This window comes from Aythya marila, assembly GCF_965140915.1.
Source record: "Aythya marila genome assembly, chromosome: 2".
Classification (NCBI taxonomy): Eukaryota; Metazoa; Chordata; class Aves; order Anseriformes; family Anatidae; genus Aythya; species Aythya marila.
Window position 1 is genome coordinate 36246264 of NC_139043.1, and position 485707 is coordinate 36731970.

Genomic DNA, 485707 nt, shown 5'->3' on the forward strand with positions numbered 1-485707 from the left:
CACCGCCCTGCACCGCCCCGCACCGCGCCGGGGGTGGGTGCTGCAAGGCAGGCACCGGCAGCGCCCCGCCGACAACTTTCGCCCTGCAGCGGGGACGGGGCGGGGGGCGGCGCGGCGCGGCGAGACGGCCGCCCCTGAGGGGAGGGGAGGGGAAGGGAGGCGAGGGGAGCCGCCCGCCCGCAGCCCCATGCAGGGGGCTCGCCCTCTTCTCCCACCCCAAGGGTTTACCTGCGTGGGCAGGGGGCACCTGCAGCCGGGCCAGGCCTCCTGGGGTTCGCCCCCCCACCCCCGGGCACAGGGCCCACCCCGGGGCCTGATCCCTGGGCTGCAGCCCCGGGGGTGCAAAGGAGGAGGAGGAGGAGGAGGAGGAAGGAGAGAGCAGGAGGCACGCACCTCGCTCTGGAAACCTATTTTGACTTTTTGTCTCCAGAAAGCTATTCAGCGGAGAGGCTGACTGATTAATTGATTTTAATGAAGGTCTCCCTAGGCTCAAATTCGCAGACAGCTTTATTTAAAATTAAAAGGGGAAAAAAAAATAAAAGAGTACTTGTCAGGAAGCCTCTTCGCCCCCCCCCCCCCCCCACTTCTGTTTTATAATCATCTTTTTCCATATTTATATAGTCCTACAATACTATTAATGATTTCGAGGAGAAGTGTAACTAAAAAAATCTCAAAATCTGTATAAAGCTCTCTTAATTGTCTAGACATAAATAACTGCACTGATCCCACTGATGGATAACAGCCCTAGACAGTTCTCATCTCTATAAAATTAACCATGTGTATAAGGATAAGCAGGATCCACATGTGTTTTATTCATTGTATTGCAGGTGGAGATGTTCTTAGCATTGCTGCAGGAGCTAAAGAACAGCCAAGCCTAAAAAGACAGTAGAATGATTAGTGGATGGAAAGATAAGTACTTGCCCATTTAAAAAGGAAAAATCCTGGGCTGTGATGATAGTGCCCCATGTATCACAGAACTTACCATTTGTGGTGACAGAAAAAAGCTTTATCTTGTACGTTATTTTAGTCATCTCCTTACACATTCACTTTAATAGTCATGATTTTTTTTTTTTTCTATTCTAGTTGTATGTTTCTTAATGCAAGCACAAACCCTATTTTCTGGAAAAAATAACGTGACGCAACCTTTTACTTTGATACATAGAACCAGAATTTGTAAACAGAGTTTGCAAATAAACTTTGCATAGCCATGGGATGTTGAACCGCAGAACAATGTTGTACAGTTCACGCATTAAAAAAGGTAACAGACACATGGTAGTGCACAGAATGCTTTCAGGATGGAGGGCAGCAATCAACCTGTAGCCTAGAAGGTTGGGGAGCTGATGCTATGAAACGTTATATGAAAACATGTAACTTCTTTGAGTAATGCTTCTTTTGAGAGTGTTTGGTATCGGACATCTCCCTTTTGATCCGCCAGTTTTGAGCGTAACTGTTTTAGAGGTAACTAGTCTCAAACAAATAGTCTCCATCGTCTTTCTGTTACTGAAGAAACTTGCTCACGAAGAGTTGACTCAGCAAAGGAGTTGTTACTGGACCATGTTCCTGGAAGCTCATGCTGCACGAGTTGCTGTCATGAATAATGCCACAAAGTTAAGTACATGCAAGTGTCCATGTGATCAAGGCATAAAGCAACAGTGGGTGGGGAAGAGGAGTAATATGGCAAGGTAAGCATCTTCTCTAGGAAGTTGCAGTTTTGGAAGGTAATTTGTGTAGTCAGGCACATAGGCCTTTTTCAACCTGCAGTGGTTTTGGTAAGCATGGGTCCTCTGCACAGTTAACAAGATCGGGACTGTAGAGTTTATATTTTTCTTTGTGCATGAGTAGGCACTGTCTCAGTGTAGATCAGCATAAATCAAATAGAAAATTTCTGAGGTAGGAAATCAAGATTAATTTGAATGTACATTAAATATAAGAATTTTCTCAGGGCTGATCTACCACGTTCAACAGATGTATGATTAAGTCTGTTAAAAAACAAAACTGTGATGGACATTGGGTTGGTGTCAATAGCTGGTTATAGCTGTTAATAAGGAACACTTGCTACCTACAAAGAAATTAAAGTAGTTTTGTAGCTATCAAGTAATAAACATTCAGAGTTAACCACCTGCTTGTAACAGACAATATTGTGATTGCTTTCTGATGTGTGAACTTGGTCAGTTAGCTGCAGGTCTCTTTTCATTCACTGTTTGCTAAATTCTCTGGAATTTTTAGACCTTTTGAGTACTTAACTCTTGTAGCGGTTGTGAGGAGCTGGAAAGTCAGGAGCCATTTAATATCCCATAGGGTAAATATTCAGGTCGGTATAGTTTTATGTAATTATTCCTCTTACTCTGTAGGGCTTGATTTTACAGATACTCAGCCTTAATGGCTTCACTAGAACTTGCTGGTTAAGTCACTTATTTTATTTTTTTTCCCCCCTGATTTGAGCTATGGGCCTGGTTTCAATGTAAGGACAAGGGACTAGATTCAAGACACGGGCATGAAAAAACACAACAAAGAACGTCCTACACTCAACACTTCTTATCCCAGATTCACTGATCTTTTTGTCACCATCTGTGTATTACAGATGTGGAAAATACATTATGTTCATGTAATAAATAATTGTTGTAGAATAAACTACTACTCTTCCTCACTTGTACTTTTTGTTTTGTTGTTTCCTAAGTATTACCTGGGAATCCTTTTTAACAAACTTAATATCACTAGTTTACCCAATCCAATATATCTTTAAGTCCTTTATTATGAATAATCATTTTCTTATTCAGGTTTTCCTGGGATAGAAACTGTGGTGCTCATACAACAAACTAAGAGAAGGAACTCAGAACTTACTCCCTTGTTGGTTTGTTCTGTGGGAGAAATAAATGCAAATTGGACCCAAATGATTTGTCAAGCTGGGACTAATTGCTGAGTAGATCCATTTCAGGGGTGATAATAGTTGTCTTAAAGGATACTTTAAATAAATGGAGCTGAGAAAAAAGCTCAAATGGCTGGTAGGCCGCGCTTTATTTATTTTTGAAGAAGTTAATTTGAAGGCCACTAAGAAGACCCTTAGTTCAACAACCACTTCTGCTTAGGCAGATGCTTGCACGCAGCAGAGAGCAGGGCTGTATACAAGGAAAAGGATGTGTTATTCAGACCTCATTACAAGACTGAGGGGTGGGTAGATTCCTAGGTCATCTGATTACCTGCTTAGAAATACGTGTGTTAGGTCTGTGTCTTTTCTTCACTAACACTATACCTTTGTGCCCCATTTAAACTCCATCTTGGTAAGTAAACATGTTTAGAGTAATTTTAATTAATTTCTTCCTTAAGCTGATGGTTTATAGTCATGGTTTGGTAAGATCCCTTATTTCTTTAGATCTCTCTTAGACCTATTCAACAACTTTTGACCGCTGGTCTTTCTAATACCAATTTCTACTAATGACTTAGTGGTTACATTGTGCTAATTAACTGCTGTAGCATAACTGCTGGGCCTTATCTGAAGATAGATTGCTACCATCCAATCACACTGTTCTGGATTCCTGAAAGCTGCTTATTCTATCCTCATGCTCTCTGGACTGCTAGAGGTCAGAATTGGGAACACTTGGTAGTTGCTGTCCTTGGCTCTCCGAGGGTGATAAAACTTTTGTTGAAAATATCACCCCCTGCCAAATATTAAGGAAAACCTAATACTTGGTTCAGAGCTTTATTTACAGTATCGTTTATGTAAAGTTCTTGTTTTCAGCTGCGTTTATAATAGAGCATTACTGAGAAGATTGTTATGACTCTTGTACAAGAATGACGTGAATCTGTGAAACTTTAAAATTACAGTCTTAATACAGTTCTGATTGTTAAACTATTGAAGTCATACTTGAAACATTTACTTTTTTTTTTTCCCCTAAAGAAAAAATAGTTCAAGGATAATTGAGTATTACAGAGAAATAGTTGGCAACACTTTCCCCTAAAAATCACTTGTTCATCTTTCAGTAACATTTTTTAACATCTCATTTTTGCTTCCCTCTACAAACTGGCAATGTAAAACACATCTCACAAGTTGAGAAGAATTCACAACAGAGACACATCACTGCTGCAGAGTCATTATACAAGTAAAACATATTTATGCAGTTTGTGTCACGAGAATCCTATTTTTAATTTATACTGCTGAATTAGTTTTCTCTTGGCAGTGCACAGTGTAGCTTCAGGGTGCAATGGAAAAATAAAATGTTAAGCTGGGAAAGTACTGTATTCCCCACTAGTTCCAGATGCCCCAAAACAATAGATAGAAATCCTGCTTAGCTGAACTTTTTGAGAGACTTGCACATTTTCAGAAGGACAAAGCTTCAGATAAACAGGAGATCAAAGCTGCCTCTGTACTTCCAGTTACCTGTAATCTAGAAAGAAAAAAAAAAAAACAAAAACAAACAATGAATCTTGTCTTATTTTGACTACTTCAGGAAATTTGGAGCTTACATGATGTTATAGCATAAACTGCTCTTACAGTGTTAGCCTGCCTTGGAGTTTTAAAATACAAGCTGTTTCAATGGTCTCTTCAAAGAACCTGCAATTACATCGGTATTAAATAGCCTACTCTATTCTTACTATGGGTTATAGCAGCATACTTTTCTAAAACCTTTTATACTTTTTTACTCAGACAATTGGAGATAATTAACGTATACTTTTTGAAATAACTGGTTAGAGAAATAACACAATTTTGTATGCTTACCTCAATGAAAGGTAAACTTGTTCTTTAATTAAAGCTAATAGTCCAGAGTGAAACTTTCAGTCTAATAGTTTTTACAGCCTCTCAAAAATACAGAAGTGTCTCCCATTCTGAAATTTTTGTCTTTTCCACTTTCACTTCCTAAATTGAGGACCCAACTCATAACTGGATTCCGTGGCATCTACTGACATAATAGTTTATGAAGTCAGTCAAAAAAAAGATGTTCACTCCAAAATGTATTAAGATTATAGTATCATTTTCACAAAAAAATAATCCTAAATTAAAACAAGCCTTTACTTGTTTTCTTTGTTTGAGTAGAAGCGTCATCAAAACTCAGAACTGCCAGAAAGTCAAACTCTCTTATCCTCTGACCCTGAAGATCATTTATGATGCTATAGTTACAGGATGATTTAAAGCGATCCTTAAGGCTGTTCTGTCTTACATCAGTGATCTGGAGTGCAAAGACATGGGACACGGCAGTGGTTTAGTGCCATCTCACATTTTCCTTCCAATTTCTCTGCACTAAATCAAAATTTAGTTAAGACAACCCAGGTCCTTCATTTCTGGATCTCCTCACAGAGAACTGTGTATTTTAGAGCCTGCAAATTCAGTACAGACTCCCCTCTGTTTAGCCTGAGAATTTCCCATTAAAGAAAAAAAAAAATCCTTCATTGAGCCAAGAATACCAGCAATACAGAGAATTCTGCACCAAGGCATAGGTTCCAGAAAAAATGCACTTGCTAAAAAGTACAGAGGGTCAGAGAGTCCCCTGTGTTCAAGCAGGAGTGCAGGGAATTCTTCCGGTTCACAAAAGATGTGTCCTTCTGGCATCCCTAAATTAACTTAGGGAGAAGAAGGCTTTGACATAAAGTCAACTGCTAGCTCTAGGGATGGTTTGCAGTTCCTAAGAGTAGAAAGTCAGGTAACTTTGTTAACAGGAGGATTGGCAGTTGTTGATCCAGAGCCTGACATTGCTGGAAAGGAGATCCATGGGACAGTGTTCAGAGTAAGATCAGTTTTCAAATAAAAGAAAACCCTACCTTAGAAAACCTCTCAAATGGTCTTCCATGACAAACAGACTGTCAGAAGTTCAGTGGCAAGAATGTTGTGAATCCCTCACAATCACCGCCATTGGTTTGTCAAATAAATGCGGATCTCTTGTGACGGCTTTAATAAGCAATACAAATAACATGCCCATTATATGGATCAAGAGGACTGAATATTGCCACTGCAATACCGAATAAAAGAACGAGAACATCCATCTACTAGTGAAAATGTACATGGGTTTTGAGTAGTAGCCTAGGATCTCTGAACAGGCTCTCCCCTCCACTGAGCAGATTGCTGCTACACGTGGTTAACTTAGAATCACTCGTTCAAATCCACCAATGCATTGCATCACTAGAAGTAGATAGTGGACAGGAATAAAAGAAGCAGAATCTCTACAATACTAAAGTGGAATATTAAAATGGTTCCACACAAAGAAATCCAAACTGAAAAAACTCACAGGTCGATAGTACAATATTAAGAAAAAATAAAAAGGAACAGGGAGAAACTGTGGAGATTTATCTGAGAGAAACATGGAAAAGGGCAGATGATCGAGAATAGGGTTCTAACACTTCCACAAAGACAGTATTTGCTGTCTGCCATATCAGGCAAGGGATGCAACTCCATATCAAAGAAAAGGAGAATTCCCATCTCCACAAAGGCCCAAAGATTCTCTCATTTCCTTTCACGGAGTACATAGTTGTAAAGGCTTCAGAATTCCTCTGATACCTTCCACGTGTATTATATCATAAAATTTAGGTTAAAGAAAAACAAATTTGGTACATTTCCATGAAATTTACCCTTTTCCTCATCTGCATAACAATGTGTAAGGGTTGAAAGCTGTGAGATCTGATTTCTTTTGAAGCCCCACTTATTCTGTGTATGTTCTGACTTGTGTATGCCCACTGTCTGCAGTGTAATTTTAGGTATTCAGCTCTTTGCAGAATTTCATCTGTAAACAGCTGCGGAAGCTCCTGCTTTACATAAACAAAAACTACTCATCATAGTCTCAGAAAGTCATGGGTCTGTTTTATAAACAAACAAACAAAAAATGCCTATGCATAATGCAGTGTTTGGAAACAAACTTGGACATTACTCACTCTTCAGAACATCTCCTGATTTAGTTATCTTGCACAGAAGAAGCTGACATGCCTCTCTGCATTAGATGCCAGGAGCTCTTAATGAGGGGTTTTATTTTGAAATAAAAGAGCATAGGTTTGTGATGTTTTAGTAAGATATTATAAAGCCCAGGCAAACTGTTAGAATATCTTACCTCTTAGTTTCAGCTGCATCCTGAAAAATCACCATATTTCAAACTAAACAGGTTACTAACTGACCAATAACAACTTTTTCAAACTGCAGTAAGTAAAAGAAAAAACACTATTCCATGGGCATAATGGGCATAGATATACTTAATCTTCTAGAAGGAAAAAAAAAAAAAAAAAAGATGGAAAAAAAAACGTGTATCTCTAAAGCCCTATTTATTTTTTTATTTTTCTATTTTTTTCTTACAAAATCTGAATGGAATTATATCTTTGCAATAGTGTCTGTATATATCTACAGAAAACAGGCCCAATGTCTTCAGTTATTTTTCCTGTTTCTGTGTGTTTATATTGTAACTAGACCGTGGCCAGCCCCACAAAGGGAATAGCGAAATACATACACTTCTGTAAAGGGACATATCAGAACAGATATTTTTTGCAAGAGCCCACTCGCTTTTTTTCTTCTCTCTGTTTGTGCTTAGGTTACTTGTGCTTAATTCATTTTCTGTACATATCTACCTTCCAGCATATAATTTGAACACGCAGAACTGTACCAATAAATAAATAAATACATAAATAAATAAGACTTGGGAGTTCAATAAACCAAAGCTTTCCTATCTTTTCTCTGAAGGATGTTCACCAACTCATAGATGCGATGTTTATTATTGCTACCTCTATTTTCAGTATTTCCTTTTGCATAGTTTTGGGCATACAGACGTGTGAATCTGTCAAAGAGTAGAATTGGAGGCCTCGTACATGTTTAGCAGACACGCCATGACTCCTTGTGATGCTAGTAAAAATGTACTGAAAAGCACTGGCAGGTTTTCACTTCATCTTCAACGGGTTTGTGTGGCACATTGCCAGCTTAGCTGTACCGCAAGAAACTGCCTGCCCACATTGGGGTGCTTCAGGACTAGTAGCACTCACAAGTAGCACCCACAAGTAGCGCCTCCTAAATTTTAAACCTGAAATGATTATTTTAAAATGTATATTCATAGAAAATGATTATTTTTATATATGGATAAAAGAGTAATTAACTCTGTAAACTTAGTGTATTGTGTATATTAGGGTACAGTGGAAGTGAATTATCATAGATCTGTTAAAATTGCCTGAGCTTTCATTCAAGGTAGTATTTCAAATAAAAGAGTATGCTGCCTCAGACTATATGACGTGAAAGTGTGGCCATACCTAACCTCCACCCTGCAGGTTTCCCACCACCAATTCAGGCCCTGATCATAGAAAGCAGATGGATCGCTTCCCTTAACCAACCCCAGCTGAAGTCAGGGGGGTTCCACACCTACGTGGGTTTACATGCAATTCACATCTGCTTCCCAGCGTTAACGTTTTCTGATCTGCAGTGTCAAACCTAAAAGATTGGCAGTAGGGAATTTATGATTCACTTTGTTTCACGTTTGTTCTGATTTTCTTTGTTTCTGCTGCCTGGCAAAACCAGAGCCAAATATTTTTCTCCTCTCTCCTCTGGGATGATGGTTTGTTTGATAAACATATTTAAAGGACTGCTAATACTCAGGCAACATTCTCAGTTCTGCAGTGGCTGCCTTGTGCTCCTTTGATGTTACACAACAGCTACGATGGTGGCTCAACCTGACTCTCGAGAACATCATTTCCTTGGTGGAGCCTGGAATAGTGATGAGTCCATAGCAGGGTCTCCATCCCTACATTGCCCCTGCCTCCTGGCAGTGCTCCTGAGAGAACCAGGGATGGTCTCTGGAGGGCCATAGAAGGACAGCGTAGGTTACAATATTTCTCTAGCTGCTCTAAGTGTGTCACCTTTATAGGCTAGGACAAATCAAAACCAGAATGAACGGCAGCTCTTTGGTCTGCAGGAGAAGAAGACAGATGGACCAAGTGGAAAAAAATGCCCTTTCTTTTACTCACCACTATTCAAGTTCCAGGTGGGAGCAGTTGACATGATAGCGAGTTTTAAGGACCTTAATGAGTCAAAGAATTATTTATCTTTGAAAACTGCTGCAATTATTAAGCAAGTTTCCAGTGCCTGTTTTCATTTTACAAAGTAGACTTTGACTTGAGCAGGCTATTTTCAGGTGAGAGGTCTGTCTCACAGAGAGCTCTAGGCTAGATCTATTTCTGGAATCATCAGGCCAGACTTCTCATGCTTAGGAAATGGGGAAGTTAATGCTCTCACCACAGCATCTGCATAATCAGCAGATTTGATTCTGCTGGACAGGTTAAGTTAGTCCAGAGCGGTATTGCTCATCGAAATTGTTTGAATATCCTTTGCTGCCAGAAAGCTGCCTCTGTGAACGATGTTCAATTCTGTCAGAACTGTTCATTTGCAGGGGAGGAGTAGCATTGCTAAGAGGGCCACATCCTTACTACCAGAATTTTTCAGTCAAACAACAGAAGTTTTTGGAGCACTTCTAATGCACTCTTATGCTTGAGACTCATCTCCTTTTCACTTCTTGAAGTGTATGGGAAAGTGCTGGGTCCATAGTGGTGGCAGGAACTTCTTTAAGGGACATGAACTCTGAACTTCACGTGAAAAAGCACACGTTTTCCGTACTGGTTACTAATAAACCTGCTAACTATTAGCAAGAATAGTTGGAATACACTGGTATCTCCTCCTGGAGGTGACAAAGATCTGTGCCAAGGCTCTCAGTGACTTGTATTGCAAAATGTTTTTTTCTTCTTTGCTAAAGAAAATGAAAATATCCTTTGAAGAAAGGACAAAAAGCATCCATTGGCTGGTGGTATTCTTGCCTTACTGAGTATTTCCAATGGCTAAAATTTGTTTCCTCAATGAGTTCTGTACAGTACCTGCTTGTTTCCCTTCATTTAATACACATATCTGGTCACAGAGAGTACACATTCAGTATCTTTTGTACTCCCTTCCATACTTGATTACTAAGCCGGCTGTTAGGAGCAGAAGAAAGTGACCAGGATGGATAAGGATGAGCAGCTCTGACTTTGTCAAGGCAAGAGCCAGGTGGTACAACTAGAAGTGATGAAGATGATTTATGTTTTATTGTTTTCAGGGGGTTACCCCATTACACACCTAACTGCTCATTCTTTCCTCTCCTTTCAGCAGAGATAGAAGCTGCCTGTTTAAGGATGTAGGCAAGACTACATATTTCTTTTGGGCAATCTCATTTCCTCTTAAGATGTGAGCCCATGGGACAGAGGGCCCAGTGCAAAGGGGAGCAGACAGCTCATACAAAGAAGATTGCAAGGATGTTATAAGTCAGTAGGTTAGGGCAGTTCTGTAATCTGCCTCACACACTGGTCATTTTCCCCTAGATTACTCCATTATGAAATTTCATCTCAAACAGAGTTTGAAGCCACTATAGAAAATATCAACGGTTTGCTTACTGGGGAACGTCTCTTTCCTAGCTATATTAGAAATCTTTCTTATGGTCTGAATTGTCTGGCTTCTGGTTTCTGGACTCAGTTTTAACTGTTAGCTGTGATCTGTAAAACCATAAATGACCTGAGTTCTACTTTGCTGCAATAGTTGATGGTTGAGTTAACACCCAACTCTGCTTAGAGCTGTTTTTGCCAAGTGTTTTGTTGTTGTTGTTGTTGTTGTTTTTCTCCTGTTTGCAGGTCCTTTTTAATAGAGGCACAGACAAAAGCAATGTTTTTTCTTAGTTTCCTTCTTTGGATTCATTACAAGTAACACAAGGTTTCCCCCAGGTCCCTGAATTAAAGGTGTGTTGAGAATGGTGTAATGAAAGAGTTGAGACTATGACAAGTCAGTCTTCTTTAGGGCACTGGGCCACTGGATTGTCTCCTTTTTATAATAAGACGAAGCTTATTATATTTCTGGACTACATTTTCTTCCTTGCTTATAGGAGCCGAATGCCATTTGAGTAGGGATTGAGCTTTGGGATTCTGGAAACTGTTGGCCAAGTCAGTTTTTTATAGTGTGTGTATATATATATATATATATGTATATATACAAACACATGCTTACATTATTTGTGATAATGTTTTTTGGTCTGCTTATTTGTTAATGGTGCTCCAAGGGTAAAGCTGACATAATAATAATATATAACCTAACAGGGAGAGGGGATCATAGTTTATAATTCTGGACTGCAGAATGGATGCCTTGCTCCTTCTCACAGCTCTAACTGGAGAGTCAAGAAATAATCCTATTAGAAAGCCTCAATAATGCCAGAGAATAGGAGAAATTGAAAACAATGTTGCAGTGGTCCTATACAGGAAAAAGAGTAGAGTTTATAAACTTATAAAATATGTAAATGTGAATAAATCTATATAAAATATTGCAAATATATTTTGAATTAGGCTTGTATGTTGCCAAATACAGACAAAACACACTTTAGTCACTGTATTTTTGAGTACCTATTATTAATTTCACATTCAAAAAATTCCTTCAGCAAGATCCTAAAGCCTTTTAAACAAGAAAAAAAAAAATCTAAATCTCTATAAAGAGGAATTTTGTTCACCTACAGCTAAAATTGTTTCTTTCAGTTCCTTCTCAAACAAAAGAAAGCAATCAGGTTGCATGCTCATGAAGCAATTGGTTACAGCTGTACAGCTTTAGTAGTGGGAAGAGGCGCTTCCTTCTAAATGTGAGGCTTCCTTCCCTGAAAGTAAAACTAGGTGGAGGGAATTTGCCAGGCTTGATTTACTCAGAAATGCAGCTTCTTAAAGTTTTTATTATTTTTTTTTTAAACACAAGTTTTTGTGTTGATTTTTTTCCCAGTAAAGTATTTAAAGTTTATATAGCTAAAGATTAAGATTATCTAAAAGTTTCCAACCAGGAATTAGCACTGACCTAAAAACATTTAACTCAAGCCAATGCAGCTTCTTTGTACAAACAATCTTTGTATAATCACTGAACAAGAACAGGCATTAATAAGTACCCAATCGAGGTGCAGTATACTTCAGAAATCTTTTCTTTCAAAAATGAATGAAGGCCAGATTACTGGTTTGACCAGAAATAGAAAAAGGAATTAGAGAAATAATTTTAAAAAAGAAAGAAAATATGCAGGATCTAGTTTTGCCCCTGGAAAATACTTACAGTACCATCTCAAACATCTCTGCAAAGACCTGTGTTACTATTCTGGCCCCATTTAAATCTGTGGAAGTGATGCATAGATGATAAACAAAAAGGAACAGAAAACAAAAAGGAACAGAAGTATCTCTACAAGTAAAATATTTGGAAGTTTCTTGACATTTTCATAAAGGCAGTGTTAAGTGTATTCTCATTCATTACTGAATGTTAATAGAAAAAAAAAAAAAAAAGAAAGTAAATAAGAGCAAAATGGAGATTTACTCCATAATGTTCACCTTGACCAGTTCAATTTTTATTCATCTATGTAAAGTCTTACATGATTTAGCCTACTGGATTGTATCCACCCCAATCTGCTCTGCTTAGGCTTCACAGTTACAAACCTCTACAGAGGCAACATATTTGCATTAGAAATGTCTTGGTCTCATTTGGTTAAAGCAGTTGATGTAACACAGAGTGAAATAAGCCTAGCCTGAACCAGAATAAGACTGTCCTCACCACTTTTTACACAAGGTAATTTATATCACTTAAGAAAAGAGTTGCCCCTCACAGTCAGGATAATAGTTCTTGGAAGGATATTAACCACGAAATTGAAAACAAGCTCTTTGGACAGACCTCATCTGCAGCTGGCAAAGGCAAGAAGCCATCCTATCTTAGAAGGAAGAGAACTTCAGAAAGGGCCTTCTCTCCGCAGGGGAATGCTCTAGCTTGTTCCTGCCAGCCCACATTACTAAACGTTGGTGGTTTTTTGGTTTCGTTTGTTATGTGTGGTGACTGTATGAACATTCACTGTGTGTGTTCTGGAATAATGGTGTGGTTAATGTTAATTTCCCAAACACTTAATGGTTTTTAAAATAATTTTCAAAGTTTGGCTTTCACCTTTTCACCTTCAGCTGGGAAAAGCAACTGGAGTGTGCATGATTTTTCACTTATAATTCTATTTATATACAGCTTAAGACCCACAGACACCTGCTTTTTTTTTTTTTTTTTCCCCCCTCAGGTACAATCATTTATTTAAATGAAAATTAATTTTCCTTAAAATTAAATTTCCTAGCGACAATAATTGAATAGAATTAATCTGGGTGTAAAAATGAAGGTCTAATCAAAATACTTTGGAATACAATGCATTTTTCACTTTCCTGTATATATACATATGTTTTTATATATGTATGTGCATATGTATGTGTAGCACATGTATATGTGAATATGTAGTAGGTTTTATTTGTTACATTTGAGTTTTGGATTCTCTATTCTAAGGACATGACATACATTAGTGGGTCCAGTGGGGGGCCACCAACTGGAGCGTGTGATGTAAAAGGAGAGGCTTTCTTCAGCCTGTAGATGAGAAAGCTAAGATCTTATTGATCTCAAACACCACCCAGGGGGTGGATACAAAAAATAGAGAGCCCAACTCTTCTCAGAAGAGTATGGTGACAGGAAAAGAGACAGCAGACAGAAATTGAAACATGGGAAATGACGATTAGATATTGGGAATATCTTTTTCCCCGTGAAGGTGGTCAAATACTAGAACAAGTGCACAGAGAGGCTGAGGAGCATCCATCCTTGGAGACAGGTAGAACTTGGCTGGACAAGGCCACAAGCAACCTACACCACTCAGGTCTGCTCTTGGCCCCTTATAATCTCAGTTATTCTGTGATTTTGTGCTTTTAATGATGGATTAAATTTTTTTTTCTCTGATTAAGTTCTAAGCCTGAATAACCAGGCAACTCTATACATAATCTTTTCTTTAAAAAAAAAAAAAATGTAAAAAAAAAAGTTGTTTTTTAAGCTTTTTAAAATGAAGAGAAGAGAAAGAGTAAAGAAAAATATGATTCTTTCTATACAATAAAACTGGCCCAGGAAAAATCACAATATTTTACAACATACAACCCGGGACTGTTATTTTTTAAAGTCTGGTTAGGAGTTGCAATCACTAAACTGGTATCTACTAATCTGTTACTGAGACAGGTGTTGGTGACCTTTAAGTTACTAGGGGAAAGGGTTCTCTCATGAAGTACAGTTCTCCCTCAGAAAATCTTTTTTTTTTTTTTTTTTTTCCTTCCAGTGGAAAAGCTGGCCTATGGAATTTTATTTCAGATGTCTGCTGAAATAGTACATTCAGTATACTTCACATTCCTTAAGTGTTGTTCATGCTTGTAGCCCCTGGAAACCATGGGAGTTCAGATTGCTGTATGGCCTAAGAAAATCAGTTTGAATATTTTGCGAGCATAGATCCCTGCCTTTTATATTTTCACTGCAAGTTCCAGTTAAAAGTAAAATCCTGTCAGGTTTTCTAAAGAAGTAAGACTATTTCTTGTGGCATATGCACCTCTGAATGATCTTCTCTAATATGGAAACTGGAATATAAATGTATTGAGTAATGTCCCATTGATCTTCAGTATTTAACAAAGGGCTGTGCTGAATTTCATAGTCCAATACATTTTATCTTCCTTATTTTTTCTGCTAGGAATGACAATGTGACTGAAGCAAAAACTGCATTTTACTGTAAATAGGCTGTATAACTTGTTCAGAGCATTCAAGGCCCACAGGAGCTTTCAGTCTGTGCTCTAGGACACATTTTCAACTCCTAAGATCTTAGGAGCTGGACTTGGTTTTATTTTTGTGGTGGGTTAAAGGTGGCTCCATTTTTGTGCCTCAGGTTTTGCAAATAAATGCTGGCCCACGCATTTTCTGTGAAATTTTCATAGCTGTTTCATGGATTTGCAAATTAACTGCATATAGTAAACTTCATCTTCACTGTCAAAAGAGTTGCAGAAGCTGCTGAGTGAGAAGGTGAATTGAGTCCGTTTGCAGAAGTGAAGGCCATTCACCTGGCTTTAGACATTGCTGAACGAGAAAAATGGCCAGTTCTCTATCTCTACACTGATTCATGGATGGTAGCAAATGCCCTTTGGGGGTGGTTACAACAATGGGAGCAAAACAACTGGCAGCACAGGGGCAAACCCATCTGGGCTGCTGCAGTGTGACAAGATATTGCTGCTCGGGTAGAGAACCTGGCTGTAAAGGTACACCACGTAGATGCTCATGTGCCCATGAATCGGGCTACTGAAGAACATCAAAACAACCAGCAGGTGGATCAGGCTGCTAAGATTGAAGTGGCTCAGGTGGACCTGGACTGGCAACATAAAGGTGAATTATTTATAGCCCGATGGGCCCATGACACCTGAGGCCATCAAGGTAGAGATGCAACATACAGATGGGCTCGTGATCGAGGGGTGGACCTGACCATGGACGCTATAGCACAGGTTATTCATGACTGTGAAACATGTGCTGCAATTAAGCAAGCCAAAAGGTCAAAGCCTCTTTGATATGGAGGACAATGGCTGAAATAAATAAATAAATAAATAAATAAATAGATAGATAGATAAATAAATAAATATGGAGAGGCCTGGCAGATTGATTACATTACACTCCCTCAAACCCACAACAGCAAGCGCCACGTACTTACAATGGTGGAAGCAACCACCGGATGGCTGGAAACATATCCTGTGCCCTATGCCACTGCCCGGAACACTATCCTGGGCCTTGAAAAGCAAGTCCTATGGTGACGTGGCACCCCAGGAAGAATTGAGTCAGGCAATGGGACTCATTTCTGAAAAAACCTTATAGACACTTGGGCCAAAGAGCATGGTATTGAGTGGGTGTATCACATCCCCTATCATGCACCAGCCTCTGGGAAAATTGAATGATACAATGGATTGTTAAAGACTACACTGAAAGCGATGGGTGCTGGGACATTCAAAAATTGGGATGTGCATTTGGCAAAGGCCACTTGGTTAGTCAATACTAGGGGATCTGCCCAATCAAACCTGTTATGTACTGTAGAAGGGGATAACGTTCCTGTAGTGCATGTAAGAAATATGCTGGGTAAAACAGTCTGGGCTACTCCTGCCTCAGGAAAAGGGCAAACCCATTTGTGGAATTGCTTTTGCTCAGGGACATGGATGCACTTGGTGGGTAATGCAAAAGAATGGGGAGGTCTGGTGTGTACCTCAAGGGGATTTAATACTGGGTGAGAATAGCCCATGAGTTGAATTGTACCATGTTAATTATTATATAATACTGTATGTCATCACTACTGTGATTACTACATATCCTAGATGAAAATGGTGATTAATTAGAATGTATAGGAAAGAGTGTAACCTGAGCATGGCATAAATGGTATGGAATAGGAGGTGGATACATGTCCTGGTTTCAGTTAGGACAGAGTTAATTTTCTTCCTAGTAGCTGGTAGGGTGCTATGTTTTGGCTTAGGATGAGAAGAGTGCTGATAATATGCTGATGTTTTAATTGTTGCAGAGCAGTGCTTACACCAAGCCAAGGACGTTTCAACTTCTCACTCTGTCCTGCCAGGGGGCAGGCTGGGGGTGCAGCAAGAGCTGGGAGGGGACAGACCCAGGACAGCTGACCCAAACTGGCCAAAGGGGCATTCCATACCTTATGGTGTCATGCTAAACAATATATAGGGGTGGCTAGCCGGGGAGAGGAGGGCTGGACTGCTCGGGGTTAGGCTGGGCATCGGTCAGCAGGTGGTGAGCAATTGCATTGCACATCACTTGTTTTGTACACATTGTTATTAGTAGTACTATTATCATCATTATTGTTATTATTGTTGTTGTTATTATTAGTTTTCTGTCTTAATAAACTGTCTTTATCTCAACTCACGGGCTTCACTTTCCCGTTTCTCTCCCCCATCCCAGAGAGGGAGGGGGGAGGGTGAGTGAACGGCTGTGTGGTGTTTAGCTGCCGGCTGGGTTAAACCACAACAAGTAAACTTCATCTTCACTGTCAAAAGACTGCACCTTTAGTGCTGAAGAAAATAGTCCATTTTTGCTGCAAGATAGGTGAAAAGAATAGATGACAAAAATGGACTGGTGTCATCTAAGCATGTGAGACAACTTAAACATTTCCAGTGTTGGAGACAAAATGGTATGTGACACAGGAGCAACTATTATTGCAAGGATTTCTCAAAGAAAGCAGGGAGCCACTTTCTGGATGAATAAATAAACGCACCAGAGAGAAGAAAAAAAAAAAAATTACTGTCACAAATGACTTCTGTGGGCTTAAGTCCATCTGGACAAGCCTTGGTGAAGATACCAAATCCTTGGAAAATACTGTCCTCTATGTATTTACAGGACAGCTGTTGCACTAATCTTCCTATACTGTTTGCTTTAACAGCATGCCTGAAACTTTTATGGGAACAGTTTAACTTCTGTAGAACTGTTGGCTCTCTGCTGAATATGCCAGAGTTCAAAACTTGTTGTGTTAATTCTCTTGTTTTGGCTTCTCCAACCATCACATCTCCTAGAAGGAACAGGAAGCATCAAATGAATAGCGTAGGCTTGACTCAGATTAGTAAATTATACCTCATTTGCAGTACTAACACATAACATCCACAAGTAAATGCTAACTTTATTCTCCCTGCATTGCTGTCATGAAATGCAAGTTTATTAAATCAAGCTTTGCCTTTTTCTGTTTATAAAGTCCACCTCATGAATACACAACCAAGACCACCTACAAATATTTGTCTTATGTAAATGGTTTGTACAACTGGGTGTGCCATGCTTTTCTTTAAAGGGATGTGTTGCTTATGCAGGATATAAAATAACTTATAAAATAGTAAAATTACAAGCTCAAACAGATAGTATAGTCAGTATTCATTATATGGTACATTACTCAGTGTATGCCTCCCTGTAGCTTTAAAAAGGAAGGTTACATTAAAAAAAACCAGAAACCTAACCAGCAAGCTTCCATAGAATAAATGCTAACCTAGGTACTCTCAAACAATACAATCATGGAAATAAATGTAATTAATTTCTGACTCTAGTACTGCTAGAATCTCATTTAGAGTCATAGGAAAACACTACATCATCTTATTTTTACGTTTATTCACACATCACAAGAATAAACTGTGTGACATGAGAGTTCATGCATTTCAATTCCAATTTTCACCTTGTTTCACAACTCAATGTAAGGAATAATTCACAAACTTTTGAGAAATGTGGTGTGTTTTGTATGGTTTTTTAATGTCTGAAGAAATTCTTTCATATCATACACAATAGTAGAAAAAGAGTTTTTAACACAAAGTTGTTATAAACTACAATTTCAAAGTGAAATGACTTAGTTTTCTGATAGTCATGCAATTAAAAGTATCATTTACCATAGCTTTGTATATTAAATACAAAATTAGATTGTTCCTACAGGCAAAATAGTTGCCTTAATTCACAGGGAAATTCATTGATGGTGAAGGAGAATGTGGTGCATCCTGTGAACACTACCCGAGGGCTTTCGTGAAGAAGTTGTGTGGAGCCTGAGGTGTACATGTATAAGTGGATGTGCTACAAATTGTGTAACAATCATTATCTCAGCAGGATCTCGCATGGATGCTTCCTTTGTACTAAGAAAACTCCCTGAGATGGAAGGATTTTCTGTGATCAGTGGTTCAAGGTATGCAATCTGGCCCCAGACCAAGATTTCTTCACCTTGTGTATGAGGCACTTCAAGGCGTCTTGAAGCCAGAGACAACGCAGAGTCATAGTCCTGTATTCCTATCTCACCTCTGCTTGGGAAAAAGTCTTCTTTAGCTGTATCAGGAGGAAAGGGAAGGGAAGGGAGTATAGGAAACAATAGAAAAGCAGTGTGTTTTTTTTTTTCCTTTGAAAATACCCATCCATGAATAATTACTGTGCTGCATAAAGCTAAACTGGTTCTATCTTTATATAAGAATTTAGGAAAAATGGTTGTTATGATAGTTCAGAGGTGAAGCAGCTAATGAGACAGCATCTTGGGGCCAAGCCCAGCCATCTACAGACCTTGTAGGCAAAACCCTTGACAACATGCAAAAATAAAACAAACAACCAAAAAACACATTATAATGTTAAGCTTTTAAAATCAAGTTTGCTTCATTCAGTACATGTCAAAATTAAGGGAACAACAAATGTAAGTCAATTCACACTTTTTAACTTGTGGTCTGATGAACTATTGCAAAAAAATTATTCACCCATATTCCTGTACATACAACAAAGCAAGCAATATGGCTGAAAACAAACTCTGAGTGTTTAGTTGTTAACTAAAATGAAACAATTATGGATGATCCTAGGATTTTTTTTATTTTTTTTTCAAGAAGCTTAGGTGGTCCTTTGACTAAAACATAGAAAAGTACCTTCATGATGATATCCTGTATAACATCTTTGTGGCAGAATCAGGGAAAGAAACAGATCTCCTGGAGCCAGTCCAGTGCCTTAAAGAGAGTATCTTATTGTTTGCCTTATGCAATAAATGAATTACTGAAAAAATACTATGTGATAGCCTGTTTTCTGCTATACATAGAGGGTCAGAGTTAATTCTGACATTTTTAGTATTTATTACACAGGCAACTTAACTTAATTAACATTGTTTTGACTGCAGCAAAATTATGAACAACTGAAAGCAGAAACTTGAAACAGAATATTAGTGTCTTGTATAAACTTGTTTGTTACAGCCCTACAAGAAAAAAGAAAGAAAAAGGTACCCAGTGTAGCTATCCAGTTGGTAAACTATATTTGCTACCCTACAGATATCCTATAACTTGGTCTGGATACAGATTTTGGTTCATTTCCTGAACTAAATCATTATCAGCTAAGAAGTGACCACACACCAGTCCTTTCCCCAGTTTTCCTTTCCCCTCATCCTTTTGAGTGGAAGATGAGAAGTAGTGATTTTATTTGTTTGTTTGTTTGTTTATTTATTTATTTATTTATTTATTTATTTTCTGTACTGCTTTAGAGAGAGATCTCTGTGGATCCTTCATTTTCAGAAAGTGCCCTGTGTGGGAACATAGCGCAGTGCTGGGATTGCTGAAGACTCTATTGCTGCATGAAAAGGATCTGCATGAAAAGGACAGCAAGTTGTGAGGAGAAACATCCCGTCCAAACTGTCTCAGACTCCTTAGGTCCTCCATTACCCTGGAATATATACAAATAATTTAACCTACTTTTTTTCATCAATCCCATCAGACGTGCCACAGTGATATCCCCTGACATTCCAAGTCCCATGGCATGGATAATATGAATGGAAATCAGCAATGCGGGATTTTCTGTTTTGCCCCATGAATCTCTCTCATATCTCACCTGCTGAGGCTCTTTCTCAGGCTGAAGTGCTAGCCTGAAGTTTAGCAAAAAAAACCTCAGGTATGCTGGTATTTTTGTCAGATACTCACTAGCAACAGAGCTAATGACAAGCTCGTTTTTACAGGAGTCATGAGAAAGTTGTGGGCTACTGACTGGTTCAAAAGACTAGATTGGTACAAGGCACTGAGAGCCAAAGTGACTCAGGTCCCATCTCCAGTAATGTAAAGCCTTCATTCCTTTGGTTCTATGTTTTTGTACATGACATTGCAAATACATTGTGTAAACATAATTTACAAGGGACTAAGCTGAATTATTTTCTGAAACACTCTGTGTCAAATCTGACATTTAAAGTATTGTATACCTAATGAAATGAGCTTGAATGATTTTTTTTTTCCCTTGTAAAACAGGGAAGAATTCAGCCTTACACTGTTTTTCCAATATTTACAATCTCATTTCTAGATCTCTCTATACAAGAGATGCCATGTTATGATAAGGATACTTCCCACTTTTACACCTAATATGAGCCCCTTCCAAATAGTGTGTCTGCAGATGTTGGTGTTAGCACAGTTGTTACCACAAACTGTGCCATACTGCAAATAGTTGTATAGTTGAGAGAACATTACCTTTACATTATCATCTTTGTAGCAATGTGAACTGATGTCAAGTAATGTGGGTTTAAATCTAAAAGCTTTTTTTTTTTTTTTTTTAAACATTCCCCTTTTGGAATTGGATCCCTTCCCTCTGAAGTCAGGGGAAAACTAATGAATTAAAGCAGGACTTGGACTGAATCTTTAGCATAGGCATGTGTTTCTTCTTTAATATATGTATTTAAGATAAAAAGGGTAGTAAGAATAAGAGAATACAAAGGACAGTAGAATGAACATTACAAAAATGGGAAGCTTTGAAATCAGAAGTTTTACAGATTACTCAAATACATTTACAATAAATTACATAGCAGGTAGAAAATGTGATTGGGAGTTTTTGTAATGTTTTAATGTAGAGAACATAGCCACATTTAATGAAAGATGAACAAGAACAGGCTGCCTTTAGTAGAAATAGCAGATGCTGGTTTTAGGCTTTTCTAATCAAGGACCCTGGAAACAGATAAGCACACATCTGCTGACATCTTTCAGGTTATAAATTGAACTTGCTCTCTCTTCTCCACATCAGAGTACCAATTTGGCACAATTTCCTTTTTAAGAAAGCTTCAGAATGACCAGATTGCCTTAGCAGGAAAGCAGCAGGTCAGGGCTATTTCGCTGAGCAAAGCAACAGTGGGAGCTGGTGTGCTCCCTTCTGCAGAGTGCCCAGAACTGAATGTCCCCTCAAGAATTCAAAATATGTGAGGGCCTGGTCTCCAGAGCTCAAGCACTTTAAAGAAAACAAAAAGATGCTAAATACTTCATGTACTCTGGATGACTAACCCTCTAAGAGTGGAGTGGATGCAAGTAAATGCAAGCCCCACTGAATTAAGAGTGTTTTAAGATAGCCTTCAGGAAGACCACGGTGTTGCCCATAAATGAAGTCTCTGTCAGCACATGGTGCCAGCCAGGTATGTCTCCTTCCCACAAGTAATCCCTTTCACAACAAGTTTCCTTCTGAATGGTGAGGTTCCTCTGTGTGAATACAGACTTGGCTGCCTGTCATCTGAGCTCTGATTTCAGTGCTGGTGTGTATTTAAGTGTCTCTGTCACAAGACCAAGGACTTAATTGTCACTTTGCTTGCCAGTGCCTGCAGAGAGGCTAAAGTGTGTGGGAACAAAGGTGTGTGTGTGTGTCAGTTGTTCCCTTGGATAGCTGGACGATCTCCAAATCTCCATAACCATAGATATAACTGTTCAGCTACTAAAAATTCCAGTCTTTAAGTGGAACAAGTAGACTTCTCCTCATGCCCTTAACTTAGTCTTCTGCATAAAATACTTATTTCCCCAAATGAGGTTTCTCTTAAGAGATAGGACACCTTCCCTTCTTTCCCTTCTGCTTTTAATCATTTCATCACCCATTATGTAGTCTATCTGCCCTCTTGTGGTTTCCTTTTTGATCTTTCCACTTTTACTTTGCATTTTTTCAGAGACTTCTTGACTCTTTTATATTTCCTGTTCTCTAAATGTGGGATGAGCTCATGAATCATGTTTCACCTTGCTGTGTATTTTCCTAGTCTGACTGATTCTGAAATCCATTTTTAGCATCAGATCAGACTGGGAATTAGTTACTGGAAAGACATCCAGTGTAATGGTCAGTTCTTAGAAGTCTTCCCACTTGTTCTAACAGTCTGAGGGGAAAGCCTTTTCTCCTAATTTTAGAAATTTTCCATTTGAAATGGATTTTTATTTTTATTATTTATTTATTTATTTTCAGCTGACTGACCTCTTTTAGGGGATAGTAAATGAGCATTGAGGGCATTGAGGGGTGCGGTTCTGAGAGGGGTGAAACTATGGAATTAGAAAAAAAGATGCTTTCTATTAGAAATAGTGTTGGACTAAGATGCAGGCAGATTTAATGATCACTTAGCCTGAGTTACTCTTAGTCTAGTGAGCACAACATTCTATGCAGTAATATCATTGCTGTCAATAGAGATATTTGTTTAAAAAAATCCTTTAAAGAGAGGCATTGCATTCACCTTGGCAAACTGGACTCTGTAGGGCAATAAGAGGAGGGCTCTGTGTGCATGGTTGTATCATGCGTGACTGTATCAGGTAATGCAGAGATGCTCATTGCATCAGTCGATGACAAAGAGAAGAAGTGTATTCTTCCTCATTATCCTGTGTTCATCAAAAGGAGTAATTACTAAATCCCAAGCACTTCCATCATCACAGAAGGATGCATGAGAACAGAAATACTTCCTAGTGTATTGCTGTCTGGTCCCGTGTATGGTTGAACAAAAAGATGTCAAGGATTTGACTCCTGTTTTCTTGCCCTTTTGAGCTTTTTCAAATGCTTTTCATATCTCTTGTCTCTGATTGTGCAGCTGAGGTGTGTGCACTGGTGGCCAACAGGAGGAACCCAGGAGGTGTTCTGCAGCTCTTCAGGAGGACAAGGTGTCTCAGTGGTTCTCTTCCGAACACCACACTTTACAAGCTGTTCCAAAACCACTAGATCTATCTAAACTGCGTGCTAGAGCCTGCTGAATGACATACTAAGACTTAACCATTTTGGCATTTTTCTTCTTATTATTTTAGTTTCCAGGAATGCTTACTCTACTTCTGTACCCCATATCCCACAAAAAAAAAAAAAAAGCATGCACAGTGCCATGAACATCTCCCATTCTTCTTGGCTGCTTTGAAACTTGCAAGGAAGCGGAGTGACACTGTATCTCACTTGATGAGACTTGCTAAGTGTTGGTGGGAAGTTCAGTGATGAAAAGTTCAAGTGTTTGTCTAAGGTTCCCAGGACAGAGAGTAGAAAGTGAGAGAAATAAGAATGTGCTACTACTGCATTTTGACATTCCTTAGCTTGGAAATAATAATTAAATATTGTAGATAAAAGTACCCCATAGGCTTTTATAAGCCTGTATGAGCTCTGGAAATTGAGGAAGCTGGAAGCTGCTTCCAGGAAGCTTCACGGTATATCCATACAGAGAGCTGCAGACAGACGGAGGGTGCTCCTCCCACACTCTAAGTTCACTGGCTGCCATCCAGCTGTGAACAAGGGCCAGGTACAGCAATTTTAGTACAGTCCTAGGCTTCATCTAATGGTGCCTTCTGCCCCTGGGATGGCAGGCGCTTGTGTCAAGAGCGATTTGTTTCCCTTCACAAGTTCTTCAGCTACTCTCTTAACCACTGAAAACTGCATTCTCACTGTTAGCTTCTGCATCACAAATACAAAGCATTTCCTTCCCCCCCTCAAGATTTGTAGTAAATGTAGTAAAAATATAATTCAGGCTTATTTAAAAGTGTAACAGAAACAAAATTGCAAGAGCTCTTCACTACTGATCCCTTGCACAATGAACACCATTCTGGCTTCACTAAGCAAACCTCAAAGCGTTTGATAACAGAAGAGTAAGATCTCTTCTTTATTGGAGTAGGAAGTTTACTTATTTCAGGGTTTCGTTTGCCAGCACATTTGAATACTGAGTTGTGATTTGACACAGAAGAAATTCTGAAAACAGAGACATAATAAAGAAATGATTGTATTGTATTGTATTTATCTATTAATAAAGTCAAGTTCTTTTCAACCAAACCACAAAAAAAAATCCCCAAAAGCTGATGCCTGGCCTCCCAAAGTCAGGCATGAACACTAGCAGACATATAATGCCACACCTCAATTTCAGTTTAACTTTAGTAAATCATAGGTGTCTGCTATCTGTGATTGTTTATTGTTCATGATGAGGACTTGATGAGGACATTGAGCTCCAGAAAGAGAGCACATAATTATTACTCTTGCCCTTCTTTCCCAAAGCAAAAATAAAGTTACAGCATCAGAGTGATATGCCCTTCTGAAAGAAGCTCCTCTAGCTTGAGCTGTAAAGCACAGCCAGTTCTTCCTACAGAAAGATGCTCCAGGTGCGTAGGTGTAGGGAAAGAAGCATACATACAATCTGTGGAACAAGCAAACAAAAACAAAACAAAATCCTATTCTGCAGACTTTCAGAATAGAATTGTTCTTGCCCTTTTATCTGGAAAGCTTAACTATTTCCCTCAGAAGTTAGGGAGTAGGGAGGACCAATAGAAAGTAATTTCATTTTCTCAATCTGGTTTGAAAGCCTATGTAACTTAACTTTTGGAAGAAGTTATTTTGTGTTTATTTTAGGACAAAACTCAAATTTTATGTCCCACATCTTGGCTACAAAATATGACATCTATTGGTTTTTCTAAGCTTTTTCTAATAGTGAAATTTTACACTTAACTGGAATATTATAAGCCTGCAGAGGTTTCAGTATTCATGAGAAGAAACTTGGTCAGCAAAGGTTACTTAATACTACCCAAAAGTCACAGTAATGTTTAGAAATTCTGGGCTGAATACTGTATTGAAGTAACCAGCAGGTAACTCTACTAATTTCTTTGAAAACTCACCAATGTTTGCTACCACGAAGATCTATCTAGATTTTTTAAAATAAAAATCTTCACCTGGCTTCTGTGAAATATAACACTTTTTTTTTTTTTTTGCAAAAATGGATTGTAACATTTTATTGGTCCTATGAGACACCCCGTTGGCTAGGCCTATGGTTATGCAGATTGTACAATACTTAAATTTTGTTACTGAAAAGTTAGTTTTCCTAAGTCATTGCAGGGCAGTAAACTGGAATTCCAGGCATTTTTCCAGGGCTGTCTTTATTTATTTATTTATTTTTAAGAAATGCCCAAGTTTGTATATAAAAAAAAAAAAAGAGGGAAATTTGTTTTTCTCAATAGTTCTTGTGACAGCATATGAAAAATTAAAGGCTTTCCAACTGTTTACATTACAGCTTCTGTTTACGGCTGCAATATTTCTAAGCTTAAGCAGAAGTATTATTTGTCAAGAAAATGCAGGTGGCAAATGGTTCTTTCCTGCTGTTTATTATACTCATAAATGATGTAACAAATATTATGACATCATAATTTCATAATTCAAGGTAGATTAGCATTACATTTTTGCTGCTTCTATGGCTGCTGATACAAATGGTTTGTGATTTTTGTGTACAGAAATTGTTTTATTTAGTTAATGCACACTAGTGTCAGTACTCAGTACTGGGTACTCATAGATATAGCAGAATCATAAGATTATTACAGAATTTATATAATCTTGGAATTGCAGAAGCCTTGCACCTGTAAAATGTAGGTATGGGAAAAAAAAAAAAAAAAAGTCCTATTTTTGAAGTCAGTCTAGACCAGTACACTTGGAGTTTAGCTGACCTTGAGAACCCAGAAACAGCCTAAGCAGTAACAGCTGTGACAATTCATTGGTACCCTAAAAACAGCAGTGTGATAGAGGCAGAACTCATCTCATTCATATTATGTCTATCAGAATGAAATTAATGTGATTTTAGAACAGTGTAATTAAACCCAGGTATGTCAGTTTTCATCACCTTGCACTGATAAGAATAATTAAGACTATATCATCTGATAGCCTAAATTGCTATCACCATCTTTGGCAGGACTGTGATAATTTACACCAGAGGACCTTTAAATTTAGCTGGAATCTAATCTATGTCAAGTATTATTCTTTAAACCCACTCATGTAAAACTCTACACTAACCGAATGCCGAAAAACACTCGCGTTTAGGAAGAAATGGACTACATCAGTGCTCACGTTCAACGTGGTTTGATTCTATTTAGTAACAATAGATGGAAATTAAAAAATAGCTGATTCTAACATTTTTTTTTTCATTATGGAGATGTAAAAACACCTTGAAGAAAATGATTAAAAGACAGGTAACTCAAAAACAGTGTATTTTCTTTTTGAGAGTTTTGTGCCAGTTCTAATCAAAAATAAGACTGGTAGCTAAGAGGGGGTAAGATGTATAATTACTGTAAAAACCTGTTGAGCCTTCTGCTTGTTTATTAAGTAAAGATTGCACCAGGGCTGTTACAAATGTTACTACCTATGGTGGTCTTTACTAAAAACTAAAAGATTCCCATATATCACCCTTTTCTCTTCCATTTCTTTGAGACACTTTCTAGTTCCCAGTACTTCTCAGAGGCTCATTCTTTCATCTCGCCTCCTAGTAACCTTTCCACTCTCCTAAATCACTCATTTCTTCCTCAGTCCATCACTAAGGGACAAAGCAGGACCTTCTGGACTCATACTAGATGGTCTGATTAAGTTTTTAGGATCATTAATATTTTCAGCCTAGTTCTGTGATATCTATTCAGATGATCCCAAAATAACTCCAAAAGATTGGCAATGACACAAATGCTTAATCTGTTTTTGATGAGTTTTATAACAAGTGGTGCACTTAAATAAATTATTTTCATTGAGGTCATTTTTGAATCTCACTGTTTGAAGATGTACAATATGTAGCAGCAAAGTTAGTGCAGCTGCATTTCTTTGGTAGCTGTTTTCATGTCACATGTAGTGATTTGCAGAGAACCCAAATCTCATTAATTCTGACAGGGCAGCTAACACTTTCAGCACAGAAATCAAACACTGAATGGACTTCATAAAAACACTATTTTTTCTTTATGGTATGAGGTCGGATCATGGCTAAAGCAGATTGGAAAGGAAGGGAGAGTTTTCCTTGTGCCATCCCAGGATGAACCACTGGAAAGCCTTTCCTTCAGAGAGAGAGGAGGAGGAGTACACCTCTGCCTCATGCAAAGGAACAAGAATGACATTTCTTTTGCTGTAAACAATTTTAATTCTTGTAGTACTCTTGGTCATGTTGGGAGTGCAGCAAAACAAGCCTCTTTATATGACCATGCTCTTCCCTTTTGGAACCTTTAGTCTCCAGAGCACCAACTGAGGACTTTCTCCAGCTGCTGCATTTACACAAAGAAGCAGTATAAACGAAAGCTTTACTGATGCCAGTCATCAGACCCTCTGAAGGAGCTTCTGTCCTCCCTGAATACCAGGGGGCACAAACATTGATAACTATTGAGTATTGTATTTTTAAGGTTTAACACTGTAAATGCCACAATTTTGAAGAGATGGAGATAAATAGAGTTATAACAACTGGACTAACTACATCAGAGATGTCCTGGTTTTTATAAACATGCATCCTTCTCTATCTGATGTTGTGCCACTGTGGGAAACACCTCTCACTCTCCGGCTGGCTCCAGATTATTTTTCACACTTGCTTAGAAGATCTGTCTGAATTCTTACTCCTGTGGGTTTCCCTTGGCCAGTTATGGCCCAGTAGTAAATTCAGTCAGCAAAATGCCACCTCAGGACCAGATTCAGTGCTAAGTGAGAAGAATGGGCAACCTGGAAGCATTTTTCTGGGGGGAGAAAGGGCGAGGAAGGAGCATTCTAACTCAACAACTTCTACTTACTTACATCTTACCACCATTATCTTCCTCCCCTTGTCTTCTCCCAGGACTCCTGTGATGATCCCTGAGCAGTCTAATCACTTCAGCCAGTTTGGGCTGTGAGCAGATATTCTTGTGTGGGCACTCCTCGGTTTTCTTGAGAAATGTGTCAGCAACTAAGTGCTATTTAACTAAATCATCATGCTCTTCCCCTAGACCCACACGTATATAATTTGGTGTGGTCAAATAGTAAACATCCCAATACAGTGCTGCATACCTCAGCTGTTAGCTTTCACAGGGCTGTTTTGTTTTCTATCACAAGAAGTATGGTTGAACTTCCAACATCAGTCAAGAAGGCTGCATCAACACAGAGAACTGTTTCATTATAGAAGGAGGCATATGTTGACAAATCTACAGAAGAGAGGATCATATCTGGGTGAAGATCTTGCTTTTTATGGATTATTCAAAGAGGAGGTGAGGGGGGCACTGCACTACGTCTCAGGCAAAGCAGAATAAGCTTCAAATCACTGCACCTGTATATTTAAACACAGGTAGCTCCCAATTTCTCTCATTTTTCATTTGTACCATGAAATATTAAAATAGAAGCTGATGTTTTAGGCAAAAGAGAATCAATGGCCATCATTTGGAAACCACAGAAGGAAATTCTACCTCAAAAATCTTTGGTTTTACTATCTTTATATTTATCCTCCTATGTCAGAGACAGTTGTTATATCTACTCTGCCTTTTCACACAAGACTTCACAGAAAGCTAAAAAGGCATTCAAGGCTCCTGGATGAATGCAAATGTGATTGAAGGATCTCAGCAGCATATTTACTTGAAGCTATTGCTTATTAAATCCCTTTAGCTTTAACAATGTACTTCTAGGAAAAACAAAAACAAAAACAAAAACAAAAACAACCAAACCAAACCAAACAAACAAACAAAAAAAAAACCAACAACCAAACAAAAAACACATACACATTTAAGTGCATCTTATCAGCATTGCAAAATCAATACAGATGTCTTGATCAGATTTGTTTACTATCACTCATTTGAGTCAGACTGCAATATGCCCAAAGGATAATGGCTTTTAAAACTAAGCATATAAATCCTCAGTGGCCTGGTCACCATTTGTCATACTGCTAGATGAAATTGATGCTGTTTCAATAAAGTGAGTCCATGGACTGGTCTTGAATACCAAAATAGTTGTGGTTTTAATTCACTTAAGTTTGCCACCTGAATTACTCTCAGTTTAGTTAGACTTAACACTTCCCACCCTCCTTAAAATAAGTCCAGAAGATTTCTGCTACAGTTAGTAGGTCCCCTCTAGCACAAGACATTGTTATTTGTGCACCTATGGAAAGATGGAAAGGGCACAAGGCAGCACCTGCACCTCCAGGCCCAGTGCTGTCCTCCCTGAAGCACAGTGCAGATACACTGACAGCATCTGTCCTGGCTGTTATGGATTTATCCTGAATTGAATACACTATAGTGTCCCTGAAAGGATAAGTAAGTGGCCTTGGTGAATTTTGCTAGGAATGGTGAACAAGAGAGTGTAGGCAAGCCTGCTGTGGTGTGCTTTCACCTCTGGTAAAAGTGCATCCCGCCCCCAGGCAGGACTGAGTGGATGGCTGCTCTCCTGTTGATTTAATGCAGGACTTTGACAAAAGTGTGACTGAAAAAAGTAAAGCTTTGTTAATGGCTTACCTCTGTGTGATCAATATGAGAATAAAATTAGCTGAAGTTAACGAGCAGTTGATACCTTTAGAGAGGTCATCTAGAGTATTTCAAGGAAATCTAATGATCTAAGGAATCATCTAAGTAGAATTTAAAAATGAATGTTTTTCTTGAGGAAAAGTAAAGAAAGAAAAGCAAAGAGAGAATTAAAATTTGCTAAAACCCAAAGATGAGAAGGCTTGAAAAAGTTCATTTTCATTCTTTATCAAAATTTAATCTTACTTCTAATCTTTTGGCCATTAGTGCGAAGTACCGTGCACTCTTCTGAATGTAAAATGTAAAATTACATCTCATCGTGTAGGTCTTCAGAATAGTAATGTGCAGTCCAGCTATATTCATATGTCACAAGCTGTCAAAATACTGATGAGGGATACTGACCCCGAGATCCCTATTGGGAAAAAAATGTTGCCACTAAATGGCTGTGCTATAAATAGTTAAAGCTGACTATATTTCTGCAAGGTGGCTCCTGCTGGCTGTCCGTGCGCTGCCTGAGAACAACATTTCAGACAGGGCACGTTTCCTGCTCTGGTGCCAAGCAGAGAAGAACCCAGGGGCCTCTGAGGACCACCAGAAGAGGTTGCCACATGGTGGCACACTTTGTCGTGCAGAGAAAAATGCCTTGGCTGCCATCACCAGAGAGAATTTATTACCCAATAATAAGCAGCCGTTCGGCAGCTATACCAAAGAAAGTTGCCCATAGTGTTGTCAGAAAGTTGTTACTATTGTTTTCCCAGGTGTTTAGCAAAGTTAAAGGTTTAATAAACAAGCCGCTATGTGATTTAATTTCTTTTAAGAGAAGCTCATTTGTAAAAGGCACCCTTTTTAATGGGGTGTATTAAATTAAATATATATATATATAGAAGCAACACCAAACTATTAAGATTGCATTTTCCAAAGCCCAGAACAATTGCTGACAACCTAAGTGAATTTATGTTGTACTTTCCCTCCTCCCATTTCAATGCCACATAAATCCAGGGTAGGATCCAACATGGGATAAGGCACCTAGAACCCTAGCACACTCTAAGCTTATTATTTGGCTTTCTTGTTTGTGAAGCTGTTTCTGTCTTGAATGTTGATGGAGGGGACAGAGTTTCTCCTGCTGTTGAGTTCATGCCCTTTCTATATCCCCTACTCCACAGTCAGAGATATAAGTGTAGTCTGAATTTTATACATATAGGAATGAACTCTTGTGCCTAAAAAGAACCTAGAGACTACAGGTAGACTTGTGAGACACAGGATCAGGACTCAAATAGCCTCGTTCAGATCTTAACACTATTACAGTCTTCTTATTTGCTGCACTGGGCAAGTCACTGAGAATAGGTATACTCCTATCCGAAGGTGTAATTGCAGCTTGAGTTTACTTACGTGAGCTAACCTTAAATTAGCTCAAGCAGACATAGCTGTTAAGAAGTGCAGCGTGGACTTCAGTGCACTATCAAAACCCCTTTGTGTCTGTGGATAGATGGTCAGCAGGTATCGTGATTAAAGTGCTGTGCACCACAACCCAAACCTAGTTAGAAGTTCTGATCTGGTGTGGGTTGCACTCGTAATTTGAATGGTATTTCAGGAGTACAATGGATTCCACCAGTTACTGCTGCAGTTCCCTACTGTGTTAGGGAAACATAAATATTATTCTTGCCTGAGCTTTTGTCTGTCTTGTCTGCTTAAGTGGTGACCTCTTTGGGGCAGGAAATGTCTATTATTTTTTGTTTATACAGCAAATAAGGCTTGGATCTTCATTGTGATTTGGAGTACACTGAAGTTATGGAGTCACATCTTGTCCACTTCTGATAGTATGTTGTTTCATGATTCTGTTGCACAAAGCTTTCCTTAGGATGTACAGCTGAACTGTCTTCTGCTTGGAAAGGCTCTGGGCAAACGAAAGCCATCCTCACATTTCTCAGGTTCACCAGCAAGATTTCAGCTGCCATTGTTACAATTCTTGCCAAATTGAATTGAGTCAACTGTCTTCAGTGAAGCAGAAGAAGTCCAATTTTAAGCCTTTGGCTGCAAATGGAAAGCTCTATACCAAAATGGAGTGTTATAATCCAGAAAATGACTGCAGGAGTTTTGTAGCATCCACGCTAAAACCTCTTGCAAAATTCTCAGCTTGAAAGTTCAAGGGCAAGATCTACATTATCAGGGGATTCACTGCAAGAGACAGGGATATAAACATTTTATGGTACTGTCACACTTCTGGACCAACTGCGAACTCTCTGATATCCATGGTCACAGACAACAGATGCTCTCTGTTGAAGAAATAATATATCTGGTAGGGTGTTGTACCAAACTAAAAATACAGCCAAAGTGAGGTTACTTGTGTGCTCTTGCCTGTTCTCTTCTGTTTTTGTCCAAAAAAGTGCTTTGGACTGTAGAAAAAAGCATGCAGGCATACATTTAATAAGGGAAATAGTGTTGCTCTGTTTTTATTTGGAGTTCCATGAAAAAATAATAATTTACATCTCCTTGAAACCACACTCTCCTCTGTCAGGTGATAGTGACCATTGTCTTCCTCTTTTCCCAACATCTCTATGAACGTAACCTTACCAGTCAAAAATACTTCCAAGTAATGCAGTTACTGTGTTTATCAAATCACTTACAGAAAACTCCTTTTGTCACGGTAATGCCCTCTTGTCAATGGCAATGCAACAAGTGGCTCTTGGCAAAGTACGTTTTAAAATCTGCTCTTCTTGCAGATTACTGAATATGAATTAATTATTATTATTATTATTTATTTTCTATTTTTCTCTTCTTAGCTGAAACTCAGTGGAGATTTTAAGGAAAAATAGCACAGGGTGAACATGTGACCAAAAGGAGCACTGAAGACTTGGGGCACAACCAGTTCTGTTGTAATATTGTATTTTGTGACTTTTGGAGGGCACTTCTGAGAGAAAGGAATGTTTATTGCAGTTGTGTGTGTATGTGGAGAAGAGTGGATAAATCAACAACTTCCCAGAAATACTGTTTTTATTTATTTATTTATTTTTAATTTTTTTCTTAACTCCCTTCCAAGCATCCTTTCTCTCAACACCCCATGAATTCACCCTTCTCATCCCCTTCTCTAACATAGAAACTTACTTACCTGCCCTCCTCCTTTAAATATTTGTTGCCATCACTATAGTTTACATCACCTTCCCAAGACAAAAATAAATAAGTAAATAAATAAACAAACAAACAAAACCCAAGACCAGTATATTTGCTTCTCAGCTCAGCCTCTTCTAAGCCCCTATTTTCTATCTTATTACCCTGAAGGTCCAGGTTTTCTTCCTTCCATTACCCTCAAACCACACAAAATCTTCACGCTTCCTGAGGAGGGCTCCTGCAGCTCTCCAACTTCACCCCTTCTCTCCTTGGTAGTTTGGTTTTCCTAGCTGAAGAAAATGAAATGAAAGTATTGGCTGCACCTTACAGTGGAAAGAAACTTACACAATTAACTGTCTGCTTTCTATTTTAATTAGGATTTTTATAGTTGAACCAAAAATACTTGCTGTTCTGAACAGGTTCTAGATATTTCAGACTTTTTGTATATTAGCATTGTTAGCTCTGATAGAAAAATAAAGTAAAAAGTTTCCATTTCCACTATTTATGAGAATGATTCAAAAGCATTAGTGCTGTAAATCATGTGCCACAAGTGAAATGTGTTATTAAATACCTTATAATATTGTAACTTTGTCTTTGGAAACTATTGCCTAGCTAGGAAGAGAAACCTGGGTGGGCCACAGGTTATGGTAGATGGGCAATGACAAAAGGTCTGACTTTACAACAGATCATTTATATCACAAATGACTTAGAACAGACTCAGATTTGGACAGGCTTGGGTCAAACTGAAAGAGCTGCTGCCCACCCATGGCTGCGCCTTTTGTTAGAAGAACTGGTGAGCACACTGGTTTAAAAAAATGTTTCTGATGAAGCTGCTATCCAAAGCAATGAAAGATTTACCTGGTACAACGCATTTCATCTTCATGAGAAAGCTCAAGCCCATTAATAGATTTAGGACATGTGCAAGGACATGGATATCTGAAGTCAGCACACCTGTTTGTGTCAATGTCATCCTATGCTCTGTGAGTGCAATATGTCTGGGCATTCATTTTGCACAGAGATGGTGTTTGGTACTCACAGGGCTTTCCTTTTCCCAAAATTTGTAAGGGATCTGTGAAACAGTGTTTGGTCTGCAGAGTAGCCGTACCCAATGCCTTGAAGGAAAGACAAAACATTTTTTGTTTGTTTGTTTTGTTTTGTTTGTTTGTTTCTTTTTAGAAGAGCAAGATAAAGCTCAGGACTGGCTATCTCTGGAGTTGTATGAATGTTCTGTGTTTGCTTTATTCAATTACTTTAAATTGTTATTAGTTCTGTAACTTGGTTTGTACTGACAGATTCAGTAATGACATACTGTTTTAATACTTGGGTATTACATTTGTTATATTATATAATATGTATTGTATTATATGATATTATATATTATTTCCCTTCCCTTCACTTCCTTTTATTCCTGAAACGCAATGTACACTACTGAATAAAAGAAGATCTAAAAATAGAAGGAAATATTTTACATCCAGGTTTTGTGAAAACATGAAAACATTATCCCACAAGAATTATTATCTTATTTATTAAACATATATGTGCTGTTATATATGGAGTGGTAATTCGTGTCGAGAAAATGGTTGATGTTAATAAAGAAGGGGGAGATTTGGGAATGTGGCCATGGGGGTTGGAAAGCCCCATGGTTGAGATAACATTAGACTCTTAACGACGAGGCCATCAGGAATATAAAAGAGTTTAGAGGGAACAAAGAAGGGTGATTCAGGAGACTCCATGCAGTCTCCGTGGTTTCTTGTTCTCCAGCCATTAAGGCATGGAAGTTTCTGGGTGTTTGCTGTTGTTGTTACATTCAAAGTTGTTTGACCAATGAAAAGTTGTTTCGAAAAGAACTGCTGTGGAGAGAAGGGTATAAGAGGGGAGCCTGCCCTCAAGAGAAAAAATAAGAAGAAAGGCAGCATGATGAGGTTATGTCATCAATAAAGAAGCAGGAAAAAGAAGTGAAGAGGAACAGGCTAGCAGAATGGAGACCAGGACGGGAGCAGGCACATTGATCGCCTCATGAAGACAGGTTTGGCCAAACTCAGCAAACTGCTCAGAGAAGCTTGTACAGAAAGTCGCTGGAAACAGGCACACTGGAGCTGGAGAGAAGCTCGAGCTGAGAGAAGCGGACCTGTGCACACAGCTGCCCCTCACTGGTAAGCAGTTGCGCATTATGGGGAATCATACGTCCTTAGGAACAAAGACTGTCCTGGTAGCCTTACAGCTTATTCTCCTTATTAACAATCGGACAGATTATGAGCCTGAAATATGGAACCAAACTGAGGTCAAGGTGTGGGACTCTGCAACTAAAAACGACAAGGTTGCAGTGGGATTGCTCGGCACCTGGCGAGCAATCTCTGAGGCCTTAAAGAGCCATGTGGAGCCACAGTCAGAAGCGTGTGGTTTGCCAGTGAGGGAGCTGCGGGCTCCTTTACTGATCCGACTGCTACACCATCGGCCCCTCTCCTGCTACAGCCATCGAGGGCTTTTGCTGTTACGCCCCCTGCTGACCTGGACGTGCCTTTTGACCCAGGCCCTATTGGCCTTGAAAAGGAGATGGATATGCTTTCCTTCAATCTGGGAAGAACGGAATACATAAGGCCTGAAGACTGAGTTGCTTGACAACTTAAAGCGAGACATACTGTTCAAAAGGAATGGAAAATGGAGACTTGTTAGTAATCAAGAAAAGGAATGGAAAATGGAGACTGTTAAGTCATGGAACTTGAAGGATTGTTTGTTACCTTTTATGTATAGGCGTACTGGATTTTTTTAAGTTATGGAACTTAAAGGATTGTTTGTTACCTATCCTGATTGTACGTATGTATAGGCATACTCGGGTTTAGTATGTAAAGCAATGTTCTGTATATTTAGAAAGTTTGATGTTCGTTTGTGCATGTTGGTGGAGCGTAGAGTCCCCACACACCCAGCGCTGTTTACTTGCCTTTTATATGTTTTAGAAATATTTGTTTTATAAATATTACAAAATTCAGATTGAGTTGAGACCTCATTCATAACATGTGCCATCTCAGTCTTAAACATGGTACTGCTATAAAGTTGCTATTAAAACTGAAATGCACTTTTACCTTGATGAAGCTTATATGCAAACCAGAAACAGAATTTTATTGTCTTCTCCACACATGATGTTTTAGTCTTCACTGAGAAGACCAAGCATTCACTCTGCCAAGTCCTGTGTCTCAGGAAACAGTAGCCTTCAGCTAAAAAGGCAGTAATTGGCAGGTAAACAGAGTAATTTCATTTACTGTTCTCAGTCATACCACAGGTCTCCTAGTCTGTCTTGAACTTTGCTGACTGCAGCTTGCTGGGGAAAATGATGTTGCCAACATTTGACCTAAGTCAAACTATTACATTTTATAACCTATAAAACAAACAAAAAAGCAAGCAAGCAAGCAACCAACAAAAACAAAAGAAAACAGAAAAAAAAAACAACAAACACAAAAAAAAATGAACAAAAAAGCCAGCAACACAACAATCCTGGCAATAATGTCACCCTTTGCATTGTCTTATTATATTTCATGATGTGTGCCAGTATTTTGTACAAGCAAAACCAGACTCGTTCACTCACTCACTTACTCACCCCCCCCAAACAAAAACAAAGCCAAGAATAACTCTGTTGCAAAATACTGCTTTAAAATTCATATTACAATTGGGTGTTTATGGTAGTTCATTGAAATGAGTTACACAGGATTAGTGAACACTTGCAATGTGAGCAAATGCCACTGTCCTCTAAAAATCATACATCATGACTTTACCTGTGCAGGTTACCCCATAAGATGAAGAAGTTAGAATTAAATGCTCATAGCCTCTACACCACAGTGCACAAACCTTACTATTTATTCTCCAAGAACTACTTATTCTCCAAATGCATGAGCAAGGTAACCTGTTATCAAGCCCCCGTCTGAATCTGAATGATTGTCCACGTGAGTATGACAAGCCCACAGCAAATGCAAGGTAACATATCTATTGACAACTAAGGTAAGCTGCATTATGCTGTGTTGGCTGAGGGCTAGGAGTGTCTGTGTAGGTTAATAGCTCAGTTCTGCTGGTGTGCAGTAATGTGTTAAATCTTCCCAACCTGATTTATGTTCAGCTGCTAATTAATTACTTTTTTGTTTCTTTATTTTTTTATGAGTGTTTAGGAAGCAAAATGCTGCAATTTTAAACTATGTATGTGTAACTACACAGCATAACTCTTTTAACATCAGTCTGTTTTGAAAGTATGTTTATAGTTAATCTTTTTTTTTCTATGACAACTTGTGCAAGCTTTTTTTGTTGTTGTTTTCTTTTTCTTTCTTGCTTGCTTGCTTGCTTTCTTGCCTTTTTTTTTTTTTCTTTCTTTCTTTTTTTTTTTTTCTCTAAAATAACAAGTTTTCTAATACCTGTACAGCACTGGTCAGCCAGCTGCTGGAGAGAGGATACAGCAAAATCCCAAAACTTGATTTGTCTTTCTTTCCTTAATCCATCCTGTTCCTTTCACAGGAAGCAATCTTGTTACAGCCTTTACAGTCCCTGTCCCATGCCAAGGCAGTATCACTTCTCTGCATAGCTGGTCTGCTAAGGCACCTAACTAAGCAGCTCACCAAAAGTGCTGTACTTTCACTGTGGAGTTTAGCCAAAGTTTGCATCCTTTTTAGCCATTAACTACAACATTTTTTGATGTACATCCCAAGTATTTACAGTTTTTGCATGACAAATGTTTTCAGTCTTAACATAACCCACACTCCTCTGTAGTGTCTATGAATTGTCCAGGTCTAACATTTCAAAGGTTTGCAAGATCTCCTTATGTCTGAGAGGATATAAATAGCATTCAAGTTAATTAACATCAGCAAAGGCATGCTACAGATAGATTTGTTCTTTAACTGTCTTTCTCAATAGTCTTAATTTCAAGATGTTAAGCTTTCCAAAATAAATGCATCAATTTATTTAGTAGGAGGAAAAGAAATCTCTTCCTTTTTTTTTTTTTTTTTTTTTTTTCCAATAGAGAAGGGTTATTTCAACTCAAATGTTCACTTATTGGTGAGAAAGTAGTGAGGAAGGTTGTTGCTGTGATGGACTAAGGAAGTAAAACAGGTGAGATTGTGTGCAAGGGGTGAATCAGCCAAAGTGGTATAATACAATTACTACATTTCCCTACAAACCTTTGTCTTTTAAGAGGTGAGGTTTGCTTCCTTTTGTAGCACCATTTAGTAGAGAAAAGAGGAAAAAAAATGTTAAGGCTTGAGCCTGTTGACATATCTGAAGATCTTGTATTACAACAGTGTAAGCAGAGCTCATGACAGAGGGCTGGACAATCTTGATTCTGGATAGAGTAGATGCCAGGCCAGATCTCATCATAATTAAAACCAGTTTGGAAGCTGTTTCCAATTATGGCAGCTGCCATCGGACCACGTTCTTCTCCCTGCCCACACCCCCTCCTGGTCATGGAGGAATGGGGTTGTCACTGGGGCAGCTCCACGCATACCCACGAGATGCTTTTGCTGCGGGGACCCTCACGGAGCGTGGGAGGAAGCCTTCTGCTCCAGAGAAAGGACATAGTGTGTAGCTGCAATCATGAGTCGCAACTGAAAGGTTACTTAGGAGGCAAGTGCTCCGGTTTCCCAAAAGCAGGCTTAAAAGGCTGTAGGGTACATTTTCAAAGCACTGTGCAGGGTTTCAGCCATGTGACTCATTAATGTCAATGGGAATCATGTTGTTAAAACTTTGGGCAATGCTTTGAAAATGTATCCCTATATGTCAATTCTCTTTTCTAGGCAAAATTATCAAAACCAGACCTTGTGGGCCATTTTTTTTTAAAGAAAGTTTTCAGGATTATATGCTAATAAATCAACAGTTTAGCAGGCTTGATCTGCTCTCATTCCTTCTTCCTCCCTCCCCACTTTCCATTTTATCATTGACTTTGATTTTATGCAGAGTTATAGCAACGTATAGTTTTTACAGACATCGCCTGCAGGAAGAGTGCTGGAGTCTCAGAGACCTGACTAAAAATAGTGTGAAAAGTTGTGATATAGAGGGGTAATAATATTTGTTTTGTCATTTCAGCTACAAGGCAACCTCAGTAAGGAAAAATAGTCTATTTAGATTTTTATGACAGTTTTCATTAGCAAATTACAATAAATCATCCCTTATTAAAAATAAATAAAAAAGCTGGAAGTATTTGCACTTACATTTTTCAGGATAATTCTGGGATCTGCTAATAACAAAATATCAGATAGGATCATGGGTTTAGAAAAAAAAATCCCCAACAAACTAATAGATCTCTCTTTTCCCAGGAAGAATTATGCTTCCCTTGATTCCGTTGAATACAGTGGGAATTACCACGAAATGCCTGTAAGCTCTGAACTACAACAGAGGGATGAATTATGTGTTCCTATTAGCTGCGTTTGGTATTTGTTCAGAACACGCTGCTACAATTTTGGTCCTTCCTCCAGAAGTTAGAGACACCTCCAACATGCAGTTTACTACTTGTTCAGTAAAGAGGTGCATCATTTCTATAACATCCATAGCTTTTCACCTTTAGATCACCAGTTCATGTCTGTCCTTGGAACCATATCTTAATTTGAATTAATCCCTGGAATAAAATGATTGCTTTCTGTATGGACAGCATATCATATGCTTCTGCAGCTCCATTTCTCAGTCAGCAGCTGTTCCATTCAGTAATCACGCTTTTACAAGTCTCAGCAAAGACAGAGGACTAGAATTACACCCTCTTTCTCTCTTGAAAGTCACTGTTGTGGAACTGTTTTGAGATAGTGTTGTTAAGAAAGCTTGTCTGCTGCTTCTTTGTGATTGCACATGGCAACTAGTGGTCAATCAGAGCAGGAATCTCTCCTAGATAATCCAACCCGAAAAGAAAACAGATCTGTCTTTATGATTGCTAAATAAGGGAGTAAGAGAATGCCAAAATTCACCAGATAATTAGACAAAGGTAAATGGAAGTATTCTTAGAGAGAGGATAAACAAAGTGCACCCACTCACTTACCTGCTTATTTTTATCTTCATTTTTCCTTTGCAGAAATAAATTACAGTTTTGTCCAGTCTGCTATGTTTCCTAACTTCCTGACAATATTGGGTGTCAGCTTATGTAATGTTCTAACTTAAAAGAGTAGGATCATTTTATTTAATGATAATTTTGTGTAATGATGTCCTCCTATGTTCCAAGACCCCACTATTTATATAGCTTAAAACATACTCCCTTTTATGACTTCACAGAAGATGGCATAGTGCCACTGAAAAGTGGATATCTGGATTATAACACCAAATACAAGGATGCCACAAGGCTTACTTTGAGAGAGACGAGTTCCAGTGCATTTTCCAGTAGTCACATTTCCTCCTTTTTCATTTCTAACTTTTTTTTTTTTTTTCCCCTGTTTGCTCTGGGAATTAGAGCTGTTCTGTTATTATAGTAGTCTACTTAATAAAATGGCAACAGAGGAATGTCTGATTTTGTTTTAGAATATTGTGTTACTAGAGGCAAGATGGCATCCAAAAGCTTTTTAATATGCACACCCTGAAGTGCTTAGGAAGGTCTAATGTCCGTATTATCTTGTAGCATTGTATTGGTTTGGGGGAAGACAATTGTTAAAGAGTGAGTCAGGGAATATAACAGTCAGTGAAAAATTTGGAACTCTGTTCTGTGTCCTGTATTCAGTAGACATCCAAAATAAAACGAGTAGGAAAAACCTGAACCAAATGAGTTTGTTGATTTGTTGCTTTGTAAAGTATGTTCAAGAGCATTTATTCCAACGTTATCAGCAAAAATGGGAGAGAAAGTGAGAGCAAGTTGAGAAAGGTTGGTATACCTTCTTCAAATAGAGGTGTGGAGATTCAGCGTGAGTAGCACTATTAAAACAACAAAGAAGGGCTCTTTTTCCCTTCATTATCTTGATTGTAATTGGTAAAGTAATAGTTTTTGTTTCCATGCTGATTTTGCTCTGCAAAGCTTAAAGCTCTCTAGAAAGGTGGTTGAACTCTGTGAGCTTTTTATTCAGGTGGAAAAACTGACACAGAGAGAGGTCTGTCTTCTGACACGCTACCCTGAAATCCCACTTTTCCCCCATGCAGTCATTAACGTCCTCACTCTCACCCTTCCTGTACTCCCAAGGCTTCTGTTTTGTTCCCTGCAGAACACCAAAAGCTCCTACAGAGAGATTTTAAAAGTCTTTTTGTGTTTGGTGTTTGGATAGCATTGTGATAAGTATAATATAAATATTCAGAGAGAGAACAAGTACTAAGAATTTCTAAATTTTAGGTAGCAGTAACAGAAATTGTAATAGATTTGTAAGCACAAAGGTGGCAAAGGTGGCAAAGTCACTTTTCTAGACTAATTTGATGTGCTGTGAATCTCTTTACAGTTATTACCAATATGATTAATTAATCCTACCAAATACTTTTGATATTAAGCTCTAGAAATGATAATAAGATGTATATTTTGCAGCTGTAGAAGTAATTTTAAAACATGAACACTGTTATCCAGTAGATTTTCCTTCTCTCACCAGGTGTGCATGCTGCCTCATTGCCTCCTTATGTGTCTGATATATGAGTTAACACTCAAGGTAAAGCAAAATTTCTCAATCTTTAATGAAATCCTAGGCAACCGATATTTTGTCTAATTAAGTCTAGTTAGTAAAATCAACAAAATACGTAGTTGCCTTAGTCTTTCCGGGGGTTAATGGCTCTCTGCTTCACATATACTCTTCCTCTGTCAAAACACTGAAACTTCTGTTATTTTTATTATTTAGGTAACTTCAGATTAGATTTTGAGTTTATCCTCCACTTGTCTGTCTGGTGGAAGAAGAAAGATGTCCTTTGTGTTTGCCCTCTGAGTTTAAAAACTTCTTTCCTGTGAACCTCTGGAAGTGCCCTGACAGCTCGCCCTGATGATTGTACTGCTTTTCCTTGGATCTGGGTACGTTCCAGCCACATTACTCCACATATTGTATGATTGGGCTGACACAAAAAGTGAATGCAAGTGTTGAGGAGAACCACAGTCCAATTTTCTAAGATCTTATTATATCATGCCTGTACAAGTCATTAAGTTGCCCCAGACTCCTTTTTCTGGGGCTCAGTTACCTGAGAGACAGTAGACACTGTGCCTATCATCACCAGGTCAACAGGACTGCTTTAGAGGCCTCAAGATTATCTCTATATGACTGATGAAAACTGAACTGCTCGTGTAGGTGAAGCAGATTGAATGGAGATGCCAACTGAGCTACCAGTTTGATCAAAAGCATGATTGAATCAGGTATGAGGGCAGCAGGTTGAAAGATGGACACAAAACTTTTCAGTGATAACCCATGAATTCTGTATTCTAACCTATTATGGAGAGAATTATAGTAGGTACTGAGTTAAGTCAACTTGTTTATAGAGAAAATAACAGAAAGAGAAAAATAGCTCAAGACCAGTCACCCCTTTGGCAAATTCAATTTAACCTCAATTAATGGAAAACCTGGAAAGGCACGGAGAGCTCCCACACCTCAAAGCTTAGCACCCCACGGACCCATGGGTCTGCCAAAGTCTGGCACTCTGCCTGGGCTAATAAACTCTCTGACAAGCAGGAGCACTGGGGATCTGTGTGCCGAGATACCCTTGTGGCTCATGTCTGGCAGAGCTTAATGATTCAGGCTCAGCATCGTGTGAGAGCAGCTGCACTGCTGCTGGACCTGGTCCCAGAGCTGGCTCAAAGTTTCTCAGCAGCATAATGACTCAGTCTTGCAGTGGTGGCTGAGAAATTTTGGAGCAGGTAAAAGAGTGGGGGAGTGGGAAGGAGGGTTGGATACAGTTATTGCATTTTTTGTAGCACTGTTCGTAGAGAGCAAGCTGTGAAATTTTGCATTATGATTTTGCTGGGGAGGGGGGCTGGTGTAGTTGGTAATATTTTGGGTGGAGGAGTCCAAGATAGAGCTGACAGATTTGGGGGCTTAAGAGAAACTTTCTCCTTCCTCTGCTTCTGGGAACCCCTTTCTGTTTTGTTTCACGAGCGTGGAGCCTCTTCCTCCTTAGCCTATCCCCTGTGAGGATCACAGACCTTCACTCCCCCCTAACGCAGCCCCCTGTTCAGAACCACCCTACCAGGCAGCCACTTCTCCTCTGGGGTGGGAAGCAGGATGAGAAGGACAACAAGGGACATCCCACTGATCATGGCCCCCACCCATGGGCCAATATCCAGGCCCAGCCCCAGGGGGTTCCCCCAGCCACCCCACTTCCCATCTGGGGTGGTGGGATGGGAGGAACCAACCTACAGTAGCTCAACACTAGTGCTGCAAGATCTTCTCCCTCCCTAACTGCAGGGTAACTCAAGACCATTTCCCTTACATTGATTAAAAATGTTTTTTTTTTATTTTTTTTATTTTTTTTTTTAAATGCCAATGGATCCATTTTAAAGCATTTTCCTAAATAATGCTGGAAATTTTATGGAGTCATTTTAGATTCAAGATTATCTCAGCTTTCGGTACCTACAGTATTTATCATATTTCTAGCCGTTCATGAAAACAGCCATTGTTGCCTTACTTTTTTTCTTGTGTCAGATTTTATTTTTCTTTTAGTTTTCACAGCTCTTTCTGTCTTTTTTTTTTTCCCCAGGCTTTACTTTCTTTCCAAGGTTTCTTTCCCTCCCATAATCTTAACTTCTGTTAATTTAGAGTTCATTGAGCATGTATGAGTGGGTATGCGTGTTCATTCTTCTGCAAATACTGTTAATTATTATTTCTGAAACAGTTTTCTGTGGTTATATCTATTTTTTTTTTCACTCAGTAATAAGTTAGGAAAGGAAATAAGGGTAGGGGAAAACTCCCTAAGCAAAAAAGGGTTTCAGTACTTGGTGAAAAACTGGCAAAGTAATTTGTGTTGGTGCAAAATTGTGGTAAGCAAACTGTAGAATCCTTTTAGCTGTAGAGCATGGTGAATGAAACTTAGCCCTTTGGGGAAGGTGAGCTGGAGGTCAATGGGCCATAGAAATCCCTCTCTGACTTCAAAAAACAGGGTTCAAGATGAAATGTCACTTCACGTGTAGATAAAACATTGGTTTCTCTCACTCTCTCTTTATTTTTTTCTAGACATTGCTGTCTCCTTCATTTCTTCTCACTTTCTTTCATTTCCTATTTCTTGTGCTGTTTGCTCTTTTCTCCCACCTGGTGCCTTTCTCCACCTGGCCGATCAGCACTAGAGATAAAGATTCACATGATGCTTATTCTGAACATAAAGAAAAATTGATTTTTCTGTTAGTCAAATAAGGTACAAATAGTTTCCCTTTTTTGTGAAGACGGTTTTCACACCTCCAACTCACTGGGAGACAATGATATTAGGATTTGAAGTAATGAAGGTTTTGATCCAGTTGCTGCGTAGATTGAGCTGTATAATTATATCTGTTGTTGTTTTTTAATGCCAGTTTTTCTATGAGTGCTTGCAAATTTTACCAATCTGTTTTATTTTCAGGTGCTTCTGAGTACTGTTTTCAGTAATGGTGTTATTACATTTAGTTCTTTCCCCATATTTCATGAAAACTACCAGCCAAAAGATCAAAAGCTTTTCTGTGCAAAACAGATTGTTTAAACAGCTGAAATACTTCTTACATGTGTCTGCGTCTACTGTATATTTCTATGAAGTACTAAGTATCACACATTTAGGCATCTGCCATCTTAGAAGTGATTTCTGAGTAATGGATGTGAACAAGTCATCTCTTCAGATGGCAACTTTCCATAACTGCATTCAATTTTGGGAGTGCTGTTATTTGATATTTCTTCTTATTCTGTTAAATTTTATTTCCAAATTTCATTTTCATTATGTTTCTTTTTATACCATTTCCATCATATATCCCACGGGAGAAACTAAGACAAGTACTTTTGAAATAATAATAACATAGAAACTGCATTTGTATTCTTTTAAAGATGGAATTTATATCCTCTCTCACAAATCATGGAAATTCATAACAATAGGCTCATCTGAGTTCAAGACGAATAGAAAAACATTCCATTGACCTCAGAAAGTTTTGAATCAGGACTTGTACTATGTTATCTACAGTATCAATGAAGCATTTGTGCTTGCAATTATTTCTATAAAATTTTTGTCTTGCATTTGTCTTTTTATTTCCTTTCTGAGCTTTTGGATTCAGAAAGTTCTGCATGGAGAACTGCACAAACTGTGCATGGAGAAAATTCCACTCTTACCAGTTTTACACTTATGACCTTTTGTTTTTACTACTTGCCTACTTGTCTTGTATAATGTAAATTAAAGTCTATTATTTATTTTTCTAGGTGACTAATATTTTCTTATTGTGCCTTCTAGTTAGTTTGCTCTCTCAAGCAGACAGCTGCAAACATTTTCAGGTTCTCATTGTATGAGATCTTTCTTCATGTCTTTTTTTCACTTTCATTTCTTAATTCCATCTAACTGTCCTCTACCTTTATTGAGGTAGATGGATTTTAATAGTGCAATACTGCTGATTGTGTCTGCAGAGGAACATGAACTACTGATATAAATAATTTACATGGCAACATTTATCATCTCCCCCCTCCCCCCCCCCCCCCTGTTTTGTGTGCCTTCTTTTATTTGCTTTTATGGGCATTGAAGTGGCTCAGCTGTCCAGGGCAACGTCTGGGTCCCTCTCTTTAAAAAAAGTTATCAATTTAGAAACCAGCAGTGTTTAGGGAATTATTTTAAAATCTATCTACCCTCAGATGGTGGATTCTAGTAAAACTCCCTGACTGCTCTTTTATGTATCACTTAAGAAGCTTCCTAATGGTTTTAAATATTTCTCACAGTAACCAGTCAATAAACCTCCTAAGTAAGTTGGTGGGAAGATCTTACTCCTGAGAGAGGAGTTCTTTTTTCCATAGGCTCAGAAGTTTAACAGCATTATGCATAAGGATGGTAGTGCTGTACTTGGCTCTGATTCAGTAAACAATTTTCTCAGATGTTAACATAAAGTTTGCTTTAGGTATCTCATTTCCAAACTGAAATTCAGGTGATTTATTTCTTGTATAGATACTAATTACATTATTATTATTATTATTATTATTATTATTATTATTATTATTATTATTATTATTATTATTATTATTATTAAAATTTGCTTAGAGTGCAGGAGGGAAAGTAAAAAAGGCACCAGGATTTTCAGGTCTTGTGTGTGTGCACATATCTATAGTTAAAATAGAACAGAGAAAGTCCTTCTCTATTTTTCTCAGAGTATGGGGAAAGCAAATTCTGTCCAGCTGAAAGCACAGTAAATAAATTACATTCCTGGAGGGAATTTTTATTCCCAATGTTTAACATTGGAGTAACACAGCAATTCCCACTCAAAGGTAGGAATTCAGTTGTTAACCTTTTTTTTTCACATGAGGGGGGAGAGAACAAACTCCCTTGTCATATGTGAATTTGCTGACTCAGTTCCTTTAAGGATTAACAACCCTCCTCAGTGCTAATGGTGAAACTTTTCTTGATACCACTGGTGTATGGCAGTGCCCTTTAAACAGTTCAACACTGCTCTTCGTTTCCTGAAGGCAAAGTAAGAGTAAATTGCTCAACCTTTCCAAAAGCATGGTATCAAACTGGGCTAATTAAGAGTTGCACTTGCTGATTCTAGAGACTAAATCCTGATTTCAGTTAAATCAACGTAAATTTTCCCTGAAAGCAGGTCAGCTATTTCAGATTTACACCAATGTAGCAGAGCAGATTTTGGCTACAGGTCTAACTTTGGCTGACATGCTGTAATGTAATTATGTAATTAGTTACGGAAACTCTAAAAATAATAACAGATGCTTTACCACTTGTTTAACCAGTAGATTTTGGGACAAAAGTCTCTTTAAGAACAAAATAATTCAAAAGTTTATAGAAACTCATTCGTCTGATTATCTGGAAGAAAAAAAAAAAGTTACATTTTTGCTTGTGTCTGCTATTAGTGATTGACAGGGCAGCTTCATTTAAAGACTAGCTTGTCTAGCTTCTTATAACTTGGCCATAGGTTTTGGAGGACATCTGCAAATAATTCCATGAATCAGAAAAGTACAAATTCACAACAGTTCTACTCTCTTGAGTTGCGTTTGATATTTCCTGTTTTTAAGGTTTCCTTGGTATCTAACACATAGGCTGCTAAACACCAGCTGCTCCTAGTGACTCAGATCTGTGACCTTTGATCAATTTATCTTGTCCTGATTAACCAATTTCTATACTGGAGGGAGGATGTACTTACATTTCTTTGTAAGTCTAAATATTGAGCAAACATCTTCTGCATTTCTGTGTAGTACAAACCTGTGTCTTCAGTGTGTCTTGTAACAACTTCTGTAACTGAGGCTAGTTTGTTATAACTGCAAACTAACCTTCTTCCTTTCCATTTCCCCAAATTCTATCAAGGACAACATTAGCAAAGTTTTATTCTGAAACTAAGATACTGATAGGTTGGAATTGAAGCTGTGTAACTGAACTGGGCTAGTTTTCTTTCTATTTTTTGAGCACCCATTTTCTTCTAATTTTGTTTAAATGCATTGATTTTTTCTTTGGATTGATCAAGGAAGGAAAAGATAAAAATTAAGCACTTATGCTGTGGTGAATTTAACCTGCTTTTTAGAAAATAAGACACTTTATTTTTTGTTCATTAGATCTCTCTCTGAGTGGAGAGTTTTTGACTTTTGTTGGAATTTTTTAGATCTGCAAATGTATCTAATGAACATGGAGATCCCTGTGCAATTACAGTACCAATTTCCTTCAGAAGCCGTGGACCATGACCAAGAAATACTTCTATGGAGCATAATACATAAGAGACAGGTAGACAATGATTGATACATATATGTAAGTATCCATATGTATATATGCACACGTAGTTTATCTGTTAATCGTTTTCCATGAGATGTAGTAAATTCCAAGAGTCTCCTGAAATTCAGAAAGGTTACAGGTACTACGGGTAACAGTATGCATGTTAAACCTCTTCTTTATTTGGGTCTACATGCAAGTTTATTTCAGTTGTTTGGATTATGTCAGGCAAGACATAAGACGGGCATCATTCTCTTTGTCTGTTATAGATAGTTATCCACCATTCACATTTAATTGATTTGAAGATAGCCATTTACCTGTGATGTTTTAAAATCCCCTAACAGCAATCCAGACTTTGCTGGTAGCGTGTATCTATCTAGCCAGTGTATTTGTCTGTCTGTGTCATCCTGTGGACTCTTTTACTTCATTTATTTATTAATTTATTTAGAGCATGCTTAATATGCTAGTGCTCATATTGCTTCAAATACCAAATTTAATAATGTGACTGTTTTATATAGTTTCATATAGTTTCATGATGTAACTTTTTTTTTTTTTTTTTTTTTTTTTTTTTTTTTACAGTACTGCTTCCTAGAATGGACACTAGCCCAAAATGCAAAGGTTTCAAAAAGTTAAAAAAAAACACAGGATTATGTTGGGAATTCTATAGAAGATGTTATTGAATGACTGTGATGTGTTAGCTGTGCCAAAGCTTTCAAAGTGCACAGGTCATATCTAGGACATTTGCTTGATCCATGATGCTTGTCATAATTATAGACTAAGCTTTTATTCCATCAGGAGTTCAGCTCTCAGGTGAAGGGCTCAGCTCCAACGTGATGTTCCCTCTCCTCTTCATCCCAGGGTGCTGAACTTCCCATTTACCAGTCACTGTGGCTGTCCCATGTGGGTCTGGCATCAGGAATTCTCTTTGCTTAGCCTATGATCTAGTCAGTTAATATCCTTTTTGTTCACACCAACTATTATTTATCTGTCTATAGGTGTCTGTCTACAGGTATCTGCCAAAAAAGAAGATGAAATCAACTGATTCTTTACTAAATCTTATTTTTCATTGTAAAGGCAAGTGAATTCTACTTAGTGGATTTTATATATATATATAAATACATTTTATTTTTATATTGTATATATAAATATATATATACACAATATATATATATTTTATATATATAAAATATATATTATATATATAATTTTTATATACAATATATATTATATAATATATAATATATTAATATATAATATATAAATTATATATTATAATTTATTTATATAGTATTAATTATATATATTATTTTAATATATTTTTATATATATTATATATATACTTATATGTATATATATTTGAGTTAGGACATTGTCTTAGGCCTGAGAAAAGTAGATAGTATAGACAGAGTACCTTAAAAATTGTTGGGGTTTAGCTCTTGTTTTCTTCTTGTAGTAACCCCTTCAGATATAACTCCAAGTAGACAAACAAGTCAGTAATAAGGGATGTTTAGAATATTAATTAAAAGTAGTAGAGAGATTTCTTTTATTCCGCAGTTTTCCCTTTGTCCTTCTTCCCTTTACCTTCCTGCAGAGAAAAGAAGAGAATAGAGTTGGTTCTTTAGGGAATTCCTAGCTCTTCATTCCTAGTTAGGGCATCTGCTGTTTTCACATGCCTATTGTCCTGATGTTTGACCATGATCCCATGTTTGACTGTCCAACTCTACTTTCACAGGTTGTTATTAGATTCTCTTGTTTGATGCAAGTGTTAGTCTATAAAGTTCATGACCCGAACAGTGTAAATGCATTTTAAACATCGACATTCTGCACCGATGGGCTGAGGTCAACTGCATGAAGTTCAACAAGGCCAAGTGCCGGGTCCTGCACCTGGGGCGCAATAACCCCAAGCAGAGCTACAGGCTGGGAGATGAGTGGTTGGAGAGCTGCCAGGCGGAGAAGGGCCTGGGAGTGATGGTGGATAGTCGGCTGAATATGAGCCAGCAGTGTGCTCAGGTGGCCAAGAAGGCCAACGGCATCCTGGCTTGTATAAGAAGCAGTGTGACCAGCAGGGCTAGGGAGGTGATTGTCCCCCTGTACTCGGCTCTGGTGAGGCCGCACCTTGAGTACTGTGTTCAGTTTTGGGCCCCTCGCTACAAGAGGGACATCGAGGTGCTTGAGCGGGTCCAGAGAAGGGTGACGAAGCTGGTGAGGGGCCTGGAGAACAAGTCCTACAAGGAGCGGCTGAGGGAGCTGGGCTTGTTCAGCCTGGAGAAGAGGAGGCTCAGGGGCAACCTTATCACTCTCTATAGATACCTCAAGGGAGGCTGTAGCGAGGTGGCGGTTGGTCTGTTCTCCCACGTGCCTGGACGAGGGGGAATGGGCTTAAGTTGAGCCAGGGGAGTTTTAGGTTGGATGTTAGGAAGAACTTCTTTACCGAGAGGGTTGTTAGACACTGGAACAGGCTGCCCAGGAAGTGGTGGAGTCACCATCCCTGGAAGTCTTTAAAAGACGTTTAGATGTAGAGCTTAGGGATATGGTTTAGTGGGGACTGTTAGCGTTAGGTCAGAGGTTGTACTCGATGATCTTGAGGTCTCTTCCAACCTAGAAATTCTGTGATTCTGTGATTCTGTGATTATACCAAGGCTTTCTTCCTCCAGAGTAGAATATTTTCTGTTCTGACCAAAAAGTGTCTTGCCCAGATGTGAACTGTGTACTGCTGCTCAAGTATTAGCATAGCACCAAGTCCTTGCTCAGGGCTCGATGGGAAAATGTTTCTAAGAGCTTGTCAGGTCTTATGAGAGCTTTACCACTTGTTTGGGTCCCTTTACTACATTTAGTTTGTTATTCTTGCACATTTTGTTGGTGATGTAGACAGTCAAAGAGATAACATTTTAATACATGGTTTTTGATAATATTTACTGCTAAATGAAAAGGCTTTTTTTTTTTTTTTTTTAATTTCTACACTAGTGTAATGATCCACTTCTGTTCTCTTATTTTTCTTCATCCATTAAGTCAGCTCTGCACTTGAATACTTCTTCAGTACTTCATGCTCATCTTTTTTTTTTTTTTTTTAGTTGGCTGAAATGATCAGTTGTGCCATATGCCAAGACAAATCCCCCCATCCTTTTCAAAAGGCAGACAATCCAGATGTTAAGAAGTAGCTGAAGAATATTAGTGTTCAAAGTATAAAACCAGTAAACGGAGAAGACCTACACATGTTCTGAATGCTGATAGTTTGGCTGGAGCGCTCCAAATCCTTTCACACTGTAATTTCTAGTCCGTGCCCAACAGCAGCATGAGTCGCACATCAGCACTCAGTTCATGTTAATCCACTCCAAGGCTGATAATCCCAGCCACATGGGCATCTGCATCTTTGGTGATGTGCACTGACTCTTTTACTGTGAATTGATCTCCAAATCCAGCATTGCTCTAAATATTGAGCTAATTAACTGGTAATCTGTCAGCCCTTGCTTAGCACATTGGATTTTGTTTCCAGCAAGTGAAGCTGACTCAGCAGGCCTGCTGTGCAGCTCTGATGTTTTTGCTTGCTTTTCCTTTTTATTTTTAACTTTTTTTTTTTTTTTTTTTTTTTTAATTCTGCTTTAATTTCTGCTATATTCTGAGAAAAGACATTCTGAGATGACTGCAGGAGTCTGTAAGGCCATGAAGCATCTTCACCTGATTCATCCTGCTTGAAAAAATGATTTTTCAAGAGATACCCAAGAACTGTGAAGTCCTCTTCCCCCTTCAGAAATATTTCCCAGCTTCTCATTGTAAAAGACCTGTCAGTTGATTCTTATGTGTCATGAAGAAAGGACCACTATTCGGCTTTTCCTAAAGCTTCCTTGTTGCAAAATCTATGTCAGTTACCATGATGAAACAAATTCCAAAGAAACATCACCTGCTTACCTTGGCAGCAATGTGGAGGTGATCTTTCAAGTATGTTTTTGTTTGTTTGTTTTGCAGTACCTATTCCATAACTGGGAATTTTAAATGAAAGGATGGGGAATATCTCTGAAAACTGTCATGGCTGACTTGCTGGTTTCTGTCAATGGTTCTTATGTTATTGTCAACTCATCATCCTTTCATATTCACATTCATGTTGTTAGACCCAAATTAGCCAACCTCTACCAGAAATTCCCAATGAAACAATGTTCTTGGCAGTGTACTCTTGTGATAGTTACATTACATTGCCTTTTTCATGGGAAAAAAATCAGCATAACAATTTTCTTATGGCTGATATTTATATTGTATCCAACGTACTACCTCATTTTCATGCATGGTTTCTTAAGGGATTTGGCAATGAAAAAGTAAATCAGATTTGCTCTGATAACAAGTTTTGCCAATAGCCACATACCATAAGGCTGTAAAACAGAATCCCATGACAGCAGCCCTTTCAATCATGGGCCACGTGTGAGTGCTTCAGCCAGGTGTATCAGGCATCTGTGTTAATTTTATCACACATTAGTTTAATAAAACAAAACCTTTAATTATTGGCTGTTGATTAAGATCTCTCTTTGTTTTAAGGAGCTCTGCAAATGCTGAAGGGAAGCAAGAACTCTAAGAAACTGGATATCCAGGTCTTTGAATATCAATACAGACTTTTCATACTTCACTTTGCTGGGTCACATTAGTTCACTTTAGATTTTGTTACACTGTAATAGTCTTCAAGAATTTTTCTAGAATTAGACCTGCAGAAATATTTGATGTGAAATTACTTAGATTTGAATATGAAAACTGTCTGCAAATCTGCACATTTTGGACAATGTTTTGCAATGTCTGTGAAAAATGCCGTGAGAACTGGGTATGAATATCATTTTACATTGTCTGAAGTCTGGAAACATTTATAAGTAGATTATATTGATGCATTTTACTTTCAGTGTTTGGGCAGCGAGTGGACAAGTGAAAGAATTTGCAAGCCTAAAACTATATGTTATCCATTTCAAGTCTACCTGCTTTCAGAAAAGGTGACTGAAGATTGTTTGATTTCTTTTCTCCATGGAAATACTGTCTTGGATTTTTACAGCGTAATAGTGGAATCAACAAAAATAAGTAAGGAGATTTTTTTTTTATTATTATTTTATTTTTTTTAGATGGTAGAGACAACAGTGTTTCTAAGAGACAGTAAAAGAGGTTTACCAATGAAGCTCAAAGATGGGAAAGATGGGCAGGGAGGGAGGGAAGAATGGAATTGTCCTGCTCTTGACATAAATGAGTTACGGTGGATAAACTGGATTTATTCCTGCATGAAAGAACTTTTAGCAGTGGTATTTGTGATGGGAACAGGTGAGAACAAGAAGACCTTGGGGAAGAGGAACGATATTCCAGTGTGAGACTTTGTAGATACATATAAATATTTAGATTTTCTGCCAAAATAACCTTTGACCACTTTGGGCTTTTATCTTATTTGTATCTTAAAATTTTTCTTATTTTATTTTTATATATAGCTGAGCATAAGGGAAGCTGTTCTTCTCTGAAAGGCTCAGCATGTCTTTAAAGCCAAATACCTCCAGTTCTGTGAAGAAATGGGACGAGGAAGCAATGCATTTTGGGATGCAGGACAGAGGAAACTGTGGACAGCATTAAAAAAAAAAAAAAAAAAAAAAAAAAAAAAAGAAAGACTTACGTAAAATCTTCCTTCCCTTCTGCTTCTGCTCCCTGGGTCTTCTCAGAGGAGCATATGACTTCTGTGAATGGACAGGTCACACACTGAGTCATGTTTTGGATCTGTGTTTACAATAGAGGTAATGGATCCTGGCAGGGGAGCACACCAGGAGATCTGTCCCATCTGTTCAGATCTGCTACAGGCTCTATCGGAGATAGTTCAGTGCATGATCTTTCTATGAATCATCACTGCTCCTCTAACAGTGTGTAGAATTCAGTTCATCATAGCTGGTAATGACACATTACACATTAGGTAAGAAAGCTATTTTCTACAGTTCCTGTTCTGTGCTGCTGCTCTACGTGCTTTAGTGTTTCAGTTCATTCCTACATTATTCTCATCAGAGATCTGCGTCTGTGTTACCTTGTAGACTCTTACCTACTTGTAGCAGCAGAGCAAGTTTGTGGCATTTTAATAAAAGGCTCTGTGATATGTTTTCTTTCTCTTTGTTCTAGTTTTACTTGGTTCTAAGCAAATATAGGCACTCTGAGTGACATTTTCCCAAGTTTGAGAGTCCTAGGGGTGAATTTGGCTTGAAGACAGAACATAATATAATGGACAGAACGTGAGTTATTAACTTGGAGGTTAATGAAATCTGAATGACCAGTGGAGTTTCTCCAAACACACTTTTTAAATATAAAAAGTGAGTTCTTTCTCTCTTTAATCAGATCATTGGCTAAGGTTCAGGAATCATTTGGCAAAATTATGTAGCTTATTCAAACAAAGTTTACATAATAGTTCATAATAGAGGAAAACCTTGTATCATGATCAACCTTCAAAATCACTGTGAGCCTTCAAAATTCCAAACTAAAGTATACAGAACCACAGAAACGGATGTAGTAGTACCCAGAGAAATACCTCTGTTCTCAAATAGCTCAGCAGCAGTGAGCAGAGCTTATTTTAAATAGAAGATTTTAACCTTCAGAAGACCATGATTTTAACACGAGACTATAATCTTGTTTTGTGTTCACATAATATAGTTCTTTTCCTAAGAAGGTTAATTTTTGGATAGATAAATATTAATTTATATTGATTTACAATTAAAGTTTGCTTTTATGCTTCTATTTTCCTTTTTGCTAACCAGCAGAATGCTTATTTTCATATATAACTGAAAATGGAACTTGCCTTTTAAACCTTAAGCAAAATTCCTAACTGTTATTATGTTATGAAATAGTAAATGATATCTCTTGTTTATGGGAATACTTGTTCTTATTAATGCTTGGATAGAAATGCTTTTGGAAAGATAGGGAAATTTAAGTAACAGTGCAGAAAGCTAGCTTTCTGAAAACAATCTGATCTGCCAAAAAATAAAAAGTGTGTGGAATGTGCTGGATGCATAGAAAAAATGAGTCATTTCAAACTGCGTTCTGTTAAAGAAATTTTACCAATAAGTGGTCAACTTATTATTTCTGCCCAGGAAGTCCTTCAGAATTTTAGAATTAGCACATCCAAGCCCCTCAGACTTTTTATTCATGGCTTGGAAAAGGAAAACAAATTTTCCTACTCTCCGAGTCCAAATCGGTTTCTTGGTTTAAATGAATTCATTATTGACTGAGCAAAACTGAATAACTGGGAATGAGGAGGATGTTACTGCCTTCATCAGCCACTCAGAAGCTCACTAAAACTTGCAAACCATCCATGAGAGCACACTCTGACTCTAGCCACAAGCAGGCAGAGGTCTTTTAATATTTTTGTATCAAAAGGAATTAACAGCTTGTGCATTAGGTGTCACTGCTGCCTAATCACTTGGGATGAAACTTTCTGCATAGTGAACTAAGATACAGTGTGGCAACACAAGCAGGGGTAAGCTGTGGATAGGCTTTTTTTCCTTTTTTCCTTTTTTTTTTTTTTCTTCTTTTCTCTCTCTTTTTTTTTTTTTTCTTCTTTTTTCCTTTTGTCCAAGCTTTTCCTTAAGTGAGGTTTACTTACGTTGAACCAGACATTTTTTTTCAGTTTGTGGCCTTGGGCTAGCATGTCCCATGTGTGATGCTCTAAAAAGCTTTTGGAGAGACAGCCTCATCACATTGGCCTGGGAGGTCTGGGCAGTGCTGCACAACTCACCTGAGATTTTTTACATCCCAATGAATCAAAAGTTTCTGCACTCTATCAAGGGGCTTACATTTTGCAAATAAATAAATCACACACAAATAACTGATGAGAAAAACATTTTGTTCCAAAAAAAAAAAAAAAAAAAAAAAAAGAAGAACATATAAGGCAAAAAGGAATGGCCGGATAGAGGAAAAATGTAGTATCAAAGGGTAAATACGTATGTGTAAAACAGCAGGAAAGTTGTCTTGTGTTTGTCCATGAAGTATTAAAGCTTCCTAAGTGTTTTCATTGCAGTCTCATAACCGTAGGTTTGGAGCTGTTAAAGGTCATACTCTCTTGCCTGTTTGAGAGTGAAAGTTAGAAGCCAGCTTGCAGTTTGGGCTGTAACTCCTTTGCCTGATAATGCTCAATGGTGCAGATAAATACTACTTTCCTTAGTGCCAAAAGCATTTCATTAGCTTCCCATGATTCCTCTAGAGCTGTGTTTTCCTGATGTCCTTCTTGTTCTCTGATTGCAGGTGCATCTGCTGGGTGATTGAGCCTGTGCAACTGTCTGTGTTTCTGCATAGCTCTTCAGCGGAGAGGCCTTTGAGAAACCTTCATCCAAGCATGCTGCTCATTAACTAGAGGCTCTCCCCAGGGATCAGGTGGGCTTCTGAAGGTGACTCAGTAAGTCCTGCAAATGAGGACTAGTAGCCCACCATCAACATGCCTGCTAGGATGTCTTTAAAAGTTTGGCAGCAGAGGCAGCTTCAGTAGACACCAATTAAGTGCAGGGAAAGAACAAAACTCCCTTTGGAATCTGTGTTTAAAAACAAAAGTTTTTTGTTAAAATTTCTTTATTGAGGCCAAATCAAAGGACAATGAATATTTTGGCCCAGGAAAGTATGATTAAACCATGCCTTTAATCATCTTATATAATTTCATACTTGATTTTTTGTTTTCTTTCCTTTGTGAACATGTGTTTCACAGATACAGCTCTTAAAGCTAGCTGCAGACCTTAGTTTTTTTTCACTGGAGTTTAAATCTCTTTGCTTTTTTTAGCATTATAGTAACCATGCAGTCTGTACACATGAACAAGGATGCACAGCTGTGAATGAGAGCAGAGTATGTTCCCAAATGCTGTAGGAGATGGAACCTTTTACTTTTATCTCTTTCAGAGGTGAGAGTTCTGTCTAGTCATGTGCTTCCAGGGCTATAGGGCTTCTAGGACCATACAGAAAAATCTTCTCTGGGCAACCGAGGATCTGGAATCTGGTTAAAAACTATTTTAAGACCCTCCTTGTGGACTTGCCTTTGCCAGTCTTTGGTAGCTTTGCATCTGGGACCCAACCTGCAGTGCACGCTGCTTGGTAGGAAGGGGTCTGCACCCAGTGCCTGTGTGCTGGCACATCCCAGAGAATATACCTCTTTTCTGGTGTATTTAGGAATATCTGATCTGCTGAATATCAGAGATGTTTGTATATGGTCTTTATCTGTGGCACCTCTGGCCTGGAACAGCTTTACTATATTGTGGTAGCTCATCGCCTTATAAATTTCCTCTGAGAGCATCTTTTCACCTTTCACTGTGATTATTTTTTCTCCCCCACTAGTAGTTATTTTCTTTAGCAAATTTATCCTGCCTCAGGACAGAGAGAGGAACTAAGTGACTCGATGCATCTTACTGCTGTGAAGTTATATGTTTTTGTAACTCTTTCTTGCAATTATATTGTTTTAGCTTTTAGACTACACATTTAGTTTTAATATTAGATACCTGATGCTGTACCTCTGATTTAAGATACCTACCTTAGATGAGAGGAGTTGTGACCTAAAAGAACTTCTTTCTTCCCACTGAAAGTTAGAGCCCTTTAAACTCAGATATGTTTTGGAGTTGATTAGAGGAATCCCATACTTGGAAATTTGAATCACCAGTTTTAACAATGATATAAGCAGTAAGCTTCTATTTTTAAAATAGTGATGTTTAAACTTGTTCTGTTTCTTTTTTCTTTTTTCTTTTTTTTTTTTTTTCTCCTTAGTGCTTTTCCTATAAAAGGTTCATCTTCATTGGTTAGAAAAGTAATTAAAGCAAATGAACTCTTCATGCTTAATTTGGTATGTGGGTGGTTTTTTTTTTTTTTTTTTTAGCCAAAAAGGACACACTATATCTCTAAATATTTATTTAAGTGATTAAATATCTTGAGGTTTATCCAGATTCTCAGCGTTAACATTTTCCCATCATAAGGAAGAGCAAAATGAAGCATTTCTCATTTACCAAACTGTACTTTTTACTGTGGATTTTATCAATCTGCATTTATTAATTTATTTGTCAGAAAGCAGAATAAACAAGAAAATAACTTACAAAATCATTGTTTCACATGAAAAATGAATAAAATTAATGATTACAAAATGAAAGATGCAATAACTAGAGTTAATGATATTACAGACTAGGTCCATGCGTGACAGACATGGTGTCTAAGAAGTAGTCTCTGTCCTTGGAAGGATTTCTGAAAGTGCCCAGCCACCTTAATGCCCAAACACTTTCATACTAATCAATGTCAATAGAAATCCTTGTGTCTTCTGATGCTTTTGAAAAGTGGGTGCTGTTTTCACAAGAACTGGTCCTGATGAAGGATAGGTTCTGCTTGATTATTTCAAAAGGGAAATCATTTTTTTTTTTTTTTTCCATCTGTCTCATATATTTCTCAGTAGTGCAACTGAAGAAAAGATTCTCCCCACTCCTGTGAGCTAACTTAAATCCTCAGGGCAAATTCAGGAAAACTCTTTTTTTTTTTTTTGTACAACAGAACCTGAAAGTGCTTTCAGTCAGGAGAAATGTAAATATCAGAACTTGCTCAATTGCAAAGACTGAAAATAATGTAAATATTTAATGTAGTGCATGACTTTGCAACATATTTATAAGGTGAGCTGACCTCAAAAGTTTCTTTAACTGCATATAACTAAAGAATAGCACCTTTTATCTCATTAGAGTTTAAGGAGAGCTCATTGATTCAGAATATTTTTAAAGTGTACTTAAACAGTTTTCAGGTATTAAATCTTGGCCTTAATATAGGGTGTTGCAAAATCAAATGTAACTTTGAGCAGGCCTATTTTTTTATAATAAAAATATGTTTAAATAGGAAAAATACTAGCTGTTATAAAGCTGCAAATGTTATCCATACTGCTAGAATTATTTAAAAATGCATCAGTTTTATGAGTTATTTTGGCTCGTGTAAATTAAAATGTATCAGCTGGCGATGCTGATTGCCAGTGTCCTGCTGTCCAAGGGACTAAAGGCCTGGTAGTTATATGGTTAGTATAGTGTAGGTGTTTTGAGTGTGGAGAATGATCTGGCTGAGGTTCTTAGACAGAGAGGCCATTTGTTGCCTCAGTTGGGAAAATAAGAGACTGTTGCAGAAGATGGTAGACTGACTGGAAAATAGAGGCTGTGTTCTTGACTCCTGGGGGATCAGAGCCCTGTCTTCTCAACAGGAGATGGTTGATCAGGTTTGGAAACTAACCCACACCTTCATCAAAGGAAGAGCAAGGTGGGCACAGCATGGCTTCTGTGACTGTGGTTTGCCTTCTCTGCTGATGTCCCCTGCCACCCAAATCGCTCCTTGCTCCCTTCACCTGCAGGGAGCAGACTGGGCAGTGGGTGCCATGGCAGTGCCAGCCCAGGGGGCTCTGACATCCATGTGAGGTGGGGAAGAGAGGCCTGCGAAGAAGGTATGTGCACCATGTCCTTTACTCAGCAGGAGCAGTGCAGGTAACACCCAACATGGCTCAGTCACTTTTGTCTCCATGAAGCTTGGTGTACCAAACTTTTTACACTGCTGTTACAACAGCCCTCAGTGGGTGAGTAAATGGACATGAAGAAGCTCAAGCTGAGCACTTTCCCAGCCTCTTCTTAAGCTTCAGTATCCGCTAGCGCCTACAGTAGGGCCTTTGCTCTGGAGGACATATTTCCTTCGGAAAGGCCGACCTGAAGACTGTTATGTCTGGAGAAAATACTGTTTTTCTTTGCAGACATTCCTTTTAAGAGAAAGGTGTTTCGAAGAAAAGTTAAACTCAGCATATTAAGCCTGCCTCAAATGGATGTGTCACTTTTATTGGAATTCTAATTAAATGTAGACTCATAAAAAGTATACCTTCCCAATTTAAATATGGCTGGCTCTCACGTCTATACGGTTCCAAAACTTATGACGACAGATTAATGACTAGGCTGAAAGTCTGTCATAACCTGGTAGGATAAAGCTAATCCAAATCGACTATATGCCACGATTTTATGACACAAAGTTATTGAAAAGTACAAGAATAATTAAGTGGAAATATAATAGAGGAAGCGTTTTCTGAGCTCTGGCACTGTGGCAGAGCCTGCCACCTGATATGGTTGGTTAGAATAGCAGGTCTAGAGTAGTAACACATTTTAAACTACTTTTTTAAAGAAACTGTGGCTCGAGTAGTCCATCACTGAAATTCATTTTGAAAAAAAAAAAAAAAAAAAAAAAAAAGTGACAGCTTTGGCAGTTATAAAACAGAGGTGCCTTGTTTAACTGGGTGACACTAATTATAGGTAAGAGCTCTATAAACACACTCCTTTGTTCTCTGGGAGCTGGACAACATATAATATAACTCTGGCCTAGCAAAAATGTCATCTATAAATAAATAGAAAATAACTGTTCTTGTTTAACTGAACACAGATAAGAAAATAAGTTGGGACCACTTAGGCTTATTTTTCAGACTTTGTTTTTGCTTTCAATAATGCTATTTGAATGGTCTTTGGAATACATCTTTCTGTGGCGTAACTTACATAGAAGATCAGCTGTGCATTGGTCAAAGCTGGTCAGCTTCCTAAATTCAAGGTAGCAATTTTGGTCTAAATTTCTGTATCTCTTTTAGACTGCCTACAGGTATAGTGCAGATGCCTGGGATAATGATGCCCACACCAGCTCCAAAATCAGAGGCAGGTTAGTCACGTCAGCATTATGTTCTGCCTGAGCCAATACATCCTAATGAGGCTGAATTTACAGCCTACACATGGTTTCAAGACAGAGCTGTGATCTTTGCATGGGGTCTGTACCGCTCCATGCAAGCATTCCAGCTTAGGTAATGCTAGCTGGCTTTGCCAGCCTTGTGCCTTTCCATTGCACAGGGGAGATGTATGCTAAATGCATTCTTACTTGGAGGTGAGACTGGCCAAATATAGATGCCTACTGGTACAGATAAATCAGATTTTAAGGGACAGTATTTAAGTGCAAGTATGATATAAACTACAGGTGAGATTCATCCACACTATCGTGTATGTCTGAAACCTACAGGAAGCTCATCTGTGCTATTCATGCAGACTTCTCTGGTTGCTGGAGGGAGTTGTACTTTTCCAGGGGATGAATTACCAGGAGTCATAGACCCTGTGCTACACTGTGTTGCTTTCATGTGTTCACAGCAATGCGTGTTATTTCTGATGGCAGCAGAAACATTGGCATCAAGAAAACCCAAGCAACTCTAGAACCGTTTTTTAATTACTTGAAAATGCATCACATGTTGTAGGTATGACTTGTTTAGTTTCTTGTCACTACTATAGACAACATCTATAACATCATATAGTAACATATTTCAGGTACTCTGGTACAAATGGTATTTTAAACTGCCATACTGAATATTGCATTCATGTAGCATGAAAGAAACAATCTAAATCACAAAGGTGTTCTGGTTTGTGGTTGGGAATAATGTGTTCTGAGACGGTGAAGCATGTTTGGGACTGGTGATGGAGGTCAGGGCAGCAGATGGAACTCCCCTGGCAGGTGCTGTGGCATTGCAGTGCTGAGCCCAGTGTGTGCACCCCTAGAGCAGGCTGGGATTTACCAGTGAGGCCAAAATTTCAGCACCCAAATGCAGGGTGAGGGAACGGGGATGCTGCTCCTGCTCAGCCGTGAAAGCCTGAGCTTAAACTCTCTCTTACAACTCCTGCAGAAGCGCTAACTCCAAGACACTCTGAGACACCACTCTCACCCCAAATCTACCTCTCCTTTTGTCTGTGTTTTGGAAATCCACCTGCTGATCTCTGTGGTGGTGGTGAAGAAGCGTGCCAGTAAGTTCAAGAACAGCACAACTGTGCGGCTGAAACTGCTGTGGACAACGCTAGGAATTTGCTTTCCTTCAGCTTCTCCAGAGCAGACATGCCAGGGCTTTTTGCTGCCTTTTCCACGCCAGAGGAAGAAGCAGGGCAGCGCTGGCCGTGTGCATCCAGATGTGCGTGCTGATGTTGGGGTGAAGGCCAGGCTCCCCAGCAGCTGCCCCGGGCTCCCTCTAGAGGGAGCCCGCTGATGAGGAATAGCCCAGGAGGCAGCGCAGAGCCGAACTTGAACTTGCTCAGCTTTACAAAAGCTTGCCCGAGGATTAAGCGAGCTTTTTGGGGAGTGTTTGCTTTAGAAACAGCCCCAGCCCTGTTGCAAACCTACCCTTCTGACTGCAAAATATATAGCATCACAGTCCTTTACTTACCCAGCACCAGGACCGCCAATGCATCCTAACCATTCTGAAATTGGGAATATTGATACGGTTTCAGGTCTTTGCCAGTTTGCCGCTCTGGCATGCTCCACAGAAAGCCTGCTCGAAGATGGCATTTGCATAGAGAGATATTGACTGTGTGATTTCAGGGTTAGGGCTGATGAGTCAGAGGTGCTGTCAGCAGGCAGATGCAGCAGGGAGTGCTCTGTGGTTTGTACACGGTGCACATTTTGAGCGTGAGACATAAGGTCAAAGGCCAAGTAGCTTTAATTGCAATTGCAGGAGAACAATCGGCAGCCTGAATGCTTTCCTGGGATCAGAAAATATGCTTGCATTGTTAGGGAAGAAAGAAGAATATAGACAAAGGTATTCAATAAGTTAGTTTTTAATTATTTATTTTATTTTTTAATATGTATTTTAAAAGCATTTTCATGCCATTTCAATTACTGTACTTAACTTGACAGATGTATCTCTCTTTTTCATCATAGACTCCACCCATTTTTCAAATAAAATTTACTGATATTTAATTTCTTCTAAACTCCTTACTACAGAGCAACAACAAAATTTTAAAATAACTTTATAAAGCAGAGCCAAACTCTGCAGCTTACTCCTTAAAGAAGCTGAAATAACTGAAGTACTGGCAGCTAAGCAATTTGCAAAAAGTGAGCTGCTGAGATCTTTGCAACATGGAAATAAACATGGAGTTTTATGTGCCTTTCCTACATTATTAAGTAACTTATTTTAAAACTCCAGTTTGCCCTGGAGTTGTGAAGAACATCAAATATGTTGCCAGTTGGAAATATGACTGTTTACTTTAAGAGGCACCTGTAAATTAAAAATAAAAAATGAAATCAAACTGAAAAGAGAAATTCATTAAATTGAAATAAGCCTGAGTGAATAAGTGCAGTATCTCACTGAAATGAAAAAGCTCAGGGCAGGAGCTTGTTTGCTGGAGACTTTCTGGCCTCCCTATGTAGTTTTTAGTCCTATGTTTCTAAATGGTGTAAATACTTAAAAGTTCTGGGTATTTTCAATTACTATTGTTAGACAGAAAACAAGCTCCGGTTTCTTCAAACCTTATTTCGTTGAATGTGTCTGAGTCATAGGAAAAGTCATTCCATCATGTCTAGAAACTGTTTTTATTCAGAGTACTTGTCAGGAAAGAAAATAAACAAGTATTAGTTCCTGCCACCATTCATTTCAGAACAGTTACAACCGATATAATTAGGTCTCAGATTTGAAAAAAAAAAAAAAAAAAAAAAAGGTCTGAATGAAAAGATATAAGATTATATATGTCAGTTGCTGAGCATTTGGCATGAACAACTTTTCCAACACTTGCTCTGGTTATTATAAGTTTTGAGTTGTAAATGACTGCATTCAGCAGCAAACCTGTCAGGTTGGAGAGCTTTTCATTAAATGTTTGATCTAGAAATTTTTAATCAGCACACAAATAAAACAAATTATTAAAGCACTACATCAGCTACGGTGTATGTAATTGGGATGAACGGGGTGATGTAACTGGTGGGGAACAGCACAAGCATTCTTAGCAGAAGGCCTGGAGCTACAGAACTTGTTACCACTGGAGATGAAGCAGAGCCTGAGTCTTAACCTGTGTCTTGAAAATGGTAAGATACACCTATTAGGTATATTTCCAAATAACTTGCTGATAAATCAGATATGTTGTACAGCTTTGCTGGGGAGACTGGGGAGGGATCACTTTTTTTTAATAATGCCTTGTGTTCATGAAATAATGCTGTGATGAACAAAGTACAAAGAACACAGCAGATTTTATTTAATAAAAGGAAAAGTCTTTTACATTCTCAGCGTTTTACCACTGTTCTCCACCCTATATGAAAGCAAAGCGGTAAGATATACTTTAAGAAGTTATCTAATGAAAACTATTTTGTGACGTTAACACATTAATCAGGGGTAGCAGTTGTAACTGTGGTGATATCAATGTACCTACTCTTGACTTTCTGAGCTGATACAGCTTATTGACACTTTAGCTTGAAAAAAGCAGTTCGTTTAGCTAGTCTGGTTAGTGACATTTCTGCATATGTCAGCAGTAAGGTGTTGCAGCTGGGCTGACAATTAAACGGGGGGTTGATTTACATATATCAAATTAAAAACCACCAGCATAAAACAATCAGAAGCAGTACTACTCTGCTCATCCTAGCAATGCAGATTTCTTAGGGTGGTTTTTGTTTGACATTTATATCTCGACAGAGATGTAAAACTTCTGCTTATTTAATTTTTGTTTCCTGTCTTTGAAGAAATTAACCTAGGCAAGCTAATACAAAAGCGGGGGGTTATATATTGCTCTGAGGGCTGCGAGGAAGTTAATGTTTCGTGGCTGAGAAGCCTGCCTTATGTCAGTATATCAGTCGCCAAGACTTTTGCCTGCAGGTTTGTGTGCCTTGAGTCAGCATCTGAGGCAGGTCAGTGAGTATTCCCATGATCATGCTCATTGATGAAACCTTACCTCCATCCAGATCACCAGAAATGTTGCTGCTGTTTTCAGAGGAACCAGAGCTGTGTTCAAAACATTGGATTTGGCAGCAGGGAATGCCAGTGATCCATGTATCACGGGGGTTGCATGCCAAACAAACGTCTGTCGGCTTCGTCTTGGGCTGTGTAGACATCCGTTTGCACGTTTTCATCTTCTTTCCCCGATGTGGCATATGCAGAAACTAGCTCTGCTTCTGGTCTCGAGCTCTGAAGCAACAGGAGGTGAAATACATCCTGAAAATGGTTAAACACAGCCCTCATGACAAAAATTCAGTGCAGCAAACAAATCTGTCTCCTGCTCTCTAGCCACATATGCTAGCTAATGCTCACCTCACAGGAAAGCACCAAAGAAAAAGGAAAGAAATCTTTGCTAAAAAGGATCTTTCAGTTCTCAGACCTTGAATCTCATAGCTGCCAGGCTTTGGTGGTGCTTTGGTGCAGGGTGCAGGACCTGGAGGTGCTGGAGCACTGACCACAGGGACAGGACTGGTCCAGGGAGGTTGCTTTCAGGTGTTTGTGGCAAATGTGCCTTGAGTACTCTGTAGGATGAGGGAATTAAGGGGGTTTACTAATTGCTGTACAATGGAAGCTGGGTCTGCTGTGGAGCCCTGGGCCACAGGCAGCCCCATGCTCAGCCCCACAGCCTCAGCTGGCTCTGTGGCTCCCATGGGAGGTGCTGTACCTCGCTCCTGCTTGTCTTCCTGGGGACTGTGGGGACAGAAAACGTACATAATATCCGTTTCTCTCCCTTTTAGTCTTTAACTGTTGTTGTGCCTTTAAAATAAAATGATTCTTTTCTTCCTTCCCTCCCCCCCCCCCCCTTTTTTTTTAATCCCTTGCCTTTCATACAGCAATTTATATCCTCTGTGCCTTATCTCAGGTAAGATAAAAATAGTGGCTTTGCTCCATCAACATAATCGGTTGTGTTAATATCTCTGATAGCAGGCTTGGCTCGGAGTTTACATTGCCCCATATGGGCTTTGTCTGTGCGGGCACAGCCTATGGATTCTGCTAACCCCCCCCCTGCACATCTAAAAAAACAAATCAAAAGAAAACAAACACCACCTCATGATGAGATAGTAGATTTTAAGAGCTGTTTTAAAACAATACAAAACAAAAAATGAAAGTGTTTTCCTTCAATTTACAATAGTTATTAAAACACAAATATTTATTTTCATATTAAATAACTTAATGTATTTTGTTTCATTTTTATTCTGCTTTTTGAACACTAACAAAGTTCAAGATCATGCTTATAAACACTGAAAAAGTTCTCAGTTACAAAGTGTGAGAAGTTGTCATGTGTTTCTCTAAAGATGGTGAACAAATATGTAATTATATGCTAGCATTCACCATCTTCAAAGAAGGTTGACTGGTACAATCAAGTGTCTAATAACCCCTGTAAGGTCTGATCAGTTGTACTTCTCTGATTCCCTGAAGATGTCCTTGCATGCTACATCTCATGGATTGCCAAGCTATTTTCTGCTCTGTTTTCAAGCCTAATGCTTCCCCAAGAAATTAAACTCCTTAGGAAATGCTAAGCTCCTGGTTCCAATATTACTGGTCTTTCTCTTCTAGAAATATTTAGCAACAACAGTATTTGAGACAAACTTTCTCTTCTTAATTTCAATCCTGAGTCATCAATGGCCTTGGCATTTATCTGTGTGTATATTCCAGTAACTCACAGCTCTTCTTCCATGCCTCTGATCATCTTACCTGGTGTGTCCCGTACGTCCTCCTCAGTGGGGGAAAAACTAGGAAGCAAACACCGAGTCAGCAATTAACAGTAAAACTTGTATGAGCATCACTGGGTCTAGGATTTCAGCATAAGTGTTTCCCCCTGTGTTTTCAGCAGGCTTTTTGTCATCTCTTAGGGCTTTTCACAAACAAATGGATGTCTCAGTTGAGATTGAATTATTTTTGTTCTACTGTCCTGCACACAAATAAGCTGTTACGTTTTTGTGTTCTTCCAGGTAGTTTTTTTTTTTTTTTTTTTCTAAAGAAACCCAGCTCTATCATTGTCCAACCATTTAATTTCCACTCTCACCCCAGTGCTGCTGGGTTACTCAGCTAGGTTGAGCTGAGTGTCATCAGATCTTCTGGCAGCAGTTGCGTCGGTTTTCTCTCTTGACATGAGCTATTTATCTTAGCCACTAAAACAATGCTCAGAACAGTTTAGAATTACAGCTTCAGAAAAACAAGTTCTCTCTTTTTCCATGATGCACCTGCATTTCCTAAAGGTGTTTCTAGTCAGCCTTAGTATAGCTGAACGATTTTTAGTGGTGCTGTTTGCTTAAAGGAACTAGGTGATCCATCCTAGATATTTAAGTGTGTTCATGTTTTCTAGGAGCAGAGAATATGAAAAGCTGTCTTATTCCCCATTCTGGTTCTTCTTCAGACTCTGATATGTCTGTCCTAGTTATATGAGTGGGGGCCATTGGTACTGTGTGCGTTTCATATAGCAGTTATTCAAGTAAAATTCCCTTGAATGTAAGGTGGCCTTTATTGAGCTGGAAAGATGAGATAAAATTTCCATGCTTCGCTGTTATTTACTCATATAAAGCACCCTATCCACCCATGCTTCCTTGTAATTTATTGTGGGGGCCTTGGAAGACTTTTATGATGACAAATATATTGGGAATTATCTTTTATTGTTGTTCTTCCGAATGAAATACATCACTTTCAAAAGCAGGAATTAATTTACTGTATCACTCTGATTTACTCGCTTACCCCCTGAGAAGTCTGAATTGGAATTTTTTGTTTATTTACATAACGCTAATTTGGTTGCTAGTGTTTCTGTTAGCTAAAGTTCAACTATGTCTGAATAACTGTCTTATTTGTAACTTTGTGTAATATATATGAAAGAACTCTCCTTGCAGCTTTCACTGCACTTCATGTACCTTTTATTTTAGAAACCCTGGACAGCCTTTTTAATTTGCCTGCCTTAAATATTATGTAAATATAACTGTCTTTGGAACATACGGCATGTTGCTTGATCTGCGATAGATGGGGGAGGAGAAGAGGAAAATAGTCTTCATGCCATGTACTTTGTAGTCCTACTTCTCAATTTTCTGTTGCTTTCATATGTCATTTCTTCTTTTTCATACTACTGTGCTGAACTTCAGAGACAAACTTAATGCTTGGCAAAATAAAACTCTTTACTTTACAAATACTCATCTGTCTTGCTTTCTTGCATTGTCCTCTGAGATTAATTAATTTCTCCATCTAGGAAGTGAAGATATTAGAATCATCCTCCTTTGCAAACAAAGAATGAAATGTGCAACAGAAACTTACAAAAGTAACAAGGGAATCACTGAGAAAGACGTGGAGTTAAAGCTGATGTATTTTTAAATGTCAAATACAGAACACACTTTGCAAATACAATCTGGAAGTCACCTACATGCAAGTACTAGTTTTGTAAATGTTTTTCTAGGAGTAACTAGGAGAGGCATTATTCCTGAGTCTCAAGTCTCTAAAATATTTGCAAACTACTCAAAGTATTCTGCTGTAATTTTTTTCCTGTGTAGTCACTCATTGGAGCCTGCTGCATTTTAATGATTGATTGCAGACACGGGATGAAATGTTGGCCTCCTTGAATCCAAGGGAGTTTTCCTATTGACTTTGTTGAAGCCAGGATTTTACCCATGGATTTACAGCAGCAAAATGCAACAAACACAATTCTGTACTTCAGCTAAAGTAAAACATACGACACATTTTGCATTACAAGAATGAAAGCAAAGCTATACCCTTTCTAAAAATGGCATTGTGCATCTATAAGCTTTTGATTAAACCAATGTTTTTGCACCTGTTGGGGTAAAAGTACTAAAAAGTCATACTGCTGTCGTTGTTTTGGCATGTGTGTCTAATTTTATAATACATACTGCAGTAGTTCATCCTAAATTAAAAATCGGAAGTTAAAAGGTTTTTTTTTTTTCTTTCCATGCAGTAGTAATATAATCTCTATGTCACATGTGAAAGTACCATGTAATTTATACAGTCATGATGTCAGCAGTATATTATGTAAGTTCTTAGTGGCAGATGAGGTTTAGTAGAGCAGACTGATTTTTGTTTTACTTATGTGATTTTTAGTCATTTTCTTTTAGAAGAAAATATTTTAACCCTTGGGCTGCTGTGGCTTTTTATTTCTTCCTGATCTTCACATGTGTGAAGGACTGCTCTTCACACGTGTCAAAGTCAAATCCCACCAGAAAGTCATTATTGATTTTTGTCACCAAGGTTTGTCTGGAATCATGGCACTGCTGACGGGTAGCAAACCTTTTACTTTCTGCTGCATTGTCACAATTACTAGCTTTGCCACTACATGGGAACTGCTGGAGTTATTCTTCTCAACTCTTAGGCTGGAAAAATAAGGCAGAAATTTAACTCTCCCTGCACAAAGCCTAACAGCAGACTATGCAGAGAACTGTAATGGGTGTTATAAACCAAGGGCTGTGGGGAGGCTCCATTACAATCCCTCTGCAACCCTTGTCCTGGGCTAGAGAAGGAGCCCTTAACACACCTTTACCCTTGATCAACAAAACTGAGTTTCGGTGGGACTTCTCTGTTAAGGACAGGTCACATATTTCTCCCTGCCTCTTGGGATTTTAAGCAGCTTGATGTGATCAGCATTGTTAGTAGAAGCATTTGAAATAGAGTATCTACAGATTCTCATGAATAATATTTTCCCCTCCTTCTGTTTTGAGCAGCAAAAATTTAAAGTGAGTCATATGAAGGTGTGAGCAACATTATATCACATTTAAAGGAGGAAGAGCAACCTTTGTATCTGACATTTTTGACATCTGCAAGAACAGAAGTAGTAAGACAGAGTCTGATTTAAAACAAACAAACAAACAAACAAACAACAACAACCAAAAAAAAAACAAAAACAAAAAAAACCAAACTTAATTGCACTTACAATTTCTTTAAGATCTTTCTGTGACATGAGCCCATGGGTTTTATGGATAAATATTCCATCCATTAATAAGAGATGTGACAAAAGGAAGCAGATTAGAGTTTGTAGAAGTTTGTGGGTTTTCCTCCTTGTTGAAATATAGTTTCCAGATTAGACTCTCAGAAACATACAAAAATGTCATCTCCTCCACCTATTACTTCTCATTCTACTCCTAAGACTAAAGAAAACAACAACAATGGACAACAGAAAAGACCCCCCCAAAAAACAGCCAAACAGCAGTTATCTATATAAGCCTCCATATGTGTCTGATTGGAGCTATATTACCCAGAAAATGTGTATCAAACCAGACTTCCATATTCATGCACTAAACAACAATATCAGAATATAACTAGTTATCCAAGAAGCATAGCATTAAAAAGGGTAAATTAAATGTAAAAGAAGCGATGCAGGAGCTCTGTGGGGGAGTAATAATGTGAATAATTTTGTAATTTCATCCCACAAAACATGAAATAATGGTGTCCAAGTATGGAGCAAACAGACTTTCTTTTATTTTTTATGGATGTAGAAGGAAACATAGTCTTTCTTTTCAAATTCCCTGCAACAGACCACATGGCATACTGCTGCAACAGAGACTGGTTGGGAGAACCCCTAGTCATACACAAGAGATGAGGGGCTAAAATGGGCATCCAGCACTGACATTGCCTGTCAGAGCTGAGAGAACAGGCATCAAGAACAGACGTGTGCTGAGATCTGGAGGAGATAAGGTCAGAGAAACAGTGTGCTTCTGGACCTGCTGGGATGTCTCTGGAGTGGAGCAAGAGAAATGATGAGAAAGAGGAGACTCTCAGTCTTGCAGTTCTCGGCCTTGCATGTGCCCTGGCTACTCTCACTGGTCTGCACACAGCCTTCTCCATACATTAGCTTCCACCAGCATCTTATCTGCAGAAAGGACTATGCCTCCCTGCTCTCCTGCCCTTTTCTACACGGCACAAACATAAACCATGGCTCCACTAAGCATACCAAGAGTAAAGAGAAACAAGGAGTAAGTTATTACATTTTGGGTAATGTTGGAAGAGCTAAATCTGTCATTGAAGTGTTTCTCAAAGTTCAGTTGTATCTACCTGAGCAGCACATCTCTAACATGAGTTAGAATTCAACATGGCTACAGAGAGCCTCCTTCCAACATTATATCACATGTATTACATACATCCTTCCGACATCTAGCTCTATTGCTCCTCAGTAGTAATGCACACTGGCTTTGTCATACCATCACTCAGCAGTTTAATTCAGACAAGGAGTTTGAGATTTAGTGGTCTGATCCTTCACAAGATCAGGGAATGGAAAAGAAATGGCAACATTTCTGGTCTGTGGCTTCCACAGCATAGATGTGGCAAGAGGCAGACAGCTCTCATTTGACACATACAAATTCAAGTCAGTTTGCCATTGCAGATAAATGCTGTCAAAGAAACATTAATCCCTTATTAGATCCATTATCGGTGTCACACACTATCTGTCATAGTGCCACAGCCTAGGGCATCATTCAGAGATAGAAGAGAATTAAGATTTCATTGTTGCAAAACCCAGGAGGTGCTACTAGGCATGTTTATTTCCAGAAAACATAAAACTCCAGCAATTAATGCTGTCACAAAACCAAATATTTTCCCTTGTAAATCCATATTAAAAGTATATGTAGAAGGAGCAGGGCAAATTAATCTTCTTTCAAAAAGCTCTTCTGTTGCCTTGTAACTGCTCCTGCTGAGATCTGAGTCCCTTTAGTTCATGTCACCTGCTTAAGACAGAGAAATGTCATTCAGTACAGGTGAGTCCATCAGATGAATGGGTGAAGAGATGTACTCAGAATGAAGAAATGCAGATATGACACATTTGGTATCCCACATAACTGTTTCACATCCCTGCAATGTATCACACTTCCTTTCCTCTCCGGCCCATTGGAGAAATGACAAAGGTGAACAGGAACATTGCTTACTGTTTAAATTTCAGCTAATAGAAATTTTTCTTTATGTTGAGTGCCCTCTAACTTTTGGTTAACTCTACTCATCCTCCACTTTCTGTCTCAGCTTTAAGACTAATCTGGTACTTCCTAGTGAGCCCCTGAAACTGCAGTGAGTACTTGGTTCTCTTTGCTCATATCCCTTTCAGTCTGTCAGTAAAAAAGTAGAGTTGAGATCTGAACAGAGATGCAATAATTAAGGAACCAAGCGTTGCACTAAAAATACCAGATTTACATTAGTTCAGGATATTATTAGGATTACTACATATAAAATAGCATAATTTGTATCCCCTTTTAAAATGCATTTTACTATGGCTATGGGTTAAAGAACATGTTAAGATCTAGAAATGACTTTTCCCCTTACCATTTCTTATCTAAGTCTTCGTTTCTGTGTGAGTACTATAGATCTTTATGAAAAGAGAAAAGAGCTTTGAATGCCATTTTTTAAACTTTTTTTTTTCTTTTTTTCTTTTTTTCTTTTTTTTTCAGATAGTTTCACATGATAAATATGGAGATCTGAAGTGTTTGGTAGCATGTAAGGAGGTGAATAAATTACTGTTCAATTAGAGCAAAAGACATTGCTGAAAAGTACTTGTAATGAGATAATTGCAAGGGCCAAAGCTGAGAGTAACACTCAGTGCTGGCAGCAGCTTAGTTAAACATGTGGTTAATGATGTTATAGGAAGAACAGGTATGTACAATATTCATCTGTGCCAGCAGTAAATATTAATTTTATGTGACAGCAATAGTGTCTTACTGAGACTGATATTTGACATACAAAACTCCCATAATTATTTTAATATCTTCACTTACCAGTGATTTTAATGATATGACAAAGATTTTAGGTGTTTGCTGAAACAGCACTACTGTCATTTACTATCAATCAAGTAAAATATCATTCTAATTCATTTCACTGCAAAAATCAGAGCAGTTTTCATACCAATTAAGCTACTGCTGTAAAGAGTATGTTCTTCTTTTTGGGTTTTATAATTAAAGAATCAAAATGGCAAAGACCTATCTGGGAACATTGATTAGAACATATAATATATAGAAGTCTTTAAGTAGTGATTTTGCCATCAGAAGAAAGCAGCTTTATAAAAGCCTGGGTGTAAAAACAGCAAAGAGGCATGTGACTTTATACCTTTAAATTAATTATGAAACAACATTACAGATAAAACAGGTAGTGCCTCACGTAGTTGATTACTTAGTACGTTTCATTATGTGTTTCTTTAATCACTGAAAAACATTGCCAAGTTTGGAGCTGTTCAGGATGAAGCTTTCCATGCCAGGTGTGTGCCCTAGGCTGGAGAATTTTGGAAAGCTGCTTCTAAAATTCAGTCATACCAGAAACAATATTCCTGAAAAAGTGAATGTGCCTGCCTAACGTTACCCCAGCCCCCACAAGTCTGTTGCTGGGAACATCTCTCCCTTTTGGAGAAGGAACTCCAAGTTTTGCAGAAATCGTTTCATTGTTTTGGGACGTGCCTTTGATTAGCCTCTAAGATTTGCCCAAATTTGTCCCCAGTACAGAGCGCGGTCTCAAGTTACAGCTCGTCAGCTGAGCTGTGCTCGCTGGCTCTGCGTGCACTTCTGATTTGCCGAGCAGAATATGCTAATCTAAACCACCTTCCCAGAAGCTGGCATTAAAGTGCTGTTCTTCACGTCGGCAACACGCAAACGCCCATCAGCTCAGCGGGAAGGCAGCAGCTCTGCAGGCAGGGTCCTTCCTCGTGCCATAGGGCACCCCTCAGTTTGCATCACGAACTCAGCAGGTACATGTCCTGAGCATCCCTTCTCTGCTCCCTGTGCTCTGTCCTGGAGGATCGAGGCAATTTCTCACTCTCCTTTGTGAGCTGCTCAGCCTCCAGGCAGCGAAGTGAATGCAGAACAAAATGGGGCTGCACCTCTCGGTGCTGCTTTTCACATCCCCATTCGGAGGTTGGTGTGTGGTAAGAAACTAGCTAGTTTAGGATGGAGAGAAGGTGGGTGACAGGCAAGAGGAAACCAGAAACAGGGAAGGGAAGAGCTAGAAGAGGGCAACAGGAGCTGGCGGTGACAACTGAAGCAGAAGTTGGGCATGGGGGGAAGCAACAAGCAGTGACATACTGCAGCAGATCTTAACCAGAGAGGAACTGGGGCCCTATTCTGTGCTCATCCCCCCCAAGGACCTACAGCTCATTTCAAGAGTCGAGAATCTCCCCTCGGGACCTGAGACTCATTTCAGGAATCCAGAGTCACTCTGCTCTGCTGTCAGTGAAAACCAACACTGACACGTACCAGAGCATTCGTCACCCCCTTCCCATGGCAGACACTCAGAGCGCTGCAGCGAGCTACCCGGCTGCTCGAGTGAGTGGCAGGCGTTTGTCCAAATAGGTCTGGGGCACATAAGAGGACTGATCTGACTCAGGCAGTGGTCTTGTTTCATCTTACTGTTAAAGTTTTTTTCCACAAACACTCTGGACAGGGCAAAAAGATATGCAGAATGGTCAAGTCAGGGACTTTAAATGCAATTTCTTAAGTTGAAGTGCACTGCACACCCAAAGTCTTATTTAATCACTGTAATTTGTCACTGGTGGTCTGTAATATCATTTGTAAGAAAGCCACACCAGTAGGTCAGTAACATGAAGCTATGGCTCATATTCCATCTAGCATTTGTTTTTTTTCTACGTGTGTCCAGTTTGCCATAACATCCCAACTACACGGGTATCTGAGGGGTTTGGGCCCTGTTACCCTTTTCTGGCAGCTGAATTCTCCATCGTGGGTTTCATTTTGGTCTCAGAGAGAAACCTGCAGAAGGAACTGCTCTGCCCACCACAGGAAAAGTCACAGTAATAGACAGCCCTGCTGTGCATCTGTGAAAGGTGCAGGTACCCAGACTGCGTGGTGATATTCCAACGAGAGATACAGAGCTGCTTCCTGCCCTTAAATCTTTTGCCATGTCCTTAAATAACTCCGTGGTGCTTCTGTATGCTAAAAGCCTTCCTGTGTGGCAGAAGTAACTGTGATTCTTAGTTTAGTCATTGCCATAGTTTATCATTTTGGGACGTTCAGAAGGAAGATGCCTTGCACGCCTTGATGTGCAGTTTGCAGGGATAACACCTGGCAAAACACTTCTAGGGACAGCATCACTGAGCCTTACCGTAAGCAGCTGAATGAGCTCGAAACCTACTGATAGTCACTGATAGGATCTACTTCTACCTGCTTAAATCCTGCATAAAGTGCCAGTGCCAAGGACAACTATTAGATACCCTGAGGAGAAGGGTACAACTGGGAGTAGTGCCCCGTATTACTGCCATTTGTGATGTAGCTCCTGCTCATGGCACTGCCTGCTGTATCACTCTCTCCTGTGTTAACTGAGTGCCAAACCCAGCAGCGCCTGTGCAGATCCCAAGAGCCTGCATTGTAATGCTGAGGTTTCCTCACTGCTCACCCCAGGGGCTAAAGCCCTGCAGGGAAATAAAGCGGGGCCCTGGCACCGGAGCAGCAAGCACCCGGCTGGTGCCCGTGTGTCCCTTCAGGCACAGCATCTCTGTGTGAGGGGAACCTGTGGGCTTGGGGCTGCAGCTTTATGAGCCAGGATAAACTCTGGGCACAAGGAAACCCCAAAAGGGGTTTCCCCAGGGGCAGTGCTGTGGGGCTGGCAGGACACATGTAGGGCTGGGCACAGGGGGGTGGGTGGGGTGTGTCTCCCCCCCACAGTGTATCCTCTTTTTGGATTTTCCTCTGTTTCTAGGAAAAAAATTAAAAAGAAAATAGAAAAGAAAAAAAAAAGAGAAAAAAGGGAAAAAAAGAAAAAGAATGAAAAAAAGATAAATAAAAAAAGAAAAATAAATAATAAAAAGAAAAAAGGAAAAAGGAAAAAGGAAAAAGGAAAAAAGGAAAAAGGAAAAAATACAAAGAAAAAGAAAAAGAAAAAGAAAAAGAAAAAGAAAAAGAAAAAGAAAAAGAAAAAGAAAAAGAGAAAAGAATAAAGGAAAAGGAAAAAAGAAAAAATAAAAATGGAAAAAGATAAAAGAAAAAGGAAAAAGGAAAAAAGAGAAAGGAAAAGGGAAAAAGGAATGAGGAAAAAGGAGAAAGGAAAAAGAAAAAAAATAAAAAAGGAAAGAAGAAAAAAGGAAAGAAGAAATAAAGGAAAAAAGAAAAAAGAAAAAGGAAAAAAGAAAAAAAAATAAAAAGGAAAAAGAGAAAAAAAAAAAGGAAAAAAAAGGAAAAAAAAGGAAAGGAAAAAAAAAGGAAAAGAAAAAGTTCTTCTGGAAGCTCCCCACCGCGGACAGACGGCCGGCCGGACAGACGTCCCCGCGGGGCGGGGGGGGGGGGGAGCAGGCAGGGGGCGTGCCCTCCCTTCCCGATGACTCACCCCGCGGGGGGCGTGGCTTTCTCAGACCCCGCCCCCCCCAGCTCTCCCCGTCCCCCCCCTTCTCCCTCCCCTCTCCGCCCCCCCCCCCCCCCCGCGCCGGCCCGCAATGATTTAGAAGTTCAGGAATCCCACGTGACGTCACGGCGGGTGATGTAATGGTGCTGTAAATAGCACGCATTGTAACCTTCCCTCAGTACAACGTGGTTCCTCCGCCCGCGCCGCCGGTCCCGTCCCCGCCGCGCCGCGCCGCGCTGCGCCGCGCCGCGCCGGGCGGTAAGTTCCTGCAAACACCGCGCTGCCCCGCACGGCTCCGCGCCGGGGGTCGCTTCTCGCAGCCCCCCGCCGCCGCACGGGTTGGTGCTCCGCCGGGACGGAGCGCGGAGAGGGGGCGTGCGCGACCCCCGAGGGGCAGGGCAGCGGCGGCGGGGCAGGGGGCGCACGGCACCTGGGGATGGGATGGGATGGGATGGGATGGGGAGGGGTTGAGAGGGGATGGGGCAGCCTGCGGTGGGATGGGGTAGGGTAGGATCGGGTAGGGTGGCATGGGATGGGATGGAGTAGGATGGGGTAACACGGGATGGGGTAGGATGGGATGGCATGGCATGGGATGGGGTAGAATGGGACGGGATAACATGGCACGGCACGGGATGGGGTGTCACGGGATGGGGATGGCATGGGAAGGGGTGGCATGGGATGGGGAAGGCGCTGCCCGGCGCTGACAGCTGTCCCCAGCTCCCCGCCGGCTCCCCAAAACTTCTGGGCGACTTCAGCAGCGGTGGGCGCCCCTCGGCCGCCGTGCCCGCGGGGAGATCCCGGTGCTGGCCCTCACGTCACGCCGCGGGCCGGTGCCCCCCGGGGATGCTCCGCTGGGATTCCGCCGGCACCGGGGCGGGGGAGATCCCTTAGAGGACCCCCTTACACTGACCCCACTTCCAGCCCCGTTTGTCACCCCCCGGCCAGCTCTGCGCCCCCTGCCTCTGCCCGGGGTCTCTCTGTGCCCCCGGAGGAGTTTTGGGGAGGCTGAGAGCCGCGGGGGTGTGGGGGGAGACCCGCTCAACTCTGCCTGCTCCATTATTTGTGTCCCGGCACCGGCAGCGATCCCTCGGCTCCGGGGCTTAGTCGGAAAGAGGGAGGTCGTGCGAAGGAGTGGGTAGGAATAAAGGGAAAATGTGCGTTTCTGTGAAACCCCAGAGCGATATCAGGAGTTTGCTGAGCGGCCAGCTTAAAAGATTTCCATATTTTATCGGCGAGAAGCGGTGCTTAGCCCGATGCAATCAAAGCTCGGGGGGAAGGCTGCTAATTGCTGCGAAGCATCTCGCTGGGGCTTTGCCTTGCGACCGTGCAGTTTTCAGAGATCCTCAACCGCTGGCTTGCACCAGACTTTCCCCGTCTGGCCGTTTGGACAACGAGCAGTGCGTCAAGCAGCAGCGGTGGAGGGAAACTTTCTTGTAAGGAACTGTCACGCAGAAATAATCCAGAAACCGGGCTGTAAGAAATTTGGGAGTCGGAGGGTGAGAGCCGAAGGAAAAAGCGAAGCGCAATTCGTGGGGGTTTTGCGGGAGGAGGGAGGCTTTCCTAAGAGGATGGTTTATTTTCAGTAGGAAAGTGTACGGTGTATGAAAGCCCCCGCCTGGCATTTCGTGACTTTCATGTGGTGAATGCGGTTGCCGGTATCAAAAGCTGGGAATTCTTCCTAAGAAATGGCTAAAATCCTTGTTTGTGACTCCTTAATCCCAAGGGGAGCTGTGCAGGTCGCAAAGCACTGGGGAGAAGTGTGATTAATGATCAGTGATTAGTGATAAGTGATTAGTGGTTTTATTCAAACTGTTACCTCTGACCAGAAGCACACATCAGAGGATTAACAGGCTCTTTAGATAAATGCTCATTAGTGGAAGGGGGAAAGCAAAGATAATAGGCATGCACACAGGGACAACTTTCTAGGAAAATCATTCCCGTCTCTGGCATAATAAGCTCGATTAGCAGAAAAGCTCTTTAATTTAAAAGTTGCTTTTATCTTGTAAATCAAAGATAGATGCACAAGTTCGCCGCGCTATTATAGCCTAAATTTTCCCATATCCACGGGACGTGGATTATCTCGGTGGCGATATTTCATGAAAAAAAAACAAACACGCACGCACAAGACACTTGTATCGTTAGCGAACGGAACGCTGCCAAGTGCTGAAGCCCCGCATCCTGAGGCATCCATCCCTCCATCCCTCCGTCCGTCTGTCCGTCCGTCCGTCCCCTCCCCGCAGGGCAGGGCAGGGGCTGCCGGCAGCGAACTAGATGGCGCAGTCCTGCGCTGTGTGTGCACATCCAGCGCTGGGTTATGAACCCAGCAAGTAGCAGCTTGCTAGGTGTCCTTCAACACTTCCAACAAAGTTGATTCTGTGCTGGCTCGGAGGCTAGACAGCGCTGCGAGTTTTTAGTCACATTTTCCATGCCGGTTAATCTGGGGAGTTAAAGGCTACTGGAAAAATTAGCCTCATTTACTCAAAGACCCGGTGAGCCGGAGGAGAGGACGAGAGGGGCAAAACACTGCACCCTGGGACCTGACTCTTGACTGTGCTGTTTTCCACCCCCTTAATGAAGCACGGTTCTGATGGCCTTCGTTACTGAAGCCTAAAAGCTCTCGGTAGCTTTTCCCCCAGCTATCACTGGCAAAGGGAGGTGTTTGGAAGTGTGGCTTTTTTATTTTTTTTTTTAATATTTTTTTTTAAGTCACGAATTAGAAAGAGCAGTTGGTGTGGTGGCTGAACAAAGCGACTTGGACCTCGTTGTACTCTACAGATAATGGTAAGGAGCCTGTTTTTACGATAACTAACCAGGGATTTCTCATTCCTCTTCATCACACGTGGACCTTGAAGTGCTGATACCTACTGCTGCCCACAGACTTTGGGATGTTTTTGCTGCCATGTTAACTTAGATGGGATTTATGTTTGTTTGCATCTGTTGAGATCATCAAAGTCTCAAAACTTAAAATGCATTGAAGCAAGAAATAGAAATAATTAATTTATGGCATAAAAAAGAAACTGCTGCCGTCTCCAAGTGTTACTGTTTTAATTGGAGACTCTCAGGCTATCAGTTAATATCAAAAAGTTTCACATTAACCTATAAAAAAAGCAATAAGCTCTGTTTGCCACTCTTGAATATTGAATGGCACTCCTCCAGAAGTTACAACTACAGGATTTGTAAAACTTTACACATTTAGAACAATCAGAACCCTCTCCCCCTATTCAAAATATCTGCTCATCTTTTAGCTTCAATTAATCGAACTCTATTTCTGCTAATTTAACATAAAAGGGAAGCAAACTGCATATGTAGATAGTAGAAAAGATAGCGGTGAGATTGTATTTGCCATTTTATATATATCACCATTTATCAGAACTATTTTCATAGATAAAGAGTAGTATGTGCTTTTTAATTTGACGTTCGCTTCCTCACTTTGTGAATCTAAAATACACTGCGACTGCTTACGTTTATCCTGAGCGCCTCAGGGGAGTCTTCTGTAAAAGATTGTTTCTGGGAGAGCTGGAGTTTGTTCTGGAGTTGATAAGGTGGAGGAAATCTCACGTTGCCTTTAGAAGGTAATTTTAAGTACTGAAACTTTTAGTTTTGTGTGGGCAGAGTCCTCCCTGAGATGAGTAAGTATCGCAATGATTTGAGACTTCGTAACTTGTCTGCGTGTAGCCCCCGGTAATAATCTGTTTCTGAGACCATAATTGTGGCATGAGGATCTTTAATATTAGAAGAGCTCTTGCAAGATTGTTATTGCTTCTAAAACAATTTACTTAATCAAAGATATCCCCTAGTCTTTGTCATCCCATTTCTGCTGTTAGTTAACTTTTTGGATTTTCTGGAAACCTGTTGCTTTGAGGACTTACCGCTTTCTTTTCATACTATTAGCTGTCTTTAGAGCTCAATTTTAGTTCCAGTGAACATTTCTCTTATAAACCCTTTATTATGAGAAAAATATTCTGGATAAGATTTTGCAATAAAAGAAAAGCAAAACTGTTGTGGCTTTAAGCATCTTTTCATTATCAAGGACCATACGATTTATTCTTGGAGCAAGACTACATTTTTTCTCAAGGCCCACAGATACTGATTTTTCTTGTAACTTGTTACAGGAATACTCTATTCAGTAGACTCTATTGCTTGAAACATCTATATTTGTATAAAACAATGGGTCTTGCAGTTCTGCTTCATATGTCCAAGTGATTCTTTTGTTTTGGCTTTGGTATCCCGTACTAATCAAATTAATAGGTAGGCATATATAATTAAGAGAGTTTACTTGGCTTAATCTTTCATGTATAGATTCTCACTGCAGTGAATGCATGAGTCCTAGTGGAAATATTTGAAATGTTTTGAGATTCTGTCAGTCGTAGGCACTAATGCTAGGGCCGATCAGATATCTTGGTACGTTGCTGCCACTCTGCAACATCTCCAAACAATTTCTGTTGATTCACCCTCACCCCTTCTCCATGCTGCATGCTGTTTAACCCCTGAAATAAAAATGATTTCCAGTGAAATGATGCATTCTGCTTTGTAAATTATAATGCTCTGGAGCTTTTCATATACCTCTCTAATTTTTGGGGCTTTTGCATTCTTCTGCCTTGAGAAATGCTTGAAGTTGATCACAAAATTAAAGCAAAGGTTTGGATGAAGTACTATGAGAACACTTTTTCCTCTTACTAAAACTTACATTACTATGTTAATTTGAAACTTTTACGGTGTAGTGTTCTTTGACACAGACAAAACAATGATCTCAGACAATATCTTACCACGCTGCGTTTGAACACGAGCCATATTACAGGAATAAGTACAGAAATTAGCTTTCGTAGACTTGACACATAAAAACAAAGTGCTGTTATGGAAATAGTTTTTTTTGTTATACTCAAAGAAATGATTTAAATCACCTCAGGTATACATAACAAGCACACATAACATGCATAAAATCATTATGCCAGTGATGCGGTGAGAAGACTTGTTGAAGCAGAAAAGCTGTTGTGCCTTGTTGCATCCAAGGAGCTGTTCTGTTGCTTTGCGGACTGAGCGTTTGCTCACATCGTGGCTCTGGTTGAAGGGGCAACCCTGACACTTTTGAAATAATAGTATGCCTACTATTTTACACTCAGGTGTTATTTTACTCTGTAATTAAAAATGTGGAGAGTCAGCATTTTTTTATTAGCCACCACATGGGAAATGCAGCTGTTACTTGGCTTTAGAGAGTTTAGGAAGGGTTGGTTGCGCTGCTTTGTACGTTTCTAGATGGTGATATCAAATGCTATTTTATAAACACGAAGAGATTTTCCAAGGATTTTGCTGAAGGCTGTAGGATTTTCAAAGTAAAACATTGAAAGCTTACTACAATTTCCTTAGCTTAAAAGTTGTTTTGCTTTTGGTTCTTGTTTCCGTCCCCTTTTTTGAGAATTTGTTCCAGAAGTCAGTCCTGCACACAACTTCCAAATAAATACCTCAAAACATTGCAATTAGCAGTGTTTATGTAGGTGTCCCACATTTATAATCGCATCCTTTGAGACAGTTCATGTCACCACTGTGGCAGTGTTCCAGGTAAGGGGATGTGGAGGTGTGGGGTGCAGCCCCACTTGGCCAGAGAGCTCCACTCGCTGGGTGATGAAAAGGGCAATGTCTTTAGAAGAAGACGGGAGGAATGAGATTTGAATTTAATTGGGGGAAAATACTGCAAATCCAGTACTACCTTTGCCAGAACCAGGAGTTGGTTCCACTTTTCTTTGGCTCTGAATGTTTTCATTACTCTTACTCGGGTACTGAGACCTCTGGTAATAACTCAGGATCTGGGCATTGTTTGATCTCACCCTCAGCTTTCTACCTGCATAAACTCTTCAAATAGTTTCTATTGCCTTCTCATCCCCTGCAGGATTTTCTCTGAGGGCTTTCTTTGTGTGCCCTCATCCCAGTTTCTTACCTTTCTGAGGGCCTCATCTTTGGGTGCCCCTGTCACTTAATAGCCTGATACAGTTTCAGAACTCAATCCCAGTGTCAGTGTACTTCTGTACTTTTAAGTTGTTTGTTTGTTTGTTTTTTGTTTGTCCAAGGATGTGCTGAGCTTAAACTAGTTGTCCTTGAGCATGCTCCCTAAATCTAATACAGGAGTTATTAGAGAAATATATTTAATTAGAGCAATCTTTTCCTTATTTAGTGGCAGAAATGTTTTTTCCCCTGTTTACTTTGTGGGTTTGTGCCTTCAGTTACTTTTTTACAGCATGTAGTATAGCACAGTGGTGTTTAGAGCCAGCTTTTTTGAGCTATTTGCTCAGTACTTGGGAATTAATTTGCCTAAGGTGAGTAATTAACCTGGACCAGTGGTTCCTAGATTTAACATCTGAGGGGTTTTGAATATGTAAGTAATGTTAGTTAGTATGTAATGCTCAACACAGGGGGCTCTGTAGCACAACAAATGGAATTAGAGATTGGGGTTAGGATGTGTTGTGTGAGCGGCTACAGTAAGCACTAATTTGAGAGGTTATCACGTTGCCCTCCATATGTATTTTTTCCTCTATTGTGCTTTAAATGTTTCAGTTCTGGAGTGCTGAGTTGGTACGGTGGTTACCCACAGAATAGCACTTGGTCTAGGCAAGCAACAAAACCCTCCAAGATACAGGCGATGTTATCATCAGGTTGCTGTGTTGTGCACTGATTCTGCAAACCAACTACCAGTAACTCAGTGTTGTATGAACTAGTTTACCATTATTCCCTGTCCAAATATACCTCTTATTTTACTTTAAACAACAACTTATATTTAATAGCAATAGTGAGCTGCTAGGTGAGGAGCTTCAAATTGTGAATAGTAAACCCTACCTCCGCAGGAGCTACTCTGAACTGATTTTAGCCAGTGGGTTTAATCTTGGCCTGCTCCTGGTTTTGGTCAGGTCAAGGGATTAATTTGTCACTAAATATTTTTAGGAGCCAAACAGGAACTCCAAAGGTGATCTGAGAGTGTGACAGCAAAGGACCTGGAATTATGCCAGTCCAACAATGAGCACTGTGTGTGTTAGAAATTTGGGCATGAGAATACCTCACTTATAGGAAACTTCTGTTCTTGGAACTGAAGTAGTTTATAACCTGAAGAAACTAAAAGCTGAGCAGTGGAGTACAGAAAACATAATCAATCACTTTGTTCAGGACTGTCTTTTACCACCTGCTGTTTAACTTAATTCCTGAGTGAATGTTTTAGGAGGAAGAAATATTTTAAAGGTTTTGTGAGAATTTCAACCACCACATCAACTTACATTTTTTTGTGACTAAAAAAAAAAAAAAAACCCAAACACTTTTTTTGCTTGTGAAAACTTGGGGGGTGGTAGTGTTGCACTTTTTTTTTTTTTTCTTTTGAGGTTGATGAGATCAGAATCTACAACTGTTTCCACAACGGTGTGCAAAATGAGGGGAAAAATAGATTTTGTAATTAAAAACATGTTAAGGAATTTTCCTTCTTTCCTCACTTCTATATCCTTAAGTGCGTCTGTGTAGTGTGTGAAGATTATTATTATTATTATTATTATTATTATTATTATTATTATTATTATTATTATTATTATTATTATTATTATTATTATTATTATTATTATTATTTTAACTGGCTGTGTAATGGAAAGGCATTTAAAAAGGCAGTAGAGGAAAAAATGAACGATGTTACTACAACATTTTCTAAAATCTTTGTACTACTTTTTCATTCTTCAGTACTAATAAAGCTAATATGGACTCAAGAACAGAAATAAGTAAAATTTGAGTAATTGCTGGTTTAACGCAAAAAATGAGAGAAAGCAGGAATTTGATGTGAATCTTTAAAAGACAAGTTCCTCTAAATAACCCGCTATGAAAGTAGAAAAGATCAAAAGAGTATGACTGGGTAAGGAGAATTACATTCTTGCGGATTTAAAAAAAAAAAAAAATCATAGTAAAGCCTAATTCTCCACTCACCCTGATACAAATCTGGAGCAACTCTATTGAAATCTGTGGAGTTACAGGCTGGTGTAACACTCATTGAGGAGAAAATTAGATTCACGGGGTCCATTCTGCATGTAGCCTATCAGTCGTGCGCTGTGCAAATCCCATTATTAAAGTGCTAGCCTGACATGTCACGTTAAGGGCGGCTGTTTCCCCAGGATGAACATGTTTGTAGCGCTCCTTGTCTCGTGGCCACTTTTAAGGGGGCAGGGGGATATTCAGGATACTTATTTTGTGCTCAATTAATATTCCTTCCGTGCGCTCTCCTTCCTCTCACGAGCTTTATGTGTGGGTGCGCAGTCTGCACTCTCCATCATCTATCTGTCTGTGTCTCGTTGGCTGTGACAGTCGCCACTCCGGCCTCAGGCTTGCACAACGTAGGCGAAAAGCCCACCAAGTGTTTCAGTTAGATGTGACACTGGCTGATTTTAACACTGATGTGCCTTTTCTCTCTTGATAATGCTGTTATGAGTTGGGAGTGACACCTTATAGCTTAGTCATGTTTTGTTTGTGAAGTTTTGTGGGGTTTTTCCTTTTCCTCTAAAAAAAAGAGAGAGGTGGAGGGGGAAAGAAATGGGAAGACAGTGGAGCCCTAGGCCACAAATGAGAACAAAGTTTTTCCAAAATTCTGAAAAATCTTGTCACTACCAGAGCCACTCTGATTTTTTTTTCTATTATTTTTTTTTTTTTTAAGAGCAATCAACAGGAGTTTTAAATAAGAAAAACACTATAAAGAGTAGTAAATAGATGATGTTCAGCCCCACAGTCCCCCAGTCTCTAATCATGTACATCCAATTACAACTTTCTTGAACTGGCCCAGGGTACATGGGGTCAGCTCTGAAACTTCTGAAATTGGTATTGCTCCATGGATTGCACTGAAATTGTGTGGAGTGGGGATAAGCTACCCCTGTTTGATAATGGTACACAACAAACAGCATCTGCATATACCCTTCGTAGGAGGATATAATAAGAAGTTTCAGGCCCTACAATTGTCTCTGGTGTGGAAAGGTCCACTGGACCCTTAACAATCCAGAGGTTAATTTATTTAAAAAAAAAAAAAAAGAAACAAAGCCACAACTATTATTTCATTGTCAAACATTTTTAAAAAGCACTATTTATGTAGGGCCTATATAAGCACACATTGTTTTATGTTCCTTCTGCTGCTTTGCAGTTGACTAAACCATTATTCTCGGAGCACTGCTGTGCTGAGATCATCAGTGATGATGGTGTGAAAACAAACAAGTTTCATCAGGAGTAGTCACTATATTATTTGACAGAGACATTGTCAGCACCAAAACATCTATATTAATTTCATCTCCAGTCAAACCAAAATACAAATTGGATGGTTAGTGGGAAAAATTCATTCCTAGGAGGGAGGGGAAGGGCAATCTAATACGGTGAGGTGCTATGTCAAGTAAAATGAGGACATTTCTCAATGCCTGTTGAAGTCAATGGGCATTGAGGGCACTCAGGGACTGGTGGCATTGAGTCCTTTTTCTCCAAAGTGTAGTAAAACTGCTGAGATGCAACTTAATTCCTCATTAATTCAAACTCCTAGCAAGTTCTTGGGAGAAAAGCTCTCTTTGTTGCAGATCGAGATACCCTCCATCTCTTCAAAAGAGAGCTAAAAAAGTATGTTCTCTACTTCTGAAGCCTTCAAGGCATTCTTCAACATGATGAGTGACAATTAGTGCTGATATTCTGCATGTACCTTAAAGTTGCAAAAATGGTGTTTTGGAGAAAAACATTTCTGGCCTCTTACGTTAAATAAGGACACAGCTGCCTATTTTATGCCTTTGAAGGCAATTTTTAATATCATCCAGAATGATACTATATTCCTCAGTGTATATTAAAACAGTATTTATTAAACAGATTTGAGAGAAACAAATACGTGTAGTCAAATATGTCAAACAGTGAATAACCATGCATATTATATCTCCACCCCTCTCCAGCCCCCCATTTTTTTTTCCTTCATCAGTGGAAAAATATGGGAGGGTCTTTTTAATACAAAGTCAATGAATCTCAGATGAGACAATCAATTTAATAATATCCTAAAAATGAGGTTCCAGATATTTCATTTTACTGCTATACTGTGGCCATACACCTGAACCTCTTACTGGATTACCCAAATTAAGTGAGGCTTGTAGGATAGACAGGGAAACACCTTAGAAACACTGCACCCTCTGTAGCAGTTAGGATGTTTTCTTCTGTTTTTTCTCCTGCACTGTCTGATTCCATACATTTTTTCTTGCCAAAATGCTGTTATCCCAAAATATAAGGATAGCCTATTTCTAGGCTGTCAGTCTTCCAGTTTTCAGTTCAGTTTTTAGTCCATGCACTGTCAGCCAAATGCTTTTCAACAGACTGAAAGTTTTTGGGGGCAGAATAAGATGAGGATAAATATTTAGAACATCGTAATTAATGTCAAATTATTTTATAATAAGGACAATAAGAGATACAATAACGACTATCTTATGATAAAAGTCATGGAAATAGATTTTTATTTTCACATTTGAATTTTCTACATTGGTTTCAGATAGCTTAAGCATAGTGAGGATGCCTTGGCAGCAAAGTGAGTTTGCTATGCTGCATACAATGAGGTCCTTGCTGTGTCTTTTCCTTTGAGGAGGCTTTCTTCAGAAAGGAGAAGATGCAGCACCGGGAGAGCCACTGAGCCGCATGGCATGGGAGCATACGCCGTGCAGTGTGTGCTAATGCAGCAGCAGAAGTCACCTTGCGCCTTTCCAACTACAAAAATTGCCAGCTACCCAGGTCCGGGTGTTCTTTTGTCTTCAGAGAGCCCTTGTAAAATTTCAAGCAAATTTCTTACTCAGCTCCAGGGCCTAGGAAATACTGGCAGGAAATGTCCATGTCTACATTTACCAAGGCTTTAGTGCCACGTAGCACCTGACAAGGGCAGGCATCACATGGGGAATGTGTTTTATAAAATATCGACTGTTTTTAGTCTGACGTGGCAGAACTCTATGACCAAAACCAAGGCTGCAAGCAGGCATGCTGATTTGTATTGAGAAGCTCTTGCATGTATAGTAAATGTTACACAGCAATACACTGTGCAGCATATTGCTGGGGAAAAGAAGGGCAAAAGCAAGTGCTTAATGCTATGGAAATAAAAATATTTGTGAAAGACTTAAATGAAAATGCAAATAGCTGTGCTTTTTTAGCCTTTTACAATTCTGAGGGTAGCATCTTCCTCGTGTACCCACTGTCTTCTCAATAGCTATCTCAACAATTTATGCTAAAACAGTGTGATCCTTTTGGTGCCCACAGAAAAAACACAGGTTATTTGTCCATCTGAAGACCAGCTCTGCTTAGAGCAGCCTGCGCTCTCGAGCATGGTGCATGTGAGATGGCCTCTAATATGGCAAGGTCCTGAGAGAACCTCTTCTCTCTTGCCAAACCCTGTATTTAGCACAGAGGGGATTTCCTTTCCGTTGTGCAGAAGAGACAGTTGGGCCACACGGTTTCTCTGCTGCCCCATTTCGTCCTGAGTTAAGGCAAGCAGCAGTTGCCAGGGGTAAGATTGGTGTCCTGCGGTTGGAGAAACAGCAGCAGCTCTGGGGGAAAATGCTTGCTATGTGCAAGGCAGGCCAGGGGCTTTTCTGGAGGAAAAACATGCTCACCCAAGACTTTCATGAGAAGAAAGTCACTGAAGAACATGGTATGTGGAGGCCTGAAGCTGTTCACAGATCAAGTTCTGTGAGTAGCTTCTGCCAAAATGAAAGGGAAGGAAAATATTCAAAAAAGTCAGAATACCCGATTTCAACATTTTTTCAAAGTGAGATGCATCTCCTTTGAAAATAACTTATTTTAAGGACGACACGAGGCAATAAATCACTCAGAAATAAGTATTTGCTTTGTGCTGTATAACGCCATTCAGGATGATGCAAAACAATTTTGTGTTTATCCATCTATCACTATTTGTTTGCTCTCTCAGTTTAGGGAGGGTTTCTTTAACTTTGCTGTCTACCTGCACTGCACGTGTGTGTGTGTATAGACAGAACAGTGCTGTGTGTATTAAGCAGGAGCAAGCTTCTGGAGAGCTGGGCTGGCTGAGAACTTCAAAATGCTGGGTAGAAGCCTTTTGTTGGCAGAAGTGCCAGATCTCCAGAACATTTTCTATAACTTCATCTGATCTGGTTTGATCTGACTGGGTCAGAGACTTCAACTGCCGTCCACAGAGTGCAACAATGTCCTCATCAACTGATGGAGCTGTTAAAAACTAGTTGGGAGGAGACAAGACTTTGCATGGCAACTTCATTGAGAATAAAGTTAGCAGAGTCTGTCCTCTGAAAACACTGTAAATAAAAATAAAAATAAAATATATATATATCTCCCATTAAACCTTTGCATAATTGTTAAAGTCAGAAATTGAGGTACATGGGGAAATAATCATTCTTAGTTATGCTACTGCCTTAGGTTTTTAGGGTCTTCTATTTTCATCTCTTTAAAGGAAATGTGGGTGTCTTAAATGGGAACCTATTATTGTGAATTAGCATCTGGTGGAAGATCTGGTACAAGGTTAGATTTATTTAAATGTTCGAAATTGGATCAAAAGGCAGCTGAAGGAAAAATTAATTTTTTTTAGGTACATAATTTTTGTTTGCTGTTGAGTAAATTAGTTTCTCAGTTTTTATCATGAGACTTACAAGTGCTTTTTTTTTTTTTTTTTTTTTTTTTTGGTGGGGGGAGAAGATATTCTTACTTAATCCCATTAGGTGTGGAATTGCATTTCTTACAGCTTTTCTTAAATCAAGTGCAGTATATAATCTCTGTGTGATGGCTCTTTAATTTGTCTTTTCAAGTGTGCTTTTTGGTGGCTTGATGTTATGTAGAACATTTCCTTCCTGTACTCTAGCATTTCTAACCAAAATCTGAGTATGTTTGAAACCTTAGCTTATTCACACTTCCTAATCATAATCCCCTTGGTTTCCTTGTCAGCACCTTTTTGTGGTATTTCTCTGGACACCTCTATCTAATATCTCCAGAGGTTATTCTACAGAGCAACCTTTGACAAGATCTATTACTTACTACTTACTGCTTTTAACAAGGTGAAAAGAGGTCAACCTCTGTAAAAGGCAGGCATTATTAGAAGACTGCCGTAGAGTCTCTCGGTGGCTTGGCCATCTCTTGTGGCAGCACTGTCTGTGAATCAGTTCAGGAGCCTCATCTAAAGTGCAAACAAAATACATGACTGGGTATGAGCATACGCAGATAAGGTATGTCCTCAGGAAAGCATTACAAAGCTCTGGGCCCTTTCAAGGTCATAGACTTGAAAGACCGTAGTTCCTTTTTCAAGGTCATAGACTGATAGACCCACTGGAATCTGGGAGTTTTGCTGTCAGCTTCAAGTGTAACAGGATTTAAGGTTATTAGTTTTTGTGTGATCCATTTAATTGAGCCTCATGACCAATGCTAATGACTTTTGCTGCTGGAAGAATTGAATTGGTAATTTGGTTACCTCTCCTCCTAGAACTCAGGATCTTCTAAATTAGAGTTGGTGTTGTCTATTTTTGTAACCATATTAAGATGCAAAACCAACCTCTTCATGATTTGAAAAAGCAGATTGCAAAATCTCACTTTGTCAAAATAGTAACTGCAAGATCCTTTTGGCTGACATAGAAAATCTTAAAAAATTAGAGAAAACATATTTTCCCCCAAATTAATTAAAAAGCTGAGAAATTGTACAGAAGAGCTTAGACAGATCCCAGAAGTATTTAAAATAACACTTAAAAATGGCTTGTTGATGAATGAAAAATCTTTCTAGGGTGCCTTGATGCATGTGAGTGTAGGCTTAGTCAATGAACAAAGATGACTTCTTTTTGTTGAGCCTATCAGTTTTGTTGAGTCTATCAGTTGCATACTGTAGCTTACTCCCTCATGATTTCTGTATATGCAGAACCTACAAAAACTGCTGGTTTATCTTGCTGTATCTTTCAGATGCAAACAACTATAGTGCAGGGAAAACAACACAACAACAACAACAAAAAACACCCTAAACAAAACAAACAAAACAAAAACAAACAAACAAACAAAAGCCAACCTGAGGCTTGACAATAAATTATACAGATTTTTTCTCTCATCCCCAAACACTGAAAGCCAGACTAACTTGTTGCTAACATAGGTTTCACTTTCTGTCCAGAGTTGAACAATCAATCACATGCAGCCAGTGACCAAAGTGCTCTGTCTTGGATAGAATTTAAATTTGATTTACCTAATGGGAAGCAATTGCCACATGACGCATGTATGTTTACAGCTGAGCCCTTTGCAGAAACTAGGCATGATAACTATCTTGAGAGTATCTAGAGGTGTAGAGGGAGAGTAGGGTGTAAATGTGGAATGTAGATTGCTTGTTTTCTCTTCAAGCAAGAAAGTGAAATGAAAAGAAGCTTATTCTTGGTATCACACAGAGGTTAAAACATGTACCATCTAGGCAAAACCACTGTATGCAAGATGTAGAAGAGGCTTCCTTGGTGTGTTTTGATTCCTGATGTTCTGTTTGTTTCCCATGTTGGCAATATCCCAAAAGTTCATTCAGTAAAAATTTACATGTAGGAGTGTCTTCGCATATTCTCATCCTTTATTTTTCCTTTATGCCAGCAAGTCCCATTTTTGTTGTTGTCGTTTGCTTGTTTGGTACTGGTTTATGTTTTTTTTTTTTTTTTTAAATTATTTTTATTTGTTTGTTATTATTATTATTATTATTTGTGTCATCGCCTTCAGTTCAAACACTTTGTAACTGGACATTCAGTAACTTACTAAGGGAGTTGGCCTTATTCAAATGCTGACATTGAAAGCTGTATCCTGTGGGCTCTCTCTGTGCTCAGATGAGTAAGTGTTTGCAAAATGTTCCTCTCAGTCTGAACCCTAGAGAATGAGATGAACAGGCTGCATGGTGTTCGGATGCAACAACACGGCAGAGCAGGAGAGGGATAAACAAATCCTTACTACCTGGGAAGACTGGGGACTGGTTTTCTTGTCTGTTTTTGGAATGAGAAAGATGAAGTCTGTCTACTGAGGGCTTAGTGGGAGGAGGTGGAATATAGCCATGGTCGGGCTAAATGGCCATGAGGTGGGATCTGCTTTTCACTCAAAGCCTTATGTATTTGTGAAGGTCTTTGAAATAAAACATGTAGTCAGCCTCTGCAGGTTGAAGCCATCCCTGCTGGAAACTGTTGACCTTATAGAGTAAACCCAAGTCTTAACACAAGTTTAGTACAATGATCCTAATATTAGGATTTGTACGTTTTAAGTTACAGCTATAAGAGTAAGGTGCTACCAAAACAAAAAGGAATTAGTTTCCCCTCTTTACTTTTATGACTATAAGTGATAACATGCAGTTGATGGATAACATCTGATTTACATTTTGTCAGAGAAGTTTGTATATGTGCTTCTTTTGTTTTATTTCCCCCCAAACTGTCCACAAAAGCCCTACTGCTCATCTCTGTAAAACCCTGCATTGACTTCAAGGGGAATTCCATGTACAATTGCAGAAAAAGATGCAGAGCCTATAGTGTGGCAACGTCTTAAAGCAAAAAGGGCTATGCTTTCTCTTTCTCTGCACTTCTGCTTTCATGCTTGCTTTTATTCATTTTTTTCTTCAAATACTAGCACTATTAGAAATGTTATATGTCACATTCTTGTTGCATTAAAGCTATAAAGAGGATTTGCACAGATTTTGCAGTCTCTCTCAGATGAGACAGAAGAGTGTGCATGACATGCAAACTATCACTGAAAAACAAACTCCTTTGCTGTACTCTTAGCCAAGTTCTAGAGGGCACCCAGCTCTACATCCAGCCAACAATCTGGAGGCTGAAAAGCCTCTCTTCTGATCCACTGAACTTCTTGTTAAGTGTAGATGGCTGTGAAGCTGTAAATACAGAAAGACCGAGTACTTGGAGTGCTCAGAAAAGGTCAAAGACATTTAGGAAGCCCAATGAATCCTTGTGGGTGTGGTGACTGAGCAGTTAATTCCCCTGACTGTTAAATTTTGTTTGTACATAGTCTGTTTGAGAGAGTACAGCTCAAATTAAATGCATTTTAGATTTTCTGTGAGGTACCTGAGTGAGGGTCAACTTTATGCAGATGAAATTACATCTACAAATCTGTTAGCAGTTGAGAAACTCACAAGTGACAACCTCTTCTCCTCATGTACCTCTGTAGAGATTAAAAAATAAAATAATAATTAAAAAAAAAAAAAGGTGGTTGCATGTCTTTTTGTCCAAACTCATTGCTTTCATTTTAAGATTCCAAACTAGGAATGAAGAAATGTGCTTGGCCTAGAGGGGAGCTTGCTTGCCACCATGGATATAGGGTTTTCAAGTGGTGGTTGAAGGTGTGGCCTGTTTGCATCTGCTGGAGCAGAAATGTGGGACCTGCTGGGAGTAGAGGCTCTTTGTCAAGAGTTTGGGCTATGTTACCTCTTCCCACTCATTTGAATCCTGCCGAGGAGACCTGTGAGGTGCACCTGTCCTGTCATAGGTACCCACTGGACAGGGATAAGGCAACTCTCCTGCCCTGCCTTTTCCTTTGTCTAACATTCCCCCTTTCCCTTTCTTCCATTCCCCGCCCCCCCCCCCCCCCCTCCGTCAGAGCACGTTAGCCAAATCCAACTTCCTGTTAGCAGATCGTACCAGGCCTATTGGGAAAGGCTTTTGTGACTGCCTTGAAGCAGAGGATGTTCTTGGTACGCGGTCTGCCTGGGCAACCTGCACAAGTAGGGGCATGTGTGTAAGGAATTCCCCCAAGTTTTGGGTCATCAAAATTATGTCTAAACATGGTGTGCTACAGTGTTTCTAACAGGAAACACCAGCTTAGCAGAGCAGAAGAGGTATTTGTAGGTTTCTGGAGGAATTTGATAGTAGTAGGAGCTGTCATATGTGGTTTACTATTCCTTCCCGATGATCCAGACAGAGTTTGGAGGGTGGCATTTTCCTCCCTGGCAGGCCACAAGCACACTGCTCCTAAATAAATAAATAAATAAATAAATAAATAAAAACTACCACAGGTGAATTGCAAGAATGGCAAAAGTGTGGAAATGTCTTTTTTCCCAGTCTGTGATGCTCTCAGCCCTTCCCACATCTCCAGGTTTGCTATCAGATAGGGTAGGCTCTCTTATCATGAGCAGAATACTCCAAAACAACAGTGGATTTAATTTCAAAGAGAAGGGAAAATGCTAGTTCAGATGAATCTGTAAGTCAGTGGAGGTATTTTGTGTTCAAAAGACAAGCCCTTTTCTGGCTGTAAACACTGTTACACTATTTGATATAATACTTTTGTTTACGTTATGGTTTTTCCAATTAGTATAAATTTACTTTCAAGATGATGAAATGCTTTTATTTCTTTAACATTTTTTTTTTAACTGTTTGTGGTGTGATGGTGATTTCCTATGAAATAAGTGTCTCTGGGTAGATGATTCTCCTGTGCTGAATGGATAAAAAGTCTTGCAGTAAATTGGTATGGTATTAAACCAGATTGCTGCTGTTTCTGCTGTTGTGCTGGGACTCTGCTCTCAGGCACTTGTAAGTTCTGCATTTCCAAAGGCTTGGAAAAATACTCTCACGAAAAACCAAACATGGTGGGTAATGAAGGCTAAAATTGTTTATCCTGATCACATCAATCGGAAAATGATCTTCACTCAGCAACTCTTTTACCAGCAAATTAAGGCACCAGTGTTGGTGCTGGGGACTGGGGTTTGCTGCAACTTCTGGTGGGCTCCTGCTCTGTGCTCTGCCCCTGGCCCATGAAAATGTTGCTTCTTTCTCTCTGCGGGAGGGCTTTTCTCCTCGCTTACGTGCTTTGTGTAAAGAAATTACTCCGCTCACGCTGTAATTTGTTGCAGCGTGTCCGGTAAAAGCCGAGGGTTGCTGCCTTAAGATGTCACCTTAAGAGCGCAGGCAGCGCGCAGCTGCCCTCGCTTTGCGCGCTGCCTCCCGACATCGCCGCCCCCAGCGATGCTGCTCGCGGGTTCCTTCGGGAGAAGCTGGGGTTACAGAGGAGTCCCTCTTGTTCCTTTCGGGCCGTCCAGAAGGGAGGAAAAGCCCAGCGCCCCGCAGCAATCCCCTCTGCTCGGCGCCGCGAGCGGGGCTCCCTGCGCGGCCTCGCCGCCAGAGGCTGCTGCCAGCCCGCGCTGCGGACACGGCCCCTGCGGGCCCCGTGCTCGTGGGATGCTTCGGGACAGAAAACAGTAAACGGGAGGCTAAACGAGCAAACGGCAAAACCCCAAACGCAAAACAACCTCCCCCGAAAAACAAACAAACAAACAAAAGCAACATCAAAACACCAGGCGCACACCAACCCCCTACCCCCCCCCCCAAAAAAAAAAAAAAAAAAAAATCCTCAAAAGCTAATCAAACAAAATTTTTAAAAAATCCTAAAAAAATAAAAAGGTGAAAAGTGTCTTGTGAACAGAGCTCCCGAATTACATTAAGGATCTTGGAGCATTCTTCTCCTGTGTAATCTTTACATTTTCTGCAGCAATATTTGGTCTGAAGCAAAGTCTTTAATCTGTCGGTTTCATGCCTGCAAGCCTGCAGAAATAACTCCAGGGACACAAAGTCAAACGTGTATAAATCACTCTGAAGAGCAGGGGAGCTACCCAGAGAATAGAGCGTTTGCGAGATCAAGATTAAAAGGAATTGGATTAACATGTTTCTGCCATGGGGCATTAAAAGCAGTGTAGATATTAATAGCCATCCTAACACCTTTGTGATCATACATGACTCTTTAAACAAACCAAGCATTGTAGGTGTCAGTGATTATTTCATATAGACGTACAAGAGCTCAGGTTTTTCCCAGCAGTACCTTGGAGTTTAATCAGCGAGGTTTAGATCTTCGGCTTATTCTCTCAGCATAGCTGTAAATCATCCCTAAATCTTAAGGAGATGCTCCACAAATTCTGCTGACTATCAGTGTAAGCCTTCATTTCCAATAACATTGATTTATCTAAGTATAGGTTTTGTGCCTTTTAAGAGCATACCATCTGCTTAAACTGTGTTTACTGTATGTAAGAAGTCAGCATTTTACCGGGGAATTATAGAAAAATGATAGCCTGACTTATTCTTTCAGTGACACCTGTTTAGGAATAATTTCTTAATTGCTACTTTGAGGCTGATTCTTCTGTTCTTCAAATGAATAGGTTCGGTTAATATCACATACTAATTTACTGAATAGCTACTCACTCTAATGCAGCAATAATAACTCGTAATTACCTGCTACAGTTACTCTAGCCTGCTTGAAGGATCCAGCCCTGGAGGAGAGAGAGGCAGGGATGCGTGGGACAGACAGGAGGTTGTACTCTTTGCTGGTGTAAAGCCACGTTTTCCACTCACATTGAGGGACTGCAGTTTGTAAATCCACCACCCACATGCCCCGTGTTGAAAGCCTTTCTCAGGAGGAGCTCTGGCGAGGTGCAGTCCCAGCATCCTGCAAAGAGGGCTTGCTAGACTCAGCCCATGGCCATAGTGCTGGTGTTTGCACAACTGCTGTTCTGAAGCATGTAACAGAAATGTTTTAGTCTAATTACAGTTTTTACAGCTGGCCCATGCTGAAAATGATTGAAACTTTTTCCTAATGAGATAAGGGTAGTTAATTTTTATTTTTTAAAAAAATGTTTTTGGTTAAATAGTTCTGCCTGTCTTATTACTATGTACAGGTTGAAAAGGTATATGTATCTGACATTCTAGCAGGCTGTATATATGTGTGTGCATGTACTTTTGCTAATGTCTTCTTAGCATACGTGGAAATCTGTCAACTCTGAATATGAGACTTCAAAGGGAAGCTAGGCAAGTGAGTGAAAGCTGAAGGTACTGTGCTGGCTGCATACAGCAGTGGTGGTCAGCTGGAGCCCTGCGAGCTCATTCACATCAGGCCTGTGGACTGCTGCAGGCCACATTTCTGTTTCTGAAAAACTTCTGGCGATTGTAATGAGTGCTGTTACTGGTGAATATTTAGTTGTGCTACATAGTTTTCCTTGCACAGGACATAGTACCATATACACTAGTAACAGACACTGCATAGTGATAGCTCCCAGTTTAGTGGAAGACCCTTAAATTAACACATGTAAGAAACTTTATATTCTAACAATGCAGGAAAAAAGATACCATTACGTAATCACTTAACTATAGGAAATATGTTTGCTTACTTTCAGGAGTATGTAAACAAATGTATGTAAACATGTATGTTTACATACAGGAGGACGTGCAGTGTTGTACCTGCAGGAGAGCAACAACTGTGATACTTGTCATCATTTCCCAGTTGCAAATGGTGGTAACACATTTGGCTACAAGAGTGACTTGGACAAAAAGCTTTCTGTTTTACAGCTCTCCCCTTCCATACAAAACATACCACTGGGAAATTAGAAAGATGCTCCTGCTGTAGAGGGGCAGTGGCCACTGCAGAGCATGTGGGTACTGTACTTAATGCACAGTATTCTGGATATTAACACGAATGGACACCATACTGCTAACATAAGCTACTTTCATTGAGATAACTATTTACAGGAGTGCTGTGGCTTTGGCTATCACTAAATCCAGGTGCACAAATACTGTATTCATGAGCTGTAGTTGTTTGGTTGATCTCAGATGTGTATTTGGGTGGTTGTTTTTTGTTTGTTTGTTTGTCTGGGGACAGCTGGGTTGTTGCTCACCAGATGGGTGACCAGGTAGATGCCCATTCCTGGCTCAGGAGTGAACTGTTGGGGTTGCAGTATTTCGTCCTAGCCATTAGATCCTTTTCAATTTAGCACAGTCTTTTAATGTGTCTGCTAGGCATTACTAACAGAAGTCTGTGGGCTGCCAGCGTTGTATCTAGTTTATTCCTGGGCTTCTCTCTTCACGTTTTGCTCTGGCTGCTTGTCACACTTGTAGTACTCTAAAACAGGCATCTCCCAGCCGCCTTTGCCTTTTTTTCACTGTCTGTGCTTTGACTTCCAGGCGCAACCCTCTCTGCCTCCGTGCATTGCCGGTGATTAACTGAGTAAAAGCATCACACCGCTGATGCATATCAAATCTGGAACGATGGTCAAACACTCTACCCACTTGTGCCTGGGTGTTTCTTGGAGGTTTTGGATTTCTTAGGATTTAGCCTTGAGTCCCCATGTCCAAAGCAGGAAGTCACATTGCTTTTCCATTTCAGCTTACTGGTTTTCAGCCTCCTACTCCACTTTTCTTTAAGAATAATTGAAACCAGTTCTTACAATCCTGAAATGCTTGTTTCTTAACATCTTCAACAATGAGAGCAACACTAAGATTTTGTTCACTTCTCATGCTGGGTTCAATTTACAGTGGACATGGCTGGTGCTCTTGGTGTTTATATTTGGTAACTGATAGATGCAGTGTTGTGCCAGACTTACTTTTTTTCACAACAGATAAAGATGCTCCGATGCTCTCGATATATCTTGGTATTATTGCCACAGTTGGTGCTAATGGGATTTGACCTCTTCATTGTTCCTTTTTTTCCTCAGCATTTCTGAACTGGTGTACATCCTCTGCTTTTTCTTTTCTTTCTTTTTTTTTTTTTTCTTCTTTCTCTCTCTCTCTCTCTCTTTTTTTTTTTTTTTTTTTTTTTTTTTTTTTTTTTTTTTAATGGGGCTGCTGATCTAGTTTTTACTGGTTTCTACAGGTACAATGCCTTTTTGCAGGGTTGCTGGATTCAGTCATTCTCCTAAAGCACGAAAAGCTCTGCATTTTAGTTTTTTACTTGCCTCTACCTTATTTTCTAGGTGTTCTTGTCTTTGAAACTTAACCTATGTGTTCAGTCAGAGCACTGGGTGTCCCACAGTGCCTATTCATCCTCAGGATATGAGACAAAGGAGTTGTGGTGTTGTGCTGCATTCAGATCTGTGTCTTGCTCTGCCCCGGTGCCCAGAGGTGGGTGGTACTTCTCTGAGTCATCTGCTATAAATGCCAAATGATAACATCTTTTGCTTCATGATGTTCTTATTGGCAGCATCGTGCATCACCACTGCTTGGTCACATTTCTCCCGTCTAATATTGCTGCTCATCGTGATTGTGGTGATCATATTGCAGCAGGCTCCCCTGTTCCAGCTGGAATCTAGCTAACTGTTTGATCCACTGGCATGGTTGTGGATATGGTTGACAGTTTTCTTGTGTAGTATTAGAACATGGACAGTCTTTGCTTAAGTTACATGCCGTATTTTCTTCTCCTATAGGAAATTTTTCTGTCCTCAATCACTGTCTCTACAACTACACGTACTTCCCTCTTGCTGCCTGCCCTGGGATTACCGCAGCATTAGTATATAAAGCAGTTCTCTTTCCCACAGTTGTCCATAGTCTGTACATTTTTTTTTCTTTCAGTCTTTCCTGATGTTTTCCAGATCCTGTGCACAGGATAAGGGTGCCAGCAATCTCAGTTAGCCTGTCTTTGTTCTGCCCCCCTAAATTCTTCAAACGTGTCTCTACGTACTTAATCTTCACTAGAATTTATCATTGTTTTGGTCCTTTCCCTGTGTAATTCAGCTGCCCATGAAGTTTGCAGATATTTAGCTTGGGTTAAATTTGTTCCTTTCTATTGATTGTTCTACAAATGATCTCGCCCTGATTAATGGTGTTTGTCTCTCTAAACCTGAAGTGGATGACAGCAGCCTTAGTTCTCTAATGCAAGCATCTATTTGCTCTTAATGTCTCATGGCATAAGGTTAAATACTTTTTCTACAGTATCATTTTATGTGAGGTCACAGAACTCACTGTACACAATTTATCACCTTTTGCAATATTTCCTGCATGTTTAACATAATTTGCTCATTCACTTTTTGTCTAATTCTTCTCTACACTCTACTATTAGGCTGATGGAATGATGGGACAATAAATAGTAAACCTTTTAAAAATTCATACAAGTTCAGGTCACACTCCTGTAGCTGGGCAATATATTTTGTCTGAAGGTCTATCTTTTCTGGTAGTCTGCATCCCTCCACAATGCCTGTACTTTCTGTTTGTAAAAGTTGTATGTGTCTTTGTTTTTGCCTCCTTCCATTGCAACTATCTCACTAGGCTGGTTGTTGCCAAGTTTGCGAAGTTATTAATGCTAGAAAATCGTATTTCTAAAATCATTTTTTAAACAAATTAAAAATAGCCTGCTTCTTTTGTTCATGCAAAATGCTACATAATGCCTCTTTAACTCTGCAAACCTGCGGATAGTTTTGGTAAAGTCAATGGGAATCAACAGTTCTTCATTTCCTAGCCTACCGGTGCATGGGGTTACTCTCCATTCTCGGTATGCCTTGATGAAGGGATGCTGCAGTGCATCCCTGAAGGGATGCTTCAGTGCGGGGCAGGCCAGGTCTGACCCATGGTGAGCCTCACTGATGCAGACCTGGCTGTGAGAAATCTACTCATGTGTCTTTGAACCATTTTTTTATGGTGCTCTGATTTCCATGGGTGTAATCTGATACAGTGTGCAAAGTTGGATCTGTGTGTTTTTACTCTCTTATCTGTTTGGCTTCCTTAGGAACCCAGAGTTTATAGGAATTGCAGCACAAAGGGGCAACATCATAGTTTCTCTGCAACATCATAATCTCTCTGGAGTCAACTCTTTTTCACTCAGGCACTTTCCACTCCTGCTGGACCCCAGGCCATGCTTCCTGGGCTCTTGGCTATGGCAAGACTTGCTTGCTCAATGGGGCTGCTGAAGCAGCGCTGACTCTCCGTGTTTGGATGGTTCTACATTGATCTGCAACACCCAACACCCAATCCTAACAATCCCTTTTTTGAGTGTGAGGATACTCATGGCTTTCTGTAGAGTTGGTGCTGACATAGCAAGGGGTCAGTGTGATTGTAGAGATATATGTGCTTTTGTACCATGCTCCCCTCATATGCCCAGTTTGGGGACTGAAATACTGGGACCAATCTTCATTGGTCCCACCATAATAGCTCAAGCAGGACAGCAGCGTTGGAGCCATCAGCCTGACCTACAAGCCCTGCCAGAGCCTCAGGGGTTCTGTGTAGCTCCAGGTATGAAGTTTCTCCATCTGAAGCACGGTTAATCCACTGAATCTGGTTAAACTACCCATGGATAATTGAGAGCTGAGAGTGCTTGTGTGTGCTGAAACTTTAGCATGCAATCGAGTGCTTTGGTGACTCAGGGGCACTAACGATTACCCAGGGTGCAAAACAGTGGGGAACTGGAACCAGGATTCTTGGGACTTCTGTGGGAATGTGGAGAAAAAAAAGCAAGTAGCCAGCCTTAAAGGAGATTTACAGCAGCAGATGTGCTAGTCCTGCAACCTCTTTACTCAAGTTATTAGCCCGGAAAGACCAAAAATACTAATACTGCTACTGTCCTTTCCATAAACTTGTCTCTCCTTAACTTTTAAACTTTGAAACCTATCTCATTTTTATCTGTTGTGGACACAAAAATTCATGGCTCATCATCTGTTGTTTTACTTTGCCCTGGTACTCATGCCATCTCTTACCTTTGCTCATATGCTTTATCAGTAGAGCAGAGATAATATCACCTGCATGTCTTCCTGATGCTGAAAGCTGATGAATGGTAAGCTCTTTGCAACTGAAAAGTACTTAGTGTTATTACAGCATTATTTTACCATGGATCTCCTAAAAGTTTTTAACTTTTCCAACTTATTTCCAAACTTGCATTTTTCCTACATTTGCCAAATCTTGAGACTCATTCCAGGTTCAGAGCCAATGACATTATCTCTGTTAGTCAGAACTTGCTTGGAAAAGGGGATTTCTTCCATACTGGCCAGTGCTCTGTCATGGCATTGAACATTTGGAACATCTTGGCCCTTTTTCTGAGCATTGTTTCAAACACATTAGTGCCAAAGGAAGAAAAGTAATTGGCTAAAAATAAGTGATCATAGTACTTTTTTTTTCTTTTTTTTTTTCTTTAAGTCATAATGTTAATTTTCCTTGAGGGACTTCTCTTTGTATTGTTCTGTAACTTAATTAAAAAACAAATCTTGGTTCAGGCTCTCTCACTGGCTATGGAGGGCTCAGTACTTTGTGTATAATGAAATTTTCTTTCTTTCTCTCTCTCTCTCTCTTTTTTTTTTTTTTTTTTTTCCTGTGCACCAGAAGGCAATATTCCCTTGTGTTGGAGGGATATATTTCCGGGGAGAAACCAGGCCAGGAGTGGATTTCAAACTTCTAAATCTGTTTTATGTGGTGTATAAGAGATTGCTGTCATCACCCAGATGCAGGAAATACCAGTGCTGGGCTTAAGGGGGACAAAGTAAACTCGACAATGGACTGAAAAGAAAAATAAACAATCGACCAACCATTTTTATAGCTTGTTTTTTTCTCTTGCTTTAACAGTAACATTCACCTTCATTTACCAGAGTTCTGTGAAACATCTGTATCAAGCCTTAAACTTGCTTGACCTTAGTTTAGGTTCAAAGTTCAATATATTCCATGTGCAAGATGATTTTACAAATCCATGAGAGCTCTGACTCTATGCAAACCCTTTTTCCCTGTCCCAGATTTGGCCTCCTTCTTGCTAAATAAATCCAAGGACAACTTTCTCTCTCTGTCTTTCTTTCTCTGAAGACTGCTGCAGGGATGCCCTTGGGGCTTGCAGGGTGTTACAGGGCTTAAGAATAAAGAGGAAAAGTTGCCTTAGAGGATGAAGTCAACCTACTGTAACAGCTTCCCCGATGGAGTATTTTATAACTTGAAGAATGAAATTTAAAGGGTTCATTTTGCTAAATCTTCCCAAACAGATGGCTCGGCATTTGTATAATTTTTAAATCTGTACTTCTTATCTCATTTATAAAATCAGGACAGATCTCTAAGTGACTTCGAACAAGTAAGTCTCAGAGCTGAACAATTTCTCTCCTCCAGCTGCCAGGCTCTGCCAGGCTGTATTTCTTCTCAAGACTCCTGTGGGTTACTGTAAAATTACATAACAAATATTTGCATGCATAGAGTACAATATTTGGGGTAACTGTGGAAAAGCCTTATAGAACCCGATGGCAGCCAAAACATGAGGCTGGAAACATGAACGAAATGTTATGAATTTGTTACAGCTTCCCAACACAAGTTATATTGGTAATGTTATCACTTAAATATAGTTAAAAGAAACTTTTCCCTATCCTGCAAATTAAGAGCAAAACCACACAAGCTCTCCTGCTATCTAAAATGAAGTCTTTTGCAGCTATTATCTGACAGGAGAGCTGGAGTTTGGAGAGAGAAGGATGAGAAAACAGTCCCTGTTTTCTGCAGCTAAGAGAGTCTCTGTGCTGAACTGCCCCTGCAGCGCACCTCAGCCCACCCTGCTCGCGGTCCCTCCCGCATGGCAGCCGTTAGCCGCGTGAGGAAGGCCTGCCTGTACTCAGCTGCAGAGTTGCTCTTGATCAGGCAGGTCACTGTGAGCAGCGCGAGGCATTCCTTTCCCCTTGGATGGTGCAGGATATTTCCTCTCGCTAATTCTAGCCAGTCCCAGGGGCTGCAAGTGCCAAGTGAACGCAAGTGCGGAGATTGGAGCCAGGCTTTTACTCCAGTGGCAGCAAAACATGATCCGGTTGCAAAAAAAAAAAAAGAAAAAAAAGAAAAAAAAAAAAAGTGACAGATCTTGGACACTTTATTAGCCTATCGCTTTCTCTCTAGTCTGTGCTTTAAGAATATGAATAGCAACACTGTCATGCATTTTTTTTTTTTTTTTCCCAGCACATTGCCATCCAGAGATTTAAAGGCACTGTATGAACAGGAAGCTGGTTATTATCCCAACTCAGACTGCTGCGGTAAATTCAGGTATGGAGGAATGGGGTTTTCTGACCACATGCAGGCATCTGTGTGGTGTGTGAGCTAATCCTCCAGGCATCTTTCACAGTCAGAAGAGAGAAAGTGGCAATTCTAGCTCACAGTTCCTCTCTTCACAATAGAGATGTCTACATCAATGAATCGTGCCTATTCATGTGCATATTTTTCTTCATTGATTATGGAGGGAGTTTGGGATGATTGAACAAGGTGGAGATGTTGAGGATGTTTAAAGTCAATTTGATTATGTACATATCACACAACGTGGGCACATTTCTAGCTGGAAGGGACATATCCACATCAGTAGAGTTTTGCGTGTGGATTAGCTAGCCATGGTGAAAGACATGGCTGATCAGCTCAAAAGCAATGTTGAGCTGATGTTACTCACCGGTATGAGCTAGCATCACTGCTAAGTTCTGTATGGTTCCACATAAATAGGCATGGTATTTCATGTGGCACAGCAGAGACATACAATTAGTCAAGGCATAATTTTTGGATGCAACAGACTTAAAAGTTAACTTGTGATTTTCACCTACCTATAGGCATGCTGTTAAATCGAAGGCCTTGCTCTCCAGAGGGCAGGAGTTTTGTTGCAGAAGTGTATAAAGCACCGGTAATTGTTCTTCTCCCCACAAGTGAAAAATGTCTCCTTGCAGTCTGGCAGAAGACCATTCTCCTCTTGCAATGATTTTGATATCATGAAATGCAGGCCTTATTTATCAACACACCTCTGGGAAACTACAAGATCTCCCCTCTTTTCCACTCTCAAAATCAGTTCATTTTTTTGCCTTGAAGTAAATAAACTTTCTAAACAACTAGGGTTTATGGAAGAGGGTTCATGGAGCTGTGATAAAGCACTTCAGGCTGTAACTTACACTTGTGTCTGAGGCTTCAATTTTATTGCTTTAAAAATTCTCATATGATCTCATTTTAGAATTGGGTACTTCAAAGGTTGTACAGTCCGTATTCCTTCGAGGCTGCCTATGCAGCCCTATAATTTTTTTCCCATGTTCTGTTCTCTCTCCTTTTTTTTTTTTTTTTTTTTTTTTCCCTCCCCTTTCATCCTTATTAACTGGAAAACACCAAAGGGATTTTCACACACCAAAATGAGTAGTCTTACAATATTCTGTAAAAGTTACTGTAAAATCACAGTCCATGGTGGATATGTGTTCTCATGTTCATGCTCTATCAGCAAGTACCTGAACTAGTCTTACTACACACGATCACTTACCACTGATCTGTGAGCATAACTATTCTGGTAAAGCCCTCCAAAAGGGATTTGATCTAAATGAGAAATAGTTGTTTTACTACCTGTGATTTATCACACAATTAAAGCCTTCCATGAAAAAATGCAAGCTACAAAGACTTTTTGAATAAAGATGAAGGAAAGAAGGTATCTTTGCCAGCATGTATGTAGCCTGATCATCTCTGCTTCCTCCTCCCTGTCTGCCAAATATAAGGTCATATCCAGTAGTGGAATGGGCCTGACCTCTCCAACAGATCTTGAAACTGGGATCTTCACCACTGTGAGGTTTGACTGCCTGAGTCATGGGACTGCATTCTCTGGAAGTTGTGATGGGCTAACAAACATTGCCTTGTCAGCTCCTACAAAATGGATTTTGTAGTCAGTTGTGTCATGTGTGTGGACAGAAAAGCTGATCTGGAATTGTAAAATTTGCCAAAGACTGCACTGAGGAAGAAACCCAAATATTTCCATAGTTTTACACCAAACTCCGTCACACAAACATCCTCCCCAAAGTATTTTTCCCTGTGGTTTCAGTTTATTTTCCCCATCCTTTTTTAGGAAGAAAATAGGAGAAAAATGGGAATGAGATTGCCAGAGAAAGTCATTTAGAAAGCAGGAAGAGCCTTCTTAAAAAAATTAAGTACATTCCCTAAATTTCTTCTGTGTGAAGGTCCATAATGACTGGTTTATTTATTTATTTTTCTTTTCTTTTTCTGTGGTAGTTACCTACCAAAGTGATTCATCTGACCCTTTTCACAGCTAAGTTGTAAATCTATGAAGAAAAACATAGAGTCTACTTAAAGAGCTAAGCAGCAATGCTAGAAGCAAGACAACCTGTGAAAACTTCTCACAGATAATTGAAAGGAAATACTCTTTCAATGTATTTGTCTCTGCAGTTCTAAGGTTGTTACCACCTAGGTAATGATAAGTGAATTTTTTCTGGGTTAACTTTAAATAGAAGATGCAGCCTGTATCTCAACATATGCTTTTTTGTTATTGTGAAGTGACACTAGGAGAGAGTCTTGTATTTTTGATTGGTTCATTAGCTCAGATGTTCTCTTATGAGTAGCGTGTTTTTTTTTTAATTAATTTTTTTTTTTTTTTTTTTTGCTGCTTCTTTTCCTGTCCTCATCTACCTAAAGGAGCTAACTTCTAAGGTATACAGCATAGACAAAACACTACCAAAAGCATTGGTGTAGCATCAAAGTACCTCAGAGAAGGACCTAAATCTTTTAAAACACCATAACAACAAATGGTAAAAGTGTTAATACATTGTGTACTACAGCAACGTGTGTTATGAAGTAATATAAAATGCATCGAATAAAATGTTATGTGTGTAAATGGAAAATGAACAGTCAAAGATCTGAGGCTTCTTCAAGTGAGACCAAACCAGTATGTGAGAAATGAGAAAGTGAAAAGGAGGAAGTGTAGCACAGGAGTCTGCTAAAGTAGCTAGATGAAAGCCCGTAGAAGATACACCATAGTCCCATTTTTTTTTTCGTGATGCTCTTCAAATGTTTTATGTTCTATAGATTTATGCAAACAATGGTGTTGTTTGGATGAGCCAACCAAAATGACTGTCAAGCATTTTCTTCGCCCATTTTGACATATGAGAAGATAGTGAAACCTATCTGCAATTGCTACTAACTGTTCTGAAAGAAAACCAAGCAGTAACAATAATCAAAATTGCTGCTCTTGGACAACTTGCTCTAGGTGTCTCTGCTTGAGAAGGGGACTTAGACCAGATGACCTCCAGAGGTCCCTTTCAACCAAAATCATTTTGTTTTTCTGTGAAAAAGCTCTCTGTAGCGCTGATAAACATAAAAGCAGTAGTCAGTATCTGAAACTTCATATAAATATCTCTCTCTGTGAAGAAAACCTAGCCTTTGCCTGTGTAGTTGTAAAAATGTTGGGTAGTATGTCAGGCAAAATTATGACAGCTAGAGTATACAGCTTTAATGACCTTCATATTGTTAGCGTACACTTGGAAAGAAGTATCCTGCAGTAATATGGCTTTCTGAGAAGAACTACTGACTCTCCTCAGATGTCTGGTCAGCGGCAGGTGGTGCACTGTGAGGATGTGTCAAGCTCAGGGTGAAAGCATCTTTCCAAAAGTGCTCTGCAGTTCCAAATACTGACTCCCCAACTTACAATTACTTTATCAGAGGCAATCACTGATTTTGCTAACTGGTAAAATCTGTTTTTGCAGGAATTCTGCTATATCAATTATACCATTATTTTGTGATGGTTATTACCTCAACAGAATAAGTACTCTGAGGCATAATTAGACCCGGTCAGTTGTTAGAAGACACGCACAGCATGTTTGTTTTATTGGCAGGCAGATTGCAATAAGGTTAGTGATTCTGTGTGCAAAGATCCTTGGATTGACTCTTTGGATTTTCTGTGTACTGGGTTATATTTATAACATTAGAGGATGTAAACGCTTACATTCTAATTACTTTTGAAATAAGAGTATTTTTTCACTGTCCTGGTACAAATCTCGGTGAACTTTTCTTCCTGCAAGAGAGGACAGGGGAATTATGCATTCATATGCTTACTAGACCATCAAAAAACTTACGTAAGAAATCCTCTTTTTAGAAACTGAGGCAACTGTATATTGAGATAGCTTTTTATTTTTTTATTTTTTATAAAATTCTATTTTAACTTCTCGTACAAAGAATTTGTTAATCATAATTCTGCATACTAGTGAAAAATGAGATAAGTTATATTAATTAAAAAAAAGCAAAAAAACAAGCAAACAAACAAACCAAAGACAAAAACAAAAACAAAAAAACAGATCAGTCTATGGAGTCCAATCCCAAAAGAATGACCTTGTAGTTATGTATTCGTAGTTACCTTGTGACTATAAATATGTATGTGTTTATTTCCTGGCTTTGCCACCAACTTTGTGTGGCTTGGGATATATCATATAAACTGGGATTTTTCAGATGAGGCTACATATACTATATACTTAAATCTTGTTGCAATTAATAAGATTTTGGACATCTCTAGGCTCTGTTTAAAAATTCTGTCTTTAAATTTGTGGTCTTTAGCTTCTTGTCTGTAATTTTGACATAGCATTACATCTTCATTTCAGAGAGAATACTGAGAGAAGAATGAACAAAATAATGTGTGCGTGTGTCTGACTTTTCCTTATTTGCTTACTTTTTAGGATAAATATTCCCTAAAGGGATATGATTTGGAGAGGGTGTGTGCAGCATGGCTTGAAAATGAAGCCCTTTTAAAGTATTTCTGATTGGACACTTAAAAACTGGAGGCACTCAGTATCACTGCTTGCTCTTGGAAACCTCAGCCAAGATTTTTTCATTTTTCCCAGAAGAGCTATGGCCAGGATGGCTGAGGCTTGAAAGCTGTGTATTTACATAAGCGCAAGTTACAAATCTGTGGTTTTGAAAGATGTTTGAATTTCACCGCTTTACACTTGCAGCATGTTATAAGTTGCTGTGAGTTGTTCACAGATTGTGAATGTACAGCCTATGGAGAATTACTTCTTACTTTGCCTCCTTCTTTTTAGGAAAGTAATATTTTTTTCATGTGTGCTGGTTTTTAATATTCTTGTTTGTAGTTATGGATTGGTCAGTGCCAGAACTTTGTGGCTAGTGACTGGCTGGGAATTTTTTCATCTTGATATACTGCCTCCTTAATGGAGACAATAATCCACTGGCCAGAAAGACTGCTTTTTTAATGCAATGTGGCAGTCTTTCCTGAGATGAGTTCTGGAGAGTTTTGTACTGCTGGGAAATACTTGCAGTCTTTTAGGAGGGAGAGAAATGTTCCTTTTCACACTCACACCTGGATTTGCACGTGCACACACAGACCCACACACCACATTCATTCCTGTAGTGTAGAGCTCTCCTCCATACCTATAAGCAGATCTCTCTGGAGATCTGAGCAGATCAAGCAGATCTCTCTGCTCGGCTGGTCACCTCCCTGCACAATCACCTCCCTGCCTGTCTTGGGGCTTCTCTCTGATGCTGATATTGGAGCTGCTGTTCATGGGTGTGGAGAGAAGCTGGTTGTTTGTCTTTCACATGCAGCAGATGTATTTGCAGGGCACAGCTGGTGTCACGGGCTGGAGGAACGAGCGCTGCCGGCCCTCGCAAATACCTCTGGGTGCTCTCCCTGAGTGGTGGGGAAGGTCAGAATCACCGCTTCTGTGCTCAGGGGAGGCAGATATTTGAGAAAAAGTCTTTGAAGATCTGTTTTGGACTGTCTTCAAAGGTAGCCCCTCTCCTGGGTCCTGTCCTCATGCCTGACTCAAGAGTTGCAGGCCCTTCCAGGGTGTACACCAGAGCCAGCATGGAGGGTTTGTGGGAGCGGGGAGTAGCACAAAACCCTGTATTTTTTTTTTGCTTGTTTGGGATGTCTGCAGGCAATCTGTGGGTTGTTCTGTGCTCTCTTCTGGTCAGATACCTGAATTTCCAGGGCAGAGACCTCAGTTGTGAAGAAAAGCCCTGGCATGGCCAAGGACTCTGAGCTGCTGCCATGCACAGCTGCGGAGTGGGGGCAGAGGAGGGAGCTGCAGTGCCAGGGTATCCCTTGGTCCTCACAGCATTTGTCTTTATTTATTTATTTATTGGCTCCAGACCTTGGTATAGTTGCAGAGTGCCTCATAAACGGTCAAGGATGAACACAGTTGAACCCTGCAACAGGGCCTATTGTGTTGGCGGTATCTGCACTGGACATGCCTTGTGACTGCTGGTGTATCTTCAGGTATTCCAGCATATGTAGGCTAAAAGACCTGGCTAAAAAAAAAAAAAAAAAAAAAAAGATTTTGGTTAAATGTTGTGAGTAGTACTTCTGGTCCTTAGTTTTGGCTGTTTTGACGGGGTGAAAACCTCCAGAAGGAGCTGGTTGCAATGTCTAAAAGGGCCACCAGAATACAGAAGCTCTCACTTTGACATCTGCATCTTCTCTGAGTATATATGTTTTTTTCTGAGTTGCTGATTAGTTTGAGCAAATCCTTGCTTACTCCTTATGGCCCTCTTTAAGTCCAGTTGTGCTGTGCTATATATTCAATACAAATAACAAGAATGAGGTGGAAACAGTTTTCTAACCTGGTTCCCAAACTCAAAAACTAGAATTTTAATTAAAATATTTTAACAGCGTGATGACCCCATCTTGTTATTCCTAAAAACAAGGATAAGCCTATATCCAAATGAAACTCACCTGAAGTAGGTTGTTAAGCTGCTGTTAGTAAATCTTGTTATGTGATGGTGAGAAACTAACAGTGAATAAAAGAGGTATGTATTGGAGATTTCCAGTAGTAGTTTTGCGAATACAAAGTTTAAACTGTTGCAGATCAGCCTGCCCTTGATCGTTGGGGCTGAAAAGAAGAGTTTTCAGATTTTAATGTCTAAGACTTTCTTGTGCTGAGTGCTGCCTGAGGGGACATACAAGCTGCCAGTGTTCCCAGCAGAGATTTGTTACCCTAGAGGATTTTATCTTATGCTAAGAACAGTGAATGCTGAGGCTTGATTCAGGAATTTTGGTCATTTTGAAGAGAGAGAAGTTCCCATTAAAAAAAAAATCTTTAATAATTGTAATTATAAAAGGGTAAAAGTTAATAATTAATGGCTTGTAGCAGTTATTAATGGCCTCATTTTTCTATGTAATGAAAGTAATGAAAGTCTTAAGTTGTCCTGTATGTTAGTTATAAAGCCAAAAAAAAAAAAAAAAAAAAAAAAAGCAAGGTTGGCCTTAATTTAAACTTATTTTAAATATACAGAATTGGAGAATTGTATCCATAAAGTGTAGAAAGTTGGTTTGCAGAGTTCTGGTTTAAGGATTATTTTATATAATAAACCAGAAGGAAAATTTGGGCTGGCAGAATTTTCAAAGCCTCTGTTTAAGCCCCTAACCGCTTCTGGTATGAAAGTCAGCTAAGCAGCCTTGTGTTGTTTCCCCCAGGATATCTTTTATGCTTTCTTTTTTTTTTTCTTCCTTCCCTTTGGAAATCTAAGTGTTTATTTGCATGCAAGGTAGGTGAATTCTTTTATCTATTTGTGTATCGTAAACCAAAGCAATTAGCATACTGCAGTTACAGTACACTTAAAAAACAAAACAACCCTTCAAAACCTTCAGTCAATATTATTCCTGGAGGGAAAACTCTTAATTAAATTGTATGCAAACTATAACAATAGGCAAAGTTGTTTGGTGTTTAAGAATAACTGTTGGGGGCGGGGGAAAGCGTGAAAAAAAGTAACTGTAGCACAGAGCTTTGCATGCCATTAACCCAAGGATAGAAATGAGGTCAGCCTTTGAAGGGACAGACAACATGCTTATCTGCCAACATTGGAAAGTCCCAAAAGATTAGCTTATTTGCCAGATGTTACTGGGAGTTCATCAATGACACCCTCTGCTTCATGGGCTTCATTTCTCGCCACAGTTGCAGTTGCCTTTTCTGCCCTTTACAGGCTTCCTGTAGATCTTCTCCAGTGCATAACACTTGAACTTTTCCTTGAAGTGTTTTTATTTTATTTTATTTTTATTTTATTTATTTATTTTTGCTTCACAGCAATAGGCATGATGAACCATCTTAACTTGTGAAGATGATCCGAAGACTCTTTGTTTTTCTTTTGTACACCCACGATAAAGCTCTTGGCATAAGAACTACTGAAGCACAGCAGCTTCCACAGCTCTGGGAATGATGCAGTGCTTGTGAAAAGGGTTTGCAGAAGACAGAGCACCCACCTCACTTAATGCTATTAACCTTTGGGAGAAGAGTGAATATTGGGGCAGACTGTCTGACAAGCCATGCATTTTCTGTTCTTCTCTCTCCCCCCCCCCTCTTTCTGCCAAATAGCTGTAGATACAATTTTGAGCAGCCTGTTCTTATGTTATTTGTAACTCATTAGGACATCAAATACTGCATTGTGTGTAACCTTCAAAAATTAGCAGTGAGAGAGTAGGTGCTATTGGATTCATGTTAATAATGTCCGTAGGAGTCCAGAATGGAATTCTCTCTGTATTTCTTCTCCTTTAAACCTTTCAAGTGTTTGCTAGTAAATATCGATTTCAGCTAATGGTGGTTTTAACTCCTGTGTTCATGTTCTATGCCCCAAGGGACTGTGTCCCAAACAGGGAGAAGCCAAAACTTGCTCATAAAGAAAGAACAGAGCAAATACATTTTTTCCTTTAAAACACTAGTCGTTAGTGTTTGTCTCTTAAAACAAGATTCCTGCCACTTGTGTTACTGCACCTTCCTTTGTACAGAACAAATTGTGAGATTGACAGTGACTTATCTAAAGACAGGTATTATCACCACCGTGGGCAACCTAACTACGAACTCTAATGTTTGAACCTTTGAGATAGTGGGGAGTCCTTTTTTAGCAGACCATATAAAGCATCTGCTGCATGCTGCCTTTCATTTTTTTTTTCTTTCCCTTTGCTATCCCAAGACCCACATCAGTCTAACTTAACCTTCTAGCATGAGCATTTACTTTGAATGCCTGATGAAATATTCATTCACATCGAGATAAACATGAAATTTAGATGCTGTTTGACTACCCTTAGACACTTGACATTCTCCTTAGTGTTTGGCAAATTAAAACTATACATGTAGACATAGATGTTGGTTTTACTTAGTAGGTCTGGGTTTTTCCAGCGCTGAAAACGCTAGCAGAAGAATTGCATGTAGGTAAAATGGAGAAGTGATACAGGTGTTCTTTCTGTCTGACGGGGTGTTCAATGTTCATTGTCAAATAGCGATTTTTCCTTTCATTGCCTGCATCTGTGGTTGTATTGCTACAGCTTGTGTTGGCGCCGCTGCATGTTCTGTTAAGCAAACCTCTGTGTTGTCAGTAGTAGTGCATCCTGGTCACTCACGCTGTTTCAAACTTGTAACAAGGGAGAGCAGGTATTAGGGCTGCTCTGCAAATGACATCAGTGGGGGACAGTTGCAGAGCTACAAGCCTGGAAGTCTTCCAGGGGAGGCAGTCCCTATTTGGCCAGTTGCAGAGTGTAAAATAACCACATTATTCCTAGAAGTGTTTTTCCAGAGTTGAAGTAATAGCCATCTTTCCCTATAAAGATCTGATTTCTCCTATAGAATATTTCTGTGCTGAGATAACTCTCATGAACTTTTTTCAAAAGTGCTGGTTTTTTTTTTTTTTTTTTTTTTTTTTTTGGTCTTCTATTGCTTATGCTTAATAACCCCATGGTTATTTCTTTAAAACAGCAAATCCTTTCATAGATTAATCATTTAAACTTGTGTATATTTGCTAGATTTGATTTATGGCTCATCCAGTGCAGAGGACAAACAGAGCCCTCTACCAAATACTCCTGTCTTGCATGGATGGCATACAATGCTGGACTCTCACTTTGCTGTTATGTGGGAAGGCAGTAGGTCATCTGCTTTCTATTTTAAGTTTCTTCTTCAGAAGTGTCCTTTTACTCCCTCTTTCTTTCCTTGGTCCTGTACCTTGGTCTGCAGGCCTCGCTTCCATTTTCCTTCTCTATCCTGCTTCTACTGGTGGCTCATTGTTGCCAGAATCCCTTGGGGTTCTGCTTTCCCTCATTTTTCCCCCTCCTTAGCTCTTTAGGTTTTCAGACTTCATTCTTTTTCCCTTTTGAAATTTCTTATCCTTGCACCTTTTCTGTTTGGTTATCCTTAGTCCCGCACCTTCTTTCTTTCTTTCTTTCTTTAGAAGAAAGCAGCTCTGCATAAGTGGAAGATATGCAGGAGAAAGCTGTTAGGTTTCCCTTGATAACAAAAACAGTATTTTGTCATGGCCAAACTCTGAGTCGGGGAGCAAAACCACTTCACCCTCAGTTGATTTGGAGACAGATGAGTATACCTGGGAGAGAGAGATGGGATAAAACTCTCAGACTCCCGGGGAGCCTTCCCAGCGCTGGATCTTGTTCAGACAGGCAGTAAACAGAGTGGATGTTTAACAAGAACCGAGGTGTCTGGCAAGTGTGAAACCAGAATCTTTTGAGTACTCTGTTTTCAGCTGATCCCGAAGCATGCCTCTGGCCAGCAATCACACAGGTGGCAGGGGCTGCAGCTACCCAGGAGGCACCCCCATGCCACACAGCCGGTGCTTGCTGCTGCCAGCCACAGGGACAGGACCAAACGCCGCTCGCTGTTGAGGCAATTCACACATCAACCGCTTTTTGAGAGCGCTCCGCTCTGCCTGAAGATTTATGGGGCTCTCTCCTTTTAAAACAAATGAATAAAGGCCCAAGCTGAGTGTTTTTCCACATATAAATGTCATAAATGTAATCACAAAAACTTCACTGGAGTACCAGTGAGAGCTAGAGCCCCAGCTCAAATGTGTATCACATTAAAGGCCTTCTTGGGGACTCCAGACACAAATTGCTTTCCAGCATCCAGAACCATTTGGAAATGCTTTAATCCTGAAACGGGGGGTGGTTTCTAATGGAAATGCTGACAGACCCTCCGTTGTAGCAGCTGAAGCAGGCAGGGCCGTGATAATGAGCCCTGTATGTGTGCATGTGGAAAGCATGATGCTAGCTTCAGAAAACAGGCCTTTCCACTGAGCGGTCCACGCAGACGAAAAACACCATGCACCGTTTCAGCACAGCGATACTTAAAGTCGGCTTTGCTCATGCAAGGGCATATTGGGAACAACCGTCGGCATTAACCCTGCATGTGCTACACTTCCAAAACCAACAAGTCTTAATTGCATTTGTAATGACACTGCAATTACCTGCAAATAGTGTGGCACTGGATAGCCATGAGTAGCTGCATGCACCGATGGGGTTCTTAAATATGCACAAGTGCACCATAACCACATCTCCTCTCACTTCTTATACGCTGTGGCCATGACCCTAAGAAACAGGTGATGCTTCATTTATTGCTCATGTCTCCGCATACCGCTGCTAATGCTAGTGACTGTGGATTTTGTACATGTCTTTGGCAATCTCAGTGACCTGGGTCACACCAGCCTGAAGAAACCTGTCTTGCAAACATGCCCAGGTGATTAATTTCAACAAACAGGTTGCTTATATGAGTGTAATTACTCACTTGTGCAAGTGGCAAGATCGGTGCACTGACCTGTATTAGGCACATTGTTGTACACCTCCCCATCAGTTCTTTTTCACTGTTAATCAGAAGACTGAAAATCTTGCAACATTTAGACAGCTTGAGGTTGAAGGCTGAAATGTCACTTTTAAAGGAGGGTTAAAAAGGTCGCACAGCTGCAAATAATAATAGCCCAATGAAAATCAGACTCTTACTGCAGCCCACTTCAAGAATAACATTGAAACAGGAAACAAGCCTGCTTGATGTTTTTACCAGTAAGGCAATAAGATTACTGCTGAGTTTAAAAAGGGGGAGAGAGTCAGAAAGGAGCATGCTTTCTTGGTGTCAGTTGTTAGAGCTATTTTTCTGATCCAGAAGGGACAATCGTGGGGCTCTAAAAAATCTCCTTGAGGAGCATGGGGTGTTTCCCCTGGATGCTGCTGAGAGGGGATGTAGTTTGTTGCTATGTTCTAAGCATGGTTTTGTATCTTTTGTTTGCTTTTTATTTCTTTGTTATGTTCTTGTATTCCTCACTGCAGGCTTCGTTTTTATTAATTCTAATAAAAATGTTTCGTAGCATCTTATGCAGAAATCAAGAAATGGAAGAATATTCTGGCTGGCTGAAGAGCTTACTTGTTTCCCTTCCATGTGACATGACTTGGATAAATCTTTCTCTGTTTCTTTTATATTTCTGTTTATTTATTTTTCTAATTGGAATACCTTAGCTGCTCCTAAGCAGGGTGATATTTCAGAAGAGTGGCAGGCTACAACAGCGTAGCAGATTTCCTCACTTACATATTCTGCCAATAAGGCTCTTTACGTGGTCACAATAGGGCAATAAATGCTGACAGATGTTGTTAACATCTCTATTAAAATTCAACCCCCCTCTTCTGCTGCATAATGCATTCATGCCTATTGTTAATAATATCAGAACTAATGCTGACATATCAACATAAGTGCTCACTTATAGATCTTGTATGTTGCTTTGAAGAGGCCATGAAGTTGCACCAAATTGAGTTATTGATAAAAGAAGTAAAAAACAAAACAAAAAGAGAAAAAACAAAACAAAACAAAACAAGGCCAAGCAATCCTTAAACTTTTCAGTCATCATAGGTTTACCTGATATTCTTTGTGTGCATTAATTTTGGCAGTCACGTAGCACCATAGAAGGTGCGTGAGTGTAACTTGAATATTTAAGACCCCAAAGGTTAATAAGCACCTTAATTTAGATGGAAAGGTTACTATGATTTATTTTTATTAGGTGAAGTAGAAATGTTGCCATTGGTTGCGTTATTTCCTTCGTGCATTCTGAACCACCTGCGAGCACGGTGAAAAAGGAGACTTGGGTTGTGTGGCCCTGCAACAGAAACGAGGTGCGCGAAGAGGTCTGGGTGCCAGGGGCAGCGTACGCCTGGCTTTAGTCTGAACTGCAGGATGGGAGATGCTCAACTGCATCTTGAAAAGGATGCTGTGCAAGTTGTGCTGTGCATAACAACAACAACAACAACAACAAAAACACACAACAAAAAACAAAAACAAATGAACAAACAAACAACAACAACAACAAAAAAACACCTCTGCCATTGTGAACTCCCATCCTATGGTTGCAAACCAGGGGTTAGATCCCATGTTGCCTGCATTCACCTGCAGCTCTTGTAGGGTTCAGTTGGAAGGGGGGATGCCTTCATGCTCATACTCTGGATTTTCAGCTGCTTGTTTCTGGTCAACATTCAGGCATAAAGCTTGAGTTACTGCCATAGGGTAGCCGGACACCCTTTCAAAAAGCTTTCACTCATTTACTCTCCTAAGAGAATCAACACCACTACAGTCACAACCGCAGTGATAGTGTTACATGTAAACACAAACTGTACGTTGCGCAGTTTGACTTGAGGGCATTGCACTATCTGGTAACTTGTTTTATGGGTCAAGTCATGCTAGGCAGTATCCTGGAGGGCACAGATGATGTAGCCATTCTGGATTATTACTTTCTTTCATTTTCTTTAAGTTTAACCTCTGAAAATCATCTACAAAGGGTGATTTTCATGGGAACCAGCAGCTGCTTGTACGTCTGTGGTAAATGACTAGATGTTGGATCTGACACCTTTTTGAAGTACTGAGAATAAAATCCAAGTTCACATTTTCCTGCAGTCAATCCTCATGCTCAGGATGCTACACTGAGCATGTTACTTTGGTGCTTACTTCACACTATTTACGTACATAACCCTGATAATTATTAAATCGTTATCAAAGCACGTACCTATGGACCTTGGGGCTAAATCTCAATGCTTAGGGAGGGGAGAGAAGTATTATATTTTTAGTACTCAAGTAGGAAACAAGATCCAAGTAATTCATGGCAACATTTTAAAATTCACTCGGACGCTTGGGACCAGAATTGTTGCTCTCTATTTTCTTTAACTGAGTATCATCCATTGTTCTGCTATTGAAAATGCAGTTGTCACTGTCCCCCAAGGAGGGGAGGAAGAGGTAACATAAACATTTGGCAGTGCTTCAGTTGCAGGGGTAATTGAGACCTCAGATAAAGTCTTTTTCTTTCTCTTTTTATTCTGTGAAGAGGTCTTTAGGAAAGACAACATCCCAGGGTCACATACCATAAATAGAGGTGGATTTAAAAATCAAACTAGCTGGAGGTTTTGTTTTTGTTTTTGTAGGGGTTTGTTTGTTTAGTCAGTTATCTCTCCGCTGGTTGTTTCTTTCAAGCAGAATAGCATTAATTCTGAGAATTTTTATTACTTCACCTCTGAAGAGCCTGTCTATGCACAGACTGGAACTGAAATAACTGAAATTAGAAGGAATTTAACACCTTTAGTTATTTTAGTATAAGCCTTGATGTAAACATGCTCTTTCATTTCTGATTATGAGTGTTCTATTTCAGTTTAACATAGATGTAAGTTAAATCAAAACAGGATATGAATAATCTTAAGGGGGTAAATTAGGTACAATTGTAGTTATTTCAGTTTTTGCCTTGTGCAGCTAGAGCTAGGGTCTTCCTTGGCTCCTAACTGTATTTGGTGCAATGAATCACCGTTCTAAGCCAGGTTTTGGTAGAGGTGTCTATACCAAGAACATCAGATGGTGCTAACTAGCAAGCACCTTTAGGGGTAGGGTCCTTGAGGAGATTAAAGGTGAAATAAAAATCGGAGGGGATTCTACACTGGGAGTCAGTGGAGATGGCAAAGGATGTTCTGCTGCCTTTCTTTCCTTTGCCTGGTCATAAGTAGGAAAATTATTCTCTGTCTAATGCTATCCACCAGAATAAGTTATAATTAAAAGGAAAAAGAAAAGTTATCACCCAAAAGTTTTGTTTCTTTGGAAAACTTAAATACTGAAAATACTGGGCTGATGTTCAGGTTAAGAGGGGAATGCTTACTGGAGATGGTGGCAACTCTTGGGAAAAAAAAAGTGTATCTAACAACAAAAATAAGTGTGGGAAAGACATTCCTGGTAACTGGAAGTGATAAACTGTGGTTTAAAAAAAATTAGATGTTCAGATTAGGTTTATAAAAAATAGCAGAATGGAGTGATTTCATCACTTGTCCTGCAAATTTTTGTAGCTTCAGAATTAAATTCTTCTCCACCAGGATATTTGTTTTTGTTCATGACAGATTCACACAAACACTTCTCAGGTATTTGTCTAAGTGGGGTTGTGGTCAGACTGAATTTTAAGGGATTTAAAGTGTACTGTCATACATCGTGCTTTAAGGTGGGTCACCTATTATTTTCCAAATTATAATGCCAATTGTAGCAACAGGCTCAAAAGTCTCAGAAAGAAGTGACTTATTTAAGTCCTAGGCTGTTACTAACAAATGATTTTTGCTCATGCTGGTCGGGGACACTGCTGTAATGTTGACCCAAATCACACAGAATCACAGAATCACAGAATTTCTAGGTTGGAAGAGACCTCAAGATCATCGAGTCCAACCTCTGACCTAACGCTAGCTGCATTACTGCAGTCTGAGGGCAAATGCTTTCCTCTTGCTATGTTTGTTCAAGACCCAGGGGCTCTCCCCCTGGCTTTAGGGCAAAATTGCAGGGCTGTAACTGCTATGGGGAAGCTGCAGTTTTAGGCAAAACTTCTCTTCTTGAGCTTCTTAGGATCTAGTCTGTGACTCTGTTATTTTAAATAGTGTTGTTTTATTTAAGACACAGCTATAGTAAATTAATTATAGTAAATTAGTCAGTCTTTTAAAGGCTGTTGATGCACATTTGTATGGTGCATATACAGAGCCTGTATGTAATGTATTTAAGTTATTAATATTGAACAATAAGGCTGAAGAACTTCAAAAAGTGGGCTCTTTCTCAGAAATAACCTAGACGTCTGGTTTTAATGTGATTCAGCGGGAACCAAAGAAAAAGAGGTAAAAACCCTTAATTCAAAATATTTCTGAACAGACACGGTCTTATCTAATAACAACACTGAACATATGCTTTTTTTCCAAGGCAGGATTTCTGCTGTGAAAGCCTAATGGGGTTTTTTCTTCCATCAGAGTAAATATGTACTCAGGAAGGAGTAATAAGAGCTTAAACTGTAGGGAGCCTGCTGAATATTAGCAAATTTAGTACTTTGAGGATGAAACTTTGCCCTGGTCTGTTTTGGGAGTTTGAAATAAAAGTAAAAACTATGAAGACTGCATGTTGCATGTGTGTGTGAAGTTCAGAATGTGTATATTCATAGGTTCCCTTTCTTTCCCCCTCCCCTTTTAACATGTAGATTTATGAGGAATCAAAGATGAACTTGGAGCAGGAGAGGCCTTTTGTCTGCAGTGCCCCAGGCTGCTCACAGGTGAGTGGAGTCAGCGGAGATATTAATTGAGTCCTCAGCACTAGCTCTGGCTTGTATAATGCCTCCCGATATATTAACACATGTCTAATAATAATGTGGGTGGGTTGTTTTTTTTTTGTTATTTCTTTAAGTCTTTTCCCACCCCCCAATTCCCTCCTTGCCCTACAAGATATTACTACAAAATATTTAAAACAGACATAACAGCCATTCAACAGTGAGTTGGTAGAAGAGCTTCTCATGCTGCTTCTTCCTCATTCCTAATGCTAATGTTTCAAGCCAGGTATTGCAAATTCATTAATAGCTAGCAAGAGAGGCCACACTAGGCAAGATGCATTTGTATTTTTTTCTGCTCGTATGTACAAAGCAATGTCTTACATTTCTCACTAGGTACAGAAAATCTCCTGATGATTTTTAATACGTAAATAAATGCCACCTTATTAGCTATTAAAAACAAAACAAAGCAAACAAACAAACAAACAAAAAAAACACAAAACACACACACGCACAAAAACCACAAAATCTTTGAGAGAAATCTCTACAAAATATTCTATATTGAAAATGCAGCCTGTAGATAAATTCTGCTCCTGTTGGAGATTCCTTTTGACTGGCAATCTGCCATGTGCCTCTGAGGATATGATCTGACCTGTAACGTGGTGTTTTATATTGAAAAAAAAAGAAGTTTTAAAAGCCTGAAGTGACAAGTATTTTACCTGCTGAGATTTTTGATTGGGACTCATGTGTTTCTTCTAAAAAAAAAAAAAAAAAGCAAAAAAACCACACTGTGATCTCTTCCAGTGGCGAGGGAAGTTCTGTGTGTGGCACCTCCCACCCTAATTTGTTTTAGTGACAAGCATTTGCAAGTAAAATCTTCGGGCAAGGACATCTTTAGGGCTTTTGCCACAGGCTTCCTGTATGCATCTGTTTTAAGTGATCTAGCTTACCTATTTCTCAGATTCCCCATCTCTTAATGAGGATATTTCCCTCTATGTTGAAAATTTTCAACTGGCTCATATTTTCACAAATCTTTATGTTCCCATGGTGGAACAATGGGGAAAAAAATATTGTGTGATTATCACAAGAGCGTAGATGTCGTTTTTGTTAGGAACTAAAATAAGAAAAAGAAGAATTCTAAAATCCTGTTAACAAAAGGCCATGAGCAGCTTTGCTGTTTTACTAAGTGGGAGCCTTTCTATAGATGCTGGAGTGCATCTTTCTGATTGCCTCTCTGACCAAGGACTTGTGCCTTCAGACGTCCACAGGCAGAGTTAAAACCCTCACTGGACTACTCTATCACAGAGGTAGTATAAAATGAAAATATCCGAGTCTTATAGTCAAAGTTTGTTTAACTTTTGTTAAATTCTAGAACAAACTTCCACTCATGTCAGTGGACTTAAGTGTTCTCACTCAGTGGAGGGAAGCTGATCCAAATAAGTTCACTTAGGTGCTCAGAGATTTTACTTTGTTGTATGTTGTTACAGTTTGGGAAGGTGATAAGCGTAGATGTAACTTCATCATAAAAGGCATTTAATTTCTCATTCCAAAACATGATCTCTTTTTATTATAAAAGAGGAATTGACAGGAATCCACCTCAGCTGCCTGGGGAGTTGCTTGTCCATCAGCCAGTGCAGATGTGTGTTCGAGGCTGAGAATGTTGGTATTCTGCGTGAGGAAGAAAGTAATTTACAATAAAACACACAGAAGCTTGAACTGAAGGAACAGCTTCTCCTCAGTCACACAAGGCCCTCTTTAAGCCTGGCTGATTTCACCCTGAAGACAAAGTATGGGGTTACATGAAGGAAAATCCATTTCCATGAGAAGAAACATGTTTTCTGTCTCACAATTCCGTTGAGCGAGGTCTTTCACAAATTCCGTTTGTTCTTAACTTAAATTTCTAGTGCTGCATTTCTTCCAGATGAGTAAGCAATGAACCAGGATTTGACAGTGAGGAAAAGTTTTTTGGGATACACATATTTATTTATTTATTTCCAGAAAACTCATTCCTATTATTTATGCTGCCTTGTCTATGGGCTTAGAAGTCTTAGAAGGTGTAACCTATTGCAGCTATTTATACCATAGCCACAAGCAAAGTCACTTAGCCAAGAATATGCTGTGTTGAAAGCCTTATGTCGCTTTAACTCTGTCATTGCCAGTTTTTGACAGTTTTGTCCTATTGTACCTGTTGCTTAAAAAAAAAAAAAAAAAGTAAAATAATATTTATTTATCTTTCCCAAAGGCATGGTAAACATCTCTTGGTGTTCGCTAGTCCTGAAATAACCCTGTTAAAACTACTACAGTAGTTTGTAATAAAGGTCTGTATATGCACCTTCTGGTGAAGAAAACAATTTTGCTCTTAGAGCACAGGTATTCAAGAATTTCAGCATTTTTTTCAAGCATCTCTCTTCTCTGTCTGTTTTTAAAGAAACTATTTGTTGTAAAATTACGTTATCAGATTGTAAAAAACAAAAACAAACAAAAACTTTTAGCACACCCGTTAGTTTCTTCCAAAGCAGGACTCCATCTTCCCCGTTTGACAAAGGGAAGAAAGTTAATTTAGTATCGTAAAGGATCGTAAACAGTTGTTAGCTACTGAACACCATTGCACTGGCAGTTTTAATCAAGTTTTCTGCAAATAAAAATGATTTTTTTTTATGAATACTTTTGGGTAGGGGAAGGCTGGCTTCTCTGATTATTTTTATTGCTGTTCAGCAGATAGAGGTTGCAGAAATACTCAAAAGCAGAAAAATACAGTGAAGTGATTTAAGATATGCTGTATTACTTTGCATTTGCCGTGGGCTAAGAGTGTACACAATAGCAGTTATCACAGTTCCTCAGACACGTGGTGACCTGTGAGGTGGTGGTAATAGAGCATGTGTCCATGACCCTTAAAAACTAAAACTTGGTCTTGCAACTTTTTTAAGCAAATGCATAACCCCTTTCCATTTGTAACCCCAAAAAGCACTGCAGCAAATATATTTCTGAGTACAGATATTAGTTACTCATATTCACTTGCTGTTCCTGTGCCATTTGAACACATTTCTGGCAGGATACATTTCTTTCTCTCTCTCATTTTTGAAATTCTGTCTAATGCCAAAAGTTTATTAGAGAATTAATTTTTTTTCTCTCTCTCTCTTTTTTTTTTTTTTTTCCTTTCTCTCTCTCTCTGTGTTTGCCTGACAGCGTTTTCCAACAGAGGATCATCTGATGATTCACAGGCACAAACATGAAATGACTTTGAAGTTTCCTTCAATAAAAACAGATAATATGTTATCAGGTAAGAAGACACAAATTCAAGAGTCAAGATAACTATTCAGATGATGTTGAAAGCATGACTCCTACTGGAAAGCTACTGGCAAAATACCTCCAAGATTGGTTTAAAAAAATCCAGCTCCAGTTCAATAACAAGTAGAGGTAGAATAAGCTAGAATGTGTATCTTTGGACAAAAAGACAGCTGCCATTCTTATGCCTTCCCACAGGTTTGGCATAAGAGGGAAGGAAATTGTTGAACCTCAGCCATGCTGGCAGCTCTATCACTGACTCCCTTGTCAACATGCAAGTGAAATACAGGCACTTAAGCGCATGTCACCTGGGAGCCCAGCAGCGAGCGTGTTAATGAAGTGCCTTTGTACCATTCTTGTAAGACTCACTATTTTAAGTATGACAGGCTCACTTCAGCAGCTGTAACAGGCCACCTTTATGTGAGCCACCTTCATAAAGGCCTGGCCACTGTAAATAGCTGTAAATCCTCCAGTTGAAGAAAGGTAAACCTTTACCAGTGGGTAATATCCAGTACGCTTTCTCCCTAGAATTAACCATTTATCTCCACACTCCCCACCCCCCACCCCCCACCCCACTCCCAAATCACACAAAGTTATTGGATACAGAACTATCCTTATGTGCAATTGCGGCCTTTAGTTTATGTGGTTTTCTCATACTCTTGTTGGAGTAACAACACATTGGTGGCTTGCTGGCATTCAGCAACTGCCGGGTAAAGTCAAACTAACCCTAATTTTACCATTTCTTTCCTCTACTATAAGCAGAAATTCTTCCACCTCTGGCTGTTTTAGATGCCCACATATCACAGTTAAGAGGTTCTCCAACAGGCTAACTCTTATGTATTGACCACTTCCATTTTTTATGAAAAACATGGTTCAGTAGCAATTGCTTGCAGATACTTGATTTGGCTTTTGTTTTGTTGGTCTTTGTATTTGGGACTTTAGTTACCAGTAAGAAATCAGGTAGACCTCACCCCAAATTGAATTTCTTTTCCTCTTAGTTTCGCAGGTGCCATAGTGGACTAAGATTAGAAAGAATCAGTATGCAGTACATTGAGCAGGGCTTATAAAGTGTGTGTGTGCTGGCTATGCCCACAGAATCCTGTGTTTGCAAGCACAAATGAGAAAGTGCTGCTCTTGCACTTGGCAGTTACCTCTGGCAGTGAAACTGCTTGAAGACATCTGTAATGTGAACCCTGCAAAAGTGCTCAATTTTGTTAGAACTTTCTGTTTGGCTCTAGGGTGGTTTCTAAGGAGTATATTTGGTCATCAAGGGTCCCATGAGTAGATTAGCTCCGTTTATGTTTGGTAACTTCTATGATACAGCTGTCCTATTCCTTCTGATTGATTACTTTTTGCAGCAAAATGGACTGGCTTCCACCACTGCCGCTGGTAGCAGGGCCCCTAGATCTGCAGATAGCCAGCTAAGTGTGTAGAAGTGCAGATTTTTGTGTTAATAGGGTTACACATTGTTTCTGATGGATGTATTATTTGCACTTTGTGTATGAATATCCTCTGTAATAATGAGAGTGAAAAGCTGTACATGTTCTCAAAGACTGTGGCAAGCATGTCTGAGCAAAATGGCCTGGCAACCTGATGCTGTAGTGTATGTTTTTTTGTTTTTATGTTCATTTGGTGGATGTGTTTGTCATTTTGCAGCATCATAGATCTTCCCCTCACTGAAGGGAGACAAATGGTTGTTTCATTACCCAACTAAACCCTGGGGAAATCTAAATACCTTAAAGTTTAAGATGCTTTATTCTTAGATTTTGTAATGAAAAATTAATGATATATGGGAAAAAGAGACAGAGTTTTTTCTTAGACATTTGTCTTCATGTCTTCCTTTTTTTTTTTTCTTTCATTTTTGCTCATTTGATTTTTTTTTTAATTATTTCTGTCATCAGTAGTTTCAAAGAATTGCAGCAGCAATTGCCCTATAATAAGCCAGGTGCAATGTTACTGAGTGGTGTTGTTTTTCTTATTTTTTTTTAAGCTGTCAAGAAGTCAGTCTGTCCGTTTTTTTCCAGTATGTTGTGTTCTATCTTTTAATGTGTCATTTTGTGTTTGAATCCATTCATTATTCCAAAAAGAAAGTGAAAAACTTGTAACTAGTGTGTGCAAAATAATGGGTCGTATGTTTTCAGGTAGCCATTAGTATTATCGTCTGTGTTTTAAGACATAACTAAGCCCCAGTCTGGGGTCAATATAACATCAGTAATATTTAGTATGCGTTAAGCACATCTTACATGAATGATTATTGGAGGTAGACACTAAAATTAATGGGGTTTGGGTCTTGTACCAATATAATATCTTAGAAACTGACCAAAATATTATTTAGGAAGTAGAAATATGTTTTTCATGTGAAACCTGTGATGAGATCTGAAATATCAATTTGCCTGTGGGAGGTAAAATTATGTGCTATATATAAAGGTATATGTTGTTATGTAGCCAGGGTCAATATTTAATAAACAAGGTTCCATGACCCAACTGAAATTATTGGTGTTATGCTGATTAATATGGTATGTCTGGCCAAGAGCTTTCATTGTTATCAACTAGCTCCACTATATTTACTTCAATTCTCTGATGCTGACTGAAGAACAAGTTCTATTGTATCTGGCAAATCTTGAACTAATTCAGAAACTTCAGGTAGGTTCACTATACAGGTTTATGTTCTCTGATGAAAGTCCACAAGGGTCATTTCATTAAAACATAAGTGTTTGCTTTGTTGAATAAAATGATGTTCATTTAAAAAGAGAGAAAAAGGTTAGTAATATTATTTGTTCCTTTTCATGTGTGTATTTTGTTTTTGTTTTAAAGCCTCCCTGTGAGTATGGGGAGAGAGTCATTGACAATTTCCATTTCAGCCTTTCTTAGCCAAAGGAGAGCCATTCAAGTTAACACAGAGTATCTTGTGAAACTTCTGTGACTTAGTCATCCTTGTAGGAAACTTTATAGTTATGTTGACTGAAATAAATGTCATTTCTGCTGTTGTAATGTTCTAACTGAACATTACATTGCTTTGAAACTCAGTAGTTTGTTAAGCACGTCAAAGCTTTTTGTTGTTGTTTTCACAACACTGAAATATTAAAGTCTGTGGGACAGATTGTTCCCTCCAGGTAAGTACTAAAAAGCTGTATGGAACTGAACTTTGGAAGGGAGGGACACCGAGATTCCTTATATATTAGATTTAGAAGGGAAGAAGTGAAACCTTACCATCTTTGAGAGGGGAAAAAGAAGTGCCCTTCCAAAACTGCTGAGAGCAGAGGAAAAGGAGACTAGGATTATTCGTATGGAACCCTTGTTTCTTCCTCATTCTACTTACCAAAATCCTATCCTCTATTTTATTTTATTTTATTTTATTTTATTTTATTTTATTTTATTTTATTTTATTTTATTTTATTTTATTTTATTTATTTATTTTGTAGCAAAATGCACTGTAGAGACAGAAAATCTTTAGATGTAAAAGAGTATCTGCAAAAGTGCAAACGCATTACTTATCCAGGTACCACCTGTGTCAGTGAGGTCACATGTCATCCTTGGTTGACTCATTTTCTGTCTTGTTGTGACTTATACAGGGAGGTTTATCTAGAAAAAAATTTTGTAGATTTCAAAATGATTGGATATAATAGTTTTTGATTTCTTTTTCCCTTCTGTATCTTTCTCTTTACCAAATAATGAAGTTTCAGTTGCACTCTTTTCTTCTAAAATTTGAGCAAACAATTTCCAAGCAACCAAAAGAGATTGAAGATGTGTTGCACCCGGTACGTATACCCTCACAGAAAGCCCAATCAGTACATTAGGCAGTGAGTCTTCTGGAAGTAAAGTTCTTGGGAGCACACAGTTGTGAGCCCCTTTGTGAGAGCAGTTCCACTAGGTGCACTTCTTTCTTCTTTACTCCTCTGTCACCTACCTGAGGTCTCATGACCTTGAACTTCTTGATACACTTGGGTGGTATCCTGCTGAATCAATGAAGAAACTTTCTTGACTTTCTCAGGACATTCCTCTTCTCTTGTGGCTGTTTGATGGGCAGCCCTTCAAATTTCAGTCCTAGTCCTGTTATTCTGACTTTGTTATCATTGCCTGAAAGTATAACATGGGTAAGTATATAACTTCAACAGAGCCCACAGCTGAACAAGCCAAACGGCTGTTATTACTGCACATCAGACTAAACATTTTAAAGATGAAGAATCAAGTTACACTTTGGAACTGTGCTGTTAGATAGCTTTTATTAAGGATGAATAATGTTTGCAGTAGTTTAATGGTCAATACAAACTCTAAGAATATGGACGGTTTTTTTTGTTGTTGTTGTTCTATTTTTTTTCTTAACTGGTATCATCTTTTAAAGTTTTCATTCATGCTTTGACGGATGAAGTTTAGGGATCTGAGGTAGTTTTACAAAATAGATTCAGGATGATTCATATAAAATCTCTATACAGCAAGCTAATGTTGCATTTGATGGTATTGTACTTAGTAAGGCTGTTGGTTTGAAAGCAGTATATTGAGACTTAGTGTCCTTTCAGAGGCTGTTTCTGTAATTAAAAAAAAAAAAAAAGATAAGAAAAAAGAAACAAACAGCCAAGCATAGTGAATATCTAACAGAATCTTTTTCTTTATTGAGGACTTCAGATTTCCCATAGCCTTACAGCATATTTTCAATATGCCTGGAGAAGCAAGATGCCTCACTTCAGACGCTGAGGGCAGATTTTCAAAATAGTCACCAGCCAAAATATATTCCGTGTATCAGGTTCCACTCAAAATCTGATTGCTGACTTTCCTCCTTTAATACACAATAGGTTGAGTTGGGATCTGCACAAGATTATACCTTCTGATCTTGCTCTGGGGCTTTTATGTTGTCCATTTACATTTTTGAGGTTTATTTGAACTTAATGTTTCTTGCAGCCTTTCTGGCTATGACTATGTAATTAGAGAGTCAGATTATTCATCTAAGTAACAGGCTGAACAAAATATTTATTGCCCAGTCTGAAACTTGGTGGGTTCTGTCTTCAACCTAATGGTAAAGGTCAGATAGAAATAACTTCTTAAGTAATTGTCAGATGGAACAGGTTAGCTGGAGCGAGTTCCCTGAAAACACAGGAAACTAGTGCTGGTGGCAGCTTGAGATGGAAAGATCTTTATTTGTTGAACAATAGGATTGGATTGGGATGGCTGGTAAACATAACAAACAGCCAGATACCTACAGTTAACCCAAACTGAGCCAAATCCCAAACTGCCCAGTTCAAAATGCAGCTTAGGTCATTGAAGTCCTGGGCTGCATGCTTAACAGTGTGCATGCAGGACAGTTTCCTGCAGTAACTCATGTCCTCAGCAGGAATGCTGAGAGTGGTGCTAGCTCTGTCTGAGTTTTGGTCCAGATGGGTCTGGCACATCCACTTGCTGAAGTACAACAAACCAGAGCCCTGTTCTCAGTGAGCCTGCAATAGTTGTGGGCGCTAGTGATAGCAACAAAAGGTTTGTTTGTACCAAACAGGGAACAGTGAGGTCAGGCACAAGCTGTTGGAACTATTAATGCATTTTTAAGTGCTGAGAATTAGGAATATTTTGTTAATTCTAGGAGACCTGAATGTGTAACTTATGCTAGGGTCTCCTTTGTGATACTGTTCCCAATTAAAACATAAGAGCTTGCCTAATTTAGGTTAAAAAATTACTGTGATGTTGAAAGTAATCTCTTCTAAAAAATTTCCCTCCTTCTGAGGGAGAACTTGTTTTCTAGGGGCAAAATAGTTACCTCAGGAGCAAAGTCCACTGGGTTTGGTAACCCTGAAGTCCTGGAATCAGTGGATGCAGTGTAATTACTATACTATGTATAAAGTCTCAACATTTTAAAGTTGGGATCTTTATCAGTTCTGCTCTCATATAAACACAGAGGTTTCATGGACTTCTGGTTTCTATGAATGTTGAAGGATGAAGTATTGCAAGGCAGAAAGAGCTCTTGGTTTACATCTGGCTGAGCTGGCTTCCAGAAGGTTTGTGGATGGAGTTCAGGGCATTTGGTTGGTGGTTTTTTTTTTTTTTTTTTTTCCTCTCTGCCTCTCTGCCTTGACTGGGAGGAGAGGAGGGAAGGGAGGACTCTGTTGTAATAAAACCTTGCTCTGAATTCTTGCTGGTTAGATTCTTGGATCATAGAAACTACACCAACTGTATGGGGAGATTGATGTAGTCATTTATGATCACTGTGTTGATATGTAGGTAATGTAAATAGTGTCATTAATCTACCAGCTTTGATACTTTTAGATAATAAAGCAGTTAATTGGAAAGACTGACCACAGCTCGGTGTGTTTCAATGTAGGTAACACAATGCATTTCATTATTTCAGTCTGCTTATGGCACAGAAGATACACTTTTGGTACACATAGAAAAAGCAGTATGAAACCTTTGTACACTTCCTCTGGATTGTTTGTTTTCGCTGTTAAAGTGGATTTATTTCACTGAGATTTTTTTCTGTCTTACATTCATGGAGTAGATTCTGAGCAGATAAGGAGCAATCATACTGACTTCAGTTACACCTATCTTATAATTGCTTTGTTACCCATCAAGTTGCCTCTGACCTGATGTATTCTGTTGTCGTAATGCCTGATTTCTTGATGGGCTGTGTGCCTTAATGAGAAATAACACAAATAACAAGACTTCTTCTATGTTAGTGTATTCTTGTCCACCCTGTTCCCTACCTCCCCCCATGTCCCCCTGAAGAAAATTTAGGACTTTTGGTTTTGGTTAAAGTGGTGCTATCTGCTTGCTTATTATGAAACCCTAGTTTCTCATCTTGGTCAAGAAAATGATAACTTTCTCATTTGATATGGATATACCACTTCTAAAAAAAAGATGTTTTGTGTATTTGCCTCACATTCAAATACCAACATACCCTTTATGACATACTTGGCAATGATTAACTTTCTGTTTTTCTACAAAGCCATTGTGGTGTTTGCTATAGTAGTATTTAATCCTTTTTGGATATAAAATCCTTTGCTCCTGCTTTTTAGTGCACTGAATTTCCAGTGCAAATTCCAGTCCATGGTCCAAAGACAACTCTGGTGAGAATCTACTGAGTTCAGTGAGGTTACCCCAGAGATCAGTTTGGCAGCCCTTGTTTAGGGTATGGACCTGTGAAGTGCTGAGTGCCCTCGGTCCCCATCAACGTCAGCACTTCGTTGACTTGGCTCCTTATGCTGAGTTTTTGCGAGAGTCTTGGAAAGTCTTGTATTTCTGACTCTGGTAATACAGTAGTCAGCTGTGAAAACTAATAGATAAATATGTGTGCATTCCCAAATGCTTGAGATTTGTTTCCCTTACGCTCACAAGTATAATGCTCAAGCCAAAAGAAATAAACCAGAACTTTAACATTAAGGACTTGCTTTCAATGTTACATCAATATATTTCTGATGGAACATAAATTCAAACCAGTGTATTATCCCTTAGATTACTTAAGAAGGTCAAACCTTTAGTATCATGCCTTCTACAGGTAGAAGTCAGCTTCACTTTGATTTCGCAAGGGAGGAGACTGATCCCTCCCACTCAGTTTCCAAGTGGAAACTGCATTTTCTCTTGTGTACATTCTTTTTGTGCTACCTTTTGTTTATTGTTTGCTTTGTTTTTCTATCCTGATCATGTAATGCTCATTGTGTCTCCCTGTACTGGAAATTGACCAAGATTAGGTGCAAAAAACTACTCTTTTTTTCCTTCCAGAACTCACTGAGGTGTGAAGCTCTCTTCTGAGGTCAGAATTGGCCAAGTATGGGCAACTGGGATTAGTTAGAGTTTTAATTCTTTAAAGAATTAATTTCAAACAATAGGATAGTTGTCAATGACTGTGCAGAAGATGAGTTTTGAAGACAGTCCAATTTTTCCATGAAATTAGGTATTACAAAACATATTGAGCTACAATAAGAAACTAACATGCAGGAGGAGGTTTTGTTAGTATAAGTTTGTTAACATGGTTCTGTACTGTAGTTTTGGGGGAGATGAGGAAGCTGATGTGGAGTAGTGAAGATCTTGCCTCAGAATTAGAGTTGCCTCAGAGCTGGTCTTTGAAGAGTTGCTGGCTCCCAAGTTTAGGCTTGATTTCTCATTTCCTGGAGAAAGACTAGCTGAGGTCATCACTGGAGCAACAGTCCACAGGGCAGTTATGCTCATCTGTCTTGCAGGTTTTTGAAAAGAAGGCCAAAAACCTTGTACCTTGACTCCCTCCAACTTGTGACGTTAAATAGAATCTTATCCTTCCCTAAAATTTTTGAGAGGGCAAAAAATTCCTCAAGATGAAGGCATGCATTAAAAATTGTTTTACTCCAGATCTCACAGTTTATATGTATTATCAACACTTTTAGGTAAAACGAATACCTGAATGCTTCTTTGTGGTCAAGGTTTAGCTTTACATTCCTTCAAAAATCATATTAGCCTCAGACCTTCATCATACCATGGCTAACTCCCCACATGTTGCAGAGTATGTGCAGGTTGGAGGTGGTTTCAAGCACTGAAGGCATTAACTACTGCACATCTGCCACATTTACCTGTATGCTGCAGTGGAAACATGCATTGCCATGCAGACTGTGCGTTGTTTTGCATGTGCCTATTTCTGGAGGTTTATGCGTGGTTAAATGACCATTTGCACATGTTAAGGATATATACTTGTGTTACATGCTCTGTGAAAATCTGGCCTGTTTTCTTTCTGGTTGAACGATGACTGCTGCCTGTTTTCAGATGCTGCTGGCAAGCGTTGTCTGTCTGCAGTTCATAGTCAAACTTCAGTACTGTGTGGTTTGTTTTTAATGATGATGTGGTAGGAGTGGGATGGCATGAAGAGGTTAGCTAGCGTCTCTCTTCTTCTGGCAGACAGTTTCTCTTTCTTTTAAATGTTAAATATCAGTGATCATTTCATTTCATATTCTCAGATCAGACTCCTACACCAACGCGCTTTCTGAAGAACTGCGAGGAAGTGGGCCTCTTCAATGATATCGATTGCTCCTTAGAGCACGAGTTCAGGAAGGCACAAGAAGAAGAGAACAACAAAAGGGTGAGTGTTAGCAGACTGAACCTTTCCTTCCCCTTAAGGACACCGTGAAAGCAGATTGAGCTCTATTACCTGGTAGTAACCTTTTGGTTAGAAACTAGGTGGCACTCTAAGTTGTGACATGCTTTTCAAACTATTGAAACAGTTGACAAAAGAAACCCCAGACCAACAAAAAAAACAGCATTAAACTTCTAAAAGTGTGTAACTGTGTTTGCCAGGGTTTGATTCCAAGTCTCTGCTTTTAAGTAAACTATAATAAAAACCACACACCTCTTGAGGGAGAGGCTTGGGAAAATTATATCACCTTTGAAGTGAGGATTGCAAACTTGCTGAAATACAGTACAGGGAAATGTGGATTATGAGGAGGCATTTACTTCAGAAAGTTGTTTTTCTCTTACCTCTGCAACAGAGTGTCTTTATTTGTCACCAAGAATTCGTGTTGAAGGGACAAACTTTAACTTGCAATTCCTAGTAGATAATGTATCCCGTTTCCAATTAGTATTACATTACTCTCAGTATCTCTATGTTTAGGTTGAATTCTATAGGCCACTTTGAATGGGGTTAAGTAAGATCACATGGCCAAAGATTGTTACGGTGTTTTGAGGGATCCTAATGAGCTGTTAAAACTTTCAGAGAATTGTGAAATAGCTTAATGCACTATAGATGTCAGTGAGAGGTAATGTGTGAAACTTCAGCTTTTCAAGTAAGCATCCAAAGTTCTGGTTGCTTCTGAGAACTAAAACATGTAAGTCATGTGGGGCTTCCTAAAGGAGCATACTGCTTCCTTCTTCCTCCTTGCCATTCCTGAATAACCTGAAAAATGCCTCCCCTTCACAGTGTTCCCTTTTGTGCCTTTGTTTTCCCCTTTCCCATTTCTGCAACTCTTGGGAAATCTTATGTGATATGTCCCCTACCATAGGAGTTCTCCAAGTATTGGACATTGTGTTATTTGGGTTAGTTCTCCCAGTAAGCTCTATTTGTCTATCTTGAGCATTAACCAGTACCATAGGCTAAAAGAAAGAGAAGAAGGCCACAAAGCAGCTATGGTGCTAAAGCCAGAGGGCACTTCTTAGCTTGCCTCAGCATTATTTTGCCTTTCAAAGTGCTGCTGCCTCCAATTGCAAGTGCTTTCCATGTAGGTGCTGTTTCTTATGTCTGCTGCATTGTCTTTTGCTTTGTTTGTTAATGATCACTGTCCAATTAAAAACTCATACAAGTGAAATGTGTGAGTGTGGCTGCTGTGGCTGGTGAAATCTGGAGATAGCAGCATTTTGGGATCTTGGAGGTACTCTGATGTCTACAAAGTGAAGGCACTAGAGGGCTTTTTGGAAAAAAGTGGTGAGACTGATTGCTGAAATGCAGAAAGGGAGAGGCGACGTGTAAGAAAAAAGATGAGAAGGGAGTCTAGGAATAATTTGTGGCTTATAAGGAGGGAGATTGGGACAGATACGGAAGAGGAGAGAGACTGTGACGTAGCATTCTAAGTAAGGGAAAAGAGAGTCCAAATATGAGAGTCCAAGTTTTGGTCAAGGGTGGGGAAAATATCCAAGACCAACCTTTGCAGCTTTACATGCAAGATGAATGTTGGGAAACACTGATGTAATGAGATAAATATATCTAATTTTAGATTTAATTTGTCAATACTTTTGCTTCTTGTGTGCTGCCAGGGGGATAATTGGCCAAAATTAAGGAGAACATTTTTCTGTTTTCCTATGTCTTCAGTACTGATAATTTACAAAGAGGATTCCTAAGTGGTTCTTGCTGCTTTGTTTTTAGGAGTAGGAGGTGAGCAGAAATTTACAGATGTGGACTTCTGTGCAACTAGCCATAAATTGCAAGGTTTGAAGTTGCAGAGTCCATTTCAGTTCACTAGAGGGTAGCTGCGCAATCTGATTGAAGTCTAGTCAAGGGTATCAAGTTACCTGATAATACCAGGTGTTGAGTGGCCTCTGGATGTCTTATTCTGCCCTCCTTCTACTAACCCCTGCAACTGCCATTAGTGATCTCCAGGGAGCATGATGGGAAGAGGGAGAAATTATATATATACAAAGCTAAAGTCATACTGTCTTGTTAACCTGTAATGTTTTTCTGTGTTTCCAACTATTCTGCTGTCTGTTCATTCATATATTACTGACTAAAAGATAGGAATCTGAAACAGGCCCCAGAAGGGCTTTACACAAATGCAAGAAACAAAGGCCACAACAGAATGGGACTCCTCTGTAACTACTGCTAACAAAATACTTCTAACAGCCTGTACCTGGAATAAGTGCAAAGTAGCGTTCTTGTAACAGATCTACCAGCACTGAGAGACCAATACTAGCAGCATGAAAGTCTTACTCATGTCTCAGAAAATTCTTCCAAAAATATTTTTGGTCAGGTTAATTTCTTTGGACTCTGAAAGAAAGCTTTGTTTATTTTAGTATATCACTGTGGCTTAGCACACAGCTTGACATTGAAATCTTATAATAGAAAAACACTTTTTTCCCCCCTCTTTGAGAGTCATCACTTGAAAACTGAAAGAATACAATCCGATTAGCTTTTATTTCCCTCATCTTTCCCTCTTCTTTCTCTTTCCCTCCTGGGAAGTGGGAACCCACAGGTGATCCATGAGAATTTGTTGTGATTAAGCTGGTTATGCAGACTGGTAACATTTCAAATTAGGTGTGACTTGCTGCGTGCATATTTCTAGGAACACTGTATGTACCCTTTTTGGAAAGGTAGTATTGAGGGGAAAGCACTTACATTATTATCCTAGCTGTTTAACCTGGAACAAATCATTATCATTCTGTCATGGTTGCTCATGTGTAAAGTGGGAGTAATGTCTCTTTCTGCTTCCCATACTTGATATATCTTATCTGTGAAGATTATAAGTTCATCCATCAAAGACCATCTCTTAAATTATATTTGGGTTAGCCTTTTTCCTGGGGACTGAATAGACTCAAGTAATAGTAATGATGAGGATCTCCAGGCCTTGAACTGAAATGAGAAAAGGAAAGTTATAAATGGAAATGAGATTGTCTATACCAGCAAATATTAGCAAGAAGTCTCTTCTGAAGAAAGGCCCACTCCCTGAAGGCAAAGGATGCTGTAGATCAGAAATAAGCATATCGGTAATCATATGAAAGAGGCTTTTTGCATCCTCTTGATGGCACTCTTCCTGACACAAGCATAATCTCAAATTCACCACCAAAATTAATACAGATAAAAGCATACCTATACTATCCTTCCACATTCAGAAGTGTAAATATTAAACCTCTCAAGAGCTCTCAAGTTGACAGCTCTGCCTCAGACAAAATTTGCAACCCAAGTCAGCAAGGCAGGAAATGCTAGCACCTTAACCTGCTAGCTGTAGGTTTTAAGTTTGCACTGCTCTGAGCATTAAGTACCCAAAGCACTTGCGATGCATTTTACTTGCAAACACATGACCTTTGCTGCTACTGGATAGGCCCTCCTGTCACATCTTGTTTTTAGCATTAAGGTTGGGTCTGATGGAGTATTGTCAAGGATGGGAAGAGTCAGGATTCATTTGTGAACTAATTGGACCTGATTCATTAAAATGTTTCTTCTGACCTCCCTGCATGAAACAAGAATGTAAATGCACTCAGCATACCATGTAGAATAGAATAGTACATACAGTAACATTTAGAAGCAGTGAGTTGAATATTTTCAATATGAAGGCATTTTAAAAATCACATTCTGCTCATGTTAGAATTTGGATACATCATTTCCTCAGACTTATCCTGCCATTTTGAAATCTTCTAATCAGCACTCAATGTTGCAAGATAATAAGTAAACTATGCAAATGAGGCTGGGAAACAACTATTAACAACTAGAGCTTGCTTATATTGTAGGTAGTTCACTGTCAGTCCAGGAAGCTTGTAGCCAGCAAGTCTTCAACATGGCTTAATGTTCCAGTTCTAATAGACTGTCTCACTGTAGGCACCTTACTGCTAGAAAAGCATCAGCAAAGTGAAGTAGTCCACTGAAGAAAAAAAGACAAATATGATGGTTGCATAGGTTCACACGATTAATGTGCAGCACGGAGTCATGTTTCAAGAATATGTTTTATTTTATTTTTTGTCTATTTTTATAGTAATGCAGGATAGGAGATCTGCAGATTGATTTCCTTCGAAGCATGATCTTGTGGGAGGTGGTGTCAATGCTGCAGTGTGCCAATGTAAAATGGTATAACATTTGAGTGTGTGCCCTTCCTCTACAGCAACCCTGTTAGCTCCATTCTTCCCTTATAAATACACAAACCCCAGTGGGCTGTTTGAGATGAAACAGAAGAATATTGTTCTGGTACTACACAATTCAGAGGCAAGTGTTGAGAAACAGCTGTATTTCACTCATGAAGTGATACAAACCAACAAACTCATAAGTCTGCTCCCAGAGTACTTTTGATTCTCATTGACTGATATTTTGTACAGCAGAAAATGGCAAAGGCCTAGGTTTAAATACCTTTTATTTCAATTATTTTTAATTATGCAATCATTAATGCACATGCATGCATTTATCTAAACATGTAAGAATGTTTATACTCTTTTTTTCAAGTCAAAGTTCCCTCTGACTTCTTATTTTGTTCCTGAGATTATGTGGTGGGTATGTTGTAGCAGAAGAAAAATATGTGTAGAATTGATTTATGTTAATACAGTAGCTAAATGACAGGGTACCGTGGCTGCACTTGTTGTAATAGCTTCAACCTGTTACTTTATCAATCACTTAAGCTGTGGTCAAGGTGATAGCTCAAACTTAGTAACATAGAATAGCCAAGTTGGAAGGAACCAAGTCCAATCAGGTCCAACTCTGGGACCTCAAAGTACCACCCAAAAAATCAAACTGTGTATCTGAGAGCATTGTCCAAACGTGTCTTGAACTCCAGCAGGCTTGGTGCCATGACCACTGCCCTAGGGAGCCTGTCCCAGTGCCTGACCACCCTCTTGGTGAAGAACCTTTCCCTAACATCCAGTCTGAACCTGCCCTATCCCAGCTCCATGCTATTCCCTTGGGTCCTGTTGCTGTCCGCGGAGAGTAGAGTTCAGCGCCTGCCCCTCTGTTCCCCTCATGAGGAAGTTGTAGACTGTGATGAGGCCTCCGCTCAGCCTGCTCTTCTCCAGGCTGAAAAATCCAAGTGACCTTAGCCAATACTCATACATCTTCCATATAGTGCTTTATAGTCCTTTACCATCTTTGTTGCTCTCCTTTGGACACTCTTTAACAGCTTTATGTTTTTCTTATACTGGGGTGCCCAAAACTGCACATAGTACTCAAGGTGAGGCCACACCAGTGCAGAGTAGAGTGAGGCAGTCACTCCCCTTGACCAGCCAGCAATTCATTCATTCTTAATTCTTAAGTTCAAAGTCCAAAATATTACCCCATATTGAAAGATGGAAATATAATAGTTCCCATACTTTACATATAACATATGTTTTTTTGCAGATGTGAGCATCTTCATATCATTTCTTCTGGGTGACACAATTGTATTGAGTTTTCAAATGTTCTAATTTTGTCAAATTAAATAGACTTACTGATCTGCTTTATGGGCTCACTGTTGGATTATAAAATCCCTTTTTTTCTTAATTATTAACTTTTGCAACATTTCTGTGGAGAATGGGAATTCTTTCTCTTATTTTCTAAGGAAGAAGAGATTTCAAAGAATGTTGTTTTCCAGAGCTCCTTTGTAGTGGGACACCAAGCTCCTGAAGAAATTGCAGACATGGAGTGATATTTCCATGGAGATATTTCCCCTTCACAGTTCTGCCAAGCAAGCAGTTTTCTGTGTCTTTTGGATCCTAAATATCTTTAGCAGTGTGGCCCCAAAAGATTGATAGAGATCTTCAAAGGCATTTTGGTGTCTTGCTCTCACTGAAATAAAGCAGGAGTGAATCACTGAGCTACCATAAAGGATATGGACTCAAGTGACTTGCTAAAAATTACACAGGAAGTCTGTGGCAGAGCCTCGGATTGATTCCATATCTCCTCAGCCTCAGCACAGGGCATCGCACAAACCATGTGTGTTAAAGATTTATCAGCTGTTGTTCAGTGTTGCTAAAGACAGGAAGAATGCTCTCCTCCTCTCTCCAGATGGGTAGGCCTGCTGTATTTTAACTGCTTTTCTTAACTTGTGGAGCTCTCCTGGTAGCCACGTGGTGATACATTACTTTTTACACGGGAATTCTGCAGTTGGTACTTTGGTCCATTGACTTTGAGAGTCTTGTTTTGAGTATATATCTGCAGTTGAGGCACTTATTCCAGGCACTTTGTTATGTTGAACTGCTACAAAAGGGACTGCTTCTGCATAACTGTGCAGAAAAAAAAACAACTGTCAAGAGTTCATAACATGACCTTGCAAAATTATTCAGAGGAATGGGCTTTAACTTGGGCTTGTTGCTCAGTACATCTTGTCTTCTGCTGGCAGGCAGGTCTGTCTTACCTTCTTCTGATGCAATGGACTGTGCTTGAATGGATTTATGTATTTAGATTCTCATAGTCTGAGGGAAGACCTGAATGCTTTTCCATCAGTAAGTGACTATAGCATGCAGAAAGGCAATATTGGAGGGCATACGGTTTTGATTGAGCTAAACCTCCCTAACCATAATCCTTCCATGTTCTTCTTAATTCCAGCTGATGAATCATCTTGCACAGCTCAGTCAGGACAGTCCACTTTCCTTCTGCTTTATATTGTCTCTGTCCCAAAGAAGTTGAGTCATCCTTCTGTAATGTTTGGGTTTTTGTTGTGTTTTGTATATTTTGGCTATGCCCAAAAAGGAAGTCTGCCTGATTTCATTCTGACATTTCCTTCACAACAACATTGAATAGTTGTTGTGCATTTTGCCTTGGTCTTCCTACGAGTGTTTTTAATGGCACAGCTTTCTTGTTACCTGCTCAGATTTCAGCAGCATGGACTGGATGGCACATGATGAAGGGATAAACCTTCCTTGTAGTAGTGTTTTCGGTAAGTCTATCTCTTAGGTAAAGCCCCTAATTCTTGGCAATCTCTCTAGAGTGTACGCTCCACCATTAAACACAAACTCTGCTTCCCAGAGCTGAATTTTAAGTGGACTGCAGCATATATGGTTGGGTGGGTAATAAGATACTGCTGATATACTTCAGAGCAAGGTGCACTTTTACTTTATTTATGAAGATAGACATGCTGGTTGAGGGCTTAATCACAGCTGATAAATCATTTTAAGAAAGCCTATTAGAACCATATGCTTATTCTTTGTATTAATATGGTGTGTCTGTTTCTAGTCTAATAAGCCAGAGTCTCTTCCCCTTTCCCTTCCCCCTGCCTGGTATGTGAACTATTTATCTGTTTAACTGATATCACTTGCCTAGGGGCATTTCTCTCTTTAAGAGGCATCATTAATAAAACAGGTGAGCAGAGGAGAGAGGAATTCTCACTCTCCAGAGCAAGTAAAGCTTCACGATTTTGGTCATCTGTGTTTAGATGGAATTCAAGAGCAAAGGTCCAAAAGCTGAGAACAGGAAACCTATCAATTAAAGGGTGGAGAACCACGGTATGGCCTTTACTCAGCATAAGGTTGTCATTTTGGCCCAGGTGGTTACAATCCTGGAGCCTGAGAGCTGAGAGGGGGTGGGTACACTGACATTTTGGTTACCTCACCTTCCCCTCCCTCAGCAAGGACTGCTGCAGGAACAGGTTCCATGGCCATCTAATGAGATCCACATTGGTGAAGTTATTCTGTGCCAAGTTCTATTTATCATTAATTGGTGGGTTCACTTGCAGATCTTTCCTATTATTTGCTGATTATACCCCTAAACATTTTATTATCTTGCCAAAATTTGGATGCTAATAATTTCTTGATTTATTGTTTGTTTATAACTGTCTACTGTCTAAGTGAAATGGACATAGTTAGAAGATTTCAAAACAGCAGCGAGCTCTTATGCTGACTGGGTTTCTTTCACATTTTGCACATGGCAGTCGTCTATTTATAAACCTCCGTAGGGACTCCTAAACCTTTACAGTTGGGTTCCTCCCACCACTTCAGCCCCTATTCTCCCTTGCTCCCCCAAGGCAAGTCTTGTTTTTTTGGCATAAAGACAATGATGGTGATTGTTATATGGAGAAAATCCACACGCTATGAACTGTGGGTAAGGTTTTTTAATTTGTACCTCAAGCAAAATAAATTGGAAATTAAAGACATCCAGGAGAGTAAGGGTATTTTAACCATAAGAGATCTTGATCTGAGTTACTAGTAGTCCACAGTGTTACAAAATGAGAAACTGAAAATTTGCTGTACACCAGTTGTGAGCACTCTCTGTAGCAGAACCATTTTCAAATACTGTATGAAATTAATGTATTTCTAAAAGCCACTGAACCAGACTGTTAAATCTGAAGTACTTCAAAGTAACAAAAGGAATAGTGGAGAAGAGAAAAGTCAGAACAACCAAGCATGTGCCATAGTAGTTAATGAATGCTACAGTTGGATGTTACAACCTCATACATCTCCGGGGCAGTTCCATCAACTATAATGGAAGTAAAATTTCTAGCCTATTGCAGCTAGGCAAAAATTTGAAGGAAAAAAGCCTGTGCTCAAAGGCGAGAAAAAAAATCTCACGTCATGAAGAGATGTGAAGAATCTGGCTACTAGCTGATATCCTAATAATACATAAGGGTCTTTTAAAAAGCCTAATAGGGTCCAAAAATGTACATTTTCACTATTTCCTTATTCTGTTTTCTCTAAGATGTTTCTTTACAGAAGTTTCCAAGTCCTGTCTGATCAGATAAATATCAATTTACTTTCTTCCCTAATATGCGAGTAAATTGTTTGTGGCTTGGTTTGGTTCCTGGGAGGAGAACAGACATCGGTTTGCCATCTGAATGTACGTGTCAAAGTGCAGACCTGCCAGCGAGTCTGGGGCTGGGTGGGGAGAGACACAGGGAGAATGAACTCAGTGTTACAAACAGTCTCTTTTGAATTTCTACAACCTATTAGTCACAGCAAGCTGCCCTTATTGATTTTGGTAAGAGAGGTCACTTTTAATCCTCTAAAGTGGAGAGAGCTGCATGCATTCTCTATAGCATGACATTAAAATTGACACAGCTCTGCATCACTTCTATGAAAATGCCCTAAACCTAGATGGATTATGGCCTTGCCTTTCAATGGTTACAAGCTGCTAGGCAGAACATGCTAACCTAAAATTGGTATAAAATCTTCAAAATACTTGATAAGGAAAGCACAACCAAAAAAAAAAATAAAAAAAAAATCTGAGAAAATACAAGCAGCCCAAAAATCTGCCCTGCAGTAATAGGCCATTTGTCCTAAGAAAGTTTAATTTCTTTTTTTAAAAAATACAGAGGAGTCGAGATTATCGTATTAAAGAATAAACAAAATTGATCTTATTCTATGATTATGAGGAAAACTTACTCTGGTTGATGGCCCTTGCTAGTTTTGTTTATGTTCTTTAACTAACTAAATCTTTGAATACAATCAGAGTAGTCCCACTTGAATCTTAAGTGTGCTTCAAAACAAATAGCAGAGGTGAACTCTCAGCAGTTTTCTTTTCATCTTTGTTATTCCTGTCCTGACCCTTTTTTCCTGCCTAGTGATCATTTGTGACATACCGTTATTAAGAGAAATCTTCTTGAGGGAAAAATGTGCTCAGTGAGGACAGGAAAACTGTTGTGATCCCAGAGAAGTATTTTTTTTTCCTTTGGAATTCTGGAAAAGGACCAGTGTCCAGAATAATTTTATGCCAGATGTTATTTGGAAATCTTTTTTTTTTTTTTTTTTTTTTTTTTTTTTAAGTGGTCATTGATTTTTTGAGTCTCAGTAAAGGTGTGCAGGAAAATATGTTTCCCTAAAGGTGTTTAGGGAAACACGTTGCCTGGTCATGTAAGCCTTATATTCTCCCTTTTCATTAGATATGACTTTTATTTATTTATTTTTTTTCTTTAATCCATTTCACCATAACAGGGGAAACTTATGATTTTATTCATATTCTCCAACATCTGACTGCAGTTGGTATTTTGTGCTGTGCCTCATTTTTCTAAAGGCAACCATTATTGACGCCAGCTGAAAAAAGCTGGAGTTCAGATAAAACTACTGAAGTTACAATTACAAAACCAATCATATTCTGCATCTGTCTCTACCTCCCTCTCCCTCCAAAAAACCTATGAGGTGGGTTAAGGCTGATGAAAACAGCAAGCTCAAGACCCTGTTCACCAACGAAGAAGAAAAAAGCACAAGATCAAGACTTCTTGCTTCTTATTAAAAGTTAGAAATATTCTTTATAAACAAGAGATATCTATAAGAGGAACTGCTATAAAATAATAAATAAGGGACAATGGCACACTTTAAACCATATAGTCTGTAAGTGTAATGCATGTGATGACTAAGGTGCTTGACTTCCATGCCACAGCACCTTTCACTAGGCTAACAGTACTCTACAGTTGTTAGCTAAGTAGGTCTCTCATCTCCTTTTCAACAGAGATTAAAGTAAGTATGCGTGTGTCTATGTGTGCGGTGTGCCTTCCCCTCCTACATTGAGAGAGATTTGCTTTTTTCCTCTTCTTTCCTCATTTGAGGGGGGTGGAGGGTGGTATTTTCTCCCTGCTGTACACGCAGAAAGGGAACTGGCTTTTGGCTTCACCACTCTCACTGAGAAGTGGCACAGCAGCAGCACAGCAGGATTAAAGGTGAATACTGCTTATCTTGTTTGCTTTGATCTGGCAGTTTTTATTTTTATTTTTATTTATTTTTATTTTTATTTATTTTTATTTTTATTTTTGCCCCAGTCCTAATTTTTCTCTTCCTAGCAATGGAGAAATTAAAATAAAAAATGTTGCCAGTTCCTCCTCCTTTGTGTTGAAAGAGTCTGATCTTGGGGTCCTCCCTAATGTCCTAACACTGTACAGAGTAAGGGAGGAACATTCACACTGAAGAAGAGGAAAAGCAATGCCAGTCAGGCAAGGAGAGAGCTGGAGATGTTATGAGGCTGTACGGAAAAGCAATGCCAGTCAGGCAAGGAGAGAGCTGGAGATGTTATGAGGCTGTACGGGGAAAAGAGAAAGATGAATGAATAAAAGAAGGAAGGAATAGCACTAGGCAGAAACTAAAAAGGCAGTTCTTAGTTTTCAGAGGAGTGAAGTATTAAAATAATGCTGTGATTTTGGATAAGCAGAGAGAGAAGAATGTGAAAAAGTATAATTCTCCTCTTCCCCATTGAAATAATATATTTAAGGATGAATTTGGTGAAATAAATTTTGCTTCATGGAAACTGAGTCAGTGTATCCTCTTAATGTTGAATTTAGATGTCAAAAGATGCAGCTGTACAAGAAGAGAGATGGAGATGCTCAATTGATGATTGGTATTATAATATTTTCCTCCTGGAAAGGAGGAGGGGGTTGGGACTGAGCCTGGATGCTATTGTTTCTGTTTTCAGTCGTCTTTATAAAATATTTTCCTTTCCTCACAGTCTTGTTTTGTGTCTGAAATCTTTGTCCCATGGGATGTATGTATCTATGTAAGGCCCATTTCTCTAATGAAAAGTAGTTACCATAGTTCTCTCCCATTTATATTATATTTTTGTTCCAATACTGTAAACTCATGCAAACGTGAATGCCAACATACACATTTTAGGACAACTAGAAAAACTATTAAGTTTGTTACGCCTCCACACATAAGTTCTTATTTTGTGGATTATTGTTTGTCCTGAATCTTTTTCAGGTACACTTCTCCTACCCTAGTTTCTTCGCTTTGCTTTATCCATCTCAGCCAGTTAAGTATGTATATAAATGCTTTTCTGAAATGGGGCCAAAGACCACGTACTTCAATAGTTCTTAATCATGTGTTTAACTTCAAGCATGTGTGTATTCAAGCTTGTTGAATAGAGATAGTTTGCGAAACCAGGGCTTCCCAACATTAGGATTTCAATCGTCTGTTTTAATGTATCTTTATTATTGCCTCCCATGGACTATAGGTAGCTATTGTTACTTGAGTCCTGCAGGTGAAGAAAGTTACAGTTTGGATGACAACCATTTAAGGGTAAAAACAATCTTTTGGCTACCCTGCTATTACAACTATTTTTTTTACTTTCTCCTAATAACTAACTAGATTATGTTCCATGAATGGAAATAATGATTGGAATTTCAAGTTATGTTTAGAAACTTACTCATTTCTCTGGAGGAATAAAAATGACCTGCCACTTAAAAACAAACAAACAAATGAAAAACTATAAGAATTTTTTGAGATTTGTGTATTTTCTAACAAAACTTGGTAACAAGGTGGTAGTGTGTATATATATATATATATACACTATATATATATATATATATATAATATATATGCACCATTATTGACAAAATTAATGCAAAGCACATATCCAGTCTTCTGGATACATAATTTTTTGTGATTTCTTGAGAAAGTACTTTTAAATTACAGTAAAATTAAATTAAAATCCCAATGACTTTTTCATTTACTTGTATCCTTCTGTGTGCAAATGGGGTAAGCAAACTGCACTATGTTGTTTTGGTTTTTCTCCATCCAGGATCACAGGTAACATGGGATGGAAAGTAGATTCCATGGAGCAGGTGATGTCTCTGTTGGAAGATGCAGGGGAGGAGAGAAAGGCAGTGAGGGAAATGTTCCTTTCAAAATAATTCTTAGTAAACTGTTAGTGATGAGGTAGTCAAATGGGCTTCCTGATGACAGTCTAAGTCATCAAAAAACAACAACAACAAACAAACAAACAAACACAATCATTTTACTATTGTAGTTGAATTGCTTAGTAGTGTTTCACAACAAAGTGCACTTCCCTTGTTTTTATGTAAGGTGGTAAGACTTAAAAATATAATTGGGCTTTTCTCTCTTTTCTTGCTGCTTTTCAGTATATTCACTTCCTCGCATTCCATCTTCAAAACAGCTAATCCGTATCCCCTTCTTCTTGAATAGCATTATCCTGACAACACAGCAGTGAAAAGAACCAAGACTGCAGGACTTCTAACAATGCCGGAGGGCCCCAGGAACAGGAATGCCCTGAAAAAAATGTGCTCCCATCCAGCTGCCCTTCATATTGTTGTCTCCCTATCCAATTTACTAGAGAATTTCCCACTGGCTCTTGGCTCGTTCCCAAATGAGAATGTAATCTTTTAAAGATTACACTGCATAATGGAGGGACAAGGAGCTCTTTATTAACTGGGATGGGGAGTCACTTGCTATTAGGAAAGGGAGAGGGATGGACTGTAGCAGTGTTTTGTGAGCTCTGCTTTCTGCCCCTTCTTGTCTCCTCAGTGGTAGGATGGCAGGTTGGGAGGGGGAAACCACTGCAGCTGCATTGTAAGGAAAAATAATTGAATGTAGGTTATGATTATGGCAATTACTTTTATAACGTGAGGGATTATGCCATAACTATTCTGTTGCCAACAAGATTAAATAACGAACTGAATGCCACAGCATTTTTTAATAATAATGAAAAAATCTCTGCTTGTTTTGAAGTTGATGTATTCAAAGACTATTAATACAGTGTGAAAGAACTGAGAAACTAAGGAAACGGAAGTGCTGCCTGTATAGATATTGTTTGTCTCAGATTCTTGTCACTGTGACTTCAATGAGCTGTGCCAGCTAGACACCCTCACCTCCCTTTCACCATGTAAAGCCATGTGATACTCTGATAATTTTCAACGCTCCCTCTCCTATCAAGCAGAGAAGCTTCCACTACTTATAATCAATGAAGAGTTAATAAAAAGTTATATTTGCAATGGAAAAATTTAAAAACTATACAGGGGCACCACATTCTGCTCATTTAAAACTTCTGAACAGATTGGAAAGCTTCAACAGAAAAGTATTTTCATACCGTGCTCTCCATTTACTATATACTATATATGTATATAAGATAAGGTAATGTTAAGCCACTTCTAATATGAGCTGAGTATTGATGAAGTAGGTGGAGTCTGCACAGTGTGATTTCTGCTTGTATCCATAGAAAGGTCATAGATGAGACACAGTACACAGTCACATAGTACAGATATAGCCTCATATAGACTGTTCATGGTAGGAATATAAGCTAAGTTAATTATGCAGGAAGAGCAGTTTCCTTTTGTTCATCATCTGGAAAATGAGTAGAAAATTAAATTTTGTAGAGTTCAGAAATATATCACGTGTTGATCATTACCAGAAAATTAACTGGCTTCATGGAGGAACCAGCATTCTGACTCTGAGGAGAAATGCAGGTGAACAATATAATTCTATAATTACTTGTGATAATTTGTTATTAATTTTTATATATTATGCACTGAATGGTATCTTTCACTGCATGTACACTTAAGTCTTATCACACTATTGTGCTGTATGAAAATACCTACGACTACAAAAAGCTATTGGATATGTTGGGAAAGACTATGTTTGCATTTGTAAGTCAACCATTCCTTCTTCCTTTTCTTCTGAAGAACTGGAGTCATGGATAACAAATTGAAGTCCAACAGAAACAGTTTGCTTTTTTTTTGAAACCCCGGAATGGCAGACTATACCTTATTTTTTCTCCTCTCCCTCTCCCCTCCATCTTTAGCATACAGAAAAAGAATCAAATCTGATTTCAGAATGCTCGTATGTTGAATCTTTGTCCCATAGGTTGTAGATCTGACTAGTACCACATGCAAATTGTTTGACTCCATGACACAGACTATTTGTTTTCTGGCCTTGCTATTCATACAAGGTTAAAAAATTTATTTTAGGCAAAAGATGCTCTCAGTTACCTTCTGTGAGGTACCAAAGTTACTCAGTTACCAAAGTGTACTGGGCACTTTGCAAATGTTAAGAAGTTGATATTTACAGTTGGATTCATAATTTCTCTGTGGTCTCTGAATAGGCTTGCAAAGTTATACCTCTATTCCCTAACTGCAAAACATGTTTTATGCTATCTTTCCATTTCTTCCATTGGCTTATATCACTTCTGGATACAGTTCACAGAATCACAGAATTTCTAGGTTGGAAGAGACCTCAAGATCATCGAGTCCAGCCTCTGACCTAACGCTAACAGTCCCCACTAAACCATATCCCTAAGCTCTACATCTAAGCGTCTTTTAAAAACTTCCAGGGATGGTGACTCCACCACTTCCCTGGGCAGCCTGTTCCAAGTTCTTACATTTCAAGTGAAACATCCTGTATTAATCTCCTATAAGGGATTTTTAAGTTCATCACTTTTGCACTAGGTCCTCGCTGATAGGAACAGTTGCACAAGGAATCTACTTTTCCTATGTCTTATTAATTCTTTGGTTGCTCTCTTCTTTTAGAATGAAGATGAAGAGCCAGAGGTCAGTATGGGCTTCATGTGTATCTGACAGTATGTTGCAAAAAGCTAAATCCACATAGCAACATATGGGCCCAACAGGCAAGTGTTACATTTCACAGACTGTGCAGAGGGAATCATAACCCATGAAAAAGGGCAGACCAGATGCCTGAGGGCTACATTTCAAGCTGTCAAAGTAGTTTCACCAGTTCTTGCTCTTCATCGGCTTTCCTGACCTCTGTGTACCATGTGCTTAAGCATCTTAAAATTCCCTACCAGAATAGGGCTCAGGGCATTAAATTCAGGCTGTAGTGCAATGTGATCTGCTTGAAATTTCTGAAGTCAATGATGCAGATTTGTATGTACTTCTGTATGTGCCCTCTCACTGTTAATAGGTAATAAAACACTAACATTTTATCATGGTGGGGGCTTATTTGTGTGTGTGTGACCTTATATTTGACTGTCATAAAGACACAGGTGTAACATTTTTCAAGTTATATGAGAAGTACTGTAATACCACCTAGATACCGGTATGTTCAGGAGCTCTTACAGAACAGTTTGGGTGATTTTCTTGATGATGTGAATGCTAGAATGTTAAAAGGATTGAAAATAGTTATTTTTTTATTTCTTTTCTGTAAACACCTTGCTGGAATTTTTGCTGGAAATTTCTGTAAGAACTTCTCATAAACTAGGTTTGGAGGCTTTTTTGTTTTTCTATTAACTGTAACTTAACTATAACCATTTTTTTTTAACACTTCCATTATTTTTCCTTTTTGCATATAAGTTTTTATGTAAATTGATGTTGAAATCAGTTTTAAAACCACAAATGGAACCTCTATTTACTAAGTTATTTAGCTTTCAGCTTAACCTGGCAAAAGACTGTATACACAAGACTGTATACATATAAGATAAAGTAGCCCAAAAAGATAACTTTTTTTGCCTTCTCTGATGTTCAGCTGGTAACACAAATACTCAGCTTGCCCTAAATATGAAGGAGAAGGTGTTTCCTTAAACCATCTTTACAGAGGAAGGGGAGAAAAACATGTTAAGGTCAGTTACTATGGATTACTCAATGGACAGGTAGCATATTAAACTGCTGTGAGTCAATGTTTTTTGATAATCTGTTTATCATGTCTCAACTGAAACATGTTAGGGAAGCTTCTGATCTTGCTAGCAGTTAGCAGAACCAGATCTCATGAGTTTTTGTCATGATGCAATATGGACTGTAAACTGCTTGCATGAAGTATGGTATTTGTCATGTGTCGGTAGAAGACCAATGTTTTGATTCCATCTTTAAATAATAGTGTGGTGTATGTAACTACTAACTGATGAGCTTTATTTTTACACTGAATTGTTTCAGCTGGATGACATTTTTTGTTGCTTTAAAACAATATGTATTTCTGTAATACATGACTATAACATAGAAAACGTATTTCAGTTCCTTTCATTATTTTGTTGCTTGATATAGTGATATGGCACTGGTGTCTAGCAAGCAAATACATTCCTGCAGTGTTTTCAAAAGCATATGAGAAACCATATGTCTTCATAGGAAAGCAGCTGTTAGCAAGCATATGCTTTGTTAGATAGAGTGACAGTTATTAAAACAGCAAGGTATGACCATGGCTTGTCTTTTTAAGTTGAATAAAACTGGCATTAAGTGTTGCTTTGAATGTGTGCAGTCGTGCTGCATGTAGATATTGCCATGTAGAGTTGTAACTGGAAGGAGAAAGAGATTAACGTTCATAGTCTGTAGCTTGGAAGAGACAATATAAATCTCTGTCCTGCTTTGAGCTGTGAATGCCTCTGTAGGAGTTATAGTAACAGACAAATTAGCATAATGTAATTGCCTGGCAAGGTCAGCCCCTCTCCAGGAGCATTAGCAATGTTTACTGCAAGAAGAGACAGACCAAGTATTGTAGGGTAGTACGTTGTCTGTCCTTTTTGAAGGAAGAATAATCATTTGGACTCCTACATCACAGACTGTTTAACCATATCTTATTAAAATTCAAGCTATCATATTTCTGCCTTAAAGCAAATCATCTAGAGGAACAACAAAGAATATTCTGTACTATCACACAAATCTTCATTCTTTTTTTAAATTATTTTATTTTTACTTTGAACTTTGTTGAGTTTACATCTCTTTCTCTCTTTTTTTTTTTTTCTCTCTCTAATGAATAGTTTGTCTCTGAATGATAAACTAACATATGTATCCCTGCCAATACTTAATAAATCTTGTTGGTAGGATTAAAGTTTCTGGTCTTACTGTATAGGGCATAACTAGTAAATTCAGACAAACTCATCAGCTTTATTATTTGGATTTTTTGGAAGCATGAAACTAGGCAAAATTCTGGGCCAGCACAAGCAATCCAGCCTTATTGGCTTCAGCTTTGCAAACCCTTTCACAACTGTGTGTCAGACACAGGAGTCAGTGCCCAATGTTTTAATGGAGACCTTGTGCTGAGTCACAAACAGCACTGGCTTTTTAGCTTTTGATCTCAAATCTGGTAATTTGCGCCAAGTATTTGAAAAGAGTTCAGGCATTCTGTTTTGAGATATTTGGGAAATGGCTCTTAAAATGTCACTTAGAGGTTATACTGCATTTTACTATATGCTAATTATCAGGAATGCTGAAGGCTATTCTATTTGGTACCTATCTTCAGGTTAAGTTTTTAAAATACTGTCTGTGACCAGGAGTTGCCACAGTAATTTTCCTAGAGAGCTGGCAGACAGTATGAACATACATAGAATCACCTTCGGACTGCTATCTTACTGGAAAACCTATTTCCTTGTGCTTAGGCAGTCTGATCTAACGGATTTCCAGAGCACAGTCCTTTCCATGGTCTTCTGATGATGAAGAAAAACCCGGCAACAAATCCTGTACTCCACAACAGTTGTGCTTTTTGTCCTGTGTAGTAATAACTTCCAACCTTACATTGGTTAGGTGGGTTTACAATGAGTAGGATTGTTACTGTGTTCTGGAGTAAGATACTCTTTTCTAATGCCAGTACCCTGTTAGCTAGCCACTTTTTGGAACGGGGACGTGGTGTTACTCATTCCACTGTGGCCTTCCTGACTCTTTCCTCTGTTTCTTGACTTTCAGGTATTGAGTCTCTTTGAGTGTAAACATCACATTGACGTTCTCTTTGAAGGCAAAAGCTGCTGTGTGGAGGAGAGCATTCAGGGAAAATAACGTTTCTCCACGTGCACCAAGCTTGCTCCTCAAGGATGCATTCTTGCCCAATTTCTTTCATGGCTCAGCTGCAACTCTTGCTTTCCATTACCTATGTTTTGCCTCCTTGTATAATGCTGTCCATCCAGCTGGATTACATCATTACAGGGGGACCGGTTGTATTTTACTTAGGAAAGTAAAGGAAAATGAACATTATGGCTCCTCAGGTGGAGTGAGGCCTTGCCCAAGCATTTCAGAAGTGTGTGGTTCTCTAAAGGAACTGTATGTAATTTCCCCAGGATGGCTCCACACAGCATTTAATTAGTGTGACTGGAAGCGTGTACATCTGGATGATTGTCTGGTAGCATTATCCAATATAGTGCAGATTGTTTGCTGTTCTCTCCATCACTCCAGTCAGAAAAGAAGATGAGCAAAACATGTCCTACTTTGAGAATTCAGCCCCTCCACAACCACTGCCATATAATCTCAGTATGTTTTTTAGCTTAACTCCTAAAAGGACTTTTGATTTTTAGCACACAGATTTGGTTGTACAATCAGAAGTGATTTAATTAGATACAGTTTTCTGTAGATGATCTCTCCTTGTCTGAAGATTAGATCCTGCAATGCTTTATGGACTTGACCACGCAGCATTGCTTTTACTAATTTATGTCACTCTCTGCTTTCTTGTTTCTGGTCACCAAAGAGCTGTTCTTTTGCCTTGATATTTTGCTTAGGTATTCATAATATACTTCTTTTATGAATTAGTTACAAGTATCTGAGTTATGATCTTGTCATTTCTATGAAGCTGGAATTCAAATGCATGCTACTCTAAAGTCCTGTGGAGGTGTGTGTTTTGTTGGGTGTTTTATTATTATTATTATTTTTCATCTCTTAAAAACCCTTTCTGTTCTGCAACTTTGCTGTATTATATTGCCTTTCTAGGTATATTGTGTTGTCGCTAAAAGCTGTTCTCTTCTTGTCACTTCCAAATGCTCTGTAGTTGTTGAAGATTCTCATCCTGTTTTAGATGTAAGACAGAAGAGTGTAAAACAATTTGCTCAAAGTTATGCAGTAGATCTTTACTAGAATGAGAATGAGGAGAAGGGTGGCTCTGCAGTTCTCAGCGTATCTGACCTGCACAGCATCTTTGGAACCCAGAGTTATATTTCTGACCTCTTTCTGTTGTCCTAAGAAACTGTATGTCCAACCCCACACCACTTTGCTTACCAAGCTTATTTCTTGTTTTCAGTAGCTCTTCTCTTAGCAATCCCAGCAAGCTGTGCCTTAAGATCAAAGCTGCATGCCTGTCTGTGGACAATCAACCCTGTTGTTTGCAGGACTCTTCTGTTGGTGTCTTGTTCTTCTGCTCTTCTCAGTTGTTTTTCTTGCCTGTCTGTGGCTGCAGAAGGTAACTGCTGAATCTGTCCATCTCTGCTCAGTGGCAGAGATGGACAAGGACAGCTTATTTTTCCTTAACCAGGCTGCGAAAAGTCAGAAACCTCTTTGAGGAGAAAACAAAAAACATAACAGTTTCTTGTAATACCTATTGCACTGTCTGTGGCCTTTGCTGTACTTACTGGAAGTGAACTTTTCTTAGCTAGAAGAATGTTTAACTTTTTAACATTCTACATAGGCAGTCTGATTGCCTACAGAGAATATTAATTTTGTCTGACTGTTTCTAACTGATGAACCTAGTTCTCTAAGTTCTTTCAGTCCAAAATCTAGACTACACTAGTTCTCATCTCCTGAAACATCAGCCTAAGGTTGATTGAAACAATTATGGATGCTGCAAACTGCATGCTTGCCTTTGTGATTGCTTCCTAGGAGGTTTGAGGAATTTGAATTTGGGGAAATTTGGGGAAACTTGATCCCAGCTTGATGCTTTTACTTTCCTTGTATGATTTGCACTGATCAAAACTACTTGTTTCCCACCAGTTTACTTGCCAACCCAATCCACTGGTTAGACCTATGATCCCTTTCATGGGGCAGATGGCCCATCTACGTGTTTTTTTTTTTTTGTTTTTTTTTTGAACATTGGCCTTGACTGCTGAGCCTTTCCCAGTATTTTGTTTTAGTCTCTATCCAGTACTAGCCAGCCAGGCCCAACATAGCTGAGTGGGTTAGGATTAAAAGAATATTTTGGAGGTGTATTTTATTACCAGGGTAGCGGCATTTCCACTTGACTTCTTAGCAGAAAAGTTAAGCCTGCTGGTTTTCTGCTTGAAACTGCCTGAATGGAAAATCACTGGTTGTTTTGTTGCTACCATCCTTGCTCTCCTTTACCAACTGCTCTGTCTAAAAAAATGTTCTGGTTATTAAATGCAGTCAAGCAGCCACTGCTGTAACTCATGCATGATGCCAATAACTTACGCCAGTGAAATCAATGATGAGAATTTCAAAGAAGCTTTAAATAAAATATAGCAAATTTAAATGCCAAAGTGCTGTCTATGTGAATTTGCTATTAACAGATTATAAATGGTTTGAATAATGTTGAAAAGCCTAGTGCCTTCAGTTAGTGGTATCAAAGGCTTGTTTAAAGCAGTTCCTGGAGGATTGCCCCCCCCCCCCTTCCCTCCAGCTTTCTGTTTCATGATGGATAAAAACAAAACTCCTTACAATAAAGAAAGGAAAGCCAGGTTTTCAGCTACCCTCTGACTGGCCTCCAGATCTGGCAGCTGCTTTTGGATGTCTAATTGCCTGTCCTGCAAAAGTTGACATGCACCTACTTTGAGAAGGTTCTTTGAGTACCCACTTTGTATGTACATTCTCCGATTTACAGAAATAAAATGATAATGCTGGGAAAAAAAATCAAAGTTGAGCATATAATACTGTTTTTTATTTTTTGTTAACAACAACAAAATGTTTTCCTTCTTTTCTGAGTCCATAGTCCATTTACCATTAGATATGGTAAAACAGTGCAAAATAGCAGCTATGACACTGGGTTGGAAGGAAAGAGCCCTTCCATTGAGTCCTGATTTTTGGCTGCACAAATCACTTTCTCTCTTTCCTCATTCCTCTTTCCTTGCTTTGTGTCTGGACTCTAAGTTTTGTGAGCAAGTGTAGTCCATCAATGTGTCTATACAGATTTCAGCACAATAAGGCCTTGATTTCAACTGAGGCCTCTAGGAATTACACCTACTAAGTGTACTAGCAAACCTCTTTCTTCCTTTTAAAGTTTCTTAGTTGCCCTTCCCCATTTGAAATTCATGGCAAGCTCTCTTGTTTACAGCAATCTAATGAGAGCATAATTGGGTCCCCAAGATAACATTACAGATATAAGCCAGTTTTTCCTTAGAAAAGTCCTATAGAGAATGTATTTTCTTATAAACATGCTCTTTATAAAAGGGCTTGCTGTTTCGTGTTTATTGGTGTTCCATCTGCTCTAGAGAATACATTTGAGAAAAACTAGCTCCAGCATGGCATATAATGTTTCATTAGCAGGCATAACCTTGTTTATTTGCTTTTTAAAATTGTATTTAGAAAAGGAAATCAGTTTGCACCATTGACATGCTGCCAGGTTCCTGTTTATAAATGTCACAATAGGCAACTTGGAAGAAACGAAATAGTCAGTTTATGGATTTTGCATAAAGTATGACAGAAACTGTGTAGAGCCAAACAGCCAGTTGTGCTTCGCCTATTTTGCAGCCTCCCAATTAGCGGGATGGGGCATAGTGTTAGCAGTACAAAACACCCTGAGTGACCCGAACTGGGCTATGGACACTTAGTGTTACTGACGCTTATTTGAACAGAAGAAGCTCTTTGTGCTATGTTGCTTAAATGGCTATCTTGGGCAAGTAATTGTGTATGAAACAAGCAACCCTGAGGAAAATGCGAGATATCTGAAGGAAACTTCAAGACATAAGCATGCAATCTGATGTCATCTTTTCCCTCAGAGAAGCTATTTCCTTTCAAATTCTGTTGAGACCAGTCTTCCAAAATTTCCTTCTCCTTCAAAATACATTCATTGGATTTCCTTTATATCACTTTTTTCCTTTCCTATAGTAAATGGTTTATCATGGATACTTCTGGTACACGCCATATATTACTTACTGTGTATGTAAAGAAGGCCTCGTGTCAGAAGGCCTCTTGACAGACATGATGAAGAGGGCATGAGGAGGGTAGTGGGGGAAGAGGGGAGGGAATCCTGGAAGACAAGGGTAATCTTTCAGTATTCATTTCTACTGGTAATTAGAGGGCACCACTGAATGTCTGTAATTAGATCATGTCACAAAAATTAAGATAAAAGACCGAAAATTCTAAATCTCCTGCATTTTGTTCATAATACCAGAGGAGTCAGAGCATTTGCTTAAACCACCAGCCAAAGTGGAGGACAGGCACAGAGGCTTAACATGCCCCTGGAAGAAATTCATATGCATTTCCCTCAGAAGGTGCAAGGAAGAGACCAGAGGAGGTAACTGTGCACTTCAGTGACCTTACTTCATTCAACTGTGCCTCTGCCCATAGGGCAGAGTTAAAGTGGAAAGGCACATCAGAGGTTAGTTGTGCTGTGGTCACTCTGTGCGGGGCTATCACCCGTAAGGCAGTGGCCTTAAGAGGATTTGTAGTGCTTAAATGGGCCCTTCGGGCTTCAAGCTATAGTGGTGACTGCTGCAGCCTTAAGATGGCTTATACGTGGCTTAGCACTTTGTAGCCTGTCCTGCGTCTTGTGCCATGACTTTTAACAGCACTATGTGGTTTGCTGGGGATTAACAGGCTGAGATTTCATCTGAATCACTCAGGGTATCTTGGAAAGGCTTGCTGATCACATAATAACAGCTACTAAAAGAAATAAGGATAACAAGAATAAAAATGTTATTTATGAAGGTTTTTTTTTTTTTTTTTTTTTTTGGTGCTTTTTTAGTAGCAGCCATCATGTCTACATTAAAAATAATTCCTCCTAACTTAAAAGAAAAAAGAAGTTTCCCTGCATTTTCCAGCATAGATATTTAAGACAGAATTTTACAAAGCTCCTGCCAGTGCCTGTACACAAGCCTGACCTATTAATTAGCGTTAATTATCCACTAAAGCTACAAAATACTGAAAATATATATATATATTAAAAGGACAGGCTGCTTAATTCCACAGACACTTATAGAATTGTTATCTTTATTGTCAAGATATTCTAGTCACGGTGCTCTAAAGCAGTATGCGGGCAGCGGTTAAACTCTGGTCTGCGAACTGCTGGTGGTCGAAAGGCTGTGCTAAGTCATCTGCAGCTGGTCTGTGGAACCATCTTGCCTTAATTACACAATTTATGATAAGAGTGCAGGCTGCTCTGTGAGAAATTCAGAGGGTTGACAGAGGTCTGTGATCCAAAAAATTGGAAACCAGTGGCCGAGACTGATAAGTACAGATTCAAAGCTTTATGATTTCAGTGAGAGCAATGTTTCCCTTCTTTCCCCATCTGCCTATCATTACCTGTCATTTTTGAGTAAAGAGTTTAACTTTTCTTTAAATTTTTACCCCTAAGGAGATCAGTGTGATAACATTTGACTGAGCAGTGGTGCCTGGGGTTCAAGAAGTCAGAGCTGCTCTCACCACTGCTGGCCTTTGAGTCTCCAGCATCGTGGGGGTAGCTGGCTGTATGTAGTGTGGGGGCAGCAGCTGAGAGGGACTTGAAGGCAGGGAAGACGCCTTCTTCTGCATCCTGGGATATATCATACCTCCTTTTTTTTTTTTTTTTTTTTTTTTTTTAATGTGTGTGTATGCCATTTTTATCAGGTAGCTGTTAAGTGAACATTTGCCCACCTTTAAAATGTTTTGAGAAATAGATCCTTTGGCATCACTTTATATTTTTGTGTGTCAGCCTTGTTCAGTGACTTCATACCTCTCACTAAGTAAGAGAGTTAAATGGATTCTGAGTCTGCAATAAGATCTTCCTAATGCTTTGTCCCTGTGCTTAATGTTTCTACACAGCATTTTCCGACAGTTCTTTTGTCCTTTTTCCTGCCTTAGTGCTTTTTCTCATTCAAGCTATACAGATGTTACAGTTTAAAACAAGAAAAAAGTATTGCATTTCACTCTCCAGCAAGTTTACTCTCTCCTATCTCTTGCATAATGACCTCCCTCCCCCTTATTTTTTTGTTAAATTTAAATCTTTGTAATACACCTTCTTATAATCCTTCAACTGTTTTTGTAATCTGACTGATTTTTTAATCTCTGTTTTCTTCCCTAGTTACTCTGCTATGTTTACTGGCATTGTGTGGGCAATGAGCTTAGTTCTGTGCTTATTGCAGTTTAGCAGGAGATGAAATAGTTCTGATGGACTGGTGTGAGGGTGTTTTCCGTGCACACTGATTTGAATAATGTGAAAATAAATTGGTTAATGCCATTTTGGGGGAGTTTGATAACTTTTGTTTTGAAATGATTTTTCTCTTTTGTCAGGGCAGAATTCATTGAGGCTCAATAATTTTGATACAGATTGTATACGATTAAAATATGTTAGAGGTATGCTATTATTTGCCATATTTATCCTATAAATTTCTTTATGGTAATGACCTCCAAGTTTTTAAGCCAACAGGTTCTTCAATTGTGTGAGCAGCATGTGCAGCGGAGGAGTATATCACCACTGGTTGTTACTATATTGATTTTAAATTATTGCTATATATTAGATTTCTATCTTTAAATGTTTTTTCAACTTTTTTTTTTTTTAATATGTAAATTAATTGTTTGGGAAAATAGTTTTTTTTTTTTTTTTCAGAAAATAAAAAAAGTGCAAAAAAGTGCTTTTGTTTTTGTTTAGACAAACTGGATTTTTTCTCTCATTTTTTAATGGCAAATACCTTCTGACTTTAGAATTTATATAATAGTCTGCAAAATGGTTTTTATGTGCAATTGGTTTTAGGTCACAGCTCTATTGATCTAAAAGCTCTCAGAACAATCCCGAATGAGTCATCAGTTTATATAGAACTGGTATTTGCAATTTTCATTAAACCTCAGTTAAAAAAGAATAGTAGGAGAACATAAGCTGGCTTCAGTTCAGAAACCAGCTCTGACAGTTTGAAAACAAAAACAGTACGAAACTCAGAAAAGCTACAATGGATAGGAAATGGTAGATCCATTTTCTTCATCCTTTGCCTTCAGTTGATGGGGATGTGTGATCCAGGTGGTGCCGTGTGGTATGGACGGGTGTTTCTCTGGAAGAGACAGGGTTCAGCAGAAATGGTGACTGCCTAGAGTCATGGGGTGTATTTTGCCTGTGTCTACAGAGCTGTCATTGCTTGGCTCTGCTTGCCAACAGGGTGTGTGTTCTTGTGGAGTGATGTGTAATTCTCTCCACGAGCACATGGAAGCATGACTTCAAGAAGATTTTAGCCTTAAAAAAAAAAAAGTGTGTTGCCTATGTACAGTTAAATAGTTGCATGTGGGAGAAAATGCTTAAATGTTCTCTTGGAAGTCTCTTGACTGAAGCTAAAAGGAGAAATATTCTGAAACCAGGGCGAGGTTAAGCTGATGATGATCTATTCCCTTTCCTCTTGCAGTTGGAATGGTTGAGAATGAATACCTTGAAGCAGTCTGTGGTTATGTCTTTATTATTATTATTATTATTATTTTTTAACATTATTTTAATCTGAACACTAAAGACTGTTGGGAATATAATATGGGCACATGAGTAAAGGAACATTCCTGTAAAAGCTCTTTAGCGTCATAATCCTAGTTTCAGTTTAAGTGGGAGTGGCTGGGAACTTTGGTGAGGTATAAAACTTAGTCCTAGAGGAAATAAATTCCCATGTATGGATCTTGAGGGTGGTGGATACCTCTCTTGTCTCTACATCTCCTGTCGTGTGGGTGGCCTGTTCCCTGTGTGAATATTTGGGTCCAGTTGTAATAGAGTGAGTGAAAATAAGCCCACATGACCTCTTCAAGGAGAGTTGTGAAGGTCTCTGAGAAAATTCTGTATCTTGTATTATGGTCAGGTCTCAAGAGTGTTAAGGCAGGGGGAGAGCTCTGTATCATGGCTCCTGTTGACTCCTCCCACCTGGTGTGCTGGGAGCTGTCCACCTTGTAGGAATTCGTCTTAACCATTGTCTCATTGGAGGAGGATGAAAAGGGGAGATAATGTGAGATATTCTTCATGGATCCCTGGTGGAAGAGCACACAGAACTCCTTAAAAGTAGAACTGGAAGTAGCCTAGTCAAATAACAATTCAGCTGTGATGGGGTAGGGGTGTCTCTGTTTCACTCAATGTTAACGAATTTTACCTTTTTTAATAAAAGCCCAAAGTCATGTCTCTGAGGAGCCCTTTAGTATCATGTCCAGTTCCTCTAAGAGCACATGCAATGCAACAAGGCCATTTCAGGAGTTCTGAAGACCATCTGCAACGAGCCTAGTCTTGCTGTGCCGGTGACGTAGTGCCATTCTGCATGTCATGATGCATATGGCTGGATCAGATAGGCTTAGTGTCAGTGCTGTTGTACATTATCTTTCTGCCATCTTTCAAAGCACAGGCCTTGCCATTTAGGTATGAACTTGCTTGAACTTTTCTGCAAATTCATAAGCATCACACCAATGTAAATTGTTCTGAGATTGCCAAATCCCTTTCTTGTGAACGTGGGAATCATACCGAGTTAGATATTTTGTTGGGAAATCTTGGGCTTTCTCTTGGCAATTCTGTAGATACTAAGTATAGTTCCTGCCCAACAATGGCACTGGCATTACTGAGAAGAATGGACATCGGGATGCATTGAGAGGTTTTCACTTTGTTTTTGCTTTCCATGCATCTGAAGTTCAGCCTACTTTCTGAAGAAATAAAGTGTATTGGAAATAGTTAAATTTTTGAGACAGCATTAGAAATTTGTACATGTATGCTAGCAATTACAACATCTTATGTGCTATCAACATTTTTCATACCCACATAACTCAAACCCTTTACACCTTAGGGAGGTCTGGAATTATAGAAGAAAAAGGAAAAGAGAAGGGGAAGAAAATGAAAACACTGAATGTAGGAGCACAAGAATCTGATGTTAAATCTTTAAATTCTGCCTTCTGTGTTCCACCAAAATCCAGCCAAAATTTGGAAAAATGCTGGGGTACTGCTCATGTAAAGTTCACCTCAGATTTGCATCCTGTCCCTTTCCAGACATCATTGACTTATGACACCTTCCATGTTTCCTGTAAAGATCCTCCTGTGTGGCAGATCACTGCTCTGTGGCTCTTGGAAATCTGTGGTCTGGAGTCTTTAATCTAGAGGAAGGCTTTCTGAATCCTAAACATCTTCACACCAATACTCTATCTTCATGCAGACTTTGGAAGGAAGTTGTGTGCAGGCAGAAGGTGTGTGCCGTCAATGGCAAGGGACAGCTGTGCAGCACTGCCGGGTAAACTCATTGTGGGCAACTGATGCTTTTCTTCTTTGTTGTTCCCCTATGCACCCAGAGGTACAAGACCTGTGAACCTCCTTTGCAATTTAATATTTGCTCTAGTAAGCATACTACTTAAAACAAATAGGCAATACAGAAATATTTGGAAGAATTCAGAAACTGTGGAGGCATTGTAAAGGAGAAGTTAAGAGGGTCAACTTTGTAACAAGTAAATATCACATATAGATAGGTTATTAATTAACATGCATTTAATATAAGGCATAAGCTCTAGGAAGTAAGAATACTAAAATATTTACTTGAAGTTCAATACATATTAGACCTGTTTTTGCAAAATTGTGTAATGGTCAAAAAAGTCAGTCCAATTTTCAATCATGAACTAGATTTGGCTGTGGTTATTTATTTATTTATTTCAACAGAACCCTTTTCATCAGAAAACTCTAATCCACTGGAGAAGGGACCTTTAGAGGAATGTGCCAGGTTGGGAAGAACTTATTTTGGAAAAGACTCCATTTATCTAAGGTTATTCTCTCTTACCACATCACGGTAACGATATACTACTGGGCTATGAAAAACTGTGGTCAAAGTCCTTGATCTAGATTCCTCTTGAAGTCCATGCTTCTAAGTGAATACTGGCAATTCTCCTGCTGGACCTGATACATATTATGTGAATTGTTTACTAGAACAAGAACTCAGCTGGGTGAACAGTCTGACCATGTGGCTGTAGGCAGCCCCTCTGCGTTTTTTAAAATCTGTCTACCTATCTTTTCTATTAAAAAAAAAAAAAAGAAAAAGAAAAAAGAAAATTGGAGACAGGGAGATGGCCGCTATACTTCCGTATTGTTCCTTTATTTATTGTCTCCTTTTCCATGGAGAAAGTCATCCAAAGTCATCCAAAGAATTTATTCTTATTTTGGTTTGGAATCTAATCTTTTGTTTAGATCAGGGATTCTATATGTTGTCTAGCTTATGTATCCTCCACATTTCAGCAGAGCTTTGAGTTTTCTTTCTCACCAGCTTTTCTGTCATTATCCTAAGTTTTGTGTGTTTCCTAAGCAAAGGGGTCCTAAACTGGAATTTTGAATGAAATTTAATTGTAGTTTTAAATTTTGAGTATCGCAGTGGTCAAGATGTTTTCCCTGAATCTTGGTGGCAAAGTGTGGGTGCAAAGGTGTTTTTCTTTACTTTTCCTTAGACTAGCATTAGGTTGGAATGGAAAGTTTATTTTCCCTTTGCTGCTAACAATCCACAGATTAATGCCTGATAGGAAAAAATGCTCCTAAGGTTACCGTATTTTTCATATGTATACATTATGGGTTATCTCTGGCTTGAGATTTTTGTTTGTTTTTAAATGCAGGCCAAGTCAAACTCTGTGGTTTAGCAACAGTGTGTATTGTGGATATAGGGATAATAGAAGTTTTATTCCAGAGTTCCTTCCTAAGTAGCATCCTGGGCTCCCGTGGCTTGTTCACTTCATGGATATGAATTATCTGTGATATTTGTTTCCATAAGAACTTTTGAAGCGCTCCAAGTTACCTGCAGCTGAGGTTATATATGTGAAAATACAGTGCAATTATTCTAGGCCCCTGGGATATTATTGCTGTACAAAATATATAGAGGCTAATAGAAATGGCTGTTTCATGACGTGCTACGTACTGTTTGTTACTTTAGGCCTATAAAGCTTGATTTGCTTGTCGGTCTAAGCAGACCTAGTACACAGTAAACAAACTACGTAGTAAATCAAAGTGCCATGCACTCACCACAAAAGTCATTTTCAAACAAAATATATATCACGTTCAGTCAGAAGAATGTGTGTTAAATGTCCCCATTATAAATCACAAGTCTCAATCACAGAAGAGTGATTAGTCAACTTGCAGGTATTCTTCCATTTATATTGCCCAGTAAAAGTAAATATTTATTTATTTATTTATTTATAGTGGTTGATTATAAAAAGATATGTTGATTTAGGATTTGCCAGAAGTCAGTAACTTTTCATATTGTTGGTGCTTTCATATTTCTAATTGTAGTCCTATAGATCTCAAAAAGGAGATTTGGGATAGATATATATATATATATCCCATATATATATATACATATATATATTTAATTTCCTCCACCATCCCTCTTTTTCCTTCCTTTCACAGAATATCTCCATGCATAACACAGTTGGAGGAGCAATGGCAGGACCTGGATCTCACCAGCTGACCAATACACGGATGCCAAACCATGACACCAGCGTTGTGATACAACAAGCCATGCCATCTCCGCAGTCCAGTTCTGTCATTACACAAGCACCTTCCACAAATCGACAGATTGGGTAAGTCTACTTCAATTTTTCCCTTTTTCTGGCTCCAGCAGCTGCATGCAGGACCAGATGTTGTCCTTGTGGTTTCTAAGGAGCTTGTACTTGATCCTGTTAGAATGGAGCAAGAAACTCTGTAACGTGCATTGCTGTCTGTGGGGAAATGGCCAGCATACTCCATCTACTCCAGACCTGTCACTTTGGTTTAACAGGGACAGAGTGCTGTACTTACAGGAAAGTCCTGCTTTCTCCTTCCAATTTTTTGTTTTTATCTGCTTACATTCAAAGTTCCAGTTGTTTCTATAAATGTTCTGGGAAGGCAGACGTAGAATTTCTGAAGCTGATCTTTCCAATTCCTTCTGGGTGCTCAGGGGAATTAGGCTATTTCCTAGGTACTCTGTACATCTGAGGAAGGCTACAAGACAAAATAAAAAGGTTGTTAAGTTAAATGGAGTTTGGCAAAAAGACCTATGTGAACAGTTGCTCAGTTTGTGATGGATCTGTATTTATTCCAACAGATTGACAGTATGGATGCTTATTGTATTGGCTTGAATGTCAATTGTGTGCTCATGTTTGGAGAACCGTGTGTATAAAACCATACATGTTTTGTATAATCGGTTACTTCCAGCAGATGTGAGGTCTTCATAAATCATGCTAACTTGCTTTTAATTATACAGAAACTACATGGATAGTTTGAGGGTACAGTTTTTAATCACACAACTCTGAGAAATTGCACTTTTTTATGTACGAAAACATATGGATAAAAAGATAAATCAGTGGACTGAAAATGAAGCAGCAGTCTAGATTAATTATCTGTCATTTGTAACTTGGTCACATCCATTATATGATAAGTGCAAAATCAGTCTCTGGCCCCGGTCATTGTCTAAATAATTGATGAGCAACTTGCAGTCTCTTCAGATTAAGACTGAAAAGTGAAACCCTGGCATTGAAATCTCAAAATACACTTGTTTTTGAGTTGTTTCTCTTTTCTGATTCCCTGTGGTGGGGGCAGAATATAGACCACAGGCTCTCCATGTCCCAACACCCTGGCAGCAGAGATGATTTGTGACACTGACTGCTCCAGAAATGTTATCCAGCCACACACTCAACAAGGTTTTCATCTGCAGCCTGTTTTGTGCTCTTAGCAAAGCTCCTTTACTTCCCTTTTTCCTGATGTTTCATGCTGTGATTATTAATATAGAAATCTGATAGTATGGGTAAGGTAAACATGTCTGATAGGTGTGTCTTTGCATGTGTTACATATTGACAGAATAGTGTTCATGGAGATTTCACATGCAATGTTGTTCACTTGTGAATCCAAGAAAACTGTTGTCTTCTGTATGTCCCAGTCTGTCTGAAGTTGGGCTGAGATGGAGCAAGGAACAAACAGTTTTTGTTTGTTTCTTTGTTTGTTTGTTTTTAGGTTTAAAAAGAAAACCAGCTAATTCCATTATTTGGATTAAGGATGATAAAACTCCTGTTCATGTTGTGAGTTAATAGGTTTAGGGGTAATTATAATCCTAATTGAAAATAACAACAAAAATAACCAAATTTTAATACTCAGTGGTGAGGTGCTTTATATGGGACTGTACTTGGCTTCCAAACAATTGTTTCTATATAATGAGAAAAAAACTGCATGTGGTTTTGCAAGACCCTGCCAGTCAGGTTTTAGGTTTGCGTTGGTTCGGGGCCATGGTGATTAGAATCTCCAGAGCTGGAAGGATTGAGGATAAAAAGGCCTATTTCCTAGTCAGTGGTGAGTGCCTCATTTGGGAAACTTTGTCATGACATATCTTAATTCTCCCATGTGACCGATTCCCACAAATGTTTCCTATGTCTGAATCTAAAGCTGCTCTATTGGGAGGCAATTGTCAGCATTTTAGTCTCTGTGTGAGCTGGTGTGTGAATGAGACTTATGGTGTGACCTCCAGCATACTCTCTTCCCCATTCTTGCCTCTTCCTAGGAGGTTTTGTTTTTTTTTCATGGTGTGTCCTAGGAGATAATTGCCGCATTTTGGACTTCTTCTACTTGCCAAAGTGTTGAGCATCCTTGTTGTTTGTCATCTTTTCCTTCGGTCTTTTCCCTGTGGTGCCTGCTCTGTTTATTCAAGGAACATATTTTATCATTTCCATTTATCTTCATCTTATTCTTCTAAACATGCTAAGAATTGTATCCAAGAATCATTCATGAGGAATATGGGCTCGACAATGGTATTGATATTAGGCAATTGAAAACAAATTCAGATGGATTCAGAAAATGTTTGTAAGTTCTGCAAAGTTCGGTGGTTTTGCTTTGGCCTTACAAAATTGAGATATTTCAGCTTTTTAACAAGCCTAAATTCTGAGGTGCTCAAATAAGTGGTTTTGGGTTGGGTTCCCCCTCTTTTTTTAAAACATCTGATGTTGCCCCAAAGGGTAGATGAGTCTTTACCATGGAGAGTTGTGCCAGGGCATATGCCTTTTTAATGAGCAATAAAAACAGCAGAGAGCAACTGGAGCACCGAGTTCTGTAAGAGCAGGATCAAGCCCTAAAGGTTATATAGAACCATCTTGTAGCAATATTCTGATTTTTATCACAACCACAAATATTTTAGAGTCAGACTATGGCCAAGCCACCTGCAAATGTTTGTGATGGCCTTACTCCAATGAAAACAGAGAGCAGCAATGAAAGTCTTCATTGAGACCCTGCTTGTAGGCTGTGCTCCAGCAATAGAGAATGGGACCACCTGTGCCCCCACACAGCCTGCTTCATGGGAAGCAGTGGGTGAGTTCAGAGCAGCTGATGTTCCTGAGGGATGTCATTTTCCCTTCTTTTCTCTCCATACCTCTCTCTCTCTCTCTTTTTTTTTTTCCCCGTCCCTTACCCTGGCTCTGGGGAATTGCATATTAAATGAGATATTGACACAAGGCATGGGAAAACATGACAGAATGAGCACTGTTGGGCAAGCCTTACTGGCACACCGTATATACACACATTGTTTCAGGTATTAAGCTTCAGCTACTACTGAACAGGCATCCAGCCAGATTAATCAGAGAAAGGGAAGACCATGAAGGGTATAACTTAAAAAACAAGACAGGATGCAGTCCCACTTTCCTCTCACCATGCTCCTCGTTGAGAGAAAACAGCAACATTATCATTACAGCAAACTGGCAGGTTGGTATAAAAGTCCTAGATAGTATTTATGTGGCGAGGCAGTCTCTTAACCTCCTTGCCATCCTGCGTCCCTCCCCCCTTAAGATTTTAGCATGTGGGAGGAATGCTGTAACTAGTAACTACTTGTGCTGATGACAAATCAGTTGAGGAACACTTAGCAGTGAAGGGTGTCTCTGGCTGATTAATAGCACATCATTTGGAGATAAGATACACAGAGGAAAAGCAGTAAGACATATGAAGGAGAGGGAGAAAAAATGATATAAGGCATATATTTGTCAAAGGTATAGAAAGGCAGATAAGCTGAATCAGCTCAAGATATGGGACTCTGAATTAGTGTGTACAATAGCTGTGTTTGTCTCTCTAAATAATTCAATTTCTTTTCAGTGGCAGAGCATTCAGCAATGGATGCGAAAATTATGGTCAGAAAAATTAGTGACAACACAGCACACCGGTTGCTTTACCTGTGTGCCTTTTGCTAGGTAAGATGCTTTTTTAGACCAGCAAAGACTTTCTAGGTGGTGGCAGCCTAACAGCTCAGCTTTCCTGGAGAAAGTGAACTGCTGCTGTTTTTCAAGCTAGTAGCAGACACAACAACTGATAATCATTCCAGCTTAAAACTCACTGGTACAGCTTTGTAGCTGAATGGGAACACAGGAGGATTCACAGTTGTCACAGGTCCAGCAAGTTGTTAACAGTGTACTAAATGCAGAGGGAGATGTGAGTCCAGTTTCAGTGAACTCAGACTCCGAAGTGGACATAGAGCATTAACCATGTGATGTAGATTATCTGTTTTCAAAGTGTTGTAGAGCATTTTAATCAAGATAAGATGGTCTTTTGGCACAGCATCAGAAAGAAAAAATTGCAACCACATTTGGTGAAATACAAGCAGGTAGGAGAAGGCAACAAGAGGAACCTGGGAGATGTTTCTGGTTCCTTTATATACTGAAGAATCATGGTACTGATGGTAGGGCAGCCTTGCAGTCCTCACATGCAGCACTGATTTTAACACCTATGCACTTCCTTCTTGTTTCTCTCTCTTCCCCCTCATGCTGCCATATATCTTTCTTCATTTCCAGTTCATAATCCCAGGGAACCTGGGATTATGCGCCTCCATTCCAGCTCATGTATTTGAACTGAAGCACCACAGTATGTTGTGAGATGAGCAGAAATACAGTGAGAGATGAGGTATTGAATGTTCTCTTGGTTACTTGACCAGGTCCATTCTGTAGCCTTGGTTGTGCAAGATGTAAGAACATCCAGCGGATAACTGAAAGGAGAGGAAAAGTGAGAGGTGGGGAGGGAGGGCATCTGACAGTGTCATTCTTTACAAGTATATATATTTTTTCTGTCTTTGTACTCAATGTTGAGCTATGTTTCATATTTAATGCTCCTGCTTGTTTTTATTCTGCTTATTTATGCTAAGATACATTTTTTCTAATTCCTTCTACTACACCGACCTCATTCAACCTTAATGTGGAATCCCATCCCACCACATACGCACAATAGCCACAAAATTGTGAAGCTCGGGTGAATTGCTTCGGAAGTTATTGCAAGTAAGCCATTCACAAAAACAAGTTGTCTCATTGCTCAAGGCTAGTCAACAGTGATGTGAGAGAAAACGTAGTCTGATGGATGGATCCTTTCCAGTCATTTCTTCCCTTTTAGCCAGCCACTGCCCTGGTCCACACATTTACCTGCATGCTGAACTGTGTTGGTCTGTGTGTGATGTTTGGAAGCTCTGTCTGCTCATCAGCTTATCCTGCTGCTGTTTGCATCAACATGTTCAGGATCTGCTGACTCAGTCTCTCCTGACGTTGCGGAGTCAGGTAAAAAAAAAAAAAAAAAAAGAAGAAACAGCACCAGCCTGTGTTTGAGACACAGCACAAAGGGGCGATTGTTAATGACATCTCTCTTGTATCCCAAACCACATTCCCCCATGCCCTCCCCAAAACTGTTTCTTGCTATAAGGCCCAGCAGAGGTTGGAAGTACTGACATATATCAAGATGACTTTCAGGGGACTGAAAGGAGGATCATTAACTGTTAATAAATAGCCTGCCAACCAGGAGTGGAGACAGTTTAGTATGTTTGTTATCTGGCTTTTGAAGTCAACAGTTATCCGAAAAGTCACATGCTTGTTATACATGTTGTTTAAGTTTATTAATGAATGAAGGATTACATGCTTCATGCTTTCTATTTAACAAAAGGTCTAAGCTTATTAGAAATGTTGCTTGTTCACAGCAACAACTACAACAACTGTGCCAGGGATATTGTGTGACTCCCTGGCTACTGACTCAGTATTGTCATCTGTTGTGAAGAGAAGTTAGCCAACTCCCACTCCCAATAGTTGTTTCAGACAGGTAGTGATGGCACACTCCAGACTAATCTCATATAATCATTGTATAAGAAAGAGATCGTGAAGGTTTGTCCCATACAATAACTATAGGAGAACAAGGTCAAAAAAACCTACTGCGCCAGTAACTGTGTCTGAACAGAAATGCCCAGCGTTCATAGGCATAGTTTGGCTCTCACCTCAGAATAAATCATAAATAGGACTTAAATATGATATACAGAATTTGCAGAATACAGCACTGATTGCTTAATTTTAGTGGTTAGTATCTGTTACGTACCTCCACTGTGTATATATATATTATAGACAGTGTATAAATCTTCTTTAAAGGTGTCATCAAAATTTATAGCCTGAGCTTCTGATTTATATGACTCTTTGAACTGAAACAGATGTAAAATCATTTTCGGATGGAAGAGGATCTCAGAGTTGCAGTGGGTTTGGTGCAACAGATCAAGCTTTGCTAGAACAGAAATGATCATTAGAGTTCTGCACAGCTGAATCATAGCTCTGCTCTTTATCACAGGTTTGCACTTAACATGCCCTGATGCGTGGTTCCATTATGTGTTTTATCCAAGTGTCAGCCTGTTTGACAGGTAACTAAGCTGCAATAAAACATTAACTCAAACAATATAGATCTTGTTTGGTGTAAGGTTTTCTCTTCTTTTTATTTAAGAGAATAATTTGCAGGTTCCAGAGGAAGAACTGACTTCAGAGATGCTGCCTTGTGCCATGTCATTTCAGAGAAAGGGCTTGAATGTTTGGCATGGTGGCACAATGGCTGTAATAAGTGATTAAAAAGTGAATAGCTTAGTGTGTGAAGAACTGCAATAGAAATGTCACTGCTCACTAACAGGTTATAGTTGTATCTGTTTCAGTAAGGGACTTGGCATCAGTCTGGTGAACAGAATCCACCTCTTTTTTGCATGGTTTGTCTTGTCAGTATATTTTTGAATGCTTTCAAAGAATGTAAAAACAGTCAGTAAAGCATTAGTAATTCTTTTTTTCTTTGATTTTTAAGCTGGTACTTGGCTGAAAAGCAATGACAATACTTCTGAGAAAATTACCTGCAGGAAAACCCAGGAATTATAGACTTATGTGTAAAGTATATGCAACCTATTTTACCACTTTGTGAATTTAGACCTCCCTATTAATTGATCAGTTGAGTTTAGAAATCAATGACATGGTATGGTCCTATATAAGGCATACATGTATATACCGTTTTGGCTATACTTGTGGACAAGCCAAATATGCACTTGAAAAAAAAAAAATACACAAACAAATGTAAATCAAAACCATAGATCTAAGATGACGGTATTACCAAAATGACTTATTTTAAACAAATGAAATAACACTTGATTTAGAGGGAAAAATCATTTAAATCAATCTGTCATTTCAGAGAACTTCTAGAAAAATTCCATGTGATAAATCACACACACACATATATGTTTATCAGTGTTTAGTAACAAACTGTGCAGATCAGCAAAGAACTGGTGATTAGTCAGAACCAGCAGGTAGACTGAGAAGTGCTCACTTTGAGTGCAGGAAGAGTGCTCCTTGGAAGAAGGAACAATTTAGAGAATGTGCTTCAGAAACATTTACTGTTATGAGCATCTGTATTCTGCCAATAGAGACCTTTATTCTGAGCTCATATAAATGAAGTGGAATTTTGCCAGTAAAAGAAGGGAGTTGTGTTAGTCCAGTTGTAGGATCCAGGTCCTAATTGGTTTATGAAATGAAGGGGGCAATCTTTGAGCTATTACCAGTTTCCTCTGCTGCAAGTGAAGTGAATCACAGCTGTTCTGATAGGGTCTATAAAAACTTGGCAAGGTAATAAAATGTTTTCAGTGGACAATTCTCCAAATGAGTGAAATCTAAATCTCTAGCTTATTTGACAGTCTTAAGAGAATTGTATATACTTCCTGGGGAATTCTGATTTATATTTATAGTACTTTTATCTAGTTCATTAACCATAGCATCCAGGCTGACCAGTGCTGTTAAGTGTAAGGATTCAGGACTCTTTTTTTTTTTTTTTTTTTTTTAACCTTACAAATTGAGACACATTGTGTACAAATGAAACATGATATAAAGAAAAAAAATGTGCCTTTTTTTTTATTCTAACCTTTCCCTGCTTACATCTTTCTCTGCTTATGTCTTTGTACTTTGTGACCCCATCTTTTGCCTTTTTTTCTTTTGAAATAAAAACAAAAACAACAACAACAAAAAGACACAGCATGAAATGATCCTAGACATTTTTTTTTTCTAGTGTTTTTAACCCTGTGATTTCTTTTATGTAAATGGTAACTTTTGGGCTTTTTAAAATTTCTCCAAACAACTTCCAGTTTTCTGGAGCTGTTCAGGTATCAGATACATCCGTCCTTACTTCTTAGTAAGGATACTGTTCTGAACCATTTGTTCAGCTCATGGGGGTTTTGAGAATGATTATGTATATCTAATAGTCAAAGACACTATCCCCTAAAGTTGCGTGGCACAGCTTGAAGTTCAAGATGATGCTTTTTGTATTATTGTATAATTATTGTATATGTTGAAGGATTCACAATTTTCCATGAAGACTGTTCAGAGGTTGTTTAGAATTCTGTATTACTTCTCAGTTTTGCCAGCATTAAAATATATACATGTATATTTTATATATATATATATATATAAAACATATATATATATATATAAATATTTAGGGAATGTATGCCTTTAAATATATATAAACATGTATTTTATTCCCAGAAATGTCTGTAATTTCCCAGGCAAAGATAAAATGACCCCAGCTTTGAAAGTAGGGTGACCAAAAAAATAACACAAATAGAGAAAATAATTAGAGGTTCCTTAAAGAATAATGAAGTGGGTTTTCATCTTGGTCATATATCACCTGGCTGGGCTTGGAGCTCATGCTTTTGTGAGCATCTGCTTTCATATCTGTAGCTATGCATTTATACAACATATACATTGAAGCTTCTCCCTGTATATCAGTCCTCATATGTTGCTTTCACATCTTGCTGGTGTCTAGAGAGCAACCTTTGCACTGCACTTCAGCTGCAGGGTGCTGTCTGGAGGGGCTTCTGTTCTTAAAGGAATGCAACTGGGAAGTAAGCGAGTATCTGACTTCCCTTTCTGACAGGTGGTTTCTCATAATGGGTGTTCCTGCCCTGGAACATGCTGTAAGGTTGTTTGATGTATTACATTGGAAGAAACTTTAGACACACACATATTTGAATGGTGCTGTCCTGGTGCATCTGGACAGAGCTGCATGCAGAAAGCTTCCCTGATGTACTTGTGGGCAAAGCTTGTGCTCTCACCAAGTGTTTCTGCACTATTGCTGGCAACTGCCACTGCAGAGATAAACTGCTGACTTAATATGCCTAAAGGAATCTCTCCTTGGATATGCTGGATTTCATTAATTCATTATCACTGCAAGGTGCTGATGTAACTTCTTGGGGCAGCATATATAAATGAGTATTCGGAAAGTGACGAAAGGCAGCGATAGTCTTCAGGTATTTGGTCAAACACGAAACTGTTAAACCCAACAAGCTGTAATGACTGGCTGGCTTGGGTTGAAATAGTGGTAAAACATTTGTAGAAATGAACTGGGACTGATAAAAATTTAGAATACTTTTGATCCAATTTCCTATTATTTCTCTTGCAGAATACTCTCAATCTGTGCTTGTTTCAAGTGGTTCCATTTGCTTGAGGTTACATGGCACAGGCATTAAAATAAGTCTGTACTGAAGATACATGATCAGTACAAGTAAAATTGGAAATGGTTAATATGTATATCAGATTGAAGGGTCTTGTGCAAAACTTTACCTCCTTACAATTAATTTCCTTTTTAGCCTGTTTTAATTTCTTCTTTTCTGTAGTCCATCCCAGGCTCAAAGAGGAAGGAGACCTAAAATGTCTTTGAATTTTTTGTGACCTGTGGGGAAATAAAATAGGAAGCAGAACAATATTTCTACCGTGAAGTAGCAAAGAAAGCTGGAAGAAAGCAGTCAGTGAGTTTGGTTTGTGCCATACTAAATGGATGTGGAGAAAGACATGGATTCTGGGCTCCATGACAGGGAAGAAAATCCATACTTGCTTCCAATTTTTCCCCTGGCCTCTATATAGTTCTATTGTTCCAATAAGAAATTTGTGACTCAACGGATTTATTCAAAATCTATATAAAACATAATAAGCAAAGTTTATTCCAGAAGCCATCAAGTGAAACTATATTTCTCTGTGGAGAGAGCTGGGGTCCCTTCCAGTCTGGTCTTTTTCTGTACACAGCCTAGTAGCATGGATCTTTCTGTTGCATGTTAATGCAACATGAAGGGTTGTGGGGCCCTAACTCCCATAAAGCAAATTCTAGAAACAATACTGGACCCAAGCAGAACCCATAAATGCAGGGAGAAGGAAAAACCTACATATAAAAGAAAATGGGCTGAGAAAAAAAAAAAAAGAAAAAAAAAAAAGGAAGAAAGAAAAAGAAAAAGCAATTTAAACCTCAAGGGGAAAAAGTCAACTTCTGTTTTGAAGGAAATGTCCTTGGAAATGTTTAATTTTCCTTATGACCAAGTTGGGAAGCTGCTAAGATGTGCACTTGAAGACAGTGTAAATAACTTCAAGCCAAAAAACTATTCCATGTTGACAATAAAAACCTACCACTGAGGTATGCATTTCCTTCTTGCTCCTTCTGCTTGCCCATTATATGAACAGGAAAATAGAGACACCCCTAACATGTTTACAGGCCCTGCCTTGTTATTTGTATGATGGACAGAGAGCTGAAAGCTGTATTGCCAACACTGCTTATTGGAAAAACCTGGAACTAATTAAGGGACTTCATTTGGTAGTGCTCATGTTTTCGCTGGTGGAAATTACTTGAGAGAACAGTTCTACCAGTGAAGAACAGTGCTCAGTAATAGAACGAGAGAAAAATGACAAAAGCAACAACAGCTTTGGGGCATTAGGATGAAAAATAGTAACTTGAAAGAATTTATGACATTGGTTTTGAAAGATTTTATTTTATTTTTTTTTTTTTTTGTCTTCCAGTGGGTATAAGAGAATGTAATTCGTCTGAACTAGATGATGACTTGCAATATTTTTACTTGTTAATGGTTTACTTTCTTGAATGAAACTTGTGAATTGCAGTGGAAGTTTCAGTTGAGTAATTTTCAGTATTGGGTTATATCATTTTATTACTGGGTCTGCTGAGTGTTCCTTTCTGTGATGTTTTCTTCAAGCAACTATGAGCACTGCGTATCCTTTTCATCCTACTTTTTCAAAATCTATGCTGTGCATTCCAAAAATAAGAAAACAAGCTATGCAGGTGAAGGGACTAGTATTTTTGTTGCTCCTTTTCTCCCTACAGTTCTTTTGAGCTGTCTGTTTAATTTTGAACTCTAGCGGAGCTGCTCCCACCAGCTGGTGTAGGTCTTTGTTTACAAGTTTGGTCACAGGACACGAGGTGAGAATACAAACTCCTATTGTACGGTGCCTTCCTTATTGTTGCTGAGATGTGATATGGTTTGCTGGGAAGTGGCAGTAATGTTGTTTCACTCCAAAAAGGCATATGGCACAATGTGGTGCAACAGAAAGGAGAGTTGATGAGTAAATGATGAGTCATTGTCATTAAGGCAACACAGTGTATTATCACAAAATAAAAATAAAATCTGAAATCAGTTGAAGGTCAGTGTCTGAAGGTTTCAGGCTTTGTTGTAATTTCTGTTTGCAGTTCCTTCTGTGATGTGTAGTGTGTCCTGGGTGCATTCTCTGTTTCGATGTTTGATGTGACAGTGTGAAGTGTATTTACGTACACTTATTCATGCAGGTTTTTTAGGATACATAAATATTTAAGGTTGCTCCTGGATGCTCTCTTCCCCTCCAGTTCTCTAGTTTTGCAGAGTTTCAAGGGGATGTGATCTTCTGTTGCAAGTTGTGACATTTTCTCCTAGTTCAATGGTGGCTCCAGAGTTCAGATTTGCAGCCTCGAAATGAACTAGACTAAAGGGCTGTTACTGTCAAGAATAAAGCCATGCACTGTAACTGAGAGTAATCAGTTTGGATCACATTCGCAGATTCTTTGTATTAGCTTTATCAGGTCGGGCCATCAGAGAGCAGATAGACAGGTAAGACCGAAAGACCTCTGAACCCAATTAAAGTTGTACCACAAAGAAATCAAATTCATGTGGTTTACATTTCAGAAAGTTACATTTGGTGGGCTGTACTTACTTTTATTCTGTAACCTAATGCAGACCATGTGAACATTTGAAACGCTTTTAACAGTTAAACCAGCTCAAATAACACAGAACCAGAGCAGCAATAAAGAATGAATTAAGACTGATTGCAACTACAGCCAATTTTTTTTCCTCTTAAAGAAATATAAATGAGTGATATATTTAAAAACTACCTTATATACAGTAATTTTGTCCTCAGCTTTTAGCACTACAATAGCCATTCTCTTATTGTTTAAAATAAATGTTTTGTTTAAAAAGCAATTCTAAACCCACAGACTTTTATTTGCAGTGTTTCAGGGTGAGTTTGGATGTACTGTGGAACCCCTGATATTCCCACTGATGCACATAGTTTGGGGATTGGTCATACAGCTCTGAGATAATCCTTAGGAGCTGACATTTAAAATACTTGGCACAACAAGAGCACAAGTATGTGAGGATAGGAAAATAGGTGCTTTATTTGCAGTCCCTTTTCTTAAAACCAATAGATGTATGTGCAGCTTTTCATTCATTAACAACACTCTTAGCTTGCTGACAGTAGATAGGCCTGATGTGCGGAGCAAACAGACATTGAGCTGGTGCAGACTGCTGTGTGTTCACTTTCTCTGTTTTCTGAACAAAGAGTTCTGAAGACTTCAGAATATCTGGGTGGAGGTGGACAGTGCCAAATGTGCCTAAATACTGCATCTAACTTCAGGAGAATTATGCGGTTTATGTCCAGAGGGAGCAAAATGACTGGCTTAGTTAGCACCCAGATCATTCAGTGGATCAGTTTTCTCATTGTTTGCTCCGTAACAACAATTTTCCAGGACATTGGGAGGTCTTCCTGGCATTGAGGAAAGAGCTCAAGCCAACAGCTCTTGTCTGTGTTGTATTCTGTCCTGGAGGAAGAACTTTCTAGGGCCCCAACCCTTTCCCTGTGTCTCCAAGAGGCTGAAATGCAACCCCCGTGCCATTCTGCTTTTTGGCACAGAGCCACCTGGCTATCAGCAACCAAACCTGGCTTCCTGCAACTGCTGTCCTGAGTGGATACAGCTCGTTTCCCCCAGCAGCTGTCCTGATGTGTCTATACAGCAGCTTTCCTCACTGCTCCTTGTGCAGAGCTGGCTGCTCTGTTTTCTTTGCTGTCCCCCTTTCCCATAAGCTTTTGGGGCTGTTGTGGCAGAGCATGTTCAGGCATGGGGCTCTCAATTTGGCCTCATTGAAACCTAACTTTGTGCATCACCGAGACTTTTTGTGGCTGGTGTTCTTTCCATGGGACACAGAAAACAATCAGCATTCAAAAGCACTCCTCCCCTCCCTGGGGGTGAACAGCTTGAAGATCTGCTGTCATGCATGTTTTCCAGAAGCAGACAATTAGAGAGGAAAGATCTGTGCTGATTTTTATTATTAAATTATTATTATTATTATTTCAATCTCAACTGAAAGTGTTGCAAAGTATTTTTTTTTTCTCTTCTTTAAAGAAATGTCCCTTATATCACCATTCCCAGTCAGTGGCCAATGTGTTGCTCCTGAAAGGCAAGCTATTTCAGAGTGTTAGTGCGGGGAGCTTGGGCTGCTGTTGCTGCTTCTCAGAAGTGATGGGACTGGAAGAAAATCTCCATCTGCGCGGAACAGAAAAACAGACACTGTTCTACTGTATGGGCACCAAAACTGTTAGAGTGGAGGGTGGCCTACTGCTGCTCTCTCACTTTTGTTCAATCCTGGGCTTGGCAGGTAGTTCAGGATGCTTGTGTGGATTCCATGGGAGCAGTATTTCAGTCCCAGAAAATATTCAAATATTATTTTTTTAGTTGCTGTTATTGTTGACTTGTTTGTTTTAATATTTTTTTTTTTTTTTTTTTTCCCCTCTTCTATAGAGAATCGTTGGGTTACGTTGTAAAGATTTTTCTCTGACTGTAAGGATTTCAAAGATATTGAAAATGGGAGATAAACCTTCAGTTAACTAGGAGCTATTCTAATTTTATTCCCTTTAATGGTAACATGAAGAACAACAGGGCTACTTTGAAAGAAAAAAAAAAAAGGTGTGTTTTGTAAAGCAGTTTGTGGCAGTTATTTTCTTTCTGAAAATAATGAAATTAATGAAGGGTTCTAAAGACTGTTTTACGCTTGCATTGATACATAAACAAATGACTCTTCGCAGTGTCCATATAAAGCAGGTAGAATAGTGGAAGTGAGGCTGGATTCAGGCCCAGAGCATTGAAATGAGAAGGCCACACAACTAGCCATTCAAGTAGCCAACAGCGAAGTGGCACTGCAGCATTGCAGCCTGTATTTATAAGCTCTGCATCTGTTGTCCTATGGCTCTTTCTGAGCATGATCACTTCTCATACACTCACGCTGGTTTACTATTTCTGTACAGCACAGAAATAGACAATGGACCACATTCAATCCCATTGTTTTTTGAGCGAGCTGACTTTGGCTGATTTCGTTGAACTATATTGGCAATTTTACTTATTCAAATATAATAATAAATAGTGAGAACTTAAATGATTGATAGCAGTGCTCATTGAAACACTTACAGTGTTAGGAATTAGTGTGTTTTCTCCCTACTTAAAATGATCCAAAATTCGAGACTGTGACAAAGAACGAGCACGAGGGAGGATCTGGCTCGTGCCTTCCTTTTCAGCAGATGCATCCTTGGGGATAATTTAAATATCATATTTCAGCCTTGTTTTGCAAAGAGAGCATTGGAAAGTAACTGCTGTTTTTGTATTGAAGGCAGGGGGTACGGTGGGAGAATAGTTTTGCTAATCCTTCATTTCAGTCTAGCTGAAGCTTCCTACGTCCATGGGCCCAGAAAGTACTGCTGCCTGGTTCCCACACTGAATGGCTTGGCTCTCTGGGAAATCTTTGAACTGCATCTCTTTCAGCACCTCTCTGACAGTGCCTTCTGGCAAGTTGTCCTGACTGAGACCTAATGCATTAGGAACATTGCAATGGGATGTGCAGGTTCCTATGAAAGAAGGAGGCTTCCTTCTCGCCTGGATGCCTGAGCTCAGCGTCTGACTTTATGTGGAGGGAGTGGTGATAGGGTGGAGGGTGAGAACCGATAAATGCGTTGACTGTGAAACATTTGGAAACACTTGAGCATGAGCACTTTTCCATTCTTGCCCATCTGCTGCGTTCTCTGAGTGCAGAGAAGTGATGGGTGAAAGGCTGAGAGCAACTCCTGAAGTTTCCACTTAGCAAAGATGAAGAGACAGCTCCAGGGAAAGCCGAAAGAAAACATTTTTCAGCTTTTTTCCCTTCCTTTTCTCTCCCCTTTTTTGAGCTTGGTTATCACTTTATCTTATGAAAAGAAGTTTGGTCTCATTGTTCTTTCCTTCTGCCAACATAAATCTATTTACTCCAAAGTTAGCATGTCAGTCCCCTATACTTCCAGTACATGGGACCTGTGGCTCCGTGGTACTTGAAGCTGTGCCTCCCCACCATCCTTCCTGAGTGACACAAAGGAAGACCACGCTTTCCTGCTGGGCACCAGTGAAGAGTCAGCCTTGCAGTTTTCCCTTTGCAGGAGCTGGTGCTAGGCAGGGGGTATGGGCTGACTTCTTGCCCTAGTTTGAAAGGAGTGAAGTGCAGCTGTCAATGTCTGGCTTTCATACCCAGTGAATTCATCTTACTGCAGAGGTTATAAGTTCACAGAGTTCAAACAAAGCTGTCAGGTAATGTGTTCATTTCTACTTTGCTACTTTTTTTTTTCCTTTCTTCCCTTTTATTTATTTATTCTTAATTGTCCTTTCACCCATCTTTAAAAAATAAAGTGTGCTTAACAAAGCAAATGCTAGACAGCGATGTTGCATCACTCTGCAGTCTCCTAGTGTTGTAATGTGCAGCAGTCACGGACAGGCAGATACAGGTTTTTAGAGTCTCTCAGGGATGGAGGGAGGGCTGTGCAGAGAACCAGGCCTATACTCCGTGGTACAAAAACAAAGCCCCCAGAAACCTTAATGTAGAAGGGGTTCAGTAATTTCTACTTGGGGTGTATTTGGAGTAGACAGAAGATAGAAGACTTCACTTCAATGTCTTACTGAAATCCAGGGCTCGTACCACTGCAACATATTCCATCTGTCCCAAGCCTAATGTGCACAGTCAGCAGTGAGATTCACTCCAAGCATGGGTGGGGAACTTGAACCCCTTGACCTGCTGGCCCAGAGAGAAGAGTGCAACCAAGTCACTCTGACAATAAACAGAGAAACTATTAATAAGATTAAGTCTCTGGCACAAGCAATCCCAGCATCTGTTTTAGACAGAAAGAGGGTGCCTGGTGAGAAGAGCATAGTGGTGACAAAGGGTTAAACAAATGTGGACTGGGCAGGATCCTGATACGTGATTCTTTTCCATTGTTTGCTGATGAGGTGCAGACGCTTGGCTGTGTGGAGGGAGAAGTCTTTAAGCGGACCCAGAATCTGGGAATACACTGCTTTTAAATGGGGAAAGCTGATCTTTACAGATACCTTTCTCTACCACTTCATTTTTGAATACTTCGAAGTATCCATATTTTATGTAATATCAATTTTAATGTCAGCAAAAGCTTGATCACAGAATTTCCAAAGTGAATCTGCAGTAAGAGAAGGAGTAGGGGACAGCGCAATCTGCTTAGACTACTAAAGTAGTCCCCAAGAAATCAGGTGTGGGAGGGACTGGCAGCCACGGAGCTAGAGGCTGGCAAGGAAAATTGCTGCTAAAGAAGGTTCTCAAGGTAGTGTAAATACTGTGCAGACTGTGTGACCTATCTGACTGAGGGCATCTTTGAAAGGGTGCCTGCTAGGAGGGCATTGGGACAATACCTATTGTCACAGAGTGCTTGGCTTTGTTCCCAGGATAAGCAGCCTGCTATTCCACGTCTAATATTGGAAGCTGTGAAGGGCATAGCATTAAAGCTTGTTCCTCAGAGGTGAAATCTGCTCTCTCCTTATATTGTTACGCTTTCCTAGAGGGACACCCAGTAAAATGGACTGGGTGACCAGCAAAGGCACTCTGACAGTCAGCATGTCTGAAAGGTCAGATTAGATTGAACACTTAGTCTTTATCCATTAGCAGAAGCTAATAAATCAGAGAGACCCGCAATGGCCAAGGAATAGCTATGTCTTTGTAATATAACCACATCTTAAACCAGATTGAAAGGGCTCCAGGAAATCTGAGGGCTCTAGATAATACTCTAGATAATTTGAGAGCTGCTTCTCAACGACCTATTTGATAACCTTCCCCACATAAGGATGTTTACAGGCTGGGTGGCAGCTAAGATGTTTAGTTATGCTGAGATGACAACTTTATGAGGTAAGAAAAATAGCGCAGCGTTTTATTGTTGTTGTCGGATGTGGGTGCAGCTTTGAAAGGTTGCTGCAGCCCTTCTGTCAATAGGATTTTTTGGAAATAATGATTTTCTGGTTAGGCCCCAGGCTGAATTAATCTTTCGGAGGGTGTTATTCTTCATTTGTTGTTAATAGCTTGTTAAAAAAGAAAAAGACATGAAGTGTTCTTGGAGTACTCTGTTCTAATAGCCTAGAAAGTACACCAGGTGGAAGTTATTTTAGAAAGGTTTTACTTTGAAGGGCTACAGGAGAATCCAGTGTTTGTGTTTAGTTTGTCCTGCTTGTTGAAGCTGGATATTTTCTGGATATGGCATAATGGATTTACTCTCCTTTGTCTTGAGATTAGTATTCTTGTATTCTAATTAGAACCTCAAGTTGGCTGATACGAGAGCATATGCAGTGCTTTTCTGTAGTCTCTAAACATCTTTTCAGCTGCACTTTGAGGCCATTACAGCTATCCATTAAAGGCCATGGAATTCAGTGGACTCTTTCCATTAAGGGGAAGTAGAAGGGAGTTCCTGTTGATCTAGGGGAAAACCTAATCCTCTTCCTTTTCAAAACACTTTATCTAAACTGAGTAGTCTGCATGGATATACCTCCAATGTTTGCAACAGTAGTGTCACAATCATATACAACAAATCTGACTTGCCTCATGGAAGGAGAGTGGTTAAGGGAGTGTATTTGATTTTACTTCTGTTATACAGGCAGTGTGCACACAAGCAGTATTTCATAACTGTTATTAATAGAATTAGGATGGAAAGCTTTCTCAGAGTGTATCTAGCCTAGTCTAGAGAAAACAAGGAAAATACACACAAAAAGAATGAATGAATAGATACCTTCTAAAAAGATAGAAGAAAGCATGTGATAGAGAGATTGAAGACAAGGGAGAGAATTGTAGGCTTGTACTTTTCTTGATAGGAAACTCAGTTTTCGAGTATTTTGCAAAGAATGGAGTCTTGATTTAAAGTCTTTTAGGGCTACTGTAATAGAAATAATTAAACGGAACAAGAAAAGAAAAGTGAAACATAATACTTCAAAAGAAAAATCAGTGTTTGCAGCATTTGTGAATATCTGATTCAACAGGATGTTAATGACTTTATTTTAGCTGAAAAAGAAAAAAGAGAAATAAAATGAAAATCTTCCTGTACTTGAATGTGTTCAACTCCTTTGAAATAAATCTAATGTTTATTAGCTCTTGTTTCATTTTGATTTTGGAAAGTTAAAGGAAATGTCTTTTAGTTATGTTTCTTTTGTGTATTAGAATTCTGTTGCCTTTACAAAAGGCAACTATTTCTGATAGTTAACTCCCATTTCAATTTCTTTTTCTGCAAATTATCATGTCTGGAGAAAGTCTAGTATAAGCATCCTGATTTTTCTCACTCTGTCTGAAGCACTTTCTGCAGTACATTTTAGCTTTCAGCAAATTCATAGTACATTATCTTAGACATGTTTATATACTACTATCATTCTTTATTTCTGTGGCAAAGAACTCTATATTCAGAAAAAAAAAAATCTGATGTTTAATTACATCAAATGTTCAAGACATTGTATCAGGGGAACCTATGTACTTTCTGCTCCTGTATTACCCAAATTCCTTTTAAAATTCCTGTAATGTGAGGGAGTATTACTTTTCTTGTTTCATAGTTGGTGAACTGAGGCCAAGAAAGGCTGAGAAATTTCCCAAAGATCATAAAGAAATCAGTGGTGAACAAGAAACCAAAGAGAACTTTCCTTGGTCCCAGGCTGGCACTTTAATAATTTCTAACATTGCTTTCTGTCTGACGTCCAGTATCCACTTGAGTTGTTCTATTCTTTGATAGATTTTCTGTACTTTTAGAGAGAAGTTAAATATTTTCCATGTTTTCAGTGTCTTGTCTCTAAAGAACTTGATGAAGTCTTCTGTTTTTATTCATCAGTGAGTGATAGAGGGCAGTGTTAGAAGTAGCAGCCATTTTCCCATTTTAACCTTCTTATCTTGAGGACATCTGTTTATCAAAAACAGGAGGTTTCTGGAATATGCTTTTCAGTGTTCAGACTTAAGATCAACTTTTGGAGGATTAAGCTATTAGACGATTGAAATCCACTTGACCAGAAGCATTTTTGTCTCTTGTTGTTATAACTGGACATAGATGCTGTTATATATTCTAGAGAAGCCCAGCTGTGGAAGTATACCTGTAGCCCAAAAGAAATTCAATTTGGCTCCAAAGAGGATCTGGCTCATTAACTGGATTGGTTGTTTGTGCATATCTGGAGCTGATTCTGGCCTTATATCTTTTTCTAATCCCCCCCTTTTTTTTTTTTATGCTTCCAAAATACATAGAATATGACGTTGACCAGCACCTGATGTATGTCCATCCCATGGTGGATAGCTTTTGAATGCAAACCCAAAGATCCCACGTCTTTATTCCATCATCTTTTCTTTCTTGTAGTCTTCAATCTTAGCCTAAAAATCTGTATTTGTTCTTCCAAGCATGTTCTCTATATCCTCTACTTTGTCTGTGACTTAGTCAGACTGTTGCTGAGAATGGAAACTCTATCTCAGATTGCATTTTCTTCTGTAGTGCTGTGGCAGGACCTAGAATTTGTTGCGTTGGTAATTTTTTTTAAACTCAACATGTTTAGGTTTCTTTAGTGTCCATTTTTATTTCTTTAGTCTTCTCTGTCAGTTTAGAGGCAAATCTATTAAAATCTATTGTAGCAAATCTATTAAATTAGGATGAATATTTTACATTGGAAGACTCAGATTTACGGCTCTAATCTACAGTAAGGCACAAATATTAATAAAATTGGTAATAAAATAGGTGCTTCTTTTTGTTTGATATCTGTCTTTTGATCCTGTGCGGATATGTTGAGACATGCTTTCAAGTCATGCTTCTAAGGTTTTCTCTGTGTCTGTGAGGGCTAGTAATGTAAGTTTTCTTTTTAAATAGAGCATTAAAGTCACTTGCTTCCAGAACCAGTATTTTAAGAACTAAAAACACTGTGAGGTTCATGGTCATTCAACCTGAATAGATAATAATGGGAGGATAGAAAAGGTCTCTTGCCGTCTTGGCAGCACACAGTTCTCTCTTTTCTCAACACCTGTCTTGCTACTGTAGTTACTTTCCAGCTCTGCTTGTATGGCTACTCACATCTTTTGAGCAACTGGCAGGACTAAATGATCTATTGCAGATAAGTGACAGAGAAAAATAGATTGAACAATTTGACCTAACTCAGATGTCAGAGTATCAGTCTACAGTTTTGGGGTGGGCCTTCCAGAGAAGTCTCTGGGTTTGCTTTCCCTGTGGTGGCAGCTGCCTCTATTAAGCAAGCTGTGCCTGGGTGAAGGGCTGCTGCCAGGATGTCTGGTTTCACCAGCAATTACTTATGCATAAAAGAAAGCAAGGAAACTTCTGCTTGTGTTGCAAATGCTGGTGTCACTTAACTGCTGATATGGCTGTAAGTACAGGATGTATATTTTTTTTTCTTTGTCTCTCACAGTGGTAACAGTTGTGTATGGGGTAAAAGTAAGTAATGGTAGCTATTGTCAGGTACCTGTCTGTATCAGCATGGAAGGTAGCTCACACTGAAACTGGGCACTTCTTCTTGTTGCAGTTGCCTACCCCAATTAAGCAGCTTTCCACCCACAGGAGATGACAGAATGGAAAAGATGGTGACCCTTCTTGAAAACGTGCTCTTTCAAAGAAAAAAAATAAAAAGCTGGTAACTAATCCTTGCCCTGGCGCGGTGAGTGCTGCAGCGTGAGCACACTCTGCCCCTTTGGGCAGGGAGGGACTCAGTCTGGCCGACATGCTGGCACTGGCAGGCTGCCGAGGAACCTGCGTCCACCCCTCCTGGGCTGGAGGGGAATGTTCTGTGAGAGTCATAAGGCCTTTGGGGATGGGTGGGAGAGAGGAACAGCCTGCTAGTGAACACATGGTAAAAGACTTCCACCTCTCAGCTTTGGAAAAGTCTTGGAAAGCAAAGTCCCATGTGTTCGCATAGTAATGCATTAAGAAAGTACAACAGATTTGGCTGGGATATAAATTAATATGTCTTTTAATGAATATTTGTGTTGTTAAAACTTGTATGGAGAGTTTGGATGATAACTAATGTAGACCTAATAAATATCTCAACATTGTCTTGAAGAAATGATTTGGAAGTAGTCTTCTTCAGCTCGTTCTTAGTCGCAGTTAGGCAAAAGCTTTTATTCATTTCAGCATAGCTAAGACTTCTCTGTTGCATACCACATCCTTGAAACCTTTTTTGCAGAGCAAGCCACAATAGTCAAATTTACCCAGACTGTCCATTTTCACTAGACCTGAGCACTGACACATTAACTATAAAATAAAGTGCACCTTTTCTTTGCTGAATATATATATTTTTTTAATATTTGCTTCCTTTTGTAGAGTCTAGTAGAGTGATATTCTCACCAGTCTCTTTTTGGTCTTGAATTCAGAATATATTTTGTGAAAAAAACAACGTAGCACAGGATTTTCTGGGCTATGTCACTGGTCAAGAGCAGTATTTATCAATTCTGACACAGAGGCATAGAGTTTTTCTTAAATTTCTTCATCTTGTCCTAGGCAGATTTCTCTGAACCCCTCTCTGCTTTTCTTCTCCATTCTGGTCTGATCTTCCTCTTTAGCTGTAATCAGGATGTGGATTTCTTCCAAGTGGCTTTAATTTTTGTTTTCTTTTTCCCTTTTTTTTTTTTTTTTTCTTTGTTTTGTTCTTGTTGCTCCTTAAAAGGCTGGTAAATCTGAAAGTTAGAAAAGATGAGAATATTGGTATTAAACCATATTATCCCAAGCAGAATGAAGGTAAATTATTTGGTTTATTTTTTCAAAAATGGAAGGTGAATTCTGGAAAATTCATTAAATGATTTTGATGCTAACAGATTTGGGAACAGAATAAGAAAGTCTTAAAAACCAGCCAACCAAACACAAACAATGCATTAAGTTCCTCTAAAGAATTACTTCAGAACTGTGACTGGGTTTACTGTAGCTGATTTCTTCCTCTCATGTCATACTTCAGACCTACTCTCTCCCTTCCTCGGAGCTCAGGTCAGGGACTGGCACGTATGCTGCTCACCAGGACCTATGTCTGAAGATTGAGACTAAACCACCACATCACTTCATTCTCCCTTGTTCACTACTGCTGCTGAGTTAACAGCACTCCTCTGACCTTAACTGTGCCCGCTGTTTTTGCCTTGAAATCTATAACTGAATGTACGCTTTTTAGTGTTTGTTTCTTGCCTGTCAAAACATTAGCGAAGACTTCAAAATAATTTTTTCATGGGCTGAAACTTGTCAAAAAAGGGGAGCAAGCATGAAATGTTGTAAGTTTTAAACTTAAGTTATAAGTTTTAAAGCCTATTTTTGAGACCATAGCAAACTTTCAGTCTTATTGGGGCTTTCTCTTTCCAGGCTTTCCCAGAGCTAAGTCTGTGTGCAGGTCTTATGCAGCCGAAATAGGCTGTTTTAGTTTCAGGACACTGCAAATACTTTGGGATGTGCAAACTTCACATGTTTGGTAGTTCTGCTGACTACGCAGCACTACGTACGTGCTTTTAGTGAAGCACAAGCTGAACTAACTTATGCCTCAAAGCTACATCCTACTGTTTTGCAAGAACTTAAGATGTGCAGACTTACTTGTGAGTAGTCTCATTGCCTCAGGTCTTTCAAAACACTGAATTGAAGGATGTTCTTAAGAGATGCTTGACAATTTTAAGATTTTTAATTTCACTGAAAATTAATTATGTTCCTAAATAGCTTTTGAAAAGGAGTTTACTTATGCCTTCCGTAATGCTAATCATGCATATGCCTGATCTGATGTGTATGTAGTCAAGTCTACTTCCACGCGAACAAATCCAATGCAGTTGAAATTACTAGAACTAGAGAACTGAATTTAAGTCAGGCGGCTGCTTAACCACCTTCCTTTCCACAGCAATGAAGAAAGCAAACCCTCCTGCCCCTGACATGTCTGTGGGTTGTGTACCTAGGTGTCTGAGATGACAGACAGCTGCTGTAGAGCCCATCACCCTGTGCTGGGAGTGCTTTCCTCCCCTCTGCTGTCCTTGCTTTCGTGATAGCTAGGGCAAGCTCTTGCTGTGCAACATGCCTTATCTTGCTCTGTCAGTGCCAGCTCTGTAGTGGTCTCTGACCTTTTCCAGACCTGATGGTTCTGAGCCGACAGCAGCCTAGGCCTAGCTTGTGCCAGACAGGTTTGTTTTTTTTTTTTTGGTTTGGCTCAGTGACGATGGACGAAACACGATGCGGTTCAGCCTTGCTCCGTGCTCCTCTGATCTGTGCAGTGAGTGACACTGAGCTTGTCAGAGGTCTGAGAGCGTTGAATTGATTTGCAAATAATGGGAACAGTTATTAATAGATATTAAGTACTGTCTTTACTACAGTTCCCCCTGCTCCACTCAAAACCAGAAACTGGTAAATAAGTAAAGCTGCAGGTTTCTGCAATACCACTTTGGTCAAAAGCATCCTGTACCTGAAGTCAGCTATCTTTAAGACATTGGTTGCCTTATGAAACAGTCAAGTTTATAGCATCTATTGACATAACCTGTGCCCAATGTGAGCTTCCTCCTCTTGCTCTGTAATCTGCCATGGGGGCACAGTGGTGCATCGGGGATGCCTTACTCCTGCAGGCAGCTCTTGGCATTGAGCTGTAAAACCCCATGTCCATGGGACACGAGTGCCCAGGTGGGCGCTGGCAGTGGTGGCCGGGGGCCGAGAGCAGTGATGCGGTGGGGCGACGCTGGTGCTGGCTGCGGCCATGCTCCGTCATACTGCAGGAATCTCTGCCCTGGGTGACAGGCAGCGCCGATTAGGAAAAGGCTAAATGTCAACATTGTTCTGAACTGCTAACTGGAAATATTCCAAGAGCATTTTAGACACAAGACTTTGGAGGTTTTCTCCTACCAGGCTGCTTTCCCTCCTCCTCCTCCTTCCCCCACCAATGGCAGTAACTCATTCTGTCAAGGTCTGAGTGCTGTCCCTTCAGACCTTCAGATAAATCCTTTACAGCAACGACTTTAAAAGCTGCCGTAGTGTCTCTTTCTGTCTGTCTGTCTTTCTGTCTTGCCTTCCTCCTCACTAATTTATACGGTGGAGAGTGTCAGCCTGGCAAGGGGATGTTGGCCTTTTGTGCAAGGTGGGGGGGACCAGAGAGGATGGGTGAAAGCCATGTTTTGACACATGTGGCTTTCCATTTTTGCAGAAGTCATTAGCGCTCTGCTTGGTGACCACAGCTTGATTGCAAACACCATGGAGCGGTGTTGCTGTGCCAAAACGTTTGGAGAGGAGGCCTGCATTTTTGCTCTCCTTGTTTGATTCATTTTAAAATATATTAGTACCAAAAAAGATTTAAAGAAAAATTTATTGCTTGCAAAGAGGGACCAAAATCCCCAGGGTAGAATAAATAAAATAAAAACATGAGAAGTGCATTTATAGTCCTCCTGAAAATAAGAGTGCAGTCTTAAAAAGGTTTCCTTAAAATGAAAAATGAATGACTGAGTCGCCAACTGCTACTAATCTAAAAGTTAGTGCTTTTGATAAAGATGGCTGTGCTGCTAACTCTTCGTTAGCAAGGGTATTTAGTTGTAGGATAAGAGGTTTTTATAAAACATTTGCTCCCCTGTGGTTTAGAAGTTAGCTCGTGTGTGGAATAAGTGAGCGAAGATGGAACGTATTTTCCATTGCCCTAGTTATTCCGATGCGTGTGTATGTGTGTTGGTGTGCGTTTGCATGTGTGCACACTAATAGCTTTGCGGTGATGATGGAGATGATCAAGATGATATAGAATGGAAATAGTGTGTGATTTTCTGGAGTCAGTCTTTTAGGGCGCCCTTTAAATGGGAAAGGCAATGATTTCTGGAAAGCAGGTTTGCCAGCAGGCTGCAGTTAAGATCCTCAGATGGTATTTACTACAGAAATGTATGTTACTATGATGTGTTTGAATCTGGAAATAATTTTTCCCAGAAGGGAGAAAACACCTTGTCATAAAATGTCTTGTATTTTACTTGTTTATTCAGTGTTATGTCTTTCTAATAAATTGTGGACTTAGTCTTGTTTGCATTTATGTTAGTGGAAGATTTTCACTTGACTGCAATCTAGTAAAATCAACTGTATATAGCTCAGATGCCCAGTGTGAGACTTGCCTTACAAAGCTCATACTGGTATCTCTGAAAGTCAGAAGCTGCAGCTGTTTATCAGGTGATCAGCAGCATTGTGAGTCCCAGCAGCAAACGTGTAAAACAGTTTCTCCAACCTTAATTGCTGCTTTTTTGGCCTGCATCATATTTTGCCTGAGGGATATATCTACTCTCAGTGGTCTCTAGAGAGCAGGAGCAAAGACACCGAGGTAGGATTACACGAGAGCTTTCCTTCAAGTCTTGCAGAGAAGTAATGCACACCAGTGGGGTGAAGAGCCAGGAGAACCCCATGGGCAGGACTTTGCAGCTCAGCTGCCAATTTTTTAAAAAAAAAAAAAAAGAGTGGCTGGCAATGGGGAAATGAGGCTTTCAAGGGTCTGGCTTATACTCTAGATGATGGGGCTATTTGCTTCTAACTGTGGTCTTCTGAAGGGAGTATTGTTTCCTGCTCTTCCCTGGAAAAACATCTAGGATAAACCTTTTTTTTTTTTTTTAATTTTTTTTTTCCCCATATTGATTGTTGAGCTGTTCTCTCTGTAGGTGAAGTCCTTCCCTGTGACACTGTACACTTAACTCACTTCACCCCCTTTTTGTCAGTTGTTTACACAGTGTTGGACCGATTAATGGCTTGTGCTCCTGAGCAATTTCTTAATGCTATTAATAAGAATCCTTTATGCAAAATTTATATTTTTAAAACTGAGAGTGCTGGTAGCAATTAAGCAAACCACTCATTAGGAACCGCGGCAGCGTAAAGCCTCAGGAAGTACAGGAGGAAGTCTCTTGGAGTGGAGAGTGTACAATTTTAGGCAGGCACCATTTGTTGATTTCAGTTATTTTGTCTCAGAGTAATGCTGGACATCCTTGGCAGAATGACAGTACCAGCCTTACTCGTTGAAACCCTTCCCAGCACCCCGGCCACGAGAACACCCCAAGTATTTTAAGTTAGCTACGTAGGTCCTATTCTTAACTTTTCATCTCATCAGATACTTTTCTTATTAGAGCTCGAGAGCCTTCCCTCTAAGGTAATGACGATGTATGTTAAGCTTCAGCGTTCAAGTCCTAGCTTGTGCATTTCTAATGTGTTATGACTGTGATCTGTGCAATAGCTGTGCTCGAATCTTGTTGGGCCATGTGACTTAATGGTGGTTTTAATTTCCTTCATCCAGTCCCATAGTCTGTTCGTATGTAGGAAATTACTTTGTTTTTCATGTTAATTGATAGCACGACCTGTTTCAGCAATTCACCATCTCAAAGGTATGTCTGAGATCTCCAAATGACTCACTGACATAAATGCATATGAGCTAAAGCCACTTGTGTTACAGAAGGGCTGAAAGCCAAAGCAGAGTATCTTGATATCCAAGATAGCCTTTTAGCCTGTAGGACCGTGAGCCCGTGGCCCTCTTTGTTAATGACCGCACTGAAGTCTGGTGGCAAATGGTAGGTTGTAAGAGGCGGCCTGCAGGAATAGTCATGTTAAATTCATGGCCTCTAGCTCACTTGATCAATTGCAAGCTGGTAGACGTTTATTTAAAATTTATACCACATGAATGTCTGAGGTAATAGGTGAATACTGTAAAGGGTTTATTTTAAAAAAATATTTTACCAGTAGGGTCTTTGGAGATCAAATATTTTATTTTCAAGGGTGTCCTGAGTATTTGAAGAAGAGGAGGGAGAAGTAAAGAGGGATTTGGATAATGCGAAATACCACATAAAGCAAGATTTTCCAAGGAAAACACCAGGAAGCTTGGTATGAGCGTTTAATGTATGCTGGAGTTTTTAAAAGGAAACATTAATGGTGAAACATGCCCTCAAAGGACAAGCCAGCAATAAATTTTGTGTCACAAAATTACCTGTCAGTGAGATTATGTTTAAATAAAGTAGAATTGTTCCTGCTTCTTGAGGGGTTGGGAGAAACTTCACGGGAGAGTGTTCAAAGTATTCAGAATTATGTGCACAAATCCCATTAACAATAATGGGATTTGTGTGTTCAGCCCTGCTCAAATGGCATTGAAAAATGTGGCTGTTGCTTGTTCTTCCCCAAAGCATAGATATAGCAAGGGAGCAATGAAATCCAAAATATTTTTTCTCAAGTTTATTTTATTTTATTTTTTTTTATTACCTTCCAGACACAGGGTATCTCACTAGCAGCCTATGTGTACTGCATCATGGTTAAAGCCTACAGGCACTTCTCTTATTTTCCCTTGGTCAGGAGTGGGGTGGAAATAAGAGCAAAAAAAGAATAAAAATAATATATATTAAAAAATTGACGTGTCGGTGTTCCCATTGTCGGTGACAATGGGGAATGTTATTGCCTACAAATTTAATGGGATGGTGAGCATTTTGAACTTCTGGACTCCAGTAAAAGAGTTTTCTTTTTTTTTTCTTTTTCTTTTTTTTCTTTTTCTTTTTTTTTTTCTTTTTTCTATCACCCTAAAGTCTTTGTTCTGGACCTGCTGAAAAAAATCAGGTTCTATGTTTTGATGTATTGTAGATGAGACTTGAGTCCTTATAAATTAGCAAACAGAATAGGGAAGAGAATGCTCCAAAGGTGGAAGGCAGAGGAAGAAAGGAGAAAAATGCTCAATTAAGACTTAAATATGACTGAACATGTTGCCATGGGATTTGATCTTATCCTATTTGCAAGAGAAAACTTATGACTCATGGGTGCTAAATGATCTAGCCATTACTCATTTATGGAATAAAAAAAAAAGGATACCTTTTATGGGATTTTTAAAAATAGTGATTACTTCCCCATATTTGTGAATACTGAGCAAGACATACTGCAGTCATAAAGCTCATTGCATGCTCAGCTTCTGTGTAGACCTTTTGAAAAACATCGAGCATTAACTGATTGTTTCTCTCTTCAGAGCTTAATTCTGTCTTGTTTTGCTCATTGCCCGTGCTGGTTTGTAACCCTTATTTCACCAAATCACAGAGAGAAAGCAGGATAAGATTAGTGAAAGTCCAGGTAGGATATATCTGAAGACCCTATAGGACAGTTCGGGACAGACATGTAAAAGGTACTTTTGAGCTATTTTCTTCCTATCTAAGCCTGGGGAGGGCTCTGCAGGATTCCAGCAAGTAACCAGTGGTCTCCTGTGGTGGTCATGGTGCTGCTCACCACTTTTCCTGGTGAAGACTTTTCAGCTGTGCCTTAGGAGCTTAAAAGACATTAGCCTGGCCCTGCACCCTTTCCGGACACTCTTGACTTGTGGGTTATCACCCTGTGGCTATCTGGTCAGGCCGCTTTCTCCTGCTGGTCAGTGCTAGGTACAGTTAACATTCTGTTTTATCACTATCACTTTGCTTGCTTACAGGGTTATTAAAGGTTAAAAACTTCAATCTGTTTCTGAACTTTGGCTTTCTGCACTGGGAGGGATCCATGCTTTTATCATGGTTTATGTAAAGTGTTAGCTTTCTGTACTACTAACCTTCTTATATGGGTTTTAAGAAGTGCATGCAATCATTAACAGGAAAGAGATATCTGTATATGAAATTATAATCTGTTTCAGTGACAGAGAAATCTGAGAACTTAGATAGTGTAGACAGTCTCAGAAAAAAACTATTGAGTTTTGCTGTATGGCAGCTGGGCATATGCACTAGGAAGACTGATTTTTTGAATGGACTATTTTTTATTTTATTGTTTGAGGCAGACCCTCTGAAGTAGCATGTCTCCTTGAGTAGTTATTGATGTTGTGATGGCCCAACCCAGCTTCTGATTGAACTCAGGATCCAGAGTGCTTGAGGTCCTAGAGGTCAAGCCAAACTATAAACTCTGCATTAGAAGTAATGCATGCTAACCTGGGGGTTACAAATCTTGGGGTTACAAATCTTGGGTTACAGTCTACTTATAATACCTTTCCATTTGCATATCTATTTTCTTCATATCTATGAAAGTATCTCTCTGAAAATCAGACTCTACAAGGAATTTGAGGATGTGAATTCCTGAAGCAGCTGGCCATAATATGGAGATATATTTCTATGGCTGTACTTAGTGCTCTGGAGAGATGAAACATTTGGAAGAGAGGTATAAAATCAGTCTGTTCATTCAACAAAGATGTCCCATAGATGTGGACATGAGAAAACCCTTGGTCTCATTAATTCCCACCACCAGTCTAGTTGTACAGAAATGCCCAAGATGTATTTTTAGGTCCAAATTGACACTGGATGCCAGAAGAAAGTGGCCTCTACTTTCTTGTTAATTCTGCTCCTATGCCAAACTGTGTAAGCGTGTGGGGGAGATTATGGCTTTTAACATGCTAGGCAATAAAACCTAGTGTTTCACTTGGTATAATTCTAGCTGGCCTATGACATCCTAAGTGTTACAATAATATTCACACATTTTAGTGGTTGCTCCAAGTCATACAACCAGGCAAGGAGAGCTACATGCTGCACAGTGAGGCTGTTTCTTCTTAAAATGAGAATTAGACATTTATGTTTTCTCTCCTTTTCTGTCCATATACCTGTATCACATTGGATTGCAAGCTGTATTTGCAACCTCCTTTGAAGTAAATGGAGATCATGAAAAACAACACAAAATATGATACATTTGTAGAGAAGGAGGGAGAGAATACTCGCAGCCTGACTTGAATAGAAGATATATGAGACATTCATGCAGACTTTGCTGCAATTTTACTATCAAAAGCCTGTCAACACAGTGTTCTCTTCCATGGACACATCTATTGTCAGTTCTATGATTTTTGCTGTGCTAGGTCATAAAACCAACTGGAGCTTGTTGCACTTAACACTTGTAGCACTTACACAGTGTATTGTTCGTACAGCTGTTGATGCTGCTGATAGCTCCCTGTCAGAGATGCCATCCTGCTCTGTCACTGTGGCAGGTCTGACCCATTTACCTAGAGAGCTGTCCTGGCTGGTGGACATCGCCTTTCTGAATGCAGAAGTCTCCAGCAGCTGCATAATCTCCATTAACAGTTAGGTGAGAGGAACACATGAAATTCTCTACAGGAAACAATATGGGAATTGGTTGCAATGTGGGAGTAGAGGGGGCCCACCATTTCCATGAAGGAGCTTCACGTTGTGGGAACTGTGGTGTGACTTGGAGATGTTATCCAAAATTCATTTGAGCTCAAGGGGTTTTATCTGGACAGAAAATATTGAGGAAGCTCCTTGTTCAGTGTTGGCAGGACATCATTATAGTCATGTCATCTGTAGATCAGAGGCCCTGAGAAATTATTCCTTAGCAAATGCTTTTTAGTTCTAGTATTCTTTTGCTGGCACTACCCAGTACTCAAAGAGCCTTTTTGTAAGTAAAAGAAGCATTAAAACTTCACACATGCTTTAACTTGAAGATGTGGAGGGAATTCTGGATAGCCACATTGTTCCAGTGAATGAAGCCAATAAACTATTATCCAAACTATTCTTCACTTCGGTGTCATACAAGGAAATCAGCCAAACTGCTGGACTTATCTGGTCTGTATTTAGTATCAGATATGAACAAAAACTTGATGCCAGCTACCAGAGTCCCAGAATCATATCTCATATCTGCTTTCAACAAGTTAGATCAAGAAAGCTTTTTTTTTTTTTTTTTTTTTTAATCATTCTACTCTGTGCAAGTGAACTAATGTTAATTGCATTCTGGATGGCTGTTGGATGTTACAGCTGTAACAACAAAAAGTAAGATTTTCTTTTTAACATCATACTTCAAAAGTTAAATTAAAAATTCTCTTGCAAAAATAAGGCTGTAATAAATAGAGTGTGCATCAATAAATGTACCAAAGAAGGGCAATCTGCACCTGATATAATAAAAGTATTTCTCATGAAACCTTGGTTCAAAGAAGTTTAGCATTTAATATAGTGATGGGTGACATTTCTACAGAATTTTAGAATTCACCTACAGGGGTGAAATTTCTGTTATGTTAATGTCTCATTGACATCATTTTGCCTCCATAAAAGGTGGTCACATATACATGAAAATCTGGCCTATAGAACATTTTGTGTTCTTAGATAAAGTCTTTATTAAGTTTTGCAGGTTACTATATTTTTACCTCTTTCTGTAGAATTTAGAAGTTTTAATAATAGTTTGTGTAAATATGACACCTGTTGCTTAAATTCACAACAAAGCATTTAGCTCTCCCAGTTGTATAATTATATTTAGATTTATGCTTACAACAGTACAGAAAGATGCTGAATTACCCTGCAAATGCTTGGCAACATCCGAACTATTTTAAACAAAATCCTGCTGGCCCATCTGACAGAGGGCAAGAAGTTTTCTTCTGACAAACTTCTTCTTGGTTGTAATAACTTAACAGGGCAGTAAAATGACTACCTGGTTTAGAACTGCACTTGTGATAAAGGTATCTGACTTTGAACCTAGTTGGTGTTGTAAGCTAACTTTTGTTTTCTCTCTGTCTCTTTTGGTCTCCCCTCCTTTTGGTTTTCTAAATGCTTGTATGTAGCTCAACAATCATATACAATAATATACCAGTTTATGTCTTTTATAAACACTTTGGATTTAAACCTATAGGTTGTGTATATGAATGACTGTCTATTTTACATGAGGTTTCCAACACCCTTATTTATAGAGAAATTATATATTTCCTTATAAATGAATGCATTTTGTTATTGTAATTTTAAGATACTAATATATTAGCTACTGCACCACAGTCTGCTGTGAACAAACTGCAGGTGTTCATGTTATGTGATCTGAAAAATGTCTTTGTAGAGTTAATGGGGTGTTTTGGATTTTGAAACTACACGTGATTCTGCAAAGTGAACAAGAATGATCTAGCACCTTTTAAGCAAGAGTCACAGAGCAGTCATATGCAATAATCACTCTTTTCTGGTAATTATCAGGTGTGCTGTGTTGTCTCCTGTAACAGCATTAAATACTGTATCATGAAAAGCAAAGAAAATTTTGATGTGTTATTGGAACAAGACATGCCTTAATAACAGAAATGACTTCTCAAGTGTCATGAGATTTGGGTTCTATTTATTGAACTAATAAAGCTGGAGAACTATTGCTTTTTAATAGCGCTATTGCCCGTTTATGTGGAAATGCCTTACTTGTGCTCCTTAGACTGGAGCCATTGCTACAGTAAAGGTGCAAAAAAGCATGATGTTCTGCAAGCCCAAACCAGATCATACATCATCTGCTCACCCCTTGATGTGCTTGCAATCTTGCTTGCACTCATTATTGCCCATTTTGAAGAGGGGTTTTCTGAGACAGGAGAGGCAAAACTTTCTCAGTCTATCAGCCAAGGTAAAAGGTAACAAGAAGACATAGGCTACTGTTAGAATCAAAGAGATTACCCCCCCAGGCTTCTGCCTCATACATACATCCCTGTGTCTGTTATGCCTCAACTCCTGCCACAGTATTGCCTCTGTTCATCTCTATAACTTCAGTTCTAACTGAATTTAAAGAACTTCTAATTTATTAGTTATTATTACTATTAATCATTATTATTCTTTTTCTAATATTGCTGCATCTTCATCACAGAAGAGCAAAACATTGCTCAGAAGATGCTGGTTTTCCTCCCTTCACTTCATGATTTCTCTGTCCTTCCTCCTTTTCTTGTGTCCCCAAATTATTGTGCTTAGAAAACTTCTCTCTTATGTCTACAGAGAGAGTCTTTAATGCAGGGTAAGGTTTACTTCATAGCCTAAAAATGGCTCTTACTCCTTGATCTGACTCACTGTGTTACAGTGCAGTCACTTATAGATCAATTTATTTTTAGAATCTTGAAGACAGATTCTACGGGCAGCATTTGTTTCTGATCAAGAGAGGGCTCCAAACTGAAGTATGCTGCTGGAGGGAAAAGCCTTTCAACTTGACCCATGATATAAGGACTCTCTGACAGTGGTTTTGTGCCTTTTGAATGTCTGTTGCACTCTTATACAAACTTTTTGTGATCGGCTTAAATACTAAAGGGGCAAAAGTAGACACTACCATATCTGAAACATGACTTTTGTGCTTGCTGTTTTTCCCCCCTGTATACAGGGGAATTTCATCAAGGGTGGAAGATCTTGTTCCTACCTCTGAATTTTCTTTTACTGAGAGGGGAGATGGGTGTATGGGGAAAGAATCTGAATTAAGAACCATGTTTTCATCAAGTCTTTACTCAATAGTTAGCAGCTACTGTTTGTTTTGAAGGTGGTTTTCTTTGCTTTTCTGCTCAGAAGTGGAATGGTTGGGAGCACTGCAGTGTACTCTGTGCTCACTCAGTCCTACTTAACAGAAGTGATGAATTAATGCTTCGTTGTACATTATCTGACATTTATTGGTTTCTGGATGGGCAGTAAATACTGCAAAGAGTTTGTATTGATGTATCATCACTACTGCCTTAACGTGTTAACTCTATGTTCCCCTTAATGTTCTATTCCTTTTGCTTTATTTTATTTTTATTTTTCCACATTTTAGAAAAGTTAATAATTAGGAAAGGTTAGCATGCAGGTTAGTAAGGTAACAATCCAGATTAGTAAAGTAACAGTAAAGTCACAGATTAGTAGTGAAGGTTAGTAAAGTAACAATCCAGATGCTAATAGAAATACCCCATCCAGATGACAATCAAATGTTTCTGTCTGATGGAGTCCGTACAGCCAATGAAACTCCCATGCCAGGCAGTAGAACCACTGAGGAGAAAAGATACGTGTACATCTATTAAAACAAAAAAACACAAAGCAAAACAAATAAACAAAACCCAACTAAACGTGAGTAACAGCCCTGTGACACTTAGTTTTAGCTGAGAGATTTGTGCTGTTGGAGTTTGTAAGGCGTGTTGAGCAGTATTTGTATTACTGTTCCTCTGGATGGGCATATGCTGTGCTTGCTGCAGGTGATGTTGTTGTTACCCTAGGCTGTATTAATGACAAAGAGAATTACTACAAAAGTGAAATGTAAGAATAACTTCTTATGACCTGGCAGCATATCTAATTATTATTCTCACACATTAACATTATTTTTAAAATGTTATTCACAGTATGGTATGGGGCTAACAGCAAGACAAGCAAATTTTGCCTCTTGTGGAAACTATTGCTTCAGTGACCTGTGAATACTTTTTTTTTTTTTTTTAATAACAGGGAGACATTCAGACAACAACAGCCTAAGCTGGTTGTAGCTGATTGAAAAATAAATAAGTAAATAAAATAAAGGGAAGAAAAACTAAAGGGGATGGGGGGAGAGAATGGGACCATCTAATCTACAAATGTAATCTGCACAGGAAACTCTTCCTCCAGATCTTCCAAGTGAATGCCCATGAGTTGTGCTTCTGTCAGGGAACACCCAAAAAAATGAAGCTCTTTTCAGTTCAACAGCTTCTATAGATGGGTTCAGTCTTCAGGAAATAACCTAAAAGGCAGCATTTTGGTTTAGCTAGAAGTTAGCTTTGGAATGTGCTCTAATTGTTGCTAGGCATAGCCAGTAAATAATGAGTAAATCTGGCATGTCCTTTAAAACTTACCATCCTTCAAATGGAGATTAAAGTTTTACTTGTTATAGGGCACTGCTTTGCTTGGCCTTGAATCTAAGTCATTCATAAGTGATCTCTGCACTACTGAAGATTAAGAATATGAGATGCTAATGTTATTTCTAGAATTGCCTGGTTAAACTGTAGTAGCTCTCTCAAAACATTATCTTATAAAGACAGAATTAATCCTTGTGTGATAGTATATCAATCTTCATCAATAGTTAATCGATTCCTCACTGTATTAAATTTTAATCTCAATAAGAATATCAGTGATTCTGTAGATCTTTTGACCACTTTTTAAGTGACCAGAGAATGTAAACTTGAGATTTTAAGCAAGTAAAATTCTTCTAACTACTGTACTTACAGTAGTACAAGGAGTATTTTACTGCCATTTAGTTTGATTGACTAATAAAATTTTGAATGAAAACCTAAATTGCTCTGAGAAGTGTGCAATGCAGGTAGTAGTCTTTCTTTTCTGTTTTTTAGCTATGCACTGTGGGGTATCGTCTCTTAGTTTATGAGTGGGATTACTTATTATATGTACACATTATATGTACTTGTCATATGTATGTACTTATTATATGTACTATGTACTTATATGTACATATATATACATATTATATATGTCTGCTTTATTATTATTATTCTTATTAAAGAAAGAACTAGAAAGGGAAGGAAAAGAGGGAAACAAAACCAGCCATGCCTTTTCCTCATGAACACAACTGCAGAGACACATTAGTCTGATATATAGAACTTAGCGTTTGTTTTTCATATAAAGGAAAAGGAACAAAACACCTACATAATGCTGAGTATGTAAGGGATAGTACATGTGGATTTACGTTCTTGTATGCGGTCCTTCTGCATCCCTCTAGCCTTCCTGGCTAATGCAGGAATTACACCCTCTTAGTTGACCTGGTATTGAGTACCCAAATGTTTGGATGGATGACCGTGCTGGGGCTGATCGTGCTGACAAGCAGTCAGTGATGTTAGAATGGAGCATCGTGCAACACGTGCACCACAGATAACCCAGGAGGAATTTTGGCTGAGTTAGGGGTGTCCTTAGGCTATCCCTGCAGTTTACTCCCTTGCTCTTTTCAGCTAATCATAAGAGATAATGCTCTCTCCAGGCTTTTAGTCTTTTTGTGTATCCCCACAAGAGAATCTAATTAATACCTATTACAGCATTGCCTCTGTGAGAAGTCATTTAAATTAGGCTATCAATCTGCTGTCCAGCTGTTACTGATCCAAGCTGAATGTGAATTGACAGCATAGCTTGAGAGGAGCTGTTTATCCCTTTACCAGCTTCTTATGCATTACTTTAAAAGTGTGCGTGACAATACATAGGGTTCCCAAATCTGTATGTAAGGACTTGACTTCCAAAGGAGGCAAACATCTGCAGCTCTATTGAGTTGTGTTGAAATTGCAGATGATGTCTCTGCAGATCAAGACCATTTGAATTCTTGAAACAGGATTTCAGATGTATGCTCTGTGGGCAACTACTTCCAGGAATCCTTCTTGATCACCATTGCCTCTCACGTACAGCAGCAGGCCTACCACAACCACCTCCTTCCTTCCCTGCAATTAAAAATGGGAACTGATATCCCCCAACAAGCAACTCAGCTTCCCCTTCAGATGACTAAGGCTTCTGTGATGCAATGGTTACATACTCAGAGAGTAGTGTGACCACCTTCCTTCCTTGCCACACTTCATTAAGGACTCCTGCCACATACTGTGCTAATTTTTGAGTTAAAAGGAAACTCACAGAGGTTTAGGGAGGTCAAGGCTGTAAGCCAACAACTGTAGTAAATATAACTCCAAGCAGGGGCAGTGGAAAGGAGATCCAGTAGGATGTGAGAAATAACTCGGCAATGGAAAGCTCTTGGAAGTTTGAAACAAGTTAATGCAGTTACAAGGTTGCCTGTATTTTGAGCAGTAGGCAGTGGGAGATAGGAATGGAGGAGATGGAAGGGTAGGCAGAATGTAAATCCTTTAAAGAAAATTTTATTCATTCCAAGACTATGGTACTTTTCAGTCGTTGTAATTCAGCTACCATCCATGTGCTAGTGCTTCAAGCATACGGCATTTATCCTTGTCTATTCTAGTGATCCATTTTTTAATATCCATGATTCTTTTCTGCCTGTGATGTACTTCTAGGGTAACAATAATAGGCTGTGGGAATTGCTTAGGAAAAAAGAAAAGAAAACAAAACAAAACAAAATTTTAATATCTTCAAACTATGGACAGCTTTTGAAGTGGTGGCGGTGGTGGTTGAGTCTTGCTACTCTAGTTGTGATATAAAGCATACTGAAGTGAATGGGAGTCTTTCCACTTACTTCAGTACTCTTTAGATCTTTATCCCTCTGTAAGTTGAACTAAGTCTAAAACATGGAGTATTTGGAAGAAGATAGCAACACAGCTTACATTTTCTGGCTCTGGAGTTTCCTTTATGCTATCCTTGGGTCAAAACTTGTCTTCAAATTCTGTCTCTGCAGTGTTTATTCCCACAAAAGGAGATAAAGCTCTTTGTTCCTCTAGAAGTCCCTAGATGACTAGATTGAACAAACAGAGCAGTAATATTCTCACTGTTTTCCATCACCTACTAAAGCGCAGAACCTTCTGCCTCCCCCAGCGTTTCCATTTCCTCTACTTCCTGTCTTTGCAGATTGAGTAACAAATGCTGAATATTTCCTGAAGTTGACTAATGACAGGACATTGATGTCTGCAGCTGAGCAGTCTGGTTAATGCTGGAGTGAATTCTTGACTGAAAGGAGGTGCTACAGCTGTGTTTACAGAGGCCAGGAAAAACAAATACACAAATAAACAATCAAAAACAACAAAACAAACAAACAAAAAAAACCACAACCCAATCATATGCATCTGTGATTTTTACCTTTAGGGTATTGTATCAGCCTCTGCAGCACTCTAAGCACTCTGCAGCAAATGGACTTAAAATGTCATTTCATTTAGTGTGACATTACTATTGCCTAAACAAAAACAACATCATAGGCCAACTCAAGATAAGGTACTGTGACTATAATTTATTTTCCCCATGTTCTGCTCAATGAATACCGTTAATGATTGGGAAAATCCATTATTTGAAATGAATGGCCTTTGAAATTAAGAGGATAAGATTCTCTACAGGTGGTAATTAGTTTGGGTTCAATTTACACAAAGTTAGGATATGCACCCGCCCCAACTGAGAATATTTAGCACTGTGTTTCCTCAGTCTCCCAGCTATCATTTATATTGAGGGTATAACTGCCAAGAGAGTAAAGGAATTTCATGAATTTTAGTTTATAGCTTAGGCTTTTCCTCTGAAATGGCTAGACTATATCTCCTCTTGGCTGGGGGATTTCTTTCTCATTATGTCATTAAAACTTCAATTGCCTTCATTCCTTTTGTGTTGACTGAGATGAACAGATCTGTGTTTCTGTATGTATCAAATTATAATGATGTTCTATAACAAAAAGTCAAATATCCATGTATGGTCACTATACATCCCTCAAACTGATTAGTAAGGGTATTGATGTGAGCAGAAAGAGTACGGTACCAAAGAAAAACAGACTTACAAGTTGCTTCCTTAGATGATATGCAATGGCTGTTGATTCTAATGCCCTAGAGTGCTGTTGTTTTTTCTTGCTTTGGAGTTAGAAGCATCTTGTCAAAGCTGGACAAAGATCAGACCCACCCCACCCCCCCCCAAAAAAAAAAAAAAAAAGTATATATATATATGTATGTATATATTTGTGGGCAACACAAAAATTTAAGCATCTGAATAAGGAAGATGACAAGATGGAAGAGAAATTAATTGTGTAGTGACATAAGGGTTAAGAGGAACAAGGAATCACTCCCATGTGGTAGCAATGCTATATGGATCTTCAATACAAAATCACATTATTGCTTTGTGTGTGAATCTAGTTGATGTAATCCATACCCAAATAAAGAAATATGCTCCTGAAAAAGAAAAAAATCTTAAGTGGGCTCAACTACTGAAGCTGTTTCTTTAACACATATGCTTAGTTTGGTGACATTGGCTTGTTTTTGACTACAATGGGGTCTTAAACTTGTTTGGTAAATGAAAGTAGAAGACAGATGTGGGTTTTTGTATAAATACTGAAAGATGAAAGCCCTCTGACTTTGTGATACATATTAGAACCCTTATGACTACTTCTGGCTGCTTCTGGGGCATGTTTTTACTTGTTAAAACCACACGTTATTTTTAAAGTTGAATATTATCTTTGATTTCAAAGAAATGAAATTTTTATGTGTCGAATATTGCAAAACTAGGAAAAACGGGCAGTTCAAAAAAAATAAAAAATAAAAAAGGGAAACCAAAAAAAGCAACATGCCACATAATCCACAGTTCTTCCTTTTCTCCATCTCTTCCATTACTGTTATTATTTTTTTCCTTTGCTGTTCTGATTCTCCAGTGTGGAGACTTTCAAATGAAAGTTAACAGATGCTATTCCACATAATCTGACTGCTCCTGAGGGGAGCTTGTTCCCACCAGACATTTTACAACATCTGTTTGAAGCTGACTTCTCGCTCCTTCTGTTCCATCTCAAATTGGAAGCCCCGATGAGAAGAGATGAGAAGGTACATGTACCGAGGCAGGGCTTTGATCCGCGATGCCACACACTGACTGACATTTCCACTTACATTGAAACATGCTGCTCTCGGATACATGGTAATAAACAGGACTGTTCAGCTGGCTAACAGAGATGCTGTTGAGACAGCAGAAAAAAGGCTTCACCTTTGTTAGTAGAAAAGTCTTGGTTTTTATCTAAAACTCAGAAATACGTTATATTATTTATACAGACTTTTGAATCTTCTGTATTTTATTCACCTACAGCATAAAACTTCATGATTTTATTAATATGCTAGCACCTTTTTTTTTTTTTTTTTCTTTTCCCCATGGGACTTAATGGAGTTCTGGGCAGAGCTTCAGGAATTTTCTGTATACCTGGATTCGTCACTTCAAATTTATGCTATTATCATTGTAAATATAAATTTTTATTCATTAGAGAAATGCAAACCTCTCTGTTCATATTAAACTTCATCATCCTGACAATTCTTTCTGTTTTTAATTAAAAACTCTTGCCTTTGAAATGAGGCTATTCAATGCTGTCCCTTTAAAAAGAAAATAGGGAAACAGATTTGTATTTTACAGAGGGGGGAGGATATTGCAAAATTCCTTTCCCAGTTGTTCAATAAGTCTAAAAATAAAAAACTGCAGAAACAAAGAAATGATTTCATTTCAGTGACATAATACTAACAGATCTGAAGTTAACTCATCTTTATCTGCTAATACTGATGTACAGTCCTCTAGAGCTCTCTCTCTCCCTTTTTTAGTGTGTTATCTTTCGAATGCTGACTTGAGAGAACAGTCTTTTTATGCAGCAGTTATAAAGCTTTAATAAGATGTAACTTCTTTTCCTTTACCCCCCCCCCAAAAAAAAATAAAAAAAAATGTATAGATTGTTATTTTAATCTGTAGGCTGAATGGTGAGAAACTTTTGTGCTATACATATTAAGTCAAGATGCCACAGTTACATGAAAGCTTATATAATTTGAAAATCTTTAGGAAATGTACCTAAAGATTTCTCCCTGGCTAGTGATTGTGCAGTCTTATTCTGTTCTGGCTCCTCAAGGTCTCATACATTGTTGAATCTCTAGTTCTCTGAGATAGGACTTTAGGAATAAATTGGGTCATCTTTCAAAGTAGTAGTGTTGACCAAGTAATAATTTTGACAGGATTTCAATAATCCCTCATGAGAGTCTCTAAAACTATGTTGAAAATGTGGATTGCATTCAGATTTGGTTTGTATTGCTTTAGATAAGATGTCCACACTCTGCGGGATAAGAAAAAGTAATTGGAAGAACAAGAGTATCGTTTTTTCAGAGTCTAAGTTTCAATGAAATGTCATAGCCAGCTCAAGCATTTTAGCTTTTTATGAGACATTGAAAGGGAAACACAATCAGAGAGTTTTTTCCTTTCTTGCTGAACTTGAAATATCTTACTGGAATACAATTTGGGTTTTTCACTGAACATGCAGAAAATAATCATGTTCTATGTTGGTCTATTGTACTCTTTATTCTTTTCTAATATCAGTCATCTTCCTAGTTTATAATCTACTTCATCGTACTGTGTTAGTGGCTGATGGAAACAGGGCTTCCCACAAGATTGGTAGTGCCAAATCACTGAGCTAGTCAACTGGGGAGATTTCTCCCAGTTGAGAGATCCCGGTACAAGAACTCCTCTTTAAAATTTTATGCTATTTGCATTTATTTTCCACCTTTTTGGAAAGAGTCTGAAGCTGGGTTTTGAAGGCACCTATCACCTTTGTGGAAATTTCCTACAAATTGAGGCCTGAGTGAATTTCCCCATCATCCCCCAGGCATCTTGTGAAGCATCATATCATGACAGAGAGAAAGTACTTTCTCCTCAAGACTCAGCCTCTGGAAGCCACAGCTCCTTCCCTTCCTCGATGGCTGACTCCAAGAAAGCTTGGAGGTTTAGACAGTCTGGTCACATCACTTCAGATTCATGGTGGTAGGTCTAGCATCAGTGACATGGATGAATGACTTCAATAAAAAAGTACAGTGGAATAGCATCTTCCACAAACCTATTTGTACCATATGTTATGCCCCCAAATGCTCTTTTAGTAGAACCCCCAACCTTGGGGCCTTCTGTTTGTTATTAGTAACATTTGCTTTCAGTTCCTCATCATTTTTTCTTGAAGGGGGGGTGGGTGGAATATCTGAAAACAATAACTCTTGTTCATTGACATAAACCGGCTGTCAGTTCCTTGTGGGACCCGGGCTGATAAAAAACAGGGAAAAACTATTTTATTTGCAATGTAAGGAATTTTAGCCTGTGGAGGTTTTTAGTTCAACAGCAGTAAAGGTAGGGACAGCAACCAGTGAGGCTGTTAAAGGTTACATTCCCTCCTGCCCTCTCTTTTTCCCAGTCCCTTGAGTCATAATTAAAACTGCAGAAAGTGAGAAGCTGTTACTAATACTAACATACAGTTTGGCACAACAGAATCATGCATTTACTGACTTGTGTTTTTTATTTCATTTCATTTTTTATGGGTCATGCTTAAATTTTACTTTACTATTTGGTTTACAAAGGGCTTTTCTGAATCTGAAACTTTTAATTTGATTTGAGAGTTTCCCAGGTATAACAATTATGGAAACAAACACCTTGTTCAGCAGCCTGACAATAATTATCTCCTAATGGAACAATTAGGCACTTTAATCAGATGTGAATTTAGTGCTCTCAAGTTGAAAATGCTGGTCTCAAGTTGAAAATGCTGGAGATGGTCTCTTGTGCTTTGTACTGCTTAGGATTTCTCCTAAGAGATTAGCTGGACGCAGAGCTGAGCTAATTACTCTTCATATATTTCTGAGAGCTGTCCAGATTTGAGGGAGCAGTTACATAATAATGATACTTATACACCATCTTTCCTGGGATTGAAACAGCATACAGGGTTACTTAGAAGACCCCTACGCAGATAAGACTTAGTGAATTTGGTGGATAAAGACTAAGGAATTTAGGATTTTGTAGTACTGCCATCAGTCATGTCCTTTATGCTCAAAAATGTTTTGTGTGATTCATTTGTAAGAAGGACACTCAGAAAGCATGGGGCTCCTTTGAGTACCTATCGTGGAGGTTTATTTACAAGTCCACATCCAATCATATCTTAAGTAACTACTCACAGGTCTTTGAAAGCCATTCCTTATCAGAAGATTATTTTATTTTTAAGACAAGTTTAGTTGGAAGGGTTTTGATTAGTCCTGGGGCTCTAGTGTATGAGCTTATACTTCCCTTGTACACATACCAGTGAGGCAATTTAAACTAGCCAGTGAAATCCTTGGAAAATCCCTCAGTGAAGGAAAAAGAATTATTGGCACCTGTTGGATTGCCATTGCCATTTCTTAAAATACATAGCCCCTTTTAAGGTCATCTGTTTAACTACTGGCCACCCCTGACCTCGCAGTCTGGTATTATTTCAGCCTAAGGTAATATGAACTGATAGATTAAAAAAGAAGTCTCCCTCCTTCTGCAGATACATTTCAGTGCTTAATAGCCATTTGTGTTATCTTTTTTTTTTCCTTTCTTGTCTATGGGGTAACAGCAGTCAGTCTCAGCAAGCCTGGAAAGCTTTGGGTCTTAGTTCATATGAGGTTATACTGTACACCACAGTTCTCAATTCTTCCTGAGTGTAGAGATCACAACGTTTAGATCAGCCATCCCCCCTTCCCTGGTGTGATGTTGGTGTGCAAGATGTGGCTTACTGTGAGGCAACAGTTTTTTTGACTTACTGCAAGACCCCTCGCCCATGCAAGAGCTCAGATTTGTAGACAAAACAAACAAACAAACAAAAAAACAAACCAAAACAAAAAATAAACAAACAAAAAAAAAAAACAGGGTCTCTTGAAACACAGCTATAATCCTCAGACAGTACTTCATCAGCTGCTGTCCTCACAATATTTCTTGGCACTACTATCTGTCCAGCACAACACCAGAAATGCAAATTGTGGAGAAAGCTTGCCTTGTTTTCAATCAAAGAATAGCACAGAAGTGCTAAGTCTTCTCTGTAAATTGCAAGTAACTGAAGACTATTAGATCAAACTGCTTGCAGAGAACAAAATGTTGCAAATTGTCAAATCCAAGAGTACTTCCCCTCTAGATAACATAACAGAGTGTATCTGTTGCCATATTTAATAAGGTAGAACTGAAATTTTGCATTCAATTATAAGACAGAAGCCTGAATATAAGTGCTTTTTATTAGCTTAGCCACTAAAATTGGAAAAGAGAATAGAATTACTTGAGAAATTTACCTGTGCTGTTGCTTCTTGAAGTAGTATTTTTTATGCTCATTTTCTACAAATATCCTTCCATCCATTTTTAATAAGAACAAAATGCAGACTGAGATACCAACTTCCAGATGCATTTTTGCTATCCTGGGGAATGTTTATTTTCATTTTGCAACAAAGTGAACTTTACTATCTCAGAATATTTTAAAATAAAACAAAAAACTCTTGAATAGTGTATTGACACAGTGCACTTGTTTCTAAAACCTCAGAATAAGTCAAATAAGTATCCAGACTGAGTAAACAGCTTATTTACTTTTTAAGTATTTTTAGCTGCTGGTACTGCCCCCAGTTTGATCTCTGGCTTCTTGATTATTGAATCCTGAGGGTAGGGTCAGAGAACCAGATGTTCTCTCTCTTGCTTTAGGTCAGGAGTTGGGAATACCTCTTTTATGTCTTCATGGTTTGTGACCTGTAGACATCACCATAATATAAGTAATAATAAACACACTGGTGTGAGCCTGGTAGAACTCCTCTGAAGACAGTGGGGTTATGTTATTATACGGTGAAAACAAGGCTGATTATTTGCCTAGAGGCATCCTGCATTCTACATATATGTAAATATTACTAATAATTAATATATAAGTAGTATTCAGAGTTTCTCCTAGGATGTAGCTGCACAAGCTTTTTCTAATGGTTTTCATCTTTGTCTGTGTCAAAATGATATGTAAACGTATGCCATTGTGGAGGAGTATTAATGCACCCGTGGTATTGCTGAGCACCCTCTTGTTTTCTAATGCAGCAGCATTATAGATGGCAGACTTCAGTGCCATTTACAGTAGTGCATCCTAAGTTCCCAGGGCTGTTAGTCTACATGCTGTGATGGGAGATGATTGACATTCCAACACCTTTCTTGTCCACACAGCAAAGCTCCAGCACTGCCAGCTGACACTTTCTTTTCACACTGGAATTCAGTAGTTATAACTCAGTCTCTTTGCACGTCTCAGCTTCTATTTTTAAGCACCACTAATCCTCAGCTAAGGGCCAGCCTCCATCTAGCCTTACAAGGGTGCGCAGTGCACAGAGGGAGGTGTAAGTAGCCTTCCCAGGCCTTGCACAGCCTGCCCCAGGGCCAGGAGCAATCCCTGCCTTAAAAGCAGGGACATCTTGCTTGGTTTCTCCCTTGAACACAGAGACAGCAAGTGGCCAGGGATATTACATCCTACCATGTCCCATGTGCATGGGAGGTAGCATGTTCCCTCTCTGAAGGATGCTCCACAAATGGCAGTGTGCATCTAGCTCACTCTCCCACCAAGCTTTGTGTGAAGTGTGCAGCTGAACTCTCAGTTTTTTTAAAAAACTAGGAAGGCCCTCACTTCATATGCTTTTCCTCAAGTTAATAGTTGACAGCTCACTCAAGGAAATTAGGGCTGTAGTCACTGCAGACCTAGCCTTGCGTTTCCCTAAACAACAGGAAAGTAGTGATAATAGAGTGGAAGTCCTGGTGCAAGGCTGAGCGGTGCCGGAATGGGTAAGGAAACAGACTTCGGCCTGTCAGAGGAACACTGTTTCTGCTTGAACACTGTCGGGAAGGAGCCAGGGCACCAAGATGGGGACATGTTTTTCTCTTGTTTTTCTTCTGTGTGGTTTTGCAATCCGTCTCCTCTACCGGCTCAGTGAGGAAGTGGAAAGAGGCTTTCCTGCCGCAGATTGCTCTGGCTGCCCAGCTGCTGTTGCATCCAAATAGACCGTGGAGACTGGAGGGCTGGTTTTACAGTCTTTTGAAATAGCTGGCTTATTGAAGCAAGGCAGAATCACGCCTGCTCTATACGTGCTCCTGGGAATGTTGAAGACCATCCGGAGAGCAACTACAGATAGGGAATTATGTTACATTTTCCGAAGAAAAGAGGGTTAGCACGCGTAATCGCTTCCTGTTGAAGGCTATTGTCTGTTAAATAGCCAGCAGAAATATGACCATTACAGCTTGGAGAGGACATGGCTTCAGTGTGCTTTTACAATCAAAGTAGCTGAGAATAATGTGGTCTTTTGGGATTTTTATTCACCTTCTATTTACTTGATATCCTTTGCTCAGGTGTTGAGTAAAGAGTTGGCAGCTGAATCTGACTCCCGTGTTTTTAAGCAGCCCAGCTAGGCCTTGAGCAGCGTGATTCTAGGAGGGCAAGGTCTTTGGTTAATAGCAGTTGGAAAAAGGATGGTGGCTTGGAGGGCATGCACAAGGAAGTTCTAACTAATAGTAATACCAAAGAATGTCAGTGGCTGTAAGGCATCAGGCTCACTGTGCTGAAAAGGCCTCACACAGTTGCTGTGCCTCTAGGTTTAAAAGCTTCCATCCACTGCCATTAACCTTTTGCACCAAAGTAAAACAAGTCTGGTTAACTTTTTCTTTAATGTTAGGATTCACGATGAAATGGATTCTCATTGCTCTTTTTATTTATATATGCTAGGGCCCACTTTACATCTTGTGCCTGGATCCACAATATCTTTTAACACCAGCTGGGGAAGTGTGCCCCAATGCACACTTACCTATCATGTGTTACACCTGATGTCAAAGAAAGAGGGGCACTACATCCTGTGCAAATTAACCCAAGTTGGTTTTCCAATAAATACCTTCTAGCATGCACCAAGCAAATATCTTGAGAAATTCTGATTCTTCATTTACTCACTTCCACAAAAAAATCAGCAGGAAGGTAAAAGTTGTGGTACTGCACTTGTATTGCTGCTCTTTTGTTTTACTCATTAGCTTCAGTTATGTTACTTCCTTGAGTATTTTCGAAGCTGGTATGAAACTTTCCAAGTTGAATCCTTAATGAGACATGCTTATTAGTATCTGCACCAAATCAGTCTAAGCAGTGAGTTGCGCACAGTGTTCTGAAACCACCAAGTATTTTAACTTCATTCGTTCAATGTTAATAATACAAATGAGAAAAATAAATAGTTGGCACTCTGTGTGTGAAGAAGCTATTAACATTTTTTTGTTGTTTATTATTTTACTTAATTATTAGAGAAACAATATATACTATATATTTTGCTTTGACTAAAATTATATAGGCAGTAAAAGTTTGTGAACAAAGAAACATACATGCATTTTGCACTAATTCCACAGCACTTCTATTTCATTTTATGATATATATATATATCATTTTATGAGATATATATATATATACATGTATATGTTTATTTTGCTTCTGAGAGTATTCTGTTGAATTCAGGGAACAGTAGGAAACCCACCCACCAGCTAATTTAACCTGTAAAAATTGTTTTTCTGCTAGTGAAAAAAAAAAAAAAAAGAGAGAGAGAGAGAATTAGCCTACTGTCTATTTTATATATATCATTTCTGTTTCCAAGATTGTTCATTCAAACCCTGTTGAATTATTTTTTTATTTGTTAATTTCGTAATGTATTTCTGCTACTACTCTAAACTAGGAGAAAAGAGCAAAATGATATATGTGCTTAGAAAATCAATCAACAACTTTATAAAAATAAAAAGAGGTATACCTACAGATGTGGGATCTTTAAAACAAACAAACAAACAAACAAAATCCCCCCCCCCCCCCCCCCCCCCACCCCCCAGACGTGAGGGGGGATGCTATAAACCAAAGCATTCTAAAATAAAGGTATTTAACCCTATTTTTGTATGGTCGGTCTTGATGTTTATATAGTGAGCCTTTACTGGCCTGCCTGCTTATCTGGGTAAGACATCTTTATATGGCTTAATTGCCCTTTTATCAGTTGTCTTTGAAACCCCTACACGTTGACATATTTTTGATCAAATTTGTCTCTTCTGTTATAATCCTGTTCAATGCTTATCTGAAAATGTTTCTTCTTCTCACTTGGAAAGTCTAACTGGAAGGTGTCTGCAGTCTTCTGTTTTACTTCACGATGATTTTACACAAATGTTCGGGTTACTTCTTCAGAGCTGTTTTCTTCATTCAGTCACTGTAGATTACGATAATCAGACAGTCACGGTTAAGGAGTTAGAGAGCAAAAGGATGTTTTATTTGAATCCAAAAGAGAGTAAGGACTTGAGTTTTGCATCTATTTGACATCTTTACACATTCCTTTTCTATTACTGTGCTTTAGTCCATGATTCCAATTCATTTAATTTATCATAAGAAAAAAAGTACTTTTCGTCCTTGTTCTGCTCCTCTTAGACACATGCATTTTTAAGGCTCTGAGCCATCCTGTCTCTTCACATTATTTATGATCTGAAGAAAACATGCTTATTTAGAAAGAATAGTTATGTGACTTAGACAGAAAACACTGTACAGTATCCAAATAATAAGTTGTAGAGGCAAAAGCATTCTGATTTAAGAAAGAACATATTTGAAAGAATATTTCATTCTTGAAAAATATCTTTTCATTCTTTTCATTCCTGAAAAATTCTTGTTGTTGGGTTAAATTAAAGGAGAGTTTGTGACAGCATGTGGATGAAATGTATGTGAAAATATACAAGTCATTTACATATGCAGTTACTTCGACCCTGCCAACTGACTTCCATCTATGCTTGCATTGAAATGGAGAGTTAGATCCTGTATTTATTAGTGCATGCGCAACAGGTGGACGATTGACCCAATCAATTGCACGTGTGATATTAATACAAGTTGGGCTCTGCACCGAACTTTTTACAGGAGTAGGGAATTTATTCTTGTGACAAAGATGTATTTCAGGGTGAATTATGGCATGTCCCTGCCTAAGTTTTATTCTTTGTTTTTATTGTGTGTCAGGTTTCTTCTCTTGACACTATAGGACAGCCGTGGAGCTGGCTCTGCTACTTTGACTGTTCTTGTTTTCAGCCCCACAGGTAATAGTTCATGTTTTGTTGATGCTTAAGTGTCTGGCCTGGCAGACATGGCACAGAAAGGAATGGTATTTCTCCTTTATCCTGGCTGTCTGCCCTGGGCTTGGGTCAAGGTAAGCTTAGGGTAATAGCAAAGGAGCCTTGCAGAAAAAAAAGAGTCCTCTGCTTTTCCATACAAATGCTGCAGAGCAGTGGTAGATTTCATGTGTAAGTTTTGGCTATCCACTCCATCTGATGTATATAACTTATTTTGTTCCCCATCCCTCACCTTCAGTCCCTTCTGTTTAGTGTTGTACAGAGCATGCCTTGTGTGCCTACTCTTTGGCACAGCAGATAGTAGGTCACTCAACATCAACAGTTTAAAATCTGGGATTAAGGGCAATGTTGTACCTAATTAATCTACAGAAGGATTGTGTGAATGGAAAAAGTTATGTAAACTGATTCTTAACATTGAGAATAAAGTCATAATTCTTAGTCTTATGAAAAATGATGGAGGAAGAGCTTAATTTCCACTCTGAGTGGTGTGGACTTCAAATGTAATCTTGCAGAGCCCTGCCAAAGAACTAATACCAGTACAAGGATTGGACTTGTAGTCAGTTGACATTCAGCCAGTTTTGACTCAGAGGGTAGAGTGCTACTGACTGAATTGTTAACACTGAGCAGTTGGGTTTTCCTAGGAGGCCACTAAGCCAAAAATGTGATCTTGCACAGCAATGCAGTACCTAATGAAACATGATGAAATCATAATTTTATATGCTGTGATTTCCTCGTGCCTGATCACTTTTACTACTTAGTTGGCCATCAGATCTGGGCTAATTAACTAAGCTTTCTAGGCTATGAATTGTGATGATTGCAACATTTGTTTTCCCACTATTTGCAGCTGTTGTCCAACTATGACTGTTATCTGTGGGCTGGGAACATCCATTCTGTAGTTCATGTCACTTTCAACAGGCTGGCTGAGCTCCTGTTATCCCTGCAGTCTGCAAAGCATGGAGGTCGAGCAAGTACTCCAAACTAACCTCTTTCTGTTACGACTATGTTGCTTCCAGAGCTTGACCTACGTAGCATGAAACCAGCTTGGCATACTTGGGAACTACAGTCAGTGCAGTACAGATTTAATCCATGGCTATGGTATGAACTGCTTGGATGAATCCCAAACCCAAAAGAATCCAACACTGGGATCAGTGTAGCTTGTTACCTTGACATACTCACTTTTAAAACCAAGTGTAGTGGCTTTGCCATGTTTAAGCTCTTTCTTTAGTGCCATTTTATGGCATGCCTTTTCAGCCATCAGTGCAAATGAAGGCCATGTATATGTATTATATACTGACATATATTCAATACCTCTTCCTTTATATGGATTCCCTGTCGTTGCAGTGCAACCTGTTTGGCAGCGTACACATTTTTCTACACACTGCAGAATAAATAAGTAATATTCAGGATCAGCTGAACATTGATCTTCAACTACAGCTTGCCAGATCCATAAGTAAATGATCTAAAATAGCGCCTAAACTCCTGTCTCCTACTACTTTACCCTTAGTACCCAGAGGTCTGCTTTGGGATGTGCATCTGTCTCATGTTATGGTGATGGTGGGATAGTTGTTATTTGAGGCTTTCAGTTTTTGCTTGAATAATTCATTTTGCAAAATTCTGGCTGGTCAGTCTCCTTTGTAATATAGTGGAACCAATCAGCCATCTTAAACCGGCTGGTTAGATACATGCTGGCATAGCTATTAGTGCAGCCACACACTCATTCACTGAAATATGCTGCGAGATGTTTTTATTGCTTTATTATGTTTGTAAATCTCTTTGTTTGTGCACACTGAACACTGATTGAGCAGGATGATCAACTGCTAGTTATAATTTCCTGGCCGTTTACTGAGCAGGTATAATAGCCTGGCTTATGACTCTCTCAAGCTTTTAAATCAGCTCCTGCTGACATCATTCACTCTGCACCTATCTTTTCTGTAATGAATAGACACAAAATAAGGGACGGGGACAAGACCGTGTCATGTGCAGCTTGAGCACTGCCAGTAGTTCCTGCTAATGAAATAATACATGATGCCAATTTTCTGGCTTGCCACCAACTCTGTGGGCAGCTTTCCAACTGCATGCTTCCCTGGGCCCAGATACATTGATTATCTCATGTACTAGGAGTCCAAAAGTAAGTTTGATTTCAAAGGCTGAACATTTTGCAGCCATGGATAACAGTGGCTGCCAATTTCTGTATGTAACATTTTTGAAAATACTTCTCAAATGTGACCCGTTGTCATGTGTGACCCCTGATTGCCTTTTGCTCTGCACCTAGTGTGTGTGTGTGTGTGTGTATCTTTTAATGAATCTTTTCTTTTCTACCCACTCTGTATCTTCTTTATAAAAGATCATTCAGATCTCACAGCTGTGCTGAAGGGCTCTGGCATGCACCAAAAAAAGCACGTCTGCACTGATTCACACAGAAATGTAGAAGACAGTATCAGATAGACAGCTAGAGGAGGTCTAGCCCACTGGCCCACAAGCAGCTCACAGTGCTCCCAGGAGGACTTAGGCTGGGTTTCTCAGGCTCCAAGCTGATTAAAACAAGAGGTAATGTGAAGGCCATATCAAGTCTTGATTCTGGGGTTAGGGGAAGAAGCTGACAGCTGTCTTGCAACTGGAGGTAAAAGGGGCACAGATAGCAGCCGCAAGTATGGGAAAATCAGCTTTAGGGAGAGATAGTAAAGAACAAATTAAATCCTAGTATGCCTGTGTTTTTCTTCAGGGTATGCATATATTCACAAAATAGACATTAAAGTCCTGAGTAGACTTAGAAAGCAAAAATTAGGCACCAGAGTGCGGTGCTTACTGTCTCTTAAAACACGGCATTTCAAGCTAGCTAACTTTAAGTATAAAAATTACTTATATTGTGAACACCATGAGTGCTCACTGCTGAAGAAAGCACATGATTTAGACAGCCCCTGTACTAAAGGCGCATTAACATATGCAGCCTCTGACCAAAACAGGTGGAACTCAGTGGGAATTACTAGGATACATACTTACGTGTGGCACTGTTTATGTACTTGTGTAGTTGTGATTAGGATTGTCACAAGAGATCCTTTTGAAAAAAGTTGTCTCTGTGGCCTGTCCTTGGCTGCCATGTGAAAGAATCACTTTGTGAGCGATATGGGTAAAGATAGCCAATGAGTTAGGAAGTGGAAAGGATGTACTGCTACAGGGAAACACAGAGATGCTAGCAGGACAGCTAGGCTTGGATCTTGGTGCTGTTGGTATACCATAAAAAATAGAGATAAATGTCACTGTAGAAATAAATGCACATTATCACAATAAAAATCTAAGTCTCATCTCTTCAGGCTGTGAAATTCCTATTTGAGATTTGTTAAGGTCTTTTTGACTTCAAAACATAAAAGCCACAGAAAGCTTAGGTCTGAAAGTTTACTGAGTATGATGTGATTTTTTTTATAATACCATTTCATTTTCTGATGTCGTTACATTGCAAAGTGCCTGAGAGCAGTTTTAAAACTCTGGGCAGAATTTTAAACCTGGTACTGAAGCTTGTTGAGAATGTATGAATGAGATGTTATGTCCAGCTCAGGTTAAATCCTGCAAGGTCAGAATCTTTTTGAGAATTTGTTATGTGGAATCTGAGGAATATAGGAAGTTCAGAGACTTTCAGAGAGGATGTTGATTCTATAATGTTTAGGATGCAAAACTAGTAAATCCTGTTTTTCAAACTTTGCAATTATATACTTTATGAAAGTATCATCACTGACTTTAGCCAACAGGATTTAGACAGTTAAGCAACTCTGAATTTGACTCGCTCACCTGCCCTCCCCCGCCCCCCCTTTTTTGTAGTAGTAGTTGTTGTTGTTACCAAAAAGTTGGCATCTTGAGGGACATTATATAGGTGTATAGGTCCTCCAAAAGCACAGTGTTAAGTGTAGTGATTAACAGCTTGCCAGAGATATTACTTTTCTGAGTGTATTGTTTACTAACTCTATGACATTAATTTGCCAGTGTCCTTTATATTCTCTGCTCTGAATAGAATCTTTTGGTGTTAATATGGGGACTGTATGGCTTCAGTGACTTTATTGCACAGTTTGAAGTTAACTCATCACCCATATAGTCCAAGTTTAACTAGATGAAAATTAAGAAATGCATTGTATACTTTATCATCTTCCTTAATTATCTTACCTGGTCCTTTAGCTGACTATATAAGAGAAAAAAAAAGGAAAGATACTGACTGCCACCTCTTTCCACTAACCTGTTGGTCTTTTACTATTTATTCTTTGTAAAATTACGTGCTTTAAGTTAGTGAAAATGAATACAATACCTTGAATGTCTTTTGTAGTAATGCAGATCAGTAGCTGTTCCATCAAGTTACAGGGACTTGGAAGGGTCCATAAAACACTTCTTTCTCCATCACCACATAAATTATACTGAACTCCAGAATCACTCCACTGGCAATTAAGCTAGCTTCATGTCAGTTTTTTTAAAAATAAATATATTTTACCAAAAACAAAATCCATAATCAACCCATTAGACTTAAAGATCAGTTGCTAGTGTAATGGAATGCTGATATTAAAAGACAAAAATTATGTTTTGGTAGATTTGGGTGGAAATTTCTACTGTACTCTCCATGTATTTGTATTACATACTTCAGGTTCCAAAACTCTTTTCAAACTGCAGCTGAGATTTACATGTCTAATTTAAGATCTTTCTGATATTGAAACAGAAAAAAAAATGGTGCTGCAAGCTTTGTGGTAAGATCACTATTAGCATCACTGATGCATCAAAGTAGCATACATGACAGATAGTAACAAACTCAAGTAATAACTTGGAAATTTTAGAAGAATTTATTTCAGGAGGTTTAGTTTCCTTAGCTGGAACTGAGCTATGTTATCAACCATGGTGTTCCAGAAAAGTGGGGTAACAGTGGGGGCTATTTCTAAAAAATGCTGATTTTTCTCAGGAATAAAATCAAGCCAAAAATTCTAGCGGAAAATATTAGACTTCTCATTTAACACCCCACAATATTCCAGTGTGGATTTTCTGTTGGACTGGGGAAATAAATCAGGACATTATTGTGGGAAGCAATTTTTTCCTGTGAAAATGAGTAATCACAAAAATTCTAATTTCTCAAAGGCCTCCTCTTCCACCCAAGTTTAAATATTTGTAACCACCCCTCACCTGCTTTTATTAATATTGGCATGGATTATTTAGAAACCACAGACAGACCACAACGACTAATGGACAACGTGGATGAAATACATTTTTGTTTTTGTTTTTGCTTTTTTTTTTTTTTTTTTCCTAATTAGTCTCTTTTCTGGTAACTTAGTATATTTTCTGATGCTCTGTTATGAAAGCACACCGAATGTTTCTGCCCAGTCTGTGCATGTATGAGGCTGATTGATGTAGCTGAGATTTCTCTCAGAAGCAGATTTGAGGAATGGGAACTATTGCTGATGAGAACTGTTGCCGGCAGGGATGGGATGTACATATTCTGGGGATAAAGGAGTGGCTAAGTTGCTTGCTTAAAAAGGAAACTGTACCCCAGAGTGATTTTTACAAGCTGTCATTCTGAAAGGAGTCATGCCTCATTTAGGAAATCAGTCTTTAATAAAAAGCAAGAAACCTGGGGGAAAGACTACACCTTAGACTTCACTTTTTATTGAAGAAGCCGAAACAGAGCTGAGAGGCTGAATGCTGTTTTGAAGAGCTTGGGATTTTTTGCTATCAGGGGAACTTTTCTAGAGGCTGAAATAAATCTTTCTGTGAAAGCCCTTCATAATTCTGTCAAATAGTAGGATCCAGAAGTCTGCTGAAGCCCTGTGAAAATGTGGTTCTACAAATATGGTCTTATTTAATCAGCAGGTCCTTGGGAATAAGAAAGACATTTTCCAAGTTGCACATTGACATGGGATATATCTGGGAGAAAGTAATTACAGTCATGCCTTCCTGGGGGTGTAACTTCACTGCTAAGTTGAAGGAATAAAGGGTAGTCCCTATTTCTTTAAAAAACAGGAAGTACTAGAATACTTGGAGTTTTTTTAAAAAGATGCTTATTTTAACTGAGGCATCATATGTTGAAGTGTGGAAGTATGGTCAACGATTTTTCAGTATATAGTCAGTCTTGTACAGCTGTGTTAGCTGCTCCTACATGTGCAAGCATTTTAGGCATGCTGTCCTGTTTGCTTTTGCAGAGGGAGCAGGCGGTGGCATTCCCACACATGAACTCCATCCCTATGAGCATGATTGATTGTCCACAAAACTGCAGAAAAGACACGAGCATGCATGCTTACCTGGCTGATTTGGTGTCTTTAATAATATCTGCAGAGGATTTAGCCAGTATGTTGAGATTAGTCCTCCTCTGACTTCCCACAAGGTGCTTCCCAAAGTGTAATATTGATGTTCTCAGGTGATCTTTGTGCTTATTTTTAGGGTTTCCCCTCACCACCAACAATAGAAGGGTAACACTATCCTACAGGGCAAATTGCATACATGTTGGGAGGGAGAAAATCAGTTCAAGGGCTCATAAAAATCAGAATATTATTGAAGTGAGTTTGAGTTACAAATTGTAAGAACTTGCCTTACACCTTTTTGAGTATTTTATTTATATTAGTACCCAACTAATTGATTTATATTTATGATAACATTTTATGCTGACTGGACTCAACTCTGTTTTTCTCACTAGCCTGGCAGCCCAGGCCATATCTTTCTTTTGTCATTTTTGAATTGCTACCCATTGTAAGCTACAAGCTTTCCATGGCACATTGTAAGATAAGCCCTTTATAATAAAAACCAAGCAAGGATCCCACATGCATATATGTGCATATAAAATGCACTGAAAAAAGGAAAGTTATGAGCACATGATAGTTGCTGCTGAAACAACAGGCAAACCAGCCAGCTGTGAAGGAAACTAACATGATGTACTAAAGCAGAAACACAATATAATGGGGAAATGCGGTTCTTTGTTCAGATCCGTTTCCTATTAACACTTATAATGTTATGCTTGTGCATGCCATCCCCTGAGGACCACTTGGTCAGCCTTAAATGAATAACAGTGGAATATGTAAAAACTGCTAGATGCATAAAACTTCTGTGCACCCATAGCCTGTTGTGTGTATGTGTTCCTTTAAAGGAAATCTGAGCTATTTATTGCATGGAAGTTTGAGTTAAAATACTGTTGTGTTGCCAGGGGCCAGCCACTAACAGTGGTTTTAAAAGGTGAGAGCAGAGTGAGATGAGGGCAATTTGAGCATGATGCTTAAGGTCTCTCTAGCTATTAATGAAGGAGGAAATTTTTTAGTATCAAAGGAGGGGAAACAGAATTTAAACTGGCACTCAATGGGGCTGGTAGCAGTGAGCCAGTCTTCTGCAAGAGGGGCTGCAAATGGGATGCCCTGCTGAAGTCATGCTGAAGAGGATGCTAGGTAGGTGCATGATGGAGGTTCATGGGGAAGGTTGCTGTGAAACACTTTTTCCTGCTGATAAGAAGCAAAGGTGGAAGATTTAAAACAACAGTACATACGTCAGATCTTATATCCTTTGCCTAATTTGGGGATAGTTGTTGAAGCCAGAGGAGAAAACATGTCTGATTTAGGAAGATGCATGCAGTTGAGGGAGTGAGGGCATGCACACAAAGAGAAAATAATGTGGATAGTATGTTGGGACTTGATCTTGAAGGTCTTTTCCAACCCAGTTGATTCTATGATTCTAGTGAACACTTTAGGTGCAGAACTTCCCTCTGTATAAAGAGATCATTGTTTCAGGCATTTAAGCATCTAGCATACATTACAAAAGTAATATGGTATACAGTAAGATTGCAAAATAATTATGATTGAAGCTGTATGTAACAACCCAGACTGTCATTGGCACAGGAGCTGGCATTTATATTCCTGAGAAGTAACTGAGTTTGTTAATTAGCACATGGGTGCTGAACAGTGAGGACATCTCTCTGGCTGTGGACTACTTCCCAAGCTCATTCAGAGTTTTTTGGACTGGCCCACTCAGGGCATGACAACCACTCTTGATCCAGAGCTGTAGGCTTCCCTAAAGGCCTCACTGATCAGCACAAGAGGATATGGCACCCATGGTCTGGATGCAAATTGGTATTAAAAGGAGAAGCTTTTTCTTGCGTTAGACAGCTGTATGGCTTACTCAAAAGAATAACTGCTGGCCTTTCCACCTGGGATACAATGAATTCATAACATATTAAAATAATAAAATCTCATTTTGCTGTTCTGTCCTATTCTAGTGAGGGAGAGAACTGGGAAAGGAAGCGAGACACTAAACAAAACAACGCCCCCTTTGAAGTGTAATGAAGCAGACATCTCAGAGTCTTTAAGGCTAAAAGAAATGCATTTTGTGTCTCAGCTTGTTAGCCACCTTGTTTATATTTCTCCCAAAAGCACAACTTCGATGTGGCTATAAGTAAGCAGAACTACTCCCCTAAAACTCTCCACTACAAGACGTTGTCTCAGTGTCTCCCTGTATAATATTTCTGAACACTCATCATGTCCGTTTTCCCCACCCTGAGGTCTGACTGGTGGAGACTGATGAAATCTGAGTGCAGACTTCGAAGGATTTCTACCGGGATGATCAGGAGGAGGGTGTTGAGCTTCAGCACATAAGTCATTTCAAGGCTTCAGTTATTTTAAATCCTAAGGGGCATCTTAAGGATTCCTAAAAGATTAGTGAGCAGGGCCTCCCAAATCTGTGCTAATGCTCTTTTTTGACAAAATTGACAGCAGCATCAAGAACCTGTCGGGCAAGAGAGATAAATACAATGGAAGAGCAAACACGGGGAGAAAAGAGAACTTTTGTGATAACATATTCCCCCTAGATGTCATAGACCATGTACAAATAATGAGCACACTGAAAGAAAGACAGAACCTGGTTAAGTATTGTGTCAGAAAAGCCTGTGATCTCAGGCTATTAAATACTACAGCGCTCTTTCAGAGCATCATAATTCAAAAGGAAGGTGACAGTGTGGTAGCTGTGGGCTGCTGCCTAGCAAGAGGCTGGAAGGGAGGGGGGACACACTCAGAGCATGCTTTGGGATGAAAGGAGGTTATCTCATTTTCATAAGGAAGATCGCTCAAATACCTGCCATGACCTCTTGTGCTGGAGCATGAATTTCAATGAAGGGATAAATGGTGACATCTCACCCGTTCTCCAGTTCTAAGGATTGGGTTGTGTTCCATTAAATCGTGCTTGGAAATCTCTGGTTAATACATTTAGAGAAACAGCTCTCAGGAACATCTACCTCCCTTCCTTCCTCCTTAAAACAGTAATGAATCTAAATTGCTAATAAAACATAAGAGCTCAAAGATGTTGTACACAGACCATGTTTCTGGGCTGGTTATTTTTTTAATGTCAGTTTTCCCACAGCTGTTAGCGTGTTACAGTCATTAAGGTATCAAAACTGTCTAGCCAAGAAGAGGAGAGACTTTTCTTTCTTTAGGCTGTTGAATTGTTTGAATATTTGTTTAGCAGGGCTCCATTCTTTTTTTCTTTCTGTGGAGAAAGTAAAGCTTGTAATCTGTCTGTACTGTAAATCTCAGTTAAGAGCCATTCATTGAAGAATAAACTGTGCCTTCTCCTGTGAGGCTATTTTTCTAGCAAATCTGATTATGTGCCTGCAAACTAACAAAGGCAATTAGCAGATATACGTAGTCCTAGCTACAATTTGAAACTCTTCCTAAATTGTAGAAAAGATGCATTTTAAAGTTCATAAGAAATTTAATTTACTAACATTCATGGCTTCTTCTGGTTTGACACAGGTTGCCAAGCAAAAATGTAGGGACTGTATTGTTGTTCTGAATTAGAAAGGGAATTGTGGAAGGGATCAGGAATATTTTGTACAAATACTTACTGCAGGAAATGAGGTCCTTTTCTCCTGAGCACGGGGAGCAATCAAAAGACCAAGGATGGCTTCCCCTCCGCAGCCCCAGCCCCCTGTGCTCAGCATCCTGACCCAAAAGCATGTTTTTTCTCAGGGCCACATGCCAGTACTGCTCAGGCTGTGTTAAACTTTCTTCTTATATATGCGGCTTCTTCATCTCTTGCCAATATGACAATGGTCATATGCACACGGTCTTCCCAAAAAATAACTTGGCAAAACTTTTCCACCCATATCATCCAAATTACTGAGTAGTTTCATACTTTTTTGCCCTTGTTCAAAAGAGAGAGAAAAAATAAAGAAGGGGGCTGGGGGGAAAGAAGGGAAGTTTCAGGGATGTTTAAGCTGGACTTTAGCAATATATTCTCTGGAGTTATGTTTATCCTTAGTTTTCTACATGCAGGTTGCAAGAGGCCCTGTCAGCTAAAAGGGTTATGAATTAATACCACACTGCAACGTTTGTGTAGGGGGGAGCCTCAAACTGTCTAGAACTCGGCTGCTCAACAGGTATGCAACAGATGAGGAACCTCCAGGAAAGATGGTGTGCTTGTTGAGGTCATGCTTATGCTTCAGGGAAGGTCTCTCTCCTTCTCCCTTTTCTTTCTAAAATAAAAAAATTATCTGACACTTCTTCAAGCTTTAGTAGAATCTCCATAGTTCGTGACACTGCTTGTTAACTCAGATGTGAAACTCAGCTTTTCTCTGTAACTTTTCAAGGAAAAAACTGTTCACATTTTCTGAAGTGTGTAATTTTAGCTGTAATTCCCCTAAAATCACAGGCACAGTTTTCTAAGGATATCAAATGTGATATGTTTTAAGCTTCTTTTTTTATTATTAATATTTTTGTGGGGTAGAAATGTTATTATTTTAAACTTGATACAAATAGGAAGAAATCTGTAATGTCAAAGTTATAAATCTTTTGCTTTCATAAAAATTATGGAATCATTGAACTATATGGCTGGAGGGGACTTCAAGTGTTCATCCAATCCTCTTCCCAAAGTAGGATTAAGTAACATCTACATCATTTCTGACAGAAATATCTCTAATGTGTTTTTGACAACCTCCAGAAATGCAGAGCACACATCTTAACTGTTCAATTGCAGTGCTTAGCTGTATTTACTTTGAGACAAGTTTTTCTTTATGTCTAATGTAAACTTTCCTTGATGCAAATTTAAGTTCCTTTTATTTTTGTTCTCCTCAGTACAGACAGAGAGAAATATGTTATTTCTTTTTTTTCTGTCCTCAGGAGCCTCTTGTATTGTCCACACTCTTCTGGTCTTCTGTAGACTAACTAACATGCTCAGTCTGTCCTTACTCCTCTTTTGTGGACTTTCAAGTGTTTCTCTAGCTCTCCAGAGGGTTATCTCTGGCTGCCTAAAAGTGGATGTGGTGCTTCAGATGGGAGCTAGTAGCACTGAGGCGAAGCAAAGGATTCGCACGCCGAAGGAACTCTTATAAGCATTATGTTTAACAATGTGGGTGGGAGGTAAAAAATTCACTCCTTATTGGTGAGGACCAAGAAGCACAGCAGCATTTACACATGGTTCCCATTTGAAGTGAAACATTTTCAACTGAAAAAAAATAGAAATAAATTCTTTCCATTTCTCCAAACTAAAGAAGCTCTGTAGTGAAAGGGCTGCTCAGCAGCAATGACTCCTTTTCTTTTTTCCTTTCTCTCTCTCTCTCTCTCTTTTTTTTTTTTTTTTTTTTTAATTGCAGAATCCATAGCATCACTAATAAATCATGACAGTGTGACAAATGACCAGTCTCTGCCCAAAATCCCATTTGGTTAATTGTATTGCACCTACCAGCATTTCCTTTGCAGTTGTTGCTTTGGTGCTGACTCCAGGGGAAGTGTGCCACCTACTGAATTACCAGCTCTGCTTCCTGAAGCACCCTGGGATTTCCTTGGAGGGCTCCCAAATGCATTTGGCCAAGACCAACCCTGCTTAGCTTATGAGAGCAGACCAGATCACAGCCTGAGGCTGTTATGGCTGCTAGCCATATTACTCATTGGGGATGTTTAGTCATGTATCTCTACGAAGGGAGACCATATTGCATTAAATGTCTCAAGTTAGTTCTGCATATATTGTTTGTAAATTGCTTTGTGACCCTTTCTGAGTGGAAAGAGCTGCATATGTATAAAATATTAAGACTTAATGGAGTGTATATAACATGTATGGATACTTTCAGGTCATTTTTGTAATAACCTTTCGTGTTATAGCTATATGATTGAAAATGTAATAAAACAGACTGAGAAGGCAACCTCTTTTAAGTCTGGCTGTTCTGGTACTGAATTATTCTGATTTCATTGTTGTAAGTCTATTTTTGGTACTTAAATATTGGTAAATTGTCACCAACATGGTTGTTTAAACTTAACAGAAGTGAGCACTAGTATCAACACTATTCAGCCAACGTGAATTGAGAAATGATTTCATTTGCCTACAATAAGTCCTAATGGACATTTTATTATTAATACATTTACAAATGGCAGATAGCTTTGCATAACACACCTCATTTTCTCATTTGAGGTCAGATCCCCCAATATGTAGTTATGCAGCCATATTGTGTAAGTCTCCCAACATTGGGAAGGGTTATAATCCAAAGAGAGTGGTTGTAGCTAAATTGTATAAGGTATTTGCTCTAATTTTTGTAGGGGATAAGATCTAGGTAAAACAGGCATTAGTAGCTGTGCATCCTGACTGTAGTCTGGGCTAGTATAATTGGTCTGGTTTCAAGAGTACAAACAAAATCCAAATGACCACAAACTGGCACGCTTCATACCTTTGCACAAATGACTCAACTCAATCTTTGTCTTCTTTTTTCTTTTGAGGGTACTGTTATGTGCCTGGGATCTTGTTCTCTGTCAATAGTCTCTGATCCTGGCATTAATACTCCTGTGACTTTCCTCCCTGCAGTCTTTGCCACATTGTACCACTGTTTGAATATATACAACAAGAATTGAAAATAAAAAAAGCATTAAAGAACTGCTGGCACCTTGTGGTAAATGTTTGAAAAACATTTTTAGCAACAGTTTATATTGTAAAACATATGAATTCTGAATTTTCTCCGTCATTGAGACTATTTTGATAAAAAATGGATCTTTGTTATTTTATTCTATTTATATCGCTTTGACCTGCTAGTCTATTTTCAGCCTGCTGCCTGCAGTGCTATCTGGCACGTGCTAAATACATGTTTCCTAAAGCAGTTTGTAAAGATACATTGGAACTGGTTATTTCCAAATGGGATAATTTTGTTAGCAAGACTCCTGAGTAAGAGGCATGACTCCTGAGCAGGAGAACATTTGTGCACAGGTGAGATAACTTATCTCAATATTTACATGTAGACAGAGGAGATAACTCACATGGTCACTTGTGCTGGTTCTGCTGCTTATTAGCTCAGTGCAGGTAGGCACTATGAAGTATATGAGCTGGTGGGATTTGAAAAAAGATGAATAATAATTTGGTGAACTGCATTGATATCTTCTTCTCAGGGAAAGAGAGAGAGAGAGGAAAAAAAAAAGAGAAAAAAAAAAAGAGAGAGAGAGAGAGAGAGACTTCGAGACCTCAAGGACCTGGTATTTTTACTAGAAGGGAAGAGATGAGTTGGGGGGGAGCAGAAAGACCAGGGAGGTCACAGATGTAGCCTGGAGTATGTTGAGTAAGTGAGAACAGGAAGAATAAAATTGGTATCGTAGACTGGGAGAGCCAGCAGATTAGATCAAATATATGTGTGAAGAAGACAAAACAGAAAGCTCTTGTATGAAAACATTTCTTGTGAATTAGCTGAGCTGAGCTCCAGACTGCATATCAGACTGTCTCTCTCATCTGTGCTTCTTTTTAAATTCACTAACACTGCAGTTTACAGCAGTTTACAGACCTTTTTCGTAGTCCCTATAAATATTTTATAGAAGCCAGGTTAGCTGAAATGAAAAATAGAGTTGTTTTTCTTAGGTGCATGATTTAAAAGCTTAGCAAGAAAACTTGTGGAAAACATAATTGCCCTAAACAAAACAGAACTCTGAAGAGTTTTGCCAAATGAAAACTAACTTTTATCAATACCCTCTAAAATATTTTTTTTCTTTAGTGAACTGTTTTCATGGCAAAGTTCAACTTTCAGTTCCCAGGGTTTCTAACTGAAGAACTCTTTACACTTTTCACTGTCCTTATAAAAGACAGACAAAGTGGTTTAAGGAAATATTTTTTAAAATATTCATTATCTGGCAAAGACCAGGCCTGCAGTATTTCAGCCTAAAAAGGGATAGTTTTGGAAGGTTTTAAAAGTATATGAAAAAAAAAAAGGGGGGGGGGATAGAATGAAAATGAAAATGCAACTATAAACATAAGTTTTAATGTCATTCATCCTGCAATAGTTGTTTAAGCCATCTTCTTCTTTTTTACATAGTTACATTTATAATAAATATATAATGTCTTCTGTGTGATACTATCTATTATCTCAGTGTGCGTTTGCAAGATACATGCCCCTACATATGTGTATTATGAACATAGCAGTAAGGCAGATGAAATCACACCAGACACATCCTGGAATTAACTCTGAGTTTGCATTGTGTTTACCTGGCCAGCTACCATTTGTTTAAATCCCTGAAGATGCTTCTGGGTATCTGCAACTTCCTTTTCTTTTAACCGTAATTACAAATATTTAATACCTTTTGTTTGAACACTGTGAAAACATTGACCAGCTAGGAAATCAGGTAAAACTAAATAGAGGTTTCATGAACTGGTCTCTAAAATATAGACGAACAAGATTATTACTAGCCAACCTGGGGAACAGTTAGATGACAATTGTGGTGGCTGCCCCTGGCCCATCCTTACCTTGCTTCAGGCTGGAGATACACACTAGGCAACGCTGACAACTAAAGCAGAATTAAGATACAACAAAGTGGAAACATATTAACTGAACCAATAAAAATAAAAATATTAATAATAATCAAGCAACCCAACTGCAGATTGTGCTCTGAACTTTGCCAAATTTGGGGCTGCTGGCAGGCCACCAAGAATAGTAAATACAACAGACAAGGGCCCCTCATCTGAGAAAGCCTTGCCACAGTCCCCAGAGAGCTTTGCCCTACGAACCAACAGCAAGAGCATCCCAGCCGGTCTGAACAGCCACCGTGGAATTACAGCATGAGATTTCTGTGAAGTGAGATTAAGCTAAACTTGCATCTTGTGTGAATTCAGATTAAATGAAGGGACTCAGTTGTTATTTAGCAAAAACAGTTCCCTTGGTTACATTGGAGTCATTTTTACTGTGTTGGTATGATGTAATCGGCTGGTTTAACATTTAGAGCTAGTAAAACATGTGCGTATAATTTTTTTTTTTAAAGTATGTGCCTAATCACTTTCATTTTGCACTCACTTAGCTCAATATTAATAGTTTGCATTGGCTGAGAATTTACAAACAGGCTTAGGAGCGAAACAGTCTAGATTTCTACATGTGATGGCCTGAAAGTTACAGGGAGTAAAGAGTCTTGTCAGACTCCTAGATCTTTCCTCCCACACATGCTGGCCACCAGATAAATCATGTGTGTGAGTTTATAGTGGAGTCGGTACTGGATGTTAAGCAACACCCAGAAGTGAAGTTCTTGAAATAATTTCCTGTGAAAGCTACAGTAGACAGATTTGTAATCATAGATCGTGGCATTAATCAAGTAAACAAACCATCCATTTTTGCTGTGGCATTCCTGAAATCTCTTTTAGGAATGCCAAAAGTTCTGCATAATGATACTTCCCAGTAATGAGTGTGGTAAGCACAGGATAGCATGACACAGAGGGCTTCTCGGTTCTTTGGGGCACGGATGTAAAATTCCTCTGATGCAGCAGTGAGAGTCAGAAGACATCTGAAATGTGACTTAAACACTTTGGTAGTATTCATGCTACTTATTTACATTGTAATTAATACATTTCTCCTCTTAAAACCTTTCCGAAAGGTTGCTTATCCCATTGTGTCAGCTAAGAGAAATTTCAGGCATGGCTGCTCTTGAAGTAAAGGATGAATTGATAAACAGAGGCAAACTCTTTGTCCTGCATTGTTACTCATGCTGACAAATGTGCATTCAGTAAAAGCTGTTGACAGCTGTGGGCTGCTCAAGAACCACAGCTAATGTGGGAGAATCTTCTCTAGGAAACAGGGCAGGTATGCTTCATATAGCTTGTGTAAAAATGGGGTTTGCTGAAGGGGAAAGAACCAGGATGGTTTGAAGAGGAAGGCATTAGTTTGGAGGAGGTTCTGTTTGGAACTATGTGGTGTGCAGTACAGACCTGATTTTGTTTCACATTTTCTTTAATGACTGTAATGTAAGTATAACAAGTACTGCTGGTGACGCAGGGTTTGGAGACATTGGCAATACAGAGAAGGACCTGGATATCATACAAAAAAGGAGGGAAAAAAAATCCAACAAGAAAAAACCTGGATGAGCTTTGAGTACTGAACTAATGGCGATGGAATGAAATTCAATATTAAAAAATGCAAGACTGTGCCTGGGGGGACTAATAAAAATTTCTAGAAGCGGCAGCAGTTCATCAGCCCAATACGGCAACGTAGAAGGAAGGCTTGAGAATAGTGGTAAGTGGTCACAGGCTGACAGCAAGCTTCTGCAGTGGTCTGCTTGATTTCAAGGTGCAAGCACTCTTAAATAATGATGCGTCAGGAAGGTGTCTGGCTATCCAGAAGCACTGAGAGGCATTAGGATGGCGTGGTGGACTGATATGGAGCTGACTTTTAATATTAATGAAAACAGGTTAGGGAAGGTGTGGGGAGGATGGTTACCACAGGTCATGAAAATGAAAGTAGCTTCTCAGGAGGAGAGATTGAGTTAATTAAGGGACATTGAGACAGCTGGCATGTTCAAGGCAAAGGGTTAGCAAAAAGGTCTTTGCAGCAGCAATCTGGACAAATATGAAAGAGGTAAAATTGTATTGGTAAAAGCCAGAAAAAAAAAGATGTTGCAACTATTGACGTGCAGGGTGGTGAGACATATGTTCCAGTTATGAAGCAATTACAACAATATATAAGCCCTGAAGTGGTTTCAAGCTGAATTCAGATTTGCATCTCTGTGCAGAATAATTAACACACAGAATCATGAACATGGAGGACAAAAACAGTAGAAAACTTCAAAATCCTAGAAACTAAATTCACTTTGAATGGAAGGAAGAAACAAAGGGAAAGTTTGGGGGAGAAAGGAGAGAAATGGTAAAATCCCAGGGTTTGAAACATAAAGAATGCAAGTAACATCCCAGTCAAGTTGGGAAACTGATCCAGGTGCTGCTTCTTTTGCATTAAAGCTATTCAGCGGAATTCACAGTTGTTTCCACTCAGGTTAGAGGGAATCTTGGGCTATAAAGTGAACTCTGCAGGTTCTCAGATGAGTTAGTCATCATTGTTTTAATTTGTTTATCCTGTTTCCATAATAAATCCTTTTTTTTTTTTTTTTTCTCATTTAAATATATTAAAATCTATTTTGTTGGGATTTTTTAAAATTGAGCTTACTGTTGTTCATTTTTCAACAAAAAGTTTGTCTTCTACCCTTATGTGAAAAGTCAGCAGGGATGCTAGCATGGCAGTGGTATTTTTCAGTAAAGAATTCACAGAAGTGCCTCATTGACATGGGCTATAGTCAGTGAGGACAAGCATGAACCCTTTGGTTTTGCATAGTGGAAGGAGCAGGCTCTACACGTTAGAGGGTGTCCCAGAAAATGACTGCTGCCAAGTGTAAATCCAGCAGGCACAATTCGTGTAGAATATGTTCTTACTGCAATGTATTTTCAAGCACATGAATGTTTTCTAGGTGGATTTGATTCTGCATTTGATGTCAGATTAGAAAAGCTGTGCATTTCAATTCTTAGAAACTAGTCTTGAAAGTAATGCAGTATCCTGCACCACAGAATGTGGAAGTGAAGTTAGAAATATTTTCTCTTTCGTTTATCATCACAGCAAAACTGATGGTGTAACTATGGCTTTAATGTCAGTAAAAGGCAGATATTTTCCTCTTAGAGTCCTGAAAGATCTGAATGAGTGTGTGAGAGGTCTGTTTGTTTTGAGTATGTTTAGAGATAATAGATAGTCATTCTTTTCCAGAAGAAAAGCATTGGAGGACTAAACATAGTATGTAAATCCTAAAAACATAAGTGAGTACAGATGGACCTCACTTGGTTTCAGAAAGGATCTCTCAGATAATGAGTCTGTGGCTGGAGAAGTTACTCTGAAGGAAATCGACCTAGGATTTCCTGTTGAACTCCCATCACAAAACAAACAAGAAAAAAAAAAAAAACAGTAGTTTTTTTGTTTGTTTGTTTGTTTTCAATTTTAAAATAATATATCAAATAAAGTAATAGCTTTATGTCATTAACAACAGAGTTCTAATTCTTATGGCTGACTTGTTACACTATAAACATTATGTTGTATTTGTATGGGAGTCTGCAAATCAGGGAATCACATGCTGGCCATGAGTTGTGGCTACATCTCAGTCTCCTTGCTGTAGCCTCCATTGTTTTGTAAGAAACATAGAAAAATTCTAATCTATAATAAAAGAGGCTGTAGTTTCAGTGTCAAGGTGTTGGATGTTGATTAAATTCAGACCTTTGGATAGAGCCAAGTTAAAATGGTACCAATTGGGTAATGAATTCTCATCATCCTGCTAGTGATTTAATGGTGTAAATTGTGTGCCTGAGGATGAGCTGGGACCCATAGAATTGCTTGGCTACCTGTGCTCCTTCATGGAGTTTCAAAGCTAAAGCTAATTTATCCAGCAAATGTTTTATTTCATTTAATTTTCATGGAGGAAATATTACTAGCTGGATTACTAACAAATGTGGACACATCTTTAAAAGCAAGTGACCGCGTGTGTGCGTTTATCAAATAGCACTGTGAATTGATGCTGCTGTATTGAGTGTGATCCGAGTTCCAGAAATCTTCTCTTCCACATGGAGCTGAGTCCCAGAGCTTTGCTTATTTTTTAAAAGTTTCATTTGACTATTAATTATTCTTATTGTGCTGGAAAAAATAAAGATGAGGGCTAACAAAACTGCATGATGTTGACAATTTAAGAGAAGACTAAAATTTGTTTTAGAGTTTGTGTACCATTATTCAGTGCTTACCATACTGTGCTCCACAGCACATATTTCATTTCAGCATATGAGTTTGTTCTTTTAATCCAGATTTTGCAATTTCAGCCTACTTTTCTGTCTGTTAGAAACACAATGGAGAAAGAACATCAAAACCAGACCCTCTGTCCTGTTATAAGAGTCAATATGCAAGTATATGTAATGCAAGTTTTAAGCTGGGTCCAAGATAAAACTTACGGACTTTCACATTGAAGTGTAAGATATCTGGGATGCGGGATCAAAATATTTAGGGTATACAACTGAATGGCAAAGCTTCTTCATGCAACACTAAAAATAGAGGTGGCTCCAGCCTTAAACAAGCCTGTGCTAATTATCCATTAGAGTAATCAGAGTCACAATGAGGGAAGGGAATCTCCTGATCGTTATGGATGAACATTAAAGATTACACAGCATTTTAAAAATAATTGCAGCTGTTTACTTTTGTCCTTAGTCAACATCTCTCCTCTGCACTCCTGTGCAGTTGGCTGGCAGGCTGCCATCGCCCATGTCAAGGGTGATTGCATTGTGTTGCTTTTTATGGCTAGCCCTAGAGGTGCATTGGGATCTTTCAGGGCAAAAGGTTCTGTAGAAATGTAAAGCATTATTTATTATTTTGCATAAATTGCTGCATTATTTGTCTTCAGTATTTGTGGTTTACAGCTGTAATAAAATAGCTGGCTCCTCAGACTGGATGACTCAGTGATATGTAATTGGGTATAGAGCTCTTCACTTCCAGGTCAGCCGCTCACTGCTGGCCCACAGCTATTTGGCGAGGGTATAGTAAGTAGGCAATGCTTCATTCCATTTCCTAGTGGTTTAGTGTCCCCAGCACAAAAAATGTGATTGCAAGGGGCATTAACCTGCTTTGGAGCATCAGCTGAGAAGGTGTCTTGTCATGAGATCATTCCTGAAGTGGTTTTTATTTATTTATTTATTTATTTTCAAGATTCATTGTAACAATGTGGGGAAATCTCACTGCCATCATGCCCATTGCACATCTGTATGGTTTGTTGCAGAGCACCCATCTCCAAAACTTTTTGACCCAAACTTCTGCAAGTTCTTTTTCCCTATCAAAAAATATCTATCAAAAATATTGAGTTCTTTTTCCCTTGATATTTTTGATAGTGCCATTCTAACTTAGCAGCACATTTTGGGCGTATGACTGAGAGGAGATTTTTGTTCCAGAAATCATTTATACTTAGCTCAACGCAGTTTCATATAGAGTTCATGTACAAGAAATCTGGGGCAGTTCTCACAAAGGACATTTCTATATATTCTATTTCATAACAATTTGGAGAGCTCATGGAAAAACCTGCTCTACCTCTGCTAGAGCTCAATGCTGAGCACTTGGATCTGAGTAGTTTTATCCGAAGCACCCAAATGACTTGGGAACTTGTGTTCCACTCTCTCATTAATAACTGGAAAAATGCACTGTTAGTACTGGCATACTTTAGTTCTGATGAACTTGGTGGATCTACACGTTCTTATGTCCTTACTTGTGACAGCTAGTATGGTCAGGTCCCACAGCCTCCCCATGCAGGCACTTGTACAGATGGTCCCTCTGTCCACTGCAGGAACACGGGACACCCAAGTTGAACTGAAAACTGAATAACACCACATGGGTTTGCAGTGGTCTGTAACTGAAAAGGTTCACTGGAAGCAATTTGCAAAGAAATCCTTAGGAAACCACCTGGATGGTTATTTTAAATTAAAAAAGGAAGAGATGCCACTTTAAAAAAATAATTTTTAATACGAGGTTTAAGGTTCCATACATGTGATAGTCATTAAAGCTTATTTAACCCTGAAATTATCTGGCCTCTTTAATTCCACAGGGACTGTAAGGCTCTTGGGTTAGAAATGAAAAATAATGTCTGAATGAAAATGAGACTTTCCTGAGTGTAGGACCATTATTGCAGAATATTTTCTTAATCAAGCCTCTTTAAGAGCCAAGTAGTGGAGAAAAAACTAATCAGGCAACAGTGCTTTCATCCACAGGCAGCATCTTATCCGGTGCTTTGGGCCACTGATCGAAATAGACACAGGTCAGTCCCAACGGCTGCATGCGACACACTCACCTAATGTGCAGGCAGAACTGATGATTTGTCTACCAGCAACCTCAGCTGCAGTACACCCAGTTCCTTGCTGCAATACACTTGTGAGATAATCCCAGTGTGCTCTGACATTTGGGCTCTCGAACATCAGAGCTTTCTGTTTGATTGGACTGGAAACTTTCAGCAGGAGCAGTGATTTTGTGGAGTTTCTGTTACACCAAACATCTGTGGTGTGCCCCACCACCCTTTCCCTAAGGATGAAACATGCTGCAGGGAGGGTGTTGCAAGCATTCCTGAACGAGACAGCTAAGCTGGAGTCATAACTGTGCTGGCCAGGGCGCTACTTTGAAGAAGGCTCCCATTAGAATTAAAACATCCCACAACTCCCATCACAACAGCCCTATTCTTGAGTGTGGCTGAGCATGGAAATTTAAGGATGGGGGGTGGAGAGGGGGGGAGAAAGAAAGGACAGACAAGTAAACAGATAAAGAGGGAGCTCTTGCATGCAAGTGGAATTTCCTCTGAGCACAGGACATTCTTTATCATTAACTGGTCTGTCACAGGAAGGAAAATGGGAAAACAGTGCTTCCTGTTAGAGGGAAGAAAAATCAATAGGCCTTGGAAATACCTGCCTGGAAAGAACCTCTTGTATTCCCACCAGCAAGCACGAACAAAAATTTAACTCCTTTGGAGCATGGGCTCTGCTATAAAGCAGTTTACTTCTTGAAATGGGGCTTTGGTGTAAATATGTTGTTTAAAAATGATGGGCATTTCGGGCTGCTTTGATCTTTCTCCTTCATTTCAGAAAATCCTCCAATTCCCAAAAATATGTTCTATAACACAAAGTCTGTTTTCAAGGCACTTAAATTCTTTTGTGGTTGTGTCTATGTAAATGTAACTAATAATAACTAAATTCATTACAAATACATTCACTCCTCTAATATTTTGATTGAGATGCTCACAGAAGGACAATGGCTCTGCTCTTCATAATGGTAAACAAAGTTTTCTTTTGGGAAGGGAACACTTGCCAGGCAAGTTCTTGAAGCCTCAGGAGGACAGTGAACTACCATACAGCTCCTGAACCGTCTTTTGGGTTGCATTTTTCTCTCAGTACAGCAGGGTGGTGGATATGTGGGTCTTTCAGAGGAGTGGAAGAGGCCAGTTCATTAACAAGGGCTGCAGGAGTGGATGTATATGGACAAGCAGCCCCAGGATAACCTCAATTTTTCAGGGCAATAGTTTTTCTCTGTGGTGGCAGCTTCCTTCCTTCCAGAGGTGGGTGATGTGATCTATGTTTGTGCGTAGGCTGTAGCCACATTTCCCATCAGTTTCAAGCTGTTCTGAGCCAGGGATCTGTCCTGGGCTGATGAAAAACTTTATAGCAATGCTTATGGCATAAATGGAGGGTGAACAGTGAGCTGAAGCTGTGTACTCCAGCAGTGTAAATGTAAGAAGACAAAATAAAAAGAAGATGAGAGGGAAGTTGATCTCTTAGACATGCCCAGAAAAAGGGTAGGAAGTCACTTTTTTTTTTCTTTAATGGAGAGGGAGAAGTGGGCTGAGCTTAAAAAGGAACTATCAGCAAAGCTAGAATTAAAAGAAAGCTTTACGAATGATCTAACTTTTATTTTATTACATTACAGAAGACAAAAAATCAATAGCTGGTAATTCAGACATAAATGAGTTATACGGGCCATTGACACAATGGACCAAACTTTATAACAACCACATCTGATGCTGTCAAGCCACAGGCTTCAGTGGCGCCAGTAATAATTATGGCCGATCACCTCTAATTCAGAGCTGCCTTGCTTGATAAAGGTGTCACTCTGAATGGCTGCAGCATCAATATCAATTGAGGATGTCATCCAGCAGGTCAGTCTGCTGTGGAGATCTGCTGTTTTTTTAATCAAATAGGATAAACCCTTCGTTTTTCTCCTCCTCGATCTATCTTTGAAAATCATGCATACCTTAAAGAAAAATCGTTTGAATTCAGTACTGAGCCTACTTGAATTCAAGATTGAAACATTACTGAAGCTAACTGTGTTGATCCACAGAAATACATTCTAAAGACAATTTACAATTGTCAGAGCATCCTGGGGAGAAAACTTTGCTACTTTACAATAATCTCTGTTGCTTTGCTGTGTAAGGAGCATTAAAATCACTGCTGTGATCAATTAACGAATCCCTCTCCAAAAACTTGTCGGTGAAATGCTGATAGGCAATAGAAATTACTTTTCTGTAAACTCACATCTTTATAAGGAAGAAAAGAATAGAAAATGCATTGTTTTATATGTTTTCCTTTTTTTTTCTTTTTTCTTTCTTTTCTTTTTTTTCTTTTTTTTTTCCTGAATTTGGAGATTAGATGTATTCATTGACTATCCAAAAGATGAATTTCACCGTGTGACACTGCGTGAGGTGACTTTGTAAAATCTGCTGAAATTCTGAATCTGAAATTCTTGAAGAAAGGAGTCACTTTTAAATACCTTTCCAGTGTTTCAGGTACCATTAATGCTTAATTCTCCACAGTTTGGTAATGCAAACTGAAATACTTATCAGTATGTATATGTGTATTGAGATATTTTCATGAATTATTGTTATTGCTTAGGCTTTGCATTCTTTTGTGGAGCGATTGTTTTCTACTGTGTTGACTACAGTTAATTGTAGGTAATGAACAATGCAAAAAAGCTTCTTTGGGGGAGGACACGTGAGGTATTTCAGCCACAGTTACGGCAGCTTTTAACGTTAGCAGGACTTATGATCTGTGATATGCTTTAGTGCGGTCCGCACCAGGATAGCTGATGTTTGTGCACCTGAAAAGCTTCTGTTTTGAAAAAATTTTCACTGGTTCTACTTAGAAACATTCTCTACCCCTAAAGAAAACTCATGATTGTCAGACTTGTGAAATAAACACCAGAGAGGAATTGTTTTAAAAGCAGGGTAAACAATAGCAGCACCGCAGCGTGTTGGTTCATAAGCTTACAGCGCTGTATGGCTTGGGGCTTTTCTGCTACTTCTGAAACAGCAGAGAAAGAAAGCGCCTTGCACCTGTAAGTTTGCAGACGCACCAAGAAAGAACCCCACAGTTCTCATTTAAAAACACAGGGCTCGATTCCAGCCATGCGTATGCCAGTTCTGTGTGGTTAAGGGGGAGAAAGCTCAGCGCAGTGGCATAACCTGTGAAATCAGTGCTGTTCATTCTCCCCAGACCCAAACAAACACACTGCGTACACCTCGGAGCTTCTCTGCCGCATCTCTGCCTTTCCCAATCGCTGGATCTCCTAGAAGCCCGGAACATGTGGGCATTCGAGCGCGGGTGCGTTTGTGTGTAGTATCTTCTGATCAGCCCCCGTCAATCATGTCAGCCCAGTCCCTGGGCTTTCCTGTGATCCTGCAGGCAGCTGCGCAGGCCGTTCAGAGGCGGCACTGTTTCTTTCTCTGTTTACTCGTTTCCAATGGCAATTGCACCACCAAGTCTCAGTACGTCTGGAACTTGGCCTGGGGCTGTTTTGGTTACATTGAAGTTTTTGCTTCAGCTCTGCCAGATTTAAATGGTGACTTCACCAGCACTGAGCTAAAAAGGAGAAAAGGGGAGGAGGGAGGTAGTGCAGCGAGCGGGAGCGAGCGAGGGAGAGGGCCAGCGCATTACATCATCATTTGGACAGGAATCAAATGGGAAGGATATGACTCACTCGGGCTAGTTAAGCTTTGGCTCAAGTTCTACATACACTCATTCCAGGGCTCTCATGTTCTGCACCTCAGCAGGGAATTCAGGCTCAGTGATGTCCATGAGGTTTGTTTTTAATTTTCTTTTCCTTTTCTGATTCCTATATACTTTTTTCCCCCCGTCGCCTTCCTCCATCTCTTCTCCTCCCTCCTCCTCGTCCCCCTTTCCCACTCTCTTCCACTTCGACAGAGTTTGTTTTCTGGTGCGTGTAAACTCGACCGTTAGCAGCAGAAGCTGATTCTTAAACCAAACCAAACCCAAACAAGGAGCACAGCAAACTTGAGAGAAGTTTTTTTTTTTTTTTTTTTTTTTTTTTTCCCTCCTTTCCCCCCCCCCCCCATCATTGTGTCGCTCCTAATCGGAGGAGACAGGGAGAGAGTTAAAATGCAGGAACCAATCGCTTCGATGGTGATGTAATGCTGGAACTGCAGGGTTGTTAAGTAATGTGAGAGGAAGGGGGTCAGGGTTGCAAAGCATTTACCTGCTGTCAAGGGGGTTTAAGTTTATTATCAATTGCAGTGACTGTAACTGGCTTCAGACTGCACTCTCTAATTATTCACAGACTCCCCTTTTTTATCTTTTATTATTAAAAGTAAAACTATATTACGGTATTTTTAAAAATGTGATATTATCACAGCTGCAAATTATTTTCCAGCAGGGTTTTTTGATATTTTTTAAATGGTTTGAAACTGGGTGTCTCTTTCACAAAAATCCCAGAGAAAGCAGAAAGAAGAGAGAAAGGCAAAGAGAAAAAGGGGTGGTTCTCCGAGCGTAGCTGGCGAATTTGAAACTGCATGAAGAGAGCAGTTCAGTCTCTGCCTAACAGTGTGAGTAAAAGTTCCCACTGCCGGGGGTTCACTGTAGAAAATACAACATGAAAGGAGGCGATTTGTAGAGCTCATCCCGAGGAGCCCCAGCTCTAACACTTGTCAGCAGCCTTCTGCTCGTTAGCTCACCCCGGGCTCACAGCTTGTTTGATGGGCTGCTTTCTCACCATGTCCGGGACCGCTGAGGTCCCGATCCCGTATGGCAGATCAGGTTGTAATGAGGCTGCCCTCCAGAAGTACCTGGGAGTTGGGACATATGCACACAGGGGTTTCCTTTGTAGGACAGAGCACGGTGCTTGTCTTATTAAATCTTTCTGTCTCCCTACAGACTTTTAAGCCTCCTTTTCCACATTTCTAACAGCCTCTGGGTTTGGGGGAGGGAAAAAGTTGCCTCCTCTCCAAGCTCACTGTGAGTACATTAGCATTAGAGTGGGCAATGTGGAGTGTAACACTGACACCCCTCTCGGATGGTGCTTGTGTTTAGATGTGGGATGAATGGGAGATGCCAGGTGGCTGTTGGTGTCCTCAGGACACCCATTCTGTCTGAATCAGGTTTCTGTGTCAAGAGCTGTCTGCTTATAAGATTCTGGTCTCGGAAGTGCCCCCTTCAGGGAATTTCTGTCACAGAGCAAAGTGCAGTATTGGTGTCCACTGGATCAGCAGAGGACCAAAGACTTGCTTGAGTAACTAAAGATAGTCTTAATCATGCTCCTGAGGGTTTGGTGATTTTTTTTTTTATTATTATTTTTATTTTTATTTTTTAAAAACTGTGTTGGTCCTAGAGTAAGCAAAGTATCCTAAAGTGTTGTTCTGCTGGGATCACAAAACCTCACCATCTCAGTCTGACCAGGACAAGAGCCCCTGCCCAGCCCCTGCCCTCCCTTCCCTCTGCAAACCACCTTGTGTCTAGCTGTTAGCGCCCTGCACATTACTCACAGGTTTTCCTAAATGCCCTGATTTCCAGGCTCCTCAGTCAACTGCTCAAGCACAAACAATTGCTCATCTGCCAAACTTTTATCATTCGAGAGCCGAACGTAAGGCCGCACCCGGCTCTGGCCCACGTTTCAGTGCAGATATACCATATGGGTTAGATTGCGCAGTGCTCTGCTGAGGATGTGTGGGTTGTGGAGGGAGCTGCGTTGCTGCAGGAGTTCCCGTAGGATTTCTGACTCATATTTTCTCCTAGAAATGTTAGGAAGTGCAGCTCCATGAACCATCAGAGTAAAGCAGTGTAGATTCTTCCCTTTGCCTGCTTTCCGATGGTGAGGTGGACTGGTCTTCACTCTTTCCCTTCCTGCCTTTTCTGGTGGGAGACTTTGTGCAGGAAAAGCCTGTCAGTGTTTTCCTAGGGTAGGTCGGGCAAAAGATGACAGGCCTTGTCATGCTCCGTCTCTGGATACACAGAAATACATCTTTTCTACTTCTCTTATCAAGATGCGCACAAAATATGCTGTGCAGCATGGCCTGTGGGCATCAGGTTGCATTTCACAGGGGATCTGAGACTACCTTGTCTGGTTCTCATGGTATTCATGTTTCACCTGGCTGGGAGGGCAGCAGAGGAGAACATCTGGGTGCTTCAGACAGTTTGGACTGACTGATGACCCTGCCTTGAGCTCATGACCTTCACAAAGCAGCTACATTTTCTCCACCTGTCTGATTCGCGCTTTGTGAAGTTAGGTAGAGGGTGTAAAGAGTTAAGTCCTTCTTCCCTTCCAAAAGCGCATTGCATCTCTAACTTACAATTCACTTCTGCTACTTAACTGATTTCAACACAGTACTGAAGAAAGAACAGATTTAAAGACTTCTTTCAAAAAGTTGCAGTTGCAAATGCTGTATGCATACATATGCATGTGTGTATATATATATATATATATATATATATATATATATAAAATTCTCCTGTGTCTATTAAAGCAACAAAGCATAGAATTAATGAGGTATAACTGTCCTGAAGAGAACCAGGCAGCTCTGACAGGTGTTTTTGAAATGCACATTCATCTTGGAGAAATATATATATATAAATATATATACAGTTGTTGCCCGTTTCATATTCTTCTATATACGCTTTCATATATGCTAGCTGCCTGTCTTGCACCACCTTTGAGCCAAGATGTAGGTACGCCTGTGGACTTACAGTGCTGTGTTCAGAGGTCAACAGCTCCGACTGAGGATTTTCTTATTGAAGGATGATATCTTCAGGGACATAATTTTTAAACAGTAGCCAAGAGAAATGTTAACAGCACTCAGTAAATGAGCATCAGAAGATATATCCAGAAGCACATGTAACCTGTCAAACAAACCAGAGGCCAAATGCACCAATGTCTGTAAGCGATGTTTGCACTGGAGGCTGACCACGCGTGGTCAGCCTCTGAAGAAAGGCATTTTGCTCAAAGCAGGGCCCGGCTGGAAAAGTCCCAGTAAACTTTCCCCACCATGATCCCAAGTAACATTTCCGCCTGCGTCGTTTAATGTGTGCATTGGCAGACTATCCTCTCTATAAGCTGTGTGATTTTAAGCAGTAATTTGGTGCTCCTTAGCTGGTCTCTGCATGCACAAAGGAATTGACTCTGTAGTTGCTGTACAAAAGCATGAGGTAAAAGTTAGAGGATGTATTCAGTTCACTGACTGTGATTCCTCTGTCCCTGTGCTCTTCAATTTTCCTGGCTGTGCAGTGGGACTATTTCCCTTAAATAGTTTAGGAAGGCTTAGCTGATATTTGTGAAGCAGTGAAATTTTCAAACACAGGGTACTGAAGAAAACATGTCACCATCAAAGGTATTGCTGGGCGTTTTCACTGTATATCATACGTGTTCAACAGGAATCATAAGGAGTGGCGGACAGCCTTCCCCTGGTGCAGTCCAGTCATAAGGTCTGTGTGCTTTATATGCTGCCTTGCTTGGAGTTGAGTTAGGTGTGCCACCCCCTTGCCCCACAGTGGGCCTTCTTCCAAGCTTTGTGCCTCCAAAGGGAATTTCATGCAGCTGCCAGCTCTGGTTTAAAAACGTGCACCAGGACCTGCTCTTTGCCAGGTGTGGTGGTGTGGTGAGTGTTTAGGTCAGAGCAGGACATTTTCTGGGGAGAGGTAGTGGCCCTGGCAGTGCTGGCCTCATGGCATGAAGACCGAGCTGTCCTGTGCTCCGCTGAGGGTGCTGGGGCAGGAACGGGCCTGGCCTGCCCTTCCCTGTCTCTCTCTGTTCTCCTTCCCACCCGTCCTTTGTTCGTCCTGCACATGCCCGGGCCACGTTCAGCCCAAACTGTTGAGATCAGCTTTGCTGAAAATTACACTTCAGATCAAAATGTGAGTTAGGTTCCTCCAGTATGAAGTGAATGCTGGGTCTTTCTCTGCAGCTATAGATAAAGCAGATATGAAGGTAATTACATCTCATTCCTATCTGACTCTCTTATTTGCCATAATCTCTTTTAATCCCTTTGATACTCATCATAATAATGTTAATCTTAATGAACTCATTTGGTATTAATGCGGATGTGATTTGTAAGTTCAGAGCAGGCTTGCCATCCTTGTTTAGTGTTCATTAATATCCACTTAACTGTGTTTATGCTCTCTTTCTCCTGCAAATGGACTTGTGTATCTTTGTCTTCCACCTAGCTGATGTGGCAATTCCCTTAGTGGAACTCTGTTTCCACACTCACGTTTTTGTTTCCTTTCTATTTCTCTTCCTATTTGTACAATCCCAAAGAAAGGAGCTGTTGGAAACACTGCATCCATCTGCTAATGACTTTCTGTACCCCTTTGCTTACTCAGTTCTTCCACTTGCAACACAAAATTGAAGGAATCCTTATCCTCTTGGTTCTTATTCATGTGGCATTCCTTCTCAGATTGCCTCAGAGATATTACCTTACTATAGCCTTCATTTTATTGTCTCAGAGGGTGAACAAGGAGGAGACACAACCCCTACTCTTGGCAAAGAGACAAATTATTTGTTGCTTACTACCATTTTCTCCCCAAGTGCTCTGTTTATGGGTGGGGTGCCTTGCCCAAGCGGTTTCCGATGTGACCAGCCAATTCTAGTGAGGGAGGACGACGTTTGGATTTTGAGCCTGATCCAAAGTTTATTGCAGTGAATGGGAGTGCTGCTTTGACAGGCTCTGGATTAAGTCTTTAAAACTATACTTTTTTCACTCCTTCGAGCACCCACCTACTTTTCAATGTCTCTAGCTTTACCCTGCTGAAAAACTGCCTTTTCTGCCACAGTGATCCCAGGGACTGATTAATCTTGGATCCTTTTTAAGGGGTGACTTCTTCCTTATGTGGGTGTTCAAGTGTTTTTTAAATGTGGTGTGGAATTTCTGTGTTATGGTGCTTGCTGTCTTGTACCTCCGCTTCCTTCATACACATTTTTATGGCCTCAATAGTCAAATAGCATTAATTGCTTTTCAGCTCCAGTGACACACATTTTGCTCTTTAGGGCTTTTGGATTCTGAAACAGCCAGGAAAGTATCATTTACTTAACAGAACATTGTGTATTCCATGCCTGCCTCCATTCTGTATTTAATGTCCTGATATTTCCTTGTAGCATGAGGTTTCTATGTTAAAATGATTAACTCTACTGGAAACATCTAAATTCCAATTTATCAGAAGATTTCTGCATGATATAATAAAACCAGCCATTGACTTGGTAAACTTACTAGTCAAGCGTGAGAATTGTAGTCTCTCAGATCAACACAAGCTGTATGTGTGTGGTGGTCTTTATTTTAGCATATTATCCTTCATTCAAGGGCATCACAGGATCGTTTTAAAATTGCAGCCATTACTCAAACATTAAGTCAAACATATTAAAGCACTTTATTAGTAAGAATACAAGATGTGCTCATATAAATAACAAGGTGGAGGGTTTTATTACAGGTATCTACAGCTCTTGAGCTGCAACATGACCATAAAGAATACAGACCAATTTGGTTCACAGGGGCACTGCTTTCTACAGATCAATAAATCCTTGCCCACTAGCAGTAGCAAAATAATAATAATAAAAGTTCATTACATTTTCTCTAAATGTCAACTAATTATCATAAGGCCTGTCAAAAATAATACTGGTAGAATATTTTACCACACTGGAAAAGCCTATCAGCACCAGTAATTTTATATGTCAGTTTTAACATGAGGTAGTTTTTTCCAAACTAAGTCTTATAAACCAGAACAGAAAAAACTTACTGGACCAGATCCTCTCTTGACCTCAGTTTGAGCGCACTCAGTATCATATTTAAAAAAAAAAAAAAAAAAAAAAAAAAAAAAAAAGTTCCAGTACTCTTTTCTTTGTTGTCATTCAGTTTCCAGATCTAAGTGAACTTTCTTTCACTGCAGCTTAGGACGTGAACCATAATTCTCTTGTAATGTCACTGCAGGATTTCTCATTTCTCTGAAAGCTATTTAGTTTTCTGGCATAGTTTTTATAGGCGAGTTTCTTTTTAAATTCACATCAAAATAAGATTGACTGAAAAATCAAAATAGAGGACTAAATTAAGGTTCAGTTTACAGATTGACTGAACAAACAGATTCCTTGCCACTGGAATCCTGTGTTGACAGATATCTCCTGTGGCCATTTGTATGAAACAGTCATGTGTTGCACAAAGCACAGATTAGTACAGAAATCTCTGTGTATGTGGATCTGTGTATATGCATATATAAACACACACTCACACAACTGTATTTGAGGATGGAAAGTAAAATTGATTTCCGTTATTCCTAAGCAATCCTATTAGAAACAATTTATCACATGAATAAGATTCCGAGTTGAGTGCCTTAATGCAGTGATATACGTATATTCTTTTTGAAATTGAAACTGTATTAACACCCTTCAACTCTACCTTCCACTTTAAGTTTATGCAGAATGAGAAATCAGGTCTTAGGCAAATATTTAAGCAGCTAAAGGGGGGGCTTCTTTTTTTTTTTTTTTTTTTTTTTTTTTTTTTTTTTAATCAGTAAGTGTTTTGTTTGGGTTTTACTTGTTAATTTTGTGTAGAATGAAACTTCCTCAATTCAGAGCAAAATCTGATACATCTACTGCAAATCAGTAGATGTTGTAACATATTGAATGAACAAAGAGATTATGCAGCAAATTCCCTTTTAGTAATTAATTTTTTCATTTTCTAGTTCAGATTACTATCTTGACAAGACTTTGTAGTGCCCTATGAAAGTACTGCAGAATACTTAAGGAAAGATTCAGAACCTTACCAGCACCAGTTATAAAATTATAATTAGAAAATAAATTAATATTAGGGGGGGGGGGAGGGAAGAGTTGGAAAAGCATGGATTAATAAAGATCTATTTAGAAAAGTGAAATGTGGTTGATTGAAATGTTTCCATTTAAGTTCAACATTGTTTAAATTTGGGCTTTTGACAAATAACAATTGTTTCAGGGGAAAATTTTCTCTCTTTGCTAATTGGGAATTGTTATTGCTGAAAAAAATATATATTTCGCTTTAAAAAGATCTTGAAAAAAAGTACCGTTCAGATTCTCACTTGCTGTACACTGAAAGAAGATTAAGCTTTGTACATTTTATTTTCTGCTTGGTTGCCAAGGTCTCTTCTAAATATTTCTATTACTTCTGATTTATTTATTTATTTATTAATTATAATTATTTTTTCATGTCTCTATGGGTAAATGCCCGGGAAGTGTGAAGAGTAACAATGATAAAATAAGCAATACTATTCTGTCAGTTGCATGTGTTACATTCTAGAGTTTTAAACTTCAATCTCAAACTGTTCACCTTGTGCCCGGGGACAAGCTCCTGACTGATAGCACAGCCAGCAACAGCACTATCTAGTGTCTCCTTTTCTCCCCTTAAATGACAGTTCTTTATCTCAGGGAGACTTGACTTAAGGAAACAATGCTCTGATAAGGGGACTTTTTTTGAGTGAAAATCTGATTGAGTTGAGTTTGCTGCTTCCCCACACAGCTCCATGCGCATGGATGCTGGATATCAGCGACACATCTGCATTGGCATGTGTCTCTCGTGCACAGTAATTTTCAAATAGGACAAACATTAGATATAATAATTAACTGATTGGCTCAGGGTCAGATATTTAAGTTGGCCCAAGCAATCCCCAGAGGATTAGGAAGATCTCAGTTGTGGTGAGAATAAAAACACTGCACTCAGCCAAAATCTTGTTAGTTTGAAATGAAGTCTGCTTTGACAGTTGAATAGCTCCAAGCAGGTGGGTACCCCCAAATGGTGCACATGCCCCTGAGTGAGCCTGCAAGGGCTTGTGGCACTGCAGCAGAGGTAGGCTGGAGAGTTGTGTGGAGGACAGATGATGTTACTGACATCTTCCCTAGGCTGAAGGAAGAGAGCATTGGGAGATCATTGCTTAGCATGGGGAAGAGACAGATAAAGCAGGATCTAAGTGCAACCTTCAGCTACTTACAGAGTAGGTACAGAAGGGACAGGGTCTTCCTGACCTTGCAGCATAAACACAAAAGATAACAGACACAAGTCTTAGCAAGAGTAGTTCCCATAGGACCTAGGAAAGGAAAGGCACCCACGAGAGGATTGTGGCAAAGCACAGCAGCAGGCTGCAGAGAGCTGGTGCAATCTCCATGGCTGAAGGTTTTCAAAATTTGACTAGAGAAGGCTCCAGGCAATCTGCTGCAATATTGCAGTTAGCTCTGCTTTGAGCAGAAGATTGGACAAGGAGATGTTCAGAGATTCCTTTTGACTGTAACCCTTCTCTGATCCTGTGCTAGGCAGAGATGGCAGAACCGATTATCTGTACGGGGTGGGGAAATGGGAAGGATTTTGGTGTGAAATTAGGAAATAAAAGCAAATGGTGAGACAGGAAAATAATCCTGCTTGTGCTTGCTTGTGTCCACCTTTTTTTGAGAATTTCAGAGTATATGCACCCAACAGGAGTGCTGTAACTGTGGACGTGGCATATCTTTCCAGTTTGCAAATGGAAATTGTTCTTTATTTCACTAGGCATCTGTATTTTCTGTTTGTAGTCAAGATTTGCAAAAACAAAATCTAAAATACTATCAGAAAAAAAAAAAAAAATCTTTAAGGTACTTTCAAACCAATCAGCTGTTTAAAGTACCTTTATTATATTTTATTTTTTCTCACAAAAATAGGGCACCTAAAACACAGCAAACGAAACTCCGGGCCCTTGTGGTATTTTTCAGCATGTTTTGCAAAACGAAGAGACAAGGATAATTTTTCAACCTTTTGAGCTTTGTCCATGTCTATGTGGGGGATGCATTTGCTAAAATCACTGTAAGCTCAAAGGTATGTTTTACAGGAACTTAGCTAGCAAAAGCTGTTCCCACTTTAAAAATAATGGCACATTAGTGCCTTTTTGCAGTGAACTCCCTGTATACCTTATCCTCTGTTCATATTTATCCATTAACTAATGACTATCCAATATTCTGTCACTAATACCACAGTAAAATCATGTCTTGCCCTCCTGAACGCTCCGTTACTTTATTATTGCAAAATTAATTATTTATTATGGAATATAATGTAAAGACTGAGGAACAGTCACTGGACATGAGTGTTTGCTGACAAGCCTGTGCAGTCATGCTGCCTCAACCTCCTATTAATCTTGAGCTAAAAGGCTTAGAGAAAGATATTGTTCATATTTATGAAAATCCAAAATGTGCAGCCCTACAGCATGCAGCCTGGCTCCCAGTACACCTCTGTCCAATGTTTTACTTCCAGGCATTCACCTTGTTTGCATCCTTTTTTTTCCTGTGATTGGGGCAAGCTTTGCTCGTTTAAAGTAAATGTCAAAGATGGTTTTGTACCGCTGTCGGAGTGAGGCTGTCGGACCGAGAGCAAATTGGTCAGTCTGGATGTGTGGTTAAAAACTTCCTGGCTGGAGGAGCTAATCGCTGCGGAAAGCAAAACAGAAAGTCCCATACTTTCCTTTAGAATATACTATTTCCCCTATTCACTGAAAATTAAATTCCTGCTCAGTTAATTTATTGAGGAACCTACTCAGTCTTTAAGTAAGATAGTTTTGAAAATATCACATTAGATACGTTTTGATTAATGCATAAGTATTGATGTTCATGTTTTTCACTAGCTGTTTGAATCATTTAGAAAAATCTGGGGGAGAAGACAACAAAAAAAAAAGAATATTAGCTTGTTTTTTGTAGAACAGGAAATGGAGGAGAATTGATTTAAGTGTTCTTTTGTGTCTTGGGTGTGCTTGTGGCAGGTGAACTGTAATGGTAGTTAGCTCTCTGTCAATAATGAAGTTGTTAACTTAGTGATGGAAATTAAAAATTATAATTTAGTTTAACTCAAAATGACTTAATTTTGTATTTACTTTTTTTTTTTCAAATAAAATAGAGGAAAAATAATTCAGCTTAACAAAAACATTAACTGTATGAAATGATTTAGAGAATTTTCAAAATTTCCTTCACTTCAAAATGGAACATTGAGAAACGTTTTAAACCCTTGATTTTCCAAATATAAATTCCTCTCCATGTATAAGATTTACTAAGTAGTATTTTTGTAGTGAATTTAATGATTTTGGTTATTCTGAAAGTGCTGTATTTGGCAAATTTTGCATTTGACAGAGAAAAAGAAAAATCCTACTATATCTTTTGAGCTTTGCTTTGTAAATCACATTTTTACAATGCAAGTGAATTCATAATGATAGAGTATGTTTCATTTGCACGTACTCTACAGATAACTGATGTCTCTGTTCTAATATAACTTTGAGTTGACACCAGCAGCCTGTAGAAAATCTTTTTGTTATTTCTAACGCAAGCACAGCACCATACATGCTAGCAAAAGTAAGGAGGTTAGTGCAGAAAAGGCTTTGCAAATTATTTTTTTCCATCAGATCTTTGTCCTCATCCAGTGTGGGGCTGTAGAGCCAGCAATGCTATACTGTGCTGTACTTTGTCGTCTTTTCTGTCGGTAGGACTGAGTTACGATGGTTGAAGAAATGTTGCAAGGTTTGTAAGATTCAAGAATATTAAAGGAGGGCATGTAAATTCATGTAGCTAACTGCTTGCGGGATTGGAGACTAGATGTCCACAGAAGATGACTGAAAAAACTTGTTTTCTTGCCAGTGACAGGTTAAAAATAACTCTCTGCTTTAAGCTGACGGTAATCATGCAGGACCTCTGGGAAAGAGCTTCTTTTTGCTGCAGCAGAAACCTTGTGCATAGTGACCTAAAGAGTTAAATCTTCTGTTTGGTGCCAGTATTCCCTGGAGTTTTGGTGACTTATGATTTTGTCTGTCTGAGTTTTTGATGATTTGAAATACCAAAGGGAGTTGGAAGTGGTTTCATTGAAACATAGTCTGAAGGACTGGTGGTCAGTAGGGCAGGTATGACTGGATGCCCAAAACGTTCATCACATTTGAAAATCATGTTTCTGTTCTGGTGGGAAAATTCTCAATTATTTTTTCTTCTATTTTTCATCAGGGAAGGGTCAGCAGTTAATAAAAAAGCCCATAAAACCCAATTTTAAGGTTGCATTCTTTAAGTCATAAAATGAAGGTCCTTATGGGTGAGAGAGATGAAATGTATTAAATATCAAACACAGCATTCAGGGTGGATTTTTTTTAATGGACATTTTCCTTGGAAAAGAACACAACTGAAAAATATGTAACCCTAAGTCTAAGAGGAAATCTGTCAAAACTTGTCAAATTTGTAGTGGTTTTCTTGTTTCATGAGTAGCATGTTTCTGGCTGTGATACACTTTGAATTGCTATCATTTTTTTCCAGTAATGTGGTGTTCTCATGTGCTTATTTCTCCTTGCACTGATCCTTGATATGTTGCTTAAAAAAAAAAAAAAAAAAAAAAAAAGAAGTTTGAGTAGTTGAACCATATGTTTATATCATAGCCCCTAATGTCAAAATTTTAATTGATTTTCCCATATTCGGGGTTAGGAGGGGGCTGTATCATGTTCCACGACGTCATAAAAACAAAAATATCTAAAATATGTTTCAAATAAAATGAGGGGGGAGAAGAAAAAATGCTTAACTTAGAAAAGATGTGGGATTCATTAACAAAGGAAAATACTGGCCACGGACCAACGGCAAGCCAAATGTTTTGCCAGCAGTTTGCAGTTCACAGTCATCATTGCATGTCACTCTGCCTCCTGCACCAGCCCCTCCAACCATATATGCCTTCCTTTTAAAGAGAAACCTGTCTGGTTTGAGTTGAATAAATTAATTTGGGTTTACTTAGTTTAAAAACAAAAATATAGAGGGTCCAATTTTATTTCATTATGCCCGTGGGTAAAGCAGTCCAAGGTAATTACAACCACAGTACTGGTTGCTCTATCTTAATTAAAGAGGGGTTTTTTTGCACATAGGTTTTTGCACAACATAATAAAATAGTTTGTGGTCTGGCTAGCCTCAGTGTCACAAGAGCGTACTCACTTGAGAAATTGTCCAGCTTTTCTAAAAGCTGAGGCCCTTCCATGCAAGAGGAAGCGTGGAGCTGCTCAGCAGAGTACAGGTAGTTTTCAGTCCTTCCTATTTAATGTAAGGGCACAATCATAAATCATGCAGTGAACTACGTTTCATATACTCTCTTGCACTAAGTAGCCTGCTTGTCAGCAGCAATGAATGTAGGCTTCAGTGAGTCTTTAAGCAATTGTGTACTCTAGGAATGTGCAACATTGGTTACACACCTGTGACCAAACCTCTAATTTCTGTAAACTTTTCTAGTAATGTTTTGGGTTGCTTGGGATTTTTTTTTTTTGTCTCCTTTGCAAATAAATATGATTTATTGCTTAGTGAATCCATTTACAGAAAAGGCATCAAAGACTTTTAAATAATGCACTTGGGATGATGATTAAAAAAAAATAAAACACAACTCAAATCCCAACAAGCATGTCTAAGATGCCCTGTTATTAGAAAAGTCAAAGGAGGCATGTTTGCTAGTTGAATAAATCAAATAGTGTTGTAAAAACACTGTCTCAGGGATGATTAAGGGTAAGTGATTTTCATTACTACATTAAGTTCTTGTTTCTGTTGTGGTGCTTTTTATATCACATCAAGCTTTGCTATTTACTTACACTGCTTTAAAAAACTCCAACGTCTCAATTACTTAAATCATGACCCAGTGCATTGATTCTGGAAGATGGCAACATAAGCTAGCTTTATTTAATGGTCATGAATCTGATTGACTTGTTCTTTCTTTGGATGCTCTAGCTTATGCAGTTGGTAAAACTGATTTAGTTCAATTTTGTAAATAGCAGTGGACCATATTCTTGGGTTGCTCAAGTCAGTAGGATTCCATTGCCTCCAACAAGTTCCCTCTCCTCGCCTGGTGCTGATGCTGTCATACAAGTTGCATGACTTTCCCTTTTCCTGGATGCACATACTCATTGTTTACTTGACAGCCCTGTCTGACTTGACTGAGTGTAACTCCAGCTAGATAGTTAGAGCCACTGGTTGTCCTTGACCCAGGTCACAATTGTACTACCTTGCTCATTTGCAAGGGCAAGGTTAACAAATATGTCTGAACCTTGCAGGAAGGGTCCCAAGGTTGTAATAACAAACATCCAAAGGGGCATAGATTTTATGCTCAGTGACCAGGCAGTGGATTTTGTTTCTTTCTGTTGGGTGATCTGAATTCTCCCATGGAGAGGCAGACTAGTTTAGCTTCAGCTGCTTAAAATGACAGTTTCACCTGAGCTTGCATTTATGGAGGAGAAAGTGCCAGCAGGCTGTGCGTTGTACCCTGTACCAGGACTCCAGCCAGGGGGAGGGCAGCCCTCGGCCATGTCTGGGCTGCTCAGAAGCAATGCTAGCAGTGGCTGCCCACAGGACAAAGGGAACTGGAACACAAGATGCTTGACAAAGCTGAAGTCTCTCCCAGCCTCCCTAGGCATGGCCCAGGTCCTTGGCATCACAGGGTGCATAGGGCTAGGAGTATGATTATAGATGTCTGGGCTTTCTAGAGGTCTTCAAACCTAGAATTAAGCATGTGTAAATGGGAAGAATTAGCCTAGAGGTGGACCAAAGGAACTTCCACCCCCATCACATAAGTTGAGAACATGAAAAAACTGATTTACTTCCCACTCTGTGAGGTGCTACTGAAGCAACAATATTCAAGTATCCTTCTAGGGTGCAGCTGCCAAAGAAGTGTTTCACAATGAACACAGAGGGGCATCCCTGTGGCAGCCTCAGCTGAGGTGCTAATGATTTCATAACCTGCTCTTTTATTATGCAAGCTATAAAACCTGCTGAGACTGTTCAGCACGGTGGTTCCTGCTGCCAGGGCAGTAGTCAGGGCGCAATGGTGGATCGATAACGGGTTTCCATGTGGAACAGATCTGTACTGGATGTTTTACATACGTGGCTTTGAAAATACAAGAAAACAGCCACTTTCTATTTCCATTTGCATTAGAGACTTCTCATGAATATCTGAAATAGACATTTATTGTGACCATAACCCTACCACAAATTAAAATCAGACCTTGAGTCCCCTGTGAAAAAGAAGCTCATTATAATGTATGGAGATGTCAGAAATGATACTAAATGACACTTAACTCTAAACCCCAAACACTATGCTTATCCATGGCTTAGGGTTAAATTTACAGTGGAAATAAGACCGGGAGCTAAGCAAAGTTACAGGGGTGTTGGGGGGTGGGGGGTGTCCCGATAGATGTACAGCCACAAGTTAAAGAACAAACAGCTGGTTGTATGTGTCTGCCAAATGCAAAGTGTCTTGCATATATATACTGCTGCATTTTCTTCTCTTAAGACATAGATTACCTTTGTTGCATATCCCACACAATCTGGGCCAGATTTATACGATGTGTGATGTTGTTGATTCAGACGGTTGATTTGTTGCTATAGAGAGAGAGATAAAGACAGATTTCTGTGTTGGTCTAAAAGATACACATCTGAATTATTATGCTTAAACTCTACATTTCTCATCAAATTTTATGTGGGAGACATTCTAAGGACTTGTTATCTGCTAGGCTGATATCAGGGCTAAGTCGGGTGTTTAAAAAATAGGGAGAGACCAGGGGAAAAAAAATACAAACCAAACCAAAACATGCAGACCTGAAATCTGACTTTGCCACTATTCTTTGCACTCATCATATTTGCCTTTCCTATTAAAAAAAAAAAAAAGGAGAGAGAGAGAACAACAAAAAATGCACAGTGGAGCAAGTAAGCCATGCTTCCGACACCTGGACGTCAGCCATGCTCACTGCTGTGCAAATTCCTGCTGCTCTCTGAGCTGAGATCATATTGTTGGAGATGGCAAGTGTATAGAGCACAGATCTGTATCTTTCTTCCATTGCTAAATATTAACAGTAAAAAATAAATGCAAGTGATGCAACAGGCTTTGACCAGACCTATTTATGTGACTGCTGAGATATTTTAACCAAATCAGTCAAAAGTCTGGTTCCCTGAGGGCCAAACCAAATAGATTTGATATTACTATAAACTGAGTGGAGCAGCCACTTTGTTGTTTAGGTAAAGTTGACAGTTTTCACACATTTACCTGCATTGTATCAGCATGTCTTGGGCTGTGTGTGTGACCAACACTTTGCTTATTTTTAGGAGACCTATAGAGAATGGCATGACTTTTCCTTCCTGTTCTACCCCTGCTGGTTCTTTCTCTTCCTAAGCTAACAAATAATCCTTTTCCTGTGCCCTTCCAACAACTCTGAGCAAACAGGTTTTTTGTTTTATTTTGTTAAAACAAACAAACAAACAAAAAAAAACTACTAATGTTTCTTGAATGTCAACATGTTCTGAGTTTGTCAGGCCATCAGGACAAACAAATTACATTGTCAGAGGACTTCCACTGACAACTCCAGGGTACCAATTCCCACAGTTTAACTCTGGAAACTCTTAATGCAAATGCTGCAGTTGATCTCAGTGATTATGGTGGCACTTCACTGGAAAGCAGCACTTGAGTTTGGTTTCACAGCATTGGCCAGCCAGCTACACTTGTGTTCCTGGAAGGGTTTGATCTTTTTAAAGCATTGTGTACAAAGGTAGTTCCTCCTTGCCTTGCAATGCTGAATTATGATGCTGAAAACTGTGAGATGAACTACAGAAATGTGCAAAATCTTAAGGTTATCCAGTATACTCAGAGTTTCAAATTCATCTAATTCAGTGTTTGACTTACCATTGATGTATTTACTTCCCTAGTATAGGAGTTTTTTTATCTAAAGCACTGTTTCGGCGGTAGTCCTCAACAGGAAAAGTGAGGGAAAAAAGAAACAGTGCAAACCCAAACTCTTCATGGACTTAGTGAATATTCACTGTTCATGTTAAAAACACATGAAATAAAAAATCAGGAAGGACACTTCCCCCAACAAAACAGTGCATTCATACTTCAGGCTCTTGGAAGTTGACAGGATGACCTAAACTTGTTGTATGATTGACTGTTGACCATTAAGCCCTTTACTTTAAACTCATGCAATATACGTTATCTTAGTCTTCCACACAACATTCTCTTTTGGGAGACTGTTTCTTCTTATCATCAAGTTTTCCTCGAGACGACAACAACAACAACAACAAAGACTGCAAAACACCAAACCATACAAATTGGAAAGCGAAGATATAAAATGAACTTCCATTTGCTCATTTGTTTTTCTTAATGCGATGTAATGTAGTGTAGTGGTTAACGTGTAAGTCAACACTGTAGGGTATAATTTAGGAAGATATCTTCATAGGTGTCATACAATTTTATGGTTCTGACTATTCTAAATGACTGCAACAGCAGCACTTCAACAAATGAACTTCAACAGCAAGATCATCACGCCCAAAGGAATATCTGCCATAATGGGATCAACTTCTCCTTGTCTTTCTCTACTGTATGGGCTGTACAAACCAAAGAAGGCGGCAAAGAATAGTGGAAGGATGGACTGCAGGCCAGCATGTTTGCTTCAGTAACAGTATCAATAAGAGCAGAGAGGGTAGAATTTGGCCAGTATGTTCAGGAGAAACACCATGTGTATTGTGGTGATCCTCCTGCTTCACTTCATAAACTAATCACCACCAGAGGTCAGGAGAAATTACTTAGTAGTAGTACACAGATGTAAGTCAAGGTGTAAGGTGGGGATTTCTGTTTTCTGCTGAAGCATAAAGCATTGATCACTGTCAAAGCTTGTTTCACAACTAGATGTAATGCATGTTATATGCTGTGTGTTTATGGAGTGTGCGTGCATGTGTGTATATGAGTGAGATTCCCAGTTGGTTTAAATCCATTGTCTTTGGCAAAGCTACATTTTACACCATTGAGAATTGGCTCTATTGCTGTTGATGGATTCATGCTTTTCCTATTGTTTTCTCAAATTATTTTGTTAACTGGGTTACAGCTTGTGAGCTGTCTTTATTTTCAGGTCTTTATTTCCTCAGTGATATTTTGCTCATAAACAAAAATATTTTGAAGGTCAACAGGTAGACTAAAACACAAAGCTCTTTAGGAGAAACATTTTGAACATTCTAACTGAAAAGAAAAAAAGGTTGAAATGATTCTGAATCTCTTATTTTCATTCTAAAAAACTAGTCAAGAGAAACAGTAAATTCCATATAAATATACAAAAGAGGCATCATATGTTTGTCTTTTCTTATTTATCCCATTTTCAATCACTTTTATTTAAAATAATTCATAATAGTAACTATCCTGTCTGCTTTAAGCTGGAGATTAGAAAAAAAAATATGCTCGCTATCTGACATTATGGACCATTTAGAATTGCTGCTTTTTATTACAAGTATTGGCTGGTTTGTACGCATATTTTTAAAACTAAGATTTAAGATTTACATGTTATCTGGAACTTGATCTATAGCTTGAAAGGCTACTGTAGCCACAATAAGAATGAAAATAACCCTGAACTGTTGAAAATTCAACTCTGAGCACCCAAAGTGGTAACGACTGCAATAGTAGTTTTGTCGATATTTATAAATCAATGCAAACCAGAAACTGGATGTTTTAATTTACTACAGTTTCAGTGTAACTGATACCCTCAAGTTTGGAGCTTTAAGCTTTGTGAAGTGCAATGTTATTGCAGGGCATGCATCCAATTTTTAAAACATTATATAGATTGGAGACAGATGAGCTTTTCAGAATTATTTTAGGCCTATTTTGATTGAATGCCTGAGATGCAGTTTCCAGTGGAAATTAATTGCATTGATGTGAAAACAAATGAACTCCAACCTCAAAATTAGCTGCAGGTTCATGCTTAAACCAGTGCTTAAAAGGGAAGGAGAGGGCTCAGATAGTGACTGGAAATCACAATGGCAACATACATTTTGTTACAAGAATAAAATAACTTTCTTCTATGCCTGCTCTCTGTTGCTGTCTCAGTGTGCATACATGCAGAAGGAGAGAAATTTCTCCATGAATTTGTGGTTGCGTGTGTGGACAACAGGTTCAGCGTGCTAGCACTTCTCCCCCTTGCACACACTGGAAACCAGGGCCCATCTTTGCTGGCCTCTGGTATCATCTGAGTGTGGGTGAAATCCACATCAGCCCCTACCTGGAGAGCTTCTGTCATTGTTATCGGGCATTTCTGGAGCATGCAGTTCAGTAATGTATGCTGCTCTGGGAGACTACTACTACATAGCAGCTAATGGGATTTCTAGACTTTAGTGAAGTTTCCCTGAGCTATGTAAAAAATGCAGCAGATGAGTTTTGGATTCCTGCTTGCTCAAATGATGCTCTCAGTCTGTGCCAACACTGATTGGCATGCAGGCTGAGAAGGCAGTATGTCCTCTTTGGATAATGAGAGCGCTCAGTGTTGGCTTGGAGCTGATCTCCACTGAAGGACAGCTGAAGCAGCTCTCAACAGCTTTGTTCCTTCTGCCTTAAGGCTCACCTCTCTCCTGTGCTTCTCATCATATGTACTAATACAGCTGGAGGTTGGGAATTTTAGCATGTTTAATAGATGAAGCATGTGCAAAGGTTCCTTCTAGGACGTGGCATATATTCATTTTGATATTTATGAAAGTTTGAAAGGAATCAGTGGAGCGGGTTGGGGGTGTGAAGAAGGTCACTGAAGATATAGAACTACTTGGCAGCAGCACAATATTTTTACACCTGGAAGTGACTTGCTAAACAGATAATTGAGAGTCCCCGATCACGTACGTACGTCTCTCCCTTCTTGACGACTGCCACCCCCTGAAACAACCTACAGCATACTCTGAATGAGTATGGGGCTGTGACAGCGGTGGGCTACTCACAACTGCTTTCAGCACAACTCTGTGCTGTAGTGAAATCTTGACAATCCAGGAGCATGTGCTAGTGACTGAAGTGTTGGGGAAGCCATGAGTATTAGAAAGGGCAGAGTGAGCTGTTTCTGTGATATTCTTGTTAAAGCATGGGGTTAATGACTGGATTTTGGTCATTCATCTTGGGCTTTTCAAAGCTCCTCATTTTCTATTTTGCCTGTTTGGTATTTTGATTAAGAACTCAAGAATGTGTTTTCTTAAATAATGCCTTCTTAAAAATGTCTAACAGATATGTTAATTTTGTACTATTTTTAGTGTTATGAGTTTAAATATCATTTCATAAGTATGCACCTTCTTGTTTTTCCTCACTAGTTACTGTGGGCAAACTACAGTTCCATATTGCATACAGCACAGTTGTGTCTTGTCAGTTTAAAAACAGACTGAGTCTGCCAGTGGCAGATTGCTGGCACATTTTTCTCTCACAGACACTGTTTTCATTAGTTAGGCTTTTTCTGGCAACATAGTGGCCAGGGAGATCCTACAGGTCCTTCAATAGCATTATGACGATGTGTGCTACCAGTTTTATTGCCGCATGGTCTTCAGACCCAGCAAAGTTTGGAGCCCCTACCTTTGGCTTTGTACAAGTTCTAGACTGACAAAAATAAATGAGAAGCTGAAGGATAAACTTTTATTCAGTTTCATGGATATGTAGCTAAAAAATTGTAAAGATCTACAGAATCACAGAGTGTTTGAGGTTGGAAAGGACCCCTGGAGGTCCTCTGGCCCAACTTCTCTGCTCAAGCAGGGTCACCTAGAGCAGCTTGCCTAGGACTATGTCCAGGCAGCTTTTGATTACCTCCAATATTTGTCCCATTTAAATAAATAAATAAATAAATAAATGCTGGATGCTCCTTTTTGGGTGCCCTAGGTCTTTCTGTTCACTATTCAGGGCAACTCTGTTTCTGTGGGGACTTCATTTAGGTGCCTGAATTGCCCAGGATCAGAAACCTGCCTGAGATTTCAGGCTTGTCACTTGAGCAGCAATCCAGTGTTTTACATTTAGTTCAGGACTTTCTCCAGCCTCCTTGGGCACAACGAACTTTCTGCTCTAACTTTTGCAACACTGGATGTGGGGGCACATGAGGGGATTTCGAGGAAGAGAAAGCCATGAGATATTAAGCCATCCAAAGCATAATGTTTTTATAGTAGTCCTTTCTGCCCACAGGCATATGAGAAGATCAGCAAGTACATCTTTCTTAGACACCCGGGCAGGCAAACATCTCTGAAACACAGGGGCATGAAACTGCTGCTGCAGCATCCATCATTCTGTTGAGGACAGTGAAAACATGTGCTGTCATCTTTGACATTTTAATTGAAAAGAAAGCTTACATAGATTTCGACCTTAAGCAGTGTGTTTATACAAGTGTATACAGAGAAATAATCTGTCAGTTCAGAGCAGGCTCATTGCTATAGGAGTTGGTTTAGTAACCGAACAATCCAACATTAGCTCACACACCTTGCCTTGTTCCATGCCTCAATAATTTTTAGTAGAAATACTTTGCCTAGAGGCATGCAGTTATTAAAAAAAGAGGCTCAGCTTGCTTAAAGTCTGGAATTATTAGCTCATGGTAACAAGCCTGCACTGGAGAAACTGTTGGTTCTTTGTTTTCATGACTTTGCTGTAATTCACCGTCTTATTTTCAGAGACAAACTTCTGCTTTGTTTGGGAAGTTAAAAAAAATGAACAAAAAAAAAGGAAAAATAAATCACTTCAAAAAGATTTTTTTTTTCTTTTTCTTTTTTTTTTTTTCATTTTTATTATAAAGCAGAGTTTACAAAGCTCTTTTATCTTAACATCTCTATTAAATTTCACTGGTCCAAATAATAAGGGTGAATAGAAACAGAATTTTAATTGAGAAATTTGTTTTGCCGTATTTCCACTACAAGGATTTTTTGGTACTGGGTACTCACTGAGAGTTCTCCAAATACTCTCTCAGCCCTTCAAGAGTAAAGAGGACTTTTTCTCTGTCTTTTTTGTGATCTATTATTCTTTCCATACACAGATCTATGAAAGTCAAATAAATGCCATTTGCCTTGCTACAAAGCGTTTGCAAATGTCCAGCTGCTGTAGTCACTTGAGCAAATGAAGGCTCCAACACCTTAACATAGCACAAACCTGTCTGAACAGTTGCTCGGTGTTGTCACTTTCGTCTGAATGCTGGGATTAGGATTATTTCCAGTTGTTTAACCTGTTGATGTTTTTCCTTGATGAGCCTTAAATTCTCAAATTTTTATGAATTTGCCAGGCTGGAGCCTTAAGCCTGACCCTTAAAAAGAATGGGCATTTTAGAAAGAATCTGTGTAAGTTTTATTGCTGTTATGATTCCTGGTTTTGAGTCAGCTGCCATTAGGTGTGCTTGATTATTGTTGTCACCTTTTTTCTTCAGTGGAAACTGGTTCGCTTTTATTTGCGGTGATGCCAGATCATGTGTTTTCCTGAAGAACTAGGCTTTTGGTCCTGTTTGAGCTGGGAGAACGTGACAGTGGGATCAGTTTGACATTGTTGCTTGCTTTCATGATTAAGTGTTCTGTCATGTTTATGCTGCAGATTTTTTGTTTTTAACCCACTTTTTTTTTTTTTTATTTTTATTACAAGAATGTGTTTTTATATGATCTAGTTCTTTATAATCCCTTGAACCTGCCTTTCACTGTGTTTCCTTGTTTTGCTTTAACTATGCCATTATCCTCCACGTATCATTTGTGAGTTCCAGCTGTGTGCATAACACTGTGCAGAACATAAACTTCTCTGAGGAGGCTGTAGTCTAAGAAACCATTCTAGCTTTTCTTATTTTTCTTGTAATGGGTCAGGCAATAAGACCTAGTGAAATATTTAGAGGGAAGGGAAGATTGAAACCAGCAGTTTCTAAGACCTGTGAGAGCCAAAAGGCAAATGTTAATGGGTTCTCTGAGGCTTCCAAGGACCTGCTGGTCCTTGTACTTATGCTTAATTTGCAGAGGTTCCTTGAACATGTGTTCAGGAAATATAGGTGGCATTAACACAATTGGAATTTCTAAAGGCAAAATTTATCATTGACTAAATCTTTAAATAGAATTTGGCCCACTGAGTACATTACAGCAGTGGGGCTGCTGACTTGTGGGGCTTTTCTCCTACAAGCTCAGCATTCTTAACATATATTAGAGTAATTTTTATATATGTTCCTAGTATTTTCCTGCATGTACACCCATTCCCTGTCCATCTTCTGTTTTCCTTACTCTTTCCCTTCAGTTAGATGTTCTGTTCCTGTGAATTAAAACATATGAGCAAGAATATGTTTCTGATGGAGTTGCTTTGTTCCCACTGAACACCTCACATGATATCAAAGGATACATGAATTGAGAAGTAACATCTTGTTGCTTGCTTTTGACTATGTCCATATCATTTCATGTCTGCTGTATCTTGCTCCTTATGCAATGACCGTTACCGAATTCTTTCTACCTCTGTGCTTGTTATCTTAATTGTGCCAGCTCTCCTCACTTAAACCGGCTTTCTCTTCACTTCTGAATCAAGCTTCTTGTCTTTAAGACTTTTCTCAGCTTAGTCTTATCTTATCTCATTCCTCCAGTTTCTCATTACAGTGTCAAGCATCACTTTCCCTTTGCCAGTGTCTGTACCATCGGCTAGTTTCTCTTTCCCAGGCTGATCTCCTCTTGTACAACAAAAAATCCTTAAGTTAACACATGTATAAAACATATGCACACTCTATTTAAAAATCTCTGCAGAAAGCATAGCAAAGTCTTCTAAATTATGAGCCACAATTTTTCCTCTCTAGAGTATTGCCCTTCCTGTGTCTCAATCTTAGTTACTCCCTTCCTCTTGCAAACTTCCTCAGTCCTGTCATTTCTGAGCTTGTATGAGTTCAATAAAAAATATACAAAGAAACAAAAAAGCAACCAGAGGAGTGCCACTAAGCTGCCTCCAACTCTCTAGCATATTTATTTGCTTGTGTGTTCTGTCTCCATCTTCTACTTTTCATCTGTTTTGTGTCTCTACATTGTAAACACACTGTGTAAGAATTGTCTCTTATCTGTGTTTGTACAGTGCCAGGCTCAACGGGGTCCCGGTCCAGACTGGGACCTTTGGGCACCACTACAGTACAAATGTCTGCTACTGATAATAACAATCTACCCACATCGTGCAGATGTCTGAATTGTCTGAGAAATACAAACAAGGATCTTTACTAGGTTGGCAAAGATCCATTAATTTTAGGTGCCAGTTTTCTTTCCCTCTGAATATGATTTGGCTTTCTGAAAAAAACTGGCGACATAATGCTCCCATTTCTTGGAAAGTTTGGCTCCCTGATGATGCCGTGATTAAAAAGTTGTTAAATGCGGGGTATGGCAGGACAGGTGAGGTCCCTTGAATTTTGTGAGGTATTCCAAGTACTTGTCTGATGCCTTGTTGCTTTCCATTGTGTTTGTTTTTGCGTTCCTCCTCTGAATGACAAATGAATAAATTGAAACTAGAGAAAACTGTCCTATTTTTCTGGTGGAGGGTGCATCTCAAGTAATGGTCCACAAAGGAGGAAAACCATAGCTGGCTTATTAGGCTAAAGTACGGGCACTGTGGATCAAGCAACAGCAGGCCCTGCAAGTGAGACAACCCCTCCAGTCAGTACACTTTTCTCAGGTTAAAACATCCAATTCTTAGCCCTCCGACTGAATATTTCAATTATGGAAGGCCAATGACAGCACTCAGATCAGGTACTCTGGCCTCAGTAGCTGCTGTGCAAGTGGTTTGTAGTTTGTCTGAAGAACCACATGCTCCAGTGAACTATATCAAAACCATTTATCAATAAAAAGTTTTATTATGATGGTACTTAGTGGCCCATGAGACATTCAGAGGCTTGACAGTTGCCAGCTGTTCTCCTTCTTAGCATGATAGCCCACTTGGGTGCTTCTGCCTGCAAGCAGACCAAACCACATCACCTACTGACATTCCATGAAAGTGTCTAGGATGTAGATATGTAGTGATTGTTCATCATTGCATTGATCATAGGGGTGCCATCGCTGCCTTAGTCACCTGTGTTTCCCTTTTTCTCTCCCTCATTTTATCCTTGGTCTATAAGTTTTCCGAGGCAGGACCTCACCCACAGTTTTTAAACCAAGGCTTGTAGGTGCTGTGGTAATAAGTATACACGTATATATATACATATATAAATATACATATGTATATATATAAAGAGATCAAAGTCTGGGCAAGTCTATGTTGCATAACTGGAGTGTGGTGCAGAAATCCCTGAGCCAGTGCTGACCCAACATGGCGAATTGCCACCGCACAGCCAGCCACCTGTGGGCTCTTCTGTGTGAGCTGGCTGGGTCTGGAGGCCATAGAAAATCACAAGATGAATGAGATCCTTTGCTCAAATGCAACTCCATAGACATGTGGCTTTACATTTTCCAGAACAGCTAAAGTAGAACAAACTGTGTTGTGGTGGAGCTATTCTTTCTGACCTTTCACAGATCCTACATGCCGGAGAGTAAGGAGCAGGACAGGGGTTGTGGTAAGACTCACTGACCTGGGGTGCTTTGCCATTAGAAATATGCTACAGTAATGCTTTAAACAGCATTAGGCCTTCTGCACACAAGCCTGAATGATCTGGGTTAATATTGACCTAATCTCATGAGACCTCAGCATGAAATTGTCATCTGCAGAAACTATCATTGAAGAGTACAAGTTAAGGGAGGCCTGGTCTTTTAATAGACAAATGTAGCGTTTAGTCATCAGACAGTCTAGAAAACTGGGTCAGATCGGAGTTGCATCATAGCAGACAGAATATTTGGTATTAATCAAGAAGGCACATAGCAAAGTATATATCATAGATATTTGATTACATTAGTGGATTTATCTTTAATCGTTGGGTAGAGTCATATGATGGAAAATGATCGAGTCACCATGGCTTAGCAGGGTACCGCCCATCTGCCTAAATGTTAGTAACGATGACTCATGGTGTTAGCACAACCCTACAGAGGGAGGAGAGCCAACTCTCTCAGTTGGAGCAGCCCAGCTAACACGTGGTATTTTACTAAGCCACCGTAAAGGCTATCCATCCAGGCTCTGTATGCCCAGCGAGATGGTGTGCAAATCCTGACTGAGATCACATAGTGTCCGGCAGCATTCTTCTGTGGGAACAAGAGGAAAATTCTTAAAGTTGGGAAAAACCCTACAGATAGCCAGATTTCCAGTGAGGTTGAGCACTTGCCAGTTCTCTATCTTATCTGTCCTTTATTTATGGGCTGTTTGCCCAACAACCCTGTTTATTTAGCAGCACAGGTGCCAAGGAATTAAAATCCTTCGGTCAGCAATATTGACTGACTGGCTACAGGCTGTACCTCCTCAGCATTTGTAAAGCGAGGAGCAGAGTCAACGTGTCCAACATCAAAAATAACAATTATAAACTCTTACTGGCTTTCTTTGCTGCGGGTTAAAAAGCAACAACAAAAGAGATTGTGTTGTCCTTGGAAGAAGAAGAAATGCCTTAGAAGTAGACAAGCTGAGCATCTCAGCCTATGTATACATATGTTCTTTGCCATAAATATCCCCTGAGCTGGCTGTGCATGTGCATGTGAGTGCATGATAATCAATGACCTGCCTTCAATGTGGAAGCAATAGAAGTATCCACGAGTACTGGCCAATGTCAGACTGCCCCGATGGTGAGCTGAGTCTGGTGTGCGTTATGTAGCACTTTTATTGGTGGCAGGAGCAGTGCAGACTTTTCAACAGAGGGTCAACCTGGAAGCACAAGGTTTCTCTGCCTGTTCTGCAGCTCTTTGCAGAAACGCACTTGGGAGTAGACTTGCAGGAGTTTAGCAAGAAGAAATACCTGAAGTACTGAGGATTTTTTTTTTTTCTCTAGCTAAGTGTAAAGCATATGCAGACCTCCAAAGTGAAGCAGCTTTAAAGGTGAAACTGGGGACAGCAAGGAAGCTTCTTTGCCATTTTAATAAATACCAATAATTCCCTTTTGCCCAAGTCCCATATTCCCAAACTCATTAAAGCAATTTTGGAAATGTTTTTGGCTCTGGAACATATAAGCAAAACTCAAACCTTGCAGTCCCTTGAGAATCACGTGCACAAATTGCCTAGGTCAGGCCAAAATAAGTTTCTGTCAAACAGCCTAACACCTAAGGTTATTATGAAACCGGTGAATTGTACAAAGGGTCTATATATGGGACAGTCTCCAAATGACTAAGTGGGGAGGGGGCTGTTGTCATGGCATTTGTTTTACTTTGGTCACACTGCAAACTCAAGTGATATTTTTATTGAACACATTCCTCCCGTTAGCCAGAACAGGAACTGTAGGCTGTGTCTCAGCTGGTGGACCCCCATGAGAGTGCACCAACGCTTTCCCCTTCCCTTCCCTTCCCTTCCCTTCCCTTCCCTTCCCTTCCCTTCCCTTCCCTTCCCTTCCCTTCCCTTCCCTTCCCTTCCCTTCCCTTCCCTTCCCTTCCCTTCCCTTCCCTTCCCTTCCCTTCCCTTCCCTTCCCTTCCCTTCCCTTCCCTTCCCTTCCCTTCCCTTCCCCTGAATCTACGTTTCCTGCTTTTTTGGCCCTGTCCTAATGACTTCTCAGCCCTTTTGCTGGAACGAGTGCTGGTACAAGGAGCAGCTGCACTTTAGGTGGAAATAGGATGGTCAGGGACTGTGTACTTTATTTTCTGAGATCTTTTTTCCTGCAGAACTTTCATCCCACTTACATCATCTCCACAGTGCCCCAGGCTCACCGTAGTGCTGCGTAGACCATTTGTCCCCTCTCCCAGAAATGGATTCATGTTTGATCAATCACACTGCTTTTTGCACCCTCTCAGGAGGTTATGTTGTGTATTTGGGAGACATTACCTTGAGTTTCTTTGGGAGGAGTGAAGATGTAAAGTACATCATGTTCCTCCATCAGCAGATAACCAGGGAGGCATAGGAAGAGCTTCTTGTCTTTATGTAAGCTACATTTGTTGTTGCTGGATTTTTTTTTTGTTTGTTTCTTCTGAATAAGTACTATATGTGTCTGGGAGGATTTTTTAAACATCCTTGAAAACACAGGCTTTTTTTCTTCATGGAGAACCAAGACAAAAGGATGGGTTCAGTCATCTGCAGCTGCCAAGAAGAGGGCAGCTGAGGGCAGGGGGTGGGAGCAGCAGGAGTGTCTGCGGCAAAGGTCGGGCAGGGCAAAGACTTTGAGATGGCTTTGTTGGAATAAAATGTTTCTGGAGGGGAGTGGGCTTTTAGAGAGGAGGATTGAAGGACTGAAAGTACAAGGATGGGAAATACTGGGGAGATTTGGAGAAGTGGGAATTGGGAGGTCCTGCTCTTGAGAGTGTCCTGCTCTATGAAACGTTAACACGTCAGATTGCTTCAAAGCTTCCAAGCTTCATTTAATCCATTAATTTTATGATGATTTTTCTTTGTTAGTGGCCCTACTTCCTCAACATTACTTTTTCCTCTGGTTTACTTAGAAAAATCCTTCTAAATCTACTAGAACTCTTTTGCCAAAATATTTCTCTGCTTCTTTATATTCTTTACCTTTTACCTTTAACAGCTACTTGATCTCAATGTAATATATGTAATTTTGATATTTTTTTTCCATTTTCTGTGTCCTGGTTACATTCAAACTGGCAATATTAGAGACCTTACTTTGTAACAAAGGCTTGGTAGAATTTCAGGACAAAATGTCAAGAGTAGAGCTGAAATCCTCATTTGAGAGTAGTTTATTTACAGGTGGTAAAACTTCAGAATTAATATAAATGTGTTTAATTTTCTGTCATAGTCTGCAAAACTATTATCCAAATATTTTTGTTCCTGAAGGCAGAATTTACAGCAACTCACTCATGTAGCATGCCAGGAAATTTTCCTGCTTTGTCGGTAGAAATCTTTTGCTGGCCGTTGTAAGATGCAGAGGTGCATAGACTCAGACCTGCTGTTGTGTTTACTTTCATGTTCTCTCAGATGAACTCTATTGGTGCTTTAAACAATAACTACTACTAGGGGGAATGTGAGTCATCTGTTTCTTGAAAACCTTCTGTCCTGTGGATTTGTGCAGGAGATGACAAATGCTAGATTGGCTTATTTGTGCCTGCTTGCCTAAAATTGTCAGTGCCTAGCAATGGCTGCCGCTGTAAGGCTTGGTTTGGTCTCTAAAGCCCATGACAACTTCCTTTCCTTTCCTCCTAGGCCTGTTCCAGGTTCTCTGTCTTCACTACTGCACCTACACAACCGACAAAGACAGCCTATGCCTGCCTCTATGCCTGGCACCCTGCCCAACCCTACAATGCCTGGATCTTCTGCTGTACTCATGCCTGTAAGTTTTTTGTGTTTTGCTGTTGTTGTTGCTTTAAATTTTATTTTATTTTTTTTTTTTTAAGGCGGGAAGGCAAGGGAGGAGAGGCAGGGGGGCATTATTTATTCATTTATTTTTGTCTCTGGATTCAGCCTATGCAGAGGTGAGAGTCTGTTGGATTGTCCAAAAAAAAAAGATCAAGGTGTAATGAGCTAGGGAAGCTGGACATTTTTCTCTGCTTTGTCTTGCACAAGAGTATTTCTGGTGCGGTTAATGGAATGTTAATTAGTGTGAGAGTGATTAGAAACAGTTTACATGAGACTACAGTTTCTGGTTCTCACACTTGGTCATGTCAGTGAGATCAGTATGTCTGCACTGGAACAAAAAGAAATTCCTGAAGTCAGATAAAACTGGAAAAGTTATGTACGTATGTTATGGCAGTGAACTCAGAAGTAATCCTCTTCCTTCTGGGAGATAACTAGCTAACAAGAAGGAAATAGAGCTTACTTTCCAGGCCTAGTAACTTGCACTTAACTAAAATTTGGTCATGATCACTGCTCATCTTCAACTGCCACTAATTTCTGCAGAGTTGGGAATATTCTTCATTTTCTGGGAGATGAAGGGTGCTTTGCCATTGTATCTTCAAAATATTAAATGATTTTAACAACTCGCAGTATAAGACAACTGGGCAGATAAGGGGTAGAAAGGAGTCTAGATAGCATGGGGAAGAGGGGAGTGTGAAAGGAGAAGTTTCTGTTTCATCACATGGTGTTCAGTTGGGAAGGCAACCTGAGGGCGATCAGATATGGATGAGAGGAAAGTACTTTTTGTTCTGGCACTGCTGGGGCAAGGGGGACAGTCTGGGGCTAAGAAGATTCAGGTCGGCTGCTATCTGAGCAGTCATTAATAAGTTGTTAATTAGTAACTTACCAATAAAGTTCTCCTGGAGTATCGACCAGGAAGGTCAACAAAAAAATGTAAGAAATGCCACTGTGGACAGTTCTGGTTTTTATTTTTATTTATTTATTTTTTTTTTTTCTGGCATGATTACTAAGGAACCTGAAATGGAGCAAACATCCTGCTTCAGTGTAAGCTCAGGGGCTTCAGGTTGCTGCTGGGGAGCCCTTTGGGCAGCTCTGCTTGCAGAGAAGCAGGTGTGCTTCTGCTGACAGCCCCACAGATGTGAGTCTTCCTGCCCCACAGTCTTCCTGAATGGACTGTGGAGAAGATCACTGTGGGAGCCGCTCCTATCCCGCAGATAGAGCCGTTCCTATCCTGCAGCAGAGCTGCTGCTTTCTTGTATGAGCCAAAGATTCAGGGACTAACCTCAGTTGAGGCAGGATGCCCAGCTGTGGCTGAAAGCAGCACCATAACACTACTTATCACCCTGACCCTTCTGAGCGAACACTAGCAGTGTAACAGCACTTGCCTCTTTTCAGGGAAAGCACCACAGGAAATTATTATATCTAGTCTTTTCTGCCATTAGGTTGTGTCCCTCACTCACAACATGGTGAGTTTAGCTTGCAAAAAGTGCTCTACATAGCCAGGAGTCCTGCTTTGTATTTTGTGCTGCATCAGCAGTACATGAAAGCTTCCCGTACAAGACATATGGAAAACTCCTCTCAGCTGAGCAAGCTGAGTGAAGAAAAAAGAGCCAATTCGTTTTCCATATACTCAAGATTGGGGATTTTTATTTATGTTTTTAACTAGCTAAGTTGGGCTGCACTGACAGGAGAAGCCATAGCTTTATACAGTGATGCTTTTAAAACCACTTAACTCCGAGTGTTGTTATACTGAAAGGGAGAAAATCATTACAAAAAAGTGCAAACCTGGGTGGCTGCTAAATTTGTTTAGTAAAGAATCCTTTTCTTTATAATTGGCTGTGAGTTTTCAGGGCCGACTCTGATGAAACACACGCCTGCGTGCACACACGCATGCACTTCATGACACAGATTGTTATTTTTCCCGTCATGACTTGAAGAAATAAAGCTGAGTCCATTTACCTAGAAACCAGGCATAAATACTTTCAAATGTCTCTAGACACTTTGAAACCGTGTTCTTTCTTTTTCTTTTAAAAGATGGAGCGACAAATGTCAATGAACTCCAACATCATGGGAATGCAAGGGCCGAACCTCAATAATCCTTGTGCTTCACCTCAAGTCCCTCCAATGCATTCGGAAGCCAAAATGGTAAAATGGAAAATTTAAAAATATATAGTTTACTTTCTTATATTGCTCTTGCATACTGGCTACCCAGACAGTGGGGGATGTAGCCAGACACTGCTTACTTCATTCTTAGTCATATGTTACACTCTTTTTAATATGCTGCAGTAAATTGCCTTTGTGTCAGTTTACTCTATGAACTTTCAAGATGTTACTAGTCCTAGCCGAGCTCTCAGTGAGAGGGAACTGAACTGAAGTGTCGGCTATGTGATCCGAACCGTGTTAAATAGGACTTTTGGTGCAGATTAGCAGTGTTTAAACAAATGGTCTGGCTGGTTCTCTGATGGTGTCTGTGCTCCACAACTTGGCTTGAAGAAATTGTCAGTTAATCATCAGTGAAGTAAAAAGTGTCTGATGAGGAGGGAGTGTACATAGTCCGTGTTTTTTCCGGATAGGCACATGGTGTGTCAGTGTAACGCCAGTGTTAGAGAAGTAGACTGAATGACATATATACAGCCAGGATATTTTCTTTTGCTTAAGTGCAACAAAGGTGCGGCCATCAGAAAGATGTGCCAAAATTCAGACAAAAACAATTTATTGATAGGAGTCAAATGTCATGGTGTTTTTGAAGTTGTTACATGTCTTACAAGGTCAAGGCTTCCTCAGGCATTTGCACTGTTATATGATTAGTGTCGGTAAACTAAGCTACATGTGGGCAGCTTTCCCCAGTTTTATATGCACTCTCATAGAGGTGTTCAGCACTAATGCCTTGGAACAAAGTTCATCAGTGTTGAAACACTTAGGCTTTTCCAGTTTCAGAGCTGCCATTTGCTGGCAAGTAGAAATATGAGGACAGAAGTTTGCAGTTTAACTCTGTAGGGTTTTTATCCTCTCAAGATATCTCATCATAGTGGAAAACAGGAGTAACTTCATTTAACTTCTTTCAGTGGCATTATGCCAAGGTAAAATTGTCATAAGTGAGAGAATGAAATCAAGCCGACAAAGATTAAGCAACCACATGTTTTTATATATTTCTACTTTGCATGACTGGTACAGCTTTTACAGTTGTTGTCATCTATCCTGAGGCAAAGAAAAATATCTTCTTGTCTATAGGCACGCTGCATGCAAGAAGCTCTTGGTTAAGAGCAGCAAAATATACAATCTCTGTTTTCTTAGATTGGATAGGTCATGCCTTCACCTCACTGTTGGTCTGGGTTAGGCTATTAACCCTACCTCTGTTAACACCCCGTCTAAAACCACATTCCGTAAACATGCAGCCAGTTGGTCAGAAGAGCAGCAATAGCCAAAAACTCTGGCTCCCCTGGCCAAGGAAAACCTGTGGTCAAGAGTTCTCTCTCCTCTGTACCACACAATGACGGTGACATGCCAAATGGCAACAGCATCTGCAGCAGAGCTTGTTAAAAACTTTTTGGAATAGGCAAGTGTTTTTTCAACTCAAGTGAGGCTGAGCCAAGCTAAATACTCCTTGGCTAAATAAATCCCAAGCTGGCATCTGTTTTGGGGACTAAAGGTTCTGGAGTTTACTCCCCCCACCCCACACCCCCTGCCTTTTTTTTTTTTTTTTTTTTTTTTTACTGGAAATGTGAGGCTACTTAAGAACAAGATTAAAATATTAGTGCATATTGTGAGAATTCTGCAGTTTAATATCCAAAACTGTATATTAATACAAACTACTTTTAAATTTGGATAAGCAGGTTTTGTCCCTAAACCTAACATGTAAAGGTATGGCTCTTTCAGAGAAATTACTATCAGTTCCAAAACATAGTGTAGTGAACACACAGCACCTTCACTTACAAGGGGTTTTCTGCCACACTTCTAGGGGTGGAAAAAGTCCACACATATTCACCCTTAAGAGGTGTAATTCAGAGCTCCAGGACCGTTCTTTTCAAATGCAGGGTTATTTATTTATTTATGAATATTCTATATTCGAGTTTTGTACTTTGTTTTTCTTTGAATGCACATGCAGTGTAAAAAGCCTCCTCATTTAGCCACTGCTTGAACAATATGAATCTATTAGCAATACCCTGCATGAACACAAAGTGGAAAAAATGTAGGATATCCAGTGCAAAATTATTTCTTACATGTAAGTTCATGAATTATAAATCTGAATCATCTGTATTACAGGCATGTTTGTACTTCTTATTAACTGTTTCACTTTGCTTCATGCTCAAAGCATGAGACTTTACATACTCCGGTGATTTTTTTAAACAAGTGGAAAATGAGGGTGCTTAGTACCTTACTGGTTTGTGTCCTGCATTAGGAAGGAATTTCAGATTTCTTTAGATTCTGCTAATGCCATTACTGATAGCAGATCCAGTACTGCATGTGGCTGGCTGCATGCGGCAAAGAATGTATGTGCTGAGCGCTAAACAAAGTCATCGAAGCTGCTTGCAGCTAATGACTGTGGTAACTGGAGAAGTTTGGGGGACTTTGGGCTTGGTTCATCAGCCGTACAAATCCATGGCAGATGGATCCGTGTTTTCTCTGCGCCCACATGAAAGAATGCAGGACAGGCTCATCTAGATGGGAGACCCAGATGTGATGCCGAATCCTTCTGGCCTTGTGCACATCAAAATGTGTACCTGCGCAATGCAAGTATGATTTGGTATGCAGAAGTAATACTGTTTGGTGATTTAATTTTCTTCTTTAAAATAAATATGGATAAATAATATCAGTATGGATACTGTATGATGCCAGGTTTTCCAGAGACAGCAGATAGATGGCAAAAGATTTGTTCCCTTGATTGGTACACAGTCATTTTGTAGAGGGAAATAGAAGTCTGTCAGAAACATACATATACAAACACATATACACAAACATACCGAATGGGTTACATTAATTTTATGTTTCTATAATAAACAATTTATTTAATTTGTATTACCTTGCATTTCTAGAAAGCCTTTTCACTGCTACCAAAGTTGCTCATTTACCATTTTTTTTTAATTTTTTTTTCTGGAGTGTGTAACTTCACATATTAAATTATTGTGGATGACATCCCAGAACTGATTTAAATTATCACAACAATCTCAGTTTCTCGCGTGGTGTGCCTCTCAATTAGGTTATCACCTAATGCTTTAAAACTGTCCTATAAAATGAATGAGTGAACATCTAAATCAATATCACTTTCTTCTTAGACTCAGAGCTGAAGGGATAAAACCCTTATGCTGCCTACCAAAAACACCCATTGAATTTGTATTAAAATATATTGCATTGGAAAGTGGAGGAAACATTCAGCTGTAAGTGTACATGGCAAAAATATGCAGAATAGCACGTGTAGCATATTAACATGTGGTTCAGTAGGCTATTAGGAATATTAGGAATTTGGAATTGTTGGCTGTGCCTTTCTCTTCATATACTGATTATGTGCAGTTTGGTTTGCAGTTTCAGAGTATCCAGGGTTTTATAACTGGGAAGTGCAATACCATGTGGGCTACCTGACTGAAAGATAAACAGTGTGTGAAGGACCACTGGAAAGCTGTGTGACCACGGTTCTTTCTGTGGAGCTGATGCTTTTCCATCTGAATATTGTGAGGCATTGATCTTTAGCTGTAGAGATTTTTGAGCTATGAAAGGAGCAGACTGGCAGTGAAAATAATCTGACTTTAAAATGCAGTTTTTGATTTGACCTGTTCATTTCTTCTTTTTCACTGTCCCTTTGCCCCTTGCCAGATACATAGTTTTATAAAATTTGAATAAAATGTAATATGTGTTCTTTGGCTGTGCCTGCCTTCCTGACAGAATCTGTGCTTTTTTTTTTTTTCTCTCTCTTTTTTTTTTTTTAAGAAGTTATTTTCATATCAGAAGTATATAGAGTTGTGGGTTAGTGTATTTGCCTTCTATGTGTTACTAGGTCGAACAGTAATGATAAGAAAATTAATTTGAAATTCAGGTATAAGAGTAAAAACATAACAGGAAAAGAAAAGTAATAAGCCAGTAATGAGTATGTTCACAATTACAGTGGTGAATATTCATATTAATTGAACCTTGTAATTTACCTTAGAATGCTGAATAGCTTTGGAGGAGGAGGAAGCAAAAAGTGGAAGAAACTGTGGTTAGACAGTTGTCATCAGAACTAATTTTCATTTGGGTCAAGATCCTGCTGGTGGCTGTGAAAATCCCAGTCCATGTTCAGTCAGCCACCCATCCCAGCAGAAAGGCAGACCTGGTTCAGGTGCCCTTTGTATTTTAGAAATAACTTTAATTTTTGTGTCCATGAGTCATGGTGGTGCAAATGATGCAAAGGGAGAAATCACTGGGGTGTGCTGTTATCCCTGCCCCAGTAAGATGCTCAGCTGACATATTTTAGCAGCTGCTACATGTGGAAACAAGAGCTCTGTTACAATAGCAGTGGCATACTGGGACAGCTCCTGTGGCTTCTTGGGAAGGAAATTTCAGCTGGTTACAATGAGTGGGCCCAGGGCTGTGGGGTTTCGATACTGGCTGCAGACAGGAGATGCAGGCAGGATCAAAGCCACTGAGGTTCTAGGTTCAGCTGCTTAACATTTCATGACTGCAAGTATTTTGTTATGTATAATAATGGTTTGAAGCCAGTGTTTTCATATCAAGATGAAAGGGAAAGGAATCACTTTAATTGAGTGATACACACTGCTTCAGGGCCATAAAACTTTTCTTAGCATGGGTTCTGGACCACTGAGCTGAAGGAAAAGTGTCACATCTCTGTAGAGCTTTCAGAAGCAATTTCTCATATTGTCCTTAATAAGAAAGCAATGAAAGCTACATAAGGGAAAAAATGGAAAAGGAAGCTTTCCAAATGATTAATAATAATAATAATAATAATAATAATAATAATAATAATAATAATGACACAATTTCCTCTATCAGTAACTAAGAAATGTTTTCAAGGAAGAAGAGAGAGTTGAATAGTTAAACTGTTGACAAAATTCACTGTTCTGAAATTGTATCTCCTGTTATGTTGGTGCTTATGTTTTAGAGTTACCAAAGCCAAGCTTTCAGTGTGCTCCTGATCTGCACTTTGAAATCCTCCCTGAGCAGTAGCTTTGCCTGCAGACAGTATGCCTTGCTGTGGATTAAGGTATTAACGTTATGGGTGAAGCTAATCATATTTTGTTTTGTTTACTGAAACAGGACCTCACAGCCGTCATGCCTAAATGCTGGATTATGGACTAGACTCAGTAGAAACTAATTCTTCTTAAGCTGCCAGTGGCTCAGGCAGTGAAATAGAGAAGAGAGCTGGTTCAGTTGCTCATAGCTGCTGCAAATATGTGTTGAATATTTGATCTCACTTCCAGTGAGTGCATACAAATCACGTTGCTTGTTGCAGCCACAAGTTGTAACAATTCCTTGCATTTTTCTTTCTTTGTGTCACTTTATCCTGCAGTGATCTTATCAGCACTATCTCTCTAGAAGAACTTGAATTTTTATTATTTTGTTTGCCTTTATTCAGCTGGGTGTTAGAATGACCTCTCCTTCCCCCACCCAGCATCCCTCACCAACTGTCCACCCTTTCTCCTTCATCCCTTTCTCCACCACCCTCTCTTTCCTCATAGGATTTGCTGGCTTTGTAAATTTGTTTCTCTTTCTCCTTTTTCCTCCAGTGTCCACCCTGATTTTGTAACCATGGCAATAATTGAAATACAATCCTAATGTTTGCTTGCTGTAGCTATCAACTAGCCCAACACATGAACTGCTGGATCTGGTTCTTGTGTGTTTGTTGTAAGGTTTTGAAACTTAAGTCAGATGCATCTGTATACGTGAGGGTGACTTGTTTGGTGCCGAGCTGTCCCTTCCAGGAAAGGTTTTGTTTGTGTAAACTTGTGTGTCAGGGAGAGCTGGTAAAAATAAAAGTAAATTCTTATGGCATTGAAGCCAGGGAAAAGGGAAATTATAAAACTAAAAGCAAGGTTGTCTTACAGGGAAGTTCTGCTTCGTAGAGATAGATTTCAGTCTTTTGCTTGGAATTTGTACAGCTTTCACTTTCCAAGATTTTTGCAAGAGCTATGAATAATGGAAGTTGTTTTGCACTTCGGGCCGCTGCGTGTTCAGTCTGGCATTCGCTTGGGATGTACAAGTGCACCTCATTATGAGCGATGGGCTCCAGGGCGGAGGGGATGGTGTGAGACCCTTTACCAGCTCCATATTTTAACCACTGAGGACACGAGAGCTGGAAGCAAAATCTCGTGACAATAAATCTCTTCTTTATGGACATGCTTAAAAGGCATTTTCAAAAAGCTGTGCAGTAGCTAATGAAGCAGTTTATTAATTATGATAACATTCCTGGGAGATAAATAATTTTAGACCGTTGAAGAACTGAAAGAGAAAAGTGAAGTGGCTTGCTAGAGGCCATGCAATTTGTCAGAAAAAGAACTGAAATGACACAGAAGAATTTCTGCCTGCCGCTTCCAGAAAACACAGCTTCTGTCCGAGTTGAATTTATATATATATAATTAGTATATGTTATTGTTAATTATTAATATTGCTATATTAGTATCATTATTGAAATGCAGTATTTTACAGGACTAGTGAAAGAATGGGAAGGCTTTAAACACCTCATGCTTCAAGTGGGTGCAAACTCAAATTCGGAACTCAAATCCACATAGAGATGATGGTTTATGTTTGGATTTAATGCCCCTGAAATTTCCTGAACTTTACTGATGAGATTTTGGCTCAGAATGACAAAAATTAACTGATCTTCTGAGACTTCTGTCATCTGAGATGATGGAAGCCTTGTGAGATCAGCTTCCCTGGCATTGTGGCTTTCACTGAAATCTCAGGAGAGCACTTACTTTTGCATAATGTCAACCATATCCAAACCAGGACTAACGGATACCCCTTTAGAGCTCTTTCTAAGATCACAGGCATATTTGAAATACTGCTACAAGCTGTGTTCAGTCTGAGGAAATGCTCGCAGCATTTGTTGTTTCTTCTGTCAAATATGGCTAGTGACACTTTTCAGCGGTGGGAGGGTAATATACTGTCTTCCAGATGTTCATTAGTACAACTTTTCTGATTTATGTCTGGAGAGTTATCAAAGCGCTAATTTAAAAACTGGGGCAGACTGGGTCTCCCACCCTGGAAACACTTAGGCTGCAAACTTTGCTCCGCTTGTGTTTTTTGCTAGCAAATTGCTGGCCAATAATGTTTATCTGGGATTTTAGTGCATGAAATGTCATGAATAATTGTCCCAAGTGTGCTCTGTAGTGAGACAGCATGGGATGTAGTGTAGTTGGTCATGTCCTCTGTGCTTTGTACCTGCTTATACTACGACTCCCGCATAGCTCACCTATGGGATCAGAGCATCTTTACTCTGGACATGTGCTCATGTGCTGAGGACTATTTGCAATTTCTCTGGCAATGTGGGCACCTCTGCATTAGTCTGCTTTAGATAATTTACCTTATTTTAATTGACTTAAACTACAAAGAGGACAGAAAAGCAAAGTACTTGATATAACTGTAATCATCTCCTGTGAGTATGGCAGAGGCACAGGGAACATGGACTTTGACCAGCTAAAAGTGAACTTCAAAGATTTGGCTAAAAGGCTATCAGTCTTTTAAGAATGGAACTTAGTTTATGCAAAACCTCCCTCTTCTAGTCATGGGTGTGTTTTTTTTCTCCTATTTAATATATTGAGGTCACACTGATACCCACTCACAGTGTCATATGGAAAAATGTTCTAAAAATCTTGTTTTAATATAGCATCAAATTGTTCATTTAATAACAATGTATGTGTGGAAGTACTTTAGTTTAGGACTGTTACCTCCATTATATTGCATTCTCATTTATAAAAGCTTGGCTTTAAAACAATTAAAAAAAAAAACGTCTCTATAAAATAGCAAGCCATGATTCTAGTAGTTTTATTTTATTTTTCAGTCTACTAGAAATCATTAAAAACAAAATATCAGCTTTACCCTGCAGCTCAACCTTTTCTCTCCTCTGCTTTCCTCTCTTCTTTACATTTTAATTTTCCAAAATAGGTATTCAGAAAGGAAAAAAGCACCATAAGCAGCTTATAATAGAATTTCTCATTCCTCTGGTTTTAAAAATCAGAGGCAATACTTTTATTATCATCAAAGAATACTTTTAAAATTTAGTTCCAATCCTGATATTCTTTTATTTAGGATACAGTTCATATTTGTCTCTTCTTTTTGCACACTGGTGTTTGCACATTTCCAGCATCTTATAGGAAATTTTTCCAACTTAATTTTTCAGCTCTGCTTCCTGCAGGCATTTATTACGTAATATTTAAAGATAAATTACTTTCTATAATTATCAAAGTAATACCAGGAGATGTTTATAATTGATTTGTCATACCAAGCATTCACCAGGTGTTTTTGACTCTTCAGTATCAGTGAAAGGTATTGGTACCTGTCCCTAGTGATTCATAATGAAAAATTGCCAGATATTTCCTTGAAACTGATGGATGATTCATGTTGTTATATTTAGGCCACATTATTCTGGAATGTTTAAATTAGACTAAAAGCCACCTCTGAGTATACATGTGCAAACATAGAGTACATTTTTAGTTTCCCATCTGGAAATAAATACAAAGTCCAGTGTTGTTTTCAAGTCACGAGAAATATTGTTATATTTTTATTATGGTATTTCAGTTCACACTCATGCTAATATGAAAAGTTTAGTAATGGCATATCCTCAATACTGCCCTCAAATGCCAAGGTTACACATGAAGTCCAATGGGATCTAGCAAATGTTTAAACTTTTATTAAAGCTCAAAGCCCAAAATAGACTTTACTAGACCTGTACAAATTATTTTAAATTATGTAAATATTTTTAATATGTCTGGCTTCTGACAGAACACTACTATACACCAAAGTATGACATTTGCCTTACTGTGCCAACTTTTGCCTTTTTTTTTTTTTTCTTCTTCCCAAAATACCTAGCATCATTACTGGATTTGACTAGAGTTTGCTTTATGTGCTGCTTGTGGTTCAGGAGAAATATATGTTAAGCTGATGGACTGTGTTCCCTGACTGTTAACAGAGGCTCTTTAGGATGAGGTTAAGCATGAACTTTGTTTTGGCTGCCAACACCATAGCCAGGAGATACTCAAGATAAGGTGGGGGGTGAAATCTTGATCTGCTTTTGATCTGATGGACATATACAGCTGCTCTGAAGGCTGGTGCTTGTGTTCATTGGGTGTGTGTCAGAAAAAAATGTGCCTTTGTGGCAGATACTGCTATATTTTGTGGCAGATACTGCTATAACTTCATTGCTAGAGTGAACATTCTTCTTGGAATCCTCTTAAATAAAACAAATTCTGCCAAAGCATTAATATCTGGATGTGTATGAATTCTGGTCTTTCTGGGAAATTCATTTAAACAAGAGGCAGTGGTAGGAGGTACTAACAGCTGACGATCTGAAGAGCTCCAGCTTTGTTGGTCAAATGTCTGCAGTTGTGCATGTTTGTAACACATGTGCTTGTGTATATTTTTTTTTTCTGTTTTTTTTTTTTTTTTTTCTTCATTCCATGCACTTTTACTGTGCGAGCATAATTTTACCTACCCTATTTGCCTAACTTTGTTCATCTCTTTATTTGTGCACTACCTTATCTTTTGTCAAGAAACTACTTTTCCTGAAGTACTTTAAAATGTTGAAGAATAATGAGTAACTGAAAATTCACATATATTGCCCAGAAATCCCTTAATAACATTAATTTAGGATGACTGCCATTTGCAAGAGTAATGGGAAATATGTTCTGCTACTTCAATTTGCAGAGAGTTGTTGGTCTCCTAAATGATATTAGTGGTGGATTAGTTTGATTGGAAACTTGATCGGAAACTTGATCCAAGCAATGTTTGAATTAGTTGAGTAAAGAGGTCCCAGAGATAATCTAGGGTCTATGCTAAAATTTGTACATAACTACATTGCTGCTTGAGCATTGAAATTGGAATAAATTTCCCTTGGTGAAATTTGTGGTTACTGGGATTATCCAAGGATACCCAAATCCTTCATTTCAAAAAATAAGTTAGCTTGATCTCATTTTAAAGATTTTAGAAAGTAAACACTTCTGTTTCTACTACACTTAAAATTCAGGATATGTTTATGCTGGTCTTAATAAAACTGGTAAATATGAGGCTAGCTCAATAACTCCCACAAGAATCCAAATAAAGTAGCTGTGACTCGCTGTGCTTGTCCGGCATTTGCTCCTCTCCAGGGCCAGCCTCAGGGCTCTTGACCACCGCAACCTGGGCAATGACCAGCTGGATGAAGTCGCTTTTTCCTCACTTTACTAGTCCACCTTTTGGTTTGTCCCCTCCGCAATGAAAACAATAGACACTGGGAATATGCATTTATCTGGTGCAATCAGTTCTGGGCAGCCATGTCCCAGATGGGGGAGAGCATCTGCAGTCCTGGTGCTCCTGTGGTGAGGGAACATGCGTGCCCTCTCTGCAGGGCGTACGGCAGGACCCTTCCTTGGGCACTTCCCTGGCATCATCAGGGGTTGGCTGCAATGGCTTTTTGTTTCAGTGACATTTTAGGTGTTTGTTAAGCACTGTGAGAGCCTGTTTCTCACTGGCAGAGGGCTTCTGTCCCTTCTCCAGTCCTGGTGAAGGGTAGGCACTGGCACTGGGCTTTGATTTCTGTTCTTTGAAGGTAAAAAAAAAAAAACTCAACAGACGAGCCCCTAAGCCCCTCTCCTCTTCATTTACACACTCTAAAGGTAATGTTGGCATGATATCAGTGAACACTGTACCTGCCTGCTTGACTCTCACGTGCCATGTGATCTCCCACAATAAATTATGTACTTAACGGAGCAATAGCGATAGCTGAGATTCTTGCGACGAGAAGAATCACGTTACCAGAAGTACCAAAAAGGCTGATTAAAATTAAATTGTAGCAGACAACAGTTGTGTTACAAAGGAAAGCTCTATTACAGCCAAGTCACTTTCTTTGCTAACCTCTGACTTATTTATTTCTCCTGCATGCTGCAGTCTGCATGCTCTTTCTGGTTGTAATGAGCATTAATTGATTAGCTGGATCTATGAAGAGCTTGAGCACTCGTAAGTACTATCCCAGTGGGTACACAACTAAATAGTTTATGAGGTAATTAGTATTTTAATGCCTTTTCTAATGAGCCTTTTCAGTAATGAAATCTCATGAGGACATTATTGGTTCATATATATTTCTTCAGACACAACAGAAGGTAAGCTAATGCTATTAAGAGATTTTAAAGCTAGTTTATAAAATGGTTTTTAGTAACTTATTTTGAATACATGCCTTGGTACATTTGGCTTTATTAAAACAAAACAAACAAAAAAAAGTCTTAATTTTTCCCACTACTCTGTCCCTTGCACTCCTCTCTCCTGACAGAATTCTTACAATATACTGCAATTTCAAATAATTGGGATAATTTCTGAGGCTGCTACCCGATCTCCTCAGCTCAGCTGTAAGTAAATAATACCATACTGTCTGAGCGTGTTGTTTCAGATGTGTTCTCATCCTGGAAAAAAAAACAACTCTGTGCCTGGCTGCACAGCGCCTTGGATTTATGAGTGTGTCAAGTTTGAGAGAATGACCAACCTCTACAAAGCTTTTCAATGTCAAGCTGAGCTCTATTCTGGAGGCTAGAAAGCAGCAGAGAGCTTGCAATCCTACAGGCAGTCTTACTTAACCTCCTCCTTCAGGTTCATTGGATGTATGCTGTTTTACCCTGAATTAACCCATAGTTTGAAGGACAAGTGCTGTGCCTTGCATTTTGTTTCTCTGGTACCTGATGGAGATGGCTTCAGAGGGCTTTGCTGGGAAGAGTTTTTTGGCATGTGAATGGCTTATTTTATAGTTGGCCCTGGGGACAGTACTTGCTTTTTCTTCTCTGGAGATTGCAAGGTATCAGCAGCTTTTTATGTAATAGAAAATAAAAATATTCTTTTTATGTATTTTTTTTCTCTTGTGTTAGGGCTCACTTCTTCCACCCAGGAAGTGTATCCCTGTCCTGAGTGGGAGTACAGCAGCAATTTAACAGCACATAGCAATGCTGTGAAACAGCCTAGGCCAAAGACCAAAGCATGTATATTTTGGAAATCTCTTTCACAAATTAGTTTTACACAGTTTAAGTGATATATGCCTCAAAATACTTTACAAACTTAATTTGAAGGTACAGATGTACAAATCCTATTTAACACTAGGAACTGTGGCAGTAAAGCTGTAGAGAAATTCCCCTATATGGATCTCATTATGTAATGTAAGATGTAATGGGTCTAATTCACCCTTGGGGTGTCTTTAATGGTGTCAGCACAGTTTTGTAAAGGATAGATTTGGCCTAAGGACACCAACACTATAAAATCTTACTGTCTTCCACTGGTATTTCTGTCTCCGTTTCCAAATCTTTACTGAGATGTGTCACTGTGATATATTAATATCCTAGCACTTTTTGATGTCTCTAATTTATTAAGAGTATGCATATTGTTTTCATCAAGTGAATCTGTTAGGCTAGACTTTCATTAGGGTAGCTATAAAAGCCACCTCCAAAACATATAGAAATGTGTCAGTTCTCTTCCTATATTTGATCTTGTTTGCAATACCATGAAGAGTGAGCAACACATAGGAGATGAAGAACGCCCAAGGCTGACCACTGCTTTCCACATTGCTTGCCATCTCCACACCCTTTTGCAACATGATCCTGAGGGCCCAACAGCACAGGAGAGGCTAGCAACTCCTACGTCAGCTTATAGTGGCACCTGCAGTCTTGGGTTTATGGTGCTCACCCCTACGGCATGCTGGAGCCCTCTTGTTAAGGCACAGTCAGATGTGCACTTGGGTTGGAAGCTGAGCAGCCTAATCCATTCCTTCAGCTGAGGTGTGGTAGCCTGCTGCATTCGTGTTCGTGGTCTGTTGAAAATGCAAAATAAATCAGATTTGACTGCATTGCCTTCAGGGGTCAGCCAGCCACCCCTGCTGCTCTGAGACCCTCTGAAGGGTCAGCTGTCTGCCAGCACCCAGAGAAGAAAGTTCAAGAGAGAAGGTGCACATCAGGTTACCAGCCCAAGAGCAGAGGAAAAATATCCTCAGAGAAATATTTTGGTTTCCATTCTGGAAACTTCATAGAGGGTGTTTCTGCTCTATATTCAGAAGCTTCCTTAGGGGAGAAATGACCCGTAAGTTGTCTGGGAGTATGAACTGTGAGCTGTTTTCCTTTGATGGCCTTTGAGTTTTGCTAAAGCCATCTTTGAACTTTAATGGAGCACAGTCAGAATTAAACTGGCGGAAAGGGAAACCAGTTGTCAGACCTTGCTTTTGATTTTGTTAATACGTTTAAACTTGAAGTAGGCTGGAATTGTTTTGCTTACTTTTTCAGAGACTTTATGGTTTTGTTTGGTACTTCCTGAGTCTTTGACAAAACATTTTTGTATCTAGCAAGAGGTATATTATTGATATATTGTGGAATGCACAAAGCCTTTGTATCAGCTGCACTGGACTTGTGGTCCTCCCAGCTTCATTTTTCTCCCTGTATCTGCTCCTGAGCAGGTTCATGCTCCATGCTCTGTTCTGAGAGTGTGTAAGCACTGGTCTTTGACACCTTATCAGCTTAAAAGCTAAGCTTTCTCTAATTCAGATACTTTTAGATTTGTCCTTTTACCCTTTAGTCTGGAGAAGAGGAGGCTCAGGGGAGACATTATTGCTCTCTACAACTACCTGAAAGAAAGGTGTGAGGAACTGGGGGTCAGTCTCCTCTCTCAGATAACTATCAATAGGACAAGAGTGAGTGGCTTCAAGTTGTGCCAGAGAGGTTCAGATACAAAATTAAGAGAAATTTTTTCTCAGAAAGAGTGGTCAGGCACTGGAATGCGTTGCCTAAGGAGGTGGTGGTGGAGTCATCATCCCTGGGGGTGTTCAAGGCAAGGCTGGATGTGGTACTTAGGGATATGGTTTAGTGGGTGACATTGGTGGTCTTGGGATGGTTGGACCACATGATCTTGGAGGCCTTTTCCAACCTTAATGATTCTATGATTCTATGATAATAACACATATTTGTGATATATATATGTACATATACATGTATGTCTGTATAAACAGTCTCTTCGGTGATTGCTATAAGAATAGTGGAGAGAGAAGTAGACATGGATGAAATGTCTTGCCTCGGTGAGAAATACTTGAAAGAGCAAGAGGCATTTAAAAGAAAGTTTGGCACTTTCTATTTCTTTCTTCTCCTTGTGTACACCATGAGGTCATGATTAATGGCTTCTGTGATGTTTAGAGGGCAGAAATCATGTGTATGTTCAATTCAGAAAGACCTCTGAATTGGCTGGACCCAGGGGAACCTGCAGCTCAGGTCTGGAAGGACCCGTGATGTCATTTTGTGTAGCCAGGGGGGACACGGCTATTACTTTTTTAGGCATTATTCTTGGATAGTACTAAGGTGTGTGGGATTTTTTTTTGGCCTCCAAAACACATTTGAAAGATTCATTCTGTCCTGAGCAATGGAAAGATCCCCCATTCCTCGAGGGAGGCTCTTTAGAACTGGAGGGGGGGGGGGGGGGGGGGTGTCTCGATTTGCTGTTGAGGCTGTGCATGCAGTCGTACAACTAGAATGACTCTAGTCTTCACAGATACACTTCTAGTGATGCAAACTGAGTTCAAAGGAATGGAAAACTGTAAATGAATTTTACTTGAAATAAAGCTACTGTGAGACAGAGAAACTTGCACAGTGGAGAAATAGAATATTTTGACATTTATTTGTGGTTTTCCTAGGGTGTCTTGGACTGTATAAACTCACTGTTATTGTGTTAGTGAAATCTTACATTCCCAGAAGACCTAACTGGGACTGGGATTTAACTTCTATTGCTTTGAAGAAGGAAGAGAAAAAGTAAATTTATTACACTAATGTAGCCCCCATCAATTCCACGCATAAAGGAGTTATGAACAAGCATGATAAACTGTGGACAAACTCAGAATTTCCTGACAATTTCTTTCCAAATGATGTGCATTTTAAGAATATATTTTTGTAAATAGAAGGGGGAGTGGGGTTTAATGCTTTCATTTTCTTCAGTCCTTTTGCTTCAGTAAAAGAAGGTGCTATTGAAGACGCTGCATAGTCTGTCTGGTGTCACTGATGAGCAGTGCAAGAGATATATTATCTCTGTTTTGCTTTTAAGCTAGATGAATGCATTTAAAATGCAAGAATAGTTTAAGCAGTGTATTCTTAGGATATCTTACTTTCTTGCAAGCTACTAAACTTTAATTCAGAATATTTTTGTGTTGTATTTATAATTCAAATTAGATAATGTTTATATTTACATATTATGCCTGGCTAATAACTGGCAGATATAGAGTGAAATTAAAACGGAGGGAACCCAGACAATAAACACCCTAGTTCGCAGTTAGACTATGAGTCTTTGTGCTTCCTTATAGTGTGATTTCAGCATCTAATTAAGCAGATGCTCAAGTAGTTTGGGGACTCAAGCCTTAAATTACTAGATTAAATTACTGTTCCCTATCAGCACAAATTTCGGTGCCAAAAGATAAATTTACAACAAGAAGCAAATATTTAGGATAAAAAGTATGACATAAATTAAACCATCTCAAAAACCCAGGAATAAACTGTTAGCTAATAACACACACAACAAGCTGGAAAATGTAAGAAATTAGTGTACAGCTTACTGCAGGGCTGCCTATTTCAGAGGAGATAGAGCAAAGGGCATTCATGAATTTCATCATCAGTGCTGAATTGTTTTCTGGGAATAAGCTACTATTTTGCATTTAGGTTTTATTTTCATTACTAAATTTGATTACTAAATCTAATTTTACTAATTTTTACTATTTTTCTAATTTTCTACATTTTCTAATTTTACTAATTACTAAAGGAGATTACAAAATCTCCTTTCTCATCACTGTCAGTCACATTCCAATGAAAAGTTTGTTCCAGTGCATTTTTGGGTATGAGAAACAGCTCATTGCATATAATCAAGTAAGACGAAGATCCTACTTTAACTGTAAATAATGTAAAAATCAGAGGTGTCTTATATGTGAAATTTCTTTACACATATCACTGTCTTAGTTCACTAACAGTTTTACTCCTGAGCAAAGAAAAAAGATTTCTGGGTTTGTAAATGAAGCTGAAACTATTGGGTTCGCAGTATGAGGGCCACCCTGAGTACAATGTTCGCATTAATCTTTGCTCCTTACACAGACCGCTGGAGCTGCCTGCCAGGGCTAATGAATGGATTCTGACTCCACCATGTTAGGCTATTACTAAATACAAAGGCTGGTCACAAATTATAGTTTGTCTGATGGCTTCAGATATAAGCATTAGAAAAACATTTGCTTAACAGTAATAATTAGTCTGCTATAAAGGCAAGTTTTACAGATTGCTTTGGACTTCGGAGCACTGAGGCAAGTGTGGCTTTCTGTGGGAAAAGCCTGTTGCCTACCTAGTAATTCATAAAATGAAAAAAAAAAAAAAAAAAAAAAAAAAAAAAGAAAGGTATTTTAGTTACATCTCTTCTAAATGCAAGACCAAACTACAGCACTTCTAAAAAAAACCAAACAACCTGTCTTTACTGCATACACTGTCCTGTTTTAGGAGCACTACTTTTCCTTAACTAAACAACAAAAAAAGATCTCAGTTAAGAGATATTCCTGGCTTTGATCATGCTTGAACAGATACAGTGCTTAAGTAAGTGGATTCTTTTTTAGCTTAAACCTTAATAGTTAAATTAGAAGAAAACTCACAACTGGCGCAGAGGAGTTCAGCAAATCACCAGGCAGCCTCGGCTGCTGAGATGCTTTCGTTCTTTAGCAATGAACTCATACCTTGTGCTTTTGTATTCTCGGGGAGAAGAATCCGTAGTTCAGAGAACTGCTAGAAACAGCATGGTTAAATGAAGCCCAACAGTAAGCAATTAGTGTTACTGAAGCATGTCATTGAAACTTGGCACAAGTGCTGGCTCTGAGCTTGTGCTGTAGAATTGTTTTAAGTGCTTGTCATCCCGTAGATATTGCTGCAAATGTTCTGTACTGTCTCTCCTTTCCTGCGCTGTCCGGGAGAGTGAGTAAAAGAATAAGTCTCTGCGTTTTCATTTGTTTTACTTTGAGTTTTCTGTGCTTTGGTTTCAGTAGCATGGCTATCAGATGAATGAAGTTGTCTCCATGCCAGGGTAGATGCAAAACAGCCCATTACTTCATTGTGTGGTTGGTTTGCTTGTTTGTTTTAAAAGTTTGCATGTACTCGTGAATGCAAGGGGATGATAGCATCTAATAATTGTAGCGCTGGCAGGAGCGATACAAGCTCACCCTCACAGCCTGCCAAGGTGCCTCTACTCGGGCTTGTAGCTCCTTCCCCCCCCCCCCCCCCCCCCCCCACATTTGTCCTGCTGCTGCAGCACAGAGCTAGAGAGCAGCTTTAAGGGGCTCAAAACTGGCAGTGAGACCACCAAATTAATCTTCCTTTTCGATGTGATTAGTTTTTGATTGCTATGTTGACATCTCTTGTGCCGAGGCATTGAGCTGAGGGTTCCTGCTGTGGAAGTCCCTAACTCTGCTTCTACAGTGGTGCAAATAGAGGGATTTTATTCTTTTCCAAGCTGATCATTCTGGGAAAGGTTTTGAGAGGAAATTGCCAAGAGCAGAAAGTATGAATAGATTAACAAATGCTGGTAATCCCTGCTTTGCAGAAAGATGGGCTTGATTGCTTTATATTTAGAAGCTTGTGTAAATAGTGCAGAGGAATGTAAGAATATCCTAGAAAGCTGGTAATAGTTTCAGAGCATATAGTTTGCTTCAGTAACTGTCATTCAGCTGCAGTCCCAGGTGTTAATTAAAGGTATCTTGATGAGGGTTCATCCAGTGCCCATATCTGCTGTGCATGGAATCAGACATTGTACAGGACTTCTGCAGAGTAGCCTGTTACTGTGACTTCTGTGACCTGGAACAACAGAGGCTGGTTGGTTATCAAACAATCCATTTTTAATGGGTGTCTTTACCAATGATAATTAGGATACCTGCAATTACTAAATTATCTCATTAATTAAGATAAACCTCAAGGTTATTTTCTGTTTACTGGGTTGCTAAGGATACCTAATACATCAATATGTGTAGAAGTGTTCAATGAGATTGCCAGATTTTTTGAAAGATAAATAGTTTTACATGCTTCAGAAGTAGAATCCAATTGGCTTAGGAACTGGCCAAAGACTAAAAAAGTGACATCATTCTTGGCAACTGATAAAGATATATTTTTGTTAACAGACACTATATAAAAAGTGCACTATACTACCTCTAAGCAAAAAATGTGTCTAAGAATAATGAAATGCCTTTTAATCAAGAATAGCTTTTAAAAGGAATGGAGTTTGCTAACCAAACTGTGTGAGCCTGCTTAACGCTATACATTTGTGTTCTTCTACATCCTTTTTTTATAGAAATATATTTAATACATGCAATGTATGAATACTTTTAAATCAATACTCTTATTTAGTAGATAAATATAATTATTGCCTATTAATAATTCTCCCATCAAATCCATGTTTGTGTAATAGACGTACTGTAATTGTCTTCTTGAGTCCAATGACATACTTCAACTTTCAGCAATTATGTTTTAACTTAATTCCGATGACTGATTAAAACCATGTGTATTCAGGTTTAGATAGATGTGCTTACTAGAGGATTGTTAAACCTGCAGAAAATATGTTTTTAATAATCCATTAGTATTTAATTAGCATGCAATAACTGTCTTATTAAATCTAAATTAAATCCTTATTTGAGGCATGTAATTGAAAGTGCCACTGGGTAAAATCTAATCTGTCAGGGACGAATTTACTTGGAATAACAACTCCAAATTTTTCTTTTCTGCAGTTTTCAGGGTCGTCTCAAACATTTGCTTAATCATCGCAGTGGAATCTTGCAACAATCAGTTTTCTGCAACTGCAGCATTTGAAATGCTTTTTGGGTCAGAGTTGTCATCTTCTGAGAGTTCATCTTGATTTGAAAGATGATTCTGTGTGTGGAAGATGAGGAATTCCTAAACCTTTACCAGATGCCAAAATGTGTGTAGGGACCAAGCGAATATTCCCCACAAGTCAGGGAAGAAGGGGAGCTTGTTCGCAATGCACATCATGTGGTTAGGTGTCTTTCCATGCCTGAGCATACACTCACAAACATTAAAGAGTTGTGTTTTTTATGGTGACTGTACCTCTTCATAATAGCAGTTATTAGCACATTTTGCTATGTATGAGCAATCACACAGCACAGCTGGTAGGAACAAAATGTAGCAAAACGGGACTATTTAGTTTACAGAAATTATGACACTTCTTGCTGTTCAGCAGTAAAAGCTGAAAAGAATCCATGCAGAAATTTGAATTCATAACTACTACTGGTGGATATGCTTCCTCGAGACAGCTGTAGGCGTCTGTGTAAATTATCAAACCGAACTGCTTGTAAAATTCTAAACATCATTGGTTTGAGATTAATAGCTACTCAGATCCCTGTAAAGATGTGTTTAATTAACTGGCTAGCAAATTTATAGCAAAAATCTCCTCTCAGATCTGCTTCACAGAGTCCAAGTCTGCTATTCCCTGTTCTCATTACAACCCCATCCCTCCTTGACAGTAAGTGGGAAAACTGCAAACACAGCAAGCACAAGATATAAGATCTGTAATTCACCAGGTGAATCACAGGAGATATTTTTTTTTCTGTGACAGTATGTATCAGTGTTTTTACACTCTTAGCTTTAGTTTGTTCTGAGTGCTAGTCTCCATGGATGTCAAGGTCCCACGTGGGAGCTAGCCTTTATCTTGTTCATGTCATTTTTGTTGTCTTGATATAGTCAATGTTCTTGTGAACCTGAGGAGGTTCAGCAGATTGGGATTTGGCTGCAAGGGATGGGGGAGATTCCAGATGTCGATGGGGCTGTCTGGGGAGAGCAGTGGATGCAAGACTGTGGTTAGGAAGGGAATGAAAGATTAACACGGCTGGAGGGCAGGGAGGAGCAGCAAAATATTTTGCTGATTCCCTAGCCAGTGTTGGCCAGCAACACCTAAACTGTTGACAGACCTCAGTTCCTGAGCTGTGGTGGACAGTCTGACTATAGGGGTGGGGGTCAGCTCTCTCCCTTCTCTAGCTGCCTGCAGGACAGAAATTCAATTCACTCTTCTATTTTTATGAACAAGCTGAGGAGTATGAAGTATGAAGGAGTATGACCATCAGAGAAGGGTGGAAAGAAGAAAACTTTCAAGGGTAAGGAAGAAGCTTAAGAGCAATCTCAGCTACAGGCAGAAATGTGAGCTTTGAAGAAAGATGGAAATTTGTGAAGGGTAGTAAAGAGCCACAAGGAGAGGTGAGCACAGAAAAGCATCAGGGCTCACTTGACTAGGGCTAAAGAAAATCATGCATCAGTGATGATAACAACTCCTAGGACTACCAAGGTCAAATTAAATGGTTCCTTTTATTTGTAATACATTTATGATTAGGTCATGGTGAATGCACTGTGAGTATAAATTGGGATCTCTTTGTCTGAACTTAGACTCTGTTACTAAACACCCATGCAAAACTGGACCACTCTTACTCTGCAGCAGTGAAAAGTCAAACAATTTCTGTAAATAGTACTATTTTGCTGTAATTTGCTCCCACCAGCTGTGTTATGTGATCGCTTATACAGAGCAGCATGCGATAGAAACTCTTTTTACTGTGAAGAGATACATCAAAACCATGGGTAGCAGAATTCAGTAAGACCACCTAAGCCCTGTAGTAGTAACCACCCAAGTACATGAGATGTAGTTGACACAAATGACTGTACCCCATGGGGTTGTTCAGAATCAACACTGAAATGTTGACATGGCAGGGAGGTAGCTAAGGCTGAGAACTGCTGAGCAGAGGAAATAGGGTGCAAAATTATTTAATTGCTCATCTTCTTCATTTGAAGTTGGTAGGATGTCAGGTCTGGCAATGCAAACAATCAAGGATTTATTTACATAGCTCGATTTGAGACACCTGTCTAAATCAGGAGCCAAAGCTCCTAACAGAGTTAATGGAGCACTTAGGTTAAGAGCTAATTACAGTCTAGGTTCGCTGAATAGCTCTCTGGTGGTACCACAGGACTGGGGGAAGCTAAGACTCCCCAGCCAGGTGACTGATACAGGTGGTATGAGTACAGGAACACACACCAGCTTCTCAAAGTTTAACGGTGGCATGTTCTGTCATGTTCATCACTATGGGTATGTGTGGTTAAAAACATGGCGAGTCACTGAGAGGGATGCAGTGACTGCTTAATGAAATAACAATTTCATATTGCAAAATAACAATTACACCTTACTAGTAGCTAGGGGTTAGATCTTCAACATGGAATAAATTAAGAATCTGTAGAGATATGTTGACTTCAGTTTACCCTTGCTGAGAATCAGACTCATGGTCGGCTTTTCTTTTAATGAATCTTCTGTATTCTCTCAGTGCATGTTTGCATGTGCTCTTTCCCACTCTTATTTTTAAGCAAAAGAAGCTGCTGTAGGATAACTGAGGGCAAGGATATTAACACAGTTATCAAAAAAAAAAACACACTACATGTGGTTCATTATATTGTTTTTCAGTATTGGCCTATAAAATCAGGAATATTGAAAAATAAAGAAGTATCTTACAGATTGCAAAAAGTAGAAGTATTTGGCTTTCATTTCTAATCAAACAGGCTAAATATTCATGTTTATGTGCCTAAATGAAACTTTTGTATGCAGTCTTCCACCCCATCTGCATGAATAGTAGCATTGTAACAGGATGAGGTCACTGCAGAAGGGAAAGTGAGGTAAGAACACAGCTGAATCTACAGCCTCTCTGCTACATGGTGCACCAGCTTGTGCTTAAAGGAATATAGCATTTTTGCCCAAACTGCTGTGGGCACTGCCTGCAGAGCTGAATACCTCTCACAGGGCTCTAGATGCATTCCTGACTCTACTGTATGGTCTGATGCACAGTATACAGTTTCCTCTGCTTTTACAAACTGCTCTTCAGAGACCTCTTTACACATCTAATGTGAGCGAAAATCCATATGGTTTATTTTAAAGCCTTCATTTAAAAAAAAATAAACAGTTATCAGGCCTCATTCTGCTCTGACTTATGTGGCATAAATCCTGAGCAGTCCCTTTGTAATATTCACTGATGTTCAGGATTTATGCCAGCATCAGGGGGAGCAGAGTTTGGCCCGTCAAAGGTTTTTTTCCCCCTCACTCTTTTAAAAAGAAATGACTCAACTCTATAAAGACTGATGGCTTCCTATTCGCGTCACCTTTGTACCTAGTGGGAACTCTTACAAATATACAGTATGGCACATCCTGGTGCGCACGTCTGAGAGCCAGGCAGTGGAAGGGTGACATAGCAAAGCAGTGCTTGAAAGAGTGCAAGATTTGCTAAATCCTTGTGTCAGTTCATATTTTACCTATTCCTTGTATTAACTTTAAAGGCCATATAAACAAGTTGCCAAGGGTACACTGGCAAATCGCCTCTCCTCACCCACCATCATAATTAGAGCTCTGAGAGCTTGGAAAAAACCTGCCTAGTGAGCAAGCCCTTCTCGCCCTTTTTCCACAAGTCTCTCCAAGCTCACAAACCTGGGTAGACTTGGAGCAGCTGCTATTTCAAACAAGACTGTCCATCCCTGCTTCACCACCCAGCGCGGGAGCCAAAGGGGCTCTGTTTTCATCCCACGCTGCCTGTTGGTGTTTCAGCTTCCCAGTGCAGCTCCATGGGTTCCCTACGGATTTGTCTGGAATAGAAATAACTTGTTCGTGCTCTCCTCTGCCTCTCTGTGCGGCATTGAATCCACTGCTCTTCTTGACCTTACAGGCTTCTTGGACTTACAGGAGCTGCCTCTTTCTATCTCACATATCTAACTTTTCCACCCAGGCAGCCACTGATAACCTCGAGGTCAGACTGACAGACCATTTACTGTGTCCAAGAGCACGGCACTCCATATTATATTCCTGGTGCAGGGGGTTTCTGATTGAGCTCTTCACCCATTTTGGCTCTTTTTCTTTGCTTTTGCTTCCATGTTTTTTGTTGTTGTTGTTGTTTGTTTGTTTGTTTTGATTGTTTTATTTGTTTTGTTTTGTTTTGTTTTCCCTCATCTCACAGACACTGCGTTGAGACACTTTAAAAGGTTTTCAAAGTAAAATCAGGGAAGTTTTAGAAAGACTTTGTTGCTCATTTGTTATCCTCACCTTTGCCAGCATAGGAAAACTAAGTTGGAGATGATAAGGCAGACTGAGAAATGTTGAGGGTGCAATTCCTTTTCCCTAGCCATTTTTTATTTATCTGAGCCCACACCTTCCTCAGCCTGGGTTACCAGGCAGGACTGGTGTGTGCAGGTACCCCCTGGACAGGGCTATTTTATCTCAGGTCCATGTAGTACCAAAAACATTTCTGCTTTTCCTGCCCCCAAAATGTCCAACTTACTCATCAGTGTTGGTGCCAGCCCTCTCTCACATGCAGTTTTAGACCCACGTGGGGTCAGAAAACCTGACTGTGAGTCAGTTGCAAATGGATGTCTGTGAATAATCTCATCTTCACCACCACTAAAAAGCTGTCTCTGACTGCTCTGGTGTGGCCTGACTGCCATCAGCTCTTCTCTTCTTGGAGGAGACTTGTTGAGAGTTTGGGATCATGGTGGTACATGAGAGGGAGAGCAAGGTATGAGCCAGGTGATGGACAGAACGTCAGTGAATGAGGGAGTGATGGTGGGATGAGAAATGCCTAGATGTATGGATGTAAGTGAAGCTGAAATTAGAGAAGAAGAAAGCGTAATTGTATAAGACCCTGCAGAAGGAAAAGAGGGTCCAGAAGGATCTGGGCAAAACCAAAGCATCTGGGTAGTGTTTCAAATAGCTCCATTCACAATCTGAAAGCTGGACGTGCAGCACAAGATGTTTTTAGTGGCTGAAAACTGTAAGAGCAACACGAAAGAGTAAATGTTCTTGCTTCTTTCCAGTTCTGCCCTTTGGTGTAACTTGCCTCTGACTTCATTCGAGGAAAGGAAAGGTTATGGGGCAGAAGGGAGAGGAAACTTGCACGGCTGACGGAAGGAGTGGGTGCTTTGCTCTCCTCCCTGTCCTTCCTCTTCCTGCCCTTGGCCACCTGTTAGCTTCCCCTTGCACCCAGCGCTCATCCTCGCTCGCTCCAAAACCTCCTTTTGTCCTCATGTGCATTTTCAAGCCCAGTCTTTTTTATACTTGAATTGTGTTTTCTGGTGGCTGTTGCTTCTTTCCCGACTGCCTGTGTCCTGTTTTTGTCTGAGTTTGGCACGGCTGGGAGGAATTCAGACACTTGCAGCCTGAGCACAAATGAGCCTTTTGCTTCCAGGTCAGTAGTTCAACGCCAGCCCACAGACATCGAGCTGGAAAGCGATAGCTGCCCCGGAGCCCGTGTCCGAAGCTCAAGTTGGTGGTCTCGCTGTGGTTCGGAGCAGACAGGTGTCCAAGTGGCCTCCGGCTCTAATTGGCATCCTTGCTGGCGGCTTCAGAACCGAGGCCAAGGGCTGCATGGGCACCAAGCCGGCGGTACCCGCGCCTGGGTGGTCCTCCTAAGCCAGCGTTACAGCCGGCTGGCAAGGTACGAGGCAGGGCTTAGGCTGCTCTTCTCTGTGTTGTGCCCGCTCCATAAATAAACAGAGAAATTCAGCTTTGAGCTGCTATTCCCACAGCTTTGGTTTCACTTTTAAGAAGGTTCTTTTTTTTTTTTTTTTTTTTCCTCTTCTCCCCTCCCCCCCCCCCCTTTTTTTTTTTACTGTGAATTCATTAAGCTTGGAGGAAAGTAGCGGGTTAGAAATGCAGAATTACACTTACAAACAGGCAGTTCAGGGAGTGGGGGACCAATTCTGGGGGGCAGATGGAGATGGGGCAAACTGGTGTTACTGGGAGCAGCCTCTGACCAGGGGACTCCAAACTGTCAAATTTAAATATATATTTTTTTTAATTATCCCAGATGAGTGACCTGCCTGTCCTGTGTGTAGTCCCCCTTGTGTTAGTACAGGATCAGTGACTGTAACTTGGAGTAGGATTATGTCTTGGTCTGTGATGTTTCTGCACCATCTATCTGTTCCTACCTGCATGATAGCAATTTCCAACGAGTAAAGCTCTGCAGGATTTTTACATGCATCTCTGGAAAAATCAAGGGATCTTATTTAAATAATCTTATTTTATCTTTGCACCCTTTTTAGCAGCTTCCCCCTCTCTATGTGCTTTTGTTTTCATGTAGCCCTCTGAAGTCGCTGGAAGCTGGGTGCATGAGGCTCTGTTATGCCAGTACGTGATGCAAGCTGTGTGATGGCATGCTCTAGGCATGCTAATTCTGTGTCAGGAGGGGGTCCCAGGCTGCTGCTGAGGATTAATGTGCCTTTTTGTGGTTGCTGCCTAACCTTTCGGTCCCTCTCCTGCTCCAAACCCCTGCGTGTCACCTGCATCAGTTCACATTACCTGCTGCAGGTGAGACCTCAGAGCCTGAGATGCAGCAGTGCTGAGTGCACCTCCGTGCTCACAAAAGCAGCTGGAGTAGATCTGCAGGCATTACAGAAATCAGGAGCGCTTGGAAAAGTCCAGCCTGATATGCTTAAAATCTTCAGCCACTCTCGCAAGTTGTCTGCGTTTTCGTACTCTCGAGGCAAATATAAATTGTCACTGCCCAGTTGGCTTCAGTACACTTTTGTCCACTTGCCCCAGCTGCGGTTCTGCCCCATAATCTTTGAAACAGTAAAAACAAACTCACAAAACGTTCCCCACCTTTGTTCTGCTTTTGTGAAGCTGTTAATCCAAATTCTGCCGAGGCCTCCCTGGGTCCAGCTGCTGCTGTTGAATTATTTAACTGTTACAGTGGTGCTGTCATTGCAGGATATTGTAAAATTTACTTTTTGCCTTAGTCCGGGTTATTGTTGCTAATTGTACGTTTTAATCTGCAAGTGCCAAATGCTTGTTTTAAAAAACAAAAACATACACCCTCCTCCTCCCCCCCACCCCCCGCAACCATATGCTAAATTCCTAGCTGCGTAGTAAAGATTGATTGCATGTGTTTATGTGTAATTTAAAAATGGTTCTTTCAGGAAGTGTATGGTCTCTTAAAGGCAAGTTTAAAACCCTTCAATTTTATATAAGTTTATTTATATTAGGGAAAAGAGCCTGGAGTACTAAGCAAAACCCCATGATATATAGGGTTCACCCTGAGAATGCTAAGAACTATTTTATATAATTTTATTCTATCAATATGCTCTTTCACAGCTACTAATTAGCTTTGTTAGTTGACTTACAGAAAAGCATATATAAAATGAGGAGTGAGTAATTCCACAGCACTAATAGTATTAATGAAAAGCACGAAGTCTGGAGGCAATTGTAAAAACACTGGTTCAACCAAAAAGTAATTCTCATTTGAATTAGCATGATTAATTACATAGCTTTTCCTTGTCACAGTGCACTGAAATTGGAACAGTCAGGAGGTTTTAAAGCTTTCAGTGTACAATTCTAGTATATGTTAGGTAAATAAAAAAAAAAAAAAAAAAGATGTACACACTGGGTACACGTACATAAAATAAAACTGTAAATAAACAAGAAACAGTAAAATTCAATTCTACCTTTAGTTGGATTTTTTTACTTAAGAGCCTGTTTCCTTTAATTGCCTAGGAAACAAAACGTGAATGCGAATTGGCTTTGGTTGCTTATATGTCATGTAGAGGGCTATTAGGATACCACAGCTTTCGCACTACGTGCCTAATTGGTTTACATGCCGTATGCATTCATGCGGCTTGAGCTATTTTGCCTGGAGGGGCAAAAGAGGAATCACTTTGGTTGTTTCTTTTGCAATACTAACTATAGTATTTGCTTACTAAATACTCTGACTCTACGTACATCTCTCTTTGCTGTTGCTGAATGTGGGCCGAGGGAGTGCTTGCCGATATGTACAGGGCGTTAAGAGGATGGCAAAGGGTGTCATCGCTTCTTGCCCGTGCGTGTGCAGACCTGGAGCATGAATTGTTCTGCCTTAAAATACCATGCATCCTTTCAGTTTTCCTGACATGCCCAGGTTTCTGTAGGCCTGCGGTATGCCATGGGTGTTTATTATGTGGAAAAAAAGGAAATCCTGCCAATCCACATCACTAATGCAAGTTTGTCAAATGACATCAGCAGCGGAGGAGAATTTAGTTCCTAACCACATGCAAATGGGTCCCAGACTGTTGGTTATGCCATGATGTCAGCTCTGATTCCTCATCCATTATTTGATGGGCTTCAATGCGTAAATGCCAGATATGTTCCCCCTCCCTTTTCCTCCCCTCCCACACAGAACTTCTGGGTTTGTTTTGATTTTATTTGTGGAAAATGTGTTTTGAAAAACAAACATACCTCCTCAGGAGAAGGTTATTTCTAGAGTGATTTCCTATGCAAGGTCTCCTAGTCTTTGTTTTAAGTTTGCATTATATAGAACAGTTAATTACTAAAACAGTTCAGACGATATTTTCCCAAGGGACTCAACTACATATGGGTAACAGTTTCAATGTTCTTTGTCATGAGTTGGCATTATCTCTATATAAAAGCTACTGTATCATTTTGGCCATATAAAGCATTCAGGAACATCAGCCTGCAGGTACACTATGGCACAAAGGCAAATCAGGTCATGTCACACAGGTTAATATCCGGTTAGATTTTACAGCATGTCTGTCTGTTTAAAACAGTACAGGCCTCCAGACTGTGTAATTTGGGGTGCTGGGACATGAAATCTATCACTGCCAGGTCTAGGGGTCATGGCCAGCAGAGCTATTAAAGGAGTGACCCTTGTCACCTGACAGTAGGTTTCTAGCTTAGCCTGCACTAAACTCTTTTAGTAACCCCTGATCACCTACAGTCGACAATTCATCCCTGAGACATGGGATGCTTTGCCCTGTACAGAAATAATCCTAGGTATGTATTTTAGACTACTGACCCTGATTTTAGATTAATTTTGACCTCCATGAGCAGCTAATGTTACTTCCTAATTGGTGTTCACTGCCATTTAAAAAACATTTCATTCCAGATTCCTTTTCACTAGCATCTTTCTCACAGGCACAAGGAAGGCACTGGCACCTGATGCCCTTCTGAGCATGGACTGAATCACTGTGCCTGCCCTAAGAGGGCACTACATTAGTTGCACTTTCAATGACAAGACTGAGATTTAGACCTGGGACTTCTTCATGACTTCTAGATGTAGCCTGGGTCAGGATTTTTCAGTTGGCAGCTCAGAAAAGGTGGGGAAGGGGGAAACTTTTGCTGATGTTATCAGCAATTTAATTTATTTTTTCAACCAGAGGTCTCTGGGTCTCTTAATTTCACACAGTTCTGCATACATCAGTTCAAACTGTTTCCTTATAAGGTATTATGTAAATAATATTTCCAATGCAAGGAAATTTAAGCATATTTGCAAAGCTACTGAATAAATATACAATGCCAGCATAAAAATCAAATTACAGGGATTGATGTCTTTCTAACGATGCTCAATTTAAGTAACTGAGGTATTATGAACAAGTGAGAGATTCCCCCCACCCCACCCCCCCACTGGCCCCAAATCACACAGATGTAATTAATTAATGTCTACATTGCCAAAAAAAGGAAAGTATTTTGACAACAGTTATTTGGAACAATTATGAATTGTTCTTTCTTACAGCCCCAAAAGGCAAAAGCAGGAATGTAACTACAATACATGGCACTTTTTTCCCTTATTTTTTCTTTCTGATCAAGTCATAGCATTCACATATTGAGTAACTGGGAGAGAAGCCAGAAACATTCCCTTTACAAGTGACTTTAAACTATGCATGAGGTGTGTTTTTTCCTTTTGTTTCATGGAAACATCTCTGTGCTGGCAGAGGGTTTAAGCTGGAGGAGTTGGTCTATAATACTGTGTTGCCAAGGTTTCAAGACCAGGCCTAGATGGTCCATAAAATGATTTCCTCTTAAGCAAGAGTTCTGCCTTATTAAAAACAGAGGCTGTGGCCATCCCTTGTGTTTCCATGATGGCAAGCTCTCCCCTTGGGGGTGCATGGAAGGTGGGGGGGGATTGGCCACCCTGCGGCTGCCCCTTCCCCTTACTGGAGCTGCAGCACATCGGTGAGGTTGGTGCTCAGCGCTGCCTTGTGGGTAGCATAGGGGTGTGTGGGGATGAGTTTTGGGGATATTTAGGGAGGTCCTGAAACAGCGGGCGTCTCCTGCATCTGCTGTTGTGCAGTCATGATGGGGACAGTTCCAAGGGCAGTGTGCTTTTTGGGAGGGAGCTGCTAAAAGAGCTGTTGGGGGACAAATCCACGGTGGGCCCTTCCCTTCACTCCCCATGGCAGCTCAGGCGGGAGCACTTGCACCTACAGCCTCCCCTCGGGATGAGTTTTGAGGGAAAAATCAAATGTAAGAGGCAAAAGTCAGCAAGAAGCAGGGGGTACCCCGAGCAGGACTTGGCCTTTAGCTGCAATTGGCAGATACCTGGAGTCGTTCTGAGAGCTCAGTGCAAGCCCTGGCTGGAGAGCCACGCGTTCCTCACTGCCTGACAGGCTCGTGGTGAACTTGGCACCCAGCGTGCAGGTCATTGTGATTGTGGGGATGGATGGACATGCAAATTTGTGAAATCTTGGTCAACCTGACTGGGTTGAGCTGTCCTTTAGCGAAGCAGATGCTTCTTTATAAACCAGACCCTGCAGGGGACTGCAGCCCCCTTTCCCTTTGCACGTGGAATTGAGAGAAGGGCTCTCGTCTCTGTTTACATATCCCCTCCTCCTTTTCTTCTCCTCCCTCCCTTCCCCCCCACAAACTTCTTTGCAAATTGATAAATAATTGCTGGACTTGAATAAACCTCTGCAGATTATTGGTTTGAGTAATTCAATAAAAACAATCCGCATGATTAAATGAGCAAGGCTTTGTTTATATAAGTTCCAGAGCAGTGAATGGGGGAGTTGGATGTTTATTTCACAAACTTTATATGGTAAAGATACAGATTGCTGGAGGCTAAAAGGAGAATGCAATTAACCCAGGGAAGGAATTCAGTTTAAGAATTGCTCTTGTGCCTGTTTCAAAACTACCTGGAAGAGCTTGTTGGGCACTTTAATTGAATGCAACCTTCTCATGGGTATTTACTCTGATTTTGATGAATCAACTCGGTGTGGCCACGTGTAATGTAGGTTGAGGTTGCTCAGTGCATCTGTTAGGCAGCTGTCTTGTATTTTAACTTCTCAGGTATATAGGAGCTGATTACACTTACATAACACTGAGACAAATTTCCATCTCACCCCAGTTCTACATGCTCAGAGCCTTGCTGCAATTCTTCTGGATTTGTTTTACTATATATAAAATCCACATCCTATTTTTGACATAATCTGAGATGAAAATATCCCTTCTTTCTTTACTTTGAGGAAGGGAAATGCTAATGCACACTGGGCTTGATCCAGACTGAAGCCTAATAGCGTTGTTCCTCTATATTTTATACCAAAGGAACATCAAAAACTCATCTGTTCCCACCCTCACGTAAATGTCTTTCCTTTTTCTTTCAATTTGTCATCTTCAGAAGACATTTTGATACCTAAAGGAGTAGAAAAAAAAATAGACTAGACAACAGCACAGAACTGTTCAAAGTGCTCGCAAATGCAGGCAAATTATAGCTGACCGAAGTAGTTGCCAATTCCTCCTCCTTAGTCCTCTCTCTGCTGTAGGGCTGGGCTCACCTTGTGACTTGCCGCACTTCAACAGCAAATGTCCTACCCACGATGAAAGACATGTTAGAAATAGGGGGATTAATCACTCTCTGAAAGTGCCTGTCTCTTTCATGGGCTATGAATGATGCTTAGGTGACAAGTTTAGACACATTTTTTGGTTATAGAAGTCAAGCAAGCCCATTTTTACATGATTGCTGATGAGTAAAATGGGCCGAACTGGTGCATTTTACCTCTGTGTGGATTGTTAATATGGAGGATGTCTGCGCAAGAAATTATTCCTGCTTGAGTCTGTTTTAGAGCTATAGTGTGATTGCATGTTAATTTTCATTGGAGTTCGAGGTATATCACCAGAATTTAAAGAAAGTGAATGCTGTACATTTATATTAAAATGTTGAACTTTTTCTTTTTTTTTCTGCCTGTGTATGCACATTCATACAGGAGAATATGCATCTTTAATAGTCACTCTGTCTGTGTTAAGAGTCTTAACAGTAATTCAGCTAGTACTTCTCAGCACCTCAGAAAGGCTGAGTTAGTAAATATATTTTTAGAGTAATTTATTTCATGTGTTATTTGACTTGTTCCATTCACACGAAGGTTGGAGGCAAAATGTGAGCTGATGTCAATGGGAACAAAGTCAAGTTTATTATACAGAGTTCAGACCCGGATTTCACTTCCTGTTAATATGAAAAGAAGTTCAAAGCAGTAGATTATAAAGTCTTTACCTACCATATTACTCACTATTTTCTCCAATGCTTTTGTCATTTAATAAAAAAATCTTTCATACTTTACCTAGAGTAATTGTAGACTGGAGATCCATAATGCTCCTGCTATTTCCACATTTTGGTTGTCACCTAGGAATTTATATCTATACTTAAGATAATGAGATTTAGTGGGGTCATTTGCACTCAGTGAGCTTTATATAAATCATGATTACCCATTTGTGTGTTATGTGTCTTTTACCTTTTCTTTCAAAGATAAATATTTTATATAGTATGTTACTATTCATATTCTTTTTATAAAATTCTGCATATACTATTCATTTAGACAATGGCAACAGCATGAGATAATGTCATTTTTTTGCTATTCCTGTATTACTCATTGGAGTGCCGTTTGGGGTTGTTAAATCAAAAAGAGCTGAAAGTATAGGTTGCATTTCAGTGCTGTATTTATTGTTTTCAGATGTTAAAAGGGCTCTTGCTATAATACAAACAATGGCAGTAAGCACTTGCTATCACAAGAGACAGTTAAAGCAATTGCATTGTCAAAATTACACTTTAAAATTCAAAGCAATATAATAAGTTGCAGTATGTGTGGTCATTCCCTGAATGTCTTTGTTAAATATCCATTGCAATGCACTTGATTAAGTTCTGCACTTTTTATTTTTTTTTTCCTTCAAATGTAAGGAATTAGAAACTTTATTTTCTAATAGAAATTTTATATAGACATTAGAATTAAAATTAGAAACTTTTATAATATGCTTAGGTGAATTCAGCAAGTACCTTCTAAGCTGCTTTCCCATCTCTCTTGTAAGTCTGATCCTAGTAGAACAAGCAGATAAATAGATTGGTGCTTGCACCAACTGCATTCTATGCATTTGTCCTTTTTGGCCTGGGATCTAATTTATAGATGAGCTGTGCTTTACTGCCATTTGCCCAGACACTGTAGCACATAGGATACTAATTTTGATTGGGGCTATGTAGACTCATACAGGAAAACTTGTTTGCTGGTAGGAGAGATGAATCCTGCAGTCTTCCCAGATCTGAGCACAGTCATTATTAGAAATTTCAGTTTTGGTCAGCCTCCCAGTGAAGCACGTAAGACCCTGCAGCTGGGCAGCTCAAGGGATTTTGACATTGCTCTTTTATTTGTAACTTGAAACTTTATCCTCCCCTACATGTTCTTGACACTACACGAAAGGATCCGAGTTAGGCGCTCAAACGTCACTGGGAATCCAGGGCACAGAAGAACATTCTCTGCTTGCCCAATGCAATTAAAGGAGGGTCTGTGTTGGCGTCACTGCAGATACTAACTACTTGTATAATTTTCTTTAATATCCTCTCTTAAAGCCAGCCTGATAACTAGGGTCCTGAGTATGGCGATGAAGAGTGCTGATATAGCTCCAGCCCTGATATGGGGGTGGCTTCTGTACAGATGGCCCCAGAGGATTTTCCCTCTAACTTGAGAGGACCAGATTGTACCAGATGGGGAGGTGTTATATCTGCAATGTACCGACCAGAACAGTTGTGTCTGACTACAATGCCTACACATGTCCTGTTCAGCCTCCCTGTGTCGGCAAAACCCTCCTTGGACAAAGGAAGGAGCATCAGCTTTACCTCTGGGTTTTGTCACGGTTGCTGATTAGTGGAGCTTTGAGCCAGGTTCTTGCTCTAACTTTGCCATCTAGTTTGCAGTAACAAATAAAGAGAAAGTATTGTGCAAAAAAAGCATGCACTGACAAACATTCAAAGGAGCCGAAATTCCTGCTTGCATTGTATTTTGACAATAGCCCTATTAAACGTGAATCATTCTGTGTATTATTCTTATTACTCATTCACCTCATATAACAGGCTTGGTCCAGGCTCCGCTGAAGTCTTTCCACTGACTTTATTGGGAGTGGGATCAGGTCCGCAACGCCACATTAACTGCGTGCTTTCATGGCCAGTTGTAAAGTCGTTGTTCCACATAGCATGGAACAAAAACACTGAAAACTCATCCCTCAATATGAGCTAGGTTCTTTTTACCTTCTTTAGCTTGGCACTTTTGTCCAATGAAGATAAATTCATATTGCTAATAATAAAGTAATGTATCTTCATAATGATCTAATTGTTTAAGTATTATAAAGTATACAAAAAAATCTAATGATATTCAGAAGGGAAATGGGCACTTTTGGTTTTTTACCATAATAAAAAAGGCTCTGGATGAATGCTCTCAAACTTTGAAAATGTTATACTGGAATAAATCTATTGAAATTATATATTTGGAAATATTCAAACACAGTTGTTAAGTTGAAATGGTGCAAGTCTCTACACAATAAAAATACCACATTCAAGAATAAAGCTATATAAATGCAAATCGATGTATAGTTTAGCAACATCTCTATGAGACAGCTCTGCATGTAATATCCTTCCCTGAATATGTGTCTTTCTTTTTATAAAATATGGCCAAGGAATTGTGCCCATTAAATGCTAAATTTACTAGCTGGTGTTTGCTGAATCTGGCCCTTATTAAATGTCCAGACAAGCTTGTTGTAGTTTATTTTGTAGGACGTCTGGTTAGAACATTAAATACAACAAGGAAAAATAAACTTAAAAGTAAAATGGTTCAACCCTTGCCCTACTGGGAATTTTTTTCCTTGATTGGATGGAAGCAGAAACAGGTCACTGTTTCCAAATGAATTAAACCAAATTTAAAAATTGGATAAAATCATTTTTGCAAAGGTAAACCTTACCAAGAAACGCTACTGTTAATATTTTGGTGGTTCTTGTTCATGTGGAGTGATCAAATTAACACATCACCTCTGTGTTTTTTTTCCTTATTTTCTTCAAAAAGGCAGGATTTTTCTATAATCAGCAACATTTACCATTTGCATGTTATAACAAATATTTATTTCCCTTAACTGTGTATTGTAGTTATAGTTCTCCAAGGATAGAGTAAAAATTTTAGCCTATAAAAGGCAATATTGCATTGTAGAGTGTACCAACCCCTGACAGTCTGTGCATGTTCCATTAAAAAAAAAAAAGTTTCTTTAATTTTTTTTCTCTTTTTCTCATGGTCTGATGCCCTCAGCAAATTTTTAACTTATCATCGGAGTCAGCAGTGTTAGCATGGAGATTCTTTATTTCTTAAACAGCCCTGAGTCTAGCAGAAATCTTCACATTAATGTTAATTACTCACAGATTTTTAACAATCTGAGATCACTGAAAGACAGTATTTTCCCGTTACTACATAGTAACAGTGATAATATCATGATAATTCACAAGCTTAGCATTTCTCCGTATTAGGATGAAGGCAATTGGGTTGTCTTTGGTGCCCTCATATCTGAAATAAGTAGGTTATTGGCAATATGTCTGTAACACAAGCTCTGCCATGAAATTTTAGAGAAGTCCACAGGAATAGAGAGTTACTATAAACTTCATATGTACTAGGACGCTCAGCACGCTGTTATGTTTTCAATAATGAGGTTCTGGTACATTGTGTGCTAAGATTCACTATATCCTAAAGCAAAAGCTGTCAGAGCAGTTGTGGGGAGGGGTCGCCTGCTTTGCCACCTCCCTCCCCTTCCCAGTTTGGATTCTGATTCTGAGGACTTGTTTGATTTTGGTTGTTTTGAAGTGGCAGGTTTTGTTAACTTACTGCTCCATCCAGTAATAAACATCAGCTGTCAGCCACCATCCTGCCAGGCTGTTCCCATCTTTCCCTTGCTAATCTTCACGATATTTTTAATGCTCTGCCTACAGTTGCAAACACTTTCACATGATGTTGAGCAAGTTGGGTGAAATGTAAGTGTTCCATGGTTTTGATTAGACAAAAGCAAAATTAAATTCTCCTTTCTAACGAGAAGTGGGCTTCTGAGTCACGCTCTACTGAAAATGAAACGTTTCCCCCTCTAATGGAAATGAAAACATATGTAACGATAGCAGTGCTAGGTTCTTCTGTACATGCTTGCCCTGTGCACCACCAGGAGAAAGGTAGCATCCTCAGTTGGACACAGTGCAGCTCTCTTGATAGAGCTCAAAGCTGTTACTGTCTCAGCTTAGGAGTTACTTGGAGAAGGCAGGATGGGTATGCAAATGTATAGTAATGTAATTATTATGTATCAGTATTGTCACAGTGCCTGAAGAGCCCAATGTATTGTTCAGAGAGCCTGTGGGTGGATGCTGAAGTAATAGGAAATTACAGTGACTGTGGGTGGTATAACAGAAACCTAGAGGTGCAAATCCCATACAATGGGAGATGTTCGTACTGGCAAGAACCAGTAGCACAAATCCTTACTAAAGCATCCCCAGAATTTGTCTGTAGTGCAGTGATTCTTCACATGTTTAAATGGGAAGGACAACTTATGGTTATGAACAAACTCTGCAGATAATGTTGCATCCCATTACTGTTTAGCTGTTGGGTAGGGAAGGCAGTGGTGGTGGTGCTGTGATAGGTGAGATGTGCAGCGTTTATTATAAACTAAATAGTACTTTGTGAAATTATAATTTTGCATCTCTAATAACAGTCATGTTAGTTAGACACTAAAATGAATCGGGTACTGATTCCCAGGTAGAGCCCTGCCTACAGACACAGACCTCCTAGCTGCACAGGAACATGTGTGTGTGTTTCCAGGCATTTCAAGGACCACATTCTCATGTCTTGCAGACCACTGATTGAGCAACAATGCTTCAGGACATACTGGGTCTCATTCTGTGGGCATTTGGAAATTACTTTTTATACTTACGTAAAATGAAATCTTAATTTCTCAGGTGGTAGTGTGAAGCTTTTTACTCAAGTACAAATGACTACATGAGATGCAAAGGGAGTTAGATGTGCTGTATTTCATGCCAAAACCTTTAGTGAACTTCAGTTACTTTTTGTACTAAGACCCTTTGAGGTGAAATGTAGTTTCTTACAGAGATTACCAAATCCACTTGATACCTTAAAACTGGAAAGAGGGGGTGTTTGGAAGTTTCAGTCATAATTTTAAGGAGGTAGGATACAAATCAGGTTAGATTTTCACCTGTATAATCTCTTCTGGGTGACTGTTCTAGGTGAATTCTTACTCAGTGATCATAAGTGATAGGGGTTTCGGTTTGAAAGAATAAAGGGAAAAGTGCTTTCTACCACAGAATTCCTGCCCCCTCACCCACTGTGCAGTGCTGGGTGACTGTTTTTTGCTAAAAAAGAAAGAAGCGTGCCAGCTGGATATATTCCTGCAGTAGCTAGGTTTTCCTTGGAGATTTCCCATCTATATACTAACTAGGCTTGACTATGCTTGGCTTATGAGCTTTTGCAAACATCCTTGCCAAGGTGGGATGACTGTAGGCAAAATGAGTGCAGCAGGGAGACAGAGGCAAATAAGTAGGAGTGATCAAAGTCTAGAGATTTTCTGGCAGACTCACCTCCTTCCTACGCTCTACATCCAGTGGGTCCAGTGCTTTCCCCTTCTCCTACGTATGAATCAACACATCGAAGCACGCGGTGCCAAAGCAGGGGGTGGATAGGAGACAGCCTCAACACTGTAGGACAGCTGTTGTTTTGCCAATACATTCAGTAGGAAATTCAGGAGAAAACTCACCTTTTGGACCATGAATCTCATTAAAGTTCACTGATGGCACTGGAAAAGAGAGAACTTTAAAGGTTTTCCTGTACTGCCATTTTATTATTATTATTATTTTTTACTTTTAATGCTGTTACAATAGAAGACACTATGTAGACATTATAAAAGGCTGGCTTTAAGGTTTGGAGAAGTTGTCTGCCGCCAGTCCTAGTGAGACGCTAGAGGTGGTAAAAAAGTGAATTTGCCAGCAAGAAACATTTATTACTCCATAGAAGAAACTGCTTCCTGTTGAAATGATAGATTGGCAGAAACTCTGAATATAATGCTCTTTGGTTTCTTCACCAGGGCTTTACAGGAAGGTACCGATGGAAGCTAATAGAAGGTAGAATAATGCTGCTGTTCTCTTAGAGGTTCTTTATTCTTGTTCTCCTCTCCTGAAGTCAGCAGCACGTACACATATTTTTAAGGTTTTTATTTTGTGGCAAAAGCCTTAAAAAACAAAGTTAACCCAAAACATACAAGGAGGCCTTTAGTTGGCACCACACGTAACATTACAGTGCCAGCTGCCAATTTGCTGGGTGGTTGGTGTTTGATTTACAGTTTCACATATGTGCTTGAGTGGGTGGGTCACAGATTTTTGGTGCCTTATTTTCCCTGTTTTGTAACTTTGGTTAATCATTTCACTAACTACTCACCACGTCCAGCAGCAGCTCCAGCCCCTGATGGGCTGCAGGTTGGTAACTCTTCAGGCGCCAAGCTCCACTGCAGTGGTGGATCCCCGCCTTTTCCCCCTGTTTCCGTAATGTCTTTTCCTTGCTATGCTGGAGGAGGAGATCCTGTGCCAACTCTTTGAGCTTTCCCTCAGCTGCTGCCTTCACAACAACTATAAACGTTACCAAGCGCCCCCGTTGTTTTCATACTCTATCCGTATACTCTATACTTGCTTGGAAGTGAACCTTATGGAAATTTCAGGCTTGTGAAGGACCTCGCAGATATTTCCATTCGAACTGCCATGGTAGCAATAACACAGTGTGCTTGCAGCCTGCCATCCACCTAGTGACCTTGAACTGCTTCATAGCAGCTGTGGCGCAAAATGCTGAGATCCCGACCTAGGGAGCAGTGAGGGGAGGCTGCCAGGTTTGACGGGGAACAATTTGGGGTGCACAGGGGGATTTTGCAGGCATGCTGGTCCGATTAAGGCACACGTGGGTGCTTGCACAAATGTAAAGTTTTGAGCCCAGTTGATAAAAGCATGAAAAGAAAGATGGAGGAAGAGACTGGATTCAATGAATGTCAGACACACATGCAGCAATTCACCCCTGTAATCTCTGTGCACTGTCACTGACAACACAAATCACCCATTCTCCTTCACTGTCCTAAATGCCGCAATCAACATTTGCAATCTAATATCGTATCTCATTGTCCTTCCATTGCTGATGCAAAACTACACCCAAGCAATGTGCAAGGTGACCTGCACAATGCATATAAACTCTGTGTTACACTAATATGAACAGTCAAATTTCTGGGAGGCTTGCTGGCAGTGTGGGCTCCTTGGACTTGCACAGGACATCTGTATTAGAGAAACATAACCCAGCTGAAAACATTGTTTTTGTGGGAATAACACATACAAGGGCATTCATAAGTCTGTTCAGTTTGCTGCACGTCTTGCATATAATCTATACAATTCAGAGCATAAAGATATCACTTTTGTGAAATAAGCACAATAATGCTCAAATTCTGTGTACTACGTAAAGCCTATTACCCAGATTGCTCATGTTATCTAGTTCATTCCTGTTTCTTGGTCCAGGATCCTGCTTTAGCACAGTATTTTGAGGAAGAAATTGAAATAAGGGAAGATAAAAGGTGTTCTGTGGTTTCTTTTTAATTGGAGACTGGAGGCAAAGTGCCTCCAGATAATTTCTCAAAGAAAAGTCATTGTCTTCTCCCACTCTTGTCATTAATCTCTAAAATTATTGCACAATTTCTGTTTAATGTGTTAAGATTTCTTAATATGTTAAGACAATGTGGAAAGACAAATTTGAACAGGAGAGAGCATGTTTCTTTGAATGCATAATTTTTGAATCTTTGTCTGAAATCCTCATTTGTCTTGCCAGGCCTTTTGCAGTTAAAAACTTAATCAAACTCAGTACAATTTAATTTTATTTTATTATTATTTTTTTTTATAAGGACAATTCATCAGAAGAATGCAGAATGGAAATGGCTACAAATATTGAGAGAGATGGTCATTCAGATTTTTTTGAAACGTGGATGACTTGCGCTGTAGCTGTCTTAACCAACAGTGATATCAGGGATTCCCAACATATGGCTCACATGATATTTGAGGTTCCTCAACCTTTCATGTGTTACAAAGGACTTAACACATTCACAGCAGTGAATGAAAATGTATTGTAATGCAATATGTGCTTAAATGTAATGCAATGCCTAAATTTATTGCAGTACATGTGATTTGCTTCATTGCTTGATAGTCATCATATGGTTTCCACAAGCAAAATTTGGGATCCTTTGGCCTATATGATTTTTGGTTCTATAATTCTGTGTTAAGTTGCATTAGTGTAGCCCCTTTCAGCGAGGTGAGTCAATAGCCCTAAGATAGAAATACATGAATCTGTTGAGTCCTCATGCAATCTCTTTTGCTTGGTTTGATTCATGATGCTTTAAAGGAAGAATAGAAAATAAACTGAAACATAAAAACCTTATAAAGCCATCACTTCAATTTGTAAAATTACTCAAGCCGATCCATATTTCCCAGGTATTTCTTTTGTATTTAGAGATTATTTCAATTGACTGAATGACATGCATAACGAAGTTTCCTTCTTTACTATCAAAGGCTTTTGTCAGCTCTTTTGCTGTGCTTTGTGCATTACAGTCACCAGGTAGAGCCACTAATGTTGATTTGTGGCCATATTTTGACCCTCACATTAGTAAGAAATAACTCACTTGGGTAGTCTCAGTGAGTGACTTCCAGATTCCCAGTAGGAGTGTCACCAGTAAGCTGTGATTTTCCATTCCAGTTCTGGTGTCAGAGCCCAAGCAGTCTTCTGTTTTTTGTCAGCACGTCACTCTGAAGTTTTGTAAGTCTGTGCAGATATACACATTGATGATCTGGCATCGAGTGCTGCATCAGAAACTCCGGCTATTTGAATGCGACGGTGGCATTCTTTGTAAAAACGTTTTTTCAGATCACTCTTTCTTTTCCCAGACCATTCTACATCCAGCTCAGAAGGACATATTTATAAGACTTGTTATTCTGACTCACTTAGCTGAACAGTATTACATAACTATTTTCTGTCAGTCATGGGATAATATTGCCAAAGTCTCTCTGTATCTTTTCCTATACATTTGCTGATTTTGATGGATAGTCTACTAATCAGCAAGGTGGGAAGTATTGAACTGGTATCAAAATACAGCCCCTACTGCTGCAGAGGGTTACTCAAGCAACACTCCGTAATTTAGATGCTTGGTAATCATCTCGGGGCATTGCGACAGTTTGAGTTGTTTTTGTTAATAGAGATGAAATTATGGGTGTAACTAGCTGGCAGTCTTCAAACAGACTTTTGCAAGTTGTTTACTCAGCTGTCCCAGGGCAACAACTTCATACGTGAAGTGAATTCTTCCAGTATCTCTGCTGTGGTATATTTAATTTATCTTATTTTGCTTCAGTGTGAGAGAAATACATTTTGAAGAAAGAATTCATGTCAGATATTACACTGCAGATAAGCTGTGTCATTAGCTGTGTGGATTGACATCATGGGTGAAAATTTTGTTACTTAAAATTACATGTTTATTTATTTTCAAAAAAATTATACTTCCAGAATCAACAGGAGGAAAAGGCTAGATAAATAAATAAATAGCAGTGTCCCTAGTATAAGAACGAAGACAAGTTTCATTTTTAAATCAACATGCATAACAATAAATACTCTCTTGGAAGTAGCTTCTACAATTTGTCTAAATCTAGTTAAAACTAATATATGTGTAATTTCAGTGGGTAGAATTTGGTTGACAAGAGCATGCACAAGTTCACAAAACAGTTTTAAAGTAAATCATCATTATTCCTTTTGTGTTCAAATCCTGTTAGATGTATGTTCCTCCTGATAACATTATTTCTAACTCAAAATTATAACAATTTGAAGGTCAACATGACACATCTGTGCCTCAATGGTTTTTAGCTGGGAGAAGATCATGGAAAAGATAGCCTTTGCAAAGTATGGACTTTGAAGACAAGTGGAATGGTACAGAACCCTCCTTTAAAAATTGAGGATGTTAAGCAAGTGAGTGAGGTCATCTTAGAGTCTCACTAAAATATTACAGAACGCTATTGTACCAGGAAAAAAAAATGCTGATAAAATTAATGGGGAAGAATTAGGTAGAATTTTAAACAACTCGCAGGCAGTTTTAGCTGTCACTGAATCCTGTTATGTTTTCCTCTCCATCTCAAATGTAACACGAAATAAAATGATAATGCAGTTCATTAAGCAACTTTAACAGAGAAGGAAATAATTTTGTGACCTGATTTAGAGCTGTACAAAACTGACTGTAGCACTTGAGTACAGAGTGAGCACGAAGCAAGTTTTCTGTCCCAAGAAGCAGGAGGCATTGCTGCTGGCTAAAATTGTGTATCTGACTTGATGACTAGAGTGGTCTGATCCATTTGTAGGGCAGTGAGAGAGGAGAAAAGAAGAGAAGGATGGAGGAGAAGGTGAGGCAGTTGCAAGGTGTGAGGTGAGGGGAGAGACCAATCAATCACTCCTATTAGCTGCACAGCATAATAACTGCTTTACAATTCACTGGTGTATGTAGTACATCACATCCCTTACCTCTAGAATAAGAAGGTGTAGTACTGCCACAGTTAGGGCTGAGAGTAGCCTACTGTCTTTGTCTCGTGATCAAGTTCATTTGAGCATGTGGAGTTACTTTTGATTTAAAAAAAAAAAATCAAAAAAGTTTTAGTGGGTTGCTTTTAATATTGTTTTTTAAAAGTTGGTAATGTCTAGACTGATTTCTTGCATTGCAAAACATGCTGAGTGTCCCTCTCGCTGCGAAATGTGTCTTGTGATTCATAGGTCCCGGACACCCGCTTTAAGAACTGGAGCACTCAAGCTATAGATTTTCGCTGTCATAAAAGTGATAAAATGTATTAACCTAAACAAAACCGCCTCTGGCTGGCTTCTGAGAGCTGAAACGCAACCAGATGCTTTGCTAACCAGCAGCGCTGGCATGGCAGTGGGGGAGTGGGGGCCAGATTCCCGGCTGACACACATCAGCAGAGCTCCCCTGCAGCCAGCCGGGGCAGCGAGCATCCAGTGGGCAGGGAGGGGAGGAGAGGGGGCTGCCTGCCTGCCGAAATTCATCTGCCAGCACCAGCTCTGGAGAAGAAAACAAATCGGCAGCAAAAGATACAGGCTCCTTGCCTTAGCTTTGCTTTTCTTTGAGAACAATTTATGAACTGCGTTTTGACTGCTGAGCAGTTGTTTATAAACCAGCGAGAGAGGAGAGACAAACAAAATGAAAAGAAACAACAAAAAAAATTGAATAGTCACACACTCAAATTCAGAATAACTCTATCTTGCCAGGTGATGACAGAGTTGCTTCAGACTTTCTCTTTGAAGGTGTGCAGCTTGCTGCTCTGGCCAGTGAAGCAGTGAATTTATTAGCTGCTGAGAAGCAGGGGTACATAATTCAGAAGAGATAAATTGGCAATCAGATGGTAAAGATGTGAGAGATCTCTTTTCTGCCTCAAAAAATAAGCTCCTTATCAAGTCCATCTTAGTCAGAACTTTGGGGAAACAGCTGCTGAACTAAGAGGAAAAGTTCCTGCTTGTAGCAGGGAAAGAGAAATAATTTATTGAACTGTAGGACATGGTACGTCCCTAAGTACACCCCCATGTCCATATCTACATCCTTATGTGCATAACCTACTTACCTGAGAAATTTAAGTCTGTGGGATATTATGCGAGAAGAAGTATATATCCACTGATTTGTTAGAAGAGTTGCACTATTAGATTATTATTTGTTTGACGTTAACTTCCAAAACCTAACCACATCATTAAAGCTTATATATATATATATATATATATATATATATTTTTTTTTTTTTCCTGTTGTCTGTTCATAGAAGTAAGAAAAGCTACTGCCTCTACTAAGGCACAAGGACGCAAATCTTTACTGCATCCTGGGGATGCACAATGCCATAGGCAGGAGAGAGTTAAAGGGACCAGGGCTATTCCCTGTTTGTAAGCAAGTCAACTCTTGGACTGTGTTTCTGGCTCTGCCACTAAGGGTTTATATAATGTTGGGGCAATCTTGGAGCTTTAGTTCACCAATCTATAACTGGGTCTGACATCGCATTCAGTGACACCATGGGAGATGCCCATAGGTTTCATCTTTACACCAGCACAAGGTTTCTGCGGCATGGACCCATGCAAAAGGACCAGTCAGCCTCCACAGTCAGGTCGTGTGTTTACAAAATGCTCTGGATTTCCTGGAAAGTGTGAAGTATTATTGTTTAATCACAACAGATTGTGTCACTAATTCCCAGGCTGGTTGCCTCATAGACCTGAATTGACAAACCAAGCGCTCAGGATATAGAATATTTGGAGTGGCCTGAAATTGTGCCTACTGTTGGCAGAAGCTGAGAAACCTTCCAACAGGGACTCAGGCTCTGGGATTCCAAGAGGTTCCCTTTTGCTTTTTACAAAACAAAACATTCATATCTGAAGACTGTGACTGCTGCCTTCCTCACATAGGTTAGGTCTTTGCTAGATAGCTCTTTATTTTAATCTGTTGATTGCCTGATGTTCGATGGAGCTATAGGATTGCACATGAGTTTATTGAAAACCCAGGCTCCTGCTCTATTGAATAAAACCAACACAGGCCCAGAATTACACAGGACAGCTTTGCATTGAAGTTTAATAGTTTAATTTCACATTACACTGACACACACAGCAGATTTTCTGCAACATGACAGTAAGTGCTTGTTTCTAGTCTTTCTGCTCTTGGCAATGCAATACCTGCAAACTTACGGCTTCTTTTTTTTGTGACGGTTGCTTATATTTATGATGGCAAGGAGTAAAACATATTGAAACAGTCGTGGTTACAATATTTATAGATTCTGAATGCATATTAAATTAGAAGCAAAGGAGAAACGGAATCACATTCGTTTTGTAACATTGTACAGTTAAGGCCAGGACCATTCCTGCCAACACATCTGCAAATGTTTTAGCTTGTAACTGAGGTTCAGAGCAGCATTGCTAAACATGGGTGGATGGTATAGTACAGCTGAAGTGTCACCCATCGAATGAAGAACCCCACAGAGAATCTGGCTGGAGTAATTAATGAATCCATTTGGAAAAGTCAGTGCCCTTCAATTAGCCTGAATGTAGTGAAGCAGATGGGATCCCATCCTCCAGGGAGAAAATTGAGAAAGATCCTAAGAAATACTGCATTGGACTGATTTATCTCGGTAATTATAAGCCTCATTTGCACAAAACTGTTCAATATGGCTGCAGTGAGAAAATTAAGAATTTATAAAATGTTGATATGTGGTCTAAACTATCAGTGGGAGTGGAGTCATCTGTCAGGCAGGATCTCAGTTCAGAATATCAAGCCGATCATCAAGCAAGAGGGGCTGAAAGGCAAACTTCGCCGTGGAGCTGGGGGTTGGGGAGTATGCATTTCTAGGGAACCCTTTGTTAAAGAATCCCGTGAGTTCATCTGCAGTTGAAACATTTGCTGCCATCCTGATTTGATAGGGAATCCTTCCTTGAAATATCCTGTTGCCTTTTAGAAAGTGAAAGAGCATCTTTAAAGAAGTTTAAAGGAAAAAAAAATCTTTAAACATCTGTTAATGGAGAAGCAAAAGAAGAGAAGTTGGAGTGTCTGTGTCCTGTCCTTACTCCAAGGAGACCCTCTAGCCTTGTGAGCAGTCTCGTGTTTAATCTGAAGCATAGCAGGACTCATCTGTGTGAATGGGAAGCTGCACAGTGTCTTTTAAGGGCTAAGCTGGAAGCCAGCACGTCTCTATTTTAACTGTGTTTATGTGTAATAGAGAAGGAAGCCTGACATTTTATAGAAGCAGCAAGAGAAAAATAAACGCTATTTATGACAGCACTGAAAACATGTAGAAATCATGCTCTACAGTTTCTAGGGCTGAGGGAGTTTTTGGCTTATAGGGAAATGGCACTCCCTCGACCTGGATTTTTTGTGTATTTGGCGTTGTTAGAAACACCTCGGCCCAGGTATTTCCAAGCAGCATTTTGCACAACGTCTTCTAAATGTGAAGTTTCCATAGAGTCAGAAGTCTCAGCCCTCCCATGTAGGCAGCCCCATGGAGCAGAGGTGTGGAGTGTGGTTGGAGCGGGGAAGGCTGAAGACGACTCAGGGAGATGGAGTGGAGATGCCTGGTACTAGACTAAGCCAAGGCAGCATGAAACCTGCCTGCAGCCAGGGAGCAGGGAGGCCTTGCTGTGGCCTTGCTGCTATCAAACCCTCTGAAATGTTTTCCTCACTCAGTGCGTTTCTGTGCCAGTCCAAGTCCAGCCTCTTTTGTCCCCTCTCTTTTCCTCCTTTCTCACAGACGTCCCCTTTTCAAAGAATATAAACATTGGTGGCTACCTGGGAAGCACCCTTCTGTCCCCCTCCTGCCTCTGCCATCCACTCCGTGCTGCATCAACGGGTTGGCTTGAACACTTCCCCATTGAAGCTGAAATTCAAAGTGCATTCATTGGTTTTAATCAAATGAAAATCTGGGCAGAATGTCAGACACAGCAAACACTTTGAGAGCGCTGAGCTGAGGGTACAGCTCTGCTTGTAAGCCTGCTCTGTGCATTCACTGTCGGGTGAGATGCATGCTGTCAAATTTTGTGTTTTGCTTTTTATTTTCTTACCTCAGGAGGCCCAAGTCGACGTGGTGATGAGCGCTGGCCGGAGCCATCGGGCTGGGATGCTCCCACGCGTGGGCGTCCGCTCAGCCCGACAGCCCACAGTCTGAGGCTGGCACAGTGCAGCCTGTGACTGCACCTTCTGGCCTTCTGCTGATAAATAAGCAAGCTAATTGAATTAATAAACAGATAGCTCTTTTTCCTGCCAGCTGGAGCACCATCAAAATGTGTGATAAATTATCTGTCAGTGCTTTAACCGCAGGGAAAAAAAAATGAAAAAAATCAGCTACCTCAACCTTTCCTCTCCGACCCTCCTCCCCCTTTCCTCTCTCCCAGTCCCCCCAAGTCCCCGGTTTGGTTGGCCTCCACCCTCCCCTCCCCTCATCTTTCACCCTTTGGCAGGTTTCCAAGGAGAAGTAGCTGCGAGACAGGAGCTTACGTGGCCGTGCCGCTAATGGGTTATTAAGGCTGCGGGCGGTGGCGGGATGCTGGCGATGCCTCTGCTCCATGGGAAGGCAAGATGGGTGCTGTGGGACACAGGGATGTGCTAGAGGAGCAGGGGGTGATGCGGTTCGCAGGCTTCGTGATGTTGTGGTAACTTCTCTGTCTCTGTGAATACTGGAGTCTGGGGTATGAAACATCCCCAAGTCAGGGCAGGGCAGGGATGGTGTGGAGTAAGTGCATCATCACCAAACATTTGTGGCCCTCTGTGTGTTTTCATATCACAAAGACCCTGAATCTGAAGCAAGCTTGGATACAGCTACGTGTGGGTATGCCTGTCCCTGTCAACCCCATCAGAGAATGCAGGGTGCCCCAGCTCTCTCCTCCCTCTGTGCAGACCACAGGCATCCCACCTGCCAGCACACAGCGGTTTCCAGCCAACCTGAAGTATAACCTCCCACAGCCGAGACAGAAGTTACACACCAAATGTAGTGAGAGGTGTGTACCCATGAGAAGACTAGGCAGCAATGCCTTAAACTGACTTGCTGGTGTGCCAGCTGAAAAGGAGAGCTTAGCCATAATGCTTATCCTGAATTTTACGAAGGTGAGGAGAGCATGATTTTTGTTGTGGTTTTTGTTTTGTTTTGTTTTTTAATTTCAAAAGAGAGGGAAATGATGGGACAGGTGGGCTCAGTGATTTCTGTAATACATAATATAGCCAGGAGGACTTTGGTCGCTGCCATCGCCTCTGAAAGTGCTGTTCCCTTTTGGAAATAACAAATAACCCATGCAGAGCCCCTAAGCAGCTCTAAGTAATGGGAGACAAGAAAGACCTTGCTGCTTCAAACCCCAGGCAGGAGACAAATCGTTGAAGTGTCTACTGCATTACCTTGATATCCAACATACGTGTGTAAGTGCTTGTGATCCTTTGCTGGCCTGGTTTCCTTCACTGCACCTCTTCTATAAACTTTGTAGTGAGCGAGCTGGAAAAGCTCCCTGTTTCTAAAAGCCCCTCTCTTCCTAAAGCAGTGAGAACGGGAGGTGCCGAGAAGTGCAGTCACTGAGGAGACTGAAATGCGAATGAGATCACAGCGCTATGATCTTGTTCGGAACATGACTTTTTTTTTTTTTCTAGTGCATATGTCAAATGAATCAGACAATGGTGGTGTCAGGAAGATGGATAATGCTGTCGGCAAGGCTGGCAGAGGAGACAGGAAGATGTGTAAAGCACCAAAACAAGGCGGTATTTATGCCTTTCTCCCACGCTCATTAGAAGTACACAAGAAATATTAAAAAAGGAAGGTAGGGCAGCAGCAGGAGCAGCCTGACGTGCTTTTCAAAAGACTCAGTTCTGCGGGGAAGGACAGTGAGCAGGGACAGGTAACCAGTCTGCAGGGACCCTGCCCTGTGAGCACATGTTGTCCCTCTGCTCCTGGCCACTACTTCTGGCAGGCAGCTGGTGCGTGGGAAGGTGTCTGGGTCCCTGAGGACCCTCACCAGGGAACAAACACCCACAGTGCCACAGTCAAGCGAGGCAGGATGCTCTCCGTACCTGTCGCTCAGTGCTGGAAAGGAAATCCTGCTCCTGTGTCAGCCACCACAGCTGTGGGTCTAGCCAGGCCCCTGACCCGTGGATATTTGTTCTGCGTCCTGTGGTACGTGCTGCGGGACAGCCCAGTGCAGCTGTCCAGAAATGGCAGGATGAGTCAATGGCTTACCCAGCAGACAGCATCCTTCCCTTCCCTGGGGATGGCTGTTTTCTGGTTTGCTCTGACACATCGCCGTGAAAAGCACTAGTGCCAAAGAGTAAGCATACTGCGCAGAAGAGAGTGAGCAGCTGAAATACTGCATTTTAGTAAGTCAGTGCTTGTCCGCTAAGCCATGGTAAGAGTGTTGGGATGCATTCCTAGCCCCTTCAAACACAAAGTGGAGCCTATTACCATAAATCACTGTCACGGTTTCTTTTTCCCAATGAAAAAAAGAGTATTTCTGGGTTTGGTTCTTTTTGTTTCTCTTGTAACTATAATACTGTAACTATCATAAAGTGTTAAAAAAACTCAAGGAACTTCTAGAGTAGCTAGCTGGGAGAGGGTTGAGATCTTGCTGTTCCTAGAGCCTCAGGTAGCCTTGAAATTCAATGCGTCTGACCCCAGATCCCCCTGTTTGAAAGCAGCTGATACATGCCGGGCGGTGAAAAACAAGGCAGCAACTTGAGCTGCGTATGGATGAAGGGGGACGGTGTGCAGGTGCAGGACAAATGGGGCACGATGGAGGCAGCAGCCTGATGGGTAAAGTCAGGGGAAGACTAGCGGAAAAGCTGGGAGGGCGTGCAAGACCTTGCAAGGTGGTGTGAAAGGACAGTATTTATCAACACTGATATCTTGAATGCTGAATATTTGTGATATCCTGGCAGATAACTGTCAGCGTAGATTATATTTATTTTATTACAGGCAAAATTGACACAAAATGAATGTGTTTACACTCTTCACAGTTTGTATCTATGTACTACACGTGATACACGAGTGCACAAAATTAAAAAGTCACTAATGACTAGGTTATCTTAGGCAGATAATTGAAAACTGTCTGCTGAATTAAAAAGATTTTTTGTTTGTTTGATTTTGTTTTGTTTTGTTTTGGGGGGAGGGGGTGTCAAATGCTGTTATTCAGCTTTATGAATGTGTGAAATAACCCATAAGAATATTCTAATTTTATATGTCTCTGTACTGTACCTTAAATTCTAGTCTTCAGAAGAAAAAGAAAAGGAAAAAAAAAAAAAAAAAAAAAAAAGGATGAATGCTTGAAAAATATTTCAGGAATCACTTAAATTTAGAAATTAAGGGGGAAAATAACTTCACCTGAAACTATGTGGTGGTGAGACAAAGTCTAATTACCTGCATTGAATTCTCCAGTCAGGCTAATAGGGTAATGATCATCAATACTCTTTCACAAAGAGCCCTGGGATCCCTAATGACTGTAAGTGGTCAGGGCTTTGGTTTTACATTTCAGAGTCTGGTTGGTATAATCTTGAAACAAAATCTGCAGATCAGATCGTAGCCTATACACAGTCAATGGGTTTGTGTGAGTGTGTGTGTGTGTGTGTGTACGCCCTTGAGCAGTGCACATCTGGGATGAAATCAAAGCACTTTTAACTGCACATGTATCCCATTTCTGGCTTTCTAGTAGCCCTTTAAATGTGCTGGGTTTAATCCAGGAAAAACGAGTATTCAAAATCACACCAGTGAAGGAAAAAAAAAAAAAGAACAGCAACAACAAAAAACCCAAGTTTTATATACTTGGATGGCATTTTTCTTTGAATATGAATGACTTAATCATAATCAGCCCTAGTGAGAGGTGGGCGATGAAAGTTCAGAAATCTTCAGACAGAGAAGGACTTTGAACCGGCCTTTCTCATGTCCTTAGTGTATATATTATGCTTGTGAGAGGGAAAAAGAAAGAAAGCAGCTTGCATCTTCTGTAAGAAACTGAAGTCACTCTTCAAGGGGTCTGGAGACTTCAGAGCAGTATTCTGCTGAGAGAAATTTGTACGGTGCTAATCCAGTCTGATCTTTGAGTACAGATTAAAATACTCAGACCTACAACATTGTTCTCAGTGTTAAAAAGTCCTCTGATGTGAGGCTTTGCTATGTATCTGGCTTGTATATTCAAATCCCAACCTTCCTCTGAACTCAATTCCCACTTTTCTCATTTAATACATTCAGAAGTGTTCATTATGTGCTCAAGAAGTTATATATAGCAATAGGAGCACTGTGCAAACACTTCCTGCTTTCACTGTACTAGAAGATGGGAACGTGGTTTCAGAAGCCTTTGCTTGCCAGGGCAAGGAAGACCGGAGCTTCAGCCCCTTGTCAGAATTTCATGTCCAACGTGCTGTCTTTCAGCTCTGGAGTAGGCTGTAATATGGGCATTAGAGGACACATCTGGAAAATGAGCACTGCAGGCTCAGGTTTCCTCAAGCCCAACTTTTGCCACTTCTTTGCAGGGTGTAATACTGAGCACTTTTATTGCCACCTCCTTTTTTTTTTTTTTTTTTTTTTTTTTCTTTTCTGTGTTTTCCACAGGTGATAACCTGGCAGGCATGATATGAAAATATACCAATGATAAATCTTGCAGAGTAACTAAGCAAAACACTGTCTATTTGGAGAATGAGGATGAAGATATGTGCCTGCCCACTGACTGCAGGCACAATCAATTAATCCCCAAATTGTCAGGCCTTTTGCTGTCAGAAACCTGCCTCTCCAGGGGTAGGTAGCTGCTAAGTAGCAGCTTCGCTTTTGGACTCTGGCACATAGAGGGGAAATGAGACAGAAGCTGGTTGTATTTTTTGGATCCTTCTATTGGTATTGTATGTTGAAATTATGTGACACTATTTGCCAGTAATAAATCATTTCTCTGTCTGTTGTGTGATTACATAATTAAATATCCCTTGTCAAGGATACAAATGCAGGGATTGACTTAGACTTTGTGGGAATTAGGGGTTTGATTTTTTGAACTTTACATTTCCTGACTCCTGTGCAAATCAAACCCAGTTGTTTAATACTGCATTGAGAAATGATTCATGCAAGAAACAGTATATATAGAGAGAAGCATAAACCATATTTTCAGTGTATTTTCTGTCTCGCCTATAATTTATTTCTTCAGTACAATGCATGTAGAATAGTCACGAAGAATTCAGTATTTTTCTACTCATCACCCTGAAAAAAGATGGTGCATTGCACAAGGATAATGATGCGTGTGTCCTTGGTAAGGTGCTTTGAGATGAAGAGAAGGAAATTGCTAGGTGGGAATGGGATGTGAACTCATTCGTGCTTTCTGCTCTTCCTGGAGTCGCCATTCTCAATGACATGCCATCACCGGAAAATGGCAGTTCTGGCCATGTTCCCTTGGGCCACCCTGGCTGCCACCTGCATTGTATAATTTAAGACTGGCACTAGTCCGGAAAGGTGTCACTTGTCTTGATGTCCCTGGGAAGCCAGGCTTCTCCGTGCCCTGAGTTTGGAGATACTGCAGCAGCTATTACAGCTGACCCGTCCTTGAGCAGCATGGTGTCTATTAGTTTTATTGTTGGTTTGATTGTCTGCAGTTGATTCTCACTACTTTCTGCTGAAGTTCAATTCAGTTTGTGTTTGGAAGGACAAGGGAGCAAATTTGTTGTTTTTATTAGAAACTAAGCTCTACTGAAGGCTTGATGACGATCCATTGTTACTGGTGTTACAAAATCCGACTAAGTGGGCAAGAAAGCACAAAGAAAAGGAAAAGTATAATTCAGATTTGCCAAACAGCCTGAGAATAATTAGAAGATTAGCAGTTTGGCACTGTTTACAGGCAAGTCGTGAATTAAATTCATCCCCCTTTTCACTTTACATTAGTGCATGTCACTTTGGTTCTGGATTTCACATCCTTCACACACCTTTTGCTCTTCCTGCAGTCAATATGCAGGACTGTCTTTTATTGCATGAGAAATGAAGGAGAAAACATTTAATGTGGCATCAGAGACTTTCTAATCGCCAGTCTCTGAAATGTAGTCATAAGTATCTGCAGTTCACTTATTGGTTGGAGATGAATCGCCTCCAATTTGCTTTTATGAATGTGAGTGGAACATTTGCAAACAGTGGTTTCTGTTATTGACACTGAAATGCTTGTAAGAAGCCAGCTAGAAAAGACTAAAGTGGCATTTGTGCTTAAGTTTTCTCACCACTATCACACTTTGAGGAAAGGACTGAATTCAGTGTGATGACATGCCGTATGCTGAGTGACGCTCTGTTCTTGGCTTTAGCTGCCACCAGCTCAACTCTGTGTATTCATCTTGGGTTTGCAGTTTGGATGAGAACTAGTGTAAAAGGATTTGACCATCACAGATGAGAAAGCAATATTGGTGCCACTGAAGTCAATGGGATGTTTGCCATGAAGTTTGACTAATCAAGATTTTCACCTTGTGGTTGTTACCTATTTGCAGACGTGTGGGGTTGTTTGATGTCTATATATTTCTGATTTCCCATCTCACTTTAGTCTCTTCTATCCCCTGCATGGAATTTATTCCATTCCTGTGTAATAGGGACTAGAATCACAGTCACTGGTACAAGAAAATATCTTTGAGATCACATTCCATCTGCCTGCAGGAACCTGATAAAATCTCCTGACAAGAATATACCAGACATTAAACTGATACTACAGCTAGTCTTGTCCCTTCTCTACTTCAGTGGGATTTGGGCTAGCAGACCAGAAAGGGAAGAAACACTTTAATGAGCACAGTAATGCATCCTTATTCAGAAGAGCTCAATCCCATTCAAAATCATGGCTCCATGTCTGTCCCAACCTAAAATTCATCTGGATGACATAATAGCTTATTGCCTGGTACAGTCACAGACCACTCAGGTAGTAACATCTGTAAAATTGTAGGGGATGTTTTCATTTCTCCACAACGGAATAAATGGGAGGAAATTGTAGTTTATTTTCATGTATATATTATGGCATATAATATAGTATAATATTTATAGCCTGTTAAATTGTAAATATAACATTATAAATATTACAAATATTTATATAAATATGAAAGCCCCAAAATGATTTGGGTTTTTAGTTGTGGAAAAGCAACCTCCAAAATGACGGTTTTATTATCTTTTTTTTTTCCCTTCTAATAAACAGAAAAAATCCCGGTGATTTTTGACTAGCAATTTCTGAGAAAGAAAAGTGGGACAAAAAACAAGAACACGCTGAAATAGATGTCATGATGAAGAAATATTACAAAGTGAAACAATCTTGAACTGCAGAAGTGTTCAGGGAGCTGATATTCTTTTTCATTCATGATCTGAAATGCTTGCAGCCCATTTTTGGCAGACAGCAAATAAATTGTGGTCTATGTTGATACAGAGAGAGACATCAGGCAATTCACTACTCTATAACGTCAGGCTTAAGATGGTAGAAACACTTTCAGAACCAACTGTTTCCTGAAAACCATATTCTGGGTACAATTATAGCTTATTTGAGACGTTAACTTATATGATATCCAGTGGGGTGGCTTCGGAGTAGATGTGTCAGTTAAGTGCATAACCATGAGCAATAGCACAGGGAACACAATACATGTACCTGTGGAGCAATAATATCCATTGTTTCTGTTTCCTCCTAAACATTAAACATGAGAATTTATGTACTTCTGGCTTCCTGTAGGATCAAAAGGGAGTTTTCTTTATTTACTCGATCAGAGGCAAAACAGACTGTGCTCTGTCAAATGGTTGCTCATCTCATCTGCGTCAGCGGCTGCCATGAATGGAAATGCCATGATGGAGTGGAAATCAGCTGTAACTGATGTTGGTTGATGTGTTAGTTTGATCAAATAATAATTAAAAATAAAAATAAAAATCAGTAAGGGCCAAAAGATTGATAAGATTAGTACCTGCATTTCTTGTTGGCTTGAGTGGTATCTCCAGGTTGGGGTGAATTTTTTTGAAAATTGTAGTATAAAAAGAATGAACTTGAGGACTGGTCTCTAAGAAACATTATCACTAAGGTTAGCACAAATTTTGATTTTTGGTGAGAGCAGCTCTGAGTGGTGAGTCCTCTGTTTCGACCCCATCTGGGGAGTTGCTGAGTGCCCCCAGGCTCTGGTGTGGTCAATGACACAGTTCCTGAAAACCTGAATGGCTGCAGGATTGGGTCCTGGGTTATAATTTCATTCTAGATTTGATTTGCTAATGAAGTCAGTGCAGTAAGCTCAATTTTGATGCCATCTCATTTTATTTGACACTAAAATAAAGCAGCTGTTTGCAATTAGCACACATAAAAAGAACAATAACAAAAATGCAGCCTCCCTTCCAGCTCTACACATACACAATGCAAAGAGTTCACAAAGTTCTGGTGATTTTTTCCCCCTGTGCTCTAAACTAAAACATCAAAACCAATTGATCTCATTGAAGACTGACTGAAAAAAAAAAAAAAAAGTTTATAGTTCCCCAAATGTGTCTGATTGGCAGCGGTAACTCGTTAATGAAAGATAAATGCTGCCCTGGGTGCATGAGCATGCAGGGCTCTTGCTGCTGCAGAGCTGATCTAAGCATGAAGTTAAAGAGATGCGAGGGCCGGGCGATCGCTGCTGCTGCGTTGGGATGGGATGAGGTAGATAGCTGGTTTCTTACCAGGACTCGGATCCAGGGCAGCTGGCCCACCCTCCCATTGGGAACAGTGAACAAGGAGCTTGTAAAATACACAGACCAAATGGAAATGACCCCTATTGACTGAAACCAGCTGCACGTCAGACCTCTCGCTGTCTCTCTTGATTTGCTATCTCAAATAAATGGATGTGGTAGAAGGGGCTACGGAAAGAAAACAAAATAATTTATTCTCCTTGAAGTCGTGCCATACTAATAAGCCACAGTTTTTACAGCTGAAAAAAAAAATGTTTATTCGCACATTAAGTTTTTCCCTCTTTTTTTTTTTTTTTTTTTTTGGCTTTGAAACTCTGCAGTTTAGAATACAACTTGCTGCAGTTCAGTTCCAAAGATTTTTGACAAATATAGCATTGATAGATTATGTTAGGTATTCATCGGTCATAAAACTGCTGTCCAGTGAGAACCTATTTTTGCATTGTGATTCAGAAAACAAAGTTACAATAGCTTTTGTTGGTGATTTGGTTTAGTGTTGTGTGGTGGCTCAGCTCCGTGAAAAAGGTTTTAACCAGTTTTGAAGAAGAATGATGTGCTGACTGACTCAGATGATTCATGTGGTGTTTTCTGTATTTTTCTGAATACACTCCTGGCTAACACCAGTTACTCTGAGCATTGTAAAGAGCTGCTTGCAATTACCAGGGTAGCACTTGAACTCAGAAATGTTAAGGATGACAGCTGCTGAAGTCCTCCATTTTATACCCAGGACAGGTTACTGCTGTTGATGGCAGATTGAGCTCATTTTGGACTTTAGAAGTAAATACTCAGCAGTAGGGTAAGAGGTATATAACCTTGCTGCTATGGTTGCCTCGTTCTCTGTTTGAAAAGATTGTCAGGTTGTGACATGTGCTATAGTGTAGTAATAATTTGATAGGCTTTATGTGAGGAAATTTCTTAAGTCGGCAGTCTAGTTTTCCTTAATACAAACTGAAGCATGGATACGTCTTACAAAAGTATCTTTTCTTTTTTAAAGTCTTCTTCAGCCAATTGATCATTAGTGAAATGAGCTACCAGACTTGGATTAATGGATCTATTAGTATGCCTCACTGGAATGACCTTCATAAAGTCTGCAAAAACGTATGGGATACAAAAATCATGGGATTATATTTTGGATCAATCCTGTTTCCTTTTTTTTTTTTTTTTTCCTTCTAAAACCTTTTCTATGATACCTTCATTTTCTTTCCTTTTTGTTGTTGTTGTTGTTGTTAAGAATTTGTTTCTTCCTCACTCACAGATGCACAAGTAGAACAGGGCAGCAGCTTTGAACGTAGGATCCTCTACCCATGGCCTTGCAGGGGTATTGCACAGACAGATGTTATTTCAATACAAATTAGATTGAAATTCTTGTATATAGGTTCTGAGTGTTCTGCCAGGTTCATTTTGCTTTAAAGACGAAACCAAAATGCAATTTGATCTGGTCATCACTCCTCCAACTGGCAAGACTTAGACACACGGGCTGTAGGATTTTCTGAGTGTCGTCTGTGACCCACAACACTTGCTATAGGGAAAAGCACACCTCTGTTTCTCATACTTTTTCTCGCTGGCTCTCCTGTAGAAGGCATCTCTTACTGATGAGCTGTCTGCTCGTCATTATATTGTCTGGTTGGATAATGAATTATGAGCTAGTTCATGGGTTATTCAAATCATGCTAGTCTGGCATCAAGTGATGCTGTGAACCTCCTTCCTTCCATTTTCTTCCTACCATTTTCTGCTGACTAATTGCTTGGACTGGTGAGAGTAAAGCAAGTGCATGTTGATTTCTTCAAAGTGAAAAGAAGTCTTGGGTAACTGCCTGGAAAGAATGAGCTACATTCAGCAAGACAGAGAATTATGGATGTGAAGGAGGTTTCTACAGACTTGAAAGAAGCCCTTCTCTTAGCTGACACCTATCAGGCACTAACTTTGGCACACTCCCCAAAAACACTGGTGATTTCAGTAATTTGAAGGGTAGGACTACATCAGCAAGGTGGCTGTATTCCAGTGTAATTCACAGCTTTGGGGTGGCTGTGCAAATGTGCTGAAAGGGAACTTTTTTTTTTCTTTTTTCTGTATTTCAGTTATCTATCACACAAGGACCCTATCCTGCAGTTCAGAACCTACCAACCTCCCCATTGCCCTTTGGTGGTGTTTTGGTAAAAGTGAAAGAATCCCATCAGTATTAAGGAGAAAATTGCCCTAGTCAGGGCTCCAGGGCCCAACCCAGTACAAAACACGAGAACAGGGGTTGGCATGCAATAACACAGCAGATATTTGACCCTTTCAGCAAAGAAAGTGGATCAATTTGAGATAACCCTTACTATTTTCTTGTCTTTCTGATTTAAAACAACAACAGCAGCAAAAACAACCAAGCAGATTGGGTGCTAATACAACTGTAGAGCACTTTGAATTGGAAAACCACTTGTCAGTGCAATATATTTATCAATGTTTATTAAAATAAAATCTGTTGTAACAAGGAGGGGAACTAAGTATCAGACTTTGTTTCATCTTTATTTTCATCAGACCTTTCTTGGTCTGATACAAGCTTGATAAAGCTACTAAGCTGGCCAAACAGAAAAGAATGAAAGCCAGTTATTTCTCCTCAGCAGCACAGTAGGAAAAGTGCAACTGTTAAGTTTCAATTCAGATGTTTACATCTGTACATATTTACAGTGGAAAACTAGATTAAAGCCCAAGAATATGTTCTTTCTCAAACTGAAATAAGATGCTTTTCATCAAGGGAACAACAGGAAAAAAAATAAATAAATCTCAAAACACAAGAGAAGGGACCATTTCCACACAGCAGAAATCTTCTGAATGCTCAGAACTTTGTGCATAAATGTTTAATTTTCTTCCTTGCTCTCTTCCAGAGATTGAAGGCAGCACTGACTCACCACCCTGCCGCCATGTCGAACGGGAATATGAACACCATGGGCCACATGATGGAAATGATGAGCTCGCGGCAGGACCAGACGCCACACCATCATATGCACTCACATCCTCATCAGCACCAGACACTGCCACCTCACCACTCCTACCCACACCAGCACCAGCATCCAGCACACCATCCTCATCCTCAGCCTCATCACCAGCAGAACCATCCCCACCACCACTCCCACTCGCACCTTCACGCACACCCGGCACATCACCAGACCTCGCCGCACCCACCCCTGCACTCGGGCGGACAAGCACAGGTAGACCTTCATGTCATGCTGCATCGCTGAGTTTTGCTGTTATGTGGAGTTAGAGCCTGCTGCCTCCATTGTTTCTTCTTGTACGCATGTCTTAATAGATACTAGCCCCTCCAGCTGCTCGTAAGTGCCTGCTACCGGTGGCAGGGAAGCACTATTCAGAAAACAGAGTGAAGCAACAGTTTATTCTGGTGCTTAATTTCCTATATATTTCTAATATTTTACTTAATAAGGAGCTACATGTTTTTTCTGTGCTCTGATCTCTGAAAATTGCCACGCATCCTTTTATGGATGAAGTACGTTATGAAGATTAATGTATTATATATGTTGCTTAACGTGCTTGAACCTAAACTTCTCGGGCTAAGATTTAAAGAGCTGTATGTGTGTTCCATCTACAGAAATGCATAGCACAATATTTAGTGAAGTAAACTGGCCCTGTGTATGCATACTCAAAGTAAGGAATGTGTGTGTGTGGTATGTAAAGAAATAACCTCACTGAACTCAATGACATATTTATTTCCTGTCAAAGTGGAGATAGCGATGATAGATTGTTTTAAGGTAAGATACACTGGCTTAGAGGAAAAGAAAAAGGGTTCCAGATCTTGTGAAGGGGATGGCAGCCCCCAGCTGTGGAATATGAGAGCAAGTCAGAATTAGGTAAGAGTGCAGGCAATAGTGGATACTGTGTCAGGAGAAAGAGACAATGAAGCCAGTCCAAGGAGAGAGATTTAAATCAGGAAGGGAAATCTGAATTGGATTCAGATGATAAGAGCTCAGTGAATGTCTCCATTGAATGAGATGGAGGTCTCCGTTTTTAGACCAGGTATATTGGCTTCAGCAATTTGGGAAATTCAGTATCTGAACTGAATGTTTCTTGAACTAACGAACTAGTGAACAAGGACTTCAGCGAGCATTTTTTAAGAGGAATTCTACTGATATTTAAAGTTTCTGCATCAGAGAGATCACACAAGAAAAACAGAACTCAGTGGCCAGTGAATGTAATGTGTCAGGTCTGGGGAGCAAATTTAAGGAGGACAAGTAGGTAGTGCACAGAATGAGGACAAAGAGCCAGCCGTAAGAAGTTCAGCCTGTGAAGTATTGTGTTGCTTGCAAATACCTTTCAGACAAGCTCTTAGAAAACATTAAAGAAAATGAGAGGATTTGGCTGACATCCCAGTGTCCCACAACATTAACTATTTACTAACATCTAGCTTTATTATTGCAGAGGCTGCAAGCACATGGGATTTCCCTAAAGCATTTGCTAATGTAAAATGAATTGTCAGCTTTAGAGAAACAGTCTAAATAAGAGAGCAGCAGACTCCCCTGTGAGAAGATGTCCAGAGCTTTCCTAAGTTTAGTTCAGTTTTTACTTTGTGAATTCAATTATTTTCCCATCTGTTAATGAGTTATTTTCCTTGGAGTTGTTTAAAAACTCCAATAAAAAGACATTATCTCATAACAGTGAAACCAAAAGTAAGCTGACGGCTGTCTAGGAGATCCATGAGAGAGTAAGGGTGAAGTTGTGCTTAGCACTTTGTGCGTGCAGTAGAGGAAGTCACTCAACCTCTCTGAGGCTTTTAAAATGAGGGTAATAGCAGTGACACCTCACCAAGGAGCTGGGAGGGTAAACATGTTAATGCATGTGGTGGAGTCCAATACCACAGTGTGGGGCACCACTGCTAAAACGTCCATATTTTCACTTACAGCAGGTGAGGAGAAAAAAAAAACTCCCAGTTTTAAGAATGAGCCAATGACCTACAGCTGCCTTTCCTTCTTAATGTAGGTGTTGCTGAAGCTGTTTTTGAGTCGTTTTGGTTAGAACAGCCTAGGCTCCTTGTGCTTTGCATTCCCTGTTAGCTAGGTACCCCCAAAAGGCTTGCAGGCAGACACCAGGGCAGGTGGACTGACTGGCAGCCACAAAGCTATGCCAGATGCATCCTGGCGCCACGGAGTCTCTGGAGCAAGGCCCACACAGTAACATGAGCTTTTCAGGGCACACAGTGTCACTGGAGGCAATGGGCCCCACCAGGGATCAAGGAGGTCTTCACCTTGACCATAGGTGTAAGTGTCACCAAAAGGTTGTGAACAGGGGGTGATGGCTGATGAGGCTTAGTAGGACTCATAGGATCATCTGTTCCTTGTTGCATGTCTACTCCCATGGTGCAAAGACAATAATGATTTCTGAACAGATGCGTTAGTGGGGAGAGTGGAAGGGTTTGCTGCAAGAGGGAAACACAATAAATACATGCTTATTACTTTTTAAGCGCATCCATATTCTTCATGGTATTGACAGACTCCTCCAGAAGACATTAATTTCATGGTGCATTTTACTAGTTATTAACCTCCTTATTCTCCTAAGCCAGATTCTTTGGTTCCAAGCTGCCTGCCAAGAGGCAGCATGGTCCACACTGCTGTGGGCCATTCGCTCCCGTGTCACAACTTTGTGTTATTTTACACCACACCCTTTTGTAATGTCAGTATTCATTTCACGCATTTCACATACCATTTCGGTACATGGGGAGACCAGTGCTTTGCCAGAATGAGTGAATGGGTATTAATTTTATGGTAAGTTGCAAAGAACAGAGAGGAACATTAGATCAAGGATAAAACTAGAAATGGCCTTCTAATACATTCTGTTCTGAGAAAGAGCTATTTTACCAAGTTGTAGTAGTGTTGCCTCAGCTACTATAGTCATTGTTGTGTTGGTCCCATTACTGTTTCTTCATATCAGACTTATCTATTAAAAATCAGCTAATCGTCCCATGTGACATTATTAGTGATGTAATGCCAGCCTTTCTAATTAATATCTGCCAGGGATGGAGGGAAGATTTTGTCATTGTTCTGAAAACACATGCTGACTGCCCAAACACTGACTGGTACCTTCTGAAAACAAACCGACTCACTACTTATACAGGAGAAAATGACCATAAGGAGGAAAAAAAATATATAATAATTCTATAGTCACCTTCTGCTGTCTGTGTAGCAGACAGGGAGAATTAAGAAACAAGACTTTTTAATGCTAGATGAAAAAGGAGAGAAATGGGATAAGGAAAGCTTTTGGTGTCCAGAAACATAAATAACAGATCTTTGAAGTCTGGAAAGGTGTTGTATGTGAGAAAATGAAAGCCCTTTGATGCTCTGTTGACATTAAAAGGGATCTCTGAGGCCTCTGCACTCAGACATATTGCTAAGGAGGTGGCGTGCTTGGCCCCAGTGGACAGGGAGCAGCTGGCATCCCTCGGCGGTGATCTCCTGCGGGCAGCCAGGGCATTGTGGCAGGGAAGGGAGCAGGCGGCTGCAGTGGAGGGACAACCCCAGTGTGGGCAGAAGACTGGAGACTTTACCTGCAAACATAAGAACTTAATACACACAGAAATTTTAAGAATCAGGCAGAAAGCGTGGGGTGGCTAATTTATTTTTAGAAGCTTTTTAAAATTTTATTTCTTTCTTCTGCTCCTGCAAGGGAGATTCCCTGACTGTGCAACTGAAAGCTGAGAATAAATCTGGCTTCATGCAAAAAGCATTATCAGATGCACGGAATAATTACACATGAAATTGCCACTGTAATTGACACAAGTCAGCTGGGGGAGGGAACAAACAGTTCTCTTCTTCACAGCTTGTGTGGTGATTCTAGACAGAAAAGCGACCTTGCAAGACGATAGTATCATTTCAATTGAGACAGACAGATGTGTTAGGCAAACACGTGTTAATTGCTGCAGTTGAAATTCAGAACTCAGCCTGACAAAGCACTGAGTACGTCCACTCCCTATAGTCAAAAGGAAGCACCTTGAAGGTTTGGGCCTTTGCCAGAACAACAGCATTAATTTTGAGTCAACAATTTTGGTTTCCAGACTGTTCCAGACTCTGCTGAAGCAAAAGCGGCATGAGCAGCACCAGCTTCTCCAGCTGTGTGCCAGCAATCTGTCCTGAGCCCCAAGCAAAATCCAGAGCCCGGGGTCCCAAGGCATGCGCACCATCGCAAGGCAGGAAAGTGGTCCAAAAGCTGGTGACTCCCCAGCACCATTTGCTTCAGAAACACCGAGCGTTACGTCTGAGGCTCATTCCTGACTGGGATGCAGACATGTATTCCACCCACGGGGAGTCAGCTCAGACTGTTGGCTGTTGTCCCCATCATGAGCCTCTTCTGTAAGGGCACAGGCCAGTTGCTCTCAGCAGCAGGACTGATAATTTCCTTCACATGAAAAAGCATAAACACATATTTTTCCATATTTTCATAGCAGAGGGGATAGGACTGTTTTTTCACGTCTGCTGTCAAATAAATAATAAAATAATAAAAAGGAGTATAGCATCAAAAAGAGGTCAAAGGGAAATGGCTGAAAAGGGGGATATGGCAGTACCTACATGTACTGCAGGGATACCAGCCACCCTTCAAAACCCAAGTTTGAATTTAGCTCCCTAAATCCTTTCTTCTGACTCCATCTCATGGACACCAAGGTCTCCTGGCTCCACCATCCACTCCTGTAGCCTCCAGAGTGCCCTCAGACATGAAAAGTGTTTGTAGCTCCCATCTCCAGAGGTTTTGAAGTATGAGAATGGAGGTGGAAGAGCATGTGAAATAGAAATGTCCCAAAATTTTGGAAGCAATTACAAAAAAACAGAGAGAGAGAGAGAAAAAAAAAAAAAAAAAAAAAAAAAAAGAGAGAGACAGAAATAAGGCCCCTACAGTCTTCTGCTTTGATTAAAAGAGCTGCTGAGAGAAACTTGACGTTTCAGCTTTGAAATAGGTGGTGGCAGAGAAAGTACCTAAGTGACATGTTTTTAATAACTAACCGTAAGAGGAAAAATATTTTCCCTACTAATATGCAGAGAATCATTTCAAAAAATCTCCCCTTTGGCCGGTGCAACTCGTTGCCAGCAGCTAACAGCGGTGGCATCTGGCGGCGTCTTTCAAGGCATGCCTTTCCCAGCCCTTGCCAGGAAGCCCGCCGTCCCACATGGGAGATGCCTCTCTTCCCTCCAGCATCGCTCCCTCCACCTCTCCCCACACCTCAGCACCGTGTCCGACCTCTCCCCCGCCAGGTTTCGCCAGCGGCGCAGCAGATGCAGCCCACGCAGACGATACAGCCGCCGCAGCCCACCGGAGGCCGCCGGAGGAGGGTGGTGGATGAAGACCCAGATGAAAGGAGGCGGAAATTTCTGGAGAGGAACCGAGCCGCTGCCACGCGCTGCAGACAGAAGAGGAAGGTCTGGGTGATGTCACTGGAAAAGAAAGCAGAAGAACTCACCCAGACAAACATGCAGCTTCAGGTGCGAGCTACTGTCTGCGCCCCCGAGGACACAGAGGCCCTCTTTATGCTCGGTGCTACCCCAGCACAGCCAGCGCAGCGCGGGGCTGCAGGCACAATCAGAGTCGGTTAACGGAGGTGTCTGTGCTTCAATTAGGGGAGTAATTTCATTTTAGCAGGATAAGCCAGGAAAAGCTGTCTTGGGACTTAGAAGCCTTCACTAGACAGAGTTGTATTTATTTTCTTTTCTTGTCACTGCATTTTTTTTTTTATTTTTTTTTTTTTTATATATTTTTAAGTGCCATTAACTCAGCTGTAAAAGACTTCTTCAGAGCAGGGCATGTAGCTAAGCCCTAACTCCAAGCCGGTGAGATGGGAGTGTAAATAGATGGGAAGGGGATGGATGTAACTATGACAATAAAAGCACGCTGAGCAGGAATGGTGCCCTTCTGATAATGGGCACAGAAGTTAGTTCACATGTCAGCTTACGGCTTCAAGTCTGGAAGCCAAGCTGCCCTCAGAAGGAGTTCTAAAATATTGTCAAGGGTAAACATTACCATAAACCCAGCTACGGGCACTGATTATGTCAGTGCCATTTTTGCCCCTTTCGTACAATGTTGTAGAGTAGTTTCTATGTTCTTGGATTTAAACTTTGCTTAACAGCGCATTTTAAGCTTTGTGGCAAACCCAACTCTCTATTTCTTTTCTAGAACGAGGTCTCCATGCTGAAAAATGAGGTAGCACAGCTGAAACAGTTGTTGTTAACGCATAAAGACTGTCCGATAACAGCCATGCAGAAAGAATCACAAGGATATCTAAGTAAGTAGCTGGTATGTTTGCACTGTCTCCACACCACGCGCAGGAAAACACAGTTTCTAGCTCTTCCCTCCAGAACCCCTTCTTGGCCATATATTGTCACTTGAGCCTCTCTTCTCAAACATCATCCGAGCCGTCCCATCTCCTGCCCCTATTTAATCAGCCCTGCTTAAAAACCAAAAAGCCGTGGTTTGCATCCAGCACAGCACCGCTGGTCCCCCCCCGTCCCTCCACCCTGCACGGCGATGCGCATGGATGGACGCTGGCTCCCATGCGGAGGATCCCCGTTGAACCCAGAGCTCCAGACCTGCAAGAGTCCTCCTGGGCACAGCGCTGCCAGCACATTAAAATAACTCTCCAAAGGAAGGTTGTAAAGGAAAGCATTACAGCCCCCTCCAGCGAAAATGGTACTGTGCTCTGACAGTGGCGCAGACCAGGCTCGGCGCAGGTTTTCAAGGTTTGTTCTTTTTTGACTCTTAACTTGTGTATTTTTTTTTTTAATCGCGCCTAATGGAGACATTGAACTGATTATGTCTAGCTGATGCATTTTACAAGTATGGTAATTTATGGACAAATTCTTTGCTTGGCTCTGGAGTGGCTCAGAAGAGCCTTGGGGTTAATATTTGCTAGATTGCAACATTTTCTTAAAATAGAGCCCTTTTCTATCTCCTCTACATCACTACGCATCTGGCTTTTTAACAGTACTCAAAGAAAAAATATGTAATTGCATTACATGCCTATCAACTGTTGCTTGAATTAGATTTTCTGTGATGCAGTGCACTGCACTGCAATTTTGATTTCTGCTGGAGCGAATAAAGCATTTAAGCATCCCAACACTAGTTTTATAAATCTTAAGATATTGGAATTTTCTCCTGGCATTGGTTTTATAGTCATTAAGGCACTGGAGTTTTTCCAAGGTCCCGGCTCCTGAAGCCAGGTGAATATCAGATCGTTGAACGTGTGTTGTCTCTGTCCCTCACGCCCTGCCCAGGTCCCGAGAGCAGTCCTCCTGCAAGCCCGGTCCCAGCGTGCTCCCAGCAGCAAGTCATCCAGCACAACACCATCACGACCTCCTCCTCTGTCAGCGACGTTGTGGGAAGCTCCACTCTCACCCAGCTCGCCAGCCACAGAACAGACATCAACCCAATCCTTTAAAACTGGTTGATCAGAAACTGCTAGGGGAGTGTGGAAGCGTATCAAAGCATCCTCTGTGCTAAGGACATTTTTGACCGTAACACAAGCCTGGAAGATTCCTCAGTTCTTGAAAGACTCTGGCTTTCATTTTTATAGTTATTAAAATGTCTTTTATACTTAGTTACATAAAAGGGAGTTATGCAATTAATATGCTATCAGCTTGAGAAATGCTTTGGTGCTTTCTCCAGTTTTTTTGGTACCAGTTACTTGTTTATAAACCTAACTGTCTATGTACATAGTCACGTTTCCTTCTCACCAATCTAGCCTGAAGCCTCAGAAATACGGAGTTGTGTTAAACTGCAGCTTGTTAGCCAATGTGAGGCATGAAAAGTATTAAACAGAGTCATATGTAGGTAACTAGGAGTAATTAGGCTATAAATATAGAGAGAGGGCATCTGCTGACAGCATCATAAAAAATGAGTTAGCGTTGTGCTATCACCAGAACCCTGTCTTGTATTCAGAGCCTTTTTCAATGCGGTTACGTAGCTATGTGGCTATCAGAACAAAACCAAGCCCAAATACTGTGCCCTTTTGTCCAGCTTTCCTCCCCACCTCTCTCTCTCACCCTGCCCTTTTTGTCCTTACATTATTCTCACATCTTCCTCCTCCCTTCCCAAGCCCTCTGTCCTTCTCTTTACCAAACTTTTTCCTGCTTTTTTTTTCTCTCCAAGACATCCTCACTTCCACCTCTTCCCCTTCTCTCCCCCCACCCCCGGAGAACAGGAATGAACAAGCAAAAACTTGAAGCCCCCTAAAAACCGCCAGCAAGGCTGCTGCTTTCACTAGCTCTTCACCCGCAGCTGGGCTGTGCTGAGCATTTCTTTTTTAAAAAATACAAATGCTCCTGATTTAGTGCTTTTAATAAACAGGGAAAGGCGAAAGCAGTGCAGTCACAGGTGAAGCAGGATTGAGAGCCAGCTGTGTTGACGCTAGGAGCCGTGTAAGTTGCTGAGGTAAATGGCTGTGGCACAGTGCAGGCATAGCAAGTAACACCTGAGAATTACAGCAAGTTGTTGTTTTTTTTTTTTTTGCACTGCCAGTCGTTAACATAGTAAATCTGTGTAGTATATAATAATTCAGGAAAGTTCTGTTCCCTAACTTGCTTACATTGTTCTAGCACCAAAAGCTAACAGCCTCAGATTTCATGGGCTATAAATGAAAAATAAATCAGTGTAACCATTCTGACCAGTTGGAAAAATGCCATTTTTAATTACCAGGGAAAGTCCCGCTCTCTGCAGGCATCCCTTTAGATGTACATGGACTTGTCCTGAGCTGGCAGACATCAGTGGAGCTTCACTGACTTTAATGGCACTTATGCCAGTTTATAGCGGGTAAGGAATTGTCTCATAATGACGCTAAATTTTTTTTTTTTTTAAAGCACGCAGCCGCTAAGAAGTGCTGCAAGAACGGCAAATTCCACTGTGCTCGCTGGATAAAATTCAGTCCTGCAAAGAGGGTCTGTAAAGGGGCTTTATGCCACAATTAAGGGTTTTGTTTGGACTATGCGCTTGCCCCTCAGCACAACGGATTTGCATCCCAGAGTAGTAGCAGTGATTGATGGGAAAATCAGAGGGAGATGATGCCAGTTAATTATGCTGCCTTTCAATATCCTGGGACCTGGTTTTGCTCTCATGGCTGGCAGCGGCAACACCTCCTTCGTCTGCCTTGGGGAGCGGGCTCTGAGTTGGCGATGAGCGTTCAAACATTTCAAACTGCATCTTTAATAGCAAAAGCTAATTCATGCTATTCCTGGCAAATGTTCCAGTCCTGAACACGCTTTGTTCTGAAGCGAGGTTCTTGTCCTCAGCCGCTGTTTCTTGGGTTTGAGAGGAGTCGTGGGTTTTATGTAGCGGGGTGACTCTTCTCCGTGTGGGAAGGAGAGCTCAACAAGTGAAGTGGGAGGCACTGTCAGAATCAGGGCCCTCGTGGAAGGAAAGGCAAAATTCTGAGGATCATATGTTTCTGAATTAGTTCTTCTCTTGGTAACTGACTTTTTATCAGTATTCTTGAACAGCTCTCTTTCCATTTATGCAAATACATTCAAAAGAAGATTTTTAATGTACAGTGTAAATCTTGACTTGATTATATAGTCTAAGAACCAAAAAAAAAGTTACGAAAAAATACAAATGTAAAGGATTTTCTATTATATTTTAGACAAACATATACTTTTAAAGTGTTTTAAATACTGAATCTATAATTTTTTTTAACCTCCAGTTGTAATAGCTAAATGGTCTTGCTTCATCATGGCTCCCAAAGGAACTTTTTTCAAATATGCAGTTGAGCAAAATGTTCCAGCTGAGTATCCACGATGTAAAAACAACAAAATAAGCCTTTCCCCTGTGTCTGAATTTCATCATTCGCTGTGAAAAATAAATGCTATTACAGGGTTAATTTAAAAAAACTTTCCCTCTATATGGGTAGCACTTAAGTACATTAAAAAGTAAAAATCAAAGTTGTTGATAATATTAGAATACCCAGTTGAGCTACACTGCACTAGAATTACAGTTTAGCTTCATTTTATTCACTCTCCTCAATTAAAATATTTAGCTGTTAAACTGAAAGCCTCTACATTAAAAAGGGAAAAAAAAGAAAAAAAAAAAAAAAAGAAAAAAAAAGAAAAATACAAAAACCTTGCCTAAGTTTTGTTAAATTCAGCAACTTGACAGTTTGACTGATGTGTATTATATATAGCTCAATTATTTCTTTTTTTAATGCTAACTAGGCAAGCCAACCACACATGTTGGCCTAAATGTGTAATTACAATGAAATGTCTCCTCTCTATACTATTGGCCTTTAGGTATAATCATTGCTAGTGATGTGGAAATAAGTAAAGGATGAAAAGCTATTTGCTATTGCTTCTTGTAACTCTGTCGCAGGTTCACAGGCCAAGACAACATGCAGCATATTTATATTAGCTCTATCAGTAAAAGGACCAACCCTGCCAGGCACCTTATATCGCTCACCAGATTCACTTCCACGTGAAAATATTCTTGTTTTCCAGGGGAGGGGTCTTGCAGCCTTTCCTCAAGCCGCCGGTCCGGCCGTGGACCGAGCAAAGGCCGCAGGAGAAGCCCCTGCCCCTCGGCCCCCCGGGACCGGCCTTCTGTGGGCGCTGGTGGAAGCGGCCTGCTTCTGAGCACGTCACTCGCCATGCACTTACTGCGATCTTTCATTCGAGGAGAAATCCTGCTTTCCCACCAGCTGCTACTGGAGGCTGACACACTTTTCTCTCAAGTCCAACCCGTTGGTGGGCTCCGTGCCCCGTCCCAACGCCGGTGGACTTCTTGCAGAGCTTCCCTGGCCGGCTTTGCTCAGCGCTGTCAGGGCTTTGCCAGGAGGAAGCCTCCCCATGTCACAGATAACTCCTCTGGAGGGCATCTCTCGTTGCGTGACAGCCGAAGTATGTTGGAAATCTCAGCCACGGACAATTGCAATACTTGTATCAGAAAGAAACTATGCTGTGATCCGGCTCCTTCTCCCCCAGCCCCTTCCCCGGGTCAACTTATGCAAGCCATATTCATAACACTGCCTGTGGGAGACAAGTAGTTTGTGTGCTATCATGGTGTGTTTTATAAGGACGATGAGGATGATTTGTGGAGAATTTTGTGCTGTTTGAAGTTAATTCCTGCTACGAAGCTAAATGTATGCTGCCCATGTTCTGAATAGTGGAAAGTCAATGGTTCAGTGCCTCAGTGCGTGTGGATTTCGTGTGTTAACTGACTCCGTCCTGTTAACTAACAAGCCAGCTATAACTGTTGTTAAATGCCCAACTTTTGAGGATTCATATTTTTTTAAGCAACAATATTTAGTGTTTAAAACTAGCCTTTTAGTTTAGGCAAAATGTGCTTTTTAGCAGCTAATACCTTTTTTAAAAAAAAAGCGTATAGAGTGAATTTATGAAAATTCATGAGGACCAAAGCAATTTTAAAACAGGAATCTATTAATTTAGTAATCACATAGAATTTTATAAAGTATTTATTAATAAATGTTATTTTAACACATTCCATTTGAACAGTATTCTTGTACAGAATCTGTTTCCTTTCTTTCTTTTTTTTTTCTTTCTTTTTTTTTTTTTTAAGTTACAATATTAGTTTTGCAATAAACTACTCTAGGTGTGTGTGCATCTTAATCCTTCAGGGTCTCAAGCAGAAGTCATCCATCTAAGATGGAAAAGTTTGCTGAGGTCAGTTGTACAGAAATTCCTAGAATTAAATGTTTTCCTTAAAGCAGCATCTGCTTTTTTTTTTTTTTTTTAGTAGAAACAAAACAAATTATGAACCTTTAGTTGTTTCCTTTGTATTGGAAAATGTGCTCTCTCATTTTAGAAAGCATGGGTCAACATATATATAACTGGAAAGCTTGTCTTTTTTCTCTCTCTCTCTTTTTTTTTTTTTTTTTTTTTTTTTTTAGGCTGATTACATACATCACCACAGAAGATCTAACCCCATTGTTGTTTCTTTTCTAATATCACATAGTGAGTTGCACTATACTGCCTTATCATTGCCTCTTCTGTCCTCTTACTAAACAGTGTTCCTTAGACGTAGACCATTGAAACTCCATTATACATCAGATAAAATTACTGGAGGGGGAAGAAGAAAAAAAGATTGATCTATAGACATAAAAACTAAACTGTGCCTATAAAACAAAACCAGTTACAACTAATTAGTATCTTACTTCTACGTTTCAATTATTTATATTATTTTAAAATTGCACTTTAGCTCTCACTCTCTTTCTTGCTCTCCCTTGTTGAATCATTTATAATTCTCTTGTAAAACATTTGCACCAGATACATTTATATGCTTTCACTGGTGGCATATCTACAACTTGTCTCTCACACCTGCCCGAACGGAGAAGCTGAGAACAGCCAGTCTGCAGTGTGACTTAGACTTTACACCCTCTTCATGATAGCATATAAATGTTTTATTATGCAAAGTGTGTGAGGCAGCATCTAAGCTACATTTATAATCTCTCATCCTGAGAACCAAAGTGTCCTGTATAGCGTAAGGTCAGGAGACTGGCTCTGTTGTGCATGATAATGCACTTTGACTGTTGTCCAACCCACGGTAGCTGCAAAGCTGCAGTGATAACAGTGGCCATACTATGTATTAGAAGTTTAAATCAATAAAATATGTTGCCTTATAACTTGACTAGGGACAGCACCTTTAAAAAAATAAAAAAGAAAGAAAGAAAAGAAAAAGAAAAGAGACTAAAAACTTCTAAGGACAAACAAAAGCAATAAAATTTCAAGCGATCTGATCACCAAATATATATATATATATCACTTTTTCATTTCTGAAATAATCATGTTATTGCAAAGACAAAATAGACTGTTTACATCAATAACCTCTTTTTTTTTTTTTTTTTTTTTTTTTTTTTTCCAGAGCTTCCAGTTATCTCAGTTTTATCAGTGGCTTTACACTAAATTGCTTACTGTTACTGGCTTTCCATAGCTTTCAGAACTACTTTATAGCAAATGTTAAAACTCTGTGAGGCCAAAAATGTCAGTGTTCACACACACTCACAAAAAAGATTGATTCTCTAAATGGAAATGTGATCCTTTCCCAGGCTCTCCTTGGAGTGGAATCAATAATTGCAGCCCGCTATATTTAGACTGATGTGTAATACCTGGTATTCAGGATATCCAGTTCTATATTTATGCAAAATAAATGCTACTTATGCTGTTTCCCTGGGTGGAACTGTTCCCGACCCCCACACACATAACAGCATGCCAGCTTGTAAGACTATTAGACCCAAATCTCTTTTTGTCTAAAATCTGTGCAACAGCCTTCTGAATGAAGACTGGAAACTCATTCTGCCTGTACAGCAACTGCAGCAGTGTCAGGAAACAAGGGAGGGGGGGTGATAGGGCATCTGAAGGGAAATGTTTTCCTTGCTGGAATCTAGGAAATTCCAGATACATTTTTCCCCCCACCCATAGGAGCTGAGGTTGCAAAGAGATCCCTGTCAGAGACAACCTTTGCCATGCTTCCAAAAGACAACACATTTTGCATGAGAGGTGTGCTCGCTCTTCAGAGTAAGAATAATCGCCACTGAGAGTTTTGCCAAGGACTTTATAATCTGGACTCAAGTGTTTCCCAGCCCATGTTCGTGAGCTCTGTACTTTTCTCTATAACAGCTCATTTTAAACACTGGGTAGCAATCATCCATGAAAATTGCTTTTTTGGAATATTGTCATTGTCCTGGTTTTAAGAAACTTTTAGCACTGCTTGGAGTAAGCCTAAACTATCGAAGTTTATATATAAATATATATATATTATATTAAAAAAGGTGCTGTCACAGTAAGTTTTGGGCTTGAGGTTGTTTGTATTGTATGCAAAGGTTTTGTGTTTGTTTGTCTGTTTGTTTTATTCTGTAAAGCAACCACCTTCCTTACTGGAGGGAGATAATTTTTTTTTATTATTTTTTTTTTGGTACATAAGTGTAAATACTTGCTGCAGCATTTAATATGTTTAATTTTATGTTAAGCTTTTTGTTGCATTGTGAACCCATTATTGTTGCAAATGGACAATGAGTTCATTGAGACTGTTCAACTAGGTCAGATTTTTACATCTCTTTCTAGCTAGAAGAGACAGGATTTTTGTGCATTTGTACAAATGTTAATAATATCACCGCAATTCCAATATAATAAAGCACTCAAATACAAATAATTCCAGTAGTTTGACTGTGTCTATACCCCAGACATTTTACAGGACAGATGACTCCTACAAGCTGCTCATCCGTGATTTCTTTTCTTAGATGGTATCCGGCAGCTCGTACCTGCTTTGTGCTTGGCTGGCTGCATGTGGACCTGAAAACCCTCATCTCCCCCCAAAATGGTGGAGATGAGCCCATGGTGCTGGGCAGAAACCCGTGTGACTGCAGGACCAAGCTGACCTTGCAGACCACCCCTGCACGGGTCCACCATGTGCCCACCAAGGAGACCCAGTGCTTTGCAGGAGCGAGGTCTCTGAAGGTCTTCCAAGCATGGAGGCTGCGAAGCCTCAAACTAAAAGGCTTACGTGGTGGATCCCAACCCGGGGCCTCCGCGTAAGGATGAGACAAGCTGTTATTTTACTTTTCCTTGCAGCTGGAGTGTGCTTATATCAAAATACACTCTATGCTTGTTATCCCGCCAACCTCGCTTCTTGCCAAAAGCTGCCTGGAAATGGATTTCCTGCTGGGCTAATTAGCTCTAATTGTGATGCCCCTGTTATCTTGCCAGCCTCATTTCTCACTATAAATTGGTCCAATACAGACCTTGGCACAACAATGTATAAACCGCAGTCTCGAGCTCATCAGGATGAACCCATCCTTAGGTTCATGTGATGGTGCTGGAGGTCCCGGGGTGATGGCCCGACCTGGCGAGGCTCACAGCCTGTGAGGTACAGCCTGGCCATGGGGACAATCCCACTGTGAGTGTTGGGTCACGGTGTCACCCAGCGGGAGGTGGCCCCAGGCAGCACGGCAGGGCTGCTCCCTTGGAGGCCCTGGCACGGGCACAGCTCCTGCTGCTCTCCCCCTGGTTTTCAAAAGGCTGAATCTGGCCAAGAGCGTTCGCCCTCCTAAAATGGGTAGGAAAAAGGCAGAGTCATTTTGCTGTTCCCATTCTCCCTTTGTAAGAGCTGGGAGATGGGGCCGTAGATGTACATGGCTCACTCTCTAAGGGGGTACAGCAGCTGTTTCCCCAAACATTAAGGCACAGCATTATCTAGAGTCATTTCTGAGGCCTTATGCATCTGAATTGCCTTTAAAGCAAGGCTATCACACCACGGCTTAACCTGTAATTTTACAGCAGGGCTCTTGCTCTGTGACCAAATACTGGAAGAGGATCATCATCTCTATAAAAATAGATGCCTCCCATGAAGGCGTATCACAGGACTATGTTATTGTCCACACAGTTATATTTACACCTGACCGTATGAGCTAAGCAAGATGGATTCAAGCTGAGGTAACACTGCCCTTTACAGCTGATTCATGGTTTCCCAAACCTGAACGCAACATTTGTTGCTCCTCCAAGCAGTCTGCTGTTACCACCGCTCTCCCTGGGCTGCTCTGGACAGCAGATGTCATAACAAAGTTATTATTAGAAGAAAGTGGATCAGTGTGAGAGCACGCTCCTGCCCTGTCCTGTGTGGGGAAGCAGCCAGATCTAACCTGAGCAGAGGATGCATGGGGTTGGCGAGAGGGAAGTTCTAACTTGCATCAGCCAGATGTCATCTTTCAGCATGGGGAGGGAGGATCAGGCAGATATTAGTGTTTTTTTTGGCTTTTATTTTTTTTTTTTTTGGTGGTGCTGGGGTGATTTTTATAAATGCTAGGATAGAGGGAACACTGAACATGCTCTCAGCTGCAAAGCTCTCCAATTCCGCGCTGACTCTCGCTGACTCTCAGAGAACAGTAAAAGGGCCAAGGCCAGTCAGGTCATCCCTCTGGGGATCCCCCTGCACGCAGCATTGGGGAACAGGCTAAGAAATGGCATGGCTGTGTGTGCTCCCCAATCAGCAACCCTTGCCACCCAGAGCTTCAGCGCTGCACTACAGACCCACCTTTAGACTTCTCCTGTCTATGCTGGAGCAGTGCTGCCCAGCTGAAGGCAGTTAATGGGCCTGTTTAAAGCAGAAAAAAAAACATTCCTCTCCACCACAGCTACTGGCCACTGAGGCCCCACTACAGCTCGGGGCCTACCCCCAGAATTACCCTGCTGTACTCGTTTTTGTTGTGGAACGGCTTTATTCCCACTCATTGGAAAGCTGGGCACATGGGAAATGATCACAAGGTTAAAACAAAAACTTCCTGAGAAGGACTTTCAAGGGATTAAAAAAAAAAAAAAAAAGTTAAGCAAGGGAGAGTGGGAAAGGAGGGATCAAAGTTAAAACAGGACAGCTAGCACCCTTCAGATCAGAGCTAGCAAGGGAGGGATTGGGGCTGCGTGCTTCATTCTTTGGTCTTTGTTATTGCAAGGGGCCTAACTTCTTCTTGTGCCTGACTGCAACAGGGACATCAGTTTTAGCAGTGATAAGCAGGGCATTAGTGCTTGTCATTTGCTGACACCCTCCCCCCGCCCCCCCCCCCCCCCCCCCCCCCGCTCCTGCAGCACTCTGCATGTTTTTTCCTCCAGCCCACTCTATCCTCCAGCACAACACAAAGCCATGTTACACGGCTGACCCTCAGAGCTGATAAAATATTGAAGACGTGTGTGCTGATCATGTTAGGTAAGCAAATACCCCGTGAGCCCTGCCATTAGCGAACCTGATCAGCCCATTCCCTGGGGACATGCCGCTGCACAACCCAAAGCACAGCCACAAGCAGGCGGGTAGCTCCCTTCCCAAAGAGGGGGGCGTGAGGGGCTGCTCTGCAGAGGGCTGAGGAATTTGCAGTCCATGTTCCCTGCTGTAAACAATAAAGATGTAGGTATATGTGAGGTGATACAGACAGCTATGGATGGTACAGCTACATGGTATAGATATACAGATGGTACGTGTGTGTGTGTGTAGCAGGTCAGCAGGTGTTTTCATAGGGCATTGCATTCAGCTGACAGCACGTCAAGTTAAAAGAAACACAAATACTTGACATAACTGGCCAGTTCATGTAGGAAATTAAGTCAAGAAAAAATAAATAAAGGCAGAAACAGATTAGTTTGAATCTGGGGCCCCCTGGATTATGATGGATTGCATAAAAAGGTAGGTGGCTTCATGCGGAAGGGCACTTCATCCTCCCCTCGCCTCTCCTTGGTTTCACTAATCATTTTTGTTCTGGGCTGTAAGGCAGCAGAGCCAGTTCTCGCTCATTAAAAGTTGTTGTTAGCTTCAAGAAGCAATGTGGAGAAGACAACACAGAGCTGTGCATGAGAAGGAACTACCCACAGCAAAGACGTGACTGTGACACGGGCTATGCTGGGCTGTGCCTCATACCATAACATGGGCTGTTGTTCCAGCTGTGTCTTTTTCTCCTTGTTGCTTTGCTGTAGCTGTTCCCTGCTCTTCAATTTAGAAGGGAAGCTGTCAGGATTGAAGTTAAAGGCAGGCAGTTTTCACAAGCCAAACTCGTAGGCTGAGGCAGGGAGAGCTTTGCTTCTGTTTTGCCCCAGGGTTGGCTTGCCTTTAGCAGCAAGGTTTTTATCATTCAGCGGGAGTGCATGCAAACTGAAATGACTGACACCTCCTTTGCGCCTAATTCCCCAAATCCTCCTAAATCCACACCCGAAATAGCTGAGGGGCTCCTAACCCTCTGCAAAGGAGTTCCTGCCACCTCTTTTCACTAGTATTTATTTGGCTGCTGGGCCAGTGAGCTGCTGTGCCTAACCAGTCACACCAGCTGGCAGGCGGCCATGGGGCAAGCAGAGCATGGGGAAGCTGGTGGAGGTGGCAGGGATGTTCATGAGCTGCTGTGTGGTCCAGGAGAGGAGAACTGGAGCATGACAGTATTCACAGCTTGTTCCATCACTGGTGGTGGTGATGCCCCACTGTCCCCATGGGCTGTCTTTCTTTTTACAGCTGCCTTCCAGAGCACAGCCCACATTTTAAGTGGGAGGAGGAGCTTCAGACATGTGTCTTCATGACGGCCATTTTCTCTGCCACATTAAGCCAGGTGTCACTCAAGGAGGAGTGTATGAAGTCCCTGCAGCAGCCGCGTCCTGACTAGTGCTGCAGTAACACGCTGCCCTGCTGTACCATTTCGGTGCCACCCATCGCAATGCCACTGCTTCCCCCGCTGAGGGATGGCACCCAGTCACTCACAGCTCACTTCTGAGATGGGAAAATAAATTCCCTTTGAGTCCCTTTGCTAATGAAGTCTCCTCAGCCTCCAAAAACCTCAGAAGACCTCAGGAAGAGGGTGGCCCCTCCTTTAGGACCTCTCTGCCCCCAAGGCCCCAGGGGAGCGGTGGCAGCCCAGCAGCAGTGGCACCGCACGCAGCTCCTCCAGCCTAGTTGAAGACAGCAGCTGGCAGAGGAGGGCTTCTAAACGCTAAACGGCACAGAGAGGAATGAACAATATTAATTTTAAATGGCTCAAGGCCGGCCTTGGAATGAGGCAGGCAAACGTCCAAGCCTGTCAATAATGAGAGCTTTTCAATTAGATGCCATCACTCTCTGCGGCTGCGCAGAGCTTGCTGCGTATCCTCGGCACCTCAGGGAGAGGCCAGGATGCATGAGGTGATGCCTGCGTTGCCCATGCATGGCCCCTTTCACTGCCTGCTTCGTGGGCCTTAATTCAGTGCCACAATTACCAGGGACGTATGTAAATATAACTGTGTATTTGTCCCCGGCAGCACACAGAGAGGAATAGACTGGCAGAACGAGGGACAGAAACCAGAAAACAGGAGCAAGGCCCTGCTTCCCTGCCCCCATTTCCTGCTGTTGCTCACAGGCCGTCCATCAGTGCCCGGCCACCAGACTCCAGGCCCGGGGCGCCTCACCTGCTGAAGGCCCAGCCATTCAGTCCTAGCTACACACCACAGTCCCTGCTCTGAAGGAAAAATGAGCTGGTTCGCTTTCCATTTGTCTTCTTCAAAGCTCTGGCCAAGCTCGTCCTCATTATGAGGCTGTTAAAACACCAATGTTCTTCGCATTACGATTTCCTCTTGGAATAGACGGGGATATTTTTTACGCACTGTAAAAAGATTCTCTGGTTCTGACACATCTTTGTTACTTGTCCAGCCCGAGAGCTTGAGAGATGCATCACAGCAACGCGAAGCCGCATCAACCTTCAAATAAAATGTCCCAACCGTGCACGGAGGCGAGGGGAAAGCCCTGCAGTCTCATTACCCAAACTTGCACATGGTTATAATCAAACGGGTGGGAGGGAAACATTCCCTTGGCCACGGATACCACCGATTTTCTCCTTAGGTTCCAATTCTGTAACTCTTATTCATCCGAAGATAAACGGGCTTTTCAGGCAGGGAAAGAGTGCTTTGGGAGCGGGCTCTAAGGCTTTTCATGTATTCAGTTGTCACTTGCCTTTTACATTCAAATTCTGATGGGTCAGGCTTCCTAGACGGTGTCTTTCAACACCTAATAACTCACCCTGCAAGCTCCAGCGCTAATACACACGTCTTCTTATCAAGCCTGAAACAGCTTTTGGGGGATTATTTTAAAGACACTGGTGCTCTCTCCCTCTGCGTTCATACTGACTACTTCACAAGGATTATTTATGTGGAATTTCTTTCCCATTACACAGCTGAAAACATCACCTGTTTCGGCAGCAGATTACTGGGGTGAGCACAGAAATATTTTGAGGAATTTGGTCATTGACATTTGTTGATGGAAAATCTCGTAACCAAAGCGTGGTTTTTTTGGTTTTTTTTTTTTTTTTTGTAACCACAATAAATTTTATATTTGTTACTGCTATATTCCCATTAAATGCATTAATTACAGGAGTGTTTAATGAAGCAAATTAAAAAAAAAAAAGAAAAAAAAAAAAACACCATTATGTATACAGCACTGTGAAAAACAAGGTATTCAGCAGAGTGTGCTCTTATATACTCTTAATAAAAGGCCTTACCTTAAGGTAAAAACCCAATAAAACATACCATAATGTGCTATGGGACCCACCATTGATTTACAATGCATTACTCCTACAGCAGTAAGCAACTTTTGCACAATACACAGCAAGTTTTTATATATTTATATATAAGACCTTTTTTTCTTCTAACAAAGATTTATTGAATTTCCCCAGAGCATATTCATTTTCTAAAAAGTTCTTTGTTTTATTCTACTATGCTAGTTGTAATAAAGGCAAGGATTTCATTGCTTATTGACACTTGTAATATTAAAATTACAAAAAATGTGAGAGTCAGTATCACAATATTTTCCATAGAAATACATGTATTGCTATGCATGTTCCACAATACTGAATGCAAACGGAGTTTTGACAGTATCTGCTGTTTCGCAAAGCCATAGCACATTGGGCGAGGTCTAGAAATACACCGTCAAATTATTGTAAAGTCCCAGTTTTTAATTCCTCCAAGGAACTATAAATGAGTAACTTTCAACATAAGTTCCTACACCTTCCTCTGTTCCCCCCAATTTAAATGACGAATATGCAAAACCCATACCAGCAATTTCAACCTAACCACTGAGAAAGTTAAATTATGCATAACACGATGAACATGATTTGAAATCCTTTAAGAAATAAAAGAGGATTCCCCAAAACACGCTTGCCAATCCTTCACGTGTCACCAAAGGCTGTTTTTCAAGCGCGATGTAATGTCTCATGATATAATGGAACAGTTCTTGGCGCCCTGTGTTAGTCACCCCGACTATTATAGTTGGCACAGGGGCCTCTCCGTATTCGTTCCTCAGAAGTATTGAAAAGTTTCTGTTTGCTCTCCAATCCCCATTCACTCGACTATAAAATCCCTCAAGACCCAAGCCTGGTTTTGAAAGGGCCCCCTTTTACTCCAGCCTCACCTGTAATAACGGGAGGGAAGTATGCAAGACCCTCGTCCTGCAAATCCATGCAAACACGTGCGGGGAGATCATCAGGATGAGGCCCTGTGGTTTACCGCCTATGTGTGTGCAGGACTGTGGCCTCAGATCAGAATAAGTGCAAGAGATTTCTGGGGATCAAATGCTTCTCTGCTTGCTTTGGTCACCTGAGAAGTGTCTGCCTGGCAGGGAGTGCAGTTAGTCTGCATTTACATGTCTTGGGACAGCAGAGAAGGGAAGAGACAGCTCCTTCACCTGCAGAGCCAAGGCTGGCCGAGGCACATGGAGGCGTGTGGGCACACTAGTGCCTGCACCCCAGGGATGGGATTTCTGCAGTGTCATTTCCACTGCTGCTTTCTGGTGTTTGAAAAGGCAAACGCTCTTCCCGTGACTGGCCACATGCGCTTTGTTTGTGTGAAGAAGATCAGGGTCCATACACAAAATCGGGTTTACATTAAATGGTTACCACAGCTTTTCAACACCCCGGATCAACTCCAGCAATGTGAAACAAGCCAAAAGAGAAGGGAAGGGAAGGGAAGGGAAGGGAAGGGAAGGGAAGGGAAGGGAAGGGAAGGGAAGGGAAGGGAAGGGAAGGGAAGGGAAGGGAAGGGAAGGGAAGGGAAGGGAAGGGAAGGGAAGGGAAGGGAAGGGAAGGGAAGGGAAGGGAAGGGAAGGGGACGACTTTGCCTTCCATGATTTCCACATCTTCCATCTTCACCTGCAGACACTGCAAGGGGCTCTGCCACCCGTTCCCAAGCCTGCACCCTTACAACAGGTTGTCACTGCGTGTGCACCCGACAAGGCCCCACGCTCCCAGTCCCGGCGAGCACAAGCCCCGCTCGTGGTCGGGCCAAACAGGGGACTGGCAGGGGACAGCACCGGTACCGATGGCGGCGCGGGGCCAAACCCGTGCGAACCTCGGGCACCGATCTCGGGCCTCGGTGCTGCTGGCTCGGCATGGCTCGGCCTGGACCCGCTTGGCACGGCTCGGCACAGCACGGCACGGCTCGGCATGGCATGGCACGGCATGGCACGGCACGGCGTGTTCCCTGGCCGGCCGTGCCCCCCTGCGGCGTGCCCGGGAAGCTCAGCCGTCGGTCCCCGCTCGGCCCCGGGCAGCCCGGTGCCGTTTCTCCCTCCTGCTCCTCCAGCTCGGCGGGCTGCCGGGCCAAGTGGCCCCTTAAGCTGAGCTGATGCAAAAGTGAGGCATCGAAACCCGGAGAAGGAGAAAAAGACCATCGAAACGTCTCCCTTGGGGGCTTTGGTCAGGGACAGTGCAAGGCTTTTCTGCAGGGGCAGGGAAAGGTATTACAGGTTTGGTGGCAACCCCACGGGGCAACGGGTTAGCGGCAATGCGGGAAGGATGCCCTGATTTACACAAAAACGTTATTTATTTATTTATCTATCTATCTATCTATCTATCTATCTATCTATCTATCCATCTATCTATTTATTTATTTTTCCTCAGGACCTCTCTTTAATCTGTGGGAGGGTACTGAAAACCCTCATGGGCTGGCATCTTGCTCCTCCTGCAGTGCTACCCAAAGAGATGGGATACCCGAAGAGATGGGTTGTCATTATTAGTAGTATCCATATATATATATGGAGTATCCATATATATATAGCATGTATCTCAGCCGCTTTCTCTGTCATTTCTCTGCTGTTTCTGGTATCAACTTCAACCAGTGGAGAAACGACAAACTGAAAATTTGACACGAAAAGGCTCACTTGGGGTAAAGCTCCAGAGCTTATAAAGAGCATACACAGCCATGTGCTATGAGTAATGAATTTTTCCTTTCTCTACAGCAAGGACAGTCTTCAGCTTTCTGAAGCTTTTCCTGTTAAAAGGCCAAACCTGAAATAAACTAAACAAGCAGCTCTCTCTGCAGAGGGACTTTGTGGATTGGGCATAAATGGCAGGGTTTTGGTAGCCTGGGCTGGGGGGATGGCCAGTGCAGAAAGAGGACATGGGTGGCTCCCACTGAAACATGTGAAATCTGCCAAAATTTCTGCCCGTTAGAAGAGCACATGGTGCCCTGGCTCAGACATATTCAAGAAAGCAAACAGCACAGGGGACAAAGCGATGCTCTTTTTAGACATGGGGCTGGAGATGCTGTGGAGGGGACAGCTGGGGACATGGCTAGAGTGATGGGGGCTTTGGGCAGGAGGTGCTCCCTGCCCCAGGGGAGACATCTCTGAGGGACCAAGGCTCACTGGTGGCCCAGCCCTGAGAACTGTGGCTGAGGAAGAGCAGCAAAGCGAAACAGAAAAAAAAAGGATGGGAATGAAAGAAACCAGTACACCCAGCATGGCTCACCAAAGGGACTGGGATGAACCAAGTGTAGCCTGCATGGGAAATAGGGAAAGTTTTGATGAGACAGAGATAGGAGAGGTGTTTGACCTAAACTGAGTACTGGGGAGAGGAAAATTGGGAAGAAGGATGGAGTCCTGGGAGAGGAAAGCTGCTTAATTCAGCGTTTAATTGTACTTTATTTTGCTCACTACTTTATTCAGTAGTGAGAAATTTGTGTTAATTGGCAGTAAATAATAAAGTAAAAATTCCACAAATTGAGACTCTTTCACCCATGACACCCTGAACACATTATGTTGGCTGACATGAATAAGGAGGCCACAACCCCTTATCACCCCTTCACACCATAAATCTACCCCAGTACAACATGCTCTGCACTCACCATCTTGAAAACTACATTATTCATCGCAAAAGTTACTCATGCATTTGCAATGATATAATTCACCTTTGGACCAACATCTTATGGTGATCTGGCAAATTATCATTTAGGTTATAGATGCTTGAGGCATCAGTGAGAAGAAATACAAATCTTCTTGTCACGTGGGACTTCTCAAAGAAAACAGAGTTTTGAATAAAAATATTTGCAGGTTTTCAGGCCACATGCAAATTTTTCAGTCCAAAGTGTTCCTTTCGGGAAAACCACTAAAATAAGGCTTTAAAATGCAACAGAAGTCTCAGATTTATGAAAAAAAAAAAATCTGTGTTGCACACATCTTACAGTTAAATCATCAAAGTAAATAGGAAAGACAAATATTGTTATTATTCAGCAGTTAATTGGCTTTCTCCATTTCGGTGGGTTCCAGCAATTCCCTTTTACTGAAGGGATCCTTCTTAACAAAACAACACAGATATCCTTATTAATACCCTTGTTTAGAGTGAATGTCTGAGGCAGACAAGCCAAACAAATAAAGCAGCTCCTTGAATCACGCTACTGGAAGTGGGTTCTGCTGAAAACTACTTCTGAAAAAAATAGTGATTAGACCAAAAGCAAGGCTGAAACTCCTCTTCTTTGCACTGGTACTCCAATATGATATAAAAACTACCTGTGCACAGTGCTGATTTTTATGCCTATGCTTAACTTTTACTCCTGTTGGACTAGTTGTGGTAGTCAAGATAAGCACAAGCATAAGTGTTTGCAGAAACTGAGCTTATCTCAAGCCTGAATTAGCAGGATTCGGGGTACTCAAGCAGACACGGATTGCTCTCTCTCAGGAACCACAGGGTGAATAGCCTCCAAGCTTCAGATCTCCCTTTCCACTCTAACTTTAAAGTTAAAACTTCAAAAGTCTCCAGTAAGAACCTTCGGGGATTAATGTAATTCATTCTTTCCTGTCCAAGTTTTACATTGTGAGGCTGTTACGCTGCTCACCACAACTGCAAGCTCTTGGCCAGAGACAACTGTTTCAGTTTATTTTAACAGGGTGTTTACCTTATTAAAGGAATAACAAAGAAGGATGATTGCATTAATTACTACATCAGACTAGCTGCCATGGCACTCCCCCGCCAACCCTCAAATCAATTAGTTACATCTGTAAGTCAAGTGACTGAAGGGTTTTTTATTGTTATTCCTTATCCCCCTTTTTGAAAAAAAATCCATTTTGCCATTAACAGTGTCTCTTGAAGTGAAAGCTATTGTTCTTCATTGAAAGGAGGGAAAGATTTAGATGGTTTCCTAACATGTGGTAAGAGGTTCAAGGCTTGATTCATGGTTACGCAGAACCTTCTGAAGTGATATATACCCCACAAAGTGATTTTAAAATACTACTATTTTCAACTGATAGCAGTTTAAACTCACTTTCCCCTGGTGTAATTGGTTACAGGGGTGCCAACAATGATAAACCTTGGGGGTTGTCATATCTCCATGAACGAGTGATACTACTAGTGTCATGCTGATATAAATCCAGCATTAAAAACATGACCAAAAATAGCTACATTTCTTCTTTTTATTTTTAGGTCTAGCTTCCCACAAAAACTATGGTTATGTATTGTATGCAAAGGAGTGAATATACATCTTTATTTTCCACATAATAACTTTGAATTCATTGGACAATTTCAAAATGATGGATAGGCAGCCATCACAAAGTTCCCACAAGCTTCATGACAGGCTGGATAAATGAGAGAGAGAATGCTTGATGGTCAGGGAGAAGACAAAGATGTGAGCACAGTCTGCTTCATTCAGACCTGGGGCTCAAGTCCCCAGTTCTACCACTCCGAGGGCAGCATGGACTTAGCACATAGTTTGATGGGTTTGGGGACGCCGACTCCTTGCTTCCTCACAGACAGACCAGTGTAGACAAGCACCTAGGGTGTTTCTTTGCCATTGAGACTCTGAACAGACATAGGCAAATGGTATTTTTTAAGGGCAGGAGTTCATTTTTACATCAGAGAAGGAGGGAGTGCCTGCAGAGATGGCAGCATGCACAGCACAGCCTCCTGCATCTCTACCCTACATCTGCCAGTCGCAGCGACAAGGTAGGAGGGTGGTAGTAGAGCTGGCTGCTGCTTCCCAATTTTATCCGAACCAGATCATGAGCAGTTCAAAAAAAGCCTTGAGGCATCTCTAAGCTAAACCAGCTGTTTATCAAGAGCTTACAAGGGCAAGGGACAGCAGTACTAATCCTGTCATCTCCTGTCTTCAGCATTCTGTCTAACACCAGCTGCAGCAGCCACTGGGGCTAAAGATTTCCCAACAACGGAATAAATTGCATAGTGGGAAGATCCATCTCACTCTGGCCCTATTGTTTGCACGGTACAAAATGTCTCAGTGCAGCAGAGAAATCTGGCTCTTCCCATCTCTCCCAGCTTCTAATAGGTCTCAGCAAGAAAATGTGTTGCTTGTCCCATTTTCTTGAGAGTACATAATCCCAGTCAGAGACATTTAATCAGGTTTTGGGGAGCAGAGAATGTTGTACATTGGACGTGTCAACTTAGGTTGCTTGAGATGGGAATAGGGAGAAATAAAGGACAGGCCTCTGTCCTGTGCCAGATGGAAGATCTTCACAGCAAAGTAACCAAGGTGAGGGAGACCACTTTCTGATGTAAGTAACAACCTCAGTGTCACTATTACATTCAAGTAACAGGACTAGGAATTTTGCTGGTATTGCTGGGTCAAATTCAGCTAGCAGATGCTTCCATTTGGCTTCCATTTCCCTCAAATATGCATCTAAGAGTAGCATTTGGCCCCAAAAGAGGAATCAGCACTTCTGTTATAAGCAGGAGCATTTGGTACACCTCACATGGGATTTCATTCCTGGATGGAAAAGTCTGGGCAGATCAACAGGTTTCTTTTGTTGCCTAGTGATTTAAGGTGTGTTGATTTGCATGTCTGCATCTTCATCTTCTACCTTCCAACACACATGAGGCTTTACTGAATTAACCCAAGGAAAGGAGAAGCAGCAGAGAAGTGGAAGAATGGGACCATCCCACATTGGTTGTTCATGTATGCTGGTATTTGCAACATTAGAGAATTTGCATTTTAAACAAGAAAAAGAAAAGAGCCCACACACCACTGCTGCACCCTGGTGCTTATGGTATTACGCCATGCAAGTAGTAGAGGGTATGTTTGTATTTAAAAGAGTGTTTCAAAGCCAAGTGTGGTAAAGAAAATACCTAGTATGATAATAAATCACTAAAGATGTTTGCAATCTTACAAAACAGGGATTGCTGAGAATTTTCATGGTTCACTCCAAATTTTCTTTCAAACGGATGGGAGTAAAGTTTTCAATTTGTCTTACAGACGTGTGATTTTCTTTAAAATGGGTGGGAGTAAAATTTTCAATTTGTCTTACAGACGTGATTTTCGTGTTCACATTATGTCTTTAGTTATGTCATTGAGAAGCACTTATAAGAATTTGCTTCCATTGCAATACCTTCTGAACTGAAGAATTAGATTCCATGCTAGTTCTAATGATAGGAACATTTTCACCTTTGTAAGAAAATATGTGTTCATAGCCAAGGCATTTAACTGGGACTTGGGACATGTGAGACACGACTCAAGTGCCTAAGCACAGGCACTTAATACAACAGGCACAAAGTAGCTGCTGATGCCCTGCAGTTTTAAGAAACCTGCTTGAGGCTGATGAGTGACATAAGACCCTACAACACATCAGCACTGCTTACCATTGCCTAGGCACTGGAATTGCTGCACGCTATATTAATACATTCTGCACAGGACTGAAATTCTTCTGGTTCTGTAGTCAACAGTAAACACATAGGAATACGTGTATGCATGCCTGCTTTACTTATTTTATCCTAGTGTGTCACTTAATATAAAGTAAGTTCTGGTGTAGACTAGTGTCTCTTCTGTAGTATAATACAATAATTACCTATTGTAACAATCTTAAACTCAATAATTCATCACAAAGTCAAAGACTTCATCTTTTAATACAGGCAGGTAATCTTGTACAGTATTATATACTACTTATCTATTCTGATGTTTCTTCCCCAGTTCTGCATGGTACACAATACCGATGACTGTGATTAACAAGTGTTTATTTAAAAGCTGCAAAAGCATAACCCTTTGAAAGTAGGGATGAACAGCAGACTGATCAAAGCAAAGGTTAAATTTGAACTGGGATGTATTTAGTAACATGAATATACACTCTGAGAAGATGAATGTACTAAAGAATTTATGAAAGAATATTGAGGAATGGAAAGAAATAGGCAACATGTACAGCTGGCCAGCCATGAGTTGGAGTGATGGTGGTTGGAGAGAATACAAGTTGATGTAAACTAATAGAGGAGGTGTCATGTCGATGAAGAAGTAGATAGCAAGTAGACTGGGTAGAGTATTTTTACACTGTAGTGACTCATGTATGTGAGCATGAGATGCATTGAAAAGATGCTATTGTGCTTGTTGGGCTTCTCCTTTTATCTCTCTGACAAGATGAAGATCCATTAGGAGTTAACTGCAGGTGGGAAATTCAGAGCAAAGCCAAGGAAGGAAAAGGTGCTCAAAGGCATAAAGATAAATTCAGCAGCATTGGCTTCATCTAGGTTACTTTATGTAACCAGGATATTCCAATTGACAAGAGTCGTTCACCTTCACTGTGATCTGGGGAAATAAAAAATCTCTGTCCTTTTTTTTTTACTGTTGAGAATTTATAGACTTAGCTACTCCAAATTGTTTCCTTAGTGACAGTTACCCAAAATGAACTGGGCTGAAATCAGAATTGTACAGAATAAGATTGGACTTACAGCAAAATAATGGTTCTAGAATAGCTATCCCAGACAAACCCAAGATTAATCAAACCTATGGCCTTGCAAAGAAAATAAAAAGGACTTAAAAAAAAAATCCACTGAGGTAGTGATTCTAAGATTTACCTCATTTTATTTTTATTTTTTAATTTTTTTGGCCAAGGAATTACATTTCAATTGGAGCTTTACTTCTCTTGAAGGTCACAAAGAAGACTCAATTTTACAAAATCACGGAAATTAAACCTCCTTTGGCAGACTGGTGTGGTACCATTCCCCATGGTCTTATTTGGGGAAGAACTGCCCAAAGGCCAAATTGTACCTGTGAATGGGAGCACACAGTTCTCACCAGTGTCGATAGAAATTCAATATACAGACATAGGTAGCAAATTACGCTGCATAGTTACAGTAAAAATGTGTAGTAAGGAGAAACATAGGAGATTTTTCAGGAGCTTGTGCTTTGTGAGAATGATTGATACTGTCATGCATAAAGTGTTGAATATTTAAATGGGTTGGGGAATCTCATCTGCTGATTAGTTGATGTTAAAATATGTAATTTCAGAACTCTGAATACCCTTTCAAAGAATTTTCTAACTTTCTCACTCTCTCTGGAGTCATTAATTATACGGTTTTGAGAATCAGTCAAGGGACATACTCAGTATTTTCTCCAATAGGCAGCTAAATCCAGTTCAAAGTATTCTACCTAGTCTCTCAGCAAATTAATAGACTGTCATATGGGCTTCCTTGCCTAACACTTTTCACCTGTGACAACTGCAGGTAATTATTTTGCCCAAGTCAAGCTGATTCTGGGCATTCTCAATGAGAAAGCCTTTCTTTCCAGGTTCAATAAAATTTGGTATACTTTTCACCCTTGGAACTTAGATCTTTCATTAAAAAGTTGTATGGCAGTAAGAGCTGACTCTTTGCATTTGAATGTTGGTCTCCAAAGAGACAGTGATAGTGGGAGCAAGAGGGCCAATGTTATTCTTTAAAGATGAGGTAAGGCACACCCTGCCCAAACTTCAGAGAGAAATGAATTTGTGACAGTTATTTTTATTATAACAGGACTCCTTGCAATCACTGGCGGGGGAAAAAAAAAAAAAAAGGCAGCTGCACCAAGAGATTTTTTAGGATAAAAGTTGGAAAAGTTGAGCAATTCTCCTATTTCAGGTAGAACTGGCTATAAACTGTCACTGAAATCTAAAGGCCAACAGAGATTTGGCTGAACCCACTATTTTAAAACTACTGATTTGTAGCTCAAATGCTAACAGAAAGCCTATCAGAGCAACAGCAAATGAAATCTCATGTTTTTCAGGTAGACCTGTGTAAAAAAAAAAAAAATGTTTTCCACTGCAAACATCATTAAAAATGAACAAGAAAAATCCTCAGATTCAGAACTGATTCATAACCCATCCAGAAGACTGCGTAGGGAATGCCTCCCTCCCAGTGCCACACTTTCCAGACTGAAGCCAACATGTGTGATGCTGATGCCGCACCTCAAGCCCCATTGAGTTTTCCTGTTTGGGTTCAGCCGTACTTTCTGACTCATATGGCTGTTTCAGCATCACACTGTAGACTAGCTCATTGCATTCAAAGAAGTGTTAGGAGCAAGGAGACGATGACTGCTCAACTTCTCTTATGTTTTAAGCCATTAACTTCGCCTCTTCGCTTTAATGATCTGAGAGGTAATAAACAGTCTAGAAGACAACATAGTAAAGCTTGTGCAGTCATGGTATTCTGCTAATTTGTTTGTGAAGTACTTTCATTTATTTAAATGCAAGATGGTGGAGGCTGGGTTATCATTAGTGAAAATCCAAGCAACTTACTGAAGTATTCATGAGGTGAGTGCAAGAGTTACATCATTAGTCCTCTAAAAACTTTTCACAACTGGATTGTACAAATCAGCAAACAATGAAATTACTCCATTGGTTATTGGGTGCGGTAATATTTACTTCACCACTACAAGTTGCTTTTATTGGGCATTGTTTTATCGGCTAATCATTAGCAGGTCTGCCCTAAGGAAATTTTGTTTAGCAAACCAAAAATATATCTCTTTTTAATGTGAAACAGTTGACATGAAGGATTATGGATATTAGATGGGGGCTTGAATTTTGAAAGGGGGAGCTGGAATGTGAGAGGCCCCAAAGCACGTATATTTGTGAGCCATCTGTTGTGCCAGCTACACAAAAGCCAAAGAGGGCCAGAGACTGCTTAAGCATGGGAGTGCTGCCATGAATACCAAGGGCAGAAGGACCCACAGTCCAGACCCTAACAGCCTAGACCTTAGGGCAGGGAGGGAAGAGGAACATCTCAAACAAACTGGATCCAAACTGCTTCCACTTTGCTTTTCAGGCTCCAGCACTCCCACCATCCACTTGCTAGAAACAATCACAGCCTTTAGAGCAACGAGTGCTTCAGAAACCTTTCAGGGCAGTGCTGCAATGTGGATGCTGGGGAGAAATTAATTTGTCCTATTTCACGTTGAGAGTCTCTAATATTTATGTATTTATTTATTTTGTGAATACCCAGCCACCCTCTACCCTGGAAAAAATCTGATATTGATAAAGACTGAGAAGCAATTCAGAAACAAGAAAGAGAAAAAAGCTCCAGCCTTACATCCTAGGTGGAGAGGAAATCAGCCCACTTTCCTTAACTTTGTCAGGAACACCAGGGTGGTTTCTTTTCTTTATTCAATAACACTGGACTTAGTTTTGTTTTGTTTTGTTTCGTTTTGTTTTGTTTTGTTTTATCTTTAAAAGCTGGATTCTGTTGTAAGCTTTTAGAAAGCAAGTATTAACTTATTGAAAGGTCAAAAACTACTATAAGACTGATTGAGAATTAAAGTGTAACAAAACAGATATGCAAAATAAGATAAAATCATAGAAATACTTGATAAAAACTTCTGCTGTAGCAGAAACGTATGGTAAACACTCCCTGGCAAGTGGAAACAAATAAGCAGTGGTTACTTCAAAACCCGCATTTTTGTTCCTAATACCCAAACATTTCTGAATGCCACAGGGATTGCTCACAAGAGTAAATGCATATTCAGTAGAGTTCTCAGGACTGGAGTCCCTGAGTCAGAAGCTCCTTTTCCAAATGCAAGAAGATTTATACATCAGTGTTATCACTGTATGAAAAATGGTGCAACTGCTGCTTACCAAATGCATTTTTTAAAAGGAAAAACAAACAAACAAACAAACAAAAAAAATTAAGAATTTTGAATGACTGTCCTAAAATCTGAAGATATTTATGGGAGCTCCTGTCTAGAAAATAATAGGAAGATAATAGGAAAAAAGTGTCCCACCAAAGTGCCTTGATGGATGCTGGTGGCTCTGTCCACTTCTGCTGTGAGCAATTGCAACCAGCACCAGGTGAAAGTTCACATTATAACCTGCAGCAAGCAAAAAGAGGAGTGGAATGCATCTCGTCTGTATTCATTTCACATGGAAGTAGATGGCTAGGTACAATTCAGGATAAATGTAAATTTTCTACTAAATCCAGGATACAAAAAGACTTGTTCAGTCTTCCTGCCCACCACATGAGGTGTCTCTACCATGTCCATGGATATCTGTCCATGGATATCTGTTGTGGCAGTGGTCTGCTGGCATGTAAACATAAAACTCATACACTCATATACTCAAAACACTCATAAAACAAACAAAAAAAAATCACTGAGTTTTTTTGCACCACTTGAAAGAGGTGACAATTTTCAATCCCTGGTTGACTGAGATTTAGTCTTAAATCCTATTTGTGGGAAAAAAAAAAAAAAAACCTTCCGCAAACATTCTGTGTCTGACTTTCAGCTTCTAGATTTTCCAACTGGCATGTGTAGTTTAAGAGTGCTTTTCTGTTCTTGTCACCTTTCACTGGCACAATAGCTATGAAAATTAAGTGTGCAGTGCCAGTAAACCATAGGATATCAACCACAAAAACTCTCCTTCTATTCACATTCTTTCTATGTCATATAGAAAGGCATAAATACAGAGTTCCCCCATTTTGAATTTGGGCAATAAAATGTTTATTTCTCACTTGAGTAATGAACTTTTTGTTGTTTTTTACACAAATCCACTTGTTTATTTTGGTGCATATTTACTGCCATATCACTAATGTCTCCCTTCCTTTCACATATGTGCCACCACAGCTCCCCTCTGTTCCCAGAACCACATCACCAAGATATTCCCCAAAACAGCATGTGACTGCAGCTCAGTTGGGTGCCCAGACTTTCTGGAGCTATTACCTTGATATGGATGGCTTACAGCGGCCGGCACCTTGCAGGTGGACGAGGCAGATTCAAAAGGCAGTCTTTTTCCTTTCCATGTGTAGTTCATGAGGCAGAAGTTGGCTGCTGCTGCCAGCTGGGATATACTTCAACTACCCACATGGAAATCTATATCTAAAACCATGGAAGAGAGACAGCTTGCCTCTCAGGGTGTCCACTGCGGCACTGCCATTGATTTCAGAGAGGCTGTGAGGTCACTTCATACCTTTTATGTGAGCTAAGTACATTGCATGAAACCTCTGCTCCCTACAGACAATTTGCTGTGTATGTTTCTAAGTCTTGAAAAAGAACCTGATTTTCATTAATTTGGCAAGCAAAGAAGGTGAGATTTGCAAAAGAAATTTGTCAATGCAATTAAAACACAAAAGTAAAAAAAAAAAAAAAAAAAAAAAACCTACAAAAAGAAACCTACAATGTTTTGGGAAGTTAGATAAGGTGTCTAGATAAGATAATTCTCCATATGGAATCACCAAGATTCCACTGTAAACGCCTTCAGTTTTACTGGACCATACTGTATTTAACATCATTTTAATAAATAACATACATGATGTAATTGCTTTCCATCAAGCAAAAGACAGATAAATGTTATTGGAATGCACCATGATTTTTTATTTACTCTGTCTTATCAGCAATACACACTTACATATCAATGTTCTTTAACACTGAGGTTTGATGTCTGAAGATGAGTTTAATCATGAAGCTTCAAAGGCAACAGAGGGAAAAGAAATTAAGAAAAATCTATCACTTTTAAAGAAACCATTAAATGTGCTCTAACAATTTGTATCACATCAAACCTTGACTAGATGCTTACAAGATCTCACCTTTGGTACAGTATTATGAGGCTGGTTGCAATTTCAATAAAAGAAATGCTCAAGAAACCTCAAGACAAGACACACTGTCTCAGTGGTACATTTTTAAAACAACCCAGACCCATTATAATCATTTTGTTTCGTAAGGACATTGTATAACTGAAGAGAGTGTTTTGAATTTATCATATGCACAGAGGATTTGTGGATATGAAGTATTCCACTGAGTTTTTGCAAAGCGTATAAATTATGTTAATTCTAATATCTAGCCAAATTATATTTGGGGTAATTATTTATTATTTCTTTGAAGTGCAACAATGGTTTAGAACCAAAAATAACAGCAAATGATAACACAACCATTCAGTGTCCATCCAGAAGATTTCACAGTTCCTGCCTAGAACTGCTACCATGGAATACATAAATTTTTCTACTTTTCAAATAAAAGTTTCAAGTAACACCTCAGTTTTAGAATAACCTAAATCCTGGTGATTTCCAGGATTCATATGTTGTGAAATCAGATTTCCAAACTAAAACATGATCACACTTGAAGAAAGCTAAAAACCAGAAATATTATTTGGTGGTCCAAGCTTTGGTGTGGTTCCTGTGATGAGAAGCAATAGCTCCTAAAAAAAAATTCATGTGGCATGTTTAGCTGGCATTTTAGAGAATCTGCTGAAGAATGTCAGTTTATTTATTCAAAATTACATTTTTATGATGCTTTGCTAAATACCTATACTATTCCTAACAACACTGTTCCTCAGTAGGGGTCCAACTCATAAGAATCTTCTATTGGACTCACAGAGTTTTTAAGGCAAACCCAAGGATAAATTTATCAAAAGACCATGGTTAAAATAAGAGCTTTGTTTAGTAAATAGAAATTCAAAGAGGCTTCTGATTCTGGGTGCACCATGCTGGCCTACTTTTCAAAAATGCTCAGCACCTGCAGTTCCCCTTGCAAAGGAGACTGGAGAATGAGACATTCCACACCTCAATTAGTGTACTGAGAGCACAAAAGCTTTAATTAACATAAAATCCAATGCAGTGATTTATGCAGATTAACCTTATTTACAGAGTTGAGCTTTAACAGGTGTTTTGTTGCCCTCCCTTCCAATCTAACAATGTTTAAGTTTTTCACTTAAGCAATTAAACTAAACAGAAACTAAGTTAAATAAATACATTACTCTGCTTTTGCCACTCTCACTTCACAAGTATCATTAAATCAGAGAAGACTGGACATCATCATAAGAAAAAAGAGTGTCTTAAAACAAAGGAGAAAAGAATTATGAACGATCATGCTTGGTAATAGTGCCTTCCAAGAGGGAGTGAATACTGAACAAATCCTTGCAGTCCACACAGGAAAGCTTCATGTATTGTACCTTCACTCTTGGATTGTCAGCATTATGCCTTGCCAATTCATAATTAACATCTGCTGTAGCTAAAGCACCCAATGCCAGACGCGAACCACTAAGGTCCTTTTAAAGTGTTGCACCATAAGTACAAGAACCAATTTTCCAGTGAGGGAGAGGTTCAGGACATGCTCTACAGAATGATTCACTTAGAACTTGTATAAAAGCATTATTTAGCTCTGTTGTTTCTGTAGTTATCTGAATGAAATAATTGCCTGGTGGGAACAGGCCAGGACTGTGTCCCCATCACCACAGTGACCTGGCTTTGCATCTTCATTTTCACCTGGCACCTTAAATTGGAGAGGATGTTCTGCCTATGTCTCACCCTGAAAAAAGGCTTCATGTCCATTTGGCCTGTTTGGCCATTCATGAAGGGTTTTTGTTAGGACCACCTAAAAACACTTTAGATGGTGACAGATAAACCCAAGAAACAGATGTAGGAAAATAACCTGAAGATGTCTGGTCAAAAATAATCCTCATATCCAGTGAATGGAAAGGTGAATTTAAAGGTGACAAGAACCAGAGCCTCCTCCAAAATTAAAATTCACTGTGGTATCAGCAAGCAAAGCTGTGTGTGTGCATACAAAATTAACACTGTCTGTGAAAATAAATAGCCTTGGCAGCAACACTCCAGAACTAGAGCATAATTGGCCTGCATTTTACTCCCTTCTTTTTCCTTGTAATTTCTTTGTGCTGCTTTTCTTTGTGTAAAGAAACCCTCATTCAAGGGATTTATAGCCTTTCAGGGAGGAAATTAAAGATTCAATGTCTCTCTGTCAGTCACAAAGAGAGAGATTTGATTTTTAAAATAAATTATGGTTGTTACTTGTGAACGCAGTTTATCTGCATATCTTCAGACAATTCTAGCTGTTCTTGCATGAGAGCCTGAAATACAGCCACTAGTCAGTCTGACAGGATGGAGGTTAAAATAGGAAGCCTTTTTCTTTTCCCTCAAGGCATATTCAGCACATGGGGTTCATCTGAACAACAAGGAGACAGCATGTTTTTGTACCTTCCCCCTCACGCTTGCATGGATCAGACTGATGCAGGAACCAGATCTGGGTTCATAGCATTCCTTTCTCTGCTCCTCCCAACACTTGATAAAAATAAAACATGGGCAACTGATTATAGATACTTATTTTTTCCCTGCAGACACTGAAACTTCAGAAAAAGTGTATTCTAAAGGGGGCCTTAAAAAGCAGGATGAGAGGTTATTCATTACCTCCTGCAAACCGGACTGCATTGAGTGCCTGGTCTTCAAATAGAAAGAGATCCTGAAAGAGAGAGAAGGCCTGGGTCCCACAATGGGCTCTGTGTGGCAGCCCCCCTAGCTGGCACAAAATCCCATTGACGGCAGTCAAACAATCTCCTCCACTGATGGACATGTAGAGGCCTACCCTGTACTGGCTGTGCCACAAGGTTTTTCCAAGAATAGCTACAGTTATTCATCCTTAATGGCCCAGAAAGTCTGGAAACTGCTCACATATTCTTGTTGAACATTATATGCGCAAACATACACTCAGAGCTAGCTGCGGGCTGAAGAAAGAAAAACGCGAAGTTGATTCTGCCCGTTTAGATCCATTTTCTCTGAAAAGTGTGAGAATTAGCCTGGTGGTATAGCCGTTGTCTCTCTTCTGAAGGTTGCAGCAAATGGAAACAATGAGAAGTGCTAAAGCTAAATCCGACCCCTGGGTAAATTACATAAGCCTCCCTAGTGCCAAAATGTTGTCTGAGGAATTCCTTAGTTTTACACTAACCTGCTGTAATTCTTTTAGATGTCCCTTAGCTCTAATACCCCTCCCACAGGCATGTGAGACCTGGCCATTTTACAGAGCTCAAGTGTTGGGACTGCACAGAAAGCAAAAAAGAATTTCACAGGGAAAAGGAGCAGATATGTCTTGATACCAAACCAGGACTATTTTTCAATACAAACTGCTTAGAGGATGTCACTGTCTCATTTGTTGTACAGGCCTCATGCAGAATAAAAATAGCTGCTCTCCTGACCTTGTTGACCATGGTCAAATTTCATTTCTGTTTCATCTTGCCTCATTAGTCCAGGACAGCTACCCATTATTTCACCAATAGGCCTTTCTCTTTTCATTCAAAAAATCTAATTAACAGAAAAAGCTCTCTTTGGTTTAAATTCAACTAAATACCGATCTGATTGGCATTGCCTTATGTTTTAAACTAATATGCCCCTTTGGGCATATACATGTATATCTATTTCATATAGCAACATTACAAGTGCTACAGTCATAGGGAATTATATTAAGAGGACACTTACAAGTTGAATCCAAAGGCAGTTTTCCCGAAAAAGCACTGAAGAAGACCTGAGCAAGGCTCAGAAGTACAGAAGGCCAAGCAAGGAAGGGAACTCATCACTTCTAAAGGAGAGGGAGAAACCTGACTCTCCCAACTAACAGAAGAACAAAGTCCCTGACATATTCCATGTATTGTCAAGGTTTGTCACCAGTGAAGCCACAAAAGGCTTCAGAGGTAGATAAAGTTATAACAATAAAGTATTTATTTATATATATATAAAGTATATAACAATAAAGTTATGTGTAAGGAGCATTATAATCAGATTAATAATTCCCAGGGGAGTAGGGAAGTCCCTCATGAATATATTAGAGTTTGTTAAACAAGCCAGTCAGCCTAAAGTCAAGGAAGGTACATTTGACTATTTGATTTCTGAAAGGCATTAGACAAGGTGTCTCGTCAAGACTGGAGAAGCTAAGCTGGCACGGATAAAGAGATAAGTTTTTTTGTTTTGTTTTGTTTTGTTTTGTTTTCCGACAGTATCAATGAATACTTGGCCTTCTCTGTAGAAGGAGACTATCAAACACTCTGGTAGAGTCTGTTGCTGAGAGCCATGCTGTCCAACAAATTCTTAAAATGTAGAAAGGGTGGTAGACAGTGAAGCAAGAAAGCTGTTGAGGATAGTAAGGATAGGGAGCAACTGGGTAGAGATGCAGAAATATCAAAGGATACTAACTAGATGAAGAAATTGTCCACATGAAATTCACGGGGAATGTAGTAAGGAAAACCAGACTTTGTTTGTATGTTACATACACAATAGAGGCTTCTGAACAATTCATGACCACTCAGGGAAGTTTTTAAAGTTAAAATAGCTCTATGAAAATGTTCCAGTTAAGAAAGGCAAATCCTTTTACATAAAATAGTGCCAAAGGAGGAAAGAATAAAATAGAGAACATTTCAGAGTTGTACCTACAAACTGGAAATATTTGTGCAGTTCTGATTCCGTCCCACCTGAGAAAATACAAAAGACCTAATAAAGGCATGGAGAAAGCAACACTGATGATCAATGATAAGGTACAGCTGTCACATGAGGGATGATCAGAGAAATAGATTCCCCGGACCTGACCACAGTATGGTATCCTACAGACTAACAAAATCATAAGGGAAATCAAAAGGAATGATCGTTCATTAATTTCCAGTCCAAGAACTAAAAGTTATCTCCAGCTACAAACAGCAGGTTAAGATATACAAGAGGAAATACTTTTTCATTCAATGTATTGTTAAGCCACAGAACTGTGCCACAGGGCACTGTTGAGTTCAGATTTATGGAGAAAAACCTACAGACACCATCTTAGGTTCAGGCAGTCCTTGAGCATGAACAGCTGCAAACTGGGAGAGTCTGTCAGGGAAACATCACTATATGTTTTCCTCAACTGAAACTTGCCCAGACATCTACTGTTGACCAATGTCAGAGACTAATAGAATTGCAATCTATATGTGAAGTAAAACAAACAACAACAACAAAACAACCTCATGTACTAGAGTTGCAGAAAAGTCAGGAGTTAATGCTGTGAGCGAGCATCTTAGAAGACAATTAAAGAAGGAAACTGGAGACATATATAAAATAAAGCATTATTCACAAAGCAGAGTCCAAAAGAGAAGTCCCTAATCTCTTTTATAACATGAACTCAGGGAAGAATTCTGTCAAAGTCAAGTGTTGACAAAACTATGAGCTGACTGAAGAAAACACCTTTCCACACTATGTGCAAGCGGGCTTCAGAATTCACTGCAATGGGAAGCTGTCAAGGCCATGAACTCAGCAAGAGTCGGAAACGAACTAAACATTCATGTGGATAACTCATCATTAATGATGATAACTTTGGATGAGATATTAAAATTCACACTTCTGAGGTTAAGCCTATCCTTAGAGGCTAAGCTAAAAATCTAATGAGGGAGGGAAGTAAGTCATCAAATGCCTGTATAGGCAGGATTCTCACACATCCCCTTCTTGTCAGGCAGGACATAGACATATTTAGCCCCTCAGATCAAATAACAGCCTCTATGTGTCTTTTCCTTTTTTGTACCACCTGCAATTTCAAAACTGAATTATTATGTGTTTCTTCCTCTTTTAATAACAATTAGTAAGGATATTGTACAATGTCTTTATGTTCTTTCTGTTCTTTGGGGAACTAGGAATGCGAAAAGACATGGAGGCTCCAAATGTACTGTCTGTGACCATTTGCTTTGGCCTGTAACTTGATTTATTGGCCATGTCACCACATCCTTGGTAATAATCATTACAACCAACCTGTGAGAAAGGGAAAGAAATGCCCGGCCATGTCAAAAAGGAAAACAGAAAGGGTCAAAGTGATAAAGCATAGAGTTATTACCCAGAGTCTGTAAAGCAAATGCAGTTATGGTGGTGCTTAAAGCAGGGACTGTAGTGGTAACAACAACCAGCTCCAAATGAATCCATCCAATTAACAAAAATCACCATAAAATATAAACTACTGGGAAAGACAGAGAGAAAGAGAAAGAGAGAGAGAGAGAGAGAGAAAGAGAAAGAGAGAGAGAGAGAGAGAGAAAGAGAGAGAGAGAGAAAGAGAGAAAGAGAGAAAGAGAGGAAGGAAGGAAGGAAGGAAGGAAGGAAGGAAGGAAGGAAGGAAGGAAGGAAGGAAGGAAGGAAGGAAGGAAGGAAAGAAGGAAGGAAGGAAGGAAGGAAGGAAGGAAGGAAGGAAATGACAACATAATTAGCCTACCAAGTATGTCACTTATAAGCACAAGACTGGATTGTGATTCCTGGACTATCAGTAATACCCCTTCTCTCGCTCTCCTCTCCCAAAGTTTCTTCAGGCTGGGAATGGTGAAAATTATTTTAAAGCAAAGCAAACAGGTTAAATTTACCCACAAAACCTTTATTTTCATAAAAGTGAAGCCAAGCTAAACCCATACCCCACAGAAATATTTCCAAGTTAAAACCTGAAAAAAAAAAGATCTCTCCAGAAAGTAGTGTGTGAAAAGTATTTTGCATCCCAACAATTCTGAATCATTCTGAATCATTAACTGCAAAAGTATTTCAAATAAATTCAATTAATATATTCATATGTGTAAAACAAACAAACAAACAAACAAACAAACAAAAACCTACAGTAAACCTAAGTGATTAAACTGTTTTCATATTTTGAAGTGTTCAAAAATCAGTTACTGATACAACATGAATAATACACTTTTTTTTTTTTTTTTTTTTTTTTTTTTCCATGCAAGTGTAGCATTTATGACTACTAATTTAGTCAGCTGCATGACCCGCTGACCTAAAGCTATCAGATTTCATTATTCACATACTGGGGAAAGCTTGAATCTGTGGCAGAAGACACCTGCATCACTCACACTGCTACCAGCCACTCCCAGGGCAGAGCTCATGAGCAGGGCTGGGAGCAACTGGATGAGGGAAGTGGAAGGTGAAGGACATGGCTAATCCAGACAGGACACAGCAAAAGCAGGGAGGTGACTTCCTACAGAAAGAGACTTCAGTGGTGGTGTTGGAGTCATAAACTTCAGTCCTGGTCCTCGTTCTCCACCCTTTCCCAAGTTATCACACCCATTAACTTCATAAAGGTGGCAGGAGGCTTCACTAACATCTGTGAAGTGCCTTAAAATTATGTCATATTATTAAATGTGTGTTGTGCATGCCAAAAGGACTCTAATACTGCAGCTCTGGCTTGCCCAGAATGGTTCAGCTAAGGCCAGGGGGAATAATAATATCTGGGTGAGCAGGAAAAAAATTGTTAAGGAAAAACACAGATTGAACCCCAGGGCATTTATTGCGAGAAGAAGGGAAAATGCTTATTTTATGCATTTTATGATAGCTGTTGCACAAAGCTGCCCTCACTTGCTTAGCCCCAAGGGCTTATACCCTTCCCAGTGACAGCAGCCTTTGCCATTTTTATCAGCCATTTATCAGCCATCATCCCAAGCTCTGTTCTCATGGAAGTTAAAAGAAATTTTACAGGGGCATCCCACAGCAGCCTCCTCAGGCTAGCCATCGTTGTTGACATTTAGTGTAATCAATCTTATTTCCATCACTGAAGTAAGGAACTGGGTAACCTTCTGTGCACATAGCTACCAAAATAAGCATTTATAATGAATATACAAAGGACTTATTTAAAAGCAACACAAAGAGGACTTAAGAGGGTACTGGACTTTATGACCCCAGTATGCAGTTAAAGTGGATAGACAAAGGGGTGGGGGTAGACATGAAAGAGTTAAGGAGTTGTAAGGATGTACTTTTAACATGAAAGTGAGACTCAAAAGATTTCTTTGCTTCCTCATCATTAGATGTAGGCCATTGCTACACAGAACAGAGAAATGAAGACCTGTCATGCATATGTTTGAAGGCAAGGTTGTGATTCAATATTCTCCTTAGTCTGCCCCGCTGTGGAAAAAGATGTTTCCACCTTCTCAAACCATTTTGTGCTGCTTGTTCTCACCACCTCTCTCATGTCAAGGTGCCTTTGTGGAACTGACCCAGGTGGAAGGTATACAGGTCTTACTTCTTAGGTCTTACTTGGGTTACTCAAGAACCAGCTCAGTTCCCAGATCTGGCTTCCTGAATGGGTATTTGTGGCCCATGGTGGTGCAGGCAAGGAAACAGTTAAGCCACAAGTAAACAATGAAGGAACAGACAGTGGGAAGGACTGATTTATGGTAACAGGTGAAATGACTTACTAGGAATTGCAAGACAGAGATTTTTCCTGCTCAGACAAAAAAAAAACACCACCACCACCAACAACAACAAAAACACACACAAACAATAATAATAATAAAAATCCAGCTGTGGATTATTGTGATCTAGCAATCTTAAAGGGGAAAAAACGTACCCAAACTCCAAAACTATGAAATTTCATGACCTGTCTGACTGAAATGAGCATCTTTATCTACAGCACAAAATTGTGAATACACAAGCAAAACCAAAGATTATTGACTTTCTTAGAAAAATCAATAGATTTTGTGAGGTTGAAAGGAAGGGGTTACTGTAAATTACATTCTTAAGTGAAGATAAAATATAATTTACAGCATGCAATATTTTCAACAGAACTGTTGGAAAAAAAAAAAGTTATTATCTTCTGTTGTGGCACAGTGGGTGAATCTCTCCATCTCCCCAGCTTGTCTGTTTGTTTTTTAATTTTCCAGACTATCAAGCTAAAATATTACAACACAATGGATCATGTTAAAATATCGCAGCATCATGGATCATGTTAAAATATTGCAGGATGAGGCTTGGTATTGAAATCTGGACTAAAAAGCTACTGAAAAGCACAGTGTCTTCCAGAGCCCTGTGTGTCAACATATACTGTTACTGACAGGTTGGGGCAATCAATGAGTTCTGAAAGTAAAAAGAATGAAATAAATCATAAAGCTGTTGAAAGTTATAGGTGGAAAAAACATACTGGATCATATAATCCACCACCATGCTGCTGCACAAAGATCTTAAGTGCCTTCTTTAGCACTCTCCACACATCGCATCTTCAACAGTCTCAGATGTTTTAGACTGCAGAAAATACCTTGCTGAAGTCAAACAATTTTAATTGACCCTTTTTCTGTGTGTCTAGGAATATTTTTATACCCTACAAAATTAAGATACAAAAGGGGAGAAAAAGCCACTATGTTAAGTATTTTTTACTATCTATGGTACATTTAACTTTTAATTTAACTTTGTTCCTGGTTTCATATTCATAGTTCACACACACAAACTAATCATTCAATGAGTACTTTAGGTTGAAGAATGTGTGTTTTTTTAGTAATTTTTGCTGCCTTTTTTTAGGAGTTTCATGACCCCCCCCTGTGGTGTTCAAGAAGACTTTATTTTCACAATCTGTTTATGAATTGAAAAAATATACTTTTAATACATTTTCTTTGGTCTGGTGCATTGAAAAAAAAAAAAAGGTGAAAGAGCTACAGACTTAAGGTCTTCCTGTAAACCTGTTACAGAATTCAACTCTGAGAATTCAATAACAGAATAATATAGTTAACGATGACGTGGTAAATACAACATATGAACTTTTACATCCATTACTTTTGCAATATTTAATAATCATTCTATTTTTTTTTTATTATTATTATTTTTTAATTCAATGGGGGAAAGATGATTAAGGGCTTTTTACAGAATTCAAACAGTCTTTGAAATATTAAATAGATCTATACATTAAATAGTGTTCTCATTTAATGTTTACAGAGAAGCTATGATCACTGGCAGGATAAAACTTTTTGGTTGCTTTTTTTTTTTTTTTTGGTTGCTTTTTTTTTGTTTGTTTGTTTTAAGTTGAGAGAATAAAATGTTGGTGTTCAGACACCTGAGGCTTGCAGGTTAGTACACACATGACGTTTTGTGGAAATAGGGGTGGAAACAAACTAAAGCAGCTTGGACCACCTCAAATCCAAGCAACTTATTTGCATCTGAAGGAGGTAATGCTACATAGTTTTGTGTCTCCCTACTCCAGTTTTCTTGCCTCCAGCACTGGCAAGAACATTTAGCAGCAGAGAACTTAGATCACTTCGTTGTAGCTGTTATTGGCCTCGTTTCTCACTACTTCTTTCACTACCAAGGAAAACATCACACTTTACAAAACATGAGCCAAACTACATGAAATAAAGCTGTCTGCACGGGCCGGTTCCCACCGATGCAATAATCCACAGCACCACAGGGTGGTACTAGCTTTCTTCAGGTGGAAAGCGAGGCCGAGCGGTCGGGACCAGAAGCAAGGGAGTGAGGCTGGAGAGCAGCGGCAGCGAGGGACTCCGCCAGAGGCCAGCCTCGGCATGAGGACGGGGCGCCGAGCACTGCTTCTCATCGCGCGCAGACCGCACGGGTTTTATAAGAGCCACAATTTACTGCAATCACGGCTCATTCAGAGGGCTTGGGTTGCTCTCTTGCCATCTGCCGGCGCTCTGGTTCCTCTCGAGAGGGCAGAGCATGGCAATACGTAGATATTGCTGCTTTCACACATGCTTGGTGGTTCCAGCACTGCAGAGAAAATCCTCTTCTAACCAAAATTAGAGGTTTTGTTTTGTTTTGTTTTGTTTTCTGGACACAAATACCACTTGGAAACCCATGAACAAAGACGTTCTTATATGGTAGTCCCAGTAAAAGATGCAGCAATATTAGGCCGATATGCTTTTATTCACACTTGTGCAACCTCAGTGTCTTCACATAAACAATTAGCACTACTCTCTAATCCCAGAGAAACTCTTCTTAAGGAAGTACATCTCTTACCAGGCCAAATAGCAACGCTTTCAGTTACTTTATCCACTGCTGAGCGTGGACAGACCACTCACCAGCACCTGTAAGCAGATGGTGTCAATGTTATCTTCACAAGCAGAAATACTGATTAAGTTGCACTTGTCCCCAGTAGAGTCAATAGGGCTCCACAGGTATCTTTCAGCTTGTAGAAATCTTATTACTAGTGATAGATGAGCTGGAAAAACACAGCTTCCATCTCAAACTCAGCTGGAGGATGGGACCAGATGTTAGCAAAAGCATCTTTATAACTTCTGAACTGAAGAAACATGTTACAGAGTGATTGGAGAAAGCTGATCATGAGAGTAATGATCACCCTTTTAAGCTCTCCAGAATAGGCCAATGGTCTTGCTGCAGCTTATAAAGAAGTGCTGAGTGTTGTTAATTCTAATAAAAAGTTGGTGATGTTAAAATCTTAAAAGTCTGAGGAGATCTGTCTCAAGATCACATGCAGTTCTTTCACACTGCTGGAGTGCTGAGCAAGTTCTAGAAGCCTGACTACACTGTGTCTCAAGTGAGGCACATATTTTTTCTTCCAGGAACAACAGGCTGTGGGGAAAAAAATAATGCATAAGGAGTGATTTGTTTAGCAATAGGGAAATGCTGTATTAGTAGTCAGTGAGTTGTTGTAATGATCTACTGCAGTAGCTCCCTGGCCTCACTGTCTTGATCCATTAACTACACCAAAATTTTCAGCATCCTCTCCAGCATAGATCAGTTAACCTGATGCTTTAAGTACCATCTACTTGTGCTTTGGGACTAAAACTGAGTGTTGCAGTTGAAAACAATCAGGTCAGACTTTAGAAGGCTCCATTTTTTTGTTCTACGGCTGAAAGGATCAGAGAAACTCTGTGACCATCTCACTGATTTTGGCTTCCCCTTCATCTCTGGACATTGTGTGTTGCACTCCAGGGAAGCTAACTGTCTGAAAGCCAAGTTGTCTCCTACAGGCCTTGCCTGCAATTCAAGATTGCTCCAAGGAGTTTTTTTTTCAAGTTCCTCTGCCTGCAGTGCCTGGGGTCAGTAGCAGACTTTCCCTCTTGAGCTTGTAGCAGAGCTGGAGCTGGTCGAGTTCCAGCATGTATACTTAAAACGTGTTTGTGTGATTTGGCTTCTGTGCCATCCCCCCATCCTCTCCACACACCCCCCACACACACACTCTCTTTGCAAAAAGGGCTGTAATTAATGGTACTCTGTGCTCTGTGGATATCTTTATTTAATTAGTGTTGTTAAAATAGATGGCAAAAAGCAATCCCTCCTCTCCTTTCATGTGCACAAAGGGTCCCACAGACAGCAGAACCAGCATCTTCCTGGGAAGCAAACTTTTATGACATGAGACAGGAATTGTACATTCCTCAACACACCACAGACAGTCTCTGCAGAGACTGTGTGTGACTGTAGACAGAAGCAAGAGTCTGAACAGCATTAAATTGCTGCTCCTCTCGGAGCAAGGTCTAGTATGCTGTTGATTTCTTTCAGCCCTGCTGGATTACTACTGTATTGAACAAGGATTACTTCTTGCTCTTTTTTTTTTTTTTTTTTTTTTTTCCTTTACTGAATTTATTTCCAAATCATACTATTAGTTTGGACAATGTACAGAGGAGTCATTGTCAAGTGTCCAATTAGAATGGCAACAGGAGACCTATCATTCAAAACAATGAGGAGGAAATAACTTCTGGACACGTTTTAAGATTCTGTGATCTTAAAACATGATCTCACAAACACATTCCCCTTTCCAGGAATGGAGATTTCAGTACTGCATCAATGTTATCAGCTTGCTTGGTACCTGAATAAACTAACTTTCCTGCAAACGTTTAACTACTGGAGCTGGATGTTTTATTACCTTTGTTTCCTTTACATCAAACTGATCTTCTCTAAGATCCATATATCATTTCCTGGTTAAAAGTACTGGTTCTTCTCCAGCACATCAAGCAATTTTATTCTGTAACACAGTTGTACAATGCAAGGAAATGAGAGGGGGGACTTCTCCATCTGGCAGATGATCCTCAGAAGTGGAAAAGAAGATGTGCAGGCTTATGCTATTAAACTTTTTGAGCTCAAATGGAATCCAGCTGTTTAGGATCCACAGCATTCTTGCAGTTTAACTGCTCACAGTATGTATATTTTCAATCCCTTTATTTTTGTTTTCTTTAATTGTTGGGGCCTGAGATCATAAACGCCTCAGTGTTTCAAACGTGAAGGGCAGCTCTTGGTAATTTGTTCTAATCAACTGTTGTAAGAAATGTCTGCTCCATAACCTTGAATGCTTTTTCTCTTCCCTGACAACAGAATATACTTCTTGCAAAAAATAAACATCTGGTTTGAATTGAACATCAAATTGCAGTTACTTTAAGTGCCAACTATTAAATTACCTCAAATGTTTTATGTTTGAACATGATTTTTCAAGACAGCTAAATTTTTTAACTGTAGCACAAATGTATATGTAAAATTACTTTAGGAGATTAATTCCCTTGAAAACACTTTTTTTTTTTTTTTAATTGTGTGTGGCTTGGTCACTTTTTGTGGTTTCTGTTTTCAGAAATTGCTATTCACAAAGGTTTTTTTGTACCCAAATATGCCTCCTTGGATGTTAAGAGAAAGAAAAGCTCTATCTAGAACTCAGGGCCTTAATTCTGAACTATACAACATATGGAGGGATTGTCACGGCTGTCCAGAATCCATTAAGTCAAGCCAGAAAGTCACATGTAGCAAGATTACATTCTGCATTTTGAACAGGAAGCTAAACATTAAAATTCATATCTAAAACTTCCTTCATCTAAAACAACCCCTTTTCTTTATCTAACAATATTTTCTGGGGATGAATCCTACAATCTGATTTGCATGATGAAATTTCAATCTTAAAGCTTTACACTAATTTTGCTTTTTTTCCTTAAACTATCAAACTCCTCGAGTCATTTTTGTAAGAGAGATTTCTCATTTTTTTCTTTTCTTTATTTTTTGAAATGTGTTTCCAGCCCTCTCAGTCACAGATATATTTTTATGGTAGAAAACATGACAATTTGAACAATTGAAAACAAATTAAAATGAAGACCAACTATACTGTTTTGCTAATGCTCATAATTTCTGTATGATTGGGAAACATACAGTGTTGCTGTGGCTTCTCTATGCTCTAGGGAGGAGAAAAAAAGTGAATATTTTACTCACTGCGAGAGGGCTCTAAAAGGGCACAGGAGAAGTGTAAATGAAAACCATTTCTGCATAACCCTCCTCCAAACCAAATAGAGTAACTGCAAGTGCAGACCAATACTGTCATTGTTTACTTCTTCCCAGACACCGATCAAAGTGAAAAACTACAAGGAGAATTGAAGAAAAAAAAAAATTAAAAGCATAGATGACTGCATCTGGGCAAATTGCTGGCAATTACTCTAGTGATTTCTAAATTGGACATGACCTGGTGTCAGTTATTGTCTATGCCTGTATTTTCACAGAAGGTGATTGTAATTGCTGTGATGATAAAATAAAATTACTCCAAAGAGGAACCAGCAATTACAAAGGTGGGGCCACCTGATCAGAAGTTTCAATGTTATTTAGATATCTATTGATAACACTGACTGGATTTAGCTACAAAATTTGAATACTAAAACACAGATAAGTTCTCAAAGACACTGATAAATGAGAGGAAAGCTTGATCATAACAAAAATCTACTAAATTGTTCCAAGGTACTACAAGGGAAGAACTCTGATGGTTTATGGACACAGATAGATAGCAAGAATGACTTAATTTGCCACCTTTGCTGGAAGTGATTTGAACAGGCTTAAGAGTCACAAGCTGAAATCTAATACCAAGATGACACTTTCATTCTGGGGAAAACGAACAAACAAACAAAAACTCTTGCCAAACAACCCCACCATTACTAGACATTTAAAGCATCTAGGCAATGGACGTACTTGATTTTCAGCAGCACGTATACTCCATTTTATGTGACTAGGAGAGAAAAAACATCTTCAATTAGCGATTCTGTTTGTATGACTTTTCCTAAACCATCCCTTAGATACGACATCAGATTATAGTTCAAGGTAAAATACTTTAATTACTACTTAAAAAATACAAATGTCTATGTTTGAACCATGGCTACAGTTGACTTAGGTGAACTCCTAAGTCTGAAAGAAGTGACACTCATACATGTATTTGAATTCTTGAGGAAAACTGGATCAAGAAGTGACATGAAAATAACTGCCACAGAAAGAGCATGATTGCAAAGAAAACATTCAGTGGGGAGGTAAGTCCTGGAGGCAGTGCCCCTTCTCATCAGAAGGGCCACAGGGCAGCTTGGCCTGAACCAAGGGGTGAAGAAGCATTCTGGGACCAGATGTGGTGACTAGGTTGTGGCTACTCATACAGACATGCAGTCAATACTGCTTGCAATTACTTGCCTCAACATGTAGAAAGTGCATTCCCAAACACCTATTCAGCTACTGAGGACAGTTTTAAAACCAATATTAATTACTTTCCTTCTGTTTTTTCCCCAACTTCACCTGTCTGATTAATGTTAACAATAAAAAAATGGAGGAACCAACAACACTAAACTAGTTTTCATCTCAGGTGTGTTATGATTCATTGAAATCTGTGCTGAAGCAATTTCCAGGTTTCAGGGAAGCCTGTCTACTGCAGCTTCCTATACCAGCTTCTTCTCAACACAACTTATGAGTGTATGCTGGCCCTAAGGAGCTAAGGTATGTTAACACGTTAAGATGTTTTCTTGTTGAAATAATTTGCGGAAATCTATTCCAGTTGAAGTTATGACATAATTATGGAATAGAATTCAGTGTCTGATCAGAATTATTTCCCGACTTTGCCACACAGGAGTCCACAGTCATTCTTTAAACCTAACGTCATGTACTGAACTGGATATGCCTTGAGCAACACAGAGGTTAAAATCTAATAAAGCAACTATTTTTTTATGTCTATAAAAGTTGCTGGAGACTGCAAATTACTAATTTCAGAATAAATATACTTCCAAATTTTATGAAGGAGAAATATAAACTCATTCACCAAGTCAAACAAGGATGTTTGGACAAGGGAAAGAAAAAGATAAGCATGCTTTTGCCTTGGGGGAGGGAATCCAAGTAAAACAGGGAGAAAAGGGTCAATGAAAACTGTCTTCCCTAGAAATGCTCCACAATTTTCTGCAGGAACCATGTACAATGGGAAAAGGCCTAGAGTCATGGATATTGCAGACTGCCAGGGAAACTCAGGCAGAGAATACACATGCAGAGGCTTTCTGTGTCATCTAGCTTTGTATATACATTGTTGGATCAAAGGCTACTTTGTTTATAATCTTAATATATCAGTTTTGTGATCATGTGCCACATCATCAAAATTCAGAAGAGGTAAGTTGTGCATCTCCAAGGATGACCTTGTGAGGCAACATTTTTGAACTAAGACTTTTCAAGGGGTTTAAATGAGTTGATTAGTAAGCCTCTCATTTTTACAAAGCAAGAAGAGAGAAGCTGTGCTCAGGAAATATTTCAAAGTTACCATGAGAAAATCAGTCAGTACAGCTGCTGCAGTCTTCAAAATATACATATATATTTTTAATACAATACAAAAGTTAATGAACATCTGGACAGAAAGAATGTTGTGAGGGTTCTAATATATGTGCAGGGACAATGACAGTAGCGGGTAGTTAGAGAAAAGGTACAAGGAAGATACAGAAAGGCAGGTGAAAATAAAAAAAGTGAAGAGAGAGAAAATTTCATATTGAGCACAATAAAAGAAGACAATAATGATAAAAAGACAAAAATCACATAAGGGTTACACTTTAAGAAATATATATATATGTTTGTGCATGTGTTTTTGTTTTTCTCCTGAAAATGAGTAGGGCTCCCTTCTCTCTATCCCTAGTTTCCAAACTGCCAAAAGTTCAGCTACTATTTTGGACATCTAGTAGTGCTTTCTCTCTCAGTCAGCTTCACCAGCTTTAGAGTCTATAGGGGTTTTGGCTTTTACTGGTCTCTGACTGTTAGGGGCAAAACAGGATGTTCAAAGCAGAATGGACTTGCAGTGAGTAGTCAGGCTGTGTAAAACACCTGTGTGCCGTGAGCCCTTCTCAAAGCTGAGCCTGCCAGGTTTGCAAGGGGTACATCACCACCGGTTGAATGCTCATTTCAGGAAATGCCTTCTCCAACACCAAAAATTATCCCACCACATCCTGACAGCACAATCATTACCCTTTGGGAACTTACACATACACCTCATTCAGTAGTGCAAGTTTCCCATGACTTTCAGCAGCTTATAAAGAAATTACTTCTACCTCCAAGAAATGAGATTTTTGCCATTGTTTGTGATTTAACAGCACCAACTCTCAGCCATAAGCCTCGTGCCAGGTGCCTGTCCTGATGCGATGTCCTGAAACATGTGCAGGGAGAAAGGGACAAGCAGTGATGCTGTTTGGAACAGGCAGAAATTTGGCTGTGATGCCTCTCCTTACAGCTGCTCCAGAGCCAGGAAGAGCCTGGGATCCTGCTGGAGGCAGCAATCTATTGTGCAGATGGGCCAATTTTTCCAATAATTTTTTACCATCAGAGATCTCTGACTACTTTACCAATAGAAGAGGGGGATGGGGGGGAGGAAGGAAGGAAGGAAGGAAGGAAGGAAGGAAGGAAGGAAGGAAGGAAGGAAGGAAGGAAGGAAGGAAGGAAGGAAGGAAGGAAGGAAGGAAGGAAGGAAGGAGGGAGGGAGGGAGGGAAGGAAGGAAGGAAGGAAGGAAGGAAGGAAGGAAGGAAGGAAGGAAGGAAGGAAGGAAGGGAAAGAGAAAGAGAGAGAGAAAGAGAAAGAGAGAGAGAGAGAAAGAGAGAGAGAGAGAGAGAAAGAAAGAGAAAGAAAGAGAAAGAAAGAGAAAGAGAAAGAAAGAGAAAGAGAGAGAGAGAGAGAGAGAGAAAGAAAGAAAGAAAGAAAGAAAGAAAGAAAGAAAGAAAGAAAGAAAGAAAGAAAGAAAGAAAGAAAGAAAGAGAAAGAAAGAAAGAAAGAAAGAAAGAAAGAAAGAAAGAAAGAAAGAAAGAAAGAAAGAAAGAAAGAAAGCAAGCTCCATCTCCTGCCTGTCAGACAGGGATATAGAGGTGGTATCATTCAGCTGGACAAAACAATCTTACAAGCACTTCTGGCCTCAAATTTTCATAACCCGGTCAAAGGTTCTGCATGCTGTAACCCTGTTCCTTCACCAAGCCCTTCTTGGCTGTCCTCCCTGTTCTCACTGCAGTTTTGTCTCCAGGCAAAATCTCCTTCTGTTTTTTTCCCATCCCTGCCTACTGGCTACACAACAGGTCTCAACAATAGTTTGTCCTCTGGGCTTCTTGCCCACATGGCTGTGGTGAAAACCTTGGGGTCCCCATGCTTTCCCACTCTCACTGCAGCTGCTCCTTCCAGGAAGACAGAGGGAGGCTGTCCTTTGCATCCCGTCCAGTTAGGAGAAGCCTGCAGGGACTGAGGACTCGCATGCAGGGAAGGACTCCAAGATCCAAGCATGAGCAACTGCAGTGGATGAGAAGCAGCAGTAGCAAGGAGTAAGGCACATTGGAGGCAGGCTGTGACAATCACTTGTGGTACTAAACAGCCATTGGCAAACCAAGCCAACATACCTCTTGTGCACTGAAAGTCTAAAGCTGAACCTTCTTAGCTAGGGCTTTGGTGTATACACCTATAGCACAACACCCGCAGTCATTGTGAAAACTAAACATTTATCTTTCCTTCCCTGATGGCTGCTTTATCTGTTAACCTTTTAGAGGGGGATGCCATCTGATCATAGACCTATAATTTGCTCAGTAGAGCTGACTGTTTCTATTATCTGTTTATTGTCATTCATATACGCAAATAAGCCATCCAGTGATCTTGCCAAGGAGAGGCATGGAGCAGCAGTGCATACCACCAGTATTGCTATTACCCAATGCATGCCTTATGGTAAGACAGAAAGAATGAGCATCCATCAGCAGCAGGACTATTACATTAACAGGGTCCTGGCTTGTGCTAGCCTAAATTGAGTGTGAAAGCCAGTTTGTTTTCCTCCCCCATCTTTGCTCAGCACACCAACAAGTAAGGGAGTTGCAGGTTTACACAAGCACAGGGACCCCTGAAATCCAGTGTTTTAAAGAAATGTCACAAAAATAGTCAAAGCCAGTGTGTGTTAACATGCAGCAGGAACGCTTATACAAAATTGAAGTCCACCAACAATATGTTTTTTCCTAAGAAATAGTTTTGAAAGAAAAACATTTCCCCCATAATACCTTCTAGTCATTTGTTTTTCTTCATCTTCTTCCATTTTTCTGCTACTTGAGATAACCCTAGTTGGGAGAATCTAGACAGACTTCAAGAGGTGCCAAATTACAGAGTTTAGGTTTTTCAGTTAGTTGCTCTTTTCACTGCTGGATTCTTCTAAAGTAAATGGGATTGAGTTAATATGTTTTTACTGTATCTGTTCCTTTGCTCTTCTGTTTCCCATGGCCTAGCAGAGGAAGTCTGATTGCCAAGTGTTTTCTCATTTTGTTTAATCTGATACAAAAGGTCACCTCAAGTGTCCTTTTGGTATTTGCTCTAGAGCTGAGTATAATAGGTGGCAGCCCCAAGAAGAATGCATGTTGCTAAACTTCAGAAATGTTTGGGGTTTTAGATACAAACAGATGTTTCCTTTTGGTAGCTTCATTTTCCGTGTAATATTCCAAGAAGTATAATGGGCGTAGCTGAATCACAGATGAACATTTTCCAGAGATTAATTAGTTTCACACAGTGTGTCAGAAATAATGAGAATATAACTACCCAGTTGGAAGAAAATCAATAATTGATCTGCTTAATCTGACTCCCGTTTAAATAGACCACCAATTCTTCTTGATATCCAGAACTAATTTTTGCAATGAAAGCAGGAAAAGAGAAACACTGGCTCACATTCAGGTCTGATGTAGATCCACTGGAATTAGAACAAATTGGACTGTTTTGGGATCCACTGTGCTACACTACATGTATTTTGGTATACCATATTTACACTGATAAACTAAACATTATAGGAAAAAACAACTTAATCTGGAGAACTAGTAAACTGTGTTTTTATGCTGTAAAGCTATAGTCCAAATTTGTTAGTAACATACAATAAACACAGTTTTAACTCCATCCCCACTTTTCTACACAGTAATCCCCTTTCCAAAGTGAATCCCCTTTCCAAACTTTATGTAATTTTAAATGGATGGTTGATAAAAGACTTCCTGGATATACTGAGGAGGTTTCTATCCCTTCAGGAAAATATATACCATTCTGACCTTTCCAGATGCAAAGTGCTTGATCTTAAGAAGTTTATATTTATGGGTTAGGCTTAGTGACTTCCATGGAAAAGATGAGTCAGCCCTACCCAGGAAAAGTCCACTTATTTTTCTGGAAGAGTAAATTGAGAATGCAAGAACACAACAAGATCAGAGGAAGTATTAAACAAAAATTATTTTAAATGCTTCAGCTTTATGTTTAAGCACAAAAGGCATTTATTTTAACTGCTGACTTCAAAACACACAGAGCTTTGGAGTTCGGCTGTAAGGACCCTGTTGCTGTGGTCATGACATTTAAAAACCTGATAAGTCAATGGAAAAGGGGGCATGGATAGGGCATATTACACAGCAGGAACCAAACAAAATAAGAAACAAAAAAAAAAAAAAAAAAAAAAACAAAGAAAACAAAAACAAAAGCAAAAACCAACCCCCAAAGGGTTCTGAGAAATGCAGGCTAAAGCCAGCTGTGCAAAATAAGAGTAGTGTCTCTGAGTAGAAGTATGTTGGATTTGGAGATCCTCTGTAGGATGTATGAATTACTTTTGACTATTCAGATTTATGAACAAAATTCAGTTTCTGACTGTTTCTGTCTGATTCTGAATATTTCAGGTCAAAAAGGCACTGTCTGAAAAACAAACAGCTACCCAATCTCTTTGATGTGAAAACTCATGCAGGTGATAAAAGCCCTAATGCTGTCCTGGATGTCAGAATTTTACCTCCTTCTGTAAAGAAACTTAGGAAACGAGTTTCATCCAAAACGGAAAGATCAGAAACACAGAACAGGAGAGCTCTGACAGCTATTCCCCTCTCAAGAGAGACAGCAGCCTTTCAGAAGAATCAGACCAAATTAGAGATCACTCGGTCTGTCTGCCTGGATTATTGTCAGCTGACTGGTAAAGCTTTAGGCATGAAACACATTTTCTGAATTCATAATCCTTTCCCTCTTGTACTTTGTTCGTATGACATAAAAACAACATACAGTACATGTACTGGCTGCTCTGGACAGAAAAGCAATCTGAGTGACTACAGTATTCAGGGTCTGGTCAAAACACAAGACCTTGTCACCTCATTACAGGTCACACAGAAACAAAATGCAGCTACCCATGATAAGGGAATAAATGGTGATGGTCACACCTGAATTTGGACAGCTATCCATATAATGCTCCAGATGTTGAATTTGAATCTCTCCATAAGCCTTTACTTTGCATATTTTCTAAGACATCATATTTTCTAAGCACCTGCATCTTCTCAGACACTGAACATAGATGTTCATGATTCACAGATGCTGAACATAGACGTATTTCAGATGCTTTTGCTGTATTAATCCAAAAACCTCTAGCCAGATAGAGGAGGTAATAGAACAGGAGAGAAGAAAGAGAATATTTTGGAAAAACAAACCAAACAAATGAACAAAATGGTCCTACAGGTATAAAATCAGTGCTAGTGATGTCTTGCACATGTTCAAATTTGTTTGAGTTCCTAAACTGAACAGCCAAATGATTGCTGTTCTAAATAATCATGACCCCAGGACCCCAGGATGATGGTTGTATCCTGCCATGGTTGTACTATGTTTGTAAAACTCTAATCCAGCAGTTACTTACTACAGAGGAAAAAAAAAAAAAAGTAGGAAAAAAAATAATGCATATTCGGGTGTTAGAGTTTAGTTCTGTTCAGGACACTGGGAAAACTGGTAATTCTCCTGCTTCATAAGCTACTGCATAACACATCCTAGCAGCTTGTGGATTAAGATGATTTTCTATCATGATATAAGCAAAAAGCCTAACAGTAAAAAGCTGTAAGTAAGAATATCAGCAGTTTTCTAGGTACATTGTGCTAATTGGAATGCTTTGCAGTTTTAGCAGGTTGCATAAAAACACAATTGGACTGAAGTCCAGGAAAGCCTCATTGGCAAGTGTACATTTAAACAACAAATGCCTCCAAAATCCAAGGAGGTCTGTATCATTACAAGCTAACAGCTTGGAATTCATTACTATTTTCTGGCTGGGACATATTCTAAACACCTCTAAATAAAATATATTAGAAACAATTTTAACTGAATAAAGCATACCCAGTTGCGTATTACAGACACCTCAATGAGCTGTTAACACCTTCAGCAAACTGCCTGCTACTGAAGTCTGTACTGGCTTTTAAAGGAAAAGTTAGGAGGGGGAGGGAGGGGTTGTCTCTCAAATATGTCATCTTTTTGATGATGCCTTTAGTGCAAAGCCTTAGTATCAACAGCTCTAAACTCAGCTTAGGTCAATATACCTAGTGTTATAGAATAAATACAGCTCCTAGCCATCCCAGAGAAAAAGATGTTGATCCTGAATGTCTTTTCCATTTGAGCCACAGAAGTGGAAGGAAGAGATGTCTTCAGTTCCCACTGGACCTCTACAGTCTCAGGTTCTTGGTGATACATCCGGGCAGGAAAAACAGAAGCCTCTGCCAGCAGAATCCTATCAGTGAGATCACAGTGAATCATTCCAATCACAAATCATTCCTGAATAAAGTAACTTCCTTTTAAACAGGAATTATTTAAAATTCATGTATTCCCTCTTCCTCTTTCTCAGAGCAGACTCTACTTTAGACAGACATTATCTCTACTTCAAATCAGATAAAACAAATAAAAATATCTCAAAAGAATCCTTTTGCTTACTTGTTCCTTACTCAGGGCCTGGTCTCCATCCCCTTCTATATGCTACAAAATACCATCTCCATGCCTGCAATCAGAATTTATGATAGAATTATGTGGGCTAATCAGAGAGGGAAAAAAAAATAAAAAAAATAAAATAATAAAATAAAATAAAATAAACCCCGCTGCAGAATTAAAAAAAAAAAAAAAAAAGCTAAGAAAAAACAAATAACTGAATGGATACCAGGCTGAACAGAATGTCCCTAATCTGGTCTACTGAAGAAGAAAACCTTATGCCAATTAGTGAGGTGTTAGAAGTTTCTGCTGCAGCAGTAAGAGCACTTGGGCACAAGCCATAAGCAGCACTGAGGAACTGCCAAATATTTTAAATAATAAGTAGGTCTTGTTAGGCAACAGAAGGAGATGCAGGAGTTTGGTTTCACAGAATCACAGAATATCCCAGGTTGGAAGGGACCCATATGGATCATCGAGTCCAAATCCTATTTTCTCACAAAAAACCTCGACGTTTGGAGCAAAATGAGTTGCTGTGTGCTTATGATAATGTCATAAGCAATGAAACAGTTTGGTTTGGCATATTTGGGGTTCAGAATTAGCAATCTACCACAGTGATCATGAAAGATGCCCCCTCTTACATAATAATCACCCACGAATGATGTCTCTGTGCCAGTTAACACTCAAGTTCTTCTCACCAAGCTGTATTTTTTTTCTTTGTTTTCTTTTTTTTTTTTTTTTTTTTTTTTTAAGACAAACACTGTGTTTTAGAGCACATCTCTGCAATACAATCAATTCTATTGCCACAGACCTGCTGATGGTTACCCACGTTAGGAGTCTTAAAATCTTGTCACTCTCACAGAGTGAAAGCAGGAGCGTGATCAAGCTGTTCCTGAAAAAAAATAATACTAATACACCTGCCATATGTGCTGAATGACACTCCAAGTTATCTCATAAGTCTAACAGATGAGACATGTCTTTTATTATTCTCATTCAATATTTAGAGTGGGACATAGTAATGGCAAATAAACCATGTTATTCTTTACGTACAGCAAAATATTTTTTTTCTGAAAGTATACTTTTCCTGAGTATATTCCTCTAGAATAAAATTATTTCTGACCTTTGATGTGATAGATATTACTACTGAGTGTTTTCCCTTATTTCAAATAATTTTGTAGTAGTCAGATAAGGGGTGCTACTGTGCTAAGTAACTTCAGTGTTTAAACTGAATTTTAATTTCAATATTTAAATACAAAGCGAGATTGAAGGAAAATTAATACCATTGGCAGGATGGTAGATATGTCAATGGTAAAACAACAGATTAAGCTAATAGTTGTACTAAAACATGAATTTGGATGTTTGAAAAGAAGTCTTTCTCACTACCAAGATGAACTACAGAAATTTAAAAGTGTATCTCTTAGTTTAAAAGTGATAGCACTGACACCATTTCAGTGAACTTTCCTGTATGCAAATGGGATATGTTAATATCCCCATGTAACACAATTTGTTAACAAAATTCCAGTCTTTAATTGGCAACATATTGAATAAAATATTCGTATAATTATTTACAACCTTCCTACCTTCTTCATGTTGCAATGAAAGAGAATGCCTTTCTTGATACAAATCTAGCATTCAGGTTTATTTTAAAGCCAACATCTCTGAAATATTTGTCCCTTAAGAGGAAAAACAGTTTATTGTTGAGAACATTAGTTTCGTTATCTTTCTGTGTATGATTTTTATCTATGATACATATCTACATCTTCTCCAAATATTCAAATGACTTATAAACATTCACTACAACTAAACAAACGTATACTAGACTAATGACAATGAAACAAACTTCATACAAGTTAATTAAATGAACCATGAAAAAGTCCGGTTAAAGTCTGGCCAAAGTCTTGCCAAACAACTTATCTACTGTATTTCCTTAAAATTATTGATTCAGGTCTCATAATCAGGTCTTTTTTTTTCCAGACTGGTGTGACAAAATAAAATGAACTATACCAGACTAGACTGATGCATAAGAAGCTATATATTACAGTAATATATTTTCAATAGCTAGAAAGCACACCCAGGGCCCTGTGTGTACATTTCATTGGTCAATCATTCTCACACAATTACAAAAACAAAACCCTAACTTTACAACCTCTGAACACTTGCTACACTACAAAGTGGTATACATGACTGACAGATTGACCTAAGGTTTGTTCAGAGTCTCTCTTTGTATAGGAACCACATGGATGGATCTCTGAAGAGATATGAAATATTTTGGAATATTAAATATACAAAAAAAAAAAAAAAAAAAAGAGCTGTATTGAAAAAACATTAATGATTTGAGAATATGTTTGTCTGAGCATTAAAAACATTTTGGTAAAGTAAGGAATAGGATGACACCTATTTATCTGAATTCAAAAGACACCATTTATTGTATTAGCTAAGCAGCAACTTCAAATGAGCTTTGAAATGAACAAAAAAAAAAAAAAAAAAAAACCAAACAAACAAACAAACAAAAAAAACAGGTAACATTTTAGTAAGCATTAGTGCTTTTAACTGTACTACATTTTTTTGGTAGCACTGAATAGGTTCTAAAATTTATGTACTTGGGGACCTTCTATCTCTCGCTTAATAACTTATTTCTGTGATATGAAGTTATTACAAATAGATTATCAAAATAAAAATAAATGTACTTTGAAAATCCAACAGCAAGAAGATACACATCAGATTATAAACAATCATAAATTCTCTTTAAATTGTCAGATTTTTTTTGTTAATAAATATCTTTATTATGTTTTTTAGGCAAGTTTTATTCAGCTATATATTCCTACTGTGTTATTCATTTTAATTCTTACGGCCTTGTTTGTAAAAACAAATGATATATAGAATTATTTATAAAAACATATCAGGGAGTTTTTATATAAATAAATTCATCTACAATTATATTAAAATAAATATTTGTGTTCAAAGACAATTGACTATTTTTCTATGGGAAGTTAATTTCTATGGGAATTAAAGCATGCTCTTGAGAAAAGTCAACTTTTTATGGAGAAAAACACAACAGCAGTATTTGGATAGGCTGCCAAATCTATGCTATATTTAGAATGGAGCAAAATGAACAAATCCAGCATCCAACACACACGTGGTTTTCTTACATTTAGTCCCAATTTCTATGTAACATATATCAGATTATAGATAACATGTATAGCAACTCCTCTAGAAAGAGTAGCCCAGATGAAAAATGAAGTACATCACTGTATATACATAATTTGGGTAATTTGATTTTAAAACTTTTTTAAAGCAAAGTTTTGCTTGTAGACCTCACACAATATATGTACATCATTGGTGGCCAAATAAATATGAATTAGTGGGAGTAGCCAGGCTTTTGGAATTGAGATTGTATCTCTCTTACTCACTGAAGTAGTTTACTGCAAGTACACAGTACTATGAAAACAACTGACTTTTTTTTTTTTTTTTTTTTTTTTTTTTTCTGTGGGCCCATTCACTGCAATTTAAATGCAGGTTTACTAGTTACATAAATATCCCAATGAAATTGCAGTAGACTTTTTTTTTTTTTTTTTTTTTTTTTTTTCCCCAGTTCCTCACTTCCTAAATCTCTCCCAGGAAACAGCAAGAAGGAAAAGGCAGAAGAGACGTATAAAGAATTTAGCAGGTTCCTTCTTGTAAGAGTAATAACATGGTTTAAATGATCATATTCCAAAAAGTGGCATTCACAGTGTACTGTGAAAACTGAAGATAGCACTGCATAAAGAAATCAATATTTTTATGAAACCAACCGTGTTACCACAGACTCTGATAGTCAAGCAGAGTTATTTTCAGTATCAAGGGGTTTTCATGCACATCGAGACCTTCACCGACACAAAGATAACCTTGCTCTCTTCAGGTTAGAATTATAGAACAGCTTGGGTTGGAAGGGGCATTATTTCTCTCTAGCTACATGTCATGATGCCAATGTTTTTAGGATCTTTTACAGATGTTTTAAGTGTTTTCAGTTTACAGATCGTTAATGATTTTCCAGTAAAGGTATGGCCTCCTCCACACAGGATGTTAGTCTACTGAAAATAGGGTGCCAAGACTACCTGAGACTGTTTAAGCAGCTTCATGTCTTTGCTTTTTCCTGCTTCTGCACTACACCCCCGCATTTTGTCACTACCAATACTTGTGTAAGTTGAACAGGATCAAAGAAACCAAGCTGGCTTAAAAATAAAGAAATAAAAAAATAATAATAAAAAATAAAATCAGGGAGAGAGAAGGTACTAGGAAAGGTTATTTTCCAGGAGGATTAACTTCAGAGTTCACCTTCCAGCTGCACAAACAGCTGCGCTAGCTGATGGCAGAGAAGGGTCAGGGATTGCGGTTGGGACCAGGTGGGCAGAGGCTGCCAAACCAGCCAAGGCTGCCAGCAGAGAAGCTGTGGTACCTTTGGAGACTTCCCAGTAGTAGCTCACTGAATTTGACAGGACAATATGTGTGTGATTTTCAGTCTTTGATACATAACATGCCTGGTAATTACTAAGTGGGAGAACAACACTCGGTTCACACAGCCCCAGACTGCATGGACTCCTGGAGGGAACAGGGCAGTAAAACTCTGTTTCTGATCAAAAAAGAAACACTCTGAGCACAAACTGATGGCAATCTCATCATTCAGAAAGAGCTGTTTTTACAGTCGTTCTTTAAAAAGGACCATACTTAAAAAATGATACAAATATATATATAAATACTACTGGTAAAAATAGAGCCATGCAACATTACTAACATCCAGTTATTGAATGTCACTGACATTCCTCCTTCCTCAACCACTCTCTAGTGCAGGCCTCCCTGAAAAAATAAATAAATAAATAAATAAATAAATAAATAATTGTAACATCTGTACACACAGCCTAAGTATTCCTAGAGTTACAGTACCTGTGACTTTTAAGAAGTCACCGGCTTCATTCTGTTAGCCAACATTTTGTTGTTATGTAGATCTATGTATTTACTTCTCTTGTTCTGGAAAAAAGAGTCCCTTCATTCTAGCAACTCTTGAGAGGTCTGCATGAATTCAAAAAGACAGTGAATTCTTAATTAAACAGCAGGTGTATGCTCAGTATGATATTTGTATCATCAGTCTGATAATACTGAAAAACTATTAGGAATGTAACTCCAAATGAGTATAAAAAAATTGATACTATCTCAAAGAATCTTCATTTCCTATTTAGTTTAGAAAGGATTGTTAGTTCACTGATGTAACAGCATCTTATTAGTCCATCTTAAGCCAGTGGTCTGTCTGTCTCAGAACTGAACATTTTAATTCTTTTAATGTTTGCACTACCCTAACATAATACAAGAAAAATAGAAAACACGGTGTATGGCAAAAAGGCATGAAAAAGTGAACTAAGTGCACTCTGAAGAGCTTCAGCCCTAAGAAATATCAGTCCTAGTAATATCAAGAAGTTACAACTAGTCTATACATCTCATAATGTATCACTCTTCAGTCAATGTAAGACACCAGTTTTCTTTCAGCAAATGGATTTATTGACATAACTGATTATAACCGTATACAGCATCTATGCATCTCCCATTGGAAGAATATCCAGTGATAATGTTAGTGTGACACACAGCTTTACTCAGTAATTCCCATTACATTTCTAACAACAAACAGTGGTGTAATTCCATAGATTGTCACAAATGGCCAAAAGCACCCAGGTGTCCAAAAGAACAGAAATGTAAGATTCTTACAGAAAAATAACACCTGATTCTGGATTCCTTAAGTTGAATGAAATTTAAACACTGTATCTATGAATTTTAATCTACACACTGGCAATTGAGTTTGGCCCTTGATATTCATGAAAACTGCTGCCTGTCAAAAATGAAAACCCAAAGGGTTTTTTTGCTACTGACTCAAGAATTAAGACTTAACTCAGAAATATCTCCATTTAAAAGGCAAAGATTAAGGCAAACTATTCCTACTCCCTCTCCGCTCCTCCTGATTGAATAAAAATCCCTCAGAACTTTAAAGTTTTGTCCTCTCTATTCAGTCACTGAACTCCAGTTGAAGGGAACAGTTACTATGGTGTCTTTTGTAAATACTTGTAAATCTCAAAGGAAAAAAAAAAGAAAAAAAAAAAAGAAAGAAAGAAAATAAAAGAAAAATAAAACTCAAAATCATCTACTTGCAATTATGGTAATAAACAACTTGTAGTCACGAACATCTCATGTCAGCAATGAATGCATGATATTGAGATGAATGTCTCCATAGTCCACTAATCACTCCCTTCAAGCCATTCAGTTGCACAAGAGTTCATCTGAGGTTGCACATTAAATTCAAAGGAGCACAAGTAGTATCAATGGTCTCAACAATTTACCAAACTCCACCTAAAACATTTGCATTTAAAGTGTAACCACAGTTTGGACCTTTCTTAATTAGCCCATTTCTAGACCACACAGAGAGAATTATTTATGTAAACTAAACCACCATATTTAATAGTAACAGAACCACATTCTGTAAATATTTAGAAAAGTAAAAGTCCAAGAAAGTACAGAGCAATTGATCATAAAATGATTAGCATTGCTCAAAAAGAAAGGCAAAAGTCCAATTAAAACAAAACAACAACAAAAAAAAAAAACAACACACAACTCAAACATCATATACTACTGCATGAGGGTTTAACTTTAGCACTACTCACTCAGCTACACAAACCACAGAATCTAGATTAAGATACAAAAATGTTTTATTTCACAGTGAGGTACATAAAGCTTCTAACTTTAGTAGGCTAAGGCTAAGAGAAAATTGCCTTTTAGGATAAAAACAGTTTCACATTTCTGAAATATCCTCACCTATTACTGTATGTGAAGAAAGGCACCAATATTATTTAACCATCAACAGTTTACTTTATCCACTCATTTAGAAATGAAGATGGATTATTTGAGGGTCAGTGATCTACTGACCATCATGGACCCAGAGAACTAAAGCACACATTCATGTGTACAAGTACCAAGCAGTATTTATTCAAAAACAATCGAAAAAATAGCTCATTTGTAAACATATTACAAAACTCTGTTAGTTTTTCCTAGTGGTGTCAGCAATATATTCCTGTAAAACTAACCAGCTGCATTATTGTTTCCCGTTTACAAAAAAGTACGAAAACACACTCGCGCACATTAAATTGCCTCACATTCGATTTAAAATGGCACAGCATTCAAACCGTCCAGCACAAAACATACATTTCCATCATCCCTCTGACTGACTTCCAGCTTACACAGTTCACGAGTAGCAATGTTAAAAGACACTTAGTCCACATTTTTTATTAGGTGCCTTGAAAACGTCAGTTCAGACCACCCTTGCGTGGGGGCCAGGCTGCTCATTGTTAACTGCCATCCCAATTGCAGTCTGGAAAAACCACCTGTAAAAGATGACACTTAGACGTATGGCTCTGAGTTGGCACAAGGGCGGCACCAGCTGCTGTTCGCAGCAGCTCCCGATGGTTTGCCCTCCTCACCAAAGAACAGTTACACTCATGGTCAGGGCTTTTGTTTGGGTTAGTGACGATTTTTGAGGAAATGGAGACCTCTGAGGCAACCGAGGAAGCACGTCTCACAGTTGGCCCCTGTCCCTGCCTGCGGTAAGGGCCAGGTGGTGGCTGAAGGCAGCAGAAGCACCAGAGTTCTCCCTCTTGCAGGCCGCGACCTGCGGGACCCGCACCATCCCCTCACGAACCAACTATTGCCTCGCCATGCTGCATACAGCTCCCAGCAAGTTTTGCCACATGGCAGCGCCCAACTGCTGCCCTCCTCCCTCACGGGGCATGCCGGGAGCTGTAGTTGGGCGGGCTCAGTCTGCGAAGCGCTGCAGCAGGTGGTCATCGCCGTGCCGGGTGCCGCCGCTGCTGTCCATGAAGCGCTCGCAGGGGAACTCGATGAGGTCGGCCTCGCTGAGGGCACAGGCAGCACCGCGGGGCGGCCGGTGAGACTGGAAGCCCGAGAAGTCAGCAGAGACACCCGTGCCCATGGAGCGGAGTGGCCGGCGAGTGGAGTAGAGCTGCCGGACATGGACGGGGGCTGCCTTCCGCCGCCTCCGCCCCAGCACCTTCTTCCGCAGCAGGCGGGAGGCCCAGGCTGCCAGAGCCGCAAAGAGCAGCAGCGCATTCACCGCCAGCAGCACCAGTGTCAGCAGCTGCTGGTCGGGGCCACGGGGACCACCCGATGCTGCACTGCCCTCGGGCAGGGTGACCAGCCCTGCGCAGTGGTCCCGTGGCGCCACCGGGCACACGCGGCCACCAAGGATGCCCTCGACACAGACGAGGTAGGGGGTGTCCGGGCGGAGCTCCCGCAGGGTGGCAGCTGGCTCCCCGCGCTCCGGCAGGTAGACGAAGCGCTGGAACTTGACAGCGGCACCAAAACGATCAAAGAGCAGGCGGAACCGCGCCGGGCCCAGCAGGCGGGGGCTGCGGTGTGGCCGCACAGCCCAGCGCACCGTCACTGAGCTGGAGCCCACCGCCTCCACCGACAGGTTGCAGAGGAATAGCTTGTTGAAGTCGCATGGGTCGGACACCAGTGGTGGGCTCCCGGCAGACGACGCAGAGCGGGGCTTGCCGGCACGACGGGGCCAGGCTGCGCTGGGCAGCGCCGGCCTGGAGGCTGCTGGGCGGGCGGGCAGCGGTGGCGTGGGGCTTGGTGCAGCTGTCGCACCTATTGGCACCGCCACCTTGCCCTCAGGGGCACCCAGCAAGCGGGCAGTGGAGGCAGACGGCGGTGCCCCTGGGGGACCGTGGGGTAGCACCATGCCACTGCTGTTGCTGCCAAGTCCCTCAGCGGCTGCAGGGGGGGATGCAGAGGAGGGGTAGGCACCATCAAGGCAGGGGCTGCCATCAGGCGGCAGCAGCAGCTGGGCGTCCTGCAGGTAGTCGAGGTACTTGCCGGCCAGGGTGGGTGGCTGGCTGCACTGCACGAAGACGGTGAGCAGGCGGCCCTGGGAGTGCCAGGCCCCCAGCCAGTGCTTGAGGCCACGGAGGCGGCAGTCGCAGCTCCAGGCGTTCCCCTCCAGCTCCAGGCGGTAGAGAGCTGGGCTGGAGGCAAAGATGTCTCCGGGAAGGGTGGCCAGCGCGTTGTCTCGGAGGCTGAGCTCCCGCAAGTGGCCAAGGGGGCCAAAAGTGGCTGGGTGCAGGGCAGTCAGCGCGTTGCGGCTCAGATCCAGTGCCTCTAGGCTGCTCAGCGGCTCTAGGAGGGCAGCGGGCAGGTGGCTCAGCAGGTTTCCCTCCAGGCGCAGCTCCTTCAGCGAGCCCAGCCCCGTAAAGGCATCTGGTGCCAGGTGAGACAGTCGGTTGCCACTGAGCGAGAGCTTTGCCAAGCTGGGCAGGTGCTGGAAGAGTCCCCCCGTCAGCTGCTGCAGGCTGTTGCTGGCCAGCAGCAGGGTGTGGAGGGAGCGCAGCGGTCCGAAGATGTCCGGGTGGCGAAGGGAACTCTGCTTGTTCCCAGACAGGTCAAGGAAGCGCAGCTTGGCCAGGCCAGTGAACGCACCGCGGCTCAGCCAGCGAATGCGGTTGGACTCCAGGTGCAGGTAGAGTAAGTTCGGCAGCCCCGAGAAAGTGGAGTCGCCCAGCGAGCCCAGCTCATTGCCGTCCAGGCGCAGCTTGACGAGGCTGCCGAGGCCGGAGAAGGAGGCAGCGCTGAGGCGGCCGATCTCGTTGGCGTTCACGTAGAGGATGCGCAGCTTGGCCAGGGCGCTGAGGGTGCCGGGGGCCAGCGCCGGCAGCAGGTTGTTGCCCAGGTAGAGCTCCTCCAGCCGCCCCAGGCGCTCAAAGGCCTTGGGGTGCAGCGAGCGGATCCGGTTGTACTGCAGGTCCAGGCGCTGGAGCCCTGCCAGGCGGTGGAAGTCGAAGGCGGAGATGTTGGCGATGAAGTTGCCCCCGAGGCTGTAGGTGAGGATATCCTGGGGCTCGGCAGCCTTGGGCACGGAGCGCAGGCCCCGGTTGGTGCAGAGGAGGTGCTGGTGCTGCTGGCAGTCGCATGGCTCGGGGCAGATGGGCTCGGCCGCGGGCAGCAGCAGGAGGAAGAGGGGGACGGAGCCCCACAGCACCCGCCGCAGCACCATCAGGCGGACCCGGCGCGGCGCCCCCATCCCGGGACGAGCCGTGGGCAGCTTCCCCCAGCGGCTCTGGCTCTCTCCGGCATCCCACCGCTCCTGGGCGGCTGCTAATCGGCCCCTCCTCGGCTCCGCGCCGGGCCGAGCTCCCCGCCGGGCAGGCAGGCGCCGGGGCGGCCGCGGCTCGCCGTGCCCGGCACCATGGGCTCCCGTCGCCCGAGCCGGCCGGGGGCAAGGGGCGGCGGGGAGGGCTGCAGGCTGCCTGGAGGAGCGGAGAGGAGCCGAGGAGAGGCTGCCCGCTGCTCCGCCGGCTCTCCCGGGGGGCGGAGAGGGCGGGCGGAGCGCGGTGGCTGCAGGGGGGGAGAGGCGGGCGGAGCGGGGAGCTGGAGAAAGACGAGCTCCGAAAGTCGCCGAGAAAACTCAGCGGAAATTCGTACTTCCCACACTGCGTGCCCTGGGGGAGCGGGGGATCGGATGGAGCGGGGGAGAGGGAGGACGGCGCGGCGGGGAGCGGGGCGGGGGGGGGGGGGGAAGCCCGCGGCCGGTCCTGGCTGTGCTCAGCCCCGGCAGCGAGCAGGGGCGCAAAGTGGGAAAGCAGGAATTGGAACCGGCTGTGGCTGCCTCCCAGCCACATGGGCTGCAGATAGAGCCGCTCATCGGGGAGGGGGAAGGGAAGAGAAGGCAACCAGCCCCTTCCCTCCCCCACCCCCCCCCCGCCCCCCCGCCTCCTTTTTTTTTTTTTTTTTTTTTTTTGGTTGTGTTTAGAAACCTGACAAAAGCAATAGCTCCGGTTTACCCCAGATTAAGGACTACGTTTTGTTTTAAGCAGATGGCGATCTGAGGACTAAACCGCCTATAGTACATCATAGTATGAATTTTCGTTCTTCTTCTGCGCTAGCCTGCCTGGTAGGTTCCTGACAAAGCTGCCAGTGAAGATGCAGTTGAGCTCCAGCTCCATGAGAGGCTCTTCAGAGTGATTAAGATGCTCTTTAGAAATAATTCCCATTTTAAAGAATCTTCTCTCTCAACAGCATACAAATTTGGAGGGAAAGGAAGGTGTCGGAAAGCATACAGAAAACAAAGTAGGTTGTGTACCCATCCATTCACTGCCTTGCCTTTTTTTCCTATTGGCGCTTTTTTGTTTCCTGAGATGCTGCCAAGGGTGTAAATGAGTGCGTAAGGGCAGGAGGAAATGAGTAGATATGAAAACTATATAGGGTTCTCAAAGATGATGAGAGAAAGAAGATAATGCCCAAAATATAATGTTGCAAATCTAATAAATACTTTGGAAACTCTGTCATCATGTTAGCTTGTATCCAACTGCATACACTTTGAATACACATCTACAGTAACGCACTGTACAAGCAAGCCATGCTCCTTCCTCTCCCCAGAAAGAAGACTTCAGATAGCTTTCATGGAAGCTGTGTTTATAGTGGCAGGGTCAACATGAGCAAATAGCATGGTACAGTAGTTTGTGCTGAGGCTCTGTTACCCACTTGTACAGAGAGGCATTTCTTTGAGATGGCTCTGATTTAGTCCTGCTTTCTTCTTGTTGGAGAATATGATGCATGCTCCAACTCTGCTTGGAGCATGAAACAAAGTATTCTACATGGAAGTGATCAGCAGATTTGGTTCAAAAACACACTGTCAGGCAGAAGAAACCTTGAAGAGATGGAGCAAGTCAAAGGGACATCATTATCAGCATATTGATTCTTAGCTTTTATGGTTAGTTGACACTGAGCCATATTGAAGAGGAATCATTTTGTAGTGGTAACTGCATTGTACTGCTGTGGGAAGTCACATTTGGGGTAGGGGAGTGTCATTCTAGATAGTCTGGATGAATTTTACAGCCATCTTCTGAAATCAAGTGAGTAGTTCTGAATTGTAACTTGCTCCTTGGGAAAACCCAGTGTACTGGAATGCAGTTGTTGCAAGGTGAGTTGGCTAAAGGGCATTATGAATTTAAAGCTATATGTATTATTTTTTTTTGGTGAGAAATGACAGTTACAGTAGGAAGTCTTGATATGATAGAAGACTAACTGAAATATTAGCTCATTATACCCAAAAATCTACATATAAGGAAAAGCATCATAGTATAAAATCAACAAATAAAAATTTCAAAGCAAAAATGGTGGAAGTTATAGTTGTCAGTTTCCAAAACTTGCTGACTTCTGAAGATTTGTGCTGCCATCTTGTCATCAAACATGCATGTTCTCAGGTTAACTTTATTTAGAATTGTGTAGTAAATTGTAGCCGCATAGTTTTCTGAGGACGAACAAAAGTTTGTTTGTTGAGTAAAGTGGAAAGTTTGTGGTTTAACTATTTGTAAAAGCTTTATTTTGAGCAGTACTTGCTTAATTAGTAAGGCATTTTTTTTCCTGAAATAAATCTAAGAAAGTTTAACATGAACTTTTTGCTGTCCTTTTTCCTTCTTTTTCTGCATTACAAAAGGATCCCATCCAGCATCTGTGCAGGATTCTAATGCCCATGGACTATGAATCCAGATCTTTTAGCTCATTCTCTTCCTTATTGAATGTGTGTTCACTTGCCAGGTTTTTCTTTTCAGTATCTATCACATCATGTCTAATATTCAAGACAAAGTAGAGTGTTTTCTCTGCTACAAAGACTGTTTCTTTCCTCATTCTCAAAGCCATTACAGTACAAGAGAGTACATCCTGTCTCTCAAAGTTTTGTTTAATTGCAAGTAAAGCCTAATCAAGTAATGATTTTTTCCTCCAACAAATTTGGTTCACTGTGAAGTACTGTAAATAATGAAATTTGAGAACACCATTCTGTATAATGGTATGCTTATTTTTGGTTCCTTTGGGTTTCTCTTTGAAACATGCTCAAACTTTTAAGGGCAATTTATGAACTGTCCTTCCTGTAGAAGCACTGTAGATCTTTTTCCAGTCATGCGTCATTGCAAATACTAAAGGTTTCAGTCAAATTATGTCTCCTGCAGTGATATTGCTTACAATTTAGGCATTCTGACACTTGACCAACACTATTGTTTTCACTGGGTTTGGGGAATTATAAGTGACAGAAATTTAATTAAAAAAAAAAAAAAAAAGAAACACTAGTTTATAAAAAAATAAACACTAGAGATTTCATCATGCTCTTGGTCTTTCTCTGGAAATATCTTTTGCCAGAAAGAGAATAAACAAATACACTGTTTTTTGCTGATTTTTTTTTTTCAATTCAAGTAGGAAGTTATTATTCAAAATACATTAGGAACACATCTGTTCAGAAATAAATAAATAAATAAATAATAATAAAAAAAGGATGCCACATTTGTTTTCCTGCTTTGGAATAGAAAGTCCAGCTGCAGTAGTTCTTATTTCCTTATGCAAGCACACAATAACATTTTTAATTCATGATTGAAAAAAAAAATAGCTTTGAGGTCTTTTCCAACCTTAACAATTCTATGATTCTATGATTGTATGATTCTATTATTCTGTATTTTACTGCAAACTGAAAAATAAATCTAACTGTGTAAAAATGTTTGGGGAGGTAATTAGAAAGCAGTATATATATATATTTGGTAAGGTTATCTTAATATACCCTCATGATTAAGATTTGAAGTATGAGGGCCAAAAACAAATAGCAAAAACAAAAGTGCTGTCTTTCAACTGTTACATATCTATTCCTGTGATGATTATAAGGGAAGTGATCTTAAATCATGTTTTGTTTCATAGCTAAACAGTATCCATATGGTTGTTATACCTAAGACCTCACTTGGACTATTATGTCAGTTTTTGATTTTGGGGGGAGATGTTATCTATGCACTGATTAGAGGGCTGGTGGTTAAAAGTAGTGAATACATATTTGTGGGCAGAATGCAACATGGAGTAAAAGGAGCAGTCTGCTAAGTGTGATGTATCCCAAGATATCCTGGGACTATGGCAATATCTCTGTGAGAAGCTTCCATTAAACAAGGAAGAATTACTATTTCTTGATTCCAGAATAGCAGAATACTCGGTGCCAAACGGGTAAGTTTAAGGACTAATACCCTAAATTAGCTTTATGTAGTTACCTGGAATGTTAACTAGTTATGCAGAACTGGAACTTTATCTCTCAAAAGAGGAATTTTCCATTGGTCTGTATAATTCCTCTACCCACTAAACATTACAAGGTGTTCTCATCTGAATTTCTACAAAACGTTTCTTGAAGTGATAGCTTATAACCTTTATTTATGACTGAGCCAACTGGCTTCATAACAACTCTAAATGATTTGACTTTAGTGTCAGAATTCTCATTTAAAACAAGATAAAAAGCCTTTGTAAATTGATATATGGGATGCATGTGTTTTCTTGGTTATAACAAAAAAGCTTAATTTGCAGTTGACTTCCAGTCTCTGGAGGTTGTGGTATACTTCATAACTTCATGAGTCACACTAAGTTGCTCCAAAGTATAAAGAAAAAGCAGACTGAGCAGACTGAAAGCCTTTGCTGTTTTCTAACTGATAAAGTCTTACCATAGGAATTTATACTTTTTAAGGTATCTTTGTTTTTCAAGAGAGAAAAACATCATGGAGCACTGCAAAATATTAACAAAACAGTTTACACCATCAATGCAATTTGTTAGCTGCTCCTGCAGCTCATGAATTAAAGCATCTTTTAAGTGGTAATCATTTTTTGTGCTATTCTATATGTTAGTGCCAGTAATGCAAATACCATAGTGTAGGAAAATATAGGAATTCTAGTGCCAAATGTGCTATTCTATTCTTTTTTCCTTTAAAATTGCACAGACAGTTCATCTGTGTTGTACAATTTATGCTGGTTGCACTTACAGTGGTAAATCATGTTTTATATAAAACTTTTTTCCTGATATGGTGGTTTGTGTTCATTTATAATGAAATGTCACTTGTGACATCCAGTTCTTCAGAAATAAAGCATGGCTCCCAGGCCAACAGTTAATATTATGTACTTGTTCTTCTCCATGGAAAGAAAGCTACCAGATGTTTAATAGATATCTGGTCCTATTATCCACAGAGGCATTGTGGGCTACAAGGCTCTGATGATTGCAGATATCTTTAAATCTTTTCAGCTGAACATCTGAGTTAAGTATTGGGGTTTTTTGACAAAATGCTAGTCTAGACGTGCTTTCAGCATTGTGTGCATGTTTTGTCAAACAACCCAAATCTACAGAATTTCACAAAGAATAGGCTGTGTTTCTTAGACTTCCTCTGGGCAAGTAGTTCTTTTTTAATGGTACTTACAGCAATTGATGTATATTAGTTTACTGACCAAACAGTTTCAAATCTTTTTTTTTTTTCTTTTTTTCTTTTTTTTCCTTGTGTAGGCAGTGTAAAAGAAATTACAGCTGAGTGCCCCGGCAGCAATGTATTCACATGTTCTGTTTGCAAGTGAAAATAACCTATCTCAAGCTATACAGTTAAATGCAAATTGAGGAATGAATGTTGTTGCTAATATTAGTACTTCATAACAATAAATACAGGTAGGTATCTGAATTCTGATGTGAATTCTGCCAGCATGGGTCATTTATAAATTAGTTTTCATGAGTTAGATTGGCTGAATCATACTTACAAAGGTCTAACTGATTGTTTAGCTAATATATTTTGCATTAGCCAACACTTACTTCCTGAAGGAGAAACTCTTTAACAGAAGTACATACTTTTCATGTTGTTCTGCATCTGTGACAGGAAGAAAGGAGAGAACCCTACTTGTGTCAGGATAAGTATGGTGTAATTTATGTAAAACAAATGCTTATGTAGCTTTTGTAGGGCCAATTAGCTGTTGCAGTGTCTGCAATTCTTTCGCATGATTATCTGTTTATACACTGAATCTTTGCAGTATTGTTAGGCTAGTTTTTCCATAACTGGGTAACAAATCAGGCAAATGTTCTTGCAAACATTTTCTTCTTCTCTTTCTCCATAAAAGGATATGTGTACTTAATGGCAATCTCTTTTATATTGGGTAATGCGCTCTTGCCATATTTTAGTGTGATAGATGCTCTTTTCTATTCCTATCATCCCATAATTTGGCGAGTCTGTAGGAAAAAAAAATAAAATAAAAAAAATAACACTTGGATCAGAGCTCCTTTTGCTAACTGGTAAAACGTGTTCTGATATGTATGCAGAGAAACAGAAAACATTCACTGGTTGGTGTAGTTGACCTGTATGGATCAGGTTAGAAAGGTTCTCTGTGTCATTCAGTCCAGCTTCCCAGCTAGATCAGGTTGCTCCAAGCTCTGACAAGTCTTCAAGAAAGGAGGTATCAAAGTGTCTCTGTTCCAGCTTACTATAAAAATGTTCATCACCATGTGGTCAGTGTTTTCCATGTTACAACTTTTGTTGATTGCCCCTGTAACCTCTAAGAACAGTCTAACTTAGTCTTCTTTATACCCTTCTATTAGGTAGTTGAAGACAGCAAAGATGTCCTACCGCTAAGAAAATCCTCTTTTTTTCAGCCCCTCCTCATATACTGACATGTTTCAGTACCCTGATCATCTTTGTGGCCCTACACTGGACTTGCTTTAATATGTCAATGTATTTCTTATTGGGGTAGACAAAACCAAGGGGCCAGTAAGGTGATGAAGCGAGAGGAGTACCTCTCTTCTGAGGAGATACCAAGAGAACTGGGACCATTTAGCCTGGAGAAGAGAATGCTCAGGGGGATCTCATCAATGTGCATAAATATCTGAAGGGTGGGTGTAAAGAAGAAGGAGCCAGGCTCTTTTCTGTAGTGCCCAGTGACAGGTCAAGAGACAACGCACAAAAAATGAAATATAGGAGGTTCTGTCTGAATATCAGGAAACACTTCTTTTATCATGAGGGTGATGGAGCACTGGCACAGGTGTCCCAGAGGATAGAGTCTCCCTTCTTAGAGATACTCAAAAGCCACCTGTACATGGTCCTAGGCAGCCTGTTCTACATGACCTTGCAGGGGGTTGGACCAGATGACCTCCAGAGGTCTCTTCCAATCTCAATCATACAAAAATTGGGTCCAGTACTTCCATATGCTCATTAAAGTTTAATAAAGGGGAGTATGCACTTTCCTTGACTTGCTGCCTGCACTCTTGCTAATCCAGTCTGGTATGTAGTTGGCCTTCTTTGCTGGAAGGACACACTGCCAACTCATTCATGGTGTTCATTCTGTTGTTTGTTGAGGACTCTCATGTCATTTTCAGCAAAGCTGCTTTTTAGTCAGCCTAGATTGTACTACCATGTGATGGTTATACTGTCCTATGTGTGGGAATTTACACTTGTCTCTGTTCAATTTCACGAGGTTTCTATCGTCTTTTTTTCTCCAGCCAGATGAAGTCCCACTGAAGAGCAGCCTTGTCCTCCAGCATATCACATGCTTCCCCATATGTTATTATCCATGAAGCTGCAGAGTGTGCACTTTTTTCCATTGTTCAGGTTATTAATAAGGGTGATAAAGAGTGTTAAAAGATGTTAAAGAGTGGATAAATATCCAGTATTGGTACTTGAGGGATGCCCATAGTCACTGTCTGCTAGTTGGACTTCATAGCAGTGAATACAGCCCAGTCTGTCTGAGAGTCTAATTTTTCATCTGTTGTATCATCAGTTATCTAACCTGTGTCTCACCAACTTTTCTATAGTGTTATTACAGGTGACCGTGTTAAACGTTTTACTAAAGTCAAAGTATTTTGCTCTCATTTGTCCATTGATCCAGTCATGTTATAAATCAGACATTTAGGTTGCTTAGATACAGTTTTCCTTGATGAATACATACTAGATGTTTTCAGTAACATTTTGGTCCTTTATATGTTCAGAAATGACATGCAGGAGGACTTATTCCATAATCCTCCTGGGACCAGAGTTGAGGCTGAGTGCCATGTAGTGGTCTGGATTCTTAATGCCTTCCTTGAAGATGGCTTTTCTCTAGTCATCAGGAACTTCTCTCAGTTCCCACAGTCTTTTGAAGGTAGTAGAGAGCAGTCTTGTGATGAAGTCAAACAACTCAGATGTAGTTTGTCTGGGTCCACGGACTTGCATATGTGCCATTAGCTTCAGTGGCCCCTGATTTGATCATCTTGTTATGGGTAATATTTCACTTCCACAGACTGCTACTAAGGTGAAGGAGCTGGGAGACCTAAAGAAAACCCTTACCAATAAAATGGTAAAATAAAAATGGAGGCACAAAGGCACTGAATACCTTAGACTCTTCCATTTCCTTTATTATTATGTCCCCTGCCCCGTTAAACATTGGTCTCACTTTTTATTTAGGTGGTTTTTTTTGCTTGGTTTGTTTGTTTTTGTGTTGGTATTGAAGCCTTTCTCATTTTTGCTTTTCTTAACCGTTGTGGTGGTTTTACTAGCTAGTTTTGGCTCCAGCTGTTCTTTGACTTTTCATGTCTGTATCCTCGTATACTCAGGCAATGTCTCCCTTTCTCTAGGTAGTCTGATTCTGCAACCATCTTCTCTCATTCCTGCCATACTTGCTTGGCTTCCTGAATGTTAGAAATGACCATTCTTGTGCTTTGAAGAGGCTGCCCTTGAAAATCTGCTGTTTTTTCTGGGTTCCTTTGTCCTTTATGCCAAACAGATCCCTGAACAAGGCAAGGTCTGCTTTCCTGAAGACCAGGATTGTAACTGTTGTAACTTGTCTTGCTCATTTGACTGAGGCTTTAAAACTCCATGTATTCTGGTTGCTGCAGCTAAGGTTCCCTTCAGCATTGATATCCTCAACTCATTCTTGTTTGTTCATGGAAGCACATCTAACAGAGTACTCAGCTTGTCAGTAATACGTATCAAAAAATTGTCATCAACACTTCATCAAAATGTGCTCTCAATGCCTGTTTCATAACTAGTGTGCATGAGTCTTAAGTAATTGAAATCTACATGCTGGACCCTGAACTGGAATGACTTAACATAGCTTTGATGTTAATAGAGCTATAACTCTTGTGTTTTCACCCAAAGATCTGTCCTCAAGTCCTAGATGTTTTTAGAAAAAGAAAAAAAAAATCAAGAAAACAACTAAGAAATCATTTAAGCATTTAAGCACATGACTAAGTTATGATGAGAAATACTGTCTGGATCATCAGATTAAGTCATCTGCTATGAGAGTAAAGTGTCATATGAGTCCTTTCACATCTTTTCAATAAATTTTCTGTTTTGTTTTGTTTTGTTTTGTTTTTGTTTGATTCTTTTTGCTCCTTTTGCTGCTACTGAAAACATTCTGACAATAGTAGGCAACCTTCCAACTTCTGACATAACTACTTCCTGGTTAGTATGCATTTCTTCTTGGGGATCTAAATTATCATTTAATATAAAAATATTTACTTTTCTCCTGGCATTTTAGTATTCTGATATTTAAAGAGAGCCCAGTCTTATCCCTTCTGGCTGTTTTGCTGTGATCTGGTTAAAGCTGATTTAACCAGTCTGATCTGGTTAAAGCTGCCTTGGGCAGATAGACTCTTGATTCCCCTGCAGGTGCCAGTGTGTCTTGTCCCTGTTTGAATTACTCCGTCTTGGATATAAATGATAGAAATCTACACGCAGCTCCAGATGAAGTCTTGGTTTGATATCACTTAAGGCCATTTCATTCTGCCCTCTTCTCTAACTTGTCCATTCGTGGTCATATGTCAACAATGACACCTCTAGATTTAATTGAAAACCAGCAACTTTTTTCTTAGTGCTTGTTAATACCACATTTTTGCTATATATGGCAGCATGTGGCACTATATATAATATTTTTAAGTGAAAATTAAGGCAGTAAGGCAGCATTACACAATCATTCAGTCTTAAACACTGAACATTTCTATATAAATTGACCTGTGGAATATACATGTATTTAGGGTAGCAGACATAAACATTCTGTCTTTCTCATAACCCTGAAGGTAATAAACCTTGTGAGCAAAGAAAAACCTATTTTTAATCTTGTATTGCAAATAGTTCTGTGCACACACTACATTTGTTTGTAGACTTTTTCAAAACATTTACAAATTAAAATTAGAGGACCTAGAAAAACACAATACAAGCAAAAGCACTGCAGCCCTTGCATTCTTTTATTTTTATAAATATTTGTTCTGATTACAACGTACTTAATACCACATGATGAAATGTCGTATTGGATCAAAACTGTTGCTCATGCTGTAGCTGAGACTCATTTAAAATGGATGATTTATTGGTAGTATTCGATTATACAGTCACAGTACTGAGTTAAAAATTACTGCTGAATATGTTTCAGTTAGCTGAAAAAAAAAGGAGTAAGTGATACCACACAGCATTGAAAACAGAAAAGATGTTTGCTATGACACATAACTTAATGTGTAGAGCTGGTGAGGAAAGATTCATAGGAATACCTAACATAAATAATAAGGTGCTCTGATATTCTCAAAGTCTAGGAATATGTAAGCTAGATGATAACGGTGTAAGGTGGAGCTAAAAGTGGCTGGAAAAATTCACCTGACCTGCACTGAAAATTACTCTCAAACCTGCTAGGCTTATCAGCCTTGGTTCTGCAAGGATTTATGCTGTGTCTGCTATGCAATATTATCTCTCATTAAAAATCTAGGTAGTGGAATAGAATATCCTCATTTGAATTGCTGGCAATGCTACATAGAGGGGGAGCTACAGATATTGGAGGATACGGTCAGAGTTCAAAATTTACTTGACAATTAACTGGTTTATGGAAAAAAGTATTTTGGAATGCCAAAAAGAATAGTGAAGGGGAAAATGTAGATGGGGAGGGCAGCATGGGTGATGAGGGTTATAGCAGTTTTGATAGTATAGGAGGATACGTAGCCTGGGTGTCTGTAACTTAGAGATGAGACAGCTGAGGAGATCATGAATGGTACAGAGAGAAAGAATAGTAAACAATTCCTGGTCACAGTAGAGTCATGGAGCACTGCCTGCCAAAAGCTGAGAGGGCATTTGAGGGGGAAAAATCCCCTGCTGCTACTAGCTATGACTTTTGGGTTAGCTTGTTGGTTTGTTTAAAACATGCTAATGATCATTCTTGGGAGCAGGTTATTAGGATGTATAAAACTTTGGTTTTAGGTTTTCAGTGGTAAATGCAATAGTACTAATTTTGTAATGTACATGCCTGTTTTATTCACCACATTAAATAATAAGTCTTATCTTAAAAACATACTGGTGGGACAGGGTGATATTCCTTTTATTTTTGGCATGATTAACTGAGGAACTGAGCTCAATCATTTTTGAATTTGAGAGGCTCACCACCTGTTTTGTAGTCATTAAAATGTATGTAGTATTTAAATATTTAACATACAGCTTCTGCTAACTGAAGTTGCACTTTTAATTTAGAGGTCACTTCTTTTGAAAAGCAGACTTCACAGATGTTTCAGATTAGACAGACATGAAATAAAGGACTCCAAAATTGTGGGAGCTTGTGGCTTGATCTGTGATAAAGACAAAGATAGAGTCTGGTTCTCTATGGTAGCATTTAAGTATGTGAACTAAAGAAACTCTTTTTCTCCTTAACCCTTCCAGTTCCTGTCTCCTGTACAGTTTGACTCTCGCGTCCTGCTGCTAACAACCTCCTTAAGCCTTTGCATTTCCTTGCCACTACTCCAAGATCCCTGCCAATTTGCAAAGAGTTCTACAGTACTTAATATCAGAGGGTATGTTAAATATATGTACCTAAATGCTGGTAAATTTTCATGGCAACCTAAATTCTGGAATTTCCTGATCTTTATCTTTTTGAAACATGGTATATTTTAATGTCATTCTTACATACTTTTAACATTAAGTTCTTAGCATTTAAAATGTTCTAATACTACTGTGAACTGCAATGGCACTGCTTTTTTCTTATATAAAGAATATATCTAAATATTAGATGTTTTTCTTTTCTATATCCTCATCCTTTCCCAGGTATCACCTGATGCTCCTGCTTGAAAATTACTCTCTTCTGGGAGTTCCGGAGTTACTTGGACAGTAGGTACTGGTTTGTATTCTAAACTAGATGTTTTCTCTCTTTAAGTTTTATGTAATTCTCATGTAGCACATTGGTTTTAGAATATAAATTTCTGTAGCTGTATGCAATATAGTTTTTATTTCTGTAGACTTCTATAATATGAGTAAAAAAACACAAAAAAAAAAAAAACAAAAACAAAAAAAAAAAACAGAGTCTTGAGAAGTCTTATGCACCAAGTCTGTTCAATTAGTCATTGTAAAACTACGTGTCAGGAAAAAACTAATTCAGATTAATGCTGGGTTATGTAGATATCCATCAGCACTGTTCTGTTGGGGTTGTTTTAACTCATTTTTATTTTTTTGTTCCCTTCCCAGCTCTGCTTTTTATCATGATGAATAGTATTTGTGCACAAAATCAGGAAAATGAGCATGTACCAAAATTAACATTCTGAAAGTAATAAAACTTAATGGAAGCCACATCTGTGATGGACTGCTTCTTAACAGCAATCTGTAGGATCAGTGCAAATATATCATGTTACAGATATCTTTGTTCTTAATCAACATAGGTTTCAGAGGCAGAGCAAGGGAACAGGAACAAAAGAGAGAACTGCAGACATAGGAAAAGAATCTTTTTGATTTATATATTTTCTGATATTTTCAGTTTACTTACATTCATTCTGATCTTACATTTTTATACCATAGTTTATTACTTTTATTGGCTTATTTGATGGTCCTTATTGTTTTATCAATTAATTTTATATTACAGGACATACTGTTGATTGTAGAGTACATATGAGAAAAGGATGAGATATAGGTAACTGCTCAGTTTTCATTACTATATCCACAGAATCTAAATTCTATTTTCTTGATTTTATTATTAAATATGAAATGAAACATATATGATTAATGCCAATAAGATACTTACTTAATACAGTCCAGTGCTATCCGGCCTCAAAATATGGAGACGGATACACATAAACATACACATTTTTCATAATGGAAAGTTTTTGATTTATTTGCAATAGTGCAGAATGTTTGACTTGTATTGATTTCTCTGCCTCAGTGACTCCTCTGTCGAGCTGAATATAAATTATAGTTTGGGCCAGATCTTCAGCTGGCATAATTTATTATAGCATTACTAGATTTTCTTCACACCTGTTAAAGTAGTGGGCCATCAACAAGATACATTTTTACTCCTGTAAACATTTTAAATCTTCTATACCCCGAAGAGTTATGTATGTGGCCAAATTGCCACAAAAAAGTAAAATGTGTCCAAGAAAATAAGGATCTTTCTTTTTTCAGTGGTAACAGTAACTTGACCAAAAGTTGAAATATGATAGGAAAGAAAAGATAGTTACAGCTTCAGTTATAACATTTATTCTGTTCATACTGAAAGACGAATGATCATATGAAGCAGGTCATTCATTAAGACTTACTAGGGACTTCACCATGTACCACGGTGATACATGATACAAAGTGCTTAACATACAGCGTGAATTAGAGTGATATCGTATATCATATATACACCATGTATAGTAATAGATTTGTTTAAGCACATTTTTGAAGTTTCTAATGGAAGATAAGCAGCATCTAAACTTTGTGAGACAAAAACTCTGTTTTGAATACTCCCTTAACTTCAAAATTGAAAGGAGAGAAGTTCCTCCCCTCTCCTTCACTGATGTCTGCACATAGAACAGATTTATACTTAGTTGTTCTCTCCAGCATTCCTCTTAGAGACAGCTTTACTTGAAATAACCAAAAACTTTACTTGAAATTATGATGAAATTATGAAAACCATGGGATTGTTATTTTCATATTTGAACTATCACATGAAATATAATTTGTGTGTTAAAGAACTGTTACATACCTGAAAGGTGACCCTTCTCTTTTCCTACTAGTAACAAAGAGTGCAATGTTATATTATGCCTTAATTATGAACACAGTAGATTCAGAAATTTGCAAGTTAAAAGTAGCAAACTTAAATATCAGTTCCAGAAATAAAAATTATATTAATATCTGAAACGGAAGTAGTGGAAGAATTCCCATTATCTGCCACAGCAAAAAGGCTGTGAATTTTTTGTCTTTTCATGTCAGCAGCTTTCAAACTTCCCTGTCTCAAGGAAAATTCTTTTTTTTTTCCCATTTCAGGAAAAAAAAAATCAAGTGAAATAATAATAAACACATAATAATAATAATAAGTAATAATAATAATAAACAGCATAATAAACACAAAATGGGACGCTTGGAAAGAAGCTTGGGGTATAGCTGGAACTTTCTTCTGTTTTAGGAATGTTAAGTAGAAAATGCCACTGACAGTGGGGTCAGATCACACTCTCTCACTTAATAAAACTAAGAGAGATTCTCTGTCTTGCTCCTATTTTAAAGACATGCATCTGGCAGAAAAACAAAAACAAAAACTTGGTAGGTAGATTAGAAAATAATATATATATTAAGGCTAGTAGACTTAATTTAACAAGGACTTCTGTCAATTCATAAACATAGAGGTAATGACCAAGTTTCTGAAACAAAACAAACAAACAAACAAACAAAACAAAACAAAACAAAAACCACAAGGAACAAGATTTCCCCCTGTACTTAGTTCTGGTGACCTCGCACCTCAAATATTGTGGTCATTTTTGGGCCACTCACAACAGGAAGGACACTGAGGTTCTGAACTGTGTCTAAAAAAGGGCAACAAAGCTTATGAAGGGGCTAGAAAACAAGTCTTATGAGGAGTGTCTGAGAGCACTGGGGTTATTTAGCACAGAGAAAAGGAGGCTTAAGGGATACCTATTCACTCTACACTTACCTCAAAGGAGGTTGTAGCAGGGTCTGTCTCTTTTCCCAAGCAAATGTGATAGGACAAGAGGAATTAGCCTCAAATCCTGGCAGGGGAGATTTAGGTTGGATAATAGGAAAAATTTAATCACTGAAATGGTTGTGGAGCATATTTAGTGCTAGACTTACTTGCAAGTGCTCAGGTAATGGTTAGGCTTGATGATCTTAGCGGTCTTTTCCAACCTAAATGCTTCTGTGATTCTAACTGAGATTGTAATTGTGTACAAACAACTTTAGGTTGGCCTTAATTGCCCTCATGTAACAGTGAAGCAATCATGTTCCAATCAAACATTGGAACATTCATATATTAGAACGAGTCCAGAGGAGGGCTGCAAAGATGATAAAGGGCCAGAAATATCTCTCCTAAAAAACAGGCTGAGGGAGTTGGGGTTGTTCAGCCTGGAGAAGAGAAGGCTCCGAGGAGACCTTATAGTGGCCTTCCAGTACTTAAAGAGGGCCTACAGGAAAGCTGGAGAGGAACTCTTTGCCAGGGGGTGTAATGATAATGTCTTTAAACTAAAGGAAGTTAGGTTTAGATTAGGTATTCTGAATAAATTCTTTACTTCAGAAAAGTAAAATTCTTTACTTCAGGGCAGTGAGGCACTGGAACAGGTTGCCCAGAGAAACTGTGGATGTCCCATCCTTGGAAGTGTTCAAGGCCAGGCTGGATAGGGCTTTGGGCAGCCTGGTCTGGCGAGAGGTGTCCCTGCCCATGGCTGGGAGGGTTGGAATTAGATGGTCTTTAAAGTCCCTTCCAACCCAAACTATTCTATGATTTTATGATTCTGTAAGGATAGAGTGGTTTCTGAGAAGAAGCCAGGGCTATGTTTAAAGTGTTTTAGAAGAGGGCTGTTGTTGTACTCTCAAACTTGACTGACAGTTGGAGACAGAAGAGAATCTTTTGTGTCAAGCTTTTGAGGTAAAAATTACAAACAAAAAACATTGCAGAGGAAGATGCAGAATAACCTATCCCACTACATCCATAATATCTCCTCTTACTTGCTGGTGACTACAAGCTTTTTCCTTTCTTCTTCTTTTTTTTTTTTTTTTTTCCTACTTCTTCTCTCTCCCTTCTTCCGTTTCTTATCCTTTTTATTCTTTCTTTCTCAGAATGTGATTTAGAGTTATCCAGAAAAATGTCATATATTCTTACTTTTGACACCCATCCTAATTCTTTAGTTTGGCTTAGATATAAATTCCTATTTTCTGGAAATTAAACTTGGTCCTATGGTAAAGAAAGATTAATATGCTCTATATACAGCTACTTTCAGTTCACTATAAAACTGCTCTAGTGCAGCCTAATCAGCTATTTCTGTTGGCACACAACAGAGCTGGAGTTTTGCCTATAGAAGCACAATCTTTTTATTCGCTGGAGAAACAGCTAGTTACCACCTCAGCGATATGATACTCTGCCTACTGCTATGCAGGGACATAGTTGCTCACTGTTTGTGTTAGTGCCCACACCTCTAAAGCTCTGTGATGTTCACACTTTATCGTTTCATTTCTTTCACTAGCACTTCTCTGTATTTCTGTTTCTTATGTGTTTCTGTAGGTTTCTTTTTCTTGCTCTCAGTTGGTGCCTGACTTGACTGCTTGCTTGCAGTTGTCATGCCAACTCCCAAGCCTGGAAACTGAAGTAGAAAGAGGTTTCTCTTTTTTTTTTTTTTTTTTTTTTTTTTGGTCAAGTACTCACTTCACAGTTACCAGACTGCATGAACTGAATGCATAAATACTGGCAAACAGCTCTGTGACTTTGGTCTGACACTTAAACTTCTAAATATCCGTTTCTGCTTCAGGAGGATGTTTTTTCTTCCCTTCCTTAATCTTTGCTGCTTGTCCACATGCTAAAAAACAGGAAAATGAGAGAGATCAGTCAAGTGGGGAAAGCATTTTATAGACCAGTCATTGCATTTTTTCTTATTTAAAGAGAACTGCAGACATATTTCAAATGCCCTACATATAAATAATTTCTGAAAAATCCATGAGACTGCTCAATCTTTCTGAAACTTAAGTATTACAGAATTCAATTCACTTTTCATGCTGAGTCATCCAAGATTTATATGTATCAGCTTTCCAAATAACCAAGTGAAAAATATAAGAGAAGTACAGGAAATTAAAAATGCAAACTCTTAACTCCTTATACCAAGGTCATATGTAATCCTTACACCTTATTATTAATGCATGTAACAAAGATATAGTTCTGTGAAATAACTGCTGTCTAGAAAAAACAGTAGTTTTAATAGCTTTGCTGTAATTGACAGCTACATTCACAGGTGAATTTCGTACTGGAAAACATAACACGTTTAAAAGGAATTGGTTTGCAGAGGAAGAAACATGGAAAGTTCACCTCAGACAATATTGCTCTTCGGAGATTCCTGTAGGTAAATTTCTTTTAGGGTTCATAGGAACCACCTGTATGGCTTGTGCAGTATTACACCTCATGTGTGTCTTGCATTTCTCAAGTTCAAAAATTTGTGATTTGTCGTTGAAGATATTTCATGTATAAATACTTACTGTAACTCATTACAGTTCTTATTTGAAATTGAGCTTTCCTGGCTGCAAACGTTTGTGAGAACATGCATTTACTTTGCATGAAGGACTGAAGGACTTCAGAGAATAACATAAACTGGCTCAGCCTTTTCACAGTTGGTTAATAGTAATTTCCTTTTCTTCTACTGTATCAGACAAGTATGTTTGTTTTAACTGAGCCCAGTCTGAAGTAGAAGGTTTTTTATATCTCATTGAAAAAGGCAAGAAACCTCAAATACCTAAAGAAGCTTTAATCTAGCAGGCAGCTGTTGTGGATCAGTGTTCTAGAGCTATATTACACATTATCCTACACTTGGGCCACCTTACAATAATCTCAGATAGTTTCAGTCCAAATCCTGGAGACTATGTTGTTTACCTAAAGCAATGACATTTTATTCCCTCAAAAAGAACAGTCTACAACTTGCCTTGGCTCTTTATAAGAACAGAGGAATAGAGGTGGTTGCATTGGTCAGCAACTCTAGACCTTAGTGATTGTAGAGAACTGTGGAATGGACATTTAATCTAACAGGACCTACAGACCATCTCATACCACCATGCACCCTACAAAAGTCTGTAGGCCAAGTAAGAAGAAAGATAAAGCATTTAAAATGTCTGGGGAGCCTGGGGTAACACAACCTTTGCTTAATAACTTCTGCATGATCTTTAGAAGTAGAGATCACACGCTACAGTGCAAGGCAAAAAATCACAAATGGAACTTGTTTTTCTTATCCTAATTCAGGTGACTTGTTTAAGTGAGTGGGTAAGCAAAGTAAAACAGGCTGGCCTTAAGTTTAAATACTTTGAGGAACACCAGTAGAACCCATCTTGTTTATTTCTTCATGTACTTTCCATCCTAATACTTGATGATGAGATGTAGAGGATATACAAAAACATATAAAAACAGATGACCAAGCTGCACAATGACCAAGAAAGACTGTTTACATACTACATCTGTCAAGGGGAAATAAACTCTTGGTCTTCTATGATAGGAATGTAGCTTGAAAAGCAACACTACTTTCACATCATTGGTACTTCCTTGATACTGAATTTTATGCAGCTTCTCCTAACTAGATTTATTGTGAGAAGATCCTGGAATGGGAGGAGGCAGGGCCAATTAGAAGAGATAATCAGCTGGAATGCTGAGAACCATTGCTCTGAAGGCCTCCCATCTGTGCAGTTCCATCAAATGCACTTTGCTAAGGGAAGGACAGCTTGTTTGTTTTGGCCATGGCTCCTGTGAGGGGAGATAGCGAAAAACCAGGGAATCCAACTGGATAAAGAACATCTGCAAATGATGTTCTGTTAATGCGTATTATATCCAAAGAAGCCTCAATGCTTGGTCTCAGCTCCAGTCTCGGCCACACATGTTGATCCATCAGGTTCATTCAGAATCAACTTTGGTTCTCTGTAAACAAAGAGAGTGCAGAGTCTGTTTCATGCTATTCTACAATAACACCTTCAACTACTGAGTGAAAAAAAAAAAAAAAAGGTGGGTACATAGAAATTTAATACTGAACTAACTTTAAAAAATGTAAATATGGATTTAGAAGCTCAATCAAATCTCTTGTTTGATACTTGCCTATATTTCCCTGTTTTTTCATTGCAGTTTTTTGTTTTTGTTTTTTTTTTGGTTGGTTGTTTTGTTTTGTTTTTCTGAAACCACAGTCTGAATTCTGTTTGGACAATTTCATGTTCTGCACAGATATTTTGCATGGACTCACTGGAATTCATAGGTGATGTCCAAGGAGGCATTTTTCCAATATGTTTTATGAATATTCTGTCTCAAGGATTCAACCCTTGATTTAGATTATCTTTTTTTTTTTTTTTTCCAAAGAGAAAAAAAAGATTAATCTCAGAGTAATCTATGATATTTTATGTTTTATATTACAGTCTCCAACATGGTAAGTAATGTGCTTATGACCAGTGTCTCACTGTCTAGCAACTGCAAACATTTATATCTATAGTGTCCCCTTATAGTAATTTGGATTATTTGGTAAATTATGTTAATATTATGATAATAATTTTATTTTTTATTACAGTTTAATTCATTCTTAAAGCAACTTAACATTTACAGAGTTGTTTTGAACTTATTTTTACAAATCAAAGTTTTAATATGAATTATTACTTATGTAATAAACCATCATAAAATAATCAAGTAAGCTTTTCTAATTGATTTTCTGAACTAACCACTGTTGAGTCAATGCAAATATTTCTTCTCTCTTTTACAGTTCCTAATACATTCTGTGTAATGAATCTTTGTGACTTGGTTTACAGTGTGTTTCTTTGTTCCTTTTTTTTTTTTTTTTTGTCTCGTGTTGTTCTTTGATCTTCTACTTTTATTAAACTAATTGTGTTAAACTGATAGTGAAAAAAACATATGCTCTTTCTTGGCACTCAGCTGCTGTTCACTAGACCATGGTGCCATGTTTCTATATTATGAAGAACATAAAAGAATGCAGTAAGATTTCCAATAACTTTTCATTTTTATGTGTAATTCCTCTTCTCTTCTCCACTTTTTCAATATTAACATCATGCTCAAATAATAAAAGATTTTATTTTTCTTCATAACTATGGTGTACCAAACTGACTTGTCAGCAGTTTGGATACTTTGGGGAAAAAAAAAATAAAAGATTAAAATTGGAGAGCTTTAGCTCTTTATACATATATCACTAGTCTATGAAAATTTAATTTTGTAACAACACAATTCTAAATCAGTTCATCAAAATTGTCAGATGTCCTTAAGGAATAGCTGAAGAGGGACCAACCCCACTGGTTCTCTGTCATCTGAGAGCTCCAGTTATCCTAGCAAACATTTCATAATAGCATACTAGGCTACTTTGCACTTGAGAAATGCAAAGAATCTGGAAAGAATGGACCTCATTCCAAAATGAGATGTTAATAAAATAGTTTCTGGTGAGATATGCTGCCTCTCTCCTTATCACACAAATTATTTCAGCCTATGAGGATCTTGGGGAGTTTGTGAATTCACTCGGGGAGTTTGCCAATCTCTAACTCAAGATACATTAACAGTAGTATGAAAATATTCTATTATCTGAACAGTGTAAGAGAAAAAAAATTAAAGTATTTATATTAATTTATTAAATTCACGAATCATAGCAAGTCATTTTATTGCATGCTTTATCTTATATACTCAGACTAATAACTGAAATTCTCACTCTAGAACTAGTTGTTGAACTAGTTCTAGTTGTTGAACATTGCATTTAAAATTATCCCTGCTTGTTACAATTCCTGGATACAGATCCAGGAATTAGAGCTCTTGTATATGTATGTAATGTTAAGTAGTTTTAATAATCTATTTTATATCTCTTCAGAGGTACACTTTTTTATTTTTATTTTTATTTTTTTTCAAATTTAAGCACATTCATCATAAGTCTACACAGCTTCAGAAAGTGAAATACAGACTATTTTCTCCCCAGTATTTTATCCAAATATAATTTTCATCAAAGAATAAAGAAAGGGCACTTCCATCCACTTAATTTCTGTCATTCTTTATGTAAAAGATATTTCCACATGAGAGTGTTCTCTCTGAAGTTCAACCATAATTTTCTTGGAAGAGCAGCATGTTAATACTTTTAATATTACCTTCTTCCAGGCCAGAGCTGTCCATCACATACAGTGCTCTATCAGGTAAGTCAGGGTAAGGTATGTCCATTTTAAACAAGTACCTTCAAAATGATAGGGCATGGATTAACAATAATTATTTAGCATCAAAAAGTACCTTTTCAAGTTCAATTACTGGTTCTGAGGATATACATTTTGGAGAGTTTGATGATTTGGTTCTAAGTAGTGACTCATAGTCAGTAATTTGTAAACACACCCAGTTTTATTATAGTTGTGCTGTAGGTATCATTTCCATTTCATCTGGGTAGACTTAGTTTGAAGAGTAAAATATTTTTAAGGGTTAGAATTCAAATTGACATGTGGCTGAGCCCACATTACTGCAGGATTTAAAAGGGAATATTGGGGGTATTCTGAACATGTATTAAACTGTTTTAAAAGGAAGCTTGTACACCCTGCTTAGCTTTTGGTGTGGCAAGAGTTGCTGTTGAAGGGTAGGGTGCTGACTTTCAGAAAGGCCAACTGAGTGGCAAGATGAAGGATTGGGTGATATGAATCAGTGAGTCAGTGTTGTTGCCCAGATCTAGGTGTTACCAACCTGAGTTTACTGTTGCCACCAACAGAAGACACTGAGGTGTGCTTGGTTCAGAGTTTGACAGGTGTTGCTAATCTAGGTGTAGCTTTCATTTCAGAATTATTGCTAATGTTAGGCTGACATGGGCTGGGAAGACTTCTTGGCTTCTTGGTATTATTAGATCAGAGGTAGGGCTCATGTTTTGATGTTAGGATGCAAACATTGGCCCCAAATGTAACAAAAGCCTGTTTCTTAGACTTAGACCTATAACAAACACAGAAGCACTGCTCATCTGACCATAACCTCGTGCTTTCTGGCCCATTTCATCTAAGGGCAAGCCCATCACAGGACTCCATGGAAGAGCCTTGTCACGTGAAGATGTAAATAGAGAGAAGGGCTCCTGTTTACGAATAGTGTATGTTGGTTTTGTTGCTCCTCGTAACAGTTAACCCTTGTATTAACCTTTCAGTCTGAAACTCAAGAAAGAACTGCTGCTTCTCTCACCCTCATAGCTGAAGCCTGGTTAGGCGACTTCTACAACTGTAGAGGTTAGCTCAGGAAAGTTCCCAGGCTGAGAGAATCTGTTAGGATTTCAATTCACTTTGGAAAACAGTGCTGACACCAATATCAAGATAAAATGAACAGCTCCTGTCTAGTCCAGAAGTATTTACGTCTACATGGCCCTAGTCCCCAGCAGCTTTTTGTAGACTCAGCAAGAAGGCAAGTTTCTTAGGCAACCCTGATCTATCACTATCCCTAAATTCTCCTTAAAATTCTGCCCTATTTGGAGGATGGTAGGTTAGTGTTGTTAGTAATATTACTCTAAGCAGCCTGCAGCAAGTCAGGTTTGCCAGCTGGTGTCCCCTACCTACCCAGGGCTGTGGTAAGGGAATCTGCAACAACAGCTATCCACCCACTCTAAACTCAGTTGCCTCTCCTAGACAGTGATTATGGCTCAGTCCAAATTACAGTCTCTGTCCTGCTCTGAAATTTATTTTTCAAGCTAAATTTTTTTATGGATACCAAAATTAAGTTCAGTCAACTGTCCATAACAACTCTAAACACATGTTGATGGCCCCATCTTTAGTTACCCAAACTCTTCTATCCATCCTGGCCTGAAATCCAGTCCTCCTACAGCCCTTTAGCTTCTGACTCAATAGGTAGTTCTTCCTGCTGAGCTGCTTTTTAATGGCTAGTACTGAAAATGTCTTTGCAACCTACTAAAGTTCAGAGCAAATTCTGCTTACCTCCAAATCACCACACAGCACAAAAAGGGCACAGGTTGAAGTTTCTGAATGTCTTTGATTAACTAATAGAGGGTTTTGAAGTGACAATTATGGAGAATGATATCAAATGCCTTCAAATAATAAGAAATTTGAATATGCTTTTAAATAATATAAAATTCTCTCTCTGGCTTTTTTTTTTTTTTTGATGAGTGATTTATGAGTCCAACTTGCGTTTGAGAATAGGACATTAGTAGCTTTTGAAAATTTCTCTTCGTATTGTTAAGAGACTCTTAAAACTACACTTTAGTAAATATGCAATCACAAATTAATTATTCCTATACCATTTCTTTTGCTAAAAAATTTTAAGTACAGTAATCATGTCAAAAATAAGTACAGTTAACTGGGTACATATTAGATTGTATAAAGCTTCAGCAAAGTTAGATGCATCAGGTTTCAAATGACATCTGAATGATTCCTCCAACTAAACATGAACAAGGGGATCTTTCTGTTAGCTAATCTTTATTATTTAAAGGAACGTAAAATCCACTAAGGAAAAATAAGAGAAAATCTGATTTACATTGTGGAATGATAGCTTTTCTTTAACTTCTCTGCTATGTTCTTGTCCAAAGCATATATGTTAAACCCCATGTAATTTTTATTTTTGTTTTTATTTTTGTTTTTATTTTTGTCTTTATTTTTGTTTTTATTTTTATTTATTTTTATTTTGTTTTTATTTTTATTTTTTGCATTTAGACACAAACATCCATAATCCAGACTATATCTTTCAACTCCTTAAAAAAAAAAAAAAAAAAAGAGAGAGGGAGAGAAAGGAATATTACTTTTATACAACTTATTTTTATCTTTTTGATTAAATTCCTAGAAGAAAATTTCTGTATTTAACTTTCTAACGTATGAAATTCTGTTTTGTGGAGAGATGCTTAAAAGGCGTATTTAATTCCATGGGAAGATTAAATTTATTTTAAAATCTACAGAATCTGGGATTTCTGACATTCACATCAAATAAGAAGAAAATACAGGAGAAATGTTACTGTGTCACTCTGTCCCTTCATCTTGACACTAACTAGGAAAAACCAGACTTCAAAGGGTGAGGGAAAGTTCAGGCTTCATGCTAAATCAGTTTTGGGCCATGCTCCCAGGATTTGCCAGCTATGCCTATTTTTTAAAAATATAAAATGTAAGATAAAGTTAACAGAAAGAAAACCACAGCCACCACACTCATTTTCCTTTGGCTTGGGGATCGGTTTAAATCCTCAGAGCAGCCAGTGCTGTATCCTTGCAGACAGCCCTCTCTCCCCTAATCCAATCATTACCATGACCAGAAGCTGCTAACTGTGCTGTGGATTTCCAGATTTTTGCCTTAACTGTTGAACAGCAGGATCTGAAGGCACAAGACAATAGCTGGCTCGGGGTAACAAGTAAGCAGCTGCAGCCCCTGCTCTAGACCCTGCTGCAAAGAAATGGATGTTGCTGGGAGAGGATGTGACAGCAGAGCTCACATGCTGCAGCTGCAAGCACAGTTGTGTTCTCTTAAGAAACGACACTAGCACTGGGATTCAATGTCTCTGCTCACATTTACTGTGACCCAAACTTCCTCTTTGAACTCTGTGTTATTGGTAAGGACACTGGCTGTAGGATGGAGCTACCCTGTCTGACTGGGGACAGTTGGGAACTTAAATAAGGCTAACAAACACTGAGTTGGTTTAATGGCATCATCACAGTATGTCTTAAACTGTTAGTGCTCTGTTTATATTCAGTCCCAGTTAAAATCTGACCAGAATACACTTTGGTCTCTGTTTTTAGTTTTATTATGACTTCCTTGAGAGATTGCACGCTCTTGCAGCAATTCATGTGTACCTCAGGCAGAGTGAACTACAGATAGAAATCACTGCCTTCACCACGTGTGTCCCATTACCATGGGCAAGGACAGACAACGGGTTCAATATTGTCAGCCTCTCCACGAAACAGCTGCAGCAGCTGCCTGACCCAGTGCCACGGGGAATTCCACTGGCCAGCAACATGCTGGGCAGGACAGCATTTCTTTCTGGCTTGTATTTATTTACCTTCTGTTAAGCCACCTTCTGCACCTTCTGTTCTTTTATAAATGGCACAATTTAGAAGGAAAATCTAAATTTTCTATCACCTCCCCTATCACCTCCCCTTTCCAGTAGCTAAAATAAGCATCTTAGCTAGTTTTTTTTTGCACCCATATTTCCACGCCTTCTTTCCCTCCCAGTGCTTTTGACAACTATTACCTCCTGGTTGAATCTTTCTAATGTCTGTTGTCAACACTGTTCTAGCAGAGCGGTCAGATCTTCACAGCGTACCTCCTGCAGAGAAGCCAAGATCATTATGGACATAAATTCTGTTGTTATTTACACTGCTCAGCTATGGACTGAATCCTAACTGCCTCTGGAGGCTCACTGCCAGCAAGGCTTTGAGAAGTCCTTGGAGCACTTTTGCATGCTTCATGGGAAGGATCTGGAGGGAAGGTGTTTCTCTGCACTGTACTTCTGCAATGTGGAGCAGTCCTGTCCTACATCTTAGAAGAGCAACAAAAACAAAATGACTGCAAATGAATTCTAAAGCTTTATTTATTTATTTATTTATTTTTTAATGGGCAAGCTTTTTGTTTAGAACAAGTACTAAAACAATCAGTGGAAAACACCACTCTCTCAGAAGGATAATATTAGAGAATCAGTGTGTTACTAAAGGGCAGTATTTTTGTCCTGGGTCTTACCAAAAGCAACCTCTTGCTGATATACTTCCTTTTCTCCAAAAAAGTTTTCACCAAGGGCAAGTCTGAGATTTAAAATGAAGACTGCCAACTATTTAAGTAAAAATAAAATAAAATAATCAAATGTGCCTTTAATTAGAAGCATTTGCAGAGAGAGAATTTACAGTATGTTTATCTCTGTAATGCAAAAATGAAAATGATCATAAATTAATTTTTGTTAAGATGTTGCTATTTTTTTTTCCCTTTCTTCGTTAGTTCACTTTATACAAGTGGTTCCTTGTGGTTTGTCTAGGATATCAGTAAGCATGTACAATTAAGCCAGTGAGAGGAGTACTGCAAAACAGATGTGGACAGACCCAGGCATAATTGGGCGGGTAAACTGCTGGAAGCACCAAGCAGGGAAGGCCCAATCATGTTCTTGTTTTCTGATCTCTGGCAGGGGAATGCAGTTGGCTGATAGTGGGTGTTTTGAACAGCCCTGTGGCTTTGCGGTATTACTGTGCAATATCATTTGGGAGACCAGCTGGATTCCTGATGTGGAATTATTGTTCCCTGGCTCGGACGTGCTGTGGAAGCAGTGAGCCCCGCTCCGAACCTCTGGGGGCAACCTGCCTTGCATAGGAAGAACGGGGGAACAAGCTCTGAAAAGAGACAGCTTCACTCCTCCAGCAGATGGCTAGCAACTGCAGGAAACAGAATCAAAGTGAAGTGAAGGAGGCCCAAGAAATATGGGGTGGATCCAGGACCCTCAGATCAAATTGGGAATAGCTGTGAATGAGTAGAATGGGTGTAAAGATACGGTCTCATCTGCCATTCCTAGTAACTACAGAAAATCAAGCTGGAGTACTGAATTAGAAAATATTGACATCATATAATTCATATGTCAGGGTTTTTGCAACCAGATTTTGTGCAGATCTGAAACAACATTTGCATACTGAAACTATGAAAATTTTGTATTTTTATGTAAAGCTATATGAGACATTCCAGAGACCTGTTCAAGTTTTCTTCAGTGTAAACTTTAAATTAAATATAACCACAGCAACCAGTTGCTTTTCTCTTAAGAATTTACTCTGGACCTTCTACAGTGTTTTCTATTAATAAAGATAGTGAGAATTTAATGTGAGCTGACTCACATACCCAATAGGAAAAGATGAAACAGCATACTAAGCAGTCAAACATCACTGTAAAATCTAAACCAATTGTACAGTTTAGAATAACAAATCCAAGTTTTTATGAACCAAGCAAGTGTGTTTCCTTTGTTGGCTCCTCACATCAGCACTGGCAAAGGATCATTTATCGTCCTTTGCTCCTTTACATTTTGTGAGAGTTGATGCACTGGAAGAGGAACCTGCTTTCTCTAAGGAGGAGTGTGCAGAAGAGATTGGCTCCTCTCTCCACACCATACCCCAGAGAAGGTACTGCTGACTCATAATCAATGCTTGCAAAGGCAATATCTATTTTATGTCAGCTGTGAACACTAGCTGATATAAAGACTCTTCTTATTTGCTGCTACTAATTACTTTGAAAAAGAAAATGGTGCTATTAAAAGCCCCTTTTTTCTCTGCCAGCACAAATGAGAGTGTCTTCTCATCTATTTTTTATACAACAGTGGCTTGTGCCTGTCCAGTTTGACCCTTACCAGTTGAAATGAATGTAGCAGTTCTTCATTCTGCAAATGCTAATGGCAATGCACGCTATATTTTGAACATGCTACATAAGCCACTCATTGTGGCCACACTTGTGTTTTGTGTAGTGGCTGTCAGCTGTGGCACTCTCATTCCCTTTCCAAGTCACAAGAACCCCTGGCAATCCAGCAACTAACTCTGTGAATTTGGAACTTCAGAATAAAACTGAGGTCACCGAGAACTTGTTTGAAGTTAGTTAAAACCATCAACTTTAAATAAATACATTAAAAATATTGGGGAGAGAAGGAGGAAAGAGAAAGAGGTGAGAAGAGTTGCTTATTTGTTCTATGAAGAAAGTCCCTTCAATGAACTGGACTGAGTTCAATCCTGGTGTGTTTTTTTTTTTTGGTTTGGTTTGGTTTGTTTTTTATGTGAATATCAGTCAGAATTGGATCATTTAATCACAAAATATAATTTTATGGTAATGGGTATGAAATACCTGATTAAATTTACAGTCTTCTTGTTTTACATACCTACTGGTGTAGGTATTTATTTGGAGTTCAAGGCAGGTCCTTTATTTGCAATCCAATCTAAATGACTTACTGCAGGTCACTTCCACATAATATAAAAGTATAGTTTGGAGATAACGAGTCCTGTTTCTTTTCAGGAGATTTTCAGCATTTGCTATATGTTTATTGCACTTTGACCTCAACCAGAAACTGAAAAATAACTGTTCTGTATTTTCTTGGTACTTGTGAGTAATCTCGTTGGTTAAGTAAGTAGTTGAAGTAAGATGCTCACATTCATTTGATGGGCTGAAGGGAAGAGCAAGAAATTGACAGGAAAAAAAAAAAAAAAGTAAATTTTCATAATTTTGTTTTATAAAGGTAGAAGTTAAACTACTAAGGCCATGTTGTACTTCAAACTGTTAACAATGCAGGTATTTGTGTTACTCCGGCTACTGTGGGGAGCTTCAGCTGTTGCTGCAGAATTTCTGGAAGCACACACTAGGCAATTCAAGACAGGACTCAGTTACCATGTGTGGGCCTGCAGTCATATAATCCCAATTTTACAAACAACAGTTCAGGTGGAAACCTGCAAATCTATTGGCATGTTATGTTTTCTCAGTCACTGGGCAAGAAGTGTTTATTTAACACATTAGAATTAGAAAGGCTGTGAAAATAAGAAGGGCAGCAATAAAATATAAAACAGAGTGGACAATCACCAACATTATTTTAAAATTCAAATTTAAAAGGTAATATGGTGGGCAATTATGAGCCCAGTTCTGCCACTTCCCAGTTCCAGGAATTCCTTCCTATTTAAAATCAGTGGTATCTTGAGAATGCAGAAGACAGGTTAATTTCTATTGTGTTTGACTACACAAACAAAACCCTAGTGCAGTTCGGCTTCTCCAAATTCAGTCTTTGATATACATGATTGAGTTTTTTCGGTCATGGAATTGCAAAATGAACATATGCTGAGGATTACATATGAGGGAAGAAAGGAAAACCTAATGTGACAAAATATGTACCCATCCATCATACTGGGTTTGCACACACATGTATCTAGGAAGAACTAGTATCAAATGCTCAGAAGGTCTATATTGCCTATGTGTTATGCCCAAGCTGTCTACAAAGTTTTCTTTTCAAAGAGCCGTGCATAAATAACACATGTGAATTCATTTTTGTGCTTTGCAGTGCAGGCATCTGCATTTAACAATGACCACAATAAAATCAACGTTTTCTTTCTGAGAAAGAACAGCTCCAGAAATTATCCCAAATCTATTTAGCAGCTAGCAGGTTGACTAATATGATGTAGTGCAATACAGATGTAGTCATCCAGAGGAGCCTGAATTCTGCAGAATTCTGCCCTCAACAGGTTGTGAGGTGTAGCCTTGCAATGGAGTATTTTGCTCCAGTTCAACATTAAATATTAATCTGCTTTCCATTTGTAGCAGAATTTGTGTTACTAATTTTTAATTCTGATGATTAAATAACTTCTTCTCCTAGGACAAGGGAAAAGCAGAAGTAGTTGATTAGCATTTGACAGTTTACTACATGTATATAATATCTTTAAAAGACCTTGCTTAGAAAGAAACAGAGCATTTGCCTTCATTTATTCAACTGCTTTGGTTAAAATTCTGCACTACCTCCTCTGAGCTCATTATGTACAATAACATTTAGGCTTTAAAAATTATGGTGCAAATACTAAGGTCTGATGAATATCACATTTGCTTCAGTGAAATTAAGCTAGCAGAGAAATGCCTCCCTAGGCAAAGGGATTTGGGTTTGTTTGGGGGATATTGGCTTTTGTTTTGCTGCCAGGCCAATATATCTGTTCTAGTTTGGTTTAATAAACCAGCACTTGGGAGGTTGACCAAAATTCCATTTTCAATGTACAAGTTTAGCAGCCTGCTACTTCAATAGTGACTTTACCTCAAAAGCTTTCAAGTTCTAATGTGTACATCTTTGCTGTGTGTAAGCTTTCTGTGCCTTTTTTTTTTTCCACTTTTTTTTTTTCTTATTTTATCAGGGTATCACATGTGACAATGATGCAACTATTTTCCACATCTATCTTGTATTCTCACAAAGGCTGGATGTTGTGTGAGGTTATCATTCTCCCCCTCCCCCCCCCCTCTTTTTCACTAATAAGGGTTGAAGTAGAATTGGGAAATGTGCAGAGAAGGGTAAGGAGAACAAGAGGAATGGAGCAGTATCCATATAGGGAATGACTGAGCAAGCCATGTCTCCTTAGGCTGGAAAAGGACAGTTGAAGATGTCCTTTCAACATCAACTAAACCATGAGAGGCAGGAAGTGAGTAGATAGCAGTCTATTATTCACTGTCTTGAGCACTGTAGAGTATCTAGTAAAGCAAATATTATGCAAAGTTAAAGCAAAAACAAAAAAAAAAAAGTCATATTCTTTATTTAACTCACAGGCAAGCTATGAATCTCTTTGTCTCACAGTTCTGTGAATACAAAATCTGATGGGGAGTCAAAGGGAAACTACACAGGAATTGCATAAAATTTGCATGTGATGCAGACAGTCCAAGAGTGATGAATGGTTGCAGGCTGGGGCAGCCCTTGCTCAGCTCTCACAGTCTTCCCTAGGAATCTGCTTTTGGCCAGAAGTAGGACACTGGGGTAGACTGACCTTTGGTTTTACACAGTAGGTCTGTTCCTATAATTCCATTTAACGTATAAACTCATCAGATGTGCTAAGACTCTTATCATAGTCACTATTAGCTAATTAAGACAAGCATTTGCAATATATCCTTACATCTCCGTGTTCTCTTTTCTATGTCCTCATCTATACCAGAAAAGTCTACCAGGTAAAATATATAATAAAGAGAGTGAGACAATTGTGCAAACTCCAAAAACATGCCTACACTTCACCATGTTGAGCTTAAGTTTTCTCAATCCATCTTAAGTTGGTAATATATTACCTTTGTTTCATTTGGATAATAAGCTTGCATTGCATTGAAGATCAAAATTTTGACTGTAGATAGGTACTTAGACTCACGTGTCTTTGTGTCTTTGTTCTTAATCTAATGGCTCTTTTTTCTTTTTTTCTTTTCTTTTTTTTTTTTTTTTTTATGATAACTTTTTCTCCCTTCTGTTTGATACACTGAACATAAACAATAAGCTTCTACCATACTGCAGTTTGTTTTAATGCTAGGAGCCAAAGGGTTTGGCAGAAAAAGTTTTCGTTTTGGTCAACACAAGCATATGCTTCTGTTTTATGTAACTAATACTAAAATGAAAGTCCACAGCAATTACAGCCCATTTTTCCATTACCACACGTTTACCATTCGTAAGGGCTATGTAGATCCAAGTTTCATGGCGAATGCTTTTTTGTTACTGCTCAACAATTGTATCTGATTTTTGAACAGTGAGAAGACAGGATCTCTGCCAAAATTTTTAAATCACCTATATAAAAATGCAAAGGCCTGGATGCAGAATTAAACACTTCTTACTTATCACAAACACATGTAAGCCTTTTATTATTATTATTCCTTTCTGCATATTCTGAAATGTTAGAATATCTTCTCAACGTATGCGTAGGGAGAGTGTGTTTTATTAGGCTTTTAGAGTCACTGTGTTTAGTTATCTCACACACAGATGGTCTATCATTGACTTTGTGACAGGCACCAGGGACAATCCTATCACTTCCTTCTGGCCAAGCTTTTAACTAGAAAAAATATAGTGGTAATAGAATCAGCTAGATGGTATTATAATCCATTATAATTATATTATAATTGGTTGGACTTGATGATCTTGAAGGTCTTTTCCAACCTAGATGATTCTATGATTCTATAATTACTTAGGATTATGTGCTTTATTTTATGGGAAGAATTAATCGTAAACTATAATTTCCTGGTAGTTTTTGATAAGGCTTTCAACAAACTAATTTTTCCTTCCTTTTCAAGTACCTGCAGTTGGCAAACTGGTTTGAACTGGATCAACCTCCCAGGCTGCTAAGTACTCCAAGAACACCAGTCGTCAAAAAAAAAAAAAACAACAGACAAATGTGGGAAGGGACATGCTCAGAAAGAAAAATCAGGAGAAATCCTGAAAGATTCATCAGACATTGTCTTTGAAACAGGAGCTTATTTTTCCTAGTATTTTTGTTCAATCTACTGTGTATCTCCAGACTCAAAAGGGAAAAAAATAGAGAGGGAAAAGAAATTTTTAAAATGTATGGTTTACACTCTGCAGTGGATTATACTCCAAGAAAGTTTATCTGTGTACGAAAAAGGGGACATTCAGTCAGGCTAAATGGTTCAACTAATCCTCCAGCTGCTGACTCAGAGTAAATTCATGGCCCTTCAAAAAATCACTGATGTGACTGTCCCTTTGGGACAGCTGCAATAGAGATAGAGCAATCGTTCAGGCTGCCTTGGGGTGATTCAACACAGCAAGGACTGAGATGCTTGTACCGACTATGCTCCTGTCCTCCACCTGCAATGGGATGCTGTCTCCTGGGGCAGGAGCACCCCCAGCCAAGGACTGACCGTGTGGTGAGGCAGGGCAGCTGCTCAACAGACTCTGTGGAAGGACTTGCTTCATGAATATTCCCTGTTGGACAAGGTCTGTCATTATGACATTTACGAGGCATTTCTGTGACTTCCCAGGGGTGAGGAGCTGAAGTGCCTTCAGCCAAGAGCTGTGCTTTCACAGTACGTTGAATAGGAGAAGAATGTGTGGGTGGAGGGCAGAGGTGCAAAAGAGAGAGACACAGTACAGTGGCAAGAGCCAAGCAGCACAGAACATTATGGCCTGATTCTCCAGAGATTACTTCAATTTGCAGAATTTAAAATAAATAAATAAATAAATAAAATGTAGGTACAGACAAAATTCAAACCAAAGAGTTTATAAATCCATAGGATGCCTGTGCTCTCCAGGGTACCATTTTTATATCTCTCTGAATTGGATCCTGAAGGTCATAGTCAAATTTTTCTTGGCTTTAGCTACAAGATCAGTGTGTGTTCTGGCTCTTTTCTTTTTAACCATTTTGTGTTTCTTTTTTAATACATTTTAATTTTCTCATTATAACCGAGAAGCAACTACAGAAAATTTTACACATATTGTAGCAAGATGAGGTTCTGGGAGAATATTCAGGAAAAAAATAAAATAAAATAAAATAAAATAAAATAAAATAAAATAAAATAAAATAAAATAAAATAAAATAAAATAAAATAAAATAAAATAAAATAAAATAAAATAAAATAAAATAAAATAAAGAGGTGCTGTTCTCCTATTCTGGCAAATGTGAACTCATCCCTACCACACTGTTGTATATATCTTGGTGTTTTTAGAAGATGTCACTGAAGAGATCAAAGAAGCTATCAGTTGTGATAAGAATCTCCATTTGTTGCCAGCCCTCTCTGAGAGCTTGTGTTTGCTTATAAAATGCCTTTTAAATATAAAACCATATATTTGAGCATTTTGCCAGCTTGTTAGTATGACCATAAGAGGTCTCAGACTCTCAGCTTTCATAACTATATTCCAAAACTAGAGTGTTTTCACGAACTGGCAAGTTTCTAGTTTCTGAGACAAAGTATGGCAAAATCCATCATTTCAAGCTATTAACACTTGTCCCCAGTATCCAATGTCTAAGGACCTCTACAGTTGTTCTCCAGTTACCCAAAAAATTACCTGTACTGCAGTAAAGAAATTATGTATAGCTAGAACTGCAATTTGGTTAACATAATATTTTACAAGGGTCACAAAAAAGGTCATATTTAAGAAGAAAAATATCATAAAATCTTCATTAACATGCTTCAAATACAGTAAAGATCCCTGATCATTTTGATACTTGTATTTCCATTGTTAATTCTGGAATACTTTGGCTGGAGACATGGTGAAGAATTTAGCCAGTCTAGTGTGGACTTCATTAAATAATTTTTCAATCGGGGACCGATATCTTGTTTTAATTTTGAGCAAGAGAACAGACCTCATGAGAAACCAAGTCTTTTGTTGAATGCAAGTGTGAGACACAGTGGTGTTTCCTGAAGTTGTGGGCTGTCTTCTGACCTTTTCCCTGATCTGCATTGGTTGATGACTCTTAGTAGTTATTTCTCTGCTTGAGTAACCATCCCTGGAGGTCTTTAAAAGACGTTTAGGTGTTGAGCTTAGTGATATGGTTTGGTGGAGGACTTGTTTATGTTAGGTCAGAGGTTGGACTAGGTGATCTTGGAGGTCTCTTCCAACCTAGACGATTCTGTGATTCTGTGATTCTGTGATTGTGTTCTGGGACTAGACACTACCTTTTCCCAAACCTAGAAGATACTTCTCTTAGCAAATGCAGATACATTCCTAACAAAAAAAATCACAAAAGCAAGATGCAAATTTGGATTATACCTGATGTCAGCCACCTCTCCTAGCTCACATTTAGTGATACTTGCAAGTTACTTGAATACTAAGGGATTTCTTGGCTGTACTTGTCAAGGGACTTGTGTACTGATTTTCCACGCTGGCTCTTGCCCCTGACTTTCTATGTTCAATAGACACAGAAGGTCCATTTTATGGAGGTATCTATGACTGCAATTGTATTTACATATCTCAAAATTCATTATTAACTTTAGGATCTCTGTCTTGCAGTCTTGGTTTAGTAGTTGTGTAGGCTTTGTCATTTATGTTGCTGAAAAGCTGCTACTGGGCTCATCTCTCCTAACAGCTTCCCAGGTTCATGCTTCTTATTTGGGAACAAGAATTAGTTGTCTAGTTCTCTGGTTATTCAGTATTCACCAGGATTTTCTAATAGTTTAATGAACTATTTATGCATCTGTGCAGATACTCTACAAAAGAAAAAAAAATAATCTCCTGTTTCAGAGCTGGAAAGCTAAACATGTCCAATAATATCATGGGCATTTGCACTTCTCCCTAGCTCATGTCTTTACAACTGTTTCTCACCTGATTGAACCACTGAGCTTGGTTCATGCACACAGCCACAGCCTTGTCCTGGGTGTGCATCTCCTAGCTGAGCCTGTTAACACTTTTGTACTGATCTTCTCTTCCCCACAACACAAAAAGCAGAAAGTGCCCTGTCCTTTTGGCTGCTATTACAAAATCAGAATGTCCGTTGTGTATCTTTGTCCCAGGAATACACACAGAAAAATAAATAAATAAATAAAGCTTTTACACCCCAAATGCAGGACTACAGCATTCCTGATTTAATGTACTTTGTGTTAACAAGAATCTGTGTGTTAACACAGAATTTCAGAATAGTTGAGGTGGGAAGAGACCTTTTCTCCAGGCTAAATAATCCAAGCTGTCTCAGCCTTTCCTTGGATGTCATATGTACCAGTCCCTTTACTGGACTCAATCCAGTATGTCCATGTTTCTCTTGCACTGAGAAGGCCAGACCTAGATCTGACATTGCAGTTGTGCCTCACCAGTGCTGAATACAGAGGAAAGATCACCAATCTTGACCTGCTGGCAATGTTCTTCCTTACACAGCTCAGCATGCTGTTCACTTTCTTTGCCATGAGGACTGAATATGAGGCTGTCTCACGTTCAGCTTGTCCATAGGACCCCTAGAGCCTTCTCTGCAGAGTTGCTTTGCAGCCCTTCAACCTCCAGCCTGTTCTGATTAATGGGGTTATCTTTCCCCAGCTGCAGGACTTGGCACTTCCTTTTGATGAACTTCATATTTCTGTCAGTCCATTTCTCCACCCTGTTGAGGTCCTTCTGAATGGCAGCACACCACTCTGGTGTATCAACTGCACCTTTCAGTTTTGTATCACCTGCAAATTTGCTGAGGGTGCACTCTGCCCCATCATCCAGGTCATCAAGGAAGATGTTGGACAGTACTGGACCCAGTAGGGACCCTTGGGGCACATCACCAGTTCCTGTGTCTTTTCTGTGTTGGGTTTAAACTTTTGAAGCTGCCTACAATTTCAAAGGTGAGAATGACTTCAAGCAATCTTTGCATGTATGCTTTGACTTTCCCATTCTTCAACAGGACTTCTATAGGCCATCAATCCCCAAGCCTGCTCTTTTTTTTTAAAAAAAAGTAAATCACTAGATTATGTTGTCATTAAAGACTGTTCTAGGCCTGAACTGTTATTGGAAAGACCTAAAAATCCAGGTATTTCAAGGTATGTTTGACTCTAACATTCTCAGTACATTCCTAACAACCTCCAAAGACTGAATAAAACTGAAAGCACTGCTTTTTGAGGAGTTTCAGTGGCAATATTTTATCTGATTGCTCATTTTCCTATATAGCATGCATGCGTTTTGTATTTCAATGACAAAGGAAGAATTCACAAAGACTCACTTCAATGGGGAGGTATGTCAACGATAGGGAGTTTTGGGAGGTGATTTAGAGCAGGAGCTTAACTTTAGACACTCTGAATTGTACCTCTAAAGGAGCCTCTTTCTTTCTGTTGCCTGTAGAGGAAGTGCAAAGAGATTAGCCTCCATCAACACTACTCTAAATGTCAATGCAAAAGATTGCATATGATGGCAGTTAGGAAATCAGATAGTTTAATGCAGCCATTAATTTAAAAAACAAAAACAAAACATTAAACCAGTCCCACCATACATTTTCAGAACTGTAAATGAACTAGAATTTCAATGTTTGGAAAGATTTTTGTAATTAATTGCATCTGTAGAGGCAACAAAATACTAACAGTGTCTGAAAAATTACTCCTCGATGCCCTTAGCACATTTAAGTGAGCAAAAAAAACCCACCCAGTTTTTTCATAAGTGCACTTACAGTACAAAAAGAAATAGTTTGAAGAACTGTCATTCAAAATACAGTATATAACTGTAGCAGCATATAAATAAAACAGGGTGAAAACTTAGTTAAAATATTTACACACACTGTAAGATTTAATGTTTCCCCCAAAAAACAACATTTACAAAGATGGTTGATATAGTAAAAAAAGCACTTAACCCCTGGACTGTGTGTATGCGTATTTCCTGGTAAAGGTTCATGGTCGTAGCACAAGGAACCATAAATCCAAGGAAGACACTGAGGTAAATGTGGGAATTAGATGCTCTTGGGTTCCATTACATGTGGACTCCAAACTGGGGTAAGAAGGTTGGTGCTTTTTGCTCTCCTTTGAGTAGGGGTGAGGAGTAAGGAACTGTACCCGTATTTTATTAATAGTCAAAATAATAATAATAATAATACAGTGGGCAGTATTCCTTTCTAAATTCCAGGCTTCATCAGTATCCACATTTTGCATCAATCAGGAGCCAGCAGCAATTTGGTAGGATTTAAACCAAGATAAAGATCTTTTTGTGTGTAGAATATTAATGCATTTCCTATATGAGCTACTGAAAATCCGGAAGGCTTTTTTTAGAAGGCTCATCCCAACCAGATGAATGAATGCTTCCAATGTTTATATATGTAAGTGATGTTTAGAGATCTGGACTCCTCTTAACTTTAAGAGAATTTTCTTCAGTTATATTTACCAGCATAGACACCATGTATCTATGTTATACACCACATTATGGATGAGAACACAGAAAACTATTATACACCCAAGATTATGCATTTACACGGTGGCATTCTTCTCTAAAATAATATTTCTGAAATGTTAAGAAACAGTCTGATTACATTCATTATTCATGTTAATTTCTTCTATTGTTTGTTACTGTGAAATATTTTTATTAGAGTGTACGTAACTTTATCTACACAAAAAAATTCAATAAGGTGTATTCCAATGTAATGCAAATATGGGACTACAATACAATTCAGATAGGAATCATAGCCTTTCTCCAACATTTTCTCCTTCAGTAACTGTTGCAATAGAAGCCTATTTGAGGCAGAAGAATGAATTGCTACTTTAATGATTTTTTACTGAAATGAACAAGACCTCTAACATGCAAGAAAACTCAGCAGGGCTGTATGAGTTAAGCAGACTATTAAAAGAATACAATGTAGGAAGATGAACTAGACCATTCTAGTGCATATAAAACATTTTCTCATTAATGCTGTTTTATTCAGAACCAGTCAGAGATTTATTAAATACATTATCAGTTTACCAGAATTTCTTTTATTTTCAGTTGCTGTAGTATTTTTTTTCCTCTCTCTCTTTTCTCCTCCTAAGACTCTAGGATCGCTCAGTGGTAATTATTAACATGATATTAGTATTTTGGACCCTTATATATAAATTTATGTTAGATATGCAGGTACTGAGCCATGGAAACACCATCGATTTTCAAATGAGGAATTCAGGGGGACATTCATGGTGGCTGAGTTATGGCAGATTCAGTATTGTGGCTGGGCTCTGTGCCAGCCTTACGATCCTTCCCGTATTACCAGCCATTGAGGGCATGCAGTCGCTGGTGGGGATGTCAGCCTGAGGCTGTATAAGAAAGCTGAGACCCCTGGAAAGCCAACCATATGAAAGGCAGGTCTGAGGCAGCTTGGCAGCAAGTCAGCTCCTAAGTAGTAATGTTTGTATTAAAGATATTCTGCCTTCCACACTTAATAGTAATAAAGTTTGATTGAAGACATGTTCAAATTGCACTCTGTCTGATGCCAGGTATTTAATATTAAGCAGTTTGGGGAGTTTTGCTATCTGAAGCAAAAGGGATTTAGATTTATTCCAGACTTTCACAGTAGAAACTTGCTTTATGGCCTGGAGCCACTGAAACAAGAAAAAAAAAGACTACTGGAGGTCTGATCATCTTCCTTTCGGCAGAAAAACTCATGGTTCTTCACATGCCTTTCAAAATTGTCCCACTGTAGGAGGAGTTGGCTTTTGCTGCAGAACCAGGAAATCCCCATTTTGCCTTGAAACTGCTGCAGGGAGCAGGATGATTTTTATTTTTTTTTTTCTGAAAACATGGAACTCAGGACTCCAGTGACGATAAGCTTTTGTCCTCCCTCTGTCTCATGCACAAATACATACTCCCTAACTCTTGTGTTTGCAAAGTTAAGTTTGCTGCAAACAAGAGGATCAAAAACAGAGAAGCAAATTAAAAGAGCTACAATATACATATTGGCTTCTTTGTGTGTGTGTGTGTGTGTGTGTCTGTGTGTCTGTGCGTTATTTAGAAAGCCTCCTGATCATAAGCCAATCCAATTATATCTGAAGCCTTACTCATGATATTTGAACACTCGATGGCATATCAGCTATCCTTGGGGATCCACAGCAGGCTATGGCTATCACATAAAACCTGTATTAGGTTAATACACAGCACTCCATCTAGAAGACAGATAGAGGGACAGCCTTGCCAGTACACATTCTTCATTTACTTTTCAGTGATGGAAAATACAATGCTTATATTTGAAACTCTGATTAAAGAATTTATTGGCTCAGCATTTCATATCACTAGCGAACAGCACACATGCAAGTATGTGTTATATTCATTTGGATTTGCATTTGCATGGATGGTTTTACCTATAATGCCACCAAAGACATTTACAGGATAAGAATTGTCAATAAAGTAATCTGTATACTTAAGGAGATAAAGCCCCACCTGGAGCATAAACAAAGAATTTCAGATTCAGAGCCATTGGCATAAAGGGTTTTGAAATGTGTCTACAGGATGTGTCTGCTGTTGAAAATAAGTGCAGGCAGCAAGAGGAAATTACAGTGCATCCTTCCACGCTGATTTATGGCCTGGGAAAGCAGGTAACTGGCTAAAGAATGCACACAAGTCACATCTTCTTGTGAGCTTTCGGTTATACCCTTGCAGCAACAGCTGGAGGTTGTTTCAGGCTCTCTGCTTAATGCAGAGAAAGTTTTACTCTTCCATCTCAATGCTTTTTTGTGTTTTTAACTTTTTTTTTTTTTTTTTTTTGTTCTATCCTGGCCTATTTCTAGGACAGGAAAATACTTTTCAGACAAACCTATGTGCCTCTCCTAATGACCCAGCGACCTCAATCTCCAATGCTTTGTGGTTTCCTGTTTGGGGAAGCGACAGAGCAGCAACCTAAGCTGTTGCAGCAGATTGCTCCCAGTTGACTGCAATGCATCTGCATTTTGAATGCTCTGTATTCCCCGACCAAAATAGTCAGGATGGCAGTGAAACATCTGCAATGAAGAGTGCATATTTCTTCCTTCTGCTGCTGGAGATGCCTGGCTAATTTGAGAATGTTTTCAGCTACAGCAACACGATAGTTTCAGCTTTGTGCTGCTGCGTGCAGCCTGTGTTTTTCCCTTGCTGCAGGGAGGAGGGGGAAGAGGAGAGGGAGTTTCCCTGATGTGATTACTTGTGCCAGATAAACTCTCCATAAATCTCTTCTTGAGGAATCCAGTTCATTAAAGCCCAATTAGACACCAATGGCTTGCTTTACCTCATTAGGGCTAATTTAAAGTAGTACTAACATCAAACTGCTTTTAGGGATTTACAGCCAGAGTTTCGGTGGACTGTGGACAGACAGATATCAAGACAAAGGCAGTTCCCTTTACCCTGCCTTTCTCTCACACTTTTGAACATAAATCAGTATCAAAAGAACATTTACTAAACCTGCAGCAGCCAAACTCTGAACGTGTAACAAAGATATTACCAAATTCAGTAATTCACCTGCAATTCTTTTGTTTCTTTATTTAAAGTGTAATATTTTTCCTTTTGCTAAACTAGGTGAAAAGACGAAGAAAAAAGAGAATAGGAAAAAAAAATAGAAAACAACATCAACAAATACAAAAAGTTGAAGTTCCTACAGCAAGTTCCTATAGAATTGGCATTTGTTGGCATTACAACCACCCAGTAGACTGCAGCACTGCAAGAACAGGTTTATTCAGCTTCTGGACCAATTATATTTGCAAGAATCAGTTCAGTGAAGTCGGTAAAGGAGAAATGTATGGATATTATGAAATACTCAGAATTTCAAAAACTCTCCAGAACAAGGATGAGGTAAAAATGACCCAGGTAACATGCCCAGAATTTTCAGAGGTCCAAGTCTGTGTGTCTGTGTATTTTTGAATTTTTGATCTTTTTCTTTCCAATCTGAAAGCAGAAATGACATTAACTGATGCTTCAAAAAAATCACTATCCCAGAAACAGCTCCAAGAGTGCTACAGGAGACCACCTACACACATTTATGTGAATCTATAACTCTATTTATTTGGATTCATAAACTTGTGTTCCCAGAGGCTTAAAAACAATCAAGAATTTTGATATCTAATCTATACTGCTTATCCAGGTTTTCTCAAGCATTTCCAGAGATATGTGTAGACTTGCATTGGTCTTATCAAGAGGTGTATAGGGGCATTGGTCTTGTCAATGTGCATAGGTGTATAGGGGTCCCCTTGTTTCTAGTCCCAGACTGCACATTGTACAGGTGGGTTTGCTGAGGTACCTTGCTTTAGAAGTTAGACCAGGTCCCATGTTGTCTTTTTTTTTTTTTTTTTTTTAATTTTCAATTAACAATGATATTGCAGGAGCATATTGTTTTCTAAAGTGCTGCTAACAATATTTCAGAGGGTTTACTGGTGGCAAAAATTCAAAATTTTGAATAGCCATATTAGACAGAAGATTCTGAATGTTGCACTAAGCCACAATATGGGTATACATAGGCTCGTGTACACACACACGTACCCCTATGTGTGTACCCTATCTGTCAGATAAAGGAGGTCACATTACACTCATTCCCCAAAAAGAGACAACCTCACGAATTATTACAAGCCCAAATGTATGTTCTTGTATCTAAGACTAAGCATACTTAGATACTTAGATAAAAGTATTCAGGTACAACACAGGCGTCGGTGCACTTTCTCAGTCTAAGACTCCTAAAGGTGAAGGGCCAGGTCACGTGAATCAAGTGTTTGAGCGTTTGAACTTGAAGTCATCTTTTAAGTTCATAATAAAGTTGGACAGCAGCAAGGCAGAAAGATTGAATCATGTTATTTTGTTGTACTAGAGACATTGCAAAAATTTGATCTATCAAGGAGAATTAATAGCTTAAAAAAAGAAAAACACGGTTCTTTTCAGTGAAACCCTCAGACAAACTGCAGACTGGGAGCTCATCAAAGCCACTGAGCCATGCAAATATTAAAATAAAAAATAAAAATATTTATCCATCTCAAATGGAAAGTTATTTCTGATATTCTGACAGGAGGCTAAAGTTTTAGTGGCAAGAGAAAATAAAACAGAACTTTAACCTCAAGTCCTCCAGAAGTTCTGTTAAAGCTTGATAGTCATGTATCTTAGTAACAAAGAGATAAATCATAAACTAAGACTTTTGGAAATTCCAAATATCCATAGTTGCCATAGCTCTCATTTCCCTTTGCTCTCTCTGACCCTCTCAGGGAGCATGGCTAGAAATTGGATCCTGAGAAAAGATCTCCCTGCTCTAGAAGCTTCGTTGTATTCTTTTTTTAATCTTGCTACTTTGTTTTTCCTAACAGTCACTGCTAAAAAATGTCCATCTTTTCTATGCTAAAGCTCCATATCAATTTGAAAGCAATGGTACAATCTCACTGTTAAGATGTGCTTCATCTGGAAAAGTTTTCTCTGGTGAAGTTCATTGGAGAAATCCGGAGATCATTTTACATGGAAAACCTGAAACCTGTCATAGTAATTTAGGTGACATGAAGTCAGTTCTCCCAATTAAACTTAATTCCCATATTCCTCACAGAAAATTCAGTATCCAAAAAATTTTACATGCCAGCTAAGGGGAGTTTTTAGCAGGAACCATGAAGAATAGCTTTTCTTCCGCACTGCCTGGTCTGTGAGCAAGTCTACATTTACCCCAAAGTTAAAATCAACAGTTAGAAACTCTTAAAAACTCCAAACAATATGGTTTGGTGAGCAGCTGAGCCAGTCAGAGTCTGCTGCTACCAGAAGGCAATGCCTTCACCCACTGTTCCTCCTTGCACCCTCCTCCTCCTCCTCCTCCTCCTCTCCCTGCTGCTCCCCCAGGCATTGCAGTCCCCCTGAACAAGAAGGGAAAACAGAGGTGCAGGAACTAAATGACAGCAGCAGGATCACACAGTAAGCCAGAGGAATTCTGATATATATATATTTTTTCAATTCCAGTCCTTGACACAGGTCCATGCTGTGCCTTATCTAAACAATCAGAGATAGGCCAGCTTGCAAACACAGGAAGAGGTAAAATAAGCACAGGGCTCCTTTTTTTTTTTTCCCTCCCTGCTTTCAGGAAAAAAAAAAAAAAAAAAAAAAAAAAAAAAAAAAAAAGCGGTAAAATCAAAGGAGCTGATTTTCTGCTTATGTTTGGAGGAAGGCATTGATCTCTAGATCAAGTTTCAGTTTGACAAGTAATACCAAATAATATCCAGGTTGTGCAAGTCAGAGATGAGTGCAGCAGTGTGATTTTTAGGCCTACATCCCAAGGATGGGAGGCTCAGCACTGGTGGTATCCATCTGTCTCTCCTCATTTCACCCAATCATTTTTGAACCTGTTGGCCAATTTCAATCAAACATTCATGAAAGGTAGTGTCTAAGGAGAAAGAAACCAGAATGAATACTCATACAAAAGCGGGGATACAGTCTGGGGTCAATCACGAGACAGAGGAGAACACCATGTTGTTGTGGGATGATGTAGGAGCTGCAGAGGTGATTTAATGATATTGCAGCAAAACAGAAGAGAGGAGCTGAGGCTATTACACTGAAGAGTCATAGGAGACAATACCATAGGAGTCCAGGTTTGTTAATTCTGCCATTTCCTTCATGTATAAAAAAAATAGCTATGTGGGATTTTAAAAACTACATCAGGTGTCTGAAATTTTCTATTCTAAACCCTTTCTTTTGAGTGACTATCTGCTGTCAAAGAGGCAGGAAGAACTTAGCTGTTTCAGTCTTTTCGGGAAGGAGATCCTACCCAGAAAATAAATACCAATACATTTATATGATTTTGAATCTTACATGTCCAAAGTTTTCTGCAACAAAAATAAACCCACAAGCCCACAACAATGTCTGTATTTATTTTGGCCTTTCAAAGTGAAGTTTTTTTACCAATGTGTTCCCAGTTGCTAAAGTAAATGAAAAATTAGGTCTGAAATTTGAAATGAGACACCATAGAGACTGACCTAGGAAGAGAACCTCTTCCCCTAATTGTTTTCCAATGAGTCAAGGACAATGCAATTACACTCCTGAGAAGCATGATGAGTTCAAGAGAAAGCATAAGCTGATGGGCACATTGTGGATTTTGCCCTTTGGAAATTAATAAGCAAGGTTCCCGTGAAACAGTCCTAGTGTTTTCAAGTCCATTCAGAATTAGTGATGGAAAATACTCCTGGCTGACTCAAGCCCAAAAAAGTAAAGGAATATCATATTGCCCTCCCTCTGCCACCCTGCCTAGGAGAACTTCAGGGTTAAACAAATCTGTCCATGGGATAGCCACTGCCTTGAAATTCTCCACACTACCTAATAGGTGAGCAGCTGCAGCATTAGTAACAAACAGGAATTTCATCAAGACTCAGTCAGTATCAGCTTTGAGAAGAGTAACAACATGGACATGCTTTAGTTTATAAAGTAGGTTGCATGAAGAATATCCCAATATTCTGCTCAATTGTGCTCTTGCCTTCAAACCAGACAGCAAGAAAAAATATGTCTGAAGGAAGATTTTGTGGCCTCCAGCACTTGATAAATTAATGCAAATTAATAACTGATCTGTGACGAGCTGTAGAACCAGGGCTGCACATTTGTATTGCTGCACAGAGGTATGTAGGGGTAGAGTGCCTCAGCATCAATCAACAGAGGAAGGGGAAAAGACTCCAAGACGGCTATCGCCCAAACAGCCAAGCAAAGCCCTTGTAGGCTTTCCCAGGGAGGCTGGAACACTGCCTCATTTATTCCAGATGTAACCTACAAGACTCATTTGTTCTGATGATGGCTAGATAGCTATATTTCATATATGTGTCTCAAATGGTAAGTGACTAGTGGTTAAAAATAGCAATCCCACAAGCACCGCTCACATTGGCGAGAAGGAGATGTGGGATCATGCTTTACAAGACCATCTTTTGTTCTGGGTCCATAAAGGCAGAGAACATGCCACTGAGAGTGGCACGAGATGACTCAGCTTGGTTGTCACATGTACTGTAGCTCAGAAAAAAAACACCAGCTCCTTAACATTTAAGTCCATTATTCAGCCAATGCTAACTTCTCTGGCTCTTGCATTTTTTCATCTATAAAACGAAGATATTCCATACATCACTCAAGTTCTGAAAGACATAATTTGTTAGTACTTATAAATTAGTTCTGGTGTGGAAACTGTGCAATGACTGATCTCAAGAAACACTATCAGGGCTCCAGAGTTTCTTCATAGGAACAACTGTGATGAGATCCTCTTGGAATAAGTAAAAATTATTACCCAGGTATTGTTATTTGGCATCAGAAGATTCATGAGCAATCCTGCAGAACTGAATTGCTACTTTCTACACATAAAAGTGTAGCGTTTGTTTGAACACCGATATATTTTGGCCTAGAGATGTCTCCTGATACTTGGTAGATTTTCAGATTAACTGCAATATCATTTATTTATTTATTTATTTGTATTTATTTACGAGTTTTCCCCCTTGAGGTTTGATCTTTATTACTTTCGAAAATATAAAGAGAGTCTGAAAAGACAGTCTGTAGGTAAGTGCAATATAATTAACAAAATTAATCAATGTTAGCAATATAGGAAAACCTCATGAAAACAAAAGCAACAGCTAATGTGTTAATAGACTGACTAAAAATTTCATCTCTCTTTAGAAAATCCTATAGTGAGAATGTAGCTCGAACATGAGGTTTAAATAAGGACATTCATTTAAAAATGCACTGAATCTTGCAGATCAAGATGAAATAATGTTGACGAAAATGTCAAAAAAAAAAAAGCAGGAATTTGGTGGGAAAAAAAAGCAAGAATTTTTAATTAATTTTGGTGATCAAAATGCAAATTATGATTTATTGTTTCCACTGCTGCTTAAATTCTTAAGAAAATTTGCATAACAAATATGTGTATTACTTTCAAGATTTTATATTTAATAAATAAATAAATAAACACTCAATTGAAATATACAGTTCTGGGAAAAAAAAAAAAGCTATATTTTCATCTTTTCTTATGTACACCTGAAAGAGATCCATTTTGCAAAGTCAAAGTCAATAGTTCTAATCAGGATAAAACTAAGCCCACTGTATGTTATCTCTATCTTGGGTCTGAGAATGACCCTTTCTGGAGAAGAAAGCACTCTGTTACAACTCTGATTTATGGATTGCTCCTGAAGTAAAATCATGTGAAAATATGAATGATTCTAAATTATGAATTTTGCTTTATTTTTCATAAAAGAAAAAAACATGGCTTTGTTAAAAGCATCTGAGAATTATGTTATTTACATTTCAATAAAACAAGTGATGTATTCCAGTATGCCTTCTAAGTTAGACATTGGCAGCATAACTTTTTGGACATGAAAATTTATTTTGAGAGTTCTAATGAAACGTAAGGGTGTGTTGTTTATAGCAAATAACTGCTAAAAGGTTGTTTGTTTGTTTGTTTTTTCCTTGTGATTTTGCTTAGGAAATATATCTTTGGTTTTAAAAGAGACATGACTTTTCTCAACAAATCACGTGATGACAAAATTGTGATAAATAATACATAGATAATTCTTCAGAGAGTTGTTTATTGGAAGGGACAGAAGAAGTGAGAGAAATACAATAAAAGATAAAAAGAAGCAACTTTCATACATAAACTGGAATGTCTTGCGGTAAAAAATTAAAACAGAACAAAACAAACAGAATTTCCTCTACGTTTCCTGTCAATTCTGTGAAGAAACATTTACATCTTCAACAATGGAACAAACAGATTGAATAACTAAGGGGCGATTTTTCCCCTTACAGTAAGTTCAACCTCTGCACACCATTGCTTTCTGTACAAGAAATGACTGAAATAAGGAAAATCATTTGGATTTTCAGATTTTAGTGTGCTAATTAGGCAGAGAAACATTAGGACCTGAATACTAGGGTGAAGTTGCAATTAGCTGAGATTTAATGAGCTGTGTAATGATAAGTGACAGGGCTATGTAACTTTACAGCCATAATTTCCTGACTAGATGAACTCTTAAACACTGCAATCTTATGTCCTACCCCAAGGCACATTGACCTTTCTAGCTGCCCAGAGGAGAAACAACTGCCTGCAAAGTTTTTAGGACCTACACAATATTTTAGCAACAGGAAATTCCTATAGTTTCAGGGCAATTTCTCACTCTGATCAGAGCAAGAATAATTTTCCTTGCTAGTCTAAACATTTTTTTTTTCCTGCTCCTTATGATCTAGTTTATGTGGATAGAAGATTTTGTCTGATGACAAGAGGATCATCTGAAGTAGCCACAGTTACATAGGATATCAAGGGCATCCAATATCAGCAGCCACTTCAAATACAGTTTGGGTGATGGAGAGGATGCACAAAGAAAGCCTGTAATAAAACACCTCATAAAAGGGGACCAGAAATGCAATCCCAGAAAGAAAGTATAAACCAACAGTAGAAAAAATCAATTTGTAACATTCACAAACATCAAGGAGAAAGTCTGCTAGATAAGCATGGGTCTGAGAATCAAATGATCTGAAACTATTAATTGCTTCTGATTATCCATGACTTTTGACAAGTCAGACTCTCTCTGCTAGTCTTAACATGGGGATGTTACAGCTTAAAAAGTTATTTAGAGTCAATGAAGTCTTCAAGTAAAAGAAATACTTTACATAGAATTTTAATCCTTCTAGGATAGATAAATTATAACACATGCCATACCTGTGTGATCACTTTCAATTTTTTCTTCTCCACTCTCAGCTTGCCTCCCTCAGTGCATAGCACGCATTTGTTGTAGCTGAGATAAGCACTCTGTGGAGCAGAGCCTGAATTTTACTCCTGGTCTGTTGTCAGCCAGCTCAGAGGGCATCCTGTGCTCTATCCCTGGAAAGATCCAAAATACCTAGCTAGATTCTGTCCATAGTAAGATTTTGGAAGAATTTAAGTATCTGATTCAATAAAGATGATAAAAATCCCATTCTTCTACAAGAAATGTAGAAGGTCTTGGAGGCACCCAAGACCTTGCTAAATACCAGCACTGTGTATACATGCAGCAAGAGGCTGGGCTGAGCAAATGGGTTCCCATTCATATTCCTCCATGGTCCAGAATTTCTGCATAAGTCATGGAAGTATCAAACATTTTGTATCTGGCAGAAAGCCCAGCAGCACAGGTCACATTTATGGAAAATATACACAGATTATATATACATATATATATACACATGTATATGAAATATAGATTTATATATATAGTAATATAATATATATACACACACAGTATATGGCACTGCTTGGGACTGCAAAACTGAAAACTTTTTTAAGTGGGCGGCAAGAGAGGAAGTGATGAAGAAAACAGATTAAACATGTCATCCCCCAAATGCCGCATCTGTTATCTCCACTTTTATATAACAGTGTGTTATGGTGGGTCTGTAAAACTAGCAATGTGATACTGGTGGTACACTTACTGAAATTCCCATGCAGATAGTTGTTCAGTTATGCAGTTTGGAAGTTTGGAGTCTGTGAAATGTATGGTGACATGGAAATCCTTAGCCATGTTACCTTTGCCTTTCTCCGCTGCCTACCTTTCTGCTTTCTCAGTGGCTTGATGCGTAGAATGATTTTTTTTTTCTTTTTCTGGGCCTGACTGAAAAATAGATATTTTTACTTTGCTATTTTTCTTATTCTCTTCCCTGATACAGTGCCTAGCCTGGCTGGCAAGTAATGTTTACACAGCAGAGAAGGCACAGCTGATGTGACAAAGAAGCAGGAGCACATTAAGCTGATTTTGCTATGAGAAGATTAATGTGTAATGATGCTGTGTGAGAATCTTGGCCTTATCTATATGTGAAAGGAGTCAAATACAATTACAACTCAGTTAACATCCTTCGGAATTAATTACTAAACTGTTTTTGTACTGAAAAGCAGGAGGCTTAGGCCTGGAAAAGAACTACCAATGCTTCATTTGCAGTATTGCCAATACCGCAACTCCTCAAGATCACCCCACAGTGAAGTCTCCATTATTTAATTCATTAGGCAAGGAGGAATATGTGTAAGGCTGATCTTAGCATTTCAAGGCTGTAAGTACTTTGCTGGGGAATTCTAAAATCTGTTTATTTCTGGTTTGTCAGACCAACAAGATGGGCTGCAGGCAGGGCTCCAGGACGCAGCTCCCTTCTGCCAAGCTTATTCTTGAGAGCATCCCTCTCTACCTACGTCTCTGGAAAAAGGCAAAGACCAGGCATGGAGGACATGGATTTAGTTGCAGACTTGGGGAACTCACTGCACATTGATATTCTGTCCAGGTAGTATTGCTGGGGGAAAGGCAGAGCTATGATTTGTCTGCCTTTGGGAAAAGGCAACTAATTTTTTTTTTCTTGAGAAAGGACAGGCTTGAGAAAGGACAGGATGTGACGAGGAAACCCCTTTTCAGCAGTACTGAGGGAGGGGAGGAGTGGGATAAGGAAGCATCCAAAGGTCTGAGACATCTGGTTACTGCTACTGCCTTTGACCCTGACAAGTCTATCTCCTATTCCTAATACATATTCACAGGGAAGCTGCATATCCACTAAATCAGAGTTAATGGGCTGCTGATAGGCCTTGTTTTTCTTTATTTCCTCCCTTATCTTTACAGGCCACTAACTTGTGCACTTACCAGACTCTGCACAACAGCTTTCAGGGATGGGTGGATAACATCCAACTATGACAAAAGCTTTCAACAACCTTCTAAGGTCCCAGCTGAATAACTCAATCAGGAACACAAAGACCACAGAACAAAGTGCCAGTAACGATTACATCCAACCTTTCCCAAATAACTGCCGCAACATGCACAACTACCCCTTGCCAAGTAGCACAGGAGTGAATAGTGATATACCACAAGCCTTCAGAAAATAAGCAGGAGAGTCCCACAGTCCACACTGGCAAAATCATTCCTTGTTCCTTGTGGTACATGCATTTTGTACCATGCTCATATACCAGTGGTGCAGCATAATCATGGGTGCCTGGATAACCAGTTTTCTACGTTAATGTTTTTTATGAAACCTTTCTCAGCCAGTCACAGGAGTTTGAAGAATACAGTGCATCATTCCCCACCCTACTCCCCACCCCTTTTTCCTTTTTTTTTTTTTTTTTTTGTTAATTACAGCAGCCACACATTTAATGCCAGAAGATGAAATGTATGAGAATTAATTCCTGAGGTCTTTTTCTGATTTCAGTATGAACAATAGAGTCAAAGTTGTGTGACAGCCTTGAAAGATGGCCAGCTTGCTCATGTGCCATATTTTAATCACTGCCTATACCTGTTAGCATAATATTTCCTTGAAAGTGGAAGTATAAAACATCTGAAAATTTTTGATATGAATCTGTAAATAATGCAATGAAACTCTTAAACAGCTGCAAGAGGGAAAGGTACCAAATTCTTTCTACTTTAAAGACAGCTTGATATAATCATATGTCCAAGCATCAGAAAAAATACAACTTAACTTCCAAAGCATAGCCTAGAAAATTGTCCAAGGGGGGAAAAACAAAACAAAACAAAAACAAAACAAAACAAACAAACAAAACTATTCTATGTTCAAGTACTGCAAATGTTTTCATAATATCTTGCACACTTTATCACTAGTGAAATAATATGAAATCATTAAAAACTTCTGAAACACAGTGGAATCTAATGTGATTTGAGAAGATGAAGCAGCAAGGAATTTACCATGGTTTTGATCCCTCCAGAGGACTGAGTCTGATTCAGTCATCTGTTTTGTAAGACTTTCCAGCCAAAAGTCCTCCTAATGCAGCAGCTCCCGTACATATAACTGTAATTTATCAAAACAGATAACTGATGGAAAATATCCATCTCCTGTTCCAGTGTGAGTAGTGCACAATGAAGAGTAAGTTACCATTTGGAAGCAATCACCTTCCCTCTCTTCTCTCCAGTTTCTCCCAGTAATTCCAGTAGTCTTGGAATTACTTAGTCCTGGAAGTCAAAGAAAAAAATTGTGGTTACATAACATGAGAAACCAGTTGCTCCTGCACATTGTTCGGATGGGTTTTCTAGGTCTGGCTGCTCTTTGGTGCTTTGGAGCATGAAGCAGTGAGTACCCAACACTTACAATGATTTCTTTCAGTGCCTGGCCAGGTAGGGAGAAAGGTCAGCACTGGGGCTCATAGGCCTTGGAAACGGTGAAGCCAACAGATTCCAGTAGCTGCAGGAAGCTCAGTGGTGCATTTGGGCAGGCAGACTGTTAGGAAATTTCTGATTTATAGGAAAAAAACTTGTGCAGAAAGGGACAAAACCACCAACTCCAGGTCATTAATTACATAACATTAATTACAACATTCACTGAGAGTCTGGGAAACTGGGAAATTTTCCTTCCATCCTTTCTTCCTCCCTTCTGTCCTTCTCTCCTTCCACCCTTCCCACCCTCCTTTCACACTCAGTGGCTGTTTCCCCATTATTAGTAAATGAGCTGAGGTTGGGGCGTGGTTTCCAGCACTGGCCCAGCCTTCCTGCACCCCTGCATCCCGGCAGGAGGCTGGCCGTGCAGGAGATGTTGCTTTCCTGGGAGGGCAGTTTGGGGGCAGCCACTCAGTTTTGGAGAGGGAGTTGAGGTATGCGGATACAAGATGAGCCAGTATGCTTTGCCGTAAGGATATTAAATAGCCTAAGGCATCTTTAATTCAATAGTGTCAATGTAGCTATTGAGTCTAGGAAGTACATAAAGAGGTAATTTTATAAGGGATTAAGAAATAAAGTCTGCTGAATGGGAAGTGAAGTCTGTGAAAAGGTAGCTTCGTCTTGGTGACAAATGGGAAAACACAGCTATTATACATTCCCTGGAGGCAGCTAATGCATGAGATTTCACTGATTTTTAACTAAATGAGATGTTTAAAGGTCTATATTGTTATTCAGATCAAAGTGGGTTTTATTTAAAAAGATTTCATTTCATTAAAGAATTCTTACTTAATTTTTACCCCAAGTAACTATTAAATCCACCCATATTCTGAAGTTTTCTCTGTAAGTTCAGGGCAAGTGTGCTATGTCATTCATGCTTAATGAAATGCTTGAAAGCAAAATTTGGTTTATAAATGAGAAAAAGGGGACAGAAGTGGCTGAATTATTTCTTAGTGAATAATTTGCTCAAAGTGGAAAAAAACTCACACTGCAGCTGGGAAGCATGACAACGGTTGAAAATTAATTCAGACACATGGAAAATAAAGCATATTGCAGAGGGCTTAAGCTAATTGTAATCACTAAGTTAAAACCCCTTCTGGCTTTTGGACTCGCCTGGACCAGTTTCTCCCCTTTGTATTTGCATGCTGCACAGATAAGCTGAGCAATACTTGCCCCAGCAAGTGCTCAGTCAGGATCTGTGTGCTCAGTTCAGTCCCTCACTTCCAGCTTGTGGCATGCAGATATGTTCTCTGACAAGGATCGTGCTCTGCTTTGGAGGACAAAACATCCATCACTCAACAGCACAGACGTTGTGCAGCTAAAAAGCTTTGTAATTAAGAACCCTCACAATTGCATTCCATAATTTATTCATAGTATCAATTACAGAATTCCTGGTAGAGGAAGTCAAACTAATTATATCTTTAAGAATTTAAATTAGTTTCTTCTGTTCAATTAAGGCAAGCCAGAAACTCTTCGGGGTACCCACACTGCCAATGGCAAACTGTAATAGCTTTGCAGCAAGATGGCCTGCCGGAGCAGCCAGTGGAAGTTGGATCTTTGGGAAACAAAAGCTCCTCTAAAGCCATGTTAGCTACTTTGGTCTTGGGGAGTGACTGCTTAGCCTGCTTTTCATGTAAAACACAACCATCTTTATATACAGTTGTAACTCTACAACTTTTAGAAACAAGACCCATGGCCAGTACCGACCTTTCAGGATGATGAATAACCTCTCCCCACGCATAAACATGGGTGAAAGCAGGCGAGCTGTACATCAGGAAAAATTTGTCCAAGACCCCAGCCACCCTCTGGGGTATGTCTTGTCCTCCTCACTAATGATGAGGTGCCTTTCCTGACCCCTCAGACACCTGAACCGAGGGGATGGATGTGGTCCTGTGTCCCCAGAACACAGCTTGGTTGTGCGCTGATGCCCCCCTCATGCAAAGGGGGTCCCCACAGGCTTCATGCTGGCGTTGATGGCTCAGGGGGGAGAGCTAGAGAAGCTCCCCTTCACACCCTGTGGCAGTGCTTTCCTCCCAAATGGCCTGGCACCTTTTCTTTTCACTGTGCCAAGGACATATCTGTGGCTTTTTATTTATTTATTTATTTATTTATTTTTTAAGGGAGCTTAAACTTTCACCCCAAACCAAAGCTACTGTATTTATATTAGACCCCCAAAAGAAAAACCTGACATCTTGCAAAGAGAGTGGTGTTACCAACACTACCACTTATAGAGAATATTGTAAGCATTTTCCAACGTATTTTCAAGTACCAAATGAAAAAGCACTGGGTATAGAGTTTGTCTGTGTCTGCTCATGCCCTGATAAAAGAGCAGTGGGCCCCAGGACCCATCACAGCAGTTATTACAGGACATTCCTTCACATATCCCACACAGTGAGCTGCAGCTAGCTGCATTATAAATCCAGCTGTATTTTTAGGTGCATTAGTGGTCGCCTGACTACAGCTGAGGCTGCTCAGAGATCAGATGTTGGGTAAAGATTTTTTTTATTCCCCCTAACAAGTTCTTTCTACCAACAAGTATAAACTCATTTTCCAGATATTTCACCCAAAAAACCTCAGAGCTGGAACTTCCATCTCCTGAGCTGGGGGGCTGATTACTTTAAGGGAATTTTCCAGGGGGATTAATACGCTGCCAAGTAGTTCATTGTATTTCCTGATTGTGAAATGAGCACATTACCAGATCAAGCAAAACCAACACCTTGCCTTTGATCCATTCCTCACAATACATCAGTAATCTTTGGTAGAAATCCACAATCTCTGGATCACTGCTGAGTAGATGGGCAGGAGGTGGGATGCGGGCAGCACAGAAGCAACAGGGAAGCTTATTTCTGCACAGAGGCAAGATTAAATACTAGGTGCTTGAAACCTCTTGTATGCATTAATACAGCTAACAAGGCTTTATTGTCTTCATTGTATTTTCAGTTACAGTTATGCAACTCCAGTCCAGTTGTAGAAAGTGTGGTTTCTCACATGGGTGGTTTTATTCAGTTCTTGGAGCAATGCAAACTGTGCAAAATCATGACAGTCTTCAGGCCTCTGTTGTAAGGGAAATTTTCTGGGAAAGTTGCTGTAAATTGAATTAGAAGTACCTCAAACAACACAGTCTGTACCTATTTCCCACATTATCATGCAGAGATGCAGTGGCATATTACAAAAAATCACTACATGAATAAGAAAACTCTCTCATGATTTTTGAAATCTCTCTTCACTTCAAAGTCTTAAATCATTTTTTTCATCATATTTGTGTTGGAAGTGAGGAAATAAATGGCATCAAATACCTTTCCAAGTTCCAGAAGATGGTGCATTTTTCAACAGAAGAGAAGGTGGAAAAAGGCTTTAGTTATTTTTTTTTTTTTCAAAATAGTCATGCTTTAGATACCACAGCCACAATCCCACTTTCTCCCAAGACAGAACAACAGAGGGAAGCAAAGGTGTTATACACAATTCTTCTTTCCCCCTCTGTGAGAAAGTAGGTACTTAATTTTGTTTCATGCATGCCGTGGAATGAATTGAAGCTGATTACATTAAACCCACTTCCGGTAATATTTTAGCACACACGTGGTCAGTTGAACTCCACACTCATGAGATCAGATCTGCAGTTTTGTTTCTGGACACTGTGATGGGACACAAAAATATAGTTTGTGAAAAAGAAATGAAGGAGGTTTAAATTTAAAGTTTAGTCTTTTACATATCTCTTTGTAGCAAAACATAAAGAGTTTGAGCTGCTTTTTATCTTCAGACAGTCAGTAGTAAGTCTTCTATAAGTTATGTCAAACATCTGATCTCTTCCCAGAAGCAGCATGTATAACTAAGACTCATTTAAGATTTTGTTTTCCCTTTTTTTAGATAATTCCATACCAAGCATAAACAAAGGAATAGGAAGTGTAACTGGACATGTAATTTCAGCTTCTAATTTCATCACTGAAATGCAAGAAAATCAACAGTTGGACTTCAGGTACCAAGAACATCTGGATAGGCTGCACCGATGGGCTGAGGTCAACTGCATGAAGTTCAACAAGGCCAAGTGCCGGGTCCTGCACCTGGGGCGCAATAACCCCAAGCAGAGCTACAGGCTGGGAGAGGAATGGTTGGAGAGCTGCCAGGCAGAGAAGGACCTGGGAGTGATGGTGGATAGTCGGCTGAATATGAGCCAGCAGTGTGCTCAGGTGGCCAAGAAGGCCAACGGCATCCTGGCTTGCATAAGAAACTGTGTGGCCAGCAGGGCTAGGGAGGTGATCGTCCCCCTGTACTCAGCTCTGGTGAGGCCGCACCTCGAGTACTGTGTTCAGTTTTGGGCCCCTCGCTACAAGAAGGACATGGAGGTGCTTGAGCGGGTGCAGAGAAGGGCGACAAAGCTGGTGAGGGGCCTGGAGAACAAGTCCTACGAGGAGCGGCTGAGGGAGCTGGGCTTGTTCAGCCTGGAGAAGAGGAGGCTCAGGGGCGACCTTATCGCTCTTTATAGGTACCTCAAGGGAGGCTGTAGCAAGGTGGGGGTTGGCCTGTTCTCCCACGTGCCTGGTGACAGGACGAGGGGGAATGGGCTTAAGTTGAGCCAGGGGAGTTTTAGGTTAGATGTTAGGAAGAACTTCTTCACTGAAAGGGTTGTGAGGCACTGGAACAGGCTGCCCAGGGAAGTGGTGGAGTCACCATCCCTGGAGGTCTTTAAAAGACGTTTAGATGTAGAGCTTAGGGAAATGGTTTAGTGGGGACTGTTAGCGTTAGGTTAGAGGTTGGACTCGATGACCTTGAGGTCTCTTCCAACCTAGAAAATTCTGTGAAATTCTGTGATTCTGTAACATGCAATTGCTCGTATCACTGAAGCTTGTTCACAACATTGTGAGCAAGTCTACTGAAATCCTCAAATGACCCCTACTGTAAGGGGAAGAGCTTTGACAAAAAGGTGAGGTGGAGGAAAGGTGAGCCCAAGACCACGCAATTATGATGCTCTGTCTCTGATCTATGTGGAAAGGAATGCCTCTCCAGCTAGACACAAAGCTCTTGTATAAAACATGATTGAGCTTGAACTAAAGAGATATCAAGAAAGTCATTAAATCTTCAAAATATCTTTACTGAAAGTGTCTTACAGTCTAAGCTTTAACCTAAATGAACACATAAGCCAAATGTTAAGTGTATGAGTACTTTCTTTGAAATCAGCGGAGCTGCTCATACACTTGCATCAACATACAGTGAAATGGATGAGGAGAAAGAAAGGATAAACTAAACTTACACTAGCTGCATTTCAGATATTTCCTAATGCTGCTTTAAGAAAAAAACATTTATCTACATTAAACTGTATGTTTTTTGCTTGTACACCAAGTGGCATTTGTTTGAGTTATACTTGGAGCTTGCTTGGCAGTAAAAGAAATTAGAGAAGTTAATATATTCTGCAACATTCTTGGAGAGGGAAAGAAGATGGTTTTCATTATTATATAGCAAACCTGATAATATCTGGAGAAACAATCACTGTAAGCCAAGACAAATATCCCTGTTTAAAATACAAACCCTATAATCAAAATTGTCTTCTGCTTAAATGTGTTTTCGGTCACTTTCTGATGAAGTTTAAATTTGAATCTCATTCCAGTATTAATATTAAATGACTGTTTACATTTCTTATATCAACCCCACAGTGAGAGAAGAGAATGCTTTCATAGTGTTATACAAAGTGCTCCTTCACACCTGAAAGGAATTGTATTGAAAGGAATTTTAATTTAATTTTAATTTAAGCAACGTCCAAATGATAACATAGCTCTAACATAAAGACAAGTCTAAAGTTATCAGTTCTCTGTGGAAGCTAATTTAGAGTCATTTGTACAGTGTAGAATGGATCTCTTACTTTTTTAACTACTTGTTTGTACTTATATTTGTTAAATATTCATTTTGTATTTCATTGTCTACAGGGACGGAAGTCTGTGCTTGACCACACAGAAAACTCAGTCTGAACAGAAATATCCTGGTCTTCCATGAATAATGGGTTTTCATTTTCTTCTTTTTTCCCACTTACCACTAGATTCTGTTTGGTTTTGGGATACAATCCAATTTGAAATATTAAGGTCATTACAAACTTTAGTTTCCATTCAAATATCTGTGATACTTTGCCCAGTTCAAGGTGTTCTCACAGAAGCTTTTCAATCTGGATTTTAGCTCAAAAGAAGTAATGTTTTTTGAAGAGATCTCTGTTTTTATCTGTTTGTTTGTTTGTTTGTTTGTTTGCAGCCTTAAAAAGACACTGAGAGAAGGTTCATACATCATACATGCATATAAATAACAAATCCCTGTAGGGCTGAAAGTGGACTGTCCTTACCTGTGTTACCATGGCAGTTAAAAAAACTCATTATGAGACAGCTCCTGTTCTGCCAGGCACAGTGAAAACAGACAACAAAAATACAGCCCCTTCAACTACTTTATAGGACTTCAACTTTTATTTTATAAGTCACTATGTTATCCATGCATTGTACTGTAAGAAAAGTTCAACTACTTTGGATGTTGGCTAATTATCACAAACTGTATCATTCAAAGTAAATGTAATGCACTTTATTTTCTTTAACAGCAACCAGTAAACACTAATTATCATTTGCCCTGAGGTTCTACTATAAAAGCAAAATGATCCTTATGTTTCAACATGTCTTATAAAATGGCCTGGCATGTATTTCTGTGAAGTATCTCACCTTGTTTAAATTTAGTCTGTGTGATTACCTGAAATTTAAGGTGAGTGAAGGTGCCATTTATCCCACTGTTTTATTGGAGGTCTTATCAGACACATTAAATCTCTTACAAAATTGTTCAGTTTTTCACTTTTGTGTCCCACAGCAAACCTTTCATTTCTAAACACCAGAGCTTGAGGTTGTGGAAGAAAGCACTGAGTCAGGTTTAGATGTGGTCTGCACCATCTTGTATGACTCTATGACATTTCTGTCACAAATCAGTTCCCTTAAGATGGCAGCCAGTGGGCTCAGAAAAATAAATTAATGATATCTTCTTAGTCACTGAACTTCTGGCCTGAACAAATACCCCTTGTCTAATGTACTGTGATAGCTTTTATTACTCACAACGATGTAATATGTGAAAGAATCTCTCAAATATACTAAATCAGAGACACAAAATTCTTACTTACATTTAAGAGTTCATACATTACTTCATTTTTACTGAGACAAAGATTAATGGAACAGCTAGTTAGTGTAAATCAGCTTTGTGGTCCAATAATTTTGTTATTGTAAGGTTATGAAAGTCACCTTCAAACATTTGTTTTCTTTCTACTTGACATTCTGTTGTTCAAAACATTTATTTTTCATGTGTATTGTGACAAGTTAAGGAACATCAACATCTCAGTCCCACTATGGCATTCAGAACCCAGCAGAACCAGGTCTTTCTAGTCATGTCATTAAATAGTATTATTTTCTTTTAGGAATTTACATATTTAGATCCTTATCTACCCTGGTTTGGTAAAGAATTTGTTGGGCTGGAGAATAAACACAGTCTTTGGTGTTCCTAAGGCATCTTAAATTCCAGTTTGAGATAAATTTTTCATGTGTTTTGATCCAAACCTTATCCCAGTATGGAGCACAGAAGCAGATTACAGCATTTTGTTTTAGACATTGAGGACAAAAGCAGGCCCTGCATAAACAGGCATTTATGTAAGTTTTACTACACTGCTTTGCTTTCACTGGCCTTAAATTTACATTCAATCCAGACCCTGTAATATTCTGAGTGACAGTGTTGTGACTTTTCAACAAGGCTAGTCTGAAGCAAAGAATGGCAAGATACGTCAGGAAAGGTAAAATTCTTTATGTAGAAAATTTGAAATTGGCTTCCTGTAAAAAAAGATATAAACCAACAAAAAAAAGTCAGCCTTTGAGAACATCCATCATCAAACTCTGGTTACCCTAAAGTTATGTCTGTATTTAACCCCCAAGCAGGAGAAACCTTGTCTTCTGACATATAAACATCTCATCACTGGAGGAGAGCAAGTGGCTAAATGTGGACATACGTTTACAGGTTTTTATCTGAACTTGTTCCTACAGTTTCTGAATTGTATTTAATGAACTGTTTTTATAGTAGCCTCATGAGATATAACATGCAGCTTTTCCTACTTTACATTGGGGACACCTGCACAAGGGGTGCTATGGGCTCATTTTAAGCCTTTAAGGGCATTGAGGTAATTGGAATCAGTCAGCACTGGGACTAAGACAGAATTTAGGTCAGGTGAGTCCACACTTCACTGAACCAAGAGATTTTGCAGGTTTTGAAACAAGGGGACATTACACCAGTGGAGTGTTTGCATGGATTCATCCTCATCAGGATGATATGTGCCTTATGCAAATAGTCCCTCCAAAGCCAAACCAGGTACAACCGTAAGAGCTGGCAAGTGTCTCTACTCCCATTTTGCTGGGCTGTTTTCTTCACCTCCTAGCTGAATGATATCAACATCTCCTTTTCCTGGACTGGATGTCCTGGCACAGAGGATGGGCTGCTGCAGGGCCAGCTTGTCTTATTTTGTTGTTGTTGTTGTTTGTTTGTTTTTATTTTGTTTTTGTTTTGTGTTTTGTGTGTGTGTGTTTGTTTGTTTTTTGAAAATGTTAATGAGAGAAATATCATTAAAAATATTTCAAAGGTTGAACTAGATGATCTTAGAGGTCTTTTCCAACGTAAATGACTCTTTGATTATCTGCTTACTAGAGAAGTCGTAGCCCAGCTACAAAGAACAGACAGTACTTACAAATACATGGGATGAAAAAATATTTATCAAAAAGCAAAGTAACACTTTAGACATACAAATTATAATATTAATAAGGTAGAACTTAATGGGAGTTTATCTGTGATTAGAAACTGTCAATACCATAACCCTCTTGGCAGCTACAAGATGGCACCATCGGAAAGAGCAGTATCTCCTTGTAGTCCCTGGCCAGCTGTGCCTTAAAACAGAGCTGCAGCTCTTGAATATGAAACTTATAAAGCATGTGGTTGAGCATGCACCAGCTCTCTAGACTTCAGTTCTTCCGATTTCCACAGGATAAGTTAAACCTTCAGGGCTCGCTGACATTTAGTTAAAAGAATTAAAACATCTCATGAAAGACGGAATTGTATAAATGCAGTCCGAAGGCACTCTGTTTGAAATTATAGCCATGGCAAATGCTGCAGACTGCTCTTCCTTCCCCTCAGCCCTTGTGGCACTGCAAGGGACTCCTCTGCCAGGTAGCTCTGACCCCCACAGGGCCCCTTCCCAACCCCCAGCTGCTCAGCTGCTTTCGATCCCACTTGCAAAATCCCTATCAAAGTAGGCAAATGAGACCACTTAATTACAAACAAGAGAATAAAGAAACAAAGAAAAGTAAAGATTGTGCTATAACAGGGTCACAAAAACTACCATGATAAGAAACTGCTCTGAAGTTGCTCATAACCTTGGTGCTAGGATTATTGGTGTGAGTATAGTACCCAATAGCTGACACAGATTTCCCATCCCAAGACTGGAGGGAGTACTAGAATGATTGATTCAGCGAGATTTAATATAAAATTACAGTGCTCTGTTGTGTCTTAGGGCAAAAGGATTTCTCTGTTAGACTGCTTAGCAATATATTTTAATTCAGCTTTCATATGATAACTATAGATTTCTGGTCTTTTCATTTTCCATTTATTTGCCACATTCACATACTCAATTCCTAATGAGCAAAAATTAGGAATATCATAACCAAAGGCACTCAAGATTCTGTGGGCAAAAGCTGTTGAATCATCTGGAGGGTTTGAATAAAAAAATCTCATTACTTACACTGGAAATTGAGCAGTCCAACCGCATAGAAATCTGATCCTTTAAAGTATATTTTGCTGAATGATTTTATGTCGTTATCCAGGAATACAGAGGCATGGCATACAGTTGTTTTCAAGCTTCTAGCTCACTGCATATATCAGGTTTATTTAAATATTAGGTTTATTGAAACAGTGTCTATACTGTTTGTGACTGCAAAGAAAAGCCCAATGTCTGAACAGAAGAACAGGTGCAGAGCATCTGGAACAGTAGCACCAGGGCCAGTGAACCACCTCATTCATCCCACTGAGCCCAAGGTGTAGTTTTATGATACAGCTGAGCCTCTGTGGATGCAAACTACTTGCAAAGTGGCCTTGCTCTCTTCCTCCCACTGCTTCCTTTGGGCCAGCTCTGGCAACTGCTTGAGCACAGAGTAAGACAGGTTGGGGAAATTACACAGAAGAAAACTTGCGCTGCAGCACCAGTCTGCCCCCAGAAAGAGGGAAGGGAGAAAGAAAAAACTCTTCTGTGCACTGAGAAGATGAGGAGAAACAGCTTTGAAATGTAAGATTCTTACTTCTCTTTAGGTAAGGCTCAGTGTATGATTAAAAACCTGCTAGTAATAAATATTTATTACCTTGTTAAAGATCCCTGAGCCAGCTCTGAAGGTGCTAACTTACCTACACAGCACTGTACCAGGCCCAGTGAGGTCCTCACTTGGGACCTTGCATTCTTCTGGGCTAGCTCAGATGTTGTACTGAAGGTCATTTGTGGGGTGACACATTGTATGCTGCGGTTCCCCAAGAGGCTTACATCTGTGACCTCCTCCTCCACCCCAACCAAGGGGTCCCACCCATCTCCTTGGGGAATAGCTGTGCACATTCCCATATTCACCCCTCTCTGTGTAAATACTCATGTAGCCATGATACACAAGAGAGGAAAGGTACATGATCTGGAGGAAAGGATAGAGCAGGGCTAGACTGGGTTGGATCGCTCCTTTTGGCACCCTTACATTGGCAGAACCCCAGGAGAAAATTTTGATGTGTGCTGGTGTGTGTTCATAGTATAGCTATGGCAGCAACTCTTTCTAGACTGGACTGGCCCATCTGTTGACAGTCAGCTTCCAATATGTGTCCTACATTGCTGTAATTTAAGAGACTGACTGCCTCCACTTGCTTCAGAGCCAAGGCCAAAGGGTCAACAGAGCCGTTGGACCAGAGCCCTGTCAGCAAAGACTGTGTAAATGTTTTGTGTATCTCAGTTCAAAGTCTTGCATAGGCAGACAATGGGGTGGTCGACTATCTACCCCTGATTTAGCCTTTGGGCTTTCTGATAGAAAAGCTTTGCTGTTGGGTTCAATTATAGTTAGAATCGATGACCCACCAAATAATAGTGAGACTTGCTTGTCTCGGTTATAGTATTTCCTATTTCATCTAGTTTCTCCACCACAGCATCTTCAGGAAATCAAATGCCAAATGAAAAGCAGCTGGCACAGGCTGAACCCAGCAGGAATGCAGTGATTCTGGTCGAGTGAAAAGGGAAATACTTCAAAAAGTCTGTCGTACGTAACTGTCATCTTCTCTTGCTTATATCTCTGCTCATGTCAGCATGCAGACCCTAAATCCAGATAATCCCATCATCAAGTTTAGCAAATCATTAGAGCATCAGCAAAAAAAAAAAAGTCTTTGACTTCTTGTGAACAAAGATCTGATCTCAAACTGTTTCATCATTCTCAATGTTAGAAAAGTGGAAGCAATGTGAAGAGTTTCATTCTGGCAGAAAAGTACAGTCTACCTGTTCTGGCAACTGCAGATATCCCTAATGTTCAGCCCTCTCTTTGTTTTCCAAACACTGCTGGTCAAATTTCAAAATTTAATCTTCACATTCCACCATCACCTCAAAATCCACATATCTGATTTCTCAGATTAATTATACAAGACCTAAAGAAAGTATTTTTTCTTATCAAAGGAGTTTAGTTTTCAAAAACAGAGTCTGAGGAATAAAATTCTAGCAGTTAAAATGGAATTAATCTACCCTTAAAGCATTCCTTATCATTTCCTTTTGGAAAAAGACTTTCCCCTTTCATATTATGTGCATATTTTCATTACCATAACTCTGCTTTTGCCCAAGGCAGGGGAGAAGAAATTTCCTGAAGCACAAACAAAAAAATAAGTTCAAGCATGATTCTATTAAGGGAAAGGCAAAGAACAGTGAACCAAGGCTTATTTACTCTCATAAATCTGAAGAAAGACATATATGTTCAATACCATAAAAATCCAGGTACCCTATAATATTTCCTATGAATAAAAAATATGAGGGCATCATATTTGCTCTGAAGGTGGACAGTGCTTATGGGAAAATGAGGCCAGGTTTCTGTTTCAGGAAACATGAGACCAGCTTTATACTATGTTGGTATAAAATGATCAGCTGAGGTGGATAAGTAGAACGACTGCATTTCCTAGCTTCTCCGCAAATAGCAAAGTTTGCATTTCACTTCTTTATAAAAAGAAGAAGGATTGCTTGTTTATATGTCTTTCCTGGCCTGTGCTGTATGAATTAACCAATTTCTGTGAAAACAGACTGACCTATTTTCCAGAAATGAAAAGCATACTGAAAGGAGCCCTTATACACTGGCTAACCAACAGTAACATCATTTTAAAACAAAACCAACCCTTGTCAGGTGGTTGGGTTTGTGTTTGTGTGTGTGTGTGTGTGTGCGCTTTTGCTGTGGTTCATTACTAATAAACAGCAGCTTTCCTAATGAAGAAGTCAAACAAGAATCCAATACTTTGGAGTAGCTGCAGAGAACACAACTATAATGATAACAATATCCTTCAACCAGGATTTGACATGTGTTAGAGGTTACTACTGCTGCCTCTCAGTATTACTCATCTACATATCCATGACCTGCAAAGTGAGTTTGAAGGGCTTTGCACTTGCACATGAACTTGCACTGCACCAGGTACGGCATAGCATGGTCCTCTCTTGGACTCCCAGCCATGCAAAGCTGACGACAATGCTTGGGAAAAGCAAAACCTGACTTGGTTCAAGCAGAAAGAAGAACCAGGACTAGCCATTTCATTTTTTCCCCAAACCACCAAAATACACTATCTGCTCAAGAGTTCTCTGAGCCGAGACAGCTTGTCCCACTGTTGTTTTCTTTTGCAGGTAGTGTTGTTGCTCAGTTGCCACAGGCAGGACCGTGGGCTAAGCAGGCCATGAGTATGACACATTACAATAGTCCGTGTGTTCATTTCATTCATACAAAAATTTCTTTGGAGCAAGGATGAAGACTTGGCTCTAATCCCATAAATGGGACTTGGCCATTAATTTCAGGTGGTCCAGGGTTTCACCTTAGACCCTTAAAATCTAACAGTGCAGACTGTGAATAAGTTTCAATTAAAAACAAAAAACAAAACAAAACAAAACAAAACATAGAAAAGAATGTTTAAAAAGGAGCAGATCAGCTCTACCCTTTAAAAATCCATGCTGTCACATAGAATTCTGATGCAAACTATTACACATGAAAAAAGTCCCTCAGATGTTGCACTATAACTACCATACTATTTCTTCTTGAAGCACCATAAAATCCATTGTGCCATTATTGAAAAGTCGATGATGTGTGCTCCCTCAGCTGGTTAATTCATGCACATTTCCCAGAGCTGTGCTATTGCTGCTGGCTGAGTTTTGTACAGCATGCTACAATATCTTTACATATGCAAACAGGTTTTTGTCCCTCCTCTCCCCACTCCACCCACCCCCCCAAAAAAAAAAAAAAAAAAAAAAGTTACAATAGAGATAACAGTGTGGTGTGGAGAAGCAAAAAGTACAACTCAGGCCCCTGAATATTATCTTGAGATGATAACAGTAGTACCTAGAGATCCCAAACAAAATCAAACATTGACACTTTCTTCTCATCTCCACACACTTAATTAGACTTTTCCCTAAAAAAATAAAAATAAAAAAAAAATAATATATATATATATTAAAAAAAAAAAATCTGTCCTTAAATGGAGAGCCTGAAGCAATATTTCTGTGCTCTTGTATGTGCACTTAAGATGTGACTGTAATTCATTCAGGGAAATATAGTGTTTTCTGCTATGGAATTTTCTAAAGCTTTATTATTATCATTATTATTGTTGTTATATTCATGTTTATTTTTTAAAGCATTGTCCTTTCAATGGAAAACATGCAGGACCAAGCACATACTCTCAAACACACAGCCTATGGAATGCATTCATTGTAAATATTCAGTGCAGGCTTAAAGAGGCAAGTAGAGAGCTTCTCATCCATCCAGCTGTAGTTTTACTTGGGACATCAGGACATTTAGTCTTGTCTCTGTATCAGTTTTTTTTTGTTGTTGTTTTTTTTTTTTTTCCTTAACCAAGGAAAATTATTTGCCAGTCTTTTATTCAGTTATTTCTTATTCTTGTTACTCTCTCTTCCTTGCCTTCTTTTTCATGTAGATCTAATTGAAATGTCGTAGCCCTACTTTCTGTAATTAAATCACTGTAAAGTAGAATGCAACTTCAGTATGTTTAGTGAAAATATGTAGTTACAAGTCGGCACAGCAAATTTAATCATTATTTTTAATGTACACCCTTGGGATAGACTGAAGTATTATATGCTTCAATTTAAGTGGATGTTTCCTCAGGTACCAAGAATTAAAATAAGAATTAAAACCAGGGCTTCTATGAACTAAATTTCTCCAATGTATATTGTTTTTCAGTACCTATGTTTCTTTATAAATAGCCACATATATTACAGGTATCTTTCATGAAGAGCTGTGTTGGATTGTTTGGTACATTTTTAGTACGCACTTCATTTTTGGCTGTACTAGACAGGTAAGTTGAAAAAAAGTCATAAGAGTCTAGCTGTCCTATTTACCTATGCGAAATTGTCACTGAGAAGTGCTTCTGGAAAAGCAGCTTGCTTATATAATACCATCCTGGTATTATATGGTAAACTAATCACCTTTTTGGTTTGTTCTTATCAGAGATACAGATAAGATATCCCACAGTATGAACAAAATATTTTGCTTATAAGAAATTTTGGTACACAGCAGAAAGATGAAACTAAGAAAACTTCACAGACACAGCTGAATTCAGAGGAACATGGCAATCTGCCACAGCATCCTATGGAGACAGATTCCTGATTCTCCTTAATACCAAATTCATGAAAAAAGAACTGAAGTCTCAGAAAGGTCTCAGATTGTTTTCAGAGTTTGAAAGTATGCAACCTCTAGCAAACTTTCAGATAAACTCCAGGGCTTGGTGACATGGCAATTTTTCTAATTTCCAAATACGGCTGGGAGCGTAAATTTAGAAAACCAAGTTTGAGGATCCAACCTGATCTAAACAGTAGGAGCTGTGCTATCCAAATGAGAAACCATTGAAAATCTGATAACATAAAAGTTCCAAGGACAGTTTCATGGGATTATTGTAATAGTGAGTCCTATGAAGGTGGTAAAACGAAGAAAAAAAAAAAAAAAAAAACAAAAAAAAACCAGCAACAATTCCAGGCAGGTCTCTGACCTTCAAGAATAAATCCAGTGAGAATAAGAAAACAGTAAAACAAAAGCTTTGTCTGAAATTTATCTATATAATTTATCTATAGTAAGTTTTGGAAAGTTAGTTAGTAATTTACCTCATACGCTTTAACCTTAATGGTACCATCCACTGATAGACTGTTTTTCTGAAGTAAGTTCCTGATGGAACTGGGAAGGAATGTATATAAGAAAGACATATGTGACTACTCTCCCTATGAGGTATATGGAGAATTTACATCCCCTTTCCCCCCTTTTTGTCAGGTGATCTTTTGCTAATCTGGTAACTAAACTGAAATATGCTAATAGAAACCTTAAGAAGTAGGCTCCAATGCAGAAAATTACGTTGTATTTAAAAAGCTTCCCATTCAGCTAGGAGGAGGAGTGCAGGGTTTACACCAGAAAATTCTTCCTACTCCACTTTGCCATAGGAAGATCCTAAATCTTCCCTTTCATCATTTTGCTCACTGGTCTCTGTCACTGAATGCAAGGCAATGAAGATTTATTTCTCAAACTCCCAAATAATTATAATGTAAGATAGTTTCCAGAGACTGGAGGCAGTACTATCCAAAGTCATTTCTCCACTAACATAGCAATCATTTTTCTGGTAGCATGGAAATTGCTAGTAAAACTGGTAAGTGTACTGGACTATAAATAAAAATATAAATCAGGCTTATATAGGAAATGTTCACCCTATTCAAGGAACACATTTTAAAGTATGATTATTTCAAATACACAGAAGGATTCTATATAGACTTTTCAGGATGTGATTGTTTGCATTGGTAGCCTTACCATTAGAAAACTCATTTTGCTAAGTTTTTGGCACTTTAAAAGATACACGGTTGTATTCTCTGTATTTGGTGTTGACTATGTAATTCCAGACTGAGCAGTTATCCAGAATTCACATATTTTCTGGGAAATGCAGCCAATAGTAAAGGACATCACAGGTCACAACATTTCTAAATTGACCTTTGGAGACAGCAGTTTTTTTTGCAGCGAGATGATATTTAGCATTTCCTGGCTCATTTGAAGGAAATTTGCATGGTGTCTATACAAGCATTAAAGCTGAACTAAGTTCTGTTTTTTTTGTTGTTGTTGTTTTGGTTTGTTGTTTTTTTGTTTTGTTGGTGTTTTTTTTGTTTGTTTGTTTTGTTTTTGTTTTTTTGATCCTGCATCTAGCCAATAGATATCATTCAGTCTCAGTAGAAATGGGATATGACAGTTTTCATCTGGTGAAGCTATAAACAGTACTGTTGAAGGAAACAGAGCTGTCCTTTTGAAAAGACAAAGGCAGGAAAGTGTAGCTGGCTTTGGCTGAAGCCCTGACCAAAAGGGAGGCCATGATTACAAGCCTCCATGATTACAAGCAGGCAGCAAACATGTTTAAGATTGGAGGGACCAGACCCAGGGTGATGAGTGAGAGAAATTTGTCAGGCCTGGTGGCAACTGTCAGCAGCAACAGCAAAGACTACTTATTTAAGTGAAAGAATGGAGGGCATAAAGGTAAAAATGGCCCACTTAAACTTAATTTCCTGTAGATAGACATGCATTTCTGGAGATTTTAAACTTGCCTTTGCTTTCCTCCCAGTTTTAGGGAAGGGGACTGTATTGGGAGGGGGGAAGATGATTGAAAAATGTGAAACTTATAAAGAGACAGCTGAAATCAGTTTTCTGCACTAGCCTTTGATTAGCTGTTCTCCAGCTCTAAAACCCTGAAGCTAAAGGAACTAAAAAACCAGCCATAAACAATGAACGCTTTGAATTAGCTTCTCTTCATATGTCATGCAAGAGGAGGGCAGTCACGTGCCCTCAGCAAGTGGCCACACAGAAGGTCAGCCAGAAGCTGCAGCTAAATCCAAGGGAGGAAACTAAAAGCTAAAGGCATCTTCAGGGACTCTCAGGCAAAGACACATTATGATCAAAATTAAGCAAAAACTACATTTGCTAACAGAGGAAAGCAGACATATTGTCAATCTACCTGAACCTATGGATGGGGTGTGTTTCCGGCATCTGGCCCCATGAAGCCCAGCACCTCTGACCTGTTTTCTTCAGTGGTCAGCCTCCTATATGATCACTTCTGACTGCTCAGTGACACAAGGAGACGATCAATCTAGAGGAAAGTGAGTATGTCTAACGCAGGAAATTCAATCCATCCACCAGAAGATTTTGTTCCTTAAAACACCATTAAAACTTCAAAACACCAGCTCACTATCTATCTCAACTAGGAACTTAAAAAAAACTTGCTAGTTAATAATATAAATAATTAATAATATAACTATAATATAATAAAAATGGCTGACCGTTTTGAAGAAATCATTAACATTTTTAAATCATTGTCCTATTCTGAAAGCCATTCAAGTAGGCCTGCAGAGATCCAGGCTTGAAGTCCACTGGTGGACTTTTCATATATGTATGTTTATTTTAAAAATAGAGTAAGGATGATGCTTGCAAAAAAAAGATACTGGAGAAAAAGCTTTTTAAAGGAAAAAAAAGAATTGATTGGAGAAGAGCCTAAAGACAGACACCATACAAATCCTATGAAAAGTTTCAAACAATATTTACTAGAGATAACATAGTTTAATTCTTGTTTTTGGGAACCAGGAATTGTAAGTATGAATTATGAACCAAGAGATTTTTTTATTATTTTGAATCAATTTAACTATCCACCATTGATTTTCCCTTAAGTTTTCTGTTTCTAATTTTCCTTTCTTCATGTATTACAGTCAATTTAGTGCCCCAGAGAGATTTCTGAAGACCAGTGATTATCACTAAAAGCAGTAACTTCTTCAAAGCTCCTTTTTACTTAAATTTCTTTAAAGTGCAGGTGAGAAAAGTATGTTGAACTAAAAAGATTTCAGAAGTTACCCTGGAGATGTTAATGGTATGAACTTTTGGAAATCTAAAGTGCAAGTGCTCAAAAAAAAAATATAGTATTATCAAGGAAACAGAATTCACCTGTACAGAACCCTCCTTACATCATATTCATTTATTATATATCCTGTTGCATTACTTTAACTAGAGCTAAACCCAACCTAATAATAAAACAACATTTAGGATGCATGAGAAGGTTAACCCTAGCTCTTCATCACTGACAAAAAACCTGTGGGTTTTTGCCTACTTTCCCAGCATGTTGTTTCTTAAAATTAAAATAAATAAATTATGCTTACAACCATTAGATTTTATGGAATCAAGACACACTTTCCCATTTGGTATTCCAAACAAGCCCAAGAAAAACAGACACCATATTCCATTTTATCAGCCATTAAAAACAAACAAACAAACAAAAAAAAACACTCTAAACACTCTAAACAGCTTTTCAGCTCCAATTATTCATCAATTCATCATTTGTGAGTTTCTGTCTGCCCCTCAGCCACTGCGCTTGCAACACTCCAGGAACTAAGGGAGCCATCCAGAGGAGCAGGCTTGCATAGCATAGGATGGAAATTATTTTATTTCCTCTAGTCAGGAAAGAAAAGTGTGCTAAAGTGAAGATGCTCATTTACCAAAGTAAAAAGAAAAAAAAAAAAAAAAGGCTAGATGGTTATAAATAGATGTGCACTTTCAAAGATGCAAAGGCAAATGCAACTGCCATTTCCCTGTGATTGCACACAGTTCAGAGAGCTCCCTGTCTCCAATGGTTTCTTTGTGTCTTAAGAGCCTGTTGCTAAAAGGTAGTTGGCAAGCACAGACCATTTGCTCTCAGGTATGAAGGAGGAAATATGCATTCAGTGTTTGCACTTGCAGGATTATCCTTGAAAGTATGAAAAATCCTGATACACAAGGCCACTTGCTTATCCATTGCTAACAGACTTTTTGTCAGCCCTGTCTCTTTTTCAATAAATGAAGTTTGCTATAAAAATATTATTACACACTACATTGTAGATGTTTACTGACATCCGCAAAAGCTAGATGTTTCCCTAAGTTCACTTACATGTGCCACCAATTTCAGTGGCACATGTTAGAAATAGTTATAATACCAATGTTATAATATGAATATGGCTGTGGAAAATGTGCATAAAAGACATGGCAGCTACTGTATTTTCCCAGTATGTTCTGTATTATAAGTGTTGGACCATTTCCATTGTAAGACCTGTTTCCAGTTGCCCGATTTCACTCATGTTAAGTTGACATTTTCTATGCCAGTGTTCTGATCCAAGACAATTTAGGGGAGAAAAAATTCGGCTTTATTTGTTATCATTTCCAAGAGTCATCTCAAAGCATCCTGAGGATATTCCCTTTAAACATGTCCTGTGTTTCTGGACTTTGAAGCAAGTACTTTGGCAGGATGGTTAGTAAGTTACAGTGTGCCAGAGGACATGAAGCCTATGAGGAAAGAGGGGAGGACAGGAGAAGACGGGGTGTTTGGGTTGAAGGTGGTGGAGGTGGTCTTCTTACCCACAAAGACGGGATATGGGAGTACAAGGAACTTGCACAAGGAAGTACAAGGAACAGGATATGAAAGAACAAGGAACTGTGCTGCAGGGAAAGGTGGAGGTGGCAAAAGCAAAGTGTCTGAGAGAGTCTGAGAAACCCAGAGCATGCTGATGTGAGAAAAAAAAAAAAAAAAAAAAAAAAAAAAAAAGACAATTTTCAGACAACAAGACTGAAAGAATTGGCTGAGAGAGAGAAAATATTTTGGCAACTGGAAAAATGGGAAGGAAAATAAAAAGTCAGGGCAGAGACAGGACTGGCATAGAAAGAGATGGGAGGGAAAAGATTGAGCAGAAGGTCAAACTTAGGGTTAGAAAAAAGTGATAGAAGAAAATATGTCACAAGCACAAGGAGGAAAAATAAACACCTTTGTAAAAGAATGTAATTGTCAAGTGAAGGACTCAAACATTACAAGGTTTCCATGTCAAGGTTGCCTGTGAAACCCCACCCCAATCATCTTTGGGGCATTTTCATCAGAAATTCCAACTCAGAAGAGCACCCATTTGCTCATGACACCTCTTCAGTTTTGTTTGACCATGACAAGAAATTCAAAAAGAGGCTGAAAAAGCCTTAACCCATTATTCTGCTAGAAGTAAAGCCAGACAAAATACTATATCTGGATTTCTAATAGCTTAGTCTCCCATAAAATGGTACATGTTACAAAACACACTCAGTGCCAGCTGTATCAGAAGATAAATGTTAATTTTCAAGAGACATCAACAAGGAAGATGAAACATTATGACAGATTACACATGTATAACAAAGAAAACACAAAGAGGAGATAAGGCTGGTGAAAGCATTTGTTTTCAAAGTATGAAAGTAACAGAGAAACAAGCAATACAGAGTTCATTGCAAAGAAAATGCTGCAGCTGAGATCCTTGTTAGCAGCAAATAGGCCATGTTCGATAAACAGCACAAATAAAGATGGCATTTCCAATCCACTTCAGACCCAGAGGGGAACAGACGCATTGTCTGACTGCAACTGTTTAAGAAAGAAACAAAAGAAGCTCTTATATTGCTTCTTCAGTTAAATAGAATTCTGAGTTTTTATCCAGGATGGCATGAGTAGGTTTGCATTTGCCACAAACAGATTTTTTATAAGTATATTGGACAGTATTCTCTACATGTGTGTATCTCATCCATAACATCATCCTTTCCTGAAAATTATATACTAGGAAACACAACCTTTCTCAAACAAATAAGCAAGCAGCACACAGAAAAACAGGCAGAAACAGATTGCAGGGACATCTATTTGAGGGCAAAATGTAATTGTGATTTATGTTAAGAGGTAGGGAAAAAAAAATCTAGCAAAGTTTAACAGGCTGCAGAAAAGTACAGAGAAATTATTTAAAAGCATTGTGAATATTTAAGATTTGCATCAATATCCCATCCATTATGATCATTAGGATGCAGAGTCACTGTTTAATCAGAAGAAAAAGTTCAGCTCAGGAAATCCCAATATAAAACAGCAAGGTGAGAAGTAATAGGAGGTGTGGGGCAATAACACTGAAGAAATGAGATGAGAGCATAGGCTGAATTTTGTTCAACTGTGCCTCGTCAAATTCACTATATTTCCTCTCATAATACAGCAAATAAATGTGGGTGCTACTGACAGTGTTGTTTTCTCCTTTATCTTTGCAACCAGACCCTTCAAATAAGGTTTTACCAAGATAATGATCTTTAATACTTAAATGCAGTTTATTTCAATATAAAGAAAATACAGGAATTTCTGAAACAGGTTCCCTTATTTCCCATAAACCTTTAAAATATTCTAAATCTTATTTTCAATGGTGTCTGAAGTATTTAGAAGTTCCCTTTCCCATGGCCTTCTCTCTAACTCTCTTCTGATAACAAGACTTTGGAGAGTAAGTGTGCCTCAAAATCCCTTTTCTTCATCAAGCAGCCAGAAGAACCAGAAAGGATGCAGTAATATGTCACTTTAATTCCTCTCTTCTAATAAAGTTAATTCTTCTGCATTTTGATGTAAGGGTGAAATACTTTTAAGGGTCGCTACTGACAGAGTTACAGTCACAAAACTGTGCTCAGCGTCCACTGAATTCTTTTGATGCCCCCTGCAGGCCAAGCTAGCTAGAAAGGCTAAATTCCTGTTGTAGGGGGAAAAAAAAAAAAACAACTGTGGGGGGGGAACCCTGTAGGTAGGATCAAAATACCGATTTTATTAAGAAACAAAACAGCTTCCGTTTAATCTTGTCTCATGTAGTTACTGATATGCAGTCCTGACTGTTCCAACATGCACAACCAGAACTCAAAGCAACTCCAGATTCCTTTCCGCTGACCTAATTGTGCAGAGCAACGAAGGCTGACAGCAAGGCAGTGCAGAGATGGGCAACACCAAATAGGGGGATAAAATTATTTGTGCCCATGGTATGTGAGGCTTGGAGGAGCCTGCTTCATCGTAGTGAGGACATGCAGCTTCCTCTGGAGATATCAGCTTGCTGTCAAACCCCATCACCTGCCTCTGACTGTGAGTTGTACAGATGAGCAGACTTATGAAATTAGTCAAATCTGTCATGGCACGGCTAACACAGGGTCAGTCACCTTGGAGAAGGTGGGGGATTCTCATCTTGGCAACTTCTCCCTGCTAAGTGCCCTCCAAGGCTCTGTACTACTGACCAGAGATTCAGTCTTTGCTGGGCTCTGTCCTCCAACTTGGTGCAGTGTGTCAGGATCCTTGGGGACAATGTGATAAAACTTCACTAGCTGGTTATTTTTCATTATTTTCCCTTCTAACCTTGGAGACTGCACACTTTATATGTTTCTCATAAGGGATTTATTTTGCTAGCAGTTTGGAAAAGACTGGCTTTCTGAGATGAAATATTCTACTTCAGTACTCAAGAGGAAGGAAAATCTGTAATCACACATCATTAAATGAATCACCCCACTACACCAGCAGAATGTAACAGGATACAGTGTGCTATGAAAACCTGCTTTAGAAAGTTAAAATGACTCTTTCTTTAAAAAGCAGGATCAATCACCCGACAATTTTTAGAGAAGATACATGAGACCTAGAAGTCATGATGCCAATATGGTGGGGGTGATTCCCAGCAAAAGAGCAGATAAAGAAGAAGCAGAAGACAGAACTTTCTAAAGGATGTATGTGAGATGAGTTGCAGGGAAGAGAATATCACTGACAATAGATAATTAGCAATGGGAAATTAGTACAAAGGAATCTAAGGTTGTAATAACCTTTTTGTTCATGCTGTCATATGCTTTCCAGAAGAAAAAAGAAAAAAAAATCCCTCAGAGACACATCATCTAAGTTTGATGTATGCACACAGACTGATCTGGGATCATTCTGGACCTCTTAAATCAACCTGCAGCCGTTTGGAGCCAACAGGCAGCCACCAAGGGCCTTGTGGGTGGGAGGGGAAGGACACAAGGTGCAAGAGAGATTCTCCAGGGGGATCACTGCTGTTATCTGGCCTCTGCTACACAGATGTTAACTCCGAGCTATTTTGTGTGCTTCATTGATACCCAATGTCTAAGGTATAGTGCTTTTCTTCTGAAATGTCATCTTGCTGTTGTGAACCGTGAAAGAACTGCTGTGCAGAGTCTGGGGAGTGGTTTGCTTTGTTCTGTAGGGTTTATCTCTGCCGGCCTCTCACATGATAATTCTGCCTTGGCCAAGAGGAATGAGAAGGGATTGCTGTTTCAGGTCTTGCTTGATGTAAGGAAACCAGAATAACTTTTTGTATTTATTCCTTGGAGGGGACCAACGAAACTTAATTTCCTTCCCCAAAAGAAAGAGGAAATTAAAACAAGTGTTTAAAAGGAGTAGAATGTATGCTCAAAACACTTGTGAGGAAGTCAGTTCTGGTTAATCCACACCCAACAAACCACTATTTTGATAAAGTTTTCAAGGTATTATCTGGTTTTACTCATATGCTGAAAATTCAATATAGTTACAATTCAAAGGACTTCTTTATAAACACCATTGTTAGCCTCAGGGCATCTTCTGATTTACTCTGCTAATGGACATAATTCAGACTACCTTGTGCAAAAAAAAAAAAAGGGGGGGGGCTGGGTGAGAAAAGGCCCTGGTTTCAGCAGACAGTAAGGACTGGTTAGGTTGTACAGCTGCACAGGGTGCCAGTGGGCAGACACAGGGCATTCAGGTTTGTAAGTCTGTCAGTATGAGGCATAAATTGATGGGCAGAGATCAGATATAAGGAAGAATCTTACATGATGTGAGTTGTGAGGTTGCCCAGAGAAGCTGTGGATGCCCCATCCCTGGAAGTGTTCAAGGCCAGGCTGGATGGGTCCTTGGGCAACCTGGTCTGGTGGGAGGTGTCCCTGCCCATGGCAGGGGAGTTGAACCTGATGATCTTTAAGGGTCTTTTCCAAACCAAACCAATCTATGATTCTAGTCCAACATTGTGCAGCTTATTCCCCCAGAAAATATTACCTATAAACACCCACATTTAAAGGATTTGATCTTTCCTTGACAAACTGTAAAGAGATAGAGAATAAGGGAAAAATCACACCACCAGCATCTGAATGAGTGTAAGTGCTAAAAAGACTTTGTTTCATGCACCAGTCTCTGGGAGATCTGTTCCAGTGTGAAGCGCTAAAGTTGTATGAGTTGTAGAGTTTTGAGCCTTTGGGATCCAGCTGAAATCTCCCTATCCTCTCCATCAGACACACCTCCAGACCACTGCAGATGTCCTTCTTACATTGCCCAGCTCTGAGCACAAATACAGCAACACACACCTGAGCCAGGATCCAGAATGGGAACAGAAGTGCTTCTCCCATAAAACAGAACTTGTAAAATGGGGGGTGGAGAGGGAAAGTAATTTAACTTACTGTCTTATTTCTTCTGGCACAAGGCACATTGCTTGAACTAATTTTATAGGATTCTGTGTTTTTACTACATATTTAGTAGCAATTTGGAAAATTTAAGCAGTTTTTAACTTGTTAAGAGAGAGCATGAAAATGAAAACCTCTTTGGTTAACACAAATTGTAACTCTCATGATTTTATTTTCCAAATTTTGAGCAAGTTTTCAGGGCAGAGGTCTCATGTTTCTAAGAATTCCTTTGAAAATGAACTGCTTAGCAGTGTGTGCAGTAATATTTCAAGCACCAGCAAAGTTAATGATTCTGCTGTTTCCATATGAGCATACATTAGGCTGCATTGCTGAAGTCTCATTTAATCTCTTGCTTTGATTTTTAGTTCCTGTAGTTTCAGAAATTGGCAGTGACAGGGGTCTCCGGATCCCCAGTGAGGCCCAAACAAGGAGTTTATAATGTTGTTTTCACTGTGTTGTGTTTTCAAAAGGTGTAAACAAGTGCAGCTCCTTCAGACTTCCTCTCGATGGCTTGCAGTGCTCAACCTCTTTGAACACAGACCTCTGCTGCCTTCTGAGGTCCCATGCCAGCTCAGCCAACCAGCAGAGCTGTTGCCTTAGACAGCATCACTTGATCATCCAAGGTAGGAAAATGTATCACAGGTCTGAGACAAAAAAGGAATTGGCTGCTGTGCTTACTTTGCTTTGCCTAATGGTCTACCATGTCACTCAATTTTATCCCTATCTTAACATAGTATGAGAATCCTCTAGGTACCCTTTATCTAGTATCTCCTGCAGAACAAATTGCTTTCCCTTCTTTAAGTTCTTCTCACTTTCACAGCAATGCAGCAGAAAAAAAATGTTTCTGATGACTTGTGGCAGGAAGCTGATAACATGCCCTCCTGGCATAACTGAAGGAGAAGTGGAAAGCTTTCATAAACACATTTTTAAAAGGCAAGATCAAAAACAGTACATTGCAACTTCAGAGAGGCCCAAATTAAAGAGTTTGCATTTATGTCCTGAATCTCTGGCACTCTGGGATTGTTCAGCTCTCAGATAAAGATATAAAGCTGATTTTCTATGTTATTACCAGTAAATTCTGAATTTTAAAAGCAGCACTTCTAAACATTTTTAGGTACTGGTGTCATTACTCTTTCCCAAACAATGAGAAAAGTTAAAAAAATAATAATATATGAGAAAAAAAATAAAATAAAATAAAATAAAGAAAGACTACATAGTCTTCAAGCTATTCAGGTCAGAGGTCTTTTTCTTCTATGTCTGCAGTGCCCCACCAACCTGTGCTCAGGATCTTGAGACTGTGGGAAGAATACTGAGGAATATTTTCATTAGAGAAAATCTCCCGGATAAAGCCCTGAGGACTAGCTAACACCAAAATATTTTTCAAATGCATGTTCGTTTCAAATCAATAATCACATAGTGCAGTGAAATAAGCTCCATAATTTTGACATTATCAAACCAAAGAAAAAAAGTCTAAAAAAAGTCTGTCAGGCTTTCTGACTGTTCAGGACTGCTAGTAAATGAAAGAAAAAAACATTAATTTTGTGGAGTTTGACTTCAGATGTTATTCAAATAATTAGATAATAACCCTTCCTTGAAGTGTTCTGGCATTACATTTTTCAGCAGAAAAGAAATAAGGATTTTTTCCTAAGTTCATTTATACTTTCATAAGTATTTCAGCAATATAATAAAACAACAGAATACATGTAGAAGATCCAACATCTTCTCAGCTCAGGATTCAGGAAAAGGTAGTTCACAAATGGTTGTAGCTCTAAAATGCATGCACAAAACTGGCAGTATAAAACAAGGCCTACTGTTCATTTGAGGACAGGGTCTATGGTGAGGTACATCTGTTTTAGCTAAAACACTGCAAAATAAAACAGCTAACCAACAAGTTTGCACCCATGCACTAACTTGTCCATTCAAGGCTTTAATTGCATTTATAAGAGAGACCATAAAATATGCAACAGTAGTGCTAGAGCAAAGCCCAGCTTCTGTGACTAAGATAAACAGACACAGGAGTACTGATTCAAAGGGCCAAGAAAATTGTCTGAGGCTGGAGAGGATGGGAGGAAAGGTGGAAACAGCCTGAAAATAGTGTTAATGTGGCTTTGTGAATAACTTCTGGCCATTGTGTGAGTCCTGGGGAAAAGGCATTTCTTATTGCTGAAATGAAAATCTGAAAGAACTAGTGAGCAAGAAGGTTGCTCAGTGTCTTCAGGCACAGGAGGATCCATCCAGCCTCAACCCACTTATACCTGAAAGAAGAGCAACAACCTGAACAAGGAGCTGGAGTCACATATTTGCTGGTGCTGTTTAAATGATTCATTAGTTAAAACCCAAGCCAGAAGATGAAAGTGCCAGATTTTATTAATTCTTCCACTGTCAGAGCCTGAAACCAGTATCTCTTGCTCTGCAGGAAAGATCCATTCTGATTTTCTTGTCCATTAAAAATATCTACAGCAGACAGCACCAAAAGCTCCCTGCCCAAAATACTACTTAAGTGAGAAAACAAAATTCAGAGTTCCTTTCCTAATTTTATGAAACAAAAGAGGCATCCTAAGGAAAACAAATCAATCTTCTTCACTCACCTACAACTGTAATTTACTGAAAGTCTTCACGATTTTGCAAAATATTACAGGTGAAGCCTCATTCATACAAAGGCCAAGCTGTATTGCAAACAAAGTTGCTTTCACATTGCTCTTTATAGATTGCACTAGAGATACAGACAGGTTAGACAAAGACCTTGGTAAATCACAGGATTAGTTTGGGCTCGGCAGTTTTTGGAACAGAGCTGTTTTGTGTTTCATAACCTATTGCAGTATTAATTTGGATTGTAAAGGCTGAAACAAGAGACTTGGTGGTTACACCTAGAGGTATTTCCTAACCATAAGAACAGGATGAGCTTAAACTGCTCTTTTAATCTGTCTTTACATTTTTCACGCTAAAGAAAAACATTGTAGAAAAAAAAAATAGTTGAATTGTAATACTGCTAAATTCTGAGAAAAAGCTTCAGCTTGGTCTAGCATCTGAATTATATTGGAAGTGATTCAGCTGAAGATGATACTAACTGTTCAATAAGCATTGTTCACTCCATGACTTCTTTAGACAGCAGGAATCAATAACGAGCAGTCCATTCACCAAGCACAAGCCATTGCAATTTAACTTTCTAGCACGTCCTGATTTCCTGACATGACCAATGCACAGACTGTTTTGCAAAGACGTTTAATGCAAATCAGCCGTATTCTTTACCATTCACTTAATGTTAATTGCCCTGCACAGACCATGGAGAGGAGATTCTTAGCAGTAAATCCTTGTGGTAGGACTTCCTCAGCATAGCAGCAAAGAAGTGAGGCTGCAAATCAGCCTCTTGGGACTTTAGTCACACCTGAATGCTTAAAAAGACACCTGCTTCCTGACCAAGCTTCTTACAGTGTTCAGACAGGTTTTACTGACCCATCATTTCTATGGAAGCCTGGTTTTGAAAATTAATGTCCATTGACTAATTAATTGATATTAAAAGAATTTGACAGCACAAGCAACTTGCTCTGCTGGGTTCCTCTTGACTGAGGTCCAGAGACATGCCACTCTGGTTAAGTATGATTAGCAAGACAGCAGGAGCCCACAGTTATGCTGCAGAACCTTTAGTTCACATTTTTACCTCTCTCCTGGAGTAGTATAGTCACATGCAAGTGATGTGTATGAATGCTAAGAAGAAGTAAGCTGATTTAGACAAGTTAATGTCAGTTACTGTAATCTCATAACACAATCATACATGAGACAGTGGGTTTTGGTTGGTTGGTAGGTTGATTTTTGAACCAAATCACTTACTTTCATATCAACACAGCTAATAATGTCACAGGTGAAAGGAAGGTTAAAAACACACTTTGTTTTCAAAGTTGAAGTGAGTGGTTAAAAGTCTGGTTTCTCTTTTGACAGACCCAAGTAAAAATAAACTGAATATGATGGAGCAAAATACTTAATATAGGAATGTGGGAAAGGCAGGATTCTAGCTCCCCAGAGTTCTCTGAACACCTTTCCCTCCCCCATTGCATCAAGTAATGCAGGACAGAGAGCAGAAGACCTAGTAAAGCTGTGCTTCCCATTACCTTGAGCACACACTGTGAGCCGTGTGCTGCATTACTCAGCTGCACATCAGGATCTGGCTATTGCTTTTCATAATTTGTCTGTCAGAAAGACCAAACTTGGCTATCTTATAGCGGCAATGCAAAATTCATTTGTCGTGCTGACTTCAGTTAGAATTTGTCATTCTTTCAGTGCTTATTTTGTTCTTCTAGGCATTTATTACATTCTTCCCCAGTTCAGCACTGTAATTCCTGATGAAAAGCAGGTGAACAGAAGGCTGTTCAAACACCCCTTGTGCAGCTGTGCAGCAACGTTGTGCTACTTGTAGTCTTCTGCACATGAAGGAGATGAAACAGAAAATAATGCTAAACTGTGCTTTTGCAACAATATGAGAATCACATTTTTTCCACTCAGATAAAACCATTTGACCTTCATTGAACAGACTGCCCATCACTGAGAGATTTAAAATGGATTTAAAGAAGGAAACAGTTAACAGGAAGGCTTAGGTTTGAAAACACAGATTAGTGAGTAGACAACCAGGGCAGCCCAAGGCCACTTCCAATATCCAATACCAGTGACTCACTTCTTGAATTTCTTCATTTCATCTCGTATGGTGCAATACCGTCACGGTGCTTCACTCAGCTAAACTCTCACCCTGCATTGTGCTGGGCATTGCACTCCCAAAAGCCTAAGATGGTTTTGTTTAATGGCCTTTGCTTGGAGACTTTGCTTCTGGGAGGGGCAGAGGTGGACCTTGCACCACCATCCCATAGGCACACATCTGTGGAAGGAGTCACCAAAACCACAGCAGCATGCTGAGGAGGGAATGAATGAACCAAAACAGCAATTAGGGGCGGTACCCTGTTGGATCAATGCAAATGTGAGAACTACTTCCTTTTAGTCCGTTTGATGCTATTGCCACTTTTTGACATAGGGAAAAGGGATGCAGGAAGATGTTTCTGCTGAAGTTGTTAATTTTTTATGAAGTTAAGACTTTGATACAAAGTCAGGGAAATAAGTGGAATTTACTTCAAAATGGGAGCTTTTAATTCAGTCTGCCTAAAGATAATCTTACTGACATGGGTAAAACCTGTGTCTAATATGTCAGCTTAATATTTTGACAGTGTAGTGTTTATGTGTTGTTTGGTAAGCTCTATTGTAGCCATCTGGTAAGCACATTAATTCTTCCAGAGAAGAGAGAGTGACAAACACAGCACAAATTTGCCCAGTTTACATGAAGGCTTTACACCCCACTGTGAGGTCACAGCACCCTGCCTCTGGAGCAGTGCTCAGCAGCAAATTCCTTTGCATTGGAGAATGCCAGCCACAGCCCTTGCACTCACAGGGACCGTGTGCCTTCCTCTCTCAGTGGCTGACATGCAATTCTGGGAAGCATAAATACAAGGAAAGTAACCCCTAGCAGACTGCCTGTGCCTGTGGGACGTGCCATCAAACCTCTTGGAAGTGCTACTGCAGCACTCCAGTATGTGCCAGTCTGGTGCCGTCACTGTTTCCACAACATAGCAGGAGCAAGTCACAGGAAATTGTGTGAAAGGAGTAGCAGTATGCAGAGGACACACACACACACACACACACACACACACACAAAAAAAAAAAAAAAAAAAAAAAAAAAAAAAAAAAAAAAAAAAGCTACAACTTGGATTAGTAGAAAACAATTGAAATAAAAGCTGGCGGGCTGTATCCAGCAGGGTAGAAGATTTGCTTTCAGAAAACAGGCAGGAAAGGTGTGAGGGAACATGACTTCCTTTCACAATTGTTGGTTCCCCTACCTTGGCACAAAAAGAAAGCACACAGATTTTGTGTTTTTCAAGGTCACTGGAACAAAGCACTTCCTTTCATTTTAAACAGAACTACTAAACCAAATTCTGCTACTCCTTCCATAGGTGCTAGTAGATGAGCCTTCCCATTGCCAGCTTTGAGATGTTCAAAGAGAAATAATACATCAGGCAGCACAGCTGGGGACGACACAGTCTCCACCTCTTTTTTTGGCACTAAATATTTCTGTCATCCCCTACTATCCTCGTTTAAGGTTTTGCATTAAAAAAAAGGATCAGTCCTCTAATGTCATCCTCATCTCCTTATTCTCTTCCATGCAGGTAAGACACTTCCAGTCTAGAGTTGTTAATCAGGTCAAACAGGCTCAGGTCTAAAGGAATGTGCTTCTCACAGTGATTTGTCATCACTTCCAGCTAAGGCAATTGTTTTTGGGGCAGTGTCTCTTTAAGTCATCAGAAATTTCACCCCAATTCAGCAAAATAAGATTTATTTATTTATTTATTTATTTATTTTTAATAAGGTGTTCCAAGATGACTAAACGGTTTATATTCAGGTTTCCACATCTAGAAGTACAGGTGTCAGATGGTCATTATAGAAGGATCTTTTTACTGACTTTCAGAAAAAAATGTTTGAATGTTTCCTACTGCCATTAAGTGAAGTGTAAATGCTCTGAAGCTTTGGTGAGCAGCAAGCTACACTTTAGGAAAAGGATAAAATTCCTCTAACACAGGTCTTTCAGATGAGTGAAAAACAAAATACCTATTAAGATAGTAGGTAAAAGGGCCATCATCACCTGTCCAAAGTTACTGTGCTAGCCTTTGTATTCCAAAAACATTGCAATTAAAAACTGTGTTTTCATTGTTGTTATGTTGCTATATGGAGGGATGGGAAAACAGCCTTGGGGTGAGTGACATGTCTCATGAGCACTTCTGTGAAGGTGAAGAGGGTAAGAATTTGGCATCCAAGGCTGTTCTAACTTTACAGCATATTGCAAGATAAGGACAAGCCAAGACACTTCTTATTTATGTTGAAGTTGTTTCTCAGGAAATAACTAAAGGCAGAGGTCTTGCTGGTTTAAGGAAGTTCAGATTTTCTATATCTTTCGTCTACAAATAATAAGCTCACAGAGAAATCCTAGTTTTTTCATGTGAATGACAGACTATTAACTTTTAAAATGAAAGGTCAGTTTGGAGTGGATCTGGCACAGAAGAAAGAAAAAAAAAAAAAAAAAAAAAAAAAAGAGAGAGATAAGCACATTACCTTGCCATCAGTTCACAGCTCTGGCATCAGTGCTATTCTGTTCACTTCCACTCACAGTCCTAAATAATACAGAGAATCCAGCTTACAGAAACTAAATCTGTACATAGTTAAATCCACAGCCATGGAGTCTGACATTACACTCAAAAATGATTTATTTCCTTTGGGTAAAAGCAAAATATGGAAGTTTCATCATACATGTTTGTCCCTGCAAATGAACTACTATAATTAAGGAAGGAGCTTGTGGTTAAGACATGTGACTAAAAGGCAGCAGTGACATGGGCTGTTTACAGCAGCACTACAGTTTACATAAGTTGTGTTTTGTGTCTGTAGAATAAGGATAATTTAGTCATAACATAAAATAGTCAAGATAATGTTTATTAAAATCCATCTGCAGAAATAATTCATAGGCATGCTTTATACCATATGCAAACACAGTCATGGTGAGAAACCATATTTTAATTCATTGAAAATGCATTTTGCACATTTTAATGAATACTAAACACATCGAGAAGTTCAAGTTACTTACACGATCTTCAAACTTTCCTCTAATATTAAGAGTACTTGATTTAAAGGGAATTTTATTATGGAATAGGCTTGAAAAGTTTATAGTACCACTGATTAATTAATACATTCAGAGTGTGGAAACGTCAGGTTTCAACACATGCTCAATAATCAGAATGGCAATATCATTTCTGAATATCTTTCATCGCCCTCACAGTAATTCATCAGTTTTTAGAAGAACAGATTTCAAATTCAAGATTTGGTTATCAAACAAAGCATACCTGGTAGACAGAGAAGAAGTATAGATTATTTCACAGTTCACAGAAGGAAAAATGCTAATCCTCTCCTGCATAATGCACTCTGCCCATAGGCCTTTTCTTTGAACAGCTTTAGCCAGAGGAATTCCATATTACTCCCATACATATCAACTGTAGAGAATCAAGACTTGTAAATTAGAATTTTATTATCCCTAACAAAGTTAAGAAAATAAACTTAGTATAATACGTAAGCATCATTTATTCTTCCATTTTATCTGACAAGAGCTTTTGGTGACTTCAGGAAAGACTGAAGTAAGAAATTAATCACTGCTAGTGGCCACTATCACCAAACGTGGCCAATTATTATTTTTGAATGAGGAAGTCACAGTAGCCAAAAAAAATTATTCATAAACACAACAGCACAGCTTTGTGTCCTCAGCATAAACCTGAAAGACTTAAGCAATGAAATTATTGTATTTCAGCAAAATCTCCGGATTAGTTTTGAATGAAGGTCTCAATAACTAAATAATTCACCCCTCTAGGACAACTGATGATATCATGTTCTTACTTGCTAATCTGAAAAGATTCCTCATTTAAAAGGTCAGAAAAGTACATAGAAACTTGCTTGTAGGTGTTGCAGCTACAACTGGGGTTGTTTGTTAATAGTGTGCAAAAAAAAAAAACACCAACAAATGAACAACCAGTGACAGTTCCAAACGAAATAGACAAGCAGTGACTAAGTCAGGTACTTGAGAGATACCAATACAAGTGTTTGGCATAGAACAGGCTGGCAGAACTGTGGAAATCAGCTCCTGTGGAAATCTCTTATTCTCTACTGAGAGTGGCTTGTACCCACTTTCCTTCAAGAAACTTAAAAAGTCATTTTGGATGGCACTCTTTGACAGGAAAGACCTTATCAAAGAGCTGTTTATTTTAAGGTCATCAATTTTCTACAAATTCCAGTATTCTTTCCTGAAAAGTATCTTGAAACAGTGACGTTAACAGAGAGATATCACTCTAGCACCAGCTTAACTGGTGTGTTTTCTTCTAGACTTGTTCCAGCATATCTTTCTGGTAAACTCATTTGCTGGCTCTTTTTGCCAGGAGAGACTGAGACAATACTCTCCCCTTCAGACTGTAATAGATTTGCATTCTGGGATTTATTTGCAAAACTAATTCGAGCACAACTTCGGTTAGGATTCATTTGTCTTCTATTTTGCTTTGAATGCTAAAAGGAAAATTTAAGATTTGTTAATTTATTGTTTCAGTTTGGATGGTAGAAAAATAAAATAAAAAGCCAGGACTAGAACAACAGTGTGGCCAGAACTAAAGTGGAGGAAAGGAAGTGCCGTCTCTTACCACATGTCTAGGTGAGAGAATGTTTTGACCCAGGGAGCTTCACAAAACCTAAAGAGTGCATTAGAAAGTCTTCGGCAATGTCTATATTGCAATGACATTGAACTAGACAAGACTGTCTTACTTCCTCTAGTGTAATGATCTCAGCCACTGTAGGATCCCATTTCACTGTATGTAATACAAATCCTTATATACACAGACTTAAATAGATTAGGATTATTCTCAAACATGCAAAAGGCTCAAGTAGGAGCAATAAGACTGTATAAAACAGGTATCAACTCTGTGATGCTGACACCATCACAATGCTCTTGCCTGAAACAAGAAGCATGATTAGTAAAGAGAATAAATTGTCTTGCTAAAATGAATTCCTCATTCCGGTTCCTGAAAACCAAGTGGACAAAAAGCAGTAAGGCAGATGTAATCTCTCTGGACAAGAAAAGCTGGAGTTTATTTAGGTGAAAGATTTAGTAGAACATCCAATTTATGGAAACTCCAGGTGGGACTCATTTCATGGTTGGATTCAGTTCCAGCAGAACAGAATCTGTTCCTCACTCTAAAATAGACACCTATGACCTGGTCAGCTGAATGTTTTTTTAAGCTCTGTTGATGATACTGACAAAGTCTTGACTGACTATAATGGGATCTAAATAACTAAAGTATCTAGGTGCCTAAACGTAGATGTCTTGATATAGTAGATCCCACCCTCTATGGGGTGACTTAAATAGTTCTTCTTAGTCATATTCTCACAGGCAAGAAGATCAAGGACCCAAGAAGGCATCTTGACCTTTGTAAAGCCTGAAAGAAAATCAGAAGTCAAAACAAGAAGCAAAAAATAAAAATTAAAAATCAGTTTTCCATATCTGCTTATTCACAAACTATAGTTTTGACTTTTAAACATATATTGAGATAAATTATAGCAATTAGAGAGAAAATTTGGAAAAAAAAAAAAAACTCAAAAATAAATACAACTAGGCATCAAATAGATTGTATCTTGTTTCAAGGTCATAAGGACATTCTGAAGCATATTGAGTTTAGAATAACAAATATCTACAGCTTGGGATAGCAAACTGTAGTTTTAAGAAAAAAATATTTATGAATTGCAGAGAAAAACTGCTGCTCATGTTTATAACATTAAAAGAATTAACACTAAAAAAGAAACAGATTCTGGATTTTGGTAAAATAATTTACTGTTTTGACACCAGTTCTTCTCTGATGATTTGATCATAATTTATTTTCTTTGAAAATAGTGGCTTGATTCCTGGGTTTACTAACTTCAGTGACCTCATCTCTTGACTCCATCCATTGCACAGGTACAAGTTCTTCTGGCTTCTTTACTCTCCTTAATGACAAGTTCACACAGATTTTATCCAATACATTTATTCCAAAGTATTTTCCAATAGTTTATCTACAAAAAGAGTTTTTTTGTACTGTGGTATCCTCCAGTTTCTCATGTTTTAGGGATTCACCCATCTTGCATCACTTCTAGAACAGGTAGGCAGACATTGCCAACACGGTATTCTCTTCCATTTGCAGTGGTAGCTTCATCTCTAGTTGTGTCCTATGAAGTTATAATGCTTAATCATTCTCTGCTACTGCAAGATCCATAGGGAGTGCGGTTTCTAAGAAGATAGTCCAATTTGTTTGATGTCATAGTCCCTCAGGGAACTGCATTTATGACTGAGTTGAATGTTAATGTTCAGCATTCCATATTCTAAAAATGTCAAAAGGTCCGCTGAATAATCTCTGTTGCTATTTCTTTGATGCAATGTCAAGGATAAATATTAATGGGTCTGCTATAAATATAAGCTTTTGTCCTTAAAAAAAAAAAAAAAAAAACTTCAAAGAGTATAAAATCCACCCCAGAATCTTACATGTACCAAATCATGTACAATAAAGATTCGTTGTATAATGATGACATTAAAGTGCAGCACACAGTCTTGTCAGTAAAAATTCATTTAGCATTTTTTACTTACAGGCATCAGAGGGAAATGAGTTAAGACAGTCCTGATACAGGCTGTGACAGAAGCATTTGTCTTCCAATGCTTGCAAATAAGAAAAAAACAAAAAAGGAAATAGGAACTGATTGAGAAAAAATTCACTGGATTAGTATGAAGGAACTGTTACTCACAGATATAATCTGTATAGTACACCATACTTGGTAGAAAGATTTTCCATCCAGCGTAAGAATGAAATCAGTAGTCATAAAAGCAAAAAAAATGATGTTCAGCTATGCACTCGAGCTCTGACTGAACCTTTTGACAATTAGTTTGTGATTCTAGAAGTAGGGTAAGGTCTTTTATTAAGAGGCAAAATAATTTAAGATTCATTTAGTGACTAATGTTCTCTATTTCCAATGCTATGAGAACAACACTGTGTAAGCTAATTTTAACATGTGGAAAGAACATTTAATTTTATCAGAAGGAAACAAAGAAGAATCTAATTTATTCTCCACATGTGTGCATAACCCCCATTGATATTAATAAGAGTTAAGCAGCCTATGGAGAGGAAAATGGGCCCCCAGATGTGGCAAAATGTTTAAAGAAAATTATCTGCAGCTTTCTAATGACCACAGAAATAATTTCTTCTTCTGTACCAGTGGAGAGAGAAAACGGGCTTCATATCCAGCCAGTTATGAAAGGTTTGTGGATTTCCCAAGGCTAGATATATACAAGCAGCAGTACACAAATACACACAGACAATCACAGATGTGTATGTGGGTGGTTTCTCACATTATCATACAAATGTATCCTTCTCAATCATTGCCTCTTTCCAACCAGGCTGGTCTATGGCATGTGATGTCTGAAATTCTGCTGTTCTTCCCACTTGCTGTTGCCTCCCAGTTAGGGATGAAAGGAGATAAATTTCACTTACTTCATTTGTTCTTTGAATTTGAGTGTTCCCCATGCCGTCAGATGTAGCTGACAGGACCAAGAAAGGCTGGTAAACAATCTTATTTGCCTTGTGCCACATTGGGCCCTAATTCTACTAAGTAGCATTGTTTTGGAGGGTGAAACTTAGCAGCAAATTTCCTCAGCTACCCAGTAGCACTTCTGCAAAAGGGTGTGCTTTGACTTTGTCCTTCATGTTGTACCAGACATTTCCTTTTTTTTTTCTTTTTTTTTCTGGATGAGCTTGGTTTTAACAGACAGATTTTAACTGAATGACTCACAACTTTCTTTTCACAATACTGAAATACTGCATCGCATGTTTTTTGTATAGCCAAGAACTTAAGATCTTGAACCAAATCATCCTCAATGCCCTCCATTCTACCCAGCTAGGCTCATGATGGGTCAATGTTTTTGCATATGCATGCTTATTTACAGCTCTTTCACATACCCTTCCCCCAGTTTTATGTTTAATCTGATGTGCAATTCTAGAATCATATGGTTTGTGGCACTTGCCTCTTATAAAATTCGCTAGAATTTGCATTTCACTCAGTGTTTTTGCATGTTTCCAAATGTCAACATAATAACGAGAGCAGGACTTCTGAGCTTTATTGTTATTGTTATTATTATTATTACTATTATTATTATTATTGATTTCTACAGAAGGAAAGGCAGATTGGCCATGGACACCTCTGCTTTTCTTTTGAGTTATGTACAATAGGATTTTCAGTCACTGAGGAAAGCTCATTTGTACTCTGGATTTTTTCCTGTCCTCTTCAGCTAGTCTTATGTATCATACAAAATGTTTATTCAATATTTAGTCAATTAGGCATGAAAGGGAGGAAGCCAAAAAGCTAGCTTAACCAAACATTCCCTTTTTTTTCCCCTAAAACAAATGAACAAACAAACAAATAAAAAACAACAACCATTTAGAAAATAAATAAAAAGCTATTACAGGTATTAAAGGCATGCCTTGGCTGTGAGGAGAAATTGTCTCTCTTCCCGGTATCGTGGTGTCATAGTTTACCTCTGATGTTGATTTTAAGCTGGAAACTTCACTTCTCCTTGGTTTTCTTTGTCAGCCACTCCATTGTCAGCCTTACATACAGGTTATTAAACCTTTATTTATGGTACAGACCATGTACATATTTATAGCAAACTATGGTATAGATGTATTCTTTACTACAATTATTAAAATATTCCCTCAGTGGTGCTTTTATCTTTGCAGAGCCAATATACCCTCCTATATCACAAATAACATGTTTTTAGATACAGACAGATTTACTCAAGGTATGACTGCGAGTTTCAAGGGAGATGTTTTGATGGCATTGCATTTGATGAAGGTTTGGTTTTAAGTGCACTGGAACCAAGACCTTGGGAATCAATGGAAAAACAAAAACCACCACCACAGCAACAAAAAGCACAGGTCAAATTCTGAATAGCTGGAATGGCTGGAATAGCCAGCAGAGGTGCCTAGAGTGTCAAGGAATGCCTTGAGATCAACAAAAAATCAAGTAATGCCTAGAGTTCAAAAGACTCAGCTCCAAGAGAAGGGAGTCACAGGCACTCTGTGTGGAGGGCAATGAGTTCTTGTCTTCCCTGTTTCACCAGAGCTGTTTCCCTTTAGGGTCAGGGCTGTCACATACTTCAAACAGACCTGACTCAGGAAATGAAAGGGGCCCAGCAGCCCAAAATGTTAAGAATTCCCATCCCTAATGCTTGGTGTCTCTGTACTCTTTACTGTCTGCATACTAGTTAATTATATACATTTCAAAATGTGAGGTGAAGCTTGCCTTTTTTTCCTGGAAGCTTAAGCAATAATTGGTTGGAGCATACAAGCAGTCTTATCATTAACTTCTTGGTAGAACTCCATCATATCACTACTTATTCATTGCTTTATCTTTTTGACTAGATGCTTAGAGCTACAGCAAGGGATCTCAGACTTAGGATAGATGCTTGGGAAAACTGAATTAGATAAACAAGGTATTCCATGATGTCGTGATGTCTTAGAATAAAATTGAGGTCTGGGATTCCCAGCAGCTAAGAAATGCAGAACTTCTTTGGTATTGACCCCTTTCTTACAAACCCATTAGTGCTCAAAATCTCATTTCTAAGCCTTTTCATGGTTGAGAAATGATAAAAGTAGATTTGTTGGTAACTGTGCTTACTGGACAGCTGCCTTTGGTGTAATGGTACTAAGCAGGTATTTGGGAGTTTTATTACTCAAGCGAATGTATTTTTATTTATAAATACAGCAAAGCTCTGATCTTGGTGAGTAGGAACATTTTTCTTTCCTAGTTTATTTTCTCCTCCCACTGCTACTAAAAATATAGAGATGTTGCCTTTTGGCATTACAATTTTTAATGTGGTGTATTAGAGTTTCCAAAGCACATTGCTTTTTATGATACATGGTAGCTTGAAGGAAAAGAACAGTATCCAGCAGGGAAATGAAGGGTGAAACACTGGCCTCTTTGAAGTCAGTGAGAAAAACTATTACTGCCTTCAGCAGAGGCAAGGTTTCATTCCAAGCATTAAGGGACAAATGTGGAGCCATATATTGATTTTATCTCTTAGGTAAAACTGTAGAGAAGAGAAATGCCTTCATCTGGAATCTAGGATGCTTAATATCAGTAGGCCTTTAGGAAATTGCATTATATAGCTGAATGGTATGTTGGCACAATGAAAAATCAAAAATCTCTGCATTTGACCTCTCATTCTATAAATGAAAAATAAATAAATAAGTAAATAATTAAAAGAAAGAAAGAAAGAAAGAAAGAAAGAAAGAAAGAAAGAAAGAAAGAAAAAAAGAAAGAAAGAAAGAAAAATAATAATTAAAAAAAAAAAGAAACAAGAAACTAACAATCCCATAACCATCATAGTCTGTTAGATTTCTGTTTATGTATATAATACAAAGTATCCAGATCTGAACATATTTGAGAATAAAACAGCTGACCCTGTGGTTTATATTAGTAAACTACAAAGTAAGTGCACAAAAATACATTTAGATAAAATTGTAATAGAAGCAGAAAACACTTACTAAATTAAAAATGCATTAATATGGGATATCTCCTCTAGTAGCTGCCCCCCTATCATTTAAAATACTTTATTTATTTATTTATTTTTTTTACCAATTAGAATAATTTGGTATTGTAGTTAAACAGGGAAAATAGAGACATAAATAATTCATGAACATCTGAAGTAAATAACTTCTAAATAGATATTTTGACTAATTTACTTTTGACAAATAAAAGAGTGAAGCTTTGTTTTTGCAAGAGTCTGATGAATGCAATTTTCAGTATTTTCTGTAGCTGAAATAAAATTTATTTTGGACAACTGCCCATTTAGTTTCTACAGGCTCTAAGCACATGACTTTTAGATAACAAATCAAATAGCTCCACCGCTATTCATGAATTTTGAGTATCATAATACATTTGTGCATTGAACAGTTGTCAAACAAATGCGTTAGCTAAAATTTGTCAGAATAAGGAAATGCAGTAAGGACGCTGGAATAGCAAACTAATTATTTAATTAAATCTTTATAGGTTTGCATACAATTCATACATGAGGAAAAAAAAAAAAAGACAGACCAATAAAAACTGTTCTGCTCTGAGCCTCATTCTTTCTTCCATCCTAATGAAAGAATAAAGCTGGGGCTTTGATATCACTGCATTGTCATGGTAATTGTGAAGCTGTGAATTCAACATGTTGACTTTACTATAGGTTCAAGAAAGAAGAAATTTTGAACTATGAGAAAATAATTTATTTAAATGTCAGTCTGGATAAAAGGACGTTTAATAGAAGCTATACATTGCACATCTCAGAGCTTCATTTTATTTTTAAGTATAATCTACTTGAAACAATTCCATAAGAAAATCTGAGCTAGTAGCAGTACATCCGTATTTCATGTTGAGTTGATTAACACATAGTAACATGAGATCCAGAGTATTCAGCAAAGTGGACTGACTGTTAAGTTCTTCAACATCATTTCTGTTCTTCTCGTTCCACCTCTCCACCTACATCAGAGTCTGTCACAGTTATATCATTTCCAGTAATTGCAGAAAAGAGGTTGAGAGTAGCTTATATACAGGCCTGACCTTCACACTAAACTGTGATCCATTTTGTTCAGAGAGAGGCGCTGCAGAATCGTGGAGAAAAATCCTCCTTCCCTATCTATGTGGTAATTGTCTGATACCTGTTACCTGGAACAACAAAAAGCTTTACTAATGAGTCCAAAATTATGAGTATTTATGGTTCATTAAAAAAGAAAAAAAAAATCAACCTTATATAGATTATACTTAAACCGTATCTAACAGATTTTTACTTTTTAAAATTGCATGAAATATATGAAAAAGTAGATATCTACTTAAATATTTAGTAGCCTCACGTTTCATTGCTAGAAGAATTTAAATGTAATGATGTCATTCTCCAAACTACGAGTCATTTATTACTCTGTAAAGGATAACTAGTTTGGACTTTTAAATTCTCTTCTCCAAGGCAAAGGATTTGAAAATTGCTGCTTATTATTAAGAAAGGACAAGCCCACTAAAGTTCAATTTCACTAGAATTTTTTTTCTGTACACTTTTTTTCTCTGATCAGGTCTAATGGCAGTTATGTAGTTGACTCTAGTAATTTCAGAATCTTTATCAGCTTCCAATTACAGTTTAGAGCTTCACTATATAGAAAAACTTTGGAAACAACGTAATAAGGAAATTCTCTGCTCCAGTGAACTCTCAATCTGAGATTTAATTAAAATAGGATGTATGAGACAGGAAGAAAGATGAAAGGACAAATAGGATGAATTCATAAATTAGTCATGGCAGCAGGTTTAGCACTCACAAGTGATGACCAGGCTATTTGCTACTTTTTGTGTGTGTGTGTTTTGGCAGAGCTAATAAAATACAATAGTTGTCTCTAGTTTGTTCACCTATTAAAGATGCAGAGCTAAAAATTGCACTAGGTCTCAGGGGTCTCAAACCTTACTCTTTGGAGTATGAGGAAAAAAGTGAGAAATCACAGAGAGTTTTGAGCTACATCACCTCCTGCTGTTGCAACCATTATGGCTCACATAATTTATTCATGCCAAAATGCAGTGTGCATCTGCTATTTACTGATATTTTGGTTTATGTTTCTTATTATGGCTTCTGCTTATATTGAGTAAAATTTTCAAGTACCGTGGAAAGTATATAAATATGGATTATATATTGCTTATAACGGTCTTTCACTTCTGTAATATCAAAGAATGAATAATGCATTTCCTCCCATTCCAGCTAAGTAATATAAACATCAAAAGAAGGATTAGCGTTTTAGGTCTTTAACAACACTAAATCTTTGTGTCATATGTCTTGCTGTCTTGTGCAGAACATTTATATTTCTATACCTATTACATAATCAAAGCAGTGGGCCAAACATACTTTCTTTCCTCTAATTTACATAATTAATTAAAAGCCAACATTTCTTGCCAACGTATCTACACTCACACTGAAATAATAAATGCTAGTTTTCATCCTGGAATACATTTGCTAACTAGGTTTCAAACTCCTGTCCTCCCCACAAGGCGAAAGTTTATCATGCAGAGTAAGCCATTGCTGCTTTCTGATAATAACCCAGCCTTCAGATACAGTGGATTATGCAAGATGCCATAAACATAATCTGAGATGCCATTACTGCAAAGCTCGAAAGGCTGTATGGATCATGCTATGGATCCTACAGAGGCTTGGCTGCCAGGAGTCAACATGAAGTTTGTCTGTTAGCATTGGATGAGGGGGGGTTCATGGCTAAGGAGACTCAAGATGCACTGATTGCAGGCCAGATTATTTTAGAAGAACTCTTATGAAATGGCTCCTGTGTAATGGAGACTTCAGCAAGTAGCAGACAGTAATATAAATGCTTGTTATAGATGAATTTGTTTCAGACTGACTAAGCTAGGCTGATGCAGAGCTTCATGTCTCTACAGGCCCCGTCTAGTGACCTACCTAATCAAAAAAAAAAATTTTTTTTTGTCTCTACTTGTATTTCAGACCTCTTTCTCTTCAGCTAAGCAGGAAGCACTCTGCCAAGTCATTAAAATGAAGGAAGTTCTAAGCGGAGGTCTTTGCCTCCCCAGTGAAAGTGCCTACTTTGTATAAAGTTGAATGAGAGGAAACCAGGATGTTAAATATGTGTGAATACTTAGATATGCAATATGCAATTTAGTTAAAAGGGAAAAAACTCTGGAGTCTGGAAGGAAAGCAGCATAGTTCTGCCCACTTTCCTTTATTTTTTATTTTTAGGTTTTCATCCTGCTGTTTGGGGGAAGGGTGATATTCTGTTTGCTTTTATCTTATGGAAGCATAGAAACCTATTTATCAGCTAGAATTTGCCTTCTCAACTTCACAAAGTCATTGTAATGAGTTAGCTGTGATACTAATGACTCTGTGTGGTAGGCGGGTGGCCTGTCTGCAGAGCCTTTGTTTGGAAATAAGGACACTAACCAGACTGTACCAGTTGTCTGAGGAACCAAGGCCACTCCTGAGGCCACCTGATAGCATGAAAGAAGTATAGACATACCCTCATCTGTCAAAGTCACAGTGGTTTATATTGATGGATCTCCAAATGTAGGCCCTTATCCTGCTCATACCTATAATTTTACTAAAATATGCCATTCCACCAGAGTTAATGGCAAAATGAAATTACGCACATGCTTGCACACTTACAGATTCAGGACTGTACCATGAAATATAATTCTTTCTAGATGCATCACTTAGGTTTTTGCTGGGATCAAGAGGTCTTGTGCTACTTACTGCAATTCTGTAGTATTTACTCATTATTAGTTATTTGAGAACAAAATGTGCATAAACTCTGGTTTGAACAGGAATCCTATTCTGTAAAAGTAAGACAGTGGATAATTAAAGAAAGGTACAGAAATAATATAATCCACTAACTGTTTGGAGAAAGTTTTTAGATATTTTCATGGATTTCTTTGGAAACAGCAGCAATGCTTTAGGGTTCCTGTAATCTTCCAACTATTACTTTGGGCTTCCCATGTCTACTAGCATTTGGAATACGTTTCAAGAGCAAGTATAATGTTATTTTAAATATTATATTGCTAGCTCAGGCAGACAGTCACTTCTTCAGAATTTAAATAGAGTCCAAGAGCTGATTTGGTAAGCTTCCTAATCCCTAGGTAAGTTCTCTCTCTCTCTCTATATATATATATATGTATATATGTATGCATATGTATATGTATATATATATGTATATGTTGAAACTCTGTCATTAAAAACTGCATTGAATGATTCTAGAAGCAAGGCAAGCTTCAAGAAATCTTCTCCAGGAAAGAGAACAGAGAAGCCTACAAATCATTCTCATTTGTAATACAAAGCATAGGTTGATATTTCCCCTCTGCAAGTCACTGTTAATGTCAATGGCAATGTCCATACGTGTGGTGTTTCTAAGACCATATATAGGGAAATGTCATTTTACTGAGTAACCCAAAACTTCTGGGAGATGGGGCTTCTCATAAAAGTTCAGCTATGCAAGCTGACAGTATCATCAAGTTCCATCAGGAGTGTAAAGAGAGATTTTTATCAGATTTTTATGAAGCATACAGGTGCAGAAAACCTGTGGACAGTCTACATCAAAGAGAGTATGCAGTCTACAATTTATAGTTTATTCTTGTTATCTGAGTGTTCCCACTTCTAGCAATGGATAAAGCCAGACTCTGCACAAATTAGATGAGGACAGAATCTGTTCGCAATTTCTGCAAAATAAAACTGGGATTTAACTGCACTGCCTTCACTTTGCACTTGTACACTTAACAAGGCTACTTTTGTTTCTTTCAGATTTGCTTTCCCTTTTATCTAGTAATTTCCCTCTAATTTTCTTGTTCTTTGCTGCTCCCAAGGAAAAGGCCATCCTGTCTTGAAATGTAAAAGTTTCTTTCAATCTGCAGGACATTTCACTTAACTTTACTAATTTACTTTTAAATGTTGCGGAAATTGAGGTTACCTAACCTCATGCCTGCTATTATCACAAAGATATCAACATTTGCCTTCAAGTTTGTAACCAGACATTTCCATATTCAAGGACTTTGTACAGAAAATACTTCATTTGTATTGTACTTCATTGGAATACCCAGAGTAGTCATTTTCTGACAAAATTCCTCTCTTGATTTATGACTGGAAAGATCATTTAAAATTAATCATAAAAATTCTTTTCTCTCTACAAAATCTCAGCAGAATGTGTTTTTTTTTTCTCTTTTAAAAATATGATTTACCAAATTACTTAAATATTATTTGCCAAATATTTCTGGTCTAATATTTAGAAATATGATTAAATTTGGGGATCAAAATCCACTTTATTCTGAGTGAATAGATAGGTAAAAGGAATGGTTTCTTTTCCCTGTAAGGATAAAAACATTATCTAGGATCAGATCTCTAGTGTAGTGATCAAAACCAGGAGCATGAAAATTCAACTAATATTCTCTAACATCTGCTATTTACTATTGCCAGGAACAGTCCACTAAATTTTATCACCAGAACATTAACAATAAGCAAAGTCTTAAGCACTATACATTCAGATGGTACAAATGGAATGTAATTTTGGACAAGTATGCAGGTAGATTTATTTTTGCAATATTCATTCAAAGTAAATATATATATGTATAAATATAAAATCACTTCTTGAGGTCCTTCAATATCTACTTTGCTAGCATGCTCCAGTTAAGAGGTTAGGGAGCACCCTCTTTCTTTTTGTCTGGGGTATCTTTCCCACAGATTCTATTAGTTTTGTTAACAACACTGTATGTCCCCAATCATATGACACAGTTATCTGACTGTTTCTGGAAACAGATGAGTGCAGGATTATGAAGAAGAAAAATGAAGACATGTGACAGACTATGAGGAGACAAATTAGAAAGAAAGATACAGCAGGAGGAGCAGAAAAAATAAACATGTAAGAGATGAGTGAATACCACTTCATAACATGATGTACTCTATGAGTGAACAATTTACCATTACAGTCTTGACATTTACCATATTGCATAGCATACTACAATATTTTTCTACATCCCAGGTTTCAGCCTCCTTTTATGACCTAATCCAGAAGACAAAAGAACCCTCTGTCTTTCTCGTTTCGTGTTTTTTTTTTTTTTTTTCTTTTCTTTTTTTTTTTTTTCCCAGCATTTAATCTTTAAAAACGCGTGACACAAAATATTTGGCCAAGGACCAAAAAGCAGTGACACGCCTGTAGTATTTTTCTGTATGTCAGGCGGTGATTTACAGATTAATAAGAGTTAGCGCCAAAGCTGGCTGTAAAGGTTTCTGCCTCTCACATGGCGTGAACTATCATTACAAAAGCAAGCCTGGAAAAGCAAGTCGCACCAGACGCGCCCCCGAGCTCCATGCGGGACTCCCGATGGGGTCGGAGCCCCGCACCGCTGCCGGTCGGGGCTGCGGGGATGGCGGGCACCGGCTGTGCGCTGGCCGCTAGAGGGGGTCTCGACACCTTTTTTTCCCGAGGAGACATGGGACCCGGCTGGCTGGTGCAGCGAGCCCGGGTTTTATTTTGGCACGAGGAGGAGGAGAAGGGGCCGGGTGCGGGTGACAGCGAGGGCACGCAGTTTGCACGATCATTGGAAAGCTGTGCGGCTGGGTGGATAGGGCTTGACTTGCCGGAGAAACTTTAATGCGATTCCTCACTCGTCCCGAAGTAACTTTATTTTATAGCCTCTCTGTTATGAAACATGGAAGGCTTTCATAAATCATCATCAAGGCAAATGGGTTAGAGGCTTCTTGCAGATCACATGCCAACAAGACTTGCCATGCCGCTCGGCTTTTGACAACCATCTGACAGCTGACCACCTTCCTGCTGCCTTTTTGCCCTCATTTAATAAAATGAGATGGAAGCTTTGGCTGGCAATAAAGCGCTGCGAAGGGAACATAAAGAGCGGTCAGCAGAGAGGAGCTTTCAACTGATGCTTTCTTGGCTCGTCCTCTTAGGAAGTCGCCCATTAAGAGGCAGGCCAGTGCCCTCAGCACGGCTGACAGGCACCCCCGGGGGGGTGTCTTCCCCCCCTACCCCCCCGAGCCGCCGGGCCCCAGCTGCGGTCGCCCCCCCACACCCCCCCGCACCACCTGCGGCCCCTGCAGGGCTCAGGGAGAGCCCGGGAGTGGCAGGGAGAGCCGGGGAGCGGCAGGGAGAGCCCGAGAGCGGGAGGGTGTGGGCTTCTTTTTTAAGAAAAAGGAAGCCATGTGCGGAAAAATAAAAATTAAAAATAAAAAAAAAATAAAAAAAATGAAGAAAAGTGAGGGTGAGAGGTGCTAGGCGGAGGAGGAAAGCAGCAAGCAGACAAAGGGCTGACACATGCCCTGCCCCAGGTGCGCAGCCCCGCTGATGGGGGCGCAGAGCCCCCTCGGCGGCAGCGCCGTGCCGAGGCGCTCAACAGGCTCCGGCGGGGGCACGGGCAC

General features: G+C 39.5%; 2 protein-coding genes across 6 annotated transcripts; one reads left to right on the forward strand and one right to left on the reverse strand.

The window, feature by feature from the left end:
* Window positions 1–75843: 75843 nt before the first annotated feature.
* Window positions 75844–333027, forward strand: CREB5 (cAMP responsive element binding protein 5; the record flags this gene model as incomplete). Of its 5 annotated transcripts, XM_082752544.1 has the most annotated exons (13): window positions 75853–75874; window positions 100057–100111; window positions 102244–102327; window positions 118318–118389; window positions 121567–121660; window positions 130566–130687; window positions 160564–160736; window positions 261929–262055; window positions 264113–264223; window positions 321449–321772; window positions 326810–327037; window positions 327726–327834; window positions 328823–333027. In XM_082752544.1, the coding sequence occupies 10 exons, from the start codon at window positions 118336–118338 to the stop codon at window positions 328984–328986; spliced, it is 1506 nt and encodes a 501-aa protein (XP_082608670.1). In that variant the 3' UTR covers window positions 328987–333027. The 5 variants fall into 5 exon arrangements, 4 of the variants coding, with proteins under 4 accessions (XP_082608671.1, XP_082608670.1, XP_082608669.1 ...); XM_082752545.1 differs by lacking the exon at window positions 100057–100111 and having other exon boundaries at window positions 75844–75874; XR_014316827.1 differs by lacking the exons at window positions 75853–75874; window positions 100057–100111 and having other exon boundaries at window positions 101727–102327; window positions 327726–328288; window positions 328823–328942.
* A 50393-nt stretch (window positions 333028–383420) lies between these two features.
* Window positions 383421–388279, reverse strand: TRIL (TLR4 interactor with leucine rich repeats). The gene has a single exon (XM_082755061.1). It carries the CDS (start codon window positions 388017–388019, stop codon window positions 385734–385736), a length of 2286 nt encoding a protein of 761 aa, XP_082611187.1. The 5' UTR covers window positions 388020–388279; the 3' UTR covers window positions 383421–385733.
* Window positions 388280–485707: the final 97428 nt, after the last annotated feature.

What these genes read in the sequence shown, in the direction of transcription:
- TRIL (XM_082755061.1), bottom strand. Translation starts at nt 388,019, where the DNA reads ATGGGGGCGCCGCGCCGGGTCCGCCTGATGGTGCTGCGGCGGGTGCTG.